This window comes from Schistocerca gregaria, chromosome 6 (assembly GCF_023897955.1).
Source record: "Schistocerca gregaria isolate iqSchGreg1 chromosome 6, iqSchGreg1.2, whole genome shotgun sequence".
In the NCBI taxonomy this organism is placed as follows: domain Eukaryota; kingdom Metazoa; phylum Arthropoda; class Insecta; order Orthoptera; family Acrididae; genus Schistocerca; species Schistocerca gregaria.
The window spans coordinates 184,970,990-185,547,705 of record NC_064925.1 but is presented as its reverse complement, the minus strand read 5'-3'; the positions used below and the strand labels follow the sequence as shown (position 1 = coordinate 185,547,705).

Genomic DNA, 576,716 nt, shown 5'->3' with positions numbered 1-576,716 from the left:
GATCCTTACCTTGAGTAGAATTATTTCATGGGTACATGATGATATGACGATTACCTAGGTACTGGTACTAATGTGGGGAACATAAAAAGAGGAAAGTAAAGGATTTTGTGAACAACATACCCCAAGCAATGCATTGTAACAAAACGGTTAACATACCAAGATATAAGCGACACGTTACTCATACAAAGAACGCCACTTGTAAGAAAGACAGCTGTAAAAACAATGTTAATTAATTTATACAAGAAGTAAATGCTATCCAGGGAACAAACAAACTTGTCTGGTTAAGAAAAAGGGACTCATTTATTAGTGAGTGTTTTTATAAGAAGATCGCGACGTGAACTAGTGGACAATGGTCACAGTAGGACAGTCGAGCGAGTGACATTGTGAATCCAAAATGAATAAAGTAAATAAATGTTACGTAAAGTGAACAGTTTGTATGTCAAACTCATCATTGAGAACTACATGGCAGCCAATGCAGTGAGAAGTCCTATGTACACGACTTGTCACCTATATGTATAGGCACGTTGACACATGTACCTGCACACAAGAGACTTAGTGAACTTGTAAAAGATATTATTCCTCTGGCGAGATAATGAACAGGTAAAAAACCGCTTCGTCGATAAACAAACACCATGTATAAGTGTGATTCATTGGCGCCACATACGAACTTTGCAATTATACACTGGGTGAATTTTTTTTTTAAATTAACAGGTCTAAGCAGTGACTCTGCAGAGGCGTTCTTGAAACGCCTGTGAACACTAAACAGCACGTACGACTGTAGTTTGTTAACGAACTCAACGGACAAGAAATTAACTCAGTTTGAAAATATGCCATGATCTGGACAGTGGTGCCAACTAAAAACTAGTGAGAACTAAAGTTCCATAAAGATAGACCTGGGTCACAAGAACAACATGCATGGATGACAATAGCCAAAATGAACTCCGTTGTGCTAATAAAATTTTTCCCTAATTTTTGTAGAGGTAATACTGCCGTTCTTTCATTTTCGTGTATCAATGGCCGTAGCCGGTTGTCACGTGGATTGAGCATGCAGGAGCTGGGACATGGCCAGCTGCCAGAGCCGTTCGCTCACCTTCCATCTACAACGGCCATCCAGCTGGGTAGTGGGTTTCCTGGAATCACCGCCAGAGGTCACCGCGCAAGCCGACGGTTTCGCTCAAGACCACCTGCAATAAATCAGACCTGAAGGCAGATATCGATAGTTGACAATATGGCGTCAATCGTGGGGGAAACATACCAGCGTGCTTGTTTCCATAACGTGTGTGTGTTACATTGTATACGTGACGTTCAAGAGAAGCGAAAGCATTTATTACTACCTGTTATTTATGCTATATGCTGTGAATGTCGTCACAAGTGCTATGCTAATATTTATTTTCTATATTATGTAGTAAGTTCGGCATAATTTAAAGTGTAAACTGTTTTTGCGATGGATCGTACCTGTTGTGTACCAGGACGTAAAGCCAATTACGACAAAACATACGATACCTCAACATTTAAGTTTCCCTAATAAACAGCATTGAGGAAAAATGGACCAAACTAATTCAGAGATAATTTTGAAGTGAACGATAAAACTGTGATATGCACCAAGCAGTTTGTGGTTATGGAAACATTTTTCCTGTGGAAAATAGTGAACCAATACGTGTGCCACAAAAAATACCAAAATTAACAAATGATGTAATTCGAACTATCTTTTCTAATCGACCTTCTCATCGCACAGTACAAGTTCCTAAGGAAAGGAAGAATACTGAATATCGTGTTCAACAGCTACTGGAACGTGATGAATGTAGTTTCAGCATTTTAAAACCGAAGTGCAGAGAACGAATGTTTGTCCATCCACACTTTTAGTAAAGGATGACTACGTATTTTTCATTAAATTAAAGGATGATTCAGTCAGTAATGTGTCATTAATTTCAGTGTGCTCCAAGATATTAAGTTCCTTGGAAGTAAAAGTGTTTAACAAAAATGTGTGTTTGCCAACAGAAACCTTGAAATGGATATTATAGTCTGAGGAGAAAGAGAACTTGAAATGTGACAAGTAGACGAAATTTGACAATCTGGTGAATCACCTAAATGGTTTCACAGATAACTCTATTGGCACCACTGACAAGATTATAATTTTAGTCAATGTTCTTAAATAAGTACTGAAAGCTGGTAGTGATTTTGATGCTGAAACAGCACCTAAAATAAAATTTGTTTTGGAGAAATTACAACTTGCAATAACAAAGCAAAGTAGATATTCTCCTCAGCTTTTGATATGGGCAGCAACCATTTGCTTTTCATTTCCTAGTGCTTACCATCACTTGAGAAAAACAAATGTGTTATCATTACCTCATCCTATTTAAGGCAGTTTCTATGCAAAATGGGTCCAAATAAACCTTGTATTGGTCCATCACAGGTAGCTTTCTTGATGGAAAAAAATAAATTTCTTCAGGAAAGTGACAAGGTAATTTCAGTGACGCTAGATGAAGTTTATGTTAACTCAAAATTCTCTTATAAAGCACGCAAAGATACATGGTGTTGCTGAGCATACTTCAGATACTACAATAGCAGGTACAATGCAGGTTTTCATGGCATCATCTTTACATTCTGATTATAAAGAAGTAATAGCTCTCTTTCCTGTGAAAAATGTTAATTCTGATACACTACTGAAAATGACTATTGATGTATTAAAGTTAATGCATGAGCTTGCATATGATGTTATATGCCTGGTAACAGATAACCATAGCACTAATAGGAAAATGTATCAGCTTATGTGTAGTGGCACTTCACAGCCATGTATTACAAATCCAGTTGCTCCATACAAATTTCTCTTTCTTCTGTTTGCCAGTGTGCACTTAGAGAATGCTGCATGTGAATATACTGGAGTGAAGTACAGTTTTCACATTTGAGGAACCTGTTTCATTGTGAGAAAAATAAACCGTTGAAACGTGCCCCAAAGCTAGTGAGAAAGGCAGTATATCCAACTTCTATTGAGAGACAGAACAGAATGTTACCCTTGCTCTTAGTGTTTTTGATTCTAAAAATGTGGCAGCACCAGGAATTTATAAAAGTCAGGAATTGAGATTTCTGATGGCGCTATTCAGTTTTTAAAATTAATCATTAAATGGCGGACTGTTTCTGATGGACATCCCATGAAAGTCAAATACACATCAGATGATAATTCTAGCCCAATCACTGGACCTACTGACTCCACTTCTTTTCCTTGAACATTTGAAAACATATCTTAATATCTGGCATGCATTGCCTACATATGGAAAATTAACTGATGAAACATATACTGCTTTCTCTCACACACTTGCAACAACAGTTCAGTTATGCAGATACATTTTTAACACTTAAAACTGGTCCTACATTCTTACAGCAGAATTACACGCTGATGCTTTAGATAAGGCTAAGTGGCTGCACATATGTTTCAGTCGAGCAAATCTGAGAACCTGAGAGGAAACTCAAAGTAATAAGTCTACTAAAGCTCGGATCTACTAAAGATGGTGAAATTATTTTGCAGAAAAAGTAAATTACAGCATAAAAAACCAAATGTATGAAAATGTAGGTAAATTAGAACTGGCTCTAGAGGAACTAGCAAACATTCCCATGGCGGATGAAGATTTGAAAGTCTTGGTTTGTATTGCTAGCTACACCAGCAAAACAGTGCTTGAAAAGCTGCAAAAAGGTGGAAAATCTAGCAGGTACTCAAAATCAAACCACTTCTAGCATATTACATAATGACAGTAAGTAGAATTAACTGCATATTGTTTAGTACAATTTTGAGCTTAAGTTACACACTTCACTTATTATTGCTGTGTAGCTTATATTTTGCAAATTATTATTATTAGTGTCCAAATATGCCATTTACATGTGTTGTGTAGTAGTATTTTGGATTTGATTTTGAGTTGCATCTCCAAATTTTACTTCGTCATAGTACTTATTACGTAATTTGTGACTTCAGTAACAACTTTTTATTTAAGTCTGAATATATAAAAATACATAACAATACGACATTTCTTACGCAATTTAGAATCTACTTTCCATTTATGAAGTTTGTAAGTAATTTGTATTAGGGTTCTGCTGAAATACTTGGCCTAATACTGGAGCCATCTTGGATTCTGTGTTACGATCTGATGTATTGTAGGTTCGCTTCCCTCTCAACAGATAGCGGTCATTGAGAAAGTGTTGTGATGTGTAAATAAGATGCGCGGTGCGTGTTTCGTAGTTGCGAACAAGTCTGCCAAGATACTTAAAGAACAAAATCAGTAAAAAGACAAAAGATAAAGAGGAGATAACAAACTCAGAAAGAGCTTATGTCCGTAATATTGTATTTCCGTGTATTTACTAAAAGTTTGTGAACATTTTCTATAAAGACGAATATATTTGAACACTTCCAGAAAGAGGTACACAGAGACAGTAAAGTGTATGTACTGAAAATTTTCTATAAAATAACTTCCAAATAGACGGTGTATTTTCTTAATGGTTCTATTGGCATTTGATGCTTATTTACTCCTCTGTAACAAAATGGATGCTTCTATCACAGCTGAACCCCTGCTGTGTATTTCTAGAGACAAAATAAGAAACAGACGTTCAAGATGCCATAAATGTTGCTTTTCGAATAATTAACTAATGCTAAAAGACATTAAAAATAAAATTTGTCTATGTAAATCTAAAGGAAGGAGAAAAGGTCATAATACAATATAAACATGTATTTTTAAACTGTTTGTATAAAGAATGCTCCAGAGAAATGTTTATATATTGAAACTTCATAAACGACGCTCTGTAAAGCAAGTTGAAGGCAGTCGCCGTAATTTGTTTTGACTGTATCAAAGCAGGAGCTGCACTTCTTCTCTCTCTGCCGTTTCGTTTGATTGCTGTCTCACGAGATGCAAGTGTCACTCTCGTATCTGTAACTTTTTGTTAAATAATTATGTTAATTTATTGGTAAGAGCCTTGTTTAATCTAGAAGCCGACTTTCCTCTTCAATTAGCGCCACATCAATTAATTATGTAGCATTTTACAACCTTTTGAGGCTGCAGCGGACAGTTTCGACGAAGTGATTCGTGGCCACAGCCGAACGCTACTAGAATTCGATCGGCATTTACTTTATCAAATGTTTATTTTAGCCTCCCTGAGATCACTTTTACCGATATTTTCTGTCAGTATCCGAGCAATGCAAACTGCATAATTTTAAGATCGGTCATTGGCCTCTAAACAATGCCGTCGGTCAACGTTCTCGTTGGCCTATTGGGAATCTGATGCTAGGTGGCAGAATGCAAATTAATTATTAAACGGACCACACCATGATTCAGGTCGAAAAAAATAGATTTTTGGTTTTCATCATATTTCGATAGATTAAGGTTTTATTTAAGAACGGTACTCTGAAAAGGATTTTGCTGAGAAAAGTTTTTTTTTTTTCGAGCATTTAAAGGGCATTTTCCTACCACGTGTGTTTATGTGCCACGCCCATTTTTCTATCACCCACTTTTCTGCATATATTTTAGATCTTTGTATCCCCTACATTGCACGTTATGGATTTTTTTTTTTACTCGCGAGTATGTTGGCTCTCCTTGAAATGCAACGGCCGGTATTCTTTTGTTTCTGCTGTTTCTGAACAACACGCTTTCGAACACGCAATTAGTTTTGTTCAAGTGTGATTGTGAGTAGTTGTTATAGAAAACTTGCAGGTATACTATGGAGAGGCAATTACGAGAAATAAAGAAAATCTGGAGGCAATGAAGAGAGATCTTTGGGCCATATTCTTCTATAAGTCCTCTACTGATGACAAGCTACGTCATGGATTGTATCCATCAGGAGAAAATTCCTGGTTCAAATACAACAAGGCTCAGGCAACTGGAGAATCTTATTCTCACCAGCATTCTCTTCCTGCTGCTGTTATTACAACAATTAAACCAATTTTCAGAGACTTGGCTCATCCTGACCTAAGAAATGTCTGCATGGGCAGAAACAGAACCCAAATGAATGTTTCAAGAGCATAATTTGGAACCGCCTTCCCAAAACCGTATTTATAGGCATGCATACAATGAAACTAAGAGTTCATGATGAGGTTATTACATTCAGTTGTGGTAATATTGGAAAGTGTTGGGTATTGAAAAAGCCGGGAATTAATCCTGGTGTAAATATGATCACTGGGCTGCAACATTGCGATAAAATGAGGATAGCCGATGTAGACAGGTATGCATCTAATATGGCCAAGAAAGGAAGACAAACATCCAGGAAGGTGAGAAAGAAGCTGGCACCTGCTAGAGAAAGGCCATCATATGCAGCATGACAGTTTTAATGAGCAGTAAAAGTTTTTCTTTAAAGCCTGTTTCCCACAAACTAAAATTTTCAATACATATGCCCCATTATATCAGAAAATATCATAGATAACTGAATGAAAATTTCATAGACTCTGCATAACATAAAAAGCCACCTCTGATATTACATTCATTAATATTCCATCATTAGGAAGTTAATAAAAAATATTTTCTGCAGAAAAAAACTTAATATTTTATGTTAATAAATTTATTTCTTAAAACCTATAAAATGGATAAAGTAGATTTTAGTACAGTTGACTATTAGCATCATGTAACATAGAGTAAAAATATTAATGTATTGCATCAAATAGTTTTTTTTTCAGAAATGTGTCAAATACTTGCCTAAATTAACATGGGTTAGATAGGCAGAGTGTGGTCCCCTTAAGAAAGTAAAAATTTTCTACTCTCCGTTTCACCATTTCAGAAGCTTTGCTGTCAGCAGAAGTGGTTAAAAGTTTCATACCGTAGTATTTATAATATGAGTAATATTATAGCGGGTGGGCGACTTACTTACCCTCTCGGTCTCGACCAGTTAAGTTGCGGTCGCATCTTCTGACGAAACGTAGTGTAATTCCGGAAGTTGTACTGAATCACTGCAAATTCTGCAGCTGCACACTTCTGAGACGGCGCACTGTGTCGGCAAACACTGCGGCGGGTTTGTAATAATATTGCTGCGATGTTCAGCAACACTTGAAGCTAATCAGAGCTTGTGATAATACTGGCCGCTGGCCTTAGCGTAAATGTAACGTAATGTGGTGAACAGTGTGCCAAGTAGGCAGTGGAGCGAGGACTGGTATTCAAAGGGGACTAGCATTGTCAAACATATACTAAAACTAAACATTAATTACATTTTTCTAAATTTAAAATCCAAGCGGATGAATTAACAAAAAAAGATGAAATTAAAATCCATCACAAGAACCGTTACTTCCAATCAGTCGAATTCAAAAACAAAAATAAAATTCATTCACAAGAACCATATGTTTACATGTCAATAACTTCTTGCAAAAATTTCCTAATCTTACGACTCCTTTTGTTTTTTGAATCATATGCTAATCATTTAGACAAACTCTATAAGTAATTCGTAAGTACTAAACAATCAGTTTTAAGAGATCATTTACGCACCACGAAATCAAAACGTATAGCTTAATCAAATGCATTGACAGTCGTTTAAACTTTTATAAAATACTATCCAAGTAAAGTAGTTTGCCTATGCCCCAATCTCGGTCAGCACAATCTATCGGTCCCAGTCCGATGTGGGCCGCATATTGCCAACGGCCGTGGCTTCCCAGTCGATGCCAACGGACGTAGGATCATTTCAAAGCCAAACGTTTACTGGACCTCCAACGCCCATCCAAAACTTCATACGTCAGACATTTCTTTACACACTCTGAAAAGAACAGTAGTTAGCACTTGGAAAAGAAATGGCTTATAACTCATTGCCACGATGAGTCCGAAGTTTCAACATGATTGCGATAACAGCTTAATAAGGATTTCCTCATTAACCCCATGATAGTAATTATACAACTTTTGGATAAGCCTGTACATACATAGCATGCAGTATTAAATGAGACCCCTCGGGTGCTAGCAGCAATCCTTTTTTAAACTTCTATGTCGTTATGCCAACAAGTAGACAAGTAGAACAAGATTTCGGACTCAGGATACCTTTTCTCAAATACGACAGCATATGCCGCATGGGACGAACAAACGTATGCAACGGTGTGAAATTCAGAAAAACTATGGCGAGATAGGGACAATATTAAAAGGCGCAGGATAACATCACATACAGTCAATTACTCGTTACCACAACACCCATCTGCGTTAGGATTCACAGAATGAATAATATGTGCACCTCTAATACACCAGCAATTTAAGTCACCCAAAACTGGACGTTTATCAACACGGTGGAAGTATTAGATGTAGGAGAGCTCAAGTTAACACATCAATCCTTTCCTGGCTACGAATATAGTATCATATTACTGACGTAACGAATCTCAATTATCTTCAATCTTCTCCTGAAGACATTAAAATATCTCAAAAACTACACATCGGATCAAGAAAACCTATAATTCCAATTTGTCTCGGAGGGAGACATCCGACGATACCACACTCGACCCCCCTCACCCCACTCTGTGCATGGGTTGGGAGGGAGGGTTGGGGAGGAGGACTACTGTGAAATCTTCAATGGGAACCCCCGTTTATTATTGCAGATTACGATTCTACGGCAAAATCTACATACGTCTTGTCTGAATCATTATCTTCGTTTCGCCACAGATCGCGCTGTACTCGGAGGAACAGAAATGGGTACACAATCGTAATTTGCGACATGCTACTCAATAGCCCCTTGAATATTCCGTGGCACGTAGGACCCCACCTCCATGTTACGAGGGTAGGACAGGCCAGTATTTCAAAACTTCTAATTGGAAACCCCAATCGCAACTTTTATTCCTCCGACACACCAAACTGGGGTCTACCTGGAGCGCCACTGCGGCCGTGCACCGAACTACGACGCATCTTAACAGACTGTACACTGCGTCTTGAGCTCATGTATTGTGCAGACATATATCAGATAGCGGCTCTGAACATTACAATACTTGCGCAGCGTTTATCGCCTGCACACCTACCTATCATTTGGAAAACTGACGACCAAGTGGACGATGAATGTTGTAATCATAGAAGAAATAATTGAAACGATCCTGATTTGCGAAGAATGCAGGAGAAATGTTGCGGCTGCTATTACCTTGTATGCCGAGCGTTTTCCAGAGAAAGCTCGCTCTCGCTCTCTTTTACAAGTTTGTGAATGCCTTTATATCTGGTGGCAGCGTACATACCGGCAAAAGGAAACGAAACAAATGTGTTACAAGAGAAACTAATGAAATACCTGTACTAGCGGCAATGCAGCACAGCCGACGCATAAGCACACAGCAATCACACTGCAATTATCACAACACTGCATCGTCCCAAGTATCATCTACGTCAACAAATGCAAACGACCCGCTCATTCTTTGCCGAAATACTATTTTCCGATGAGTCTACATTCACAAACCATGGTAGTGTTAATTAGCATAACATGCATTAAGGGAGTGCAGCAGCCCCCACTGGTTGCGGCAAGTTAACCATCAACGTCTTTGGTCGGCTAACGTATGGTGTGGCATCAAGGGGGACTAATTCATTGCCCGTATTTTGTCGATGGCACGTTGACTGAACGCAAATATCGTACGTTTTGGGGGCAGGAACTACTAGTACTACTATAGGATGCTGCCCCGAACGTTCGACAACGTTGACGCTTTCATTATGAAGGATACCCAGCGCATTACGCAATTCATGCACGGGAGGTGTTAAACCGTGTTTACACTCATCGGTGGATCGGCAGAGATGGCGCTATTAACTGGCCCGCTAGGTCGCCGGAATTGACGTCGCTGGGTTTCCTTCAGTGGAGATACCTTTAGAGGTAAGTTTTACCAGCAAGTGGTAACAGGCCATGAAGAAGTGATCGACCACGTCAGAAACGCTTGTGTTGACATTCTCGCAGGTGTCTTTCTGTCCCATGTACAGTCATTTGGAAAGCGGACCATTAGGTGTACTGAAGTTGACGGTACTACGTTTGAACACTTACTCTAATTGGAAAAGTGGAGTAGCGTTAGCCTCGAGCCACGGTCACAGTGGAGCATCGAGTAGACCCATGTTCGATATATCGGAGGAATACAACGTTGCGAATCGGGTTTCCTATTACAAGTTGTGAAATACTGGTCTGTCCTACCATTGCAACACAGAGGTAGGGGTCCCACGTGTCATTGAATATTCAAGGGCCACTGAGTAGCATGTCGTAAAAACGATTGCATACCCATTCCTATTCCTCCGATTACAGCACCATCTGTGGAGAAACGAAGAAAATGCTTCGGGCGAAACGTATGTAAATTTTGTTATGTAATTGTAATCTGCAATAAAAAAACGGGGGTTCCCATTGAAGATATCAAAGTACGCACAAACACACACACACACATTTTTACAGGAAACCTTCAACGTGGTGCCCTTTCACAAAAATACACCCTTCTGCCCTCCGGCGTAAGGAATAATGCATCCTTTGAAGTACACCTGCTTGTTGCTGTAACTGCTGGAACGCACTGACAAAGTGACCCTGTTGTGCCTGCAAATGTGTTTTTGTGCCATCATGAATCAACTACATTTGTAGTCATTGCTGCAATGGCACAGACTCCAGCAAGGTAGGCAATACAGTACTGAGAAAGTCCAGATAATGCACCCCAGTTAACTTTTGTGGTAGCACATATGCTCCTGACAATCTGTCGCCACGTATGCCAGGCCATACATTGATTGAGAGTTGGTGTTGATGCCCTCTTTCTTGAATTGCTTGAGTATTTACATCTGTCCTTACACGCTGGTTATGGAAATTCACAACACCGTCTCTTGTGAACCCTGTCTTATCGGTAAACAAAATCTTGAATGTGAACAGTGCATCCGTGGCACATTTCTGCAACAGCTATTGCCAGAACTGCCATCTGCTATGTTGATCCTGTGCCCTTAGCACCTGAATGTGATGTAGATGACATGGGTACAGTAATTGGTCATGAAGTTATCCCCCCTCCCAGGATAAGAGAGTGAGACATGCCTTCCGCTGCTGCTAATCGTTGCGCACTGGTCCCAGAGGTGACTTCCAGCGAACATAGCACACGCTCCTCCCTGTCACGGTCAGGGGGGAAGACTGTATGGAGCTTTCCACTTTACGTCTTCCAAGGTGCAAGGGTACCTGTGTTCCTCAGACATTGGAAAAGTCTCTTGAACAGCTTATCAGAGGGCACTCTGCGCTGTGGATGTGTTTCAGCAGAGAAGGCATGGGCTCACAGGCTAGGTCCATTCACTAAACCATAGCACAATATCACATCCATCATTTCATTTGTCGTGTAGTTGACTTCCATTGCTACCAAGTGGTGGATGAGAGGAAATGTGAACGTACTACACCATTTGTACATCGCAATAACACTAAACACAGAAGTGAATCAGCCTTCGGAACAAGGTAAGGCACCATGATACGTACCCAGGGCTGACAGTACTGTAAAACAAGGCACGACGAAAACTCACTTAGCCTACAACACGATATATATCCCCCCATGAACCATGGACCTTGCCGTTGGTGGGGAGGCTTGCGTGCCTCACCGATACAGATGGCCGTACCGTAGGTGCAACCACAACGGAGGGGTATCTGTTGAGAGGCCAGACAAACATGTGGTTCCTGAAGAGGGGCAGCAGCCTTTTCAGTAGTTGCAGGGGCTACAGTCTGGATGATTGACTGATCTGGCCTTGCAACATTACCCTAAACGGCCTTGCTGTGCTGGTACAGCGAACGGCTGAAAGCAAGGGGAAACTACAGCCGTAATTTTTCCCGAGGACATGCAGCTTTACTGTATGATTAAATGATGATGGCGTCCTCTTGGGTAAAATATTCCGGAGGTAGAATAGTCCCCCATTCGGATCTCCGGGCGGGGACTACTCAGGAGGACGTCGTTATCAGGAGAAAGAAAACTGGCGTTCTACGGATCGTAGCGCGGAATGTCAGATCCCTTAATCGAGCAGGTAGGTTAGAAAATTTAGAAAGGGAAATGGATAGGTTAAAGTTAGATATAGTGGGAATTAGTGAAGTTCGGTGGCAGGAGGAACAAGACTTTTGGTCAGGTGAATACAGGGTTATAAATACAAAATCAAATAGTGGTAATGCAGGAGTAGGTTTAATAATGAATAAAAAATAGGAGTGCGGGTAAGTTACTACAAAAAGCATAGTGAACGCATTATTGTGGCCAATATAGACACAAAGCCCATGCCTACTACAGTAGCACAAGTTTATATGCCAACTACCTCTGCAGATGATGAAGAAATTGATGAAATGTATGATGAGATAAAAGAAATTATTCAGGTAGTGAAGGGAGACGAAAATTTAATAGTCATGGGTGACTGGAATTCGTCAGTAGGAAAAGGGAGAGAAGGAAACATAGTAGGTGATTATGGATTGGGAATAAGAAATGAAAGAGGAAGCCGTCTGGTAGAATTTTGCACAGAGCATAACTTAATCATAGCTAACACTGGGTTCAAGAATCATAAATAAGGTTGTATACATGAAAGAATCCTGGAGATACTAAAAGGTATCAGATAGATTATATAATGGTAAGACAGAGATTTAGGAATCAGGTTTTAAATTGTAGGACATTTCCAGGGGCAGATGAGGACTCTGACCACAATCTATTAGTTATGACCTGTAGGTTAAAACTGAAGAAACTGCAAAAAGATGGGAATTAAAGGACAGGGGATCTGAATAAGCTGAAAGAACCAGAGGTTATACAGAGTTTCAAGGAGAGCATAAGGGAACAATTGACAGGAATGGGGGAAAGAAACACAATAGAAGAAACATGGGTAGCTCTGAGGGATGAAGTAGTGAAGGCAGCAGAGGATAAAGTGGGTAAAAAGACGAGGGCTGCTAGAAATCCTTGGGTAACAGAAGAAATATTGAATTTAATTGATGAAAGGAGAAAATATAAAAATGCAGTTAATGAAGCAGGCAAAAAGAAATACAAACGTCTCAAAAATGAGATCGGCAGGAAGTGCAAAATGGCTAAGCAGGGATGGCTAGAGGACAAATGTAAGGATGTAGAAGCTTATCTCACTAGGTGTAAGATAGATACTGCCTACATGAAAATTAAAGAGACCTTTGGAGAGAAGAGAACCACATGTATGAATATCAAGAGCTCAGATGGAAACCCAGTTCTAAGCAAAGAATGGAAATCAGAAAGGTGGAAGGAGTATATATAAGGTTTATACAAGGGCGATGTACTTGAGGACAATATTATGGAAACGGAAGAGGATGTAGATGAATACGAAATAGGAGATAAGATACTGCGTGAAGAGTTTGACAGAGCACTGAAAGACCCGAGTCGAAACAAGGCCCCCGGAGTAGACAACATTCCATTAGAACTACTGACGGTCTTGGGAGAGCAAGTCATGACAAAACTCTACCAGCTGGTGAGCAAGATGTATGAGACAGGCGAAATACCCTCAGACTTCAAGAAGAATATAATAATTCCAATCCCAAAGAAAGCAGGTGCTGACAGATGTGAAAATTACCAAGCTATCAGTTTAATAAGTCACAGCTACAAAATACTAACGCGAATTCTTTACAGACGAATGAAAAAACTGGTAGATGCGGACCTCGGGGAGGATCAGTTTGGATTCCGTAGAAATGTTGGAACACGGGAGGCAATACTGACCTTACGACTTATCTTAGAAGAAAGATTAAGAAAAGGCAAACCTACGTTTCTAGCATTTGTAGACTTAGAGAAAGCTTTTGACAATGTTGACTGGAATACTATCTTTCAAATTCTGAAGGTGGCAGGGTTAAAATACAGGGAGCGAAAGCTATTTACAATTTGTACAGAAACCAGATGGCAGTTATAAGAGTCGAGGGACATGAAAGGGAAGCAGTGATTGGGAAGGGAGTGAGACAGGGTTGTAGCCTCTCCCCGACGTTATTCAATCTGTATACTGAGCAAGAAGTAAAGGAAACAAAAGAAAAATGTGGAGTAGGTATTAAAATTCATGGAGAAGAAGTAAAAACTTTGAGGTTCGTCGATGACATTGTTATTCTGTCAGAGTCGGCAAAGGACTTGGAATGGACAGTGTCTTGAAAGGAGGATATAAGATGAACATCAGTAAAGGAGTTTTGCTATTTAGGAAGTAAAATAACTGATGATGGTCGAAGTAGAGAGAATATAAAATGTAGACTGGCAATGACAAGGAAAGCGTTTCTGAAGAAGAGAAATTTGTTAACATAGAATATAGATTTATGTATCAGGAAGTCGTTTCTGAAAGTATTTGTTTGGAGTGTAGCCATGTACGGAAGTGAAACATAGACGATAACTAGTCTGGACAAGAAGAGAATAGAAGCTTTTGAAATGTGGTGCTACAGAAGAATGATGAAGATAAGGTGGATAGATCACGTAACTAATGAGGAGGTATTGAACAGGATTGGGGAGAAGTTTGTGGCACAACGTGACTACGAGAAGGGATCGGTTGGTAGGACATGTTTTGAGGCATCAAGGGATCACAAATTTAGCATTGGAGGGCAGCGTGGAGGGTAAAAATCGTAGAGGGAGACCAAGAGATGAACACACTACGCAGATTCAGAAGGATGTAGGTTGCAGTAGGTACTGGGAGATGAAGAAGCTTGCACAGGATAGAGAAGCATGGAGAGCTGCATCAAACCAGTCCATTAGACAGTGGCTGAATGTAAAAGTGACATGGGGTGAATCACGTTTCTGTCATATCCACATATACCTTAATCCACTCCAGTATGGACAGCATTGTGCTACAGAAGACATTCACATGGGCTTCCATGGGACATGCGCAAGTAATCAATGGCATCAACTATGGACTAGTAGAAAACTACTATGGATAACCCACATCCTTTCTGTCTTTCCCGATAGTGATGGCATCTTCCAGCAGGATAACTGACTGCGCTTGAGGGCCATGGCAGTGAACTCAGATTAACTTCTTGGATACCATTTTCGCTTGTTCTGAACGTGATGGAACACATATGGAATGCTAACAGGTACTAGCTCTGGGAATTGCAAGCTCTCTTTATAGATGCTATCTGCTACACGCCTCAGAACAAAAGTCAAATGGCTAGTCGAACCCGTACCACACAAAATCTCGGCTATATTACATTTCAAAGGTAGACAAACACGCTATTAATCAATTGGTGGTACTGTTGTGGATCATCAGTATGTGCAGATGTACTGAGTAACTCAAATGCCAATATGAATTGCACTCGATATACACTATGTGATCAAAAGTACCTGGACACATGGCTGAAAAGTGACTTACAAGTTCATAGTGCTCTCCATCGGTAATGCTGGAATTCAATATGGTGTTAGCTCACCCTTAGCATTGGCAGCTTCCACTGTGGCAGGCATACGTTCAGTCAGGTGCTGGAAAGTTTCTTGGGAAATGGCAGCACATTCTTCACAGAGTGCTGTACTGAGGAGAGGGTATCGTTGTCGGACGGTGAGGCTTGGCACGAAGTCGGTGTTCCAAAACACCCCAGAGCTGTTCCATAGGATTCAGGTCAGGACTCTGTGCAGGCCAGTCCATTACAGGTATGTTATCGTCGTTTAACCACTCCGCCACAGTCCATGCATTATGAACAGCAAGTGCTCGATCGTGATGAAAGATGCAATCGCCATCCCCGAATTGCTCTTCAGCAGTGGGAAGCAAGAAGGTGCTTAAAACATGAATGTAGGCCTGTGCTTTGATAGTGCCAGTGCCACGCAAAACAAGGAGTGCAAGCCCCCTCCATGACAAACACGATCATACCATAACACCACCGCCTCCGAATTTTACTCTTGGCACTACACACACTTTCAGATGACGTTCACCGGGCATTCGCTATACCCACACCCAGCTATCGGCTCGCCACGTTGTGTACCGTGATTTGTCACTCCACACAACGTTTGTCCACTGTTCAATCGTCCAATGTTTACGCTCCTTGCACCAATCGAAGCCTCGTTTGGCATTTACCCGCGTGATGTGTGGCTTATGAGCAGCCGCTCGACCATGAAATCCAAGTTTTCTCACTTCCCCCCTAGCTGTTATCGTACTTGCAGTGGATCTTGATGCAGTTTGGAAATCTTGTGTGATGGTCTGGTTAGAAGTCTGCCTATTACACAGTACGACCCTCTTCAACTGCCGGCGGTATCTGTCAGTCAACAGATGAGGTCGGCCTGTACGCGTTCCTTCACGTATCCACTTCACTATCACATCGGAAACAGTGGACCTAGGGATGTTTAGGAGTGTAGAAATCTCGCGTACAGACGTATAACACAAGTGATGCCCAACCACCTGACCTGCGCAACAGCTATCAGCGTTCTTGTCTTCCTCCGATCCTCCCTTTTCTTTTCTTCTTCCAAACGTGGTCAGTTATTCTTACCTGGAAGTTATGTACTCCAGGAGATTCAAAATCCCGTTAAAACACTCTCCGACTGATTGAAGATCCGTCTAGTAAAGTCATCAAAAGATCAAAACTAATTGCGAAATGATTTAGCTACCATCAAAAGTGTTACGTAATCCAAACGAGTACTAAAAGGAATCCATTAAATTTCTTTTACACGGTAAATCACAAATATCTAAAGGCTGTCAAATCAACTAAATACGTAGGGATTATAATTACGAATAACATAAATTGTAACAACCACATATGTAATGTTGTGCGAAAGGCAAATCGAAGAATGCATTTTATTGGCAGAACACTTACATGACGCAACAAGTCCGCTAAAGAGACTGCCTATATTACGTTTTTCGGTCTTCTGCTAGAGTACTGCTGTGCGGTATTACCAGATAGGACTGTCGGATGACATCGAAACAGTTCAAAGAAGAGCAGTCGCGAAATAGCCGAGAGAGTGCTACACAAATGATACGCCAATTGGTGTGGCAGTCTTAAGACAAAGGCATTATTCGCTAGGTGAGATGTTTCAACGAAAGTTCAGTCATCAAACTTCCCCTCCCAATACGAACATATTTTGTTGACAAGCGCATATACGGGGATAAATGATCATCGTAGTAGAATAAGCGAAATCAAAGCTCTAATGAAAAGTTTCAAGCATTTTTTTCCGCGCGCTGTTCGAGAGCGGAACAGTAGAAAAATTGTATGAGAGTCGTTCGATGAACCCTCTGCAGGCACTTATGTGTGAACTGCAAAATAGTCATGTAGATGTAGATAAGGTGTAGATTGCTGTTGTTTTACAAAAAAAAATGGTTGAAATGGCTCTGAGCACTATGGGACTTATCATCTATTGTCATCAGTCCCCTAGAACTTAGAACTACTTAAACCTAACTAACCTAAGGACATCACACAACACCCAGCCATCACGAGGCAGAGAAAATCCCTGACTCCGCAGGGAATCGAACCCAGGAACCCGGGCGTGCCAAGCGAGAACGCTACCGCACGACCACGAGATGCGGGCTGTTGTTTTACAAACGTCCTGAAACACCACTGAATATTTCACTTAGTTTCGTCTCCCATATTTTCTTTCGATTGTTCGGTGAAAATTGTACGCTAAGCGATAGGTTCATATCTTTCTTTAAATAATGAAAAGTGAGTGATTGCTATTAATATGCGGCTCACCCCCTATTGAAATTATTTTGCCTGTACTCTGGAGCAATGAAATTAAAATTTTCATATTTATCGCGACATGTCTCGTATTTTCATTTGATTGTGTGTTTTATATCGATAGGTCTGCATCGACTACCGCTGCAGGTGTTATAAAGAGTCATAAGTTAATTATCATACAGTCTCAACTAAAACAATACACATCATTTCCGGCACTCGATTGTATTAGCTGTCACTTCAAAGAGGACACGATCTGTAATTACTCGTATTTGGGCACTCTTCTGTTCAGAAAAAGCGCCATTCGGACTCAACGAATTATTTGACCTTTACGAATAAAATAACCTCGCTTACGCTGTGGCATTTAATCAGACATTAACTACGTGAAGAGTGTCAGCTACACTAGTGTTCTATTAGAAAATGTCTATGGAGGAAGACCGTAGGCCGCTTCTCCAGAATATTTCCAGGAACCTAAATCTGCCTCTATTTCTTTCGTCAGTGCTTTTATTCAGGCATTCCGCTAAACTAAGCGTGTAGTTTCGAAGTATGTATCGATACAAAACGCATTTGAAGTGATCTATATCACGAAAAATGGGATTCCAGAAATATTTCACTTGAAAATGCAAAGAGAAGTAGAAGGATGAACAAATATTAGAGATGTCGTATAAATTGTTGAGGATGTTACATGTATCGGTACTAGATATGCAGAGATTAAGAGAGACCAATAACATACATAAGAACAAATATGTAAATGTAGCCTAGAGATCAATACCTAAATTGCGAAAACATTGTTGAATGAAAATGAAAAACAAAAACACGACAAAAATGAGATTCAAAAAAGAAGAAAGTTGATTGCAGAAGGATATAGCTCATATTGTAAGCGGAAGGGACTGGAAATTTGCTCTTAGTTGTGCGAGTTATTTATTGTTTCTTACAAGGGTAAGTCAAATGAAAACCCTAAACTTTTCTTGAAATATTATTTATTGTGCAGAAGTAGTACAAAGCTGTATTACTTTTCAACATAATCTCCCCCACGCTCAATGCAAGTCCTCCAGCGCTTGCAAAGTGCATAAATTCCCTTAGAAAAAAATCTTTTGGTAGTCAGCGCAACCACTCATGCACCGCGGGACGTACCTCTTCATCATAACGGAACTTCTTTCCTATCCATTGCGTCTTTGAGTGGTCCAAACATTTGGAAATCACTTGGGGCAAGGTCTGGTGAGTATGGTTGATGAGGAAGACAATCAAAATGCAGCTCTGTGATTGTTGCAACTGTTCTGCGGGCAATGTGGGGCCTTGCATTGTCATGTTGCAAAAGAACACCTGCTGACAGCAATCCACGTCTCTTTGATTTGACTGCTGGCCGCAGATGATTTTTTAGGAGATCTGTCTATGATGCGCTGGTGACAGTGGTCCCTCTAGGCATGTAATACTCCAAAATGACGCCTTTTTCGTCCTAAAAGAGAGTGAGCATAACCTTCTGTTTGAAACTTCTTTGGTTTTGGTGATGAGGAGTGGCGCCACACCTTGCTCGCTGTCTTCGTTTCCGGCTGGTGGAAATGAACCCAGGTTTCGTCCCCAGTAATGATTCTTGCAAGAAGCTATCACCTTCTCGTTCAAAGCGCCAAAGAAGTTCTTCACAAGCATGAACACGTCGTTCTCTCATTTCAGGAGTCAGCTGCCGTGGCTCCCATCTTGCAGACGCTTTGTGAAACTGGGGCACATCATGCACAATGTGGTGTGCTGACCCATGACTAATATGTAAACAAGCTGCAGTGTCGTTCAGTGTCACTTGGCGGTTTTCCTTCACTATGGCTTCAACTGCTGCAATGTTCTGTGGAGTCACAACTCGTTGTGCTTGACCTGGAAGACGAGCATCTTCCACTGAAGTCACACCATTTGCGAACTTCCTCCTCCATTCATAGACTTGCTGCTGTGACAAAAATGCATCACCGTACTGAACCTTCATTCGTCGATGAATTTCAGTAGGATTCACACCTTCAATACGCAAAAACCGAATAACAGAAAGCTGTTCTTCCCTGGTGCAAGGCGCAAGTGGGGCGGCCATCGTTATACTGATACTGCGACGCTATGTGTGCATCTGCTCTATGCTGCCACCTACAGGATATTCTGCGTGCTGTTTATAGCCTCTAATTACTCGTGCTCGACCTCTTTTCCAAGTCCTCATACTCAGAAATCATCCGCCGTCTGGAATGTGTATTATGCATATTTTACAGGTTGTTTTCTCATTTCCGTCGATGATTCGTTTTTGTAACAGAGACGAATTCGGGTAGGCTAGGCCAAGATAACATAATCTGAAATTACACGATCCTATATTTGACGTCAACACGCAATAACCGTTCACAGATGGGAGGCGGCAGAATTCGGAAACGGAGGGATTTCTCCCACGCCGAAAATCGCAAGGTCACTGGATTTCGGGCCAACAGTGGAAACATTTCCGAAACGGCTAAGTTTGTAAGCTGTTCGGGTGCCCGTGTGATTAAAGTGTACCGCACCTGGAAAAAATGGCGCTATCCAAAACCAACGCCGACCCATCTGTGGCACACAACGGGGCATAGATGACAGGGATGAACGACGGCTGCAAGGTTGTGTATGGCCGAATAGAGCTGCAACTGTTGAGCAACTGACCGTCTACATAAACCAAGAGTACGGCTGCATATCTAACAGGGACTGATTGGGACACTCTGAGATGAGGGTGTAGAAAAGAAGTTAAAGATCTACTTACTGTAATTACTTTTTATTTAGAACGCAGCTACATAGAACTTGTTGCGGCAGAAGTAGTTGGTACATCAAATTTTTCGGAAGATTTCAACTTTTTTTAGCAAGTCTTTTTTTCCCTTTTATGCATTTATAAAACTCCATTCAAATCAGCTCGTAGTTAAACTGGCACTGTAAGATTGATTCCACAGTCCGTGGGCAGCAATCGACTTCTTTCATTAGTCCACTTGTGATTTACCTTTTGCATTTCTTACTTTTATGTTTTCATCCTCTTTAAAAGCAAAGAGAAAAGATGAGGTGGTAGTAGCCCAGCGTAGAGCCTGTGCCTACCGTCAGGTATTTTTGACTTTCAGATGTTAAAGGACAGAGCAGTTTTTGTTCTTGTGCGAGTTGTTGGAAGGAAGGTTTCGCTCAGTGAGTGAACGAGTGAGAACCGCCATTTTTTAGCGAGTAATTGCAGACCGCCATTGTGTGTATTTTCTATGTGCATCGAACAGAAATATAGTAGTGTTTTATTAACAAAATATTTGTGAGAGTTATTATTATTTCAAGTAGTAATGCAATAAGAAGAACGGAAGCCCACCTGTGTACTTCGGAAAATTTACGAAGATCCGAATATAACAACACGGCCACAGTCAAGGAGACGGCGAACGGACATAATATTAATAATTGGTACGCATAAAATACTATGAAGACGATTTATTTATATAAATATAAACTAAAATGATTCCTTTCCCGTTACAGGCAATGCCTAGCTTATTGTGCTTGTCCTTCATGCCAAAGAATTAATCTCTTTAATTCATCCATTTTAAAAAAGCTACACATTCCAACATTTTATTATCATTCATTCCCTATCCTATTATATTAACATTTTATTATATTATACAGAGAACCGACATCAGCTAAAATGTCGCCCAGAGTGGCGTTGTGTACGGGAACAGAAAGCAAATACTCGCGTAATTTTAACAGTTGGTATTTGCATTCAAGATTTTCGGTTTCCTTAAGAAAGTAAATCCACCTTTCTTCAATGGAGTGTTTATAATTCCATTCTTCGGAGTCATGCTTAGTTTCTAAAAGCTCTTCAGATACAGCCGAAAACAATTGTTGCCGAAAATCTTCACACCATTTTTAGTCAGGTATATAACAGTGTTTTCAATAATCACCTTATCCGTGGTTTCAGTTGGCGTCATCCAAACAAATACCTGATATTTATTGAAAGAAATATCCCATTTCTCTAAATAATCAAATGATATGGTATAGAAAGCCATTGTGTCTTCCTCAAATTTCGAAATCAAATTAATTATTTCTCGGTTAGGGTTCTCATTCTTTAATTTGTTCAGATTCATCTTCATTTGCATGCCAATAAAACTGGCAGTCTTCCTTTCATTAGACATCGATTATTTTCCTTATTTCAGTTATTGAAACATGAAGTAAATTTCACTGATCGGACAACTGGAAAAATCTGAAATTATTTCAGATGGCTTCTCTACGGAGTCAAAAAGTTGTTTTCATGGAATCCAAAGCTTAAGAATTCTCTCAACCGCGGGCATCTGTGAGACGATCTTGTCAACAAAAACTTGACATAATCAAAACTGAATGAGGCTGCATTTATATGTTGTGCTAACAGATGGTGTTACTTCAGTACTCGAGTCAATCTCGTAATAGTATTATGCAAAACAGGTGCATAATTAGGTCTTGTTGGGATGTAATGGAGACTAGCGTTCGGCGTGTTTGGCCGAGACGCCCCTGCCGGGACAGGTCCGGCCGCCTTGGTGCAGGTCCTATTACATTCGACGCCAAAGTGGGCGACCTGCGCTCCGGATTGGGATGAAATGATTATGAAGACAGCACAACACCCAGTCCCTGAGCGAAGAAAGTCCCTGACGCAGCCGGGAATCGAACACGGGCCCCTTAGGACGGCATTCACGCCGACCATTCAGCTATCGGGGCGGAAGGTCCATAACGGTGAAGGTCCCGATGTATACGGACAGGTGGCAACGCTAATCCAAGGGGCTACCAACTATGACTCCTCAACGACTTTCCTGTTGATACGTGTAGACCACCGCAGAAGGACTTGGTTGGTGCCCCCAGGCTGACTGCTGTTCGGTCGGGACGAAGGCTGAAATTTTCACGTTAGTACCGCAGCTGGACAACCAGTGCGTGGTGACAGTTATCCTATTCAGGTAAATCCCGTTTTATGCTCCATCGAACAGATGGTTGTCGGTGTGTACAGAATGAAACGTGTGAAAGCAAACGCCCTGCATCAATCGTTGGAAGGGTCAAGGCCGTAAGGCACTCCCTGGATGAGTTCGACAGTCTGGAAGGCACAATGGATCAAGACAATTATGCAGCTATACTTGGGGTTAATTCCCACCCTAAGTGAGTTTGTTTTTCTCCTGGCATGGCATCTACTAGCAAGACAATGCGACGTGTTAGACAACTTTCAGTGTACGTATCTCGTCCAGAGAACACTGGGCTACCAAACTCTCCGGATTTAATAAAATTCGAGAATATTTGGGGCCATCTCGTTCGGGCAGTTACGCCTTGGATACTCAATCTAGAGCTGCTGGCCACGTCACTGAAGTCGGCATGGCGGTACCCTGCAGAACGTCGTGACTCTCTCCCTGCATCAGGCTTTTGACAGGTGCTCATATTAATGTCAATGGACACTGTAACAACTAGTGGAAAATACAATGCAAGACAGGTATGAAGATTTATAAATGGAACGAGACGATAAGCATGTAACTACGCTAGGCAAACTGATTACCCGGCCGTAGCGTGAATTAACGTCATCACGTGACGGTCATGTACAATCACGTCCCATTTCAAAGCTGTTTGTTATCTCGCAATGCGAGCGGGAAAAGCGGTCACGAGAAGTGATAGCGGAAAATACGTTTGCGTGAAGCCACTACAAAGTGCTGTTAACGTCACTGATTCTACTGAACTGGAGAACGAGAAGTACTGATAGTGTCGACAGATCGTGTGAAACCCAGCACGCGCTATTCGTCCTCGAGACACAGAGGGCCATAGACACGGGTTCCCAAGTAGATGCCGTATTTCTAGGCTTCCGCAATCGGCGTCTGATACAGTTCCCCACAGTCGTTTAACGAACAAAGTAAGAGCATATAGACTATCAGACCAATTGTGTGATTGTATTGAAGAGTTCCTAGACAACAGAACGCAGCATGTGATTCTCAATGTAGAGAAGTCTTCCGAAGTAAGAGTAATTTCAGGTGTGCCGCAGGGGAGTGTCTTAGGACCGTTGCTATTCACAATATATACAAATGAACTTGTGGATAACATCCGAAGTCCACTGAGGCTTTTTGCGGATGATGCTGTAGTATATCGAGAGGTTGTAACAGTGGAAAATTGTACTGAAATGCAGGAGGATCTGCAACGAATTGACGCATGGTGCAGGGAATGGCAACTGAATCTCAATGTAGACAAGTGTAATGTGCTACGAATACATAGAAAGAAAGATCCTTTATCCTTTAGCTACAATACAGCAGGACGGCAACTGGAAGCAGTTAATTCCATAAATTATCTGGGAGTAGGAAGTTGGAGTGATTTAAAATGGAATGACCATATAAAATTAATCGTCGGTAAAGCAGAGCCCAGACTGAGATTCACTGGAAGAATCCTAAGGAAATGCAGTCCGAAAACAAAGGAAGTAGGCCACAGTACACTTGTTCGCCCACTGCTTGAATACTGCTTACCGGTGTGGGATCCGTACCACACAGGGTTGATAGAAGAGATAGAGAAGATCCGACGGAGAGCAGAGCGCTTCGTTACAGGATCATTTAGTAATCGCGAAACCGTTACGGAGATGATAGATAAACTCCAGTGGAAGACTCTGAAAGAGAGACGCTCAGTAGCTCGGTACGGGCTTTTGTTGAATATTTCTCCCTCCTACGTATATCTCGCGAAGAGACCATGAGTATAAAATCAGAGAGATTAGAGACCACAGAGAGGCATACCGACAATCCTACTTTCCAGAAACAATACGAGACTGGAATAGAAAGGAGAACCGACAGAGGTACTCAAGGTACCTTCCGCCACACACCGTCAGATGGCTTGCAGAGTATGGATGTAGACAGAGATGTAGATGTAAGCGACGGAAGGTGCCAAGAGATATTAGTTAGCTAAAATGAAGTAAATCAGTGGAGTGCAAATCATGGAAGCTGAGGAGCAGTATAGAATAGGGCAGGATTTAAATAGCTGTTGCAGTGCAGAATAAGTAAAAGGCATTTATGATATTGAAAAACGTGTTAATAGACAACAATTTCTGCAATATTGCGATTAATAGAAGGAAATATTATCTTTGCAAGAAGTTCGTAGCTTTTGCCGCATCGAACTGGATTCCCAGGTAAGCAAAGAATGACAAAAACTGTTCTATTCATAGAATTTGATTTTAAATGTGCCAGAATGAACATAGACCATAGCATAACATATTTGCAAAATATGCTGATCCGCCTTAGTACAAAAAATGAGTCAGAACACTGTTGCAGAAACAACGAAAAAAGCATGCCAAATTTAAACGGACACATAACCTCCTAGATTGGCGATCTTTTACAGAAGCTCGAAATTTAGCGAGGGCTTTAATACGAAATCCTTATAACAGTTTTCACAACGAAACTTTGTCCCGAAACTCGCTAGATAATCCAAAGAGAATCTGGTCGTAGGTGAAGTATGCTAATGGCAAGACAGAATCAATGCCTTCCCTGCGCGACAGCAACGGAAATACTATCGACGACGGTGCTTCCAAGGCACAATTACTAAACACAGTCTTCCGAAATTCCTTCACCAAAGAAGACGAAATATATATTCCAGAATTCAAACGAAACACAGGTAGCCTCGGAGTAGTGAAGCAACTTAAATCACTTAACAAAAGCAAGTCTTCCGGTCCAGACTATATACCAGTTAGGTTCGTTTCAGAGTATGCTGATACAATAGCTCCATCATATGCAACCGTTCGCTTGACAAAAGATTCGTACCCAAAGACTGGGAAGTGGCACAGGTCACACCAATATTCAAGAAAAGTAGTATGAGTAACCCACTAAATTACAGGCCCATATCATGAACGTCGATATGCAGCAGGATTTTGGAATGTATATTGCGTTCGAACATTATGAATTACCTCGAAGAAAACGGTCTATTGACACACAGTCAAAACCGGCTTAGAAAATTCGTTCTTGTGAAACACATCTAGCTCTTTACTCACACCATGTGTTAAGTGCTATTGACAAGGGGTTTCAAATTGATTCCGTATTTGTAGATTTCCACAACTCTTTTGACACGGAGTGGAATATCGTTAGTTATGTGACTGGATTCGTGATTTCCTATCAGAGAGGTCACAGTCCGTAGTAACAGACGGAAAGTCTTCAAGTAACACAGAAGTGATTTCTGCCGTTCCCCAAGTTAGCGTTATAGGCCCTTTGCTGTTCCTTATCTATATAAACGATTTAGGAGACAATCTGAGCAGCCGTCTTAGGTTGTTTGCAGATGACGCTGTCGTTTATCGACTAGTAATGGTACCAGATGATCAAAACAAATTGCAAAACGATTTAGAAAAGATATCTGTATGGCACGAAAATTCGCTGTTGATCCTAAATAAAGAAACGTGTGAGGTCATCTAAATGAGCGCTGAAAGTCAAATCTAAAGGCCTAAATTCAACTAAATAACTAGGAATACCAAGTAAGAACAACTTAAATCGGTAGGAACACATAGACAATGTTGTGGCGAAGGCTAATCAATGACTTCGTTTTATTGGCGGGACACTTGGAAAATGTAACAGATCTACGAAAATAATGATGGAAGATCTACTAGAGAGACTGCCTACACTACGCATGTCCGTCCTCTTTTAGAATACTGCTGCGCGGTGTGGGATCCTTACGAGATGGGACTGACGTAGTACATCGAGAAAGTTCAAAGAAGGGCAGCACATTCCGTATTATCGCGAAATAGTGTCACTGAAATGAAATGATACAGGATTTGGGTTGCATTAAAAGAAAGGCGTTTTTCGTTGCGGCTGAATCTTGTCACGAAATTACAAGCACCACCTTTCTCCTCCGAATCCGAAAATATTTTGCTGACACCGACCTACATAGGGAGAAACGATCAACATAATGATTCCGCGCGCTGTACGAGACTGGAATAAAAGAGAATTATTGTGAATGGTTCGATGAACCGTCTGCCGAGCTCTTAAATGTAATTGAATGTTCATGTAGATGTGGAAACTCAACTTCTATCGTCTTTATTTCTTTGACAAAATTTCGAAAGAAAATGGTTCCCTTCCTACTGTCGCCATACCAAGTAGACTTAAACTCTGTAGAACTAATCGTAATATTGCAAATAATTCCATCTGTAGTCGTTATACATCAATCATGTCGCTCTCTAACCCGAAAAAATTGCTTCTGCGATGTGCACGTAAGGGTTTTATATTGAAGCAGCTTTGCAGTTAGCCTCACAACGCTGAGTGGAGCTCCTTCTAGATACTTCCACCAGAGAAAAATTTGACATGATCCCCGGGAATCAAACCCAAGATCTCGGCGTTACGAGCAAACAACTAAACCAGATAGTCAGATGGATTTTGCTGCTGTGACATTATCTTTTACTGTATAGTGCTACCTGCTTTGTATTGGTGTGGATTTTCTTAAGAAAGCAAAGCGGTGATGTAGAAACGTCACATGGACGAGAATGGTGAAAACATTGAGACAATGGTGAAAATATATATAGCTCTTTTAAGAACATTATGTAATTAAGATTCCAAAAACACTGCGAGATCAGGTCGTTTTATTTTCTGTCAAATAACACAAGCCAAAAAAACGTTTAAGTTTTCGGGTGTGCTGATAACGAAACTGTTAATCAAAATGCAAGATTAGCTCCCGTTTTGAACTTATGATTACTTCACTTATTGCTTGTATGAGCTTATCCATGTATTTACCTCGGTGTTATCCTCGGAGGAAGGTCATTGAAGGGCGCAACTGCTTTGCCTCGCGGTTGTAGTTTTCTGCTGGTCATTCCCTGATTAGCGTCCAGCAATAATCGGCTAACATTGATGCACTCCACTTTCACTGGTATCTCATTTTCATATCCAAAATTTGCTGGTGGAAGCGTTCTCTGTGCTTGACGGTTACAATGACACAATTGTCGGGAAAGAACTCTCTGTGAGAATAAAAAAAATGTAATTTCAATGACATTTTGCACCTCTGTCTACCGTAGGACTGCAAAAGATTTGCCACAACATCCTTAGAATCTTATGCTCTCTTATTTCCTAGAAAGTTAATTGACATTGTTAACTGTGCAATGAATTTCCAAAAGAGATAAAAGAAACTGCAAAAATACATTTACTTAAAAAGGCAGCTAAAAAGTACCTGTTATTTAATACATTTTATAACATTGAAGGATTACTTAGATAAAACAGAGTAGGGGTTTGTTATAAATAAGTTACACAAATAAATAATAATAATGATTATAAAACATCCAACATTCCACATAAAACCTTCACACTATGTGTTTTCCTTCATTTTTTTTCCTTTTCTAGAAAAACTTACCCCCATACTATGCATTGCACAATGCTAACACCTCTTCCACTTTCTGAGCTCAACATCTCACTCGTTATAGAAGGATGCTGACTCAATTTTTCGTGGCTAGCAAATGGGAAGTTGTGGTACATAAAATGGCCCAGGTATATCCAGTTTGTGTGTGTGTGTGTGTGTGTGTGTGTGTGTGTGTGTGTGTGTGTGTGTGTGTGTTTTATGAAACAATGTGTTTTTAGTGTGTGCAATACCTGATAGTGAGATACGAATGAACAGTGTGGCATTACATTATTTAATAGGTTATTTGTAAAAAAAAATTATTGTATACCAGGAGTAAATCTAATGATTGTCTCTAACTAGAAGTCTGTAAATGTATGTGTACTAGAGGTCTGTAAATGTATATGTATACGAATTAGCGTATTTTAATTTGATCTAAACTTGTAAATACTTTGGCATGTGCTATATCATTGTAAAAAGAGATCTACGGATAAATAAAGTTACTACTACTACTACTACTACTACTACTACTACTAGTGTTCAAATGGTTCAAATGGCTCTGAGCACTATGGGACTCAACTGCTGTGGTCATTAGTCCCCTAGAACTTAGAACTACTCAAACCTAACTAACCTAAGGACATCACACACATCCATGCCCGAGGCAGGATTTGAACCTGCGACCGTAGCAGTCGCACGGTTCCGGACTGCGCGCCTAGAACCGCGAGACCACCACGGCCGGCTACTACTAATGTGTCACGGGAGACTTTTTCTTCGTGGAAATACCATGTGTTAATGGAGTTGTCATCCAAAAGTAACAGTCGTTCACCTGGTTTGATGGTTCTTTCCAGATCATGGGTATAGAGAAGCCCTTGGAAAGTCTTCTACGAACATTCACGAATGAAGACACGACACACAAGACACGCATCACACCTGAGGAGCCCATTGCTTGTCCTGGTCCCCGATTTCACTGCTGAAATACAGTCTGTACTCCTTCCTATTATATGGAGTAATTCGCCGACTTTTCGATTTCAGTGTAGCCTGTCCGAAAATGCAGCAAAAAATGTCAGTTCTGTTTACGGATTCGCAAGGTGTATTGAATTGCAGGAATGTCAGTGAGCACACGGACTAACTACAGTAATAGTTTATTCCGGCAAACGAACAGAACACAGCTTGTAACAGACTGAAACTGCACTTGAATGAAACATGATCCGCTCCTCCCTTCTCTCACACTTCCCCTTGTTACTTAGTCCCCGTGATAAAAATAGTGATGAAATACATCTTTTGTTGCCTGAAACTTCATCACTTTGTCATCAGCAGGATTTCCAAGCCTCTATAGGAAGGGATTGACAATGAATGCTAATAGAATATTAATGCATCCTCCCCCCCTTTATCTTAGAGACGAGAGGTAATTCGAGTTTTCATTGTCATTTTTATTATGAGCCTGGTCGATATAGTTAACAAACGTTTATTACATCCCAGTTACATTTTCACTGATGGCCAGTCTAAGCTGTTACATAAATGTTGCTTTAAAGAACAGGAAGACAGTCTGAAAATTATATCAGATAAATAAAAATTCTACAATAACCAACCGCTACTAGTGCAACATCACTAACCAAGTGTAATTGAAATCAGGAGACAGCGACAGAACCAGGTTAACGAACGGATGTGAAACCTGCTGTGGCCTTCTCCACCAGACACCACGGCGCCTAGAGTATCAGCAACCAAACTGACAGCCTGCAGCCGCGGTTGACCGCCTCGCAGGCACACCAGAGCACTACACAACCGACAGGCAAAATTGATGAACGGCCACAACAACAACACTACAACAAAGACACCAGCGGCCACCAGAGGCCACTACTGGAACACATAAGGAAGAGGTCGCTGCAGATCCCGGAACTATTTTCACACGTCAAACCACGTGATAGAAAATAATTCCGAGGTACTCATCCGCCGAAGCGCTATAAAGGCCGGCTCTCGGCCACACATCGGCACTCTCTCCGGCGGTATTCCGCAAGGTTACCGCCCTTCGGGCGTGCCATTCCAGCACTAATCGAAGCGCTAGTTTTCCAGGTGCCAGCCAGCGGTACAGCAGCAGCACCGGCGGTATCGGCCAGCTTCAGTGCTGCAGCCTGTAGCAGCTACCCACCCCTCCAGCAGCAGCGGTCCAGCCAGCCAGCCAGCCCGCCCGCCCGCCCGCCCGCCCTCCAGCGGCGGCGGCGGCGGCGGCCCCGTCCGCGGCAGCTGCGGCATTCTTGCCAGTCGACGTAAGCTTCCGCGCCAGCTGCGTGGGACTCTGGTCGTCGTCCGTCTTCGTCTGTCCCCAGTTTTTCTTCTTCCCCTTTCCTTTTTGTCCTGTGTCCTTTTGTATATCCTTGTTGTCATGTCAGCCCCCACCACCACCACCACTACCACCCCAGCCATAGTCTACACGTCCCCCTCTGCCGCCACCACCACAATTACATGGTGCGCCCAGTCACACCCTCCTCTTCTCACTCTCCCTTCGCCTTCGCTCTTTGTCGCCCCCTCTCCAGCTTCTTTCTCCCGCTCCTCTCCCATTAATCCTTTCCCCCACTCCCCCAGCCTGTTACTGCAGCTCCAGCTAGGGTGGTGGCCGGTTGGGCCACTGCCCACGCCCAACTCTCCCCATCGCCTTCGCGATCACCGCCGTCGACTTCGTCACCATCTCCGGCGCCGTCTGCTGCGTCCACGCCGGGACCTGCCCGTTCCCACCACCTCCCTATAGCTCCTATCCCTCAAATCACCACCCACCCTTCTACTGCCGTTAAACGCCCTAATGGCACCGCCACCACCTCTGCACCCAAAAAAGGCCCCGCTCCATCCTCCTTCCCCCTGCCAGGATTCCATGGATGTCTCACCACCTGCCCCTGCTCCCTACGCCTCCTCCTCCCTCCCCCTCCCCCCATTCTTCATACAAACACCTCCTTTTCCGTCTGGATCCTTCCCTTCTCGAGGCCTCGAATCTCTCCCTCCTCCTCCGTCAACACGTACCTGGTGCCCCCGTCTCTCCCCTCACTCCCAGACGGAATTCCGTTCTCATCTCCTCCCCCAGCCCTACCCTCCATACTGACATCCTCTCCCGCCTCCCCATCACCCGTTTTGGCTCCAACGCTTCCCTCACCTCTGCTCCTTTTCCATCTCCAACCTGCCAACTCCAACCCCCGCATCGGCCGCCGACCCTCACCACTGTGATCACTCGGCTCAGTCCGACGATCACAGAGGAGGAGGTGTTGGCGGAGCTCAAGGCGCATCCCACAGTGGAGGTGCGGGCGGTCCGCAACATTTTCAACTCGTCCGACCCAACCCGGGTTTTCTCCGAGGACGCCCCCTCCATTGACCGTCTATTGAAGGAGGGTGTCCTCCTCTTTCATCAGCGCTATAAGGTCGACCCCTCCCGTTCCCCTCCTCAATTCCTTTGCTGCTACAGGTGTGTGTGCTATAACGCACACCCAACAGCTGAGTGCCGCGAGGCCCCCACCTGCCTGCATTGTAGACAAGCGCACTTCCTCCGGCAGTGCCCTAACCCACAATCCCCTCCCTCCTGCAATACCTGCAATCTCCCCCATCCCACCTACTCCCATAAGTGTAAAGCCTGACTGCCTCCGACCACTCCTGAACTCACTGTACCTGTCCGTCCTCTGGACGCTCTTACCCCTCCTGGCAATTCCCTTCGTCCCCCCTCCCCTCACCGCTGAGGACATCATCAGGTTCCTCACCATTGTCTTACAAAACGTCCACCCTTTCCAGCGCCCTCACACCCTTCAACAGGTGTCCCTCGCCGCCTGTTACATTTTCCACTTGAAAATGTATGCCACCTACTCCAACAACTAGGCCCATTTCACCTTCTCCCGTCTTGACACCCTTGTCTAAATCCCTGTCATGGCGCGACAGCACCGTATCCTTTTCAACAACATCCGCTCCCTTCCCACCAACAGGAACCTCTTCCTGCACACCCTTGCCACCCACTGTGTGGATGCCCTCCTCCTCAATGAAACTTTCCTCCAACCCCACCACACCATCCACACGTCGCCCTACCTCCATCATTGCTTCGATAATCCCCTCCCGATTGCGCGTGGCGGAGTTGCCATTGGTCACCACCGCCAGATCCCAGTTCGGCTCCAGCCTCTCCTTCAAGACCCCACCGAACACCTGATCCTTAGTCTCTTCTTCCCTGGCCTTACCGTCACCTGCGGCACCATCTATGTCCGCCCTAACGTCCCTGTTCCCTTCGACTTCCTCTCCCATACAGACCGTACCTTCTCCTCCTACGTGATCGCCGCCGACCTCAACATCCATAGTCGTTCCGCCGCCCAGTTAAGGCGGTGGCATCGGTTTCTCTCCTCCCTTCAAGGAGACCTCATCCCCATCCCCCAGCACACCCGTCCCAAACTCCACTCCCGATGTTATCCTTTCCTCCCCTAACCTCCTTGGCCGCATAACGGTGGATGTCCTGGAGCCTATTGATAGCGACCATCTTCCTGTCTTCCTCACTGTTTCCGACGGTCGTCGCCCCCGCCCCAACCCTCGTAATGATCCTCCCCCAAAGTACATCCAAGACTATGCCCATGCCAACTGGAATGTCTACCAGGATACCCTCTCCACCCAGGTCGATAGCCACCCCTTCACCTACCGCCACCCTGACGATGTAAGCTATGCCACTTCTTTTCTCCAGCAGACTTATCTGAGGCCGTGGAGGCCCACGTCCCTACTGTCGCCATCCACCCCCACCGTCCTACCTTACACCCACAGGCCATCCTCCTCCTCTGTGAATCCCATCGTCTCTACCATGCCTTCCTCCATACACGTGACCCGGACACACTACGACGCCACCGGCAGTTCCAGCGACACATTAGCAATTTGCTCGCGGCCAAGAAACGCCAGGACTGGAGACAGACATGCTACCCTACCTATCAATTCGCCCAAGTTATGGTTAGCCTTCCGTAGCCTTACCGGAACTAAACCCTCCCCCTACTATCCTCTCCTCCATGATGATCACCCATTCCCTGACACCCTTAGTAAGGTCAATCACTTTGCCTCCTACCTCTCCGATGTATTTTCCATCCCCGACGATCCCCAATTCGATTACTCCCTCTTCCCGAATGTCCGCGATCGAACTGACACCTCTGTCCCTCCCCTAGCGCCTGGTTTCCAGTACTTGGACAACATTGCACACACAGAACTCAATGCCCCTATCACATCACAGGATCTCATTGCTACACTAAAACCAAACCCAACACTGCTCCTGGTCACGATCATGTCACCTACCGTCACCTCCGTGAGGCTCCTGTCTCTTTCCTCTCAACCCTGGCCAGGATCTACAATGTAGTCCTGTCCACCGGTTACTACCCCGACCTGTGGAAAACCTCACATATCCTGATGTTCCTTAAACCTGGTAAACCGCCATCCGCCATCTCCTACTGTCCCATCAGCGTTACCTCGGCCTTCAGCAAGGTCCTGGAATCCATCCTCCCCCGCCGCATCCACCACCATCTCTGCCAGCACCGCCTCCTTCCCATCACCCAGTGTGGCTTTCGGCCATCCTTCTCTTCAGACGAGCTTCTCCTTCACCTTACTCATCTCCTTTCTGAACAGCTTAATTCCCGTCGCTCTGCAATCTTCCTCTCCCTGGACCTTGAATGTGCTTATGACCGCATAAGGCATTCCGGTCTCCTCTTCAAGCTCCAAACCTTCGCCCTTCCCATTAATTACGTCCATCTGATCGGCTCCTTTTTCTCCCGCCGTGCTTCCTACGTCACCACCCATAACACATACACCTTTTTTTTTTCCCTCCGCTGGTGTGCCCCAAGGCTCCATCCTCTCCCCCCTTCTGTACCTTTTGTATATGGCAGACATGCCGCTGCCATCACCCCCGTCAACCTTCTGCAGTTTGCCAATGACACCGCCTTCCTTGCCCTTGCCCCCACACTGCAGCGCTCCCAACACCTTCTCCAATCCCATCTTGACCGGTTCACCACTTGGTGCAACCAGTGGTTACTCAAGGTCAATCCCTCCAAAACCCAGGCGATCATTGTAGGCAAAACCACCCCTTCCTTCCGCCTCCTTGATTTCTATCTCACCGTCTATGGCTGTCCTATCGCCCTAACCCCCACCCTCAAGTACCTTGGCGTCACCCTCGACGGTCGCCTCTCCTGGACCCCACATCTCCGGACAATCCAAGCCAAGGCACTCTCCTGTCTCCATCTCCTCAAGCTCCTTTCTAGTCGTACGTGGGGTCTGGACCCCTCCACCATACTCCACACCTATAAATCCCTCATCCGCCCTATCCTTTGTTACGCCCATCTGTCCTGGATCTCTGCCCCCACTACCTTTAAAAATCCCTCCAAGTCCTTGAACGCCATGCTCTCCGCCTCGCCTATCGCATCCGTCTCCCCTCCCCCGTGCGGATCCTGTACTATCTCATTCCATTCCCCCACCTCCTCCTTTTCCTTGAGAGGATACGCATCCTGTACACCTCTTGCAAAATCGATGCTCCTCACCTGCTTGTCTCGCCCATCCTCTCCCGCCCCTGCCCGCTGCCGCGCCTGTATTCCCACGTCCCACCCGGTCTCCATCTCTCTACCCTCCTTACCCCAAGGTGGCTTCCGCCAGCTCCCCCTCCCTGATGATGTCCTCCTTCCCTCCATATACCCCTCTTACCAACTTTGATCCTCCTTCCCTCTTCCTGTCTCTGTTCCTTTGGGCACCCTCCCTCCCTCATCCCTTTCTCCACACTCCTCCCCCGGGGTTCCCCTCCCCTGCTTCCTACTCCTCCTCCCATCTCCTCACCCATTGGCGTCTTTGTTCTCCCCTCTCCCCCCCCCCCCCCCCCCCGCCCTTCTTTCCCTCTTGGCAGGTCCCTGGACTCGCACACGTTACGTGGACTTTCGCGCGCCGGAGATCATCGCCATCAGTGTCTCGCGTGTGCCGTAATGTTTGGTGTTTTATTGCCCACCGTTCTGTAACCTATGTGTAATCTTTCTGTTTTTTCTCATTGTGTATCCTATGGCTGAAGAGCAGCATAAAACGCTGCTGACAGCCTGTCTGTTGTACAGGTTTTAAAATTACAATAAAAAAAACATCGGCAGTTCATCGTTCGCCGGCAGACGTGGATAGCTGCCGCCACGGCAGCCCGGCTTGGATCTTCTCGCTGATCTCTTGATTAGGCTTGGTATATCGGAGAAGTCTGGCGGAGACTAGAAGGAAATTATTTCAGTTGTTTTCTGTATTCTTGTATGTAGTTGTTATTCGAAGACGGATCACAGTTTTGTGTTGCTGTTATACTTGGAGAATTTATTTTGGTTAACTGAACAGCCCAATAAATTGTTTTCGGACTTGAACGTTAGGTGCTTCTGTTTACGCAGCCATATCAAAACCCACCTGATATAACCTAACCGTGTCTATTTGTTTAAGTAGGCCTATTTTAAAGACTAAACGATATGACTTAGCAGAGTTTTTGGAATCGTAATTGTAAGAACATACAATCACGTTCAGAAAAAATAGAACATTTTGAACGACTAGAGATAGGACTTCATATTCACAGGACATGTGGGTTAGTATGGTCTGCAGAAATGATTAGCATTTCAGTCACCTCAGTTCAGTAAGTGTCTTTGTTGCCTATTAGGAACAAGGTCTGCCATGGGCTCTGATAACTTGTTCCATACGTGATGGCATCGATACATATAAGGTGCAAATGGCGTCCTGTGGTATACCATCCATGCTGCATTCACTTTGTTCCAAAGTTCATCTGCAGTGATTAGCGTTGGATCACAGCACTGCACCCGTTGTTTCATCATATCGCACACCTTTTCCATTGGCAACAAATCTGGTGATCCGCCGGGCCATGGCAAAAGCTGATATCCAGCAACTCCAAGGAGGCACGTATTCGTGCAGCAACATATGGTCGTGCATTGTCTTGCTTATAAATGGCGTCTAGGATGCTGTGACAGAAAAGGTATGGCCACGTCGTACAGGATGTAATTCACTGGTCATGGTACCCAGGACACGCACGGAATGCGATTTGTGTTTGTACCCAATAGCACCCCACACCACGATGCCTCGAGTTATCGCTGTATGTCTTGTGCGAATGCACCCACTGTGATGCTGTTTCCCCTGTCTGCGGAGAACTAAGATGTGGCCATCATTGTCAAACAGAACATGGATTCATCTGAAAACACTATCTTATGCCAACCCTGTCCCCCGTGATATCATTCCATACACCATTGCTGTCTAGCATGTTCCTGCACACTGGTCAAATGTAGCCGGAGAAGTGGACGATGAGCACGTAACCCATGCTGTAATAAACGGCAACAGACGGTCAGACCTGATAGTCTGTGATGTGTTACACTGTTCCATGTTTCGCCAGAGCCGAGAAGGACGCACGTGTGTCCCAATATGCCATTCAGATGAGGGGTCGATCTTCCTGGAGGGTGGTCTGATTGGTGCGACCTGACCTGTCTCGTCGTGTTCTATGGCCTTCTATGAACCATTCTGCACACTCCCGTTACACTGCCGAAACACTTCGTTCCACACGAGCAGCAGTTCCCCGGATATATGCGTTACATTCTCTCATGCCAATAATGCGACCTCTTTCAAACTCACTGATTTAACGGTACGGTTTGCAAATACATCTGCGAGGCATCGTGCACATCTGCTCAAGCCACACCTTTGATTTACACTGACTACTGCAGGCCCATTTTTCAGGTAGGTGATGTTGCAACGCGATATCGATATTTATGTTGAACCCTTGGGCTGACATGGTTCTGATGCTAATTATTTCTGCAGAACATACTAATATGCATGTCTTGTGAGTATTAACGTGTTATCTCTAGTCATTCAGTTTCGTTCCGTAAGACCTTACCAAAAATTTTCTAGTCATTCAAGGTGTTCTATTGTTCTGAACATGAGTGTACAACGCACCGGGCACGAAAACTGCAAATATAGCCGTTTGACTAAAAATGAACGGTTGTATTAAGGTCAATTTCTCTGATTGCCTAATTGATTTTATTCGCATCAGAGCCAGAGGTAGTCGTTGGTAAGTGGTAAGATTGTTGTCACAAGACCATGTTAATATTAACTTTCAATGCGAAGAAATGATTCACTTAATAATAATAATAATGATGATGATCGGACTACATGAAAGACACAGATTACAGGCTTTACTTTCAAATATTGAAATGCAGAAACGAAAGTGTACTTACGGCATGCGATCGTAGCGTCACCAAACGGACCAGTTCCAACGTATTTAAAAACGCTGGAAAATATACAGAATGATGAACCATTAGTAAGGAACACAGTATACCTAAATAAGAACGTATTTAAGGTAAAATTTATTATCTGACAGTAAAATAAAGAGCCCATTGAATAAATGTCCTAGCAGCAAGGCTAGAGCAAGTAGAGTGAAGTAGACTACTATACGCTTACGTGTTCTATAAATACACTCCTGGAAATGGAAAAAAGAACACATTGACACCGGTGTGTCAGACCCACCATACTTGCTCCGGACACTGCGAGAGGGCTGTACAAGCAATGATCACACGCACGGCACAGCGGACACACCAGGAACCGCGGTGTTGGCCGTCGAATGGCGCTAGCTGCGCAGCATTTGTGCACCGCCGCCGTCAGTGTCAGCCAGTTTGCCGTGGCATACGGAGCTCCATCGCAGTCTTTAACACTGGTAGCATGCCGCGACAGCATGGACGTGAACCGTATGTGCAGTTGACGGACTTTGAGCGAGGGCGTATAGTGGGCATGCGGGAGGCCGGGTGGACGTACCGCCGAATTGCTCAACACGGGGGGCGTGAGGTCTCCACAGTACATCGATGTTGTCGCCAGTGGTCGGCGGAAGGTGCACGTGCCCGTCGACCTGGGACCGGACCGCAGCGACGCACGGATGCACGCCAAGACCGTAGGATCCTACGCAGTGCCGTAGGGGACCGCACCGCCACTTCCCAGCAAATTGGGGACACTGTTGCTCCTGGGGTATCGGCGAGAACCATTCGCAACCGTCTCCATGAAGCTGGGCTACGGTCCCGCACACCGTTAGGCCGTCTTCCGCTCACGCCCCAACATCGTGCAGCCCGCCTCCAGTGGTGTCGCGACAGGCGTGAATGGAGGGACGAATGGAGACGTGTCGTCTTCAGCGATGAGAGTCGCTTCTGTCTTGGTGCCAATGATGGTCGTATGCGTGTTTGGCGCCGTGCAGGTGAGCGCCACAATCAGGACTGCATACGACCGAGGCACACAGGGCCAACACCCGGCGTCATGGTGTGGGGAGCGATCTCCTACACTGGCCGTACACCTCTGGTGATCGTCGAGGGGACACTGAATAGTGCACGGTACATCCAAACCGTCATCGAACCCATCGTTCTACCATTCCGAGACCGGCAAGGGAACTTGCTGTTCCAACAGGACAATGCACGTCCGCATGCATCCCGTGCCACCCAACATGCTCTAGAAGGTGTAAGTCAACTACCCTGGCCAGCAAGATATCCGGATCTGTCCCCCATTGAGCATGTTTGGGACTGGATGAAGCGTCGTCTCACGCGGTCTGCACGTCCAGCACGAACGCTGGTCCAACTGAGGCGCCAGGTGGAAATGGCATGGCAAGCCGTTCCACAGGACTACATCCAGCATCTCTACGATCGTCTCCATGGGAGAGTAGCAGCCTGCATTGCTGCGAAAGGTGGATATACGCTGTACTAGTGCCGACATTGTGCATGCTCTGTTGCCTGTGTCTATGTGCCTGTGGTTCTGTCAGTGTGATCATGTGATGTATCTGACCCCAGGAATGTGTCAATAAAGTTTCCCCTTCCTGCGACAATGAATTCACGGTGTTCTTATTTCAATTTCCAGGAGTGTATAAGACAGTCAAAATGAACACACATAATACGAGGGCCATTTGGAAAGTATGGAACGGTCTGTCGCGAAATGGAAACTACAGTGAAAATCCGACGAAGCTTTGCACAAATGTATTCGGAGTCTCTAGAAAACCTTTATATGGCGTCCTGTCGCTCTTCTCAGTTCTGAGAGCGCAGTGAGAGGGTAAAAATGCCTAGAAAATAGTGTCTCCTGCCAAGTAAGCGTGCGCTGCATGGTTCAGGGCGCCTTGTCACTGTTCGACTGTTCGGGTTCGGGCGGCTCCCCCCGGTCAGAGGTCCTAGTCCTCCCTCGGGCATATATATATATATATATATATATATATATATATATATATATATATAATTGTAAGATGTGAGTCCGCCAGTTATGCAAAGCACCGTTTTTTCTCAGTACCCAAACATGTTTCAGCACCACTGTGCTATCATCAGTGGGTTTCCGTTTTATTTATTCTGTAATGTGAACTTTTTTTTTAATGATTACAAAATTATGTGGATGTTTAGTTCAAATAGTAGTTCGTTTCGTTTTGATAATACCTTTACACTTCATGTGCATGAATTTTCCGGATCAGTTGTGTATCATTTAACAAAAATGTTCACATTAACTGGCGAACCTCACGTGCTACAATTTTAGCTTAAGTTAGTTTAAGTAGTGTGTAAGCCTAGGGACCGATGACGCCAGCAGTTTGGTCCCATAGGAACCTACCACAAATTTCCAAAAGTATGGATGCCTGCCGAGATATATCACCTGATTTCATACAACCCCACACAAAGTACCTGTCACGCATTTCGTTCTTCATAACAGTTCTCGGCCGCACACTACAGAGGCACGTAGGACGCTTCTGCACTGTTGTCGACGGGAAGTGTTTCATCACCCACGACACAGCTCGGACTAGGCTCCCTCTGATTTTCATCTCTGGTCATATGAACCGTTGGCTATGTAGACAACATTTTGGCACAGAGGACGAGCAGTAGACCAGCGTAGAAAATTGTCGGAAAGCACAGGAGGCTGCCTTTTATGAAAAGGGTACTCGAAATTTGGTACAACCTTACGACATATGTCTAAGTCGGAGCGGCGTCTGTGTAGAGAAGTAGCTAGCAAGTGTACCTAATTGTTGCAAGTAAAACAGTATTGATATTCACTGTGGTTTCCATTTCACGATCTATTGTTCCTTACTTACCGAATAACAATGAATTAAATTTCGTATGATGAGATACAATTTCGTCACTAGCGTCATTAGAACACAAAGGTGTGTTTCAGTTAACGTGCTAGACTGGCCGTGTATCACGTGAAATAAGTGCACGATTACTACTGGAGAAACCTAAAAATACTGAGATAATCAAATCAGTCGGAACAGACTCCAACAGAGAGCTGGTCCTATCTTCGTGACTGAAACAGTAGACGGCGCGTCGACAGGCACAGCTGTGGCAAAGAGCAGCATCACCGGGGAAGGTAGTTTTTCAGATACTGGCAGTGAAGCGCCTTGAGCAGCACTGGAGACATATGCTATATCTTCTGCTTCTGTTCTTGCTACAAATAGGAAATTCCTTCAGTGGCGCGTACAGATTTGAAAAGCGTGACAGCGATGGTAGCACTTTTAAGAAGACTGGACTGTCCGTTGCTATCAGGGTGACCAACTAAGTAGCTTCAGTTGTCGACAGTTTCAACAAAAAAAATCACCAGAAAGTCGATAGATTTCTGAAAGTCGATAGATTTCTGAAATTCAATAAATTACTTTACCATGCCTATAATAAACATTATGGGTGAAAAATGTTATAAGATATGTAAATGAATATGCCAGTGAAGAATTAGATGATCAGGTAGTTAAGTGTCTACTATAATATAAAACCGATTGTGGACCACTAATTTTAAATTAAACATAGGTACCTGGATTAAACGTAGTGTTGTCCTCCACTATGAACAACTCGTCTTCGCTTTTCATCCTATCTTCAAAGAATAAGGTTTAAGTTGACGCTGAACCTGAAGTTTATGGTTGAGAGTAGCACTGCATGGTTCCTATCTTTTGCAACTACTCTTTCGACAGTTCATAAGAATCGCAACGTTTTCTCCGTTTTGAGTCTGTATTTGGCACACAATAGATAATGCAATGTCCTCATTTTTATTCTCTTCTTTCTTTATTTTGTATTATTTACAGAACTATACACAAGCTCGACATCTGCATTTGAATGGCGGAAGTGACGACAAATTTACGGCGATATCTGCCTTTTCATTGAAAGAGTTTTCTCCTCCTGGTCTCTATAATGGTGCACTACTACCCAAAATTTAACACAGTCGCTCACTTCCTATCACTGTACGTTGCGTAATTTCTTTCCACTGTAAGTCAACAGCTGTTAACATTTCTTTATCATCCGTAAAGTTTTTCTATTTTAGATCCAGGAAATTTTACAAGCTTGAGATATTCTTCAGGCAGAAGTGGGGTAATTTGCCGCGAAACATGGATTTTCTCAGGAAGACGCTGACGTAGTTGAATTGCTAACGTAGCAACGAATTTAAGGCACCTTTCACGCATACTTTTCTCAACTTCCTGAGAAAATTTTTCAGTAGACAAATCCTCCTCAAATTCATACCCAATTTGCGATTTTGGGTCTAAATGATCTTCCAGTTTAAGCAGTATAAAATCTAATCTTTCGCGCAAAAATATGATTTTCGTACGTGGAGACTTAAGAAGCAGCAATAAATCATCCGCATGTTTTGTGGGATCAAAATTTTCACTGTCTAAATGTATGTTTGTCGTCTGAACAAGCTTGGGTGTCGGCTCGAGAAGAACAGGAAATGCATAATTACGACGGTCTTCCTAAAGCTGGTACAAAATCTCTGCGGAATAACAGTGATCTTTGATTCTAACAATAGAAAAATAAGTTTCCGGCTCAAGCCACTGCTGAAGTATATTTCTGCAGCAGTTAACGTGACAGATAAGGAGTTTCACTTACACTTACAATGTTCAAAGGCAATTCTCTTTCATTAATTGCTCCACACACATGTTTTTGGCCAATTGACTAATAGGAGAACCTTTTATAGGTTTCTCTAATTAGGAAATCTTAGTTCCTAGGAAGGACTTTTGCAGTAGCATTGGAATTTGCTGGATGTAAAGATTTACACATGCGTCTAATTAGCTGCAAGTTAGGTAATTCAGAATTCAGCTTGGCATACACGCCATTGTTGATAGCAGTCATCACCGATCCATTGTTAGTCCAAAATACTATCAATTTCGCAAAATTAATACTTTTCCCCTTACACAAGTCTTTAAGGTTGAAACCATCAGGGCTGCCTGCATTCATTTAGTCGTGTTACCTACAGGTAGGTTGCAACAATGCATTTCTTTGTTTGTGAATAGTACCTGATGGCTTTACCTAGTAGTTCTGTAACCAGTCATTACTTTCATGAATCAGTAAGCTATATTCCTTATTTCTAATATCTTTTAAGAACTGCCGCTCAAGATATGGTCCTGTGACATAGCAACTGACAGCAGCACGTTTTGTTCTGTGCATCTTTAGTTCACTGGCACCCCGGCTATCCAACAAACGATTTACACAGTTTGCACGAGTGACAGATGTGAGAAAGAAAAGTGCTTTACAGTGAGTAATGCAATTTTGCATTCACTTGTTTTGTTTTACTTTTCACTGTTTTTTGAACGGCTGCATATGTTGATGTGGATCACGGAAAGGTTTCTCCACCCTTTTTTGCTTGTTAGTGTTCACACGTTTCACTAAATCACTCAATTTTGCTGATAACTGCGCTTATCAGTAGTTCCAATAGCGCTTCGTTTCGGCTCCCTCCACACTACACAAACGCTTTTTGTAGTGTTCATTTTTAGCCAATTTGCTCCAAATCTTTTCAGGTACTACGGCTTACTCATTTCAATAAATTTATGAAAAAAATGCAATCTCTACCAGCTTCTTAAACGCGCGAATGAGAACTAAACTGATTTTGTTAATGTCACTTCAACGTAATGCTGAGCAGTGAGATATTCAGCACAGATAAATAAAATATCGACCTTTCGGTGGCAGGTGGTGGTAACAAGGGAGAAACCTTGTTTTCATATCGCAGGACAGCTCTTGCTCATACGATTGCCAACAGGAATGCCCACAGCAATTATGAACAGGTAGACAAGACTGCAACTGCATTAATTACGTCGGTTGTGTCTAGAAAATATCATGTAGTGACGTAACCCACTTACAAGAGAACAGTTTGTCATATAAGACTGTATATTTCTCCCTTTCCAATCAGTCTGTTTCCTAATCTGCTTAGGGTACTTCAGTATTGCGATACTGCATGGTTCAGCAAACGTATTTTAGCCTGCTGTAAGTAAATATTTCGGTAACAAAGTGAACCTAAGATGCTGTACGAAAAGTATACAGTAATCGCTATTGTGAATTACATTTGTTTGTAAGTAAGAGAGGCGCAATTCGCCTTGTATCTTTCGTCGCTTTACGTCTGGTTCTCACTCCCACAGCAGCTTAGTGTGTAAGAAACCTTGTAATTACACCTAAGAAGTTTAGTAATAGTGATCGTAACTACTACTTTCGTCCGTGTTTCATTTGTAGAGCACTGATGTTACCTTTTGTCACTAATGTTATGAAACGGTTATTCTGTTTAAGTGCAACTGAAGTTGGATGGAGATCAGTTTGGCGACTTGTCGATTTGCGCGCCAACCACGCTTTATAATTTGAAGATTTGCAAACTGCAGTAAAATCGCACCTTTCGACTCTAAATTCATCATACGTAGTCCGATTCAAGTCATTCAACGGAATTGTTGAAATGGCTCTGAGCACTATGGGACTTAACACTTGAGGTCATCAGTCCCCTAGACTTAGAACTACTTAAACCTAACTAACCTAAGGATATCACACTCATCCATGCCCGAGGCAGGATTCGAACCTGCGACAGCAGCAGCAGCGCGGTTCCGGACTGAAGCGCCTAGAACCGCTCGACCGCAGCGGCCGGCACAACGGAATGCAAAGTATATGACGGTCCGTCAATAACGATTCGGAGCCTGACAACTGGAAAAGTAGGCAACCCAATTAATTATATCAGAACATCCGCAGTAGAAGTTGTAATCTTATTAATCTTCTCAGTTATACTTTCATATTTAATTCCCACAGTGACTCACCCCGACTACCGAGAAATTGAGTTTCGAAAGAATGCTACACCAGGAATGTTATCAATTCTGGAAAACTCAGGAAACATTTTAGCTTCGCTCTCTACCTTATTTTACGAGTGTCACTCCTTAAGGTGGACTGAAAATGTGGTCGTTACAATAATAGTCCCTAAGTTTTATCTTCACATTTCACTTATATGTGCAGTTTAATGTTAAACATCATAATTTGTACAGTGAGCTCCGAAATACATGTCAACCAGTGATCTGAATAAATTAATATAAAAAGAACTGTTTGCACAGCGTTCAAAAGTACGTCTTAGTTTCATAGCATTCGCTTTGATGGTTCCTGCTACCTAGTTTTATCATGACCGCTGAAGTAGTATTTAAAAAACACACTTCAATGACGTATGTTACAAAATGTTTCGTTAGATTTTTCATGGTAGTATTGTAAGGTGGCATGGTCTCCTGACCTTCATTTCCTACTTATTCCATCCTCACAAACGTACTCTGCACATCAAGACGATTCTTTCAAACCCAAACTCGATAAGGTAGAGTTAATTTTGTATGAATTCATGTAAGCAATATGCAAATCTAATAAGTAAATCGTAAGTTCGCGCCGAGGTTGAAAACAGTCGAGGTTGGCATACACAAAATTTTATCCACAGGAATTTTGGTTGTAAATGAGGAAACCAGCCCACTGGGTAGACTGTCCGTTGAGAGGGCTGGGTCAACAACATACCTACTTCGGCTGAAGCGACCGCCCAGAGCGAAGACAGCTTTTTCCGGAGCGAACGGATAACGACCCGCGTGTTCGACTTCCGATCAAATTCCGCTACATTGTGTGGGAGCGCCCAGAAGACGCATTTTTTCACGGATCGACTGCGTAGTTACGGAGTTCTCACAGGAGGACAGTATACGCATAACGGAGATTCTACAGACTTCCGCATTTGTCGACTTAAAAGAAACGTCATTCTCCCGTTTAAAAGAGCAACGCTGATGGGAAGAATATTTCTGACGCAAGAGTCAGAGGAGTCAAGGAACACAGCGAATGATATACCCTTGCAACTTTTTCCAGAAGAAGAGACCGTTCCGTTGTCGCTCTTGGAGCAGGAACACGTAACAAGATCGAGTGCGTTCGTACGATTACGCAAAGTGCGAGGGACAAAGTCTCTCCTCAGTATTTCACTGGGAGAGCACCTCTGTCGTTAGCGAATCTGAGTGACACTATATTGAGTCGCTCGCGATTAAACGTTGTTCACTGTTTTGCCCGCCACACTTACTGTGCGGTGTGAACACGGACGGAGTACTAGTTAAACGCCCGCAAGTGAGTTTTGAGTGGCATCGCAGTGGACTGTTTATGTGACCGGTGAACCACGCCAATAGTTAGACTAGGAGCGGATAGGAGCCCTTGACTTCATCAAGGCGTAGGGAGAGTTTGATAGAAACAGATAGTTGTGTTACTTGTGAGCAGCGAGCAACACAGTCATCAGTTGTCGCAGCTCACGGTATTGTGCACTAGAGCGTATGTGAGCTCCATCTGTCCTCCCTTACTGTACACTCCACTACAGTTCTCACGCGGAAGCCTTGACCGTACCTAGAAAAGTTATTCAAGTTGTGTAGGAGCGGCTCTCAGCCATTCTGCCGAGTGAATAACATTCTTAAAGAAAAGGGGGAAAAGAACCTTTCAGTACTTTGTAAAAAAAATAGCATTCCTATCCATAAGAGGCAATCTACTGTTCCGAAAAGAATCCAGAAACTTATTAATTTTTTATAAGAAAAAGTTTCATTTGATTTCTCATAATTTTTTTGCAATAAATAATATTTTTCGTTCGTTCAATGTTTTTCTTTCACTAACTAGCAATACTCCCATACCCAAGTATCCCACTAGTTATGTAAGAATATATAGAACATTTTTGTGTCTTTCCTTACAGTGGACGACTCCAGAAGATATTTGTTTCTGAATGTTTTTCAAGCAGTTCTTGTTGGTACATTAGGAGCGTCTGTCTGGCTTCTCTAACAGTGTGAGGTGGAAACTGTTGCTTGCAGGAGTCAAAGGGTACTGGTTGGATCAATCCATTGTGCAACTTGACAGAATAAAACCCACACACTCACAGAAAATGGCGACCCTGCCAGGATAGGTAAAACTGCCAGGACAGGTAAAATAAGTACGTTACCAAGATAGAAAAGTGTCAGAATATGTGATATATGATAGTTAGGTATGGTAGGTCACAGAATTATCACTTTCAAAAAAATTTCTTTCATGTATTAAGGAATTATTTGCTACAAGTAGCGAGGAAAGTAGAATTGTAGGTACAAGGTCTTGTATTATTGTGTTGGAAATTTTGAATTTTTACGATTTTTGAGTAGCTGTTAGGGCATAGGAGTTTCAGATGATAGACACAGATGCTGAGTGATGAGTGACGCAGAGTGATACAGTATCAAATAAGTTAGAATTAAGAAGTAACATTTTTCTCTCTTTGGAGGCGCACAGGTGAAGATTGAAGACTGTAGCAGAGCAGACAGAACAGCCAAGAAGTCACGACGTTGTTGTTGTTGGTTCAACCAACTGGTAAGTGGTAGTACAGTTTTGTAGATACGGTTGTGGTGTGTTGGAAGAACTACCATGTTAACTAGAGCAAAAGCCGGAAGCTTGCGACATAGACAGCAGGTAGACAAGATGGAGGAAAATCAATCACATAAACAGCACATAAACGAGCTTGTTGAGAAGAGGACAGACGTTGAACCTGAGAATAGGACAGACGGTGAATCAGAGAATAGGACAATCGGTGAGCTGCAGAATCAGCAGGCTCAGTTAGATTGGGATAGAATTGAGACAGATCAGACAGATGGGAATCGAAGGGACGAGAACATCGATTTTCCAGAATACGAACTTCCGTATAGGGCACATTCTGAGCCAGAAATAGACAGCCCACGCGGGAAATATCAAAGATTACCAGCGAAACGAGTTAAAGAAACGCGTTTGTTTGGCGCATATTCAGTGACAGAATACACGTCAATAAGTTAGTTGACGTCCAAAGAGAAGTAGACAGTGAGGAAGAGGGGGAACATTTAGAATAGGTCGAACCTCTTGCACACATTCCAAATATGCCTCAGCAACAGGCACAGAATTTTGTGGAGTTACGAACGCCACGAAAAGCTTCCGTAACAGACGCAACTGTACCTGCAAAACACAAGACATACACAACAGAGAGGGCAGTGGGCAAAGTTTTTTGCGCAACGTAATGGTTCAATGACATGCGCAGCACAAAGAACAACACAGGGAGAAGCGAAGGCAGCACGGATTGTTGCAGCTATCAAATTTAGAAACGACACAGCATAGCCCAATAAACGACGTAACTGACCGAGTAGACAACAATAGAACGAGAACACACAGTTCAGCAGAAGGCAGTGTTCAAATGCCTCTGAGCACTATGGGACTTAACTTCTGAGGCCATCAGTCCCCTAGAACTTCGAACTACTTAAACATAACTAATCTAAGGACATCACATACATCCATGCCCGAGGCAGGATTCGAACCTGCGACCGTAGCGATCGCGCGGTTCCAGACTGTAGCGCCTAGAACCGCTTGGCCACTTCTGCCGGCAGAAGGCAGTGTTACAGGACGGGATGCGATTATTGAGATATTACAAAAAATGAACGATAGTATAACGAAACAGAATACACAGTTAACGGATATTAATACACAGATAGCGAAACAGCATCAGCAATTGAAACAGGATAATCAGAACTTGAGACAAGAGATAAAGACACAGATTCAACAGGTGAAAATCCAGATGGAAGAAGGGATCGCTAGAATTGATAATCAGATCACACAGACAAACAAAGATGCGAAAGATTCTAGAGAAAGAATTCAGGTACTAACACAAAGTCAGCAGCAATTACGCACTGACGCGGACAAGGTCCAGTTGCACATCGTGAACGTTGACAAAAAGGTGGAACATTTTACGAAAAAAGCAACTCGAACAGCAATACGAATTTCGGAAGAACAAGTAATTCAAAGCAAGGTCGAAAAAGTTTCACTGTAAAAGTATGATCATCGGATCAATAAGATAGAACTTAAAAACAAAGATCAGTTTGAAAAGCTTCTAACAGAGTTGATACAAACTATCGAAGGAAAGATCGAGACCGATTACACCTGTAGCGAAACAACTGATACGTCAAGCATTAATTCAGTACACGAACACGCGCCGTCTAAGAACGTTCAAGGAGAACCAAGGTCAGACGTAACACTCCCGCAAAAATCGTAACAGAAACCCTCATTAAAGTAATACAAGACATACCACAGAACCACGCACAGTCTCTAGAAAAATAGGACACATGTATCAGTCAGCCGATACCAATAGAAAGACAGGCGACTGAATCAATAGATCAATGACACAATATAACAGTAGCACAGGTACAGTATCGCGAATGACAAGAATAGAGACAAACGAACAACACTTTTGTTCACCAGTGTTACAATATGATGCAATTATGGGTCAGGAAACTGAACAAATGCAGACAGGCATTAGATTACCAGAGAATACGCAAGTTGACACAAGCAGTGACAGATCAGCCACAAACCGGATTTATGAATAGATATGATACAGACCATTTCCTAACAGTTAGAAAATTTCAACATTTCAAGGAAGAAGGTGGCAGCTTGCATGCACGCACAATGATTGATCAGTTCCAAGTAGGCTTGCCAAACCATTGGAGCGTGGCTCACAAACTTGACTTCATTTGTGCTCACATGTCAGGAAAAGTAGCGGAGGTGATGCAAAAGATCGCTGCTACCTGTACGTCTTACCTACAGTTCAGAACAGCATTTCTCGAAACATATTGGTCTAAGGAGGCGCACAACAAAATTAAATACGAGTTACTTTAGATGACACGATATGAAAACTCAGGGGAGAAATGCGTGGTAAAATTCTTTGACACAATGGACAAAAAGAATCAATGTCTAGACAAACAATACAGTAACGGAGAGCTGATACGTCTATGTAGAATGAAGTTACCGGTAAAATATCAACAGGCGACAATAGGGAAAAATGAAAATACCGAAGAATTCAAAGAGGTCTTAAGGGAACTTGAATTCATGTTTAAAGAAGACGAGGTGACAGAAAAAGAAAGGAGAGGGAACAGCAAAAGGAGAGGACTAGGAAAGAATATTCCAATAATGATAATCGTAACCCTAATACCAATAATTTCAGGCAATTTAACAGACCAGGACAGTGGCATAATGGAGGTAATTGGCATAGAAACGAGAACCAGAATATTTGGTACCGAAATAGGAACGGTAATGGACACTCACACAACGGTGGATATGGGTTGAGGAATCAAAATGCCAACGGTCAAGGGTACTTTGTAAGAGGTCACGATGTCAGAAACAGCAACCGGCGAGACCAAGGCGCTAATAATAATAGAGGAAATTATGGTCCACAGAGGCAAGAACAACACAGCAAAGAGAAACCTGAAGTAGAAGTTAGGCCACCGAATACTGAAAAACGTAAAGACTAACGTGACAATTGCGGAAGAGGTTAGGCAAACTAACGTCCACCCTATCTTATACTAACCACTAAATAAAAGTTAAATTAATAGATCAACAGAATAACATAATTAAAGGAAAAAAGGGACACTAAACAGACTAACAATTTCTTGTAGAGCTGAGTATCCTGCAACATGCACACAAACAGGAAATGACACACAACCCATAAAAGGATGAAGAAGTGGCAGGACATAATTAGAATAAAGAAATATATCAATCTAATAATTTTTGCCACTATCAGAAAATTTTTGCATTATATAAAAACAATTTTTTTGTAAATAACAGTAACACATACATGTAAAACAAAAATTGTAAATATTGCTACGTGTCAGAGGGACAGGGCCAGCAACATCAATCGCCAGCTCCCTCAACACCAGATGCTTGGAGACAGCGCCGGAGAGGTTACAGACATGTTGAGAAAGCACTTACGACAATGACAACAACTGAATACCAACGCCATACTGGAAATGCAGGTTGCAACCAGGTTGTACTTTAGAAGAACAACGCGCAACATGGGCATGTCATGCGCCACGATACTGCTACTTCATGGACAAGTGTGGGGAGAATCATGATACGACGAGACTACAAAGAAGATACAAGAAATAAACTCATCAACTTATATTTGGAAAGGGAGTCAGATCCTACAAATCCTATATCTTTCCTACATAAAAATTCACATATTCCTAGCCCAAGAAGAACGGACGAATGCAATAAAGAAGAGAAGAACAGAAGATCCAAGACGAAGAAGGCCAGAAGGCAGCAAGATACCTTTCTCTCCTATCCTATAACGGAAATTGTTACAAACGTCTTTCCATGAACTTTGAAGCATGGTAACTACTACAACCATCTCTCCAGTAATAAAACTTGAATAGTCAAACAAATACAAACGAACGTCCAACGGAATATTAAGCGGTACTAACGAACATTATCCAGAAATGGATTCAGAAAATGATATCATTCTCCCTACCACATCACCAAATTGCCGTACCGAACCAGGTGTGGAGTACCGAGACGTCACGGCACATATATTAGGTGACGATCGTCGGTAATCACCAACTTACTACTACAATCATAGAACTGCCATACTTCCCCAGATGTGACAGCTACCAAGACATCACCGTAGCCGGCCAGGGTGGCCGAGCGGTTCTAGGCGCTACAGTCTGGAGCCGCGTGACCGGTACGGTCGCAGGTTCGAATCCTGCTTAGGGCATGGATGTGTGTGATGTCCTTAGGTTAGTTAGGTTTCAGTAGTTCTAAGTTCTACATCTACATCTACATGATTACTCTGCAATGCACATTTAAGTGCTTGGCAGAGGGTTCGTCGAACCGAAATCATACTATCTCTCTAACATTCCACTCCCGAAGAGCGCGCGGGAAAAACGAACACCTAAACCTTTCTGTTCGAGCTCTGATTTCTCTTATTTTATTTTGATGATCATTCCTTCCTATGTAGGTTAGGATCAACAAAATATTTTCGCATACGGAAGAGAAAGTTATTGACTGACATTTCGTAAATACATCTCGACGCAATGAAAAACGTCTTTGCTTTAATGACTTCCATCCCAACTCGCGTATCATATCTGCCACACTCTCTCCCCTATTACGTGATAATACAAAACGAGCTGCCCTTTTTTGCACCCTTTCGATGTCCTCCGTCAATTCCAGCTGGTAAGGATCCCACACCGTACAGCAATATTCTAACAGAGGACGAACAAGTGTAGTGTAAGCTGTCTCTTTAGTGGACTTGTTGCATCTTCTAAGAGTCCTGCCAATGAAACGCAACCTTTGGCTCGCCTTCCCCACAATATTTTCTATGTGATCTTTCCAACTGAAGTTGTTCGTAATTTTTACACACCGTCAACTGCCACTTGCCCAACCATACAGTAAACTTTTCTAAATCGCTTCACAACTGATACTGGTCTTCGGATGACCTTACTAGACGGTAAATTACAGTATCATCTGCGAACAACCTAAGGGAACTGCTCAGATTGTCACCCAGGTCATTTATATAGATCAGGAACAGCAGACGTCCCAGGACGCTTCCCTGGGGAACACCTGATAACACTTCAGTTTTACTCGATGATTTTCCGTCTGTTACTACGAACTGCGACCTTCCTAGAGGACCGATGACCTTAGAAGTTAAGTCACATAGAGCTCAGAGCCAATTTTTTTGGCATCACCGTATACTCAATAAACCCGTCATCATCATCGGTTAAAAATACCACTTCATGATGACAACATCAACAAATAAGACCAGGCATCCCATGATAGAATGCTTCTCACATGATTTGTGACACTCATATAAATGAGTCGACGCCTTCCAGCACTTCCATGAGGATCATCAAACAAAGAAATGGACAGAGTAAATACAACCAGCGTAGGTCATAAAAATTAGATATATGCAAATAATACTTACCTACTTATTTGTAAATGTATTTATTTTATTAAATATGTAAAGTCCCTAATTTATACATACCTCAAAATTTTTGAGAAAGAAACTAAATTAGTGTAATCATACAATCTCTTATTTTCTTTATATATAGAATTAGAAAAAGAATTATGTAGTGTTTTCCTTCTGTACAGAATGTTCATAAATACGTTTTTGTTGCAATCATAGCATTAGTACCAAGGATAAAATTAAGAGAAAAGCTTCTCCATTCATTAAAAGAAAAAACCAGTGACACATAAAAGAAATAAATAAATGAAACAAAGTGACACAACAGAGCTTTTGTGAACATTCATGCAAAGCTTAACTAGAGAAAAGAAATAACCACACAAAGACATGATACACTGTACACTAACGAGTTTAGAAAAATTAATATTGTAAAAGCAACTTTTGGAAATGAAAAAGGAAAAACAGAGACACGTAATGGCAACAACAAAGAAAATTCTATATTTGCCTAACAACAAAACACGAATTCTATAATTAAAAACTAGAAACAATACCTATAAAGAAATAATTACAAAATTGTTAAGAGTGGCTGAGAAAATTTATTGGAAAATCTAAACGAACAATTTTTGCCTGACTTTGTCAATGTCTTCCTTGGCATTGACAAACCCCAGACAAAAATTTTGACACAAGGGGAGGGTATGTAAGGTGGCGTGGTCTTCTGACCTTCATTTCTTACATATTACGTCCTCACAACCGTACTCTGCACAGCAAGACGTTTCATTCGAAATCAAACTCGATAAAGTAGAGTAAATTGTGTGTGAACACATGTAAGCGATATGCAAATCTAATAATTAAATAGCATATGCGCACTGAGGTTGAAAAAAGTCGAGGCTGGCGTACATAACTTGATGGCCACAGAAATTTTCGTTCTAAAGGAGGAAACCAGCCCACTGGGAAGACCGTCCCTTGAGAGGGCTGGGTCAACAACATACCTACTTCGGCCGAAGCGACCGCCCAGAGAGAAAACAGCTTTTTCCGGAGCGAACGGATAACGACCCCCGTGCTCGACTTCGAATCAAATTCCGCTACATTGTGTGGGAGCGCCCAGAAGACGCATTTTTTCACGGATCGACTGCGTAGTTACGGAATTCTCACAGGAGGACAGTATACGCATAACGGAGATGCTACAGATTTCCGCATTGGTCAACTTCAAAGAAACGTCATTCTCCCGTTAAAAAGAGCAATGCTGATTGGAAGAATATTTCGGACGCAAGGAGTCTGAGGAGTGAGGGAACACAGCGAATGATATACCCTTGCAACTTTTCCAGAAAAAGAGACCGTTCCATTGTCGCTCTTGGAGCAGGAACACTTAACAAGAGCGAGTACGTTCGTACGTGTACGCAAAGTGCGAGGGACAAAATCTCTCCTCAGTACTTCACTGGGAGAGCACCACTGTCGTTAGCGAATCGGAGTGACACTATATTAAGTCACTCGCGATTTTAAGCGTAGTTCACTGTGTTGCCCGCCACACTTATTGTGCGGTGTGAACACGGACAGAGTACTAGTTAAACGCCTGCGAGTGAGTATTGAGAGGCATCGCGGTGGACTGGCTTTCTGACCGGTGTAACACGCCAATAGTTAGACAAGGGGCGGTTAGGAGCCCTTGACTTCATCAAGGCGTAGGGACAGTTTGATAGAAACAGATAGTTGTGTTACTTGTGAGCAGCGAGCGACGCAGGCAGCAGTTGTCGCAGCTCACGGTATTGTGCACTGGAGCGTATGTGAGCCCCATCTGTCCTCCATTACAGTACACTCCACTACATTTCTCACGCGTAAGCCTTGACCGTACCTAGAAAAGTTATTCAAGCTGTGTAGGAGCGGCTCTCAGCCATTCTGCCGAGTAAATAACATACTTAAAGAAAAGGGAGTAAAGAACACTTTGTAAAATAATAGCAATCCAATCCGTAAGAGGCAGTCTACTGTTCCGAAAAGAACCGAGAAATTTATTAATTTTTTATAACAAAAAGTTTCACTTGATTTCTCAGAATTTTCTTTTTGCAATAAATAACATTTTTCGTTCGTTTAAATGTTTTTCTTAAACTAACTCGCAATACTTCCGTACCTAAGTATCGCACTAGTTATGTAAGAATATATAGAACATTTTTGTGTCTTTTCCTTACAGTGGACGACTCCAGAAGATATTTGTTTCTGAATGTTTTTCAAGCAGCTCTTGTTGGTACATTAGGAGCGCCTGTCTAACTTCTGTAGTAGTGTGAGGTGGAAAGAGTTACTTTCAGGAGCCAAAGGGTACTTGTTGGATCATTCCATTGCACAACTAGACAGAATAAAACCCACACACTCACAGTATATCTACGTGGATACTCTGCAAATCACATGCAATTGCCTGGCAGAGGATTCATCGAACCACCTTCACAATTCTGTATTATTCCAATCTCGTATAGTACGCAGAGAGAATCAACACCTGTATCTTTCCGTACGATCTCTGATTTCCCTTATTTTATCATGGTGATCGTTCTTCCCTATGTAGGTCGCTGTCAACAAAATATTTTCGCATTCGGAGGAGAAAGTTGGTGATTGGAATTTCGTGAGAAGGTTCCGTCGCAACGAAAAACGCCTTTCTTTTAATGATTTCCAGCCCAAATTCTGTATCATTTCTGTGACACTCTGTCCATATTTCGCGATAATACAAGACGTACTACCTTCCTTTAAACGTTTTTGATGTAGTCCATCATTCCTATCTGGTAAGGATCCCACACCGTGCAGCAGTGTTCTAAAAGAGGACGGATAAGCGTAGTGTAGGAAGTCTCCTTAGTACGTATTGTTCATTTTCTAAGTGTCCTGCCAATAAAACGCATTCTTTGGTTAGCCTTCACCACAACATTTTCTATGTGTTCATTTTCTAAGTGTCCTGCCAATAAAACGCATTCTTTGGTTAGCCTTCACCACAACATTTTCTATGTGTTCCTTCCAATTTAAGTTGTTTGTAATTGATAACATCACACTTTTCGTTATTTAGGATCAACTGCCATTTTTCGCACAGTTCAGATATTTTTTCTTAATCATTTTTCAGTTTGTCTTGATCTTCTGATGACTATTAATCAATAAACGACAGCATCATCTGCAAACAACCAAATACGACTGCTCAGATTGTCTCCCAAACAGTTTACATAGTTAAGGAACAGCAAAGGGCCTATAACACTACCTTGGAGAACGCCAGAAATCACTTCTGTTTTACTCGATGACTTTCCGTCAATTACCACGAACTACGACCTCTCTGACAGGAAATAAAATATCCAGTCACATAACTGAGACGATATTCCATAAGCACGAAATTTCACTACGAGCCGCTTGTGTGGTACAGCGTCAAAAGCCGTCCGGAAATCCATAAATATAGAATCGACCTGAAATCCCTTGTCAATAGGACTCAACACTTCATGTGAATAAAGAGCTAGTTGTGTTTCACAGGAACGATGTTTTCTAAACCCATGTTCACTGTGTGTAAATAGACAGTTTTCGTCAAGGTAATTCATTATGTTCGAACACAATATATGTTCTAAAATCCTGTTGCATATCGACGTTAACGATATGGGCCTGTAATTTAGTGGATTACTCCTACTACCTTTCTCGAATATTGTTGTGACCTGTGCAACTTTCCAGTCTTTGGGTACGGATCTTTCGTCGAGCGAACGGTTGTATATGACTGTTAAGTATGAAGCTAATGCATCAGCATACTCCCAACGGAATCTAATTGGTATACAGCCTGCACCAGAAGACTTGCTTTTACTAAGTGATTTAAGTTGCTTCACTACTCCGAGGATATTTATTTCTACGTTACTCATGTTGGCAGCTGTTCTCGATTCGATTTCTGGAATATTTACTGCGTCTTCTTTTGTGAAGGCATTTCAGAGGGCTGCGTTTAGTAACTCTGTTTTGGCAGCACTAGCACTCTCTTCGATAGTATCTCCATTGCTATCGCGCAGAGAAGGCATTGATTGTTTCTTGCCGCTAACATACTTCACATACGACCAGAATCTCTTTGGATTTTCTACCAGGTTTAAAGACAAAGTTTCATTGTGGAAACTGTTATAGTCATCTCGTATTGCAGCCCGCGCTAAGTTTCGAGTTTCTGTAAGCGGCTGTTTAAATTTGGCATGTTTTTTTCGTTGTTTCTGCAACAGCGTTAAAGCCCGTTTTGTGTACAAAGGAGGATCAGCTCCGTCGTTTGTTAGTTTATTTGGTATAAACCTCTCAATTGCTGCCGATACTATTTCATCGAATTTAAGCCACATCTGGTCTACACTTATATTATTAATTTGGAATGAGTGGAGATTGTCTCTTAGGGAGGCGTCAAGTGAATTTTTATCTGCTTTTTTGAATAAGTATATTTGTCGATTATTTTTCGAGGATTTGGGGATTACATTATTCAATCTCGCTACGACAACTCTGTGTTCATTAATAGCTAAATCGGTTTTGATGCTCGTTATTAACTCAGGATTATTTGTTGCTAAGAGGTCAAGTGTGTTTTCACGACCGTTTACTATTCGCGTGGGCTCATGAACTAACTGCTCGAAACAATTTTCAGAGAATGCGTTTAGTACAATTTCGGATGATATTTTAAGCGTACCACCGGAATTAAACATGTATTTTCGCCAACATAACGAGGGTAAATTAAAGTCACCACCAACTGTTATCGTATGAGTCGGGTACGTATTTGAAATCAAACTTAAGTTTTCTTTGAACCTTTGAGCAACAGTATCATCTTAACTGGAAGGTCGGTAAAAGGATCGAATTAGTATTTTATTCGGGTTGCCAACAATGACCTCTGCCCATACTAACTCACAGAAAGTATCTACTTCAATTTCGCGACATTATAAACTACTTCTGACAGCAACAAACACGCCACCGCCAACCGTGTTTAGTCTATCCTTTCGGAACACCGTTCTTGGCAAAAATTTCGGCTGAGCTTATATACGGCTTTGAGTGCCTATAACGAATTGAGCATCAGTGCTTTCTATTAGCGCCTGGAGCTCTGGTACTTTCCCAGCACAGCTGCGACAATTTACAACTGTTATACCAATGGTTTCTGTATCTACAGTCTTCCTGTGTTCAGCCTGCACCTTTGTGACAGAAGCTCTTGTTGTGTTTTCCCGAGACCCTCTAACGTAAAAAACCAACCTGTCCACGCCACACAGCCCCTGCTACCCGTGTATCCGCCTCCTGCGTATAGTGGACACCTGACCTATTCAGAGGAACCCGAAACCACGAATCAAAACTCAAGAGATCTGATAGTTGTGCTTTCACATTCCAAAAATTAGTGATTCAAGTTAGAGCCCTCAAAGTATGAGAATTTTTTGTCGAAAGAAGTTCTCACAGAGTAAATAAATTACCCTTTCCTAGTTGTAGTGTAATATCTGGGTTCGACATTTATCCTATAAAGAAATACGGACCCTAGCACTGCCCCTTTTTAAGAAAGCACAGCACTTCATACCTTCTTGTTACCTACTGCACGTGTAATGCCTCCATTTTATACCTGCTTCCTTACAAATAACAACCTTTATGACGGGTTTGTATTTTTCCACCTGTATTATGCCTATGAAATCCCTGAAACCTAATGTGCCACTTTCATTATTTAATTACGATAGGTATTGTTGTTGTACAACATAATACAATATTTGTTCCTACTCTAGGCTTGTTACAAAGAATTTATTATGAAATAACACATGCATTTGAAAACGATAACGAATGACCACGAGAATATGTTATTCAGAAAAACACATTAATTAGTAGTTAAGATTTGCTTTCAAACATTGTGCGTGCTTATTGAGAACATGCACCAGGAGAGGTGCTCCACACAGTGTCATCGATTACACTGTACAACCATTAGTGGGTATTTTATGCGCGTACAGGTCGATAGTGTGACCTCGCTGACCATACTCGCTTTTTGTTCGCTAAGTTACTCATCTGTTCCGGCTGTAATTTAGTAACCACTGTGATGTTCAACACCTAAGTGACTCAGGCTGAATTAACTTCCCTGCGGATCACTGACCGACAGCTATACCAAAAGCCATTGTGACAGTATTTGCGCGTGCGGGAGAAATAATCATTATCGGAAGTGCACTTAGTTGTAATTGTTCTATAAAACCATATGATGCAACACCATAACAACTCGTCACACCAAATTGCTTGCCTGCAAGATACAAAACCACCATGAATGGTGGTTAAAGGGCCCCTGCAACGACGCGGTGCTATATTGTCTCGCCTACAGAAAAATGCTCACTCACTTTTCGGTGATCTCCTTCAGCAAACACACCTATTCGGAAGAAAACGATTCCTGTTGCTCAGCTAGAAGAGCTGTAACGGAACTAGCCGCGTATCATCAGGTCGCGTAAAATGTTTCTCTGGTTTCAGTTTTTTGATAGCTATTGCTTGGGAGATAGTAGTTAAATAGAAGTTACGATGCACTGTCACAAATGATTCAAATGGCTCTGAGCACTATGGGACATAATATCTGAGGTCACCAGTCCCCCCTAGAACTTAGAACTACTTAAACCTAACTAACCTAAGGACATCACACACATCCATGCCCCAGGCAGGATTCGAACCTGCGACCGTAGCAGTCCCACGGTTCCGGACTGCGCGCCTAGAACCGCGAGACCACCGCGGCCGGCCGCACTGTCACTTCTTGTGTACAAGAAGATAACAGTTAAATAAAAATTACGGCCGGCCATGGTGGCCGAGCTGTTCTAGGCGCTTCAGTCCGGAACCGCGCAATTGCTGCGGTCGCAGGTTCGAATCCTGCCTGGGGCATGGATGTGTGTGATGTCCTTAGGTTAGTTAGGTTTAAGTAGTTCTAAGTTCTAGGGGACTGATGACCTCAGATATTATGTCCCATAGTGCTCAGAGCCATTTGAACCTTCTTTTTTTTTTAAGTACGACGTCTACCGCCAAGTCTGTACTAATCTGAAGTTACAATTTCGACACTCTCGCGCTACCACAGTCATTCTATGTAGCCAGCTAATGGTATGTGCCTAACCTGTTACCGGAAAATTTTCCAATGATTTGACTGTTAAATAGGCTGCACGCTCTATATTACACAAATCGTTCACTTTGAACTACACTCCTGGAAATGGAAAAAAGGACACATTGACACCGGTGTGTCAGACCCACCATACTTGCTCCGGACACTGCGGGAGGGCTGTACAAGCAATGATCACACGCACGGCACAGCGGACACACCAGGAACCGCAGTGTTGGCCGTCGAATGGCGCTAGCTGCGCAGCATTTGTGCACCCCCGCCGTCAGTGTCAGCCAGTTTGCCGTGGCATACGGAGCTCCATCGCAGTCTTTAACACTGGTAGCTTGCCGCGACAGCGTCGACGTGAACCGTATGTGCAGTTGACGGACTTTGAGCGAGAGCGTATAGTGGGCATGCGGGAGGCCGGGTGGATGTACCGCCGAATTGCTCAACACGTGGGGCGTGAGGTCTCCACAGTACATCGATGTTGTCGCCAGTGGTCGGCGGAAGGTGCACGTGCCCGTCAACCTGGGACCGGACCGCAGCGACGCACGGATGCACGCCAAGACCGTGGGATTCTACGCAGTGCCGTAGGGGACCGCACCGCCACTTCCCAGCAAATTAGGGACACTGTTGCTCCTGGGGTATCGGCGATGACCATTCGCAACCGTCTCCATGAAGCTGGGCTACGGTCCCGCACACCGTTAGGCCGTCTTCCGCTCACGCCCCAACATCGTGCAGCCCGCCTCCAGTGGCGTCGCGACAGGCGTGAATGGAGGGACGAATGGAGACGTGTTGTCTTCAGCGATGAGAGTCGCTTCTGCCTTGGTGCCAATGATGGTCGTATGCGTGTTTGGCGCCGTGCAGGTGAGCGCCACAATCAGGACTGCATATGACCGAGGCACACAGGGCCAACACCCGGCATCATGGTGTGGGGAGCGATCTCCTACAGTGGCCGTACACCTCTGGTGATCGTCGAGGGGACACTGAATAGTGCACGCTACATCCAAACCGTCATCGAACCCATCGTTCTACCATTCCTAGACCGGCAAGGGAACTTGCTGTTCCAACAGGACAATGCACGTCCGCATGTATCCCGTGCCACCCAACATGCTCTAGAAGGTGTAAGTCAACTACCCTGGCCAGCAAGATGTCCGGATCTGTCCCCCATCGAGCGTGTTTGGGACTGGATGAAGCGTCGTCTCACGCGGTCTGCACGTCCAGCACGAACGCTGGTCCAACTGAGGCGCCAGGTTGAAATGGCATGGCAAGCCGTTCCACAGGACTACATCCAGCATCTCTACGATCGTCTCCATGGGAGAATAGCAGCCTGCATTGCTGCGAAAGGTGGATATACACTGTACTAGTGCCGACATTGTGCATGCTCTGTTGCCTGTGTCTATGTGCCCGTGGTTCTGTCAGTGTGATCATGTGATGTATCTGACCCCAGGAATGTGTCAATAAAGTTTCCCCTTCCTGGGACAATGAATTCACGGTGTTCTTATTTCAATTTCCAGCAGTGTATTATTCCTCGGCCAAGATCTCGTATAACAAGGCCACCTGGATTGTAGTTATTCATAAACCCACAGTTTACACAGAAAATCCGGAATTCGCTCATTCGGTTATATCGATCGCCCATTAACACTCCACGACACTCCAAGGTCTTTTAAAAAGTCATAAATTAAAACATCATTTCAAAGTTTATATAAATGCTTCCGATCGTGATGACGACAGAGCTGCGAATGTGTTCTACACTCTACAAAGCAATCTTGTAGCCCAAAAATACGAACGAATGTATTCTCATCAGATTGGCGGAGAAGCATATCAAGTCAGCTTACAGTTCTAAACCGCGCTATTCCGCATATTTTGCTTTAGACCAATCACAACTTAATATCTTTCCAGAGAGATTCATTACATGAAAAAATCGAGATATCGCATAAATAGCAAAATAATCCATTCTTTAAATACAACGCAACATTTAACAACATCCAAACTGCTCTTATAATTACTTAGTGAGGCGAATCCCAAAAACAAAGCCTTGCATCATCACATCAATTATAACACACTTTTTGCTTGAACAAAAAAGTCAGCTACTTGTCGTCACGATGGCCTCAGAGCGATGGCTTAATACATGAAATTAACATCTAGGACAATAATGGTGCATAAGCGAGAGCCTCGTTATTGAAAAAAAAATCTGCTGAACTTGTGATTCAAAGGTTCTTTTGCAGGGTCTATGCGAGGTCTCCTGGACTGGGGTTTGTCCTGCGAACTTGCAAAAGCTCTAAGAGGAAATATTCATGAGGTACCGAAGACATCGGAGCAGCGGCGTAATCCTCGCTGACAGCGCCGGCAAACTTTTGAATAAGACGACGGAAAATATTCTGCAGCATTTGGGAGGAGCGATGTCAAAAGTTTGACACTTTAGCATGCAAGCACCGGGGAACGCCACGTCTCGCTTCCCCTGAAGCCGGAATCCTTTCTCCCAAAGTGAAAGCAAACAGGTTTATGTCATTCCTATCTACTACTTGTCTTAGTCATGTGCAGTTAGATATGCGTATAGGTATACCACATTAGAAATGTCGTGAAATTATTGCACCAATAATTTAAGAATCGAATGTATAAGGGACGATCAAATAGTTTCCGTCTGAGGGTGTTGCGAAGTGTATATGCAGCGCATGGCGACTTCGATCCGACTATACAAGCTCCGGCATGTAGGTAAGGGGTCAGTGTTGCACTGGTTTCTTTCCGATGTGAGTGTAGTAAATGTGCAAACGTGAACTACGGCGACGCTATTACCAAACGCGTCCGAACAGGGCCACCGTGCTGTTATTCTTTACTTGGCTGCCGAAGGACGGGCAATGAAGAACGTTGACACATCAAATAAGTTTTGCATCGACCTGGTTCCCAGAAATGCTGAAGATAGATGTTGACTGTGGATATTATATCACAGACACAATCCCTTTGGCCGGCCGGTGTGGCCGTGAGTTTCTAGGCGCTTCAGTCTGGAACCGTGAGACCGCTACGATCGCAAGTTCGAATCCTGCCTCGAGCATGGATGTGTGTGATGTCCTTAGGTTAGTTAGGTTTAAGTAGTTCTAAGTTCTAGGGCACTGATGACCACAGATGTTAAGTCCCATAGTGCTCAGAGCCATTTGAACCACAATTCCTTTGACTGTTCAGAGATGTCACTTTTTTTTTTTTTCATCAGTCTACTGACTGGTTTGATGGAGCCCGCCACGAATTCCTTTCCTGTGCTAACCTCTTCACCTCAGAGTAGCACTTACAACCTACGTCCTCAATTATTTGCTTGACGTATTCCAATCTCTGTCTTCCTCTACAGTTTTTGCCCTCTACAGCTCCCTCTAGTACCATGGAAGTCATTCCCTCATGTCTTAGCAGATGTCCTATCATCCTGTCCCTTCTCCTTATCAGTGTTTTCCACATATTCCTTTCCTCTCCGAAATGTCACTAAACCCTCCCAAAGATGTAAACAACTATGCGTGAGCAGCGCCTAATACGCGGAGGAGGTCTGACAGCCGATCAGTTCTAGTCATTCCACCAAGAAGGAGGTACACGGCTGTTGTTGTCTATAGTTCAGCCATACCTAGACGGTCAATGCCGCGGTTGTTACTTTGTGCCAGGAAGGGCTCTCAACAAGGGAAGTGTCCAGGCGTCTCGCAGTGAACCAAAGCAGGAACTATAGATACCATGCCTCGCTCAGGCCACCCAAGGGCTACTACTGCAGTGGATGATCGCTACTTACGGATTATGGCTCGGAGGAACCCTGACAGCAAAGCCACTATGTTGAATAATGCTTTTCGTGCAGCCACAGGACGTCGTGGTACGACTCAAACCATGCGCAATAGGATGCACGATACGCAACTTCCCTCCCGACGTCCATGGCGAGGTCCATCTTTGCAATTACGACTAAATGCAGCGTGGTACAGATGGGTCCAGCAACATGCCGAATGGACCGCTCAGGATTGGCACCACGTCCACTTCACCGATGGGTGTCGTGTATGCCTTCAATCAGACAATCGTCGGAGACGTGTTTGAAGGCAACCTGGTCAGGCTGAACGCCTTAGACACACTGTCCAGTGAGTGCAGTGAGGTGGAGGTTCCCTGCTGTTTTGGGGTGGCATCATGTGGGGCCGACGTACACCTCTGCCGGTCATAGAAGACGCCATAACGGTAGTACGACACGTGAATGCCATCCTCCGACAGATAGTGCAACCATGTCGGCAGCATATTGACGAGGCATTCGTCATCATGGACGACAATTCGCGCCTCCATCGTGCACGTCTTGTGAATTACTTCCTTCAGGATAACGGCATCGCTCGACTAGAGTGGCCAGCCTGTTCTCCAAACATGAACCCTATCGCACATGCCTGGGATAGATTGAAAAGGGCTATTTATGGACAACGTCACCCACCAACCACACTGAGATATCTACGCCGAATCGCCATTGCGGAATGGGATAACAGTGCATCGATGATATACGACGACGAGGACGTGCTACTGGATATTACAGGTACCAGTGTGTACAGCAACCTGGACAACCACGTCTAAAGGTCTCGCTGTATGGCGGTACAACATGCAATGTGTGGTTTTCATGAGCAATAAAAAGGGCGGAAATGACATTTATTTTGATGTCTATTCCAATTTTCTGCACATGTTCCGGAACTTTCGGAACCGAGGTGATGCAAAACATTTTTTTTTTTTTTTTTTTTTTTTTACGTGTGTATATGGGACAGGACTTTAGTCGAAAACCACTGTTGTGGAATTGTGGGCCAAGGAGCGCTGCTGCTTCATGATAATGCACGTTTCCATACCCAAATGTCGTGAAGCAGAAGTTACGCCAGTTCAAGTGCAAGACACTCTACCATCCGCCCTACAGTCTTGATCTCTCCCCATATGATCATCGTGCCTTCGGACCCTTGAATAAAGCGTTGGAGGCTCGACGATTCCTGTTAGACGAGGTTGTGCAGCAGATAGTTACAGACTCCTTTACACAGCAGGAAAAGGGATTTTACCGAACGGTTATCTTCAACGTGGTGCGTCTGTGGGATGATACCGTCAATGTTCACGGCTATTTCATCTGATTGGTATACCGATTTTTGATTGTACGACCTTCGAACAGAAACTTTTTCATCACCCCTTATTCAGTGTGTTCCACCGAACGAGGTGAAAAGTGGGTTAGTACACTCGAATCGCATTCAGGAGGACGACGGTTCAAACCCTCCTCCAGCCTTCCTGATTTAGGTTTCCCGTGATTTCCCTAAATCTCTTCAAGCAAATTGCGAGATTGTTCCTTTGAAACGGCACGGCCAACTTCCTTCCCTAATGCTGTGGGACCGATGACCCCATCGAAATCAAGCAACCAACCAGTCAACCAATAGGATGTCCCAGAACTGTTACGAGAACTTCTAAGGGTTGTAGCGGGTGTCTTGTGGAACAAATCGAGGTTAGCAACATGCGTCCGGAAACGTCATCCAACGATGCTGCAGAGTATCGAGACTATAGGCGCCGTCGCGTGTTACTGGGTCACTTCTTCGGTAGAAACTTGACTTTGTACGTTGACGGACCGTCGGCGGAACGTCTAGCAATGTTGTTTTTACTCAGTAATCGCAACTGATTGCCACAATTGCCAGTGGAGAGATTGAAGCTAGCTGCTGCATAGAAAGGCCTTGTCTCCTACGAATACTATGCTCTGTTGCCTCGGTGGATGAAGGTTTCGGACACAGGTTTCCATCTGCATTTTATTTTTCTCCCCAATGTTTTTCCGTATACAGGGAAAAAACCAACTGCAGGTGAAGCCCGGCGTTCAAAACCGCCATTCACCAAGGCATCAGATCATCACATCACATTCATAGGAGACAAGGCCCGTCTACGCAGCATTTAGCTACATCTTCTCTACCGGCGATCCTGGCAATCAGTCGCGACCACTAAATAACAAGCAACAGTGTGAGACTTTCTGCTTACCGTCCGTCAGTGTACAAAGTCACGCTTGCTGCCGAGGCAAACCTGTGGAGGCACCGGCGCCTGCAACTTCGATGCTCTGCAACGTTTGTGGATGACGTTTCCGGACATGGGTTCCTATCCTCTATTTACACCTCATTACATCCTCTACAACTCGTCGAAGTTCCTCACAACATTTCATGGACGACCTTCTTAATACACTCCTGGAAATTGAAATAAGAACACCGTGAATTCATTGTCCCAGGAAGGGGAAACTTTATTGACACATTCCTGGGGTCAGATACATCACATAATCACACTGACAGAACCACAGGCACATAGACACAGGCAACAGAGCATGCACAATGTCGGCACTAGTACAGTGTATATCCACCTTTCGCAGCAATGCAGGCTGCTATTCTCCCATGGAGACGATCGTAGAGATGCTGGATGTAGTCCTGTGGAACGGCTTGCCATGCCATTTCAACCTGGCGCCTCAGTTGGACCAGCGTTCGTGCTGGACGTGCAGACCGCGTGAGACGACGCTTCATCCAGTCCCAAACACGCTCGATGGGGGACAGATCCGGACATCTTGCTGGCCAGGGTAGTTGACTTACACCTTCTAGAGCACGTTGGGTGGCACGGGATACATGCGGACGTGCATTGTCCTGTTGGAACAGCAAGTTCCCTTGCCGGTCTAGGAATGGTAGAACGATGGGTTCAATGACGGTTTGGATGTACCGTGCACTATTCAGTGTCCCCTCGACGATCACCAGAGGTGTACGGCCACTGTAGGAGATCGCTCCCCACACCATGATGCCGGGTGTTGGCCCTGTGTGCCTCGGTCATATGAAGTCCTGATTGTGGCGCTCACCTGCACGGCGCCAAACACGCATACGACCATCATTGGCACCAAGGCAGAAGCGACTCTCATCGCTGAAGACAACACGTCTCCATTCGTCCCTCCATTCACGCCTGTCGCGACGCCACTGGAGGCGGGCTGCACGATGTTGGGGCGTGAGCGGAAGACGGCCTAACGGTGTGCGGGACCGTAGCCCAGCTTCATGGAGACGGTTGCGAATGGTCCTCGCCGATACCCCAGGAGCAACAGTGTCCCTAATTTGCTGGGAAGTGGCGGTGCGGTCCCCTACGGCACTGCGTAGGATCCTACGGTCTTGGCGTGCATCCGTGCGTCGCTGCGGTCCGGTCCCAGGTCGACGGGCACGTGCACCTTCCGCCGACCACTGGCGACAACATCGATGTACTGTGGAGACCTCACGCCCCACGTGTTGAGCAATTCGGCGGTACGTCCACCCGGCCTCCCGCATGCCCACTATACGCCCTCGCTCAAAGTCCGTCAACTGCACATACGGTTCACGTCCACGCTGTCGCGGCATGCTACCAGTGTTAAAGACTGCGATGGAGCTCCGTATGCCACGGCAAACTGGCTGACACTGACGGCGGCGGTGCAGAAATGCTGCGCAGCTAGCGCCATTCGACGGCCAACACCGCGGTTCCTTGTGTGTCCGCTGTGCCGTGCGTGTGATCATTGCTTGTACAGCCCTCTCGCAGTGTCCGGAGCAAGTATGGTGGGTCTGACACACCGGTGTCAATGTGTTCTTTTTTCCATTTCCAGGAGTGTACACAGCTTTGCCTAGGCATTTCAGTATACGGTTTTCCATGAGGTTTTCCGTGGCACTGAACTTTGTCTCATACAAGAAAAGAGATATTTTACAATAAATATTGTGAATAAGTTCCAGAGCCACATAAATAGGGAGATATGGGGAAGGGTTGAGCCATTTGACTATTGTTGAGGAGGAGTGGGGTCATGTCACATCCGCCTATAGGTTCTCCCTGGCTTCCCCTACATTACTTCATTAGACGTGGCAACGGCTGATAATGTCTAACTTGTGTTTGTGCCCCGTTCGTCATGACTCACACCTAAAGAGGCTTGACAAAATAATGTAAATACGGAACAGACACGGAGACGTCGGTTTATTTCAGGCAGATCGTGTAATAGTGAGACAGAGATTTAGAATCTAGATTTTAAGCTGCAAAGCCCTTCCAGTAGAGGGCGTTTCTGCGGAAACCACACGTATTATCCCAGAGAGGTCAGTTTCTACAGCTTTTCCGTTCTTTTTTTAAGTAAGTCTTGTCAGTCTTTTACAAAAATTACGTATTAAACTGATGATTCGGCAGTAATCGTAGCTGTCAGCACCTGCCTTCTTTAAAAATGTAGTTACCGAGTGCTTCTTGAAGTTTGATGGTTTATCGGCTGTCTCAAATATCCTGCATATCATAAAACACTTTCTTCACGGTATGTTCCCCCAAAGATCCTAATAATTACGAGAGAAAGTCGTCTATTCAAGGTGTTATCTTTCGACTTAGATCTTTTAGCGACATGTCATATTCCTCCAGCAGTATCATATTTCTCATCTCATCATCTACTTTCTCTTCCCATTCCATCATACTGTGCTAAAGTTTGTTTCCATTGCTTAGGTCTATATATTCATTCCACCATTCAGATTTCCCTTCTTTGCTTAGTAATGTATTGACATCTGAGCACTTAATATACACACATGTCATTACGCGTTTGTTAACAATATGTCACAGATACAGTAACACGTTTGGTGACGGCTTCGAACCACCTGGTTCGTTCTCAAGGCAGGCCTACCGGCGCTGCACTGAAAGTGAATGATCTTAACAGTAAACATCAAAATAGCAATACATGCTTCATAAAATGTTCGCAAATAACTGTAACAAACAACATCTGCTTACTTGTAAGTCAGAATCGAAGTGTGCTAAGTAGGCAGTGTTTACTGTGGCAGTCATCTGAGGACATTTTATGAAGCCTGTCTTGCCATTTTGATGTTTGTCTTTAAGATCAGGCACTATTAGAGCACGTTCAGTAGAAAAGGATTGAGGATGAGTCAGCTGGTTGGATACTAGTGACCAAATATATTACTGCTTCTGTGACAGATTGTTAATGAAGGGTTCATGAAACATTAAAAAATTTGCTGCTTCTGCGTCAACAAACTGAAAAATTTCTGTATGTGCTTCTCTCTTCCTCAAAAGCCTCTTTGATTTTTCTAAAAGCGGTTGTTCCCCAGCGCCTACATGATGCTGTACTTTTGTGTTTCTTCTGTATCTAATCCTGATTTCCCATTTACACTTTCAGTATATCTCATTCATTAGACATGTGTATCCCCACTCGAACAGTCCACGGGTATACTGCCGCTTCATACTGTCCAACGGGCACAATATTTCGGCGATCAGATATGTCGCCGTTGTCAGGTCTTCTTAGACTCAATAAGAAGTACGACCTGGCGACCAAGGCGGACGCATCGACGCTACGACAGATTCCGACGCCCACGTCTTCGCGACCGCCGGCACACGGGCGCGGACGGCGAAGAGAGAGGCCCGCGGCAAGGGGAGGGGGGAGGTATTTAAATCGGTCGCCCGCCCTCAGCAGCTCAGTTCGTCAGCGCACCTGACGATGGCGACATGTCTGATAGCCGAAATATTGTGCCCGTTGGACACTATGAACCGGCAGTATACCTGGGGACTGTTCGAGCAACAAATACGCCAGGAGAAACTGAAGAATCACATGTGTATCCCTGTTTACCTGCTTTACTTGCTGCTCTTTTGTATTTTCTCCTTTCGTCAATGAAAGTCAGTACTGCACACAAACAGTACAATACAAAAGACAATTGGCAAGTTAACTGACGATACTAAAAATGTTTAACAACTGAAAACAAAATTGTGGGAGAGTAAACTAGAAGATAAAATAATAATTCTAATGAACATGCTGCTACATCTGCTTCTATATGATTACTTTGCTATTCACAGTAAAGTGCCTGGCAGATGGTTCAATGAACCACCTTCTAGCTGTTCCACTCTCGAACGGCACAAGGGAAAAACGAGCTCTTAAATTTTTCTGTGCGAACCCTGATTTCTCTTGTTTTATCGTGATGATCATTTCTCCCTATGTAGGTGGGTGCTAACAGAATGTTTTCGCAATCTGAGGAGAAAACTGGTGATTGAAATTTCATGAGAAGATCCTGTCGCAACTAAAAACGCCTTTGTTTTAATGATTGCCACTCCAATTCACGTATCATGCCTGTGACACTATCTCCCCTATTTCGCGATAATAGAAAACGAGCTGCCTTTCTTTGTACTTTTTCGATGTCATCCGTCAGTCCCACCTGATGCGGCTCCCACACCGCACAGCGATACTCCAGAATAGGGCAGACAAGTGTGGTGTAAGTAGTCTCTTTAGTAGACCTGTTGCACTTTCTAAGTGTTCTGTTAATGAATCGCCGTCTTTGGTTTTCTCTACCCACAATATTATCTATGTGGTCGTTCCAATTTCGGTTATTTGTAATTGTAATACCTAAGTATTTAGCTGAATTTTCAGCCTTCAGATTTGTGTGACTGATAATGGAAGGTGCTCCTTAGGTAAGTACGATGTAATTAAAGGAATAAAATGTAATGTACCAAAAAGGAATGTATTACAGCCAATAACTTCGTTGCACAACATTAAATTACGAAATAATTTACAAACAAACTTCTGTGAAGTTTGGAAGGTAGGAGGCGAGTTACTGACGGAAGTAAAATTGTGAGGACGGGTCGTGAGTCGTGCTTGAGTAGCTCAAATGGTAGAGCACTTGCCCGCGAAAGGCGAAGGTCCCGAGTTCGAGTCTCGGTCCGGCACACAGTTTGAATCTGACAGTAAGTTTCATTTGTTCATCACAGCTGATTGATAATTCTGGGAGCATCCAAAATTTTGTGACATCTCCTTCATTTTTGGCAATCAGTGTATGATGTAGCACTGTCGCCACCAGTATAAAGGAAAGCCGAGCTTTTTGACGGCTCTTAGCGTAGCTACGGACAGAATCCCAGCAGCCAACGTGGGGGCGAAAGTGTGGCGGGTGCCTGGGGTGCAGCGGTACTTGCTGCAGCCGCCGCCGCCGCCTCCACCGCCCCCGCACACGACGGCAGCAGAGATCGATGCTGCCCGAAATAGCGGGCCTGGCCGACATGCTGCTCGACCACCGCGCCGGGCTGCCCCAATCTCGAGCCACTCTCAAGGCAGCCGAAACGCCAACAACAGCTTTCAGCGCCAAATGGTCGCCACCAGGGAGCCAAAAGCGGCTGCCGTAACTTTAAACGGCGAAGCTAGAGCAATTGAGAGAATTTCTGCTAGAGGCAACTGTTCTCTTAATTTCGGTTCCTCCCACCGTACTACTGAATTTTACGCCACTTTGTGTTGGGTCTGAGGGTCTAGCGTTAAGCGCGTGCCTCGAAATCGAGAGGTCGCGGGACTGAATCCCCGCCGGCCCATCGAAATTTTCAGTGACGCGAGGAGTCACCACGAACGACACGTGGTTCTGATTCCACGTTAAACTGTAGGTCCCCTTTCCATTGTTTGATAACTGGGGTAGATTAGGGACACGGAAGTCACCGAAGTGGTGACCAATCGAAAGACACTTGCACTCTGCCATTGAGCCACACCAAATTACACTGTCCAGTCACACTAATGTGACCACCTGCCAAAAGCAAGAATAAACACCTTTTTCAGCGCGTACCTCTGCGAAACATGCAGTAAGGTAGTCAGTAAGGCTCTGGGAGGTATCAACAGGAATGTGGAACCATATGAAATCCAGTGTCATGGCCAGCTGAACTGCGTGTCTCGGTTGTGGATCCATAGTTCTAACATCATGATTGAGGTGGTCCACAGATTCTCGACTGTTTTAGTGTGTCCATTCTTCTAAATGAGGGTTTGTGAGACTTCGACATGGTTTTAAATCCGGGGAGATTCGTGGCCAGGGGAGTATGATAAATTCATCCTGGTGCCCTTCAAACCCCGCACATACACTTGAACTGTGTGACCAATTCATTGTCCTGCTGCTAGCTGCCACCAGGCCAAGCAGAGACAGACTGCAATCAGGGCCGGCCGGAGTGGCCGAGCCGTTCTAGGCGCTACAGTCTGGAAAGCGTGACCGCTACGGTCGCAGGTTTGAATCCTGCCTTGGGCATGGATGTGTGTGATGTCCTTAGGTTAGGTTTAAGTAGATCTAAGTTCTAGGGGACTGATGACCTCAGAAGTTAAGTTCCATAGTGCTCAGAGTCATTTGAACCATTTTTTGCAATCCGGGCTGGATATTGTACCCAAGGATAGCTACATACTTGTGTCGATTCGACGTGCCTTCCAGAATTTGGAGATCACCCAAGGTATGCTCTCTGGTCGGGACGCTTCCGACGATTGTTGCAGGGTGTCTGCTTTCATACCTGTCACGCCTTACACACCAGTGGCCATCAATTCTATTGCGCATAAAACGTGAGTCATCTGAAAAGACCGCCTGTTGCCACTCAGTGGACGTCAGATTGCGCTATTGGCGTGCGAATTTAAATTTCACCGCCAATCAGCAGCAGTCGGCATTGGTGCATGAACTAGGCCAATGTTGTGCAGCCCCACACGCAGCAACGATCGCTGAGCCGTCGTTGAGGAGTCACAGTTGGTAGCCCCTTGGTTCGTCCGTGCGATCAAGAGCTCAAGAGTTTCACGTCTGTTCGCCTGTGCGCATCTATGCAGCTATCGTTCACCTCTGTCGCCGGCCGCTGTGACCGAGCAGTTCTAGGCGTTTCAGTCCGGAACCGCGCCGCTGGTACGGTCGCAGGTTCGAATCCTGCCTCGGGCATGGATGGGTGTGATGTCCTTAAGTTAGTTAGGTTTAAGTAGTTCCAAGTCTAGGGGACCGATGACCTAAGATGTTAAGTCCCATAGTGCTCGGAGTCATTTGAACCATTTTGAACTACCCCTGTCATCTATGGCCCATGGTGCACCACAGTTACCTCAGCGCCGGTTTTGGATATCGCCATTTTGTCATGAGCGGTACACTTTAACTACTGTGGCAACCTATCACCTTAAAAAGTTATCTGTTCCGGAATTGCTTCCACCTTTGGGGCGAAAGCCGATGATCATGCCCTTTTGGATGTCAAATAAATAGCTCCCTTTACGCACTACGACACAAGTGTACTGTTTTCCGTACTCCTGCCCTCGACGTGCTTTATACGATATATCGTATATCCTCCACTGTTAGTTTCGGCGCCTGCCGTCTGTAAGTGGTCATTGCATGCTGACGTCGAACAAAGGAGATGGTCCAATTAATGATATTGCTCCGATTTATTATTATTATTAAGGCACTTTGTAAACAAAGTAATTGGAGGCAAGTTCGCTGTCGTCACACCGCTATTGAGTTAACGCTTTCCTGGGACCGGCAGGAAAACAGAATTGTTTTATATCGTGATAACAGATCTCTACACTGACAAGCATGATGAAAATTTTGTAAAGTGTGCTTGCACATATCACGCAAGAAGAGTGGATTATTTGGGAAAGTAATGTACAGGTGCTTAGTTTACCCGTAGTTGCTCTCGCAGCCTGATGGGAATTGAGCAAAGCCGGACACCAACAGTGGGATTACCCAGACTGGATGTTTCAGGAGGAAAAGTAAATATTTGATGATGTGACAATAGAGATTAATTCGAATAAAACATTTAGTTCAAAGTTGATTTTCTTAGTCCACCCCCGTAGCCTAGTGATGATCGTGTTTGGCTGCCATGTGGAGGACCAGGGTTCTAGACCCGAAACTGGCAGGGATCTTTCCCTGTTAGGACTGGAGCGGGGTGCCGTCAGCGTCTTGAGGCCAGTTGAGGAGCTGCTTGATTGAAAAGTAGCGGCTCCAGCATCTAGAAACCCGACAAGGAAAGGGAGAGTGATGAGCTAAGCCCACGCCCCCTCGACACCACATCCAAATGACCCCAATGGCAGAGGACAACACGGCGGTTGGTTAGTTCCGATAGCAGATTGGAGATTGTCTAACCACAGAATAGACGGAACAAGTCCAGGTTGTCCAATTTATCTTCATTCAAATTACAACCGACTTGTTAGGTTGGTGCAAAAGCTCGTCGCAGTTTTGTTTTGTATGTTGGTATTTTGGTTGCTATGAGTTTATTTATCGATCGTTATTTTTTATTTGTAGTTCACTGTTGCTAGATGAGTTTACATATTCTTATTGTGTCATTTCGAGATAGTGAGTGGAGCTGTGTAAAATGGAAATGAGCGTTTGGCGTCATTGGCCGGGAGGCCCTTTGCGGGGCAGGTTCGGCCGCCTTGGTGCAGAACTTATTACATTCGACGCCACATTGGGCGACCTGCGCGCCTGATGGGAATTAAATGATGATGGAAACAACACAACACCCAGTCCATGAGCGGAGAAAATTTCCGACCCAGACGGGAATCGAACCCTGGCCCTTAGGACGGCAATCCGTCATGCTGTTCTTTTTTTTTCTTTTTTTTTTTGCGGACGTCGCAACGTATCCTATTCAAGTTTCGTGGTTGATCCTTCCACTCAGCTTTTTATTACAGTGGCCAAACGGCTCTCTGACCGAACACGCTGAGCTACCGCGCCGGCACCACTCAGCTATCGGGGTGATCGGAGTGGACAGTGGAGCTGTGAATGCTAGAAAATGAAGTACCACGTGGAGAAATTGGAACATTTCCGACGTACTATTTCAGTTCAATAAAGGGGCGGCAGCAGCGGAGGCAGTATCTCTCCACGTTCAGGAAGACTTTCGGGTTTCGATGAAGATCACATAAACGCGTTAATCCACAGTGATCTATGTTATTGTACTCGAGAACTGGCAAATGTGATGACTTGTGATCATTCCACCATCGTGCGACATTCGTATGTAATGAGGAAAGTTCAAAAATCTGGTGTATGTGTACAGCATGCTCTAAGCCAAAATCATAAAAAGCGACATACATACATACCTTAATCCTTGTTCCATACATCATGAATACGACATTTCGTAACGATGTGGAACATGTCACTTTAACATAAGTTTTCTTTACACAAAATAATTAATTAATATTTTTTTCCGTTACAACTTCACATCTGAGAATTCGTCTATTGAGTAGAAGGAGTTGTCATTCGGAAATTCCTTTAATTTGCTTTTAAGTGTTGGTTGGCTATCTGTAAGACTTTTAATACTATGTGGCAAATGACCAAAGATTTTTGTAGCAACATAATTCACCCGTTTCTGTGCCAAAGCGAGATTTAATCCAGAATAGTGAATATCATCCTCTCTTCTAGTGTTGTAGCTATGCACTTCGCTGTTATTTTTTAATTGGGTTGGGTTATTAATGACAAATTTCATAAGTGAATATATGTATTGCGAAGGTACTGTGAATAACCGGAGTTCCTTAAATAAAAGTCTGCAAGGTGATCTTGGGTGGGCTCCAGCTATTATTCTGATTACACGCTTTTGTGCAATGAATACTTTTTCTCTTTTTGACGAATTGCCCCAAAATATGATGCCATATGAAAGCAGTGAATGAAAACAGGCATAGCACTCTAATTTACTGATACGTTTATCATAAAAATTTGCAGTAACCCTAACAGCATAAGTAGCTGAACCTAACAGTTTCAGCAGATCATCGATGTGTTTCTTCCAATTCAATTTCACATCAATGCACGCACCCAAAAATATTGAGTACTCTACCTTAGCAACTGACTTCCGTTCATAGTCTATATTTACCAATGGTGTTATGCCATTTACTGTACAGAATTGTATAAACTGTGTTTTCACAAAATTTAGTGAGAGTCCGTTTACAGAGAACCACTAAATAATTTTCTGAAAGACATTATTTGCAATTTCCTCAGCTTATTTTTGCTTCTTGGGTGTGATTACTGTACTTGTATTATCAGCAAAAAGAACTAACTTTGCATCTTCATGAATACAGAGTGGCAAGTCGTTAATATACGTATATTAAGAATATATATTAAGAACAGTAAGGGACCCAAGGCTGAACCCTGTTGGACACCATTCTTGATACCTCCCCAGTTAGAGGACTCTGCTGGTTTTTGTAGACTACTTGTACTTTTAATTTCAGCCTTCTGCATTCTTCCAGTTAAGTATGAATTATACCATTTGTGAACTGTCCCACTCGTACCACAATACAGGTGACCAAATGCCTCTCTACTTGTCGTCATCGATTGGCTCATGAACAACATCGATTGTTCCTAACCTGTAACGTTATTGGTGACGATCAGTGGTGTCTTTATGCTAACATAAGGGAAAGAAAAGAGTGGATGAGTCCAAACAAAGCAGTAACTCCCCGTACAAACACGTCCGCGCATCCACAAAAAATGACGTTGCGCATCTGGTGGAATAGCGACGGTGTGGTGCGCTACGAATTACTTCCCCGAGGTGTGACCATCACTGCTGACATTTATTGTCAACAACTGAGACGTCTTGCAGACGCTGGCAAAGAACAACGACCAGGAGGATTGCGTGAAATAATGCTACCCAACGATTACGGCCGGCCGCATTGTGCTAGACTGACAAAAGACAGGAGCTGGGTTGGAAAGTTTTCCCGCATCCCCTTATTCGCCTGATATTGCGTCCTCAGATTTGCACCTTTTCCGCTCTGTGTTGGACAACCTCCAAGAAACTTGCTTTCCGTGTGAAAATTCGGCCCGGCACGTTCTTCGCTTGAAAACCATGTGTATCTGTTACGAGTGCCTGTTGTATTTATTAAAATTATGGAAAAACATACTTATGTATCAACCCAATACAAAGGGTATTTACGTACGGTATTAATAAGATAGAAAAACCGTTATGTCTACACCCAACGCAATCTCCTGCCAGAGTTAGAGTGTCTCCATCAAAGTCGGATCCCCGAATCGGAGCGTCTGCATCCCGTCAAGGTGTGAGGTTAGAGATTGCACTTCTCTCCTCTCCCTTAGCGTTTCGCGAGAAAGCCCCACCTAAACTATCCTCAGCCAATCAAAATGCGTAAACAGAGGTCCGCAAAGGGGTCGATCAGAGATCGACTCTTCGAAACCAACCACCCCTCCCACTCCAAGGACAATTTTTAAAATAGCTGCCCATAGGTTCCCATGCAAAGAGAGAGAGAGAGCTTAATGGTTAACGTTCGGTCTGGCACCCGTTCGTTGCAACGCCACTCCATTCAGAAACTTGAAAACACAGCCCTCCAGGTTCTTCGGCAAAACACGGGTTGCGTCCCAGGACATGGTATCTACCTTCAATACGTCACGATAACTCCTCCATGGCTTGATAAATGCTTTCGGGAAAAAGAGAGAGAGAGAGAGAAAACAGTTTCGTTTCTCACTCCGGACAGTTCTAAGCGTAACGGAGTAAGTATCTTCATAAAAACAAGAAAAAAATTGCGAGTAAATGCCCACCTCGGGGCGCTCTGTCGTGACGTGCTTATGTGCAAACAATTCTCAAATTTGTAATGACAAGTTACAAGTTTCCCAGCACACAATTGGTAGGCATGCCTGGAAGGTAGTTCGCGACAGTCTGGTGCCAGCATTGCCAGCCAGAATATAAAAGGTGTATGTCTTCTTTAGCGTGTCTTGTCTTGTTGTCATATGTTGAACAAGGTGCTTTTATACATGTAACATGAATTTTTTTAATAATGTTGTGCGCAGTTATTAATCTTTGCCCAGTCAGTTGTCTATTGTTTATTGTTCAAGCGTATTGCAAGTGAGCAAGTTGCATAAAAATGTACTCCTTTGAACATAACATAATAGTTACTTATTTGTAAAACAAGAATTTATCAAGAGGTTATGAACCCAGATACACGCAAGTAGAAAATTAGATGCGTAACTATTCGTCAGCTACTATAAAGGAGCACACAAATAGGTCAGTGTGGCACTGCGTATCAGAAAATAGTCGTACGTAGTGTCATCTGGCAAATTACTTTCAGTGAATGAAAGTTGCGGAATTATTTTGTTGAACGTCTGTCATAGTAAGATAAGTCACTTACGTCTTTAAGTTCACAAAAAGTAATGTTGTCAGTTACCAACGGCTTCTATTATGTCACAAATAGAACTTTCGTCAGAGTATCGTCACGGAAATGGCAATTACGTCTCTTGGCGATTTAAATTAAACTTACCAGTAAAGTCGAATACGTTGTATTCAGTAGCAACTGGACAGGAAGTTAAACCGGCAGGAGGCGAAACATATTGACATTCCAGGAAAGTTCAATGGAAAACATACTGGAACGACTGTAAAACTGAAACATGTGGAAATTTCAAGTCATCTTTCTGGCATACTTAGAAAACCGTATACTCGTAAAGTGTGTGAAGAATTAAGAAGAAAAAGAATTAAGGAGGAGTGTTGACAGTGAATTATTTTTCTATGTCTTGTTGCTATATATTCTGCGATGTGCTTTTGTATATGTTTCATGTATTTTTTTAATAATGCTGTATGTAGTAATTACTATTCGCTCAGTCAGTTGTCTGTTGTTTCTTGTTCAAGCATATTGTAAGTGAATAAATTACATTAAAGTATACTCCTTTACGTAGTTACTTTTCTTTAAAACAGGAATTTATCAACAAACCAGCCACCTTTTGCGAGAAGGAGAGACCGTCCACTCATTACCGACTGGGTATGGGCACTGGGGAGGTGTTTTGGCTTCTTCACTTTGGAATCCCGCTTGCCGGAGTAATTTAACTATAAAGCAAAATGTATTTACTTGTATGGTACGACAAATTCTGGACGACCCATCATACAGACCAGTAGAAAGGGACCCCACAGACAAGGTGCATAAGAAGACCATGGCTCTTATAAAGGAAACCGGCCTTCCAGAAAAGATCGTTAAGCAGCTAAGGGCTAAAACACCAGTAGTATCCACACTTTATGGCCTGCCTAATGTGCACAAGAAACGAGTTTCTCTACTGCCGATAGTCAGCAACACTGTCGCAGCTACCTATCTCACAGATGAGCAGCTTAAGAAGGTGCTCTCGCCATATGTGGGGATTTCCTACAACGCCTCAGGCTGTTACAGACCAGTTTTTACGTGGTCTCCCTGTTCACCCGCGTAACACTGAATGATTCACTAGAGCTGATTAGAGAAAAGTTCAACGATGCTCTCCTGGACATATTCAGGCACATACTGGCCTTGACGTTCATGCTAGACAGGGGTCAAATCTATTAGCAAATGGAAGGTGCGGCAATGGGCAGCCCTCTCTCGGCGGTGGTGGCCAATCTCTTTATTGAAACATTTGAAGAGGAGGCACTTACATCGGTCCTAGATCAATCGAAATACTTTTTTAGGTATGTGGATGACGCCTATTTCATATGGCCCCACGGGAAGGAAGAACTCGATGTTTCCTTGGACCAGCTCAACATACGCCACTCTAACACTAAACTGGAGAAAGATGCACTACTCCCTTTCCTAAATATACTACACTACTGGCCATTAAAATTGCTACACCACGAAGATGACGTGCTACAGACGCGAAATTTAACCGACAGGATGAAGATGCTGTGATTTGCATATTATTAGCTTTCCAGAGAAATCACAAATGGTTGGCGCCGGTGGCGACACCTACAACGTGCTGGCATGAGGAAAGCCACGTCTCGATCCCTGAGTCAACAGATGGGGACGTTTGCAAGACAACAACCATCTGCACGAACAGTTCGACGACGTTTGCAGCATCATGAACTATCAGCTCGGAGACCATGGCTGCAGTTACACTTGACGCTGCATCACAGACAGGAGCGCCTGCGATGGTGTACTCAACAAAGAACCTGGGTGCACGAATGGCAAATCGTCATTTTTTCGGATGAATCCAGGTTCTGTTTACAGCATCATGATGGTCGCATCCGTATTTGCGACACCGCGGTGAACGCACTTTGAAGCGTGTATTCGTCATTGCCATACTGGCGTATCACCCGGCGTGATGGTATGGGGTGCCATTAGTTACACATCTCGGTCACCTCTTGTTCGCATTGACGGCACTTTGAACAGTGGACGTTACATTTCAGATGTGTTACGACCCGTGGCTCTACCCTTCATTCGATCCCTGCGAAACCTTACATTTCAGCAGGATCAAGCAAGACCGCATGTTGCAGAAAATGTTCGACTGCTGTCCTGGCCACCCCAATCTCTAGATCTCTCACTAATTGAAAACGTCTGGTCAATGGTGGCCGAGCAACTGGCTGGTGAAGCTGCATGGCCAGCTTTAGCTGTACACGCCATCCAAGCTCTGTTTGACTTAATGCCCAAGCGTATCAAGGCCGTTATTACGGCCAGAGGTGGTTGTTCTGGGTACTGGTTTCTCAGGATCTATGCACCCACATTGTGTGAAAATGTAATCACATGTCAGTTCTAGTATAATATATTTGTCCAATGAATACCCGTTTATCTTCTGCATTTCTTCTTGGTGCAGCAATTTTAATGACCAGTACTGTAGTTAAGAGGAAGACAGATGGTACCTGCAGACACAGTCCTAGATGTACTAGTTAAGATGAAGGCAAATGGTACCTTCAGTCCAGTGTGTACCGAGAACCCACTCACACCGACTTGCACTTCCAAGCCAGCAGTTGTCACCAATCGATGCAGAAAAATGGTGTACTCTGAACTCTGGTTCACTGGGAAATGAACTCTGTCAGAGCCTGATAATTTGGCGACAGAGACAGAACACTTCTCGAGATGTTAAAGGGGCATTGTGCCCTGTTTCCCCGCCAGAGGTTTCTGAAAATGTATGCTGTTGCATATTTGCCATATGTCGGGCAGATATCTGCCAAAATCATTATAATTCTCCTCCAACATAACATTAGAAGCGTGTTCCATCCACCCACCAATATTAAGGCTCTACTAGGGAGTGTGAAGGATGAGCTGCGTCTACAGAAACTGGGCGTTTACAACGCACACATCGGCCACACGACCAGGACCGTTGATATCAGGCTGAGACAGGCAACCAAGTAAGCGATCTCCGAGCATTTTTTAGAACCTCTGTGGCATAATGATGCCAACATTTTAACACAAACATCGAGATTTTTGGACTGCATAATCAAGAATCTATAGAGATTAAGGTCGTGGAGAATCTCATTAACTGAAATGCACTTTTAGGTTTCCACATGAGCTCGGCTTGGAACCCGGCATTAGATCTTCTGAAGACGCAACGGAGGCAACATCAAGACCCCAAGGGACACAAGTATGAACATGGAGTTAAAGATAACAGCCCAGTACAAATAACAAAGGACGTACGTGAAATGGTACCTCAGACGAGAGACACAATACATGAGGACGTTCTTCCGAGCCGGCCTTAGTGGCGAGCGGTTCTAGGCGCTTCAGTCTGGAACCGCGCGACCGCTGCGGTCGCAGGTTCGAATCCTGCCTCGGGCATGGATGTGTGTGATGTCCTTAGGTTAGTTAGGTTTAAGTAGTTCTAACTTCTAGGGGGCTGATGACCTCAGAAGTTGAGTCCCATGCCATGAGTGCCGTGTTACAGAGCGGCATACATAGGCAACTGTTTGTACTTTGGTGGCTTACATAGGGCACAGCACTTGCAGCAATGCTAAAGAATATGAGCACCTAACAGCAGTTTTAGCGAGAAACAATATTTTCACGAAAGATTTGATCCTGCAGGGAATATGCTCTATCTATGCCAGACGAACATTATATTTACCGCTCTGAAATTTGAAAGCTTTTTTCCAATTAAATTCAAAACCAAAACTTTTTTCAATCAAATACATGAGCCCCACCAAAATTTCAAGTTGGTATCCTTCTATAGAGAAATGTAGCACATCGTGGTATCTTGACTTTTATAGAAGATCGAGTAAATGATTGTACACGTAGTACACAAATTTCTACATTTATTCCGTCTTTGTACTGTCTCTGGGGTGACACACAAAGGATCATTTTCGAGGAACACATAATTTTTTCGTCATCGCCTTCGTGTTACGCGCATTGGTGCATCTGTGATGATGTGCAACACACATTAGTCAACGTTTTGGTAGTTTCTTTCGCTTGTAAGCATTTTGAGGTTTGGGATCCGTTGTTTATGGTTTCCTGCTTCCGCAATGACTACAGATTTGATATCCCCGATGTGATTTATGATGAGATGAAGTTAAGTGGAAGAGACGGTCATAGCTACGCTAACGAGCCAAAATATCACGATCACTTATTTAATAGCGTGTAGATCTACCTTTGGAACGCATTACAACAGCGATTCTGAGTGGCGTGGATTCGAAACGTGCTCAGTAGATTTCCGTCAGGATGTGGCACCCAATGTCTATCAACAGGTCACCTAATCCCCGTAAATTATGGGCCGATCGTTTGAGGACGCGAGTCGGACGCCCGAAACCACGCTAGATATATTCCGTCGGCCTCGTTTCTTTTTTTTATGCGGCCCTCCACGATTTCTTCTCCTGCGCCAACCTCTTCATCTCAGAGTAGAGCGTGTACCCTACGTCCTCGGTTACTTGTTGGGTGTATTCTAGTCTCTGTCTTCGTCTATAGGTTTTTTCCTTCTCCATTTCCTTGTGGTATTATGGAAGTTATTCCTTGATATTATAACTCATGCCCCATCATATTGCACCTTCTTCTTGTCAGTATATTTCGTACGTTCCTCGCTTCGCCGATTCTGCGGAGAACCTCCTCATTGCTTACCTCTTTGGTGCACCTAACTTTCAGCATTGTTCTGTAGCACCACATCTGAAATACTTCAATTTTCGTATATTCCGATTTTCATTATGTACGAGTCCGCAGCTCGGCGTCGAGGGGCTAGTGTTGCTGCCTCTAGATCACTGGATCCTGGGTTCGATTCCCGGGTGGGGACTGAGTGTTTATGCTGTCTGAGACCTTGCACTTAGGGAAAGGCAGGACTCTGTGTGGACGGGGCCGTAACAGGTTACCGTTGGTTGCTTAGTTTTTTTTAAAAAAAATCACGTACACTTTATTTGTAAACAATTGCAAATAAAATTGCAAATAAGGAAAAATTGTCAAATTTGACTGTTAAAACACAATGTCTAATTTAAAAAATTCTTAAGCACGTTGCATTCACGGTGGAAGGCCTTATTGACCAGAAGTTCAAATTATTTGACCGCTGAAGGCCCAATAGTAATAACTCAAGAAACAAACTGACAGCTGAAAGCCTGGGTAGCAAATTCTTAAGAACCAGTTAAACTTCTCCAAGAGATAATAAAATACTTTTAAAAAAGACAATCATCAAAATTTCACTATTAGGAGACAATATCTAATCAAAAATTCTCAAGGCCAATTGCATTCACGGCTGAAAGGCTTGTTGTTGTTGTGGTCTTCAGTCCTGAGACTGGTTTGATGCAGCTCTCCATGCCACTCTTTCTTGTGCTAGCCTCTTTATCTCCCAGTAACTGCTGCAACCTACATCCTTCTGAATCTGCTTAGTGTATTCATCTGTTGCTCTCCCTTTACGATTTTCACCCTCCACACTGTCCTCCAATACTAAATTGGTGATCCCTTGATGCCTCAGAACATGTCCTACCAACCGATCCCTTCTTCTAGTCAAGTTGTGCCACAAACTCCTCTTCTCCCCAATGCTATTCAATACTTCCTCATTAGTTATGTGATCTACCCATCTAATCTTCAGCATTCTTCTGTAGCACCACATTTCAAAAGCTTCTATTCTCTTCTTGTCCAAACTATGTATTGTCCATGTTTCACTTCCACACATGGCTACACTCCACACAGATACTTTCAGAAACGACTTCCCAACACTAAAATCTATACTCAGTGTTAACAAATTTCTCTTCTTCAGAAATGCTTTCCTTCCCATTGCCAGTCTACATTTTATATCCGTTCTACTTCGACCATCATCAGTTATTTTGCTCCCCAAATAGCAAAACTTTTACTACTTTAAGTGTCTCATTCCCTAATCTATTTCCATCAGCATCACCCGACTTAATTTGACTACATTCCATTATCCTCGTTTTGCTTTTGTTGATGTTCATCTTATATCCTACTTTCAAGACACTGTCCATTCCATTCAACTGCTCTTCCAAGTCCTTTGCTGTCTCTGACATAATTACAATGTCATCGGCGAACCTCGAAGTTTTTATTTCTTCTCTCTGGATTTTAATACCTACTCCGAATTTGTCTTTTGTTTCCTTTACTGCTTGCTCAATATACAGATAGTATAACATCGGGGAGAGGCTACAACCCTGTCTTACTCCCTTCCCAACAACTGCTTCCCTTTCATGTTCCTCGACTCTTATAACTGCCATCTGGTTTCTGTACAAATTGTAAATAGCCTTTCGCTCCCTGTATTTTACTCCTGCCACCTTTAGAATTTAAAAGAGAATATTCCAGTCAACATTATCAAAAGCTTTCTCTAAGTCTACAAATGCTAGAAATTAAGGTTTGCCTTTCCATAATCTTCTTCTAAGATAAGTCGTAAGGTCAGTATTGCCTCACGTGTTCCAGTTTTTCTACGGAATCCAAACTGATCTTCCCCGAGGTCGGCTTGTAGTAGTTTTTCCATTTGCATGTAAAGAATTCGTGTTAGTATGTTGCAGCTGTGGCTTATTAGACTGATTGTTCGGTAATTTTCTCACCTGTCAACACCTGCTTTCTTTGGGATTGGATTTATTACGTTCTTCTTGAAGTCTGAGGGTATTTCGCCTGTTTCATACACCTTTCTCACCAGACGGTAGAGTTTTGTCAGGACTGGCTCTACCAAGGCCGTCAGTAGTTCCAATGGAATGTTGTCTACTCCGCAGGGCCTGAAAGCCTTATTGACAAGAAATTCAAACTATTTGTCGGCTGAAGGCCCACGCAGTAATAACTCAAAACACAGTTGGATGGCTGAAGGCCTGGGTAGTAAATTTTTGAGAAGCAATTAAACTTCTTTGAGAGATAGTTAAAGAACAATCATCAACATTTCAGTGTTAAGATATTTTGTCTAATTAAAAATTCTTAAGACAAGTTACACTCACGGCTGAAGGCCTTATCAACAAGAAATTCAAACTGTTTGTCGGCTGGAGGCCCAAACAGTAATAATTCAAAATTAATATATATATTTAAAGAACAATCATCACAATCTGACCAAATCAAGAGAGAAGTGGGCCTCAGACAGTGCTCCAAGGACCGACCTGAGAAAGTCGCTCAGCTTCGTAAACAATGAGACAGATAAGCCGGCCGGCGTGGCCGAGCGGTTCTAGGCGCTACAGTCTGGAACCGCGCGACCGCTGCGGTCGGAGGTTCGAATCCTGCCTCGGGCATGGGTGTGCGTGATGTCCTTAAGTTAGTTAGGTTTATGTAGTTCTAAGTTGTAGGGGACTGATGACCTCAGAAGTTAAGTCCCATAGTGCTCAGAGCCATTCGAACCATTTGAGACAGGCAGCAAAAAGTTGTATTCACTTAACCGGATGGCAACTCAAACTAGTGACAGTTTAAACACAGACCAACGCTCTTGCAAAATCTACCTAACATCTGATAACCAATACAACGATGGAATAACCCGGGCAAGGTGGAACCGGCGGACAGCACTGCATCTTCAGAATCCGGTGTTTAGAACATCCAGAAGCAGAACGAACCACTATGACCAAAGTAGTCCAAAAGAAACAAAATATACGAACCACAATCAAGGATACTGTCGAACTACAGGCCTTATCGGACAGCAGCGGCAAGGCGAGGAAAGGTACACTGCCCCAAAAATACGCTAGCCTCCAGGGCAGGTAACTTGGGAGTTAGCGGCCACTAGGCAGAAAAATACCGCTGGTTGAACTTCACCAATAATAACACAAGGAATTCAATGATTAATAATAAGAAGTGGAGGACAGATAATTAATTTCACCAACTCCAAACACTCCACTCACTGCTCTTCGGCTCAGCGACCCTGCGAGCAGCAACGCGCGTGTGCTGAGCGGTGTACTCCCAAACACTTGTGCCAGCAGTAGCACTGTACTCTGCCTCAGATCTGTCACAGATCGCCACCTTGCCCGCTTAACAGAGAGGACAAGGTGTGACCTCCACATACCGTGAAGAGGAATGGAGGTCCAGCACCCCGACACGTACTCATGATTTCACCATCCTTTTACCGCTAGATGCCCATGAGAGTAGTGCGTGAGCAGCCGATCAACTTCACCGTTATGCAAATGCTCCTCCTCAGGCGCTGGCTATAACTATCTGCTCTTTGTGAAAGTCGTTTGTATAAGTAGATTTCCCTATTTGTGGTTCGTGTAGTCCCTAGACTGATCCGTCTCTACTCCACTTATGCACGCTGGCTGACAACTGCTGCCGCGCGGGATTAGCCGAGCGCTCTTGGGCTCTGCAGTCATGGACTGTGCGGCTGGTCCCGGCGGAGATTCGAGTCCTCCATCTGGCATGGGTGTGTGTCTTTGTCCTTAGGATAATTTATGTTAAGTAGTGCGTAAGCTTAGGGACTGATGTCCTTAGCAGTTAAGTCCCATAAGATTTCAAACACATTTGAACCTTTTTTTGACAACTGCTAAAGAACAGAGCCATTGTTGGACAGGAATAATCACAAGCAATGATGGATGACAAGAAACACAGAAGTTATGTGATAGAGATAGAGTGGTATATTAATAACGAAAAATGGTATAGACTTCACCATATGTGAAAACAGGATAACAGACATTAATAAAGTTTCTTTTTTTTACACATGTCAGACTCGCAACATAAAGGTCGATATCGGACTCTCACAAGTGAATATGTCCTCGCCAGATGCTAATGCATATTTTTTACCTGTTATTCATGTTGGCTGCCAAACTGTTGAGGAGTCTTTGAGGGATATTGTCCCATTCCTCTTTCAACGCTGTTTGCACATATTGCACGGTTCACTGTGAAACGTCCCCTTAGAAAAATTATACAAGACTGTGCTTAAATGTCCTCTTTGAACAATTATACACGAATGTGCTTAAACTGACACACAATAGTTTTTAGCGCAACGCAATCTGACTTCCAAAAATCCCTACGAAAGAATGGCCCTGACTAGCATTAACCCATATGTTTCACAAATCACTTACCTCACAAAAATCTTCGTTACTCAAGCTACTGCAATACAGCGAGCGCCACCACTGCCAGCTAAATAAAAGATTCAAGCTACTGAAGGCACTAACTACTGATAGGCATAGTTAGCAAATGAAAGATTTTAATAGAGAACAAACAATGGATTTACCTCACTAGTCATAATATATAGCACTTCATGACATCAATTCTTACAATTTTCAAAACTCCGCCATCTCACTCCCCACGTCCACCACTGCTGGCGGTTCACCTCCAACTGCACAATGCTACGCGCTGTTAGCATCCAGCTGCCGCTGCCCAACACTACAATGGCGAGTATTACAACAATGCCAACCAGCCACAGACTGCACACGGCACAGCCAGTGATTTTCATACAGAGCGCTACGTGGCGGCGGCGTTACCAATAAAAAAACCTAAACAGCCTACTTACATAGCCCCCATGCTCCCCACAAAAAAATTTACAAATTGTTTTGGGCAGTGGCCAATACAAATTTGAAAAAATTTTTCATAATTACAATAACAAAGAAATGAAATGCACACACTTATCGATACAATGTTGGTCAAAAGCTAAAATTTTCTCACAGTCCATAAAGACAGTCCTGATCATTCATCAAAGTAAAATTGCAGTGTTTTTCTCAAAGTCTGAGTAGTAAAAGAAAATGCACGTGCAGACCCACTGCAGTCCTTGTAGAAATAATGGTATTGGTGGGTCATCAAAGGTCTAGACCCACTGTAGTCCTTGTAGAGATGGCTAGCAGCCAACTGTTTCGTCTGTGCAGGTGCACAATCACCATCGAAGAGTCTTGCAGTGAATATAGCAAGTCCATAAACCACCACTTGTGCACTCGCAAAGTTTTTGGAATTGTCCTTACAACCAGCAATGCTGTTATTCAGTCCCTTGCTGAATTATTAACACATGTGCAAACACTATCAGACACTACTTCTCACATATTGGCCATATACTATGACCAACAGAAACGTGTGCAGTGAAATGCAATTTACAAGTTACTTAATTTGATGAACTGGTGTCAATTACAATTTTATAACATGAGAATACAATAACAAAGGTACAAAAAAATATCATTAAAGAACATAACAGTACAGATAACTTTTGTAGTAATACAGGCTTTACAAAAGAATCGAAATAACATATACATCAGTGTTAGAGGAATTGTGACATGAGTACATACATCAAAGATCAGAATAACTTTTGAAACATCAACTTCACACATGAGCATTAAAATAAAAGAGAATAAATAATGTCTAAACATCAGAAAAATTCTACAATGTAAATATTATTAGCTAAACACATAAAGACAGAAAGAACACAAATATACAAGAGTACACAAACACATAGCGGAATAATATAAAGGGAAAGGACAGGGTTTGTTTTACTGCAGTATCTTGCAAACAAAACTTTACTTCTTGGAGATCTCCCTTCGTTCTTCATTATTTCAAAAAGCCTATCTATACCTGCTTTCTGTACTTTTCTCATATAACCTCTCAGTGCATTTCTTCAGATCCATCGCAACTCATTCTCTTATATAGGTTACCCCCTCTTAAGCGAACTTAAATCTACTGAGCTCAGATACTAAACTAAGGGATGAGGCAATGCAGCAGCACAAAACAATTAACACAAACAGAAATGATAAAAAAACGGAAATTGGCAAAAAAGGCAGCAATATTACAACTAATATAAGGCAATGCGCAGCAAACAAGAAAAATAAATCAGTAATAAAATTGGCTTAACCCAGTAATACAAAGTGACATTCAGTAGCACTATGAATGCCAAACAGCCGCAGCAAATGCTATAACTTATACCTAAACATGACAAAGCTCAATCAGAAAAAATGTTACACTAAAGACAACAATGCAGATAAGGACAATGTCTATTCACATCTTAATGTCTATGCAGTTAAAGTGGTGGACCACAACTTATTCTATGAAATAAATTACCAAGTACTTGAAAAGAAAATTATGTATGCAGTTCCTGTTACTAGTCCCTTCTTATTGTTCTTTCCTTTCCAAGTGCTCCTTTTTTTTGAATAATGTGGATCATAAAATTATTATTTAACAGATCTGTTGACAGAAAGTTTTCACATTAGCAAATGCATTTACTTTTATTTTATAAAACCAATGCTGCAACACAGCTGGAAAACAGATATCAAATGAAATAAGCATTTATGTAAAAAGCATAAAAATATCATTCAATAGTGATGTGGCATTTCATAAGTTAGTAGAAATTCTCTCAATTCTCGTAGAAAGACGCTTGTCATTATCAGGTGTGCAGATGTAAGAAAGTATCTTTCCAAGTAATGAGCGTGTCGTTTTTGCGATGCTTTCTACAAAGGAATCTCAATAGCGAGGATAATGGCCTCTTTTTTTTCCACCTGTGCCTCTGACAGGCACACACTAATGGCTTTCTTTTGTCAGGTGGTTGTCGCGCAGCTGGGTGCCCACCACGCATTACATGCAGGTGGTCACTTAACTGTCTTATCGAAATATTTACGACACCAGTTTCCGCTACAGTGGCAGTCTCATATAAAAAAAAAAATTCACAGGTCAAGAATTTGCGTTACAAATCTGTAGAAATAAAATCATTTAAACGTAATTGTGTCCAAAAAATTTTCGCCAGCATAGTGATTCATTCACGCATATACACTCATTTCATAGCTCTTAAAGTACGATTCTCGGTTTCCAACATCCTTTTTCACAAATCAGAGTCCCTAACCACTACTCATTATTTCTTGCCTTATTACACATATATATATTCGTCGACACTTCTTCAATATTTCATCATAACAGATACGCAGCATAACCAAATAACTGATATAGCATCAGCTTAAACAAACCTCAGCAGCATAATTCACATCGTCGTCGTAATAATAACATCATAACACCACAGTCAAATTCTCAAAATCTACGTAACTTCCTCCAATAATTTCAATACCAAAAAAAATTCTCTGCTCATGTCAAAAGTGTCATCTGCCTCAAACGTACTTTAAAAATCGTGATCCCATACCAAATATGTCATTCAAAGCTCTCATAGTATCACAATGGTTCCGAAAAAATATGAACAGTTCACAAAGTACAGACAAAATACAACTTCGTAAGTGTGAAGTTATCCAATGGTGTAATTACGTAAACATCTGTCACTGATGTAGTAAAGTAAATGTTTGTCTCTCTCAGTTAAATGATCAGATAGCTGTGTAATTTATGTGTTAGAGAAATATGGTACCGATGTGTAAAGTTGTATAAACAAATACCATATTAGCTAGGGCTCCTTGTGCTTGCCAAACGCATGGTACACAAAGTAAGCGTGTATCCCACTGAGGAATAATGTAATTATATCCTCAGGTGTTACAGATTACAGCAATAGAATGAAATGTATCACGGAAAACTTTCTTTGTAATTCAAATATGTTGAAAAATAAGTAGTTTAATGCGTGTCCTGTAGCGCTAAATGTGCGTCTTGCTGTAAGACAATCTCTGTGGAAGTGTCGTAGTTATTGTCCTTCGAAAGCTAAGTTCTGCAGAAGTCAATGTACTTACCTCATGATAAACGAAATTGAAATGCTTTGCGTATAGATATCTTAGTTATTACGCTTATTGCCGAGATGAAGTAAGTACTGTACTGTACGTATTGTTGTGCTACAGAAAAGGCTGTCTCATTGTAGCTATACCACAAACGTTACTACTAAAACATGTTTTACTTTCCAAAAAAAATCAGAAAAACTGTGCAGATAAAAAACAGATAAACTGCAAAAGCAACATTGTAAATTGTCACTCATTAGTAGCGTCGTGATAAAATCGTGTAGCTGTCACATAAACTAACCACTGTATCATCTGGTATCTCACAGAAAGTACTTTAAATCCAGAATGTATTTTCAAGTAAACCAAAATGTTGCATTAAAATTTCATTAGCAATACTGGTAAATGTTCTAAGTATGTGAGCCTTATAGTCGTTACGTAATCGTGCAACTAACAAGCAAGAATGTACACACGAAATAACACAGTGATGTCTGTTCACTATAACAATGCACTCGTAAATACTGTCTAAATATGTTCCGTAGGTTCTAGACTGTATAGTTAACTTCAAAACATTGTTGCATGTTAACAGTTTCTCAGTGTGACAAAGCATACTAGAAATGTAAAGTGAAAAGTTTTATGGCAAAGACAAAGTTAAAAAGCAGATTATATTTCAATAAACGGTTTTACATGTGAAATGTGGTGTAAACCTTTACTCTTCCTAGTACGCAGAGTTTCAACTTCAACGCAATTATCATGTGGTATACGTCGGATTCTGTAAAGTCCATTGTAAACTAGAAAGAATTTGTGACTCAAGTGTTTCTTCTTATGTGACAATGGATGAGCTTTAATGAGAACTTTCTGACCAATATATAATTTCTTTGCATTTGCTTTACCGTGTAATTTTTTCCTTTTGTCTGCAGCAGAATTTATATTTTTAATAGCCAAATCAATTATGTCTTTGTGTCGAAGTTTACGTGTATTCGGAAAAGGTACAAGCTCTCTGATTCTGTTTGGTGGTTCTTTATTCTTCAATACAAGAAGAGGTGGTAAAGCAGTGGATTCATGAGGCATTTCATTCAGCACGTTTTGAAATAAGTGTAAATATCTGTCCCAATGCTGATGCTTTCTGTGACAATAAAGTCTGCAAAGCTTATTGATTTCTTTCATAATCCGTTCAGACGGGTTACAATGTGGTGAGTACAATGAAATAAAAACAGATTTGATTTTATGGTTACGAAGCATGCGTGACCAAACAGCAGATCTGAATTGCGGTCCGTTATCTGAAATTACTTTACTAACGTGTCCATCTTCACGTAAGAAATTTCTAACAAAGGCGTTGGATACAGACCGTCCCGTGGCTTTACGTAACGGAATGAAAGAAACAAATTTTGAAGTAAGTTCAACAGCGACTAGAAGTACGAAAATCCATTAGATGTTCTGACAAGCGGTCCCAAGAGATCAACAGCAGCAAATTCTTTTAATTTAGAAGGAATGATAGGAAACAATGGAGCACGATGAGAGACAGTAGATGGTTTCGCCTTTTGACAAAGTTTACAAATAGACAAGACTCTTCGAATTCTCTTTTCCATATTGTTAAAATAACAAGTCGTTCGAAGAATATGATAACATTTTCGTGGACCAAAATGTGCATAGCTGAAATGAATGTACCAAATGAGCTTATTAACAAAATCGTCTGGAATGCAAAGTACCCATAGCTTGTCATCAACAGTGCATCGTTTGAACAGTATGTTGTTTCTAACCAGATAATAATGCCGAATCTGTGTGTGTGTCTTTTCATGCCATTTACTTTTGATGTCTTTCCAAATCGGATCTTTATCTAGTTCATGAGCAATGTCCCTTAAATATGTGGTGATGAAGTTTTCAAAGGCGACTTTCTGGATGTAAAGAATACTGAAATTTCTCTCGAGGTTGCTTTCTGTGTTACTTTTCTCAAGCCCAGCCGGTGCGCGTGACAGTGCGTCTGCAACAATGTTCTCCTTGCCGGGAATGTAGACTATTGTGAAGTGGAATTCTTGCAGAAACAATGCCCAACGTTTTAACCTGTCATGATTTAATTTTGAAGACATAAGAAATTGTAATGCACGATGGTCACTGTATACTTTTACGTGCTTACCATAAAGAAAGAAACGGAATTTGTTAAATGCCCAAACGATAGCTAAAGCTTCTAATTCAGTAACGGAATAATTTTTTTCAGATTTTGTTAGCACTTGGCTAGCAAAAGCAATGGTTTTCTTAACAGTAATGTCATTTTCTGTGGCTTCTTGAAATAAATGGGCACCAAGACCGACTTTAGAAGAATCCGGGCTAAGGCAAAAATCTTGTGAGAGATCTGGATGAGCTAGTATTGGCGCGTTAAGTAACGATTCTTTCAAAGAATTGAATTCCAACTGTGCTTGTTCGTCCCAGTTCCAAATAGTATTTTTTCCAGTGAGAGAACAAAGTTTTGGTGTAACTAGAATTTGCATATTCAGAAAACGACAGTAAAAATTTACGAGACCTAGAAAACTGCGGACTTGTTTTTTTGTGGATGGAACTGGAATGGCTCTGATTGCTTCTAACTTTTCAGGATCCGGCTGGATGCCTTCAGAAGAAATAATATGTCCCAAAAACTTCACTTTTGTCCTACCGAATTCAGACTTTTCCAAGTTAACTGTAATTCCAGATTCTGCAAAAATATGTAACACGCTGTTGAGGATGCGATTATGTTGTTCCCATGAGGCTTCTGCTATCAGAATATCGTCCACATATAAGGTGATGTGACGTTTTAAGAGCTCAGGTAATATGGAATTTAGCCCGCGAATGAATGCTGCCGAGGAAATGTTCAAACCAAAAGGAAGTTTCCGAAACTGATAACAAACGCCGAAACAAAGGAAAGCTGTGTATTTTCTACATTCTGGATGAAGTTCGATCTGATAAAAGCTGGATCTGAGATCAATGGAAGACAACACTTTTACACCATTAAAATTTTGAAGAAGTTCTTCCAACGTTTGCGGCCTGTCTGTTTCAGGAATAATGATAGTATTGATTTGTCTCGAATCTAAGACAAGCCTGATCGATCCATTTTTCTTCTCAACAACATGTAATGGATTGTTGTATGAGCTTACTGCAGGCTCAATAATGCCCTCGTCAAGCATAGATTGTATTTCTGTTCTAAAACGGTCCCTATAATGTGCTGGAATTACGTATGGTCTAACACAAAATTTAGTATGCTCACGAACACCAAATTGGTATTGAAATCCCTTGATTGTTCCTGTTTTGTGAGTAAAAACTGTGGAATGTGCTTGTAAAATCTCAAAAAGGTCCTGCCTATCAGTGTCATTACAATTCTCAATTGTTTGAATTTTATTCTGAATTAACTCATTAGTTTCAATTGTGCCGTCGATATCATCCCTGTCAGTACTTGCAGAGCGACTGTTAGTGTCTAGTTCCGTAGAAAATTCCGAACTGTTGTCTAACAGAAGGTAAAGCCGATTAATTTCCTCGTCATGGTTTGAGAGCCAATCTTCAAATTTCAAAGCTATTGACTTACCTTCTTTCTCTAAACTTATTTCAGCATTGTGAAAGTTTAAGATTGATTTGTATTCATTCAAAAAGTCTACTCCCAGTATAATTTCCGTCGACAACAATGGAACAATAAGAAAGTTCATAGAGAAGCTGTGGCTCTGACAAAAGAATTCTAAGTTGGTTTGTTGGCGTACATCTACACTTTTTCCAATGACTGCACCTTGTAATTTAATCTTGCGTAACGGATGTGTGGGGCAATCGTTCGATTTGTTGCATTTGCTAAAAGCTGTTTCACTAATTACTGAAATGGGACTGCCCGAGTCAAGTACTGCCGTAAATTTTACGTCATTTACAGTAATGTGAATCACAGGATATGCAATGTTGTTATGTTTTACGTCGTGTTCCTGGAGTAATATGTCCCTAATGTCTTCCATTTTAACGTAATTACTAGCTACGGCAGCTGCGTCGTCAGTTTCATAAGTACGTTTTGAGGCTGCCAGCGGTATGAGTCATTGCCCATTGTGTCTTTGTTGGCGCGCGTCGTTATTGGGATTTGGAGACCTAACTTCTACAAATTCACCTTGTCGAGAGGGCCCTGCTCTGTTTGATTCCCGCCAGTTCTGCTGCAATTCAGGTCTGTCGTTACGATCATATCGTCTGTCGTCTTGTCGGTAGATTCAATAGTTTCTTTCTTGTCGGTCACGTGGTGGAGAATTTCTCTCTGAATCGTAACTGCGCGCTGGACCGTTGCGTCTAAAGTTATTCTGTCTCCCTTGATAGTAATTAATTTGGTTCCCATATTGTCTGTTTCTCTGATTGTCTTTGTGATAGTCACTACTGCGGGGAGGTGACCTTTCCCTGTAATTATTACTACTCTGTCAACGGTTGTCATACGGGTGGTGTCTGTTTTGGTCACGATTTGTATTGTGAGAATAGCCTTGTCGTGTCCAGTTATTATTTCTTTCATCGCGGAATTGCGACGGATGTGACCTGTAATTGTTGTGTTCCTGTTTTCGCGTTCCCCGATTGTCAGTGTCAATTTCTAATTCTTGTAAGAGTCCCTGAAAAGCTTCAATGTCGTCTTTGCAACGGCCTGCCAAAATAATATGCAGTAAATGTTCAGGCAATTTGATTAAGCAAATGCGGATGAGTTCTGATGGGCTGTATGGGTTTGACAGGTACTGATTCTTGTGCAACATGTCTTCAAAATATTTCACAAGACTGGAAAATTCAGATTGTTCGAAATGTTTCATCATCATGATGCCATGGCATGGTAAAATTCTCCTTCACTGTGGCAATCGTGAATGACCGATCGCATTCTTACAGCTGGTTCATTCTCTAAGTAGCCACACATAAATTCTAATCTGTGCTCTAGTGACCAGTTGGGAGGAAAACAATGAGAGAATTGATGGAGCCACGCTTGAGGATGAATGTCGTTGCCAGAATTCTTAAATGGTTTGAATTTACGTGTAGTAATGAACAGCTTATAGTCAAAATCATCGTGTCGACGGGTCGCATATCGGTCATTGTTACGTCGTTTCGGCGGTTCCATCTCAAAATTCGGTGTACTTTGCCAATTTCTTTCATAATCTCCAAAGTGCCCTGTGTTGTTATTTTGTGGCAGTTCCGTATTTTTATGTCCCTCTTCCCGTATTGGTGTGCGAGTGTCCTCTGAAATACGTAATTCTTGTATTACCTGTGTCAACTGATCTTGTACTTCCCGGATTTCTCTTTGGTGTTGCGTATTAATTTGATTCTGATTTTGTTTGAATTTCGTAATTTGTCCGAACTCTTCTGTGTCATTAAAGACTACCGGTTTTGTGTCATTCAGATTATCATCTACCTTCGTAGATAAATTAGTTAACTGATCCGAAAGTTCGGCTACTTTCTCCGATAGTGAACACATTTCCTCAGTGTGTTTTTCTGAACCAAGTTTCAGAGTATCCATTTGTGTTGAAATCGAATCTACTGTATTCTTTAAGTTTTCCTGAGTTCTTGCAAGTTGCGTAACCGAATCGGTAGATGCAACTGAGTCCATTTTAGCTTGCAAGGTGTCGTGATTTTCACGAACAACAGTTTGCAATTCTTTTATGGCTGCTTCGTGATTCTGTAATGAGTTTTCATGCTCGAACAAATAGGTTGAAAATGCTCACAAATTTGTGTTTTAACGTCATTACAGATTTTTTGACATTTCGATTCAATGTTATGTAACTCAGTAGTTAAATCTTCACGTGTTTGTTCAAGTGTGGTGTCTAACTTCCGAAGATTATGTTCCATTGTGTCCAACTGTTGCTGTGTTAGTCTCTGATTTTGTTCCATTGTGTCTAACTTTTGAAGCTTTTGCTGTGTTTGTCTCTGATTTTGTTCCAAGGTGTCTAGCTTTTGAAGATTTTGTTCCATTGTGTCTAACTTTTGAAGATTTTGTCCCATTTGTTTCTGATTTTGTCCAAGCGTTGTGTCTAACTTTTGTAGCCTTAGTCCCATTTGTTGCATTAACTGTAATAACAGTGCACTGGTGTCTGAAACATGTTCCTCAGTGCTACTCAGCAGTGCATTTGAACCGGCAATATTCGCATTTTGAAAAGCAGAAAATGTGTCTTGATTCATTTGAGAAAACGGTGAGGACGCAAAATCTGAATCTACAGTATTTGCAAGATTGTGTCCTGTCATTTCGGAATCCTGAGGCGAGCTGTTGCCGACCGATCGATCGATAACTCTTCCCTGTTCACTAATTGTTTCACTGCCTACACCATTATTTGCAGCCCGCTCCATTTCCCTATACACAATTACCAAATTACTACTTTGAACATTAGTTAATTCATTACATGGTGGCGCTAACACATTGCTTTCGTCTTCACTGTCATTTCTCAGTTTACTTTGGAGCCTAGTATTACGTTTTTCACACGCCATTATTGTCACAATTTTTCACACGACAACACAGAAAAACACAATTTGAAGAACAAAAATAAGAGAACACATTAACATAGCACTGAAAATAATATCTCGTTAATTGCAAGCGCAGCTGCGAAATACTTGGTGCAACTCTACATGCATGCCACAACTGTTGTACTGTACAACAATGAACGACTACAACTACAAAGGAAATTCTCTTTATGATTACGCGCTAGCAATAAAAAAATCTACATTAATTACACAAACTACAAGAAAAATCAGAAGATTCCAGTGAGGTATCCTGGGCTAAAGGTCGACATATGAAACGTCCCCTTAGAAAAATTATACAAGACTGTGCTTAAATGTCCTCTTTGAACAATTATACACGAATGTGCTTAAACTGACACACAATAGTTTTTAGCACAACGCAATCTGACTTCCAAAAATCCCTACGAAAGAATGGCCCTGACTAGCATTAACCTAAACGTTTCACAAATCACTTACCTCACAAAAATCTTCGTTACTCAAGCTACTGCAATACAGCGAGCGCCACCACTGCCAGCTAAATAAAAGATTCAAACTACTGAAGGCACTAACTACTGATAGGCATAGTTAGCAAATGAAAGATTTTAATAGAGAACAAACGATGTATTTACCTCACTAGTCATAATATATATAGCAGTTCATGACACCAATTCTTACAAATTTCAAAACTCCGCCATCTCTCTCCCCACGTCCACCACTGCTGGCGGCTCACCTCCAACTGCGCAACGCTACGCGCTGTTAGCATCCAGCTGCCGCTGCCCAACAATACAATGGCGAGTATTACAACAATGCCAACCAGCCACAGACTGCACACGGCACAGCCAGTGATTTTCATACAGAGCGCTACGTGGCGGCGGCGTTACCAATAAAAAAACCTAAACAGCCTACTTACAACTGATGCGGGTTCGTTGAGGAACACGTCTACCAAGAGCATCCAGGCATGCTCCATAAGGTTTAGGTCCGAAGAGTATGCAGGCCATTCCACACGTTCGATATCGTCACTTTTCATTGTGTCCGATACCTCTGCGGTCTTCTGTGATGTGCAGTGTCGTTGTGCTGTAACGGTACCTCGCACATTGCTATGTAGCGGTATTCTGCCATTGTGCATAAAGCCTGCCAACTGGTCGCCTAGGCCACACTGATGATGTCCGTGAATATCATGTGGTGTGTAACTTGTTCCCCTCTCTCTCCGCCCTAACTGGTGATCAGAATCACTTGCCACAGTGAAGCGGAATTCGTCGGAGATCATTACTCTCTATCACTTTCGCTGACCCCAACCAACAAGATCACCACATCAATGAACTCTTTCTCGACGATGAAGCTGTTGAAATGGGATGCATTTAACAGGTTTCCGAGCATGCTAACCAGCCTGATTTAATCATCTTGGAATGTTTCTGGCAGAGACACATGTACCAGTAGCGGTTGCAAGGTCTGCAGCGATTTGAGTTAGATGTCTGTTCCCTTCCGCCATATCGATCATCTTGCGGTGTGGTTATGTCTAAGACGACCGATATGTTTTCGCAGAGCATTTCCGACCTCAGAGGCCTTTCTTAATCGCAAGATGACACTTTTGGACACACACGTTATTGTGGCCACAGTAGCGACACTTTGACTGGCTTCGAGTCCTCCAACTGCTCGTCCAAGACGGTAAGCACTTCAGTGGTGTCTTGCAGACATATTGTCGTACCACTCGGAATCTCGCGCTAACCGGTTCCACAACAACCTTCGGAAAGCACTGTACGGTATGAACTGACAAATGCATACAGAGTGCTCGTGAACAGGCTTCGCTGCAATTTTATCCTACACATTTCCTTTTACTATCATTGTTCTGATATTCCGTAGCAATTGGCGGTTGTTCCGTAGCAATTGCCTGTTGTTCTTCAGCAAGTGTCAGTTGTTCCTTAGCAGTTGTCAAGCAGTGTACTTTCCTTATCAAGTTACTTGACAGCAACGTTACCAGACGGCATTCAGTTTCGCGGTGGGCAGTTGTCACAATGTTCTGGTTATCAGCGCACCCATACCTCAGCACAATTCACATTAGCAGCGAGCCGTCGTTTCTGCGTACTACACTTTCGATACGAATACCAGCAGTAGCGAAAGTGCGGTATGCGGAAACCCTGTGCACCGACTTTTAGCTCTAGCATGATGGAGGTCGAGCAATGACGATGTAAGATCAGAGCCGCTTGCCGGTTTTGCGGAAAAATTTACTGGGTAGTTACAATTAAAGTGCGTCTGCTCACGGAAGCCAGCGTGGGCTGTAATTGTCGTATGGCAGGGAAACTCGGTAGATATGCTAAAAGTGCTAATGTGGAACTGATTTACAGTTCCAAGTCTGGCCACCAGGTGCAAATCTGGCGCTGTACACTGTTTTTGTAGTGGTATCGCATCCATGCTGTCATTTGACTAGCTTTAACGGTTAATAACACAATCAACATTATGCCTTCTTAATTGTTTGACCTTTTCTGACCATGTCCGTTCCTCATCCATTATACAGAGTGAGTCACCTAACATTACCGCTGGATATATTTCGTAAACCACATCAAATACTGACGAATCGATTCCACAAACCGAACGAGAGGAGAGAGGCTAGTGTAATTGTTTAATACAAACTATAAAAAAATGCACGGATGTATGTTTTTTAACACAAAACTACGTTTTTTTTAAAATGGAACCCCGTTAGTTTTGTTACCACATCTGAACATATACGTAATCAGTGCCGTTTGTTGCATTGTAAAATGTTAATTACATCCGGAGATACTGTAACCTAAAGTTGACGCTTGAGTACCACTCCTCCGCTGTTCGATCGTGTGTATAGGAGAGCACCAAATTACGTAGGGATCCAAAAGGAACGGTGATGGAACTTAGGTACAGAAGAGACTGGAACAGCACATTACGTTCACATGCTAACACATTTTTATTGGTCTTTTTCACTGACGCACATGTACATTACCATGAGGGGTGAGGTACACGTACACACGTGGTTTCCGTTTTCAATTACGGAGTGGAATATAGTGTGTCCCGACATGTCAGGCCAATAGATGTTCAATGTGGTGGCCATCATTTGCTGCACACAATTGCAATCTCTGGCGTAATGAATGTCGTACACGCCGCAGTACATCTGGTGTAATGTCGCCGCAGGCTGCCACAATACGTTGTTTCATATCCTCTGGGGTTGTAGGCACATCACGGTACACATTCTCCTTTAACGTACCCCACCGAAAGAAGTTCAGAGGTGTAAGATCAGGAGAACAGGCTGGCCAATTTATGCGTCCTCCACGTTCTATGAAACGACCGTCGAACATCCTGTCAAGAGTCAGCCTAGTGTTAATTGCGGAATGTGCAGGTGCACCATCATGCTGATACCACATACGTCGACGCGTTTCCAGTGGGACATTTTCGAGCAACGTTGGCAGATCATTCTGTAGAAACGCGATGTATGTTGCAGCTGTTTGGGCCCCTGCAATGAAGTGAGGACCAATGAGGTGGCCGCCAATGATTCCGCACCATACATTTACAGTCCACGGTCGCTGTCGCTCTACCTGTCTGAGGCACGCGAGGATTGTCCACGGACCAGTAATGCATGTTCCGTAGAGTCACTGCCCCGTGGTTTGTGAAACCCGCTTCATCGGTAAACAGGTAGAACTGCAACGCATTCTCTGTTAATGCCCATTGACAGAATTGCACTCGATGATTAATGTCATCACCATGTAATTGCTGATGTAGCGACACATGAAACGGGTGAAAGCGGTGACGATGCAGTATGCGCATGACACTACTTTGACTCAGTCCACCGGCTCTCGCAATGTCCCGTGTACTCATGTGTGGGATCATGGCAACAGCAGCTAACACACCAACTGCACCCGCTTCTCCTGTGACGGGCCTGTTACGGACCCGTTTACGTGCTACGACCATACCTGTTGCTTACAGTTGGCGGTAGATGTTTTGCTATATGCGGCACGTTGGATGCTCTCTGTCCGGGTACCGTTCTGCATACACCCTGCAGGCTTCCGCTGCATTTCGTCGACACTCGCCATAGATGTGTTTTTGCTTTTAGGAAGCTTTAATTGTCGAGTGCTAGTAATAGTGTTCCATAGATTTCGTGTTTGTTTTGAATACAGTCCCTTTAGTCAGTCATAGTGCTAGTAGTGCTAGTGTTTGTTTTGAATACAGTCCAGAGACAGGTAGTGCTATTTTCATTGTTTTCTACAAGAAGTGGTTAGCAATCACAGTTTAGTCAATAATCAGCCGCCTTTAGTGAATTAGCAGTCTAGTTAAAAGTTGATTAAGTCTCTTCAGTAAATTGATACCTTAAGATGGATAGGATGTGTGACTGCTGTCTACGGACGCACGAGGAGCTGGCCACTCTTCGCGAGAAAGCTAAGCGTGTTGATGGCCGCGGTCAGCCGTCGTCAGGCTGCTGCCTCGGAGTGTAGCGGCAGTGGGGAGTCTGGTGCGTCGCAAGGTACACCCCAGGTGTTACATGCTTCACCCACTGTCCCTGCTGTCGAGACATCTTCGCGGGTACCGGGCGCGGTTGGGCCACCCTCTCCCCAAGGGGAGTGGCGGGTTCAGCGGCGTTCACGGCGCACGAGGCGGAGGGTCAATGTGGAGGCTGGCCGTGTGGCGTCGCCCGCTCTGCCTGCGAGTGGACATGTGGCTGCTCCTTCAGCAAGGTCCGAGCAGGCACACGGGGGGAGGGGTTTATTAGTTGTTGGGAGCTCCAACGTTAGGCGGGTGATGGAGCCCCTTAGGAAAATAGCGGAAAGGTCGGGGAAGAAGGCCAGTGTTCACTCTGTCTGCTTGCCGGAGGGTCTCATCCGAGATGTGGAGGAGGCCCTACCGGCGGCGATAGAGAGCACTGGGTGCACCCGACTGCAAATTGTTGCTCATGTCAGCACCAATGACTCCTGCCATCTGGGTTCAGAGGTCATCCTCGGTTCGTACAGGCGGTTGACGCAGTTGGTGAAGGCGGAAAGCCTCGCTCGTGGGGTGGAATCAGAGCTATTTGTAGTATCGTTCCCCGATCGCGGTCCTCTGGTTTGGAGCCGAGTGGAAGGCTTAAACCAGAGGCTCAGACGATTCTGCGGAGAGCTGGGGTGCAAATTTCTCGATCTCCACTATCGGGTGGAGAAAGTAGGGTCCCCCTGAATAGGTCAGGCGTGCACTACACGCCGGAAGCGGCTACGAGGGTAGCGGAGTACGTGTGGAGTGCACATGGGGTTTTTTTAGGTTAGAGAATTCCCTCCCTAGGCCCGACAAGACGCCTCCTGAGACGCGGCAAGGCAGGAGTAGGCAAAATGCAACAGGGAATAACAATATTAATGTGCTAATAGTAAACTGCAGGAGCGTCTATAGAAAGGTCCCAGAACTGCTCTCATTAATAAAACGGTCACAACTCCCATATAGTACTAGGGACAGAAAGTTGGCTGAAACCACATGTAAACAGTAATGCAATCCTAAACTCAGATTGGAATGTATACCGCAGAGACAGGCTGGACAGTGAAGGGGGAGGAGTGTTTACAGCGATAAGAAGTGCAATAGTATCGAAGGAAATTGACGGAGTTTCGAATTGTGAAATGATTTGGGTGAAGGTCACGGTTAAAGCAGGCTCAGACATGGTAATTGGATGTCTCTATAGGCCCCCGGGCTCAGCAGCTGTTGTGGCTCAGCACCTGAAGAATAATTTGGAAAATATTTCGAGTAGGTTTCCCCACCATGTTATAGTTCTGGGTGGAGATTTTAATTTGCCGGATATAGACTGGGAGACTCAAACGTTCATGACGGGTGGCAGGGACAAAGAATCCAGTGAAATATTTTTAAGTGCTTTATCTGAAAACTACCTTGAGCAGTTAAACAGAGAACCGACTCGTGGCGATAACATATTAGACCTTCTGGTGACAAACAGACCAGAACTATTTGAATCAGTTAATGCAGAACAGGGAATCGGCGATCATAAAGCGGTTACTGCATTGATGATTTCAGCCGTAAACAGAAATATTAAAAAAGGTAGGAAGATTTTTCTGTTTAGCAAAAGTGACAAAAAGCAGATTACAGAGTACCTGACGGCTCAACACAAAAGTTTTGTCTCAAGTACAGATAGTGTTGAGGATCAGTGGACAAAGTTCAAAACCATCGTACAATATGCGTTAGATGAGTATGTGCCAAGCAAGATCGTAAGAGAAGGAAAAGAGCCACCGTGGTACAACAACCGAGTTAGAAAACTGCTGCGGAAGCAAAGGGAACTTCACAGCAAACATAAACATAGCCAAAGCCTTGCAGACAAACAAAAATTACACGAAGCGAAATGTAGTGTGAGGAGGGCTATGCGAGAGGCTTTCAATGAATTCGAAAGTAAAGTTCTATGTACTGACTTGGCAGAAAATCCTAAGAAATTTTGGTCCTATGTCAAAGCGGTAGGTGGATCAAAACAAAATGTCCAGACACTCTGTGACCAAAATGGTACTGAAACAGAGGATGACAGACTAAAGGCCGAAATACTAAATGTCTTCTTCCAAAGCTATTTCACAGAGGAAGACTGCACTGTACTTCCTTCTCTAGATTGTCGCACAGTTGATAAAATGGTAGATATCGAAATAGACGACAGAGGGATAGAGAAACAATTAAAATCGCTCAAAAGAGGAAAGGCCGCTGGTCCTGATGGGATACCAGTTCGATTTTACACAGAGTACGCGAAGGAACTTGCCCCCTTCTTGCAGCGGTGTACCGTAGGTCTCTAGAAGAGCGAAACGTTCCAAAGGATTGGAAAAGGGCACAGGTCATCCCCGCTTTCAAGAAGGGACGTCGAACAGATGTGCAGAACTATAGACCTATATCTCTAACATCGATCAGTTGTAGGATTTTGGAACACGTATTATGTTCGAGTATAATGTCTTTTCTGGAGACTAGAAATCTACTCTGTAGGAATCGTCATGGGTTTCGAAAAAGACGGTCGTGTGAAACCCAGCTCGCGCTATTCGTCCACGAGACTCAGAGGGCCTTAGACATGGGTTCACAGGTAGATGCCGTGTTTCTTGACTTCCGCAAGGCGTTTGACACAGTTCCCCACAGTCGTTTAAGGAACAAAGTAAGAGCATACGGACTATCAGATCAATTGTGTGATTGGATTGAGGAGTTCCTAGATAACAGAACGCAGCATGTCATTCTCAATGGAGAGAAGTCTTCCGAAGTAGGAGTGATTTCAGGTGTGCCACAGGGGAGTGACATAGGACCGTTGCTATTCACAATATACATAAATGACCTGGTGGATGACATCGGAAGTTCACTGAGGCTTTTTGCAGATGATGCTGTGGTGTATCGAGAGGTTGCAACAATGGAAAATTGTACTGAAATGCAGGAGGATCTGCAGCGAATTGACGCATGGTGCACGGAATGGCAATTGAATCTCAATGTAGACAAGTGCAATGTGATGCGAATACATAGAAAGGTAGGTCCCTTATCATTTAGCTACAAAATAGCAGGTCAGCAACTGGAAGCAGTTAATTCCATAAATTATTTGGGAGTACGCATTGGGAATGATTTAAAATGGAATGATCATATAAAGCAGATGCAGATCCGTACAGTAAATGGCACAACTCCAGTAATAAATATAGAATTTGAACAGAAGTCTGTAGCTAAGGTAGAATTTTCAAAATTTTTAGGTGTGTCCATTGATGAGAGGTTAAACTGGAAGCAACACATTGATGGTCTGCTGAAACGTCTGAGTTCAGCTACGTATGCTATTAGGGTTATTGCAAATTTTGGTGATAAGAATCTCAGTAAATTAGCTTACTATGCCTACTTTCATTCACTGCTTTCGTATGGCATCATATTCTGGGGTAATTCATCGTTGAGTAGAAAAGTATTCATTGCACAAAAACGTGTAATCATAATAATTGCTGGAGCCTACCCACGGTCATCCTGCAGACATCTATTTAAGGATCTAGGGATCCTCACAGTAACCTCACAGTATATATATTCCCTTATGAAATTTGTTGATAATAATCCAACCCAATTCAAAAGTAATAGCAGTGTGCATACCTATAACACCAGGAGAAAGGATGATCTTCACTATGCAGGGTTAAATCTGACTTTGGCACAGAAAGGGGTAAATTATGCTGCCACAGAAGTCTTTGGGCACCTACCAAACAGCATCAAAAGCCTGACAGATAGCCAACTAACATTTAAAAATAAATTAAAAGAATTTCTAGATGACAACTCCTTCTACTCATTGGCTGAATTTTTAGATATAAACTAAGTAAAAAAAAAACTTAATCATTAGTGTCATGCAATATTTTGTGTAATGTAATTTCTTGTACAGACATCTTTTATTAAACTGACACGTTCCACATCATTACGAAGTGTCGTATTCATGATCTATGGAACAAGTATTAATCTAATCTAATCTAATCTAATCTGCCAGACTGAGATTCATTGGAAGAATCCTAAGGAAATGCAATCCGACAACAAAGGAAGTAGGTTACAGTACGCTTGTTCGCCCACTGCTTGAATACTGCTCAGCAGTGTGGGATCCGCACCAGATAGGGTTGATAGAAGAGATAGAGAAGATCCAACGGAGAGCAGCGCGCTTCGTTACAGGATCATTTAGTAATCGCGAAAGCGTTACGGAGATGATAGATAAACTCCAGTGGAAGACTCTGCAGGAGAGACGCTCAGTAGCTCGGTACGGGCTTTTGTTAAAGTTCCGAGAACAGACCTTCACCGAAGACTCAAGCAGTATATTGCTCCCTCCTACGTATATCTCGCGAAGAGACCATTAGGATAAAATCAGAGAGATTAGAGCCCACACAAAATCATACCGACAATCCTTCTTTCCACGTACAATACGAGACTGGAATAGAAGGGAGAACCGATAGAGGTACTCAGAGTACCCTCCGCCACACACCGTCAGGTGGCTTGCGGAGTATGGATGTAGATGTAGATGTAGATGAGTATCATCTCCGCCTTTTCAGAGTTCGAATACACCATGGTCACAGTTCCTGCAACACTACACTATCACAGACGTCTGGTAAAACGGTGTACTACAGTTGGTCTGCGTGCGGAGACGAATGCAGAATAACAATAGCAGCAAGCGTTACATGCGGACACTGCGACAGCTAGACCAAACCACAACAGTGCACTACAGCCACACACGTAAACACGGTCGTCATCTTAAACATGTCCCTGCAGATGTTGCTCGCCGACCGTGGCCCGTGTTTGTTACAACACGCAACTTAACGTCGGAGGTTTCAAGCGTCAACTTTAGGTTACAATATCTCCGGATGTAATTAACATTTTACAATGCAACAAACGGCACTGATTACGTAATTGTTTATATGTTCAGATGTGCTAACAAAACTAACGTGGTTCCATTTAAAAAAACGTAGGTTTATGTTAAAAAACATACTTACGTGCATTTTTGTATGGTTTGTATTAAACAATTACACTAGCCCCTCTCCTCACGTTCGGTCTGTGGAATCGGTTCGTCAGTATTTCATGTGGTTTACGAAATATATCCAGCGGTAACGTTAGGTGACTCACCCTGTATATGGAAACATTTATATATGTCTTTATTGCATTCACAGCGCCAGATTTTCACCTGGTGGGCAATATTGGAACTAACTTTTTTCCAGCCTAAATTGGTTTTGCATTAATGCATTAGCATGTGTATCAATTGTTGCTACCATACGGTAATTACAGCACACATTGGACCTCTTTCAGGAGTTGCAGTTTAATTACAACCATCCAGTATAAAGGGCCCATCACGCGATCAATAATGTCGTCAAACTATCAATATATTTACCGTCTGGGTGCGGGTATTAACATATTGTCAGTATTAGAAATACTGACGAGCAGTATTGGTGGCCCTCAAAATATTCTCTCGGTATTGTCAAAACATACTGAAAGTGTGAGGTCAAGTATTGACAGTTTGACACTATTCTACACTCAGATGTTGTCAGAGTTTCAAGAACCAGTCAGCTGACTTAATGTACCCTGTTCATGGTTTCAATTCGCTCTTATGCTTATCATAGTTCAAATTCAATTTTTCAAATAGTCTTCTAACACAAAACAATTTTAATAGACCTATATGAGGGTAACTTTAATATTTACCACTTTCGGATGATCAAAGGAAGATTCTCTATGACATTGCTTTCATTATTTATTTGAAAATATACACACATAAAAAATTGAGTCACCACGTGTCCCATAACGCCTGAAGATAGACGTTGACTATGGATATTGTATCACAGACACAGCCCCTTTGACTGTTCAGAGATGTCACTAAACCCTCCCAAAGATGTAAACAACCATGCACGAACAAAGCCTATCATACGTAGGGGATCCGATATCCGATCAGTTCCAGTCATTCCACCAGGAAGGAGGTACACGGCTCGTGTCGTCCGTAGTTCAAAGATGCCTAGATGGTCAATACCACGTTTCGATCGCGTTCGCATTGTTACTTTGTACCAGGAAGGGTTCTCAACAAGTACCCAGGCGTCTTGCAGTGAACCAAAGCAATGTTGTTCGGACACGGAAGAGATAAAGAGAGACAGGAACTGTCGATGACATGCCTCGCTCAGGCCGCCCAAGGCCTACTACTGCAGTGGAAGATCGCTACCTACGGATTATGTCTCGGAGGAACCCTGACACCAACTTCACCATGTTGAATAACGCTTTTCGTGCAGCCACAGGACGTTGTATTACGACTTAAACTGTGCGCAATAGGTTGCATGATGCGCAACTTCACTCCAGACGTCCATGACGAGGTCCATCTTTGCAACTACGACAGTATGCAGCGCGGCACAGATGAGCCCAACATACCGAATGGACTGCTCAGGATTGGCATCTCGTTCTCTTCAGCGATGAGTGTCGCATATTCCTTCAACCAGGCAATCGTCGGAGATGTGTTTGGGAGCAACCCGGTCAGGCTGAACGCCTTAGTCACACTGTGCAGCGAGTGCAGCAAGGTGGAGGTTTCCTGCTGTTTTAGGGTGGCATTATGTGGGGCCGATGCACGCAGCTGTTGGTCATGGAAGACGCCACTAGAGTGGCCAGTATGTTCTCCAGACATGAACCCTATCGTACATGCCTGGGATAAATTGAAAAGGGCTGTTCATGGACGACGTGACCTACCAACCACTCTGAGGTATGTACGCCGAATCGCTGTTGTGGAGTGGGACAGTCTGAACCAACAGTGCCTTGATGACCTTATGGATAGTATACCACGATGAATACAGGCATACATCAATGCAAGAAGACGTGCTACTGGATGTCAGAGATACCGGTGTGTACAGCAATCTGGATCACCACCTCTGAAGGTCTCGCTGTGTGTTGGTACAACAGTCCATGTGTGGTTTTCATGAGCAATGATATTTATGTTGATGTCTATTCCAATTTGCTGTACAGGTTCTGGAACTCTCTGAACCGAGGTGATGCAAAAGTTTTTTTGATGTGTGTGAATTACATAGCACTTTGGAAAAACGTTTCCACTTCGAAAAATACGTGGTATATCTGCAATGCCTTGTAAGAGGTCCACGAAATGCACGTTAGAGTCACCAAATTATTACAAAACGTAAAATATTTTGGGCTAATTTCCTGAACATATCCCTGCTAGGCAGATATAACTTCTTCCCAAGTTTACATAGAATTTTACTAATTGTGTTTCCCGATATCACGGAACTAAACTTCAAGCGTTAGAATGACCTGCTGTTACCAGATATCTCACAGTACTCCTAATCCCCTGTCGTTTACGATTGCTTCTCTCATTAACATATTTTGTCTTTATTTTATCTAGTACCAATATTAATAACTTGTTGTAGGACGCAGGGTTCGTAGGAAAATAATTAATGAAATCTTTCGCGTCCGCAGTTCTGATTTCAGTCAATAAATTAACGTGTGACCAGTCGCTCTTTTTTCTTTCAATCATTCTCGGACCCATTTCCTCTTTTTCGCTGTTTTCTGTTCCTTGCAAGCTATAGCTAATACAACTGCAGTGCACGCTTTCTTTTGAGTGTTCGACATCTTAACCTTGTAAAACCGCATTGTCGACTGCCAGTTTTTGTCAATATTGCTGATGGTGTGTGGCTGCTTTAGTATATTGAAGATTTGAGAATTCAACATTATCAATAATCACTGAACGTGTGCATGACTCTTTAAGTTGGGCAGAACTTGTTGCATGGCACTCTTGTTTCGTTCTTTGCGCCCAGGTAAAAAGTATGGTGTGCACTTTTGCTGTTGCCTCTACAGATGGAATCAATACTCGAATCAGCGCCTTGGTTCAGGTCCAGGAATAGAATACTGCTGTTCTTGACATGTGGACTGGACTTGTTAGTAAGGTATCACGCACGTAGTGTATCAGAGCAGACCGTCCAAACAAGTATTTTATTCTAACATTGCTTTAATAAGCGGCAGGAATTGCACTGGAACCTCTTAGAATCCTGCACTAAACGCAAAATTTTTTAATAACTATACTTATTAGTGTTGTTAATAAAGAATTTACTTTACCAGACTGTTGATAAAGATTGTGGCCATTGTGCCGGCAAGGCAGTTGCCTTTGGCTAAGCCATCACGTTGATGGTAGATTTTATTGTTGAAGTAGAAGACACTGTATGAAAGCGACAAATCTAGCATATCAGAAAAATTCTGTTAGTCCTGCCTAGGTTAATTTCTGATACTTCATGAGATTGGCTTTAATGACATGCACTCCTTAATGGGAATGCTGGTACACTAATCAGTGTGGCGCCATCATGGATTTTAATATCTCTCAGGAACCCCAATAGCTATGCACTATTTTCAATGTTAAGGGCCCAAATTAAGACACTTAAATGTATTAAGTCTGTGAGGCCGATAGTCGATGGTAGACACGTACCATGCTAAATTAAATAGTTACCCAAATAAATAAACTTAGAGAACTGTATGTGTTTGAATCGCTATTTTATTACACTAAATGTTGTTTATAATCGTTAGTTAGCGCATGACACTAAACGCTGTGACTTCCCCACAGGCTGCAATTGTCAGCTTCGACCTCCATGCATGGAAGCCCCTTCCTACTTGTGAACAGGACTGCTAGATATTGCTGCCGGACAAATGGCATTTACACCAATGAGTGCAGTATTTGTACTACAGAACAGACGTATTGCCGTTGTAAAATTTGCAGTTAGTGCCTGTATTTGACTTAGTGCGCGAGTCGGCCGGTAATAATGCGGTCCGTTATGGCTGAACAGTAATTCTTTGGTTTATGGCACCAGACACTGGACGTTATATAGGTTAGGCCTGTCATTGTGGTCCATAACCCGGTGTCCAACTGGTTTCCAGAAACGTCAACAGCCGTTGTGGTTATGTATATTGAAAAGAACGCCAATACGGGAGCTACACAAAAAACGCACACAAATATTCCGGTTAGCGATATTTTGCCTTTTCGATATTTGCTTTTTTCTAACGTTAGAGAAAGATGTTAAACATGAAATTGGGTGAACAATTTTCGGAATATTATTTTTCTTGTAGATGTGTCTATTTACAGAACAACTTAGTTCTTTTTCTGACAGGATGGAAGATTAACTTTTAACACGCGTCATTAAGGTCATTAAAGAGGTAAGTTTCTCTCGAAACTTGGCTATATTAGTGAGGTATATGTGACTGATTATTTTAGGTGAGTCAGGAGAATAGGCTTTTAATGTTATACCTCTGCGGGTATGCTCTGATAAACCTCTAGAACACCGGTTCCCATTGATTACCTCCATCCTTGATACTCTGATAAACACTCGAGAAACACCGATTCTGAATGGTCAACTCTACCCTTGATATCATGCGTAAAGGACATATGTTGAATTTCTCACGACTGGTATAACAGGAATCCATGCTGGTTTCCATCAACGAAGGCGTTTTCTTCCAGGAATGCTATTATGTCATATTACTTCTGACATATAGTCAAATCCTTTATTTTTGAGATGAATGGGTGATTTTCTGGTTGAGGTATAACTATTAAAATTCCTTGCTAGATACACGGTCCCGTACCATTTGCTCATTTCTTTTTTTAATTCGTAAATGGTTTTTTCATTGGTAGATTTCCCAGTATTCCCTTTGACTACCCCTCTTCGTGCTGAAATGTCATTGTCACAACATACAAATCTTCGTTTTTAATTAATTTTATCTTCAATGCTTTCAATAACAATTTGGTACTTATTCATCCTCCCCCCATGAACCATGGACCTTGCCGTTGGTGGGGAGGCTTGCGTGCCTCAACGACACAGGTAGCCGTACCGTAGGTGCAACCACAACGGAGGGGTATCTTTCGAGAGGCCAGACAAACGTGTGGTTCCTGTATAGAGGCAGCAGCCTTTTCAGTAGTTGCAGGGGCAACAGTCTGGATCGTTGACTGATCTGGCCTAGTAACACTAACCAAAATGGCCTTGCTGTTGTGGTACTGCGAACGGCTGAAAGCAAGGGGAAACTACAGCCGTAATTTTTCCCGAGGGCATGCAGCTTTACTGTATGGTTCAATGATGATGGCATCCTCTTGGGTAAAATATTTCAGAGGTAAAATAGTCCCCCATTCGGATCTCCGGGCGGGGACTACTCAAGAGGAGGTCGTTACCAGGAGAAAAAAACTGGCGTTCTACGGATCGTAGCGCGGAATGTGAATCCCTTAATCGGGCAGGTAGGTTAGAAATTTTAAAAAGGGAAATGGATAGGTTAAAGTTAGATTTAGTGAAAATTAGTGAAGTTCGGTGGCAGGAGGAACAAGACTTTTGGTCAGGTGAATACAGGGTTGTTGTTGTTGTTGTTGTTGTTGTTGTTGTGGTCTTCAGTCCTGAAACTGGTTTGATGCAGCTCTCCATGAATACAGTAAAGCTGCATGCCCTCGGGAGAAATTACGGCTGTAGTTTCCCCTTGCTTTCAGCCGTTCGCAGTACCGGCACAGCAAGGCTGTTTTGGTTATTGTTACAAGGCCAGATCAGTCAATCATCCAGACTGTTGCCCCTGCAAATACTGAAAAGGCTGCTGCCCCTCTTCAGGAACCACATGTTCGTCTGGCCTCTCAACAGATACCCCTCCGTTGTGGTTGCACCTACGGTACGGTTATCTGTATCGCTGAGGCACGCAAGCCTCCTCACCAACGGCAAGGTCCATGGTTCATGGGGGGGAATACAGGGTTATAAATACAAAATCAAATGGGGTAATACAGGAGTAGGTTTAATAATGAATAAAAAAATAGGAGTGCGGGTAAGCTACTACAAACAGCATAGTGAACGCATTATTGCGGCCAAGATAGACACGAAGCCCACGCCTACTACAGTAGTACAAGTTTATATGCCAACTAGCTCTGCAGATTATGAAGAAATTGATGTTTATGATGAGATAAAAGAAATTATTCAGGTAGTGAAGGGAGACGAAAATTTAATAGTCATGGGTGACTGGAATTCGTCAGTAGGAAAAGGGAGAGAAGGAAACATAGTGGGTGAATATGGTTTGAGGCTAAGAAATGAAAGAGGAAGCCGTCTGGTAGAATTTTTCACAGAGCATAACTTAATCATAGCTAACACTTGGTTCAAGAATCATAAAAGAAGGTTGTATACATGGAAGAATCCTGGAGATACTAAAAGGTATCAGATAGATTATATAATGGTAAGACAAAGATTTAGGAATCAGGTTTTAAATTGTAGGACATTTCCAGGGGCAGATGTGGACTCTTACCACAATCTATTGGTTATGACCTGTAGATTAAAACTGAAGAAACTGCGAAAAGGTGGGAATTTAAGGAGATGGGACCTGGATAAACTAAAAGAACCAGAGGTTGTACAGAGTTTCAGGGAAAGCATAAGGGAGCAATTGACAGGAATTGGGGGAAAGAAATACAGTAGAAGAAGAATGGGTAGCTCTGAAGGATGAAGTAGCGAAGGCAGCAGAGGATCAAGTAGGTAGAAAGACGAGGACTAGTAGAAATCCTTGAGTAACAGAAGAAATATTGAATATAATTGATGAAAGGAGAAAGTAACGCAGTAAATGAAGCAGGCAAAAAGGAATACAAGCGTCTCAACAATGAGATCGACAGGAAGTGCAAAGCGGCTAAGCAGGGATGGCTAGAGGAAAAATGTAAGGATGTAGAGGCTTATTTCACTGGGTGCAAGATAGATAAGATAGATACTGCCTACAGGAAAATTAAAGAGACCTTTGGAGAAAGGAGAGCCACTTGTATGAATATCAAGAGCGCTCATGGAAACCCAGTTCTAAGCAAAGAAGGGAAAGCAAAAAGGTGGAAGGAGTATATAGAGTGTCTATACAAGGGCAATGTACTTTAGGACAATATTATGGTAATGGAAGAGGATGTAGATGAAGATGAAATGGGAGATACGATACTGCGTGAAGAGTTTGACAGAGCGCTAAAAGACCTGAGTCGAAACAAGGCCCCAGGAGTAGACAACATTCCATTAGAAATACTGACGGCCTTGGGAGAGCCAGTCCTGACAAAACTCTCCCATCTGGTGAGCAAGATGTATGAGACAGGCGAAATACCCTCAGATTTCAAGAAGAATATACACTCCTGGAAATGGCAAAAAGAACACATTGACACCGGTGTGTCAGACCCACCATACTTGCTCCGGACACTGCGGGAGGGCTGTACAAGCAATGATCACACGCACTGCACAGCGGACACACCAGGAACCGCGGTGTTGGCCGTCGAATGGCGCTAGCTGTGCAGCATTTGTGCACCGCCGCCGTCAGTGTCAGCCAGTTTGCCGTGGCATACGGAGCTCCATCGCAGTCTTTAACAGTGGTAGCATGCCGCGACAGCGTGGACGTGAACCGTATGTGCAGTTGACGGACTTTGAGCGAGGGCGTATAGTGGGCATGCGGGAGGCCGGGTGGACGTACCGCCGAATTGCTCAACACGTGGGGCGTGAAGTCTCCACAGTACATCGATGTTATCGCCAGTGGTCGGCGGAAGTTGCACGTGCCCGTCGACCTGGGACCGGACCGCAGCGACGCACGGATGCACGCCAAGACCGTGGGATTCTACGCAGTGCCGTAGGGGACCGCACCGCCACTTCCCAGCAAATTAGGGACACTGTTGCTCCTGGGGTATCGGCGAGGACCATTCGCAACCGTCTCCATGAAGCTGGGCTACGGTCCCGCACACCGTTAGGCCGTCTTCCGCTCACGCCCCAACATCGTGCAGCCCGCCTCCTGTGGTGTCGCGACAGGCGTGAATGGAGGGACGAATGGAGACGTGTCGTCTTCAGCGATGAGAGTCGCTTCTGCCTTGGTGCCAATGATGGTCGTATGCGTGTTTGGCGCCGTGCAGGTGAGTGCCACAATCAGGACTGCATACGACCGAGGCATACAGGGCCAACACCCAGCATCATGGTGTGGGGAGCGATCTCCTACACTGGCCGTACACCTCTGGTGATCGTCGAGGGGACACTGAATAGTGCACGGTACATCCAAACCGTCATTGAACCCATCGTTCTACCATTCCTAGACCGGCAAGGGAACTTGCTGTTCCAACAGGACAATGCACGTCCGCATGTATCCCGTGCCACCCAACGTGCTCTAGAAGGTGTAAGTCATCTACCCTGGCCAGCAAGATCTCCGGATCTGTCCCCCATTGAGCATGTTTGGGACTGGATGAAGCTTCGTCTCACGCGGTCTGCACGTCCAGCACGAACGCTGGTCAACTGAGGCGCCAGGTGGAAATGGCATGGCAAGCCGTTCCACAGGACTACATCCAGCATCTCTACGATCGTCTCCATGGGAGAATAGCAGCCTGCATTGCTGCGAAAGGTGGATATACACTGTACTAGTGCCGACATTGTGCATGCTCTGTTGCCTGTGTCTATGTGCCTGTGGTTCTGTCAGTGTGATCATGTGATGTATCTGACCCCAGGAATGTGTCAATAAAGTTTCCCCTTCCTGGGACAATGAATTCACGGTGTTCTTATTTCAATTTCCAGGAGTGTAGTAATCCCAATCCCAAAGAATGCAGGTGTTGACAGATGTGAAAATTACCGAACTATCAGTTTAATAAGTCACAGCAGCAAAATACTAACGCGAATTCTTTACAGAAGAATGGAAAAACTGGTAGAAGGCGACCTCGGGGAAGATCAGTTTGGATTCCATAGAAATGTTGGAGCACTTGAGGCAATACTGACCCTACGGCTTATCTAAGATGAAAGATTAAGGAACGGCAAACCCACGTTTTTAGCATTTGTAGACTCAGAGAAAGCTTTTGGCAATGTTGACTGGAATACTCTCTTTAAAATTCTAAAGGTGGCAGGGGTAAAATAGAGGGAGCGAAAGGCTATTCACAATTTGTACAGAAACCAGATGGCAGTTATAAGAGTCGAGGGACATGAAAGGGAAGCAGTGGTTGGGAAGGGAGTGAGACAGGGTTGTAGCCTCTCCCCGATGCTATTCAATCTGTATATTGAGCAAGCAGCAAAGGAAACAAAAGAAAAGTTCGGAGTAGGTATTAAAATCCATGGAGAAGAAACAAGAACTTTGAGGTTCGCCGATGACATTGTAATTCCGTCAGAAACAGCAAAGGACTTCGAAGAGCAGTTGTACAGAATGGACGGTGTCTTGAAAGGAGGATATAAGATGAACATCAACAAAAGCAAAACAAGGATAATGGGATTTAGTCGAATTAAGTTGGGTGATGCTGAGGGAATTAGATTAGGAATGAGACACATAAAGTAGTAGAGGGGTTTTGCTATTTGGGGAGCAAAATAACTGATGATAGTCGAAGTAGAGAGGATATAAAATGTAGACTGGCAATGGCAAGGAAAGCGTTTCTGAAGAAAAGAAATTTGTTAACATCGAGTATTGATTTAAGTGTTAAGAAATCGTTTCTGAAAGTATTTGTATGGAGTGTAGCCATGTATGGAAGTGAAACGTGGACGATAAATGGTTTAGACAAGAAGAGAATAGAAGCTTTCGAAATGTAGTGCTACAGAAGAATGCTGAAGATTAGATGGGTAGATCATATAACTAATGAAGTATTGAATAGAATTCGGGAGAAGAGGAGTTCATGGCACGACTAGAGGAAGGGATCGGTTGGTAGGACATGTTTTGAGGCATCAAGGGATCACCAATTTAGTACTGGAGGGCAGCGTGGAGGGTAAAAATCGTAGAGGGAGACCAAGAGATGAGTACACTAAGATAATTCAGAAGGATGTAGGCTGCAGTAGGTACTGGGAGATGAAGAAGTTTGCACAGGATAGAGTAGCATGGAGATTTGCATCAAACCAGTCTCAGGACTGAAGACCACAACAACATTTATTCATACAAATGCCAACTGCGTATTCATTTAATTGTTAAGCAGTTTTCAACTTACTTGCCCGCCGTTAGAGAATAACCAACTCCGTCAAAGGCGATAACAAGCTAATTAACAGTTTCGGAAGGTATAATAAGGTTTACGTCCATTCGATGACGAAATTCTTAGAGACAAGAGGACAAGATCGGATTAGGAAAGAATGCCAAAAGAAATCGACCGTCTCCTTTGCAGAGAAACCATTCATTATTAAGGTTTCCAGCGAAGGAACCCCTGATTCCAAAATTAAATATTTCGAAAACTAAAGATCGATAGTCAAGTGCAACAAAAGATATCTTTATTGTGAAGGCTGTAAGAACGTATACAGAAGTTAAATAGAAGTTTGAAAATAGTTCGAAAAGCTGCATAGGGATGGCGCTGTAATCGCAATACATAGTGCCTACAAATAACGCGCCGCAGCTTTGAACGATTATTTCCACAGATGAAATGTGAAAGGAGGTTGGCTTATCCAAGGAAGAAGTTGAAATCATGTATTCCACTGAAAAACGTATTTTTCTGGTACTGCAAGGCCACAGATTAGAAAACAGTCCTATGGCAATAAGCGCAGTTCTCAAACATGGTTTAATGTTCCGAAAGAACCCGATGTGAAAAACATTCACAAGCTCTTCACCAAATTCTAACGGACCGGCAGCGTGGCTGATGATCTAGCGGGGAATGTTGGCTCCACGCAGACTTCGTGAATAGAGTCATTGAGTTTGATTAACGCAAATTTACGGACGCGGGGGTTGATTGGCCTATATTTTCGCTAGGTCTGGTTCCTTGAGATATCTTTTTGTCGGGCACATTGAAAGACGCTGCCTACGGAATCATCTCGCCACGCTGGACGTGCTTGAACAATAGATCTGTGTAGCATTTGAATCCATTTGCGCTGAGACACTACAGGAAGTTATGTCAAATTTCATTGTTCGTTTGCGCTACTTCTGTACTGTGAGTGGTGAACATTTCGAAAAGATTGTGTATGTGACTGCAAAGTCTGCTTGCAGAGGACAAGATTATTTGTGCACGGTTACACTGTACGAGTTTCACAGTCTACAGTGCCACCTGTTAGTAGTTTTTAGAATTGTTTTGAAACTTTTGTACAACGTCTGTATAAAATTCTTGCAGCTTTCACTATAAACGTCCCTTTTGTTGCACCCGTCTGTCGATGTTAGTTTTCGAGATATTTAATTTTGAAATCATGGCTTCTCCACTGGACATCCTGTGTCTAAAGCGGTTTAGGGGCAAGGCCTTAACGCGCAGCAATTCAGAAGAAGAGATTACAAACTAAAGGTATACTTAATAGCTCCCAGAGTAAAATTTACCTTCGACAGCACAATGTCAGCGACTACCCACTGAATATACTACTGGCCATTAAAATTGCTACACCAAGAAGAAATGCAGATGATAAACGGATATTCATTGGACAAATATATCATACTAGAACTGACATGTGATTACATTTTCATGCGATTTGAGTGCATATATCCTGAGAAATCAGTACCCAGAACATCCACCTCTGGCCGTAATAACGGCCTTGATATGCCTGGGCATTGAGTCAAACAGAGCTTGGATGGCGTGTACAGGTACAGCTGCCCATGCAGCTTCAACACGATACTGCAGTTCATCAAGAGTAGTGACTGGCGTATTGTGACGATCCAGTTGCTCGGCCACCATTGACCAGACGTTTTCAATTGGTGAGAGATCTTTGGAATGTGCTGGCCATGGCAGCAGTCGAACATTTTCCGTATCCAGAAAGGCCCGTACGGGACTTGCAACATGCGGTGAAATGTAGGGTTCCGCAGGGATCTAATGCAGGATAGAGCCACGGGTCGTAACACATCTGAAATGTAACGTCCACTGTTCAAAGTGCCGTCAATGCGAACAAGAGATGAGCGAGATGTGTAACCAATGGCACCCCATACCATCACGCCGGGTGATACGCCAGTATGGCGATGACGAATACACGCTTCCAATGTGCGTTCACCGCAATGTCGCCAAACACGGATGTGGCCTTTATGATGATGTAAACAGAAACTGGATTCATCCGAAAAAATGGCATTTTGCCATTCGTGCACCCAGGTTCTTTGTTGAGTACACCATCGCAGGCGCTCCTGTCTGTGATGCAGCGTCAAGGGTAACCGCAGCCATGGTCTCCGAACTGATAGTCCATGGTGCTGCAAACTTCGTCGAACTGTTCGTGCAGATGGTTGTTGTCTTGCAACGTCCCCATTTGTTGACTCAGGGATCGAGACGTGGCTGCACGATCCGTTACAGCCATGCAGATAAGATGCCTGTCATCTCGACTGCTAGTGATACGAGGTCTTTGGGTCCCAGCACCCTCCTGAACCCACCGATTCCATATTCTGCTAATAGTCATTGGATCTCGACCAACGCGAGCAGCAATGTCGCGATACGATAAATCGCAATCGCGATAGGCTACAATCCGACTTTTATCAAAGTCGGGAACGTGATGGTAAGCATTTCTCCTCCTCGCACGAGGCATCACAACAACGTTTCACCAGGCAAGGATGGTCAACTGCTGTTTGTGTATGAGAAATCGGTTGGAAAAATTCCTCATGTCAGCACGTTGTAGGTGTCGCCACCGGCGCCAACCTTGTGTGAAGGCTCTGAAAAGCTAATCATTTGCATATCACAGTATCTTATTCCTGTCGGTTAAATTTCGCGACTGTAGCAAGTCATCTACGTGGTGTATCAATTTTAATGGCCAGTAGTGTAAATGTAATGACAGAGGTGGGAAAAAGAGACAAGGAGAGGTACACAGCTGAGACAAATAAGAATATTAATTAAAATTCTGTTGCAGCTAAATCGACATTAGTAAGTTACCTACTGTTGCAAGTTACAAGTGAATGCCGGCCGGAGTGGCCGAGCGTTTCTAGGCGCTACAGTATGGAACCGAGCGACCGCTACGGTCGCAGGTTCGAATCCTGCGTCGGGCATGGATGTGTGTGATGTCTTTAGGTTAGTTAGGTTTAAGTAGTTCTAAGTTCTATGGGACTGATGACCACAGGAGTTAAGTCCCATAGTGGTCAAAGCCGTTTTACAAGTGAATGTCAAAACAAGCAAATATATTTCTTAAAAATAGTTGTGTTTATATGTCGTACTTACATCTAGAAGTTTTGATTATAAAAAAATACATTAATATTGTCACGTCATAAGCACGATAACGTCAAAACCCAAAAACTTGGGTCGTCAATGAAGGACAGCACAGCACTGTAAGCGCGTTTATTGCCGGCACCAACGTACAGACAGAACTGTTTCCTAGACGGAGAGTTTATACCATGTCTGCATTACTGCAACAACCTACATCCAGTTGAACCTTTTTATTGTGCACAAGCTTTGAACTTCCTGTGCCATTTTTAACTGTCGGGCTTCACTTCATTACCGAACTGAATATTCTGTAATACCTCTGGATGTGTCCTATCATCGAATCCCTTCTTTTAGTCAAGTTCTACCATAAATTTCTTTTCTCTTCAATATTACCGATCCAATCCTCAGTATTTTTTAATGACACCAAAATTAGAAAGCTCTGCGGGGAAATCTCATGACAAATCGATGACATCAGCGTGCCAGAAAATCACGCCAGAACTCTACTTACTCACCTTCTTGCACATACTACTGTCGGCTTGAAATGTTCAGTGCCATTTACATAGCCTGAAACAAAAATTAACACAGTCATGTTCAGTAACACCATAATATACTAACGCTCAAATTGTGAATGTTTTATATTGTAATTGCAAAATATTTAAAACTTGCTGCAATGTATTCACTCAGAAATGCCACATCTATCGGTCAAACGTATACTAGCCCTGTCCTGTTCATGAGGACATCTACTGAATCTAGGCTGTTCTTTTCTACTGCAGACATCAGATATTTAACACTTTTGTTTGGTCCATTCCATCCTGTAGCAGCAGGCGTCATAAGCAACTTATGAATCGGCATGAGGATGGAATCAGCAATCACAGTACTCCTTTTTCTATTCCATAAAGCTTGGAAATGTGCAAATGTTCGTCTCGATATCTTCTTAAAATGAGGATTGTCCTCTGTTTCTTGATTGTCCTACAATGAATATAGATATAAGCATGAACACGCTATGAGACTGTTGGCAGGAAACAATTCATTCATAAAGAAGAGAATTCCTGTTTATTTTTACTGCTATCATATTAAGTGTATGGGCAGAACATCGCTAATGAAGTGACAACTTATGTTGGCATTCATTCACACCCTCATCAAGAATGAGTGCTACTTGAACGTACTCCATCTCATTCTCTTAATCAAATGCCTCTCCTTCACCTTCACGAGGTTTCATGTCAAATAATCGTAAAAGATATAATAGGAAAGTTGGTATTTGTAAAAATATAATAGAATTGTTAAGTATGAAAAGTCAAGCAAAGAAGGCAGAAAGAACTATCTAAATGGCCCAGATAGTGGTTCCTTAAGCAAACAGAAGTTATCGCATAATAATTTACTTCACAAGTTAAACGACGAACCCGACGACTGGCAAAATTATTTACGAATGCATGTAGAGACAAATACCTATTTACATTCGTAGCCCTTCTAATGAGGGCAAAATACATGTATGACAAGAGTAATTCCACGAACGGTTGACAACGATTTCGCAATTCCTGGTAACAGGAAGAAGTTATTTTAGAAATCCATATATTTTCATAAATTACAGGAGTCGCTAATATTTTTACAGTGAACTGTACGGTTTACCTTTAGTTAACTGTTGTTGTTGTTGTGGTCTTCAGTCCAGAGACATTTGATGCAGCTCTCCATGCTACTCTATCCTGTGCAAGCTTCTTCATCTCCCAGTACCTACTGCAACCTACATCCTTCTGAATCTATTTAGTGTATTCATCCTTCCGTCCAGTACTAAATGCCTCAGAAAGTGTCTTACCAACCGATCCCTTCCTTTAGTCAGGCTGTATCACAATTTTTCTTCTCCCCAAATCTATTCAGTACCTCCTCATTAGTTACGTGATCTACCCATCTAATCTTCAGAATTCAGAAAGGACTCCCTGACACTTAAATCTATACTTGATGTCAACAAATTTCTCTTCTTCAGAAAAAATTTCCTTGCCATTGCCAGTCCACGTTTTATATCCTCCCTACTTCGACCATCATCAGCTGTTTTGCTCTCCAAATATCAAAACTCATTTACTACTTTAAGTGTCTCATTTCGTAATTTAATTTGACTACATTCTATTATCCTCGTTTCGCTTTTGTTGATGTTCATGTTATACCTTCCTTTCAAGATTCTGTCCATTCCATTCAACTGCTCTTCCAAGTTCTTTACTGTCTCTGACAGAACTGCAAAGTCATCAGCAAACCTCAAAGTTTTTATTTATTTTCCCTCTCCATCTCCAAGTTTCTCTTTTGTTTCCATTACTACCCTGTCTCACTCCCTCCTCAACCATGGCTTCCCTTTTGTGTCTCTCAACTCTTAAAACTGCCATCTGGTTTCCGTACAGTTGTAAATAGCCTTTCGTTCCCTGTATTTTACCCCTGACACCTTTAGAATTTGAAAGACAGTATTCCAGTCAACATTGTCAAAACCTTTCTCTAAGTCTACAAATTCTATAAACGTAGGTTCGCCTTTCTGTAACCTATCTCCTATGGGAAATCATAGGATCATTATTGCCTCGTGTGTTCCTACATTTCTCCGGAATGCAAACTGATATTCCCCAAGGTCGGCTTCTACCGGTTTTTCCATTCGTCTGTAAAGAATTTGTGTTAGTATTTGCACCCGTGACTTACTAAACTGGCAGTTCAGTAATTTTCACACCTGTCAACACCTGTTTTCTTTGAAATTGGGATTATTATATTCTTCTTGAAGTCTGAGCGTATTTCGCCTGGTATATAGATGTTATTCACCAGATGGAAGAGTTTTGCATGGCTAGCTCTCCCAAGGCAATCAGTAGCTCTAATGGAATGTTGTCTACTCCCAGGGCCTTGTTTTTACTTAAGTCTTTCAGTGCTCTGTAAACTCCTCATGCGGTATCGTATCTCCATTCTCACCTTTCTCTATGTCCTCTTCCATTTCCATAATATTGCCCTCAAGTAAATCTCCCTTGTATAGACTCCTTCCACCTTTGTGTTTTCTATTATTTGCTTAGGACTGGTTTTCCGTCTGAGATCTTGATATTCATACAGATGTTTCTCTGTTCTCCAAACACCACTTTAATTTTTCTGTAGGCAGTATCTATCTTACCCCTTCTACATCCTACGTTTGTCCTCTAGCCATTCCTGCTTAGCCATTTTGCACTTCCTTTCGATCTCATTTTTTAGATGTTTGTATTCCCTTTCGCCTGCTACATTTATTGCGTTTTTATATTTTCTCCTTTCATAGATTAAATTCAATATTTCTTCTGTTACCTAAGGATTCCTACTAGCCCTCGCCTTTTTAACTACTTGATCCTCTGCTGCCTTCACTATTTCATCTCTCAGAACTACCTGCTCTTCTTCTACTGTATTCCTTTCCCTTGTTCTTGTCAATCGTTTCCTAATGCTCCTTCTGAGGTCCTCTACAACCTCTGGTTCTTTCAGTTTATCTGGATCCCATCTCCTTAAATTCCTGACGTTTTGCAGCTTCTTCAGTTTCAATCTGCATTTCATAACCAATAAATCGTGGTCAGAGTCTACAACTGCTCCTGGAAATGTCTTACTGTGTAAAATCTGGTTACTGAATCTCTGTCTAACCATTATATAGTCAATCTGAAACCTTCCAGTGTCTCCATGTCTCTTCCAGGATTACAACCTTCTCTCATACTTCTTAAATCAAGTGTTAGCTATGATGAAATTATGTTGTGTGCAAAATTCTACCAGGCGGCTTCCCCTTTCATTCCTTTCCCCTACTATTTTTCCTTCTCTTCCTTTTTCTCTGTCGAATTCCAGTCCTCTATGACTATTAAATTTTTGTATCCTTTAACTATTTGAATTTCTTTGATCTCATCAAACATTTCCTCAACCTTCTCCTCATCTGTGGAGTTAGTTGGCCTACAGACTCGTACTGCTATGGTGGGTATGGGCTTCATGTTTATTTTGGCTACAATAATGCATTCAATGTGCTGTTTGTAGTAACTTATGCTCATTCCTATTTTTTGCTCATTATTAAACCTACTCCTGCATTACTCCTACTTGATTTTGAATTTATATCCCTGTATTTACCTGTCCAAAAATACTGTTCCTCCTGCCACTGAACTTCATTAATTCTCACAATATCTAACTTTAACCTATTCACATCCGTTTTTCAGTTTTCTAACTTACCTGCCTGATTAAGGGATCTGACATTTCACGCTCTGATCTATAGAACGCCTGCTTTGTTTCTCCTGATGACAACGTCCTCCTGCATAAGCCCGAATGGGAGAGTATTGTACTTCCAGAATATTTTACCCAATAGAATGTCATCATAATTTAACCATACAGTAGAGCTGCATGCCCTCAGCAAAAAGTATGGCTGTAGTTTTCCCTTGCTTTGAGTCGTTCGCAGTACCAGCACGGCAAGGCAAGGCCATTTTGGTTGATGTTACAAGGAAAGATCAATTAATCATCCAGATTGTTGCCCCTGCAACAACTGAAAAGGCTGCTGCCCCTCTTCAGAAACCACACAGCCATCTGGCATCTCAACAGACGCCCTTCTGTTGTGTAAATCTTGTTCGGAACCACATCAACATTTTTTTAAATTAATTTCCCAGTTTGTCGTAGGGTCCAAAACAATTCGCGCACATCACCGATTGAGGTAAGAAAGTAGTTAATAGAGGAAACAGGGGCAGTTGGCCCTAAGAATTAACTGTAGTGTCTGCCCTAGGGCATTCTGCAGAGTCCTCTTTAAAACACTTACATTCACTAACGCTTATTTTCACACCGCAGGCACTTTTCTCCTCCCCCCCCCCCCCCCCCCCCCGCCCCCCTTACAATTCTTTGTATGATCCCTGAAATATGAATAATGTGAGTAGACATTAAACATCAGTCATTATCTTTAGTGGCTAAAAGAGAAGTTTTTTGAAAGTAACTTACATTTTGGACTCTTTATGGAGAAATATTGATATATTTTTATCATTTAATCAGCAAATCATTAATCATTTTACTATGAACATCTCATTCAAGAGACAACTTTTGGCCAATCAATAATTACAACCACTGAACACACTGTTCATAAGCTAATCACTTTTTGCTAAAATTTATATAAAATCTTTCTGAAAATTGTCGACTGTTACTGTCGGTTATGCAGAGTCTTAAATTTCTGTCCAATGAAGGCGGTTCAAAAATGAGAATCATTATGCTAATCAAACAGGCACATTAGCGGCGATATCCTGTCCACTTGCTACGATGTGTCTCCACAGATCTGATTCGGGCATACATATTTCAGCAATTTACCTCCAATCTGAAGATTTCGTAAAGTTCATACTTGTGCAGACTCTGCAAGATTTCAGACTCCGTTGGCAATGCTGCATCAAGCGCGCACTACATGTCAGTTTAAGTTGGTGACACTGCGCCATACAAAACAAAACAGCATGAGTGCTAATGTTTTGCTTGGAGGAAAGGAGGAACAGCTGATGAATTCGTGTGTGTTCAAATTGTGCTGTAGTGTTGCGACAGTGGTTTTGCTTCGGTCTTAGTGTAAAAGTAAAGTGATATCTGATAAGATGGCACATGCAAGGTCCTTGCCACAAAGCAAGGAAGCGTTGCTAAAATCGTACACGACAAGACTGAGGGATGATGTTAAGTCTATGCTGGAAAATTTTGATGGTAATTAATGTCATAGTTTTCTTCGCATTGTTGATGGGATTGTACTGAAATGAACTCATGATTATTTTGCTTTGATGCTTGCAGAAATAATCAGATTGTCGAAGGCGGAGAGTGATACGCAGCTGTCGAAGATGACACAGAGCGAACAAGACACATTTGAAATGCATGTTCGTGCTGCTAATATTGTGAGTTTACAGTTATTACGTCTGATACCTCAAGATATCATCACATACGCTGTAATTATATTACATTTTGTTGGTTTCATTCTAGGTTCGCGCAGGTGAATCTTTGATGAAGTTGGTGTCTGATATCAAACAGTATTTAATATTAAACGATTTTCCCTCGGTTAATGAGGCCATCACACAAAACTCGAAGCTATTCCGAACGAAGCAAGCAGAATGTGATCAGAAACTAATGAGTCTTAGAGATGACATGGCTGCTGATTTGTATGATCTGGAAGAGGAGTATTACTCGTCAATTTATAAGTGACTGGACACCATCTAGTTAGTGTGGTAATTGTACTGGACCGTTCTAGATGTTCCAGAAACATTATTTTTGCACCCATTTAACTTTGAAGTACCTGTGAATTATCTGTAATGAGATGAGGTAATACTTGTATATGGATGCATGAAGTGTTTTGTGTTAATTGTGACTGATCATACAATCAGTGCTCTTAATAAAGAGTGTTTGTAAGGGCTCCAGTATTGCCACAAGTCTTGTGGCAACTTTTTGTTCAACTGCAAACCATAAAATGGGTATGACTTAGCCAAAGTGTTCTTTATTATTCGTATTTGATCAACAAATTTACTGTTGAGTGTGGAAAAGTGTTACCTTGTGTAATATATTGCCCTAAAATTTGATTAAGGGATCACCTTCATTGAGCAAACATTTTGCATTGTGCATAACATACTGCCACAGTCAACAGTTTTCTGATCGCTATCTTGGAGACATGTATTTTTTATAAAAATATTAACCAAAAATGAACAACTTATGAATGATGTGTTCAGTGGTTGTAATTATCCAGTGAACAAAATTTGTTTATTGAATGGGATGTTATTGAAGTAATGATAATGCAGCTTGTATTTGCATTGCCTGCATGGTTAATAGTTTACTGTATAAATGGTAGAAATATCAATATTTCTCCTTAAAGAATCCAACATGTAAGCTACTCTTCTTTTCTTCTCACTGTGTTCCACATTGAGTTACTATGTAGCATACCATTCACAAACTTTCTTTTGTAGCAAAAAGGTTCCATCACTTTAAAAAAAATATTGATGTGTACAAAGTGTCTAACATCTACACACATTATTCATATTTCTTGGGTCCCACTGAGAATGGAAGGGGGAGGGGGGGACAAGAGGAGGAGGAAAGAATGGCTAAATAAGCATTAAAAACATCTCTGTAATTTGAATTCCTCCCCCCCCCCCCCCCCAAAAAAAAAACCTAACTTCACAAATCATTAGCAAATGGAAATAAGTGTAATAAACTAGTTGCATTATTTTTAATATGGTTGTACAAGTAATTGCCCACATTTCAAATGTGGGTGAAGAAAGACTTCAATAATGTCAGGGTGTGGATTTTCCATTGAAGGTTGCAGTCTCAAAATAACAGCAACAACTTCTTGTGCTTCTTTATTTGAATGGAGGTAACTGAACCTATCAGTACCAGAGCTGGGCTTAATCCTGTAACATCATGATGATTATGTGGTGTATAACATAAAACGTATCCAAATAGAAAGAGAACAGAACACTGACAATATTCATTTTGGGTCTTATTAGTGTTAAAAATGTGGGTTGTGGTGAAACTGATCTGTAGCATAGCGAAAAGTCTAGGTTAGCTTGGGAGGCGACAGGTTCCTTCGAAGTTGCCAATTATGTGTGTCTACTGGACCATGTCAAAATTTTTAATCCATTAGTCTCCAACCATCTGTTGATGTAGCTGCCCTTTCAGTAAGAGCACACTTGTATCATTTGAAAAAGAGTAAAATTTGCATCCTCCAACAGTGTAAGTGGAAAGCAATTTCTGCATATCAAGGCAGTGGGGGGGGGGGGGGGGGGGGGAGGAGGAAGAAACCTGTGGAACACTGCTTCAAATTTTGAATACCTAATTTTGAGTGATCAATGTATGAAGATTGGAAAGTGAAAAAGCTTGAAGTGCCTAATCTCACATTTTTGTCAGGAGAATGTTCTACTCCCACCCAAACCTCTCCACATATGTTATTCACCGCAAAAAGTGAGAGGAAGTAGAAAATGAATACTTTATTAAGAATGTCAAAATTGCCATACCAGGAAACTGGTTCTAAGTGCCAACAAAAAAGTTTTTACAAGTTGATTATAGCAAAGGAGAAAACAACCAGCCACTGGTAATAATGCGATTTATTTACACAAATAGTACCATTACCAGTGTCATACACAGTTACATCTTCAGACACATGTTAACATTTATATTACACACAGCCATCAGAAGATGAACCTGTCAGCTCGAAACCAGTAAGAGTGCTATTTGTGTTAATAAAGATCAATATTAGGAGTCTTGGGTTGCTGTTTTCTTCTTTTCAAGAGCCAACATGTATTTTGTACAAAGCCACGATACCAGAAGCGTCAGTTTTCCACGAGAAGTAAGAAGAAAATTTGTGCTCAAAGTTAAATTAATATTGAGACACAAAGTTTTATTTGCTGTAATACAAGTACAGAAATACATCATTAGGTTTTTGAATAGTAGAACTGTAGTCTACAAAAAAAAAATCTCATATATTTTTAAAATTTTGGATCTGGAGGGAAGAACAGCTTGGCAAAATGGCCATATTTGAAAAACTTTCTATATAGTTTGGTACCGGGATCAATCCTAGAAGCACATAACAGGGTACAGAGAACATGGTAATACTGAAAATGTGCTTTTTTACTGTTCCATAATATTTGTGCTTTTGTGTAAGGATATTGCCCACAAAATCAAAAGCCTTTGCTAAGTTACAAAATATTCCCAATGGTAATAATTCCTGACTCGTTGATTCTGGTATCTCATTTGTCAAGATAAAAATAGCCTGTCCAGCTGACAATCCTTACTGAAATCGAAGATTATTGATTTCCCTACAAAGTGTTCACAGATTATGTTGAACATTGTTTTGAAAAAATCTACTTCCATACATTAATTATTAATTTCTTACTTAAATGTTACATTTTCTTTGTTCTTCTTCTTATTATTATTCTTTCATCATCATTTTCTTTGGACCTTTGTCCCGCTTCAATGCTGGGTTGGCCATGTTACTATGGAGTTGGCAGTGTTAGTCACAGAGGGTGGCCAGATGCCCTTCCTGTCGCCACCTTGAGCCCCCCGGGACAGAATTAGTGGACCCCATCTGTCTGCGTCTAATGTAAGCCATGAAAGAGTACGAACATTTCCAAATGTCTGAGAGTTGTGTAGCTGAGGCGGAACGTGGGGACCAGTCCGGTATTCACCTAGCAGGATGTGGAAAACCACCTAGAAACCATATCCAGGCTGGCCGAGATACCGGCCCTCGTTGTTAATCTGCCGGACGGATTCGATCCGGAGCCAGTGCGCATACTCGAGTCCAGGAAGCAGTGCTTGAGTGCTCTCGGCTACCCTGGTGGGTTATTATTATTATTATTATTATTATTATTATTATTGTTAATGCCAAGTATGGTGTACGGTATGGTGTTGAGTCTGTATTTCACAATTACTTATTGGATTCCTCCTCTTCGTTTTTCTGCGTGTTATCTAATGTTAACTGTTAGTGTATTGTATTTTTGGTGGCAGAGTTTGGCAATCAGCCCAGCATTTGCTTAAAAAAGTGTGGGAAACTACTTTAAAACAACATTGGCTTTGTACCATGCTGACTGTCATCATGGTTTCAATCCGTGTCTGGCTCACCTCACTGTTTCACGAGTACTGTGCTGCTCTTTAAGCCGTACAAGCAGATAACCCTTGTAGTTTTGTAATTTTAAAAAAATGACAAGCACTCTGGTATTAAATGATGGCAGTTGAGCATTATGATCTGAGAGACCATTAACTAAAGAATTTACACTATGACCTGCACTGTTGATGTGTTCTCAATACCAATACTGCTGATTGCCATAACTTGTTGGAAATTTTATAATGAGTGTTAGATAGTAGCAAGGGACCCGAGTTTATCTCTGACTTAGGTATGGTCTAAAATTAGGTTAAAATTATCCAGTGAGTATTACCTCATTCAGTTTGGAAGTTAAAAAAGTAAAATGACACATCTAGTTCTTTCAAGAATAATTCAAAATCTCCAGCTGTATATTTACTTTTCATGTCAATGGTCTTTCCTCAGTGGTAATAGCATTTGCCATCCGATCAGCAAAGTTCAGCGTTGTTAGGCGTGGCTGACACATGGATGGTCTGCTGAGTGCTGTGCAGACCATATACCCCTCCATATCATTATCCACATTCACTGATGCCTATTGACTGAGGATGAAACAGCAGTTGGTTGGTACTGTTAAGTATTCCAAAGTTTGTTCAGATGGGATTTAGTTTAGTTTTTATGTTACCTTGTCATGAATTTCTACTTCATATTTTCATTCATTCTTAATGTAAATGACAGTTTCATTATCTATTCTTTATCTGCATTTACTAGATGAAAAGTTTTGTCCAGACATATTCTGATTTCTGTTTCATTGGGTATTAAATCATATGTTGATTGATTTCTTTGTTGAACCTTTATTATTTTGGTGCTATTAGTTTTCCCTTCTTTTCAGTTTTCCCTTCTTTTCAGTTTTACCTTCTTTTCAGTTTTCAGGCTCAAAGTTTCAGTTATATCTGCATCTTTTAACACTGATGGTCTGAACACTTGAGTTTTCCCAAAAGATGCTGCCCTCACACAATTGACTATGTGGATCCTCCTAAAAGATTCTTTTACCAGCTCAGCCAATGTCCCTTTCATGTTGAGCTGTAGGCTACAACTCATAAACTCCACCAGAAGTAATTAATGTCACTCAATACTGACCCAATTCAGAGTTGTTAAGCACGGACATATGATATTGCCTGCAAACAAGAACAAACTTAACTTTTGTGGGGTTCATTGTTGAAGCCATCTTTACCAGATAACTGTTTCCTGTTGGCTGCTTTGGAGATTTGTTTGTGGAAGGGAAATTACTTCATAATAAATAATTTTAAAAAGGAATATAAGTCTGTGGTGAATCGTCAGTAGTGCTTTGTCAGTGTCCAACTTTTCAGAGCATCAAAACTGTATGTATAGTAATGTGAAGAGATTTCCATATAAAATTGGCAAATAATAAATAAGTAATCCACAACATTTGCACATTTTGGAGTAACAGAAAACAAAAGTTGAAAGAAATACTAGTAGGAATCTGTTGAGAATATCTGAATCCAAAAAACTGAAAATGATTTAAAATTATGTGAAAAGCAAAGGCAGTGTACAGATGCACAAGAAACGAGTCAGATCTACTGAGAGGAAAATTATGAAAACACTCCATTAAAACAAGAGAGAAAGGAAAAGCTGTCAGAACTCTATGTACATGTAAGCAAACATTGGATTTTACAAGTAAGTAATTATTGTTTACTTATATACAAATGATACAATATCAATGTTCAATAAATTGAGAAAACAGTAACAGAAAAAATCATCACACTTTCAGAGCAATACTTATGATATTAGTAAGCAGGAACTTCAGTGAAATTAATTGCTGGCAATACAACAGACTTACACATTGATTATCAAAGATAATTTTTAGACTGACCATAGAACATTTTGTTTTGGGTGTACATGAAAATCCATGTAGTATTGACATCAAAAAACACCCCTTCCAATTCCACACACCATCTTCAGAATGTGATGTGGTCTTCAGTCCAGTGACAGGTTTGATGCAGTTCTCCACGACGCTCTAATCTACACAAGTCTCTTCATCACTGAATAACAACCGCAACCTATATTCATTAGAACCTGCTTACTGCATTCATCTGTTTGTCTTTCTCTACAATTTTTGCCCCCCCCCCCCTTCTCACCAATATTAAATTTATGGTTTCCTGGTGGTTCAGAATACGACATATCAATTTATCCCTGCATTTACTCAAGTTGTGCTACAAATTTATTTTATCTCAAATTATATCCAGTATCTCATCATTAGCTGTGACTGTACCAGCTTCAGCATTCTTCTGTAGAACTATGTTTCAAAAGCGTTTAGCCTCTTCTTGTACAAACTGTCTATTGACCAGATTTTACTTCCATACAAGACAGTACTCCAAATACCTTCAGAAAGGACTCTGTAAAACATAAATTTATATTCAATGTTTACGTTTCTGTTCTTTGGAAGTGCTTTTCTTGCCATTGGCAGTCTGCATTTTATGTCCTCTCTACTTTGGCCAACATCAGTTATTTTCCTGCCAAAATAATAAAACTCATCGACTACGTTTAGTGTCTCATCTTCCAATCTAATTCCCTCGGCATCACTTGACTTAATTTGTTGATGTTCATCTTATTTCCTCTATGCAAGACACTTCCATTCACTGCTCTTCCAAGCCCTTTGCCACCTTTGACAGAATTACAGTGTCTTTGGCAAACCTAATTACCTTTTCAAATTTTTCTTTGGTTTCTTTTATTAGTTGCTCAACATACAGATTGAAATAAGCATACCCGGTGTACAGAAGCAACTTATGACTTTAAAAAAAACACCAAGTCCATGGAATCTCAGGTTAATCCTACAAAGAGTATTCTACTTCCATCTGTTGTCTACACTAAAGTTTTTTATGAAGATTTGAGAGGAGTGAAGATTACAATGAACATTCTAATTTACTTAGCTTGTCATGTTGAGATGGCTCCAGTTCTTCTTGTCTAGGGGTCTTGCGGTTGGTTTGAACTAAATCTATCTGAAGATTGTTGTTGCGGCATTTTTTTTGTTGCTTAAATATATTTTCTCAGATTTTATTGGAACTTACATTGTTCACACAAAAATACAAAAATTACGTCCAATCACATCACAGGCATGTTTATGACCCCTTCACTCTGTGGAAAGAACAGTATTCCAAAAGGTTTACAATTTTTATTAACAAATTCATAAATGAATCCACAAATAAACATACTAAACAGTACAAGATTGCAAAATTAATAATAGAAATTTTAAGTGTGCAAATATTTCATAATTTCAATTTTTTTGTTTTTAAATTTAACTGTACATTCAGAATTAGTATTTATCGATTATAACATTGAAACTAAAATATTTTATTAAGTCATTCCTTTTTATAAATTTCAGCCTGAAATATAGCATACTGTGTGTAAAATTATATGAAAGTTTTCAGAAAAGCAACTGAGATAATACTGACCTGTCCAAAATTTGAAAATACTGGTGTCTGAGGAAAAGTAATGCTAGAGGAGGATGCCCCATTATAAAAGGAAATAGGGCACTTTGAGGAAATTTCATGTTTCTGCATTCAAAAGGGTTTAGATGGCATTGCTGGCACTTCAAAACCTGTCGAGTGGCTGCGAAATGAGACACAGCTAGTTGGAGCCTTTAGTGACCCACAAGTAATGAATCTCCAGAAAGCTAAATGACTCAAGGTATATGCAGGCAAAAATGAGTTACACATTACTATGAAGTACAGCAGATCTGGTAGATATTCCCAAAGAGAGATGAAAGCTGAGCAAGCATAAGAACATTGGTATTCAAAATGTAATGAAATGGGTGGATGGCAATCTGGTGGTAAATCAGACTCCTTCGTCCTTACTTTTAATAACACTCAACTTACAGAGCATTTCAAGACAGGTTTCCTTCATTTAAATGTTTGGGATTATTTTCCAAGCTGATGTATTGGTTTCAATGCCAATGCTATGGACATGCTACTCTAGGAAGTAAGGGAGAAGTCACTTTCGCTCTGGGGATCACTCTGTCTGAAATATGGACTCCAGTGTCTTCCTTGAAGAAGGGAAGATACAGGAGCAGGAGCCAAAAACATCAAAGCATACCCTTTATGCTGAGGCCAAGATAACCTATAAAGCCATGCAGCCTCCTGTATTCACTACTTCTTTATCTACAGCTCTTAAAAAGGCTATTCCAAAGGGTGATGCAACTACACGAAACAGAGGTTGTGTGTGTCAGCACTAATACCTGTGTTTGTCAGGTAAAGGTGCTAATCTTCCAGAGCCCTTAGCTTCTCCCAGAACACCAGGACTTAGGAAAAAGCCACACTTCCTGACATTGGGGTCTTCCAGCACCTCAAATGAAAGGCTCCAGAAACAGTACTGCTGCGGTGACTACTATGACACCTTCTTTGACAAAAAAAGCAAATGGAAAGTATCAATCACAAAAGAAAACAAATCCTAAACCACCAGACCATATAGACAATATTCTGACTGACAGTACTCACAATTTGTCTTCAGAGCCAACGGAATATGAAGTTTCCCTGGGACCACCATCACACCCCAAGACTGAGACTCCACACATTGCAAAATTCCCCCCTGATAACTGGCTCCCATACTACAGTGGAGTATCAAAGGGTTCATGATGTATGCTGAGAAACTGAAACTTATAACTCCTAGTACACAAATGCATGTGCTACTGTTTACAAGAAACACATGTTAAAGCCACTGATGACTGTGTTCTGGGGCTATACCTTCTTTCGCAAAGCTGACCTGACTGGGAAAAGGACCAAGGTAGGGGTCACTGTGTTTGACAATAACACACACCATTCCACTGATCTATTCCTAGTTACTGACCTGCAAGCAGTTGCCACGTGAAGTTCATGTGGGTCAATGGATTACAATCTGCTCTCTGTATTTACCACTAAAGGTAGCACTAGATTCTGAGGCTCTCAGAGCACTTTTAGAACTCCTCTGCCCATTTCTCATACTGGGAGATTTCACAGTCCATAATGTATTATGGGGGGCTTTCACTTTGCTTGTCCCCCCAAGGGTCACATTTTATGGTGTCCTTCACATCCTCCACTCAGGTAATTATCATTTCAACAGTGATATTGGGTCATTCTCAGCCATTGACCTCTCTTTATGCTCCCTGGCTCATGCAGATTCAGCTGAGAGGGGAGTTGCTGATGGGCTTCATTTCAGTGACTGCCTCCCTCTCAGGATTCACCTACTGCATGGAGTACTGTCTGAAAGGGTGCCACCAATATGGATGATCAGCAGAGATAACTGGATGCTGCTCAACCAGATGGCTGTGTTTGAAGGTAGGCAGTATCCAGGAATGGCTGGATCACATCTCACAAGTGATCCTCCAAGTCACTAACTTATCCATCCTGAAGTCCCCAGGTCATCCTAGGAGGCAGCCTGTACCGTGGCAGAACAATGCATGCTGCTCAGCAATGTGGATTGAGTGTGCGGCTCTGCGATGTTTTAAATGGCACCCAGTGGTAGAAAATGGTGCAGTTTTCTGATTGGCAATAACCAAGGCTTGGCGCATACTCAAGGAGAGCAAACATGGATGATGGTAAAATTTCCTGGACTCTCTAAACCATTCCACTTGTTCTATGACAGTATCGCAAGCTAATAGGATTTCTAGTAAATGTAGTGGGTTACCTATAGCAGAGGTGCTGAAAATAGTATCTACAAACAGCACCCACAGACAGTGCACAGATGATGTCAGAGCAGAATTTTGCGATGACTATGCTGCTGCGAGCCTGGATTCAGTGTTCCGTCAGGGTTATTTTGGACATAAGGTTCAATAATTTGGAGTCCTACAACTGCTCCTTCTCCATATGGGAGATAGATTCATCACTGTCTGAGGCTCATGATACTGAACCAAGTCATGACCAAATCCAATACATCCTGCCGCAGAACTTGAAAATGGTGTCCAAGGAAATCATCTTACAATGTTTTAATTTGATATGCCAGACAGGCTAATTTCTCAACTTGTGCAGGGAGGCAATTTTGATATCTCTTCAAAAGCCTGAAAAGGACAAAATTTGCCCTAGTAGCTATTCAAATGTCACCTTAACAAGGTGTGTAGGGAAGTCTTTGGAGTGAATGGTTAACTGTCATCTGTTGTGGATGTTAGAGACCAGGTAGCTTCTTAGCCACTGTTATTGTGGATGCAGGAGATATTGATCCATAGCAGGCAACCACATCCTGCCACATGTGGCTATCCAGCGGTCTTTCTTAATGTAAACAGCATTGTACAGTTATTTTCTTTGACATCACTTAGACACATGACACTACTTGGAGACACATTATTCTAGGGCACCTCCACCAGTGGGGATTCCATGGCAATCTTCCCATCTTCATTCAGTCCTTATCCAACAAGGAAACCCTTGAATGAAACATCACAAAAGGCCAGTGATGTTTATGGCATTCAATGCCCCACATATTGTCTATCATGCAACCACAATACTGGCCGCTAATGACAGCAGGTGAAGGTGAGCAAACATTAGATTATATATGCAACAACAGTTGCCAAAGTTCACATTTTGCCAGAAATGAACCCAAGGAATTTCAAAGACTGGGAAAGAAGTGGCAGCCAAAATATTAGTGTTTCTGCAAGATGAGTCAGTGGAATGTGTAGTGTCACATACGCTCGACCGCGTGGACACTGTATATGAGGAGTACAATGATGACGATACACACTCAACAAGTGAAAGTGATATTGCAACAGGTGTCAATAGCCATGTAGTTCTTCATCCTAGCTGGACAGGGAACCACAAATCCCGTTTCCAGTAAAACATAGTAAAGGACATTTGTTGTCCAATGAGCAGATGTTAAAGATAATTACGTACATGGAAGATTATCCGCAACTAACATAGTTGCTTTTTTACTATGTACAAATTGCGAATAAATCCACAGAAGTATGACTGTGTAGTGCATAACAAAAACTGTGGACATTCAAGGGAGGACAAGGCACATTTCTTACAAAAGCAGATGTTTGTGCACTGCAAGGGTACTTGAAACAAATTCACAGGATCTGACTTACTAAGACATGCACATCAAATTGCGCATGAGATGCATTACATTTATTTCAAGGGAAGCAGTTGATGGCTGCATAACTTTAAACAGTGCCAAAGAACTGGTAGACATAAGATAACAAAATTTCAAACAGAACATCAAACTATGGGATCAGTCCGGAAATTTGTAGTTGAGAGTAGCAAACTTATCCTACTATTCAGTAAGGAATTTGTTGACTTTGTTTCCAACTTTGACCTTCTGGGATTTGAAGAAGAAATGCATATGAAAGAAACCCTAGAGATAAGAGATACCAAGAGTTGTATCAAGATCAGCTAACATCAATGCCTTAATGCATTCATATACAATTATGCTGACTGTTAATCTGGATGGTAGATTGCCCGGAAAGTTATTTATTGTGCTGCGAGAAGTTGAAGGTGGTCTGCCCCCTTCAGTTCCTTCTCATGTGTGTGGTTTTGCAAGGGCAATAAGGAATTTTTACATCACAGCAAACAAGAATGAGAAAATGCATGTAAGAAAACTGCAATTGTTGTATGACTACTGCTTTTGGCCAATAACTGGTCAAAATAAATCTGTTTTGCATGATTCCTGTTCTGTGTATAAAAATCAAACTCCTTTAGAGCAAACAATATATCCTGAAAAGAGTGTGACATTGCAATATATACCAGCTGGAACCAGTTCACAAATTCAGCTTCCAGAGGCTTGTTTTTTCCATGCCAATAAAACTTATTATCACAATATCTGCAGCTACATCTTAAATGACAGCAAGTTTCATGATATGCTCCACGAACATTTGGTTGTGTGCCATCACATTTGATCAGTTCTCATCACCCTGTTACACCAATATGATTCTATATGCAGTCTTTAAAAGTTGAACGTCCTGCACGATTTGTAACTCCCAAGGAGTTCGTCTTTGATCTCGGTGGTGTGAACATATGTGCAACCTCTCCTGTACTGCACTAAATCTATAATTACTCTGGGCCTCTGCAGCAATCTATTACATTTTCTGACTTCTTTAAATGAGCTCGACAACTACATTGTATCTGTATTCACAGATAGGTCTAAAAAGAGGGATTCCATTGGATGCTCTGTTGTTTTCCCTGGTTGTGTCATCAAGAATCAGTTCCATCAAGACTTCACTGTCTTCGATACTAAAATTATACACAATCTTGAACACATTGGAGCAGAAGTGATGTGCTGTACCTGCTAAATTCTTCATCTGCTCTGACACCCAAGTGACCGTCACCCTTTAAAACATTTGCACCCAGCATATACAATAATCCAGGATATCCAGGAGGCTGTTTCCACTCACAAAGGCTGGGGAAGATGGTGTGTTTGTGATAGTTGGCAAATCAGAAGGGTATAAAGTGCATGCTATCATCTCATTGTTTGGGTACAGAGTTATGCTTTGATGGTAAGGTGAGTGACTGGAGGTGACAGAGAACAAGCTGTGTCTGGTGAAGTCCAAAACTCAGCTATGATATCCTTCCAGCCACACAGATGGGATGGGGCACAACCTCCTCACACATGTCTTCTTTCTCTGATGAGAAGACCGTGCAATTTGTGGTTCTTGTGGCATGCAGATCATGGTGCCTCACAATTTAGTAGACTGTATTTTGTGTACTGATTGCAACATAGCAGCTCATTTGTCAAATGATTTGCCCTCTATTTTAAAAGACAATGGCATGAATGTGGTACAACTTACTAAGTTTTGTGCAATGTCAAAGTTGTTCCTTAAAATTGTAGGGTAACAATTTTAATGTGTTTCAGGGTGGCTAGCTAATCTGTGTTTCTTATAATGGATGAGCCAGCCATATACTCCTCTGTTCTATTTTAGTTTTCCTCTTATTTTGTTTGTATTTTAATTGACAGGTTTAAAATGTCTCCAAATGTTAATGCAATATTGCAAGGTGTGAGCTAGTCAGCAGCTGGTTTCTTTGGAAATGCAATAATTACGTTCTTGTTGCCCACCAAGTCAAATAGTTTTGTCGTGGCTGGCTTTCTCAGGGATATCATCAATTCTGAGGGAGTACTGTCTACTCCAGGGACCTTGTTTCGCTTAGGTCTTTCAGTGCTCTGTCAAATTCTTCCCATAGTGTCATGTCTCCCGTCTAATCTTCGTCTACTTCCTCTTCCCTTTCTATAATATTGCCTGCAAGTTCGTTACCCTTCGGTATCTATTTTTCCCGTATTTATACATGTGCTTTTATAGCTTTGAATTTTTCCTCCAACCATTCTCGCTTAGCCATTTTGCATTAATCCCCCTTTTTTGGATGCCTTTATTCCATTTTGCGTGCTTCATTTTTATATTTTCTCCTGTTGTGGTATTAATGCCACATTTCAAGATTCATACTGCTGTGACTTAGCAAGCACTTAAGATTGGTAGACCTGCACATCCTACAAAGTGGCAGATTTTCATAAAGCATGAGACAGGTGGTGTAACTAAAGTCAGTGTTTAGTGGAGCATACAGCGAGAGCTTTGGTTCACCTACTAATCTCGACAGCATACACATAGGCCTAACTTTGATTATATATAGTTGCTGCCAAAATATGTGCCTAATTTCCAACTATGCTGATGATATTCACACTGACAGCTTTCTAATTATGATTTCAATAACTCTAAATTTATACTCAAAGATTAATTAAATATTTCATTTAATCTTATAAATCATTGGCTGATTGAATTAGCCAGTTGCAAGAGCACCTTGAACAGGCAGGCATGAAACAGTTAGGCTACCTCATCAGTCAGTCTAACATTTGTATTTTGTGCTGGCAACATGTTGTTGCTATGGGTGACTATTCTGTATTATCAAAAGTGAACTAAAGTTGAAACCGGCATTGGGAAATGATTTTTTACAATCTTCTACAGTGTATCAATATTGTGTGGTGATATTTCCATGAACTTTCATGGTGTCTGATAAATGACAATTAGATCTGCAATCTTTGATGAATACATTGCTTTCAGGCTGGCTCTCAAGTGACTTAATATAACAACAATTCGTTTTCCTGATTTTGAGATTAAGGTAGTGCTTCTATACATTGTAAAAGCATTGAGATATTCCCACTTACAATTCCATTATTCACTGTTTGTTATTCACATGTTAGGATCTTTGGCCATCAGAGAAAAAAACCAATAGGCACATTAAGACAACTTTAGAACACACAAGGAAAGCAAACCTCGCTTTCCGTCCAGCCAGGAAAGTAGGAAACTTACTAGACCTTTTCATTGCAAACTGGCTGACAAAGCCCTCAACTTGCAATTTGCAAAGAACAACTCGTGCTGCTAACATGTCCGACACTTGCTCACATGTTAAGACCTGCAGCTGGTGGAGAAGAAAACCAATGGGGACATCAAGACAATTTCAGAAGATATGAGGTAAGCAAACCTCCCTTTCTGTGCAGGGAAGAAGGAAACTTACTAGATCTTTTCACTGACAACATAGCCCAACTCATGTAGCCATTTGCAAACAGCAACCCCCAGAGTAATTAATTTTTTCCTTAACTATTTTTCTCTGCCTCGTGATGACTGGGTGTTGTGTGATGCCCTTAGGTTAGTTAGGTTTAAGTAGTTCTAAGTTCTATGGGACTGATGACCATAGATGTTAAGTCCCATAGTGCTCAGAGCCATTTGAACCTTAACTATTCAAATAATTTTTTTTATTTCCTCAGACATTCTTTCAAATTCATCATCATATGTGCCTCGCTGGTTGGCATATAAACGTGACGTGCACTGCTATGGTTGGCGTGTCAGTCTTGGGTATATACTACATTTGCTATGCTTTTCACAGTAGCTTACCACATTCCTATTTTCATATTTATTATTAGACCTGCTTGTGCATTATCCATTTGATTTCGTATGTGTAAACCTGTACTCACGTGAACAAGAGTCCAGTTCTTCCTGCCACCAAACTTCACTAATTCCCTCAATATCCAACTTTGACCTATCCATTTCCCTGTCTAGATTTTCTATCCTACCTGTCTAATTAAAGGAGCTAACATTCTATTCTATGGTCCCCAGAATTCCACACCTGTTTTTTCTGATGAAAACATCCTATTGTGTAGTTCCCGTCCGGAGATACAAATGAGGTACTAGTTTGCCCCTGGAATATTTTATCAAAGAGGATGTCATCATCATTTAACAATACTGTACCATTGCATGCACTCAAGGAAAATAATGGGCTTAGTTTCTACTTGTTTTTGGTCGTTCAAATATCAGTAGTCAGTCAGTCAGTCAGTCAGTCAGTCAGTCATCCATCCGGACTGTTGCCCCTGCGACTACTGAAAAGGCTGTTTGCCCCTCTTCAGGGCTGTACTTCCATGGTGCTTGCGCTTACAATATGGTTATCTGTATCGTTGAGGCATGCAAACCGCTCCACCCCACCCCAGCTTGGTCCATGGTTCATAGGGATGCTTAAAGATAGATAACTTGCCAATAGAGGCTTTAGCGTATTTTGCACAACATGGTTCATTAAAGATTTTCACCTATACTATCTTCTGGTTAGTATTTACTGAAAAACCAAGGGAATAATTTTTGATCTCCGTGATGAACTGAAAGAGCTGTAGAAAATGAAAGAAATCATGTAAAACGAGTGGTAAAAGGAGATCAGCAACACTGGCGAACAATTATATATGACTGTATGATCTCTGATTCTGACTACTAAACGCTAATAATTACTATTCTTTCCTTCTTTTGTCCAGTGAACAAAGACTGATTCTAGTTCTCTTTAGATTACCGCTGGCTTAACTGGACATGATTGTGATAATGGTCTGTTAACAGTAATTGTATGAATTATTTACTTACGTGCTTTCACAATACAGCAGCATATTTGTTAATTAAATAAAAACTTATTTTATTTGTAATATAGTGCTGTCATCTGAGATATTTAAAATTGCTTTATGTAGCTTCAGTCCTTTATTGTTGGCAGCCATTCCTATCATCCTCAATAATTCTTGTCAATTATGACTCTTCAAACCAACTTGCTATGAAAAAATTCATTCAGTCTTTATCCAAGGTTAAAAGGTAAATGTTTAGTAACAAAATTTCTTAGTTCTTTTTTTGTAAAAACAGTGGTCATCCTGGATATGTGCTGGTGAGTGTGTTAGGCTTACCATATTCACCAACACAGCAGTCATGGAATATTAATTAAAAATACAGGCTGACTGCAAAATGAATATTAGCAACAGTGTAATACACCTTTACATACAAATGAATCCATTTCAGAGAGAAATCCCTCTAAACTTTATTAAATGCTACTCTACCAAAATGTATTAATCTGAGTGTGCACCAGTAATTTATGCATACCTTTTGTGCTTTTGCCCACAAATAGTTGGAAAAAATTGACATAGCATCAGAGAATTTTTTGCATCGTAAGTATGTTTGAGTATTAATGCAATACATTACGCGAACATGATAAAACACGTCACACTAGCACACTATAACGTGAAACAGGGTTGTAGTCTCTCCCCGATGTTATTCAATCTGTATATTGAGCAAACAGTAAAGGAAACAAAAGAAAAATTCGGAGTAGCCATGTATGGAAGTGAAAGAAGAACGATAAATAGTTTGGACAAGAAGAGAATAGAAGCTTTTGAAATGTGGTGCTACAGAAGAATGCTGAAGATTAGATGGGTAGATCACATAACTAACGAGTAAGTATTGAATAGGATTGGGGAGAAGAGAAGATTGTGGCACAACTTGACTAGAAGAAGGGATCGGTTGGTAGGACATGTGCTGAGGCATCAAGGGATCACCATTTTAGTATTGGAGGGCAGTGTGGAGGGTAAAAATCGTAGAGGGAGACCTAGAGATGAATACACTAAGCAGATTCAGAAGGATGTAGGTTGCAGTAGGTATTGGGAGATGAAGCAGCTTGCACAGGATACAGTAGCATGGAGAGCTGCACCAAACCAGTCTCAAGACTGAAGACCACAACAACAAGAAGTATGTTTGAGTATTAATGCAATACATTACGCGAACATGATACAACATGTCACACTAGCACTCCATAACGTGAGGGTTGATAAAAGAATTTATCTGGAAATGTATGTAAAGTTATGTGATGTATTTTATGCTAATGAAGATATATTTACACTCTTATTTACAATATTAAATAATCTTTATTGAGATGCAAGAAACATGAAAGAAAGCTTTGACAAGTACAAATAACGATGTGGATTTGTTTGTCGTAAAGATTATAAAGGGTTGCCACAAGTTATCCCAAGTGAGATTCTCTGAGATTTTCCTTATTTCCAGACAAGTTTTAGCATTTTTCCTGGAGAAATTTTGAGATCTCAAGGATGAGTGAAGACACATGAGCAAAAATCTTAAGTTCTAACATCAACATCTTTTGTAATGAACTGATTTTAGATGGAGAAAGCAAGCCAAATGGTATAAGTGTTCCATTAAAATCATTGTTCTTTTATTTCCACAACATGAATCACATTTGGTGACAAAAATATGCACTTCCTTGGAGTTGCAAGACAGATTTAAAATACCTTCACTGATTGCAGGTATAACCCCAGAAAAAAGGCCTCTTGAAAGAAGTGTATTAAGCAGAGAAGAGCTGTGTAAACCAACATTATAGGTGACAGCCAATAAAAAGTTGGTTCTACTATGTTCATTATTGTGGGTTATTATCCAGTGTTTTATGTCTATTATGTTACAGGTATTGTAGGATTTTTCTTTTGGGAAATATATGAGTACTTAGCATACGAACCACCAGTGACTGTTACCATTTTCATCTTCATATTGTCAATAATTTCTAATACAAGGTATGTCCACAAAGTAAGTTCTGTTTGGTAAAACAAACATGTACAGATACAGAAAAAATATTTATTGTACAAAAATCTAAAACTGTTAAACTACTTTTCTACATAACTTTCCAAAATTTTGTAGGCACTTGTCATAGCATGACACAAATTTTTGTATACCTTCTTCATAGAAGATTGCCGCCTGTGTATTCAACCATGTGGTAACATAATCTTTCAGCTTGTCATCATCGTTGACCACCGAAGACAGATTTTAGGTGTAAGAAAAGAGGAAAGTCAATACGAGTGAGGTCCAGGCTGTACAGAGGATGTTCAAATGTGTCCCAAGGAAATTCCAGTAAGAGTTGTTTGGTCACATTTGCTGTGTGAGGTCGGACATTATCATGGAAAAAAACAACACCTTTTGACAGTAATCCTCGGCGCTTGTTCTGTATTGTGCAGCGCAATTTCTTGATGGTCTCACAGTAACCATGTGCATTGATTGTTTGGCCTCGTGCTAGGAAAACAATCAGCAAAATGCCTTTTCTGTCCCAAGAAACTGTACACATGACTTTTCGTGGTGTCAAGATTTGCTTGGACTTAACCTTCATTGGGGATGAAGTGTGCCTCCATTCCATTGATTGCCGTTTTGTTTCAGGGGTGTCATACAATAACGAAGTTTCATCCCCCTTGACTATCCGAGAAAGAAAACAATCGCCCTCTTCATTTTAGCGTGTCAAAAACTGAATTGCACTGCCCATCTGTTGTTTTTTGTGTTATTCAGTAAGAATTTTGGGTACCCAAAGTGAGCAAAGTTCTCGAAATTTCAGTTTTTCAGTAACAATTTCATGAAATAGTGATTGTGAGATTTGCAGAACTTCCATAACAAGGGCATTAAGTGTAAACTTGCTGTTGTGCTTAGTCTTCTCTTCAATTGTGTGAACCAGTTCTGGTCCTTCATTGAACAGTCTGACCCATCTTCTAACCATTGAATCACCGATAGCATTTTGTCCGTAAACCTTGCAGATTTGCCGAGAAATTTCCTTTAGTTTAACTTTCTTTGCATTTAGAAAACGAATCACATTATAAAGAAGCATTACAAAGCACACATCAGCAGCAGCAATCTGAAAATGGCGTACATGTCTTCATCTTGAGTCAGTGTAACTGCTGTGCATGCTCAAAACAGCGGTCATAGCACTGCAGTGGATAGAAATACACTCCTGGAAATGGAAAAAAGAACACATTGACACCGGTGTGTCAGACCCACCATACTTGCTCCGGACACTGCGAGAGGGCTGTACAAGCAATGATCACACGCACGGCACAGCGGACACACCAGGAACCGCAGTGTTGGCCGTCGAATGGCGCTAGCTGCGCAGCATTTGTGCACCGCCGCCGTCAGTGTCAGCCAGTTTGCCGTGGCATACGGAGCTCCATCGCAGTCTTTAACACTGGTAGCATGCCGCGACAGCATGGACGTGAACCGTATGTGCAGTTGACGGACTTTGAGCGAGGGCATATAGTGGGCATGCGGGAGGCCGGGTGGACGTACCGCCGATTTGCTCAACACGTGGGGCGTGAGGTCTCCACAGTACATCGATGTTGTCGCCAGTGGTCGGAGGAAGGTGCACGTGCCCGTCGACCTGGGACCGGACCGCAGCGACGCACGGATGCACGTCAAGACCGTAGGATCCTACGCAGTGCCGTAGGGGACCGCACCGCCACTTCCCAGCAAATTAGGGACACTGTTGCTCCTGGGGTATCGGCGAGGACCATTCGCAACCGTCTCCATGAAGCTGGGCTACGGTCGCGCACACCGGTAGGCCGTCTTCTGCTCACGCCCCAACATCGTGCAGCCCGCCTCCAGTGGTGTCGCGACAGGCGTGAATGGAGGGACGAATGGAGACGTGTCGTCTTCAGCGATGAGAGTCGCTTCTGCCTTGGTGCCAATGATGGTCGTATGCGTGTTTGGCGCCGTGCAGGTGAGCGCCACAATCAGGACTGCATACGACCGAGGCATACAGGGCCAACACCCGGCATCATGCTGTGGGGAGCGATCTCCTACACTGGCCGTACACCTCTGGTGATCGTCGAGGGGACACTGAATAGTGCACTGTACATCCAAACCGTCATCGAACCCATCGTTCTACCATTCCTAGACCGGCAAGGGAACTTGCTGTTCCAACAGGACAATGCACGTCCGCATGTATCCCGTGTCACCCAACGTGCTCTAGAAGGTGTAAGTCAACTACCCTGGCCAGCAAGATCTCCGGATCTGTCCCCCATTGAGCATGTTTGGGACTGGATGAAGCGTCGTCTCACGCGGTCTGCACGTCCAGCACGAACGCTGGTTCAACTGAGGCGCCAGGTGGAAATGGCATGGCAAGCCGTTCCACAGGACTACATCCAGCATCTCTACGATCGTCTCCATGGGAGAATAGCAGCCTGCATTGCTGCGAAAGGTGGATATACACTGTACTAGTACCGACATTGTGCATGCTCTGTTGCCTGTGTCTATGTGCCTGTGGTTCTGTCAGTGTGATCATGTGATGTATCTGACCCCAGGAATGTGTCAATAAAGTTTCCCCTTCCTGGGAAAATGAATTCACGGTGTTCTTATTTCAATTTCCAGGAGTGTAGAAACGGAACTTACTTTGTGGATGATCTTCGTACATAAACTACTTTCGAAGTGCCAAAATGTACTAAAATAAATAAAATGTCTATAAAATGCCGCACTGTAGAATGTAATTGTGGTGTGAGACAGTAACAATTCCTGAAATCCATCACCCGTGGCCTCTGGTCTGCCGAGGAGCACCTTGGTCCTAGGTCCAGGTCCATGGATAAACCACGAAAATCTGCCGCATTATGCCACACACAAACAGACCCGACCTGTGGGCACATCAGTCAGACTACATCTGATGGCCAGGACCTGCACATTAGTGGGAAATGATGGGTTTCAGATCGGTAGGCCTGATGTGTTAAAGAGATCCACAGAAATGGCTTGCGATTTTGGCCGATTGCGGGAATCCACTCATGTGGCCAGCTATTCACACATCACAGAGAGCATGTTGATTAAATGAGGCTGCGGTGATTAGTCCATGCATTAGATAACTTGTACAAATACTCTTAGAATCAATACTACTGAGGATAGGTAGCAACTCACGATAAAGATGACCGCTTAGCCACAGACAGGCACTTAGAAAAGAAAATCACACTCTCACAACTAAATTTTCAGCCATAGCCTTTGTCAGAAAACGAGAGTCCACGCACGTTCACACACTCAGACTCAACTCGTGCACACATGACCACCATCTCCAGCCACTCTGTCAACAATGTCTGAGAATCATATTCAAACAAACCACTCCTTGTGACTCCCTGCCTCTCATCGGCAGCTGCTAGGCTAGCGGCAAGAAGTTTGTGGCAGCATTGATTGCAAGCTGAGGGAGTTGTAGGGAGGGGAGGGGAGGGGAGTAGGGAAACGGTGCACGTTCTGAGCTGCACCCACCCAGTGATGACATCTCAGTAAACAAACAATTTCATCTACTGAGACGAAAACATGTCCCTGATATATTTGCAATTCCCTGATTTCCAGAACTTGTGGCAACCCTGTTACTTGACATAGTGTACTGCAGGCTGACACAGGTAAGTGTGTGTGTGCTTTTTCATGTCATTTACCAACAGTACTATGACACATGCACTATTAAAAGTTTTAAATTGTCAGAACATAAATAAACAAAGTGTGACTAGTGTATCAAGTAGCAACTGCGAAAGAAATAAGCTGCTATACTGTCCCGACAAATGCCAGCAAGTGGTTTTGTTGATAATTTCTGTGTATGTATTTGTGTTTAATATTATGCTGTGTATTTATTGTGTGATAACATGTGAAGCATTATCCAAATTTGGCAATACAGTTAGGCCAAAGCACAGAGATAGTGATGTTGAGGACTCATGATGCTGACCAACAGGAAGGTGTTTATGAAACTGAGATTGTAACAGATGACACACTGTTAACAGGTTCTACAGAGGAAGCAAATAAGTACGAAATAGATCAAACTGCTATTGCTACTGAACAAGAAGCAGGAGGCAGAAGCAATACACATATTACATACAACAGCAATGATTGTTGCTAGTATGTCTGTGACGGGGCCACAGAAGCTGACCTTTCAACACAGCCAACACTACAAGAAGACATAGTTTCAATCTTATATCAGAAGTTAAAAATAAGTGAAAGAGAGCCTGAATAAAAGCAAGCTAGGCTGGAATGAGAACATGAAGCTAAGCAGGCTTTAATTAACAAGAATACGAGGAGAAGCAAGCCCAGCTTTAAGAAGCTAGAACTTGTGGAAGAAGAAAGAATAAGAAATATGAATTTATGGAAGAGGAAAGGGAAAAGAGACAGAAATCAACAGAGAGGGAGTTAGCTGGGCAATTAAATGTAGCTCTAACTACTCAAGAGGAAAATGAATATCGTATTAGGTGCCAGAGATAAAACCATCACTGATGCTCTAAATGGAGAGTTGGATAAGGTGAAAACTGAGGTAACTTTTGTGCAGAAAAGCTGCAAGGGCTTATTGCAGTAGGTTGAAAAACTAAGTACTGATGTAGGTAACATACAGCTTGCACAAAGTAAGCCAAAGAATTTGGTTAAGGAAGTCACATCCATTGTGGAAGAAATACCTTCAGGTGTGAAGGAGACTATTGAAAAATAAATCCAGCAGGAAATAGACAATGCTAATGGGAAAGTTACCTTGGTCACAGAGAAACCTGCCAAGGTTTTCGTGAGGAGTTAGTTAATGTTTGAAGTATGTTACAATCTACTTTCTGAGCATGGCAAAATAGTAGGCAATATAAGGTGGTACGACCCTAACAGTAAGTTTATAATGATAACAATGCTGAACTAGGGAATGTATCCAATGCTGCATCACAGTATGGAAATACATCTTTATCACAATCGGTTTATGAACCCATGCATGGAAATGACAAGAGGTCATGAAATCATGACTATCAGGAACTACATAGGAATGTGAACAAGGGGTGACTACATCGACAAATCTTATGCAAGAAGAAAGCTTTGTAAAACATAGACATTTACAAACATTTAATGAAGATGGTAAGAATAATATTCACTCAGTACTTTTCATAAGGAATTTTAGAACTGTACTACCGCGGTTGTGGTCAGGACGTCACAACATAGTTTGCAATTTCGCATATAACTGGAGATGCGCTATTATGGATACTATCCACCTCAAAAGTGTGTAATACACCAATGGAATTTGAAAGAGCTTTTTGGGGGTGTTTTTGATCACATTATGTACAAGAACAACTAAGAAAATTAGTATGCAGTCCAGAACCGTACAATTCCAACATGGAAACCGCATATGGTATATCGGAAAATACATTAGCCCTACGAGATACTGTGACAAGCCTGTCTTGCATACAAATGTACTGCAAATACTTGAGGCATGTTTGGCAATAAATATTATAGATAAATTGATGAATGTACCTGACACAAATGTAGAAAGTTTCTTACCTGTGATAGACTCACCAAATTTAATACAGGAAGATGCTAAAAAGTCATGTGATAATAATGGTTCAAATGAGTCTAATATTAAGAATAATTGGAATCATGCTAATGACTAGAATGCTGGTATCCAATGAATGGTATCTTTAGGTCACAGAATGCAGGTAACCATAGTTTGAATCATAATAAGATGGCCACAGTTCAGGGGCAATGGTAATACTTACCACAATAATCAAAATGGTTGTAGCAATGGCTTTACCAGGAAAAGAAGGTATGACAATGGCTATAACAATAATAAACATAATAAAAACATGAGCCATGGCAGAACCAAAGACCAAGTGGATGGATTCCTAATGCACAACCACCACCACAGCAACAACATATAAATAGAGTATCAGCTATTCTGGTGCCTCGGAAATTATCAGCAGCAGCAATTGCCGCAGTAGAACGTGCAACAGGACCAAAACTCAACACATAGCATGTGTATTATAGATGTGACAGATGCTGAGAAAAATGCACAACAGCTCGTGTCAAACTTTACGTGACCTCTGTAGGCCTTCATCAGACAACCACAGCACTAAATGAAGGCACTGGCCAACAACAAGACCTATGCATGTTATGGTGCAATGACAGAAAGGATTTGCAGGAGGAGCTGTCTGAAGAAACCTGTAATTGAGCTAGGGAGAAAATTGAGGTAGTACAAGCTGCCATTGATGGTTCAATAAATGGTACAGGCATCCAGATAATAATAGAGAGTGATGCATCCACGTCAGTTATGGGCACATGTTTCTTTAAACAGGGAAACCAGGTAAAACATTTACCTCATTTACTGTAAAGTGGTAGGTGTAGTCCGTACAACAAGCTAACTCATTAAGTACCAGGTGCAGGTTGAGTTATATTTGGAAAAGGAGCTATTGATTGTATTTTTCTGTTAACTCTTTCATGGTTAAAATTCATTTTTTTTTTTTACAGATTTTTAAAATATTAAGGTGGTGATGGCTTCTTTTCAATCCCATTATTATACTTTCATTGCCAAAATATTTTTTAGTTCTAGGAAGTGGAACACACATGTTGCACTAACCAATGCGGGATACCTTTTCTGTTGACAGTGATTTTGTAATTTTGTTCATTAGTCATAAACAGGCTTTTGCAGGGAATAAAATAACTACAAATTGTACATGAATGTAATCCTTTATTTGTTTAGTGCCAGAGTGAAAAATATTCATTACATTTCAATTTTCATGAAAGGTGATTAAAAGTTACAGAATCTTACATGCAATGAAACTTGTAAAAAACATGGTATGGCACAAACCGGGTACACCATTAACAGTACAAACAACTTTAGTTCTCTTTTCTTTAGAATTTGCGCTGCAGAATCTGCATCGCTTCCTAGTGTCACTGTCTTTCGGTACATGGTTCCCACGTTTATGAGCTGGACATAATCTGGCACATTGGAAACTCCTCTCTTTACTGGAAAGAAAGTGGGCACTGAACGCTTCTTTTTCCTGGCTGAATATCCATTGATCAGTTGTCTTACTAATCTGAGGCGAAAGGTTAACTGATCTGTCTTCTGCATTTGTGTTTGATACAGTACATAAGAGTTGGTAATAGCTAGATCAATAAAAAAATAAAATAGTCGATTCCACCATTTTATAGATCATCTATCTATCATATATCTTTTATGTAGCTGATCAAATCGGTCAACTCTGCCAATCGTGTTGTTATAATGATGTACTATTTCAAGTCAGGAAACAATTACTTTAGAGCCATCTTTTAGCTTCCTTTCAATAAATTTGACATATTTTTGATTGTTTTATGCAGAAAGAAGGCAAACTCTTTTGTTGTCCTGCCATTTCACTGCAGCTATACCACACTTCACAGCAAACTGAAACTCTCCACTTTTATGCACTTTTTTTTGTTTGCTAATATTTGTGGTAGCCCTCTCATGTTTCCTCTTACAATTCCACAGCTATAGCGGCCATAGTCTCAGTCCTTTCATCAATGTGTAAGTTGTAAGGAAATTATCGAAAACAATGATTCTGTCTGTGTAAAAAAATTGTTGGCACAGTTCCAGAACTACTCACTCACACATCTGGTAATTCTTGAAGTCTTGTATTAGGGTGCTGGATTTACCAATGTACACGTCAAAATTTGAAGTAAAACCACTTTTAGAGTCTGCACGACACCAAATTTTGTAGCCCCTTTTTGTTGACTTCATGGGCATATACTATTTGAGAGATGTGCATCCCTTGAATGGCACCATCTATTTGTCTACCGTTAATGTAGAAGATAGCTCATACACTGCCAAAGGGTTTTTGTTTAGTGCTGCAATAATGGGTCTAATTTTATAAAGTTTGTCATAGTTTGGATCTGTTTTAGGAGAAAGAATAACATTATTGTCATTGCAGTGTAGGTTCTGTGTGGTTTTCTTGTATCTTGACAGTGTCATGACGTTTGAAACTGAACTCCCTTAAACACTCGATCTGAACTCCAATAACTGTCAGCTACTGGTAGTTGATGGATACCCATTATTACGAGCATGCCTATGAATGCCTTCACTTCATGAACAGTTATTTCTTTCCATTTGACACTGTTCTTTTGAGCAGCATGTAAATTTGTTTGCAAATGCATGTTCCATAATGTTTTTGCAAAAAAGTTTCTCAAAATAAACACATTCACTGTCTGTTATGCTGAAATCTACCTTCAATTGTGGCTCCTTACACAGAATCACAGTGTTTTCGAAAGACGTAATATCATCACCTCAGTCACTGCCGGAATCACTTATATCTTGATCTTCTACCACTTCAGTGTTTATAACAGATGCATTATCTTCAGCCGATAGATGGCAGCGCTGTGCAGAGCTGGGTAACATATATCCCAACACTCAAATTGGCGCTCACAGTTATTGGGGCACATACTGGGTCTCCAACTTTATTTTCACCATTTTTTCTTGAAATTCGGGGCTTTATTTTGGAAAACTGACAAAAAAATTATGATTCATAGTGTTTCCCAACACTGGTCACTACATTCTCCCATCTTTTGGATAGCATATGAATCCCATGGCGGAAAAACTGGGTGTCTTTTGTGGGGATCCATGAATTGATTCAATTTTGCACTTGTTCATATGATTGGAAGTGCTGGTCAGCCAGACTGTGTGCCACTGATCAAAAAAGGTGGTAGTCAGGGAGAGCAATGTATGCAGAATACAGTGGGAGTGATAGGACTTCTCATTTCAATGTTTCCATGTGTATTTTGACAGGTTTTATGACAAGAAGGCCGAGCACTAGCCTGCTGCATAATTATCTTTGTGTCTATCGCTGTATTGTGGCTGTTTGTGTATCAGTGGTGGGCTCGAACGTATCATTTGCTTTCGATAATGATGTCCTGTGACTGTCTTTGTCTGTTTCAGTAGCTACGAAAATGTTCTGTCTTCCACCACCATTCCAGTCTTCAACATCAAAATCACCGTTCTTAAGGCATTGAAAACATTCCCTACATGTTCTTCCACTAATAGTTCCCTCATCATTGGTCTTACTCAGCATTTTAAGAGCCACAGCTGCAGATTTCTTCATGTTAAAGCAGAAAATTAAAACTTCCTGCAATTGGTGAGAAATGCATACATAAGTGGACATACTTAATCGAGAACACCCTTATGATGCAATCATAAATCGACTAATATTTTTATGGTATGATGTTTACATATGCCTAAGCTTACTGTATTACACCTATGACCAAACAGCTGAACCCCACTTGCCGCTATTGCTGTCTATTGCAAAACGGTAGAAGCAAAGTTGTACACCTAATGTGACACATCAACCACAAAAGGGTTAATGAATCACTTATGGTTCCTGTGATCCTGGGCTGGGAGTTCATGCAAGGCAGGAACGAACAAATAGAAGTCTCATGTGGGTTTTTTCAATTGATGAACCGTGGAGAAGAAATAGTATTGGAATTAAATAAGAATGTAGACATCCATAGTAAGTATTGCCGTTAAAATAAAGATTTCACTCTTACACAATGATCATTGCAAAATGGTCTTGTTAACTATGTGGTCAACCAAAATAAATAAATGAAAACCATTAAGTCTTATAAAAGACAAGGTATCAAAATCTGATTACCTGAGTACTTCATAATGTAAAGAATTAACTGAGCTATTGTATAAATATGATAGAGTGTTCTCAGGGAAACCTGGATTTGTCACACAATACATTTGTGACATGCAAGTCTATGGTCACCAGACCTACTGCCGCGCTGTATATGCTGTATAGTGGACACACAAATATGCTGTCATGAGAGAGATTCACAAAATGTTAGAATGGAGAGTAATAGGCACCTTACTCGCTCTGCAGTAGCCCTCCCTAGCAGTAGCTAAAGCAGATGGTAGCATATGTTTGGCACTCAATTCACGAGACATCAATAAGAACATGGCCTGAGAACTTGGATGAACAGATCCAAAAGTTTTTCGGTGCACAGTACTTAAGCTCAATTGATCCATGTTTGCAGATAATATTGTCTGAGCCCTCACATAAATACACTGCATTTATTTTTGTTGGGAGGAGTTACCAGTTTAAAGTTTTATCATTTGTTTTGAATGTAAGCACAGGCATATTCACTGCAGTGCTTGACACAGTGCTACAGCTACAATCACTAGATCGAATCACAGCTTATGTATACGATCCACGTAAAGCCACTGCTGTCTGGGAGGAGCATGTGGAACTAGTAGAAAAAGGTATAAGGAAATTTGCAAATGCAGGAGTGACTGCAAATTTAAAGAAGTCTAAGTTCAGGCGACAGGAGATAAAGTTCCTGGGACATGTAATTTCTGTAAAGGTGATTGTACTCGCACCACACTTCCTGTACCCAAGAACAAGAAAAAGATTAAAAGTGTTCATCCAACCCTCTTTCTTCTGTAAGCATATTGTGCCAGCACAATTACTTAACAGTTATGCACTTTTGAGTCTACTAAAGAAAAATGCTTACTGGTGCTGGAATGATTCCCGTAAAGAAGCATTTGATAAGATCAAACAAGCTCCAGTGTAATTACATATATTACAGCACTCTGATAAGACTAAAGATTTCTGTCTGGCAACAGACAAATCCACTTGCGGACTGGATGCATGGCTTTTCCAGAACGTAGAAGTGCCAGGAAAAGTGGAAATGTGTATTATTGGGTTAAACAAGTAGAATCTTATTAGGCTGTGAAGGTGCTTATACAATCACTGAGCTGGAAGCTTTAGCCGTTGTGTGGGCATTCAAAAAGTTCCACTATTATGCATATGGCAAGCATATGAAACTCTTTTGTGATGACCAGGTGTTAAGTTTCTTACTGTTGTGCAAGCGTATCAAGATGGTTGGTGGCTATGCAGAAGTATAGTTTTGAAATTCACCACATCAGAGGGCAGGATAATGTTGCGGATGCACTGTCTCGCCTGCCACAAGGTCTGCCAGATGTCGCAAACATGGTCAAAAAATCAGCTGAATTTAGAATGTTGCTTGCAAAAAATGCGCAGGCAACGATTTTTAAATATGTTCAAAGAGATTTACAAGTGGCAAGACGCAGAGCCCTTGTGGAGGAATGTTGGGCTTATCATAAAGACAGACCCTACAAGTATATTTCATATACATCACCACTTACAGCACAAGGTACTGTTTCATAGGCAGGAGGTAACCCAGGACAACTGATGTATCTGCATACCAGAATGAGCCGTGCTCTACTTCCTCTGGCACATCGCCATTGGGGGTCATGGTCCTTAGCGTGCGATCGCTGGCAGCTTTAGGAGAGAGAGGACGTACTAGTGTCCAGGAGTTGGTAACAGGTGGCTCGTGTGAACGAACGCGTTTTGCGAGCAGGATTGTATCGTATAGTGAGCTGTTTTGAGGTGGGAAGCCACACCTCATCGCAGTTTCCAATTGCGACTCACCCAGCTGGGTGGTGAGGTGATGTGCCTGGAGGCAAGATGTTCTGCCGTTTGTATTATGGAGTTCTCAGCTTCTTGTAATAAGATTGCTCTTTCCTTAAGTATTGTACCCCCACCTAAAGAGGACGCGGTGGTTTAAACTGTGGTCGTTGGTCTGTGAAACTGTGACCATTGGTATTCAAAGCTGCCTCACGCAGACTAGACTCTTGGTGGCTAGTATGTGCTGGCTGTTTGCTATTTATTTTGCTACCCGCAAGGTTGTACCAGCGAGACTGCATTCTGGTAGAGTGACGCTAACTGTTTGACAGTTTGAATCTGCCTGTGGTCGCATGTGTGTGTTCACCATTAAATGGTATATTGTCAACTTGATCTGCAAGTTTGCATCTTGCAGATTTGTGTCGTGGCTTTCTTGCAGTGTCCCCGAATTTTCCTGTAGTTGTTAACGTGCACCGTTGAATGGCGATTTTTTTAATGGCAAGCAACAAGAGGAGCCTTTCGACAGAGCGACGTTGAGTGTTCAATGAGTGTACAGTTGGAATTACTGTTATAACCAAATACGTCGTTGCTCTGTGATTATGATATACTGTTGGCAAGATTATTACTTCTTGACAGAATGCCATTGATATTCCTGTTTTTGTTCATGTGCGCTGTTGAATGGCAAATTGTTTAACAGCAAGCAACAAGAGGAGCCTTTCAACAGAGCAACGTTGAGTGTTCAATGAGCATACAGTTGAAACTACTGTTATAACCAAATATGTCGTCGCCCTGTGATTATTAAATACTGTTGGCAAGATTACTACTTTTCGAAAGAGCACAGTTGATATTCCTGTTGTCACTAATGTGCATCATTGAATGACAATTTGTTTAATGGCAAACCACAAGAAGAGTCTTTTGACAGAGTGTCCAATCAATGTACAGTTGAAATTACTGTTATTACCGAGTGTTTTACAGCTACAAGCAGTTGTTCTCTGTCCTTGTGACTTTGTTGGTTACGTAGTTTTAGTTTTTACTGTTGTTAGTAACACCTGCTACTTGTTGCTTCAATGATTATCTTGTTGCAGTCCTTAATCTATGTCTGTTAATATTTAAAAGGTAAAATAATTCTGGGCATTTAATAGTCTTACCCGCAGCAGGTTTACCTGGTAGCTTACGGCCATCAGCTGCAGTATTCTGGGCTTGTTGCTTGGTTGATTACATTTTTCTAGTTTTATGTACATACGTACTGTTTCAGTCTTTTATATACATATGTTTGGGTGCAACAGGTCTGAGAATTAACCCATCATTATTGTGAATTGTGCTCCAGTTGTTGGTTTGATTGCGTAGTGACCATAATTTTAGTATATCCTTTTATATACATTCTTCGGACTTAATATTTGGGAAGCCAAGGAACATCGATATTTATGACCACTGCACGGCACATTGGTTTCTGATGTTCTGCATCCAACCGTGATCTTGTACCCTGTACCTTGGGCGCGTATTTGGATTACGAGAGTTGCCTATTCTGAGGTGTGCCACTTGCTATCTCTGTCGGGGCCTGTATTGCTTGATCCCCTGGAACTTAGCCTAGACCTACCACTCCCATTCCTTCTCTGTACTCTCCTTTTCTCTGGGTTACGAGTGGAGCGTGTCAGGGTTTCATATGAGCATGGCCGCCAGGAGCTGTCCAGGGTTGTCATACTTAAAAACTGACCATCTGCATTATGAGCTTGCCGTTCATCAACAGTCAACCCATGGGACTGTAACTGAGTTAGTAAATAGGTTGCGGGCTACACTGCACGAGCCAATTGTCATTTCTCCTGACATCCTTGGGAAGGTTGACCAAGTTATACCTTTGATCGAGCAGGCTGTTGACCAGCTCAAGCAGAACTTAAATTTTTTGGAGAGTACTCATGTCACTCCGAAACAAAAGGGAAGAAATCAGGCCCAACTTTGTCACTGACTGGCCAGATCAGGTGATCTTAGGTCCGTACAAACCGATACACGATCCAAGGAAGAGACACACGAGTTAGCTAGCAGAATTACTCAGTTACAAGCCCAAGCCAGTACTATTGGGATAAAGGAAGAATTCAAAGTTATACATAACCAAACATTCCAGCCAGGCAGTCCCGGAGGGAGAGGTGATGGACACATCAACTATCATTCTAGGTTACTGAAAGGCTGTGCTCCTCGACTTGAATCAGGCATACTATCAGATTCTGTTGGTGGAAGAATCAGGAAAGGCTACCGTGTTTTGTATCGACTGGAGTCTTTTTGAATTTATCCGAGTCCCATTCGGATTGTCGACTGGAGCTGGTGTTTTATCTCACCTATTGGACAGTGTATATGGTGATATCAAGTTTGAATTCCTTTATAATTATTTGGATGACATTGTCATCTACAGTACTTTAACGAACATTTAAATCATTTGGAATCCGTTCTGGAGAGATTGTGGGGTGCTGGTCTGGTGGTTAAACCATCCGAGATCACCTAGGCCAGAGAACAAATTTCCTTCCTTGGACGTTTGGTTTCTCATGACAGAATCCGCATCGATCAGGAGTGGACCACCTGTCTTAGAAAATTTACCCCGTCCACCAGTAAGCATCGCAAGGTTCATCGAGATTGCCAATTATTTCAGGAAGTTTGTGTGGAATTTCGCTCAGCTGGCTGCCGCACTTAACAACTTATGCAAGAGAGGTTTTGGCCACCCCTGGCTTCAATCACCGATTCATTGTCCATGCTGACACGTCAAGCACCAGCATTGCTGCCGTCCTCCTGCAGGAAATTGAAGGGGATAGACAGCCTGTTGTCTTTGGATCTAGGTGTCTGTCCGAGGTTGAATTGAAGTACTCTGTGTATGAATGTGAAGCTCTCACTGTTTTGTTCACCGTCGAGAAGTTTACATTCTATCTCAAGCATAGGGAGTTCGACATCGAGATGGATAACCAGACATTAATCTGGGTATTAGCCAGGCCCAAAAAACCGGGTGTATTACTAGGTGGGTGGTACGCATATTGGCTTTTCCTTTTAAGGTTCACTTCATCTTTGGAGGAGGAGGTTGAGCCATGCTCTCCTTCCTCTGGTGCATCGTGAGAGGGGGTCACAGTACTTAGCGTGCGATCGCTGTCGGCTTTCGGAGAGACAGGACATACTAGCATTCGGGAGTTGGTGGCAGGTGACCCATGTGGATGGCCGCATTTCGAGAGCGGGATTTTATCGTACGATGAGCTGTTTTGAGGTGGGAAGCCACGCCTCATCACGGTTTTCAATTGCAACTCATCCAGAAGGGCGGTGAGGTGATGTGCCTGGAGGCATGATGTTCTACCATTTGTATTACAGTAGAGTCTCAATAGTTCGAGGTGAATGGGACTGGAACCATCTCGAACTATTGAAAACTCAGACTATTGAAATTTAAATGGGAAAAAGAAATATGATAATATTGTAAGTAATGCAGGTCAAAATATGAACTTTATTAAATTTGCATTTGGCAATTTGCATTGGCAGAATAACAATAATTATTTATAATAATTATATATATTTATTTATTTATATTTATAATAATTATTTATTTAGACAAGTAATAGTGAAGTGTCTTGTTTGGCGAAGCTGCAACGTTTCCTCGCTGCAATGTCACGACCGTCTCAGGAGCAGTCGGTCAGTTGGTGTCGCCTCAGGCTGTTGTTCCACATAGCGTACGGCGGCCTCGAGAGCAGCGCGTAGCCATCGGTGTGACTCATCATCGGTGCAGCCTCTGTCTCGTCACTCTCTCACACTGTGATGGAATGTTAACCATGTCAGTTATAGAAGAGTCTGTCACTTGCAACTGTTCGTCCGAATTTAACCACTCGCCTACTTCCACCTCTTCACACCCCGGCAATCTTCTGATTAATTTACACAATGGTTGATCGTCCTCATCTGCTAAATCTTCAGTTTATGTGTCTGGCATACTTTCCTTAGAATTTTCCTCCATTACTTAGAAATTGTGTCTGATTTTATTTCGCCCCAAGATTCACTAATCCAGTACATGACGTCCTTCAAAGTCACTTTCTTCAAAGCTCCTACAATGCTTTTGTTGTCTTTGGAATGGAGGACTGACTGTAGCAATCGCCGTTGATACAAGCATTCCAGAACACCCTGATCCATGGGCTGAATGAGACAGGTAACGTTTGGTGGGGAAAACAAGGCACAGATACCGTCGCACGGCAGTTCTCCTGCACTTGGATCTGAGGATGCATTATCCATGAGCAAAATTGCTTTGCGTGGCAGTCTCCTTTCTTTTAAAAAATTTCTTGCAGTCAGGTACAAGTGAGCCAAAATACCAGTTCTTGAAGATTTTCTGATTTATCCAGGCTTTATTCTGATGTGTATAGACAACCGGAAGAGCTGAGATGGATACATTCTCGAATGCTCTTGGCTTGGCAGACTTCCCAATCGCAACTAGTTTTAGTTTGTGGTTTCCAGTTGCATTTGAAGCTGCCATAACTGTGAGCTGCTCTTTGCTTTTTTTGTGCCCAGGAGCACTTTTTCCTTCGCAAGAAGCAAGTGTTCTTGCTGGTAACATTTTAAAATTTAGCCCAGTTTCATCATAGTTATATATTTGTTCATTAGACAAATTTTCGTCAGTTATGATTTTATTAAACTCGACGATAAATTTTGAAATGGCCTGAGCATCACCAGAGAGTTTTTCTCCACATATGTATAGCTGACACACTCCATACCTTTTCTTCCACTTGTTGAGCCAGCCCACACTAGCGGCAAAATTGTCATCTCCTTCCTGCAGCTGGTTTCTGAAAAACAAAGCTTTTTCTTGCAGGATTGGGCCAGAAATTGGAGCACCCTTCTGTCTCTGTTGGGTAAACCACATGGACAATGCCTTACTTGTTTTTTCGAAGTCTGACTTCTTTATACTTCTTCGACTGAGAGATCCGTGTGAGCATTTCTGTGAAGTAAACTGTTCTAATTTAAATCGGTTTCTTCGCCAGTCACCAACAGTAACTTCACTGACACCATATTCGAGAGCAAGTTTTTTTTATTGTTTCTCCTTTGTCAATTCGTCTTAGTGCTTCTAATTTTAGATGCAAAAGCACAAATTTCCTCTTTTTTGTTACAACACTCATCTTTGTAAGATGTACAACGGAACACACAGTTAACAAACAAAATGACACACAACACTGTACAGTACAGGTACTAGGAACTACAGCAGCATATGGACTCCCCAGTTTTGATCGGTAGCAGCTGGCAGCAGTCGGGGTATTTCGTGCCTACTGACAACAGATGTTCGCGCAACAGGGCAGCGAGCTAATCGTCGGTGTTGATTGCATTGTTGTCTGCTTTGTCACTGAGCTGTACTCTCCCTATCTATCTTTTGCAATGATGTTTTCATTATTTATCATGTCAGTAAAAAAAGAAAGTAGATTGTTGCAACGTTTTTTTTAAAAAAAAGAGGCTCAAATTATTGGAAACTCGAACTATCGAGACTTGAACTATTGAGACTCTACTGTATCGAGTTCCCAGTTTCTTGCGGTAAGATTACTCTTTCCTTATGAACTGTACCCCCTCCCCCCCTTAAAAAGGACGTGGTGGTTTAAACTGTGGCTGTTGGTCTGTGAAACTGTGGCCATTGGTATTCGAAACTGCCTCACACAGACTAGACTCTTGGTTGCTAGTATGTGCCGGTTGTTTGCTATTTATTTTGCTGCCGGCAAGGTTGCACCGGCTAACCGTTCGAATCTGCCTGTGGTCGCGTGTGTGTGTTCACTGTTAAATGGTATATTGTCAACTTGATCTGCAAGTTCGCATTTTGCGGATTTGTGTTGTGGCTTTCTTGTAGTGTTCCCCGAATTTTCCTGTAGTTGTTAACATGCACCGTTGAATGACATTAACGGCAAGCAACAAAAGGAGCCTTTCGACAGAACGCCCTGAGTGTTCATTGAGCATAAGTTGAAATTACTGTTATAACCAAATACGTCATTGCTCTGGGGTTATTAAATACAGTTGGCAAGATTACTACTTTTTGAAAGAGCGCTGTTGATATTCCTGTTGTTGCTAATGTGAACCATTGAATGACAATTTGTTTAACAGCACGCAACAAGAAGAGCCTTCAATGAGCGTACAATTGAAATTACTGTTATTACCAAATATGTCGTTGCTCTCTGATTATTAATAACTTGGCAAAATTACTACCTCCCAACAGAGCGCCGTTGATATTTCCTGTTGTTATTAACATGCGTCGTTGAATGACAATTTCTTTAACGGCCACAAGAAGAGCCTTTCCACAGAGCATCGTTGAGTGTTCAATTAGCGTGCAGCTGAAAATACTGTTATTACCAAATGTTTTACAGACACTAGCAGTTGTACTCTGTGCTAGTGACTTGGTTGGTTACATAGTTTTTTTCTGTTGTTAGTAACACTTGCTACTTGTTGCTTCAATGATTATTTTGTCGTAGTCCTTTATCTATTTCTGTTAATATTTAAAAGGTAAAATAATTCTGGGCATTTAATAGTATTACCGGCAACAGGTTTACCTGGTAGCTTATGGCCATCAGCTGTAGTATTCTGGGCTTTTTGCTTGGTTGGTTACATTTTTCTAGTTTTCTGTACATACTTACTGTTTCAATCTTTATTTGGGCACAACAGGTCTGAGAATTAACCTATCATTATTGAGAATTGTGCACCAGTTGTTTGTTTGATTGCATAGCGACCATAATTTCGGTATATCTTTTTATGTACATTCTTCCGACTTAAGGTTTGGGAAGACAAGAAACGTCAGTATTTATGATCATTGCAGGGCTGACATTGGTTTCCAATGTTCCACACCCAACTGTGTTCTTGTATCCTGTACCGTGGGAGCGTATTATGGGTTGAGAGAGTTGCCTATTCTGAGGTCCACTCACTGTCTCTGTCGGAGCCTGTATTGTTCAATCCCCCAGAACTTAGCCTAGCCCTCTCACTCCCATTCCTACTTAACATGAGTAGGATCATATCAGAGAAGATAGTCTCAAAAACTTCATCTGGTGTACCCATAATCTTTGTGGCCATTTTGGTATAATAGAATGTACAAATAAGATAGCTACTTATTTCCACTATCTAATTTTACAGAGGCGTGTGCAACAGCTAATTAGAGCATGTGCTATTTGCCAAAAAGCTAAACCTACCAAAGTGTGTTGTCGAACTGAACTGCACCCTGTCCTACCTACCTACCTACCTAATAAATTCCTCCAGTTAACTGTCCTAGAAATCACTGGACATCTACCAACAGCTAGAGGAGAAGATAAGTATTTGCTTTCTTTGCATGAGCACTTTACCAAAGACATTAAATTTTACTGTGTTGGGTCTGCAACCTAAAAGCAGGAAAATTGCTTCCGATTATTTGATGTCCATTGGTAAATGTGCTACCATGTGTTGGATACCACTTCATACTTCACCAGTAGGAAAACCAAGTGAGGTGGTGCAGTCGCTAGGACACTGGACTCGTATTCAGGAGGACAACGGTTCAATCCCGCATCTGACGATAGTGAGTTTGGTTTTCCGTGATTTCCCTAAATCGTTCAAGGCAAATGCTGGGATGGTTCCTTTGAAAGGGCACAGCTGACTTCCTTCCATTTCCTTCCTTAATCTGATGAGACTGATGACCTTGCTGTCTGGCCTCCTCACCCCAAATCCCAGTAGGAAGTGGAAAGATTTCATAAAAGTGCACAAAATTAAGCATATCCTGATATTACACTTTTCTCTGAGTAGTAATCTGGTGGAAAGAACCTTTAGAGAATTTAATTGTTTCATTAGAACATATTCTCCTGGTAAACAAAGTAGATGGATAGAATATGTTGCTTCTTTTGAAACTATATACAATAATTTACCCACATTTCAACTCCTTGAGGCAGTAGAGTCAAATGAATGGATAAACTATCTACCTCGTATCTTGAGGGAGAATGTACAACAAGAAACTAAGATAGAGCAAGCTCTTGCTAACCTGACAGAATAAACTCATGTTCTCAAGATAAAATTTGATAGAAAGTTATTCACAAACTATCTTATCAGGTAGGTGACCTAGTATTACTTAGGCCACAGCCTAAGGCTTAATTATTAAAGAAGCAAAATAAAAAGTTGGACCTACTATAGTCTGGGCCACACAAAAAATAGTTGTTTCTCATTTAGAATGTTACATTCTGTCCAATCCATATACTTTAAAAGTGAAAGGGTTGTACTCTGAGGTAGACTGGAAAAAGTTTATAATGTAAATAATTGTGTTGAAGAAACGAACATTAGAATTTAATTATTGAATGTTTTAGTTTCTTTTAATTAGTAAACAAGATTTATATGCTTCCTCTAGTAAATAAATTAGTTATAAGTGTAAATGCACATTTGCTGAAGTGAAAGTGGCACTCTGCCAAGAAATAATATTGAGTCCATCAGACAGTAAATGAATAGTAATTTCAGAGTGAAAAATCACAGACCCATTAAGTAGTTAGAATCAAAAACCATTTCCCTCGTCATCTAAGTTTTTATGTGCTTATTTATTTGTACATGCATAAGACATTGTGCATTCCATGTGTAAACATGCAGAACCCATTGATTTGTATGTTTGATATCATAACCTGGTGTAACCACCAACATAATAATGATGACTTAATGTACACTGTAGGGGTGAGCATGAGCCGTAGACCTGCAGTTAGCGATCAGATTAGTGCCGTGACTTTACTTAATAGTACCGGAACGATTTTAGCCCATTAATGATGAGTAGTTTCTGTTGTACTCAATTAGACTGCGTTGTCATGTGTTCGCTCATATATTTGTTCCATAACAGAGTAAACACATGCATACAAACCCTAATTTCATGTGAGAATTACCAACACTCTTCCTTTTGAATGAATCAGAATGAATGGAAAACAACATTGTACAACATACTCTCACCAGTATGATCAAGTGATCCTAAATTCAGCAGAGGATGCTGTGGTTGTAATGACAAAGACCATGCAAAAAAATCCATCAATGTTGAAAATGCCATCAGATGTAAAAATATTAATAATATTCAAATGTAAAGGGCAGTACTCATGTGTAGATTTGATACGGGTAAATATAGCGATAAAAAAAAAGTTTACATATGTGGGAACATGTAGCTGTTACGAACAGTGTTGTCAGCAAGAAGTGTAAGTGGACTGATTAGCCATATTATGGAGTCCAATCAGTGAGTTCAAAAATGCTGTATGAGTGATATGAACATCTTACGGTTATCCAGCTACCTGAGACATAGGAGAAGCTGTTGCCTGAACTGCAGGGAACATCAAGCAGCATGCATTCCTGACCGCCGTCTCGCTGCCAAACCACACCAGTACCAACTGCAAGAGTGTTCCATATCATGACACAACGCGAAATGAAGGCCATGATAAAGACTATAATTGTAATAGAGAAAGAAGAATGTACAGTAGTAAAACTTCATTGTGAACTTGTTATCAAAACTACACTATTAAAAAAAAAAAAAAAGGAAGCTCAAAGATTTCAAAATTATTCATAAATGATATTCAAGGAAAAATGCATAAAACGTGTATGAAACTGTCGGCATAAAAGTGTTCTGGGTTTGGTACCATGTCATAATGTAAAAAACCACTGCTGCTATAGAAAAGCCAACATTTCGGCCACAATTGCAGCAGCCTTCTTCTGGGTCTAATGGACCCAGACCCAGAAGAGGGCCGCTGCAATCTTGGCCAAAACATTGGCTTTTCTATAGCAGCAGTAGTTTTTACATTATGAAGCGGTACCAAACCCAGAAGACTTTTATGCCAACTGACTCTGGCCACGGAAGCCTATGTAATTGTATGAAACTTTATAACTGAATCAGTATTTATCTGTGTGTTTTTTTAATCTGTTCTGTATATACACCAATGAAATCATGTATATGAAGTTAACAGACACAACACCAGTCTAGTGAATGTAGTCTGATGGCTCTGGGGTGGTTTTCTTCTTGGGTTTACCATGCCCATGAGCTAAAATGAGGGAGAAAATATAATTTTTCCAGGATGTCTACAAAGTCTATTCCCGGCTGTACTCACTCAGACTACACATACACAGTAGGATACATCATGTGAACAACAAGAAATTGTGTACTACACAATAATATGAAAGCAATTCTTGTGTAACTTTGTATAAATTCTAAGTATCCATGTAATTATGAACTAACTGACAATTTATATACTTGTTTACTAAAAATGTTTGTGAAATTATTGAACTACTACAAATGGTCAACAGTAGTGGCCTGTTAAGCCGTGAACATTTCATGTTAAGGATGTTAACAGCCCAGGGAGCAATGTACTGTCTCCTGTTAGAATTTACTGAAAAACTGACACAATGTTTTTTGATCTGAGTGATAAAATGAAAAAACTGTAGAAAATAAAAGAAATCATAAGAAGCGAGTGAGAAAAGGTGATCAGCATCACTGATGACCAGTTACATATGACTGTGTGATCTACGGTCTCACTACAAAAGATATTAATAATTACTATTCTTTCCTTCTTTTGTCTAAAGAACAAAGACTGCCTCTACCGCTCTTACTATTTACACTGGCTTAGATGCATGTGATTGTAATAGCTTTTATGGAAATACAGGTCTGATAACAGTAATTGTATGAGTTATATTCTTAAGTGCTTTCATTATAAGTAGTATATTTGATAATTATAAAAAACTTCCTTTATTTGTAATATAGTGTCTTCACCTGAGACATTTACAAAATAATTTTACGTAGCCTCAGTCCTTTATTTTTGGCTGCCATTCCTATTGGCCTCATTAAAACAGTGGTCATAACAGACATATGCTGCTGGGTACATTCAACTAATCGTATTTGCCATCACAGCGAGTGCGGAATATTAATAAAAGATATAGGCTGGTTGAAAAGTGCCATGTACTAATGAATCCATTTCAGAGAGAAATCCCTCAAAACTCTATTAATTCATGGTCTACTGAAATTTATTATTCTGGTGTGTGTAGAAGTAATTTATGCAAACCTTTTGCACTTTTGCCCACAAATAGTTAAAAATATTGACACAGCATCAGAGTGTTGTTAGCATCATAATTGTGTTTAAGTATTAATGTGGTTTTCTGGAAATAATATCAGTTTTTAATGCAAAGATTAATGATATATCAATGAAAAATAAACATTTCTTTGAAAATATAATGTAATTGGATACATAAATAATCTACTCACCAAGCAGCGGCAGAACACCTGTATGATAGGTATTATGTATGAAAGCTTTCAGAGCCAGAGGCTCCTTATTCTGGTAGAAGAGTTGAAGGGAAAGGGAGAGGGCTGAAGGAAAAGAACTGGTGTGGTTTAGGAAGAGGAGGAGAGTTTGGAAAAGTCATCCAGAACCTCGAGGCATGGAGACTTACAGGATGGGATGAGGAAGACAGAAAAATCCGGTGCATCCCCCACCAATCAGTCTCTCACCCTCTCTTTCCGTCCGATAAGTCTCCCCAGCCTCGGGGTTCTGGGAGACTTTTTCTAACTCTGCCCCTCCTCCTAAACCTCATCAGTCCTTTTCCTTCACCCTTCTCCCTTCCTCTTCAACCCTTCTTCCAGAAGGAGGAGCCAATGGCTCCAAAAGCTTGCATATACAGGCTAAGTCAGGAGGAAAGGTGCACCCTTTGAGGGGTGATAATATAAGTGATTCTGAACAAAAAAACTTGATATGGACATAAGCCCTATTGCGAATGGTTTCTGAGATAGAATGTATGTAATAACACTTTGTTACTTATTTTCTGTGTTATTCAAACACAGCTATTGTGCACAACATATGACGGAAGTGTAGAGGAAGCTGGGATGAACTGTCTGATGCAGGACACTTGGGTTCCATCAGGTCGGCAAACTACTGCAAATTGGACTACAAAGAGTACCTAAGCTACAGCGCATGCACGTCGCTTTGTGTCAGATTTTCAATATCCTCGCACTGTCTTTGTGCAAACTGTAAATCCTAGAGAAACATGAATACCGTATTTACTCGAATCTAAGCCGCACCTGAAAAATGAGACTTGAAATCAAAGGAAAAAAATTTTCCCGAATCTAAGCCGCACCTGAAATATGAGACTCGAAATTCAAGGGGAGATAAAAGTTTTAGGCCGCGCCTCCAAATCGAAACAAAGTTGGTCCATTGTAATATGAGAAACAATTTAGGTCGAATGAATGACGATACAGCTACAGTAGTTTGGTTCGAGTCGTAATCTTAGCAGTTAAGCTTTACCAGGTAGCCATTGCTATGCGTCATGCGCTCCGTCCGCATTTATACAGGTACCCTTCCTTTTTCACGTGCTTCGTCTGGTTTGAATTGATTGCTTATTTTTCTTTGATCTGATAAGTGCCGTTCTCTTTGTTATAGGTGTTTACGTCACTCTAAGCTGAAAATGCATTACTGTACTGTGTCCTGCATTGTCTATCGCATTCTGATAATGAGTGTTTACGGCCTATCGCCGCTCGCGGCATGGCTTGCTTTTGTGTGTGCGCTACCGCCGCAAGAGAGAGAGAGAGAGAGAGAGAGAGAGAAGAATCGTCACATTAGCGAAACAATAGCAGGAGACAGCTATTTGTTGTTAGTTACACTGCTGCTTTCTTTGATAATGATCAACAAGAACCAAATAATAAACTGCGTATGACAGATGATGTTCTGAACGAGAGTTTAGCGAAAATTTTTCTCCGTTTGAAAATCTTTGCAGACGCCTCTTTAGTAAATTCTGCACAGAAATTAGAGTCATCTTAGATTTAAAAATCTAGTCAAGTGCCGTGCTTCATTTCTGACTGTATCACTATTAGATATAAGAATAATACGAATATAAACATGACATGGTATGTATATTCTTCCGCTTTTGCAGTTGTCTCACACTAGTTTCGTAGTTTATTAGGCAGACAGGATTTAAACGACAGCAGCAAACACAAAAGAAAACATGGCAAATGTTTATATTCGTATTAATATTATGGTGAAGAGAATACTGCATGTGATTCACAATTCATAAAAGTTCCTATTAGCAACCATCTCTTCTCACAGGGAGGAAAAAATTCAGAACGTAGAGTTGGCCATAATGACAAACATCCCAGTCGTATTTTCGTAGCTCATTGAAATGCTGCTACATTCGAAGATGAACAATACGGAATTTGTATTTACTTCGTTGGATAATGTATGAAAATGCAGTGGTCGAAACTCGGGGCAGAGAAAAAAACTCGTCTTCTACTTTTTTTTAAATTTATTTACTGACGCACAGGTTTTGGCGTCAGTATTTATCTTTGAGCTTGCAAAGCATGCCTGTGTAGCGCTACATATATTCGACGGCAGAAGTTAGTTGTGGCGGCACTTACCAACATTTTTCAGAACTTTCGCTTACTTTGCACTCGATTCTACGCCGCAAGCGGTTTTTTGGATTACAAAAACCGGAAAAAAGTGTTTTTTCTACATATTTTTTCTGGAGGGTGCGGCTTTCGAGTTATTCCAGAAATCGTACAAAAGTGATGTTACATGTGATGTTCGGAACATTGCATTTGCCCATAAGAAATTTTTTACTCACAATTACTAATGCTATCACCCCTCAGTGCATGTACCTTTCCTTGTGACTCACCCTGTACACTTTTGTATGTATATGTTCTCCTGCTGCTGCTTGGTGAGTATATTTTTTTATCTATCCACTTGCATTATAAGAATTAATAATGGTAACTTTACTTTTCATTTGCACTTGAAGCATATTTAAAGATCATCTTTGAAACCACAACAACACAATACACTATGCAAATATGATATGGTGTATCACACACCTTGCAGCACAGGAATTGCAATATAAAGGAGACAGTCTCAAGGTACAAGAGAAAAGTTTTAAGTGTGCAGTTGGAAAATATTTTGTGGTGTGGATCTCAGTTAAACGGAGTAATTACTAGCCATTGTGTGTATGGTGTAACTGATCCATAACAGTACTGGGTGATAATGGACATGATTCATTCAGCAAAAGTCAATCACACTTATATCATTCAGCAGTCTGAGATCCTTCTGAAAATATCAATTCCTTATCCCATAATACTTGCAGGGCTCCAGCCGACACAAGGAGCGACATGGACTAATAAACTGTGATCTTGGTGCCCCACAATTGTGTCGCTGTGAACTTCTGGCACATAGTGATAGACATTTCTCCTTCTTAAATGAGGCAGAACACAATCTCTCAACAACCATCAACATTAAAATACAATTTCTGAATGAGAAAGCCAATGCATAATTTTTCTTTATATAAAGGAATTGGGTGGTCTAACTTTACTTAGTTTGTGAAGTTGCACTGAAATGCTAGTCATTTGTATGCAAAACAGGTATCAGACTTTGTCAATACAAGAGTTTTTGCATGCTGCCACCTTCTAGATGCAATTTTAATGGCCAGCAATGTATGAAGACTGTAGAGAAATGGTTACAATGGACCAATATAACAAAACATATTTACCAACAGCATTTGATTCTTAACTTTACACAATAATAATCCTTGCACATACTAAAAAACATAAAACGTTGCTTTTCACCAACTTTACTAGATTGTTGTATAACAATAGTAAAGTTATTGTTATTCAGATATTTTTATTTTTGTAAACAGCAGTTAAATAACACGTCATCTTAATATGAATATTTACTGCATAACACAGTTTTGTACAATAGAAACTGTTAAGGGTATCATGAATTATGAATTTCAGCAAAACTTTATCAGCAGTATTTCTTACGCTAAATGACTTCCAAAGGCTCTTTAGGTCATTAATATCTGAGATGGAGGAACACTTGTATCTTCAATGCTGGGTGTAACAGACAGAGGAGGCATTGGCGTGCTTGCTGCTGTTGGCTGAGGCGCAGGATGAGTAAACACCTCCAAAGTGCCCCTGAAAGAGATTCAAATCAAAATCAGGCCATTCAGTTTGCCAAGGTACACTACTAAGCACAGTGGTTTGGATAGACTATCAGCTGTATAGCATTTTTTATCTTTGACAAGTTCAACTGCGACTTCTTGTTGCTGTGTAAGTGAATTGTACTAGTAGAATCTTTTTCCATATCAGTCTCTAATACTCACACATGATGAAATCAAATTATGGCTGCCATATTTCAGAAATAACCTGTAATTTTGTTTTGGGTCAATGTTACCCTTAACTGAGGTAACTTTGTCCCTAATATACAAAAATCAGTACACAGCAGGATTCCTAAACTTTTCCTCTGACAGAACACTTTGAGAATCCTGGTACTTTGATGAAGCACCTAGTTTATTTTGAAGATTAATACAATTTTAAAAAGAAGAAAAAATTACTTCAATTTTAAATCAAAACTAATAACACACAAATCACATCAATTCTTTTTTAAAAAAAATAAGTATTAGAATAATCAAACTGTCAAGCGGGTGAGGGGGGGGGGGGGGGTGAGGAGGAAAAAAAGCCATGATATTGATGGTTTTTCACAAAGCTCTTAATCATTTTCCATGGGAACACCAGTGCTCCATGGGACACAGTTTGGGAAATCCTGGTATACAGTAAGCTAAAAATTGCAATGGGCAAATGTTTAACCAATTGAAAAGGCTCTGGTTTTAAAAACTTCTCTAATAAAGATGAAATACAACATTTATTTCCCAAAACTGAACTATACAATTAAAAATTAAAGAAACAGAAAACAGACCCAAAATTTATCTGAATGCAGTTTCATTTACTCTTTAGTCAACCATTTCAAAATAAAATGTAATTACCATGTTAAAATATAACTGACTATGCAAAGTCGTCGAACCCTTGGACAAAAACTTGGTTCTGCTTGGATGTTACTCTACGTAGATTATTCTAGTGTACCATAGTTTTACAGAGACACACACACACACACAGCAATTCAATTATCAATATCAGTGTTGGTAATCCATCCAGTATACTTTCTTCATATTGCATGCACCAGATACAACATGTTTAAAATTTCTGTCTTAATATTTTACTGTTTGTGTCATTTTTGCATATTTCTTCATTGATTATGTCAAGGCTTGTGTGTATCATAGTATATTATTTATTTTTGGAACATTTGCAAGTGTTGCAAAGAAACTCATACTATATTGTAAATTGTAAATTTAATTTGTGCTTTTTAGGAACTTTTGGCAACAGTAAACTCATTAAAAAACAATGATTTCCTAATTTCATTGTATTTTTACCTGAAAATGGTACATTTTTGAGAATTTTCAGATGCTTTTGAGTGTTTGTGCTTCACAAAATTTTAATTAATAAAGAAAAGAATCATGCACATCAGATTTCAGTGCACATCTGGCAAATAAATGTTATGTTTTCAAGAATTTTTGGGAGTTTCAAATGTTGGGCATTGCATATTTTCTACTAAACTGGCGTCTGTAATTTACAGTAATTGTAGTACGTAACTAAAGTAACATACTGCATTTAGTTTTCTCGTTTAATGGACATGTATACTGCCTGTATTTATCATAAATTAACATTATTTCTGGGTGACTATAACCTCAGAAACGCTTCATGGAATCAGTACATTTTATCCCAAAGTTTTCTGTTGTCGTAATAGATATCACTATTTGGCTGTTAGTCACCTCAGTTTGTAAGGGCAACTGGCAATACTTACAGCATATTGGACCCAAAAATTAAAAGAGACTCAGCAGACTTTGTTTAAAGTTCTACATCTACATGATTACTCTGCAATTCACATTTATGTGCTTGGTAGAGGGTTCATCGAACCACAATCGTACTATCTCTCTACCATTCCACTCGTGAACAGCGCGTGTGAAAAACAAACACCTAAACCTTTCTGTTCGAGCTCTGATTTCTCTTATTTTATTTTGATCATCATTCCTACCTATGTAGGTTGGGCTCAACAAAATATTTTCGTATTTGGAACAGAAAGTTGGTGACTGAAATTTCGTAAATAGATCTCGCCGCGACGAAAAACGTCTTTGCTTTAATGACTTCCATCCCAACTCACATATCAATCTGCCACACTCTCTCCCCTATTACGTGATAATACAAAACGAGCTGCCCTTTTTTTGCACACTTTCGATGTCCTCCGTCTATCCCACCTGGTAAGGATCCCACACCACGCAATATTCTAACAGAGGACAAACGAGTGTAGTGTAAGCTGTCTCTTTAGTGGACTTGTTGCATCTTCTAAGTGTCCTGCCAATGAAACGCAACCTTTGGCTCACCTTCCCCACAATATTATCTATGTGGTCTTTCCAACTGAAGTTGTTCATTATTTTAACACCCAGGTACTTAGTTGAATTGACAGCCTTGAGAATTGTACTATTTATCGAGTAATCTAACTCCAAACTTATTTCTTTTGGAACTCGTCTGGATCACCTCACACTTTCCGTTATTTAGCGTCAACTGCCACCTGCCACACCATACAACAATCTTTTCTAAATCGCTTTGCAACTGATACTGGTCTTCGGATGACCTTACTAGATGGCAAATTACAGCATCATCTGCGAACAACCTAAGAGAGCTGCTCAGATTGTCACCCAGGTAATTTATATAGATCAGGAACAGCAGAGGTCCCAGGACACTTCCCTGGGGAATATCTGATGTCACTTCAGTTTTACTCGATAATTTGCTGTCTATTTCTACGAACTGCAACCTTCCTGACAGGAAACCACAAATCCAGTCGCACAGCTGAGACAATACCCCATAGGCACGCAGCTTGATTAAAAGTCGCTTGTGAGGAACGGTGTCAAAAGCTTTCCGGAAATCTAAAAATACAGAATCAACTTGAGATCCCCTGTGGATAGTGGCCATTACTTCGTGCGAATAAAGAGCTAGCTGCGTTGCACAAGAACGATGTTTTGTGAAACCATGCTGATTATGTATCAATAGATTGTTCCCTTCGAGGTGATTCATAATGTTTGAATACAGCATATGCTCCAAAACCCTACTGCAAACCGACGTCAATGACATAGGTCTGTAGTTTGATGGATTACTCCTACTACCCTTCTGGAACACTGGTGCGACCTGCGCAATTTTCCAATCTGTAGGTACAGATCTATGGGTGAGCGAGCGGTTGTATATGATTGCTAAGTAGGGATCTATTGTATCAGCGTAATATGAAAGGCACCTAATACAACTGCGCTTTAGCAGCACAGTCATCGGTAACAGTACCATTGGCACTGCGCAGCGAAGGTATTGACTGTGTCTTGACACTTGTGAACTTTACATACAACCAGAATTTCTTCAGATTTTCTACCAAATTTCGAGACAATGTTTCGTTGTGGAACCTGTTAAATGCATCTCGCATTGAAGTCTATGCCAAATTTCGCACGTCTGTAAATTTTAGCCAATCTTCGGAATTTCGCGTTCTTCTGAACTTCGCATGCTTTTTCCGTTGCCTCTGCAACAGCATTTGGACCTGTTTTGTATACCATGGGGGATCAATTCCATCTCTTACCAATTTATGAGGTATGATTCTCTCAATTGCTGTTGCTACTATATCTTTGAATTTGAGCCACATCTCGTCTACATTTGCATAATCACTTCAGAAGGAATGGAGATTGTCTCTTAGGAAGGCTTCTAGTGACACTTTATCCGCTTTTTTAAATAAAATTATTTTGCGTTTGTTTCTGGTGGATTTGGAAGAAACGGTATTGAGCCTAGCTACAACGACCTTGTGATCACTAACCCCTGTATCAGTCTTGATGCTCTCTATTAGCTCTGGATTGTTTGTGGCTAAGAGTTCAAGTGTGTTTTCGCAACCATGTACAATTCGCTTGGGTTCGTGGACTAACTGCTCGAAATAATTTTCAGGGAAAGCATTTAGGACAATCTCGGAAGATGTTTTCTGCCTACCACCGGTTTTGAACAAGTATTTTTGCCAACATACCGAGGGAAGGTGGAAGTCCCCACCAACTATAACCGTTTGAGTGGGGTATTTATTTGTTATGAGACTCAAATTTTCTCTGAACTGTTCAGCAACTATTGGAGTCTGAGATCGGTAGAATGAGCCAATTATTAACTTAGTTCGGCTCTTAAGTATAACTTCCACCCATACCAATTCACACGGAGTATCTTCTTTGACTTCACTACAAGATAAATCACTACTGACAGACACAAACACTCTACCACCAATTCTGCCTAATCTATTTTTCCTGAACACCATCTGAGACTCTGTAAAAAATTTCTGCAGAACTTATTTCAGGCTTTAGCCAGCTTTCTGTACCTATAACGATTTCAGCTTCTGTGCTTTTTATTAGCGCTTGAAGCTCAGGGACTTTCCCAGCACACCTACAAAATTTACAATTACAATTCCGACTGTTCCTTGGTCCAAGCACGTCCTGTATTTGCCATGCACCCTTTGAGATTGCAGCACACCCCGTACTTTCCCGAGGCCTTTAACCTAAAAAACCACCCAGTCCACGCCACACAGCCTCCGCTACCCATGTAGCCGCCAGCTGAGTGTAGTGAACTTCTGACCTATTCAGCGGAACTCAAAACCCCACCACCCTATGGTGCAAGTCAAGGAATCCGCAGCCAACACGGTCGCAAAACTGTCTGAGCCTCTGATTCAGACCCTCCACCCGGCTCTGCACCAAGGGTCCGCAGTCAGTTCTGTCAACGATGCTGCAGATGGTGAGCTCTGCCTTCATCTTGTAAGCAAGACCGGCAGCCTTCACCAAATCACATAGCCGTTGGAATCCAGAGAGAATTGCCTCATATCCAAAGCGACACACGTCATTAGTGCCGATATGTGCCACCACCTGCAGCTGGCTGCACCCTGTGCTGTTCATGGTATCCGGAAGGACCCTTTCCACATCAGGAATGACTCCACCCAGAATGCACACTGGATTTCTTCCCCTCCTTAGCTGCCATATCACTAAGGAGCCCCATTACGCACCTAACATTGGAGCTCCCAACTACCAATAAGCCCACCCTCTGCGATTGTCCGGACCTTGAAGGCTGAGAATCATCCTCTGAAACAGGGCAGGCAGCTGCATCTGGCTCAGCCAGAGACAGTACCTGAAACCTGTTTGTCAGACGCACCAGGGAGGCTTTCTGATCAGCCTCTGGGGACATCTTTTGCTGCCTGCCATGCCTTGGAACGACCTCCCAATCAACCACAGGCGAGGGCTCAGCCCCACTGCAGGCAGCAACCGAGGCAACCACAGCGGCAGACCGATCTGGGGACAGACGGGACGAGTTTGATATCCCCGTGATACCCAAGTCCGGCTCCCCACAGTGGTGCCCATTGGCAACAGCCTCAAGCTGCGCGACCGAAGTCAGCGCCGCCTACAGCTGTGAGCGAAGGGATGCCAACTCAGCCCTCATCGTAACACAGCAATCACAGTCCCTGTCCATTCTAATCGATGTTGAACAACAGTTACTGAAACATGAGTCCATGCCTAGATAATGCAAGGGAAACACGCAAAGAATGTATGAACTAACCTGTACAAATGCCTAACGACTGCGCTACAATCTGCCTGAATTTACGATTACAGTAACTAAAACTCAAAATTACACCTCCTGTATGAAACTCACACGCAATTTGAGTAAAAATCTAAGAAGTAAACACAGAAAAGAAGCTATATACGTATCTTTCTGCACTGTCGATGTGCACCAACTGGGAGCTCAGGCCACACTGGTCACTGAGAGACTAATAGACAGACAAGTGCTACTGACATACCAAAACAAAACAAATGCCTAACAACTGCACTACAATCTGCCTGAATTTACGATTACAGTAACTAAAACTCGAAATTACACCTCCTATACGAAACTCACATGCAATTTAAGTAAGAATATATGAAGTAAACACAGAAAAGAAGCTATATACGCACCTTTCTGCGTTTTCGATGTGCACCAACTGGGAGCTCAGGCCACACTGGTCACTGAGAGCCTTATTTATTTACTCTTACGTATGCACTAAGCTATGATACAGCCTCATACTGCTTTTCTTGAGCATGGGATGAGGGGATGAGTTAGTCTATGTTCATAAGCAGTTGATAATCATCCTGACTACTGTCTAGCGTTGGGAGTGTTTGTGCTTAATACAGTTTCAGCAATATTCATGTACCAGGGATACCCAAACTACTATCCTCTCACGTGGATGTCACCTCTTCTACAGCAAGTACATGATCTATTACTACTAGACCACTTGACTCCAAGTCGCACGCCAATGATAGGTCTAGGTTCCCTGTGCAGGGGAGACAGAGGCCAAGGAGAACACAAAATATTAGACCTTTCCCCAAACCAAAAAGTTCGAGGTGCTATCTTCCACTGAAAATGAAACTGAACCAGTGAGACTTATTTCACCTGTCGGTAAATGTGCTGTGTGCGGTGTTGAGGGTAAGCAAACAGAAAATGTCGCCAGTTCGAACACACAATGATTTATGGTACCCTTTAGGTAAATGGCAGCAAGGGATTAGATGGGTCACCCGATGAACTTAGTGTGCCTGCTTCAATATGGTTCCAGCAGCTGCTGAGGGTAAGAATTGACACCAAATGCAGATTGTGGTGCCTGTTGGCACAAATGATACCTTTCCTCTGGGCTCCAAGGCCATACTTAGATCATTTCAGTGACTAGCAAAGGAGGTTGAGAAGACCAGTCTTGCCCCAGAATTTCAACACAGCTCACAATCTTCAGAATGATCCCAAGAACTGATTGTGGATCTCTGCTTTTGAATCAAATGGAAGGTATGAATCATGGACTTTTAAATAAAGCTGTGATGAGGTAGGCTGCGACTTCCTATACTTATCTCGTAGGGCTTAGGTCTGTACAGTCCCCTTAATTGGTCAGGTTAGCATTACACATCAAAGACTGGCTACCCAGGTAATTGGCTGATTGTGAAGTTTATGCAAGGTGTTTCAAGATCCAAAGAAATGCCCTCCACCCTCCCTCTGGTTAATGGTCAAAGCATTCACAACAAAGTCCCAGAATTTGAAGCATTCCTAAAACACAGTGGAACTCACACAATCCTAGTTACAGCAAGCTGGTTAAAACTTGAAAGTGATAGCAGTAAGACATTTGGGAAAATTTTAAGCATATCAAAAGGATAGGCTAATAATAAATGGAAGTGGTATATTTGCTACAGTAAACAATAAACTCAGATCTGCAGAGACAAAAACTGAACTTGAATGCATGATTGCTTGTGCAAGACTAAGTATCAGGGGTCGGTCTAAACTTGCTATTAGATTCTTCTATCGACCACCAGATTTCCCCACTCCCCACCCCACACTCCCAATGTAATCAAAAACATTAGAGAAAATCTTAGTTCATTAGTATATACACTGAGGTTGGTCTAAACTTGCTATTAAATTCTTCTATCAACCACCAGATTTCCCCACTCCCCACCCCACACTCCCAATGTAATCAATAACTTTAAAGAAAATCTTAGTTCATTAGTATATAAACTGAGGTCATAAAAGTCATGGGATACCTCATAATATAGTGTTGGACCTCCTTTCGCTCGGCGTAGTGCAGCAATTCAATGTGGCATTGGCATGGACTCAACAAGTCATTGGAAGTCCTCTGCATACATATTGAGCCATGCTGCATCCACAGCCTTCCATGTTGCAAAAGCGTTGCCAGTGCAGGATTTTGTACATGAACTAACCTCTCCGTTATATCCCACAAATGTTCGATGGGATTCATGTCGGACAATCTCAGTAGCCTAATCATTCACTCGAACTGTTCAGAATGTTCTTCAACCCAGTCACGAATGATTGTGGCCTGGTGTCATGGCGCACTGTCATCTATACAAACATTCGCCCCCGGTAGCTGAATGGTCAGCGTGACAGACTGTCAATCCTCTGGGCCCGAGTTTGATTCCCAGCTGGGTCAGGGAATTTTCCCCACCCAGGGACTAGGTGTGTGCTGTCCTCATCATCATTCTCATCGACTGCAGGTCGCCGAAGTGGCATCAAATTGAAAGACCGGCACCCAGTGAACGGTCTGCCTGACAGGGTGACGTAGCCATACAATTAAATAAATAAATCTATACAAATTCTTTGGGAACATGAAGTCTATAAATGGCTGAAAATGGTCTCCAAATAACTGAACATAATCGTTTTCAGTCTATGACCGGTTCAGTTCGATCAGAGGACTCAGTCCATTCCTTGTAAACACATTTGTTAGCAAAGGCACACATATCGGTCGTCTGCTGCCACAGCCCATTAATGCCAAATTTTGAAACACTGTCCTAACGGATATATTCGCTGTTCGTCCCACATTGATTTCTGTGATTATTTCAAGCTGCATTGATTGTCTGTTAGCACTGACAACTCTATGAAAATGCCACTGCTCACAGTAATTAAGTGGAAGCCTTTGGCAACTACATTGTCTGTGGTGAGAGGAAATGCTGGAAATTTGGTATTCTCAGCACACTCTTGACACTGTGGATCTCATATCGAATTCCCTAACGATTTCCGAAATGCAATGTCCCGTGTGCCTAGCTCAAACTACCATTCCACATTCAAAGTTTGTTAATCCCTGCCGTGCGGCCATAATCGTGTCTGAAACCTTTCCACATGAATACAAATGGAAGCTCCACCAGTGAGCTGCCCTTTTAAACCTTGTGAACACAATACTACCACCATCTGTGTATGTGCATATCACTATCCCATGACTTCTGTCCCCTCAGTGTAAGTTCATCATATTGTAATCAATGAAAGATAGTTCAATCATCCAAAAATCAGTTGGGATAATTACTGCTTTGTTACTATTGGGAGCGTTGGGCATCCAGTGAATCGGTACCTAATACCTTCTCTAAAAGCTACTTAGATCAGATAGTTCGAAAACCCACTCATGATAGAACTATATTGGATCAAGTGGCAATAAATAGATCTGAACTCTTTGAGCAAGTCCAGCCTGAAACTGCTATCAATGATTACCAAAGTACAAATAATAACTACAACAAGAAGAAAGTTCTATACATTCAGAAAATGAGACAAAGAGGCAGTAGTGTTATACCTCATGGAGACCCTGAAAAATTTAACTCTGTACAGGAGTACATAAAAGAAGCATGACTCAGGTTCAAAAGAATGGTTAACCATGTACTGGATACATGTTTATCTAGTAGCGCAGTCCATGATGGGAGGAGCTGTCCATGGTATAGTCAATATAAAGATAGTGGTTAAGAAAGATACTACTGCATAACAGGTGTAAAACAAAGCTTAAGGTTATACACAGATAGAAACTGAATGAAATACATATGGTTGTCAAGAGCACAATGCATGAAGAGATCAACGACTGTCATAGCACAATAATATTGAAAGATCTTTCACGAAACTCAGACAACCTCTAGTCATATGTAACATCAGTTAGTGGCAGCAAAGTTATCTTCCAGACACTCGTGCACGAGTATTGCCCGAATTTAATTCCCGTACCTCTGCAACGAAGAGTGAAATAGATTTTAGTGCCAGCAGCATTGAGAAACAGCTGAAATAATTCAAATTTAACACAGCTCCACGTCTCTAGAGAATCCCTACCAGATTCGGTAACAGATTTATGGCTATGTTAGCCCCTCTTTTGGCCATAATTTACTAGATCCCCTGAATAAAAAAACCATGCCCAGTGGATGGTCGAAAGCGTAGGCCATCCATGTCAACAAGCAGGCCAGAAAAGTGATCGACAACACTATCCCCCAATATCCTTGACAGTCAATCGTTGTATAATCCTAGAGCTAACATGTAATGCGGTACCTCAGACAGAATGACCTCCATGCCAATCAGGGTGGATTCCAAAAACATGAGCATCAACACCTATATTCCACAAACCACCTTATAGTGTGCAAGAACAGGTACTTCCACTACCACTATCCTTTTCCCCTTTCCTGTTCCATTCACAAATGTGTGTGCCACAAATAAAGAGTCAGTTAAGCTCTATATAACATTTAATTTTTCTAATTTTTTGTCTTGATCATTTTAAAAGACATTTGTGGGAGGAAAACATATGTTGCCAGGCTCTTTTTGGAATGTAATCTCTTGAAATTTCAGTATTAAACCTCTCTGAGATGCAAAACATCTCTCTTGTAGCATCTGTTACTGGAATTTGTTGAGCATCTCCATAATGCTCCCTCGTGTAAACAATCCTGCGGTAAAACACACCTTCCTTCATTGGATCTTTTCTATCTCTTCTATTAATCCTACTTGGTAAGGCTCCAGACAGGTGAACAATACTCAAGAATTAGATGAAGAAATGTCTTGTAAGCTACTTATTCCGTGGCTGTCATGTTTTCGTAAGATCCTCCCGCTGAATCTCAATTGGACATCTACTTTACCTACCATATTTTTTATGTGGTCATTCAACTTTAGACCACTCTATATGGTTACTACTAGGTATTTTACATAAGTTACTTTTTGCAATTTGCCAATAATATACTCAAACAGTAGTTTATCTCTTTGCCTATTTAGGTGCAATATGTTACATTAATTTACATTAGAGTCAATCACCAGTCCCAGCACCAACAGTCAATCTTTTGCAGCTCTTCTTGCATTTTGTTGCAGTCTTCTGTCACTGCAACTTTCCTATAGACTACTGCAACATCAGCAAATAGCCTCACGTAGCCTCCATTGTATCTGCTAGATTGTTATATAAACCGGACATAGCGGTGGCCTCTAACACACCCTTGAGGTGTTCCTGAAATTACCCATACATTTGTATATTTTGTTCCAGTAACAATGTGTTCAGTTCTGTCAGCATGAAACTCCTGTACCCATCACAAATCCGGCCTGGTATGCAGTAAGCTCAAATTTTGTTCACTAGTTGGCAGAGCAGAGCTGTATTGAATGTCTTTTGGAAATCGAAGAATGCAGTATCAACCTGACCACCTTTATCAACAGTGCTCTGGATGTCACGGATGAATAGAGTGAGCTGAGTTTCACAAGATCTCGGTTTGCAGAATCCACACCGGTTTTCACAGAGAAGGTTTTCATTCTCCAAGAACATTATTTGTGTGCATAAAACATGTCACATAATTCTACAACACATTGTCCTCAGCAACATCCACATTATGAGAGAGAGAGAGAGAGAGAGAGAGAGAGAGAGAGAGAGAGAGAGAGAGAGAGAGAGAGAGTGTTCTTTGTCCCCCAACCCCCCTCCACACATCTCCCATCTCCTTAAACCACTAGACAAATTTCAGACAAAATTGGTACACATATCCCTTACTATCGGGCAACAATTTCTCTGGGGTTAAGAGCAATTAAACAGAGAACCGACTCATGGAGATAACGTCTTGGACCTACTGATAACAAACAGACCCGAATGTTTCGACTCTGTAAGTGCAGAACAGGGAATCGGTGATCATAAGGCCGTTGCAGCATCCATGAATATGGAAGTTAATAGGAATATAAAAAAAGGGAGGAAGGTTTATCTGTTTAGCAAGAGTAATAGAAGGCAGATTTCAGACTACCTAACAGATCAAAATGAAAATTTCTGTTCCGACACTGACAATGTTGAGTGTTTATGGAAAAAGTTTAAGGCAATTGTAAAACGCGTTTTAGACAGGTACGTGCCGAGTAAAACTGTGAGGGATGGGAAAAACCTACCGTGGTTCAACAACAAAGTTAGAAAACTACTGCGAAAGCAAAGAGAGCTTCACTCCAAGAAAACCTCTCAGACAAACAGAACCTAAATGATGTCAAAGTTAGCGTAAGGAGGGATATGCGTGAAGCGTTCAGTGAATTCGAAAGTAAAATTCTATGTACCGACTTGACAGAAAATCCTAGGAAGTTCTGGTCTTATGTTAAATCAATAAGTGGCTCGAAACAGCATATCCAGACACTCCGGGATGATGATGGCATTGAAACAGAGGATGACACGCGTAAAGCTAAAATACTAAATTCCTTTTTCCAAAGCTGTTTCACAGAGGAAGACCGCACTGCAGTTCCTTCTCTAAATCCTTGCACAAACCAAAAAATGGCTGACATCGAAATAAGAGTCCAAGGAATAGAAAAGCAACTGGAATCACTCAACAGAGGAAAGTCCACTGGACCTGACGGGATACCAATTCAATTCTATACAGAGTACGCGAAAGAACTTGCCCCCTTCTAACAGCCGTGTACCGCAAGTCTCTAGAGGAACGGAAGGTTCCAAATGATTGGAAAAGAGCACAGGTAGTCCCAGTCATCAAGAAGGGTCGTCGAGCAGATGCGCAAAACTATAGACCTATATCTCTGACGTCGATCTGCTGTAGAATTTTAAAACATGTTTTTTGCTCAAGAATCGTGTCGTTTTTGGAAACCCAGAGTCTACTCTGTAGGAATCAACATGGATTCTGGAAACAGCGATCGTGTAAGACCCAACTCCCTTTATTTGTTCATGAGACCCAGAAAATATTAGATACAGGCTCCCAGGTAGACACTATTTTTCTTGATTTCTGGAAGGCGTTTGATACAGTTCCGCACTGTCGCCTGATAAACAAAGTAAGAGCCTACGGAATATCAGACCAGCTGTGTGGCTGGATTGAAGAGTTTTTAGCAAACAGAACACAGCATGTTGTTATCAATGGAGAGACGTCTACAGACGTTAAAGTAGTCTCTGGAGTGCCACAGGGGAGTGTTATGGGACCATTGCTTTTCGCAATATATATAAATGACCTAGTAGATAATGTCAGAAGTTCCATGCGGCTTTTCGTGGATGATGCTGTAGTATACAGAGAAGTTGCAGCATTAGAAAATTGTAGTGAAATGCAGGAAGATCTGCAGCGGATAGGCACTTGGTGCAGGGAGTGGCAACTGACCCTTAACATAGACAAATGTAATGTATTGCGAATACATAGAAAGAAGGATCCTTTATTGTATTATTATATGATAGTGGAACAAACACTGGTAGCAGTTACATCTGTAAAATATCTGGGAGTATGCGTGCAGAACGATTTGAAGTGGAATGATCATATAAAATTAATTGTTGGTAAGGCGGGTACCAGGTTGAGATTCATTGGGAGAGTCCTTAGAAAATGTAGTCCATTAACAAAGGAGGTGGCTTCCAAAACACTCGTTCGAACTATACTTGAGTATTGCTCATCAGTGTGGGATCCGTACCAGATCGGGTTGACGGAGGAGACAGAGAAGGTCCTAAGAAGAGCGGCGTGTTTCGTCACAGGGTTATTTGGTAACCATGATAGCGTTACGGAGATGTTTAGTAAACTCAAGTGGCAGACTCTGTAAGAGAGGCGCCCTGCATTGCAGTGTAGCTTGCTCGCCAGGTTTCGAGAGAGGGCGTTTCTGGATGAGGTATCGAATATATTGATTCCCCCTACTTATACCTCCCTAGGAGATCATGAATGTAAAACTAGAGAGATTCGAGTGCACACGGAGGCTTTCAGAAAGTCATTCTTCCTGTGAACCATACGCGACTGGAACAGAAAAGGGAGGTAATGACAGTGGCACGTAAAGTGCCCTCCACCACACACCATTGGGTGGCTTGCGGAGTATAAATGTAGATGTAGAAGAACCACCTACCTACCTATCACAGTTCATGTGATATGATATCATAAACAATGAGATGTGTGAAAATTTGTCACATCATATCTAATGTTTAAATTTATTATTTTTGTGCTACTACCTCTACTTGCAATAAATTTTGCATACATTATCCAGATATGCTGCTAAATGCACCTACAAAATTATATTAGGGTGCCCTACAGAGACCAGGAGATATGAACTCATGAAAACTGAGATGCATGGAAATCTGCTGCACTGTGCATCACATTTAAATTTATTACTTCTTTGCTACTAACTTTATTCTCAATACATTTTGCAGACAGTACACGTCATTGAATGTACGTACAAAATTACACCAATGTGTAACACATGGATCAGGAGATATGACATCAAGGACACTGAAATGCATGGAAAAAAAATGCCACACCAAGTTTTAATACATTTATTCTTTAGTATTAAGTCTCCCCTACAGTCAAGTCAGCTTACGGAAATTCCTGACACCTGGTAGCACTTTTTACAGCTTTCAACTGCAGAACAAAAATTGCTGTAGGTGAAGACAGTAACTGTCAACAAAGCTATAATGCGATGTTGCCACAGATATGTTTATAAAATCACACCGTAGACACACAAAGCAGTTGCACCCAGAACACAGAAACTGTACAGGATCACCTTGCACTTAGTCTACTGCAGGAGTACATGTAAGTTTTTGCTTCTAATAAAATGTAACTGAGCAATGCTGGACTTATCAGCCAATATGCCTATAATTATGTTATCTATAGGGTGGCCTTTTTTTGGAATTGGTATGACCTGGTATTTTTTTCAATCACTAGGTACACTTCACTGTTCCAGTGATCTACGATAAACTACTTCTAGGGGGTGAGCAACTTCTTTTGCATAATCTATAACTTCATAGGTATTTCATTTGGTCCAGCTACTTTCTAGCAGTTCTACCTGATTTCACTTATCTAAAACTCTGCCAATTCAAAATATGTGAAATGATTTAAAGGAGGAAACATATTATCATCTTTCGCACTGAAACAATTTTGGAACACTGAATACAGTATTTCGATCTTCCCTCTGTCCTCTCCTGTTTCAATGCCAGAATGAATTGATGATTTTGATCCACTTACTAACTTTCTGTAACACTAAAACTTTTTGGGATTTTTAGTCAGCTGTTTGGCAAAATTTTATTTTGATATTTATTGAATGGTTCTTCTATCACTCTCTTCACACTTATTTTTGCTTCATTCGACTTCTGTTAGTCTACTGTACTTTGACTTTGCTTAAATCTAAGATGAAGCTCTCGGGGCTGTTGCAATAACTTTGTAACATGGCTACTGAGTGAGTCTCATCCATTGCCAACAACTTTGCTCTACACATGCTTGACTAAAGCATACTGTACAGTTTTTTTATTTTGTCCATTTGTGCTCCACATCTTCTATAAAGCTGAATATTTGATGCTCACTAATTAGATACCCTGCAATCGTATCTTGTCACTCCTGCTAACCAAAAATAATTTTCTACCTTTTTTAACATTTCATATATACCCATAGTCATTGATGCTATTGCAGCCTAATCATCACCGATTCCCTTTTTGACATTAACTTACTCATAAAAGAGAAGTCTGCTGTAACTATCTGCCCAAATAAATTTTCAGGCAAACCATTCAGGACACTCACACATGAATCCCTTTCCGTGGCACCCATTTTCAATGTGTAACACTTTCATTCGAATGAAGACAAGATGGCACTGATCATGTGAAACTCAATTCGCACTTTTCTCATATGACATCCTGAAAGCCACAAACCAAGGCATTCAGGTAGATGCAATATTTCTCAATTTCTGAAAAGCATTTCATTCAGTACCAATGCTATGCTTATCATCAGCAGTACACTCTTGTGGAGCACCAAGCAAAATTTGTAACTGGATTGAAGATTTATTGGTGGGGAATATGCAGCACATCATCTGGTAAAGAGAGTTATCAACAGATACAGAAGTAACTTCAGGTGAGCCCCAGGGAAATGTGTTGGTCTCTTACTGTTCATGTTGTATATCAGTGAACTGGCAGACAATATTAATAGTATCCTCAGGCTTTTTGCAGATGGTGCAGTCACTTATAACACAGCGCTGCGCAAAAAAAGCTGCACAGATATTTAGTCAGATTATGATAAGATTTCATAGTGGTATACAGATTGGCAACATGCTTTAAAGGTTCAGAAACAGAAAATTGTGCATTTCACAAAATGAAAAAACATGTAGTATCTTATGACTACAATAGCAATGAGTTACAGTGGGAGTTGGTCAACTTAAGCAATACTTGGGTATTATGATGGTGAAATGAAACGCTCACATAGGCTCAATCCTAGGTAAAGCAAGTGGCAGATTTCGATTCATTTGAAAAATACCAGGAAATGCGATCAATTCAGAAAAGAGATTGCTTACAAAACATTCGTGCAATCCATCTTAGAATATTACAGTGTGTGGTACTCATACCAAATATGACTAATAGGGGACATTTAATATATACAAAGAAGGGCAGCACGAATTGTCACAGGTTTGTTTGATCCGTGGGAGAATGTCATGAAGATGCTGACCGAACTCAATTGGCAAAGCTTGATGGATAGACACAAGGAATCGTTTGAAATCCTATTTTGTACATTTCAAGAATTAACTTTACATGATGAATCTAGGAATATACTGCAACATCCTACATATTGCTTCCATAGGGATTGCGGAGACAAAGTTAGACTAATTACAAAGCACAGAAGTGTTTAAGCAATAATTTTTCTTGTACTTCAAATGTTAAGCCCCAAAAACTGGTCTGATGAGAAATATCCTTTTACATGAACTTCACAGTGCTTTTCAGAGTATGGATGTACACAGCTCTTCAAAACGACGAGCTAGACCGAGCAACATAACATATTAACGACTCAATGGAAATGAATGAAAGTGTGGAAGCATGTAGCCAGAAGTCATGCATGGAAAGCTGGACGTCATATGGCTTGAGGTAATCGTGATACTGTATAGCATAAAATGGGGCTCTCTCTGCAACACAAGGCAGGTGAAGTATTGGGAAAATACACGGCATGTCAATCAAGGAGCAATACAACGGAGACAACAGGACAGAGGCTGGAGCAACAAAGAGTGGTTTGCGTGCTCTTCTTGGATGAGAGCTGATTCAGTCTGAGTAGTGATTCTGGATGCATATGGCAAAGAAGTGGAACACATAATGCACTCAGCAGCATTGTCAAACACAACTGTTTTGGTGTTCCAGGTGTTATGGTGTGGGGAGGCATAATGTTGCATAGACATACTGACATCAAACTCTCTGAAACCAGTACACTCACCAGTGTTGTTGTGAGACCATATTCCTTTTCAGGGGTGCATTCAGCCCTAATTTCTTTTCTTATGTATGACAATGCATGGCTACATCGAAGAGCACAGATGGAGGAGCTCTAGATGATATTCCTGATTTAAATCCCATCAAGCATGTGTTGGGTGCAGTGTGGAGGCAAATTGCAGCATGTACACATGCACCAACGACCATCCAGCAGTTTATCAACCATGCTGATGGACAAATGGAATGCCCTACCACAAGAACTCCTTAGAAAACTTCTGGCCAGTATGGGAGCACACTGCAATGCATGCATGCATAGCCATCCCTGTTTTATCACACACCCTGTTAATAACCATGTCCTGCTTTTTGTAATGTCCAGGGGACCATCACAAATTGCAGCAACTTAGCCGTAACTATTGTCTTTGAATAAAAATGTCATTTCTGTTCATCTCATTGCATATGCCTTTCATCGCCTTCTCTCCTATACTATAGCATGTCTTGCTATGCAATGTCCTTTCATTGAGCTTTGTTACTTGGCAGTGACACATTATGTGAAAGTTACTTTCATCCTTCAGTTTGCACACTAGTGTAGTTTTTTTCCCATCAGTTCTTCGACTGGTTTGAAGCAGCCTATCACAACTTCCTCCCCTGCAACAATCTTTTCATCTCAAAATGGCACACGTACTGAACATTCTCAATTATTTGTTGGATGTATTCCAATCTCTTTCTTCCCCTGCAGTTTCTACCCTGTACAGTTCTCTCTAGTACCATGGAAGTTATTCCTTGGCATCTTAACAGATGCTCTATCATCTATCCATTCTTCTTGTCTGTGTTTTCAATGTTTTTTATTTACAAATTCTTTGGAGAATGTCCTTCGCACAACCCTTGATTCACTAGCATACAATACTGTGCTCCGAATGTACATCCTCAGAAATTTCTTCCTCAAATTAAGGCTGATATTTGATACTAGTAGATTTCTTTTTGCTGGAAATCCCCTCTTTGCTTTAGCTAGTTTGCTTTTTTGTCCTCCTTCCCTAATTTGTAATATTTTATTTTGCTTCCAAGGTAGCAGAATCGTTAACTTTGTGGACATTAATCTTGATGTTAAGTTAATCACTAACCACATTTCTTTTACTCCTCATTACTTTCGTCTTTCTTTGGTTTACTCTCAATCCATATTCTCCATTCACTAGACTGTTCATTCAAGCCAACAGATCATGTAATTCTTCTTTACTTGCAATGAGGATAATAATATCATCAGTGAATCTTATCATAGATGTCATTTCATCTTACATTTTAATTCTACTCTTAAAACTTTACTGTATTTCATCCTTGCTTCCTCGATGCATAGATTGAACAAACCGCACCCTTCTTACACCAGTTTTAATCTAAGCACTTCAGTCTTGGTCTTCCATTCTTATAGTTTCCTCTTGGTTCTTATACATTTTGTATGCAATCTACCTTTCCTTATAGTTTACTCCTATTTTTCTCAGAATTTCGAATGACTTGCATCAGTTTACCTTGGCAAAAAAAAAAAAAAAAAAAAAAAAAAAAAAAATTGTTAGGTGTACAGACCCTATTATTATTACTGCCCTCAGAGGTAGTTTCTCTTTTCTTGCATACATTTTTGTGTGTATAATAGTTTCAGTGGTGTAGATTTTCATTGCCTGCAGCACTACAGATGAGTAGTTCGAATGTTCAGAGCTGCCAGTCGGTAGCCTCTGTTCACTGTCTGCCTGTATGCTGTGCAACAATGTTATGAAAAGGAAAGTTGGTGCTCACCATATATCAGAGACGCTGAGTCACAGATCACCACAACAAAAAGACTGTCACAAATAAAGCTTTTGGCCAGTAAGGCCTCTGTCAAAAATAGATGACACACACACACACACACACACACACACACACACACACACAATGACGTACTCCTGAGGCCACAATACGAGCAGCAGCACCAGTGCGTGATGAGAGTGGCGACTGGGTGGGGGTAAGGAGGAGGCTAGGGTAGGGAGGGGAGGGATAGCAGGGTAGGGGTGGCGGAAGTGGAATGCTGCAGATTAGGCGGAGGGCGGGTGAGAGGTGGTGGTGGTGGGAGGGGGGGGGGGGGGGGGGGAGGTAGCGGAAAAGGAGAAAAGTAAAAATACTGCGTGTGATGGTGGAATGAGGGCTGTGTAGTGCTGAAATGGGAACAGGGAAGGGTCTGGATGGATGAGGACAATCACTAACGAAGGTTGAGGCCAGGAGGGTTACAGGAATGTGGGATATATTATAGGGAAAGTTACCACCTGTGCAATTCAGAAAAGCTGTTGTGAAGCAGTCACTGAAATGGATGTCATGTTTGGCAGGGAGCTCAGCAACAGGGTGGTCCACTTGTTTCTTGGCCACAGTTTGTCGGTGGCCCACATGCAATGAAGTACATTGATTTCCAGATCATCTTGTAGATCACATGACTGGTTTCACAGGTAGCCCTACCTTTGATGGGATAAGTGATGTTTGTGACCAGACTGAAGTAGGTGGTGGTGGGAGGCTGTATGGGACAGGTCCTGCATCTAGGTCTATTACAGGGGTATGAGCCATGAGGTAGTAGACATGACATTTTTCATTTCAGGGCACAATGAGAGGTAGTCGAAACCCTGCCGGAAAATGTAATTCAGTTGCTCTAGTACTGAGTGGTACTGAGTTACATGGGGAATGCTCCTCTGTGGCCAGACAGTGGGACTTTGAGAGGTGGTGGGAGACTGGAAAGATAAGGCACGGGAGATTTGTTTTTGTACAAGACCATAATTATCCTCCCAACCTTGAACAGAAATAAGTTCCCCTGCCTTATTTTCCAGCCTTCCACCAACTCCAAAAGTCTCACTGTCCAGCCACAGAGGAGCATTCCCTCATAACTCAGTACCACCCAGGAATGAAGCAACTCAATCACATTCTCTGCCAGGGTTTCGACTACCTCTCATCGTGCCCTGAAATGAGAAGTATCCTGCCCACTATACTCCCCACCCCTCCCACATAGTATTCTGCTGTCCACCGAACTTACCCAATATACTCATCGATACCTACACAATCCCTGCTCCCAACACCTTACCTCATGGTGTATACCCCCGTAATAGACCTAGATGCAAGACCTAGCCCATGCATCCTCCCACCACCACATACTCCAGTCTTGTCATAAACATCACCTATCCCATCAAAGGCAGGGCTACCTGTGAAACCAGTCTTGTGATCTACAAGCTAAGCTGTAACCACTGTGCTGCATTGTATGTGGGCATGAAAACCAACAAGCTGTATGTCAACATTAATGGCCACCGACAAACTATGACCAAGAAACAAGTGGACCACTCTGTTGCTGAGCACCCTGCCAAATATGACACCCTCCATTTCAATGACTGCTTCACAGTCTGTGCCATATGGATTCTTCTCACCAATACCAGCTTTTCTGAATTTTGCAGGTGGAAACATTCCCTGCAATATATCCTATGTTCCCATAACCCTCCTGGCCTGAACCTGTGTTAGTCATTGTCCTGAACCCATCCAGACCCTTCCCTGTTCCCATTCCAGCACTACAAAGCCCTCATTCCACCATTTCCCCTGGTCTTTTTACTTCTCTCCTTTTCCACTATGCCCCCTCCCCTCCCCACCTCTCGCCTGCCCTCCATCTAACCTGCAGCACTCCACTGTGCCAGTGAATTCCGGACCTTTGTCCCACAGTGTGTGCTCTACAAACTGAACTGTCGAAACCTGACTCACAGCCTGTTCTCAAAACTTTACTTCCACCAGTACTTTGTCTCCTACCTTCCAAACTACACAGATGTTCTCCTGCGAAACTAGCACGACTAGAACTCCAAGAAGAGAGGATATTGTGGAGATGTGGCTTAGCCACAACCTGGTGGACGTTTCCAAAATGAAATTCACCCTGCAGCAGAATTTGAGCTGATATGAAACTTCCTGGCAGATTCAAACCATTTGCTGGACTGGAACTCAAACTTGGGACCTTGGTCTGAGGGCAGATCATGAGTTGTGCTTGGGTAGCTCCGTTGGTAGAGCACTTGCCTGCAAATGGCAAAGGTCCCAAGTTCAAATCTCAGTTGGCACACAATTTTAATCTTCCAGGTAGTTTCATATTAGTGCACACTCCTCTGCAGAGTGAAAATTTCATTCTGTTTTCATCAGTCTTGCTTAGTCAGATGTGTTCAGACTGGTTTCAAGCTCATACATACTGTTTGAAACTTGAGAGAAGTTCTTTGAATTCATGATGGGCTCTGAGTTTTATGTTTTGATATTTACTTGTGACATTTTGAAAGGTAGTGTGAAATGTTATGTTGAAGGATAAATAAACAATCATTTATATCTCAAGAATTACTGACTCCAACCTGTGTCATTAAAGAATCCTGAACTTTATACTGGATAGAGTGCAACATCCTTTAAAACTAGGCACTGAGTCCTCGTCAAAGTTACGTGAACTTTCTTACATATATATTTGATGCATTACCTCTTGGACCTACAACTACATTGCTGCACAAAAATTTTGGGTTTCAGGCAATGCTTACCAAACTTAAGTTTTAAAGGCTAAACCAAGGGAAGTGCATCATATCCTTAATAGATCAGGCTTGCACTACAAACAGGAAGGGGCCACTAGGGCAGTGGAGTAAGTGTGGTGTGCACATGGGTTTTTTTTAGGTTAGAAAAACCCTCCCATGGAATCAGAGATTAATTTTCTGCCAAACTGGAAGAACATCAACCACAATTATCTCAGAGAATGCCCATTCTTGCAGATCAGATGTAGTGTAGTGATTCAAGAATTTCGGTGTTAATTCTAGAGCCACACAGCCTTCTACCATATCGAACACACGAAATTTTATATGTTAGTGTGGGATGATAAGATCCTATCTACTGCACGTCACGTCTGTGTGTGCAGCTTTAAATTTAGTCGCAGAAAGAATGTAGATGTGGCTGTTGAACAGCACTGACAAGTACCTGTCGGGCGATCCATGGAAGTTTTAGTGAAAGTGCATACAAGAGGACCAAGGAGTGTTTATGTAACTCTATGATAATTTATGTAACTCTGTTTTAATTGTGTCAGTGACTACTGTTAGCGAAAAAAAGGACAGTTGAGAAGGTATTCTTGAAAAAGAATTTTTGTCTTAGCCTTGTTGAAGGGAAGACGTGCATTCTGATTCATGTTGAGAATGGACATGGTGCTTAAACCACCTTATCTTGTACGTAAATTAGTTTGTTGCTGATGTTTGGAGACATTTAAATATATGGTGTTAGTTAACGCAAAAGAAACTTTTACATCTACTTATTTTTATAAGTAGAATGAGTCTTAAGGAATTCCTGTACCTAGCAGCATACAGGCCAACCAGCAAGGAAGATTGGCCGAGTTATCTCGGAAAAGAAGTGGGAGTTATATATCATCTACACTACACTTAACCCTAGGACGCCCAAGCCTTTTTTTCTAACTTGGAAGCCTGGGGGGGGGGGGGGGGGGGGGGGGGGGGGGGGGGGAGCGTTCAGCGAGCCAACAGGCATTAAATAAGTTTGCTGACGATAAATTACAACTTTCAAAATGGTTTGCGTATTTTAACTAAGGCATCGGTTTATAAATGTTGTTAATTGTTATCAATATTGGATTGAGTGAATAAAAAATTGACATATTGCAATACAAAGTACAGACATGTTCATATACAATAGACTACTCTGAGTCCTCAACTTCAAGGCAAGAGTCACACTTGACACTTTTTTCTGAATGTGTGTACACAAATGTTTATGACACTGTCCACAATACTGTTTTGGTTTACTTAGATTGTTGTACTTCTGCTTCTTTGTTTTAGCTTTTCTTACACAATACAGCACTGACCTTTCCCTGCTGGAGGCTGGTGTGCTTCTGTTGTCACTTCTTTGATTTTCTTTTGTAGAATAGTCTCCATTGATTGACCAATTTGGTTAGATAACCCTCTTGCATTCGCACTTCTTTCTTCTACCTGAAATTTCACTAGTTCCATCCCAGCTTGCCGAAGATAACGTTTTCGTTTTTTGTGTTTCTTTTCATTCCATCTTGGATGTTGCTGGATATATATGGTGGTTGCATTGATAGCACAAATGTAAATGAGAGAGTAAAATAATAGATAAGAGGCCATATCTTTGTTCCCCTCTTGCAGGTGTACATAACGCGCACCGTTAGTGGAATTATGATATGCATTTATCTCGGTTTTATTCTGCTCTTCTCCAACAGTGCCTTTATCTTGGTGCACTGTTGCCAAACATCAGTAAGTTTTTACTTGGTTTCATTTTTTCTGTGTAGGATACCAAAGTTACTGGAGGCCTACGTGTTGGGAACTGCACTAACTCACTGCAAGATTACAAGATAAATAACAGCTGACTGACATCAACAATCACTTCCTCTGAAAGTAAACCGATTGTTGTGAATATAAAGAATACCAACCAACAAGAAACTAACTTGCATTGTTGTAGAGATGAGAAATACGAAATCCTACTAAGGGAAATTTTCTATAGCATTGAAGCCTAAGGGGGGGAGGGGGGTTGTGGGTTATTGGACCCATAGTAAGTTTGTTTATTTTTTCTTTCAAAGCAGGAATTTTCTATAAAATATATTAACACTAACATTTCATAAAATATCCAACAAACAATAACTCAAAGGGAATATGTAGTATGAAAGTTACTTGGGCAAAAGCAGGGGACATAAAAATTGTGGGTTCAACGGACACCCCTCCCCCCCCTTTAGGCATCCTAGGGTTAAATCGACATCCAAAGCGTCAGAGTAGAATAGGGTAATACGATAATAGTAAACAGCAGGAGCATCCAAGGCTAGGTGTCAGAATTAGTGTCACTAATTGAAGGTTATAATGCTAGCTCAGATAGTATTAGGAACAGAATGTTGATTGAAACCATAAGTGAATACCCATGAAATCCTAAGTTTAGATTCAACTATTTATTTTAAGTATAGGTTAGATCCCAATGGCGGTGGTGTATTTATTGAAGCAAAGAATTTGATAATGTCTAGTGGGGTTATTTCTGATTCAGAATGTGAATTAATCTGGGTGAAGTTAATAATCAAAGGTCAGCCCAATAGCTGAGTGGTCAGCACAGCAGTCAGTCACGCCTTGGGGCCCAGGTTTGATTCCTGGCTGGGTCGGAGATTTTCTCCTCTCAGGGACTGGGTGTTGCGTTGTCCTCATTATCATTTCATCATCATCAGTGGAAGGCAACAGGAAATCACCACTGGAATCACTTCCCTAGATGCTCATGCGGTGGACCTCTCTGACAAGGCTCCCCACATGACAAGACCTGCCGTAAGACAGAACACAAAGTTCAAGTCAAAAATGGTAACCAGATGCTTTTATAGACTACAGAGCAGATAATTAAGAGAATGAACTCGTGAAGGTAATGGTTTATACCATCTAGCAACAAACAGTTATGAAGTTATGGAATCGATTAATGCAGAGGAAGGTATAAATGATTTAAGGCTGTGAAAGCAACTATGACCATGGCTTTTACAACGAATGTTGAGAATGTCTGGAAAATATTTTTGCTTAGTGTGAGTAACAGGATACAAATTCCGGAATATCTGAGTAGTCAGCATCAAATATTCAGTGCTGAGGACAAGGATGTGGAACAGAAATTTAAAAAAAAAAATCAATATGCTTTAAACAACTATGTCCTGAGCCAGGTCTTATGGGATAGGAAAGACCTAACGTGTTTTAACAGCCATTTAATAAAACTGTTACATAAACTGAGAGACCTTCATCACAGATTGAAGAGAAGTTAAAACCTAGCTGATGAAAAAAAGCTGACTGATGTGAACATGATTGTAAGGAGAGAGTGAGAGAAGCATTCAATGACTGAAAGTAAAATTTTGTCAACCAATCTGAGTAAAAACCCTCAGAGGTTTATGCCTTACATAAAATCAGTAAGCAGTTTGAAATCCTCTATTCATTCACTCAGTTTCCACACTGGCACCAAAACAGAAGATAATGTAGAGAAGACCGGAATACTGAATTTAGCCTTCCAAAATTATTCCACCATGGAAGATCATAACATGGTCCCTCCTTTCAGTCATCATACAAATGTCAAACTGGTGGATACTGAGATAGCTGATTGTGGAATATAAAAGCAACAACAATTGTTTAATAGTGGAAAGGTATCAGGACCACATAAGATACCTGTAAGCTTCTACAAAGATTATGCAAAAGAATATGCTCCCCTTCTAGCGGCAGTTTATCCTGATCAACGGAAGGTACCTAGTGACTAGGAAAATAGTGCAGTTCATCTCCATTTTCTAGATGATTCATATGATAGACGCACATAATTATAGGCATATATCATTCTATAACGTTGACGTCAATCTGTTGCAGAATCATGGAAGATGTTTTGTGCTCACGTAATATGATGTTTTTGGAGAACAAAAGTCTTCTTTATAAAAATAAGCATGGATTCTGCAAACAGAGACCTTTTTAGACTCGGCTCGTTCCATTCCTCCATGAGATATCCACAGCATTGCAGACAACGCTGCTCCAGTTGATGCCATATTATTTGGCATCATGAAGTCATTTTGATACCATTCTGCACTGCCGATTATTGAAAAAATATGAGTTTACTGAGTATCAGACCAGACAGAACTCAACAAGTCACTCTAATGGAACAAAATTGACAGATGTATAGGTGATTTCTGGATTACCCCAAGGAAGTGTGAAAAGACTGGTACTTTTTCAACAAATATAAATGATCTAGTAGAAAGCATTGGAAGCTTTTTAAAGCTGTTTGATGATTATGTGGTTGTTTAGAGGAAGCCAACAATGCTAGAAGACAGCACTGATTTGCAAAATGATCTGCAGAAGATTGATGAATGGTGCAGGCTCTGGCAATTGACACTGGATGTAAATTAACGTAACATACTGCACATATGTAGGGAAAGAAATCCAATGTATAACTGCACTATTGATGACAAGCGGAATGGCCACGTAAGGCTAGGGACCGATAACCTTAGCAGTTTGGTCCCTTAGAAATTCACACACATTCTGAACAAGTTGCTGGAAACAGTACCTACCATAAAACATCTAGGGTAACTATCCAGAGTGACCTTAAGTGAAATGACTATATAAAACAAATAGTAGGAAAAGCACATGTCAGACTGAGTGAGATTCATGGGAAGAATCTTACAGAAATGTAACTCATCCAAGAAGGAAGCCGTTCATCAATCTAGGATCCTTACAAGGTAGAACTAACAGAAGAGATAGAGAAGATCCAATGAAGAGTGGTGTGTTTCATCATATCATTTAGTCTGCACAAGAGCATTACAGAGACGCTCAACAAACTGCAGTGGTAAACGCGAAGGCCTTGTGCATCATGGAGAGGTTTCAAGAGAGCACTTTCCAAGAACAGTCAGACAACATTTTACTTCTTCCCTCTTGCAAAATGATCATGATGAGAAAATTGGTAGAACTAATAAAGAGGCTTACTGACACTCACGCTTTCCATGTGCCATTCAGGAGTGGAAGAGGGATCTGCAGACCGTTATAATTACCACAGAAGTTCTCTGCAGTAACAACTCACAAGCATATGGTTCTAGATTCTTATCTACATAAAATTGTTTCTTTCAATATGCTATGACTTTGTGTCGAACTTCTATGTATGTCAGAACTTCACACAAAAATGATGCTACTCTATAATCCATAATATTTAACTTCTCCATCCCTGTTGTTAGATTGTGTTCAGAGAGGGACAGAACATTTATTACATTAGAATTTTCTAGGCACACAAGAAGCCCATCTATCTTGTTATTCAGCTCTCGAATGGTCTGACGAAACAAATTAATTTCACTTTTCTGGAAACTAAGTCTTCTTCTGTTATAATGTATTTCATGACTGCCTGCCTATAACCTGACTAAAGTAAACAATGCGCCCCTCTGACTCACAGGAATTTTGTCATATGTGCTTGTGGCCCACCTTACATTTTTTGCAAGATGCTCAGCTAATCTCTCCTTCCTCCTCCTATTCAGGTGCAGGCCATCATGTATCCCCATCTCTCAACTGCAACCAAGAGACAGTGTTCCAGAGATGGATCAACAAACTATACAGTGGTCATAATGTTTTGGATCACTGGTACATACTAAGGTGTCCCTTATTTTTCAAATTTCGAAAAGTTCATTCCCAACCCCTTGTTTCAGTCAACAAAGAAGCAACATGTGCAAAATTTTAGCTTGATTTAACAACAGCAAGGTGACCCCCCCCCCTCCCAACAACTATAAAGTTAATGTATTTACCTAGAAGGTAATTTTCCCCCACATAAAATCTTTTCGCCTATTAATTTTCAATTGCTAGTAGACAATATTGTTAGCTGCAACAGGCAAAAGACATGATTTGTTGGTATTGCACATTTTTTTAGATTTTGACAGAGATAAACTCACACTGCATTATTCTTTTTCAACACACCAGTGTAGAAGTTGACACAGAAATGACTAAGTGCAAATCCATATAATTTGCACATTTATCAATATGCAAAAGCCAACTTGGAATTTTCCATTGTGCAATCTCCTTGTGCAAAATATTTGTGCCAGTTTGAAAGTCTAGATTCAAATATTTTACCGTTCGCATCACTTCCGCATGATCTTTCATTGACTGAATCAGTACCAGTTTGTATTGTGATATACTGTGAAAATTTAAACATCTTTGATTTCCATGATGAATTCCAACTGTTATTATCAATTGTAGACTTAAACTTATTTGTAATTGTTTGGTTCAAATTAATGATATTAATATAATAGAGGGAAACATTCCATGTGGGAAAATATATCTGGAAACAAAGATGCTGTAACTTACCAAACGAATGCGTTGGTACGTTGACAGAGACAATAACAAACACAATCACACACAAATTTCAAGCTTTTGCAACCCAATATGGCTTCATCAGAAAAGAGGGAAGGAGAGGGAAAGAAGAAAGCATGTGGGTTTTAAGGGAGAGGGTAAGTATAAATTTGAAAACTGAATAAATCATGGAATAATGATAATGTAGATACAGAGGTATAAATTGACACACATTCTTGGAATGACGTGGGGTTTTATTAGAACCAAAAAGTTCACAAAATGTCCGACAGATGGTGCTTCATCTGATCAGAATAGCAATAATTAGCATAACAAAGTAAGACAAAGCAAAGATGATGTTCTTTACAGGAAATGCTCAATATGTCCACCATCATTCCTCAACAATAGCTGTAGTCGAGGAATAATGTTGTGAACGGCACTGTAAAGCATGTCCCGAATTATGGTGAGGCACTGGTGTCGGATGTTGTCTTTCATCATCCCTAGAGATGTCGGTCGATCACGATACACTTGCAACTTCAGGTAGCCCCAAAGCCAATAATTGCACGGACTGAGGTCTGGGGACCTGGGAGGCCAAGCATGACGAAAGTGTCGGCTGAGCGCACGAACATCACCAAACGACGCGCGCAAGAGATATTTCACGCATCTAGCAACTTTTTTTGGTTCTAATAAAACCCCATGTCATTCGAAGCATGTGTGTCAATTTTTACCTCTCTATCTACATTATTCCGTGGTTTATTAAGGTTAAGACACAAGCAGACATTCGTAAAGGATGTCTGCTTGTGTCTGTGTATGTGCGGATGGATGTGTGTGTGTGTGTGTGTGTGTGTGTGTGTGTGTGTGTGTGTGTGTGTGCGCGCGCGCACGCGCAAGTGTATACCTGTCCTTTTTTGCCCTTAAGGTAAGTCTTTCCGCTCCGGGATTGGAATGACTCCTTACCCTCTCCCTTAAAACCCACATCATTTCGTCTTTCCCTCTCCTTCCCTCTTTCCTGAAGAAGCAACCGTTGGTTGCGAAAGCTTGAATTTTGTGTGTATGTGTGTGTGTCTATCGACTTGCCAGCATTTTTGTTGACTATTTCTAGCTTATATATATACGCTTACCTTCCTTTGCTCTTTTTATTCTTGGTCTTGGTCTTCATTTTCTTAGTCTCTGATGATGTTGGGCTGCAAAACAAAAGATATTTTAACCTATTTCATTAAGTCAGAACTATCTAGTTAAATAAGTGATGCAACTGACAGCTTAATTTTCAAAAAATTTAAAAGAATTCCGCATATTGCAAACAGAAACACTTAAATAAAATGCCATATCTACCTTTATATATACTTACCATAGAGAAGACACATCTAGTTACTCAACTAAAAGACACTCACATGTAGCTTTCAGCCACAGCCTTCATCGGTAAAGGTTGGTTGGGCTGTTTGCAGGAGGAGACCAGATAGCGAGGTCACTGGTCTCATCGGATTAGGGAAGGATGTCGGCCTTGCGCTTTCAAAGCCATCCCAACATTTGCCTGGAGGGATTTAGGGAAATCATGGAAAACCTAAATCAGGATGGCTAGACGCGGGATTGAACCGTCCTCTCGAATGCAAGTCCAGTGTGCTAACTCATCAGAAGGACACACACACACAAACACGCAAAAAGCAAGCAAACCTAACGCACACATGACCACCAACTCCAGCATCTCGGGCCAGAATGCAGCATCACGTGGAATGAAAACAGCAATCTGGAGGGTGTGGGAAAGGGGAAGGCATAGTAGCCACAAAGGAGTGTCCCCTTCATCACACAGTACCACCCCATACTAGACTGGAACAACTGAACCACATCCTTCACTAGAGCTTTGATTACCTGTCACTGTGCCCTGAAATGAGGGACATCCTACCCAAGATACTTCCCACCCCTCCTAAAGTGGTGTTCCATCACCCAAACATTCCTCCACAACATTCTGGTCCATTCCTACGCCACTCTCAATCCCAACCCCTTGCCACAGAGGTCATTCACTGCAGAAGATCCAGGTGCAAAACCTATGCAATCCACCCAACCAGCCCTTCCTACTAGTCCTGTCATAGGTTTAGCCTACCCCATCAGGGGCCGGTCCACATGTGCAAACAGCCATGTAATTTACCAGCTCTGCTGCAATCATTGCGCAGTTTTTTATATTAGTATGACTACCAACCAGTTATTCACCAGAATGAACGGCCACCGCCGAACTGTGGCCAAGAACAAAGTAGACCACCCTACGGCACAACATGCGGCTCAACATAACAAACAGGGTTTACATGGCTGCTTCACTATCCAAGCCATATGGATCCTTACCTTCACCACCAGCTTTTCTGATCTGCGCGGTGGGTGTTATCCTTACAACACATTCTCCACTCCCAAAATTATCCTGGCCTCAACCTATGGTAACACACTGTCTCCAAACCTTCCACCCAACAGTTTCAACCCTCTATGTCCTATCATCTCCTCTCCATTCTAATCTCCCACGTTGTTTATTTGCAGCCCTCTGCCAACACATCCACTGGTATTTGCCTGCTCCTCTCATTTCTTGTTCCTTTTTTCCCCACTTCCCTGCCCCACAACCTCTTGATACTGCACCTGTTAGTTAGTCCTTGCACACTCCATCAGACAGCATTCATCTCTCTCTCCCCACCTGTACACTACTATCCCTTCCCCTTCCCTACTCCCTCCAGATTTCTGCTTGCATCCCACGTGATGTTGCATTTCAGCCCAATATGCTGGAGTTGGTGGTCTCATGTGTGTGTCTACTGACAAAGGCTGTGGCTAAAAGCTACATGTGAGTGTCTTTTAATCGTGCCTGTCTGCAACTTGACATGTCTTCTTTACAGTAAGTAGCAATCTATCTTTTCCTACATTGTTGATATTCCTGCCTGGAGTTTCCACTGTTTGATGTAAATGCATTAACTCGGATAGAGTAGCATGGAGAGCTGCATCAAACCAGTCTTTGGACTGAAAACCACAACACAAGCAACATCCATTTGCAACCACATAATGCAGTCAGGCCTTAAGTCTCCCTCTACAATTTCACCCTTCCTCCTCTTCCCACCATTACCAAATGATGATTCCCTGATGCCTCAGGTTGTCTCTTATTAAGCAGTCCATTCTTTTGTTCAGGTTGTCACATAATTTTTGTTTCTACGCATTTTGATCTAAAGTATGCCTCTAAACTTCAATGTTGTTCTGTTGCACCACATTCCAAAGAATTCTCTTCTCTGAAATGAGATTTTCATTCTGCAGCAGACTGTGTGCTGATATGAAACTTTCTGGCAGATTAAAACTGTGTGCCAGAACGAGACTCGAACTCGGAACCTTTGCCTTTCGCAGGCAAGTGGTAGAGCTCTTGCCCGCAAAAGGCAAAAGTTCCAAGTTCGAGTCTTGTTCCAGCACACAGTTTATGGCCCAACTTCACTAGAAGAAAGGCTTGGTCGATCCTGAGGATCCCTATAAATCATCTATTTAGAAGTGGAGGAAATGTGAAATGTGTGTGTGTGTGTGTGTGTGTGTGTGTGTGTGTGTGTGTGTGTGTGTGTGTGTGAGGGGGGGGGGGGGGGGGGTTTACAAACACTGTATAGAAAGACCAAGGCTTGACAACAATATGCAGATTCAGATGGATGTAGGGTATAGTATTTACAGAGATGAAGATGCTTGCACATGATAAACTAGCATACAGAGCTGCATTGAACCCATCTTCAGACTAAAGGCTACAGATATAACACACAACGGTTTGACATATATTTACGAACCAGATTTTAAACTGCAGAAAGCTCCCAGGGCTAACAGGGTCTCTGGCCATACTTTATTTTTGTGAAAAATGATATAACTACTGAAAAATAGGAAATTATGGAGATTGGACCAGAATAAATTGAACAAACTGTTGGCTGTTGAGAGTCTGAAAGGAAGCATGAGGCAAAGATTGACACACACACACACACACACACACACACACGGAAAACCAGTACATTAAAGACAAGGAATAAAAAGACAAGGCACAGAAGTGATGTTTAGATACTGAATTTCACTAAAGAAAGGAAAAAATGTAAGTAGCAACTAATGAAGCAAGCAAAAGGGAAGGCAGGTATCTAAAAAATGAATTTGACAGGGTGTATAAAACTGTAAATCAAGAATGGTTAAGAGGAGAAATGTAAAGTTGTAGCAGTATGCATGACTATAGGAAAGATGGATGCTGTATACAGGAAAGTGAGAGAAACCTGGAATGAAGAGATGCAGACTTATGATGTCAAGAGTTTAGTTCATCTTTAGTAAGCAAACAAGGGAAGGCTGAAAACGGGATGGGGAGAGGGATCTACAATATGGCATGAACAATTTGTCAGAGGGTTCAAAGACCTAAGTCAAAGAAAGCACCTGCAGTAAATTATATTACCTAGACATATTTAATTCTTTGAGAAAACCAACCAATAGAAACCTATTCCACTGGGTATGCATGATATATTAAACTGGTGAAATACTGTCAGACTTGTAGCAGAACTGACAAATGATGCACAATTACCACTTTATAAACATTGTGATACATCTTGTGAATTTATCATAGGACCCAATAAGAAACAACTGACCATTTCATTATTTTATAGAGCTTAAGTAACACAATCAATTTATTTATGTGAATTTATATATAAAATATGCATTTAAACAAGAATTTTATATGAATAATATTAATTCTAACAATATTATGAGAAGGACAGCTGCTACTCACCATATTATGGAGATGCTGAGTCGCAGATAGCTACAATAAAAACACTGTTAGAAAGTGAGCTTTTGGCCAATGGGGCCTTTGTCCAAAATAAACACACACACACACACACACACACACACACGCACCACTCACACAAACGTGTTTGCACGCACGCATGTGTGTTCAAATGGTTCAAATGGCTCTGAGCACTATGGGACTTAACATCTATGGTCATCAGTCCCCTAGAACTTAAAACTACTTAAACCTAACTAACCTAAGGACATCACACAACACCCAGTCATCATGAGGCAGAGAAAATCCCTGACCACACTGGTAATCATGTGTGTGTGTTGTCTATTTTTGACAAATGCTTTGTTGGCCGAAAGTTTACTTTCCAGGAATTGTTTTATTGTACCTATCTGTGACTCAGTATCTCTGCTATATAGTGAATAGCAACCATACTTTTCATAATATTGTTACATTCCACCCTTGATTTTCCACTGTTTAAATTAACACTATTATTTTTCAGAAAGAATTAATTATTTTCATATATTTTATTTACTTAAACATTTTTCTATCTAATGTAATTTCATCTGAAGCCACTGACAGTAAGATTGTTTCTTAAGAACTTTCAAAGTAATTTTGAAAAATGGCTTGCTAACAGTTGGTGGGAAGGCAGTTGTTTGTTGTGAAAATAGTTAAACATATTACATTGTTACTGTGTATATTAGGTGAAAATAATATACATGAAATAGTGAAGTAAAAGTACTGTGAAATCAATTTAAACACCTGCAACTTCTTATTAACAGTTGTACAGATGATAAAATGAGTGCCCAACCTTTTGTTCCATATAAGAACGAGTCAAACTCCAAGACACTGTGCCAAAACCAACAAGAAAGGATAATGGATGTCATTATATAAGATAAACAACGTAATTACTTAGAATATTCATGTCCAAATCCTAAGTGAAGTTCTAACCATCACCTCTTTGATCTAGCATTTAAGAAGTTGAAAAGTACCAAGACAAGCCAGTTCACTGTGGAAAGAGTTACGCTTGCAAACAATGTTCTCAAATAAACTTTATTGTTCAAAGAGAGGTGAAGGTTAGAATGTCAACAGGCATGTAATAACACCCAATCCAAGGTAAGCAGATGCCGACAGGTGTATCTGTTACCAAATCATTTTATTTAATATGGTGCAGTTGCAAAAATACTAATATGAATTATTTACAAAAGAGTGGAAAGACTAATAGAGGTCAAGCAACAGGAAGAGCAGCTAGGGTTCCAGAAAGATGTGGGAACATGTGATCCTACAATTTATTTTAGAAGACAGGCTGAAGAAAGGTAAATCCACATTTATAGCATATGTAGACTTCATGCTCTGTACATAATCAATTTGTCAAACTTAACTAGCTTGTCAAATTATTTGGCAGTGTGCAGCTTTGATGTGTTTATGAAACATAGATGGTGTTTTACGTGTCTGAGAGAAATTTTGGTAGACAGGGGATTTTTTTTCCATTGTATCCTAGTGGAAACCGTGATCAAAAGAGCACTGGATTTACCAAAATGGAAGAGGAGTTATGTCTTTCCCAGGCAAATATTATGCAGGAAGAAGTTAAAAAGAAAATTAATATTCTATTCATAACATACATATGGGAGGCCAATAAAATAAATAAAAAACATCAAAGCTCTCTGGTTCTTCCACAGATGATGTATATTGATTTGACAAAATTCATGATATAGTAATACACTCATACACAAATGGCGTAAGCATAGCATAAACAAGAAATAAAAAGAGCAGTGCATTGACAGAGCTGTCATTTATACTCAGGTGATCCACATGAAAAGATTTCAATGTGAATATGGCTGCACAATGGGAATTAACAGACTGTGAATGCATAACAGTAGTTGGAGATAGATGAATGGGATATTTCATTTCAGAAATCATTAGGGAATTTAATATTCCAAAATCCACAGTGTCAAGAGTGTGCTGAGAATACCATATTTCAGGCTTTACCTCTCACCATGGACAACACACTGCCCAATGGCCTTCACACTTAATGACCATGGCATGAGATGACCAACATGAGTGCCTTTGTTAATAGTGTGATGTCACCTGCAGCACCTCTCCTAAGCTTGTGACCATATCAATTGGATCCTAGACAACTTGAAAATTGAGTCCTTGTCAGATGAGTCATGATTTCAGATGGTAAGATCTGATGGTAGGTTCAAGCATGGCACAGACCCCACGAAGCCATGGATGTAAGTTGTCAACAAGCCACAGAGCAAGCTGGTGATGGCTCCATAACGGTGTGGGCTGAGTCCCCTGGTTCAGCTGAACTGAACGTTGACTGGAAATGGTTATGTTCAGCTACTTGGACCATTTGCATCCATTTATGGACTTCATGTTCCCAAACATCACGTCACCAGGTCACAATTGTTTGCGGTTGGTTTGAAGAACATTCTGGGCAATTCGAGCAAATGATTTGTCCACCCAGATTGCCCAGTATGAATCCCACCAAACATTTATGGGACATAATCGAGAGGTCATTTCATGAACAAAATCATCCACTGGCAACACTTCTGCAATTATGGATGGCTACAGAGGCACCATGGTTCAATATTTCTGCAGGGGTCTTCCTGACCACGTGACGTCCTTATAATCCAGCCATATTTTCAGAAGGTCGACATCCTTATAATCCAACCATATTTTCAAAACATAGGACCTCACTGGATGTACTCAGTGTATGATCCAGTTGTAGCTATCCCCACCTGCTACAAGCAGGGATGCTCTAGGGGAACATAACATTTGGAACTACAGAGTAGCAGGATACTACTGAATGGAATTCTGTGAGACGTCACGATACCAAGTTTTCAGCTTCCAGCAACACTAACAGGTCTGAATCTCTGAATCTAACATATTCTCTGCTTTATTTACCTGATAATCCTTAAGAAATACTACCAGTCATCAGAAACCTAACCTACCTGAATAATACACTAGATACAATCACACTCTGTTCTTTCAATAAGCTTGTAGCTGTACAGAATGGCACATTAGAGTGGAACAGATATTTCAATATATTCCATAATACTGCAGCAGGTACCAGCACCACTTCATGGTGGTAGGAATTTAATCCTTGGGATCCATCTCTGTCCCACTTATCACTACTATATCCTATGTCCAACAATGGCTGATAGCTCTCTCCCCACCCATGCTTCCTGTCCATTACCTGTCAACCCAGCTGGTCAACGACAAGGTTTTAACAACTCACTATGCACAGGGAAGAAGGACAGCAGATGTACAAAGTGTAATCAGGGATGTGAGAAAACAAGCATCACAGGAGATAGGGGAAAATGTAGACACAGCAGTACCATGTTGATGTAGCAGTTCACAGGTTTAGCAGTAGCCTAAGATCCATAGGATTAAATTCTCCTGAGGGGGAGGGGGCAGGGTGTAACTGTTATGGAATCAACAGCAGACCAGACTTCACAGCCCACTGACTTCACAACCCACTGATGGGTGTGCAGGTGTGTTACCTGTGAAACACATGCCGTCATGTGCCAGAATGTGGCTGGTGCAGCAGTACATCAGTCTGCCATAGTGGGGGACTGGGTTTCCACATGTCATGGCACAACACTGCCCTTCTGCAGCTACCTACATGACTGGAGGCAGGCTCACATCATCGTAACATAGCTGTTCAAAATTTCCTTGTCATGTAGATACAAGATTTTTTATATGAACAATTTGGAATCCATCCGTATTCTCATTGGGTGATTGACAAATGACAAAACAACTCACCGACGAGACTCAAAAAAGGCCTTTATCAAGACCATCACTAGTGACAACTTCCTGCAATATTGAAGGCTTATCTGTAAATAAAGAAATTTTATTATCTGACATGTGCAAATGAAACAACTGTGATGTTTTAGTGTTACAAGAAACACACAGGGCACCAACTAGCCATAGACCAAAAATACAGGGTCTCTTGAGAGACCACACGAAAGGTACGGAAGTGCTATATTTGTGAAACCGAACTTAGACATATGCTCCTGTGCTCTGACCTGTGAAGAAAATATAGAAATTTTAACTATTGAGCTACATTCATGTACTGTAACATCCGTGTACAAACCACTCAGTGCGAGGTTCAAATTTACGGAGCCTGGAAATTTCCGTTCAAAAAACATTAAAGTTGTAGTAGGAGATTTTAACTGTCACGGTCTCGCATGGGGTTACAAAGAGACAAATGACGATGGCGAAATGCTGGAGATCTGGGCAGACCAGGCTAAACTGAAATTGATACATGACCCAAAGTTACCTGCATCATTTAACAGCAGAAGATGGAAACGAGGATATAATCCAGATAACATCTTTGTCTCCAAAAAGGTATCCCTGCAAACTGTAAAGCAAATCGAGGACCCAATTCCAAGATCACAACACAGAGTAATAACTTGCTGCATTACTGCAGTAATCAAATCAGATGTAATGCCCTTCAAGAGATGCTTCAATTTCAAAAAAGCTCATTTGGAACTTTTCACAGAGGACCTTGATAAGGAAATCTTGGAAATTAAACCAGAGATACAATCATATGAAACTTTTATAGACTTTGTCAAGAAAATCTCTCGACGGTGCATACCTAGAGGGTGCCGCACCCAGTATATTGCTGGACTCAATGGTAGCAGCAAGGAAGTATGAAGAACTATACAATAAGGACCCCTTCTCAGAGGAAATGATCCAGGCAGATGAGGTACTGCTGTCTGGTATCTCCGAAGCGAGAAAGGAAAAGTGGTGTAACCTCCTCCAAGAGACGGACATGAAGCACAGCAGTAGGAAGGCATGGAAACTGGTCAAAAGTCTCAACAACGACCCAACAGAACCACAACCAAATTACAGTGAAGTTACACCTGATCAGATAGCTCACCAACTACTCATGAACAGAAAAACTAAAAGGAAGATCAGGAATGGCAAAATTAAAAGAAAACTGAACGAGGAGATTAGCTTCCTAGCTTGCCCGTTCTTCATTCAGGGGCTACAAGATGCCATCAATGATTTGAAAAACAATCAGGCTGCTGGCCTCGATGATCTGAGATCTGAGCAAATTAAACATTTTGGACCGGGAGTACAAGAATGGATCCTAGAGCTAATGAATAACTGTATTAGAACAATGCAAATTTCTAAAGTGTGGAGAAAAGCTCGGGTTTTTGCGTTACTAAAACCAGGGAAAGACCCAGCTGAAGCTAAAAATTTTCAGCCTGTCTCACTGCTTTGTCATTTATTTAAAGTGCTGGAGCGAATGATCCTCAAACGCATAGCTGATTATGTGGACAAAGCCCTCATTAATGAACAAGCTGGATTTCGACCAGGAAAATCATGCTGTGGCCAAATCCTTAATCTCACACAGTACATCGAAGACAGCTATCAGAGAGGAGAAGTAACTGGGGTCGCATTACTGGATCTCAGTGCTGCATATGACACAGTTAACCGTAAGTTGCTTACCCAGAAAGAATATAATGTCACTAAGGACTACACCCTTTCTATGTTTGTGAAATGCATGATACAGAACAGATGCTACTATGTAACCTTACAATCTAAAAACAGCCGATGGAAGACACAGAAAAATGGACTTACAAAGGGTAGTGTCTTGGCTCCAATATTATTTACCATCTATACCAATGATCTTCCCATCAGCCACCAGACACGAATGTTCATATATGCTGATGATGCAGCAGTGGCCACACAGGATAAAACCTTTGAACAAGTGGAGGAGAATCTCACAGGAGCCTTAACAGAACTTGCTACCTATTCCGACGGCAATAATCTCAAACCAAACCCTAGTAAATCTCAAGTATCCGCCTTCCATCTTAGGACCAAACAAGCCAAACGGAAACTCCGAGTCATGTGGCATGGGGAAGAGCTGAAACATACAAACAGCCCAAAATACCTGGAAGTAACATTGGACAGAGCAATTACTTTTAAGCAGCACTGTCACAACACTAAAGAAAAGGTCTGTGCCAGGAACAAAATACTGTGGAAGCTAACAGGTTCATCGTGGGGTGCTCAACCGCATGTTTTGCGCACCACAGGTCTGGTGGTGAATATCTCAGCAGTGGAATTTGCAGCGCCAGTTTGGAGGAACTCTGCTCACACTAAGCAAGTTGACGTCGCCGTAAACGAAACTGTACATATTGCCACAGGATGCCTCAAACCAACTCCCACAGACATCATTTATCCCATCATAGGCATAGCACCACCCACTATACGCAGACAAGTAGCCGCCGAGATCGAAAGATCAAAACAAATGAATGATCCTCGACACCCAATGCATATGCACCGAAAACAACGTGTCCGGCTGAAATCCGCAGGAGTTTCATTGAAACTACTGAAGAGCTCGCCACCAAGCCCGTCGCAAGGCGGCTATCTCTTTGGGAAGAAATGGTGCCACATTCCACAATGGAACTACTTGAGGAGGGATCTGCAGGATTTCAACTACCTTTTACAACTTGGAGGTCATTAAACCGGCTGCGTACTGGAGTAACTGGGTGCAAATCAAACCTATTTAAATGGGGTTACAGTGATAGCGATAGGTGTGAATGCAAAGCAATACAGGACTTGGACCACCTACTGATTTGCCCAGATATGTCTATAACATGCACTAAAGATGATGTTTTGAAAGTCAATGACAAAGCAAACTACATTGCTAATTACTGGGAAGGGAAGATATAATTGGTGCATCCGGATACGGAAGAAGAAATATGCATGGTGAGCTATTCTTTCTCTCTCTTATTTTGAATGGGTTGACATAGTTTTGTGGCTGATATTCTAAACATTTCTATCAGTCTCTTTCCATTGTGATTGGTTCATTTGTGTGCAGAGAAGTCACCAATCATTTACTTGAATCTTGTCTCTTCCCCTAACTGCATAATCATCCATTGCAATTTACAAGTGTCTTTATGGAGTTTTAGTATTAGGTTGGTGCATAAGTTGGTAGTGTTTTTGTTTTGCATGTTGGTATTCTGGTTGCTATGGGTTTATTTATTGATTGTAATTTTTTATTTGTAGTTCACTGTTGCTATTTAAATTTACATATTATCATTTTGTTATTTGGGGGTAGTGAGTGCAGCTGTGGACGCTAGAAAATGGAGTGCCAATGGAGCAATTGCTGTCTTAATTCAATAGAGGGGTGACAGCAGCAGACTCAGCTAGAAACATTTGCACTGTATATGAGGATAATGCTACTGAGCAGAGCATGGCAAGAAAATGGTTTTCCAGCTTTGATCATTTTGATATTAGTGGTTCTCCACATTCAGAAAGACTTTTGGGGTTTGACAAAGATCATTTAAACACATTAATCCACAATGATCAACATCACTGTACTCAAGAACTGCATATGTAATGAACTGTGGTCACCAGTAACTTGTGCTGAGGTAGCACAGTGCTGCTTGGATGACCAGACACATCACCAGGATGCTGACATCAACCTCTTGTAAGAAAGTGAAGTTGAAGAAAGAATGCTTATACTAAATGAGTTCTCCTGACTCTGTGCTCACCATCCAATGGGGAAGGTTCAAAAATTGGGTGTATGGGTACCATATTCTCTAAGCCAAGATCACAAAAATCAATGGGTGGTCTTATGTTCATTTATGCTTGCTCGTCATCAATTGGTCCATGAACAACATTGGCAATTCCTATCTTGTGTTGTTACTGGTGATAAGAAATATTGTCTTTATGCAAAAATAAGGAAAATAAAGGGATGGTTGAGGCCAAATGTAGCAGCAAATCCCCATAAAAAGACCTGTGTGCAACCACAAAAGATAATGTAATGCATCTGGTGGAGCAGCAATGGTGTGATGTACTATGAATTGCTTCCCCAACAACTGAGACGTCTTGCACACAAAATTCAAAAACAACAACAAGGAAGATTGTGTAAAGTGATGCTACACCTACCTGTGTTCTGTTAGACTGACAAAAAACACTATACAGGAGTTGGGTTGGGAAGTCATTTTGCACCCTTCTTATTCACGTGATCTTGCACCCTCAGACTTTCAACTTTTCTGCTCTCTGTCAAACAACCTTAAACTAACTTCCTTTTCTGAATGAAAATATGGTCTTAACATGGCTTTATGAGTATTTTGCCTGAAAAACGTGTGTTTTCTACAGTCGCTGAATCAAAAAGTTACACCCATATCTGCATACTGTTGTAAACACTGAAGGAGTATATGTTAATTATGACTTAAGTATCTGTTACGTGTATCTGTTGTGTTTATTAAACTTATCAAAAAACACTACGAACTTATGCACCAATCCAATATTTTCTGCCACCTCACATGACTTTTTTTTACTTTTTCTGAGTTTGTTTTACTTTCTTGGTTGACCAGTATCTGTGCAACAATCATAGTGTACATTTTATTTGTACCCTTCAAGGAAATTTGTCATGAATGTGTTGTTTGCAGGCTATACTTCAGTCAAAAGTCCAAGATTATCTTATGAAACTGAGAATGTAGGTAAGGTGTATTTTTAAGGATTCTTTCATTAGTTTGGCTTTCGAACTATTTGTAATTTCCAAAATTGCTAATTTTCTAACCTGACAATCTTGTTTCCTGCTTGACTAAAATTTTGGTTTTTTCTTCTTTAAGTGTTTCTCCTAATTTGCAAAGCTATCCTGGATGTATATATGAATTACTGGTGAGTGTGCCACATAAAATTTAGATTTTGAGCTTTAGTTGGTCTGAGGACTCTGATTTCCTCTGATCTAGGACAAAACAGGACAAAACATCTCAGCCTAGTCTCCCCATAATCTGAGAAAGAAGCTGCATCACTGACTGCATCAGATTTGTTACCTCCTGGGGTAATTTTATGATTACTAACGTGTTCCATAGTTGTACCTGGAATTACAGAGTTGAGTTTGTAAACAAAACCCAATGGTTAAGACCGGAGGGGTTAGTTCCACAATTTTAAGTTTCAATTACACCTCAGGTAAACGTTGTCACCTGATTCACGACAGACAAGTGATTTTGTTAAATGCAATGCTTCTTTTGCCAGTATCTGCCTTACTGAAATACATTATCTCTGCCTTCACTGTTTTTTAGTTCCTCGTTGTGTGAGGTATTTTTACTTTACAGAGATGTATGGTTTGCCTAGGAGGTGCGTGGCTCTTGGGATTGGGAATCATTTAATTTGTTATTTTTGTCTGATGTTTAACACAAGATCAGCATGGTGTACGTATTAGGAAAGAGTGTATTCATGTGTATTTATTTAGAGAAAAAGAGCAAGTTTTAGTATAATAAATAGTGTTTTGATATAATTGCTGCATATGAAAAATTATTTCTTTTCGCTGACTATAGAAATATTGTATGACGTACTTGACTTTCAGTATCTACTGCTCCCATGCACTGATAAGCCCTTAAAGCTGTCCCCCTTGCAAGGGGACCTGGGAGTGTCCTATTTGTTACTCTTTCCACTCCCCCTCTTTATCAAATGTACAATGAGGCCCTGGATTTGGCACCAATAAAGGAAAGTTGTTATTATTTTTAATGTCAGTTATTTTTATTGAGTGTGTTTTGGAATATTTTTAGTATATGTTACTCCTAGTCTGTTGAAAGGGAGGGAGGAGGGGGGGGGGGGCTTATGGCCCTAATCTGGTCAGTCTAAATAAATAATAAAGTTCTAGGAGAAGAAATAAAAAATTTGAGGTGATCCAGTGAAACTGTAATTCTGTCAGTGACAGAACAGCAGTTGAATGGAATGAATAATGTGTTTAAAAAAGGTTAACATGGGAATCTTGCAGTTTTTCATTTCTGGGATGGGAATCTCCTCTCTGATAAAAACATTAAAAAAAGATCCATTGACCTTAATGGCAAACATACGAGGAAATAGAGTATTCTTGACTTAGAAGGACAGTGTTTCATAAACAGGGCAGGAACTTTTTGCCTCACTTTCTGGTTTCTGGACTTGCAGTAGAATTTGCCCTGCAAATATTGTGATTGAATCATACAAAGAAAGTTACTGAGTGTTACAAAGTTCCTGAATGTGACAAAGTTGCTAAGTGTGTCAAATGTCATGTGAGCTGAGTGTGCAGGGTGTGTGTGGGCCAAGGCTCAGGCTGTGTCTGCTTTGCTTGTTCCTTCCCAGAATTACTCTGTAAAGCATGACATTTCATTTAATATTGTGGTGAAGTGTTTTTTGATTAGCACAACTCTCCTCAGTTCAGCAGAAGTGTGGTGACAGTGCTCATTGCACCTTGTTGTTTGTTTGTGGTCTGAAGGACGTTAACAGGTCCAGTGGCTCTTCGCACAGAAGAGACAGTCTCGTGAACTATTGTGACAAGCCTTTAAAAATTAATGGGAAGTATAGAAGAGAGGGATAAGAATTCTCAATACATATGAGCAGTCACAAAAGCATCAAATACTGCAAATCTGTTTTGAAACAATATTACAATTGAATTGAAAGATTTAGCTGACAATAAAAGACCAAAAACTAAGAATTACATTGATTGACACATGGGATTCATTGTTCAGTACATCAAGAAGCACTTCGTGCTAAATTTGCAGGTAAGCAGCATGTGAAGAAACTGGTGGTATGAATATAAAATTTCTGAAATTGCATGCATTAGTCCACTGCATGCATTAGTCCACTGTCAGTTGCAACAGTTTTTGATGTAACTGAGTGAAGAGTATGGACACTTTATTTATTACTGCAAAGTACATTGGTTAAGTCAAGCAGTGTGCCTGGAATGATTTCTCAATTTGAAACTCACTACTGTTGAATTTATGAAGGAATAAGTAGTGCAGGAATGAAAATTAGAACATCTAGAATGGACTGCAGACCTTGCATTTTAAGCGGATTTGACTGCCCACAGTAGGACACTGCAAGGTGGAAACAGCTTCTTTTTCACTTGACAGGGATGCATTTCAAAAGAAAATCTTGCTTAGAAGGAACATGTTCTGAGAAACCAAGTCCAGTTCTTTAAGCACATTGTGATTAAAGAAACCGTGATGTTTGAAGAATTCATTGTGGCCCTGAAAGAATTACAAGGATAGTTTCCTTAATGTTTTGGGGACAATGTCAATATTACACCTGTTTTTGAGACCGTTTTCTGTTTCAGACGAGAGCACCTCTCTAAATGTGCAGACGTGACTGACTGACCTGAAGGCAATCCGTATTTGTTGGTAAATCCTTTTACGTTGAAACTGTCCGGAATGTCTAGTTGCTTTTCTCAAGTGGAATTTCCATACCTACATAATGAGGTTGCAGAAGTGCTACATGTTGATCGACATACTTGTGTGGAAGACTTTTTCTCAACCATGTAACTAATTAAGTCACAGATACATGGTGACCTCAGTATAAAAATCTGTAAAATTTTTTGTGTCTGCCTGTATGCCAATGGTTTGTACCAGATAAAAAATTATATTATGGCTTCAAAATACCAAAAATAATTAAATAATACTGAAAACTTGATTTGTTTATGATCTCTATTGTTACAAAATGTGAAATATAAAAACAAGTCATACACAGTACGACTGCCATTTAAATGCGGCACATTCACAGTTTTCCCCCTTCCCCATCCTCCTGCTCAAGACAGTGTGTTGAGGCAGTGGAGGAAATGTGCGCCAAGGCTGAGCACTATGGCACTCATACTAGGGCATAGCTTGCAAGCCAAATTCTTGGTCACCCATGCTCTATACAACATACCTCTAGTATCTGACTGTGCTTTTCCCAGTCTTGAAGACTCCCCTAGAAGTCAGCAACAACAAGACTCTTCGTGCATGCCATTCAAGCTGCTTGGTCCACCTCTTTCTTCTGAAATGGTCCAGGATCGTTTTGTAAAACATAATTTGAAGATATTGCATGAGTCAGATCTGGGTCGATGATCTTCCATCAGCATGTCATTTCTGACCAGAGCCTCCTTATAATTTGCACTATGTGACTGGACTCTCAAGAGAATTCTTTAGGCACTACGTTTTGTGCCTCCCATGAGATTCAAGAATGTTAAAAGTGATGGATATGTTCCGGAGATGGGAACTTGCCCTTCAATATATCCTCTCTTCCCGTTATCCACCCGGCCCCAACCTCCACTAATTTTAAGTTGCCGCCCCTCGTACATCACTTGTCACCCAACAGCATCTTTGCCTCTGTACTTCCGCCTTGACTGACATCTCTGCCCAAACTGTTGGCCTTTACATATGTCTGCTTGTGTCTGCATATGTGCGGATGGATATGAGTGTGTGTGTGTGTGTGTGTGTGTGTGCGCGCGCGCGCGAGTGTATACCTGCCCCTTTTTCCCCCTAAGGTAAGTCTTTCCGCTCCCGGGATTGGAATAACTCCTTACCCTCTCCCTTAATACCCACATCCTTTCGTCTTTCCCTCTCCTTCCCTCTTTCCTGGTGAAGCAACTGTGGGTTGCGAAAGCTTGATATTTGTGTGTGTGTTTGTTTTTTATTGTGTCTATCTACCAGTGCTTTCCTGTTTGGTAAGTCACAGCATCTTTTTTTTAGTATATATGTGTGCTTGTGTCTGTGTATGTGCGGATGGATATGTGTGTGTGTGTGTGCGCGAGTGTATACCTGTCCTTTTTTCCCCCTAAGGTAAGTCTTTCTGCTCCCAGGATTGGAATGACCCCTTATCCTCTCCCTTAAAACCCACATCCTTTCATCTTTCCCTCTTTCCTGATGAAGCAACTGTTGGTTGTGAAAACTTGAATTTTGAGTGTATGTTTGTGTGTCTATAAAGAAACATTCCACATGGGAAAAAAGACTTCATGAAATCCTCCCCACTCCATCAAGAGAGTCTTTCCGCCATCCACCTAACCTTTGTAACCTTTTGATTCATCGCTATGAAATCCCCAAACCACCTTCCCTACCATCTGGCTCCTACCCTTGTAACCACTCCCGCTATAAAACCTGCCCCATGCACCCTCCCACCACCACCTACTCCAGTCCTGTAACCCGAAAGGTGTACACGATCAAAGGCAGAGCCACGTGTGAAAGCAACCATCTGATTTACCAACTAACCTGCCTACACTGTGAAGCCTTCTATGTAGGAATGAGCAGCAACAAACTGTCCATTCACATGAACGGACACAGGCAGTGTTTGTTGGTAATGAGGATCACCCTGTGGCTAAACATGCCTTTGTGCACGGCCAGCACATCTTGGCACAGTGTTACACCGTCTGGGTTATCTCGATACTTCCCACTGACACCAACCTATCAGAACTCTGGTGGTGGGAACTTGCCCTTCAATATATTCTCTCTTCCCGTTACCCTCCAGGCCTCAACCTCCGTTAATTTCAAGTTGCTGCCCCTCCTACATCACTTGTCACTCAACAACATCTTTGCCTTTGTACTTCTACCTCGACTAACATCTCTGCCCAAACTCTTTGCCTTTACATATGTCTGCTTGTGTCTGCGTATGTGCGGATGGATATGTGTGTGTGTGCGAGTGTATACCTGTCCCTTTTTCGCCCTAAGGTAAGTCTTTCCACTCCCGGGTTTGGAATGACTCCTTGCCCTCTCCCTTAAAACCCACACTTTCCCTCTCTTTCCCTCTTTCCTGATGAAGCAACTTTGGGTTGCGAAAGCTTGGAATTTGTGTGTGTGTTTGTGTGTTTTTTATTGTGTCTATCTACCAGCGCTTTCTCATTTGGTAAGTCACAGCATCTTTTTATATATAAGAGCTTGAGAGGTAATGGTTGCATGACTGAAACATAATGGGTCACTACAGTGACCAAAACTGAGGAAAATGCAGAATTGAGGAACATGTTAAAAACCCCCAAAATATAAGAAAAACTACATAAAACTACATGTAATTGGCATATATGATTAAAAATCGCAGTCCTCTCCAATAATTTGTATAAAATCTGTCTCAGTGAAGGGAATTAAATGTACAATACAATGTTTATACAACAATTTGTGGTAATGGATTTCATCAAAAAACTGAAATTGGTGTCTGGGTACAAGGTAAAGCTGTTTTCCGGTGTGCTATAACTACAAATTATACATTAAAAAAATGCGTTTTTGGGAGATCATCCTTTGTGCTCACCCATAAAAAGCAAAAATTGATGAACATGTTGAATTAAACCAAAAACATCACAGCAGCTAAGTGGTTAAACCATAAGCATAAATGCAAACATATGCTAGATGACATACCTTGTCACGATTGCAGTTACTGTTTAATGCTTTTCTTATGAGCCACACTTCATATGCTCACCACCATCAATGTGTTATTTTAGGCTTGATGAGAGAAACAGAGTAGTGAAAAAATGAGTTTACCTATGTCAAAGCGGTAGGTGGATCAAAACAAAATGTCCAGACACTCTGTGACCAAAATGGTATTGAAACAGAGGATGACAGACTAAAGGCCGAAATACTAAATGTCTTCTTCCAAAGATATTTCACAGAGGAAGACTGCACTGTGCTTCCTTCTCTAGATTGTCGCACAGTTGACAAAATGGTAGATATCGAGATAGATGACAGAGGGATAGAGAAACAATTAAAATCGCTTAAAAGAGGAAAGGACGCTGGTCCATGGGATACCAGTTTGATTTTACACAGAGTACGTGAAGGAACTTGGCCCCCTTCTTGCAGCGGTGTACCGTAGGTCTCTAGAACAGAGAAGCGTTCCAAAGGATTGGAAAAGGGCACAGGTCATCCCCATTTTCAAGAAGGGACGTCGAACAGATGTGCAGAACTATAGACCTATATCACTAACGTCTATCAGTTGTAGAATTTTGGAACACGTATTATGTTCGAGTATAATGTCTTTTCTGGAGACTAGAAATCTACTCTGTAGGAATCAGCATGGGTTTCGAAAAAGACAGTCATGTGAAACCCAGCTCGCGCTATTCGTCCACGAGACTCAGAGGGCCTTAGACACGGGTTCACAGGTAGATGCCGTGTTTCTTGACTTCCGCAAGGCGTTTGACACAGTTCCCCACAGTCGTTTAATGAACAAAGTAAGAGCATATGGACTATCAGATCAATTGTGTGATTGGATTGAGGAGTTCCTAGATAACAGAACGCAGCATGTCATTCTCAATGGAGAGAAGTCTTCCGAAGTAAGAGTGATTTCAGGTGTGCCGCAGGGGAGTGTCATACAACCGTTGCTACTCACAATATACATAAATGACCTGGTGGATGACATCGGAAGTTCACTGAGGCTTTTTGCAGATGATGCTGTGGTGTATCGAGAGGTTGCAACAATGGAAAATTGTACTGAAATGCAAGAGGATCTGCAGCGAATTGACGCTTGGTGCACGGAATGGCAATTGAATCTCAATGTAGACAAGTGCAATGTGATGCGAATACATAGAAAGATAGGTCCCTTATCATTTAGCTACAAAATAGCAGGTCAGCAACTGGAAGCAGTTAATTCCATAAATTATCTGGGAGTACGCATTAGGAGTGATTTAAAATGGAATGATCATATAAAGTTGATTGTCGGTAAAGCACATGCCAGACTGAGATTCATTGGAAGAATCCTAAGGAAATGCAATCCGACAACAAAGGAAGTAGGTTACAGTATGCTTGGTCGCCCACTGCCTGAATACTGCTCAGCAGTATGGGACCCGCACCAGATAGGGTTGATAGAAGAGATAGAGAAGATCCAACAGAGAGCAGCGCACTTCGTTACAGGATCATTTAGTAATCGCGAAAGCGTTACGGAGATGGTAGATAAACTCCAGTGGAAGACTCTGCAGGAGAGACGCTCAGTAGCTCGGTACGGGCTTTTGTTAAAGCTCCGAGAACATACCTTCACCGAAGAGTCAAGCAGTATATTGCTCCCTCCTATGTATATCTCGCAGAGACCATGAGAAAAAAATCAGAGAGATTAGAGCCCACACAGAAGCATACCGACAATCCTTCTTTCCACGTACAATATGAGACTGGAATAGAAGGGAGAACCGATAGAGGTACTCAGGGTAGTGCATGTAGTTATTGCAACTGTACCATGTCAGATTTGAACACAAAAGTCTTTAAAATGTGCTACTGCAAAACCCTTGTTCTATTTCAGTGTGATATCTCTGACATAGCACATCATCTGCATGAAAAGTATATTTGCAGCACTTCACAAAATGCTTTTACCCTATCTGCACTCCCATCATTCAAGGGCCCCTCCCCTCTCCACATATCCAGTGAACTCATTTTATGTTTGTTAGGGTGATGTGGTGGCTACGGTGGCTGTTGGGTGACTTAACAAGTCACCAGCCAATAAGACTTCACTAGCCAAAAATGGCAACAGTTCCTCAATTATGACGGAGCATATTCTTTGAGACTCAGTGTTTGAATTTGAAAGGTTGACGATTTATATTGTTGTTGAACACAGCACATCAGAAATACATGCAAAAAAATAAGACTGAGTTATAACTGGAACAAGCAAAGGTGGTGGCTGGAGCCCTTTGACACATATTGACTCCATCCAGAACACTTCACATTGACTGTCTTGTTTTTCCATTACCGCTGCAAACTATCAGTAGTTGTATCGTAACTGCACGGTGAAGCTAAATGTTGCAAGTTGTGTTGACAACCCTGATCATGGATTATGTAAGCTTTTCCTCTCACACATCTCCCCTTTTCACAACAGCCTAAAATATTCCCTTAATTCTACCACAACCTGTGGTGTGAACCATCTTTTCATAGAGCCACTTATAACTTGTTCAGTCCCATCAAATGTCAATTGAAAGAAAACAGGATGAAGTCAAGAGAGACATCAAGTAAGAACTTAAAATCATGGTCAATCTTCCTAGAAAGAAATATGAAATCAGGGAATTTTTAGCATTAATCTTATGGGTTGTTCACAGGGGTTACAAATTTAGAGTGTACAATCACAAAAAATGTAAAATTGGAGAATATAAAATCGAAGTACCACTGCAGTTATATTGAAATATTTACTATTTCTTCTGAAGCACTCTGTGTACAGATATTAACTATGGTTGAATACTTAAAATTATGAAGAAATAATTTCCTGTTAGTATTCTAATAATTTCATGAAATCCAATTTATTCAAAAGATAATTAAAAAAGCATTACTTACGTAACTTTCTTCCGATCTTTAGTTTCTCTCTTCTTCTTATCTGGAAACAAGCACAGAAATAATAATAATAATTGTTTCCTTTCAGTAGTAGAATTTTTATTATATACAAAATACAAGAAACTTTAAAAAAAATAAGAACTGCAAAGTCAAAATCTAATTCCTTCAAATTTTCTTCCAAACAAAGCCAAAACTAATTCATTTCTATTTATTGCAATATTATTGTTAAATTTTCTACACTTAAAGTGTGTCTGTGTGTGTGTAGGGAGGGAGAAATGGGAGGGCAAATGTTTATGCATGATATTTACAAATACATGAAGCATCACACAATTATTATTATTATTATTATTATTATTATTATTAATAGGAGTAGTAGTAGTAGTATCATCATCATCATTATTGCAATTTACACAAAACAAGGGTATAAGTACAAAGCTGTAGAAGTAAGCAAATTTCATGTCGAACAGCAATTTGAAGTTGTGCACGTGAACTGCAGCTAGGTAATGTAGTGTTGATATTAGCAACAGTGTACTAGTCCCCATTAGGAGATTGGGAGCTATCCGTAAAAAAGGTTGACTCCCTATTATGCTGTCTGTCAGACAAAAGGAAGAAGTTATTAATCTGTGGTGATTTCAACGTAAACTTTCTTAGCAATTCTGATAGGAAAACTGAACTAGAAGTGTTATTAATGACAAGTAACTTAGAATCAGTGATCAACTACATGTATAGCACAAGACACAAGCACTCTAATAAATAATGTATTTGTACAGCAAGAGGATGTAAAACTAACACATGCTTTCCCTGCGATAAATGGATTAGCAGACTATTATGTGCAGATTGACTTACAAAACATAGCAGGGTGTGGAATTCAGAAACCGATACGTAAAAGTGTAAGGTTGGTCAACCTGGTATCTATAGGACACTTCAGAGAAAGTTTAATAAATGTTAATTGGGGAGATGTATATAATGAGCTAAATGCTAATGACAAATGCAACATATTCTCTGAGAAATTTATATTCCTTTTTGAACATTGTTGCCCCCCAAAAATTACTAAATGTAACACCAAACAGTTTTTAAAGAAACCTTGGACTACTACAGGTATTAAAGTGTCTTCACAAAGAAAAACAAAATTGTGTGGGGCAGCGAGAATAAGTAAAGATTTTATTGTAACATACTGAGAAAAGTTGTCAGAAAATCAAATCAAATCAACATGGAATGTTGTTAGAAGAGAGACAGGAAAAGTAACCACTGGGGTACATAGTATTACTATTAAAGTGAATGAGACCACCTTAACCAACAGTACACAAATAGCTAACAACCACAGAGAAGTCCTTGTCAGATTAATTTTCATCTAACCACCTCTTGTGAAATAAGAAAAATCATTAAATATTTGAAAAATAAACGTTCTGGTAGAGTAGATGACATCTGCATACCTGCCAATTTCCAAAAACAGAAATCAAGAAGATCCCAAATCTCAAAAATTTAACATGTGGATGCGTCGCGAGGTGTTCAAACATAGCGAGAAAAGACTACACAGAAGGAGATTACAAATAATATTAACACATATAATGTAGGCTACATTTTAAGATCACTATTTTCGAACTCTGAAGTTAGGTATTTACACAAGTTACTTACTGATGGATGTGTCTATTTGTTGCCACTTAACATCGGAAACAGTTCACACACTACACAAAAATGAGCTCTTCTGCACTTGATTTTGCAAGACACGATATGAAAGGCACAATCAAAACTACTAAACTGGATATTTATTTGCATTTGAAGAAATGAGATTCTCAAAAACAGGTATGACAAAGCCTGAAGAGAGAAACATAAACAGGTTTTCTTCACGGGTTTGAATAATGTTGTTGTTCTTCAGCACAGTAGTGTCAGACTTTGTCGCAGATGCAAATCTCTTGAGGCATCCGATTCTGATGACTTGATAGCCTTCCTCTTTCCATGGTCTTCAGAACCACCAAGCTCAGCTTTTGGGGCTGTAAACAATGTTAAGTTACTTGATGTGCACTGAGCACTAACACACATCTCATCTTTAAAGAACCCAACTGATGGATCCCACTGCTCCAACAGTCTCTGCAGACAATTTCCTAACGATAGTCATCTTGTGAAGCTCTTGAAATTTCTTAATGTGTTCTTACCTCTTGTAACCCTTTTCTAAACAACGGAAAATGTTGACTAAAAGTTAACAGGCAAATTGCTTGCACCTTTCTCAGCAGCCAAGTGAATCGAATGACATGAGCAACCCAGCACAAAGACATATGGCTGTGCTTCCCTTAAAACAGCAGCAACACCAGTTTTCTTTCCAATCATGGTTGGAGCATTGTCTGAACAGAATGCTACACAATTTTCAATTGGTATTTTGTAATACTCCAACTGTGAAATTAACAAATTCCCAGTATTATGTACCATTGAACCAACCACCAAAGCTGGGACAGATAGAACTGAAGCCGAAGTACCTATCTTTTCATGTTTCTCCTCAAAACAGGCGATGACTAATGGAAAAAGATTAGCCTTACTGTCAATGCTCCCAACTCTAGCCAAAGTAAATGTTCCACTTTGCATGAGTTCATTTCTTGAATCTGTAGCCATTTCTATCGAAATATGTTAAGTCTTTGTACAGCCACAACCGTATATTTTTGCAGTTTCCGGACCAGAGATCATTTTCTTAAAAAGGGCACCAGCTTGATCTGCAGCAACTAACAGGATATTATGAAACTTCTTGCCAAATTAAAGCTGTGTGCCACACCAAGTCTCGAATTCTGGACCTTTGCCTTTCACGGACAAGTGCTCTACCATCTGAGCTACCCAATCACGACTCACAACCCATCCTCACAGCTTCAATTCTGCCATTACCTCGTTTCCTGCCTTCCAAACTTCACAGAAGCTCTTCTGCGAACCTTGCAGAACTAGCACTCCTGGAAGCAAGGACACTACCTAGACAGGGCTTAGCCACAGCCATTGGGATGTTTCCAGAATGAGATTTTCACTCTGCTGCAGAGTGTGCACTGATATGAAACTTCCTGGCAGATTAAAACTGTGTGCCCAAATGAGTCTTGGTCTGGCCAAGGAAGTTCCATAGGGTAGAGCACTTGCCCGCGAAAGGCAAAGGTCCTGAGTTCAAATCTCAGTCCGACACACAGTTTTTATCTGCCAGGAAATTTCATATCAGCGCACACTCTGCTGCAGATTGAAAATCTCAATCTGGAATGGAATATTATGTTTAGTTAAAACTGAAGTGAACAAACATTCTACTCTTATTACATCAAGGTCAGCTCCAGGAGAGGTAAAAAATGAATCAGGTTTCCTACTGCTACCCTTCATGTTTAATGGATTTAACATGATTTTATTAATACAGTTTTTCCTCCGTAAGCGTTGTTTATATTACACAAACTCGTGGAAAAGCATGCTAATGTTTCACCTTCCCGCGATCACATAATACATGGAAATTCAGTAGAATATGCATTCCTGAAAGACTGGTGATATCATTTTTTAGTAGAACTCATCATGAAAACACTAAATCACACAAAAAATCGTCACACAGTTGCACGAATCTCAGAATGTACAGCAAACAATGAATAAAAGCAAGGATAAACAAAAAGCTTTCCTGCTAACAAAGAGTATGCAGCAATAATCTGTTAGATGTGATTATCGACAGAACGTTCTATTGACTTTCGCAAGTGATTTTTCAAACACACAGAGTTAATGACAAAAGTGCAGCAATATTCTGCAAGAAGGTAGTATCGATAAAATTACCGGTTGCCTTTCGGTCAAATTTCAAACACTCACATTTCAGAATAGCAGCTATTATCAAAAGTCAGAACTGAAATGCAATATGAATGCAGAGGGTGGGAACAAGCCTGGGAGTTGAAAACCCAGGAAACAATTACGTTCATCTGGAAAACCGGAAGAAGACACCAAAATCTAAAAATCTTCTGGGGAAACCAGAACACTTGGCAAGTAAGCATATTAAAACAATGTGGAGCAGTTACAGCTTATGTTGAGAGTCACATCTGTAACGCATCACTAACTCAAGGTATTTTCCCACACAAGTTAAAATATGCCATTGTCAAGCGCCTCTACAAAAAAGGGGACACCACAGATGCCAATAATTACTGGCCAGTATCCTTGATTACAGCATTTTCAAAGATCGCAAAGAAAGTAATGTACTTGAGAATGGTTACCATCTCAACAGTAATGGGATGTTTAGTAAATCGCAGTTTGGATTTCAAAAATGCTGTTCTACTGGAACAGTAATATACAATTCCACTGCCCACAATGTGGAGCAGTTACAGCTGATGTTCTGAGTCACATCTGTAATGCATAACTAACTCAAGGTATTTTCCCAGACTGGGTAAAATATGCCAGTCTTTAAATAGTAAAATGTCACCAATAGGAATTTTCAGTGACTTATCCAAAGCATTTGATTGTGTGAGCCATGATATTACATTACAGAAATTACAATTCTATGTTGTAAATGGAACAGCATATGAGTGGTTTAAGTCCTCTCTACAGAACAGGAACCAAAAGTTTTCCTTTAAATGATATAAGGAACTTTCCCACTTCATCTAACTGGGGTGAAATTACATTAGGTTCCCTTCTGTTCTTGATATATGAAAATGACCTCCTTTCTGACCTTAAGCAAGAAGCTAAACTGTTTGCTGAGGATACAAGCATCATTATTAATATAGTAAAAGAAACTCCAATAGAGATGATACAAATAATGTCTTTGGAAAAGTTATTGATTGACTGACTGTGAACATGCTTGCTCTGAACTTTGGGGAAAAAAAGAAAAAACACACACACACAACATTACATCCAATTTTCTACTGCAAGGAGTACAGTTTCTTAAATACATATAACCTATCAACAGAAGTCAGAAGCCATGGTAGAGCACACTAAGTTGTTGGGTGTACATATAGATGAGAATCTTAATTGGAAAATTCATATTTTGGATCTCCTAAAGTGACTAGGTTCAGCAACTTTTGCAATCAGAATAATTGCTAATTTTGAGGATACAGGAATTACCAAGCTAACATACTTTGGTTACTTTAACTCACTGGCGTCATAAGGAATAATATTTTGGGGAAGCTCAACACTTAGCAAAAAGTATTCACTGCTCAAAAGAAATGGTTAGAATAATGTGTGGGGTTCATAGGCACACATCTTGCAGGTATCTATTTAAAAGGTTAGGAATTCTTACAACAGCCTCACAGTACATTTACTCAGTAATGAAATGTTTAAAAACAACAGTGACATTCACGATAATAATACTAGAAGAAAGAAAGACTTACACTTTCTTCTACATAAACAGAAAGGGGTAAAATATGGTGATGTAAAACTTTTCAATAAATTACCAGACGAAGTAATATGCCTGGCAGACAGCAGTAATAGTTTCAAAAATAAATTGAAATCTTATCTCCTTGACAACTCCTTCTATATCTCAGACGAATTCTTCAATAGGAATAAAAAAATCTATAATTATAATATATTCATTTTGTGCCATTTAAGGGAATGAGGTAAGTAATAAGAAAGTTTTAAGCTTTTTTTTCATTATTTTTTTTTTTTTTTTAAAAAGAAACACAAATTGATTCATGCTTGTATTTCTTATGCGCTTGACATGTTCCACATCATAATGGTTACCATGAGATTGATCAATGGAACACGTAACTAACTAATGATTATTATTACTCTTGACAACAAGACATATTAGTAAAAATAATTAAATATAATTAAATATTCGCAACAGATGTCGGTTGGAACAGCAACCAATAAATTTAGAAAAAAAGTATTTGTTTTAGTTTATAGTCGCACCTTTTCTTTATTTTTACCTAATGTAGTTTATAGTTAAAATAATGTGAGAAACATTTGCATAAAATTTTCTGTCAATTACATATGGTATTCCTATATACAGATGATTGATGAAGAAACTGATTTTAAGATGATAGGGCTGTAACAACATGATGTTTTACATGCATTGTCTTACTGTTTTAAGTTGCATATGTACAAGGTAACTATGGACATAAAGTTGTATCATCACATCACTTACAGACACATAGCATTACCATGGTAGAACATAAATATTGGTTGAACTGCCACAACAGGATAACATGTACAGCATAACATGGTTGTATGAATTAGTGTTGTGGCCTTCTCCTATAACAGGAAAGCCTATCAATCCAATTTCTCACAACTGCACGGTACATACAAGGAGAGATTATCGCCGCCATGGCTGGCTGCTGAAATGCAACATGGCTTGGAGGAAGCACAATGTGGTGCTGCCAATAGACCTAGCATACACATGGCCAGTGGTGAGATAAACAGAAAACTGGAAATAGCTGAAGATTGTCAACTTAGCCACACCGCACACACCGCATTGCTATCCCCCTGGATGCTATATATCTTTATAATAAAAATAATTTTGGGTTTTCAATATTTAATGCTATTATTATGATGACACTTTCTGCTCATGTTGATCTTTATAGTGATATAAACTGCTGTATCCGCAAATGGAGGTATAATAAAAAACAAAAGGTGTGAGTAATCAACACAGTTTATTCCTCTACCAAAAAAGGCAGAAATGAGAATTACAAATGACTGCAAGGACAGGACTGGCTAGCAACATCATTGGGATAGCGATTAACAAAGTCTGTGGACAATACTGCTGATTGTAGTGTCGAGTCAGAAATACCCCAGCCATTTGAGTGGTGGAGCAGTGTGGTAACAACAATAGAGGAATACAGGACAAGATTGCCCGTGCATGCACTTATGAAGCACTGGCAGCATAGGAATATGCCCGCTGTTGGTGAGACTGTAGTTTCAGGACACTGTGTGACTGGAATGGTGCTTGTATGCAGCTATTTATGAGGGCCCACCGGGTGGGTCTTGCTGCATTACCATGGAGGCAGCTATGGGTAGGAGCCATGCCTGAGCTGCCTGCTGAGTGGCACTGCACATGAGCCATAAACTCCCAGCCTTGGGCTGTGTGATGTGTGACCTCTGGCTGTGTGGCAGCAGGTGTCCTGCTGTAGACATCGATGAGACCACATCAACTGTATTAGAAATGGTTAATGTCAACATGGCTACCAAAAATTTGCAATTTTACTAATTAATTAAACAGTGGAAACAGTTTTATTCCCTGTTTTACTATGTGATTTCATAAATTCCTATTTCAACAACAAAAAATCTAGGATGGAATAATGACAACATCATGAAAAAGACTAGATTGCTACTCACCACACAGTAGGGATGTTGAGTCACATACAGGCACAACATAAAGGCTGCTAAGCAAATAAGTGTTCCACTTTAGCCCCAGCTGCCAGAGACAGTGATCATGTTTGTGTGAGTTGTAATTGCATGAATGTGTGTGTGTGTGTGTGTGTGTATTTTGTGTTCTGTAGAAGGCCTTTTAGCCGAAAGCTTACTTGCTTAGCAGTATTTTTATTGTGCCTGTCTGCAACTCAACATGTCCACTATATGGTGAGTAGCAATCTATCCTTTTCATAACATTGTCATAAATTCATATTATTTATTCTTTAGGTAATTTTTTACAGTGTGACTCTCTTTTAAGAAGAAAAACTCTGTCCATAGGGGGCTCTCTTAACACTGCTGGCCACAATTTGCATTTATTTAATGTTTAGCACTGACTTTTACTTTACTCTTAGGTTTTGACACACCTATTTGGGAAGAAAGTGTGACAACTTTGTGCTCCCTGTATATTATAAGGCTTCACCTACAATTTAAACCATACATTTGCAACAGAGAGAAAATATTATGTAAATGTTTCTCACATTATTATTTTAACTATATACTGTAACATTTTTTATCATAAGACGGGTTGAGGATGGTACTGTGTGCTAAAACCAGTAGCCAGTAGGCAAAATAAAGAAAAAGCGAAGCTATAAATTAAAACAAATACTTTTTCCTAGCAAAAATAAGTATGAAGTTAAAAATAATAACTTCAAATTATATTTGTCAATTACATGCCTGGCATTTAATTCAAATTCCATAGCCAAAATATCAGCACTAACTGTTACATGCACTGCTGGAGTAACCTAGCAAGAGTTGAAAAGTTTGTTGTGCATGGAATAGAAAATTGATACAAAATAGCAGATTTTTTTAAAATCATGAATAGAAATTTAGAGAACATTACCAGCGAAAAATTGAGTAGAAAAAATTGGAATGACATACTTGCTCACAGGGGCAGTAGTAAAATATATGAAGTGACCTCACACACTAAAATCGGGAATTATGTAATTCTAAAGCCTCAAAAAAGTGTGTGTGTGTGTGCGCGCATTTTAACAGTCTGCAGTATTAAGTCACTACATGTTAATAGTGGTGTAAATACTGTAGTCTACTCAGAAAATTTCACTACATTCATTTCTCACCAGATTTTAAGTTTCCTACTTCTACTTTTCTCTTTTTATCTGCAGCTGCCAGTGCAGTTTTGTATATCTTGTATGAGCTCCACTCATCAGCGGCGGTCCTGGTATCTGGGGCAGGAATTTTCTGCTCCAAGTGATTAAATCTGTACACAAAAAAGGCAAAGGAAAATGTCATAGTGATTTAAGCAGATAGAAAAACTGTTTGAATCAAAGACAACTAGTTTCAAGCAAACTCAGTTTAGTTCTTGTAGAATACTTAAGAAGTACCACAGTATACACCACAGAATATAAGTAAATAACAATTTAGCTTACATGACTTTTGATAGTCCGTCTGATATTTGCTTGCAAAATTCTGAAAGCAATTCCAAGAATGAAAGATGAGATATTACATCATTTTGTTCAGCAACATAATTTATACCATTCAGATGAATAACCTGTATGGCGGCTTCAGACTTCTGTGGATGTTTTTTTAATGCCCCATAAATTTTATTACATAGTGCCTGAAACAAGATAAACAATTTTGTAGTATATGTGAGAAATTAATTTAAATCCTTTTCTGCAATATTAGGCAGAAATCTCTAGTATAATAGTAACGCTGCATTTCCTATTGCCATCAATTACAAAACACTTGTTCTCCATTTGCAGACAGGTTTTGAGCTTCACAAGCCATGACACACAATTCTGAATACAGTTCCAGACAGAAATAGAATGACATAAAAATACATTTATATAAGAAAAAGATTATTTTCGACTGGTGTTCAGACAAATAACCTAGATTTAAAGTTACTCTGTCCAAAGTAGCTGTGTACTAACTCTTGGAATTATTGGAACAGAAGCTGTTATTTTACACTTGATTTATAAAAACGTTTATATTGCTATTCATGAAGACATCAAAAATACAGAATACATTTCTTATCATATATGATTGGTTTAACTTGCAGCTGCCTTATGCTATATGACAATATGTTAAGTAAAGTTTTTCCAATACCAGAAAGCTTTTTCCCTTCAGTGTTTTGGTTATTCAAGATCAGGGAATATTTAAAGTATCTGTTGTATGTTGTGTAAAAGTGGAAGTACTCTTTGCTCATGCCAACTGTTTTAGCATGGGGCTTAAGGAACGTACAGACATGAGGTAGTATCTTATTTACAAATAAGTACATTTTGCAAGAAGTAATGGCACTCAGACTGTATATAGAGTTGGATGGTTATCTAAACCTATATCCATACTCTGAAAACCACTGTGAAGTATGTAATAGAGGGTACCTTCCATCGTATCAGCTTTTAGGACTTGTTATGGTTCCATTCACCAGCAGTGTTGCCACAGTGGTAACACTGGTTCCCATCAGATCACCAAAATTAAGTGCTGTTGGACTAGGCTAGCACTCAGATGGGTCACTGTCCGGGTCTGCTAAGTGCTGTTGACAAGCTGGATGCACTCAGCCCTTATGAGGCCACTGAGTGGGACAGTGGTGAGCTGACCACGTGCCCCTCCATATCCGTTACTGGTGATGCCTATGGGCTGAGGATACCATGGCAGACAGTTAGTACCATTGGGCCCTCAAGGCATGTTTGAATGATGTTTGTTTTTATGGTTCCATTCATGTACTGAGTGCAGGAAGAATGAAATATAATTTTATCCTCATGATCCCTATGGCACTGTAGTACATTCCTATGTTTATCATTTAAAACTGGTTCTTAAAACTCTTTGTGTAAGCTTCCTTGTGATAGTTTGTGTCAATCTTCAATTGTCTGCCATTTCAGTTTCTGCAGCAGCTCTGTGGCACTAAGCCCAGAGGTCAAACAAATTTGTGGCCATTTGTGCTACCCTTCTCTGCATACATTCGGTGTCATGTGTCAGTCTTATTTTTTACAGGTCCAAAAACTTGAGCAATATTTTAGTATTGCTCAGACAAGGGTTTTTTAAGTAATTTCCATTGTAAACTGCTTTCACTTCCCTAGCAATCTCCCAATGAACTGAAGTCAGCCACCTACAAGTTTATATAACTGTTACATCTGGGTATTTATACGAGCTGACCAATGTGACTAATTGATATTTTAGTCAAAAGATACTATGTTTTTAAATTTTGTGAAGTGCACAATTTTATGTTTCTGAATATATAAAGCAAGTTTGAAATACTATCAAGAACTGACTGAATATGTCAGCAGCTTCTTTCAGATAGTGCTTCATTATAGATAACTGTATCACCTGCAAAAAAGCCTGAAGTTAATAGTAATGTTGTCTGGCAGGTCATTAATATACAACATTAAGGGACCCAACACAATTCCCTGGGCCACACCTGAAGTTACTTCTACATCTGATGACGACTTTCCATTCAAGATAACATGATGCATCCTACCTACCAAGAAATCTTAAATCCGGTTAAAAATTTTGCTTGACACCACATACTTTTGATAATAAGTGTAGATGTGGCACAGAGCCAAATGATTTTCAGAAATCAAGTAATACTGCATATACCTGACTGCCTTCATCAGTTTAACTTCTGCTTTGCTATCCTCAATTTCAGTTTCTGTTTTGTCCACAAGTGCCTGGACAGCTTTTACTTATGACCACCATTTCTTTGGGTTTTGTGACAGATTGTTTAATAATATTCAGCTACAGTAGTTGCTGAAGGCTTCATGCACTGCTCTCTTGCCAGCCAGGCACATTCCATTCCACATCTCCTTATCAATAGTCTTATGGTTTGTTTTACACCTATTCCGCCACAGTCCAACAGACCCGCCCAGACAGCAATGTGTGTTAGAATATAGAATGTCACTTCTGGGATTCGATGACATGCACTGGCCATGGAACAAATCCATCCAGCAAATTAATGACAAAGGCCAGCGTGTCAGGCAGCCTGGAAGTGATTTTTAGGCTGTTTCCCACGTACGACTAACTGAATATCAGGCTCGTACCAACAACCCACTTCATATACACAATGTGCAACATTTTGAAAAGATTCACATGCTTTCACATGCAGTAGTACTAGGTGAAGACAGTTAGGGAACGAAGGGGGAAAGGGGAGACGGCAGGGGGGAGGGGACAAATTTGACCACCTTCTACCATTAACAATACCTAATCCAATAACTTACAAGTTTGCTCCATGAAGGTACAGGATAAAGACCAGGCATGTTCCGCAGTAGAGTTAAATTATTAGAGTTCCTCATTGAGATGCAACACTACTACCTCTTTATCCCTTTAGCTGAACATATAAACCCTTCCATCTGTTTTAGATGACCTTTGTACTGTGACTTATACTAGTTTTAAGATGGACATCCTCTAAGAGCACAGGTCTATTTGTTGCTGTTATATCCAGTATAGTTCCATCATGAACGGCCATTCAAACAATCTGTTCTTGGTAGTTCTCAGATAAGTCATTTCGTAATGTTTTGTGAGATGTCTTGTCACACGCATCTTTTACAAAACCATAACTTTCACCTACTGACTAAAGTCTTCTCTGATAATGACAGTACGATGATGAAACATACATACTGGTGAACTTACGTTTCCTCTAAGGTTGTCGTTTACAACTAGAGATTTGTCTGGTGGTCAACAGAAGTATTCCATAACAAGTTTACACCCACTCTTGATACTGAGACTTGTGTAATCTCACATGTTGTTTTTATTTTATCTCAGTGGACTTGACTTTTGTGTCTTTTGCAACAAATACACCACCTCAATTTACCATTAGTCTTTCCTTTTGATACTCACTTCAATTTTCCCAAAAATCTCACTACCACCAATTTCAGATTTTAACCAGTTTTCTGTACCTTCTTAGGAGCACATCAAAAATCGACAATTTATTGTAAGCAGTTAAATCACTACAATTTTAATACTATTTATATGGCATTTCTTTGGATGTTACACTAGTAATTCTCTGTCCCTTACAGTCATCACCTAGACTGGATGGAGAATCCATAACTAAAATGCACTCGTGTGCACCCTACACAGCGTCAACTAACTGGGAAGCAGCATTGGATGTGCAATCACACTTGACCCATTTAGGGGGACACAGTAGTTCTCTACTGTATGAACCAAATCTAGGAAGTCACAGCCTGGCTTTTCACAGAACCTTCAACATCTCTGGTTCAATACTTTGCTCAAATCAGAACCGGAGCTCAAAATCAGGTCTGGGGAATATCCTGCAAAGTCTGAGCCTCACTGAAACTCTGTGAGCGAAGCTGGTCTTCTCAAACTTATCTGCCAGTCACTGGAATGATCAAGAATAACCTCAGTGCTCATACAACAGGATCATTTGTTGCAATGTGCACCACAATGTGCTGTTTGTTGCACAGTTTCGTTAATGACTGCTGGGATAATCTCATGAACATGCTTAATGAGGCCTCCTTGCATACAAACTGAGTGCACTTGGTGTTCCCTCCCATCCTCTGGTGCATTTTTCCTAAGTTTCCTCTTTCCCATGTACAGGTTGACTAGCTCTACAAGTGGCACACCACTCATTATCAAGTGGATGAGTAGTAACAGAGTGGTACACAACAGAACTGCATTTTTCCTAAGTTTCCTCTTTCCCATGTACAGGTTGACTAGCTCTAAAAGTGGCACACCACTCATTATCAACTGAATGAGTAGTAACAGACCCTGTATTTCCTGTAGAGGAGGCAGGAGCCACGCAAGAGGATGGTACTCGGGTTATCTTTGATAACTCTGGTACACAGCTCCAGGAGCCCTCACAACACAGCCATTTGCAGCAGCTTCTAATGGATTGACAGCAGTAAGAGCAATTGCTGTCAGCTTATGAACTTCAGCTAACTTATCTTGTGCCTGAGAGCAGTATTCACAGTATGGCTGCTTTGTGGTTGGTGATATGTTTTATGAAACGGCAAACAAATAACTTTAATACACTCTTACTGATTCTCTCTTAATTTCTGGAGCTTATAAGCTAAATGTTTTATTAATTTCCTTTAGAAACAAACACAATGAGTACACAAAATATAGTTCATATTAAAGCATCAGAAAAACTGGAATACTAGTTATTAATTTCCTGAAACTTTTTTGAGATTATAATCACTAATAAACTCAAAAATAGTGTTAAATTGTGATAAATGCTCCTTTGGATCCATATATACAATAATTTACGTGTGTGTGGAAGAGGACATAATATGTAATATTTTATTGTGAGGTACAATACATGATATAATTTTTTGCACAGCGTATCTGTATGAATATTCTTTATTTACATTTTCTTTAGATTACAACAAAGTAAATCCCTTTGGCCTAGGTGAAAACTCTGAAAACTGTACAAAATTCTTAAAATTTTCTGTGGAGGACATAGAAAATGCTATTCTACCATTAAGAAACAAAAAATCTGTAGGTTGGGATTGAATATCCACCAAAGTTATTAAAGTGGTACACAACAGAATTGCAAACCCACTAGCTCAAATAATAAATCAATGTTTTGAAGAGGGTTGTTTCCCTGATGTACTGAAATATGCTGAAGTCGAACCACTCTTCAAGAAGGGATCAAGAGAGATCATGGGAAATTTTCCTCCTATCTCGATTCTCCCAGTCCTATCTAAAATATTTGAAAAACTTGCTGTTGCACAGATCCAAAATGTTCATTGCAAAATATTCTGTTGTTCTAAAAATCAATTTGGTTTTCAGCAGGGGAAAAACACAATAGACACAGTAAACAGCTTCACTGAGAAAATAAGTTCATCATTAGACAAGAGAAATAAGGTGACATGAATTTTCTGCGACCTCACAAAGGCATTTGATTCTGTAAACCATGCAATGCTTGTTTACAAACTTGAAAAGCATGGTATTAGCGGCAGTGCCCTCCAATGGCTTAAATCCTACTTATCCAAAAGAAAGCAAAGAATTAGCATTTCTTCAATGGCACATATTATATTTCTGACTGGGGGAGGGGGGAATAAAAAAAACAAAGAAACAAAATCTCGGGGTGTTCGGCGAGGCTTCATATTAAGCCCAGTCCTATTTTTCTTTTATGTTAATGACATACCATTAAATATCAGCTCCCCATCAGTTCTGTTTGCTGATGATACTTTTGTCTTAGTTAAAGATCAGGATTTGCAAAAAATTCCCAGATCAGTGATCAGTAGCCTCAGTACCTTAGAAACTTGGTTTCAGCTAAATGGGTTGAATCTAAACATATCTAAGACTCGTGTGACGCAGTTCAAAACTAAACAGTCAAAATGTGAGCAGATTAAGATTGTACACAACAACCAAGATATAGAAGAAGTTGACACAGTCAAATTCTTAGGTTTAAATGTAGACAAAATTTGAGCTGGAAGGCACACATTGAATACTTGGCAAAGAAACAAGGCGGCTTTGCATTTGCAGTGCAAATATTGTCAACTGCAACTGACATGGACACACGAAAAGTAGCATGTACAGGCTACTTTGAATCCATTATCAGGTATGGTATTGCTATTTGGAGTAACTCGACGAACATAGTGCAGATACTAAAAATACAGAAAAAATCATTCAAAATATGTGCATTGCATATCATAAAGAACCACGTCGACTATTATTTAGAAAACCTAAACTATTAACTCTACTATCCATGAGATTATTATATTTTTGTACACCAGACATGAATTATTTGAGAGAAACCATTTTGTCCATTCACATGATGCAAGAAACAAAGAAAATTTTATGCTCTCCACCCACAGCCTTAGACTGTCTGCCCAGGGACCGCAATATACAGGAATGAAAATTTTCATAAATTAAAAGCGTTCAAGTTAATGCAGATGAATTTACATGCACTTAAAAAAAGCTATATGAGATACTGATATTGAAGTGTTATTACTCAGGGGATGAATTCATTACAGGAACAAAATGGAAATTTGAGCTGGATACAATGTGTTACACATTCCAAAAAATATCCTTATTGTGTATTATTTATTTATTTACGTAAAAATTACTGTAACTGTTTTATAAATTTTTTGACATATCTCCTGTATGCAATGGATTGGAAATATACATCATGAGATGAATAAAACACAATCCACAATTTACATGGAGCCGTCACAGTGATGGGTTTTGCAAATGTCAGAAACAATAGTATGGAAATAGCTCCACATAGAAAATATGTTACATTCTACAGTTGTTACATCTTACATCTATTTTATACCTTTACTGCTTTACAGCTGATATGGTACTGGTTAACATCAAAGCAGTGTCTTAAAATTCAGTGAATGAATATAAACATTTTGAGCTGAATATTTCAGCTCAGTTTTGTGTCAAGATATATACCCATTAATTTGACAGAGACTTTGTCAAGACTATCTTAGCTCACAGCTTTCAGGCAGAAAATTAAATGCTCAACTTCAGTACTGTTTAATGTTAACCTATGTGCCTCAAACCAGTCATATTTCTTCTCCAGTATAAATTCTTTCTGTTGATTCATGACTTTTGTCTCATCAAGGGAGGTGATGGATGTAGTATCATCACCCTCAAGCACTGCTTTGAAAGGTAAAAAGCTAAGCAGATGATTCACATGAATGAACAACATTTTCTATGAGATACTTTGTTTATGACATCCAAATAAACTGATTTCCTAGTTTTCCCATTTACAACTTTTTGACATTAGAATTTTAAAAAAATTTGTGTGTGAGATCATTCTCTCTCTCTCTTTCCAAGTTACTGTGAAACACCCAGCACAATATCCTGCATTGCTTAAATTATCAACTGACTGAGGCACGTAGCATCTTTGGTTTAAGAGTGGTGTGTATTCAGAGCTCTCGTAGAGATACGTGTTTAATTTAGTAATAACAATTAATTTAGGCAATATCACATCTTAAATAAGTAAATTAATATCTATTGTAAGTTATCAATCAAATGTTTCACATTTTTTGCGTGTTTTCCAGGAAAAGAAAACATTTCATAGGAGCAAATTTTGGACTAGGATTTGTTTACATTAACATAAACTGTAAGTTACGTGACTATTTCAATAAACTAAAGTTTTGTGTTGTTAGTGTATTCTTACACACTATCCATTTGATTCTCTGGTAAGCAGCTGAAATGAAACATTCCGAAATAAGTGATAAGTTTATATTGTGTAGGCTAAGTTCTTTGTTTATTTTTGTTTCATCACGTAAACAATACAGGTTAAATCATTTTTGTTTCTCTGGAAGTTTCGAATTAGTATCCGAACTTTAAGCCTAAACTTTCTAAGAAATTTAATATTTAGTCTACAAAGTCAACTTCTTTGCTATCAGTGAGAAGTGTACGACTTGCTGTAGAATTGTTAGTTCTGGGGTGTGATGTGAGGGTTGTTGCAGTTTCTTTCATGTGGATGACTGTAGCAGCATGGGAATTTTGGGAAATAAACAAGGCTCACTGGTTGTGTAGGATTTCCTGTAGAGATAGGAAGATAGTGGAACAGGAGGAAAAGACTGCTGCCCTTCAGGCAGAACTAGATAAACAAAACAAGATCTGGAAAGATTAAGGGGGGTGACGGGAAAAGAGGTGGGAAGTGACAAAAGGTTATAGAAGAAATAGGAATAGGTCTCTCTCAGTGTTGTTGTGAATGTGGAAAAGAGGTCTGTTCTGTTGTCACAGTTGGAAACTGATGAGCCCCAAGGAGATGTAGGAGTACACAGGACACAACATACTTTCAAAAAATGTTTGAAAAGCAAGGAGTTACAAAAAGTTGTGAAGAAGAAGCTTTGTTGTTAGGTATTCACATGGTAGAGGTGATGGTTTTTTTAACCTAGTGCAAGTCTGGATCAGGTGATAGAGGATGTGGGTTCACTTTGCAAAGACTTCACAGAGGAAGACACCATGGTAATAGTGGGTGGGGCGGGCAACAGCATAGACAGGAACCCTAATTATTCAATTGAGTGTGACCTGGTAAAGATAGTATATGCAATGAGACATTTTGGTGTTCGGTTTGTGTCTGTTCTGAGGTGCCACAACCAGCCTAATTTAAACTCGTCTGTTAGAAAAGTTAATTTAGAGGTGGAGCAGCTGCTTGGACCAGGTATGGGGTCTCCAATCGGTAGATTCCCGATGAATCTATCATCAGGCAGGACTACACTAGACATAGCCTTCACCTCAACAGGAAATGCAAAGGAAAACTGTCTAGGCTAACAGCAAATAACTTAAGGGAGGTACTATCACAAGTGGTAAAGTACCAGTGGTTACAAGTGACAGAGCAGCCTTTTTTTTTTTTTTTTTTTTTTTTTTTTTTTTTTTTTTTTTTTTTTTTTTTAGTGCAGGGAGGGCAGAAACAGATGATGTTTAGAGACAGGTTGAAAATGACATTCACATTGATAAAACAGGCAGCCAGAAAGCAAATTTTAATGCACACAATTCATGCAGACAACCTCTGATTTAAACTAGAGATAATAAAAAACTGACAGGAAAATTAGGTTCATCTAGTTGTAATTTGGCCAATGCAACAAATCAGTTATCCTTATTGCATCAGAATATCAGAGGACTATGGGGTAAGCTCAATGAGTTTCTTATTTGTGTTGAAGAATTAGAGTTGAACAAACCAGTTGATATAATTTGCCTCTCTGAACATCATGTGACCATTGGTATAGATATGTTAAATGTTACAGGATTCAAGTTAGCTTCTTACTTCTGTAGAGAAAATATGGAGAAAAGAATAGTTGCCACATATGCCAGAACCTGTTTTGATTTCAAGAATATTGATATTAATACATTTTGCTCAGAGCAGCACTTGGAAGCCTGTGCAACAGAAGCAGTATTTCATAATAAGTCCTTTATAATAGTAAGTATGTACAGATCACCTTCAGGAAATTTTAACATCTTCATAAAAAATCTGAAATCATTGTTGTCCTATCTCACAGTAAAAAACAAGCAAATAGTTGTTGCTGGTGATTTTAATGTGGATTTATTGAAAAGCTCCGTCACTGAACAATTATTGCAATCAGTAACACTATCATTCAATTTAGTTCCTACTGGTAACTTCGCAACTATGATATGTAAATGCTCTCAGACTGCTATTGATAATATCTTCGAAGACAAATCAAGGGAAAAAAATCATATCACAAAACCAATAGTAAATGGGCTATCTGATCATGAAGTGCATCATCTTCTGTTAAATGTTGAAACTGGTCAGGATAAAAAGTCTAATAAATCTGAGTATAGAAAGGTAATAAATCAGCCAAAAACTGATAAATTCAGGTAATTGCTCAAAGACATGAACTGGATAGACGTTTACAGTATACAATACTTCTGACTCAAATAGAAAATACAAAGCGTTCATTAATAAAGTTACTTCTACTTTCGAAAACTGTTTTCCCCTAAAGGTAACCTTAAGTCACACAGAAGTCAAAATATAAACCTTGGGTTACACAATGAATAAAGATATCATGTGGGACAAAAAGGAGACTGTCTACTATCTAGGAACAGCTCTGATGTTGGCAGTATAATGCATTCAAAGAATACTGAAAAATATTAAAGCAAGTAATCCAGAAACTGAAGCAGCTTTATTAGGAAAAAAAAAGGTAATTATATCAGGCAACAAATTAAAAACTGTATGGGATATAGTGAAGACAGAGACAATTGGGGCCAAAAAGGAAGAGTAACAGAGACCTCTAAAAGTAAATGAGACTTACTAACAAATGCACGTAGTGTTGCAAACCTTTTAAACAAGTACTTCATTTCCATTACTGACAACTTGGGTTTATCAGATTCAGTGAACACTGCAATGGAGTATCTGAGACCAGTTATTAAAAATAATTTCAGTAAAATGGAAGTGACACTCACATCTCCCAAAGAAGTAGCATCCATCATAAAATCCTTAAAATCTAAGTGTTCTAATGGGTATGATAACATATCAATTAAGTTAATCAAAGAGTGTTCATGCAAGCTGAGTTCTGTCTTAAGTTATTTGTGTAATCAATTTCTTATCGGTGGAACATTTCCAGATTGGCTAAAATATGCTGATGTTAAGCCTCTTTACAAGCAGTGGGATAAAGAGATAACATCAAACTATCAACCTACTTCTCTTTTGCCGGCTTTCTAAAAAATATTTGAAAACATTGTGTTTAAGTATCCCCTTAAGCATCTGACCACAAATAATACATTTTCCAAGTCACAGCTTGGGTTTCTTAAGGGTTCTGATTTATAGAATGTTATTTACAAATACAGTGACAATGTACTTAATTCATTAGATCCCTAGAGGCTACTGGCATTTTCTGTAACCTATCAAAAACCTATGACTGTGGGAACCACAGCATTCTCGTAAGTAAATTAAAATATTATGGTGTCACCAGCAATGCTCCAAAATTGCTTGAGTCATATTTAACTAACAGGAAAGAAAGGGTGTCATTGCGAAATACTTGTGCAGTGGGCAGTCAGTCTCCATCTGATTGGGAATTAATTATATGTGGTGTTCCTCAAGGTTCCCTCTAGGGTGTGTTGCTTTTCCTTGTATACATTAATGACCTCTTGTCTGTTACATTGCCAGATGTTAAGGTTGTTTTGTTTGCAGATGATACAAACATTGCAATAAGTAGCAAGTCAAGTACAGACTTAGAAATAGCTGCTAATCAAATTTTCACTGACATTAATAAATGGTTTAAAACTAATTCACTGTCATTAACCTTTGAAAAAACCCACTTCATGCAGTTCAGAACCTGTAAAAGATTTCCTTCCAGCATGTGTATAACATATGAAGACATGAAGATCAAAGAGGTTTACAGTGCTAAACATCTGGGATTACAACTCGATAATAAATTCAGTTGGGAAGGGAATACCACAGAATTGCTTAAACACCTAAAAAAAAGTCTGTATTTGCAGTGAGAATGATGTCAGATGTAGCAGATATAAATATAAAAAATGTTGCATACTTTGCTTACTGACGTTCTATAATGTCATACAGGATCATATTTCGAAGTAGCTCATTAAACCAAGAAAAAGTTTTTAGTGTGCAAAAGCATGTTATTAGAATCATTTGCAGTGTAAAATCAAGAACATCATGCAGAAAACTGTTCAAGGAACTTTGTATTTCAACCATTGCTTTTCAGTATATTTACTGCTCAATGAAATTTGTTGCAAATAATATACCTCTATTTCCAACCAATTGCTTAATACATAGTATCAATACTAGGAATAAGAACAATCTGCATAAAGACCTAAAATCACTTACAAGTGGTCCAAAACGTGGTCCAATACTCAGGAACAAATATTTTCAATAAATTGCTAGCAACCAGTAAAAACTTGGTTTCAGATAAAGCACAGTTTGAACAGAGTTTCAAAGACTTTTTGATAGGCAACTCTTTCTAGTCTATAGATGAATATCTTAACAGGAACTGTTATATCAGCTGAAGTAAAAATGTCTGTTAGATTTCAGTTTTGACTGCACTTGGCCGTAACGGTCAAGATTAGGTGTTTTGTGTATGATACATTTATTAAAAGTGCATGACAATGTTTATTTTCGTAAATATTAGCAGTTCCAGTTTACTGTAACGTAATCACCATTTTGACAATTTCCTGACAAATGACCAGGGTAGTTAGTATTATATTCAAATATTTTATGTTTTTTATGTTACACTTTTTGAGATGTTCCACATTCACAAGAATGATCTACATTTTTGGTCTATGGAACTAAAACTTAATCCAATCCAATCTGATCATTGTGAGGCCCATACTGTCTTTGGTTTAGAAGATGTCATTGTCTAATTGGTTTCTGATTACAATGTTAAATATTACTGGCATTTTTAGAAGAGGTCTTTATCTACTTGGTTTCTGATTACAATGTTGGGTATTGCTGGCATTATTGGAACTCACTTATAATTACCTAATGATATGCCTAGTTGGGACATTAGGATTAAAGGGTGGAATTGACTGAATTAGTTTGGGTTACCAGTGCAATATTTGTGCATTTATTGACAACATGAATAAACAGCATTGGTCTAACTTGATTACACCAACAAGCTGTGATCACCAGATTCACAAACAGAATGTTTCCAAGACCAAATGCTAACACAACAATAAATTATTATTAAGACTCACTTAAATAAAATCTAATTAATTTAGTATCCTAATTAAGACCACACCAGAATAGCCAACTACAATAACTGGATTAAAAAAAAGGAATGTTTCCTAAATAAAATGTTAACAACAATACAACAAATTATTCACAAAAGACTCAGATTAAATAACATTTAAATGAATTTACATCATGATTAACTAACAGCCTATGAAAATGAGCTCGTGTAAAGCAACTTCAGAAATATATTGAGTCTAAAAGATTAAATGTTTACCACAAATATTATAAGAATTAAGCAAGTAAATAATGTAAGGAAAAGATAGATAGTGCGTTAAGTTGCAGACAGACAAAACAGAAAGACACTTACAGGTTAGCTTCCAGTCACAGCCTTCGTCAGGAAAAGAAAAGCACATGCATTCACACAAGCAAACATGCCTCACGCACACATGAACTGCCACTCCAGCAGCTCAAGACTTGAATGACAAAGGCTGTGGCCAAAAACCAATGTGTAGGTGTCTTATTATGCCTGTCTGCAACTTACCATGTAATTTTTATGTTAAGTAGCAATCGATCTTTTTCTCATATTGATGATATTCCAACATGGAGTTTTCATTGTTAAGGAACATTAGCTTCCCTTTTGAAGGACCATGTATCTTTTATGTTTTGAAACTGCCATAAACATGCACTCCATATCTGCACATAAGGGGAACAACAAAATACCAAAGAACTAACCTGAGCAGTTCACTATTAGAAACAGAAAACAATTATGTTTTATTCTAGCAGTAACATAAACTACCTATGATCAGTATAAAGCACTGTTCATCATAACATATAAAAACGTCTAGCAAACAAACTGTCCAACTGATAACGTATGACTGATAAAAAATCTGTATCCTCTAAAGCAAGCATAATACACTGTGGGCTGCCACCCCAATCATCAGTTATTAGCACTGTCTAGTGACATACTATCTGTGGGTAGTTGTTGGATAATGTTGGTTTTAGCAAACATCAGATTGCAGTACCTTTTAAGTATATAATGTTACTTGGCACAGCTGGCTGTACACAAATCATGGACATAGTACAATTCTCTGTATCTGACATGCCACGAATACCGAAACACTACAACCAGTATCTGTAAGCAACAGATTCCAGTCAACTCAGAAGACCCACCAAAATGCCCTGTGTGCGGGTGATCTCAGACACATCCACTCTCAATTTCGCAGCCAAACTTCTATTGGCAGTCAACTGGCACTGTCAACAATTATGGCTTCACTCACAGTTATTTCTCTCATCCCCCCATGTGGCAGATAAACGATCCCTGCACCAAAGGCTCAAGCCATGCTAGTCAGTGGCAAACCAAGAATGTAGTGCTAACCTATGAAAATGAGGTAAAATAGTGCCACACTTGTCACATCAGGCACTTTTTATGCATAACTGCAGTAACCTTAGATAATAGCTTATTCAGTCTACTACTTGTTTTATGTCAGAATAAGAGAGATTTTGCTTCTACACTTACGACATTCTCATGACAGATTCTTATTCCTACAAAGTGACTAAACCATTTGTATTGTCCTACTAGCTTCCATCGCATCACAGCATGCAATACATTTCCCAGAATTAACATAACTAATATTAAGCTTCTCTGTGCTGTTAGTACATCTTCTTCTCCCTCTGTGCCCCCCCCCCCCTCCCTCCCCTTTTTTAAATTTCAAATATTCTTATTTATAATTAATATTAGTCCACAACTTTTCATAATATAACTTCAGCAGTATTCTCATGTGTAATTATAATTTATTTATTCAACTCAACAGAAAAAAATAATTACAATATGCAATCGTAAATCTGCAAGGAGTTTCTATCACTTGTTTGTAGCTCTGGTAGCATAAAGACTCAGACAGTTCACACTGCATACACAAAATGTACCCAATGATTCATTGTCCACATCTCTCCCCTGAAGTGTCAACTATGTTTGAGGTTGAAACACACGTGGCACCCAAAACAAGTTGTGACTTAAGGTTTACTTCAAGGCACAGGTTGTGATGAACTGGTGTAAGTGTCAGATGGGGTAAAGACTTCTGGAGTCTGCTGATGGGCATCATGATGGAAGAGCCATTGGATGTCTACATCTAATGTTCTGATGTAGTGTGCCAATACCATGTATGGACCATATTATGATGGCTGGAGATATTCCTGAATGCCATTGTGTCAAACCAAAACCTGCTTGCAGAACTGTAAGTCACAGAAAACAAATGGTTGCTAGGCAGAATGTTGTTTCGAAATAGCAGGGCAGAGCTGACAGATCTGTGAGTGAAGATGTTGTATGATGTCTGAGGGTTCAATAACAATATTTGAACTCTCTTGGCAGTCAGAGTGTTTGTCATTACACCAACACAGCTATTGTTACATTGAGATATTCTTTGAAAGCTGTACAGAGGCCTTGTCAGACAATAGGGAGGCTGTTAGTCCAATGCTCTGTGGCATGGGATCTGAGAGAGAGAGAGAGAGACCTTTGATCACCAATGGAGCAATACCCCAAGAGTGTTAGCAGTTATATTGTAGACAACAGGTTTGAATATGGATCATATCTAGCAGTGCTGAGAGTGCTTTAAAGAGATACAATTCAAACTGTTTGCCTGATCCATAGTGACATGAAGAGGAATGCCAAAATGTGGTATGCACTCAAGAAAGAAGTCGTGGATACAGTTGCTGCCATTGCATCTCTCCTAGGATAGATTTCAAGCTAACAAGAGAAATGGTTAATTGCCATCAGGAAGTACTGGTAACCTTCTGATGGTGCAAAGGTCCAATGGTGACGATATGGACATGCTAAAGTGTTGGCTTGGTGGAATGAAATTACCACTATGAGCTGCAATTAGCCAAATTATTTAGTTGTGCTGACAAGCACTGCACTGGCAAACAAATGTTTTGCAATCTTTCTCTCAATGTTTGGGCAAACAAGGGCCTTCTTCACAAGTTGTACAGCAGCATTTATTCCTGAATGAGGCCTATGAAGAGAGAAAATTGCTTGATCCCAAAAATCTGAGTAACAAATGGCTGCACTTAGTGTGTTAAAAAATTGCAAAATAGCACTATGCTTAAGCTCACTATTTGACTATGCCAGAACTGTAAACTTGATGATTGGGCATGCCTTTGATCTGCAGTTTTCTTCCTGGACACTGGCAAGTGCTACGAAGTCACATTTCTTCATGATGGCTTCAATGGAGACAGTGCATCTGCTGGTCCATTTTGCTTGCCAACAAGATGCTCAAAATCCACAGCAAATTGTACAATGACGTCCAAATGCTGCAGCTGACATGGTGATGCCTTGTCTAGATTCTGACAGAAAACAAACATGAATGAAAAGTGTACAATACCTGCCTTAACTTTTCGATTGAGGCATATTCCACACAGAGGGCCCAGCTGTATATTGACCAGTTTGCTTGTGGAGGTGACTTTTTTTTATGAAAAAAGCTAGAGGTTGCCAATAATGTGGCATATGTTTGCTGTAACACAGCTCCAACTACAGCTGATGATGAATCCACCATAACTGCAAGGTATCTCAGGAAGAGAATCAGCTAACAATGCAGCCTCTGCAATAGCAGATCTCATTCTGACCAAGGATGCTTTCTTTTCACCAGATGACTGTAGAGTGTATCCAGGTTTAGGCAAAACTCTTTGAGCATTTCTTTGAGAGTTGCTACAACAATACATGACTGTGCACAAAATGCCAATAAAAGTTTGTCAAGGGCTATAAATGGCACAATTCTAATTTTGTAGTAGGTTCAGGAAACTCACAAATATTTTCCATTCTGTCTTGAAGTGGCAGGATTCCTTGTGCACCCTAATAATTTTATGTCCATCAGTCTAAATACACATATTTGCAAATTAAACACTAAACCACTTTCTTGTATTCTAGTCAACAGTTGCTGTAGGTGTGCTAAATGTTCTGCTTCACTGGATGAAAAAACAAGTAGGTCATCAATGTAAACATAACAGAACTCTAAATCTCTATTTACATAATTCATGAAGCACTTGAAGTCTGGACAGCAATGCATAGTCCAAATGTTGTTCAAATGAAGTTGTAAAGTCCAAATAGAGTGCCAATTACAGGTTTGGGTATACCTTCCAGTGCAATAGATGTATGTGCATATCCTTCAGTAGTTACTACCTTGGGTTCATTCTCACATTTGTGACTTCTTCCAACAGCCTAGCTCAGACTTGGTATGTGTGATAAGTCTGCTTCTTCAAAACACAGACCTCTTAAAGCACAACTTATTTACAGCCAAACTGCAGAAAGTAATAGTTCCTGTCTCCTCTGGAAATACACACACACACACACACACACACACACACACACACACACACACACACACATCTTCTGGAGATGGCACCTTCGTTTGCTGAGTAATTTACACATCACTACTGGAGAATAATACTCTTTGTTGATTCAACTGGGAAACACATGGATATAAACCTAACTTTGGTACACCTATATGGAGACTATTCATTTACTGGAAACACAATAACTGGTTGAGTGATGGGTGAAGACACTCCCAGATCAGGTAGATGGGCAAACCTGTGCACTAACCAAACATCATCAGCAGGCAACAACAAAGTAAAAGCTCACAGTCCAGCAGATAACTATGCAGCATATTTCTGCAGCACATGTTGCCATGTCACCTCGTGCTGGCAGATGTACATCAAGCCAATTCATATCGAAAAGTACAGTTATGTTTCTTTCCTTTTTAGACAAAAAGTGTTCCATTACCTTGAAAGTGTTATGTACAGATCATTTTGAATTCCTGCCACCAGAGATCACAAGTTCTCCCCTTCTTGTTTGTGTCAGTGCTGACTTCCACAGTAGCTCACACATCATCTGGTGCCACGGATTCCAGAACTAATGATGTCTCCTCTCTTCGACACTCCATCATAGTGCATCACTAATATTCCTCTTTTATTTCTGAATAGCACTGTTACTAGTTGTGTTCATTCTTGCAGACTAGCCACAACTCTTCCGCTATTTGTGTGCTTATAATTAATTTGTTGTGGCTCTCTCATTAAAATGGCCTCTAACACACCTCCTGCACCTATGTCTCTGGTTGCTGCTGGCTTTTGTCTAATTCAAATTATTCAGTTTCAGAATCACCAAATGCTGGAATTGATAATGGCAGTTAAGCAGCTCATTAATGCAATAGGTGCTGTTACATCAACTCCGCCACAAATCTAGCCACATCCATGGTACTGCCTCCATGCATTCTGCCATTCCGACCTTTCAATGAACAACAAGAGGAATGGAACAATTGATATGCTCAGTTCAATGCTCATTTTGCTACATATCAAATGAATGGTACAGTGAAATTACCTTATTTTGTGTCAACGGCCAGCACATGAGTTACCGCTTCACTCAGAAATTATTCCTGACTAGTAGGCTGGAGTTGCTAGTTTTTGAAGATTTAGTTTCTGTCCCCACTAGATATTATGAGGATCAGTTACAGAATGCTGCAGTTACGATTGTGGGCAAAGCCAGAACAGACATATCATCACTGGGTCACTGAACTTCAGGATTTGACACGACAGTGTCATTTAATTCGCAAACATTCTGATCCTACTTTGAAACAAGTGTTACAAATCATTGAACATCAGGGCTTTGGTGACAGTGGCATGGAAAACTTTGAGGTAGCTCCCATTTGCAGTGTAACGTAAACTGATAAATAGGTATGACATTAGTAATTACCAAGCTCAGGATGTGCCCTCACCCCACCCAAGCGCTGTGCAATGACAGTCAGACAAACTGCTTGTGAACTTAAGTTGTTGGCAAACTTTGTGTGTGACTTCAGTTAAGACATTGGCTTTTCCATTAAACTGCTTAATTGTGCCACTTATGAACAGTTAGGCTCACTATAGTTGACAAAATCTTGCACACAGCTAACTGCTTATAATGGTCAGGGCATTCCAGTGCTTGGTACATGCAGTTTACCTGTAACATTCCAGTATCACTCCAGGACAGTGACATTCACAATTTTGCACTAATGTGACTGTGAAAATATTGTTGGGTTAGATTGTTTTGAGATCTTTGGTCTTTGTATTCAGGAAAATGTACTTCATGTTTCTCCTTTCAACCCAAAATGACACTTTTATCAATGCCCATGAACTCAAATAAGTCACATTGCATCCTTCAGGCTTTCGCATTGCACCCTTCAGGCTTTGTCATCTATTTTTATCTTGCAAGGTTTGCCTGAAGTGATGGTTACAGACAACATACCACAGTTTACGGCTCAGAACTTTGAACAGTTTTGTACAGCCAATGTCATCACTCACCTTACCAGTGTTCCATATCATCCTCAGTCGAAAGGAGAAGCTGAATGATTTGTAGATGGGAGCATGTGCTCCTGCCCTTCCTCTCAACATACCACTCCCAACCCCATGATGGTCTGTCACTGGCGGAGCTTCTACAGGCCGGCCCCACATGCTGCTCCAGATACTACATCCACCACAGTGCATGGCACCTCCCACGCTCCTCAAGTATCGCTTTGTGACTAATGATTTTATTCTTTTCAGAGTTTTTGGTTGCACCAGACACTGGGAGCAAGGAATGAATCTTCAAAATTTGGCGCTTGCATGTATTTAATTCAAGGTCCAGCCGGGCTGCTACACTGCCATCCAAACCTGATTCTTGTCAATTGTGAAATACTTCTGCAGGTTTTCTGTCCCCAGGTTCGCACTCTCCCAGGATCATGCAGCACAGCTGTCCCCAGTGGCCTCTTCAGCACTGCATGCAGAGCCGCGCTGGACCTATCGCCTTCACCACAACAGCTGGCTTCACTGTCATTGTTGTCGCAGCCACCGTCACCATCACTGCCCTTTTTAGGATTATCAAACCAATGTTCCTCTATGAGCGCAAGGCGGATGTTGGGGCACAGCCGCGATTGGTCCTAGTTGCGGCTCCTGGCACCTCACGCCATCCAGCTTCCTGTCCCCCTCCATGTTGTCATAAGATGACTTGCTAAGAACAAGAGAGTGGTATTTTCGGGGAGGAAGGGGGGGGGGGGGGGGGGGAGTGTGCAGTTCTCAAGCACTGACCAGCACAGTGCCACAAAACAGTATCAAGAAGGCAATGAGCCACATGCCAATGGAGATAACCAGCAGCACCACACACCTCCAGGAAAACATTTGCCCTTCCCTCCCCCCTTTCAACAGTGACTTAACCAGCCTCCCATAATTGGTTAAACCCAGTTTGGTTGCAGACTTCAAGAGCATCAGTACTGAGTAATAGGAAAACAATAATTAGCCTGCACTCTAAGAATAGTAACAGAGTGTAAATGTAATTGCTTGTAGGAGGCACAGGAAGTACATCAAGCCACCTTGTAACAAGAAGTTAAGCCGGCCATCACAACTTCTCTCCTTCCGTGTTTGTGTTGGTACTGACTCCCACAGTAGTCAACACAACAGGATATGTACCTGTTTCAAATGCATAAATATGTCGACATTTGTGTCTACAAACTACGATTGGCCGACAGCATTGGTCTTCTGTTATCATTTGAAGAAAACTGCTACAGAATTGCATTGAATGATTCTTGAAGCTTTTGGTGAATGTGCTCTTGGGAAAACACAGTGTTTCGAGTGGTTCAAAAAATTCAAAAGTGGTGATTTTGATGTGAGAAGTAATGAATGCGGGAAACCACTGAAAAAGATAGAAGACAAGGAATTGCAGGTCTTATTGGCTGAAGATGATATTCAAACTCAACAGGAACTCACGGAACAACTGAATGTGATGCAGAAAGCCATTTCTCTTCAGTTAAAAGCTATGGTAAATGTGCAGAAAGTGGGAAAATGGGTTCTGCATGAACTGAATGGAATGCAGCAAGCAAATTGAAAGACTACTTGTGGAATGCTGCTCACCATATAAAAAAGAAAGTTGTCTGTGTCTGTTGGGAAAAGAAGGGTATAATCTACTACGATCTGCTAAAACCTGTTGAAACCATTAACACAGATCGCTACCAACATCAAATGATTCATTTAAATTGAGCATTATGTGAAAAATGACTGGAATATGGAAAAAGGCAACACAAAATCATATTGGTCCATGATAATGCCCCATCATATGTAGCAAAATAGGTCAGGGAAATGATCGAGACATTCAGTTGGGATATATGAGGGCATGCGGTTTATTCTCCAGACTTGGCTCCGTCTGATTATCTATTTGCATCACTGGGACTCGTTCTCGCTGAACAGCACTTCATTTCATATGAAAATGTACGAAAATGGGCTCGCAGACTGGTTTGCTTCAAAAGAAGAACTGTTTTTTTGGGATGAGATTCATAGTGTGCCAGAGAGATGGGAGAACTGTATAAATAGCGACGGAAATTATTTTGAATAGCAATGGAAATTGTTTTAAATAAAATATTGTTTATTAGTTTCAAACAATAGACATGTAATTATTGCAACCAAATTCAGTTTCATACTTCTACACTTTTTGTGTGTGAGTGTGTGTGTGTGTGTGTGTGTGTGTGTGTGTGTGACAACCATAATGTGGAGTAATGAATGTCATTTTTCCGTCTGGTATTGTAATTATGTGCATCATTGTTCCTTTTGAACAGTAGTACATTATTTACAACTAACTTCGTGAGGAAATAAATGAACTATGAAGCAGCAGTCAGAATGCCCAATTCCGCATACAGATTTCTCCAAGATGACCAAGGGTGAGCACCACATATTATTCTTACAGCATTTTCGAGCAATGAAGACTTGCTTTCTTAAAGATGAGTCATTACATTATTCCACGTGACATTATTGAATGAAAATATACCATATACGTCAGCTTACTACTTAGAGTCTCCCCAAGATCTGCCAACATTCTACATGCAAACATGGCTCAGCTACACTGTTGGCTGAGCTAAGTTGTTTTAGGAGTTCCAAATTGTGCTTTTTCCAGTTTACACAGGGTGTATACGGGGACAAGGAAAAAAAATCCCGGATTATTTCCGGATTTCCCATTTAATAAATATGCTTTTTCCCGGGCAAAAATACACTTTTTCTGTGCTAAGAGACAGTAGGTATTCCGTAGATTTTCCCTCTGAACTGTAAAACTTATCAATCCTTTGAGTGGTTAACGTTTTATACAATCGCGTAGAACTTCCCGGAAAAAAAAAGAAAAGACACGGCAGAGACTATTAATTTAAAAAAGGAGAGAAGTTTTGGAAAGACCTTTGATTTGCAGCAACATATACGCTGCATATTTTCGTATTACGAAAGTATAAATTCGAATAGCACCAAACACAGCGCGTTAGTTTCCGGAGCGTTGAAACTGAGGTTGCGATGTCCTTTTGTAAGCGAGTCATAACTCAAGCTATGAGATTTCGCCAGCCGATGACAGCAGCTATTCAAAGCATAGGACACCTGTTACAGTCAGCCAATAGCAAGATTACTGGTTACACAGCGCGAACACGCATGAGGAAAAGTTAACGGTTTACATTAATGTACACAGTACCGTACATCTACAAGAAAAGCTAAGCTTTCACATATAATTTTGACGCTACAACAGAAGCTAAGCTTTCACATGTAATATTTTTCGGACCTTGGGGAAGATCAGTTTGGATTCCGCAGAAATGTTGGAACATGTGAGGCAATACTAACCTTACGACTTATCTTAGAAGAAAGATTAAGAAAAGGCAAACCTACGTTTCTAGCATTTGTAGACTGGAATACTCTCTTTCAAATTCTAAAGGTGGCAGGGGTAAAATACAGGGAGCGTAAGGCTATTTACAATTTGTACAGAAACCAGATGGCAGTTATAAGAGTCGAGGGGCATGAAAGGGAAGCAGTGGTTGGGAAGGGAGTGAGACAGGGTTGTAGCCTCTCCCCGATGTTATTCAATCTGTATATTGAGCAAGCAGTAAAGGAAACAAAAGAAAAATTTGGAGTAGGTATTAAAATTCATGGAGAAAGACAGCAAAGGACTTGGAAGAGCACTTGAATGGAATGGACAGTGTCTTGAAAGGAGGATATAAGATGAACATCAACAAAAGCAAAACGAGGATAATGGAATGTAGTCAAATTAAATCGGATGATGCTGAGGGAATTAGATTAGGAAATGAGACACTTAAAGTAGTAAAGGAGTTTTGCTATTTAGGGAGTAAAATAACTGATCATGGTCGAAGTACAGAGGATATAAAATGTAGACTGGCAATGGCAAGGAAAGTGTTTCTGAAGAAGAGAAATTTGTTAACATCGAGTGTAGATTTAAATGTCAGTAAGTCGTTTCTGAAAGTATTTGTATGGAGTGTAGCCATGTATGGAAGTGAAACATGGGTCATAAATAGTTTGGACAAGAAGAGAATAGAAGCTTTCGAAATGTGGTGCTACAGAAGAATGCTGAAGATTAGATGGGTAGATCACATAACTAATGAGGAGGTATTAAACAGAATTGGGGAGAAGAGGAGTTTGTGGCACAACTTGACAAAAAGAAGGGACCGGTTGGTAGGACATGTTTTGAGGCATCAAGGGATCACAAATTTAGCATTGGAGGACAGCGTGGATGCTAAAAATCATAGAGGGAGACCAAGAGATGAATACACTAAGCAGATTCAGAAGGATGTAGGTTGCAGTAAGTACTGGGAGATGAAGAAGCTTGCACAGGATAGAGTAGCATGGAGAGCTGCAGCAAACCAGTCTCAGGACTGAAGACCACAACAACATACTTTAAGATACATCACACAAATGTGCCAGTAAATTTAAAATTCTGACATAAATGTCTCGGCTCGAGATTCTTGTAAGTGGCTGGTCCTCAAACTGTTCAGTTTCGAACGTTCTGTGATTTAGATATCCATCCCACTTTCTCACACGTAACAAAATTCATGTTGCGTAAAAAGAAATTTTCTTTGAAAGTAACACTTTTCTGACCACCGTTCTCAATACTATCCGGAAACTGTTAGAAATAGGTTCAATTTACCAGTTGCCAGAGAGCGCCAGGAAACAGGCATTATTGTGCGTGTGCAACTGTAGTGGTGTAGGAAGCCCGCATGTTCGTGTGTATAAAGCACTAACAGAGCTTACATTACACCATAAAAGAAATAGGGCATCAGAGGATACTCCAAAGAGCATCTGAATTTCATAAACCACACTAAAACGCATAATTCGGCTTGAAGTGCAAACTGGCTTTTATTCACAATTAAGTAGGTCCCATATGATATTAAGCTTTTCAGTGTGATTTTTGTGATGTAAATTTTCTTGGAGTACCAGTACTCTGCGATCTCATTTTAGGTTCTTTATTATGGCATAATGCCATATATGGCAGAAGATGATAACGTGCACTTGAAATTCAGCGAACAGTTGGAACTAGGAAATACTGTAGAATGAAACACTTCGTTTCAAATAAAATGATTGCCTCAGCGGAAAGATTAATAAAGCCAAATTTCTTTGGCAAACTTGCAAAAATAACTTCACCGGTCTGCAAGGCGATTAATGCTTGGCTACTATTGACTTGGAAATCAAATAAAATCAGAAAACAAATTAATAATATATTTTTGCCCTCCGTAATTATGTGAATGTATTTTAATTCACTTGATAGCTCCCGGCCACAGAAATCCGTTTGTTTTCACATGACGTGGGAGCTGTAGACGAAGAGAAGCAGCGAAATCACTTAACGTAAACACGGGTCACGTGTAGATTAACCCCGTCCCCACTACAACTCAAGACAACTTTGTGCAAGCGTGAATCAGGCAGCTAGGGCGCGGGAGAAAAATTTTTCTCGTTTGCTTCTGGCTGCTACTACCGATACAGCTAACAGCCAAACTTCAAGTAGCGGGAAGGGTACTGCTTATATGCGAGTCACATGCGCATGCGCAACAGACCGCTGGCAATTGGTCAAACGAACTTAACGTGAACAGTTGTGACGTCATGCTCATAGCAAGCAGTTTATTGTTACGAAGAATTACACTCTACGCCCTACGGCCTTTGAAATATTTTGCTATTGGCACACGCTTGTGCGTGCACGGTGTTTTGTTGTAAATTGCACATTTCCTTTGCCACTAAAGTTTTATTTTTTCCCTCTCGTTTATATTTTATTGCTGCAGTATCATTCTCCAGTAGCAGGATACAATAACATTCTTTGCTAGATAATCAATTCTGCAGTCAAAATTGCAAAAATTTAACTGAAAGCTAAAACAATGAAAAATTCCCGGAATTCCGAAAAATTTCCGGGTTTCTCCTGGATGAAAAAATTCCCGGGTTTTTCCCAGATTTCCTGGGACGTATACACCCATTACATTCTTGTCAATATGGACAACTAAAAATTTTGAAGTATTGATTGGCGACTCCATGGAGTGTTGCGTGAACCACGACCAAATAGTGCATAGAATTGGAAGGAAAATCAGCATTGGCCGTATTTTGTTGTTTTATTGTCAGCAAAATTGGTTTTCAGTCACTTAGTGACCATCCTCAGTGCTGTAATATACAATTAAAATTGGTAGTCACTGGTATCAAGCTATAACCACAAGCTTAGAGGAATCACATGTGGTTATAACTTGATAGCAGTGCCTACCAATTTTAATTCTATATTACAGCACTGAGGATGGTCACTAAGTGACTGAAAATCGATTTTGCTGACAATAAAACAACAAAATACGGCCAATGCTGATTTTCCTTCCAATTTTTAAGTATCCACCCTACTTGTTATTTCCTCACCATGTGTTACACTTTTCATTGGTGGGTACAGAATTGAAAATACTGTACCTTCTTAAAATTGAGGGTGAGGCTATCTCCAGAAAACCAGTCAGTGATACTGTAGGCAACTAGTCAAACCCACATACAAAATCACAAATCATGTAGGATATTTTATTTTTCCAACTCAGAACATAATAATAATAGAACACGAGTTAAAGAAAAAACTTAACTTTATAATGCCTGCTCCACTTGCAAAAGGAAACATGGCACACATCACTGGTTATTTTCACATTCCCACGTAGAACCCCCCCCCCCCCCCCCTCCCTCTAACTGTGGAGCACTGAGAATGAAAGGGTGCTTAAATCTGACTAGTCTTCCTGCTCTTGCATGGATGACTTGTCGCTGCGAAGATGTGGGAGCTGATGTGGACTGCTGTGCTGTGGTTCCATGCCACCTCAATGTGGGTTCTTCTGCTACATTATTTGTAGTGCACTCCAAACTTTGGTCCTTCTCTTCCAGCTGAGTGTCAAAGTACTTGGGTTCTGGTAAGACGAATGCTGGCTTTATCCTCTCTATGGACACTCTAATGGTTTTGTCATTCTGCCGTCCACAGTATGGGTAGCAAGTCATACTACTCAATAAGGTCCAGTATATGGAGGCTCTACTAGCACTTTGACTATATCTGTGCAAAGCATGACAATTGTACAGGTCACCAATGCCTTATGCACAAAAACTGGGCATTCACCATGCCTAGATACTGTTGTTCTTCTCACTGTTTCACATGATCATGGATTTCATACATCAACGATGAGCGATTTGTAGGTTTTGCTGATGAGGCAGTTGTTGGATAGTCAGCTGGGATTCTCAGTGGTTCCCCATAAACCAATTCCACTGTCAAAGCAGCAATGTCCAGCTTGTATGCGGTCCATAATCCAAGAAGAATCAATGGTAATGCTTCTGTCCAGCTTCCTTGATGACACGTGAGAGGTACCTTCATTCTATGCCACTTCTCCACCATACTATTGCTTGCCAGGTGGTAGCTGGTTATATGGTGGTGTTGGAATGAACATTAGTTAACTAACACACTGAGCAGACTACACTTGAACTGGTGCCCTTGATCTGTTGTGATATGAAGGGGTACCAAAATGAGCTAATCACTGAGAGACAAACACTTTCGCCCTCATTTCTGACACTATGTCAGTGATCAGTATGGCCTCTGCCAATCTCATGTATCAATCCACCACAGTTCACGAGTATTTATATCCATCAAAACTGGGAGTGGACCCACTAAGTCCAGGTGCACATTGACACATCTTGCTAGTGATCCTGCAAAATTCCCAATTTCCGCATGCATGTCGTCCTACTTTGCAGCACTGACATTGTAGGCATGTGTGAATCTATTCCCTGGCATCTTTTTTAATTGATGGCCACACAAAAAGTGCTGTCAGTAACTTCATCATGGCATTTGCCCCTGGATGTGCTAGGCCATGAACACTGTCAAATGTCGCCTTGTAAAATTGTTGAGTAATGTATGGGTTGACCTTCTGTTATGACATATCAAACCATAAGTTAACTCATCTTCCTGGCATTGATATCAACTGTAACCCTGCTGTGTGGTCTGTCAATAATACCTGTAGCTCCAGATCTGCTTCGTGTTATGCCACTAGTTCTCCATAGGTCAGTGTTGGCTATGCCAGAAAAACAAGTAAAACAATCTGCAACCAGATTCTCCATGCCTCTTATGCACCTTATATCTGTGATGAATTGACTGACAAACTCTATGTGCTGAAAATGCCTTGGCAAGCACTTATCACTAATGTTGCTGAAAGCTGATACTATATGTTTATGATTGGTGAAAATTGTTGCTGTCCAGACTTCAATATAAGGACAAAATATCTTGACACATAACCCAATTTATCTGTCAGTGTTTTTGCTCCTTTGAGAAGAAACTACAAGGCTGCCAATGTTCATCTACCTGTTGTTGCAAGTCTGCTCCAACTGTGGCCTGGCTGGCATCTACTGCAATACTCAACGGTGCTGCAGATATGGGATGTGCAAGTAACACTGACTCCTCTAAGCTTCTTTGAAATTCACTTAAAGCTTTCCTCATTTCTGGTGTCCACTGCAGCTTTTGCTTTACTTTGGCATTCTTGTCCGCCAGTGCACTCATAAGCGGTGTCTGTGTTGTGATGGTAAATGGCAAATGATGATGGTAAAAGTTTGACATACCAAGGAAATGACCAAGATGTTTGTAGTCTGAAGGTTTGGGTAGGTTGCGCAGTTTGTCAATCTTCTCCAGTAATGGCTGTATACTGTCGGTTGAGATTATATAGTCAAGAAAAGTTACTGGACTTTTGCGCATGGTGCACTTGTATTCATTTAAAACTACTCCGTACATATCCAGTCTCTGTCACATCTCCTGAATATGTTTATCAGATGATTGCGCAACCTTTGAGAATATCAAGGTATCATGCAGGTATACATAACAGAAAGGTAATCTCTGGAGCACCTAATCAATGAATCTTTTTCAGAATTTAGTCTGAATGGCATAAACAGATATTTTAAAAAAATCCCACAGGTGTGATCACTGTTGTCTTTGCCAAGTCAGCTGGAACCATCAGAATATGGTTGTTTGCCTTACTGCAGTCCAGTACTGAGAACACTTTTGCACCCATTAGAACACAGGTAAACTCTTAAATGTTCGGTGCGAGGTACTTATCTTTGATTGTTCTTGTGTTCAATCAGTGGTAGTCACTGCAAGGATGCCACATGCCATATTTCTTGTGTACTAGATGGAGAAGGGATGCCCAAGGGCTGTCTGATCTACTAATTACTCCAGCCCAGAGTATTTCCTCAAAAATCACTTTCATCCCCGCTAATTGGTCTGGAGAAAATCTGCAGACACATTTTGGTACTGGCGGGCCCGGTGTGGTGCGTGTATAATGAACTATATTATGCTTCACTATTGGAGTCTTGATGGCTTCTGCTGCAGAGATGGTATACCTGAGCTCCTGATTACTACTATTACAACCTCTGTTCCATTGCACCGACAACCTTTTACCATGGCTCTTTGTAATCGGGTAGTAAGGTAGTTACTTGCAAAGTCCACGGTGAGACAAGGAATCTGCACCTAAGATAGGCTGTAAAATATCTACCACTACTAAGTTCCACTTGTAACAGGTAGACAAACCGATATCAGTCATGAGCTCTTTACAACTGTACATGTTCATGCTTAACTGTTAACTGCTAACAGTTCAAAAGGCTCATTTATGTCCTTTGCAAACAAGCTCGAGACCGGCAGGGGACTAACATCTGAACCTGCGTCTATCAGGAAGTTGAGGACTGAGAGTCTATCAACCACTTGTAATCTGCACAGTGTTAGCTTATTCTTCCAGGATGTCGCAGAATGGCTTAAAAGAATAGTAAAAAGCACATTCTCATGGGCCTGTGTGTGTTGCCACCTACAACTGCTCCCTGGTTCTTATTTGTTTACGGCGACATTTGTGAGTACTGTATCCCATAGCGCCTACAGCGGGCGACTCTTGCCATTTGGGAATACACAAGGTTTTGTGCTTCTCATAGATTGTGAGCCAAACCAAACTACCTGTGATATCAGGAAAAATTGGTGGTGTTAGCCCGATTCTGTTAGGAGCATGACTGGAACATGTTACTGGTGGAAGTTCGCTGTTCCATGTTATGTAGCCGAGTAGCCAACTTCTCTGCCATTGCTTGAAGCTGTCTGATCCCCTCAGTGATGCCTGGTTTTTGCTTATAACTTGTGTCTGCACAGCTTAACTTCGATTCTTCTAACCACTCCAATGAGTCACCATCAGCTTCCCTTGCAGAGGTGTCTGATGATGTTGGTACAGACACTACGACCACCAACTGCTGGGTAGCAAACGCTTTGTCAGTTATTTGCAGTAGCTTGTCAAGAGACTGTCCTTCGTACATGATAAATGTTAGCTGAGCTTGATGAGGAAGCTGCTATCACCAGACGTGTAGTGATGATTCATCAGATTTTATGCATGCATCGACTACAGCGTGTAACTGTCTCCAAAATTCACAGACTTGTGTCCCCACGTTTCTCCTACTACATCACCTGGGAAAGTCATGGCTCAGACAACTTCATACAGTCAGTGACAATTTAAGTGCGATGTTTGCTTGTCAGAGTGGCAGATGTAGGATCACATCAGAGACTATCACTGTTGCTCTTTGTCCCAGGTTGCTAAATGCAAGAGTGAATTTTTCACGATGTTTGGTTATGCATTGTTGCTCGAAGATATCCTATAGTATCACAAACCATCCAAAGCCTTAATATCTTTGTTTGTGATTTGTAGAGGTGCTGCTTCTTTCATATATAGTGTATCTGCCACACAATATTATTGTTGTGAGAGGAGGTCTTCTTTTTCTGGGTTCAACAATCATGCAGGCAACAAATTAAATCCACATGTGAAGTTACATAGGATATATTATTTTTCCAACTCAGAACAGAATACTCAATAGAACATGAGTCATTTTGGAATTCACTCATTTTAAATTGTGAGATTGTACATACACCCAAGAGAGTGGACTTGTAATGGAGTCCCCTTTGTCTTATTGTCTTGCCTCTATCTACATGGGGCACTTTGAGCATCAACATATTCACCAATCCCCAGAGCACAATGATAGGATTATTTTATGGCTGCAGTATGTAGAAGGTGTATTTATGCTATAAACAATGACTGTAACCAGTTTGTAAATCTTCTAAACTCTTAGCAGGATGAAATTCAATTTTCAAGAGGGCGTAGTATGTATAGGTCCTTACAATATTTGGACCTACATGTCACTATGGAAGGGGCTACTTTCTATTTTGATGTATTTTGGAAGATTATTACTACTAGCACGACTGTCTGTCAGCCATCATATCATTCCATGAAGTACAAAAAGGCAGTTTACAGGGGATTGTTACACTGGACATATAGCATACCGCTTAAAAAGGAAGCCTTTCAATGAGAATATCGCACTATTTAATATATAGTGGCATTGAATGGTTATCATAGTGATTTTGTGGAGAAGATCAACAAAGAAGTCCTCAATAAGGAAATGTCCGCTTGCTCTATCTATTCGGCAAGCAGTACTGGTTTGGCCACAATGTTAATTCCATACAATCAAAATAGTGTCAGGATACATTGGGGGAAGAAAAAAAAATCATCCAGCATTCTTTATTCCAAGGAATGTTGATAGTAGATATTTGCACAATTAAAAGCCCAAAGGCAATACATACAAGGGTTGACCACAAAGTAAGTTCCGTTTCTATTTCTATCCGCAGCAGTGCTACAATCGCAGTTCCGAGCATGTGCGACAGTTACTCTGACTCCAGGAGAAGACATGTACGACATTTTCAGATCGCTGCTGCCAACATGTGCTTTGTAGTGCTTCTTTATAATGTCAGCTGTAATTGAAAATATTGCCGCACAGCACAATGTGTTAATGGTCTCGCAGTAACCATGTGCATTGATTGTTTGGCCTTGTGGTAAGAAATCAATCAGCAAAATGCCTTTTCTGTCACAATACAAAGATGCACATGACTTTTTGAGGTGTCAGGATTTGCTTGGGTTTAACTTTCATTGGGGTTGAAGTGTGCCTCCATTTCCATTGATTGCCGTTTTGTTTCAGGGGTGTCATACGATACCCAAGTTTCATCCCCCGTGACTATCTGTGAAGAAAACCATCGCCTTCTTCATTGTAGGGTGTCAAAAACTGAAGTGCACTGCCCCTCCGTTATTTTTTGTGTTGTTCAGTAAGAATTTTGGATACCCAACGTGTGCAAAATTTTCAAAATTTACATTTTTCATTAACACTTTAATGAATCAGTGACCATGAGATTTGCGGAACTTCAATAGCATGGGCACTAAGCGTAAACTTACTGTTGTGCATAATCTTCTCCTCAATTGTGTGAACCAGTTCATCAGTAACCACAGCTGGGCATCCACTCCGTTCTTCATAGTGCACTTGATAACGTCTTTCATTGAACAGTCTGACCCATCTTCTAACCATTGAATCACTCATAGCATTTTGTCCGTAAGCCTCGCAGATTTGCCGAAGAATTTCCTTTGGTTTAACATTCTCTGCATTTTGAAAACCAATCACAGATCTGATTTCACACGCGATGGCATTTTCAATAACGGCTGACATTATAAAGAAGCACTACAAACAACACTTCGGCAGCAACGATCTGAAAATGGTGTACATGTCTTCTCCTTGAATCAGAGTAACTGCTGCACATGCTCAGAACTGCGATCGTAGCGCTGCTGCAGATAAAAATAGAAATGGAACTAACTTTGTAGATGACCCTCATATAATGATTCCGGGGCCTATGAGATTGCCTGCAATGACTATCCCCATAAATATATAGGCCAGACTGGACACAATTTTGATACATGGTTTAAAGAACACATTAACCTTGTTGGCCCAAAATCAGCTATCTCAGGTCATCTAAAAGAAATGAGTCACTCTATTTCCAACATTGGGGAAAATTTGCGTATTCCATTTAAGGAAACAAAAGGAAATGTTTTAAATGTTTTGGAAGAAATGTGTGTCATGAACACATTAAAGTGGGCACCACATTCAGTTCTCAATAATCAGATTGAACTGACACTATACTATCCTATTGAATATTGATTATTTGAACTGTCACCAGTGGCTATTAGTATGATTTTCATGCTTATCTGGCAACTGTCCTTTGGTAATTTTATACTACTGGGATACTTATGTAAAGCAGATTACATTTTATTTTTCATTTACACCTACAATAAACTAGGGATTTTTTAAGTTATGTAATATGGTTCCCAGCCTCTGGTTGTTTTCTTACTTATGATTTCCTCTTTGCAGCTGCTTGAGTGTTTACTTTGGTTGACTCTTAGTCAACGTAGCCTTCCTTCTGCCTCCCAGCGTAAAATGCTAGCCTCCATGGGCTGCTTACACCACATGGGCCTGTTATCAATACGGCGGAAGTACACAAATTACAGAGGATAAATTTTACTTCATTTGTTTTATGCTGTTGGTGTCTACCGGATCTCATAATATATACCAAGTGGTGTTATCCAGTAATCTATTTTTCAGATCTCTTCCATTCTCAGCATTTTTGTTCTGTATTGGATTCTTATTTTTGGCATAATATTTCCCATGTACTTACCTAGAAATTACTTGTTTTTAGGCATTTTGTCCCCGTTCACAGCAATGTTCCATTCCTTATTAGTTTTCCCCATGCTTTTTTTAAGACCTGGTTCCGTCAGCAGTCATTCTTTGTTTACAGGCTTTTTTTGGGTTTACTCAGTTTTATCATGACGGCCCACCACTGTGGTTTGACTTTTAATGTAGATAACTTCACGAAAGCTGGGGATCTGTAACTGCCCACATACATTATGGAAATATAACCATTGTGAGTACTCATCATTGTTTCTTGTTGAATGTCAACACAACAGTTCTGCGTTTCTACCATTTAAAAAATTTCACTCAGTGATTTGCATTTTTGAGAGAGAAGCCTGAAGATGCATCAATACTGACGTGAAACCGGTAGTTACGAATAAAGCATCTTCATACAGCTATGCTGCTTTTGAAAACACCTCATCATTCTTGACTTTTTAACTGTTGTATTTTTGAACAGTTACTGAGTGTTGTTACGTTATTTACAATGTCTCTGAGCTGTGGTTGCCCTTACCATAAAGTTCTTCATAAAAACTTAACTTTTGACCACCCATTGCACTTGCATGGAGTAAATATTAGTGCTGGGACAGAGATCTGCTTCTGCTTTCCCAACTACAGAAGTTCCACACATTTTTTCACATTTGCTTCTACGTCTGGTTCTGCATTTTTATGTCATAAGTTTATCAGAACTTTCAAAAATGGCAAGACTATCGGTGCTTGTGCTTAATGACCCAATGTGCCAGCTGCTGTGCAGACAAGAGTTTATTGCATGGGGCGTGTAGCAATCTGATACGCGCCCCAAGCGATTTTTGCATTTATTGGATTATTAGGCAGTAATCTCTGTCCATTGATGTGAAAGTGTAGTGCTTTCTCACTTGTCAGTCTGCTTTGTGTTGCTGTGTAATATTACTACATTGTACAGTGATTTTTAGTCAACAGTTCTGTGGTATAATGTTAGTTAAGACTGCAAGAATGAAACAAAAAACAAGTCTTATTTGGAACTATTTCATTGACATTAATGATTCGAGTGCCAAATGCAAAATCTGTGGCAAAGTATATTTGCAAAAATGGTCCATGACCACTGTGTTCAAGAGTCCTCTTAAATCATTACATTCCGAGAAATCTGCAGAGTTTGAGAAGTTAGATGAAACTATCAAACTTTCAATGAAGGCGAAAAAAAAATGGTTAGTCAATATTTATATAATAATCTAATCAGCACTAATAATAAAGTCCAATTATTATAATGTGAGCTCTGTCCACTGCTGGTGCGAAGCTGTTTTATCCAAATGATTCACGATACAACAACATTATAAAGAGCCCATCTCACCTTTAGTTCTGGTTGGGTCATGTTGGTATTAGTCAATAGATAATGTGCCCTTTTCTGTTGCTGCCAGCATGTAATAATATAAGCATATAACAGTCGGTGGTGCAGAATAAATACACCAGTGCAGTAAGTGAGCTGCACACAAGTGTATGTTGGCAGCACTGCACGAAATTTAAACTGGTTTAACATCTCTGCCCCTCTTGCAATCTGAGGGGAGAACTTTAAAAAGTTATAAAAAGTTATTGCACTCTATATAAAAATGTTTCTAAGAATTTTAACTTCCATTTATCTATAGAACAGTGGTGGTATTCAAATAACTGTTTATAATTTGAACCAATTCTAATAATGTAGCATTTACTCAGTAGAATGTTAATTTATTTATTGCATTCTATTCTCCATATTGCATACCAGATGTCAGTAACTTCTTTACCACCATCAGTTCTAAAATAACACTAATAATGTAAATCAGTTATTGAAATGTAGTATGCAATATGAAGTATAAAATCTAGTATTAAATTTGCACGCTACTGAGAAGCCTCAGCTTAATTTATAAATTGGTACAGAAACATTTCTTCTATAATTGTTACTTTAGCTGGACATGCTGCAAATTACTGATGCGCTCTACTTAGCAACTAGGAATTTTATTTTTGAATCCTTTTTTACATAGCTAATTGCTTGGGGTATTTCACTACTTTCATTTGTGTTGTTATAGGTTTCTTTTGTTCCAGCCAAAGATGCTTAAATAAAAACTTACTTTGCAACAAAGTCTGCAAGTAAATGATTATTGGGATTCCTCACACCTAAAGCCTCAACAAATGGACAGTGTGATTGCTGAAATGATTGCCCTCCAGAACTCATGGTTTAATTTTGTTGAGGGTACCAGCTTTCACAGAGTGATTGATGTTACTCTTCCAAACTATGAGTTGAAAGGTTGTGATATTTTTACTTTGTATTTGTGCAGTAACTTGTACAATAAGCTGGCAGGAAAATCAAAAATTTACTTGAAGAATCTGAAACAATACATTCTGGAACATCAATACTTAGTTGGACTTCTCATGGTATTTCAGAATATTTTCACAAGATGTCTATAATTTTGAAAAGTGAAATCATGACTGGGCATCACACAGTTGTCATAATGTTGACACAATTTGAAACGATACTTCAAGCCGGCTGGGGTGGCCAAGCGGTTCTAGGCGCTACAATCTGGAACCGCGTAGGTTCAAATCCTGCCTCGGGCATGGATGTGTGTGATGTTCTTAGGTTAGTTAAGTTTAAGAAGTTCTAGGGGACTGATGACCTAATAAGTTAAGTCCCATAGTGCTCAGAGCCATTTGAACCATTTTTGATACTTCAAGAATGGGGCATAATCACCAAGCAGTGCACTGCATTGTTCATGATTGTCTATCTAACATGATTAAAGCATTGCAGTTGTCTGGCCATGATGATGTGAATTATGCAACACATTAGATACAACTTTGTATGCAAATTGCTGTGGAACTACAGGAGTGGCTCCTACAACTTATTAATCAATTGATAAAAATTGCCACCCATTTCAATCATTCCTTGGTCACACAAACCAAGGCTGGCAAAAATTCAAAGGGAACGCCTTGATCGATCTGCTTTATCTGTCATTCAGGATTGACCAACATGATAATATTGCTAAATATACATAAATGAATTTTAATTTTACTATATATCTTTAGTGTAAGTATTATGTATTTTCTTTTTATGAAAATCCTATCTGTTAATATAATTTCCTCTATATTCAGCTGGAATAGCACATTCTATATGATGGAATGATTTTCAAAGCTCAAGGATTCACTAATTTTGATCTTATTTTCAAATCCAATCATGACTATATCCACCGAAGACCGTATAATTGTCCAAAAATTTGTAGCAGTAATGAAACCATTCAAAGAAATTACTAGAAACTTAAACAGTTCTCAGGCAAACATTTCATCAGTCATAGCGCTAATTCAAGTTCTTGTGACTACTTTACAACAAGAAGAAACAAAAACTGATACGTCAGAACAATTCCAAAATTTTAAAAGAAAATTACGTGAATTCAAGCACGTGATTTGGAAGAACTGACTAAAAACAATAAGTACACATTAGCAACGCACTTAGACTAGCGACAAAAGTCAAAATTTTTCAATGGCATCATCAGAGAGCAAGTTCAGTCCCAAACACTTAATCTGATCGTGATGAATGCCAGAGATCTAAACTCATCTTAAGATGATTGCATACCTATCAGTTGTAAAAGATGCCGATTTGAAACTGAAAATCAACCTTGTTGTGGCTTAAGGGAGATGGTGGCAGCCTTGCGAGATATCTTTGTAAATCCATATCTCTGTCATTTGTTGTTCAATCTCACTGAAATTTTGCACTTATTTATAGGGATCCAATATGCTTTAAATAATTTTATAGAATGTTTAAAATAAAATTTTAATGCTGTGAGACACTTTTCAATTTTTTGCTACATTATTATTTTAAGGTACACTTTCTCATTATTTCCAGGCAAATTTGGCAATTTTTTTCTATGGTAAAGTAATCCACACTAATAAATGTAAAATGAAGTGCAGTAACTTTTTGATAAATTATTTCTATTATTTTCTGTGATATTTTGGATTTGAACATTTTTAAGGTCAAATTTTCCAAATATTATCAACCATAAAACTGTTTAAAATGTCTAGATTAAGATTTTGTTCCACTTAAATATTGCTTCCATGTAAAATAAGAGGTGTGCCAAATTTCAATGAACTCCTTCAAATAGTTTCTGATATATGTGTTCCTGAATGAAGAAAACCTTAGGCTGTAGAAAAATTGTTTTAAAATTTGGATGAAATGTTTTAAGGATTTTTTAATCATACCATATCCCTACTCCTGTTCTTCCTCATCATCCTCTGCTCCTTTGCCTAGCAATTTGTTCTATATTCTGCACTGAAGCCTCTTCCTTCCTGATTTGTTGCTCATTGATGATCCATGGTATCTGCTCAGTGAAGACCACAGGTGTAAGGCCCAACTTGCTGAGCATGTGAGGTCTTGCCACATTCCCATCAGTAAACACTGCTGCAGCTTCCAAAGCAGAGATCTACACTATCAAATAGGAAACAAACACAGTCTTTGGACATCTCTTCCAAATATGAGCATTGAAATTTTCATTTGTGTTCTGTGTTTTGCCAAGCAGACATTTTTCCAACAGTTCTGGTGAAGCCAGTGCTCAAAAAGTTGGTTTAGTGGCCACTGTAACCTCACAGGAAAGGCTATTTTTATGGCTTTCCTTTGCTTTTCAGAAATTTTCACCATTCATTAGAATGTAGGCCATGTTATGGTGTAATGTTTGTCGACAAGTAATGAAACCACATGACCCACACTGCCTTCCTCGTACTATCCAAATCTGTAAGGTTATTTGTAATTGCTGCACCGTAATAGACCATCATAATAGGCTGTCAGTTCTCTTCTTTGTTAGTCTGTTGTTACCTCCAAGTGGCTTCCTACCCTCTAGTACCTTGCCTTTATTGTCTACAACAAGTCTTCTGAGACGCCCACCCACCCTCTCCTGAATATGGTCTAAGCACTCCAGTTCTTGATTAGTGCAATCTTTCCCACAGGGCTGACTTTCAACTACATTCTGGAAAGTACTAGAGTCTCTGTCTCCTAAATACTGCATGTATCTTACTCCATACTTTCGCAAAGACCTATGGAAAATGAGTTTCATACCAGCAGCTTCCATCCCACTACTAGAGCCCACATAATTCCTTGCCATTCTGATTCTTTAGTCACATCATTATATTTCTTGTGCAAGGAACATGCAGAACAATATTGTAAGATTACTACTTTTCCAGAGTCAACACTAATGTCTGTTGAAACTACATGCAGTGAAGTACACTCCCTCTTCATCCAGGAAACGTCACAGGAAACTGCTATATCTTTGATATTGCACCACAATTTTCTTGAATTGCCCCCTGGACTGCCATTTTCATGCTCTCTTCACTTATTTCTGCAACTGCATTCTACTGCAATAAATTTTAGGGGAGGACCAGACATGTCCATAATACCACATAGGAAGGTTCCCGACTCTCTTCCAACCCCTACACAGCTTAGTCCATTAGAAAAATTCATATTGGCTTCATACATTCTATTACTGGCATTCGATGTCTTGATTAGTGTGTCAGCATCACAGTTTTGACATAAAATGTGCAATGTGCAAACCAAACATTCTATCTCTCCAGCATCCACCAAATTCACATTTCCTCCACAAAAAGAGCACTTGCAAGCTTTTCTAAGAGCCTCTGTCACCAATTCCAGATCCACAATTTTGAAACCTGTCTTTCTATCATGATTTGTTTTCTTCTGACACAATACCCTTTCAAGTTATAATTTACATACACTTGTTGACAAGCCAATGTTAGCATCTGGAGGTCCAACCCTAACCTCAACATCACTTTTTCGTTTTGTGTTGGAAATATGGAACTTACTATATTTGACTTACTATATTTTTTAAGTAAAATATAGTAAGTTCCGGGAGATGAAGAAGCTTGCACAGGATAGAGTAGCATGGAGAGCTGCATCAAACCAGTCTCGGGACTGAAGACCATAACAACATATTTTTTAAATTATTTACTATGTCTAGGCACTGTAAAAATGATCAATATATTCAACCTTTCACAAAGAAGGAGACAACACTGCTGTGTTGTATACAAAAAGTCACAACCTTCTAAATCTATATTTTCCAGATTCACAGGCAAAATTGAGCAAGAAAATTTTTTGTCTACGGGGTATCTTGAAAAGTGGACATAGCACATTAAACAGCTTATGGTTTTAACTTTTTTATACCATTTGTAGTTCGTATTTCAAAGAAATAATTTGGGATAATAATCTCAATTACGAAGGTGAGTCAAATGAAATCTTAAACATTTTTTAAATATTATTTATTGTGCAGAAGTGGTTCAAAGCTGTATCACTTTTCAACACAATCTCCCCCACACTCAATGCAAGTCTTCCAGCAATTACAAAGTGCATGAATTCCTTCAGAAAAAAATTCTTTTGGTACTCCACGCAACCACTCATGCACCGCGTGGCGTACCTCAACATCAGAACAGAACTTCTTTCCTCGCATTGTGTCTTTGAGTGGTCCAAACATATGGATATCACTTGGTGATGAGAAACGGCGCCATTCCTTGCTCGTTCTCTTCATTTCCGGTTGGTGGAAGCGAAACCAGGTTTCATCCCTAGTAACGATTCTTGCAAGGAAGCCATCATCTTCTCATTCAAAGCGCCGAAGAAGTTCTTCACAAGCATCAACAAGTCATTCTCTCATTTCAGGAGTCAGCTGCTGTAGAACCCATCTTGCAGACACTTTGTGAAACTGGAGCACATCATGCGTAATGTGGTGTGCTGACCCATGACTAATCTGTAAACATGCTGCTATGTCATTCAGTGTCTCTCAGCAGTTTTCCGTCACTATGGCTTCAACTGCTGCAATCTTCTGTGGAATCACAACTCATTGTGCCTGGACGAGGAGTATCTTCCACTGAAGTCACACCATTTGCGAACTTTCTACTCCATTTGTAGACTTGCTGCTGTGGCAAACATGCATCATCGTACTGAAGCTTCATTCGTCGATGAATTTCAATAGGTTTCACACCTTCACTACGCAAAAACTGAATAACAAAATGCTGTTCTTCCCTGGTGCTAGTCACAAGTGGAGCGACCATCTTTATACTGATACTGCGAGGGTATGTGTGCATCTGCACTATGCTGCCACCTACAAGCCATTCTGCACGCTGTTTGTAGCACACTTACCAACTTACAGGATAACAGCACGAAATTTCGATTTGTTATTACAAATTTAAGGTTTTTATTTGACTCATCCGTGTATATTTACCTTAAAATAAGCCAATTAAAAAAAAGTGATTTTTTCATGATTTCTGCCACCACTGTCTCCCCTTAATCAAAGAATCTCAATTAGAAACATCGCCACAAACATTAGAATTCACATTCAATATGAGCAAAGATCACCAAAGCCCGACCGTGACTAACGGAAATGATAATCTACTTTTGATGCTACAATCAAACCTACTGGAGTACAAAAAGGTAAAAAGATTTCCTCTTAAAGATGATCTGTTAATGTGGTGGAAATCAAAATCAAAGGGACACAAGTACCATTACATATTGCCACTAGCTCCTCAGTACTTGTCAGCTCCTCCCAGCAGCATAACCAGTGAAGAATTATTCAGTAGAGCTGATCTCGTATATGAAGAACATCGAAATAGATTGCGGGGCGAAACAAATGGAGAAATTACTTTTTGTTAAATATAATCTGCCACTGATAAATTTCGAGTGTTAGTATACTAAAAAAACTAGTGTTTGATAAAAAGAATTGTTACTTTTTCTTAATATATATACACTTCCACTAAAACTGGCTTTTGACATCTGTTTCCACTTCTGCTTCTGTCATCACACTTCTATCGCATCACTAGTAAATATAGCACACACCACAGGTTACGCCCACCTTCTCACAATACTATTAAGAACACTGTTTACCATTTCTTCTTTTTCTATACATGTGCGAATGATTACAATTCGATTGTCATCTGCAAAATGAACTAATCTGCTTGTTTTATATTAGATAGAAGATCATATACATATACAAAGGGTATTGGGAAACTTCTGCAATAGAACAATAAGTCACAGAAGGCTGATTATTGCTGAGTTCTGAGGATACTTCATACTTGCATTGTAGTCGCTGTGCCAAGTCTGTGGGTGCAGTTGTTTACTAGCAGGGTTACTTTGAAGTTCTTGCTGTTGCAACGCACTCAGGCAGTTTTGTGGTACAACTTTGCGCGTGGTTTAAACACAGACCAATGCTTTGAAGAAATGACTCTTGCATTTGGCGATGTGTGGCCACATCATACCACTATAGTCAGGTCGTACAGAGTATTCCATAGAGGAAATTTCTCTCTGGAGGACGCTGAGGTTTTATACTTGGCTGTTTAATGTCCTTTCGGATTAGCTTTTCCAGATAACTATTTTCAAATAATGGCATGGATTTATCATGAAATATGTTAAACTTTATGTTAGCATTTGTTTCATTATGAAGTTCATTCCAGATCATCTCCTGTAAACTAATCTTAAAAAACACTTGTCCTGGAGTCATTAATTATTCTAACCGAGGTCCACTGAAGAGTATCCGTACTTTAAGGCACTATCTTACCTATCCTAAATAACTGTGCATCTTGATCAGATATGGTTTTATTGTCTTTATCCATCTGTGTTGAACGTCAATTACTAAGATCAAAGTGTAGGATCCAAATAAGATTTTCAGATCATTTTTCCTATCACAATACTTCGGAAAATCTATATTTAAGTTACCACAGACTATTAACTGCTTGCTGCTGCCTGACAGCATAGTAAGGAATTGAGGTTCCTCATAAACATTTCAGAACTTCCCAGTAAGGATCTACATACAGTTAAAATTAAAAGTGAACTATTTTTCAGTACTAATTCACAATTACATATTTCTAAGTGCTCATCACCACAAAATTCATTTGCCTCAATGTTTTTGAACTTGTGTTCTATCTCAATATATGTAACAGCTTTTCCTTTTCCCATGTTGGTCTTGCAAGAGTAATTTGCTAAAGTGTAATCTTTTATATGTAGCTTATGTGGCCCCTTGATTATGTGTTGTTATAAGTCTATTTTTAGAGCCCTCTAAATTTTCCACACAGACAATACGTTCTTCTACCTTTTTACCCTATTGTCTAATATTTGCTGAAATGAACTAACCTTACTCTTCTGCAATACTGACTTCTTTCAATACAGGATGTCTGATTCTGATTCTAACTTAAAGAAGGTACCTCTGTGACTCCAGTGATCAAAGGGCTCTTCTTTGTGCGTTGGTGGCCCCCTCATACATTTTGCTGCAAGAAGCTCAGCCAACCTATTTTTCCCTCCCCTTATCAGGTTTAGGCCATGTCTAGTATATCCCCATCTCCCAACTGTAGAAACAGGCAATGTACTTACATGGGATTTCATTTCAGTCAGCAGTAGCCTGCTCAACTTGGTATTCACATGTCTCACAGCAATGTTAACCAGGGCTGGTCATGATGCTATAGGATCTCCACAAAAATCACATTTGTTTGTGTAGTTGCTACTCCTGTTTCATCAAGGTGACCTCTGTCTGTAGCCAGGCTATTCCCACTCCCCCTACTACAAAAACCTGATTCTCATTGCCAAAATATTAGCACAAATTCCCTATGACCTCTGTCATCTGGCTAAGACATACACTTGGCTTTGTAGTACTTGTGGCCTTTCATCCTGTTCCTTATTTGTCCTGTATCATCTGGCATACACCCCTACCATGACTACTACCCTAGTGGCAAGACTCTTTTCCTCCTACTCTCTTTTGGTACCAATTTACGCTTTTTGCACCCTACTGTGACCTACAACTGGATGAGGCTCTTCCCCTCTTACTTTAGATAAAAAGTCAAGTTTATTGGTTTGATACTGTAAGCTCCAATATAGCTGAAGAAGTTGAGCAGCTGGTCCCCTTTCTCCCATTTCTTATTACCTTTACCCAGTTCCCACAATATTTCTGCTCCTTCTGTCTAGTTCAAATTTCACAAGTTCTAATTCAACCTGAAGCGCATAAAGCTTTGCATCCTGGGAAGCGATTGTTTTGTTTTTCTTGCATAGTCTATGGTTCCATGGAAGAACCTCACTGAGTTCCCCATTCAGTGCCTCACTACATTCTCCCACATGAAATTCCAACCCACAACCAGCACATACCACTCCCTCTTTGACTATCCTACGGCAACATTGACACTTGTCATGGATTGCTATGCAATGCAAATTACATGTTTAAAAATGCAATTAAACTACTAAACACACTTCACACATTTTTGTTATTTACGAACCACAAAAATTAGGCAAAACAATTTAACTGGATAGATAAAAAAATCTACTCACTAATTGGTGACAGCAAATGGCAGAACACACACACACAAAAGAGGCAAGCTTTTGGAGCCAGTTGATCCTTCTTCAAGCAGAAAGGCTGAAGGAGAAGGAAGACGGGTGAAGGAAAAGGACTTGGAAAGTCTAGGGAAAGGAGTAGATTTCGGGAAAGTCACCCAGAACTGAAGGTCTGGGGAGACTCACTGCATGGGATAAGAAGGGAAAACTGATGTTGGGGACTGCATTGGACGAGATTTGAAAATCTGAGAGCTTAAAGGTGGAAGACAGGGTAATATGCAAGCCAGGGATTACTGGTTAAACATTATGCATGAGTTAATAAGACTGGAAAGCTAAGTGCATTCTATGTAACAGAGGTGGGAGGGGGTCGGTGAAAAATAGATGGGTAAACCAATGAAAGATGTAGAAAACTAAAACGGAGTGAAGAAAATCCATTCCCACTCCTCTCCCACCTGAAACCTTTCTTGTCACCATGGATGCTACATCCCTTTACACAAACATCCCACACACCCATGGTCTCTCTGCCCTTGAGCACTACCTCTCCCAACGGCCACCCGAAGATCTTCCAAAAACCTCGTTCCTTATCACACTTACCAACTTCATCCTCACCCATAATTACTTCACTTTTGAAGGCCAGACCTACAAACATATCAGGGGAACTGCCATGGGAACCAGGATGGCTCCATCCTATGCCAACCTCTTCATGGGCCGCATGGAGGAGGCTTTCCTGAAGACCCAACAGCTGCTTCTCCTGGCCTGGTATAGGTTTATAGATGACATCTTTGTGGTCTGGACTCATGGTGAAGAAACACTCCTTAATTTCCTCCATAACCTCAACTCCTTTTCAAATCTGAATTTCACCTGGTCCTTCTCAAAAACCCAAGCCACCTTCCTGGATGTCGACCTTCATCTTGTTGAAGCTCACATCCACACCTCTGCCCATATCAAACCCACCAACAAACAACAGTACCTTCACTTTGATAGCTGCCATCCATTCCACATCAAACGCTCCCTTTCCTACAGCCTAGGTATTCGTGGCAAACGTATCTGCTCCAGTGACGAATCCCTCAACAATTACACCAATAACCTGACCAGTGCTTTCCTCTCCCGCAACTATCCTGCAGACCTTGTCCACAAACATATCTCCCGAGCAATACATTCCTCCCCGTCCAACAACAATATTCCTACCCTCAGACCACACAGAAGCATCCCCCTTGTCACCCAATATTATCCTGGCCTCGAATACATCAATAAATTACTCCACCAGGGATATGACTTTCTCAAGTCAACCCCTGAAATGAGATCACCCCTTGACAAAATTCTCCCCACACCACCCAGAGTTGCCTTTCGTCGTCCCCCTAACCTCCATAACATCCTTGTTAAACCCTACAATATTCCCAGACTACCTTCTCTACCCAGTGGTTCCTACCCCTGTAACCGACCCCGCTGCAAAACCTGCCCCATGCATCCCACAACAACCACCTACTCCAGCCCCGCTACTGGTAAAACATACACAATTCAAGGCAGGGCCACGTGTGAAACTACACATGTGATTTATCAGCTGACATGCCTGCACTGCACAGCCTTTTACATTGGTATGACAACAACTAAACTGGCTGAGCGCATGAACGGACACAGACGAACTGTCCGCCTAGGACATGTCCAATACCCAGTAGCGGAGCATGCCCTCCAGCATAATTCTAGGGACCTAGGAACCTGCTACACCGTATGTGCCATTTGGCTTCTCCCACCCAACACCAGTCCCTCTGAACTGCGGAGATGGGAACTTGCACTCCAGCACATCCTTTCATCCCGCAATACCCCTGGACTGAACCTACGTTAAACAACCTCACTCCCATTTACTTTTCAGTCTTCTCCTCTTTCCCTTTCTTCTTTAGCCATTCATGCATCTTTTCATCCTACATCTTTATACTATACACCTCTTTACTTCTGTATGCATCCTCTTTGGTTTGATGCTGGCACAGTACCTACAGTAGAATATCTTTGGCTTTCCTCTGACAACCATGCCTCCATCCTTGCTACCCTCCCTGTTTTCCTTTCCCTGTTGCTTCATAACCTGGGTTGTGAGTAACTAAACCCACTTTCCCTTCTTCACTTTTTTCCCCTCTCTCCTCCCTGATGAAGGAACATTTATTCTGAAACCTAGGAACTTAAATTTTCGGTTGTTTTTTCTGTTTCTATCGGCTGTACTGAGCTGAGGTAAGTACTGGCCAGCCCCTCTATCTCTTTGTTAGTAATTGTTTCACATCTTTATATGAGATTTTCCATTAATTAGTTAATGTTTTAAATTGGTATACATAAGAGTTACTACAAGAAAAGCAAAGCTTTCACATGTAATATTGGCCTCTAAGGTTAATAAACTTCAACAGAAGCTAAGCTTCCACATATAACATTGATCTTTTTGCGCGTGTTACACTTTAAGATAAATCACACAAATGTGCCAGTAAAATTTTTAATAACGACATAAATGTCTGATCTGCTGGGCTCGAAATTCTTCTAAATGACTCATCATCAAAGGGTTGATTTTTAAATGAGAATCAAATGCTCTTTGATTCACAAAATTCATCGTACATTCTCGCACATAATTCAACTTGTGTAAAAGGAAATTTACTTTGAAAGTAACGCTTTTCAAATCACCATTCGCAATATTTTCCTGCGACCTGCTACAAATAGGTTCGTTTCAGCAGTTTCCAGAGAGCACCAGATGACAGGCGCCACTGCGCTTGCCCAGCTACGATGATGTAAGATGTTCGTAATTGTAAAACATTAAAAGAACTTACACTACATCATAGAAGAAACAAGAAATCAGAGGATATCTCAAGAGCATCGGAATGTGCACATTTAAAGTGCATACTTAAAGTGCACTTCATATGTCCAGATTACCAATGAAGTAGTCCTTGACCTGACATTATAATCTTTTCAGTGTGGTTTTCAGGATGTAAATTTTCTTGGAGTACCACTACTGTATTATCTCGTGTTTGGTTCTTTATTATGGCTTAATGCCATCCATGCTAGAAGATGAAAACGTGAACTTGAAATGCAGCGAACAGTTGAAACTAGCCAATAGTGTGGAATTTGAACACTTCGTTTCAAATACATTGACTGCCTCAGCGGAAAAGATTAATAAAATCCAAATTTCTTTAGCAGACCAACAAAAACAACTTCATTGTTCTGGTTCTGCAAGGGGTTTATTGTTTGACTGTCAAAAAGGTGGAAATAAAATAAAATCTGAAACTAATAACAAATTTTTGGCTTCCGAAATTATGTGAATGTATTTTAATTCACTTGATAGCTTCTGGCCACAAAAATCCAATTTGTTTTCATTTGTAGTGAGAGCATTAAACGAAGAGGAAGCAGCATGATCACTAAATAATGTAAACACAGGTCACATAGAGACTATCCACTTCTCACTTCCCCACTGTAATTCAGACTGCTCTGTGCACCAGCCCCGAATCTATGAAAGTTCCGAACCAGGCCAATACTTGATAGTGCCCCCTCCCCCCCTCCCCCGCACGATTGAGGTAGGAGATCATAATTTTTCAAAAAAAATCGAATTTTCAAAAATAAAAATATGTTCATTTTATAGTACACATCTTTTTGAAGAATCTGATACATAAAACGTATGTGTTTGAGGAAATGTAAGTTATGTTATTTGATCTTAAATGTGCCAACGTGCAGTGTCACGCCTCTTCACACAGTAATTTCCTATCGCTTGTAACTGTATTTCGCTCTGTGGAATTGAAACGTGTATAGTTTGCAATGGACGCCATCAAACTACATACATGATAGTAGATATTAAAATGTCCTGTGGTGCGTCTCCTGCTTCCGGTTGGCTGGTTTGACATCCTGCCCACACCCCAACCCCCCCCCCCCCCCAAAAAAAAAGGGGGGGGGGGGGAGGCACGCAATTAATACTGGATGGGATTGCTTGATTACTTGTAATCAGGGGAACAAGAATTCTTCAGAAAATCTGCACTCTTTATCGCCTATAACTTGCTGTTCTGTGCCACATAAAATTAAATGTAGGATATATAAAACCAGTAAAGAGATGAGACAAGCAAGACAGTACAAATTTCTTCAATCCTTAGATCCTAGCATTTTTTTCTCTCTACTCTTGCTACAGCTTCACACGGAGTGCTTTCCTTTCTGCAAAAGAATCTATTACCTCATCAAAGTTCGTCAATTTAAGTTTTATTTTCGTTTTTTTCTCTCGTTTATCTTTTATTGCTGCAGTATTATTTTGTTGTAGCGAGATATAGTAATATCCTTTGTTAGAGTATCGGTTCTTACGAGTCAAAAATACGAAAATTTAACTGAAAACTATAACAATGTAAAATTCCTGGAATTCTAAAAAATCCCTGGGTTTTTCCCGGTTTTCTCCCTGATGACAAAATTCCCAGGCTTTTCCCGGATCTCCCGGTTGTCCCAGGTCGTATGCACCCTGTGTTTACATAACAGCTGGTATATGACGTGTTGTTTCTCAGGTGCCTCTCCCCTTGATAATTTATGTTTTACCAGTTAAAGGACTGCTATAAGTGGTGGTACGAGGGTGGGTAGGGCAATTCTTGCAGTGGGGACGGTCACAGGGCTAGGAGCCATAGGGTAGGGAGATGGGTGCAGAAGGAACATAGGGTCTGACAGGATTATTGCGGAGATTGGGAGGGTGATGAAAAGCTATTCCAGGTGTGGTGGGCAAGATTTTGGGCAGATGGGTCTTATTTCAGGGCATGATTTTAGGAAGTCATTGCCCTGTTGAAGTACCTGATTAATACACTCCAGACCAGTATAATACTGAGTTACCAGTGGTGAGCTCCAGAGTCATTTTGAGGAGGGAATAGCAGGACTGGATGTGGTGGCCCAGGAGACCTACTTTTGAACTAGGCTTGTGCGGTCATTACGTGCATTGAGGGTTGAGGTGGTGTATTGCTGTAAAGAGTTTGCACCCAAAAAAATGTGCTTGCCTCGAATACAAAGGCTGTATGGGAGGGAGCATTTGACATGGGAAGGATGACAATGGTCAAAATGTAAGTACTGTTGTCTGTTAGTAGGTTTAATGTGGACAGAAGTGTGTAGCTGACCTTTGGTGAAGATGAGATCAAAATCAAGGGAAGTGGCACAAGATTTGAAATAGGACCACGTGAAATTTAATTGGGAGAAGGTATTCAGAGATTCAGGAACTTTAACAAGCCAGTCTCATAATGCAAAAGTTTCTAAATCAAACAACTTAATATTTACACTACTTTTCAGAAATATGAACTGAATAATTAATGGACCACTCTAAATTTGTGGAAAGAAAAACAGAAGAATTAAATGGGATTCTCTAAATTAGCTGCACCCAATGCAAACAAAAATATGACTACAACCTGATGTTACAATCTTATCGCATTTTCTGGAGTAATATATAAAGAAAAGTAATACCTCTAATAGTAAATTTAAAAACACCATAATATGTTTATTTAACAAGTAATTTGTACTAAACTAACTGTTATTACAATCTAAATGACTTATCTCAAAGAGAGTGCAAAAACTCATGTCTCGCCTTGTGCAGGGCTGCTGACCATATACTGAGTATCGCATTGCATTTCTTTTCTAAAGATTTCCTATTCAGTGGGTTCATTTCACACACACTATATATTAAGAGATATTTGTTGAACTGTGCACTAGTTACAGAGGATACATAAATTTAAACAAAATTGAGAATTTGAAGTTGCTAAGCAGCTTCTTTTACATCAGTTGGATTTGACCTGGGTTGAAATTCTTGGCTGAATGGTCTTGTCCAAGCATGGCTCATAACAAAGATGATCTTCAGATTTGGACTACACAAGATTTGAGATCAGATGCAACTTCAACACATTGTTTTTTATAAAATGAACATATCAGACATGTAACTAAGCACTATTTGCTTCCACTGTCCACTTTGATTTTTGACGTCAATCTTCTGCCTTACGAAATCTGTTTACAATATCATTTATATTTTGTTTTAATACTTGTCCCCCCCCCCTCCCCCTGCCCCTAAACACCATGGCATGCCACAGCAAAGTGAGATGAGATGTTGAATAGTACAATTGAGTGAGTCTGTTGTCTCAAACATTTCTTTAATTCCCTACAGACTAGAGACATTTCGTTCTTGTAATCATCAGTCAAGCTACCCAACCCAACAGCACAATTAAATAGTTAGAAGATAACTTTCTTTTTTATGACAACTATGGTATATGAGTTTACCAACATCCAATAACAATATAACAAGCTTGGTGAATCTCACTGCATATGTTACAGATATTTAATTTATGTTTAAAGATATTCCATGTCCCTAGCAGTCAGAAACAATAATAATAGGTTTCCTCCATAATTATGATATCTGGGAGCATGGAGACCATGTGTAAATGTTATGGGAAACAGGAGTAACAGCGCGCCTTTTGTAGTAAGCTGCTTGGAAGCATTACTCCAAGTAGCATTACTGACAGTGGTAGTGCAACAAAACTTAGCACTGTTTCACAGAGGAATATCTGACACACACACACACACACACACACACACACACACACACACTATTCACTGTTTTAGTGCATTTTCAATAGTGCATTGTGGCAAAAAAATATCACTACTGTTATCCCTGAGAACCTCAAAACCATTACACAGATGTAGATTTCATGACATTATAGTCACAACACTGATCATACAATGAAGGCTTTCATGACCGGATCGTACTGTTGTTGATAATTCTTCCGGGTTATATGGCCATGGTCCATGGAATTATTCTATTCCTAACGTTTCGTCCAATACAACGTTGGACATCTTCAGAGATGTGGCTGGTCCTGCTAAGTCGGCAGGACTCAGCAGGACCAGCCTCTGAAGATGTCCAACGTAGTATTGGACAAAACGTTAGGAATAGAAGAATTCCATGGACAATGGTCTTATAACCTGGAAGAATTATCAACAACAACATTGATCTACACAGTCCCCAAAATTTCAATTAAATACAATACACAATAACATACTAAACATACACTATATAATAAATAGGTAACAATATTAGCCATCACAAATGAATTTACAAAATGCTTTCAATTCTCTTCATTATTTTATTCAGTTTTATTAACTTTTAATATTCAGCCACTGGATGGTAAGTTATAAGAAATTTACCTTTAATTCCCCTAAACCTTCATGCCAATTTTCTTCCTTTCTAATATATGAATACAGCACTTTTAGACTTTTTATAATGGACAGACCAAACCCTGCACTTTCGATTTCCAGTAGCCTGTCCATCATATAGATAACAATATCCTCACAGTCCTGGAACTTTTTTAAAAAATAAGTTAATTCAACTGCAATGAATCACGACACAGCTACAAAATATGCATTCTTGTGTAGGTATAAAGAGAAATGTGTAATAAGAGTTGAGATTCTTTCATTAGCATTTAAACAGGCAAATAAAAATGAAATTAAATTGCATCTGGCATCCACAGAAGTAATAAACACAGAAACTAAAAACATGTAAGTGTTGAAATGGAATACAATGATGGTAAAAAATCACAACACCAAAAATTAATTAATGCAGAGTAATGAAATTTCAGGAATTCACTTGTCTACATAACATATTTAAGTGATTAACATTATAAGGTTAAAGGTCAATGTAAGTGAAAGATAAACAATTGCAAATGTCAAATTCTGGTACATTAATAATCAGAGCAGCCACTAGAATGTTGTATGCAAACATGCAAGCAATGTGTTGTACAGGTACCAGATGTCAGTATGTGGGATGGACTTCCATGTCTGTTGCTATTGCTAGGTGAATACAATGATGGTTATTGCTGGTTGCAGATGACATTAGGGTTGTTATCCAATGATGTCCCATATGCGCTCAACTGGTGACAGATCAGGTGATTGAGCAGGCCAAGGCAACATGTCATCACTCTGTAGAGCATGTTGGGTTACAACAGCAGTATGGGGGTGAGCGTTACCCTGTTGGAAAACACCACCTGCAATGCTGTTCATGAGTCACAGCACAACAGGTCAAATCACCAGACTGACAAAACTTACAATCAGGGTGCATGGGATAACTACAAGAGTGCTTCAGCTGTCATATGGAATTGCACTCCATACCATAGTTCCAGGTGTAGGTCCAGTGTGTCTAGCATGCAGACAAGTTGATTGGAGGCTCTCATCCTAACCAGCACACTGTCAGCACTGGCACCGAGGCAGAACCGGTTTTCATCACAAAACAAACAGGCCTTCATCCTGCCCTCCAATGAGCTCTCTCATGAGACCACTGAAGTCACAGATGGTGATGGTTAGGGGTAAGCGGAATGCATGCTACAGGGTGTCTGGCTCAGAACCAATTTGTAACAGTTCATAGTGTCAATGTGGTGCCAACTGCTGCTCAAATTGCTGCTGCAGATGTAGTACAATGTGCAAAGGCCACATGCCAAACACATTTGTCTTTCCTCTCAGTAGTGCTACATGACTGTCTGGAGCCCAGTCTTCATTCAATCACACATTCTTGTGACCACTGCTACCGGCAGTCATGTATAGTGGCTACATTTCTGCCAAGTCTTTCTGCAATATGCAGAAGCAAAATCCAGATTCTTTTAGCCCCAGTAACATGACCTCCTTCAAACTCAGTAGGGTATTGATAATGGTGTCTTTGTCACCTTAAAGGCATTCTTGATTAACATCAACTCACCATGTGCAATCTCAGTGGTAACTAATGCTCATGACAATTGTAGTGTGTGTTTAAAGAAAACCAGATTTGCATCCTCATAGTGGCACTGCTAGGAGTACTCTTCTGTGACTGGCGTGAAATCTGAATAGACATCATCTTTCAGATACCAACTTCTGTATATGTCACACAACTCCTTTTTGGTATTGCATTTTTTTTTCTCTGTGTAATTTCCGTGTTATAAAATGTAAGGACATAAAGCAATATACAATAAAATAGAAGCTTTTGAAATGTAGTGCTTCTGAAGATTAGATGGGCAGATTGAATAACTAATGAAGAGCTACTGAAATGAATTGGGGAGAACACAAATTATTGGCACAATCTCACTAAAAGAAAGGAGTAGAACCAAGAAATTGTCATTTTGGTAATGGGGTGGGTGAGTAAAAATTGCAGAGGAAAACCAAAGCTTGAGTACAGTTAGCAGGCTTAAATGGATGCAGGTTGCAGTAGTTATGGTGAGATCAATAGGCTGCATCAGATCCATCGCCTCTGATTATCTTGTTTCTCACCACTGATGATGTGTAAAGATATCACTTACACCTCACAGCATGCATTTGAAAAAAGATGTAGATCACTGTTATAGCCCGGAATGATGGGCAAGCAGTGCACGGAAGAGAATGGAGATGTAAAGTCACCAGATGGGGAGCCGCTGGAGGTATTGCTAACTATGAACAGACAGGACAGACGAACAAGTAGGGCACGACAGTCACTACAAATGACTAGCACACAACTCGAGGCAAGCAAGCCAGAATCGAGGTGATAAGCACGGCGAGACCATAACAACACATGAACACTCCAAACGATGACAGTAGGTATCTCAACACACAGAACTAGAACACAGTACAGCCAAGATGCACACACAAACTATGGTGAGTACCAGACTGCTGGGATATCACCGTGCAGCCACCTAAATACCTGACTGCGGGAAATGCGATTGACTGTGGACTTCACATGGTATGGATAGTAGCGCACTTGCATGGAGAGGCTCACAGTACAGGCATGCACCAGAGCACAGAGACCCCTAGTGGGGATCCAGGTCCATGCCCTCAGGCCCACATTCCATTTCCGTGCCTTCTGACACCAGAATCACTATTCAGACAGAGGATTAAAGTTTGACTGAATAACATTTATTCTAGAAATGAAAGCCATGACAATTACACTGCCAAAAGAAAAGGTGATCTGCACAGCATCATGCACAATTAAGGCCACTGCAGTCTTGGTGAACCCATTCCTGCCAACTGACCAAACAGAATCAGTACTAGAACGTAAATTACCATCAGCAGCATTGGAAAACTTGGAAGTAATGTCAGCAGACATAGAGCAAACTGCCACATCATGCACATCTCCGATCACAGCAGCAGCAGTAGAAGACACAAGAGCAACACCAACCGAAGAAGAAAGGGTGGTCACACCTTGCGAAGTTGCAAAAGCATTAAGAAAAATTATCAAAATATTGCCAATGGAAGAAGAAGAAGAAACATCAGGTAAAAAACAATATCCCCAGCTCACATGAAAGACTTCTTAATATTGGGAAGCTGAGAAAATAAATGGAATTAAATGTTTAACTGTCTTTCACTAACACATTCAATCCCTGAAAAACAAAGTTCAACAACTAGAAGTAGAACTTAATTACATTATTCCACTGTATATATCATTAACTAGAAATAGGAGTGAAGCCACCCTGATAGTTCAATTACTGGCACATTGAATAATCAGGTCTTCTGCCAGTCTCCTGGGTCATTTTCACATGACTCAAACAACTGACAGGAAACCCGATTATTCAGCATGTCAAAATCCCTATGAAAGGTGGGGGTCCACGTACTTATGCCAAAAAATATCTAATTTATAGCAAGAAATGAACACATTGCATCAAATTATGAAGAACATTTTGAATCATCAGCTGCTGAGATAACTGAACATAAAAATCTGAAACTAAAGTCTACAATACAGCCTATGTTTGGGCTATTGACCACACTGTAGATGGAGTACAGCCATTTGTTGACATGCTATTAACAGTGGGAGGGCAATGGGCCTGTTATTCTGACTGCCTTTCACCGCTGGGAAAGTTACCTGGTACTCATTTGGCTGAATGGGCCTGGGGTCATCCTAGAGGGATTGGAACACGAAAATAAAAATGCCATTATCTGGGACCTCCAGGGCTGTAGTCTAATGTTCTACCCGCTACACCACAATGGCCCTATGCAGAAACAAATGGGAACAGAATTTTTAATAAATTCATGACACTATGTAAACTAGAATTTGAAGAAACATTTCCCTAAACGCTGTATTACAATGGAGCTTTAAAAAGAAACGTATAATCCATAAAAAATAGACACAATAACGCAGTTTTTTGGCAAAAATACTGCTGAAAAAACTTACAAATATTAACATATTACTGAAGGCAGAAACAAAGGCAAAGCTGCCTGGAAAAATATCAAGAGGAAGGCAACAAATGCCGAGGGAAAACACATCGATTCATGAATTAAAAACAAAAATGCACAAAGAAGACACCTTCAGTAAGCCATGTGCAAATGAATTGTGCAAATGTTTTGCTATGTACAATGCAGCACACTTCCAGCAAGCATGACTACATTGGGAGCAGCACCACTATTGCAGACCCATCACATGAGCATCCATAGCATGCCAAATAAAAGGAACCTGGTGGTTGTTTATGCTTCATTTTGCTGTTATTCAACTACAAGTGGGCTCTGAAATCTTGTGTGTTCAGTGCAATGGATTTTGGACTCGTGGTTTCCATTGCCTCAAGATGGAATTTTACTTCTGAAAGACCTGTTAACTGGCTGTTCATTCTGGAACCTAATACTTCTACTCAGAGCAATCTCCAAGTAACTTCTACTGTGACTGTGATGAACATTCCTTCAGGAACTGTTTCTGCTTGAGTTAAAATCTAATTTTTTATTTGCTTGTTACAGTAGTTGTTTGTTAATAAAACCTGTGGACCAAAGTAAGTTTACAACATTGGCAATGTCGAGATCAGAATTTTACTTCAACATGTGTTACGATGGATGCCAGATTTGTTGACTTCTGCCAGCAAAGGCACGACAACTTAAACAAACACCTTATGGAACAACAGCAGCAACAGCTTTGCTGCAAAAGCAATAGCACCAGGATTTTTTTTTACATCACACTGTATGATGCTTCATCTTGTCAGTACCTTGTGCAGACAGTGGCACACTTCATACACTATTCATACCACCACTTGAACCTCATTTGGAGAAAACTGGATTTTCGGGCCCACATTGTCTTAAAGCTGACAGAAAGTACAGTATTTTCCAAAATCCATCTGATTCCACTGGCCATTAAGGATGCAATTAAGAATGAACTCGACTAAAACAACAAGCAGTTCTTTTCCCCATTTCCTACAGCCGGACAACACCATTAGGAGTGGTCAGGAAACTTGTGGCACACTTCAATCCTGTGATGACTAAGAAAACCATCAATGCTCACGTGGAAGTTGACTTTCATCCCTTGCCTTGTTCAGATGATGACTGAGCAGGTTAGTTCAGTGGTTACCACACTGGACTTGCATTCAGGAGAGCGACGGTTCAAACCCCCCACATCCAGCCATCCTGTTCTAGGTTTTCTGTGATTTCCCTAAATAGCTTGTGGCAAATGTCAGGATGGTGGTGTAGAAGGGGCATGGTCACTTTCCTTCTCAATCCTTCCCTAATCTGACCTTGTGCTCTGTCTCTAATGACCTCAACGACGGGACAATAAACACTAATCTCCTCTTCTTCATACAGATGAACGCTTTTCTAAACTTTCAGGAGATCAACTATTCTCCAAAATTAAACTTGCAGAGAGGTATTTCTAGTTGCCTTCTGACAAAGAGTAATGGAACATATTGGCCTTGAACACAGCATTCAAACTATATTAATGCCTCTCATGCAAGGCAGCCTAGATATCAGTAGTTAAAAAGCCTAGACAGCAGTAGTTACATCTACATCCATACTCCACAAGCCACCTGACGGTGTGTGGCGGAGGGTACCCTGAGTACCTCTACCAGTTCTCCCTTCTATTCCAGTCTCGTATTGTTCGTGGAAAGGATTGTCGGTATGCTTCTGTGTGGGCTTTAATCTCTCCGATTTTATCCTCATGGTCTCTTCGCGAGATATACATAGGAGGGAGCAATATACTGCTTGACTCTTCGGTGAAAGTATGTTCTCGGAACTTTAACAAAAGCCCGTACCGAGCTACTGAGCGTCTCTCCTGCAGAGTCTTCCACTGGAGTTTATCTATCATCTCCACAATGCTTTCGTGATTACTAAATGATCCTGTAACAAAGCGCACTGCTCTCTGTTGGATCTTCTCTATCTCTTCTATCAACCCTATCTGGTACGGATCCCACACTGCTGAGCAGTATTCAAGCAGGGGGCGAACAAGCGTACTGTAACCTACTTCCTTTGTTTTCGGATTGCATTTCCTTAGGATTCTCCCAATGAATCTCAGCCTGGCATCTGCTTTACCGACGATCAACTTTATATCATCATTCCATTTAAATCTCTCCTAATGCGTACTCCCAGATAATTTATGGAATTAACTACTTCCAGTTGCTGACCTGCTATTTTGTAGCTAAATGATAAGGGACCTATCTTTCTATGTATTCGCAGGACATTACACTTGTCTACATTGAGATTCAATTGCCATTCCCTGCACCATGCGTCAATTCGCTGCAGATCCTCCTGCATTTCAGTCAATTTTCCATTGTTACAACCTCTCGATACACCACAGCATCATTTGCAAAAAGCCTCAGTGAACTTCCGATGTCACCCACCAGGTCATTTATGTATATTGTGAATAGTAACGGTCCTATGAAACTTCCCTGCGGCACACCTGAAATCACTCTTACTTCAGAAGACTTCTCTCCAACACATATCTCCCATACGTCTGCACCAATAAGAGCTAGGCTGTTCTAACCCACAAAGTACTGCTTCTCATATAAAATACCGAAGTACCAAATATGGTTGAAATCGATTCAGTGGTTTAGGAGGAGATATGTGTAATACACACACATATTTATCCATCCATTTCCAAATAGTAACCTCTTCTGCCCACCATCTATGTAGGCAATTTTCAATGATTACTTATTCCAATCGTTAATAGGTATTAACATCATGGCTGCATTCATAGCGCCACATCAAGGCAATGTCAGTCCAGTGGAATACAGAACACAGCAGAGACATTATGAAATAATTAAAGAAATATTAACAATTATATCATACATACTAAGTGAACTAAGAGAAGTAGTGTGCAGTACACACATTGAAAATATTATTTATTTACAGCAACACTTGCTTGCACACATGTTCTCCATTGCACCTCCAGGTACTAAGATGTATGAATTGCGGTGTGAGATCATCCTAGAGTACACGATGTACTTCTGTCTGTGGGAGAAACATGACAATGACAAACCCACTTCACTGTTTTGAATACTCTGCCCATGAGCCTTATTTATTGTACTCTCAAATGCAAGTTATACTGCAAATTGCAGTCTCCAGAAGCTTAATGGTAGAGCTATTGGAATGAGTGGCATTTGTGGGAGGTACACAGTTTTGAACAGCAATTTCCCTGTTAAGGTGGCAGCCTTAATCATGGCCAGTGTCTTCCTAACACACACCTGTGTTTCATTGCAAAGATGTGGTGTATCAAGATTTTGAAGTAATGTTAGAGACATGCGTACACTGAGTGAAAGGCACTGCAGTGACAGACCAGTAGGATCAAATGCGTTCAAAAACTTGTTGAGAATTGCATAACCTCTTCAGTACTCACCGCAGTATCAACAGACATGTACGCAGTAAAATCACTGAGTAATATGGCTAGTACTGTATTGTTTATGTTTTTGACAGTGTCATTTCCAGGTGCAAGAATGCTCCTCTCTCACAATCACTGCATATTGCAAAAGTTATCTGCAATATCTGGGTCGATGCCATCTACAAGCTCTGCAATGAAAGATACCACAGCGCAAAGATTCGATGTCAAATATACATTGCCAGCTGAATTCTTCCTTCTCCAATTGCTAGTAACTTGAAAACAGATGTTAGTCTTGGGCACCGTATTTATTAATTTTATTCTGCTTAACATGTTTTGGTCTTATGCCAGTCTCAGAAAGTCTTCCAGAGAAATATAATGCGCATTCAAAAAATTCCAGAACATTACTAATTTTGCACCAATAGCGTGTTGGAACAAAATGCAGTTGGCATCCCTGCACATGCTTGTGTTTAATGTGTAACAGCCAGAAGTTTCATTGTTATATGTCTGTTAGTTACAGGTTCGGTGCTATAATGAGAACAGCATTGTGTCACACAGTTTGTGAATTTAGAGAAGGCTGAGATAGAAGAACAACGTGTCTGCACTAAATTTTTGCATGAAACTCAAGAAAATCTTAACAGAGACACACCAAAAAATGATGCAGGAAGCCTACGGCGATGAGTGCTTAAGCTGAACTTTGTGTTACAAATGGTTCACATGGTTTAAAAATGGCTGGACAGAAGTTATAGATGACCCTTATTCAGGATGGCCTCCGAAGTCTACCGACGATGTAAGGAACATCAACGAAATTGTGTGTGCAAGTTGAAGACTGACTGTCTGAGAGATTGCAGAAGCCTGTAAAAGCCTGTAACATTTCACTTGAATCATGTCATGAAATCTTGACACAGTGTCTCGGAATGCATTGTGTTGTTTCCAAGTTCGTCCCATAGCTCATGAGTCAGAGCAAAAGGTCCTTTGCCTCACAATCTGTGAAGAGCTCTTGGCTCGCACAAATGAGAACGAGATGTTCCTTAAGAGAATCATAGCTGGTGATGAGACATGAGCCTACAGTTATGATATTGAGATCAAGGTTCAATCTTCACAATGAGTTGGGAAAGGTACTCCAAAACCAAAAAAAGCTCATCAGGTCAGGTCAAATGTCAAAGCCATGCAGATAGGTTTCTTTTAATTTGAAGGATTAGTTCATCATGAATTTGTGCCACAGGGAAGTGTTGCAACGCCTGTGAGAAAATGTGAGAAGGAAACAGCCTGAAATGTGGAGAGAGAATTCATGTCTCTTGCATCACTATAATGTACCTGCCCTTTCATCCCTGTAGGTACCTGACTGTTGTTGTTGTTGTTGTGGTCTTCACTCCTGAGACTGGTTTGATGCAGCTCTCCATGCTACTCTATCCTGTGCAAGCTTCTTCACCTCCCAGTACCTACTGCAACCTACATCCTTCTGAATCTGCTTCGTGTATTCCTCTCTTGGTCTCCCTCTACGATTTTTACCCTCCACGCTGCCCTCCAATACTAAACTAGTGCTCCCTTGATGCCTCAGAACATGTCCTACCAACCGATCCCTTCTTCTAGCCAAGTTATGCCGCAAATTTCTCTTCTCCCCAATCCTATTCAATATCTACATCTACATCCATACTACGCAAGCCACCTGACAGTGTGTGGCGGAGGGTACCTTGATTACCTCTATCGGTTCTCCTTTCCATTCCAGTCTCATATTGTTTGTGGAAAGAAGGATTGTCAGTATGCCTCTGTGTGGGCTCTAATCTCTCTGATTTTATACTCATGGTCTCTTCGCGATTTATACGTAGGAGGGAGCAATATACTGCTTGACTCCTCGGTGAAGGTATGTTCTCGAAGCTTCAACAAAAACCCGTACCGAGCTACTGAGCGTATCTCCCGCAGAGTCTTCCACTGGAGTTTATCTATCATCTCCGCAATGCTTTCGTGATTACTAAATGATCCTGTAACAAAGTGCACTGCTCTCCGTTGGATCTTCTCTATCTCTTCTCAAACCTATCTGGTACAGATGCCATAGTGCTGAGCAGTATTCAAGCAGTGGGCGAACAAGTGTACTGTAACCTACTTCCTTTGTTTTCGGATTGCATTTCCTTAGGATTCTTCCAATGAATCTCAGTGTGGCATCTGCTTTACCAATGATCAACCTCCTCATTAGTTATGTGATCTACCCATCTAATCTTCAGCATTCTTCAGTAGCATCACATTTCGAAAGCTTCTATTCTCTTCTTGTACACACTATTTATCATCCATGTTTCACTTTCATACATGGCTACACTCCACACAAATACTTTCAGAAACAACTTCCAGACACTTAAACCTATACTCGATATTAACAAATTTCTCTTCTCCAGCAACGCTTTCCTTGCCATTGCCAGTCTACAATTTATATCCTCTCTACTTCGTCCATCATCAGTTATTTTGCTCCCCAAATAGCAAAAACTGCTTTACTACTTTAAGTGTCTTATTTCCTAATCTATTTCCCTCAGCATCACCCGACTTAATTCGACTACATTCCATTATCCTCGTTTTGCTTTTGTTGATGTTAATCTTATATCCTCCTTTCAAGACACTATCCATTCCGTTCAACTGCTCTTCCAAGTCCTTTGCTGTCTCTGACAGGTACCTGACTATTGCCCAAAAAACAAAGCAACTGTGTTGGCTCAACCTCTGTACTCTCCAAACTTGGCCCCTGCGGACTTTTCCCATTTCCTAATTTGGAAACACCATCGAAAGGATGAAGATTTGCAATGGAAAACGAAATTTTAACAAATTCACAGATGCGTGATCTAGCAGGAGGTGTACCAAGACTGCTTCTAGAAGGAGAAATGGTATTGGGAGTGGTATATCAATTGTGGAGGAGAGTATTTCGAAGGAGACCATGCACAATGAGTACAAAGTACGTGTAGAAAATTTTTGTGGACAATGTTCTGGAATTTTCTGAGCAGACCTCATACATAATAAAACATCAACGAAAAAAGAATTGCAACAGTTACATAAAATGTACAGGGTAAAAGTGCACCAAGAAAACACTCAGTGAAAAATACTGATAAAATTACATAAAATGCATGTTGTAAAAAACAAAGAAAGACTAGAACTCACAACAAACTTGTAATACATTCACAGGTAAAACCTAATCTGGATCTGTCAAACACAGATACAAAGTATGTGATCTACATTACTTGATGGGATTTGAATGCAAACTGACTAAATGTACCCATGAAAGTATTAAGTAAAAAACACTGCTAGATGGCAACAAATAAAATATGTGGACATACAGCTGTTCAGTAGAATGATTTACAAAAGATGCATAATTCAGTATCCAGAAATGCATATACAAAAAGTTATGATCATTGTATGGCAAATTTAGAGCATGAGCTAAGACAAAATTATAAAGTTACATGCAAAATTCCAGGAAGAGTATTTATTTACATAAGTCTTGTAGAGATAATCATTAGTGTACTATAAAACACAAAATAAAATAAAAAAACACAAGTACATGAATACAACAGATGAATGTGTACTTAATATACAGCTCTTGATAAATATGAAACATTAGCCTCTGCATCAAATCTTGAGAGCACACACAAAAGGTAAAGTGTAGTGACAATATGTTGTGAAACACACTATGTGATCAAAAGTATCTGGACACATGGCTTAAACTAACCACAAGTTCGTGGCACCTCCATCCTTAATGCTAGAATTCAATATGGTGTTGGCCTACCTTTAGCCTTGATGACAGCTTCCACTCTTGCAGGCATATGTTCAGTCAGGTGCTGGAAGGTTTGTTGGGGAATGACAGCCCATTCTTTGGAGTGCTGCACTGAGGAGAGGTATCAACGTCGGTCGGTGAGACCTGGCACGAAGTTGGCATTCCAAAACATACCAAAGGTATTCCATAGGATTCAAGACAATACTCTGAGCTGGCCAGTCCATTACAGGGGCGTTATTGTCAAGTAACCACTCCGCCACTGGCTGTGATTTTATGAACAGGTGCTAGATTGCATTGAAGATGTAATCGCCATCCCTGAATTGCTCAACAAAGGGAAGCAAGAAGGTGCTTCAAACATCAATTTAGGCCTGTGATGTGATAGTGCCAATGAAAAACACGACCACACCATAACACTACCGCCTCCGAACTTTTCTGTTGGCACTACACACGCTGGCAGATAACACTCACCGGGCATTCGCCGCACCCACACCCTGCCATCGGATTTCCAAGTTGTGTACTGTTATTCGTCACTCCATGGAACATTTTTACACTGTTCAATTGTCCAATGTTTACGCTCCTTACACAAAGGGAGGCGTCATTTGGCATTTATTGGCATGATGTGTAGCTTATGGGCAGCCGCTCGACCATAAAATCCAAATTTTCTCACCTCCCATTAACTGCCATAGTACTTGCAGTGGATCCTGATGCAGTTTGGAACTTCTGTGTGATGGTCTGAAAAGATGTCGTCCTGTTACACATTACGGTCTCCTTCAACTGTCGATGGTCTCTGTCAGTCAATAGACGAGGTCGGCATGTACGCTTTTGTGCTGTATGTGTCCCTTCATGTTTCCACTTCACTATCACATTAGAAACAGTGGACCTAGGAATATTCAGGAGTGTGGAAATCTCACTTAGAGACATATGACACAAGTGACATCCTATCACCTGACCACATTCAAAGTCTGCGAGTTCTGCAGAGTGCCCATCCTGCTCTCTCACAATGTCTAATGGCTACTGAGGTCGCTGGTATGGAGTACCTGGCAGCAGGTCGCAGCACACTGCACCTAATATGACAAACACATGTTTTGGGAGTGCCCAGATACTTTTGATCACATAGTGTATACGCCTTCAGAGGTAGCACAAAGTATGAATATTTCAAAAATGTTAACTGTTGTCATGTAATTATCTTAAGGCCAGCTAACCATGAAGAATATGGTGGTTGCACTTCATATTATCTAACAGGTAATATACAGAAACATGCTCGCTTTCTAATAACAAGCAAACCATGCAAAATTCCACACTTAAAACACCACAATGACCCACAGATACTTTCCGAAAATATTGCAGAGCTACAATAAATAATTAATATACCAGTATAAACAACTTCCTATCAAGTACACAGGTACAGTAAAGGACCTTAAGTATATTTTCACAAAAGCAAATCTATTGGGTGCACAGTGGCATTACTTAAAAAAAAAAGTGTAATAATTATAGTGAGCACATACAATAAATAAAGAAGACAAAAAGTTACACAAGGAACACATTTCTGATGTTAATTAATGAAAAGAACACAAATTTACTGTAAATGAAAGTCGTGCAAGAAAATATTGTTTTGAGTCACCATCTATCAAACATCAGACAGTTTCTGTGGCAATGGCTATAGACGTTTCTAGAAAACAACCAGTTTTTAGGGAACTCTGTTAGTTCATTTAATATTTCGGAAGGAACTTATTTCTTATTAACATAAATTCCTAACTCTTCTAACATATCAAGAAATTGTCCTTTAGGGTCATTGTGTACAGTTCTTAAATTTTTGTGAACATCATCAATAGTATGGTTATTCTGTATAAATGCTTTTTAATGCTACCTTCATTATTGTAGTGTGTATGTTGCCTAAATCTCTTCCTGAAAGACCTACCCATCTGCCCCACATAATAGCTTTCACAATCACTATAGTTGATTATGTACATGCACAAACTTTCATATTTATCATTTTTGGCTTCTACTGACTGACCTAAATTATTCTCAACCTTTTCACTGGTCTGTAGCCGTATCATTATGTTCAGTTTTTTTAAAACGGTTCATAGATCCTCAACATAATCACCATTATATGCCATATGTACACTCACTCTTTTACTTTAAGCTTCTGGGCTACTTCATTTTCCAATTTGTCACACAAAACTCTAATTTCTTTGCTATTGTAACAATTATATTTTGCAATTGGCTCCAGTATGTTCCATTTGTCCTCAATATCTTATAACTTTAAGGGGAACTTTATTAATCTATTTAACACAGAATGAAAGTAGGTCCATTTATTTTTTTCTTGAATGATACTAACCTGCTGTTATGATCACATCAGAATACGTTGTTTTTTCTGAAAATGCCAAATGACAGACTGTCAGTAGCTGTGCGTACAGTATCGAGGAAATTTAACGACTGTTTAATTTCATGTTACACAGTGAATTGAATGCTCGGGTGTATAGTGTTAAGTTTTGCACTGCACCATTAATTAGATTAGGATCACCAATACCACAAAGCAGTGTCATCAACATATGATACAAATAATTATTTTCTTTCAGATTTCAGGATATTCTTTAATGAAACAATTCTCAAAGTTATTCATGAAAATTTCAACTATTGTGCTGGATAAGCTACTGTCCATTGAGAAACATCTTGATAATATTTTCCACTATTTAAAGTAGTTAAAAGAAGAGGAGAATTCTAACATTTCCACCAATTCGATTATTTTGCCTTGGCTCAGCTTGTTGTATTTTAATAAACTGTGCTTGGTGATGTCTTGGGTTTCATGAACAGATATGCGTGTGTAAAGATTTACATGAAAAGAAGCCACCACTGAGTTTCTCTTATCTGATTTAGTCACGATAATCTTGTTGTCATATACAAGGTGGCTATTCAAACTTGAAATAATAATAATAATTCCCCGAGAATTCCAGGCATGAGGAGAAATGTGGTATCAAGAAGCTCCTGATAAACTCGATAGTGGCAGAGAGAGAAAGGGGTGGGAGGTGGCATACTGCAATAAATTTTCCTTTTCTCTCAGCTGAGGTTACTGCCCATAGGCAGTAGTTTAACTGCTACTTTTAAAAAATTGGTAATTTATATGGAATAAGAGTGATATAATTAACACACTTTTAAATATTAAAGATTTTAAAATTTATGATTTATAAAACTCAATAAAATTAAATTTCACTGTGAAGAACACAAAATCTTCTGAAATTTTATGCTATTCTTGAAATTCTCTGAGACTTCCCTGATTATTCCATGTAAAATGTGATTCCCTGAGAATCCCAAGTTTTCCATAAGAATTATTACTCTGATACAGTTTCTCATTGATTTGCCTTACTGTTTATAATAAAACTAGAGCTCTAACAGAAGTCCTTCAACTCCATTCTCAAACTCTGTGACACGGGCAGAGTAAGCATGGTAATGCTATAGAGAGAATTCAGACATGGTTGCAACCACGGCTGAATTCTCTCTGTAACTAGTGCTCTATGAATCATTTTTGGCTTTTCCTATTGCCCTCCTTATATTTATCACTATACTGGCTCGCTGACCTCTATCAAGTTTAGCAATATCACAGATAATTTTAATTTGGCAATAGTATTTTTAATTAGTATACTATTAATTTTAGGCAGAAAATTAGATTTTCACCGTTTATGTAACAGATTAGATGTGTCAACATTTACTTCTACATTAGTTAAATTTGTTATTCTGTCAGCAAAACATGGTAAGTTTCAATTTATCTACAGGGTGTTTCCTTAAGAGCATGCAAAAATGTAATAGGACAAGTGAATGTAACTGAACAATTTGAGGTATGGAACCAAGGTGCTGCACAAACCATCTTAAGGAGATAATAAGAATAAAATCATTTTGCTGTGTATTTTGTATTTACATTAGTAAACAGCAAATACTACCACTGACACAAAGAGTGTACCATTTGTATTATATCTCACAAAATGTGTTGAAACTTACAGCCAATTAGGTGCTTGCCTTGTGTCATACCAGCCTCACTTTTAGCTGATGTTGACCATGGATGCATCCTCACAAAGTTCTCGGATGGTTCTGTCTCATAAGTGAGAGGATACAATGGAGAGGCCAATGTAATTTATGTCAAAGATGTTTACTCTGATTCATAGCATTACTCTCACCTCAAAAATGGTTCAAATGGCTCTAAGCACTATGGGACTTAACATCTGAGGTCATCAGTCCCCTAGACTTAGAACTACTTAAACCTAACTAACCTAAGGACATCACACACATCCATGTCCAAAGCAGGATTCGAACCTGCGACCGTAGCAGCAGCGCTGTTCTGGACTGAAGTGCCTAGAACCGCTCGACCACAGCAGTCAGCTTTCCCCTCAAAAAGGAAGTGTTGCTCACCATTCCTGCCGTCCTTAAATAGTGCTGCTTTTTTTGTGGTTGCAAATTTTCTCTTCTCATCAAACATATGGACCATTGCCTTCATCACTGGGATCTGTATTTGGTAAATTAACAAATTTCCATTTATTATCCCACTTCCACACAGAATTCTAGGGCAGATGCACTATGTCCCCTTCTCACAAGCCTCGAGCCTGAATTTGAACACTCACTCAACAGATAAGGTCCTGGGGAGTTGCTACAGCATCTCAGCACAACCCGCTTCTTCAATGGGTCCTGCAACAACTTCAGGTCCAGGGTCCAGGTTCTAGGATGAAGCAACTGGTACAGCACTATGTCCATTGGCCTTCTAAGGACGATGATTTTGCACAGGTGGTGTGACAGTGTGCTAACTGTCAGACATACCAACTCATACGATCCCTGTCCTTGCCATGGCCAGTGCCAACGCAGCTGTGAGACAGTGTCTGTGCCAAAATTGTGGGCCTTTTCTTGGGGTTCATGTAGTTAATCACTATGACCTCCTTCTCTCACTTCCCGTATGTAATAAGGCAACAGCAGCAGCCATCGTAAGAGTTTTGGTGCAGATCATCACAATAGAGTGTGCACCCTGCATGCTGGTGACTGATAAATAGTTTCCAATTCACAGAGGCCATTTTACAAAGTTTTTGCACCCACAATGGTATTCAACATCTTCATTCTATCCTGCCTCAAACTGGCGGGCACAATGGTCTTTTTTGCACCTTTAAGATGTAAATGCAGAAAGTTTTAGCATCTCCTAAATCGACTTCTGGTCTAGACACCTCCTCCATTCTTACAGGTGCACATCTGTCATTCATTGAAGCCTGAGGCAGATCTTTCATGCATGACCTCACAGGATCCTTCTCAATCTCTTGTGACAATCAAACTCAAAGCACAAACAACCATGCTATTCTGTGTGGGTACACATGTTTTGGCAACCTCTGGGATGAATACAACAATCTGTAGCAGACCAACAGAAGTGAGTGACAGGTGGTGTTGTGAGCTACGCCAAGTGGGATGCTGCACCGACACCACAATCAACTCCAGTTTTGGCATCCTTGGCAGTGGTCTCCATCTTTCAGGTGTCCACCTTTGCAGCTATAGCAAGATTTCCTTCACTCCTGCATCTTGGGGGAGGGCTGCCTGCCACTTCCTTCCACAAGTTGTGGACAACTCACATATGTCAATTTGGCTTCACTGTTGGCTGAATCACTGACCAAGTTGCATCCTGCAGTAGGGGTGACTCATTCCCAGATATCTCCAGGTCTATGCAAGATGCTACAGATCCAGTATCAGCAACCTTCTGCTGTTTCTAGAATGAGATTTCACTCTGCAGCGAAGTGTGCGCTGATATGAAACTTCCTGGCAGATTAAAACTGTGTGCCCTACTGAGACTCGAACTCGGGACCTTTGCCTTTCTCGGGCAAGTGCTCTACCAACTGAGCTACCGAAGCACAACTCACGCCTGGTATTCACAGCTTTACTTCTGCCAGTATCCATCTCCTACCTTCCAAACTTTACAGAAGCTCTCCTGTGAACCTTGCAGAACTAGCACACCTGAAAGAAAGGATATTGTGGAGACATGGCTTAGCCACAGCCTGGGGGATGTTTTCACAATGAGATTTTCACTCTGCAGTGGAGTGTGCGCTGATATGAAACTTCCTGGCAGATTAAAACTGTGTGCCCAACCGAGACTCAAACTCGGGGCCTTTGCCTTTTGTGGGCAAGTGCTCTACCATCTGAGCTACCGAAGCACGACTCATGCCCGGTACTCACAGCTTTACTTCTGCCAGTACCCATCTCCTACCTTCCAAACTTTACAGAAGCTCTCCTGCGAACCTTGCAGAACTAGCACTCCTGAAAGGAGACAGATACTGGCAGAAGTAAAGCTGTGAGTACCGGACGTGAGTCGTGCTTCGGTAGCTCAGATGGTAGAGCACTTGCCCGCGAAAGGCAAAGATCCCGAGTTCGAGTCTCGGTCGGGCACACAGTTTTAATCTGCCAGGAAGTTTTAACCTTCTGCTGTGTTGTCCTCTGCACTGGACATGCACATTCCAGCTCTACCCACTGGTTTGAGAGGGAAAGAAATTTAGTAACTCCACTACATGATCAAAAAATGATACAAACACACTAATATGTATAAAATCACACACATCTGGTGAGGGTACCTACAGCTGGAACATGACCACTTTCACAGACTGATTGAATGGGTGTCCACAGAGAGCCAAATGAAAGGCCACCAGATGGATGCCTCTGTCTCATTATAGTCTTGTTCAACTACGACTACAAGTGGACCCCAAAACCCCTGTATTTATCATCTGTTTGGTGCAAGTTTTCACCACCTTGTGCGTAGATGGAACTTTACATATGAAATACCTGACAACCAGCTATTTATACTATTCGGAGCAGACACTGTATAATTTATATTTTCACTGATCAACTTTTCTTCCACCACAGTTTCTGCCTGATCCATGGACAAATTTGTTATTTGCTTGTCGCAGAAGTAACAAAATGTGTGAAGATATTCTTCAGCAGTATTGCTAAAAAATTACAATAGACATTTCCAGACATAATTTTTACCCACCAAGGACAAGCCACAGCAAACAAACTCAATGATGTTCATGCCAACAATTGAGAAAGAGGTGACACAAGTAGTACGAGAGAGATGAGACAAGTAGTACCCACATTAAAACATAAAAAAATACACAGCTCTCAACCAAACCCCAGTTTGTGTCCTCAAAGAGTGCAAAAATACCAAAAGGAAGAAGTCTATGTCATAATTTTGAGACTACAATTGTTGCAGCAAAATCCAACAGCATCCTTGTGACAGCCAATCAGCATTACAACAGCACAGTGCAGTGGCCAGTCAGCTGGCTCTGCACTGACTATGCAGATACTCAGTGCTACATCAATTAGCCCATGCATGACATATTGGTAATGTAGGGCCAACCTTTTCACCTCGGAGTAGCACTTTTGCAACCTACGTCCCCATTTATTTGCTGCATGTATTCCAGTCCCTTTCTTCCTCGACAGTTTTTACCCTCTTACAGCTCCCCAAACTACCATGGAAGTTATTCTCTGATATGTCATGGTTCAGTCATGGGTAAAGCACATGGATGACTTTGGTTTATTGATAGAATACTGGGGAAGTGCAATCAGACTACAAAGGAGACTGCTTAGAAATCATTTGTGTGACCCATCCTAGAATACTGCTCAAGTGTGTGAGACGCATACCAAATATGACTAACAGGGGATATTGAACGTATACAGAGAAGGGCAGCACGAATGGACACAAATTTGTTTAATCCATGGGAGAGTGTCACAGAGATACTGAAGAAACTGAACTGGCAGGCTCTTGAAGACAGACGTAAACTACACCGAGAAAGTTTATTAATAAAGTTTCAAGAACTGGCTTTAAATGAGGACTCTAGGAATATACTACAATCCGTCACTTATCATTCACATAGGGACCGTGAATCTTATCAGTCCACCTAATTTTCAACATTGTTCTATAGCACCACATATCAAATGCTTTGATTCTCTTCTGTTCCAGTTTTCCCACTAACCATGTTTCACTACCATTTTTTGCTCAAATGTGCATTCTTAGAAATTCCTTCCTCAAATGAAGGAAAACGTTTGATTTCAGCACACTTCTTGGCTAGGAATGCTCTTTTTGCCAGTGCTATTCTCCTTGCTTCATCTATCGCAGGTTATTCAACACCATGAGGCACATCTTCATCAGGTCTTTAGCACACTGGACTAGTCAGATGTTGCTGTGAACAAGGACACAAGCCACAGTTCAGTAACATTCTTGGGACATTCAGTGACACACACTGAATCAGACCTACAGCACACAGAGAGCTGGACTTATTAAACAGACACCATGACCTACCACATTCCAAGAACACAAAGGTTTCTGGAGATGATTAATTTTTACAGTCTGCATATCCTGCAAGCTGCGCAGACTCCAGGTACCTTTAACCAATGCTCTGAAAAGTAAAAATACTAAGGAAAAACAGTCTTCACAATGGGCAACAGAAATGCTACATGCATTCAAGCCTATCAAAGAATTCTTATAAAATGTCATCACCCTGACTCATCCCTTCCCTCCTTCCCTGTCAGCTCCTTTAACCACTACGTCAGACTAGAGAGAGAGAGAGAGAGAGAGAGAGAGAGAGAGAGAGAGAGAGAGAGAGCTGTTGATGCAGTTTTGCAACACACTGTTAACGGACAACATTCCCTGTGATTCTTTTATGTACACTGATTAAGGTGCAGAAATTATGGCCAGGTTGTGACAGTGAACTTTTGGTGCTATATAAAGCAGTGAAGTGCTTTAAAGAGGATGTCAAGGGATATCCCTTTGCAATTTTGACTGACCATCACGCTTTAATTCACACGAGTTGTAATCTGTGTAGTAACTTTGAGTCCCATCATTTCGGTCACTTTGACTACACTAGACAGTGTACTATCAGTCTTTGTCACCCGAATGAGGTGGAAAATGTTGTTTTAGATTACCTGTCATGCACCTTCAGAGTTAGAGTTCATTGACTGCTTTCATGGAATTGGTTCACGAGTAGGAACAAGACCAACAGTTGGCAGCATTGAAGATAACACTTACATGACACTGAATTTTAAATATATCCAGGTCCCATAAAATAACTTACTTCTGCGGTGCAATACCTAGTGAGACAAGTTACATCTTCTGGTCCCGGTAAAATTAAGCTTTCATCCCAGCACAAAATTAGTGGCTGAGCACTTGGTGTGACTAGGTGTTAAAGCTGATTGCAGGCAATGGACACAAACCTGTCCCACTTGCCAATGCAGCAAGATAATGTGCCACACTTTTCTACAACTGGTAAAATTTGATGTGACTAAAAATGGACTACAAAGTGTCCATTTGTACTTGGTTGGTCCACTACCTGAGTTGAGTGGATTCTAATATATTTTAACCGCTATTGCTGGATGATACAATGGTTGGAAGCTGTACCTTTATACGACATGACAGCCCAATCTACTGCTTTGGCCTCCGTGCACATGTGGATTGCTCGTTTTGGTTGCCTGTCATAAATTACTACCAGCCAAGGGCATCAGTTTGAGTTGCATCTATTCAAAGAAGTAAAATCTGCAGTGTGAAGGAGGAGGAGGAGGAGGCACACTCTGTGATGACATAGACCTGCAGGAAAGGTGAAGCACGCAAAATTTAGGCCCAAGAACAACATGTGTGTAACTTGGTTGGTTGGTTGGTTGTTTGGGGGAAGAGACCAAACAGTGAGGTCATTGGTCTCACCGGATTAGGAAAGGAAGGGGAAGGAAGTCAGCCATGCCCTTTCAAAGGAACAATCCCAGCGTTTGCCTGGAGTGATTTAGGGAAATCACGAAAAACCTAAATCAGAATGGCCGGACGCGGGATGTGTGTAACTTGTTTTTTCCTTTTATTCTTGGTCTCTTGTCTAGTTTGTTTGGGATTGTCTGTGCTAACGCATATTTCTCATTTCAGGTGTATGAAAAACCTACAAATGTATGGACAGAAATTATTGGTGATGTACTAACAGGACCTTACAAACTCCCAAACAGGTTGACAGATGCAGGTATTGTCAGTTAGTAACAAATGAGAACAGCAGCTGATTTATCAGCCTTTTTTTTCCTAAACGTCTGAGAACACCTCACAGAGACATTTAAAGGACACTGGATTGGCCATGGAGGTCCCGTATGTTGCCCAGATCATTCCCTTGACCTTAATCGAACTGATTTGTAGTTGTGGGAACACGTGAAATCTTTGGTGTATGCAAAATGTAAAAACACTAGAAGAGCATGTCACCAATGCCTGCCAGCCCATCTGTGACCAACCTGCAGTTTTTTATAGAGTGTTTAACTCCCTAAGATGTTGGGACAGCCACATGCGTTACTATGGATGGACATCATATTGAGCACCTCCTTTAGTGATGGCTTACAAGAGCAATTTGTATGCCATACCAAGCAAATTAAATTAAAAGCTCTGCTATCACAATAAAAGAATAATATGTTCTCACTTGTTTACTGCATTCTGTATGTTGTTCATAATAGCAAGGAGCTTCCAGTAGAAGAGATGTATTTCACAGTAATGAACATGAACAAGTGTTCATATCTCTTATGGTAGGAATTTTAGAGCATATCTTTGCTGACACTTTTTTCTTCTTTCGGGCCCTTTTACCATCTCTCAAAATATGGAATTGCTTTTTTTACACCTTATATACCATCGGTAGTCAATCTAGACCCTACCACGCACTAGTGGGTGTTCCAGACTTTGTGGTGGGCAGTAGGTGGGTTTAACCCTGCACGTGGTTGACAGTTGACAGGCATGTATTTTTTCCTTTCCTTTCAATCTCTTCTGACCCAGGAGTCACATGACCCAAGTACCTTCCTGCTATTAGCAATACTACATTACTACTTTGTTTCGCTTGGACTAGAGCAGCAGTGGTGGGATGGTCCTGAATTGAGGACTGCCAGTTCAAAATGAGCAGCAGCGTTCAATAGAAATTGCATTGTTGCCTTTAGGAGACACAGTAAAAGGGAAGCCTTATTATAGTTCACTCTCAAGGGAATTCCTATTACTGCAGGGTTAAGATCATTTCAAAAACAAACAAAAAATCTGACCTGAAGTATTTGGCAGATAACTATTATTATATGCTGTAACTCACTGTAACTCTCCTCTGTAAATTTTGTAAAATGGAGTTACTTCCATATCTGAGGTACAGGTGAGGAGTTACAAAATTTTATTACTAATAGAGATTCAGAAGGATGTAGGTTGCAGTAGGTACTGGAAGATGAAGAAGCTTGCACAGGATAGAGTAATGTGGAGAGCTGCATCAAACCAGTCTCAGGTCTGAAGACCACAACAACAACAACAACAACAGAGATACAGAAGCAGGTGGTAGGTAATGAAGGTTGACTACCCTCTGCATACAGTACTACTGTGCTGGATCTTGGCTATGATAGTGCATTTGCTATGCTGTTCATAGTAATTTAGTGAACTTCGCTACGCAGACTAATGTAATATCATTTATAATTTGTTTTAATGAGATGTGTTTCTTTGTTTTTCTGTGTAAACTGCATTATGTTTCCCAGTTCTCCATTACTGTGCGATCAGCTAGCATTTACGTTAAGGAAGGACAAATGATAAAATAATGACAATCACCCCCTGACTAGCTTTTCACAGAACACTTAAAATCACATGCTGAACACTTAAATTTGTTATTTTTAGACGAATGCAAGAGTCTGTAACTGTAAAAAACAAATGAAAAATGTATCACCTTTACGGAGATTCCAGAGATCTCTATAAGTACTTCCTCAATATGTGAAGCATTATGTCTTAACACGTTTGCTGCAAAGGAGCTCTAATAACAAATATTTCTTGATGATTTCTGTGTGGTAAGGGGGCAAATAGTGTATTGTTATTGCTTACAGTATTTGGGTATATATAAAATTGCAATGGTTGTCATTAAATTCCTTATTGTGACGTGACACGTTCATTAGCTGAAAACATCCTGTGAATTCTATTAGTGTGACATAACAATTACAAAAATTAATACTTACTTTACAGTAGTACAAAAGTAGATATGGAACTGGTGTCAAAGGTAAAACATCATAAATTATTAATTTGCAATATCCAGCTAAAATCATTTTACACATATTTGATCTCGTTTTTAGTAGGCCATCACCAGACGTTTCATTAAACGAATCTGAAACACAGACAATAAAAACACATCATACATGGAACATAACAACAGAAATTGCTGAGCTGTTCAGAGATACAGTCACTGACAATTGATAATAAAACTGTTACAAACACTACATAATGTACAATCAACAGCTTTTAAATGCCACAGCAAAGTGACTTGTGAAATATTATGACAGTCATTTAAAGAAATAAGTCATCCATATTCATTATGCCAAATGATTTTTAAAAAATTATGTTGTAGTTGTTCCGCAATGATGACTGTAAAATTTTTCAGAACTTCTCAGTGTGCTTATAAAGTAATTATGGTTATTTTAATTTTAGTAATTATGTTTACTGCACTTTTAACTTGTTCTTGTATAACAAGGTATAACTATAAGTGGTGTTTCAGTACTGCATATAAACTAATTTCAAATTTTATTTTCATCTATTTAACTTTTTGTATAAATAGGCACTTATCATTCTTTCTCGAGTATACGTGTATTCTGTATAACAAATCAGAGATTTCTACACTGTACATTTTGAGTCAAACCTCAAATAAATTACATTGGCATTTGCAATAACATAAGGGATTACAGAATAACAGATCTCTATTCTGATTGGATTTAGAATTTCAAAGCAGATGGAACTCAACATGCAGTTAAACTGTCAGGCGTATATGCAACTTCTGTCTTGCCTCAAGGGGTTGTTATATCACAGTTACTATTAACAAGAAACATAAAAAAAATCGCAGAATAATGTTGGTAGATGTATGAAGCTGTTTGTGTAAGGTGTTCTGTGTTGTCAACACACAAAAGTAGCCATACACACTGTATGGTGGCTTGTGGAGTACAGATGTAACGTACTTCAATAAAGTTAGTCTATTGGCTGACACTTGAGCAATGTTTCTTCTGCGCAAACAGCAAAAATTGCTGCCTCTAAGGAGCAGTTCTTTCCAACTTATGAATTCTTTAAGTAGAATTATCAGGGACAAAGTGTGGTATATTGTTAATGTGAAAATGTGCAGTATACAGTTGATACGGTATGGCACAAGTACAGATGTTATCTTGGCACTGCAGGTGGTACTGAAATTGCTGGCCCATGCTTCCAGCTATCATTACTATGGTCAGTGTGGACCTGTTCCTTACAGAGTTAAGAAGCTGCACTGATATTGCCCTTTTGTTCCAGTGTTGTGAATGCGGGAATGAAATGGCTTCAAAGTGAACGGAAGAGGCTGTTACAATGGAGAGACAATAGGAAGCAGAAAACAGAATAGACGAAGCAGAATTGCTGAAGAACATAGCTCCTGAACATGGTATAGAAATATAAACTATGTCACACTGGAAGATGATATTGATGTAGATGCATGGTTACCAAATAACAGCGATGCTGTTTGTGGCACGATGATCAGTGATGAAATTTGTATTGCCACCTGTTGTTCTATAGAGAATGGCTGTGATGGTGAAGTGGACAACAAAAGCAGCTTTTCAAGGTAAGAAATAATGCCTCGAGTGGAGGGAACAATGCAGCTGAAAAAAACTAAAGGTTTACCTAGAGTGTTAGCTGCAAACAACTCAAGCTGAACTGATGTTAGTGAACGCCTACGCAACTGTGGTGCTCTCAAATGCCACATAACTTTGAAACAAAAGAAACTTAGACACAATTTCAGTAAATAAACACAAGCTAGATACAGCAACTACATAGTGTAAGTGCCAAAAGAGTGTTTCTCATTAGTACCAAAATGAAAGGTTTGTAATGCTGTAGAGTATATTAGAGTTTTTGCATTAATTCAAATATTTCCAGATTTTCTGGACTTTCAGTAATATGGGTTACATCCAGTTCTACCTAGTCTGGATAACAAAGGTTGTTGTGCACTTCTGTAATGTAGAGGCTTGGTTGTATGGCCCCTATGGTGGCAGGTGAAGCTCGCTGTGATATGCTAGGACTCAGGGAAGTTCACTTCCCTGGGTGAAGCTGCAGTGGTGTGGTAGCAGGTGTTAAGACAGTGGCCCATCATGAAAACATTGAATAAGTCTTTTATTCCTTAGCGTTTATGGTAGTGTCTTCAGCATTGGGGAGGTAGTAAACAGCCTCCATGATAGGCAACCATGGTTGGAGAATCATGCGGGCGTCAGCAAAAGGCCATCAGAAGCACAGCATATGGTGTTTTTTCTTGGGCACTGGCCGCTTAGAGCAAGGTGCTGCTCTCAGCACGGCAGTGGCAGAAGTTGACTCAGTGATGGCGCCATGTCACTCACAGTAGACAGACAGCAAATGGTCTGATCTGGTCCCTTTGCTCCATGCAGTGTGTACAGGAAGAGGCAGGGTCAAACCATGGCCTCCGGCATGGCTTATGACAGAGGTGTGTTCCTACACTGGGAGGTGGACAGCAACAGTATACACCAGTTCAGGGTGATGAAAAGTAAGTGCTCCTACACAAGGCAATTATGGCTGGACAGCTAGATGACCCACAACAGTGCAAAGGTGCCGAGTCCACAGCACTCAGACTCAGCTCAGGAAGTGGCCTGCAGTTAATGGCGACAAAGTCTGACAGAGGCAGCTTGCTGTTCGTTTAGGACTGAGAGTGAATGTGCACCTATTCTTGCAACTAGTGGCTGATGTTGACTGTATAATTGAGCATCTAAATTAGGCAGCACCCCTGGCCTCTCAGTCATAACAGGCTGGGGATGCTGGGCATAATCATTGGGAAATCATGACATCATTTTCCCTGCATTTTCTGTCTTTTTATGTACTGGATATTTGTTCATTTGGCATGGCACCTGGTTATTGAGCTGAATTGTGATATACTCCTTATGACATCATTCTACTGAATACACACATGAACCATGGTCTTTGCCACGCAAAACATTATACAGCACTCTTCTCCCCATCGGCAAATCTGGTCAACTGGATTGCGACTTGTTTAGATTTCTCAACAAATCTTAACAGCATGTTCCATAGTTTAACAAATATGTACAATATTCTCCAATTCTCTTTCTACTCTTATTCAGCATGAACCACATTGTTCATTGGCTGCTTAGTAAGTTGAGTACTCGTTTCTAATGTTGACCCACTGTGCTGGCAACTGATGCACTTGAAACTCGAGTGGTCCAGTGGTCTTCCACACCTACAGTAGATACAGGTTATCCAATGTAGAATCAAAACCAAAATGGTGCTGCTATACATGCTGGAGCATGTGTTCCACAGTACCTTGTACATTCTGCATAACTGTCTTAAGTTCATCCCGTGAACAGAATCAGGTTTCAATGTGTATTTTAGGTAAGCTAAGACAAAATGCTGTTCCTGCTATGTCACAGGTTGTACTATTAATAACTACCCCACTACCTCATAGTTAAAGCCTCATCATCCCTTTAATTGATTCTTTTCATTCTAGTTTATGATAACTAACTTGGGTTTGAATATGAAATAGATCCAATCCTTTCAAAGTAAGAGCACTAGGATATCTCTTTGGCATCCTCTGCATCTGCTTTCCCCAAAATCAACTGTGCCTTGCAAGTCTTTGTGTCGGTGTGGACTATCTAAGACAGGCAGACTGCTGACCAGCTCTTTCTGTTACTCCTATGTTACGATAGGCCCAACTTCAAAATTAATTACAATAAAACAACATTCATTTCACATATACTGACAAAGTAGCATTAGCAATATTCTCCACAAAAATACAATGACAAAATCTAGTTGCTGACATTGATTCTCATCAATCCGCAAAATCACCTGCAAAAAATACATGTACCATAAATTCTACAAATCTCTTAATAAAAAAATCACTTAAGGCGCACATGATCAAGCCTGGTGGTAATGCCACCTGGGTAAAAGGAATCCATATCAATCTCCCTTCTCTCTTAAAAAGACTCATACAGTTACACTAACATAATCTCATATTACTTACACAACACATTCCATACCATGCCTATTGCTACAAAATATTTCGAAGTGAAAACATACATCTCCCTATATTAACAAAAACAGAACAATTAGAATACTATACAAACACAATAAAACCTACTACAATACTCACGATGGATTCTTTAACTCTTATATAATTAATCACATACAACGAATATCCTCAAGTCACACGTCAGCCCAATTACTTATTTGTGTGACCTCAGTGCATGTGCAATCTTAGATGCAGCCTGCATGCGAGTTTCTGTATCCTTTCTCCCACTTTCTTCCAACTAATGTAGATGGTACTTGTGGAAAGGCATCTGGGGCACCCTTAAAATATCGAATGTGTCCTGCAAGGACAATGGTTGCAACTTAAAAGACTACTGGAGACCATTTCCACAATTTAGTATAACCCTGATATTCTGCGCTACACTCTGACAGTCTACCACTATAGTGTCCCATGGTGTATAACAGTCTAAATGTAGTGGTTACCCACTGACATCTGGCTCAATGGACCCAAGATGTACATCTTAATCATTTAGAATAACCAGTCTCCAGGTCTATTATGGAAAACTATCACGCTAACCCAAGTTGTCTAGCATCCATAATATTTGGTGTTGGGTATGGATCCTTAACCAATCTAAAGTTTAAGTAACGGTCATCACAACAGAAAACTAGTTCAGTGGAAGGGAGAACTAACATTTGCTTCAGTCAATAATACTTTCAGTGTAAAACTGGCTGATAAAACAACAACAAACTTAATCTTTTGATCAATGCCTCCTAAGTATCTTGGGGGTGTGTAAAACTGGCATATGAGAAGATATGTCAAGGGGTATCAGAAGATTCTGAACATAGCAATGTTGAATGCAACTGCTATCTACCATACACTGAACCTAGCATCTAAGAGTCCATGAGTTCTGATTCAGTTTGATCTTGTTGACTATACCAGCAAGGCAGGATCAAGGACAGCATAAAAACCACTAAGGTTCTATGGTAGAAGTTTGTGACATTTTCCAGTGAATAACAAAGCCTAAGAAGAAAACAGCACACTCTAGAATATGCAAGATTTGTTATGCTCATAGACAAGGCAGACAATTATGTTTTAAATGTAGCAAACATAAAGATGCCTTTCCTGTGGAAAAATGCTTCACAATGTACCACACACAAATGAATTATACCTCAACATGGTAAACACAGACACTAGAAATAAAGTTTTGGCATACGCATTAACCCTTTGAGCTTGTTTTCACCATTCTGATTGAAACTGGAAATTCAGAAGTACATGGTATTAACCCATGTTTTGAAGCAAGTGCTGAAATTTGCAAATCTTAGTATCTGACGAAACTTTCATTTTTTGCTTCAGTTCACTAGGTACGTCATCCACAATCAACACAGCATAGTTACTGCCAATCATTGCAATTTTGCTGTATAAGTAGATCTGGCTTAAATTTACCAGAAACTGCAATTTGATTACTTCTGTACTTGACAGCAAGTCTTGTACTTTCTGACAGTCTTGTGAATGCTATTTTGAGATTTTCTGACGTAGAGAATGGATAAGACTTAACGATTTTTCTTCTTTAGGGCCAGCAGCATAAAATATGTCTGATAACGACATGATTATTACAGCAGATACACCAAATAGCTGCTTATTATAAGTAAACTTTATTTACAAGAGATTGTTTTGCATTACCGCCATTTTCAAGTGCGCCTAGACTGATGTGACGTCCATATTCTGCTGTTAGTGGATAGTCTTAGAACTGTCACTGTTTTAATAAGATGGTAAATGATGTCAATATGGTGAAAATAAAATGTTAGTTATGATGTGACAGTAGTTTGACAGTTCCACTCATACAAAGCATCATTTACCAAATTATTAAAACGGTGACAGTTATAAGACAGTCCACTAACGACATAATATGGACGCCACTTCAATCTAGACCTACTTGAAAGTGGCAAAAATGCCGAAACAGTCTGTTGTAAATAAAGATTACTTATTATAAGCAGCTATTTGGTGCATCTACTCTAATAAGATCTTGATAAACATGAATTGACTCATCTGTAGTTTTCATTTGTTCATCACCATCAGCATTTGAAGCTTTTGAAAAAGCCTCATTGTAGCAAATTGGGCAACATTTTTGACATTTTGTAACTTTGCTGCTCCTGTACTCGCGTTTTTGCAAGAACGCAAACAGTATGTTGAACATTACCAACTGTTTTGGATGCATCTTAAGCCTCGTAGATTTCCTTTAATCCATGAACTCCCGATGATTATTTGGTGTTTTAAGCAATTATTAAATAATTGTACACAACCCTGTCATGTGAACTTTTCATGTTATTCACATTTATTGATGCTAAACACAGCCACAATAATCAGTTTTACTTGTAACGAATTAGATAAATTTAACAATGCATCAGTGAGTTACGTAGATGATGAATGGTGTAAGAATAATTCAGAACACTAATACCTAGTAATTGCTCAACCATGATTGACTTTGACATTGTGCACGACACCTGTATAAAGATGCACACAGTGCAGGAAGTAAAAAATGGTAAAATACTGAGTACTTATATCTTTAATAACAATGTAAAAGCCGAGAAAAAAGGTAATACATACACACTTTAGGCACGTAATTTGAAAGGTACTTATTTTAAAATTCGAACGTATTAGAATACAATAAATTTGAACAGGAATAACTTTTTAAATAAAATGTTGTTGGAAAAGTACGATGTTTGTCAGAAAGTGGAGAATAAGGGCTTTCAAATCAGTGCAAAACAAATAATTATTAGCAGGGTCGAATCCTGAAGAGCAGATGGTTTTAGTGAATCAAAAATTAAGAACATTTCATCAAAGGAAATGTATTCTCAGAAACTATGTATACTGCTACCATTAGGGTTGGAAAACTATACACTGCAAACAAAGTTTAGCAAGATAATCATGAATAAAAATTTAACAATTTCAACTATTCAAATATATATATATATATATATATATATATATATATATATATATATATATATTAAAAACAAAGATTCCAAGACTTACCAAGCGGGAAAGCGCCGGCAGACAGGCACATGAACAAAACACACACACAGAATTACGAGCTTTCGCAACTGGCAGTTGCTTCGTCAGGAAAGAGGGAAGGAGAGGGAAAAATGAAAGGATGTGGGTTTTAAGGGAGAGGGTAAGGAGTCATTCCAATCCCGGGAGCGGAAAGACTTCCCTTAGGGGAAAAAAAGGACAGGTGTACACTCGCACACACACACACACACACATATCCATCCGCACATACATGTGCGGATGGATATGTGTGTGTGTGTGCGAGTGTACACCTGTCCTTTTTTTCCCCTAAGGGAAGTCTTTCCGCTCCCGGGATTGGAATGACTCCTTACCCTCGCCCTTAAAACCCACATCCTTTCATTTTTCCCTCTCCTTCCCTCTTTCCTGACGAAGCAACTGCCAGTTGCGAAAGCTCGTAATTCTGTGTGTGTGTTTTGTTCATGTGCCTGTCTGCCGGCGCTTTCCCGCTTGGTAAGTCTTGGAATCTTTGTTTTTAATATATTTTTCCCATGTGGAAGTTTCTTTCTGTTTTATATATATATATATATATATATATATATATATATATATATATATATATATATATATATATATATAATGATGTAATAAAATAGAAAGAAACTTCCACATGGGAAAAATATATTAAAAACAAAGATTCCAAGGCTTACCAAGCGGGAAAGCGCCAGCAGACAGGCACAATGAACAAAACACACAAACACATACACAGAATTACTAGCTTTCACAACCGACGGTTGCTTCTTCAGGAAGGAGAGGGAAAGACGAAAGGATGTGGGTTTTAAGGGAGAGGGTAAGGAGTCATTCCAATCCCGGGAGTGGAAAGACTTCCCTTAGGGGGGAAAAAAAAGGACAGGTGTACAATTGCACACACACACACACACGCACACATATCCATCCGCACATACACAGACACCTCTATCCATACAAAATTCAATCGCGGCAACCCCTCAGCGCCGCTACCATTGCTGCACGAGAGACATTCGCTAACGATATAGTGCACAGGATTGATGACGGCGATATGCATGTGGGCAGCATTTGGTTTACTGACGAAGCTTATTTTTACCTGGACGGCTTTGTCAATAAACAGAAGTGGTGCATATGGGGAACCAAAAAGCCCCATGTTGCAGTTCCATCGTCCCTGCATCCTCAAAAAGTACTGGTCTGAGTCGCCATTTCTTCCAAAGGAATCATTGGCCCATTTTTCAGATCCGAAACGATTACTGCATCACGCTATCTGGACATTCTTCGTGAATTTGTGGCGGTACAAACTGCCTTAGACGACACTGCGAACACCTCGTGGTTTCTGTGGGGACACTTGAAAGACCAGGTGTACCGCCAGAATCCAGAAACAATTGAACAGCTGAAGCAGTACATCTCATCTGCATGTGAAGCCATTCCGCCAGACACGTTGTCAAAGGTTTCGGGTAATTTCATTCAGAGACTATGCCATATTATTGCTACGCATGGTGGATATGTGGAAAATATCGTACTATAGAGTTTCCCAGACCGCAGCGCCATCTGTTGTTGACAATTGTAACTACTGTAATTTCGAAAGTTTGTCTGCCTGAAAATGTACTGTTGTCCCAAGCATATTGCAACAAACGGTGTATTTCTTTCGCTGCTCGTTTAGTTTGTAATGCCGTTTCAAATATACCAGTCATTTTTGAAACACCATATATATATATATATATATATATATATATATATATATATATATATATATATATATATATATATATAAAAACAAAGATTCCAAGACTTACCAAGTGGGAAAGCGCCGATAGACAGGCACAATAAAATAACACACAAACACACACATAAAATTTCTAGCTTTCGCAACCAACGGTTGCTTCTTCAGGAAAGAGGGAAGGAGAGGGAAAGACGAACGGATGTGGGTTTTAAGGGCAGAGGGTAAGGAGTCATTTCAATCCCGGGAGCGGAAAGACTTACCTTAGGGGGAAAAAAGGATAGGTATATACTCGAGCGCGCGCGCGCGCACACTCACACACACACACACACACACACACACACACACACACACATCCATCCATACATATACAGACACAAGCAGACATGGCTCAGAAATATGTCTGCTTGTGTCTGTGTATGTGCGGATGGATATGTGTGTGTGTGCGAGTGTACACCTTTCCTTTTTTCCCCATAAGGTAAGTCTTTTCGCTCCCGGGATTGGAATGATTCCTTACCCTCTCCCTTAAAACCCACATCCTTTCGTCTTTCCCTCTCCTTCCCTCATTCCTGAAGAAGCAACCGTCGGTTGCGAAAGCTAGAAATTCTGTGTGTGCGTTTTATTTATTTTTTATTTATTTATTGTGCCTGTCTACCGGCGCTTTCCCGCTTGGTAAGTCTTGGAATCTTTGTTTTTAATATATAATTGTGGGAAGTGGAGCTATTCCACATTGCTACATTTCAGATGGTAGCAAGGCTTCAGGATTCAGGACAGAAGCATATTGTTGAATATTTAAGATCATAACCAGAGAGTAGTTTCAGCCGGTTTTTGTTGACGAGTATGGAGTTTGTTTAGTGACTTGAGTCCTTTGCTACAATTGCTAAAAGTGGGATACCGGTTTATCTCAATTATCTAAAAAATCAATTATTTAATGTGGTAATTAATATCAAACATTTGAAACCACCTGCACTACACAAATTTATTCAAATTAAGACACCCTTGTGCTACAACAAAACCTTGCCTACCATAAATATCTTGCAGTTTTCAAGTAATACACATAAAATATCACCCACAAACCACAAGCAGTCACCCTGATGATATCTGTCTTTAATATAATTGAAATATTGGTAGGTTTATTAGGTGTGACATCCTCACATACCCAGAAGAATATTATTGGGAAAAGCATTTTTATTTCAGGTTTGCAACTAATTTGGCAACAAATTGCTCAGTGTTTCTTTGGACTTGAAAGTGATTAATTACTCAATTATAATTCAAAAAGAAGAACAGGCTAACACTCATCTAATTACAAATGTACTTTCAAGTACTTGGCGCATCCGCACTTTGTCATTTCCACACAAACATAAACAAAACCTTTTTTGGCATAAAATCACCTCTTTCTAATGAAACAAAAATAAAGAATGTAGGAAATGACAATATTTGGCAATATGACATTAGAGTAAGGACACACTTGATAAAAAATTCTGATAGCATGTCTAAATTTTAATTATGACTAGAATACCCATAAATGACTGCTGTAATTCAGTAGAATCAATAACAAGTAACTTCTCTGCAGCAATTGTAATGTGGTCTCAGTGTAGTGTACTTTGCTCATTCAGAAATCATTTAAGCACAAAGGGGGAAAAAAGAGAAGAAGAAAGGCTGAAAATTTGTTGTGATTGACTTTTCCCCAGGTTTGATCTCATTTATCACGAAAACAATGAATAACTTTGTCTTGAAATTTTAAGACTGAGAAGAGCACAAAATCTTGTGCATCTAATACAAGAGTGGCACTTACATCACTATTAGTTGCAACATTAAATAGTCTCTCATTTGGTCAAAATTGCAACAGAACTCTCACGAAATTTTGAAAGACTTCTAAAACCTTAAATTTTTTCGTATCTGGAGCTTAAATTTTGTACAATTAAATTCTATTCAATGGGGTACATTTGTACAAAATTACATTAACACTGGAGATTGTTAGATGGAGACGATTCCTGAAATTGGTCCACTTCAAATAATCCAACCAGCAATAGAGACAATATTAAGAATTGAGGGTAGCAATTACATCTCATACGAGAGATTTTCTAGCTGTCTGCTGCTGTTGCCATAACAAGTCAACAGACATTTATATTCACTTCATACTGTCTCACAGAGATTTAATTTCTCATAATACAAATAAAAGAAAAGGGAAGTATTTGACGCTTCTTTCTAAAATTTCTGATTTTACTCAGTATTATAACAAGTTCTAAAAAGTACTTATGCTACCATTCTAAATGCACTACAAACTGAGTTTTTAATGACTTCAGCATCATAAGCATGAGTAGTAAATGACCATTTGTATTTTCATAACTTGTAGTCTGCCTATTATAGGCCAACGTACATCATTATGACATCAAGGACAAGTCAGACATGTTTGCTTAAGCTACCAGAGATAGTGCGTATACATGTAATGGCAGAATAATTGTAGTGCTACTGATCCAACTTGAATATAATCGAGACAACATCTTTCACTGCAGCCTTTCAACATAAAATGCCAACTTCCATACATCACTAACAGCACAGTCCAGATAAAAGTTAAAAATAAAGCAAGAGAACATGTATGCATACCCTCGTCTGCCAACAATCTCTCCTGAATAAGACGGTTGATGTCAGACTGGAGTTGACTGTCAGGTGCACAAGTAAGTACAGCAAATCCATGAGCCCTTGTAGCTTTTTCCCCAAATGCATGTAGGAAATCACACAGAATTAAAAAAATCTGCAAGGAAGAAAGATGAAAAATGCAACAAACAAAATAAAATTGTGTCGACAAACAAATGCAAATGACCAAAAAATGAAGCAACAATAATTTGAACAGTGCAAATTCACATAATGTCTCATATTCTTGTTATTTATAATGTTAAAATACTGTTTTTTGATAAATGACATAAACAATACATAACTGGAAGAAATACTATTGAAAATAATATCTATTATCAGAACGAAATTTTCACTCTGCAGCAGAGTGTGTGCTGATATGAAACTTCCTGGCAGATTAAAACTATGTGCTGGACCGAGTCTTGGTCTGCCACACAGTTTTAACCTGCCAGGAAGTTTCATATCTAATATGTCTGTAACAGTTCACTAGTTATTTGGCTAAAAACTTAACAATTTACAAAGCTTTAAGAAAAACAATATTCTCACTTTAGACTTAATTTTCCTTCCGCCTATATACATTATGGTATTAATCACCAGAAACACACAAAACTACTGTAATGACCCAGCCTATTTCATGTTGCTATGTTTCAGGATGGGCGAGAGGAATGGTGAAGGACTCATGTCAGCTAAGCACAATTGTGTGTACTCATTGTCCCCACAACGTGCATTGGGGTGCGATAGCCGATGCTGAACGTCCTGATGCCAAGCAGCAATACACTAGTCACTCCCCAGAGGCAGACAGGAATGGTTCCTTTGAAAGGGCATGGCCAATTTCCTTCTCCATCCTTCCCACACCCGAGCTTGTGCTCCGTCTCTAATGACCTCATTGTAGACGGGACATTAAACGCTAATCTCCTCCTCCGTCTCCAGAGGCAGACAGGACTGTGGCCGATGATGTCTAGGTGGCCGCGACTTTGCCAGCCAGATCATAGAAAGCTTGTAGTCCATCGGCTGAGGTCACTCAGAGGGTGGAGATTGGCTGGGCCCAGCTCCCGGCATCAATGAAACATCTCCAAGTCCTGCACCAGCCATGCCACAGGTATGGTGCACCTCATGCCAAATCTTGATGAGTTAATCAGCAGCAGGGGGTCAGCTGATCATCATCACTAAGCGTAGTTCATGGTTTCTGTGGAACTCAATAGCTGTCATTCTCTCTGGTTCAGGATGCAGACAGAATGGTGGCATGGCTGAATGCTTTGAGCCCCAACTCGATTATTTATATCCTTATTGCTAAGCTTCTCACATAATCCTACTGGAGGAGGATGAGTGAGTTTGCTTCCTATTACTTGTCCTGTTATCTTTTCCTAGCTTGCTCAACTCCGAGCAGGGGCTGCTAGGAAAGACTTAATTTGCAATATTTGAGTTTCTTGGCAGAACCAAGTGCCCGATTTACAGAATATTACTCCACCCTTGGTCACAGTGTGTTAGCTACTCCATGTGCACGACCATTGATTGGTGTCACAAACCTGTGTATGCTGGAAGTGTTTTGTCATAATGCCAACAATACTGTCCAGTGACTTACCTGCCTAGCACAGCGAATTTATAATTCACATGCCAAAATTTTCCAGCACTAAGTACAGTTGTTCAGAAAATATGTAAATATATGTGACATTTAACAGAATAACAGGATGCAAAAAACTGGTTGCAATAAGCTTTTGAAGACATCCATTCATCCCTATAGCATATTCTGTGCAAGGATTCATAAAGTTTAGAAGAAATGTGTGTGTGTGTGTGTGTGTGTGTGTGTGTGTGTGCTGAGTCAGCATAAGCTAGCAAACTAGACTGTGGGAAAATACTACCAGAAAGTCTGCTATGTCCTCAAAAAGTTGTTGGCAGCACAGCTGTTATCAGTCCATAGGGCAATCCAAAGTAGATATCCAGTAGACAGCAGCCATGTTCCAGAAGTGTATCATGGAAAGGACACGAAGAATTTTGGGTGAGGTGGTCCCAGCCATGGCTTATTGGTTTATAAAGGCAATATGCCCCCAGATGGTGGGACTTGGATCCATCATAAGAGCTTTCTATCATCAGTTCCTGTGCCCCTCTGTTTCTTTGGTTTAATTGTATTGATAGAATCTGAAGCAGAATCATCATTACTCTCAGGGCAATATACAAGAAAGACAGTGAATACAGTACCAAGAAACCTGTAATTCCAATCTTATAAACCAGGGGTGCCACATACCCATGGCAAAGTATGGTGTTATTCCCTTGTTTCTATTAACAGAGGTACACATTTCTCCCCCAGGCCAATCGTAATATTCTAAATGTCTTAGAAGTTGTGTATGTAGTGCAAAGTGGGATTACCTCGAGAAGTGTTTACTCTTGGGCAGATATAACAGTGAAATAAACATTAGGAGAACAGTTAAATCTACAAAATTATTTTCTTAGTCCCTCTCTGTCTGTCAAACTCACTATCAACTCACCCTGACCCAATCTTGGAACATCAGTATGTCCACTTACGGCTGTTTCCCGAATCTACTTGTTTGCTTGGAGAAAAGTGCATAACATTTTTTTCTATTGTGTTTTGTCCTAAATTATTTGTGACTACATACTTTACAACTAATGATACAAAATCACTGGCAATATTTATGTTTTAAAACTACTTACTGTAAAGATCTCAGCTGCAAATTGTCACAAATGATAACTAGTTTTGATCACTTACTGTCTTCTTCAGACTGTTGTGTAAGTTGGTGAATCAATGTGGCAGTGCTGAAAGCAGGGAGGTTCCAATGCATTGAAGCACAGTTGTGTTTCTGAGATCTCTGATTGTATACTATTAGTTTCCATTTTTCTTTTTCCTGAATGAAATCTGTGCCTGCAATATGTGTTTTTAACCTAAGTTGTGAACATAAACATTAAAATTAATAAAGCAAATTAATATCCTGCAAGGCGTTTTTCACGTGCACTATCTGCAGTAGATAAATATAAATTACAATGGTGATCCCGGTTTTACGAACATGGTAGAAACTGTATGGACATGAAGTGGACCCTTGGGTGGCAAGAATTTACAGACAATTACAAGACAGCAGGAAAGAGGAAACAGTGAGATACAAGCTGCCGCGGTAGAAATTTCATCCTTGCAGAGGATCAGATACAGGTTTGATCTCACGAATGCCATCTGTTTAATGCTGTTTTGGTCCCAGAACCCAAGCTCTCATGGTCGTGTGGTAGCGTTCTCGCTTCCCACGCCCGGGTTCGATTCCCGGCGGGGTCAGGGATTTTCTCTGCCTCATGATGGCTGGGTGTTATGTGATGTCCTTAGGTTAGTTAGGTTTAAGTAGTTCTAAGTTCTAGGGGACTGATGACCATAGATGTTAAGTCCCATGGTACTCAGAGCCATTTGAACCATTTGAACCATAAACCCAAGCACCTGGTTCCCACAAGTGGAAGCAAATTTTTTCTACAGTGGAATAACATTGTTCACCTACATGGTCAGCCAACCTGACCAAACTTCGCATTTACAGCCAAAGGTGATATTGTTGCTCCACCAACTTCTGACTTACGAATATCTGAAATTAGAATTGATACGACATATTTATAGATAAACGGAACAACAAATTATACAGTTACTGTATCATGAAGAGATGAGGGCAAAATCCTTCCATAATACCTCTGCCATTTAAGAAGCCTTGCATCTGACAGATTAATACTGGACTCATTGCTTTGGGTTTTGTGGACAGGCCACTTGGTAGTACCAGTGCAAACCATCATAAATTAACAAATGGAACTGAGCTGGCAGAGGTTGCTGATTGAGCATAGGGAATGTTCTCACTTTCCCTAACAACTCACCACTGTACAACTACCCAAAGTCATTGAAACTACTTATCATTTGTGATAATTTGCAACTAAGACTATTACAATATATACTATTTAAAAATAATAGTTCTGGCACCTCTTATGACAGTATGGCCATCAATTACTTATTTATTTACCTCTCTCTGACTACCGACTTATCTGTTGCACCATAAATATTTTATTTGTTATATAAAATAAAGATGCCACTATACTTAATGCAAGAGGCTCATGGAAGCAGGTCAGATACAGGCTGGCCAGGTGTTTACACCAGGAGCAACCTGCTGATCCAATAACATCAGTCTCCTTGGTATCAAACCAATTACTACATATTCTGCCCAGTAAGGAGATCAGAGTCATAATATCACTGATGCAGTGGAAAGGCTGAGCCACTATGGTACAAGTAAACTCACTGCCACACAGCTCATCCATGGCTTTGTTGTCAATTACATGGTGGGAATTGATGCCTTGGCAAAAAGTGATGAGCCACACGATATAAGTACTGCTCATTTTTAGACAGATGCATGCAGCCTGGCAAACACCAGCTTCAAGTACAAATCTACACTGTTCTTCAAGTTGACTCGAGTCAACAAGCCCCCACTAACAGGCTAGGTCCCTACTAGCCATAGGCCTACTATCTGCATTAAGTGATGCTGCTGACTTAGCACCTTCCAATATGTGAGCCACCAGAGGCCTTATTTCCAGTCACTGCCAGCCTCCTAAACTGGTGGGCTATGGTTCCAGCCATGGGACTCGCAGGTGCTCATACGCCTTCACCTGTGTGGGCAAACCCAATTGCTGTCTCTCTCCACTTGTGTGAGTTGGTATTGCTGCGGAGAGCTATCTCCTTCACGAAGGTTGGCGGCATGATTCTGTGTGTTCTGGTGTGCCTCGACCCAAGTCGCATGGCTGCGTCTGCTCTGTGTGAATGCAAACCTAGGCCATCACATGCACCTCACATCAGCACCCTTGTCAAGTCACTGGCACAATCATTTCACCAGGTGTGCAACACACAAGTGACAACAGGCTGCCCACCAACTTGTTGGCCATGTACACCTTACACCTTGGGGGCATTGGCCCCTATGAGCACCATCACAACTGTTAAAGATTGCTGAGTAATAAAATGGATGTTTAACGAAGTGTTTTTCATGATGATATGTGAGACAACCACCAGTAATCCACCTGCCACGCCACTGCAACCCCATCCACTAGGGTGGTGAACTAGTGAGTTCCTGACCACTGACAATCCAGTTCCACCACTCACTGCATAGGTCATCCACTCCTGACTTCCACACATCTCACTACTGCCAATAAAAAACATGGAAAACACATTATACGATTCTGCACATTGCATGATAAATCTAAAGAAACAAACAGTAAAGTACTTCATATCTCACCTCATCTTTTACCGATACTTTAACATCCACTTTATCTGTTGTCAAAATAGTTCTTAGAACCTGAAAATATGTTTGTACATCTTCTGCTAAACATCTGACACTTTCTTCTGTATCCTCATGTTGATCCTTTAGTTTCTTGAGCCGCCACATCAACTCGAAAAAGCATATCTTCGCAAGCAGAACCAACACCTTCAAATCAGATACATAAAATTATCTCCTAACATAATAATCAAGCTAAAAAATAAAGATACAACAAATATGAGAAACAATACAATTTTAAACAAAAAAGAAAGAAATAAATAGTAATACCAATGTCAGGTAAACACTGTGTGATTTTTGCAACGTCATTTTTAAGTGAGAAAAGCAAAGAAAAGCTCCATGTTCTGGCCCAGATAGGCCAATCAGTTCCAAATGACAAAGTATCGTCCTGTGCAAAGAGGGTCATTTGGATCCGGTGTGGCAGGACACAAGGTCGGCATGCCAATCTCCCAGTTGTTGTGGGCTTTCTTGACCTTGCAACCTCTATTTCTCAGTCAAGAAGTTCCTCAACTGGCCTCATGAGGCTGAGTGCGCCCTGTTCCATTACTCCCATTAAGGAAAAATCCCTGGATCTATTATTCAGTACCTTCATATGAAACCTTGTTTTCTTATTAAAACTGAATTTCAAAATTTAAATTTTCACAATATTACAGACAGAACAGGGTTTGTTTTCCAGCTGCAAAAATAGAAACAATTGTAACAAAACTAAAATGCAACAAATTTTTAAAGGCAACTTAAAATTCAAGCTTCCATTATTCTTAAATGCCCTTCTTCACGAGAAAGATAAGGCTATTATGCAACAGAAATGGGACAGGGAACAATCCAAGTTGGATATCAACAGACAGGGAAGGATAAATTGGAGAGTGTGCCATCATGTCCAGAATTTGGAAGCACCTGTGTTGGTTGAAGGTACCCACACCCTACTATTATTTCCATATTATTTTGAATGAGGGCATACCTGGTGTTGCTGATAACACTGAAATACCTGACAGAGCAAATGTGTGAACTCTCACATCACCTTTCCCTCAAGTGTGAGTGTTTTGTAGTGGCAGCATGGGTCCTGGACGTGGGAGAGAGTTTATTGGCATCACAGGATATAATAGGAACATAACAACAATCAACGATATTGGTCGAGAGGGTATTATCTTAGTAAAACATATTTAAAGAGTAAAGGAAGGAACAACAATTTTAAAGTGAACTTTTAGTCTCCAGAAATTCTGTATAATAGCTTAAATGCCATAGTATATTGGCCATAGGCCCATCACATATGCTGCCTGTATGATGTCTTCGCTTTTGGGGTATACCTACCTGTGGACGACAGGATTCTCATCTCTGGAGACTATTTACTAATATCAAAAGAGCATTGCATGTTATGGATGCAATACTGTATACAAACAGTGTGCTGATACAATGTCTATTACAGGCACTGCCAGAGGGCACAAATCACCCTTCCAAGCAGTGTGTGCATCAGGAAACCAGTAGTGTTATTCCTGAGGAAACAATTCCATCCACAGATCATGTGTCACTGATTTCCACCAGCTGGATACTTCAGGCCGAGCACAGCCTCCAACAGCAGCATTCAAATCCCCACTCAGTTCCAGGCCAGCAGCTGACTACATGAGCAGCTCACCAATCAGAACTCTCTGACATCAGCGCCAACAGTTGCTCTACATGCAGTGTGTACATTTTTTGCACTTCTCTGGGCTTAAATAACAAGTGTATGGTCACTGCCAATGACAAAACAATATAAAGTGAGACAGTTCGTCACTGGTGCACCCGTCTGTGGTGAGACTGTGTCAAAAGAGATGGTTCATCACAGCCCCAATGCCTTTGCAGGCTCTTGTGCCACTTCCTCATTTCATCCACTGCACTTTAACTGCCAACCTGCAGCTGTGCCTGATGTGTCTCTGTCTATTGCAGCCATGGTCAGCTTTTCTCCTTAGGTTGGCACTGCGTAGACATCTCTTTGCGATGATTTTCACGTCCACACACTCCAGGGGTCAACAGCTGTCGTTGTCCTTCCCATCCACTCTGCCCTCTCCCATCCACCACACTCGAAGCTGCCATCCTACTTCACACTTTTGCCATGAAGATGCAACCATGGCTGACCTTTCTCACAAGAGTGGCACATCTCAGGATGCTTCAGCCAGCTCTTTCAGTGCCTCACCATTCTCATTGCACTGTTCCTCACCCGCTGATCCCTTCAAGCCAAGGGCCCAACACTCCTTACGTCCTCCTGTGCCTTCGCCATAAGGCTGCAACTATGGCTGCCCACCCTTGGAGCATGGGGCTCCACATCTTCCAGCACTCACGTCCCTGTTTACATTGCCTTCTGCCATGCAAGATACTGTGTCTACAACGTAGATGCCACGGCTGACTCTTTGCACACAGTATCATGACTTGACTGCTCCCAGTAGCTGCCCTTTCCCAGCTATGTCCAACGCTTTTCTGCGTCATCACCTTGGTGGTGCAACAATAACTGGCCTCCCTTCCCAGGGTAACAGTACACTTCCACTGTTGCTGAGCATGCAGTCTGCAGTTCCAGTGTCATCCTGCTGCTCAATTACAGGCGAAACTGATGCTGCCCGTCCATGGGCAAGCCTGATGACGTGCATTGGCACTTCTAGTCAATGCAGTCATCATCAACATCCTTCTCTATAGGACATCCTTCTCTGCTTCCGTGTAACATACGTACTTCTCTGTAGTGCACATCCTTTTCGAGCTCTTATGCACCCTGCAGAGACGATCCTTCCGCTGATCCTGGCCACCCTCTGGCCAGCTTCCTTCCATGCTTTTATGCACCCCGTGGTGATGACCCTTCCAGTGTCTTGGGCCACTCTCTGGGCAGTTTTTTTCCATTCTCCTACGCACACCATGGTGACGAGCTTCCTGCCGCCCATTGGTCTCCCACTGCCTATTTCCTCCTGTGCTCCAATATACGCTGTTCTGAAGTCCTTTCCACTACCCCAGGCCATTCTTTGGCCCACATTGTTCCAATGCTCCTTTTCCCATTCCTTCTGCTGTGCCCTCGCTCCAATTCAGCCAGCTCTGTCTGGTGCCTTGGTGCATCTCATTTCCAGCGATGACTTATCCGCCTCTCTGGTCTCTCCAACCACTGGATTCCATCCTATATTCATGACCTCTTCACAAGCTCCTTTGAAGCCCCAATGTTCTTCCCACAGCTCTGTCCACACTTCTGTGCCCCCCGCCCCCCTCCTCTACACTCTCACAGCCAGCAACCACTGTCTACAGGATTGTCAGCACCAACACCAAGTCTCTCCACTCCATAGGTTGTCACTGCCAGCCAACACTGTGTCTCTCATCAACACTGCCACACTCCTAGTGTCACACTGGTCAAGCCCAGTCTCCCAGTGTATCCAGCACCACCACAGCTGTCGCCACTCTGTGGCCACCAGCAGCCACTTCACAATCTCAGGCCATGGGGTCTCAGGATCAGGTGGCAGCTGCTTGGGAGTCTCCATCTTGTTGGACTTCTCATGTTGTCTGGAGAAGCTGTGACACCATATTTGCAGCCTTTGTTAAGCTGGCTTTGCCAACTTCTCAAGGGGGTGGGGGGTATTGCATATCGGCTCTAGGCCGACTGCATATGCTGCCAGTATGAGGTCTTCACCCAGCAGGTTTGCTTTCCTGTGGCCCATAGGCATCTACTTTCCAGAGACTATTTACAAATACAGGGTGTATACGCGGACAAGGAAAAAAATTTTCCTGAACTCCTGATTAAAAATACTTATTCCCAAGTAAAAATACACTTTTTCCAGGTTAAGTGGCAGTAGACTTTCCTCACAACTGTAGAACTTATCAATGCTTTGAATGGTGAAGGTTTTATATGCCAGAGTAGAACTACCCAACACATCCCCCCCCCCCCCCCCCCTTAAAGTAGTTTGGAACGATCTTTGATGCACATCATGTTTTTGTATTATGAAAGTATAAATTCGAATTCCATCGAACACAGCATGCTACTTTCCGAAGCATCGAAATTGAGACCACAATGTGCTTTTGTAAGCCAATCATAGCTCATGTCATATGATCTCGCCAGTAGACATTCAGAGAATAAGACACGTGATGCAGTTAGCCAATAGCCACAACACTGTTAAGTACTGTGAATACAAAAACAGGAAAAGCTAATGGTTTAAATTAATATACATAGTGTAGCTACAGAGAAAGCAAAGCTTTCACATATAATACTGGTCCTTTTTTTTTTACATGTGTTACACTTTAAGATACATCACACAAATATGCCAGGAAAATTTTAAACACTGACATAAATGTCTGGTCAATTCTTCTAAGTGGCTGATCCTTAAATTGATAAGTTTCAAATGAGAGTCAAACGCTCTGTGATTTAAGAAATTCATCACACATTCTCACACCTGACATAATCCACCTTGCGTAAAAGGAAATTTACCTTTGAAAGTAATGCTTTTCAAACCATCGTTCGCAACACTTTCCCCCAACCTGTTAGAAACAGGTTCGTTTTACCAGTTGCCAGAGAGAACCAGAGAACAGTTGTTACTGCTTGTATGCAACTACAATGATGTAGGAAGCCCGTATGTTCAAACATATATAGCATTAAGACATCTTACACTACTTATAAAAGAAACAGGACATTAGAATGCTCCAAAGGCACTGAAATTTCATAAACCACACTAAAATGCATAAATTGGCTAAAAGTGCACATTCCTATGTCTATATTCGTAATGAAGTAGGCTCCAATATGATATTAAACTTTTCATTGTGGTTTCTGGGGTGCAAATTTACTTGAGGTACCAGTGCTGTATTATTTCATTGATTCTTTATTATGGCATAAAGCCACAAGATCCAGAAGATGAAAACATATACTTGAAATTCAGTGAACAGTTGAAACTAGCCAGTACTGTGGAAGGAAACACTTCATTTCAAGTAAACTGACTGCCTCTGCGGAAAAGATAAATAAAAGCCAAATTTCTTCAGCAAACTGACAAAAAGACTGCAACTGCCAAAAACATGGAAATCAAATAAAATCAGAAAACTGAAGCCAATAACATATTTCAGCCTTCTGTAATTATGCAGTTTAATTCACTTGATAGCTCTCGGCCACAGAAATCTGTTTTGTTTTCACTTAACGTGAGAGCTGTAAACGAAGAGGAGACACTACGCAACAGCAGTGCTGTGGCGACACTGCACTCTATTGGCCATCGCGATCCATTTGTTCCAGCAGGTATTCAACCTCTGTGTGGCCGGATACCAGATCCCTCCACTCCGAAACTGGTGCATATGGACAGAAATGCCCTGGACGGTGGCACAGAAGGTGAAACGAAGATAAGGGCAAAGGTGCTGTTGGACCTACTGTAGGCCGTATACAGAAAGTGCAGTAGGTAGTGACCATCAGAACATTGTTGGAGATGGGCATTCCAGGGGGAACCACTGATCCACAGGGGGCCACAGGAGAGGGCTGGGGTGAAACATTATATCGCAGTAGGTTGTGGCACACTGGCACCAGAAGGTGATGGAAGAGGAAGAGGAGAGGATACTTGGGTCTGAGGCTTAAGCTGGTCATGGCAACAGCACTCGTGTCCTTTCTGTGTTTGGACCAACGCAACTCGTTGCCCATGGGAGTTGCTGGTGTCCAAACCGCAGCATTCCCGTAGGATTGTACCCACACCACCAGGCCAGAGGTGCTCAAAACAAAACAAGGGCTGCAATAGTGGCAGCCTTCTTCATCTGTTTCTTAAATGTCCGGGCCAGATGTTCAGTTCCACCAATGGAGGAATGGTTGAAAGGAGAGCTACAAATGTATTTAATGCTTTGCAGCACAGAAGTCCTCAAAGGCAGAGGCTTTGAATTGTAAGCCATTATCAGAGATCAATGTGTGAGGCAACCCTGCGATGGCCAAAACTTGGGCTAGGAAAGTAAGGGTGGCCTCGATCATGGTGGATGCCATGTGGACAACACAGCGGTACTTCGAATAAGCATCTGCAATGAGCAACCACATAGAACCTAAGAATGGGCCTGCAAAATCGAGATGTATGCGGTCCCATGGGAGGTGAGGAGTAGGCCAGGGGGCAAAGAATTAAGGGGGCGCCGCCTGGTGGCGGGCATGTGCTGCACATCTATGGACCATCTTTTCAGTGTTCCCATTGACCCCAGGCCAGTACACATGGCGGCATGCCAGCGTCTTCATGTGCAACATGCCCCAATGATCGCGATGTAGCAAAATCAATATTCAACAATGCAATTCTGCCAGAATAACTACTCAACATTCATCCATCCCGGATGATATCCACAACCAAGAGGGGATGAGAATGTTGTCTACAAGGATGGAGCTCTGTCGTTAAATGATGAGTGAGATAATGGGATTACATAGTGTAGGAACTGTTGCAGGCTGGAGTCTTGGCATGTTGCACCGGCAATACGCTTGACCATGAGCATTGATGCTTGCCTTGAAATCCCCACAAAAGTGAAGAGACCAATTCAGTTTCTGGATGATGACTATAGGCGTGGCCCATGCGCTAGATTTGCAGGTTCAGCAACCCCAGCTGCCTGCAGCTGATCGAGTTCCTACTTCACAGTTAGGCACAAGACCACCACAATCAACCTGGGACGGTAAAAACCAGCTGTGGCATCTGGACAAAGGATGATGTGTGCCTGAAACCCTGAAACACACTGCAAATCTGGTTGAAAGAGAGACAAAAACCCCATGCAGAGGTCTTCCAGTTCCTGGAAAGTGGTTGCAGTGGAAACCACCTGACTTCATTTTCGATGAAAATCCAAACCCCGTGAATGGATCGAGACCAAAAATGTTGGTAGCTCACAGATCGTCAATGACAAAGAGCATCAAAAGCTGGGTAACATATTTGTAAGTCGCTGCAATCAAGAACTGTCCACAAAGAGGAATTGCCCTGTAACCATTAAGTCACCAAACTGTGTGAAGGTGGTGACAATTTAGGTAACCCAGTTGACTTAAGTCACCTGATTGATCACGGAAATGATGGCTCCAGTGTTCCTCTGAAAACAGATGTTCTGGTGAGAAATGCAAAGTGTGAGAAACAGTTTGTGTGTGAATGGATTGCTCTCAGGGACTACTGTCTGCAGTCTGTGTAACATGTGCTGGTGTTGTTGCAGAACTGGGTTGGGCCGGGTCATGAGAAAGCAACATATTGAGCAGAGGTGCCTCTCCTTGCCACAGTGTGCAAAGGAACCCCAGCGATCTGGGCAACCTGCTCGGAAGTGAGTGGAAAACCACTGCGGGCATGAAGGGAGCAGCCCCTGTAGCCATCGTTGAGGGGCAACTGGAGACTCAGATGTCATATAGACACCAGACGAAGATAAATCACAATTTTGCTGCAACCTGGCAGTCATCCTACAATGATGGCACTGGGACGGCACATATGATGGCGCATGAACTACTGCCACTTGCAGCCTTGCCATGAGTCATTTATTAGCTGCCTGTGCAATTCTGAACAAATGAGCGATGCACAAGATGTCCTTTGATAACAGGTTATCCAGTTTCAATGCTGCCGTACAAACCTCCGGATCAGACATAAGTTCAACCACCACATCATGAATCAAGGAATGAATGTAGGAAGCCTTACACCTTCACTAGTGCAACTAAAATCACATTTTCGGCTATTTCCATGTAAGTCAGTGACTCCCAAGCTGTGTGACTGTCCCAGTTGTTTATGGTATTGAGGAAATTCTAGCCTGGAGGCAACCACATGTATCACTGGCAATAATAATTAGTCAGCAGAATGCAGGTGTTCTGAAACAGAGGACAATGAGGCTAGAAAGAGGCGCAAATTTTCGGAGTGTCTAGCGATAACCACAACACAAAGAGCAACAGCTGCAATGAATCATCTGCGACATGAAACACCACAAAATGTTGCTTCATTCGATGCAAGTACGTGTCCCAGTTATCGACAGTGCCACTGAAAGAAGGATACGATCGAGAAAAAGAATGCGGTGTTGAGTGCAGGACATGCCAGTTCTTGGGGCGCAGCAACGTCTTGCACATGAAGCTTGCCCGCAAAGAACTGAAGCACCTTTTGCAAGAAGTCCATCTCTATCTGCTGCTGGTGCATCAGCTGTTGCTGTTGCTTGAGCACTCTAACCAATCCAGCTTCCATGGTATGAAATAACTTCCATTTTCCTTGTCGCCAATAGCTATATCTACAAGTTGCAGGATACTGGTGCACAAGTCAGTGAAAAGGCAAGAAACGATGATGACGCAAGGCGGGAAGACCGCCTGGGGTTGGGACTCAAACCCACACCAGAGTCGAGCATCAGGACAGATGAACATCAGATTCGACACAACAAGAGCAAGGCAATATAGGATATAGCAAAGTGCGATGGACCTTTCACACAATGCTCTCAACAGTTCAGTACAACCACAATCCAATACAAGACCAGAGAGAAAAACCAAAATCAAAGGGAAGTCGTTGGTGAGTCTGCAGCTTATAGGGTTGCCTTTGTAACCCTTTTTATAGACAGGAACCACCCTGAATAATTTCAGCTTCTCTGGAAAGTATTGCTCTGATATACATACATTTATTTTTGTATTAAGTCAATGGACAAACAATAAAGTCAACGATTTTCTTTAGTGAGTTGCAAGACATGTCATAAATATCAATGCTATCTGATGACCTGAAGTTTCTTACTATTTTTAATTCAGTACTAGCCATAACCTTAGAGAAGATGAGAATGGGTGTTCCACGACAATTTTTTTCTGAGAGTTCTGATTTACTTTTATTGGGCTTACTGATGCTATTGCTTATTTGTTCCACAGAAAGTAATCATTTATTCCTTGTGGAGAGATATTGATTTTGACCTTATGTGATTTTTGGCAACACTGTTTATGAGAGTCCAAGAAGCTCTGCACTTATTATTAGAATTCTCAATGCACTGGGCATTTTTGCTTCAATGATTGCTTTTTATAATTGTTTCCCCATCCTCCATAAAAGGATTTTGCATTTTCAGTCAATAGTGTGGTGGAGATGAAAGCGAATGTTATCGGACAAAGTACAGGATTGACTGAGTTGTCAAGATGCGTCGGTATTTATGCTGGCCACCTAGGACACATGGTGAGATAGTGGTGCACTCATTGGGTGAGTGCAGTGCTGTCGTGACGTTGCCCTCTACTGGCCATCGAACTCCGTTTGTTCCAATGGGCATTCAACTTCTGCGCGACCCTATACCGTAGTTATGATTTAGAAGCACGACAATTCTTGTGGTGGCAAAAGCCAGGTAAGAGCACAAGACAATGTAAAGAACTAATAACCATGATATTACTGTACACAATTACAAAGTGGCATTACACCCAACAAAATACAACTTTCTACTGAAGGCTATGGCATGTGTCTACTAGGCTAGGGCCGGTGTAGGTATTGACCAGAGCTGTGCAATCTGTAGGTACACATTGCCAGTCTGACTCTGCTGGCTTGATTGTAACACCGATTTGGCAGAGTACTACACATAGTCACATTAGTTCCAATTGGTGGATCTTTGTCACATAGTTTTTCAAGAAGTAGTGCCATGTTTATGTGGAAAATCTGTTGATGTTTACATCCACTGGTGATGTTTTGACCTGAGCTCTTTAAGGAAGGTCAGCTGCCCACCTTGCTTGTCTGTTGTGCGGGCCATCTAACTGATAAGGGGCCGATATGACAACACCGTACTGGGGCTTATAAAGGAGGGTAGGTCATTCATCATTACTGAAAGCAAAAACAGTCCCAACAGAGATCCCCGCAGAACTCCAACTTTAGATTGTTTCTTGGTAGACTTTTCTGTGCCAATATACACAATTTACATACAGTTTTGTATATAAGACGCTAATAGCTTTCGACTGTTACCCCTGATACCATAGAAATGTAGGGTGTAGAAGAACATCATCTGCTGCACAATCAAATGCTGGTCACAGCAAGTGGTCTGAGTAAAGCCCTGCTCCTCAAACACCTTGAACATATTTGATTACAGAGTCTACTGCATCAACTGTACAAAGTCTACTGCATCAACTGTTGACAATTTTTTTTTCTAAATCAATATTTTGCTATATTAAATAATCCAAGTTTTTTTTTCAAATTACCAGGCAATTGATGGTAAATGATGTAATCTATTATTTTGACCAGGACTGGAACTATTGATGATGGTCTGAAGCTTGTAGGGTTCTCTATGTCTCCCTTTTTATAGACAGGAACCACCCTGAATAATTTCAGCTTCTCTGGATAGTATTGCTCTGATATACATACATTTATTTTTGTGTTAAGTCAATGAATGAACAATAAAGTCAATGATTATTTTTTAGCAATTGTAAGACATGTCATAAATATCAATACTATCTGATGACCTGAAGTTCCTTATTATTTTTAATTCAGTACTACCATAATGATAGAGAAGATGAGAATATTACTGTTGGGTGTTCCACAACAATTTTTTTTCTAGGAGTTCTGAGTTATTTTTATTGGGCTTACTGAAGCTATTGCTTACTTGTTCCACAGATTTAATAAAATAATCATTTATCTCTTGTGGAGAGATTTTGATTTTGACCTTAGGTGATTTTTGGCCACACTATTAATGACAGTCCAAGAAGCTCTGGACTTATTAATAGAACTCTCAATGCACTGGGTATTGTGTGACATTTTGCTTCAATGAATGCTTTTTATAATTGTTTCCCCATCCTACATCTAAGGATTTCACATTTTCAGAGTTGGTATTATTGTGCATGTCTAACAGCATCATTAAATGATCTTTCATATAGGATAGCATTAGAATTTTTCTTTTTTGACACCTTCTTTTTACATCTTCTGTCTGTTGCTTTACATTTTCCAATGGGAACACTATCATTAAATATTTGCAGAAATGAGTTTAAAAAACATCCAAAAATTATCTTAGCTGTCTCATTATTTGATAGACAATGATTACCATTTCGCTGGCAAAACAAATCTCTATCTACAAGGGATTTCCTGAAATTGATTTTTCAATTCCTCGTTGGCCTATTGATCACCATTTTTGAGTTGGCTAAGGCACCACTAAGACTGATTGAGCTGATTCTATTAGCATATATAAAGGATGTCGATTTGTTCAAATAATGGCATAAATTTATCATGGAATGGGTTACATTTTATGTCAGCATTTGGTTGATTTTAAGTTTCATCCCAGATCGTCCCTTGTAAACTGCTCTTAAAAAAATTTGTTCTGGAATCATCAATAATTCCAACTGATTTCTACTGAAGAGTATCAATACTGTAATGCACTATCTTATTTTCCTAACAGAAAACGTTATCTAAATTGGTCCTAAAACACTATTTCAATTGGTCCTACTGCCTTGATCTAGCCACGGTGGAAAGTTAATTACTAAGATCAAAACTGTAGCATCCAAATAAGGATTCCATGTCATTTGTCCTCGCAAACAGCATAGTAATAAATCCTATTTCCTCATAAACAGTTCAATATTACCCAGTGAGAGTCAGTATACAATTAGGATTAGAAGTGAACTATTTTTCAGCATTAATTCAGAAGCACGCACTTCTATGTATAGATAACAACAAAATTGACTTGTCTTACAGCGGAGGTGCTGAGTTGCAGACATGAACAACAAAGGACCACCCCCCCCCCCCCCCCCCCACACACACACACGAGACTGCAGTCTCATGCAATGGGGCACCACAATGTGAGCAGCAGTGCCAGTGCATGATGGGAGTGATGACTTGGTAAGGGTAAAGAGGAGGCTGTGTTCACTAATCCCTCTATCTGTTTTGATGCTTGTTATTAACTCAGGATTAATTGTTATTAAGAGGTCAAGTGTGTTTTCATAACTTTACTGTTTGTGTGGGCTCATGAACTAACTGCTCAAAGTAGTTTTCCAAGAATGGGTTTAGCACAATTTCGGATGATGTTCTATGCGTACCTCCGGAATTAAATGCATTTTCACCTTCATATTGAGGGTTAAATTAAAGTCATCATCAAATATAATTGTATGAGTCGGGACAGTGTTTGAAATAAATCTCAAGTTTTCTTTGAACCCTTCAGCAATGGTATCATCTGAATTGGGAGGTCGGTAAAAGGATACAATTATTATTTTATTCTGGTTGCCAACAATGACCTCTGGCCATACTAACGCACAGGAACTATCTATTTCAATTTCGCGACAAGATAAACAACGTCTAACAGCAACAAACGTGCCACCCCCAGCTGTGTTTAGCCTATCCTTTTAGAACACTTTTAGATTCTTTGTAAAAATTTCAGCTGAACTTACCTCCAGCTTTAGCCAGCTTTCAGTGCCTATAATACTCTGAGCATCAGTGCTTTCTATTAGCGCTTGGAGCTCTGGTACTTTCCTAACACAGTTACAACAATTTACCGCTGTTATACCGATTGTTCCTGACTCTATGTTCTTCTTGTGTTCGGCCTGCACCCCGTGTGACTGAAGCCCTTTCTGTGTTATCTGAAACCCTCTAACCTAAAAATCACCCAGTCCATGCCACATGCCATCGGTGTAGCCGCCTTTTACCTGTAGTGGACTCTTGACCTATTCAGCGGAACCTGAAACCCAACTACCCTATGGCGCAGCTCAAGGAATCTGCAGCCTTCACAGTTGCAGAACTGTTTGAGTCTCTGATTCAGACCCCCCAATCAGTTCTGTACCAGAGGTCTGCAACCAGTCCTGTCGATGTTGCTGCAAATGGTCAGCTCTGCTTTCATCTTGTAAACAAAATTGGCAGCCTTTACCACTTCCGATAGCCGCTCAAAACCAGAGAGAGTCTCTTCTGATCCAAAGTGACACACATCATTGGAAACGATGTGAGCCACCACCTGTAGTTGGCTGCACCTTGTGCCCTCCATGGCATCCAGAAGGACCTGTTGTTCCATGTCTGGAATGATTCCATGTAGTATGCACATGGGGTGCACATTGGATTTCTTCCCCTTCTTGGCAGCCATGTCCCTAAGGGGCCCCATAACGTGCATAACATTGGAGCCTTCAACTATCAGTAATCCCACCCTCTGAGATTGCCCAGATCTTGCTAGCTGAGACCTTTCCTCTGAAACAGGACAGGCGACGGAATATGGCTGAGTGACAGTGCCAGCCACAGAGAGCACCTGGAACCTGTTTGTGGTCCCCTGGGAAGTCTTTCACCAACTGCTATGCCCCAGGGCGACCTCCCACTTGACCCAGGGTAAGGGGTCAACCTCAGCGTGAGCAGTAACTGAGCTGGCCACCAGTGAGGACCAGTAGGAGGACTCTGACATGCTGGACGTCCATTGGATCCCCACGGCTGGCCCACAACAGTGGTGCCCATCCATTGCAGCTTCAAGCTGTGTAACTGAAGCCATCACAGCCTGGAGCTGAGAGCAAAGTGTCACCAACTTGGCTTGCATCCGCACACAACAATCACTCTCCCTATCCATATTAAAGACCGTGGAAAATTGAACTACCCAGGTAAATGGACTATTGACTCGCGTTGTGGAGCTCTACTGTAGACACTGACGAAAATGCAGGAACTGTGTCTAATAATTTAGATTAATACACAGAGATTCAAAAACCTAACTACTGAGGCACTCAGGTGAAACTACATAATTCACCCCTGATGAGGAACTTCTAACATGTCACAAAATCGGTTTATTTTCCAACACAAATGAAAATACGAGAACTGTGGCTATTAGATATTAAATTAACATGCAGAAACTCAAGAACTAAACTATCAAAGCACACAAATGAAATTAAACAATTTGCTCCTGGTTAGCAACTGATAAAAGTCACAAAATCGGTTACTTCCCTGTTGCTGTGGCTGTCTCGGACGGCCACTTATTCTGATGAAATAAGCTAACCTTATATTTCTGTGCATTCTTAAGCACTTTGTGATGCTAATGTGTTGTTATAACTTCATTAAAAAATACTCTTTGGCATCAGTAACCATACAGATCTTGCTGTGTGTGATGGTCCCCCCCTCCCACCCACCCCTTCCTTTTTCTGCAAGAAGTTCAGCCAATATATCCTTGCCTCTCTTATTCATGTGTTGGCTGTGTCTTGTGTACATATATTCTGGCATAAACTCAAGCACTGGCAAGCCAGTCGTTAATGTTAGAGCAAAGAGGATGCTGTGAAGAGCGCATCAGCCAATTGCACGCTGACTGACCCCTCTCCTGGATGACAATGTGACGGTAGTATCCTCTACATGAAGAGAACATAAGAGCCGTGATGATTGGCCATAGCCCAGTTCTACGAGTTCTACAGACCAGTGACTTGGATAGAAGCATCCACTGCATTACTTCACTTGTATTGGAATCATTATACTGAAGGACATTGACTACATTACCTGTCGCCCTTTGCTTGCAAACATCTACATATTTCTCAAAATTAAGAATTGTCATTGATTCATTTTGTAATAAAACTCTTTAATGCGATTTGCTTAAATTAATGTCTAGCAATCCGAGGACCAGGTTTCCTAGAAACCCCATCTTTGACAACTAGGCAGGATACAACATCCATCTTCAAATTGTAGCAACACGCACTGCACTCATTTGCAACTGCAATTCAGTCAGCAGCAGCTGGTCAACTCTGTGCACATGACTCACAGCAGTGTTAACCCAGGGCTGGTCATGCAGCTGTACTGCCTCCATGAAACTCGAAATTGTATTTGTACTTGCTACTACTACTTGCATCCAAGTAACCCTTACTGCTGTAATTTCTGTCTTCAGCCTTGCTTTTTCCTGCTACACCTACCATTATAACCTGATCCTCTTTCTCAAAATATTTCCACTAATTCCCTATGTATCTATCTCCATTTCCGTAGTTGGAAATATTATTTTAAATGATTCTTTTCCAAGCAGCAGTATGGGAAGGATTTCTCTGTACTTCAACAGAGTTGCCACTAAAACAGAGATAAAGTAATCATATTTTTAGTTACTTCAGTTACTTTCAAATTAGAATAGATTGAAAAATCAGCCAACCAATTGTAAATGAAGGTTTAGTATCCCGTGACCATAGTTTCAATATTTGTAAAAATATCTTCTCCAGATGTATTAGCCCTAAAAATGAATATACCAGTTACAAAATATTTTTTTTACAAACATAATAAAATATTAATAGAAAAATATTGGTGAAGTAAACGTACTCACTTTTTACATCACATGATACCGCAATAGATTAGATGAAGCAGAGTGGCTCTTGTCATAAACGAACATATATCGTACTTCAGAAAGACTACTCATTAGTAAATGCAGCCTCTACAGGTAGAGGCTCTTCTCAACAATATAAATGTAATAGGCATCACGAGATGAAATATTTGCATCAGTTACACGTACCTTATGTCAGAGACTATAGCCAGCTACTACCAATATACAGACTCAGGCAACTAGGAAAAATTGGGCTACAGAGGGTGCTAAATACATGCACATAGAACTGTGTCTTGGTTGTGTTGAACAACAGTGTTTTATAATAAAGTAAGTGTGAAAATTCCTCTACAATTATTAATACGTTTGCTGACAGAGTAATTGTATTGTACATGGATGGGAAAGCAGTGGGCTCTATACCACGCATGCAAGCATTGCGTCTTGCTGGTGTTAAATAGCATAATTTTATATCAAGACAACATGACAATTTCTTATAGAAGGCCACTAATGAATACTACAATTTTAGAGGTTTACATTAAATATAAAATCTGTAATACATTTATGTAGCACAGTGATACTGCACCTACCTTAAGTGTGCAGAAGATAATAGATAACAAAGCTTACTTCTGTTACCAAAAAGATATTTTAACAAATATTGAAACCATGGTCAAGGGATAATAAACCTTTATTTGCAACTAGTTGACTGATTCTGCAATCTATTCTGAATCATACAGTTGCTGTCTTGCAGTCATGTTTAAGATAGTGAAATACATGCCTGCCCAGGTATCAATGGCTATCACCATATATATGGACATTAATTTTAAAATTTTAAAAACAGGTATGGCCACTGATTTTAATAAGCAATGTGAAGAGTTGACCCTGATGCCGGACTATGTGAAAGCTTTCATTAATGTTAAGTAGTGTGAGAAAAAAAAGAAGAAATTAGTGCAAGTTTTAGCTGACAGAAGAGTTGAGCCGTACAAAAAGAAAGGTAAGTTGAATGCAGAAGCTTATGAGTTATATCTTGTTTTAACTAAAGCTTTTAAAGAAAATATTAATTTTCAAATTGATATTATATGGTATGGTATCAATAATTGGTTGTATAATTGTAAATGTGAAATTGAAGCTGGACATGAAAAGAAATTGTCAAAACTTAAGAACACTACACCAATAAATCATCAGAAAGTTATAGTGAATAACAGTTTTCTGAAAGAGTATTAAATAAAACACAAATTCACTTTTTGGAGGAAGAAGGCCCAATTTTTTAAAAAAAAGGCATAAAATAAAATGTAGCCCCTATGCTTAGTGACTCTGCTGTAATAGGTTATTTTGTGGTTAACCTTAAAACTGGTCTAAACAGTGCTAAAGTAGATACGGTCCAACAGGTTAGGATAGGTTATGAATGTAACAACACCATAGAAAAAGAAATGGCAGTTATGAGTAGCGTTTGCACTAAAGAAATGAAAGTGATTAATAATATTAATCGTAAATTGTAAAATAATGAAAGTTTAATAACTAAAATCGATAAAGGCAACACAGTGATCATTGCCTAAAAAATGAGTATGTGGACAAAACGTTAAAATTTTTTGAGGAAAATGGCATCACCGAAATCAGCACAACTCCCACTGTTAATCCGCAAAAAGAAATTCCGAATTGCTTAAACAATACTGAAAACTTGTTCAGGAAATTTCAGAAGAAATGTTTAGTGAATATGAATCCAAAGCCTCTCGTTTTAAAAAGCCTGTTCAAGCTTCACAATAACCACCATCCCATCTGCCCCATCATAAATAGCACAGGGAGTGGCCACCACAAGTTAGCTAGACATTTACAAAGTAAACTCAAGGAATTTTTTACTTTTGACAGTAATTTTTCTGTTGAAAATAGGTAAGATCAGATAGTTAAAATGAAAGTGTTCAAATACGAGGGCTATCCACAAAGTACATTACGCTTTGGAATTAAAAATAAATAAAGTATTGGAATTTTTTTTATTATATACAGATGAAAGCCACACTTAAATACTACTTTTCTACATAGTTGCCATTTAAATTAAGGCACTTATCGTAGTGATGGACGAGCTTGGAAATACCTTCATCGTAAAATTCGGCCGCCTGCGCCTTAAACCACGTGGTTACCTCTTCTTGAAGCTGTGCGTCATCATCAAAACACAATAACGGAACTCTCACAAAAGAAATTCAAAAAGAGAATGGTGACCTAAATTTCCTTAATCTGAAATTATGCACACAGGATGGCATCACTTTTGATACCCATCGTAAGACAATGTATTCTGATAATATTATTCCATCAGATTCTTCCCACCCTAAAGCTCATGAAGTTGCGGTTTTCCATTGAGCAAAAAATTGTGCTTTAACGCCACCACTTTCACCACACGATTATCAGAAAGAAATTAATTTGATTAAGGTGATTGCTAGCAATAATGGTTACAAACAAGATTTAGTCAATCAAATACTTACCAAAAAAAAGGACAAATAAAAAATTTTCAACACTAGGTGACAAAATGAAGAGTAATGAAGAGGGAGATGGCAAGTTTATTTAAATGTCATTTAAGGTAATGTCTCCTCCAGGATTAACCATCTTCTGACTAGAAAATATGGCTGTAAAGTTACTTTCTCTATGAACAACAGTCTGAAGAAAAATTTAGCACACACATTAAAAACTGAACAAGATCCTTTCACTAATTCAGAGAGCAAAACTCAACCCATGGAGTAGTCTCATCCGGGCTCCCCTTGGAAGAGGAAACCAAGACTTTCATAAACAGCAGGCCGAAAGGTGATGGCCTGCTTTGTCTGGCATCAGTGAGGCATCATTTTAATTGACTTTTTGGAACCTGGCTTCACAATTACCCGGGACCATTACTGTTTGTCACTGGACAAGGTGCAACGTGCCATCAAGACCCACAGACCACAGTTTCAGGGTCATCCCATCGGACTACATCATTACAATACCAAACCCCATACAGCCCTTATGATGCACAATAAAATAAGGAAAATGGGTTGGAAAATTGTTCCTCATCCCCCCTACAGTCCAGACTTGGCTCTGTCTGATTTGTACCTCGTTGGTCATCTGAACGCCCACCTGATGGTAAAATATTTGATAGGGAGAAAGATCTTATTTCGTGTGTCAAGCATGGTATACAAGTCAATCTCCATAATTTTACCAAAGTGCATTTACAACATGGAAAGAGCTTTGGGACAGATGCGTCACAGCTGATGGAATCTACACTGAATAGGCTCAATGTATAGCTAAATGTTTCAAGTACGTTCACAGAAAATTTCATTCTCCTCCTGCAAAAAATAAAATAATTAGAAACGACTGTGCAAAACGTTTTGAACATCCTTTGTATATAGGACACACGGGTACAGCTATTAAAGCCAGATATAAGGAACATATGTTTGGTAAGAAAGGGGGACATTTGCATAATTGTTCATTTGCTGAACGATTACTTATTTCAGACCATTCTCCAAAGGAATGAAAAGAAACCATAGTTTTACATAAGGAAATAAAAAGGCTGGAAACTGAATTCATTACAGGAACTTGAAATTTATAAACATGTTGCTAAGGGGGACGGTAACATATTGAACGATCACTTGCAACTCGCGAGTAAACACATCTTTGATGGATTGAAACTGCTGCTCATGGTCACATAATACATATATATGATCTTCGCCAATGTTGGTGAACATGCCATTTTTCTCGAAATATATTTTTTCTACTACTGAGCTCCTAACATTTCATATCGCTTGGTTTCATCTTTTGTGGTCTTATCAACACATGTTCATACAGTTCATATACCACAAAATAGTATTGGTACAGTTTAACAGAAGATTCTCTTTTTATGTTGTGATGTAGCTTTATCCATTCATTGTGTCCTTCACCTTTTTGGCAACAGAAGCAAGCTTTGTTGCCTGTTATCTTCTGCATACTAACGATATGTGCAATGTCACTGTGCTACATAAATGTATTACAGATTTTATATTTAATGTAAAACTCTAAAATTTTGGCATTTATTAGTGGCCTCCTATATAAAACTGTCATACTGCTTAATATAAAATTATGCTACTTAACACCAGTAAGACACAGTGCTTACACGCGTGAGTATAGCACCCATTGCTTTCACTTTTTTCTTATCGCTTAAGCTTCCATTGTGTTAAGTGGAAGTTTTTTCCTATTGAAGTTGTTTTAGCTTATATTTGCTCTTCTTTAACCATTGTATCTGTAACAGTGACATTTTGCAAACAGATTCTGCATGCTGAATTTATGTACAATATTACTCTGTCACCAAATGTATTAATAATTTTATATGGAGTGTACACCTATAAATTTTTATATTTTTAATGGCCTTTTAGAGAAATTTTCTTACTTACATTACTACAAAATTCTGTTGTTCAACACAATCAAGATGTGGTTCTATGCGCATGTATTTAGCGCCCTCTGTAGCCCGATTTTTCCTAGTCACCTGGGTCTGTATATTTGTAGTAGTCAGCCTTAGTCTCTGCCATAAGGTACATGTAAATTACGCAAATATTTCATCATGTGACGCTTATTACATTTATATTGTTCACAAGAGCCTTTACCTATGGGCATTTACTAATGGGTAGTCTTTCTGAAGTACGATACATGTAATCTGACGCTATCTAAAGCCATGGCTTGCAAAAACTCGTTTTGTCGATTTCATTTACAACAAGAACCACTTGGCTTCATCTAATATATTATGGCATCATGTGATGTAATAAGTGGGTATGTTTACCTCACAAACATTTTTCTATTCATATTTTATTATGTTAATAAAAAAAATATTTTGTAAGTGGTATATACATTTTTAGGGCCAATACTTCTGAAGAAGATATTTTTACAAATATCAAAACCATGCTCAAGGGATAATAAACCTTTATTTGCTTCTGGTTGGCTGATTTTTCAGTCTATTCTGAATTACACAGTTGCTGTTTTTCAGTCATGTTTAAGATTTTGAAATACTTTCAAATTAATATGAACATTCTAAGATCTGTCACTGTTCAGAGGGACCAGAGGGATGCACAGAGATAATTACAGATCATAAAATGATTAGTGCAACCCTGCAAGTAAAGAGTCAAATTGTAGAAATTCCTGATTATAATACATTGTAGCTTGTTAATTGACATTCATGAGCACACACATGTCTCTCTCTCTCTCTCTCTCTCTGTGTGTGTGTGTGTGTGTGTGTGTGTGTGTGTGTGTGTGTGAGAGAGAGAGAGAGAGAGAGAGAGAGAGAGAGAGAGAGAGAGAGAGAGAGAGTTAGTTTCTCTTTAATTTATATATGTATGCTCAAATATTACCTATTTGTCAGCTAGCAGCAAAACAGTCCACAAACATCCTGTGATTAGCAGTCCATTCAAAAGTTACGAAAACCAGAATAATTTCATTGTATGTCTTCTACATGAATCTCAAACTTTATTTCAAAACAATCTTTTCAATAGCAAATTATTGACAAAGATTTTCACTACTTACCATTAAGTTTGATACAGTACATCTCAGTTACTGTCTATTTATTGGTTTGCTTACCTTATCTGGTACGGACTGCACCTGATTCAAATAGTTAAAAATACTGTGCGTGGCTTCTTTCAACAGGCTGTGATTACTCATGTCACTGCACTTGTAAAGGCAACACAGCTTTCTTGTCCAAGATATCAGAACTTCATTTTCCATTGGTTGTTCCTAAGTAGATCACAGAAAATCTATAATGTGAGACAACTAGAAACCATCTGTTGCTACTGCTATGCAGTAAACATTACACTTCATTATATGATATAAAAATAAAACCTAAGACTTTACATTCAGTGTGTTTTCCTAATATCAGCTCATTTTAATTATTGTATACAGTGTCACATAAATTACCACAGATAAAGAATTTTTTTGTTACATATGGGGGAAAAAAATTATGAAAAATCTGAAGAAATAACATACACAAACCTTTATCTGTGAAAATACATGATTAGTTTGTTTAACACCTTATACAGACCTCATTTATTATCATCCAGAAAATAAATTCTTTTAATGATACTGATTTCAGATGGGATTTATTTTTTGCAATACAGTCTCTACATCATGAGAAACATTCTCAAAAATCCAGAATGAGATTTTCAGTCTGAAGCAGAGTGTGCGCTGATATGAAACTTCCTGGCAGATTAAAACTGTGTGCCTGACCGAGACTCGAACTCGGGACCTTTGCCTTTCGCGGGCAAGTGCTCTACCAACTGAGCTACCGAAGCATGACTCACGCCCGGTACTCACAGCTTTACTTCTGCCAGTATCCGTTTCCTACCTTCCAGACCTTACAGAAGCTCATCTGCGAACCTTGCAGAACTAGCACTCCTGAAAGAAAGGATAGTGGGGGATGTTTCCAGAATGAGATTTTCACTCTGCAGCGGAGTGTGCGCTGATATGAAACTTCCTGGCAGATTAAAACTGTGTGCCCGATTGAGACTCGAACTCAGGACCTTTGCCTTTCTCGGGCAAGTGCTCTACCAACTGAGCTACCAAAGCACGACTCACGCCCGGTACTTACAGATTTACTTCTGCCAGTATCTGACTCCTATCTTCCAAACTTTACAGAAGCTCTTCTGCGAACCTTGCACAACTAGCACTCCTGAAAGAACTGATACTGCGGAGACATGGCTTGGAAGGTAGAAGACGGATACTGGCAGAAGTAAAGCTGTGAGTACCTGGCGTGAGCCGTGCTTCGGTAGCTCAGTTGGTAGAGCACTTGCCCGCGAAAGGCAAAGGTCCCGAGTTCGAGTCTCGGTCGGGCACACAGTTTTAATCTGCCAGGAAGTTTCCTGTTGACCAGTCTGGTGTGGCAGAAGAAGAGAAAAATGAAAGCCTGAATTTTAAATTTCACATTTAAGAGATTGTTCACACAGGAGAATTGTTCAAACATACCATCATTTGACCATCAAACAATGTCCCATATGGATGACATAGTGATACTCATCACTGGCATAGAGTAATCACTGAAAGAGTTGAAAACAAACGAGTTGTCAGATCTGGATAGAATCCCAATTCAGTTTTAGAATGAGTACTCTATGCCACTTGCCCCTTACTTTGCATTTATCACAAGTCTCTCCTCCAGCGTGAAGTCCCAAGTCACTGGGAAAAAGTGCAGGGACTCCTATACACAAAAAGTGTGAAAGAAAGGACTAGCATAATCAGATACCACTATTCTTAACACTGGTTTACTGCAGAAATCTAGAACATATTCTGAATTTTAGTATAATAAATTTCTTAGCTTATGTCGATGAATCAACAAGAATTTCAGAAAAGCCCTACACAGACTGTTAACGAAGGTAAGAGCCTATGGAATAGGTTCCCAGACATGTGAGTGGTTCGAAGACTTCTTTAACAATGGAACCCAGTATGTTGTCCTCAACAGTGAGTGCTTTTCAGAAATGAGGGTATCATCAGGAGTGGCCCAGTGAGCAGTGTGATAGAGCTGCTATTAAGGATGGCTGTTATACAACATGATACCCACTGGCCATCATCACCTCACAATGGGAGGAACTACTCTTTATGAATATTAGAGAAGACACAAGTCTATACTCCACACTCAGGAGGATATTTTTAGACCAAGGTGCTCCAACCTTTTTCTGTGATGGACTGGGAACAGTGGATGGGCTTAAGGAGATAGTGCACACAATATCTCCATCAGAGGAGATAAAGATGTTGGGTAAGACAGTAGCTGAACTTTTCAAGACTGCATAAATATAAATCTGTATGCCAAAACTTCTTAAGGATGTTACTCCAAAGACTATGGTTTAGAAGTATGGTCGCATAACCAGGTCTTGACATTGGACTGGAGGTTAACTGACTGAAAGGTTGTATCTGATGTCCAAACCATTGTGGTGAAAGTCAGTGAGGAAACCCTGATAGCAATGTGAGAACAGAACCTGAAACTGTATTCAGAGTTCTCACAAGGTCATTAAGGATATTGGGAGCAGCCATGGTGACACTCTGGCAGCTGGAAGAATTGCAGATACATCTACATATACATATACACAGATACTCTGCAAGCCATCATACGGTATGTGATGGAGAGTACCCTGCACAATACTCTGCAAGCCATCATATGGTGTGTGGCAGTGGGTACCCTGTACCACTACTTGTCATTTCATTTGCTTTCCTGTTCCACTCCCAAATACAGTGAGGGAAAAACGACGTGTGCCTCTGTATGAGCCCTTATTTCTCGTATCTTAGCATCATGGTCCTTAAGCATAATGTATGTTGGCGACAGAAGAATCATTTGGCTGTCAACTTCAAATGCCAATTCTCTAAATTTTCTTAATAGCATTTCTTGAAAAGAACGTCGCCTTCCCTCCAGGGATTCCCATTTAGGTTCCAGAAGCATCTCTGTAATACTTTTACATGTTGTCTGAACTTACTAGTAACAAATCTAGGAGTCCACCTCTGAATTGCTTCAATATCTTCCTTAAATCTGATCTTATGCGAACGTATTTTGGTTCATTTGATAGCTCCCAACCACAAAAATCCGTTTTGTTATCATTTAACGTGAGAGCAATAAACGAAGAGGAAACAACAAAATCACTGAACGTAAACACAGGTTACGTGGAGAAGACACACCTCCCCAACACGACTCGGTCTGCTCTGTGCATCAGCCCCAGTCTACGATATTTCCAAACAGGGCAATATTAAGTAGTGGCGCCCAGCCACACTTCCGTAACCAGAAGTGGGAGAAGGTACTACTCATACGCGACTCAACTGCATGTGCACAAGAGCCCGCCTGCAACTGCTCAAAGGAATCTAATTTAAACAGTTGTCATGTGATGCTCATCGGAGGCAATTAGTTGTTACAAAGCATTGAATAGTGTTCCTAAAGCTTTTGACACACTTTACTGTTGGCAGACACTTGTATTAGCACTGTTTTGTTGTTGTATATGGCAAATTTCATTTGTAACTTAAGTTTTATTCCCCCCCCCCCCCCCCGCCCCTCCTCTCTGTTCATGTTTTCATGTTTTGTTGCTGCAGTATCATTCTGCAGTAGTGGGATACGATAATAACCTTTGTTAGAGTATTGGTTCTTACCAGTCAAAATAACAAATATTTAACTGAAAACTAAAACAATGAAAAATTCCCGTAATTCTAAACAATTCCCGGGTTTTTCCCGGTTTTCTCCCAAATGGAAAAATTCCCGGGTTTTTCCTGGATATCCTGGTTGTCCCTGGTCGTATACACCCTCAAATAGAAACAATATTTTTGCCAACTGCAATGGACACTTCCCCTCCAAGGGCCTCTAATCTGTCTTTCCGATATATGTTCCATGACTTGCTAAATATCTCAGAGCTTTCCACTTCAGGTTTCAGCCAGCTATCGGTCCCAAGAATAATTTGAGTGCAAAAATCTTACGGAGGGCAGTAAATTTGGGAACTTTATTATGAATACTTTGACAGTTTGCCGATAAAACTGCGACAGTCGAAGTGTCTTTATTCTGAATGCTGTTTGAGTTCCCTTGCTGAATATCAACTGGTGAGTGTTCATCAGAGAATCTCAAACTACTGCAGTCTAAAAAATTCCTCATGTTTGCTCTATAAGTACTCTGCTACCCGAGTAGCTGCTTCCTTTGTGTAGTACACCCCTGACCTATCAAGGGGAGACCTACAAATCCCCACACTATAACGCAGGTCTAGAAATCTGCAGCCAAAACTGTCACAGAGTCAGCAAAGCCTTTGTTTCAGAACCTTCACACGGCTCCAAACCAAATTACCCCAATCAACTCTGGGAATGATGTTGTAAATTGTGAGCTCTACCTGCACCCTTCATGTGAGGCCAACAGTCTTCACCACCTCCGACAGTCACCTGTAGGACCTGAGGATTGCCACAGAACCTACGCAACAGGTGTCCTTGGTGCTGACATGAGGCACAACTTGCAAATAGCTACATCTCTACATCCTACATGCTTGATAGCCACAGGCAAGGCTGCCTCCACATCTCAGATGAGATGTAAAGACTGTAGCAAGAGGGCGAAACTGCACGACATGTAACTTAAAATTGAAACGTTGGAGCCAAAAGGCACAGAACATTCATGTCATTAATTCCTGAAGAATTTGTGTCTACTAAAGATCTAGCAAAGGGTCTCCTATTACTCTTTAAGGATACTGGCAGGCATTACTAAAATCACAGAGAGGAACCGCACAATAAATTCAGTTTCAGTGCAGGCAATAGCAGGCTAAGACCACTGTTGTTTTGGGTCCTTGTGCAAATCTAATCAAATCAAGATAGCATCAGCTGCTGCTACTTTGCTGAAGCAGTGCACGGCCACCCATGTACTTGCAGTGCTGAAGGTAAGCACACTGCTGAGTGTTATATTAAGGTGGCAACTGCAGTCTGGGAGACTATGCTCACTACTGAGACACTGCCACCAACTTCTGAAGAAGCACCTTACAGTATAAAAGAATGTTATTGCTAAATGAGCTCTCCTGATTCTGCCACTGCCCTGGCACTGTTAGTACGCAACTCACTGTCCTGCACATGCCATCCTCAAGCAGTTAATGACAGTCCGGTCACTTAATGGTGCTTTACCCCCAGCAGCATTACACTTAATGCCAGAAGAAAGCCAGTGAAAGCGAGTGATGCCATGGGACAGCAATCAGCATCAATCATCTCAATGTGGTGAGTCTGCAGCTCATGGTCTAGTGGCTAGCATTGCTGCTTCTGGATCACAGGGTCCAGGTTTCTATTTCCAGCCGGGTTGGGAATTTTCTCTGCCCGGGGAATGGGTGTTTGTGTGGTCCTCATCATTTCATCATCATCATTTATGACAGTGACTAGCTTGGACTAGGTACAAATTGGGACTTTGTACAGGTGCTGATGACCATGCAGTTGAGTGCCTCACAAACCAAACATCACCACCATTATCATCAATGTGTTGAGTAAGAATGAACTCTTTTTGACATTTTTCTATGTGATTATGTGGGTAATATCTAAATGCCTGTATTTCAGGGCTGCTTGGAAGGTGCTACTGGTGATAAAAGACTCAGTCAGGAACTTAAGTGACTTTAGGTGGAACACAAAAGAAACACATGGATGTTTGCTCCCAGTAAGGTGTGGACAGTGTAACTTGTTGGAACACAGTGCTCTGTGTGCCAAATTTACATCGGTGATCTATTTTAAATGTAGAATGGCTGGGCTTTATGGCACAGAACATAGGGAATGCGCAAAGTTAGCACTCAGGCATAATTACTAGAAGTGTCTGCAGTAGAAGGTATAACAGTATTATTGGTATTAAGTTCTTTCCTATTGTATTTTTCCCAGTGTTGTAAACACTGGCTAGAAAATGAACAAACCAGCAATATACAATATAACTTTGATTTTACATTATCCGATTTTACGTTTTTTACAATTTTATATCACAAAAGTGTAGCCCCTGTGAAAACCCATAACATCAATACTAAAAACTTCCCAATTTTATGTTTCTTCCTAGTAAGGTTTACCTCAATAATATGTTCTTACTTGAGGTCTCACTTGAATTCATCTGTTTTCTTCCTATTGACATTTGATGTGAATGAACAAGTTATAAGTGTCACAAAAGACAGACGGTTCACACTGCCGGAAGTGGCGGAGGTCAGGCAGGCCACTGCAGAAAGCAGAGATATGAGAGAAAAAATGCTGACATTAACCAAAATCAGCATTGCCAACACAACTTTCAACATTTGGCTTCACTGCACAATTGTGATACAGCTACTGCTAGGTTGCCCACTCTTGTCTTTTTGCACATGTTTCCAATGCACTGTATTCAGCAACAATGTCGATATTCAGTCTTTTAAATTCGTACAACAAGTCTCAAAGAAAATGCTCGATCAGAATCAAGGGAACATCGGCCATTTCTGCCTAGTGAGCTCTTATTGGCTTGTGACTTGTTATGTCACCCAAGAGCCAATGCAGCCACCACGCAACACTAACACATATAAAATAAGATTGCCTTCTGGATGCGGAGAGAGGGGGACAGGCCCTTAAACGACGGGAGTGCAGGTAGGGGTGAAAGCCTATTGCAAGTGCTGAAAATTTACTTTTCGTCCATATCATGTCCTATGGCAGAGATGTTACAAAGAAACAGAACAACGGTTTTGCGATAGCACATTTTGACTTTTGTGCTCAAATCTGACATAATATAGTTGCAACAACTACATACACTATTCATGTATATACTTTGCACCACACATTGTATGTCATATACATTGTCAGGATTGAAAGAAGGCATGAAGCGAAACTGTAGCACCACAGCTTCCTTTTAAATTAACATTTTACAGGGTCCAGAAATTAACTGAGCCAACCTCTAATAAGCTTGTAACATCAATTAGGGAAGTAAACTCATTTTTTCCCATCTCTGTTTCTCTCATCGAACCTAAAATAAAACTCTGCGGGGATGCACACACACCTCTCTGTACCAGACAAGCCCACTGTGTTTACCTCACTATGTAATAAGTTTATAGACCTTAGGCTACGAAGCATTTGAAATTCCTAAAGTACTGGATATAAAGTTTAAACAGGCACAGAAGCTGTAAGTCAGAGTTGGCGGCAGAATTTCGTTCTTCTCCTCCTGGGTAGCAATTTTACCAACAGTCATAGCATCAACTGACATAACCAAATTGCGCATCCCCCAAATATCAGAACTTTATGTCTTAAAATTAGGTAAAAAGTGGGTTCTGCCACTAGTAGTTCTGTAGGGTATTTAATTGAAAAGCTTACAACTTGATAAGGATGTACAATGTAATTGATCTATGGTATTTCCCTTCATCCATTTCCCAAATATTACTGCCACAAATTATACATTAAAACACATAGTTTTGAGGGTTCCTTCATTTTACTTTCACTCTGAAAATAGCAAAAGGGGAAACAAACTGAAAACTGAAACAGGGTGTATATGCGAACAAGGAAAAAGAATTCCCCAATTTTTTTCTGTATTTCCCAGTTAAAAATACACACTTCCTCCTGGCTAAAACCAGACTTTTTTCCATTTAAGTAACAGTATATTTTCTCTTGGAGCTGTAAAACTTATCAGTCCTTTGAATGGTTATGGTTTTATACACGGATATAGAATTTCCTGGCACTTTAGAAAACGAAACTCAGGGAAAAAACACGTTTTGGAAAGATCTTTAATGTGCAGCAAGATGTACGATGGATATTCTTGTATTACAAAAGTATAAATTCGAATTCCACCACAAATCGCATGTTACTTTCTGAAGCATTGAAATCAAGTTGCAATGCAGTTGTAAGCCAACCATAGCTCATGTCACGTGAACTCACCAGCCGCTAACAGTGGATATTCGGAGCATAGGACATGTGATATAGCCAGCCAACAGCAAGTAGTGCAAACACACAAAAAGAAAAAGTTAATAATTTAAATTATTATCAGTGTTGCTTCGAGGAAAGCAAAGCTTTCACATATAATATTGGTCTCTTAAGGTTAATAAGCTGCAAGAGAAGCTGAACATACAATACAATGTTGATCGTTTTTGCGTCTGTTATACTCTGAGATATATCACACAAATGTGCCACTAAAATTTTTAATAACAACATAAATGTCTGATCTTCTAGGCTCAAAATTCTTCTAAATGGCTTGTCATCAAAGAGTTAATTTTTAAATGAGAGTCAAACGTTCTGTCATTTAAGAAATTCATCGTACATTCTCACACGTAGTTCAGCTTGCATGAATGAAAATTTACTTTGAAAGTAACGCTTTTCAAACCATCAATCACAATATTTTCCTGTGACCTGTTAGAAATAAGTTCGTTTCAGCAGTTGGCAGAGAGCGCCCGGTAACTGGTGCCACTGCACTTGCGCAGCTAGAATGACATAGGAAGCCCATATGTTTGTACGTGTAGAACATTAAAAAATCTTACATTATGTCATAAAAGAAACAAGACATCAGAATTTTGTGAACCATACTAAAATGTGCACATTTAATGTGCATACTTAAAGTGCACATTCATATGTCCAGATTCCCAATGAAGCAGACCTCGACCTAATATTAAGCTATTCAGTGTGGTTTTTGGGCTGTAAATTTTCTTGGAGTACCAGTACTGTATTATCTCATGTTTGGTTCTTTATTATGTCATAATGGCATATGTGCTAGAACGTGAAATTGTGCACTTGAAATTCAGTGAACAGTTGAAACTAGCCAATAGTGTGGAATTAAAAACTTCATTTCAAATACATTGACTGCCTCAGTGGAATTGATTAATAAAAGCGAAATTTCTTTAGCAAACTTACAAAAATAGCTTCATTGTTCTGCAAGGCGATCAATACCTGACTGTGAGAAAGACGGAAATAAAATAAAATCTGAAACTAATAACATATTTTAGCCTCCCATTAAGGTAACGTATTTTAATTCACTTGATAGCTCTCGGCTGCAGAAATCCATTTTGTTTTAATCTACATCTACATCATACTCTGCAAGCCACCTAATGGTGTGTGGCAGAGGGTACTTTCGGTACCATTATCTGATCCCTACAACCCTGTTCCAATCGCAAATAGTGCGTGGGAAGAATGATTGTCGGTAAGAGTTTGTTTAGCATCTCCATAACGCTTTCTCACCAGCTAAACGATCCTGTGTCGAAATGCGGCGCTCTTCATTGGATCTTCTCTATCAGTCCTACCTGATAGGGATCCCAGACAGATCGACAATACTCAAGAATCAGGTGAACAAGCGCCTTATAAGCCACTTCTGTCATGGATGAGTTACATTTCCTTAAGATTCTTACAATGAATCTGAGTCTTGTGTCTGCTTTTCCCACTTTTGTTTTATATGGTCATTCCACTTAAGGTCGCTTTGGATAGTTACACCTAGACATTTTATGACAGACACTGTCTCCAGCTGTTTGTCATCAATAGTGTAGCTGTACAGTAGTGGATTTCTTTACCTATGTATGTTTCATTTGACATGATAGCAGTAAACGAAGAGAAAACAGCAAAATCATTTTTAGCACCCATCTTTCTGCAGAGTCTGATAGATAAAACATATGTGTTCAAGGGTAGGTAAGACATGTTATTTGGTCTTAAGTGTGCTAAAGTGCAGTGCCATGCCTCTTCACACAGCACTCTTCTATTGCATGTCACTGTATTTCAATCTGTGGAATTGAAAAGTGTATTTAAATCTTGCAATTAATACTGGATGGGATTATTTGTAATCGGAAGAACAAGAACTCTTCAGAAAATTTCACTCTTTATTGCCTGTTAGCTAATAACTTGCTATTTTGTGTGACATAAAATTAAATATAAGTTACATAAAACCAAGAGCCAAGCAAGACAGTACACATTTCTTCAATCCTTAACTCCTCACATATTTTTTCTCTAATCTTGCTACGACTTTAAATGGCATGCTTTCCTTTCTGTGAAAGAATTTATTACCTCATCAAGGTTAGTCAAACATTCTGATACATGAAAAATTGAAATGTCGTTGTCTAATACTAAAAAAGCTGTTAATACAAATAGTACCCAAGACTGGTGTGGTTTCTCGATCTTTGTTACATCTATTTTCTCACTGTCTGCTAGATAAAGCAAAATAGGCCTTTCTAATATTCCTGCAATTGTAACACACACCAAATAAATGAGACTGTTTTGGCACAACTGGTCATTTTTATAACACAACAGACTATAACTCACAAAGTACCAATATCAAACGCCTATTAGGCCTACTACAAACAAAAAGCTTTATGTTAGGAAATAGTTTCACATTTCATTCATATGCTCCAGTTTCTCAAGCATAAGATCAAAATTTGGAATCATCATATTCTTCCACAATTTGTGTGATGTCCCCATTTCTTCTCCTTCCTCGTTCTAACAAACAATCTCGTCATCGCTCATTCTGTAACCATTCCTGCCTCTGTCAAAACTTATTGGACGGTTAACTTCATTAACTTCCAGAATCACGAGTTTCGTTATCCTGCGGTTATTCTTTGGTTAGGCATTGTTACATGTTCATACAATGGATTTTACACACTGCTTCCAGAATACAACTGAAGCAGCTGCTAGCCAGGAACTGTACAACTGGCCCTTACTAGTTTAGCAAGCTGACCAAAAATTTTCTGTCAAAATTTCATTTTCTTGAATACACCAAGAAGATAATATGTAATCTTTCTTACCTGTTATTCCTGTTAGTCATTTATTTCCACTCTGGTAGTCTAAATCTACCAATGTTGCTACTTATTATAACAATGCTGATCATTCGCAAATCCAATAAACCACATAATCAGACAGAGATTGGTATTCATCCGATCGGATTTACTCCGATTAGCTTGTATGGCCCCGTCCCCTTTTGTTTCCAGGAAAGTTTATTTCTACATGCGACGAAGATTCCCCTGACAGAGACATCAAATACACTATGCATGCATTCAAAAATCAACTTGTGGTTCATTCAGAAAACAACTTAAAATGGGTTCAGAAACCAGCAGTGATGTGCTTCAAAATCATATGAGTAATCAATAGACCAATGTGCACTGGAGGCTAAGTGCTTTGTGAAACAAGTTTGTTTTTTAACTTCAAGAATATGAATTTGGTGCCCCCCCCCCCCCCCCCCCCACCCTCACCCGAAATTGCCACCCAGGTCAGATATCTCAATTTGCTCCCCTCCCGTTGATATGACAGCTTGGGCGTGTCAGTAAAATTTTTACCAGTATCATCTAGCTGCTGGCTACGACATCTAATGCAGCCAACAGCCATATTTCTGTGGCCAGAAGTGGGAGAAGGTACCACTCATATGCGACTCTGCTGTGCATGCACATGAGCCTGCTTGTAACTATTAAAACAAATCTAATGTAAGCAGTTGTGACAACACACTCATTGGAGGCAATTTGTTGTTATGAAGCATTGCACAGTCTTCCTAATGCCTTTGACACATTGTTGGTAGATGCTTGTATGAGCACTGTGTTTTGTTGCTGTATATGGTGCATTACCTTTGCTATTTGTTTTATTTTTGTTTTTCTCACATTCATGACTTATTTCTTAAGTATTATTCTGCAGTAGTGAGATACAGTAATAGGAGTATTGGTTCTTGCCAGTCAAAAATAAAAAAACTTAACTGAAAACAGAGACAATGAAAAATTTCCCATGTTTTCCGCAGTATTCTGGTGGATGAAAAAATTCCCAGTTTTTTCCCGGATCTCCTGGTTGTCCTGGGTCATATACACCCTGTGAAATACAGTGAAAACTTCTGGAATAGATCTCAGATGTTTGTTTTTCACCTGCACCCAACAGCAGTATAGCATGGTGACATAACACTAATGCAGTGACTTCTAGCATATATATTGATAAAAAGGCAGCTTTTCCCAAAATACAGCTGATGTGATCAGTGTATAGCAAATAGAGTGACAGCAGCTTCCACTCAGGATTAATTAATAGTTATACCTTGTACGTCCTTCAACACTGTGAATTAATTTTACCATACATACAGAAGTTCTGCTTGGAGTCTGTTGGCAGAATCTGGAACGCGCCGTACCTCTACCGACTGCAGCCAACACAGGTTACTCCATTTGCTATGTGTGGCATCACAATTAACAGGACGTGTTCCAACAGTTATTGGTATAAATACGTATTATATGTTAAGGAAAACTTGTGCGTGTATACATGCTTTCATGAAACCTGCTGTATTCAAACTACAGCAAGCAACAACTCAAAGCACAAATGGCGGGTGTTGGCAACACTGCAAAATGCTCCACTTCGACCACTCAGCACAATGAACAAAGTTCATGAGCAATACACAAGAAGTCACTGTGCTTGCATCACCAGAGTATACTGCATGGCCACTGACTACAGACGAAAAACACACACCCTCTCATGTTACTATTCCTTCGTCTTTCTCAGTACTTCACAGTTTTCCATTTAATTCACCATGTTCATGAATTTTTGCTTTCTTCTGGATTAGCACAAAAGAAAGAGCTCTCAAAAGCAAGTGTTTTGATACATAATTTGTGGTAATAGCATGTTGGAAAATAGCTCAATTACATTGTGACACAGATACCAACTTCAATTTTTTGACGAGTTTTTATTTGCTGTTACACATCTATGATTTTTAAAGAATGGATTAAATTCATTACCAGAATTATTGTACAAATATTGTATTGTGCATTTAATTTCATTCACTTCTATAGATATTATACAAAGTATTGGAAAGGAATATAAGTTTTAATCATATATGCCAATTACATATGTTTTTGCTCATATTTTGGGGGTTTTTAACGTTTTCCTCAATTCTGCATTTTCCTCAAGTTTGTGTTTTTTAAGTCTGGACCACATGAAAATGTTAATAGGAGTTTTATTGTAGGAGGTTAACACTATGGAGGCAGTTCAGACTTTGTTGGAGATGGCACAAATGCAGGCAGATAACACAGACTTAAGAGAGGACAGATTTTCGTCCAGTTTATCAGTACCCATCCCACATGCCAGTACTGTTACCCAAGCTTATTCTTTTTCTGGATAGGCAGGAGAGGACGTGTGTCTATAGACAACCTACTGTCAATTCCAAAACTGAAATGTTGGTTGGAGCTGCATGGGGCTACATTACGTTTAGTGGGAAATACGAAAGACATGCAGTGTATTACAAGAGGTAATAAACGTTCAGGTATTTGAGGTTCTGAAGAAAGGCTTGCTGCTGTGTTATAAGAGGAAGAAAGTTGTTTGTATTATAGGGAGAAGTTAAACAGTGTATCACAAAGAGAAAGTGAATCCACTGAAGGTTCCAAGGACAGGACAATAAGCATAACACTTTGGAGACAGGCCTCTTAAAAGAATACCAGGTCTAGGAAACTGCCCATTAATGCTGTTATTTAAGGTGTTACTGGCACAAATGGTAATTGATGTATCTTCAAGAATAATACATACTAAAAAAGGACTAAGCTTCAAAATTTATTTTTTGAATTTACTTTAGGTCTTTGATAGATCACAGATTTGAAAATAATGAGAGAGTCCACAATTATGCAGAATTGCAGAAAACTGCGAAATGACTACATGCACGAAATTAAATCAATGAGATCATATTGGCTCAGCCATTCACGACAAGTCGGCCACGGTGGCCGTGCGGTTCTAGGTGCTTCAGTCCAGAACCGCGGGAGTGCTATGGTCGCAGGTTCGAATCCTGCCTCGGGCATGGATGTATGTGATGTCCTTAGGTTAGTTAGGTTTAAGTAGTTCTAAGTTCTAGGGGACTGATGACCTGAGATGTTAAGTCCCATAGTACTCAGAGCCATTTGAATCATTTGAACCAATCACGACAGCAGTTGATATGTTCACTAATGTTTCTTTTAAAATAATTCTAGAAATTGGCAACAGAAGGCAGCACTTGTCAGGGGTCAGGTAGCAATCTGTGCATTGTTCTCATGTGAAATGAGTCCAGTTTACTCGCATCTTGAGAAAATTGCGGTCCAACCTATTCTTTTATGTGATCTTTCAAAAACAAAGTTGTGGCCTGATCTGTAATTGGACTTGATCTTCAAAGTGTTAATGTCATATGTGTGAGGTGATGCAAAGTGATGATACTTGTAAGGTCCTACTGCAGAAGGTGGTACAGACTGTTGGATGCATTTCTGCCTAGGTTGCCACCCAATGTATCAAGACAGGTATGGGCAGAGTTTCCAAAAGACATAGCTGACTCATAGTAATGGCAACAACATTGGACGAGATAGAGACAGAGACCCAAGACTGTGATAAAATGGGGATTTTTTTCGCTAATGTCAAGTGCTACCACTACAGGCAGTCAAGCTACATAGGACAAGACTGCTGGCAGTTGTAGTTTACGAAGTGTGGGAGAGTAGGGCATTGAGAACGAGGCTGAAGCAGAATAATGGACACGATAAAAAGTGATGGAATGGGGATGGCAACCTACTGATAAATGGCAATGGGGCTCCTGAGCCACCGAGCGGGGCTCCCAGTAAATTTTAGTGCAATCAAAATATGTGCAGAGATAAAATTTTGTTTAATTTGCTTAATTAATAGTTGGAAGGGAAGACAAGTTTCTATTGGACACAGATGTGCAGATGTCTGTGGCAAGTTTGGACCTCATGAGGCCCACGATACAAGTTACGTGGACTGGATGGTTGTTATGCGCATTCACTAAGATCAACAATACAGAGCTTTCAGATGGAGACAAAACATTTCCAAGGATGAATGGACGTTTTGCCTTGTACAGGTGATGATTACTGTGCACCCTTAGGGCTAAATTTTCCTATATAAACATCTTGCTAAAACTGACATTGGGCAGTGTACAATAGAACTCGATTGGACATTGTTTCACATGGGGGGAAACTGGTACTGTGCCACATTACTGAAATGTTTAGCCCTGGGATTCTGTGTAGCTCCAAATTGAATAAGTAAGATGTGCTACTTGCTTTCAGAACAAGAGCTTTTATTTCACACCAAAGAGAAAAAGAGTCATACACAGTTATTATAATATATAATTCTGCTGTGCCACAGCATCCTCCCCACTGTAGGAAACCTCCAGTGGTATAACCAGCTCGATGACCTGATAATCTCTCTTGGTGCTGTAGTAGTGAGAATAATAATCTAAAAACTCCATCCCAGCCAGTTAGTAAGGCTTTTACCCTCTCCCACATACATCAGGGCAAAGCATCTCCTCGGAGAAGTACCATGTCAACAATTCTAATCTTCTGGCTTTCAGGACTCCAACCCACTCAGTTAAGTAGTAAGTCTCCCCTGTGCCAGGAAGTGAGTTGTTGTGAGCACTTTGTCATCAGTATGGGCAAAGATCTCAAATTGATTGTGGCTTTGGTGCCTACAAGAACAGTTTGAAGTCTCTACTCATTCGGACTGCCTCTTCTTGTCCAGACTGCTTCACTTGAGTGCTTTACGAAGGTGTCATTTTACTGAATCATCAGCCTCCCCACCAAGCTTAACATAGGACAATCAACTTCCAGGCACAGGGGCCTGCTTGTATCCAGACTAGGGCCCTACAGGAATTAGTCCAAACCGCTGTACTGCCAATGTCACAGCTGGCATCATTCAAGTATTAAAGCATTGCCAATGTCACAGTTGATATCATCGCAGTTAATAATGAAACAGTCTCCTTGCCAACAATGTAGATAGCAATCTGTTACTCTCTTGAGGGACGCTAAACTGTTTTTACGGCATATTAGGAGTGTATGCAGCTTCCATGTGACATACAAGCCGACACAATATACTCAGTCAGAAGTACAGCAAAAAATGAAAACACATCTACTTCTATTCTCAGAGGCTGAGAGCCACCTGGATACAGATATATTAGACAGATACAGAAGCAATGGCCACACTCGCCTTTCGAGAAAAGCTGATGTGGCAGGATTTCGTTGCAACACAATCCCAATAGGCAATTGTCTTCGACTAAAATCTTCCAGGAGTTGGATACTGATGAGATTAAATCCAGAGGATCATAAGGCTTGCATTACCTTGTAACAATTTTTTTTTTAATTTGCTATCATGTCTAATGCTTTGCCAATGATAGCCATTAGTTGTCTTTCACCGTAACGTTCACTTTTATGTCTTGTCCATGGGCCATCCATGTTTCTTTCAAGCAGGGTGAATTTGCGTCAATGAGACCACTTCATAGGAGAAAGGCACCAATCTTTCTTGTCCTTTGGTTCCAGGCACAAAATCATCTGTATCTTTATTCTTATGCATACTACAGGTCTAAAGTTTTCAATTACCTATCACGACAATGGATTTTTTGAATATTCTACCGTATCATTATTCCAATAACAAGAAAAAGTATAAATGTGTGAAGACCATGCACCTCTGTCGTGTACTTGTCTGGTTGTTCCCCAGAGGTTTGCTGATGAATATTCACAATAATACTGATGTACATTTAACTAATACGGTTCAATTCGAATAAACCTAATTCCTTCAGCTGCCTGTGTAGCAATCAGTTCACATTAATTTACAATACACTGTGTGCCTGTAGCAGTGTGTTTGTATAGTTGATCAGGTTTATACCATATTACCTCCTGAAGGAGACGAGGTACTGGCAGAAGTAAAGCTGTGAGTACCGGGCGTGAGTCGTGCTTCGGTAGCTCAGATGGTAGAGCACTTGCCGGCGAAAGGCAAAGCTCCCGAGTTCGAGTCTCAGTCGGGCACACAGTTTTAATCTGCCAGGAAGTTTCATATCAGCGCACACTCCGCAGCAGAGTGAAAATCTCAGTCTGCATATTACCTTCTAACGGGAGGCTACAGAGGCAGCGTGGCTCCATACTGCAGCAGAGGACTTCCAATGACTTGTTAAGTCCAGGGCATATCAAGCTGCTGCACTACGTTGGGCAAATGGGGTCAGACATGATATTAGGAGCTATCGCAGGACTTTTGTCTGCTCAGTGTGAAAGAAAATTACATACTTGGCATGAAACAGTCCCTTTCTGACGCTGTGAATGTAATGTTGCTCATTATACTTTTATATGACTGATTGCACATTTACTCCTCCTTATTAGCAAAGATGGGAATGTTGCTCACATAAATTTTTCTACTTGTTGCCCGTAGCAGACCTTTCCCCAGTTTCAGCATCAAAATATTCATTGTAGCTGGAAGCTGAATGAGTAAGACGTGCCGCTTGCTTTTGCAACAACAAGAACTTTTATTCTATAAAATGAGAAAAAGATTCATACAAAGACATTATAATACATAATTCTACTGCACCGTGACACATGCTGCAAAGGGAGTCAGTTACACTGTGCTCAAGGCCACTAAAGGTTAAATCACACAATGAAGTATCCCAAGTTCTAGGGAAAATACTGTGGGCGAATGCGGGAATTATTTTGCTGCTAATTGCGATATATGTGGTTGAGCCACAAAAGAGAGTGATACGTCAGATACAGCATGGTGTTTTGCATGCAGGACTGTTTTACATATACAGGAATTATATGGTGAGCAAGTGGTGCCCTTTAGAGTATATAATTTTGTGATAGAAATAAAATAGAAAGAAACTTCCACATGGGAAAAATATATTAAAAACAAAGATTCCAAGACTTACCAAGTGGGAAAGCGCCGGCAGACAGGCACAATGAACAAAACACAAAAACACACACACAGAATTACTAGCTTTCGCAATCGATGGTTGGTTCTTCAGGAAAGAGGGAAGGAGAGGGAAAGACGTAAGGATGTGGGTTTTCAGGGAGAGGGTAAGGAGTCATTCCAATCCTGGGAGCGGAAAGACTTCCCTTAGGGGGAAAAAAAGGACAGGTGTACACTCGCGCGCGCACACACCCACGCACGCACGCGACACACACACACACACACACACACACACACACACACACACACACACACACACACACACACACACACACACATATATATGTGTGGATGGATGTGTGTGTGTGTGTGTGTGTGTGTGTGTGTGAGTGTGTGAGTGTAAACCTGTCCTTTTTTCCCCCTAAGGGAAGTCTTTCCACTCCTGGGATTGGAATCACTCCTTACTCTCTCCCTTAAAACCCACATCCTTTCGTCTTTCCCTCTCCTTCCCTCTTTCCTGAAGAAGCAACCATCGGTTGCGAAAGCTAGTAATTCTGTGTGTGTGTTTGTGTGTTTTGTTCATTGTGCCTGTCTGCCGACGCTTTCCCGTTTGGTAAGTCTTGGAATCTTTGTTTTTAATATAATTTTGTGATAGAATACACAGACTATTCTAAAGGCTTGTGGGTTACCAGTTTGGAGATAAATTATCTGGGTAGTATAAATTTGGACCCTACGAGTAAGCTAGCTGCCAGATTAAGTGCATTATGAGAAAACATAAAACACTTGGAAGTAATAGAAAAAATTAGTACTGGAAGAGGATATTATGGGGCTTGAGGGCCTGTTTAACTCATGTGGGTCTTCGCCAGTGACCCCAATGATGCAGCACAGAATCCCAATCAGAAATCGACCACATGGGTATTGTTCAAGTCATACCACATACATAATCACCCACAAACTGGTGATGGAGGAGTTTATTAATCAAATTATTATTGAGAATAGTACGAGTCTTTGGGGAACATCAGGGTGAGCATCCAAAAAAAGAGTATGGATAGCACGAAAGCTCATCAGCTTTGCTGTGATTACAGATATCTTAAGAGTTGTACAATAAGATGCTTATTCAATCACAAATATATAGGATATTTGGATTATTTGGGCAGTGCACGTACTTTTTCACCCCAGATCTGGGTATTGCATATCAGTAGTCAGAAGTAGCCTCAGAGGACCAGCTGAAAATGATGTATATGGTTCCTTCAGCACACCACCAATCTTGTCGTATGATAGTTGGCTAAAGAATGCAACAGATACATTTCACCATTTGTTAGATGGAGTGTATGGTATATTGGGATGACATAACTATCTATGAAAAGGAAGTGGAGGAACAACTGAGGCTGCTAATGAAGGTGTTTAAAATGACACATGCCGCACAATCAACACTCAGAGTACTGGGAAGTGTCACTTCACATCACATGAAGTGTACAATGTTTAGGATAGGTGGCTAGTCGTGGTGAAATCCGGACGTAGCCTAGATTACTAAATACTGCACAGGATTTTCCAACACCTTACATGGAGAAGGAGTTACTGTCTTTCATGGGTTTAACATATTATTATAAAACGTTTGTTCCAAAACTTACAGAAATAGTACAATCTCTCAGCCACTTAACGGAAAAAGGAGTGAAGTTCTATTAAACATTAGAGAGCAGAGACATGGTAGATAATTAAAAGAATTGTTGACAACTGGTCTAGTGCTGATTTTTTGCAAATTATCAGGGTCATTCAATGATCCAGAGGTTGTACAATGAAAACCACTGAAGGAATCATAATTCCATTGCCTGCAGAAGAAGCTGTGGTCCATATTAGAGCAGCAAGGCCCAAAACGTGCCACTAGGGGTCATGGGCACACATCCATATGACAATAAAGCAAGCTCATGCACTTGTAGCCAGTCCATTGAACTCACTAACACTGAAAACAGAGGAATGGAGGCTTTGAAAGAAGATCAAAGGGGTATAAGTGCATTTCCTTAGCACCGGAGGAGTGCGGGCAATGGAAATTAATTAAGGAATGGCGCAAGTGTGTGGAGAGAACTTCATGTCTATTGCAAATGTCAAGGTGCGGCACAAGACTTTCAGGGAACTATGTATGCCACTGGCTGATGAAACACGAACTAGATGCCACACCGGATTATGGATACTACTCTCCAGCAGGCGGTGGCCCTTGTTGCTGAAGACCAGTAACAGTGGCAACCACTGCCTGCAGAGATCAGACTGAGTGTTGTAGTTTAATCATTTCTAACTAAAGGGGAAGCATTCGCAGAAACTGAAAAACAGATTATGTCTGTTTCAGTACCTTGAGTCATAGAAACATTTATGGAAATTAAAATGGGAGACTGTTACTGACTGGCTGCTTGTAGAGAGTGGATTTAAATCTGCAATGGTTTCTAATAGGGAACAACTCCAGGAGTTGTCATGTTTTATAAATAAATTTGTGACAGATCTGGAATAATGCTGAACCAAACTTTGCTGAAAACTTTTAACTATTCCATTTATAATTAAGATGGGAAGCTCAAAGTTTGAAGTTTCAAAATAATTATGGAGGGAAAAAGTGAGCTAGAGAGAGAGAGAGAAGGAAATAAAGAGCTAAGCCTGATTATTTCTGAGTATGATATGGGGTTATAATTTAGAGATACATGAGATGAAAACAGATGGAGGTATATTTTACTATTGTCATGAGGACCAAGGTAAGAAAGGTCCTAATGAAATGTGTGCCCTTCTATGCCATTAGACTGAATACTTTGATCCCATGAGAGAACTCCACTTGTTCAGTGATGCACACTGAGACCAAAACTGCAATTGTACAGTCATAAAAATGTTTCTGTTCTTAACAAACAATGGCAGATTTGACAAAGTCTACAACTATTTCCCCACTGAAGGGCACTCTTTCCTACCATTCGACTGTGATTTAGGTGTCGTGAAAAGGAACTTACAAATGTGTGACTGAGTATTTATTGCAAATGTTACGTATCACTAAATCCAGCCACCTTGGTTGCTTTAAAGTTTAAGCTGGAAAAACAAATGAAATATCAAATTTTGATGATGATGGATATCTTTATACAAAAAAAAAATCATTTCAGCTAAATCAATAGGAAGAAGCACTAGAAAGTGGGACAAAGCATCATTTGTTTCACTCTACTTTCTGTACTATGAGCACAGTTCAGCTAAGAAGACACAAGTCATGTATCAAATCATTCAAGTCCATATTTTTACTTTAGTGAAAGCCAGGACATATTTTCCCAACAAGAGGATTGGGTTTCCTGAAACAGAAGCATATGATGGTAAAGTTCCCACAATAAGGGGAAGAATGATGATACTGGGAAACTACTGAAGTATATTAGAGATATGTAGTATCAAGCTTTTATTATCAGCTACAGATGTAGCCTACAAAAGAAATGAATGAAAGTGACTGAAAAGTGGCTGGAACCAGTATTTGTTTCTTTTTTTAAAAAAAGCTTAGGGCATTTTTGTGAATACTTGAGAGTTATCAAGATGATATTATACACACTCAGTGATTTAGGTTTAAAAGCAATAAAAAAGTAATAAGTCAATTGTTCATCATTTAAATGTATTATGGTAATTTTTACGTATAATAGTACACCCCAGATGGACACACATTTTACATTGCATTTATTACACTCAAAATACTATCATTCATCAAGAATAAGTTTTTTATTTTCATGTAATTTAAATAAGTGCCTTACAATATGTTTCCTGCCTCCTTTATTGCTAAAGGGGTATAACTCCATATGATAAAAATCACCATATATGCTGCAAATATTTTTCGAACTAGGTAATACCAATCTTACACATTCCAGAAAATGAACTGATTCATGCAACAGAAAGAAATTTGCTGATAACATTTTAAATAAGGTTCTGGAGTGTATTTTTCTTTCTCTGGAATAATTTATCAATCATGAGTTGTTCCCTTTTTGAAATAAGTGATTCAACTGCAATGAACATTCAGTGCTCTCTCCACATTTTGTGTCACTCTTTAACACTAAGAGGACTCTCTTTAGCAAACTCCCTGGAAGGACCGCTACTGGTCATATTGTGCAGTGATGTTTTTATCTCTTTTTTCAGTTTTATTTGTTAAATTAAATCAGTACAGTGCCTTTAAATGTCACTAGGGCTTAACAATTGCCCTACCAAAATGCTATGCTTAAATTGTTCTGTGGAAATTATATCAAAGTAAAAAAAACATATTGCAAACACCATTTTGATTGAAATTAAACTTACAAATACAAATAGATACATAATTATTAAAACTGTTTGTTATCTCTATGACTTGTTCTCAATCAAAGCCCCCAACAGGCCACAAACATATATCTGTAAGGAAATAGAAAGAAAAATGGGCATAAAACTGATGTCGCAATTATGAGAAAATAACATTGTTTTTTTCTGTGTAATATTTTCAATCAAAGCCACAATCTTTACTAAAACACTTTGCACACACATACTGAATATTTCCACCACATGGACCACATGCAAATTTCTTGCACTGCAGATACATTTTTAGTTTTGTTTGAACTTCTACCTAACATTTTTTGGCACCTTCACCTTACACAGTTCAGTGGTCCCAATGAATGTATGAACAGTCTCGTTCCTTGATTGTACACCCACGAAAGAGAGTTCTTCTGCTAATTTCAATAGAAACATTCGCCAGGTAACTTTTTCTCCCATTGTCTCTCTGTAAATGAATCAAGGCATTCATTCTAGCAAGACCTAGCACGTTGAGGGGAGAAAAAAAAAAAAAAAAAAACACCATGTATAGGCCATCTGCAGCAGCCAAACTTGACAGTGAACAGCCATTACATCTGGTCCAGAATATCAACTACAAATTTTGTGGGGTTGTAGAAGCTCATCTGAACAAAAACACCAATGCGCTATAATAATACAGGGTGCTAAACTTCTGCTGATCACAACAATGCATTAACAATGCATTGACAGAGGACAGCAACTGTTCCACGAAATACAGGAAAGTGGAAAGAAAAAGAGAGAATTAGATCACAACAGTGATATAAAGTTAGACAAGCAGATGTAAATATTCATCATTGTGGCTTTAGAAAAATGAAATATAAGAAATATCATTCTAATCAAAATGACTGGCTGTCGGCCTTTAATGTAAAAATGTCTGTACTTCATTCAGTTTTTGTAATAGGTGTTTGTCTTTTAGGGAAATTATAAACCAGTCAAGTACATTACAAGTCATGAAGTGTAAGCCCCCCTAAAATAAAATGTGCACTATTTATTAAATGTTAAACAGGGATTATTGGTCAGATTGACCAGTATAGTCCTTCTAGTGTTAATAAATTTTTGTGCCCCGTACTCCTTGCGCTTAAGGAATTGGTCTACACCCCTCTGCTCCTCTTATGAAGCCTCCATTTTTTCTGTTTCCTGCTCCTCTTATGAAGCCTCCATTTTTCTGTTTCTATCATTACCGAGTGCAAGTGAGACGCAACGCATGCACATGCTCGCTCTGTCATCAGACATCACTTGGCTGTGTGCCCGCGTCCCTCTAGTGGTAAGTTTGGGGGCTCTGTGCACTTATAGGAACTATACCTTCTTCCATGTCAATGTGTTATGATCCCTCCAGTGGTTTTCATTTTACAGAGTCCAGTTCATTTCTTTTTGAGTGACCCGAATATGAAAAGGAATTCATATTGTCATGTGATGCAAGCAATCACTGTGTATGAGAAAAGTAGCAGACAGAGCAGAGTCTCATGTAGGTTAAATTAAGCAGAAAGAAATTATTCTACTACAAAGAAGAAAATGCTGAGCCTCGTATATGGTTTAACATACTTCTGATGTTATTTATATGGTAAGAAATTTACAATAATAATGGATCACACAGAACTAAAGTGGCTATTAGGGATGAAAGATTCATGAAGCTGATTAAAGAGTTGGGGATTGTAGCTCAGTGAGTTCAATTTCTGAGATTATCAATCAGCTTCAGTAGAAAGGCTGATATGTTATGAAGAGTACGTCACACTGTTACAGTCAGGCAGAAAGCGCAAGCAAAACTAACAACTTGTGTCTTGATTCCAGCGACACTTTGTGTGTGTTTGTGTGTGTGTGTGTGTGTGTGTGTGTGTGTGTGTGTGTGTGGTGAACATATCATGAAATGTTAGCAGGCCATGGAGATCAAAGAATCACAGAAAAGCATGTGGCTGAACAATACTGGTGGTATACTCATAAGCAGGATGTGAAGAACTGTGTGCCGTGAGAACAGCATGCTGAATTGAGCCATGAGCGTACTTCTGCAAAAAGATTACTGCAGGCTAATAAACCACCTGATATGATTGGTATGAATATGCTACATCCTTCTGAGCAAATAACAGCAGGAAACTGCAATTTATTGACAATCACTTTCCACACTACATGGAACAGTGTCTATCCCAAAGCAGTAAGCCATCAGGATAGCTCAGGCTATAGTAAACAAGTGGTTGAAGTTCTGTGTTCCAGAGAGACTGATTACAGATCGAAGCACTAATTTTATGTCAGAGGTAATGAAACAGCTTTGTCATCTATCATATATTCACAAGTCAAGAACAAGTGTTGAAGTCACAAGCAAGTGGGAGAACAGACTGAGTTCATCGAACAATAGGAAAGATGTTAACTAATTATGCCAACAGTAATCTGAATGATTGTGGTAAGCTTTTACCATATGTTGTCCTGGCATATAATTCAAAGGTTTATGAAAGTATAGACCTATCACTCTACAAGGTAGTATATGCCCAAAAAATATCATCACTATTCCAGGTAGTAAAGCCTAATGTAGGGAAGAATGGAGAGCAGGTACAGACTTTTGCAAGAACTTTACAGAAGTATGAAATCGAGTACAAAAAGTGAATAAAAAGGCACTGGAATGTCAGGATCAGATGGGGTGATGTAATTCTATGTTGCCTGGACACTGGGTAGGACAGTGGGTGATATTAACAAACCCTTATACCCCACAGGGAAAGACAATGTAATTATTCATTCAGGCCCACATCAAGCGACTGAGAAGAGCTCCCTGGTGAACGTGACGTTAAAACTTCCTACTTGTATAATAGTCATCAACATTTGACATCTTCATTCCTTTCGATATGTGCTGGACTATTTACCACTGTTATCTGCATCAGTCCCCAAAATAGGTGGAGGAGTTAGGAAAATGAAAGCAACACAGCAAATAGAGCCGACCTGGACTGAGTTTTAGACCTAGAGTTAAGCTGATGTAGTGGGAGAGAGAGAGAGAGTGATTGATGTTTACTTGCTTCAGGTAACACCACTAATGAAGATAGCCTGGAAGAGCATTGCATTATTGGCACTAGTGCAACCCTAGAGTGATGGAGGAGTACCTCTAGAGCAATGGAAGAGTAAATGCCTTGAAGGTACAATATCTAGAGGGTATCATCCTTTCCAATGAACAAGAATAAGTCATCATGGCAAACCACTTATGGACACTGAAACTGGCATACAGTGCCTTGGCTTTAAGGAATGAACTGCAGAGACTGGATGAAGCTTTCATGGGGTTTTACCAAGAAGCCAGATGGAACAGGGTACTGAACAAAGTGTGCAGGGAGTACCAGATGCTATATCTATTCAGAACAGCTAATGCTGCTGATATGGAGCAGGTAAACAATGGGTTGGTTTGGGTGCAGATGGAAGCAAAGGCACAGGTCATACTGGAATGGCATACCAACCAGTTTACAACTAGGGTTGTTAAATAACACTAGGCTGTTGTGAGGGCTAATGGCAGATCAGCTAGCTACACAACTACCATAGCAAATTGAATGAACTGAAATCTGAGCATGGTGATCTACTGGATACCCATTTGGTCATGGCAAGAATCCTGCACACTCTTGCTGACAGTGTGATGGATGCTCGCTTACAAGTTGGTGAGTTACAGGAAGCCATGCACCATGCAGTGCATGAACAGTTAAACTCTAACATGGCACTGTCAAGTCAGTTTCTGACCAGTCTATGGCAGGCACAAGGTGAACCACCAGCAACAAAATATCTTGTCGCTATACTACCACTTCCTTTCAGTTGAGGTCAGTGCTGACTGCAATCACCTCCATGTGCTAGTACTTTTATCAGTGACAAGTACAAATGCCAAACACGAATGGTAAGTGATTCACTTGTATCTGGTGAGACGGAGGACTGTAGGAAAATTTGTACCTGTTGGGAGAGAGGTTCATCTATGTTTACACCATACAGGAAAAAACAGTGCATTGAAGACTGCCGACAAAATGTGGCAATGATGAAGAAGACAGATTTTTGATATGCCATTTCACAGTATTCTAAACTTTCACAAAGATATAATAGACGTAGCTGTTTCTACAGGAAGACAGTTGCAGAAGGATGCCCACGTGGCATCTTTCAACAAGATCTTATTTTCAGAAGACAGGGCCTCACTGACTCAGTTGAAATTACCATCACTTGCTACGAGCAGGACCGTTGAAAGAGAACTGAGCACTTTGAAGTATGGGACAGTGAGATACAACTGAATAATACAAAATGTAACATATCAGGACTGACATTTCAGCTTCTGGCAACAATAATAGGAACTAGGTTCTGAACCGAATGTACCACTGCTGTACGTGTCCAATGATTCTTTAGAAATACAGCTAGCTAGTATAATACCCTGGATCCCACAACACTCAGTTCTCTCACAAGCTTATAACTACACACAAGGGGCACATTAGCACAGAACAGATGTTCCAACATATTCACCAGTATCGCAGCATGTATCAGCACACCGTCACGGTAATAGGAATTTCATGTTTGGGTCCCATCTTCATACTCATCCTCGTTTGCATAGTCTATGTCTATCACCAGTGGAGGACCATCCAACCTGACAACCTGAACCTGCAGTCCATTACATACCAACTGAGTGGGGCATCACTAGGATTTGAGCAGTTACGGGAGGGGGGGGGGGGGGGGTGCAGTTATGAGTGTAAAGGTCTCCTTAGACTATATGTGTGGAGTAAACAATGGGACTCAGTGGACCAAATCTTCCTAAGGGGGAAGAGTGTTGTGGCAATACCCTCCATCCAGACTTTACGAGCCATAGAGAAGCGAAAAGCTAAGCTGCCTATGGAATCTTGCTGCTGAGTGTTGGTATGTCGCTAGCACAACATGGTACAAGAACACAGTCCACCTCACTAATGAGCTGTATTCCTGCATGCCAGGTCTAACACTACACAGCAAGCCTGTCACCTACATGACCACACTACAAAACTGTGCAGACAAACCATAAATATTTGTTGTTCAGCCCAATAAACATATTGTTTCACAATACTGCCAATGCCATAAGATACTCCATACTAGCTGTCAGTCCACAGTGGACCAAGCAGATTTAACTATGTCCAATACCATCATTAGATAGCCGCTTGTCTACAAGGTCCTACCAGACCTGACAATTGTGGTTCTCGAGCCATTGCCACCATAGGAGGGCCTTCTATTGGGTATCTTCTAACAGCCTCTGAACATTTACAAGGAGACCTGGTTTTGTAAGTAAGGAAGATTATTGTTTAATGCCTTGCTGACATCAATGTCATTAGTGACAGAGCACAAACTCAGAATATTTGAAGGATGGGGACGAAAGCAGACACAATCTTTCATAGGAGCCGTCCCAGCATTTGCCAGGAGTGATTTGCAGAAATCATGGAAAACATAAATCTGGATGGTCAGATGTGGAGTTGAACTGTTGTCGCCCTGAATGAAAGTCCAGTGTATTTATCACTGTGCCACCTCACTTGGACCTGGGTTTGGAGCCAGCATATCAGGATGCCTGACCGACAGCTGGGAGTGGCCGGATGTTCAGCATATATTGCCTCCTACTGGAGCCTTGATATCAGCCCGATGTCTGCAAGGCTGTACTACCTGCAACTGCTGCTTCTCTGAAGGAACACACAGCCACTCCCAAGTATTCACTATTCGCTCTCCCACAGCGAAGCACGCTGACGTATGTTAAGCTGAGGTAGTAACTGCTGCCTGGAAGACCACACACACAACCAAGCCTCTGTCACTAACCTCTGTACGAATAAAGAAGGTTATTGCTAATTGACCCTCCAGATTCTGTGTATGCCATGGTGCCGGTGGTATGCAACCCACTGTCCTTCACATGCCATTCTGGGGCAATAACATCCCTCCTGATTTTTAATGGTGTCTGCACTGCCAACACCATTACAAAGTCAAGATTCTCTGTATCCTTTCAATCTTACTGACAGTCTACTAATTGAAACATCCTAGAGTATCAAAACAGTATGCTGGATCAGGACTGGAACCTGAGACTTTTGCCATCATGGGCAAGTGCTCTAGCGACTGAGCTATTCAAGTATGACTGATGACCGTCAATCACATCTTTGCTTCCACCAGTACCTTTTCTCCTACCTTCCAAGCTTCACACAAATTTTCCTGCACCCATTCCAGGACTAGTGTTGCTGGAAGAAGGGCTATTGCAGAAAAATAGTGCTAACACAATGTAGTAGTTGTAATGAGAATTACACTGGTCAGATTGGTATGTCCTCTCAATTGAGGTGAAAGGAACAAGGGCCACATTTCCTTAACAACTTCAAAAAGAGAACGTAGTCATGCACATCCATGAAAATAGCCATCCATTGTTGGGAACTGAGGAAAATTTCACAAATTTGCAGATAAACCTTAAAGGTAGAACACTGGAAGAATTTGAGAACATTTGTACAGCCATTCACAACCTACTCATCCGCATACTGAACAAAGATTTTTTTGATGATTCTCAAACGTGTATTGAGCTTCTGAAATGCAAGAGCATGCGTAAGTAAATTTAACAAAGTGACAAACAAGAAGTAAACAAAACATTATTTTGTTGGAGCTTGAAAGAAAACTAGTGCCAGAGTAAGACAGTTAGACACTATGATACACAGTAGGAACACTGAAAATACATTAAATGAACAGATTACAGGAGACACAAATAATGAGCCATAAATAATCAATAAATAACAAGATACTGAAAACCACAAGGGCCTACTGCACACTGTTTTCAGACACATATAGAAGTGAATATCAGACAAATTGGTGAGGCAGCTTCGGGCACATATGGAAGTGAATATCGGGCAAATCAGTGAAGCAGCTTCTCATGAATGTTCATATATATACAATGCGGGCCTACAGAACAGATAAAAATGGCCTACTATAAGATGAGCAGATGTCAGGAGCAACCTCAAAGTCAACAGTAGTGTGCTTTATGACCTTATGGTTTTCACCACATCTTTAAGATCAGTTATATTAGTATTTGGTTCGCTCTTTAATTATAGCAACACTGCTGACATTCAATACATGACAAGATTGAAGCTTCCAAACTTCCAGGCACCTCTCCAGGGATGTGCTTTACCTTTAATCATTGGTAAGAGTGTCTTTGATTTCTTGATTATGCACTTGAAGTGCTCAATCACGCTACATATGCTTGTCTCTTCTGAAGGTATAAAGGCTACACCATGTTAACAGCTACTGCCATGACACTGTCTCTGTTTATGGACTGCATATGCCAATTCACTTTATGTCATTTTACCAATTGGTTGAAAGATGTTGAAGTACATTTTAAGAAGACACAGTTACAAGGGATGCAATCGAATAATTCTTTTGATGACTGCTTGCTGCTTCAAAATATGTCAATTTTAATGCTTTTGCATTTTGAGAAGTAGCTGAGCCTACATTTTAACACTGAACACAAAACAGTAAGTAACTCACTTTGTCCATCTGACACCATCGAATCATGCTCTTCTTGTAGTGCTTGATTGTCTTCTCAGCCAAAATATTCAATAAAATATCAGTTGTGTTGAATGTGGGAGCATCTTCCTTATGGAAAAATTTGAAAACATTTGTACAGCCAACCACAACCTCCTCATCTGCATATCGAACAAAGATTTTTTTGATGATTCTCAAAAGTGTATTGAGCTTCTGAAATAAAAGAGCATGCATAAGTAAATTTAACAAAATTACAAACAAGAAGTAAACAAAACATTATTTTGTTAGAGCTTGAAAGAAAACTAGTGCCAGAGTAAGTGCAATGCACTGCACTTCCTGTGACATTCTACACTCTGTGACTTTACAGAACACGTACACTATCAAACTGCCACAGGCACTACTAGTTTCACAGCACAACCTTTCCTTTCTCAAACCACTTAACTAGTCTAAGCAAATGGTTATAAGATTATGTTTCCCCATCAACTAACCCCAAGAATATCAATGTGTTTTCAGTAACATATACTATCAATAAGGTAATGCTTAATGCCCAATACAAAAAAAAAAATACAAATTTAGTTGATTGTTGTAGAGTTTTATTAATAACATATTTTTAAAAGAGATACCGATGTATAAGTAGGATTTAGAACCTGACAATATCTTTTAGCACTGTCTACAAAAATTAATTTTGTATTTTTCACTTACTGACTAATTCAAGCTTATTTACTCTTATTATCTTCACCAACATCTTTTATAGAACTAATGGAAAAAGCTTTAGTGCAGTTCAAATATATTGCAAATATTCTAGGTACAATTCAAATAGTTTACATAGGAACCAAGAAAAATTCTTCTTCACTTTCTTCAGACTTTACTTCACACTTGTAACATATATAAGCCACTGCAGTCTTCAAACATTTGTAGCCTTTTCTTCAATGTGTGTCTTCTTGAGCTATAGTCCCAAAATTCAAGAAAAAGTCACTGTTTATTAGGTTTTCTATTAATACAGACCAGGAAGTTGAGCAGAAATAATGTGCAATCATTTACCACTAGTTTGTCCACAAGTGTACAGAAAATAGACAGCAAACACTTTCTTGTAGTCCTCTCAGTTGAATATTTCCTCACCATTTGATCAATTGTTGAATGATGTGTTTGGTGTCATTATTATAGAAATTTATGACTGTTTTCTTCTTAGTGTCAAGAGATGAAACATCTGCAGTCATGATGTTGGGATGATACAAACAGAATGTTTCAATCGAGTTTTCCACGGGGAATAAAAAAAACCAATGGTAGAATCACTGAATGCTAGAATCACTGAAAGCAAATTTGCTAGAATATAACTCTCTTCTTGAGACATCTTTCGGTTCTTGCGGTATGTTTTCTATTGGCTTCTAATGTTCTCACAAGAGTTAGCCAGTGATTGCTCAACAAATCTTTGGTCATAACATCTTATGTGTAATAGCTGTCTGTGGTGACATTGTGCCTTGAATCATGTATAGGGACTGCAATATTTCCCACAGAGAGGTGCTTGATAAGATATAATAAGACATATGTGTGGTGAGCATACTGTAAGACCTTCAGTACACACACCATCAGATTATCTGACTTGTCGCTCTAACGAAGTAGGCGAGTGTCAGTAATAGGTCTCGTGGTCTTATCGTGGCATGTTTATCTTCTGCCATTAGGTCAGACGATACAAATGCTACTTGCACACTTAGAGTAGCAGATTGACGGTGTCCAACTTTAAACAGAACGTGATTAATTTTCACACACATTTATTAAAATAATAACAAGCATAAATATTACTTAACTTGGTTCTGGATGCTATTTACAATTGACAATCTGAAGTTCCTTTGGTATTGGTATGTTAATCTTATTCTCATATATAGCTCTCATGCTTGACAAAAGTGTCTATACATTTATCTTCATCGCTATGTACAGGAATATGGTAATCTTACTAGGCGCCGACTGAAACTTGACTATAGACTGGTACAGACAAATGTAGAACTCGTGCAGACTGGTACAGACTAATGCAGACTGGTGCAGACAAATGCAGACTGACTAATCAGAGGTCTGTACACTCGTTATAATACCTCACGCGTTCATGTGTCACTGCGCGAGTGTGATCCACGAGGAGAAAAGGTTCTACGTTAGCAGTAATCTCATTGGCTGTGTTACATATTAATACGCAGATCGGAGGAAGCAGAATTTGGTCCGTCTCTATGGCAGCACCATCTCGTAGTGCGGAGACGGACGAGCGCTGTGCCTGCGCTGTTGTGCTTAGCGGGGTGTGCTCTAGTGGGAAAGTTGTGTATGCGCTGACCACGTGGAACTATGTACACAACAATATGTAAACAAGGAGGAGGGTTTATTATGACCACAGTAGAGATATTTAGAAACAAAAGAAAATGTTTCTCAATAAAAAATAATACAGTTTCTCCAACGCTAACAGGCATATGCCTGGAAGACACAGTGAAACAATGTAGTGGGCTGTGAAGACTATGGCACTGATAACCCCTAATGACTTGACTGACAGGTATGTCTCAGGGTATCAATGGAAAAGTTGTAGATCCTGCTGCAGTGGTTTCTGACCAGGCTCTGACTGGTGGATTCCTAAGAGCTGGCACACGAACAGCCCCAGAGCTACGATGGAGCAAACTGCCAAAATGTTGGTTTGCGCCACCCTATGTTGCCAGGGTGCAGAGGAATTCGTGCCAATCCAGTTCTGCACAGGTGACTTGGCGGAAGAAATAGGTCCATGGCACAGAAGCCTTCTGGTGGCACTTGTGCCATCTGTCATCCTTGTTGTGATCAACACAGGTTGGGTACATGGCAGGAATGACCAGGCATTTGAAGGGAGACTTACCCCAGAGCAATGACAACATTTCACAGATAACAGTGTACCTCCAAGCACAATAGTATCTTGGCAGTAATTCATTCATTTTATCAAATATTTCTCGTATTTCAGCATGTTCCCTGCGCGTGTTTCACATCTTTCTATTATTAAATCTTACTGTTCTTGTAAGCTACTGGAATCTAGTTCAGCTCTTGGTAGCAGTACAAACAAACATTAGAAAAGTCTTATAAAAAATTTATAAAAGGTGACCTACCATCATTCCCCTCCCTGCCCCAAAATAATAAGTAGCCCTATACGTGTTATGAATTCAAGTCTGTCTTTTTCAAATGATCCTCTTCCTGTTGCTACTTTACCTTCATTTCTAATGCCTTCTCATTCTTTTGCTACATTTTACAATACTGGCATTGTAATATGAGGTGCTTTGGACATATAAACTTTCCCAGTGCTTGTAACATATTTGTCTTCCTTCACTAGCTGCATCATCATCATCAACTGCAGGTGCCTGGGGTTCATCTCCGTAGTTTGTTTGTACTTTATCACTGTCCGCATCCTTGGACACAATACATTCCTCTTCAGCTTCATTCTGTAGTGATTGTTCACTAACATGTAACAGTGTGCAAGACATGACTCAGCAGCAGTATTACTGACCCTGCTTTATTTTTTGCCTTTTGAGAATTCTGTTACTGATTTTCTTGTTACTGAATTATCGGATTGTAGTTTACATGCACATATGCAATTAAACGTTGCAATAAAGTTAATTTATTGCCAACTGCAACATTTTTGGCGCCCCTGATGCAATCTTAGATGCCAACTGACACAATCTCAGGTGACAATCAAAGTCAACTGATATGATATTCTTACTGTTCAATTCCAAACATCAAATGTAAACCAACCAGGGGAGCCATGTGCCATCTGTTTACTATACTCCATATGTCAAGAGAAGAGCTCTGACAGCTGGCAGCACAATTTCCAATATTTGACACGGACGGGCAGCGAGCCTTTGGCCCGCGGCAACACTCAACTCCTTCAGAACCTAACAATGCCATGTCATTCATTGCAGCATTCCTGTGTGATCAGCATTCTGCTGACTGATGTAGTCCTTGATGGAACATTTTTCACATGCACTACCAGTGTTTGTCACCTTACACAAACACATACACAGATTTCGATTTATTTCATACCAGTTTGATATCTTTTGACATGTAAATAAGATCCTGTACTTGATTGTATAACAATGAAATAAAAATCATTACCATCAAACAGCAGTATCATAATTTTAAAAAATTACCATGACCATGGTTCCAGCCAAAATAAAAATTACAAACGATCAGATTTTTAATATTAACAAGGTAAAGCAAACTGCAGAATGTTACGTGAAAAATATCTAATTTTTCATGTGGGAGAAAAGAAACCCTAAGATTATTGTCATCCGATTGGTCATCTCTCATCACGACCACATAGTCTTCAGTATCTTCGCTGCTGCTGTCCTCATCACCTGATACAGAAATTGCAATATTATGAATGGATTCTTCTCTTACATCTTCTTCTATATTTAATCTTGTAATCTCTTTCCACATGTGGTTCACAATGTTCTTCCAATCTCATTTATCAGCCTTACAGCCTCATTTACCAGCCTTTCTATGTATCGCAAAGTAAAGGTTTTGTTTCGTTCTGCAACATCTGCTTTTATTTGAGCCCAGATGAGTTCAATCGAGTTGTAATGGCAATGGCACAGTGGAAGATGAATAACTTTGTGGCCATGGTTCTCTGCTAATGTATCAATCACATAATGCACCTTCTGTACCTTGTATCATTTCACTAATTCCAGAAGTTCCGCTTTCCACATACTCTGTTCAAAGCCTATTATCTTTCAACCAGCTATCTTGCCTCTCCTTGCAGCAGCCGTTTGTGTCTTATTTAATTGTACAGAATGGTACAGTGCATTGTCCATTACAAAAACACTACCAGAACTGACGTTTGATAGCAAACGAGTAATGAACCAGTCTTTCAATTTATCTGCATTCATCTCCTTATGATAGTCAACAGTTATTTATGACTAAAACATCATCGTAGCACTGGACACAAAACCTTTCATAGAGCCACCGTGAAATATTATTAGTCGCCCTCCCTTACCAGTTGGCACACTCATAGTTCCATGGTGCGTGCTGTCTGTCCATGTGATCGAACATGCATGATGCACGCTGACCCATGTTTTGTCAACCCATATTACATTTTCGATGATGTAAATAAAATAGAAAGAAACTTCCACATGGGAAAAATATATTAAAAACAAAGATTCCAAGACTTACCAAGCGGGAAAGCGCCGGCAGACAGGCACATGAACAAAACACACAAACACACACACAGAATTACGAGCTTTCGCAACTGGCAGTTGCTTCGTCAGGAAAGAGGGAAGGAGAGGGAAAAATGAAAGGATGTGGGTTTTAAGGGAGAGGGTAAGGAGTCATTCCAATCCCGGGAGCGGAAAGACTTCCCTTAGGGGAAAAAAAGGATAGGTGTACACTCGCGCGCGCACACACACACACACACACACACACACACACACACACACACACACACACACATCCACACATACACAGACACAAGTAGACATCCTTTCATTTTTCCCTCTCCTTCCCTCTTTTCTGACGAAGCAACTGCCAGTTGCGAAAGCTCGTAATTCTGTGTGTGTGTTTGTGTGTTTTGTTCATGTGCCTGTCTGCCGGCGCTTTCCCGCTTGGTAAGTCTTGGAATCTTTGTTTTTAACATATTACATTTTCCGTATTCACTGCTCACAACTCGCGCAGGATATGACATCTACAAGCTACAATGTCTCCGTGTTCCATTAGTACCTTTCGCCCTGAGACCTTTTTCCAACGGAAGCCAATTTTTTTCAAAACATTGGAGAGACTAGTCATTCTGCCTGTGAACAAACCACTGTCCAACAGTAATGCCGTCAACTTTTTAAGTGTCGGATACTCCTTCCTGCTGTAGTACAAATGTATGTGTTGCCTGATAGCACTTTCACCAAAGTTTTCTCTTTCAGTCACATGACACGATCTCTTCCTTGACTTTCCAGGCATCAGAAATAACAGGGCTTGCAGCTGAATTGGCAGTCTCTTTATCATTTGTGACTCTCTTCAATGTCGCTGTAGAGATGGTCAATGTTTCTGCTACTCTGTCAATCATTTTACTCACTGATATCAAAGGCCCACCATTGTCCCTTCCCTTTCAAAGTAAACATGCAATCTGTATATAAATTTGTGTGCTTGGTATTTCAGCATATAGTCTGTTTGTAAACTCAAGAGCGAGCAGCGCTTTTGATGGGGGAAGAACGCTGCCACCGGCCTACAGGGGCACCCAAAATCTGTTGCCCGTTACCTGTCAAGCATTGTAGATCAGCGTGCAGTGATGTACATCGTTTCTGTTCGTATAATCTTGATTGCCAGTGTCAGTCAGTTTACTTTGTATACTTTTGTGATATACTTCTATTTCCGGAAGTGATGGATAATCATCTAGCATTGCAAGAAAATGTGCAGAATATGAGAAAGAGGAGGTATTTGCGGAGTAACAAGCGTTCGATCATCTCTAATGTTATTACATCGTGTATTAAAGAGGTGACCAAAAAACAACTGCTGGCTAATATTCCAGTCCCAATCAAAGGGCTGCAATTTATGCAAATGTCAGTCTCATCCAATAGGACACATAAGGAAGGAACGTGAAAATAAGCCGCATAGTTTAGTGGAATCACCACTAAGGAAAACTAATAATCTTGGGAAGAAACCAATCATTATAGACAGTTTCAAAATCACGCAAAACCTTTTATGCTTATGGAACACTAAATCTCTATCTCGGTCACTATTCACCTGATTCTGAGACATATTGCTTGAAATTTGTGCGCAATAGCTATTCTAAACACTGCTGAAATTTTCTTCGAAACATGTACATCAATTCTGGACATCTAAGCAAAAAGCTTGACATACAAGGTGCGTTCACGTATTAATTTTTATTTTTTGGTAAGAACTTTATTTGTTAATATACAGCAATTTTATCCTCTTCAAACTATTCCCCATTACTTACTATATAGTGCCAGTGCTTTTTCCAATTCCCGAAATTCTTTAGGAACAGTTTCTTTGGGGTAGTTTATAGGTCTCTTAACTGTGCATTTTTAATCTCATCCATGCTTGTAAAACTGCCATCCTTTAAGGCCTGCTTTGAAACGTTTATACCACTTGTATGCCCTTGGCTCACTTATAACAGGCTCACCAAAAGCAACATTTAATATTTCTAAAAATTTCATACACTTCATTCCATTCCTATAACAAAATTTAATACAGATTCTGTAATCTTTTTTTATACAAAACAAATAATCGTTAATGTTACCAAAACACATATAACCTTTTTGACAGCTGACAGTAGAGTACATACCCAGTATGCATAACGATGTACACATACTTTTGAGACATGTTTACAAAGACAGTGAGAAAAAAGTAGTGCAAGTCGGACTAATGCAACATGCAAAGTTATAAATTTATGCTTATTTTTTAAACACTTATCGTGTGCAAAAATTGTTAAGTTTCAATGCAGTCCTTCAAAGAAAACTTCTACCTTTTAGTAGAAACACAAAGTGAGTACAAGCCTCAAATTCTACAGATTGATTGCATTATATGGGATTCGTTTTACGAATAGCAATAGAGGAACATACAATGCATTCGCATCAACAGGCATTCGACTCTATGTTTGTAATATAATCCTGACTTCCATTCTTATCTTAATATTATTTACTCAATAATGTTGTGTTTCGGAAGAAGCTATCGTTTTCTGTATTGTTTATGGTATTAATACATCTGTCTAAAAATGAACGCAGCCGAAACTTATCTGTACATGGCATCACCACAGATTCAAAGCGTGCGCCACAGCATGGGTGGTACTACATAGTGAAACAGCCTGTAGAAGCACCTTGTGACGTAGCAAGGTTGGCAGAGTGGGGACTCGCTCACTAGCTCCTTTTCCAAAAGCCCTCTTCTCTGCACTACAGGCAGCCATTTTCATTTACACACACTTTTCCACTTATACAAACAGCAAGAACTCACAGAAGTAGCAGAATGCACACGTATACACACAAACCTGAATGCAGCCTGTGGCACAACCGACTGAAAACAGCGGTCACCCAGCACTACGGCAACACTGGGGCGCCGCCGCGGTAATATAAACAAGAGCTGACAATCGGACTGGTCATTGTGGGTGCCGAAGCACATATGCCATGGCTGCGTCAGATGTCAGAGCTCTTCTCTCGCCATATTGAGTATATATCTCCAACTCATTTCGACCTCACGCCATCTATGTATTGAATGAAAGCATAGTCGGACACAACACAGTCCATCAATGTGCCCCCAAACACTTTGATAACTGACTCACAGTTAAACCACCACCTTTATCGCATCAGAACACAGTTCTATGGTTCACACAGCTCGAGAGTCAACTTACACTCACCATCATGATGGCTGATGTAACCAAATATGGCTATGTTGTTGACACATTACATGAAGAAATTGTTATCAAGGTGCAAGATTTTTAGCCTTACTGCAGTGCAATGAGTGTTACATGACTCTTAAGAATGCCATGACCACCCACCTTCTTCAATCCGAGGCAAAGCATCTTGAGAAATTGCTGCTAGGAGGAATTTTCAGACAGCACTCTCTTGCAGCTGCTACACCAGCTACAGACATTATCAAGCTATGCCATGAACAATGACACCCTGAGAAACATCTGGTTGCCATGTTTCTCTCCAGACACACAAAAGATTCTCACAGTATGCACCTGAGACCTACATGCATTAGCTTAAGCCACAGATCACATAGCAAAAATGTACCCGTCTTCTGTGGTAGCAACTGTCTGCTCACTGTAAGACTACACTACAGGTCAGATCACAGAGCTTATTGCATAAGTTGCTGCTCTACAAACATGGCATTCCAGTCACCGACCTCAAATACATCATTCACCAACAAAAGGCCTTCACCACGAAAAATTTGCTGGTACCACAAGTGGTTTTGGACATGTGATATGCTCACTCAACCACGGTCTACGCCATGAGTTAGAAGTGCAGTTTATCATAGCACACATCACACATCCTATACTCAGAGCTGACTTACAATAATATTAAGGCCTCCCCCCATGAACAATGGACCTTGCCGTTGGTGGGGAGGCTTGCGTGCCTCAGCGATACAGATGGCCGTACCGTAGGTGCAACCACAACGGAGAGGTATCTGTTGAGAGGCCAGACAAACATGTGGTTCCTGAAGAGAGGCAGCAGCCTTTTCAGTAGTTGCAGGGGCAACAGTCTGGATGATTGACTGATCTGGCCTTGTATCATTAATCAAAACGGCCTTGCTGTGCTAGTACTGCGAATGGCTGAAAGCAAGGGGAAACTACAGCCGTAATTTTTCCCGATGACATGCAGCTTTACTGTATGATTAAATGATGATGGCGTCCTCTTGGGTAAAATATTCCGAAGGTAAAATAGTCCCCCATTCGGATCTCCGGGCGGTGACTACTCAGGAGGACATCGTTATCAGGAGAAAGAAAACTGGCGTTCTACGGGTCGGAGCATGGAATGTCAGATCCCTTAATCGGGCAGGTAGGTTAGAAAATTTAAAAAGGGAAATTGATAGGTTAAAGTTAGATATGGTGGGAATTAGTGAAGTTTGGTGGCAGGAGGAACAAGACTTCTGGTCAGGGTTATAAATACAAAATCAAATAGGGGTAATGCAAGAGTAGGTTTAATAATGAATAAAAAAATAGGAGTGCGGGTAAGCTACTACAAACAGCATAGTGAACGCATTATTGTGACCAAGATAGACACAAAGCCCATGCCTACTACAGTAGTACAAGTTGATATGCCAACTAGCTCTGCAGATGATGAAGAAATTGATGAAATGTATGATGAGATAAAAGAAATTATTCAGGTAGTGAAGGGAGACGAAAATTTAATAGTCATGGGTGACTGGAATTCGTCAGTAGGAAAAGGGAGAGAGGGAAACATAGTGGGTGAATATGGTTTGGGGCTAAGAAATGAAAGAGGAAGCCATCTGGTAGAATTTTGCACAGAGCATAACTTAATCATAGCTAACACTTGGTTCAAGAATCATAAAAGAAGGTTGTATACATGGAAGAATCCTGGAGATACTAAAAGGTATCAGGTAGATTATCTAATGGTAACACAGAGATTTAGGAATCAGGTTTTAAATTGTAGGACATTTCCAGGGGCAGATGTGGACTCCGACCACAATCTATTTGTTATGACCTGTAGATTAAAACTGAAGAAACTGCAAAAAGGTGGGAATTTAAGGACATGGGATCTGGATAAGCTTAAAGAACCAGAGGTTGTACAGAGTTTCAAGGAGAGCATAAGGGAACAATTGACAGGAATGGGGAAAAGAAACACAGTAGAAGAAGAATGGGTAGCTCTGAGGGATGAAGTAGTGAAGGCAGCAGAGGATAAAGTAGGTAAAAAGACGAGGGCTGCTAGAAATCCTTGGGTAACAGAAGAAATATTGAATTTAATTGATGAAAGGAGAAAATATAAAAATGCAGTAAATGAAGCAGGCAATAAGGAATACAAACGTCTCAAAAATGATATCGACAGGAAATGCAAAATGACTAAGCAGGGATGGCTAGAGGACAAATGTAAGGATGTAGAAGCTTATCTCATTAGGGGTAAGATAGATACAGCCTACAGGAAAATTAAAGAGACCTTTGGAGAGAAGAGAACCACTTGTATGAATATCAAGATCTCAGAAGGCAACCCAGTTCTAAGCAAAGAAGGGAAGGCAGAAAGGTGGAAGGAGTATATAGAGGGTTTATACAGGGGCAATGTACTTGAGGACAATATTATGGAAATGGAAGAGGATGTAGATGAAGACGAAATGGGAGATAAGATACTGCTTGAAGAGTTCGACAGAGCACTGAAAGACCTGAGTCGAAACAAGGCCCCCGGAGTAGACAACATTCCATTAGAACTACTGACGCCCTTAGGAGAGCCAGTCATGACAAAACTCTACCAGCTGGTGAGCAAGATGTATGAGACAGGTGAAATACCCTCAGATTTCAAGAAGAATATAATAATTCCAATCCCAAAGAAAGCAGGTGCTGACAGATGTGAAAATTACCGAACTATCAGTTTAATAAGTCACAGCTGCAAAATACTAACGCGAATTCTTTACAGACGAATGGAAAAACTGGTAGATGCGGACCTCGGGGAGGATCAGTTTGGATTCCGTAGAAATGTTGGAACACGTGAGGCAATACTGACCTTACGACTTATCTTAGAAGAAAGATTAAGAAAAGGCCAACCTATGTTTCTAGCATTTGTAGACTTGGAAAAAGCTTTTGACAATGTTGACTGGAATACTCTCTTTCAAATTCTGAAGGTGGCAGGGGTAAAATACAAGGAGCGAAAGGCTATTTACAATTTGTACAGAAACCGGATGGCAGTCATAAGAGTCGAGGGGCATGAAAGGGAAGCAGTGGTTGGGAAAGGAGTGAGACAGGGTTGTAGCCTCTCCCCGATGTTATTCAATCTGTATATTGAGCAAGCAGTAAAGGAAACAAAAGAAAAATTCGGAGTAGGTATTAAAATTCATGGAGAAGAAGTAAAAACTTTGAGGTTCGCCGATGACATTGTAATTCTGTCAGAGACAGCAAAGGACCTGGAAGAGCAGTTGAACGGAATAGACAGTGTCTTGAAAGGAGGATATAAGATAAATATCAACAAAAGCAAAACGAGGATAATGGAATGTAGTCAAATTAAATCGGGTGATGCTGAGGTAATTAGATTAGGAAATGAGACACTTAAAGTAGTAAAGGAGTTTTGCTATTTAGGAAGGAAAATAACTGACGATGGTCAAAGTAGAGAGGATATAAAATGTAGACTGGCAATGGCAAGGAAAGCGTTTCTGAAGAAGAGAAATTTGTTAACATCGAATATAGATTTATGTATCAGGAAGTCGTTTCTGAAAGTATTTGTATGGAGTGTAGCCATGTATGGAAGTGAAATATGGACTATAACTAGTTTGGACAAGAAGAGAATAGAAGCTTTCGAAATGTGGTGCTACAGAAGAATGCTGAAGATAAGGTGGATAGATCATGTAACTAATGAGGAGGTATTGAATAGGATTGGGGAGGAGAGAAGTTTGTGGCACAACTTGACTAGAAGAAGGGATCGGTTGGTAGGACATGCCCTGAGGCATCAAGGGATCACAAATTTAGCATTGGAGGACAGCGTGGAGGGTAAAAATCGTAGAGGGAGACCAAGAGATGAATACACTGCGCAGATTCAGAAGGATGTAGATTGCAGTAGGTACTGGGAGATGAAGAAGCTAGCACAGGACAGAGTAGCATGGAGAGCTGCATCAAATCAGTCTCAGGACTGAAGACAACAACAACAACAACAAGGCCTGCTATGAGATCTTCACATTGTCAGCTCCCCAAAATGTGTCAAGGTGTCGCCGATTCCTACCATCATTGTATGTATAATCAAGCACTGTTGATCGCTACACTGAATTACATTCTATGCAGCTCGCCTAGACCAAGTGACAGACTGCTGTTGAGTAATGAAGCTGAGAGTTTTCAACAGTGTGAAAACTGCTATCACCAACATTGCTCAGTTAGTGCACCCTGTCCCACAAGCACCACTTGCCTTAATTGTTGACCTGTCAGCAATAGCAGTAGGTGGCACACTACTAAAACAAATATATCAACAGTGGCAAACCTCGGTGTTCTATGCAGCAGAAAAGCTATCTACATCCTAATGTCTAACTACAGACCCTGAAAACCACCGAAGTTCATGGCAGAGAGTACGTCCCATTGTACTAGTTACTACAGTTTCTTCCCATTCCAGTTATGTGTGGAGTGTGGAAAGAATGATGAATGCCTCTGCATGCACAATTAATTATTCTAATCTCACAATCCCTATTCACCAAAATGTAGGGGGTTGTAGTGTATTTCTGGTCGTCATTTAGAGCCAGTTCTTGAAACTGTGTTAACAAACTTCTTCAGTATATTGTACATCTATCTTCAAGAGCCCTCCAGTTCAGTTTCTTCAGTATCTCTGTGCACTCTCCCATGGATCAAACAAATCAGTGAATATTCGTGCTGCCCTTCTCTGAATATACTCAATATTCCCTGTTAGGCCTATTTGGTAGAGGTCCCACACACTAGAAAAATATTCTAGAACCAGTCACGCAAGTAATTTGTAAGCAATCTCCTTTGTAAACTGATTGTACTTCTCAAGTATTGTACCAATAAACCACAGTCTACCACCTGCTTTACCCATGATTGAGCCTATGTGATAATTCCATTTCTTATCTCTTCAATGTGTTACGCACATGAGTTGGCCAAGTCCAACAGTGACTCACTAATATTTTGGTCATAGGCTACTATGTTTTTCCAGTTGTGAAGTGCACAATTTTACATTTCTGAACATACAGAGAAAGTTGCCAATCTCTGCACCTGCTGCACAGAGCTGCTCTATGTATGACTGCGAGCTGTATGTGGCATATGCTTCAGTTAGGAAATTCAGGCACATGGTCGAAGGTGAACATTTCACTCTCATCACAGACCACAAAACACTGCTTTCCATCAATGTCCAGACAAAGCAGCACCATACCAGCACCTTCATTGCTTATTTCTTAGAGAGTTTACAACCCATACCAACCACGTAGTGGAAGAACTCTCTCACACTGAATTTATTTCAAGCGCAACCGATTAGAGACCTTGGTGCAAGAATCTGACAACGAGCTTCGCGATTTATTGGCACAGCCATCCAGTTTTCAGCACTGCTGTACCAAAGTGGCACTGATGAATATGCTATTGTACCATGACATCTCCATGTTGAAGCCAAGACTCTTTGTGACTGATGGTTTTCAACAGTAGGCAATAGCATCTCTGTACAACCTGTCTTATCTTGAGGTGCACACTACAGCGCACTTGGGGTAATGAAGTTTTATGTGACCTAACATCAACAGAGACTGCAAGCATTTGTTCACCAACACGTGGCCAGTCAGCGAAATCACATCACACATCATGTTAGTGCACCCCGTGGCACATTCATTCCACTAAACAAGTGATTCTTTGATGTCCATACAGACATCACTGGACCATTGCTTCCATCTATCTGAGGGATGTAACTACTGTCTCACCACTGTTAACTGATTCATTTGCAGGCTTGAGGTCTCCCCCTTGTCCGACATTACCACAAAGACAGCCACAATGACATTCTTTTGGCGTACCATTGTGCATTATCACTGACCATACCAGGCAGTTTGAATCCTACCTGTTAAAGGCACTCACCACCCTGTTAGGCACAAAGAGTATCTCGACAACAGTTTACCACCCTGCAGTGAATTATTTGGGGAATGCCTATGTCGTCAGAGTTAACTATCAGTGTAAACTATCTCTTCAGTGCCCTGAGTCCCAATGCTGGACTAAGTCGTTACCGGTTGTCCTGGGCCTTAACACAGTCATCAAGGACGATCTGAAAGCAACTACACCTGGCCTCATCTATGGACAGCCAATCTCACTGCCCAGTGAGTTCCCTTGCAATACATTCAAAACTCCCATCAATGTGTCAGACTTTGTTAGCAAGGTGCACTCGCAAATACATCCTACTGCATCAAGAAACCAAGAGACTCACCACGTTTTTGTTTTTGCCAACTTGTCGAAGTGCTGTCAAATATTTGTTCTGCTCAATACTATCCACACGCCTTGGCAGCCACCGTATGATGGGCAGCATCCAGTACTCAGCAGAGGACAAAATATTTAAGGTCGATGTTGTGGGTACCCCCACAACAATTTCCATCAACGGTCTGAAACCCATTTTCAGTGCAAATTGCCTGCCACACCACCTACAGACAAGACTGAATCATGTATCACTCCACCATCCACCGTCGACAAGCCAGCTCAGACATTGAGTGCTTCTCCTGATGGCTCCACAGCAGAAAGACCTGTTGTCACTTATTAGTGGGGTGGTAGAAGGATTTTGAATGTAGTTTGGCATTATACTAACTGCATATATTTATTTTCTCGTTGCTGAATTCTCAGTATGAATTTTACATGCACACGTGCAATTAAATGTTGCAATAAAGCTAATTTATCCTGAACTGTAATATTTTTGGTGATACTGACTTAGGTGCTAACTGACGTAATGTCAGATGACAACAGACACAAACTATGAGATATCCATAGTGTTCCATTCTGAACCTCACATGCAAATCCAATAACACCAGCCGCATGCCATCTGCATGCTACATCATTTACTCATTTTGAACATCAAGCACCAGTCCACTATTCTTCACATATATGCAATTAAATGTTGCCATAAAGTTATCTTATCCTGAACTGCAACAACTCAACACTTTATCAGTACAATCAAACTGAATTTCAGAAACTGTAAATTCTTCTAAAATCCATAACATTTTGCTCTCGGTAAGTAATCACTGATACATTTTCAATCACAGCTGTATCCAACACTAGACAAAATGAAACTGAAGAAGAGAGAACATAAAATAAATTCAAGTTACATCACCATACATCATGAACCGTAGCGCAATGGATCTTGCTCATTGTTGAGACCATTGTTGCTATGTACACAGATAAATTTTATGTCTATAGCCCAGTCTGTGTAATATGATCCCTGTCAGTTCCAGTGAGCTGGGCGCAGTTGCTTCATGCACCCATCACAACCAATCATGTAAGGCGGTTTTCTAAACATCTCTATAACAATGCCTCAGTGCTGCCAGAGCTCTATAGATGGCTACTGCTTTCGCCTGCAGCCATCTGCACTTTGCAGTTGAAATATGGCAACAGCACTGCCACCTGTCAAGGATCATCTCATGCCAACTTGACTACAGGCATCTTATACTACCACAATGGAATTATGTACTGAATAAAACTTTCTTTGTGAAAGGTCACATGAACTTCAATTACACTTAAATTCTTGGATAAAGTTTATTTCACATTTTAGCTTGAAATTGCATTTTATTCCTTGCCCGTCTCATTTCAAATTGTGTACTTGTAATTTTCTTAAAAATGTGCTTTTATACACTTCATTTTGTGTTAGGCACTGTTGGCTGCAGTTGTCTTGGTGTCACTGATGTGGCTCTGTTTTGTTTCACTTGCGGTGAGGTATGGCATCTCGTTGATGTTGATTTTTGATTTTTTATTATTCTGCCTGACACGTATTACAGTACTGGTTTTTAAAAAATAGAAAGAAACTTCCACAAGGGAAAAATATATCAAAAACAAAGATTCCAAGACTTACCAAGCGGGAAAGCGCCGGTAGACAGGCACAATGAACAAAACACACACACAGAATTACTAGCTTTTGCAACCGATGGTTGCTTCTTCAGGAAAAAGAGGGAAAGACGAAAGGATGTGGGTTTTAAGGGAGAGGGTAAGGAGTCATTCCGCTCCCGGGATTGGAATGACTCCTTACCCTCTCCCTTAAAACCCACATCCTTTCGTCTTTCCCTCTCCTTCCTGAAGAAGCAACCATCGGTTGCGAAAGCTAGTAATTCTGTGTGTGTGTGTTTTGTTCACTGTGCCTGTCTACCGGCGCTTTCCCGCTTGGTAAGTCTTGGAATCTTCGTTTTTAGTATTGGTTTTTAAATGGAGAAGGTTGCATATTTCCTTATATGGTTTACATGTTATTAGGCCACAAATGGCAATGTTTTCTTGTAATGTAAATCAATGTCTCTGCTCTCTTTCTTGTACATTTTTCAATTTTATATTTACAGATCTAATTGAAATTTTGATTTTGCCATGTAATACTGCTTTTAACAGTTTGGTTGACATTTATGTACTGAGCTATTTTAATCTGTATCGCTTTCTGTGTTCAAATTTCAGCAACTTTGGGATGTTGCAGCTAGGGCCTTGTTAGTAAAACATGATTCCAGTATTATGTTACGTTAACGAATGCACTTTTTAATGAGTGATGTCAAATAAAAATTAGCCCTGAGGCCACAGGCTTACTGTCACTAATGACAACCAAAGGGAAATTTTTTTACCTCATAACATGTTGAATTGCCTGTGTCAGGTGGGCACTGGAGTAGTACTGTGTATTCGTTGTAATAGGTAAGTTTCTCAGCTTCACTGCTTTGTTTCAATGTGTTTGTTTTAATATGTTGTCTCATATTCTATGTTTAACACTACAGACCTGATGATGGGATCCCCCAAAATGTGTCATGAGGTGAGTTTGGTAATCAAGACAAGTTTATTACCATAATATTGTAGATCAGTTATATTCATAATTCCAAGATTGCAGCATTTGCATTAAAAAAAATAATAAATAAATAAAAAAGAAATAGAATACTAAGTTTGCACCTTTTCATTGCAAACTACCTTTTTCTGAGTTAATAGTTTAATAACAAATAAATGCAAAAATTCAGTGTTACAGGTGTGAACTTACAAAAATATTTTGAAAAGTTCACATTCTCTACAAAACATTTACCCCTTTCTGCTCTTTGTCTTACATTTTCACATATGAGGCAAACAGACCCGAACTCTTTGAAACAGTTAATGCAGAACAGGGAATCAGCGATCATAAAGCGGTTACAGCATCAATGATTTCAGCCGTAAACAGAAATATTAAAACAAGTAGGCAGATTTTTCTGTTTAGCAAAAGTGACAAAAAGCAGATTACAGAGTACCTGACGGCTCAACACAAAAGTTTTGTCTCAAGTACATATAGTGTTGAGGATCAGTGGACAAAGTTCAAAACCATCGTACAATATGCATTAGATGAGTATGTGCCAAGCAAGATCGTAAGAGCTGGAAAAGAGCCACTGTGGTACAAAAACCGAGTTAGAAAACTGCTACGGAAGCAAAGGGAACTTCACAGCATACATAAACATAGCCAAAGCCTTGCAGACAAACAAAAATTACACGAAGCGAAATGTAGTGTGAGGAGGGCTATGCAAGAGGTGTTCAATGAATTCGAAAGTAAAGTTCTATGTACTGACTTGGCAGAAAATCCTAAGAAATTTTGGTCTTATGTCAAAGCGGTTGGTGGATCAAAACAAAATGTCCAGACACTCTGTGACCAAAATGGTACTGAAACAGAGGAAGACAAACTAAAGGCCGAAATACTAAATGTCTTTTTCCAAAGCTGTTTCACAGAGGAAGACTGCACTGTAGTTCCTTCTCTAAATTGTCGCACAGACGACAAAATGGTAGATATCGAAACAGACGACAGAGAGATAGAGAAACATTTAAAATCGCTCAAAGGCCGCTCGACCTGATGGGATACCAGTTCGATTTTACACAGAGTACGTGAAGGAACTTGACCCCCTTCTTGCAGCGGTGTACCGTAGGTCTCTAGAAGAGCGTAGCGTTCTAAAGGATTGGAAAAGGGCACAGGTCATCACCGTTTTCAAGAAGAGACGTCGAACAGATGTGCAGAACTATAGATCTATATCTTTCACGTCGATCAGTTGTAGAATTTTGGAACATGTATTATGTTCGAGTATAATGACTTTTCTGGAGACTAGAAATCTACTCTGTAGGAATCAGCATGGGTTTCGAAAAGACATGTGAAACCCAGCTCGCGCTATTCGTCCACAAGACTCAGAGGGCCATAGACACGGGTTCACAGGTAGATGCCATATTTCTTGACTTCCGCAAGGCGTTCGATACAGTTCCCCACAGTCGTTTAATGAACAAAGTAAGAGCATATGGACTATCAGATCAATTGTGTGATTGGATTGAGGAGTTCCTAGATAACAGAACGCAGCATGTCATTCTCAATGGAGAGAAGTCTTCCGAAGTAAGAGTGATTTCAGGTGTGCCGCAGGGGAGTGTCATACAACCGTTGCTACTCACAATATACATAAATGACCTGGTGGATGACATCGGAAGTTCACTGAGGCTTTTTGCAGATGATGCTGTGGTGTATCGAGAAGTTTTAACAATGGAAAATTGTACTGAAATGCAGGAGGATCTGCAGAGAATTGACGCATGGTGCAGGGAATGGCAACTGAATCTCAATTGTAATTACAAGTGTAATGTGCTGCGAATACATAGAAAGATAGATCCCGTATCATTTAACTACAAAATAGCAGATCAGCAACTGGAAGCAGTTAATTCCATAAATTATCTGGGAGCATGCATTAGGAGTGATTTAAAATGGAATGATCATATAAAGTTGATCGTCGGTAAAGCAGATGCCAGACTGAGATTCATTAGAAGAATCCTAAGGAAATGCAATCCGAAAACAAAGGAAGTAGGTTACAGTACGCTTGTTCGCCCACTGCTTGAATACTGCACAGCAGTGTGGGATCCGTACCAGATAGGGTTGATAGAAGAGATAGAGAAGATCCAACGGAGAGCAGCGCGCTTCGTTACAGGATCATTTAGTAATCGCGAAAGCATTACGGAGATGATAGATACACTCCAGTGAAAGACTCTGCGGCAGAGATGCTCAGTAGCTCGGTACGGGCTTTTGTTAAAGTTTCGAGAACATACCTTCACCGAAGAGTCAAGCAGTAAATTGCTCCCTCCTACGTATATCTCGCGAAGAGACCATGAGGATAAAATCAGAGAGATTAGAGCCCACACAGAAGCATACCTACAATCCTTCTTTCCACGAACAATACGAGACTGGAATAGAAGGGAGAACCGATAGAGGTACTCAGAGTACCCTCCGCCACACACCGTCAGGTGGCTTGCGGAGTATGGATGTAGATGTAGATGTAGATGTAGATGTAGATGTAGAAGGAGGAGGCATTGAGAAGCAGATAGACAAATTTATAAGTAGACTATTGGACTAAGTCCTCCTTCAGATATAGAAATACACACACACACACACACACACACACACAGAGGCACTGTCATCTCTGGTTGATGAATGCCATTTTTAAAATAAGCAAATGATTTGGAAGGAATATGTACTAAAGAGCACAATGCCATGATTGCTCAAAAATTTCCGTGGCTCAGATACAATAATCACTTCTGTCTTCTTTTCGTCTTCTATGTTTTTACCAATCACTCATTTACACTCTGTTGAAACTAATCTCTCACTTTTGTTTCCTGCCTGACTTGCCAATCTTGGAGAAGACCTTCTCTATCATAACCCAACTGTTGATGAAAGTGATCTACACATAATAAAAGTGACTTTACTTCTGGTCATAGCAATTCAATGTTAAAATGATCAGCAAAAAATATAGTGATTTCATAGTAAAAAACTCATGTTCTCGGTAAAGAACTAACTTCATATATTTCCTCACTTACTGTATTGAGCTGAAGTAAAAACATTATTTATTAATAAAGAAATATAATACCTCTTGAAACTGTGGCATGCCAAACATTTCCATTTTAAAATGAAGAGGAATGGTCAATAAGCACTTTATGGAATCTACATCACAGATGTTAGAAAGCATCATTTCAGGAAGTGATGTAAGGAATTGTTCTGTTATATTTTGTCTGTTATGTTCAAATTCTTCTTTCACTTTCTCCAACTGTTGTCTCTGTAACAACAAAAATTAAAATTCTATAGTCTTATAACTACAAAACTGGTGACCTCATGTGTCAACCTCTTTTCAAAAGATAACTTGGTCCCCAACATGTAATTGTTATTATCCTAACTAAAACTTGATACCCAATGCATTATTTTTAAGTTTGCACCTTTTCATTGCAAACTATTTTTTTCTGAGTTAATAGTTTAATAACAAATAAATGCAAAAATTCAGTTTTACAGATGTACACTTACAAAAATATTTTGAAAAGTTCATACTCTCTACAAATCATTTACCCCTTTCTGCCCTTTGTCTTACGTTTTTACATTTGAGGCAAACAAATTATTCATATTCAAAAGCTAAACATGTGATATAATTACTGGTGTAGTTTCTCATTTACCGGTAGTTGTATGTACAATACATAACTGCTCATCCGAGGCTGTTCTAGTAATTCTTCATCATCTCTGTTGAGTGATTAATCACAACACCTAAGGCTCCTATGTAATGGGTCAACTGCTTTATCTTCTTGCATGTGCATACTGCATTCAAGCACTACTTTGTCAGATGTACTTCTATGAATACTCTCTAATTGTTCAGAGGGTTAGGAACACATACACCCTTCCAAAAATGTCTTTATTTAGAAATAAAATAGAAATAAACTTCCACATGGGAAAAATATATTAAAAACAAAGATTCCTAGACTTACCAAGCGGGAAAGCGCTGGTAGATAGGCACAATGAATAAAACACACAAACACACACACAGAATTTGAACTTTCGCAACCGGCGGCTGCTTCATCAGGAAAGAGGGAAGGAAAAGGAAAGATGAAAGGATGTGGGTTTTAAGGTAGAGGGTAAGGAGTCATTCCAATCCCGGGAGCGGAAAGACTTACCTTAGGGGGAAAAAAGGATAGGTATATACTCGCGCGCGCGCGCCCACACACACACACACACACACACACACACACACACACACACACACATATCCATCCATACATACACAGACTGTCTGTGTATGTATAGATGGATGGATGTGTGTGTGTGTGTGTGTGTGTGTGTGTGTGTGTGTGTGTGTGTGTGTGTGTGCGCGCGCGCGCGCGCGCGAGTATATACCTATCCTTTTTTCCCCCTAAGGTAAGTCTTTCCGCTCCCGGGATTGGAATGACTCCTTACCCTCTCCCTTAAAACCCACATCCTTTCATCTTTCCTTTTCCTTCCCTCTTTCCTGACGAAGCAGCCGCCGGTTACGAAAGCTCAAATTCTGTGTGTGTGTTTTATTCATTGCGCCTATCTACCAGCGCTTTCCCGCTTGGTTAGTCTTTATTTAGAAAGCCTGACAAAAAAGGAATTTTCTCTTGTTTTGACAAAAATGCCTTAAATGCCCATACAAGTGCACCTTCCTAAAGGCCTGCCTTCCTATAAAACATATTAAATTAACAAGCTTCGGTGAAGTCAATCTATGGAAACCTCAGAGTTTTACACATTATCACATCACTTGTGTTAAATGCCTACACAAGTGCAACTTACAAAAGACCTCCCTTCATATAAAAAATATTAAATTTACAAGCTTAGGTGGAACCAATCTGTAGCAAACTCAAACCTTGTGTTGCTAAATTTAATTTGCTCCTTCCTCTTTATGCAATTCTCTACTACATTTTCACCTTGACATCAGCATCTAAAGCATCATTTTATGAGTTTTCATCACATAACTACAGTTCTTGGATGAGTAAATATATTTATTTTTCTCTCTCCTCAAGTGTGTCAACTCTTCAGCCAATCTCATTACCATTATTTTGAATACATTTCTCTTACTGAGATTTTGAGCTTGTATATGGTGTGATAGGATTGCGCAGAAATACAATGTTCCAAAAGCAGTAAAAAATTAAATGGTTCTTCATGCAGAAAGTGAAAAGCATGCAGTTAAAGGAATTCAGTGCATGAAGTGTGACTTTTGGTTACATGAGAACTGCGCAAAAGAGTGTCTGAAATTTACAGATGACACTATTCAGTGGACATACATTGACTGCATGACTGATAACTTCTGCAATGTGCTATAAATACAAATACATTTGTTTCCTTCAAGGCAATATTAATGCTCTGAAAACAGAGTTGTTGTTGCTAAAACACGAAAATGTTGCATTGATACATAAAAAACACTGTGCTCATGAAAGAACCCCAGTGGTAGTTGACTGTAAATCCACAAATATGCGGTGTTACAAAAAATGACTGATTGCAAGACAATTCAGTCACCACTGTGGGAAAAAAATAAACTAAACATACAGAAGAGCTGAACAAATAGAAGTAGAAAAGTGTAACATATATTAAAGATAAAAAGAAGTATCATAGTTAAGGCAGAAAATATGTGACCCCATGCTAAAAAACATAGTGGTGCCTACTCCAAAATCAATGTTCGAACAGGAATTTGGATGCACTGATGATATACACATTTCCAGAACACTTTAAGCTTAGGAGAAAGTGCAACAGATAAGTGTAACTAGGATCACAAAAGTGCTTTTATTCAATAGGTTATGTTTAAAAATATTTAGTAACATGCTCACAGATACTTGCACAATTATAAACAATAAAGGAAAGTGATAAGTAGTGAAGGGGTTGATAATTGCTGTATAGCAATAAGACAAATGAAGTGAAACCACCATGTGGAAATAATATGCAAAAGACTATAAATAGGAGTCAAGGTAGATATATTTTGCAATTAGATTGTAAATGGTTTAAATGCATCTACATACATACTCTGCAAGACATCATATTTTGCATTGGATTACAAGTGGTTTAAATACATCTACATACATACTCTGCAAGTCATTGTATGTTCCGTGACAGAAGGTAGCTGGTACCACTACCAGTCATTCGCTTTCCTGTTCCACTCACAAATAGAGCAAGGGAAAAAGATTGTCTGTATGCCTCTGTATGAACCCTAACTTCTCATATCTTGTTTTCATAATCCCCACATGAAATGTACATTGGAGACTGTAGAATCATTCAGTAGTTGTCAGCTTCAAATGATGTTTCTTTAAACCGTCTCAGCAGTTTTTCATGAAGAGAGCATTGTCTTTGCTCCAGCAGTTCCCATTTGTGTCCAGGAAGCATCTCCGTTGTATTTGTGTGTTGATCAAACTTACCAGTAACAATCCTGCAGCATTCCTCTGAATTGCTTCACGTTTTTCTCCAATGTGATCCAGAGAGGATCGCAAATATTCAAGTAATACTGAATAATGAGTCACATGAGTGTTCTATAGGCCATCTCTTTTTATAGACGAGCTACACTTTATTAAAATCCTCCCAATAAACCAAAGTTGACCACTGCCTTCCCTACTACCATCCTTATATACTTGATACATTTCTTATCAGTTTACACATTTATGCCTAGAAATTTAATCGATGCGACTGTGTCAAATAGCACACTACTAATGCTATACACGAATATAATGGGATAGTTTTCCCTACTCATCTCCACTAACTTACATTTTTCAACATTTAGAGGTAGCTGTCATTCATCAATCCAACTGGAAATTATGTCGAAGTCATCTTGTATCCTCTTACAGTCACTCAACAACAACACCTTGAAACATCACTTCATTATCAGCAAACAGTCACATTTTGCTGCTCACCCTGTCTGACATATCACTTGCATATACACAGAATAAAGAGTAGTCCTATCACACCCCACTAGAGCACTCTTGACGATACCCTTGTCTCTGATGAGCATTCGTTATCGAGGACAATGTACTGGGTTCTATTACTTATGGAGTCTTCAAGCCAATCACATTTCTAGGAAACTATTCCATATGCTTGGTATTCATTAACAATCTGCAGTGGAGCACTGTGTCAAACACTTTCTGAAAATCTAACAATACAGAATCTGCTTGTTGGCCTTCACCCATGTTTTGCACAATATTGTGTGAGAAAAGAGCGAACCGAGCTTCACACGTGCAATACTTTCTAAACCCCTGATTATTTGTGAATAGAGGTTTTCCACCTCAAGGGCATTTATTATATTCAGACTTAGGATATGTTAAAGGAATCTGCTACATACCAATGTTAAGTATCATAGTGTTTGTGAGTGGAACAGGAAAGGAAATGACTGGTAGTGGTATAAGGTATCTTCCGTCACAGAGCATATAATGGCTTGAAGAGTATGTATGTAAATGTATTTAAACCATTTATAAGCCAATGAGACTACATGGCTTGCAGAGTATATATCTAGATGTATTTAAACCATTTATAATCTAATGCAAAATATATCTACTTTGACTCTTATTTATAGGCTTTTCCATATTACTTCCACATGATGGTCTCACTTCACCTTTCTTATTGCTAAACAACAATTATCAACCCCTTCCCTTTTAAACATAACCTATTTGAATGTAAAGTATCAAAATTGCAGTCTGTAATTTTGCAAGTTTGTTCTTTTACCCTTGTCATATACAAGAGTCACCTGAACTTTTTTCCAGTTGCTTGGGACTTTGTACTGGAAGAAATACTCATGATAAATGCATGCTAATAAGGGGCCAGTGCCATAGACTACACTCTGTAAAACTGAATTGAGATTTCATCTGGACCTGGTGACTTATTTGTTTTCATGTCTTTCAGTTGCCTCTCTACAATAGGGATGCCTATTAATATGTCCTCCATACATTAGTCTGTGCAACAGTCAAATAATAGCATTAGCAAGTTAATTACACATTCCAAAGATCATCTGAATGACTCTTTCATCAAAATGATGTGGAATGAGTGAGTTTACAGGATATGTATGCATAATTAGTGTTAACATTAATTGACACCTTATTTTTTACTCCTACTCATGCCACTCACTTAAAAACTAGGTTTTTAACAGGACACCAGTTTTTGAATCAAAACTTGTCCATATAAAAGAAGGAGTTGTCCAGGAGAAGTGATTTTAAATCAGATTTTAAACTTGCTCTGCTACGCATCAGACATTTTATATTATTGTGCAAATGATCAAAATTTTTTTGTTGCTGCACATCGAACTCCTTTCTAAACCACTGGCAGTTTTAATAATATGTAATGAAGGTCATGTTTTCCTGTAGTGTTGTAGGTACTGATATCACTGTTCTTCTCAAATTGTGATGGATTAGGGACTAGTCATGACGAATTTCAGAGGCAAATATATGTATTATGATGGCACATTGAAACGCCTAACTCCTTGAAGAGGTACCTACATTGAGACCACAGACGAGAACTACATACTGTTTTCACTGCCCTTGCACTAACGGTTCTTTCACAATTAATAAAATATTCCAGACTGTGAAGCCTTGATCAAACGGATTTCACATTAAAACCAAATGTTTCACCTGCATTTGCAGAGGACATTTTCAAGGGGGATCAATACTTTTTTGTATCTCCGATTCACATCCTGGCTCGCTACTGACTGCAGCCAAATTCTCTTTATGTATGCTCCCACACACTGGCATGAAGATACATGCTTCAAATACCTCAGTGCAATAGGCTATTGTTGGTTGCTGTTGTCCACTATTGCTATCACCAAATGGTGGAAGACCGGCACTTCTTTGGCAATGGGCTCCATATGTTATGTAATTTTTACACCCTCCCGCATCCTATCAAAATTCCTGGGGTTATTAATAATCTCTATGCCTTCTCTGTATAGCCTTTCATGGCCCTCGTGGCAGCCAGAACTCCATCAAAATGGATGTGGTGGTTCTCTGACTGCACAGTATGTTCTGAAACAGCTGATGCCCGTCAATTGTTAAACACCCCATGAATTTCAAAAAGAAGTAGGAGGGCATAAAACTGAATGAGGTCTGGACCCCAGTACTGAAGAAGACGTGTACCAGTCTTCCGCCATGGGTTCATAATAACAACAGACGATGGCAACCAACAACAGCCAACTCCACGCAGGTATTCACAGCAAGTAACATTATGCCACTGCGCAGGAGCACATGTAAACAAAATTTTACTGCAGTCAGCAGCGAGCCAGGGTGTGAATCAGATACTCCAAGAATATATGAACCCCCTTGAAAAAGTTCTCTGCAAATGGGGAAGAAATGTCAGGTTTTAATGTGAAATCCATTTGACCACAGCATAACAGTCCAGAATATTTTATTAACTGTGACATTTCTAGCCAAGAAAGTTTACCTTTTACATTCAATACTTTTGTTCTAAGTGATGAGTTACCCCAGAAAATTATTCCATGAGGCCTTATTGAGTGGAAATATACCATTTATGTCAGGAGGCTAATTGGTTTGTTTCCAAGCCTAGCAATTAAATGAAGAGCAAAAGTAGTTGAACTTAATTGTTTGAGAAGCTCAATAATATGCTTCTTCCAGTTCAAGTTTTCGCTTGTGCACCGAAAAATATAGAGTATTCTACCCTATTTAATGACCCCTGATTTTTCTCAAAATGAAGGGAAAAGCCAATTTTCAGAGAACAATTTCACAATTCTTTGAAAAACAACATCAACAATATCTTCTGTTGCTTTCTATCTAATGGGATTCATTTTAACACTAATAATGTCAGGTAGACCGCTCGCCGAGTGCAAGTCTTTTGATGTGACACCAATTTGGCGACTTGCACGTTGATGGGGATGAAATGATGATGATTAGGACAATACAACACCCAGTCCCTTATGATTGACAGTCTGTCGCGCTGACCACTCAGCTACCGGGTGCGGACATTTTAACACTAATATATTCATACATATAAGGAAAACTTTTCTATCTTTCAAACATTGTTTGGACCATTCGGCTCAACTTTTTGCATTGAGTTTGTAAACAACTTGTCTGTAGTGCCACAAATTCTATAAATCTTGTGTTTTTCTAGTGTAGCATGGCTCTTAGCACTATGGGACTTTTTTTTTTTTTTAACTTCTGAGGTCATCAGTCCCATAGAACTTAGAACTACTTAAACCTAACTAACCTAAGGACATCACACACATCCATGCCCAAGGCAGGATTCAAACCTGGGACTGTAGCGGTCGCGTGGTTCCAGACTGTAGCGCCTAGAACCGCTTGGCCACCCCAGCCGGCTAGTGTAGCATGATTTGCACAGTCAAACACCTTTGAAACCTAACAAAAAATACCCAACTGATGATAAGTTTATTATTTGGGGCTTGCAATATTTGGTGGATGAATGTATAAATAGCATTCTCAGTCATGCAACCCTTCTGGAATCCAGGCTGTAATATGTTAAATAAACTGTTTCTGAGTGCATCCTTTTGGAATGACCTGGAGAAAGATGTCAGTAACGAAATTGGACAATAATTATTTTAAACCATTCCTGCCACTTCTCCTACTTAGGGGCTTTGTTGTTGTTGAGGTCTTTAGTCCAGAGACTGGTTTGATGCAGCTCTCCATGCTACTCTATACTGTGCAAGCTTCTTCATCTCCCAGTACCTACCACAACCTACATCCTTCTGAATCTGCTTAGTGTATTCATCTCTTGGTCTTCCTCTGCAATTTTTACCCTCCATGCTGCCCTCTACTACTAAATTGGTGATTCCTTGATGCCTCAGAACATGCCCTACTAACCGATCCCTTCTTGTAGTCAAGTTGAGCCACAAATTTCTCTTCTCCCCAATTCTATTCAGTACCTCCTCATTAGTTGTGATCTACGCATCTAATCTTCAGCATTCTTCTGTAGCACCACATTTCGAAAGCTTCTATCCCTTTCTTGTCAAAACTATTTATCGTCCATGTTTCACTTCCATACATGGCTACACTCCATACAAATACTTTCAGAAACGACTTCCTGACACTTAAATCCATACTCTATGTTAACAAATTTCTCTTCTTCAGAAATGCTTTCCTTGCCATTACCAGTCTACATTTTATATCCTCTCTACTTTATTCATCATCAGTTATTTTGCTCCCCAAATAGCAAAGCTCCTTTACTACTTTAAGTGTCTCATTTCCTAATCTAATTCCCTCAGCATCACCCGACTTAATTCGACTACATTCCATTATCCTCGTTTTGCTCTACAACCTTACACTTGACCTCTAGCAATCCCGGCTTAACCATTTTACACTTCCTGTGGGTCTCATTTTTGAGACATTTGTATTCCTTTTTGCCTGCTATATTAGCTAATTTTTTATATTTTTTCCTTTCATCAATTAAATTCAATACTTCTTCTGTTACACACCGATATCTACTAGCACTCGTCTTTTTACCTATTGATCCTCTGCTGCCTTTACTATTTCATATCTCAAAGCTACCCATTCTTCTTCTACTGTATTTCCTTCCGCCGCTCTTGTCAATCGTTCTCTAATGCACTAACTGAAACTATCTACAACCTCTGGTTCTTTCGGTTTATCCAGGTCCTTAAATTCCCACCTTTTTGCAGGTTTGTCAGTTTTAATCTACAGTTCACAACCAATAGATTGTGATCAGAGTACACATCTGTCCCTGGAAATGTCTTACAATTTAAAACCTGGTTCCTAAATCTCTGTCTTGTTGTTGTTGTGGTCTTCAGTCCTGAGACTGGTTTGATGCAGCTCTCCATGCTACTCTATCCTGTGCAAGCTTCTTCATCTCCCAGTACCTACTGCAACCTACATCCTTCTGAATCTGCGCAGTGTATTCATCTCTTGGTCTCCCTGTCTGTCTTACCATTATATAATCTATCTGAAACCTCCCACTGTCTTAAGGTCTCTTCCATGTATGCAGCCTTCTTTCACGATTCTTGAACCAAGTGTTAGCTATAATTAAGTTATGCTCTGTGCAAAATTCTACCAGGTGGCTTTAGAATCGCATATTGTAACCTCCCTGAAAAAATTCCCTTTGTCAGTGATGCATTTATTTATCACTAAGAACATTACTTATTAAGTTACAGCAACATTTCAGAATCCTGCTTGAAATTCAATCAACATCATATGATCTTTTTTTTTTTAGTATTTTTACAATTATATTAATTGCAGCAAATGACACTAGTCTTACTTCTACTTGCTTAAAGCTATGTAGAATGGCATTATTGATATTCTCTTGCTTCTTCAACTAAACCATTTGATTATATTTTTGCTGCTTCATTTACAAAGTAGTCGTGAAAAGTACTCATAACTTGTGAATTATCACTCACAACATTGTCATTTAAAGTCTTCTGGTAACTTGTACATTGACTGGTTGTCTTGTCTCATGTTTGACAACAATTTGCCAACATTGACACAAATTCACTATGGACTGAACTGAATACGACATTTGCATATCTTTCTATATATACTTAATCTTCTATATGCACCTCAACCAACACTACCTCTTTCAACTAGCTCTTAACATGCTGTATCTGTAGTATTGTCCAAACAGTGAGGTCCCAGGTATTATAGTTGGTACCTCACAACAGCACCCGAAACTAAAGAAATTTGCAGCCAGACAAAGCCACGAATGAGAGATGTCATCAAAGACACGCCGCAAAGAGGTTCCCAATGACACCACTGATGGATGTAAACTTACGTCAGAGCACAGCACCGATCACCCCATTCTGTGGTAGTCGATGAAAAGAGCAGTATCAACATAGTTCAGATCACGCAGTGTTAGTATCATTAGTCAACTGTGTACCAAATTTTAAAGTTAACTGTACATTGAGATGTGATGGTCTTTCTATACTAGTCAAGTATAAATAGTTCTTCTTGCACCCAATGACAATAATAAAAAGATATTGTCATTCAAATGGATCTGGAATGCATCTAGGTTAAGAATTCTGTTTTAAGGGGTAAAATGAATTAATATTTTCTGCATGTTGTTGTATCTGCTTGCCCCCCTCCCAAAGTAAATCTAGGCTTGCCACAACACACAGACATAGCAATGATAATGAGAATACTGATTTCATATGGATTTTCTTAAAGTTCCACAGCTCACAGAGGACAAAATAATGGTTGAGTCTTCTGTCTAATGTTAAGTGTTTCACAATGTTTAAGTCCCCACAGGAACTGTCTTTAAATTAAATTGTTCAGTTTCAGGTGCAGCAGACTGAATGACTGCTGCTCAGTGTACAACAGATGATGTACTTATTGTTGCAACAAGTAGCACCGCCTTCATCTGCTGCACCCAAGTTCTTCCAGTAAAGATGGAATGCCTATTTTTTTTTTTTTAAATTAACAGTGTCACATTTCCTATTTGTGATCTGTAACTATCTTAAGTTTGATATTAGCAGATTTGTGTTTTCTTTCAGTCACCTTTCTTGATGTTTGCTGAAGTCAACCTGCTATTCGGTTTCATCTAACCTTGTTCCAGTGGTCTTTACACAATATCATCTCCTTTTGTGTGGATGGGTGCTCAAAGAGAGCAGTGTCTTCCAAACGACCCAGGTAGCTATTGGGCGCCATCATCATGTGCACAAATCAGCGGCCCGTTATTTATGTGAATTACTTGAACTGTGCATAGACATCTAACGCCACATACCTCTATAAACCTAAGAGCAAACTGTGGGATCCCTGATATGCACAACCAAAGGCATGCAAGCAAGCTATTAAGCAGGTGGTCATAATGTTTTGGCTCATCAGTATATCTCTCTTAACTTAAGCCAATTCAATAGTCATTTTTCACAGTGTCCATTATGGCCATGACCCTCGTTTCTTTATCTCCTTGTCTTCTAAATCACACCATTGCAGCCATGACCTTTACTTCTTTTTGTTCTCACCTTCTAACCACCTTCATACGATGACGCCAAGGATCAAGTGGTCCCGATTGGCAGGTAGAGATGATCGCTCCCCATCTCACATTGTTGAAGTGATGGGTTCAAAACATTTTCCCATCTGTACATATTGTGGTAATATCTTCCACAGTGGAATGTATCAACACTTACTTACTATAAATATCATGAACATCTTTTGTCATCATGGAGGCCTAAAAATGTAGCGCCACACTTCACAGTTTAACACCAAAGAAGAGGACTGCTCTGAATATCATGCGCAGCTGGAAACCCAGTTCGTAGCATACAGCATTAAAGGTAGGGCGTGCATAGGTTTTTCTTCTGTCCACCATCGGAGCTGATATTTACCATCTGTGTACAAGATTGTAACTAATCTCTCGTCCAGAAGATGTTGATTACATGTAAAGCGTTCAAAAACTCGATGAACATTTTGAGGCACAGGTTCATGTCACTGCGACGAGATTTAAATTTTTTCAGCTCAAGAAGTAATCCGAAAAATCATTAAGACAGTGAACTGCTAAACTAAAGGGCTAAGAAGACATTGCTGGACAGTCGTTCCATGTAATCTCACAGAGAGTGATGACAATATCAAAATTTTATCATATTTGTTATGAAGAAGGGCACCCGAACAGCATCTTTTCTACTGGGCCATGAAAGTAATTGTGATTCAGCAGGGGACATGTAGTTAATCTCAACATCTTTCAGTTCAAGTGATACCTGGGAAATGTGTTCTGTGTACCAGTTTTCGTCGTATCTGAAAGTCAAATACTGTCTGACTTACAGCTGTTCCAACAAAGCATTTTCATGAGCTTCCATAGCAACTATGCTCCCCTTTGCACGTGTTTCGAGTCTCTTCATTAGAAAGGTGTTAGTAGCAATGATTAGAAATGCACAGTGCAATAGTATTCCTGTAACTGTCCTCTGTTACTGCATTTGTGTTCCAAGACACCTTCATATGATTTGATCTCCTCAAAGAAACAAAGAATATATTAATGCCCTGTATTTTGTGGGGTGCCCATATGAACAGGGCAACCACTTTTCAGATGAAATGGAGCTCCTCACTCAGAAATGTAGAATTCAACTTGCAGTGAACAGATTCTATTTTAACACTTGCTCTGCTTCACGGGGCACTGTCAGTGGAGCATATACTACTGATGTCACAGAACATTTGGTACAGGTAGCAGGTTAAGTTAAAGACAGAAGTGGTGTGATTGTTTCTCCAGAAACCAGGAGTGGTTAAAATATGTGCCCTGTAATTATGAAACAAGATGTAGTGTACTATATGAAAATGGAAATTTTTCACACTTTCATGTAAGGAAAGAAATATTATCTTGCTATCATGGTAAATACCAAGAAGATTGACTTGCAGAAAAGACTTATTTTAGGTAATCTGAAAGAGTTGTATGCAAAATACTCCACAAAATGTGAAATCTGTTCTTTGTTTCTTCATAGAAGATCAAATCGTATGAAGGTTTCTTAGAACACAGATACAGTAAACATGAGGACAGTTCTAGGAACACCTGTCACACCATGAATTTCTAGTCACTGCTAGTAACACCTTTGTCATGACGAGAGATTAAACAGATGCAAATTAGAGTGCTGTTGCTATGGAAGTCTCATGAGAATGCTTTCATGGAACAGCTGCAGGTGGCTTTCAAATACAATGAAAACTAGTATGTATGACATATTCACCAGGTATCACTTGAATTTAAAGATGTTGAGAATAATTGCATGTCTCCTGCTGAATCATAATTCCTTTCATGACCTAGTACGAAAGATGCCATTTGATATCTCCTCCTCAAACGTTACATGTAAGTTTGATGTCCTACCTTTACAAAGTCTCAATTCTCAGTTGTATCAACTTGACCATAAGTTGTGTAACCTTGACAATGACAATAAAACTTTATCTTTCACTTTTAAGTGAACTATTTCATTTTTGGATTAAGATGATCAAAAAAACCACACACACACACACACACACACACACAAAGTTATATGTAAGGTGAAAGAGTTTTAAAAATACAGTTTCCTTCTTTATATTTGGATTTGTTTATGAAACTGTTCTTTGGAGAATTTTTGTATCTATATCACCAGCACATGAGCAAAAAGTTATTAATGTCTCTCATCACTGCTTGCATCCTTTCTTTAGTTCCACTGAAGTTGTCTTTTTAATTTAAATTAATGGAACAAGGATATATCACTGCATTTGTACACCCAATCTGTCTCTTGTAATTCTTTACACTGAAAAGACATTTACCAGTGAAATACAACATACACATTGAGAAAAATGATTGATATCTGTTTTAAGTTCATGGCTGTTTACAGTTCTGACCTACAGGTCAACCACAAATAATTTAAGTACAATTTTCACAAGGAATACTCATGGTTTTTATTTACCAATCCCATGTAATGGTGAATGTGAATGGTATGTGTAAGTGGCATTTTTATTTTATTCTTTACCAATGAATAAAGAGAGTTAGGATACTCTTCTTTGCATCTAAGATTGCTACCAGAATTATAAACATTTCACCAAATAATCAAGTTTAAATTCAGCTGTCTATGTAACCCCACCCCCAGGTCTCTGGAGTTTGTCAAATTTGACATTCTTTTGCGATGGAGTCATCTTTAAGTAAAGGTAAGAAATAACAATTGCAATGCCAAATACTTTTCATTGTTGTTTATACTTAATACTAGGGCTAAAGAGTACAGTGCATAAGCCAAGGACTGCACTGTTTCCCTGTGCAAAGTTATGATTAAAAAAAATCACAAATTTAAAGCACAGCATGATAAAAGTGTGCTCTTCAACTTTTTCTTAAAAAAATCTGAATGAGTTATCCTATATTTGCTACATTATATCAATTCAGTGGCCTACATACTAGATGCATAAGAAATTGAGGTCTGTAAGTCAACTCATACCTGAATAGTAAGTCTCTGAAAATCAGGAAATTGGTGCCCTGCTAACGACTGGGTACACACCCCTGAGCCTTCAAACATGAATTCATCAAAAATGGTTAGAGTTAGGACAGTTCTATCTGGCAGTTTTACTATTAAAGCATGTAAGTCCATGTACCAAATATGACTTAATTCTGAAATGGTCACCTTTGGATCCACCAAAATATCTGTGAGTTTACATGTAATGGCCCTGGTTCAAGTCTTCTTGTGGGCTACGTTACAGTGATATTATGCTACATGATGCAATCACACAAAACAGTCACACACATATACAGCGTGAGTCACTAACTACAGTCACCAAGAATAACTCCAAAAGTAGCATGGGACAATGGGGACCATAATATGACATTGGTTTTTTGTTGCTAGGTGGGGTCACTTCAGAGATATGAAGGTCAACTTGGTTTTTTTAAAAATGGGATGTTATAGTTTGGTACTTATTTTCTAATAGTGACTATCGAGGTCAATCCAATTATGTGTAACAATAAGGTCTTTGAAGGTCGCAACGGTGGCATGAACGTCCATTTACAGAAGGTGTTCGAAGTGATGACAATTGGTATCAATGCAGTGCTGCAATCTTCTTATCATGGATTGAGTGATATTCCTTATCACATCAGCACTTATCAAAGCTTATGCTCTGACAATTCTGTCTCGCATATCTTCAGGTTGCGTTGGAACGTCTTAATAAACAATGTCTTTTATGAATCCCCACTAGAAAAAAACCCAGAGGTGTCAAGTCTGGAGAACGGGCCAGCCACGATACATCTCCTCCACAGCCAATCCAATGATTAGGGAACTGTCTCTGCAACTCATTTCTAGCCATTAGCGAAAAATGTGTGACACTTGTCCTTTTGATAGCACATTCTGTTCTCTCTTCCTAAAGGTATTTCTTCAAATAACAGACCTAATGTTTCTTGCAGGAATGTGGTGTACTTCCTACCACGAAGATTTCCTTCGATGAAATAAGGGCCTATAATTCTGTCCTCCAGAATCTCACACCATACATTCACCGACCACGGTTTCCGTGTGCAACTTGCCGTAGGCAACATGGATTTTCAGTTGCCCAACAATGCATGTTATGCAAATTAAACATTTTCATGGTTTGTGAATGTAGCCTCATCAGTAAATAAAATCAAATTAATAAATGTGTCATCCCCCTGAATCTGAAGTTGAGCCCATCAGCAGAATTCAGTATGATACATACAATCCATAGTATATTGTAACAAATAAGCCCTCGGTCACAAATATTAAATCAAAATTGACCTGGTTTCGACACTACTATGAGCGTCGTCTTCAGAATTAGACTAACTGTACTAAAACATTAGGTATATAGTACATTAATAAAATTAAAGTTTGTACTGACTCGAAAAGATGCAGTACTTACAAGTGACATATTAAAAATGATCTAGGCCGGAAAGGCTTGTTGCAACCCTTGTTCACAGTACGAGCAGCCCTTAGCGGCTCGCCATCTCACAAGTGTTCATGACATCGCCTTTCCGGCTTAGATCTTTTTTAATATGTGACTTGTAAGTACTGCATCTTTTCAAGTCAGTAAAAACTTCAATTTTATTAATGTACTATAGACCTAATGTTTTAGTACAGTTAGTCTAATTCTGAAGACGACATTCATAGTAGCGTCAAAACCAGGTCAATTTTGACTTAATATTTGTGCCTGAGGGCTTATTAGTTACAATATAATTCTGACACGGTCACTGAACCTTAGTAGCTATGTTCAAAGTTTTACAATCCATACTAGATAATTCTTGGTGGAGACTGATATGGTAAGGGTGATATTTATGGCGATGCACAACACAAACAACACTACTCTGTCTCATGCCAGATTCCCTTGCGGTCTGATGAGAACTAATACAAGGATCTCGAACCACAGTGGCAAGAGTACCAATTTCCGTTTCCTCGTTAGTAACTTTCCTTTGCTGGATATGTTTCCGATGTGTTAAAGATCCAGTTGTTCTCAATTTATCATACACATATTTAAATGTACGACCTGTAGAATGAGTACTGTCAGCGTATAAGTCTCTAGCTCTCACTGAATTCGATTGGCATTCTCCAGAAATGAGAAACAAATCGACTTGTTCTTCAAAGGAATACATCATTCACATTCGCTTGTTTCGGCGATACTAGTCTTATTGTTCCTATGAGTGTTGCATTGCGAAACAGTTGAATTATGTTTGCATGTCGATGGCACGTTACTTGGATACACTGTTTTCGGCGAATATTTACTATTTGCACGATATACGAGAGAGAATTGTCAGAGCATATGCTTCTATAAGTGACGAAGTGATAAGAAAAACCACTCAATCCATGATAAGAAGAATGCAGCACAGCACTGATACCAATGGTCATCACTTCAAACACCTTCTGTATATGGACATTCATGCCACCTTTTTTACCTTTGTTGACCTCCAAAGACCTTACTGTTACATGTCATTGGATTCATCTTGATAGCTGCTGTCAGAATATAAGTGCCAAACTGCAGCATCTCATTTAAAAAAAGAACACAGCCAACCTTCATATCTCTGACACAACCCAACCTAGCAACAAAAAACCAACGTCATATTATGCCCCCCCCCCCCCCCCCCCCCCCCCCCGTTTCCCATGCAACAATTGTCCCACAAACTTTTAAGCTACTATCATACTTTCGGAGTTATTTTAGGTGGCAATAGTTAGTGACCTACCCTATATATACACTGCTATCCTACGACTTCCAGATCTGGATCCGAAAACAGCTTTGTCAGTTGTAAAGTTTCAAAGTATTGTGGACACGATTAAAGCTGATTTTGAGGCTCCATCTATTTCTCTTGCTCATACTGCACAAGGCACTCCGTCTCCAGTTTACGCTAATGTTAAAGTGAATAAAAGTAGATCTCACGTTAAAAGTCAAAGTAAGGTGAAACTTTCAGTTGCGTGATATATGTGGTGTGCTTCAGAATAAAAAGATTAAGTCTTGTGCTTAGTGTTTTCCAGATCATGATAGAAAAGCTTGTCCTTATAATTAAGCACAGTGTTTCAAGTATGGTAAACAAGATCATATCTATAAACTGTCTGTTTACAAAGGACCCAGGGCAGGTACCAGTCTATTGCATGGCTACAGCATAGTTCTCAGCAAGAAACTGTTTTGACAGCACAACCATTACAGCTGGCACCAACAAAGCCTCTCTTTTCCACTTTGTGGAAACCTTCCACTGTAGTCCACAGACAATGGAAGAAACTTTTTGGCCAATTAAAAATGGGTCAAAAGGCTATTAAATTTTAGTCAGATTCAGAAGTGTCTGTTTCCCTCATCAATAAAGACACATATGATACGACATAGGTAGCACAAGGCTACTGAAACTTATTTCTGTTTAGTCTGTTTATAATTGACACAAAATACCAGTACTTTGCATGTGCAGTTTGTCAGAAACTTTGTGTGGTGTTACAAAGTGTGTGTGATTTCACATACTATGTCCTAAAAGCAAACATTTTTAATTTGGTCTTGTTTCATTTGTTCAAACTGTGCATACAAGATAATGTGTTACAAATCAATGTTTTGGCAACTCATTACAGTGTTTCTGACTTGTGCAATAAGTATAGTAAACTTTTTGAGCCAGGATTGGGAAGAGCTAAAGTTTTTGAGGCACAAATTACTGATAAAGATAATGTGCAATCACAAGACATGCGTCGGCTGTCATATTATCTTACTCCTTTATATATTTAATAGTTAAAATGAAATTCCTGCAGAAAGAGAATCAAAAATGTTACCCTACAGCACTGAAGTTTGCTCTTTAATATAAATGTCAACGCGCTATGGTCTGTATGTATTACTGTCTCGCGTCCCGCTTGTGGTTATTTAAATTTCTTGAATGTCCTACCTACTGATAATGTTTCCTTTTCTGTAATGCTATAATTTCGTTCATTCTGTATGAAAATTCTACTAATGAAAGCAGTTGGTGTTCTCTCTAATGTCACATACTGGAATATGTGACAGCCCAACCCATACCTGATGCATCCAGTGCCATACGAAAAGGAAGAGCGAAATAGGGTGGACCAGCAGTTAGCATGCTGTCAATGCTTCCTTTACTTTCGAAAATTCAACATGGCAATTTATATCACATCTCCATATTGTGCCCTGTTTTAAAAATCTCATCAAATTTGGTGCATTAAGCACTGATTTAGCAAGAAATTTTCTGTAGAATCCCACCATCCCAAAAATGATTTGAGTTGTTTTTTGTTAGTTGGATCTGTGGCACAGTATGATCGCATCCAATCTGTGTGGTTCAGACTAAATGACCAAAGTATTATATGTCAGACAGAGGGAAGCAAATTAATGTTGAAGGATTTCAATGTAGATTTTCTGAAAGAATCTGACAGAAGTGACCTAGAAGTTATTACTTGGTTCTTTCAGTTTGACATACAGCTGGTACAGGAAACCAACACACTGATAGATAACGTTTTTATAGACCAAGTTAAATTTGATAAAATAAAAACTTTTCTGTTAAGAATGGTCAATCTGATAATGGTGCACAGTTAGTTACAGTATATGACATAGTTCAATACAGTTAATGCAAAAAGTTCCTCCAAAATAGTATGTTCAATTAATGATTTAGCAACTGCAAATTTTAGGAAAATTTGCAACAGTTTGACTGGGATGAGGTGTACAGAGAACCTGAGGCTAATTTAAAATTTAACCTATTCTGTGATACCTTTCTGATTATATTTGAAGACAGTTTCCCTAACAAAACTGTGAAATATAATTGTAAGAAACCATCTAAGAAGCAATGGCTTACTAAAGGGGTAAAATATATTGTAAACAGAAAAGATAATGTATCTTATAGCTAGAAGGAGTAATGATCTAGAAACAGTGAAACATTACAAAACCTACTGCCTGTATTCAGAAGAGTAATTAAAAAGTCCAGAATTATGTGCATTATGTCTGTGATTACCTCATCTGATAAGAAAATTAAAACAATCTAGAATATTGTTAAAAAGGAAACAGGGCAACCAGGAGCACAGGAAGACTGTATTTCTATCAAACTCAATGAAAAAGTTTGTTAACAAAGAGTCAGAAGTAGAAAACATTCATAATAGCCATTTTTAAGTGTTTTAGAGAAAATAGGATCCAGCCATTCATCAGAAAATGCAAGGCAGTATATGGAAGAGGGAATACTTATGCAATTTGATAAAACTGAAATTCAATCCACCTCTCCTACTGAAATTATGAAAATAATAAATTCACTCAAAAGTAAAAGTTTGCATGGAACTGATAGCATTTCCAACAGAGTACTAAAAGCTTGTTCCCAATAGATAAGTACAATTCTCAGCAAAATACGTAGTAGCTCACTGAAACAGGGCTTTTCCAGATAGACTGAAATATGTTATTGTTAAACCATTGCATAAAAAGGGGATAGGTCTGATGGTAACAACTACTGCCCAAAATCACTTCTGACAGCTTTATCCAATCCAAAAGTCTTGAAAAAGTAATGTATTCAAAAGTAGCATTACATATTTGTAAAAATGAAGAACTAATAAAATGTCAATTTGGTAGTCAGAAAGGCTTTTCAATAGAAAATGCTATATATGCTTTCACTGATCATATACTAAATGCTCTGAATAATCAGTCACAACCAATTGGGATATTTTGTGATCTCTCAAAGGCTTTTAACTGTGTGAAACATGAAATTCTTCTACATAAGCTTAAGTATTGTGGTAAGAGTGGGATGGTGCACAAATGGTTTAATTCACATTTAACTGGAACAATGTAAAAGATTGAAGTTAACAGTACAGGTAGTCTGCAAAAATCAGAAGAATCCTCTTACTGGGGAAGTATAAAGAATGGTGTCCCAAGGAGGTCAGTCTTATGTCCCTTATTGTTCTTAATATATATTCATGACTTGCCACTCTATATTCATCAAGATGCAGAGCTAGTTCTCTTTGCTGATGATACAAATAGAGTAATCACACACAACAAACAAGAAGCTGAGGAAATTGTAAATAATGTCTTTCTGAAAGTTATTCAATGGCTCTTTGCAAATGGACTCTCACTAAATTTTGAAAAAAAAAATGCAGTGCATACAATTCTGTATAGTAAATGGAATAACACCATTGATAAATACAGACTTTGAACAGAAGTCTGTTGCAAGGCAGAACACTCCAAATTTCTGGGTACATGCTCTGATGAGAAATTGAATTGGAAAAAAACCACTGTTGATCTGCTGAAACAATTAGGTTCAGGTACTTATGCTATTTGGGTTGTTGCAAATTTTGGTGATTGAAACATCAGTAAATTAGTATACTATGCCTATTTTCATTCACTGCTTTCGTATGACATCATATTTTGGGGTAATTCATCACTAAGAGAAAAAGTATTCATTGCTCAAAAGCAAGTAATCAGAATAACAGCTGGAGACCACCCAAGATCACCTTGGAGACATTTATTTAAGGAACTCAGGAAATACACAGTACCTGCGCAATACATATATTCACTTATGAAATTTGTTATTAATAACCCATCCCAATTCAAAAATAATAGCGAGGTGCTTAGCTACAACACTAGAAGAAAGGATGATCTTCACTATTCTGGGCTAAATCTGGCTTTGGCACAGAAAGGGGTGAATTATGCTACCACAAAAATCTTTGGTCATTTGCCAACAAGCATTAAAAGTCTGACAGACAGCCAACTAACATTTAAAAATTAAAAGAATTTCTGAATGACTTCTCCTTCTACTCAATAGACGAATTTTTAAATATGAAGTGGTGAAAAAAAAAAAGACAATAATAATAATGATTATGTTGTGTGACAAAAATATGTTAAAGTGACATGTCTCATATCATTACGAAATGTCATATTCATGATCTATGGAACAAGTATTAATGTAATGTAACAGTTTACTTCGTAACTCATTGCCTGTCGCTTTATTCAAAGCTCTTATGAAAACAGAGACTGATATGTTAAGGCTGAGTGGTAGCACTTGGGAACATGACCTTCCTTCAAACAGGAATGCAGTATACTTCCATGAATCTTCATCTAAGGTAATCTCCCAGCAACCTCCTGTCAGGTCAACTGTACTGATATACTTTACTTCAAATTTCGCTAGCAGCTCCTGTATTGTAGGGAACCTCTCTTCCTGTGTCCCAAAAAGTTTGTGCATCTAACTCTATGAGCACATTGCTATCCACTTTTTTAACAATAACCATTATTGGACATTTCTATAATGTTCCACTGCAACATTCTTTCATTTTCTTTTTGTACTAATGACTTCGTCAATACTCGTATATGAAGTAGGTTCTGAAGTGAAATACATTGTGAGGTTTAATCTACGGCCTACGAACAAACTCTTCAATAACACCTACAATGCTGAAAATACTTTTACATGCCTATAAAATAAATAAATCAAATCCTTCTTTTCATCAATACTTAGATTCTTTGATATGTTAACGTTATCAGTTATATCTGTTTCACTCACTTGTCCCATGTCTGCATGTAATTGGTGCTTGTCATCCTATTGTAGTGTAGCTCCTGTCATTGAAGTGAGCCCTAATCTAGTTGTTACTTTGCTCAAAATGTATGACACCTAAGTCCTCTTGTTGTTCATATGTGAATATCGGTGTCCCATTTTGGAAATTTAAAGATACATTATTGTCTGACAACCAATCTATGCCTAGAATCATGGGTACAATTAAAACTTCCACTGCAAACTTTGCTTGTTGAAATGTATGCGTGTTTACTGTACACTTAACAAAGAATTCTGTGAATACTAGTTTGCCTATCACACCTGTAATCTATATTTGTGTGAGTGGTAACTGAAGGAAAGCATCCAACAAATTATTTCACTGTAAGAAGTGATAATTAACCAGTGACATGTCACAATCAGAATCTAAAATAATGTCTACAGTTACGTTACTAACAATGCATGTCAATTTTGGATTCATATATTCTTTTGTTTGTGTGTTATCTTCATGTAGTACAACATCTGTTAAACTGCAGTCATAATTGTACTAAATTAAGCTAGAAGAGATTTGTTGTGACTTGTTTTGTATTGCTTCAGGCAAGGGAGCCTCTCCCCAGAAGCGTATTACTTTTCCCTCTCCATGGTAGTAGTACTATTAAATATGATGATGTGAAAATTTCTGTATCTATTCCCTGAATGATTATAATCATGTCTGTTGTTTACCCTGTTTCCTGAATTTGTAGCATCCTCTTTAGTGGGCGAGATCCTCTGTTAAAATTACTGTGTTGGTTAGTATTATTGGTAGTGCTGCGTGTGTGCCATCTTTCAGCTTGTCTTTCCACTGTATCTACCTCTTCTAGATATTTCAGTAAGTTGTTCACTTTTCCCCAACCCCTTTCTAACAATTTGACCCTTACATGCCATGGTAACCAGCTTCCAATAAACACACCTGTCTTACAGGATCGTCTATATATTTTATTTTTTTGAGAGGCCACTCCACAAAATCTCTGTATCTGTATCCATACTATGAACTGTTATTGTAAGGTTTTGATCTCAAAAGCTCTACTCTCCGTTTCTTTTGGGCTCCTTCACTCCACTACTTAGAGTTAAATGCTGTTTCGAAGTCAATTAGTTGTGAATTGTTCTAGCTGTAGCCTAACTCACTGTGCAGCATCGCTCATCACGTGCCTTATTGCAAATTTTATCTTATTAGAATATAATCAGGAATCAGGTAACATGCCCTTAAATGACTTTAGAAATAAAACTGGAAAATATCACCTGAAGATGAAAACTTGGAGCATTTCTGATTTAATCCTTTGCTTTGTGCTGTGGTAAACCCATCACAGTTATTAGGTACCATCTTGTTCTTTAATAACAGGTCTTCTACATCTTTTCTTAACTCTTTATTTGTCTAACCTAAACTCAAAACATTATTTTTTGATATCATTGCATGTGTGTTTGTACTAAAACTATCACAGCTGTGAACTGTCAGTGCTCTTGACCATGCACATATAGTTGTTGTAAATGTATATTTGCTGTCTACTTTTATTATATACTCCTGTACAATATTTGTCCTTATTTAATTCAAACTTTTGCAATCTCTGTTCCACTTTGTTAATTATTACTGACAACACATCAATATTTTTGTCAGTATAACTATGTAACATTGTTTAGTACGCATCACTTCTTTTTTCTAACGTCACAATTCTTTGCACTAACCTGTCATTTTCTGCCTTGATAACATGTATGTGCTCTATGGTGCCACCTTGTTAAGTTTACACTATTTCTAACCACCTGTATATATCAGAAACATGATCAAAGCCCATGTTCAATCCTGTTTCCAATCTATCTATTCTACCATTAAAATGGGTTGTTGTTGTTGTGGTCTTCAGTCCTGAAACTGGTTTGATGCAGCTCTCCATGCTACTCTATCCTGTGCAAGGTTCTTCATCTCCCAGTACCTACCGCAACCTACATCCTTCTGAATCTGCTTGGTGTATTCATCTCTTGGTCTCCCTCTACGATTTTTACCCTCCACACTGCCCTCCAATACTAAATTGGTGATCCCTTGAAGCCTCAGAACATGTCCTACCAACCGATCCCTTCTTCTTGTCAAGTTGTGCCACAAACTTCTCTTCTCCCCAATCCTATTCAATACTTCCTCATTAGTTATGTGATCTAACCATCTAATCTTCAGCATTCTTCTGTAGCACCACATTTTGAAAGCTTCTATTCTCTTCTTGTCCAAACTATTTATCGTCCATGTTTCACTTCCATACATGGCTACACTCCATACAAATACTTTTAGAAAAGACTTCCTGACACTTAAATCTATACTCGATGTTAACAAATTTCTCTTCTTCAGAAACGCTTTCCTTGCCATTGCCAGTCTACATTTTATATCCTCTCTACTTTATTCATCATCAGTTATTTTGCTCCCCAAATAGCAAAACTCCTTTACTGCTTTAAGTGTCTCATTTCCTAATCTAATTCCCTCTGCATCACCTGACTTAATTCGACTACATTCCATTATCCTCATTTTGCTTTTGTTGATGTTTATCTTATATCCTCCTTTCAAGACACTGTCCATTCCATTCAACTGCTCTTCTAAGTCCCTTGCTGTCTCTGACAGAATGACAATGTCATCGGCAAACCTCAAAATTTTTATTTCTTCTCCATGGATTTTAATACCTACTCCAAATTTTTCTTTTGTTTCTTTACTGCTTGCTCAATATACAGATTGAATAACATCGGGGAGAGGCTACAACCCTGTCTTACTCCCTTCCCAACTACTGCTTCCCTTTCATGTCCCTCGACTCTTATAACTGCCATCTGGTTTCTGAACAAATTGTAAATAGCCTTTCGCTCCCTGTATTTTACCCCTGCCACCTTTAGAATTTAAAAGAGAGTATTCCAGTCAACATTGTCAAAAGCTTTCTCTAAGTCTACAAATGCTAGAAACGTAGGTTTGCCTTTTCTTAATCTTTCTTCTAAGATAAGTCGTAAGGTCAGTATTGCCTCACGTGTTAAAATGGGTAGTGAATTCATTAAACTGTGTTTCTAAATTTGAGAGTTCTGTATCAATTTGTGCCAATATGTTTTCAACTCAGATGAACTTGTCATGCACATGTATAACTGTATTATTTATGTGAGTCAACTGTTGTAAAACTGGCTGTATTAGCACGGTCATGTTGTGCTCTACGTGGGCCACTGTATTATTCCAAAACTAAAACAAATTTATAATTATATATCGCAATACTGTAGTTGTAGCAAACTGCATCCAATGTAAGTTGTGGAATGGGTGGATGTATATTGACTGTAATAACCTGTTTGTAATTTACTGTATGTAAGAACACTCACCGTAACAACTGAACGTATGAATGTCACAGGGACCATATCATAATCAACTAGTATATTCATAGAAGTTGTAGTAATAAAATATTTCACTTTAATCTCTGTATTCACCTGGTCAAGCCACTGGACTTTGAAAAGAAAAAGAAAAATTTCTGAACCCACTGAGTTATGGTGTTTTGCACATTGTCATAGACAGCTGGAATGCTTTTTGCAGCATGGCACATTCTGCTAATGTTAGTACGCATGCCGTCTGCCAGCAATATGTCGAACTTCAACACCACTATGGATAGTTGCCGACTTGCTTGTTTTGAATGACACGTAGGGCCACTCATCTTGGGTGCTTCGGTTGTCTGTATCTTGTGAGATGTAGCTGAAATTCTTGATTGTTGCTGGTTAACTCAGTTTAAATAGTCAATATTCCACTACGAATACATATTTTCCTTTGAGGTTCAAATTCTGTCTTCACTTTTGATAAATGAACTCTGGATGTACAATGTATTCTCATAATTCTAAGGCTGTTCAATTCTTTATCAACTGAGGTTGAATCGCATTGCTATAAGCAGCTTTATTCACAAACAGAAATTCCAATACACGCAGAAGACTGCTTAAAAGCAGATATTACTCAAATTTGTTGGATTTCACTTTTTGTGCCTTAGGCTGTACGGCTTCTTGAAGTTTCTGCACTGTAAAGTCCTTTATCTTGGACACTGAATAGTTACTTCTTTAAAATCATTATTTCTGAAAGAAGAATATATACCTTGACTATTTCAGCCTTGGATGGTTAATAGTGGCTTATTGTATGAGCATTGTTCCTTTCATTCCACAATGTTCCTCACTGATGTTGAGTTTTGTTATTCAGTTTTCAGTTTTATGTACTGACCAGTATTGTTTAGTTGTCTTCAACTTTTGTATTGCACCACGGTTTCCACACATGTCAGTTCAGTTAACTTATAAATTACCGTGCCACTGCTCTTCAGTTCCAACACTTCTGTGAACTGCTGACTCGTTGATAGTTTTTCTTATGCCTGTAGAAGAATTCAACTTCCACTAAAACCAGGATTCGTCAACTCTGGGTAGGTTGGCTATTATTATACCTTTAATTATGTAGTAATCTGATATTAATCAACTAGGTACATCTCGTTTTTAAACAAACTCCAAACTTCTGAAGCAAAAAACAAGTGTATCCACAATCGGAGTTTACATTATCATCATAATCTTCTGGTTGTTGGTATTCCTTGCCCCTTGATTCGTGCCGAAGGTTCTCTGCCATCTCTGATTATTTTGCATGTCATGATGGCAATTACAGTTTTAACACTATTAGGATGTCATGGAACTCATATAGAATAAATCACACAAAAATAAGAAAACATTCAAAAGAAGATTTGGTCCTTAATAAATCTTCTTACATAATAATAAAACTTTTAACTTCTGGATGATTTTTCCAGACAAACAAATGAATAAATTTACTGCTAATAGAGATTGTTCATTTACATTTGAAATGGGTACAAGATTTCAACCTCAATCAATGAATCCAAAAGCTTGGCTACAAAACAACTGTGAAATCTTGTATCCTCAGACTTTACTGTTGGAGGTGGGGAGGGAGTAGGGAAGTATGAATGAGGCAGGGAGGGAGTAACAGGAAAGTGTAAGGCAGGTCTTTTGCCTGATGATTCAGTGGCTGCACAACACAACAGAAGGAGTTCAAAGGGTAGAGCAAGTAAGAGATACAGAGCATGGAAGTGGACAGAGGAGTTACACAACGTAGAGCTGAAAAGGACAGGGAGGAGGGATGGAAATGGAGGAAGAGAGGGGAAGGGATGAGTGGTGGAAAAGGAGGGAGAGAGGGGAAGTGAGAGGAGTAGACATGGGAGTGGAGGTGGGGGGAGAGTGGGGGAGAGAGTGAGGGAGGGAGGGATAGAAGAAGGGGGGGTGAGGGAGGGAAAGAAAGGGGGGAAGAATGGTGGGAGAAGGCCCAGACTGGTTTGAGGCCCAAGCGACACAAGCCACCTAATTAGTAGCGGTGCTTGGTGCACCAAACTCAAGAGGAGTGCAAGGGATGCCAAAGTGAAAGATTGTACCATAATATTCAATTCCATTCAATTTATTGCTCATAACATGTAATTTAACACGCTTGTGCATTTTCAACTAAGTATAAACTTTTTACAATTGCAATATTTTTGTTTACATTATTCCTTATTACATTGTAATCCATGATAAATTCAAGTTATATGGGCATTTTTGGATAAGCCACTGCTTGACTCACTTTTTAAAAGTATCCCCTGTCAATATCTTAACTTCATTTGGTAACAAGTAATTAAAAACAGCTCCTTTGACATAGGGGCTTTTCACTGTTAATCTTCTTTTAACTATATGAAAATCTTTTCTATGCCTTGTTCCACAGTTGTGGATATCCATGTTTCTTTTTGTGATCTTAGTGCCTTCTTTCACTAGCATTATAGTTTCTAGTATATTTATGCCATAAACTGTGAGAATATTGTCTACTGAATAGGGGTTTGCAAGAAGTTCATGGTTTTACTTCTGCTATGATCCTCAAGGCTCACTTCTGCAGTACGAAAACCCTTTTCATAATAGTTTGGCATGTCCCACGCCACAGAACTATTCCATAAAACAAGAAAGGATACACTAATACATAATATACAGTCTTACAGTTTCAGAATTAAGATATGGTGATAATCTTCTTAATACATATGGACTGACTGGGTATTATTATTTTTACAGACATATTCAGCTTGCTCCTTCCATGAAAGTCGATCATCTATGCATAAACCCAAGGATTTACAATCTGTACAGGTTTTTGGTAGAATTACATCAATCACAGTATGTCTCTTTGGACCACTTGGTTTAAAACGAATAATATTAGTTTATTATTATTATTATTATTATTATTATTATTATTATTATTCAGTTCTCTCTTTCAAAAGTGAGCTCTTGCCTTTCAAATAGTTATGTATCTCTTTAGTGGGCTGGGCTGATTGCATAGCAGACACCAGATGTATCATCTGCATACATAGTGATCAATTGATTATTTTCAAGAGAACTTGAGAAATCATTTACATAGCATATGTATAGGACTGTACCTAAAATAAAACCCTGAAGAACACCAAAATGTATATTTTTGTATACTTGACGTTCTACTGTCCAGTGTTTCTCCATTTCAGTAGATAATCTCCGTGCACTGTTGTCTACCCTTTAAATATGTTTCTAGCAATTGCATGAGTTTTCCAGTGACACCACTCTTCGCAATTTTTGATAAGAGCATGTCATTAGGTACAGGGTGTCCTACTCAAATCTCCCTGATTTCAAGGACCCAGGAGAGAAAAACCACAGTAGATATGGCAATGAAAAATGCACCACATTGTAGAGCAGCTTAAAGAATTTATATTCCCGCATCAGAAGTGCCAAGTATCATCGCCAGAGTGCAGCAGGGTCCATGAAGTGAAAATGGCGACTCCACAGCACCACAGGCAAGCAGTAGTGTCGTTTCCAGAAACAAAATCACTGATTACTGTGCAACGAAATTATCATCATGTCTATGAATGTGATCCACCTGATGTGAAAGCAATTAAGGAATGGTGCAGGAAGTTTCTGGCAACAGGAAGTGTACTGAAACATTCTGGCGGTGCACGTTATGGAGCTTCAGAAGAGACAGTGGACGACATCAGACAAACGTTTCTCAGAAGGCCACGTAAGTCATTTCATCAAGCATCTAGACAACTTGATGTACCTCGATCAACATTGCATTGTGTAGTTCACCAGTGTCTTCGTATGTGTGCTTACAAATTGCAAATTCTACAACATCTGATGCTGAATGACAAACCAAGCTGACCACTGTTTGCTGTAGATATGATGCAGCATATTGATATGGATGCCAGCTTCCTGGAAAGATGTTTATTCTCAGATGAGGCAACCTTTCATCTATCAGGAAGGGTTAATAGGCATAATGTCTGGAATTGGGGTTCGGAAAACCGACCTGTTGTTGTTGCACATGTTCGTGATAGTCCTAAAATAAAAGTCTGGTGCAGGATAATGCACGACAGGATTGTTGGACCATTCTTCCTTGCGGAACAAACAGTGAATGGGTCAGGGCATAGGGACATGTTGGAGCAGTTTGTGTACCCTCAGATGGAAGATTTGCAACCTAACATAATTTTTCAACAAGATGGAGTTCCACCGCATTGGTCAATGGCTGTTTCCAAGTTCCTGGATAGGAAATTTCCCAATCGTTGGATCAGACGCAGAGGACCCATTGCCTGGCCACCACGTTCACCCGACATTTTGCCGCATGTATGCGACCAAAATGGATGATATTCTTACGTTGTGACATCATATCACTAATGCGATTGCAACAATAACAGAGGAAATGCTACAAAGAACTTGGCAAGAAATTGAATATAGACTCAATATTCTTCGTGCTACAACAGGTTCACATCTAGAGGTGTATTGATGATAAATAAATAAATTCTATGAGATGCTCTACAATATGGTGCATTTTTCATTGTCGTGTCTACTGTCGTCCCCCCCCCCCCCCCCCCCCCCCCCCTTTCCTCCCAACACCGGTATTTGAAAGAAATCAGTGAAGGTTGAGTGGGACACCCTGTACTTTATCAGAAACCCTGCACATCACAGTTAGTAGTGAAAAGTGACATGGGTGGAAGTGCATAAAGGAAAAGTGGGAGGCAGGACACCAAATGATGTCACTTGTACAAAGAAATATTCTCTAATCAGCCCTGGAGATGGCTGTACACAATCTGTATAGGGAAGTAGTAGTGTGGACAACAGAGAGAGAGGAAAGCAAAAGTGAGGCAGTGGGATTCAGTATAGTTGAGGTTTAGGCCAGGAGAATTGCAAGAGTGCAGCATACACCGGAGAGACAATTTCCATCTGTGTAGTTCAGAGAAACTTGAGTTTGAAGGGAGTATATACATGGCCTGGAACCCTCATTATTGTTACAGTATGGAAAGACTTGCATAAGATACATTATCAAGGAGAGCAGCAACATTATGTCTATGGAGCAGTGATCATAACAACAAAAACAGGTGTTCTGATGATCTTATTCTACAGTTTCTAAACTTTACATAATGGAAAGTACAAGATCGAATAACAACTATATGGCAAGGATAGACAGTGGCTCACCACATAAAAGTGGTGCTGAGTGATAAGCAGGCACACAGAATGCTGAAAATATTTAATCTTTTGGATACAGTCCTTCTTTAGAAGGAGAAAACCCACACAGATTCACACAAGCGTAACTCACTCACGTACAGCCTATCCTTCCAGGTGCTAAGGCCTGACTGCTGAATCAGGCATTAGCACCTCAAGATAGAGGCCATGCGTGTGAGAGTTGTGCTTTTTTTGTGGCAATCTATTCTCTCCAATGGTTTGTTAAACATTATATAAAAAAGTTCACTGCCATTGCTGATCAACTGATCTGTGCCTGCTTTGTTCAATTTATCTGAGGCTGCAGTTAGCATTTCTAATCAATTTTGGGGTGTATTCCTCATACTGCATGTTAGTTGTATCCTGGTTTTCTCATAATATTTTCTTATTTATTGAACAATTGAAAAATCCAGGATGGAATAATGATAATATTATGAAAAGGATAATTGCTACTCACCATATGGCGGAGATCTGTTGAGTCGCATATAGGCACAACAAGCTTCTTATTTATTGAACAATTGAAAAATCCAGGATGGAATAATGATAATATTATGAAAAGGATAATTGCTACTCACCATATGGCGGAGATCTGTTGAGTCGCATATAGGCACAACAAGCTTTTGGTCTAACACGCCTTCATCAGAATTAGACAAAATACACACACACACACACACACACACACACACACACACACACACACACACGACCACAGTCTCTGGCTACTAAGGCAACAAGTCTGGCCTTCACAGCTAGAAACTGGTCATGTGTGTGAGTTGGGTTTGTGTGAGTGTGTGTGCATGTATGTTGTCCAGTACTGATGAAGTCCTGTTTGGTTGAAAGCATTGTTTGACAGTCTTTTTGTTATACCTATCTGACTACTCAGCATATCTGCTGTATGGTGAACAGTATTTATCGTTTCCATAATATTTCCTATTTATGGCTTTTCTGTTGTCAAAAAACTTACTTTGTGTGTATGGAATCTTTTAAATCTGTTTAGTGTGTATCTAAAACTTCCTTACCTTAACAGTTTGTGTGTTGCAGGATGATTGGATCTGCTGTGTATAGATTTGCTGGTTGCTATGGGTTTGATGATTTTTGTTTCCTATTGTGAGATCTACAAAGTTCAGTTTTTTACTTTTTCACATGTGAATAGGTGTTTGGATGGGCCATGTTGGTAACAGTATAACATTTCACACATGTAATTCATCTGTGAGACAAAAATGTTATCAACATAGTGGTACCTAAAAATTACAAGACCATCTATAAAAATGGTGGATTAAATGACGGACACCATCAGAATAAAAACACATAAGTTCAGTACAATAAACTGGAAATCATGTTGTTTAATGGATAACTGTAGAACACTGTGAACAAGCAAGAGCAAAGTGTAAGTGAACGCTGCTACAACTACGCGACAGAATAAAGACGTGACACATTATTTTGATCTGTTTTTTGTCATAATCTACAAAAACACACAACTGTCTGACAGCAACAGATTCCCAAGAGAGAAAGGGAAAAAAAGTGGGTCAAGAAGCCTAAAAATCTCATCTCACAATGGTTAGAATAGTCCCACCATATCATTATGCTAATGTTTCTTTCCCAAGCAAATGTTTACTGATGCTGCAATTTTAAGTCCAATTTTGCAATATAAGTACTATCTGCGAAGACTTGTGTTGCAAATGGCATGCTGCATTAACTGTAGATCAGTGGTTTAATTGTGTAGATAGTCCCAGAAAAATTAAGTGTAATGTAATGGCAATACATAATTAGATACAAATATAAACTGCAGTAATAATATAACGTTCACATATTCCAAGTACACATAATTTGCACCATTTATATTTTCCAAGAAAGTAAATAAACGGCCATGAAGAATGGCACAAAACAGAATAGAAGTGTTTGGGTGAACAGATACGTATAATTGTTTTGCTAGGAAGCACGTGCTGTTAATTATGCTACTGTGTATGAAGCATGGACATAGAGGTTAAAAACATCCATGATGACTGGTCCATTTCCAAGTCATGAATAAAATTGCAGAATGGAGCAATGATTATGAATCACCACTTTGTCTGTGATTCATAACGTTTCAGACTCAGTTTCAACAACTTCTGTACCAAAAGCCCTTAAGAAGAAAGTCACTAATACAACTTATGTTAGTATTCTAAAGAATATACGTATCAATGTTACAGCTTCCATTATACTTCATTTTGATAACAAGAAATTCAGAATTTAAAAAAGATGGATGAAAGGGAATTCCATATCACTAAAGGTATCACATTCATCCTTAGATTTTGCAATTTTCTTATCTGTATTGTTATACACTATTCTGTATCATGCTTTTGTTTAAATTGGGATAGAAATTAATACTGAAAGCTCTAACATACAAACTGCTCACAACTGTTAACTATTATGTGTAATATTAAAGTTTGGAACTTACCTTTTTTTGCCCTAATTTTGCATCGCCTGTCACTGATTTACCAGAAACTGCACACTCTATGCAACTCACAATAATTTTTACTGCTGGCAGGTTGCCAGTGTCATTCTGCACCATTCCAAGTCTGGACATTTCGGGCCAATTTCTCAGCTCATCACAATTATCCCACAATGCATCAACCAGACATCTAGCATGATCAGGATACTGTAAAAAAAGGAAGAAACAAGAGTTATAATATAATTGCAACTGTTTTTTTGAAAGGCAAAAGCCTATTAACCTCTTTCAGTCAATTAACAAATACTTAAAACAGCTGAGAGATCCTGTAACAGCTGATTGTCATGTAACAGACCAATGATGATTTTGTGTTTGGACACACGACAGATGGGTCATTAATGTCTTTAATTATTTTTACTATATGACTAGTGCAGGTAAGAAACTTTAAAAAGGAAAATTCACTCAAGAAAGCTATAAAACTGGAAAGGAACATAATAACTAGCCATCACTTAACTTCAGGGTCCTGGGGATTGAGTGAAACCTCCATCCTTTTTCTAAGTTTCCTGAGTCCATTTCTGCACTTCTATCATTATTTTATAACTATTATTATTATTATTGTTTGTATATCAATAGCACTGGTATTTCATCTCCTGAAAGTAAGTTTTAGCCACCAATTCAACTTCTTTGTAATGATATCCATTTTCATGTGCACATGTTAAATAAAAACTTTAAAAAGAAAAATCCACACAAGAAAGCTATAAAACTGAAAAGAGGTATAATAACTGGCCATCATTTAAACGTAATTTCTGTTAAAACTTATCAACCATGGCAGATGGTTAAAGCCAAAACCTTAAAACATTTATTTAGTTCTAAAAAAAACTGATAAACTAATAAATTTTGAGTCTGAATTGCATGCCTCCCAGAGGTGGAATATATAGCACTACCAATATACACGAATAAAGTAGAAGTAAAAGGAACACACCACTTAGCTTTTGCAAGTAACACACATAAAAAAAAGTTTTGCATCACCTCGGTTCCGAGAGTTCCGGCACCTGTACAGAAACTCGGAACAGAGATCAACTTAAACATCATTTCCGCCCTTTTTATTGCTCATGAAAACCACACATTGCATGCTGTACCACCATACAGCAAGACCTTCAGGGGTGGTGGTCCAGATTGCTGTACACACCAGTACCTCTGATACCCAGTATCACATCCTCTTGCATTGATGCATGCCTGTATTCGTCGTGGCATACTGTTGTGACAGCGCCACGACATTTAACACTGCCGCCACGACAGTACGCACAAACGGCGATAGAGGCGCTCCGCAACTCGGCTGAGTGTGGGAGCGCCACCTAGCTACGAACGGCGCCAGCCGCATGTCACGACACGGCAGTCAGATAAGAGATACTGAGTTGTTATCATGTAACCAGCTATTGTTTCTAAGTGAGAGTGTTTGAATAGCCACACAACTATTGGTGATTAAAGGTTATAACACTTATTGGCGACGAGGTCGCATATTTCACTGCGTTGTGGATTTGTGTGTTCATGACGGGGCAGACATGGAACAGCTTATGCAAACGTTCACTGAACAACAAACACAGCTGACGGCTGCTATTCAGGCACAACAAACACAGCTGATGGCTCAACAAACACAGCTGATGGCTGCGATTCAGGCGTTGTCGACGTCGCTTACTCATTGTCTGTCTTCCTCTTCTCCGCCTCCATTCTCTCCTTATGACGAGGCCGCTGAAGGCTGGGAGGATTATGAGAAGCGTTTGCGGCAACACTTCTTGGCTTTCGGTGTTGTCAATGCTCCTATGTGTAAGTCATTATTTCTATCTTGGATTTCCCCACAGATCTATCAGCTGCTATCTCACTTAGCCCCTCTGCGGGAACCTGCCTCTCTATCCTTCCAAGAAATGTGTGACTTATTGTCTAACTATTACCGAAAAACCACCCACGTCATTGCCGCCCGCGTGGCGTTCTACCGGTGTCGTAAACAGCCCCATCAATCTTACTGGGCTTGGGCTGCGGAACTACACGGCCTGAGTTGGAAATGTCAGTTTGTCATGGACACTCATCATGAGTCTTATGCTGATTCAATGGTTAGGGATGCTATTCTACGGCTTGCTCCTGATAAAGAAGTTCGGCAACGTGCCCTACAACTGACAAACCCGACGTTGTCGGAAGTTCTAAGCATCGCTCAATCCTTTGAAGTGTCTCACGCTGCTGGCGCGCAAATAGATGCATGGTGTGATCTAGACGCTGTACAGTCAACTTTCGACATGGACAATTTGCCTGTTTCACAAGAGAACGAAGATGTGGCGGCGGTTCACTAGCGTAAACAACGTCGCGTTGAGCCGCAACACTCGCAGCGAAAACAGCAACCACAGAAGCAGGTTCGTTCTGCACTTCCTTCTTGTCCACATTGTTTCGTACAGCATGACAGGGCCGCGTGTCCAAAACATTGGGTCACGTGTAATTCATGCAGGAAAAAAGGCTACATTGCTTCTGTGTGACAGCCCCTAAAGTTCCTGTCGACGAGGACGAGGCATCAAACATGGATGTTAAGTGTGTGCTTTCTCAAACAAATAAGTTGTTTGTTACTGTTCGTGTTCTGGATAAACACATTCGCATGCACGTGGACACTGGCTCTGCAGTAATTCTCATTAATTCTCGCACGTATTTGGAGTTGGGCTCCCCTCCCTTGTCTCCAGTTACACGAAATCTGAGAACTTATAATAAACAGAAAATTCCTATCATTGGCAAGTTTGATGCTTCCACTGCCTACAAGTCTGTTGTTAGGCCCCTCACGTTTTATGTGGTGGATCATGCGGGCACTGAAAACCAGTTTGGTTATGATGCTTTCCAGTTGTTCGGGTTCTCCATTGATGATGATGTGCACCTCATATCTGAGGATATTCCGTATCAACAACTGGATGGATTGTGTTCTGAATTTTCGGCCATGTTCTCTGCAGGTCTGGGTCGTGCCAAAGATTTTGAAGCCCACATTACTCTTAAACCTACAGCTCGCCCTAAGTTTTACCAGGCACGCCCTATTCCGGTGGCGTTGCGTGCACCTGTCAAGGCTGAGATAAACAGGTTAACAGCTTCAGGAATTCTCCTTCCTGTTACTTCCAGCGAATGGGCATCGCCAATCGTGGTGGTTTCTAAACCAAACGGGAGTCTGAGATTGTGTGGTGATTTTAAAGCCACTGTCAACGCTCAGAGCCTCATTGACACTTATCCTCTTCCCCATCCTGAGGAGTTGTTTACCAAGCTCGCTGGGGGTCAGTTCTTTTCCAAACTTGACTTATCGGAGGCGTACCATCAGTTGCCACTGGATGATTCTTCCAAGGAATTTCTCGTCATCAACAGTTCTTGTGGGTTGTATCAGTACCAGCGGTTACCATTTGGCGTCGCTAGCGCGCTAGCCATTTTTCAGCGGTTTTTAGAACAGCTCACGACTTCCGTTCCCGGCTGCATAAAGTATCTAGATGACGTTGTCACGGGGGTCTCCACTGAGGAGCACCTTCGCAATTTGCGTTCACTGTTTCGGGTTTTGCATTCGGCTGGGTTGAGGTGCAATCTGGACAAGTCACAGTTCTTCCAAACCTCCACTGTGTATCTTGGTTTCCACTTGTCCCGTGAGGGTATATGTCCTCTACGTCAGCACGTTGCTGCCATTAACGCTCTACCCTGGCCGTCTACGGTCCAAGAACTTCAGGCGTTTCTAGGCAAGATTGCTTATTGTCACAAATTCATTCCATCCGCGGCGGTGGTTGCTCATCCTCTGCATCAGCTGTTACGCAAAAATGTCGCCTTCTGTTGGTCTGACGAATGTGAACAGGCTTTTGTCCGCCTAAAGGCTCATTTGCAGTCGGCACCTTGTCTTGCCACATTCCGTCCAGGTCAGCACTTGCTTCTGGCGACTGACACGTCACAGTATGGCCTAGGGGCTGATCTCACCCATCGGTATGAGGATGGGTCGGAAGGATCCATCGCCTATGCTTCCAAGACCCTCAACAATGTGCAACGGCATTACTCTCAAATCGAAAAGGAGGCGTTCGCTATCATTTATGCTCTAAAAAAGTTCAGCGTTTTTTTTGTATGGTTCTATGTTTCACCTCATCACTGACCACAAGCCGCTGGTTTCTCTGTTCAACCCATCGGTGTCGCTTCCGGATAAGGCAGCTCACCGCCTGCAACATTGGGCCTTATACTTGTGTCGTTTTCACTATGAGCTTCACTATCACCCCAAGGCCTAGCACACCAACGCTGACGCATTGTCGCGATTGCCGATGGGCCCCGACCCGGTTTTCGATCGTGATGAACTACTCCGTTTCCACATTGATGAGGAACAACGTCGTGCGGTTGAGGGTTTTCCACTTACAGGTTCACAGGTCGCGTCGGCTACTGCGCGGGACCTGGTCCTGCGTCAGGTGATTGGTTTTGTTCAACGGGGTTGGCCGGACAGGACCAAGGGCTGGGCATCGGATTCCCTTCGCAACTACCATGCCTTACGCCTTTGTCTGTCTGTTCGTGATGGTGTTGTTCTTCTGGCCACGGATGGTGCATCTCCACGGGTTGTGGTGCCAGCCTCTCTTCGCAAAGATGTTCTCAAACTGTTGCATGAAGGCCATTGGGGTATTTCTCGGACTAAGTCCCTGGCCCGCAGGCACGTTTATTGGCCCAGTATTTATTCGGACATCGCGCACATGGTTGCTTCGTGTGGTCAGTGTGCTGAACAACTGGCTGCACCTCATACAATACCCTCTCCGTGGCCTCATCCGGCACAGCCATGGGAACGGGTGCACACTAACTTTGCCGGCCCCTTTCTCGGTACTTATTGGCTACTGTTGATTGATGCCTTCTCTAAGTTTCCATTTGTTGTTCGATGTCCGTCACCCACCACTGCGGTGACGACGCTGGCTTTGTCCAAAATCTTTGCGCTAGAAGGTCTTCCATCCACGATCGTCAAGGACAATGGCCCTCAGTTCTCTTCGCAGGCCTTCCATGATTTTTGTTCTGGACAAGGGATTCATCATGTTACAGCACTGCCCTTCCATCCGCAGTCGAATGGGGAGGTCGAGTGCCTTGTCTGCACTTTCAAAAGCCAGATGAAAAAATTCCTTGGTGATTTTTCCACAGATGATGCTCTGCTACAATTTCTGAGTTCTTATCGCTTCACACCTCTGGGTGATCGCAGCCCTTCTGAACTCTTGCATGGCCCGCGCACTCTACTGCACCTGCTTCACCCTGTCAGGCCTTGTGCTGTGTCCCCTAGTGTGGGAAAATACTCGGTGGGCGCCGACGTGTGGGCACGAGGGTATGGATCTCGCCCTAAATGGATTCTAGGGGTGGTCAAGGCTCTTCGCGGCCGCCAGATTTGTGAAATAGGTATGGACGATGGCATGGTTGTTTGCCATTACGACCACATGCGCCCACGAGTGGTGGCCACGCCGGTGCCACCGCCCCTTCCTTCGCCTCCACCAGCCCGAGAAGCCAGTCTTGTCGCTGCTGCCGATCTACCATACATGTTGAGACAGTCGATGTCGCTGTCGCTTCCGAGTACGCCGGAACCAGCCCCAGTCGCAACGCCACCTTCTCCGGGACCCATCTCGCTGCAGCACACCCCCAGGTCCACGACACCTACAGATGCTGCCTCAGAGTCCAGGAGGCACGTTCCACGCACGAGCTTCCATCCTGGACATTTTCGACCATACTCTCGTGTCTCTCTGCGAGGTCTTCTCGGGGCCTCACAAGAGGCCATGGATGTCTCCGCACTGTCCATGTCTCCAAGGAAGTGAGTGTTCCCCCCCCCCCCCCCCCCCCAAAGGGGAGAAAAGTGTTGTGACAGTGCCGCCACGACAGTATGTGCAAACGGCGATAGAGGCGCTTCGCAACTCGGCTGAGCGCAGGAGCGCCACCTAGCTACGAACGGCGCCGGCCGTATGTCACGGCACGGCAGTCCCGGCCGCATGTCACGGCACGGCAGTCGGATAAGAGATACTGAGTTGTTATTATGTAACCAGCTATTGTTTCTAAGTGAGAGTGTTTGAATATCCACGCAACTATTGGTGATTAAAGATTATAACACATACTATCCACAAGTTCATCAAGGCACTGTTGGTCCAGATTGTCCCACTTCTCAACGGCAATTCGGCGTAGATCCCTTAGAGTGGTTGGTGGGTCACTCTGTCCACAAACAGCACTTTTCAATCTATCTCAGATATGTTTGATAGGGTTCATATCTGGAGAACATGCTGGTCGCTTTAAGCTAGCAGTATCATTATCCTGAAGTCATTCACAAGATGTGCACAACAGAGTAGCAAATTGTCGTCCATGAAGACGAATGCCTCGCCAATATGCTGACAATATGATTCGATTATCGGTCAGAGCATGGCATTCATGTATTGTATAGAGATTATGGCGCCTTCCATGACCATCAGCAGTGTACGTCGGCCCCACATAATGCCACCCCAAAACATCAGGGAACCTCCAACTTGCTGCACTCGCTGGACAGTGGGTCTAAGGCGTTCAGCCTAACCGGGTTGTCTCCAATAATTGTCTGGTTGAAGGCATATGTGACATTCATCGGTGAAGAGAACGTGATGCCAATCCTGAGCGATCCATTCGGCATGTTGTTGGGCCCAACTGTACCACTCTGCATGGTGCCATGGTTGCAAGATGGACCTTGCCATAGATGTTGGGTGTGAAGTCGCACATCATGCATCCTATTGTACACAGTTTGAGTCATAACACGACATCCAGTGGCTGCACGAAAAGCATTATCCAACATGGTGGCACTGCTGTCAGGGTTCCTCTGAGCCATGATGTAGTGCCTCAAGAATTTTGACACCAGTTCTAGAGACCCTCGGCTCTCCACTGTCTTGAACACCCAATATTTTACGTACAAGAGTGAGAGATGGGAGCGTGTCAACCTCGCGCTGGTTTTCTGTTTGCGCAGGGTGGATGTGTATCAAGAGAATGCTACAATGTGGACAGTTGATCGATGCGGGCAAGTGGTTGCCGCATTCGCCACATAAGCTACACGCCCAGCACAAGGAGCAAGCGCGCCTTACTCTGTGATGGTGCTACGTCAGTCATTATTGTGAACAGGTGAATTGTGTTAGAAGAAAAGAAAAGACACTTACTTACTTACTCTCTTGAGAGAGTGATGGCGAGCTTGTAAGAACTTTGAGAGATGTCTGGAACTGAATTTATTGTAAAAGTACTTAATAGTTTTGATGGTACGCGAGTCATTGGGCATATGAAACACTGTTTATTTATGTGAAAACTATTATGTGGTGTTCTGTCTGTGGAAGTGAAAATATAGTGGGATTGATTTAAAAGTATCTTGAGTGTACGCAATCATTTTGAGAGTAGAGAAAATTCCTCCAAACAACATTATACTGTTGGAGAAGAACTTGGGGAGATAGACGCAGCCGGCTATCCTGAAAAGATCGGCAAAGCACCTCCAAGTAAGTCCATCGATGAATGGGACATGTGAGTCTTGCACACCAGGACCACACAGCTTCCTATTATCACTGGAAACTGCCAGAACATGGCGACTGACGTGATCAGGACTCGAAAAGGAGGAATTTTTTTAATAAATTGAAATAATGAGATATTGGGGTTGCCATAGCAACCAATAGTAACAAATCTGAAAAACTGTTCCAGAGAATTGGGTGCGGCCTGAACGGAAAAAGGGGTGAATGATGTAATAAATACTACACAAAAGAAGATGAAGAAAATACTTCGAATAAGAAGATTTGGGTGTGGGGAGGAAGCAATTCTCACACACGCGGTACCAGCCACCGACGTTGGTGCAGTAACCAGGTGACATGGACACAGTAACCAGCCACTGATGCCGACACAGTAACCCGCCACTGTTGCTGACTGCAACAGCTGCCATTCACCGTTGCTAACTTTGCGTCCGCTCGCCGATGCCACAACCAACGCTCAACACTACTGGCGCCTGTGCTACTCACCAGTGCCTGCTCGGCGATGCAGCATAAAACTCAACGTTGGGTGAGTGAATAACAATAATTAGTACTGTCGCTAGTACATTTAGAGGGGAAGTTGTTTTAGATGATCACTAGGTAGAAAATCAATAGGGATATGGACAGCCTTCAAAAAACAGGGGAAACTTCAGAACCAGCCAAGGCTATGGCAGTGAGTAAAGAGGCACCAGACTGGTCTGAGGTATTGAATTTACTTAAAGCCCAGAAGCAGATTCAGCGGCTTTATCAAAAGAACTAAATGCTAAGTTAGATGCTCAAAGAGCAGATTTAAATACTCAAAATGCTTCTTTAAGACAAGAACTAAGTGAACGAAGTCTTAAGTTAGATTCAGTGAATACACAATTGAACACCAAGTTAGATGCTCAGAGTGAAATTTTAAGTAACCAAAGCAAAACCTTGAACAATCAAGCAGCTAATACAGTTTTGTTAAAGACTGAGTTTGACTCTTTGAATAATAAGGTTGAAAATCTGAAATTAGATTTAAAGAGTGAACTGATCAGTTCCTCTGAATACTCACATTGAACAACTATTTACTGAGTTCAGCCAAGGACAGGATGAGCAATTTCCAGATTTAACTAAAAAATTAGAATTTGACATTGAAGATAAATGTAATAATGTAGAAATGGGACATGTCAAAAAATTTGGATCATTTCAGAATGTATGCAATGTTGCATTGGATGTGGTAAAGCAAAGGTTGCATGCCTTAAAAAGACAGTGTAGAAAGACAGGATATGATGATCCCTATTGTCCAATTGCAAATTGCAGGCATCAACACTCGAGTTGATGATGCAGAGAGAAATTTTAAGGAAAAACTGACAACCTCAGACACCCTAAATATAAGTGGTCTGGAGGAACAGGTAGAGGAAATGACAGACACAGAACTTGCTGCAAGGGTAACCTCTGACAACTTGCCTACAACTCTCTCTTATGAACTCACTGACACTAAGAAAAATGTTGATGAGTTATGGAAAGAATTCAAGCTTATGCAGGATAGAGTAAGTAACAGGGTGACTTCTCCTAATGTTGTATTAACTAGTGAAGTCATGACAGATTTACAGTGGGGAACTGTAAACAATGAAACTTTTTCATCTTGGGCTGTTTTCAGAGAAGGTTTAAGGAGAAATATTGTGTGCAACAGTAGTTTCTTGAGGTAGGAAAACTGAAACGGTTCCTTTCCGACGATGGACCACAGTTTACTAGTAACAAGTTTAAGAAATTTCTAGCATGGGAAAATATTCATCGAATATTAATCTCCAACTATAATCCACCTTCTAACCCACATGAAAGGGTTATGAAAGCAATTGGGAAGTTATACCACACATACTGCCATGAAAAACATACATCATGGGCAATGAAAATGATAGATTTTGAGCTTATTTTAAATGAGTTACCACATTTATCAATAGGCTTAACACCTTTGGAGGTAACAGGTAAACCCTTTGTTGGAGAGTCCATTATTAAATGTTTTGTATGGCCCGAGCAACATGAAGATGACTTCCAACTTAAACAGGAGTTAGTCTGTAAGAACATACTTGACAGAGCACAACAACGAGTGGGCAAATATAATGAGAAGGCTATCGAACCCCAATGTAACATTGATGATTTAGTTCTTGTGAGGCAGCATCTTCAGAGCTCGGCCTTAAAGAAAGAAAGACATAAATTTTTTCGGAAGTATGATGGACCTTTCCGAGTACAAACAATAATTCATCCTAAGACACTTTTTAATAGAGTCTATACATGGATCGGAAAAGGAAAAGTACAACATAAAAGACCTAAAGTTGTATACACTCGAAGGACGTTATTGCTCTGTGTTAGCGGGCGGAGTGACGACCGTCGGATCACGATTTGTGTTTGGTATTACTTCCATATTCGTTTTCCTACCCCAAATTCTCTTCAAATCTTAAACTATCTACATCTACATCTACATGGATACTCTGCAACTCACACCTAAGTGCCTGGCAGAGGGTTCATCGAACCACCTTCACAATTCTCTATTATTCCAATCTCTGTATTCTATTCTCAAATTCTTACACTGCCGTATAGTTTAGTTACTCCTGCATACTCATCTTGACGTGTCGGACAAGCAAGATTTGCTGCAAATCAGTCAATATACAAAGTCTTGCTTGTTTTACGGACACTGTGATTCCCCGTTATATAATCGCCTTAATGGATTTTGTTGTTATATTGAGTCAGGACTGAATCATATGGTAATGTCTCATAATATGTAAACCGCACACTCTGCTCTAGTGTAATGTTAAATAAAAGGTTATTCGGTGTATCTAAGCCAATAGCATGCTTCGCTCTAGTCAGCGGAATTCTTAAGCTTTTCCTGCAGTGGACTGCCGGTTAGGTATATCAGCATTTACATCCGGAACACTTAATACCCGATCTAGATGTAAGTTCGCAGCACGCTCGCACAAGTCATCAAGGATCTCGAATCTGATAATAATGAGGTTTTAATTTTGTCTATGGGTGATACTAAGAAATATTAGTTTAACAAGAGATAAAGAGATTTAGAGGAAACAACATAGTACATAATATATATGCCATCCACGTATATTTAGGTTTTATTTTTGGCCTAAATTAGTCTTTGTACGTAATCTCTTCACCAGTTTTCCATGCAAACCTGTGTGTACAGGTATTGATGAATGGTAACGGATAAGAAATTAACAAAAAACAGTGGCGAATGGGACCCGCTAAGTATTTGAAAGTAGATGTGGTTAGATGGTAGGGAGTTGTGCCCAATAGGGCATTTTATGACGTCCTCCTCAGTTACTCCAGGATCGCCCTTGCAGGTCTTCATGACTTGTCCTGTGGTCTCGATTGTAATGTTGACAGCAACCAACGCGGTCTTCGCGTATAGTGAGGTCATATTTTTGCCTAGCCAACCAGCGTATATTTAAGTATTATACTGGCCTAAGCTTTTCTTGGAGAGTAATCTCTTCTCCAGCTTGTTTATGAAAACCTGGGTGAAGAAACTGAGAAGGTTGTTATATAGATGAAGGATACAATATAGTATGAATAATTATATATTTGTGATAATATGATACATAGTTTTGCACCTAATACAGAATATACTATACCTTTTGTAGGATGTAATGCAGAGGTGATGGTTTGGGTTAGTTTTGAAAGGGGTGGGTAGTGCAAGTACAAACATTGCTAACACTACACACACACACACACCACACCTTTCAGACAACTCTCACAAACAAGTGTGACTGGTTCCTAACCATTTGCCGTTCCATAAGGTTTGCTATGATTTTTCTTCAGGGGCTTCAGAGGTGAAGGTGAGAATGTAAAGTCTGCAGGAGACGTTTAACATCATACCTCCCTCGGCTTCTCACTTAAGTACTGGTGAAGTATGGATCCTGGGGAAGGGAAGGGGGGGGGGGGGGGGGGGGGGGGAGAGTTTCCTGTCTTTGGGGCTATCTTCTTTCACTTCTTCGATTTTAACAACTGTTTCTATTTTTTCCTTTCTTACTTTCCTATTGAGTACTGGTGTATCTCTCCCTCTTTCCATGTGTATACACTTCTATTGCTGAAGTCCTTCTCAATTTCCATGGTTTCCTATAACATTCAACTTATTTTACATAAATAGGCCGACGAATCAGGCTACACAACAACCCGTAAGCATACAAAAAAAGAAACACAAAGATACAAACAGGAAAAGTATAAACTGAGATACTGTGAGAACCGTCAAGTGTTGTAGGGGAAAGTATGTGCACAAAAGGAAGTATGCGCACATTGTTAGTTACTGTGATAGTTCCACATCGCATATAGGCATGTACAGGGATATGCTTGTATAAGTAAGAACTATGAGGATTAATGTTTATTATGATGCTATTACATTGGTATGTGTACATTAGAGAAGGAGGTACACGTTGTGGTTTATAATGAACATGCTACATCATATGTATTAATATAAAGTACAATAGAATATACATCACGTACAACTAAGAAGGAAGGGTGAGTAATTACATACAGCAAGACAGAGGAGAATGGATTGTGGTAATCATTCAAGGAATGTCAGTCTAATAACTATTCTGACGAATTGAAGGATAGTGGGACAAGTATAGCATAAGTAAGAGTATTATAGAGGGAAATATTCCAAGTGGGAAAAATATATCTAAAAACAAAGATGAGGTGATTACCAAACGAAAGCACTGGTAGGTTGATAGACACACAAACAAACACAAACATACACAAAAAATTCAAGCTTTCACAACCAACGGTTGCTTCATCAGGAAAGAGGGAAGGAGAGGGAAAGATGAAAGGATGTGGGTTTTAAGGGAGAGGGTAAGGAGTCATTCCAATCCCGGGAGCGAAAAGACTTACCTTAGGGGGAAAAAAGGACAGGTATACACTCGCACACACACACATATCCATCCGCACATACACAGACACAGACAGACATTCGTAAAGGCAAAGAGTTTGGGCAGAGATGTCAGTCAAGGCGGAAGTACAGAGGCAAAGATGTAGTTGAAAGACAGGTGAGGTATGAGTGGTGGCAACTTGAAATTAGCAGAGGTTGAGGTCTGGCGGATAATGAGAAGAGAGAATATACTGAAGGGCAAGTTCCCATGTCCGGAGTTCTGACAGGTTGGTGTTAGTGTGAAGTATCCAGATGACCCGGACGGTGTAACACTGTGCCAAGATGTGCTGGCCGTGCACCAAGGCATGTTTAGCTACAGGGTGATCCTCATTACCAACAAACACTGTCTGCCTGTGTCCATACATGCGAATGGACAGTTTGTTGCTGGTCATTCCCACATAGAAAGCTTCACAGTGTCGGCAGGTCAGTTGGTAAATCACGTGGGTGCTTTCACACGTGGCTCTGCCTTTGATCGTGTACACCTTCTGGGTTACAGGACTGGAGTAGGTGGTGGTGGGATGGTGCATGGGATAGGTTTTACACCGGGGGCGGTTACAAGTTTAGGAGCCAGAGGGTGGGGAAGGTTGTTTGGGGATTTCATAGGGATGAACCAAGAGGTTACGAAGGTTAGGTGGACAGCGGAAATACACTCTTGAGGGAGTGGGGAGGATTTCATGAAGGATGGATCTCATTTCAGGGCAGGATTTGAGGAAGTCGTATCCCTGCTGGAGAGCCACATTCAGAGTCTGATCCAGTCCTGGAAAGTGTCCTGTCACAAGTGGGGCACTTTTGGGGTTCTTCTGTGGGAGGTTCTGAAGCAAATAACCAGAGTCACTTCCTCATCTCCTCAAACCCAGAACCTCCTACAGAAGAACCCCAAAAGTGCCCCACTTGTGACAGGATACTTTCCAGGGCTGGATCACACTCTGAATGTGGCTCTCCAGCAGGGATACAGTTGTGGTTGGCAGGAGAGCCAACACAGGGTTACTAAAGGAGGCCAAAATGCACGCGTTTTAGCTCACGCAGGCTGGCGTGAGGTCTGAACATGACAAGGGAATTATGATTGAGAAAAACGGACGTAGCTGGTGGAATACTTAACATTAATCCATTAATGACGAACGTCGTTCTTGACATTACATGATTCACAGTATCAAACGTAACTGATATAGCGCCTTGCTATGTCATAGCAAATAACGTGCCTGAGGGCTATGCTAACTATCGTCTCGGCAAATGAGAGCGTATTTTGTCAGTGAACCATCGCTAGCAAAGTCGGCTGTACAACTGGTGCGAGTGCTAGGAAGTCTCTCTAGACCTGCCGTGTGGCGGCGCTCGGTCTGCAATCACTGAGAGTGGCGACACGGGGGACCGACGTATACTAACGGAGCACGGCCGATTTAAAGGCGGTCTGGCAGTGACACCACATTCCTCCCCCGCAAATCGGCGTACGGTTGTGGCATAAGGCTTCCGCCCGCCGTGGGGAGGACCGCATGTTGATGTATGCAACGAGGTGAGGAGTCTAACAACAGGCGAGGCTGTGCCACCCGCACCCTGCCATTCAGACCGCGGAGAGCTAGGAAACGCCTGAAAACCTGCTCCAGGGTTCACGCTAACATGCGGTGTATGCGCCCGTAAAGAGACAGGAGGGGCCGAAGGGTCGATCTCCATTGGGCCGGGGCACGTGACGGGCGAAGACGAAATATGGTCAGGAGCGGGCAAGAGGTCCATGTCGGAGGACAACTGGCCACGGAAAGTGTGACCCAGGGAGGCGCCCGGCGGTTGCAGTGACGCGTCCACTGCAGGCGTTACCAGTGGCAGAACAGGCTGCAGCGGCGGCGGTGGTGGCGGCGTGTCGCCATGGGGCAAAATGGAAGGCAGCGTCGGTAACACCTGGGGCTGAGGCGAGCTAGTAGATGGGTCCCTGGGGCACTGACTGGACGGCACCATCGCTGAAAACAGACGGCAAGCAGCAGATTCCGTACGAGAACAGAGGCACAGCTGATTGAGATGCCGACGCACCTCACCAGAGGCCCCCAAAACCAGATACATAGCGCGTCCGAGGCCACGAAGAATGCACCCTTCACGCCAACGCCATGAACCTCGGTAGTGGCGATAGTAGACAACGTCGCCTGGAGCAAAAGCAGGTGTCTGCCGCTGCACAGGAACCTGATGCGGCGGATGTAGCAAAGACATCAAGGTTTGATGATGACGACTGTGGAGCAACTCAGCTTGCGAGCGACCATCTCAGGGCGGAGAGCGATACGAGGACAAAAAGAGCAATAACGCATCCTCCCGAGAATGCGACTCTTTCAACTTCAACATCTGTGACTTGAAAGTCCTGACCAATCGTTCAGCGGCACCGTTTGACTGTAGCGAAAACGGCGCGGACGTCAGATGTTGAATACCATTGGCCTTGCAGAATGACTGAAATTCTGCGGACATGAATTGTGGGCCATTGTCGAAAACAATAGTCTGTGGAAGACCTTCAATGCAAAAGATAGCAGATAACGCTTGGATGGTGGCAGATGACGTCGTGGAAGACATCTGGACAACAAAAGGAAAATTACTGAATGAATCTACCACAACCAACCATCGAGCATTCCAGAACGGACCAGCAAAATCGATGTGTAAGCGTTGCCAAGGGGAAGTGGCTTTTGGCCACACAAAGAATTTCTGCAGTGGTGCTGATTGTTGTTCGGCACACACCATGCAAGAAGAGCACATATTCGTAATAGCGGCATGGACTCCGAACCAAGTACAGTGCTGACGAGCAAGTTGTTTCGTTCTCACTATACCCCAATGACCTTGGTGGAGAAGCTGTAAGACAGAGGACTGTAACGAACATGGTACCACGACCCTGGACTGATCATTATCAGAACGCAACAGCAAAACACCATGTCGTACAAGAAGTCTCTCCTTGCGAGCAAAAAATCGCCGAACCAATGGGTCCCCGATCCATAACTTCGACAAGGGCCAGTGCGTAGCAACAAAACGCAGAACGAGAGCAAGGACAGGGTCGGCAGCTGTGGCTATAGCTAGACGACGAAAATCAATCGGAAACGATTCGACCACATCATTGGTTTCCGCATCAATGAACATGTAAGCAAGTTCGGAGGAATCAAATGCCCTATCCTCAGCAACAAGCAAGCGGGACAACGCTTCGGCATTTCCGTGTTTAGTGGTGGACCGAAACAAGATATCGTAGCGGTACTGCGAGAGGAAAATAGACCAGCAAATGAATTTCTGCACTGTACGTAGAGGTACAGGCTTGGTCGGATGAAAAAGCGATGTCAAAGGTTTGTGGTCTTTGATGATGGTAAAGTAACGACCATACAAGAAATCATGACACTTTGTAACACCAATTATGAGAGCCAATGCTTCTTTCTCAATCTGTGAATAATTTATTTGAGCAGACGAGAGCAATTTGGATGCAAAGGCAATAGGGCGATCATGCGATCCATCTTTGTGCGCAAGCACAGCACCAATCCCGAAATCCAATGCATCCACCATCAACAAGAGGGGCTTCTGGGGATCGAATGGCGTAAGGCAAGCATTGGAAAGCAACGCCAATTTCAACTGGCGAAAGGTGCGTTCGCATTACGTCGTCCAGACGAACGGAACACCCTTACGGCGTAAGTGATGAAGCGGTGCTGAAATGGAAGAGGCGTGTGGTATATAGTGGTGATAATAATTACTTTTTCCCAGCACACTCTGTAGCTGCTCCAAATTCCGCGGCAACGGCAAGTCTTGTATGGCACGAAGGTGCGTAGGACTGGGATGTATGCCTTGGGCATTGAGTACATGTCCCAAGTATGGTAATTCCGGAGCAAAAAACACACATTTGTCCTTCCGCAAGCGAAGACCATTTTGTCGCAAGACCTGAAATAATGTTCTGTGATTGGCCAAATGTTCTCCTTCCGTCTTTCCGGAGATCACAATATCGTCCAGATAATTAGCTGCAGTAGGGACCGACGCACAAACAGTTCATAGATATCACTGAAACAATGCAGGGGCGGATGCACACCTGAATGGCAGTCGTTTGAATTGATACAACGCAAGATGCATATTAATCACCAAAACATGCTGGGATTCTTTGTCCACCGGTATTTGCAAGTACGCATCTGCGAGGTCCAACTTCGAAAAATATTTGCCCAGGCACAGTTTGTCAAAAAGATCTTCCGGACGGGGTAAAGGAAATGTTGCAATCACTAGTTGGGGATTCACTATTGCCTTGAAGTCCACACAAAGTCTCAACTTTCCGGAAGGTTTTGGCAAAATTACTAAGGGTGATGCCCAGAGAGAAGCCTGCACACATTCAATTACACCTTGTGATTCCAAATCGTGTAATGTTTTTGCGACCTCATCACGAAATGCGTGGGGAACATTGCGCGCTCTGAAAAATTTCGGTTGCACGTTTACTTTCAGTTCCAAATGTGCTTTATAGTTCTTAGCGCAACCGAGGTCCAGTGCAAAAATCTCTGCAAATTCTTCACATAGACGAGAAACACTGCCTGAAGGCAGAGTCTGGTTCACTGAGAGGACCTGATTTACTATAGACAAGTTAAACAACTGAAATAAATCTAAACCAAACAAGTTAATGCAGAAGAAGAACGAAGGACGTAAAATGAAACAAGTTTTGTTTGTCCTTTGTATGTTGCAAGAAGGCTGCACTGTCCTAACATAGGGATATCTTGACCTGAATAACTAGTTAATTTAATATTTGTGGCACGCAACGGAGGTGTGCCCAGCTGTTTGTACGTGTCCTGATTGATTAGTGAAACTGCAGCTCCGCTATCGAGCTGGAATGGTATAACTTTGCCGTTAATGTCCAAGTCTACAAAAAGTTTATTGTCCTGCTGACGACAAGAGCGACTGTCTCGTGCAACATGAACTGACACTGGTACATAATCACTTGCGACTTGACGGGAGTTCCGACGATGTAGACGCACACTATTTTTGGGACGAACACAGTCACTGTTAGAGAGAGTGGCACTGGGCGGAGTGGAATGAACTACATGAATTTCCATGGGCGAAGTTTCGCGAACCTGAGTGTCCTTGGTTCGAATCCAATTCCAGCGCGAAGCAAAGGGCCTGGAACGGTTTTGAGGTTCCGATCTGAGCTTTTTCTGGAAAACACTCTGAACATGACTTTTTTTATTACAATAAAAGTAAGTAGCCTGGCGTGACGGGCAATTCTCATGCGAATGTTTGGTAGCACACTGGGGGCATGATTTGATCACTGCATTTGCGTGCCAGCACGGCACACGTGGCTGAGAGCCTGGCGGCAGAGGCGCAGCCGGGCGCGAGGGCTGTTTACTGCTCCATGCAGCTTGCCCAGTGGGCCGGTTAACCTGACACACTAGTGGCGAAGTTTCAAATGATTCCTGAGCAAATTCAAGTGTGTCCTGCCGATCCAATATGTCCATCACTTGTTCAAGGGAGGGATTTACTAGTTTCAAAATCTGTTCCCTTATACGAACATCAGAAACGTTCTGTGCAATTGCTTCACGTACCATAGTATCTGAATAAGGGAATCCACATTGACACTCAAAAGCACAATCCCTAGTAATGCCTTGCAAGGTTGCAACCCACTCCCGATTAGTCTGACCTGCCATACGTTTTGTACGAAAGAAGGTGTACTGTTTGGCAACAACGTTGAGTAATTCTTTGAAATATGCATCTAATGCAGACAAAATTTCTTCGTAGGACAGAGTTGCTACGTCGCATCGGGGAAATAATTTGACTATCACACGGTACGTGTTCACGCCGACCGAGGATAACAAAAAAGGCTGCCGCTCGTTACCTTGAAGGTCAATTTAGATAAGAACACTTTTACTCTCGTCGCCAATGTTGTGGTTGGCAGGAGAACCAATACAGGGTTACTAAAGGAGGCCGAAAGCACGCGTATTAGTTCAAGCAGGTTGACGTGAGGTCTGGAACATGACAAGGGAATTAGAATTGAGAAAAACGGACGTAGCTGGTGGAATACTTAACTTTAATCCATTAATGACGAACGTCGCTCTTGACATTATATGATGCACAGTGTCAAATGTAACTGATATGGCGCCTTGTAAGGGCATAGCAAATAACGTACCTGAAGGCTATGCTAACTATCGCCTCGTCAAATGAGAGCGTATTTTGTCAGTGAACCATCGCTAGCACAGCCAGCTGAACTGGTGCGAGTGCTAGGAAGTCTCTCTAGACCTGCCGTGTGGCAGCGCTTGGTCTGCAGTCACTGAGAGTGGCGACACGCGGGTCCGACGTATACTAACGGACCGAGGTCGATTTAAAGGCTACCACCTAGCAAGTGTGGTGTCTGGCGGCGACACCACAGATATGACTTCCTCAAATCCTGCCCCGAAATGAGATCCATCCTTCATGAAATCCTCCCCACTCCCTCAAGAGTGTCTTTCCACCGTCCACCTAACCTTCGTAACCTCTTGGTTCATCCCTATGAAATCCCCAAATCACCTTCCCTACCCTCTGGTTCCTACCTTTGTAACCGCCCCCGGCGTAAAACCTATCCCATGCACTGTCCCACCACCACCTACTCCAGTCCTGTAACCCGGAAGGTGTACACAATCAAAGGTAGAGCCACATGTGAAAGCACCCACGTGATGTACCAACTGACTGGCCTACACTGTCAAGCTTTCTATGTGGGAATGACCAGCAACAAACTGTCCATTCGCATGAATGGACACAGCCAGACAGTGTTTGTTGGTAATGATCACCCTGTGGCTAAACATGCCTTGGTGCACGGCCAGCACATCCTGGCACAGTGTTACACCATCCAGGTCATCTGGATACTTCCCACTAACACCAACCTGTCAGAACTCCGGACATGGGAACTTGCCCTTCAGTATATCCTCTCTTCTCGTTATCCGCCAGGCCTCAACCTCCGCTAATTTCAAGTTGCCGCTGCTCACACCTCACCTGTCTTTCAACTACATCTTTGCCTCTGTACTTCCGCCTTGACTGACATCTCTGCCCAAACTCTTTGCCTTTACAAATGTCTGCTTGTGTCTGTGTATGTGCGGATGGATATGTGTGTGTGTGCGAGTGTATACCTGTCCTTTATTCTCCCTAAGGTAAGTCTTTCCGCTCCCGGGATTGGAATGACTCCTTACCCTCTCCCTTAAAACCCACATCCTTTCATCTTTCCCTCTCCTTCCCTCTTTCCTGACAAAGCAACTGTTGGTTGCGAAAGCTTGAATTTTTTGTGTTTGGTTGTGTGTCTATCAACCTGCCAGTGCTTTCGTTTGGTAATCACCTCATCTTCCTTTTTAGATATATAAGTAAGAGTATTATATATTTAAATGTACATATATAATGTGTGGTGTCCATTGGAAGTGTAGGAATGGAAATGTAATGGAGGACTCTAGGATATGAAGTGAAGTATTAAGAAGCACGAGTGGAGAGTGAGGTGGATTTTAACATTTCCAAGTATTTTCAGTTATAGCATAGATAAAGAGGTATACTAGGACAATGAACTATGAAGCCAACTCAGGAAGGAGAAGGAGGGTGCACTCAGCATGTATTGGATGGAAAAGGGCAGGTAGGCAGACCCAAGAAGAGTTGACCTATACTGTGCGGGCAGGGGCACCAAGAAGGGGATTGACATGTACCATAGTAAAATAAGAATTTAAAGGGGCATACCAACCGAAATGGAAGGAGGAAGGGTCAACCCGTAGGTAAGGTACAGGTACTGTGCCTAAAGGAAAAAGGACAGTATTGTGACTGAAGTCACACATTTTGTACAGATTGTTCTCGTAAGTTTGGATTCTCTATTACACTTGCATTGTTATGTTTTATGTGAATTCACAAGTGTCGAAAAGAGCATTTTCATTTGCCCAGAGTTTCTTCAGACTACAAGCTTTTGTAGGGAATGATACCTTTAAGTACTAAAGAAAAAAACAGTTCAGGGAATTATACTAAAGAATGTTGTAATCAAAAGTCTATGACAGCTGGAGTTTGGGACTGGGAATCAGAAATGCTGTTCATACGATCCCTAGATATAAAAGTACGAACTTCAACATTAGGTGAGATGCTCAGATAGTTAGTATCAAAACGAAACAAGAACAGCATGTATTCAATACACGATCGCCAGAAAAAAAGTTGTATAAACTGAATGAAATGTAAATTATCATTATGTGAATACGATCTTGATGTACATAATGAACATGTATAAAATATCACATGTTCGAGCTAAGGGGAGGGATATGTAGTGCCTCGAGAAATTCGACGCCAGTTCTAGAGACCCTCGGCTTTCCACCTTCTCAAACACCAGATATTTTACCTACAAGAATGAGAGGCGGGAGAGTGTCTACCTCGCACCAATTTTCTGTGTGTGCAGGGTGGACATATATCAAGTGAATGCTACAATGTGGACAGTTGATCAACGCGTGCAAGTGGCTGCAGCACTCGCCACCTAAGCTACATCCAGCGCAAGGAGCAAGCGCGCCTTACTCTGTGAGTGCTGCGTCAGTCATTATTGTGAACAGTTGAATCATGTTAGAAGAAAAGAAAAAGACACTTTCTTACTTTCTTGAGAGAGTGATAGTGGGCTTGCAAGAACATTGAGAGATGTCCGGAACTGAATTTATTGTAAAAGTATTCAATAGTTCTGATGGTTCACGAGTCATTGGGCTTACGAAATATTGTTTGTTTATGTGCAAACTATTATGTGGTGTTCCGTTTGTGGAAGTGAAAATATAGTGGAATTGATTTAAAAATATCTTAAGTGTATGGAATCATTTTGAGAGTAGACAAAATTCCTCCAAACAGCATTATATCTTCCGAGAAAAAGATGGGGAGATCGACGCAGCCGGCTATCCTGAAAAGAAGATTGGCAAAGCACCTCCAAATAAGTCCAATGATGAAGGGGACGTGTGAGTCTTGCACACCAGCACCACAAGGCTTCCTATAGTCGCCGGAAACCGACAGAATATTCCATAGGTAGCAGTCATCCACTGCAGTGGTAGCCCTTGGGCAGCCTGAGCAAGGCATGTCATCGACAGTTCCTGTCTCTCTGTATCTCATCCATGTCTGAACTACATTGCTTTGGTTCACTCCGAGACACCTGGACACTTCCCTTGTTGAAAGCCCTTCCTGGCACAAAGTCACAATACGAACGTGATCGAACCGCAATATTGACGTCTAGGCATGGTTGAACTACAGACAACACGAGCTGTGTACCTCCTTCCTGGTGAAATAACTGGAACTGATCAGCTGTCCGGCCCCCTCCGTCTAATAGGTGCTGCTCAAGCATGGTTGTTTACATCTTTGGGCGGGTTTAGTGACATCTCTGAACAGTCGAAGAGACTGTGTCTGTGATACAATATCCATAGTCAACATCTATCTTCAAGAGTTCTGGGAACCGGAGTGATGAAGCACTTTTTTTTATGTGTCTGGTTTCTTCTCCAACAAAGAAAAGGACTATGCTGTGGAAGGTTAAAAAAGAAGTGTAGATTACTCAGTATTCAGATCTCAGAATGAGAGAAATCCACCTGTAGTGAGGATGAGGGAAGACAAAGATTAAGGGAGAGAGGATAGTTCAGAGACTGTAGACTGGTAAGCATTGTGCCAGCTTCAATCCAAAGCTGATAGGAAGCAAAAATGAATTAAGGGGATGAGTGATGAATAGTGCAAAAATATGAACGTATGTTGTCTGGTCTTCCAGACATGTCCAAAAGAACAGACATCACACAGAATCTGCAGCTGTGAAACACTATATGTAAATTAAAGGGGTATCACTGCTGTCAGATGCAGTGGGACATTACATGGAATGAGCAGATATGAGCAGAAATGTGTACTGGACCGGGATTTGAACACAGGATCTCCTGCTTACTAGGTAGATGAATTAACCACTGCACCATCTGGGACACGGTGTTATTGCACCTGCATGGACTATCTTCCTACGCCTCACAGCCAATCCACATTGCCACCAAGTGCCACCTATGTCCAGTCCCTGTCCAGTGACATACTGTTCGCTACTCTGAGATTCCCACAGGATGTTGGGCATATCTGTGCACCCACACTGAAGAAGGAAAATTCATTGCCGAACTAGGCATATCAATTATATGAACACATGTTGAGTCAATGGGTCAGGGACTGCGGACAGGGTGCTAGGTGGATATGTGGATCAGCCATAAGGTGTGCAGAGATAGTCTGTGCAGTTGTGATAATGCTGTGTCCCTGATGGTGCAGTGATTACCACACCTGCCTAGTAAGCAGGAGATCCTGGGTTCAAATCCCGGTCCAGTACACATTTTTGCTCATCGATGCTGATTCCGCATAATGTCCCGCTGCAGCTGACAGCAGTTATCTCCTTAATTTCTATACAGAGCAAAAATTAAAAAGGATAATGAAAAAAAAGAGGAAGGATGGGATGTATTAATCGAGATTTAACTTCAGGGGGGTGTCAGGATGCAACAAGGATGTGTTGGAGGGAAGTCCTTATCTCTGGAGTTCAGGGAAACAAGTACTGGAGCCATGTGATGTAGCAAGCACTCAGGCCCTTGAGGTATGCTAAACACCTTCTTCAGCAACTACTGTTAGTCCTCCAAGTGCGCCAGTTCTTCTATGACCATTTCATGCATTCGACCAGTCTATTAATGGTCATACCTATATAAAACACTCTGCAGTGGACACAAGTTAGTTGATAAACACCATATTTTGTTTCACAAGATGCTGTACCTTTGTAAGATTAACCACTGGCGGGGCCAGAGTATGTGGTGATGGGTAGGCCCATGCGGCAGGCTTTGGTGAAGGAGATTACACAGGTAGAAACCTGGAGGAAGGATAGTGGCTTGGGAATGTGATAGCTTTGACTATGATGTTATGAAGGTTAAGACAACAAAGGATTGCAGCAGTGTGTGGTGTGGGAAGGAAATCAGTAAGAGACGATGAAAAATTCATAGCCTTGGTGGAATAAAATATTAAGGTATTCAGGGACTGGATGGTGGATGGTTGGGGGGAGGGGGCGTGCTACTGAGTTTTTCTGAAGTACAAACTACATTAGTAGGAGAGAAGGATACTGTCTGGTAGAACAAAAAAAGGTGGCGGAATACGTAACTTCCTGGCAGGTTAAAACTGTGTGCCAGACCGAGACTCGAACTCGGGACCTCTGCTTTTCACGGGCAAGTGCTCTACCATCTGAGCTACCGAAGCATGACTCAACGACCCATCCTCACAGCTTTACTTCCGCCCTCCAGTTTGGAAGGTAGGAGATGAGGTAAAGCTGTGAGGATGGGTTGTGAGTTGTGCTTGGGTAGCTCAGATGGCAGAGCTCTTGCCCCTGAATGGCAAAGGTCCCGAGTTCGAGTCTCGGTCTGGCACACAGTTTTAATCTGCCAAGCACACACTCCGCTGCATAGTGAAGATTTTATTCTGCTAACCACAGACACATTTCACTGCCAGAAATGCCTGGAAAATTCTTCCTGAAAAGTGTATATGTTTTAATGAGAGAGGAGGCTGAGGATAAATTACAACAAGGTTAGTGAAACTTCTTATTAATTACATTCAAACTCTGATCTTTACAATCATGATGGCTACCCAAAAGCTATTTTAAAAAAATTGAGGCATATCATGCCACCTTTTGGAACTGAGCTCTTGTACTCTCTACAGTAATATACAATCAGGTCAGCTTGATACAGATACACAAAATGCCTCTACAAAAAGTGCAGGAGTTATCTGGGGAGGAGAAATCAGAAATCAGCTGAACTCATTATTACAAGACATGGCTGAAGTTGAACCCCCCCTCCCCCTCCCTCTCCCCCCCTCCCCCCCCCCCTCTCTCTCTCTCTCTCTCTCTCTCTCTCACACACACACACACACACACACACACACAAACACACACACATATACAAACAAGTAATCCCTTGAGTGAGAGGTAGCAAAAAGCCAATGATGTTTATGGCATTTGGTGCCCCACACACTGTCTACCACACAACCTCAATATTGGCTGCTAATGGCAACAGGGAATGGGACTGGAGGTGTCCAATGGTGAGCAAACCAAGAGACCACAGCAGAGTGTTGTTGAACTGCTTAGTCAACAAGTAAGTCACAGCAGTGCTAGTGGTGTTGATACAAAGCAGAGCAATGGCAATGATAAACAAAGCAAACATTGCATTATATTTACAACAACAGTTGCTGAAGTTGACATTTCATGAGAACGGAACCCAAGAAATTTCACAGAGTGAGAATGCAGTGGCAGATGAAATATTAGCTTATCTGCAAGATGAGTTAGTGGAATGTGAGGTGTCATATGCACACAACTGTGCAGACAATGTACATGAGGAGTACAATGATGACATTGTGTGCTTAACAAGTGGAAGTGATACTGAAACAAGTGTTGACCATGTAGTTCTTCATCCTTGGCAGACAGGAAGCCATAAATCTTGTCTCCAATGAAACCTAATAAAGGGCAATTATTTTCCTAGGAGTGGGTAGTAAACATAATTATGTACATGGAAGATCATGCATGGCATAGTTAAAAAAAATTACAAATAGATTTCTAATACATCTGCAGCATTATGATCATGTAGTGCATAAGAAAAACTACAGATATTTAAGGGAGGGCAAGGTGCACTTGTTACAAAAACCAGTGTTTGTGCATGATCAATACAATTTACAGAATGTGCATGATAATGACATACTACATTTATGCACATCAAATTGTGTGTGATATAGAGATGTCAAGAGGAGCAGTGGATGGTTGCATAACTTCATACAATGCTACAGAACTGGAAGACGTACGATAGTGAAATTTCAAACAAAGTGTCAAATTGATGATGCACAGCGGACTGTGGTATTAGCACAAAATCTGTGTATGAAGTAAACAATTTACATCGTTCAGTAAAGAATTTGTTTTCAATCCAGACCAGTAAGTATTTGAAGAGGAAATATATGTGAAACGAACCCTGCACATTAGAGGTACAATGAGAGCTGCATCAAGCTCAACTATCCGTGCCTTAACTCATATGTCTACAATTATGCCGACTGCTGATCTGCATGGTAAACTGGCTAGAAAGTTACTGGTTGTCCTGCAAGAAGCTGGAGGTGATCTGCCCCCTATGATTCTTTCTCGTGTGTGGCATCTTGCGAGGGTAATGGTGAATATTTATGACACAGCAAGTGGAAAAATCAGCATAAGAAAATTACAACTGTGGTATAAGCACTGATTATAGCCAATAGTTGTTCAAAATAACTTGGTTTTGCTTGATTCCTGGTCTGCGTCTAAAAATCATACTCCTTTAGAGCAAACTATCCCTCCTGAAAAGTTTATGACATTGCAATTCATACTGCCTGCAACCACACAAATTCAGAACTTGCATGTTTGTATTTTCTGTGCCTATAAAACATATTATCATACTATCTGCAGCTATGCTTATAGGATAGCCAGTTTTACAATAAGCTCCTGCATGGTTTGGAACACTCAATGAGTTCATGTCTGATCTTGATGGTGTGAAACTTTGTGATCACTCTGGCACACCATTTTTCATTTGGTGTTCATCATGCACATTAATGGCTTGTTTTGAACATTTCTTGAATGTCAACGATGTCCATCTTGTGACAAGTAATGTAGTGTGTAGTGAACTGGGGACCGAGAAATGACGGAGAGGCTTTGTCCCCACCGGAGCCCTGTGGGACCGCACCCCACAACAGGATACAGCACTCACCCCACCACCGCCCCACACCAAACGTTATTGTGTAGTTCGGCCCCCACTGGACCCCACTTGCCACCCAGAATGTCTCATTCCAGACGAGTGTAACCCCAATGTTTGTGTGGTAGAGTAATTATGGCGTAAGTATACATGAAGACAGTGTTTGCGCAGCAATCGCCAACATAGTGTAACTGAGAGGAAAAGGGCATTTGCTGAGGCTGATGGAAAACTGCCTTAAAAGCCATCCACAGGCTGGCCAGCATACCAAATCTTGACACTAATCTGCAGGGTGGATTCTTGCCAGGGATCGGCATGCCTGCTGCTCAGGAAGCAGTGTGTTAGACCGCATGGCTAGCCGGGCTGACGTGAAGTGTAATACTTAGGTCCCATACAAGTCTGATATCTCAGACACTCACTTTCTGTTGCTCTCCTGATGCACCCAGTGAGTCATTAGCAGCTGTCACAATTAAATACTTCAAAGTGAGCTTTACTTAAGATTCAACTTGCGACCTTGCACTCAAGGGATCCCTTGTAAGCTACTGAATTTAGTGACTGTGGTTCAAAATGGTCCAAATGGCTCTGGGCACTATGAGACTTAACTTCTGAGGTCATCAGTCCCCAGAACTTGGAACTACTTAAATCTAACTAACCTAAGGACATCACACACATCCATGCCCGAGGCAGGATTCGAACCTGCAACCGTAGCAGTGACTGTGGACTACATTATCTAGTGCCACCAGTGAACAAAACCTACAATACAACATCAACATATATTTGAAAGGCCACGAATGAAAAAGAATGGAGGTGAAATTAGGGAACACTAAGTACATAATAATTGTTAACAAAGGGAAAGAAAGACATAAGACCACAGTGAATGGAAACCCATCTGTACTGGTCGACAAATTTTAGAGTTCAGGCTGAAAAGATCGTGTGAATGTGAAGGTAGATGAAGGAATTAGGGCAAAAGTTAGAAAAGCAAGCCATGCACTCAATCCAGTCATCAACAATACTGTAGGCATCTAAAGACATTAGTATGTAGACTACCTATATCTCAATGATTACTTACAGTTGCACCTTTTTGACTCAATAAATATATGTCTGGAAGTCAAAACAAGATCAGGAGGAACATAATTTAAAAACATCTTTTTCTAACAATCTTAGTGCAAAGCCACTGGAAAATAGCATCCACGATCAATTACTGAAATGGTTTAAAGAGTCGGTGAGGCAGTCAGCAGTCATGGCTCCAGGGAGACTGATTGATTGGTTGGTTGGAGTTAGTCAACTAAACAGCAAGGTGATCAGTCCCTCAGTCCAGTTGCAGCTCATTTGGAGTTAGTGACATCTGCCAGGAATGTGTTCTGATTATTCAAATACTCTGATTCTGTACAACTGAGGCATCTACATAGCTAAACAGCTAACCTGGGGAAAAGTCACCTGGTCCCAGTTGCAGGTTACCTATCTAACAACTTTCAAGGGCAAAAAAAATTGATTTTCGGTATTTTATATAATTATTGCCCATATTTAAAAATTTACAATGCTGTCATAATCTGTTCATTAACCCTTAACTGCCCAAGTTTTTCAAAATTGGATATTGTACTATATTTTTAAATTTACTAACTTACACATTTAAATAATGCACACAAGCTAATATTAATTGTTATTTCTCTGTCTTACTGCATTTGTAACATAATACATCCATATGGACATGCTTGGCACTTAGATGCTCATTTTAATTTTTCTGTGCCAATGATACTGAATTATAGATTTTGTTATTAATCAGATTTTAATACAAATAAGGCAAGAGTCAAACAAAATATTTTTATAAACCAATTAATAACAATATACACTCATTCATTTACAAGGATTTGGTTTACTAACATTCGTAGTATACACTGATTTCCAGCATGCTTGATTAATGACAGGACAGCAGCCTGTATTAACCACTTTTAATACAGAAACAGCCAAAGTTGCAACATTCAATATTTTTATTTCAATGGTGACTAGTTTTGGGTTACCTGTACTCATTTTCAAATTATCAAGCCAGAGAAAACATATCAACGAAGATAATCAATTTATAAGAATATAAGTAATTGGGCAGATTAAAAATCTACTCCTCAAGCAACAGCACGACAACACACAAATAGAAGGTATTACAGTTTGCTATCTTATGGAACCAGTGCGTCATCCTTCTGGCAGAAAGGTTGAAGGGGGACGGGAGAGGGTTGAAGGAAAAGGACTGGTGAGGTTTAGGAAATGGGATAGAGTCCAAGAAGTCACCCACAACTCTGAGTCAGGGGAAACTTACCAACAGGATGCAAAGGAGAGACTGATTGTTGGGGACTGAACTGGACAAGATCTGTAAACCTGAGAGCTTAAAGGTGAGAGATACGGTACTATGCAAGACGGAGATTATTGCTCAAACTACATGCATGAGTAAATAAGAGCAAAAAGCTAAGTGCATTGTATGTGATAGTGGCAGTAGAGGGTGCTGAAAAATAGACAGGCCAAAAAACGAAAGATGTAGAAAAGAAAAAGGGAGTGAAGGAAGGACTGGTTGCTGTGAAGAAATGCTGAGACCAAAGAAATTAATGTAATCTAAGGTCAGGTGGGTGGTGGGAGCCAAGGACATGCACCAGTTCCTACCTGCGGAGTTATGAGAAACAGGTGTCTGTACGAAGAATCAAGATGGAATATGTAGTGAAACAGACGCCAAGGTCATGACTGTCATGTTGTAGAGCACGTTCTGCAACAGGATATTGTGTGTTGCCAGTATACATCCTTTGCCTATGCCCATTTATCCTAACTGCAACTTGTCGGTAATCATGTGGACATAAAAGGGAAAACAGCGTATACATAACAGCTGGTATATGACGTGTCATTTCACACCTGGCTCTCCCTTTGATAGTAGATGTTTTACAAGTTACAGGGCTTGTATAGGTTGTAGTAGAAGTGTGCATAGGGCAAGTCTTGCTGTGGAGATAGTCACAGGGACAGGAGCCATGCGACATGGAGATGGGAGCAGAAGCGGTGTAGGGTGCGACAAGGATACTGTGAATTTTGGGAAGGCCACGAAAAACTATTCTAGGTGTGGTGGGCAAAATCTAGGACAGAATGGATTTCATTTCGGGGGAGACCAAGATGATACTGAGTGACAAGTGGTGTACTCATTATTTTTTGGAGGTATCAGCAGTACCAGGATTGAATGTGATGGCCCAAGTAATCTGCTTTTGAACTAGGCTGATGGGGTAATTACCTGAGATCAGAAAGTGCCAAATTGTATCAGAGCAAATATGTTGGCCTTGAATGCCGGGGATGTATGGGATGGAGAGTCTGTCGAAATATAAGTACTGCTGTTTGTTTCTAGATTTAATAAAGTGTAGCTGAAGATGAGTTTAACAGCAAGGAAAGTGGTATGGGATTCGGAATACGGTCATATGAAATTTAATTGGGAGAAGGAATTTTAACAGATCAACCTCACCATGTGTCCACATAGCAAAGATATCATCAATGTATCCATACCCAACCATGGGTTGAAGACCTATGGATGTGTGTCAACATTTTCTTTGGTCACTCGGAGAGGGCTTTCCTGCAATCCATAAGCATTCAGTCCCTGGTTTGGTTAAGACACATTGATGGCATCTTTGCTATATGGACTTGTGATGAGGCTGACCATCTAAAATTCCTGTAATCTCTGAATACATTCTCCCAATTATATTTCATATGGTTCTATTCTGAATCCCCTGCCACTTTCCTTGTCACTGACCTAATCCTCACCAAAGGTCAGCTACACATTTCTGTTCACATTAAGCCTACTAACAAACAGCAGAACATATATTTTGACAGTTGCCATCCTTTCCATGTCAAATGTTCCCACCAATACAGCCTTGGCATTCGAGGCAACCACATCTCTTGTTTTGCATATCACCATATCTTCCACCTCTAAGTTCTCAGATTTTCACATCTCATCTGGTGCAGTCCCCAATAATCGGTCTTTCCTTCTCATTCCTCCCTGTAAATCTTCCATGACCAGGGGTCCTGCGCAACTTTCTGAACTCTACCCCTTTTCCTAAAACTCACCAGTCCTTTTCCTTTACTCCTTTCCCTTCCCATTCAACCCTTCTGCCAGTACAAGGATCGACATGCCCCAAAGGCTAGCAAAGTGTAGTATCTTTTATTAGTATGTTCTCCCACTGGCACTTTGTGAGTAGGTTTTTTATCTATCCAATTACTTACAGGCAGATAAAACATTATTTTCCATAATATCATACAAATCATATTAAGATTGTACATAAAGATTGATCAAAGCCACATTTTTCTATGAGCAATAGCAGGAGAATTTCGCAAAAATATTGTAGTATATTTCAAAACATTCTAGACACAATCCTACACCACACTCCCCTCATTTTGTGCAAACTGCTGATGACTTTCACTTGCAGTACATACCTATGCACCTCTTTTTCTCAGATTTCTTGATGTAGCATTTTATACCACCTCATCTTACATCACTTGGAACACATAATTTGTATCTGCATATAGGACTGGTAGAAGGCCTGCCTGCTCCTTTTAAAGGGGTCACATATCTCTTTTGGTAAACTTGTTTAATTTATCTCCCAAATTCAGACTGAATAGTCTTAGCTCCTATTCCTTTCTTCAGCTACCAAGCATTATGCAGATATCATGTCAGTAGCCAAGGAAGTAAAGTTGAATACCATTTCTTGTTTCGAATATTTATTCTCTACATGGCATCCTATCCACCCCCCCCCCCCCCCCCATGTGTTTATTATAAGCTGTAATAATTTAAGGCTGTTGTACTTTGATTGTCTTCTTCTCTGTTGCAGAGTTTCTTTATACAGATGGTACAGGTTCCACTCCTTCACAGGTCGATGCTACAACAACCACTGAATTGCTCACCCGTTCTGTGATAATAATGACATCATCCTTGCAAAGTAAAGATTCAAAATACAGTGGAACCTTGCTTGGTGAATATAATTTTACTCATAGTGTAAAACATATGTTAAGCAAAAAAAACTTATCCCATATAAATTAATGTGAAATATGATGATGCATTCCATGCAGAAAAGGTACTAAAAGTTTTATCTTATTAACGCAATTTATTAACAGAAAATTATACATACAGTATTATGTACTTCATTATTCACAATACATAACTGATTCTTTTTTAATAGGAAGCTATCTATAGTCATTTGTTTCTGCCGACACTTCAACACTTGGCGCAAATGCGACACAGCATTACTGTCAAATATATTTTTAGTGTGCATAGCCATTGCCTTATTGGGGGTGATGATTTTCAATGTATGATCCAACCGATTTCCATGCTTTCAGCAATTCTTTTACTGCAGCAGAAGATTACTGTTTCGCTGTTACTGCCTCATCCTACTCCTCTGAAGAACTCCTCTCCACAATTTCCGGTTGTGAAACCTACTGCAACTCCATAAGCTCTCCAGTGGTCACTTCTTGGCTGTGACCTTACACAAGCTCACTGATATCATCGTTATCCACTTCTAGTCCCATGCTCTTGACCAAAGACCCAATCTTGTTGGCTACAGGCTCCACAGGTACTGACTCAAAATGCCACAGAGTCACATTTGACAATGCACTCCAGCCAAAGCTTCTTCCAACCAGAAGTGAGAGTCCTCTTGGTAACCCCTTCCCATGTCTCTCTGACCATCTTGACGCAGGCAACAATGCTGAAGTGATATTTCCAAAACTCTATGAGAGTGGGATTGGCACCTTCAATCAACTCAAAGCAATGCTCAAAGACTGCTTTAGCATAGCGCTTCTTAAAGTTAGAAATAATCTGCTGGTCCATAGGCTGGAGTAATTGAGTGGTTTTGGGAGCCATAAATTGTATCATGATGAATTAAAGTTCTTCATGGAGGTGGTCTTGTAGGCCTGGAGAATGAGCAGGAGCATTGTCCATAACAAGCAAGGCATGGAATAGTAGATTCACCTCAATCAAATACTTTTTTCACCAGAGGGCCAAACATTTCATTGATCCAATCACAAAAAAAGATCACGTGACATCCAAGCCTTGTTGTTGGACCTCCACATCACATTTAACCTGCTCTTCTGGACTTTACACTTCCTGACGGTTCATGGAGTTTCTGAATGGTAAACAAGCAATTTAATTTTCAAATCGCCACTTGCACTGGTACGGAATAGCAGTGTGGGGCAGTTTTTTACTGGCTTGTGGCCAGGCAATGCATTCTCTTCTGCTGTTGTAAAGGTAGAATAGACCCGTCTTGTCACAATTAGAAACCTGTTGTGGCAGATAGCCCTCAGAATCTACGAGCATCTTGAAGTTGCTGATGAAGTTCTCTGCTGCTTTTGTGTCGCATATGGCTGCTTTGCCATGCCTCAGAACGCTGTGGATGCTGGTTCTTCTCTTAAAACTGATCAAGGAGGCGCAGTGGTTAGCACACTGGACTGGCATTTAGGAGGACACTTCAAAACCCACACGCAACCATCCTTATTTAAATTTTCCATGATTTCCCAAAATTGCTTCTGGCAAATGTCAGGATGGTTCCTTTGCAGGGCATGCTCAACTTGCTTCTCCATCCTTCCCTTATCTAATGGGACCGATAACCTTGCTGTTTGGTACCCTCCCCCAAATCAACTAACCAAACAATGAATCTCTTAAACTTCTCAAACCACTCACAGCTTTCCTTAAACACTTCTTTGGCCACTGATGATCCTGGGGTCTTCTTAAGGAGGTTAGCGAAAATCATTCTCACCTTCTTACAGATGATATTGTCATTAATGAGTGTTGCCTTGCTTTTCACTGATCCATAGAAGGAGAAACCTTTTGACATCATCCAGCATGCAAAACCATTGTTTAGATACTCTTGTCACTCCCTTTGAAACATTTATCTACTTAATCTTCTTCCTGTTCTTGAGGATAGGTAAATAGTTGATGTACACCAACTGTACACCAACTGCTAAATCAGCAATGCTCACAACAAATTGGTGTTTTCTGTTGAATTTACGTCTCATTTCTAAGGTTATTTTCTTTCTCTTATCGATGTCTTCTTGTGGCTTTATCTTTGCGGAAATTTCTATGAAGGTTATTAAAATTAGCACACAAGAAAACACGGTGTAAACACAAGTCTAGAAAAAATTTGTGATAAAAAGCTTCACTATGATGGTAGCAGAAAGAGCGCTAAACCCAGACTGCTGTACTTGCTAAAGACATTGTACATATGCCACTGCCGACGATGAAAGGTGTTCATATTGTTGAACGTTTCCCCAATTGCATGCAAATGGCTGGTGACATCACACTGAATCATCGTCACTTGTTATGCAAAACATCACTCATTTTTCTTCCAATTTGTTTTGCCCATTATTGTAATTGTGCATTATGGGAGGTGCTTGTTAAGTGAGTTTCCACTGTATCCCCTTTCCTTTTTAACTAGCTCTTCCTCTGAAGAAATGGGCCAAAACTGGGGCACTCTGTTTTCCCTAATAGTGCTTGTTCATCCATAACCTTCTTCTCTTAGGAACGACAGAACAGAAAACCCTGCAAAATGGTTGTCAAAGCAGAAATAGAATGGCAATTGTTTTATTTCAAGTGTTAAATCATCTCTCATCTGAGTCAATGGGGCAGTAGTCTTACCAAACTCTTCCTTCATATACTGATTTTGCATTTGGCAATTTTCCTTTATAAATGGCATATTGTTATTGTCGTTACAGGATAGACAACTGAGAAATTTTCAAAATGATTTCTTCTCATGGCATTGCATACAAAATTGTTTCTTGTGTCCAAATTTGAACCCCAGTATAATCTCTTTAAATACTTGGAATGGGGATGCCACGGAAATATCTCATTTCCTCACAGAAAGATCTTAAAAAGTGCATAGTTGTTTGACTCATCAAGTATGAATTGTATGAGATTACTGACAAATGAAAACTCAGCAATTTACACAGCAGACTTATCAACAGGTGTGCAAAAGCTTGAATCAGGAAAAGGTGAGCATGAGAAGCTACACATAATTTCAAACCTTTACGAATCTTTCTCTCACTGACAACGCTCACAAAATAATGAAAGAAAAAAGTCAATTGCAGCCTACATTTTCAATGTTTATGCAGTAAAACTTAAACATCAGGTATGACGTTTTAAGTTACTACTCTTTTAGTACTAACTCTATATGCAACATATATTGCATGTACTATCCACATGTACCACTGAATGTACCTGCACAATTATTTTACTGTATGTCACGTAGTTCAGGATATATGATGTCATAAACATTGACATGCATGAAAAATTAGCTTTTGCTTAATATGGAGTGCAACTAACCCAGACTTTATTCATCCAGTGTTTGAGAATGAGAACACTTGACAACTGGCAGCAAACTTCAAACATAATTTCAAACCTTTTCTAAATTTTTTATGCTTACATGCTTCAAATCAAATATTTAACACATTAACATACTTGTAAAATAGTCCAAAGTTTGAAGCTGTTTTATACACAGGAGTACGATTCTTTATAGAATCAGTGGTTTACTAGCTGAAGGCAATACCGATGCCAGAACTGAAAAATAATTCACGGAGAAGCATAAGGATGGGGCCAATATGTAGGTCAGAACTGACCCACAAGTCGCCGAAGTGGCATCAACTAAAAGGGACTTGCAATACGGTGGCCGAACTCCCCTGCATGGGGCCTCCTGGCCAACAATGCCATACACTCAGTTCATTTCATTGTAGGTCAGAGCAGGTGACTAGTCTCCCAGGGCTCATCCACTGTGAGAAAAACTCCACCCATATCTGACCCCTCCATCCTGACTAATGGCAAAAGATAGTCGCAGAGCAAAAAATGCCTCCTAGTTGGGAGGTGCAGAACAGTAAAAGTGAGAAGACTAAAAATGTAATAGCCATCAGTGAGACTGAAAATAACAAAAGCAAACCAACAGAAATAATTAAGGCAGCAGGATGGGAGGTGGAGTTGTGTGGGACTTTGGGGGAGAGACGTCTGTTTGCGATCAGAGCCATCCCACGCCTTTTATAGTCAAGGTGTTAAGAGCACCCACTGTCAGACAGTGCTACCTCTAAAATGGAAAATAAGATGTGGCAGAGAAAGAGGCAAACTGTATCTAAAAGTAAGTAAAACAAAGGAAAAGGGGATGAAAGAGGCAGCCGGCACAGAAGAGAGGGTTGGGAGTCCCCCAGACCCAGCATGAGACGCCCCAACCCCAACTAATCTGCCTCACACTGATGATAGTTTATAACCTTATATCAGAGAATAAAAATCATGTTCATACAGAAAAAGGAGAACCCGTTCAATTGTAAATTGCTTTGCTCCCAGTCATCTGGCTTGTCCCTCTTCCCATGGGGCAACCAGGAAAGATAAAGCAGAAGGATTGTAACTGTCTGTGTTCATATTGTTCATATATCTAGACCTGTCTGTTGAAATGGTTGAATCGGAACGGCCATTGTGTTGGTTCAATCTGACATATTTCACGTGTAAAATATCCACCCTGATGTCACCTCCAGCAGCAAAGGTCATCTGGCACTGTAGCCATTGTCAGGAGACTCAATGTAAGATGAGCTTTTACTCCAAGGTACATGTGGGGAGTTGCTGCTCAGGCATCAGAAGTCTGATCTCTGTGTCAGCTCTTTCAACAGGGTACATAATGACCCCAACACATTGTATTGGCTATTGCATTGGCTTTTAAGTGCATAGATGAGCTGATGCAGTTACTGTGTGGAAAGATTTGTTAACAATGTAAGCAGTAGGCATTACTTTCTAGCATTGTTCCTCTGTTGGTTCGCACAAATGAAAATTTTTTAGAATGGAGGTTAAACCTAGGAGAGGACTAAAACTTCAGCCAAAAAGTGATCCGAACAAAACAAATTAAAAAGTTGATGAAAGAAATCAGAACCTAGGGTAATAGTCGAGGCAGCATTGAAGGCAGCCACCATGAGAAAGAAAGAGAAGTAAGGATAGTCAAAAATTGGAGATTGCAGTGCAAGGAAGGAATTGGGTTTTGTAATATCTTGGGTACTCTTGCTCACCATGCACACACTCATGGAAGTTATGAGCCCACTGAGGGTATCACAAACGCAGACAGAAAAGCCTGACTACTACAATACAGTATCTAGTTACTCATGCAGTTAGTGCTCACATACTAGCATGCAGATACTTTGTGTGTTTGGGCAGAGGTGTAGTACAATGGTCCAAACAAGCCTCGAGATGGAATGGATGCATTCAAAAAATGATTGCATTAATGAAGACAATTCAGTTGCGTCAAAGGTGGTGCACTGATTTTCCAAGACATGGAGACCACTGCACACTTTACACTGAGAAGTAGACAAGAGCAAGATGAAGTATCCAAGAACTTCACTGAATGGCTCAGTTACATATGAATTTTATGCCATAAGAAATGCATTAGAAATAGACAAGAAAATTTAATTTTTTTTACAAGTTGTGAAAACACTAATTCAGAATAAACTAGAAAGAAATCTTCTTACATACCCCAGCCTCAGAGAAGAAACAAACAATATTTTCCAAAAGGCTTGAATTATCTTTTTTCTTCTGTTCCTCAAATACAAGTAAAAGAAACTCCCCTGCAGCTTGTGCAACAGATAAATACTTTGAAAACACTAGCAAGTATAAATTCTCACTATCTGTGGATAACAATTCACTTCCAAAGCACCTGCAAAGAAAACAATTACTAACACATAAATATGAATAGTTTATCAGAGTACATCATTAAATACAGTTTAAAATAAAATATACAATTAGTGTACTGTCTTTCTTCCATGTTCTACCTGGACATCTGTCACACTATAGCTGAAACAACATTCACAAAGGAAGATAGCACAAACTCTCAAAGTTGTGGGATTGTGTTGGTTGTTTGAATTTGCTGCTTGAACTGCAGCAGATGACCAGTGACAGTATATAATCAGTAGATAATGTATAAGATGTGTAAGATATACATATTACCAATCATAACATACCAACATATATGCGACTTCATATTTGCAAGTTTGAAGAACACATCACCAACAGAAATCCACAGTCAACTTACAAGGCATTTTGTGTAAATTTCATGTCACAGGAACAGATGTGGGTTTATTATGCAGTGCCATCTTAATGAGGTAGATGTATAGCAGGGTTGCCAAAGGTTTCCCCAAGTGAAATTTCCTGATATCTCCCTGATTTCCAGACAAGTTTTAGCATTTTCCCCTGGGAAATTTTGAGATCTCAGGGGTAAGTAAAGACATGAGTCACACACACACACACACACACACACACACACACACACACACACACACACACACACACACACAAAATAAATAAATAAAAATAAAAAAATTAACAAATGTAAGGCATTCTGTATTTCTAAACACGTTAGAAAAAGATTTATGTACTAACCTGTTTTTAGATGGAGAAAACAAGCCAAATGGTATGTATGTTTCATTAAGATAGCTGACGTTATTTGAGTTTAATAAAGTAAAACACATTTGATGGCAAAATTATGCATTTTGTTGGAGTTGCAAGACAAGATTTAAATTACATTCACTGCTTTTAGAAATAACCTCAGAATAAAGTAGGCCTCTTGAAAGAAATGTGTAAGACGGGGAAGAGTTGTGTAAGCCAACACTATAGGTGACTGCCAATAAAATCTTGGTTCTACTATTTTCGTTATTGTCAGCTATTAACCACTGCGTTATGTCTATTATTCTACAGGTATCATATGATTTTTCTTTAAAAAAAAAAATACATGAGTAGATAGCATACAAACTGCCAGCGAGTGTCACAATTTTCTTCTTCTTCTTATCATCCATACTTTCTAATATGTATACTACTTTTAAAGTGCCAAAATGTACTAGAATAAATAAAATGTCTACAAAATGCCGCACTGCACAATGTAATTGTGGTGAGACACTTGAAATTCCTGAAATCCATCACCCCTGGCCTCTGGCCTGCCGAGAAGCACCACAGTCCTGGGTCCATGGATAAACCATGAAAATCCGCTGCATTACGACACACACACAGACAGACCTAGCCTGCAGGCAAATCAGTGAGACTAGATCCAACAGGCAGGGCTTGCACATTAGTGGGAAACTATGGGCTTCAAATCGGCAGGCCCAATCCATTAGAGATACTCGCAGAAATGGCCTGCGGTTTTGCCCAGTTGTGCAAGTTCACTCAAGCAGCCAGCTTTTCAAGTGATACAGACACCATGTTGATGAAATGAGACTGCGATTATCATCCACGCAACAGATAACTTGCACAAATACTCTGAGAATCAACACTGATGTGGATAGATAGCAACTCACCATAAAGATGATCGCTGAGTCACAGACAGGCACATAGAAAAGACAATCACACTCTCACCACTAAATTTTTGGCCATAGCCTTTGTCAGAAAATGAGAGCGCACACATATTAACACAATCACTCAGACAGAACTCATGCATACAAGACTGTTGTCTCCAGCTGTTAAGTCAACAAGCTCTGAGAATCAGATCCAAACAAACCACTCCTCCTCATGGCCCCTGCCTTCCATCGGCAACTACTAGGCTAGCAGAAAGTAGTGGTGGCAACACTGACTGTAAACTGAAGGGAGGGGTGGGAAGGGGAGAAGCAGTAAGAATGAGAGCGTAGGGAAGCAGCGCATGTACTCAGCTGCGCCCAGTCATCGACAAAGCATGATATCTCATTAAATGAACAATTTCATGCTACTGAAAAAAAATTCAAATTTCCCTAATATGTTTGAAATCCCCTGATTTCCTGAACTTGTGGCAACCCTGGTATATTGATCAATATGGTAACTATGCTACACTCAAGGTTGTCTCCTTCTCACGTCTAAGCAAAATTATTATCTAACTGTTTACTCTGGATGTCAGTTCTACTCATTAAATATCACAAAGCCATTAGAATGTGTTTGTGCAATGTGCATATGGTGAAATTTCAAGAAAAAGTACAGTTGTGATAATGTGGGTGAATCAAGAACTTAAGCAGATATTCATGCTATAAACACATACATCATCTCAACATAAAATAAATTGGAAGTACTTCTGGGTACTAAGAAAGTGAATACTACAGTCTTTGGGAGCCAAAAGGATGTGTTCCAATATGACTTCCTCAGCAGAGAAGAGGCAGTGAATGGTACTATGTAGTGTGACTCACTGTTGAGATATTGCACCTAGAACAACCACACTTATCTCACAACATATAAGTTGCTGCATGATAATACTCAACTACACTACGCTAATAGTTCATATGAACTGTTATTCTCTCTCATGTAAGAGGTAGTAAGACCTTCCCTTACAGCAGGGCTTCCCAATGTGTGGTCTGCCGACCCCTTAGGGGGCCGCTGGCTGTTTCTAGGGGGTCCGTGGCCAACTTTCACCAAATCGTGTAAAATAATGAGTAAAATTTTTGATTAAAAATGTGAAAATCAAATTCATCAATATTTTTTTTGTGTGAAGAACATGTGTACTTTTACTTCACGTCGTATTCCCAAGCAGCCTTTGCATTTCCTAAGTGAGTGCCGGAGAATGCAGATTCTCTGATAGACTGTTTCGCTACAATACGGGGGTCGTTTGCGCGCAGGCTCATGGCACTAGATGCGCTGAAACCCTTTATGCATGTGCAGAACGAGCTTTGTCGACCAATCACAGTGTTCGCTGGCACGTATGTGGCCCTAGGCATCATTCAATGATAAACTTGCATTGTCAGTGCACTACCTATAAGTCAATTTTTGACCAGTTTATCCTAACATGGATCGGTGGCTGAAGTCAGGATCATTGGAGAAGGGTGCAGTTTCTCCATCGCCTTCACAAGGGAGGTTTCCAGTTGAAATGAATCAGTAGGAAGGACGACCAAAGGATCACAAGAAGCTCCACAGCCAGATTAATTATGTGAAAACACTGCAAGTACTCCATTGGTTGCAATATCCCGTGGAAGTGGAATAACCAAGAAGCGTAAGTACAACGAAAGCTATTTAGAAAAGGGCTTTATGGAGACAAAGGAGGGTAAAGCTCAGTGTGTAATTTGTGCGCAAGTCCTTCCGAACAGTTCAATGGTTCCAGTTAAATTGCGCCGTCATTTTGAAGGTACTCACCCGGATTTCCAGGCTAAAGACATCGATTTTTGCAAAAGGAAGAGTGCTGAACTAGCTGCTTCTCAGCATTGCATGAAAACTCATGCAAAAACAATTACTGAAAATTCGTAAAAACTTCTTTCTTGGTTAGTTATCGAGTGGCAAAAACTGGCAAAGCTCATACCATTGCGGAAAATCTCATAAGTCGTGTGTTCATGATATTGTTTCTTGCATGCTAGACGAAAAGGTAGTAAAGCTGATATCTTCGGTGCCATTATCAAACAATACTGTCAAGAGATGCAATGTTGACATGTCAAATGATGTGAAAGACACTCTTGTTTCTCGCATCCAAAGCAATTCATTTTCTCTGCATATAGATGAATCCACTGATGTTGCAGGATTAGTGATTTTATTAGTTTTTGTCCGTTATCAATATTCTTGGCGTTTTGAGGAGGACCTGTTTATTGTGCAGACCACTACCTGCCAACACAACAGGTACTGAAATATTCCGTCTATTGGATGATTTTTTAAGGACTAACGAAGTTTCATGGTATAATTGCATAGATGTGCGCACAGATGGTGCAAAAGCTATGATGGGTTCTACAGTTGGAGCAATAATGAAAATAAAAGAAAATTCCAAGAACTGCAGCATTAGTCATTGTGCTCTCCACAGATACGCTTTAGCTACAAAACAAATGCCTGTTTCATTCAAGAAAGTTTAGATGAATCCATTCAAATCATTAACTACATAAAATCAAGGCCGTTGAAGCCAAGACTTTTCACAATACTGTGTGAAGATATGGGAAGCCCTCATTGTTCCCTGCTTCCTCAAAGTTCGAGCATTCAAGAGGAAAATCAGTTTTGGGGCAGAGAGTGTCCAGGACGGGGAGGTCGAGTGCTTTCCTCTTCTCAAGGAGCTTTTGAAAAACGAAACACTTGCACTTGGGAAGAATTTGTTTCATCAAATCCTGGAACATCTCCAAAGCTCGATGTCACTGTTGGAGCATTATTTCCCAGCAGTTGAAGATGAGAAGCTGCAGAAATACGAATGGGTGGTCAACCCATTCACTGTATCCAAAGAGCCGAACATTCTACCATCAAATGAATATGAGTTGTTGATAGAACTTGTTGAAAAGGCAACAGACAATTTTGGAAATAAGCAGATTTTCACTCAAATTTTTATAACTTTTAACCAATGGAAAATCCAGGTTGGAATGTAACAATATTATGAGAAGGAAAGCTGCTACTCACCATATAGAGGAGATGCTGAATTGCTGATAGGCACAACAAAATGACTTTCACTATCAAAGCTTTCAGCCAAGGCTTTCATCAACAATACACACACACACACACACACACACACACACACACACACACGCACACACACACGCAAACACAACTAAAACACACGACTGCAGTCTCAGAGAACTAAAACCACACTGTGAGCAGCAACACCAGTGCATGATTGGAGTGGCGACTGGGTGGGGTAAGGAGGAGGCTGGAGCGGGGAGAGTAGGGATGGTAGGATAAAGGTGTCGGACAGTGGAGTGCTGCAGGTTAGACGGTGGGCAAGTGTGAGGAGGAAGAGGTGGGGGGGGGGGGGGGGGGGTGTAGCGAGAAAGGAGACGAATAAAAAGACTCTGTGTGGTGGTGGAATGATGGCATGGGAGATTTGTGCCATGTCTTTCTAGTGTCCCACCACCTCCCAAAATCCCACCATCTGGCCACAGAGGAGCATTCCTCTTGTAACTCAGTACCACCCAGGACTGGAGCAACTCAATTACATTCTCCACCCGGGTTTCGATTATCTCTTGTCGTGCTCTGAAATGAGAAATGTTTTACCCACTATCCTTCCCACCCCTACCACAATAGTATTCCAAACCTACACAATATATTCGTCCATCCTTACACAACCTCTCCTCCCAATCCCTTACCTCATGGCTCATACTCCTGTAATAGACCTAGATGCAAGACCTATCCCATGCATTCTCCCACCACCACCTACACCATTCTGGTCACTAACATCACCTACATTCTATGTAGGCATGACAACCAACACGCTGTCTATCCGCATGAATGGCCACCGACAACTGTGGCCAAGAAACAAATGGACAATCCTGTTGCTGAGCCCCCTGCCAAACATTATATCCATTTCAATGACTGCTTCACAGCAGCTTTTCTGAATTGCACAGTTGGTAACTTTCCCTGCAATCTATCCTACGTTCCCCTAACCCTCGTGGCCTCAACCTTCGTTAGTTATTGTCCTCATCCATCCAGCCCCTTCCCTGTTCCCATTTCAGCACTGCACAGCTCTCATTCCACCATGACACCCAGTCTGTTTACTTCTCTCCTTTTCCACTACCCCCTCCGCCCCCCCCCCCCCCCCCCCATCACTACCACTACCTATTGCTTGCCCTCCGTCTAACCTGCAGCATTCCACTTCCCCTACCCTACCATCCCTCCCAATCCTCACCCCAACCTCCTCCTTATCCCCAGACAGTCACCACTCCTAACATACACTGATGCTGCTGCCCACAGTGTGGTTTCCGTTGCCTGAGACTGCAGTCTGTGTGTGTGTGTGTGTGTGTGTGTGTGTGTGTGTGTGTGTGTGTGTGTGTGTGTGGGCGCGTGCATATATATGTGAGACTATTGCTGACAAAGGCCTTGGCTGAAAGCTTTAATGGTCTGAGTCTTTTTGTTGAGCCTATCTGCGGCTCAGCATCTCCGCTATATGGCGAGTAGCCTTACCTTCTCATAATATTTTTATGGGTAGCTCTGAAGGATGAAGTAGTGAAGACAGCAGAAAATAAAGTAGGTAAAAAGACGAGGGCTAATAGAAATCCATGGGTAACAGAAGAAATATTGAATTTAATTGATGAAAGGAGAAAATATAAAAATGCAGTAAATGAAACAGGCAAAAAGGAATACAAACGTCTCAAAAATGACATCGACAGGAAGTGCAAAATGGCTAAGCAGGGATGGCTAGTAGACAAATGTAAGGATGTAGAGGCTTATCTCACTAGGAGTAAGATAGATACTGCCTACAGGAAAATTAAAGAGACCTTTGGAGAAAAGAGAGCCACTTGTAGGAATATCAAGAGCTCAGATGGAAACCCAGTACTAAGCAAAGAAGGGAAGGTGGAAAGAGTACATAGAAGGTTTATACAAGGGCGATGTACTGTAAATGGAAGAGGATGCAGATGAAGATGAAATGGGAGATACGATACTGCGGGAAGAGTTTGACAGAGCACTGAAAGACCTGAGTCAAAACAAGGCCCCCGGAGTAGACAACATTCCATTGGCACTACTGACGGCCTTGGGAGAGCCAGTCATGACAAAACTCTACCATCTGGTGAGCAAGGTTTATGAGACAGACGAAATACCCTCAGACTTCAAGAAGAATATAATAATTCCAATCCCACAGAAAGCAGGTGTTGACAGATGTGAAAATTACCGAACTATCAGTTTCATAAGTCACAGCTGCAAAATACTAACGAGAATTCTTTACAGACGAATCGAAAAACTGGTAGAAGCGGACCTTGGGGAAGATCAGTTTGGATTCCACAGAAATGTTGGAACACGTGAGGCAATACTAACCTTACGACTTATCTTAGAAGAAAGATTAAGAAAAGGCAAACCTATGTTTCTAGCATTTGTAGACTTAGAGAAAACTTTTGACAATGTTGACTGGAATACTCTCTTTCAAATTCTAAATGTGGCAGGGGTAAAATAAAGGGAGCGAAAGGCTATTTACAAATTGTACGGAAACCAGATGGCAGTTATAAGAGTCGAGGGGCATGAAAGGGAAGCAGTGGTTGGGAAGGGAGTTAGACAGGGTTGTAGCCTCTCCCCGATGTTATTCAATCTGTATATTGAGCAAGCAGTAAAGGAAACAAAAGAAAAATTTGGAGTAGGTATTAAAATTCACGGAGAAGAAATAAAAACTTTGAGGTTCGCCGACGACATTGTAATTGTTTCAGAGACAGCAAAGGACTTGGAAGAGCAGTTGAACGGAATGGACAGTGTCTTAAAAGGAGGATATAAGATGAACATCAACAAAAGCAAAACGAGGATAATGGAATGTAGTCAAATTAAATCGGGTGATGCTGAGGGAATTAGATTAGTAAATGAGACACTTAAAGTAGTAAAGGAGTTTTGCTATTTAGGGAGTAAAATAACTGATGATGGTCGAAGTAGAGAGGATATAAAATGTAGACTGGCAATGGCAAGAAATGCGTTCCTGAAGAAGAGAAATTTGTTAACATCGAGTATAAATTTAAATGTCAGGAAGTCGTTTCTGAAAGTATTTGTATGGAGTGTAGCCATGTATGGAAGTGAAACATGGGCGATAACTAGTTTGGACAAGAAGAGAATAGAAGCTTTCAAAATGTGGTGCTACAGAAGAATGCTGAAGATTAGATGGGTAGATCACATAACTAATAAGGAGGTAATGAATAGAATTGGGGAGAAGAAGAGTTTGTGGGACAACTTGACAAAAAGAAGGGACCGGTTGTTAGGACATGTTCTGAGGCACCAAGGGATCACAAATGTAGCATTAGAGGGCAGCATGGAGGGTAAAAATCGTAGAGGGAGACCAAGAGATGAATACACTAAGCAGATTCAGAAGGATGTAGCTTGCAGTAAGTACTGGGAGATGAAAAAGCTTGCACAGGATAGAGTAGCATGGAGAGCTGCATCAAACCAGTCTCAGGACTGAGGACCACAACAACAACAACAACAACTTTTTTTTTTCATTTATCATCTTTCAAGAGCCACACCATTTCACTACACTTGTTATTCATTATTCTTTTTGAAAACTCGAATATGCTTTATATTTTTTTATTCTCAAATTATTGATTAATTTAGATAACCATAGATTCAATTACTATGTGATTTGAAAAAACTAATTGTTACGCTCAATAAATTGAAGTATAACCTTACATCTCAAAATCATTAATGATTAGTTACACTTTTATTTTAGTTACGTTATTCTTTTAATAGCAAAGATCTTCAAAGCACCATTATTCTGCACCTTTATGTTGTTGGTAGTCTTTTTGTTAATTTACAATCTATCATTTCTGCTAGCCAAGTTTCAGTCACAAAATTTTATACTCCTATTAAGCTAGTATCGGCACATTGCCACCCATTAAATTCAACAAAATTGCTATACCATTACTATTGGCACATTTCATCCCTTTAGATTCAACAAAATATTTACATGAAGAATTTACACAGCTATACAACTACTATCGGTGCTTGCTGTCCTTTCAATTCAATGAAACATTTGCTTCATTAGATGCCTTCATCATGCCATTCTTTACACTTTTCCTCACTATTATTCCAGCACCATGCTATTCTGCACCTATTTACAATTTAACTGTTTCATAAAGAAGTCCACTTCATGTCATTGCAACTAAAACAAACACAACACCTACACATTTCATAAACATGTGGAGACAGAAGATCATCACACTCACACCTATTACCAGAACATATGCAAGCAGCTTACAACAGCAACCCATATTGGTGATTCTGTTTTCCATGATGTGATCTTGTATTGTGAAACTCCAGATTTTCTCAGCTGGTGTTGAGATCAACAACTGTTAGTCCATTCTCCGACTTCAACCTCAGTGTACAGTTCCAGTACAAATCCATGTAACAGTACAAAATGCCTTACGTTAGTTTCCTGGTAAGTTTAAACTAATTTTAAATTAACATATTTTCATTCATAATACATAATGTTTTGTTTTGGCTCTTTATGAACAATGCCACTGTTTACATCCTGTCATGAAGTGGTTACCATTGTTTTTGTTTTGATCACATCTATAGCCACTGTTTACACACAACTGGGACTTTGCCCTCCACATTCTTAAGAGCTCTGCACTTGCTCCCACTATCTGTTACTACTGACCCACTTTATTAATGACTCAAGCCGCTACCCAGTGTCTCCTGCTATGCTCTTTAAATCTCATATACAGAAGCTTACAATTGCTATTCAGATACAGTGGAGGACCTTGTAGAATCTTCCTTCAAGCATAATGCACAAACACTCATTTAACCAATCATTGCTTCATTCCACAGTATGGGGTATCATTCCTTCCACATTTGAGTGTCATGCTGCTACAGACTGTACTTGTGGAACTGTATTCATGTAATGACAGTGTATTTTCAACTGACTTTCATATACAAGCATTATGTGACTTTATAATACATACGGGCTAATTATCTTATTCTTACTAGACCTTTACTCCACATTCCTTTCATATTTAAAACCAGTGTCTGCCATTACTCTCTATACTTCATATTACGTGGTCTTCTATTTAAAACTTACTTACTACATTTATGTCTCTTATGAGCTTTCCATGTCAGTGTTGTGTCTTATGTAGACAATATATCTATCCCCTTGTACTTCATAAAAATAGTTGATGGAAACCACCCATAAATACTACTTAATTGCCAACTTACACAGTGCCTTTTGCTTTTCCTTGATCGCTCTTCATAAATAATTGGCCTACTCTCCTGTCATGTCATAATCAGACCTCTCTTTTTCTCTCTTTATACAAATAACTGGCCAATTTCTCTGTCGCCCAATTTATAACTCTCAATTTACCTCTTAGTTATTTCCCTAGTTTTCCCCACCAGAATTTTGTCTATTGTACATTGTCATACTCACTTACCCAGTTTAGCATCATCCTCTTCTTTGCAGCCTTCAGCTTGCTTTTGAGCATTATTTTATCTGTGTTATATGTAATAGCCTTCATCTTCTTTCCTATTTTTAAAATATTTTTAAAACATACAAGTTTGTGTATAGTTGTTGTAAACATTTAAAAATTGTCCCACTACATGCACAATAACATGTTTTCTTGTTGCGTGCATTAATATGGCACTGGTGTCTTGTTGTTCACTATATACTGCATTCTCTTGCTACTATACTTCATATATTCTGTCCTGTCCACATATATTCCATCAAATGTCTGTTTTCTATCCACGCTGTACAGATGTTTATTCTGCTGCTTACTTTGTTTTTGTCATAGCTTGTTTCTTTGTCAACGCATTCAATGTAATGAAATTTTCTCATCTTAATCTTGACAGTGAAGAAAGTTAAAGAAGGCAGATATAGTTCTGAATGAAAGAGGGGGGAGAACTAACAGCAGGAAAAGAAAATTAAGTATCTTATTTATGGATTCTTCCTTCACTTCTTGATAGAAAATTCCCATATTGAGGGTTGAATAACACTTAAGCAGTTTTTTGTTCTACTGATTTTTATTTGTATTAACTAGTTTTCGGCTTATTAGGCCATCTTCAGATAACTACTGGCTATTGTTTACAAGGAGCTTGTGTTCTTACGAACCAAACATTCTGGACTAAGATACAACGCACTTACATATGATCTTTAGTTGTGGTATTGTCTTTGAAATTGTCAAATGGGTCTTTTGACTTTTTGTTCTGTAAAACTGTTCTTTAACATAATAAATCACATTTTATGGTTTGTCAGTACCATGTATGAAACAATTAGAATTATTTAGAATACACATTATTGCAAATTACAATTTTTTGGTATTTGTTGTGAACAGTTGCGCTGGACGCTAATTGTTGGTTGTACAACAGTGATGTTTTCCTTGGGGGTTACATTTGGTTATTAGAAAAACTATGCATTAATAAATACCAAATATTACATTGTTACAGTTGAGTTACAGTTAGTAAACACACAAGGGATATTACATTATACTGTGGTGTGAATTTGTTTACTGTTAGGACACTTTGTACTCCGTAGCAGGTTTACTGTATTGTGCAAAGTTTAAGAGTGGTGATGTGCTCAGTTGCAACTGGTCATTTAGAATCAGCTGGGGATTTAGGGCTCAGTGTTTGTAATTTCAAGTGCTTCTAGTAGGCCGAGTTTTCTGCCTTTCTGCCTTTGTTTTCCATATGTAGCATTTCTGTGTGTGTTGGATATTAGTGTTCTTCTTTGAGAACATGTTCAGCAAAGGTGGAGTTTGATTTATTTAAACTCCAGCTGTGTTCATGTTCAGTCAGCCTTGTTGATATGGCCTGGCCTGTTTGACCCATGTACAAATTATTGCATCAGTGAAGTTTATTTTGTAAACACTACTGTTAATTACTTTATCTGTTATGTCCTTGCTTGTGAATAGGAGATTACCTGTAGTGCCACTTACATAAAATGATGTATAGTTTTGGGATTTCAGTGTTTTGGCTAGTTTGTCTGATAGCTTACCACAAGTTTCCCCAAGTGAAATTCCCTGTTTTGCAGACAAGTTTTAGATTTTCCTTGACAAATTTTGAGATCTCAAGGGTAAGTTAAGACATTAGTTGACAATGTGGCTTTGCAGCTACAGCACAAGAAACAATAGTGCAAACAAGGAAATATCTATAAAAAATATTTAAAAAAATAATTGCAAGCAGATGGCATTTCCTGGTATGAGCAAAAATCTTAAGTACTAGCATCTTTTGTAATAAACTGTTTTAGATGGAGAAAGCAAGCCAAATGGTGTAAGAATTTCATTAATATCACTGATGTTATTTTATTTCAATAAAACGAAACACATTTGATGACAAAAATACACACTTCCTTGGAATTGCAAGACAGATATTAAAATACCAGTGATTTTAGAAATAACCTCAGAAAAAAGTAGGCCACTTGAAAAACATGTGTAAGGCGAGGAAGAATTGTGTAAACCATTGCTGTAGGTGATTGCCAATAAAATGTTGATTCTACTATTTTTGTTATTTCTGGTATTACCCATTGTGTTACATCTGTTTTGAGGAATATATGAGTATACAGCGTACAAACCGCCAGTGACTGACCCTCTTTTTAAGTGCCAAAATGTTCTAGAACAAATAAAATGTCTACACGACGCCACACTGTACAATGCACTTGCAGTGAAACAGTCACATTTCCTGGAGTCCAAAGCCCATGGTTTCTGGACTGCTCAGTAGCACCACAGTCCTGGGTTCATGGATAAACCATGAAAGTCCACAGCATTATGCCACACACAAACAGACCCGGCCTGTGGGGAGATCAGTAAGACTGGATCCGACGAGCAGGACCTACACATTACTGGGAACTGAATGGCATCTGATCAGCAGGCCCAATCCATTAATGCTACCTGTAGAAATGGCCTGCGGTTTTGGCCTGTCATGGAAATCCACTCTTGTGGCCAGCTATTCATGAACCACAGACAGCATGTTGATGGGAAATGAGATCATGGTGATCAATCCATGCAACAGATAACTTGTTCAAATCTGAGAATCAATGATACCAAGGATGGATAGCAACTCACTGTAAAGATGATTGCTGAGCCACAGATAGGCACATAAAAACACAATCACACTCTCACAACTAAGTTTTCACCCACAGCTTTTGCCAGAAAATGAGAGCACACACACATTCATACAATCACTCAGACAGAACTCACGCAAACATGATCACCATCTCTGGTCACTGCATCTACAGCCTCTGAGAATCAAATCCAAACAAACTACTCCTCATGCCTCCCTGCCTCTCACCAGCAGCTGCTAGGTTAGCGGCAAGAAGTGGTGGCAACACTGACTGCAAGCTGAGGGGAGTGCTAGGAAGGGAAAAAGCGATTGTAATGAGGGAGCAGGAAAGTGGCGCATGTACTCAGTTGCACACAGCCAGCGACAATCAATGACATCTCAATAAACAAACAATTTCATCTACTGAGGCAAAAATGAGATTTTTCCAGTATTTTTTTTTTCAAATTTCCATGGCATTTCTCTGATATGTTTGAAATTCCCCGATATTCCCTAATTTCCAGAACCTGTGGCACGCCTTTGCTTCCGCCACCCCGAGTGGAATGCAGAAGTTCAAAGTCCACCAAACTGCAGTCTTTTATAGTTGTCATGCACGGTGCAGAAAACACGATGTAGGTTGTGAATCCAATATCTTGAGGCTATAATAAACTGTTCTCGAGGAAAACATTATTAAATTTTGAACTGATTGGTTTAGACGATATGTTCTCTGAGAGTGCCGATTGAGCTCTGACCTGACAGCCAAACCATCTTGTCCACCATCCAAGTTAGGCATGAACTGAAGATCTTGGCGGTGCTCTATGTGCCTTTTCATTCAGAAACCGTTTATTATTCTGCTGGTAATTAAAACTTTTGATATAATTGATGATATCCTGCTATTGAGAGATACTTTTATATGAAATGAAAGTGAATTTGCTGTTTAGTTTATCTAACATTAATAAAGGAAATTTATCTTTCTGGAACACTACTTGTGAACACGGGGATGAATCGTGGAGAAGGATCACAATTTAGGCATTCTTTCTCATGATATGTGTATTGAGTAAACCATCTATTACTGGTACCTCACACCACATTACATCATCTTCCCATTGCTGCCATCCCAACTACTCTAAGAAGAGCTTCTTGCATCTGAATATGATGGCTATACAGGCAGAAATATTATACTGTCAGTTTAGAAGAACAGCTATATCTCAATAAGTTATAACAATTGAAGCAATTTAGAAAGCTGCCACAGACATCACATCAATACAGAGGTATTCAGGTAGAGAACCCATAGGATTGTAGTACTTGTGTGACATCAATTTAAATGTGCCCTATTTTAATTGATTGCATTTAACATTCTGATGTGAGGGCAGCAGCTGGCCTCAATCATAACCTGCTGTCTATTTTAAGTAATAATGAGATGAATGTGAAAAATGTTTTTACAATTCTGGGTGTTGTCTGCCTTCACTTCGAGGTAGTATGTATTATACTTTTATGTGTCAGAGTAGCTGGATCATCCTTCTTTGATGACTGATCTCGGGTAATTGGTTTTGTATGAGGCGTGACAGGCTGTTCTGCAGGAGGAAAATATCCCTCCATGAGTTTAATACTATAACGTCAGCAGCAATAACTCAGCTTCTAATATATCATAGTGAATGCATGTGACAATACCGATCTACCTTAAAAAAAGAATGTGGATAATTAGTGCTCTGGAATGATAACAGTCATTGTAAGAACACAAATAAGCTGACAGCAGCAATTATTAACAAAAATACACACTACACTGGTGTAATATTCTACAATATTTATTATTTATTTCACAAACCGGGTTTCTGCTGTTATGCAATCACCAGCTACAAAGAAAAATATGTGGTGCAATGAATTTTGCTGACCAGAGATTGTAAACTAGTGTATCTACAGAGAATCTGCATTTCCAGAGATCTAAAATGTTACTGTTAGATTTAGGAATAAAACAAAAGGGATTATTTTAGTGTAAATGTATATGTAAATCGAAGGGGATCATTGCTGTCAGCTGCAGCAGGACATTACACAGAATCAGCAGCGGTGAGTAAAACTGTGTACCGCGCCATGATTCGAACCTGGATCTCCTGCTTACTAGGCAGGTGTGTTAACCACAGCACCATCCGGGACACAGCGTTATTGCTTATCTTGGCACGCCTCATGACCAATCCATATTCCCACTGAGTGCCACCTATCCGCAGTTCCTCTCCATTTTACTCCAATTCGCTGCTCTTGAGACATGTCTGAAAGAACAGACACCACGTGTTCATGTAATTGACATGCCTAACAGGGCAATGGATCCACCTTCTTCAGTGTGGATGCACAAATATGATCCATCTCCTGTCGGAATCTCAAGAGTAGTGAACGGGAGTAAAATGGACAAGGGCTGTGGATAGGTGGCGCTCAGTGGAATGTGGATCAGTCATGAGGCATGCAGAGATAGACCACACAGTTGCAATAATGCAGTATCCCAGATGGGGTACTTGTTAACGCACCTGCATAGTAAGCAGGAAATACCGGGTTCAATTTCCAAAACGGTACGCATTTTCACTCATCGCTGCTGATTCTGCGTAATACCCCGCTGCAACTGACAGCAGTGAGCCCCTTCAACTTACATATAATGTTTCACAGCTGCGGATTCTGCATGGTGCCTATTCATTCGAAAATGTCTGTGAAAGAACAGACAACATGCATTCATATAACTGATTCACCTAGCTTGACGGACTGTGGATAGGTGGCACTCAGTGGGAATGTGGATCAGCCGTGAGGCAACCCGAGATAGTCCGCACAGTTGCGATAATGCTGCGATCCACATGGTGCAGTGGTTAACGCACCTGACTAGTAAGCAGGACATCCAGAGTTTGAATCCTGATCCAGTACACATTTTCACTCGTCGCCGCTGATTCCACATAATTCCCTGCTGCAGTTGACAGCAGTGACCCCTTTAACTTACATCAGTGTAAATGCTATGTAAGATTATTTAATTAAGGCAAAATATGTGACACACTAACTAATGAACTGCATACAAGTTAGAATACTTTGTTCATAAAAGGAAACAAACTGAACAATAAACTTTGGTGACATGCTCCACAGCTGTGGCTGAACAAAATGATCTTGTCTTTAATAGGTACTAAATTACAAACACATAAAATATACAGTGGAACTTCAATTTTACATTATCCAATTTACATTTTTCGCAATTCTACGCCAAAAATTAGTATCCCCTGTGAAAAACCTGTAAGATCAACACTTCTTCCTGTTAAGGTTTACCTCGAGCCTAGATTCTTACTCATGTCTCACTTGACTTCGATTCGTTTTCTTCCTAATTATATTTGATGTGACTGAATGAGAGAGATGGTTCGCACCATGGGTGGTGGCAGAGTTAAGGGAATATTTTAGGCCATTGTGGAGAGGGGAGATGTTAAGAGGAAAAGCTGACATAATCCATGATTAGTGTTGCCAACAGAACTTGCAACATTTAGCTGCACTGTGCAATTATGATACAACTAGTGCTAGGTTGCAGTGGTAACGAAAAAACAAGACAGTCCATGAGAAGTGTTCCAGACCGAGACAAAATGTGACGAAGTGGCTCAGCCATCATCTTTTCTTGTGCCACTTATAACTCAGTCTCAACTTTTTGCTTGTATTTCAGATATGCTGTATTCAGCAACGATATCAACTGTCAACCTTTTAAATTCAAACACTGAATCTCGAAAAATATGTTTGGTTGTAATCAAGGAAACTTGGCTCATTTCTGACTAGTGAACTCCTATTGGTTGGCTACTTATTAAGTCGTCTAGTAGCCAGTGCAGCCACCACACCAAACTAACACACGCAAAATCAGCTTGTCTACTGGACATGTGGAAGGGAGCGGCCTTCACTGACAGGTGTGCAAGTAGTATGAAAGCATTTTGTGCAGTACTGAAAATATATTTTCATGCAGATGATGTGCTATGACAGATGTCCCACAGAAATAGAACAAGGGTTTTGCGATAGCACATTTTAAAGACTTCCTTGTTCAAATCTGACATGATACAATGACAACAACTACATACACTACTCTTGTATATACTCTGCACCACACACATATCACACTCTGTAGATCACAAAGATTGGCAGCAGTGACAGAGGGCTTGAAGCGATACTGTAGCACCTGAGCTTTGTTTCTAATTTACATTTTACACAGAATATACAAATTTACTGAGCCAGTTTCTAATCAGCTTTTAACACCAATTAGGGAAGCAAACTTATTTTTTCACATGCCTGTTTCTCTCATCAAGCCTAAAAGAACACTTTAATGGTGGTGAACATCTGAAGTGCGGCTCATAAGAAAATCATTAAACACTAACAGCAATGGTGACAAAGTATGTTATTAAGCAAACATCCACATTTATGCTTATGGTTTAACCACGTATCTGCTGTGATGTTTTTGGTTTAATTCAACATATTCATCAATTATTGTTATTTTCTGGTTGAATACAGAGGATGATCTACAGAAAACGTGTCTTGAACATATGAATGTCAAAAAACAGCTCAATTAACTTTTACCTAAATACAATTTCAATTTTTTGATGAGTACTTGCTGCTACACATCTGTAATTTTTTAAGAACTGATGAAATTCATTATCACAAATTATATTATAAACACTGTATTGTACATTTAATTTCCCTCACAGAGATTCTATACAAACTATTGGAGAGGATTGCAAATTTTTAATCATATATGCCAATCACGTGTGTTTTTGCTCATATTTTTGAGGGGTTTTAACATTTTCCTTGAGTATGCATTTTCCTCACTTTTGAGTATTTTAAGTCTGAACAGAACAAAAACATAAAATAGTGATTTCACTGTACAAGTGAGATTAAGTAGGTAAGTGAACCACCTGTGACTGTACAAAGTAAAATTTTGTAACACACTGAGATATTATAGTAACTGAAGCAAAGAAAAAAGGAGCATGAGAGTAAGAGGGATAATCTACAACACAGCCTTGGTGGAATTATGAGTAATATCTGAAGTTAGAAATGGCAAGTAAGGGAACTGTGTCTGGCCATTCAGTACTAAGCTTGGGTTGATCGCCATATTTCAAGATAGCTCATCTTTGTTCCCTTACAGATGTGACGTAATACTTCATGTTTTGCATTATAGTTATGGCCTTCTTTAAGCAAGTGGTATGCGAAAACAGAACCTCCTTTTCTCAGTTTCCAACTTCAGATTTATCTATTTAGAATTTGCCACAAGTGATATTATGTATTCCACTCTTTTCCAAAGTTGGAGTGCTATCTTTACCACTGGGCAAAAAGTGACCTACAGTATAACACACATAAAATGATCTTCTTGGGTTCCTGGATTTAAGCTTCCTGGTTACATCCAGTGAGACTTTTCCTAAATATGGAATTTTGCACCATTTATTGTGTTCTTTGGGTGGTAGGTTGAGAACAGGGCAAAGAAGAAAGTATGTCTGTTGTTTCTGCTTTCTGTGCATTATGGTGTCCACCAACGTAGCCATTGTTTGAAGCTATTTGTTTGATTGTATTTAATTCCATTAGGAAATTGTCTTCACTCATGTTGTTGTTGTTGTGGTCTTCAGTCCTGAGACTGGTTTGATGCAGCTCTCCATGCTACTCTATCCTGTGCAAGCTTCTTCATCTCCTATCCTGTGCAAGCTTCCTCATCTCCTAGTACTTACTGCAACCTACATCCTTCTGAATCTGTGTATTCATCTCTTGGTCTCCCTCTACGATTTTTACCCTCCACACTGCCCTCCAATGCTAAATTTGTGATTCCCTGATGCCTCAGAACGTGTTCTACCAAGCAGTCCCTTCTTCTTGTCAAGTTGTGCCACAAACTCCTTCTCCCCAATTCTATTCAATACCTCCTCATTAGTTATGTGATCTACCCATCTAATTTCACCATTCTTCTGTAGCATCACATTTTGAAAGCTTCTATTCTCTTCTTGTCTAAACTATTTATCGTCCATGTTTCATTTCAGTACATGGCTACACTCCATATAAATACTTTCAGAAACGATTTCTGGACACTTTAGATTCAATGTTAACAAATTTCCTTCTTCAGAAGCACTTTCTCTGCCATTGCCAGTCTGAGTTTTATAGCCTCTCTACTTCGACCATCATCAGTTATTTTGCTCCCCAAATAGCAAAACTCCTTTACTACTTTAAATGTCTCATTTCCTAATCTAATTCCCTCAGCATCACCCGAGTTAATTTGACTACATTCCATTATCCTTGTTTTGCTTTTGTCGATGTTCATCTTATATCCTCCATTCAAGACACTGTCCATTCCGTTCAACAGCTCTTCCAAGTCCTTTGCTGTCTCTGACAGAATTACAATGTCATCGGCAAACCTCAAAGTTTTTATTTCCTCTCCATGGATTTTAATACCTACTCTGAATTTTTCTTTTGTTTCCTTTACTGCTTGCCCAATATACAGATTGAATAACGTTGAGGATTGGCTACAACCCTGTCTCACTCCCTTCCTAACCACTGGTTCCCTTTTGTGACCCTCGACTCTTATAACTGCCATCTGGTTTCTGTACAAATTGTAAATAGCCTTTCGCTCCCTGTATTTTACCCCTGCCACCTTTAGAATTTGAAAGAGAGTATTCCAGGCAACATTGTCAAAAGATTTCTCTAAGTCTACAAATGCTAGAAACATAGGTTTGCCTTTCCTTAATCTTTCTTCTAAGATAAGTCGTAAGGTCAATACTGCCTCACGTGTTCCAACATTTCTACGGAATCCAAACTGATCTTCACCAAGGTCGGCTTCTACCAGTTTTTCCATTCGTCTGTAAAGAATTCGCGTTAGTATTTTGCAGCTGTGACTTATTAAACTGATAGTTCGGCAATTTTCACATCTGTCAACACCTGCTCTTTTTGGGATTGGAATTATTATATTTTTCTTGAAGTCTGAGGGTATTTCGTCTGTCTCATACATCTTGCTCACCAGATGGTAGAGTTTTGTCAGGACTGGGTCTCTCAAGGCCGTCAGTAGTTCTAATGGAATGTTGTCTACTTCCAGAGCCTTGTTTCGACTCAGGTCTTTCAGTGCTCTGTCAAAATTTTCATGCAGTATTGTATCTCCCATTTCATTTTCATCTACATCCTCTTCAATTTCTATGATGTTGTCCTCAAGTACATCGCCCTTGTATAGACCCTCTATATACTCATTCCACCTTTCTGCTTTCCATTCTTTGCTTAGAACTGGGTTTCCATCAAAGCTCTTGATATTCATACGAGTGGCTCTCTTTTCTCGAAAGGTCGTCTCTCTAATTTTCCTGTAGGCAGTATCTATCTTGCCCCTAGTGAGATAAGCCTCTACATCCTTACATTTGTCCTCTAGCCATCCCTGCTTAGCCATTTTGCACTTCATGTCACTCTCATTTTTGAGACGCTTGTATTCCTTTTCGCCTGCTTCATTTACTGCATTTTTATACTTTCTCCTTTCATCAATTAAATTCAATATTTCTTCTGTTATCCAAGGATTTCTACTAGCACTCATCTTTTTACCTACTTGATCATCTGCTGCCTTCACTACTTCATCCCTCAAAGCTACCCATTCTTCTTCTACTGTAATTCTTTTCCCCATTCCTGTCAATTGTTCCCTTATGCTCTCCCTGAAACTCTGTACAACCTCTGGTTCTTTCAGTTTATCCACGTGCGATCTCCTTAAATTCCCACCTTTTTGCAGTTTCTTCAGTTTTAACCTACAGGTCATAAACAATAGATTGTGGTCAGAGTCCACATCTACCCCTGGAAATGTCTTACAATTTAAAACCTGGTTCCAAAATCTCTGTGTTACCATTATATAATCTATCTGATACCTTTTAGTATCTCCAGGGTTCTTCCATGTATACAGCCTTCTTTTATGATTCTTGAAATAAGTGTTAGCTATGATTAAGTTGTGCTCTGTACAAAATTCTACCAGGCGGCTTCCTCTTTTATTTCTTAACCCCAATCCATATTCACCTACTATGTTTCCTTCTCTCCCTTTTCCCACTCTCGAATTCCAGTCACCCATGACTATTAAATTTTCATCTCCCTTCACTACCTGAATAATTTCTTTTATCTCATCAAACATTTCATCAATTTCTTCATCATCTGCAGAGCTAGTTGGCATATAAACTTATACTACTGTAGTAGGTATGGGCTTCGTGTCTATCTTAGCCACAGTAATGCGTTCACTATGCTGTCTGTAGTAGCTTACCCGCACTCCTATTTTCCTATTCATTATTAAACCTACTCCTGTATTACCTCTACTTGATCTTTTATTTATAACCCTGTATTCACCTGACCAAAAGCCTTGCTCTTCCTGCCACCGAACTTCACTAATTCTCACTATATCTAACTTTAACCTACCCATTTCCCTTTTTAAATTTTCTAACCTACCTGTCTGATTAAGGGATCTGACATTCCACGCTCCGATCCGTAGAACGCCAGTTTTCTTTCTCCTGATAACGATGTCCTCCTGAGTAGTCTCCACCCGGAAGTCCAAATGGTGGACTATTTTACCTCTGGAATATTTTACCCAAGAGGACATCATCATCATTTAATCATACAGTAAAGCTGCATGTCCTTGGGAAAAATTACGGCTGTAGTTTCCCCTTGCTTTCAGCCGTTCGCAGTACCAGCACAGCAAGGCCGTTTTGGTTAGTGTTGCAAGGCCAGATCAGTCAATCATCCAGACTGTTGCCCCTGCAACTACTGAAAAGGCTGCTGCCCCTCTTCAGGAATCACACGTTTGTCTGGCCTCTCAACAGATACCCCTTTGTTGTGGTTGTACCTACGGTACGGCTATCTGTATCTCTGAGGCACGCAAGCCTCCCCACCAACGGCAAGGTCCATGGTTCATGGGGGGAGGTTCAACTGAGTGACATTTCTTAAACCAAATAGCTTTTTTGATTTGGGATAGATAAGTCGGTAGGCGTTTGGATGTTTTTCTCATAAACTTCAAATGGACCAATGTAAATATCGAAAAATTTGTTGATCTCTCTATTGATTGCCTTGGATTTCTCATAACTTTTGGTTAAGAGTAAATCACCTACATTGTACTGTGTAAACTTTGCTTTTTAATCATGTTTAAGCTTTCTCTTGCACAGTGTGTTTCAGATTTTTTCTTCACTATTTCCACTCTCCCGTCCGGTGTTAAGTCATTACAGACAGGGAAATTGAGTAATTCATACAAGATTTATTGTGGGTGTCTGTTAAAATGGAATTCATAAGGTGTAAAGACAGTTGTTGTATGTTGTAAGGTGTCAAAACATCTTCAAAATCATAAATGTAACTTGACCAATTTGTATGATCCTTAGAGCAGTAATTTCTACAAAGCCTGCCTATTTCACGCATATAGCACTCAGTTGGGTTACAAGACGAAGAATACACGGAAATAAGGACGTGCTTAATGTCTTCATCTTTCATGAAATCTTTCCAACCATTAGATGTAAATTGGCTCCCATTGTCTGAAAGTATGGCTTTTGGTTTTTCAATCTGCGTGAAGTAATCATTACAGAAACAGTTTAAAATTTTCCTGCTTGTTGCCTTCTTTAGTGGATACAATTTTACTAGTTTAGTGAATAAGTCAACAACTACAAACAAATATGTATAACCCTCTTTAGTTCTTGGCAATTGACCAAACAAATCAATTCCTATCAGTTCCCATTTGCCTTTTGGCACAATACTTTGTAAATAACCTTGGTATTTCTGATTTGTGACTTTTACTCTTTGACACCGATCACATTTTTGTATAACCTGTCTTACTCTTCTAAACATATTATTAAAATAGACATTTTCCTTAAGTTTGTCAGTGAATTTCATGATTCCACAAAGTCCATAGCTCTCATGTGTGTACTTAATTAAAATGTCAACACATTGTATAGGCCAACAAACCTTCCAGATGTCAGAGTCAGTGTTATGTCTCCTGAATAAAATACCTTTAAAGTTTTGATAATACATGCCAACCTGTTCATAACCCTTTTCACCCTTAATCCCTCTCATGTACATTATTTTAAACACTTTGTTATCCAATAGTTCTTCATGACCCCCCCCCCCCCCCCACAGGTAATCTAGACAAAGCATCAGCAATTACATTCTGATCCCCTTTTATATACTGAATGCTATAGTCAAATAATTGTTGTAAAAATATGGCCCACCTGGTTAATCTACTATTGAAAAATTTACAGTCTTGTATATAACATAGAGCTTCGTGATCTGTGAAAACTATGACTTTATGGCCTGCTAGATAGTTCCTGTTTTTAGTGAAACCCCATACAATGGCAAGTAGTTCCATCTCAGTGACTGTGTAATTACATTCATGTTTCTGCAAACCTCGGCTGGCACAACTGATAGAAAGATGTTCTATTTTCCATCAATTTCCTTCAGTTGAAACAAACGTACACCCAATCCGTAATCTGGACTATCTGTCATTAGGCAAAATGCTAGTGAAAGGTCAGGTCTGTCGAGTAGTTGACTGTTATTTAGTTGTTGTTTGATCCTATCGAATCCTGCTTGACACTGATCCGTTCATTCCCACATGGTGTTATTTTTTAATTGCTCTCTCAAACATGGTGTATTTAAAGCTTGGCTGAGGGATAGATAATAGGTGATGTATCACTGAATGATGCAGCACGCTTATGCGTCACTGGGTATTGAGAATTGGTAGGCCTATGAATCTTGAAAGTGTGTATACAGTCAGAACACTTTAGCGGTGGTGAACATTTGAAGCGTGGCTCATAAGAAAATCATTAAACACTAACAGCAATGGTGACAAAGTATGTCATTAAGCAAACATCTACATTTATGCTTATGGTTTAGCCACTTAGTTGCTGTGATGTTTTTGGTTTAATTCAACATGTTCATCAGTAATTGTTATTTTCTGGGTGAGTACAGAGGATGATCTCTAGAAAAAGTGTTTTGAACACATGAATGTCAGAAAACAGCTCAATTAACTTTTACCTAAATACAATATCAATTTTTTGATGAGTACTTGCTGTTACACATCTGTGATTTTTTAAGAGCTGATGAAATTCATTATCACAAATTATTGTATAAACATGCATGCAGCTGCCCCCAAATTCCATTACGAATTTTATACTGTTGTGTTTAGAATTTAGTTGCTTCTTGAATTTTTGGAGTTGTCTGGTAGTATACATCACTTGAAGGAACATCACAGAAGCCCGGAAACTTAGAAAAGGAGACGCTACTTTTGCTGACCACCTGCTTAAATAATGCGATAGCTAGAAGGTGAAACATGAAGTATTATGTCACATCCATAAGGGAAGGAAGAGGAGCTATCCTGGAATAATGGAAATTAATAAACATCTGTCCATCAGCCCAAGCTTAGTAATAAATGGCAACATACAGTTCCCTGACTAGCCACTTCTAAATGCAGATACTGCTCATAATCTCACCATGGTCATATTGTAAATTACCTCTCTTACTCACATGCCTTTATTGCAGTTGCTACAATTTCTCCTGTTGTGTTAAAAAAATTACTTTGTATAATCACTGCTGTATCACTTATCTGCTTACTCTCACTAGTACTTCTTATCTGTTTGTAATTTAAGACCTTTTAAAGGGATGAGGTTATTTTGTTCAGCCACAACTTTCAAGCATCCCAACTAAGTTTATGGCTCAATTTATTTTCTTCTATGAACAACTGTTGTAATTTGTATATAGCCCATTAGTTACTGTGTCACATATTTTATCTTAGTTAAATAATCTTACATTGCATTTACACTGAAATAGTCCCTTTTATTTTATTCCTATATCTAACATTAACATTTTTCACCTCTGGAAACAGAGATACTCTGTTGATACACTAGTTTAAAATCTATGATCCAACAAGACTTCACTGCCCGCATACGTGTCTTTGTACCTAATGATGGCACAATAGCCAAAAACCGCTCTGTGTAATAAATAATAAATATGTTAGGCTATTACACCAATGGAGAATGTTTTTTCATTCAAAATGAATAAAATATTCTACCAAGAACCGATGGTACAGTCAACCAATGCTGTGAGAGCAGTAAATTAACTTAGTATTCCCACCAGCAGATATTGTGATGGAGACAGACCAGCAGCATGGTTATTATGGCAGAATAGTGAGGGCAACAGCCATGGGGGACACATGTGATGAGTTGTATGGGCAGACTTGATGACATAAGAGTTTACCAACTGCTGGCAATAGGCTGGGTGGGGCAGTTCTAATGTTGCGCTCACCCACTGCAGAACTCGACTTGCACCTTGTGCCATGTACTGCTGATGTGTGCTCAGTCATCAGCCACCAACACCTGCCACGTGTTGTGTGTATCCACATGAACATCTGTATCAGGTTTCTGACCTTCTGCTTGCCTGTAGACTGACTCACATGGCAAGTTTTCATCTCCTCTTGCAGGGTCCTGTTCGTCGGTTTCTTGAGCCATCGTCAGCCAGTACAGTTTCTTGTGACAATTTCTGTTCAATGGCATTGTCACATCTCGCAGGTACTAAAGTGGTGATGAAGGTCAGTCGTGTGACACTTCTGTTTTTTTCTCCCCCTTTTATAATGTTAATTTTGGGCAGCCATAGACATGGCATTTCTGAAACACTGGTAGAAACAGCTGCACCTACAGAATGAGCAGCAGAAGCAGCAGCATGAGCAGATGCAGCACCTGTTAAACTGGAATGCGGAATTGCTTCATGACCATGCCATGCTGGTCGTGGGCCAGACGCCCACCTTCTGCCTGTTTTGTGAGTCTATGGTAATGTGGAAAAATTACTTGTGCCAATTCTTGCTGTGCTACCAGGAAGGACATATCGTCAATCCAATCGATAAAGCCACTTCAGTATTGTCCAGCTGTGTGTGGTTGTATGAAACTGTGCAAAATCTGAAGCCCTCCACTGGGCCCGAAAGGTTCCTCTCTGAAAAACTTTGTTGGTTAGTAATGCAGTATTTTCGATGTTTAACTCGTGTGGTGGTGGCACAGTTGCACCTTAACCAACACCAAAAGCAGTTCAGACAGTCATATGCAGCCAAGTTCACCGATGTGCAGGGTCTCTCTCACAAGTGTCATTGAGGGTGTCCCAAATGAGCGACATCATACTTATACTTGCTAATTCAAGATGTGATTGTTCGGTTAGCATCTGATCTTGAAGTCTCATCAAAGGCTTTCCCCTTGTCAACCCTTCTTTAGCTGACATTTCCCACATTGCAGTATCACGTGAGCGTACAGCGGTGGCAAGGCATGTTCTTTCCAACAACCAGCAGGTGGCACAATTAGGCATGCATGGTAAACAGGTCCCGCTGTGCCATGGGGTTTCCCAGGCAGCCATCCCTCTCACCAAGTCGCCATGTGTTCATGCCATTGACGATTCCTGCGCAGTGGCACCACGGCACTGCCCATCTCTGCCCACATCGCATTCAGCAGATTCGCACTAATGGCAATGTCATAATTCCTGCCTACAGCGCTTTTTTCACTCAATGAGTAAGCTAGCTGCCCTACCCGGATTGTCTTTTGCTGCATGTTTGATGAGACTGCCCACAAGAGGAGGCTACGTGCGGTATATACTATGAAGTAGGCCACTTAGCACTTTTTTGTGACCGTCAGTGGGCCGCAGGTCAGTCACCAGACATTCCATGTGCTTTCACTGGAGTATTGGACTGTCTCCCATGTCCCATACATGTTGCTCCAACATACTTTGCAAACATTGACAGTGGATGGGTGACTGGTTGAATTTCAAAAAGACTCTGGAGCGATGGTCATTAACTTATAGATACATGCAGGCTCTAGAGCTGCCCAGCATCACAACAGCCATTGTCAATTTCATGTCTTACAGTAAACAGTGCATTCCTTTGAGGGGCAATTCTCCATCTCAACATGTTATAAGAATGTGGAACAGCACTTACTCTGTTAGCAGACAATGTGCCATTGGTGAAAAATATTTTTGGATTAGAGGCTTTTTCGGTTTTTGCTTCTAGATAGTTGCAAAAATCCATTTAGTGTCTCAGTAGTTCGTCCCTCTTCAAGATTTGGGCTCCTTATTGCGGTGGTACAACCAGCTGTTTGAGAATACGTTGGGTCGGGCAGAAAATTTCGAGGCACACGTTTCTCTTAAGCTGTCAGCAGAGCTTGAAGTTTGTCATCCCCACCCCATTCCCTTCTCCAAAAGCGATAAGGTAAGGGTTGAGTTGCAGCGTTGGCAGGATCAGGGCATCATTCTCCTATTTCGTCAAGTCAGTGCTCCATCCCATTGGTGGTGATTCAGAAGCCCGACAGTTCCATGCACCTTTGAAATGATTTTAAACTGATGGGCAACATGCAGTGTGTCTCAGATACGTATCCAATTCTCTGGGCGGAGGAGTTGTTGGTGAAGTCATCTGGGAGCCAGTGTTTGACTTGTGCGATGCATACTTGTAGGTGCCATTGGATACGGCTTCCTTGACTTTCTTGGTACTTAACACGCCCTTTGGGCTTTACCAGTTTAATCACTTGCCTTTTGGAATTTCATATGCACTAGGAATTTATCAGCTATATATGGACCAAGTTTGGGAAAGTCAGCCATGACAAAACTCTTCCAGCTGGTGTGCAAGATGCAAAAGACAAATGAAATATCCTCAAACTTCCAGAAGAATCTAATAATTCCAATTCCAAACGAAGCAGTTGCTGACAGGTGTGAAAATTACTGAACTATCAGTTTAATAAGTTGTGGTTGCAAAATACTAAAAGGAGTTCTGTAAAAAAGAGGGTAAAAATCAGTTGACGCTGACCTCAGTGAAGATCAGTTTGGATTCTGGAGAAATATAGGAACACACAAGGCAATATTGACACCACAACTTATCTTAGATGATAGGTTAATGAGAGGCAAATCTATGTTTATAGCATTTGTTAACTTAGAGAAAGCTTTTGACAATGTTGACTGGAATAATCTCTTTGAAAATCTGAAAGTATCAGGGGAAAAATACGGGAAGTGAAAGGCTATTTACTACTTGTATAAAAACCAGGTGATAGTTATTAGAGTCAAGAGGTATAAAAGGGAAGCAGTGGTTTACAAGGGAGTGAGACAGAGCTATAGGCTATCCCCGATATTATTCAATCTGTACACTGAGCAAGCAGTGAAGGACCATAGAAAAATTTGGAGTAAGAATTAAAGTTTTGAAGAAGAAATAAAAACTTTGATGTTTGTCAATAACATTGTAATTGTGTTTGAGACAACATAGGACATGGACAGTCTCTAGAAATGAGGATATACAATGAACATCAATAAATGCAAAATAAGGATAATGGCATGTAGTCAAATTAAATCAGATGAGGCTGAGCGAGTTAGATTAGGAAATGAGACACTTGAGTTTTGCTATTTGGGCACAAAATAACTGATGATGACCAAAGTAAAGAGGATACAAAATGTAAACTGGCAATGGCAAGAAAAGCATTTCTGAAAAGAGAGACTTGTTATCTTCGAATACTGACTAAGTGTTAGGAAACCATTTCTGACGGTAATTGTCTGAAGTATATCCATGTAATGAACTGAAACATGTATGATAAAAAGTTTAGACAAAAAAATAAGAGCTTCTGAAATGTAATGCTATGCTACAGAAGAATACCGAAGATTAGGTGGAAAGATCATGTGTGGCACAACTTGACTAAAAAAGGGGTTGGTTGACATGATACATGCTCAGACAACAAGGGACACCAATTAAGCACTGTAGGGAAGTGTGGGGAATTAAAATTGTAAAGGGAGGCCATGGGATGCATATAGTAAGCACATTCAAAAGGAAGTAGTTGCAGAAGTAATTAGGAGATGAAGAGGACAAGATAGAGTAGCATGAAGAGCTGCACCAACCCAGTCTTTGACAACAACAACCACAACAACAACAACTTTGGAGCAGTTGATTCAGGACATTCCCTGTTCCATAAACTACCTTGATGACATCTGGGTTGTAAGCTCTACATGACAAGAATATTTACAGGTTTCCTGTCTTCTGAAGAATGGCCCTCATTACAAGCTGGAAAAGTGCAGTTTGTTTTTCCCAAAGATGTAATTTTGGAATATGTGCTTAGCAAAGACAGCCTCAACCCTCTGGATTATCATATCAAAGTCATCGACAACCTGTCAATGCTAAAAAACCTGAAGGACCTCCAGACTTTTTTGAGCAAAATTTCACATTATCCTAAGCTAATTCTCCATGCCATGCACATTTACCATCCTCTTAAACAGCTTCACCAAAAGGGCCTTATGTCTGTCTGGTCTGCTCTTCAGTACCTCAAGCAGTGTTTGTGCTCTGTTCACTGTTTGTTTCTTTCATGCCATGTAGACCTTCAAGTTTGGCCTGTGATGTGTTCAAGTATGACAACATAATGGAACTAGATGGATAAAAGAATCTGCTCAACAAGGGCAGCAAGAGAATACACATTTCAAAGTACTTACATTTGCAAGCTTTCAGAGCCTGTGGCTCTTCTGGCAGAAGGATTGAAGGGGAAGCAAGAGGGATGAAGGAAAAGGACCGATGAGGTTTAGCAAATGGGGGAAAGTTTGGAAAAATCACCCAGAATGTCGGGTCAGGGAAGACTTGCCGAATGGGATGAGAAGGAAACGTTGATTGTTGGGGACTGCACCAGACGAGATGAAGGTTTTCAAATCTCAGCCAGTACAGTCCCCAATAACCAGTCTTTGCTTCCCATCCCACATGGTAAGTTTCCCATGACACGGAGTTCTAGACAACTCCAGACTCTCCCAATTTTCTAAGCCTCATGAGTCCTTTCCCTTCGGCCAGAAGAAGGATCCACTAGCTCCACAAGATTGCAAATTTAAATACTTTTATATATGTATTCTTCTGCTGCCACTTGACGAATAGATTTCATATCCACCCAGTTACATCAAATTTTCAAAAACTGATTATTTTCATTGATATATTAGCCAATATGGCAATGGGTGGTTCTGCCCCTGGATGGCATGAACAGCCCTTCATTTACGCATCAAAGACACTTTCTGCAGCACAATGCAATTTTTCACAGATGGAAAAGGAGGCACTGGCTACTGTTTTCAGAATTAAAAAGTTTCACGTTCTCTTGTTTGTGGCGAGGTTCCTCCTCATCACCTATCATAAACCAATGGCTTCTGTACTTGGCCCTCATGCCAAGCTGCTCAATAGGACTAAATAGCAAAGGTGGGGCCCCTTTCTCAGTAATTAATGCTATGACATTTTTGTTACTGCTTCACTGCTCAGTATGAGAGTGCTGATGCACTATCACGGCTGCCAGTAGGGACTATCTGGGATTTGATTGGCAGGAGGCATTATGTTTGCATTGGATGGTACCTTGCAGCAAGCCTTCTCAGATTTTCCATCAACAGCATGAGATCACACCTGCCATGGCTACTACTTGCTTTTCCACAGGTGCTACTCACTTTTCTGGGAAACAGTTCAGCTGTCCAACTGGTTTAGTTGGAGCACAATTCTTCAGGTGTGGATCTTGCACGGCGTACATTTATCTCTTACATGATCCACTCAACATTGCACATGTGTTGCACTGTGGTGTGACTTATATCAAGGTGGCGCGACGTCTTGTCTACCGGCCTGGGATCAAACCTGATGTCAAACACCTGGTGCAGACTTGCAGGGCCTATGCACCCAAGCTGGCTGCACTACCGCACCAGTTTTCCTTTGGGCCAGACCCAGGGTACCCTCAGGACACGGTGCATGTCAATTTCAGAGATCTTTCTTGGGCAGGATGTGGTTCTTGGTGGTCAATGCTTTGTCAAATTTTCTGTACATAGCTAAGCTGTCCTCCATATCATCGACTGTCACATTGTCAACTATCACTGTCTGTGCATTATCAGTCATTTTTGCCAATGAGGGATCCCCCGTGACCTTCACGTCTGATAACAGTTGACAATTTCCATTGCAGGAGTTTGAAGACTTTTCTTTTGTAATGGTATCCAGCATCTCACTACTGCCCAATTTCCCCTGACCTCTACCTTAGAGGTGGACGGTTTGTGTATATGTTCAAGACTCAAATTATTAAGTCCATGTCTGCCTCTTTCCATATCGACACATTGTCAAATTTTCTGGCTACTTACCAGGCAACTCCAGTCAACGAGTGTAGTGTGGTTCAATGTCTGCATGAGTGCCAGCTGCCAGATTTCCTGGATTCGATGCACCGAGTCACATGGCCCGGCCACCAAAGCTTGCCCGTTTCCCCCCAGGACTGCCGTTTGGACTCAGTCTTTTGGTTGGCAGCAGGTGTCGGTGTAGGGTTTTGTGGTGGACCACAAACGTCAGCAGTTGCTTGTGGTCAATGTTGGTTAGGAGCAGCTGACTCATCTTGCAAATCAGTTACACTTACACCCTGTGGGTTATCACTGTCATGGTATCCCAGTTAGCTGGGCTGTAGAGATGGTTGCAACACTGTTACAAGTGTGAGCTCCCATCTGCAGCAGTGTGCTTCCCCATTGCCATCCCCTTTGTGGCTTGTCCCACCTTCTTTATGCCCACCGGGGATCACTCCAGTGCATCCCAATGTGGAAATCATAGACTTTGACCTGCCCTCTTCCTTCTCTCCCCCCTCGCTGGTGGATTGGCATTGGCACCGACATTACCAGTGATACAACTGTTTGTGAAGGAAGCTCTTATTGTTTTCATAGTTGAATTACTGGAATCTTGCAGTCAGTAATTTGTAAGTATTAAATCAGTAACTGCAGTGACATAAAATTACAGTAAATTTTATTGGTATAACTTAGCCTTTGTTCGGTCTGTGAATTTCACTGAATTCTCTCTAATTAACACGTGTCTAAACATGAGTATACAACAACAAAAATCAATTATTGATAATATAATGTAAATGAAAAGATAAAAAAAAAATCTACTCACCAAGCGGTGGCAGAAAACCACACTTGCAAAAGGATTTAACTTTTACAACCTTTTGGAATCAGTGGCTCCTTCCTCTAGCTGATGAGTTGAAGGGGAAGGAAGGGGGTGAAGGAAAAGGGCTGAAGAGGTTTAGGGAAAGAGGTACAGTACAGACTGTCAACAGCCGCCCATCCAGCAAGTCTCCACTGACCCGGGGTTCTGGTAACTGACCTAACTTCATATCTGGCAATGCTTCTTATGAGTACTTCTGAAGTTGAATCATATTTTAACTTAAGATATTGAACAATTGTAGCTTTCTCTAACTTATAACCGTTATTAATATAATAGAGGGAAACATTCCATGTGGGAAAAATATATCTAAAAACAAAGATGATGTGACTTACCAAACGAAAGTGCTGGCAGATCGATAAACACACAAACATACACACAAAATTCAACCTTTCGCAACCAACGGTTGCTTCGTCAGGAAAGAGACAAGGAGAGGGAAAGACAAAAGGATATGGGTTTTAAGGGAGAGGGTAACAAGTCATTCCAATCCCGGGAGCGGAAAGACTTACCTTAGGGGGAAAAAAAGGACGGGTTACACTCGCACACACACACATATCCATCCTCACAAATACAGGCACAAGCAGACATATTTAAAGGCAAAGAGTTTGGGCAGAGATGTCAGTCGAGGCGGGAGTGCAGAGGCAAAGATGTTGTTGAATGACAGGTGAGGTATGAGTGGCGGCAACTTGAAATTAGCAGAGATTGAGGCCTGGTGGATAACGAGAAGAGAGGATATATTGAAGGACAAGTTCCCATCTCTGGAGTTCGGATAGATTGGTGTTAGTGGGAAGTACCCAGATAACCCGGACAGTATAACACTGTGCCAAGATGTGCTGGCCATGCACCAAGGCATGTTTAGCCACAGGGTGATCCTCATTCCCAAAAAACACTGTCTGCCTGTGTCCATTCATGCGAATGGACAGTTTGTTGCTGGTCATTCCCACATGCGTCACAGTGTAGGCAGGTCAGTTGGTAAATCACGTGGGTGCTTTCACATGTGGCTCTGCCTTTGATTGTGTATACCTTCCGGGTTACAGACTGGAGTAGGTGGTGGTGGGAGGGTGCATGGGACAGGTTTTACACAGGGGGCGGTTACAAGGGTAGGACCCAGAGGGTAGGGAAGGTGGTTTGGGGATTTCATAGGGATGAACCAAGAGGTTACGAAGGTTAGGTGGACGGCGGAAAGACACCTATTGAACAACTATTTCAGCCAGTTCTAATAACTTTTGCTTTATTTCCATTTCCGTTTTTCCCACATCACTGATCATTTCTAGCCGCTTCCCACAGGTTTTAACGTCATTATTTCTTCGTCAGAGAATTGTTAACTTCATTTTCATAATCTGCCACCACAAAACCACTCCTTTTAATACATTTACACGCAGTTTTTTCGAAATTTTCCCGAATTTCTCCACCCTTTAACGTGTTTTGGCAGCAACACAACCACCTAACCTATGTGCACATCGTTGTCTACCATCCCAAGTTTACCACAGGATCAACATAGCCCAGCTTTAACCAACACTTTCTCGCCTTTTTTCACACCAGATCTCCAGTTGCTTTCTAGTTCACCTTTATCTCTCCCCATATACATTTATATTTTTATTTTCATTTTCATTTCAGCCTCATGTTACACTTTCCACCTTCTAATACCATGTCACCCTCACAACACCCCCACAATGACCCCCAGATTACGCTCCCATATTTTATTTTCTCAGGCTTGTCTAACATTTGGCATTACCCCCAAAGGTCTCACACCTTAAGTTCCCATCTCTGGCTGCAACCCTTCTTTCCATCAGTCCCTATACCAGTTCCAAACTGAACAATCCATTGCCCTCACCTACCTAATCCTTCACCTACACATCAACTCAGCCAATGAACACTCCTATCCTTAATAAAAGACGTCAATCTTTCCTACCCCACATCCCCACCGGCTGTTCATAGCATCCTCCTACAGGCCAACCTCAAATTAGAACAGCATGCCACCCTCCACCTCAAAAAACTATCCTATCTCCTGGTTTCCCACCTCCAGAAAGGCAACTCACTCACCCTTCACAAACTTTCCAGCAAACCTCAACCTCCTCTCATTGCACACAAACCCAGTCTCTCCCATCTACTCAATCTCCCACTTCCAGCTCCACTCCCTCCAAAACCTCACAATTCCAATCAACACAATCTGGAACCACAACACCCTAATTCAGTAGTTAACCTTTCCTCCAAACCTCTCTCCCAATCCGAAACCTCTGTCCTGTCCAAAGGCCTCACCTTCAGCACCATTCCCAGATTCAACCAAACAGCCCTCGTCAAAGATTTACTGTCCTACACTCAAACTCTCTGCTGGAAATATCACTTTGCCACGAAGAAGAAGAAGAAGAAGAAAAATGATAATAATCCTACTCCTAATGTTCCAACTCCTCAAGACACTATCCAAATTCAACCCTGCCTGGAACAGTTCCGTCCTCCGTCACAGAGGGACCCACCTCCATTTCCTCAAAATCACCCTCTCCAAACCTTCCAGGAATATCTTACTTCCAGCCTTGCTCTCAATCCTTCTTAAAAAAACCTTAATCCTACTCCCAACATCACCACTGCTGAAGCCCAGGCTATCCGTGATCTGAAGGCTGACCAATCCATCGTCATTCTTCCGGCGGACAAGAGTTCCACGACCGTGGTACTTGATCGTCAGGAGTATGTGGCTGAGGGACTGCGTCAGCTTTCAGACAACACCACACACAAAGTTTGCCAAGGTAATCCCATTCCTGATGTCCAGGCGGAGCTTCAAGGAATCCTCAGAACCTTAGGCTCCCTACAAAACCTTTCACCTGACTCCATCAACCTCCTGACCCTGCCGTCACCTTCTACTTTCTTCCTAAAATTCACAAACCCAATCATCCAGGCCGCCCCATTGTAGCTGTTTACCAAGCCCCCACAGAACGTATCTACAACTACGTAGATCAACACCTTCAACCCATTACATGCAGTCTCCCATCCTTCATCAAAGACACCAACCACTTTCTCGAACGCCTGGAATCCTTACCCAATCTGTTACCCCCGGAAACCATCCTTGTAACCATTGATGCCACTTCCTTATACACAAATATTCCACATGTCCAGGGCCTCGCTGCGATGGAGCACTTCCTTTCACGCCGATCACCTACCACCCTACCTAAAACCTCTTTCCCCATTACCTTAGCCAGCTTCATCCTGACCCACAACTTCTTCACTTTTGAAGGCCAGACATACCAACAATTAAAGGGAACATCCATGGGTACCAGGATGGCCCCCTCGTATGCCAACCTATTTATGGGTCGCTCAGAGGAAGCCTTCTTGGTTACCCAGGCCTGCCAACCCAAAGTTTGGTACAGATTTATTGATGACATCTTAATGATATGGACTCACACTGAAGAAGAACTCAGAATTTCCTCTCGAACCTCAACTCCTTTGGTTCCATCAGATTCACCTGGCCCTACTCCAAATCCCATGCCACTTTCCTTGAGGCTGACCTCCATCTGTCCAATGGCCAGCTTCACACATCCGTCCACATCAAACCCACCAACAAGCAACAGTACGTCCATTATGACAGCTACCACCCATTCCATATCAAACGGTCCCATCCCTACAGCCTAGGCCTTTGTCACAAACGAATCTGCTCCAGTCCTGAATCCCTGAACCATTACACCAACAACCTGAAAACAGCTTTCACATCCCACAACTACCCTCCCAACCTGGTACAGAAGCAAATAACCAGAGCCACTTCCTCATCCCCTCAAACCCAGAACCTCTCACAGAAGAACCCCAAAAGTGCCCCCACTTGTGACAGGATACTTCCCGGGACTGGATCAGACTCTGAATGTGGCTCTCCAGCAGGGATACGACTTCCTCAAATCCTGCCCCGAAATGAGATCCATCTTTCATGAAATCCTCCCCACTCCACCAAGAGTGTCTTTCTGCCGTTCCACCTAACCTTCGTAACCTCTTGGTTCATCCCTATGAAATCCCCATACCACCTTCCCTACCCTCTGGCTCCTACCCTTGTAACCTCCCCCAGTGTAAAACCTGTCCCATGCACTCTCCCACCACCACCTACCTCAGTCCTGTAACCCAGAAGGTGTACACAATCAAAGGCAGAGCCACATGTGAAAGCACCCACGTGATTTACCAACTGACCTGCCTTCACTGTGACGCATTCTATGTGGGAATGACCAACAACAAACTGTCCATTCGCATGAATGGACTCAGGCAGACAATGTTTGTTGGGAATGAGGATCACCCTGTGGCTAAACATGCCTTGATGCATGGCCAGCACATCTTGGCACAGTACTACACCATCCGGGTTATCTGGATACTTCCCACTAACACCAATCTATCCAAACTCCAGAGATGGGAACTTGCCCTTCAATATATCCTCTCTTCTCGTTATCCACCAGGCCTCAATCTCTGCTAATTTCAAGTTGCCGCCACTCATACCTCACCTGTCATTCAACAACATCTTTGCCTCTGCACTCCCGCCTCGACTGACATCTCTGCCCAAACTCTTTGCCTTTAAATGTCTGCTTGTGCCTGTATATGTATGGATGGATATGTGTGTGTGTGTGTGTGCGCGAGTGTAACCCGTCCTTTTTTCCCCCTAAGGTATGTCTTTCCGCTCCCGGGATTGGAATGACTCCTTACCCTCTCCCTTAAAACCCACATCCTTTCGTCTTTCCCTCTCCCTCCCTCTTTCCTGACGAAGGAACCGTTGGTTGCGAAAGATTGAATTTTGTGTGTATGTTTGTGTTTGTTTATGCGTCTATCGATCTGCCAGCACTTTCGTTTGGTTAGTCACATCATCATTTTTTTTAGATATATTATAACCGTTATTTATACATGTACACCACCAAAGGAAGCACCACATTCGATGGTGTTTTTTGTGATGTCTTGTTGTAATTCTAGGCTTGTACCATGGGAAGCACGGAAAGCATATTGTTTGGTGGCCAGTATCCCCTTCTATAACACTAACTACACGCATGTGTTAACATGGTTCTTTATTCATAGGAACAAGAAGTTACTTAACTTGAAATAGTCCAGGTGTTGTGGAACAAACTCATCTTTAATAGTCCATGTTAGCCTCACTGCTGGTGAAGTACACATCTCAATATGTACACTACTCTCGTCGCTATGTGCAGTCTGCAACAGAGCTGCGACTGATGACTCAGTGACTCACTGGATGACTGACTGGCCCTCCAGTCCACGACAGCGATCTAAATACTGGCAGTCGAGAGAGTGTTGTGTGGCACATTGCTTGCGAGTCTCTATTTGGCATCTCTCCTGATAGGCATGTTGCTTGCACCTACTATCAATCTTCTCACAACCTTTTTGCTGACCGAAGTGCTGGTGCAGACTTATGCCAGCACAGTATTACTAAAAATTAACTTTTCACGGCGGCATTTTAATGTCATTCACACACTTTTACCAACCTATGAGGGTTGTACCAAAAGTAATGTTCTCACATTTTTTAGAAATAGAAAACATTGTTTATTGTTATACTTTTATCTATCTTTCAACAGTCTCCATTTTTTTCGACACACTTTTGAAGACTGTCTTCCAGCTTTTGTATTCCTAAGTTGAACAAGTCTTCCACCAACCTGCTGAGGAAGTGTGTGACCTCTGCTCAGACTTCATCATCGCTCTTGATGCGTTTGCCACCTAAGTGTTTCTTTAGCTTGGGGAAGAGGTGATAACCGCTGGGGGCTAAGTCTGGGCTGTACAGGGGATGGGGCATAATAGTCCACCCAAATTACTTCAAAAGCTGCTGTGTTTGACGAGCGACATGGGGTCAAGCGTTGTCGTGAAGAAGCACTACCCCCTGTCAGTTGTCCTCTACAGTGATTCCGTATTGCTTGCCGATGTTTGGTAAATGTTTCACAATATCTGAGTTTATTGTTGTCCCAGGTAGCATGATATCAATGAGGAATACCCCTTCCAATCCCAAAACACAGTTGAGGTAACCTTTCTGCAGACTGCGTTTGTTTGAATTTCTTTGGTGGCGGTGAATGGGAGCGACACCACTGACGAGATTGTTGTTTTGTTTCACGGGTGTAATGCAACAACCAAGTTTCATCTCCTGTGAAGATACTCACAAAGTCCAACAACTTCTCCTTGTTGCCTCCCTCATCACGCTGTTGAAGGAACTTGCGAGCACAGTCAAGGTGTTGCTCCTTTTGTCTGTCAGTCATCATCCGGAGGGCCCAGTGAGCACACACCTTGCGATAACCAACATTTCTGTTAAAGTTCTTTAAATTGTGTCACGGAAAGATTCTGGAATGCGTTCAACAAGTTCATGGGCAGTGACCCTCTGATCTTTGAGCAGCTCACTGTTGATCTTCTGGACAACAGCATCCAAAACCGGTGGTCTTCCACTCCATTCTTCATCTTTAATTTCCATGCGATCCTCAGCTAAAGCCCTGCACCATTTGTGGACATGCTGAACAGATATGCACTCTTCACCATAAGCTGCAGTCAATTGCTGATTAATCTCCACGGACGGTAACTTCCTTGAATGGAGAAACCGGATTACTGCTCGAACCTTGCACTTGGCGGGAGCGGCAATCAACACTTCCATCTCTGACAGCTGCCATGCCAACACTGAGCAATGTAGCAAATCGCGGATGTGCGGGCTCGGGAATGGGGGAACCACTGCGCACGGCACTATTGTTCGATTTAGCACCTTCCCTCTAGGCTGTAGCTGATTGGGAACCTTACTTTTGGTACAACCCTCATACCTTCTCAGCAGGAGAAATTGCAAGTTGAAAATTTATCTCCTGTTTTGTCAGAGTAGCTGATACTAGTTGTCCCAAAAAGTAGAATTTGTGATATATGTTGAGAGCTCACAAAAAACCACAGCTGAGCTAGATTTGATATATATCACACTGTACAGGCACACCCAGTACTTCCATTTCTTTTTCAGTTTTTTAAACTGTAAATAATGGTAAGCCACAATAACACCCTCTTCAGAAGAGGTTACACTTGTACATCATCAATGCACCAATAAGCATATGCAGCATGTCCTTTATTGCAATATTTCACATCACATGTTCTATCACCTCAATGAGAACAGCACCTGATGGCAGCATTTTATCAACTCAACTACTGGCTTAAATGGAATGACGTAAACAGTTGTTGGGAAAATACTCTGCTATTGTGAATAATGTCAACTAACATATTTTCTTGTTACTAAATTATACTGCAATTTAGAAATAAGCCTTCCTCAAACTTCAACAAGATGAGAATCACGGTACTGTTACTACCTGAGAATAATTTTATTCTGGTGGAGGCTTACCTATATATAAAAGTAAGAATCTTAAAAGTGTGCACAGAAACATTAATCTGCTTGTCTAATGTCATACAGACAAGCCGTTTCAAAAATTTTTTTGTGAACTGCTCCAGCTTCATACACGATTCAGCAGATGCATACAATGGGAGCAAGGCCTAGAATAAATAATAAAATTTATTAAAATTCAACAAGAAATATTAATAATTTTTATGTTACTCAAGTGACACATAGATTGTAATGTCAGAACAAATGAGATTACAGCCTTTTCGGTGGACATTTTGAAAAGCAATTTCTTATATATTCTCTAGGAAAAAAAGAGAAAGAGAGAAGAAGAAGAAGAAGAAGAAGAAGAAGACGATGAAGAACAAACACTTAAAAGGGAATGACAAAGTGTAAAGAAACTTCAAGATTTGAGACAATAAGCAATGTTATTTCAGTTATTACAATATCAAGAAAAATTTATAAAGATCTTGGTAGTAAGAACCCACTTATCAGTATGACATCCCATCCCCTCTGGCATGAACTTATTCAATTGGGAAGGGTGTCATAAAACTATTTATCTTCTTCTGAGACAATCTGGCCCACAACTATTGTCAATGCTTCATGGTATCCCGGATAGTGACACTGGGACAGAGTTGATATTCAAGCTGGTCCCAAACTATTGAGGACAGATCTGAGATACTGCTGGCCACAGAATACCTAAACATCAAGTAAAAAGTTCGTAGACATACATGCCATGTAGGGACAAGCACTGTCCTGTTCGAAAATGACACCACAATATTGTCGCATGAGAGGTAATATATGGGGATGCAGGATGTCTGGGATATACCGCTATGCCATCAGAATTCCCTCAATCACTACATGCCATAGCATGAAGTTGTACCCATGGCTCCCACCATCATAATGCCAGGACAGTACATTGGAAGAATGGGACCTCGACATACTCACTGACGTTGGCCATCTGGGGTAGTTGAAGAACTGTTATTCAATGCTGAACACAATGAGACACCATTTATCAGCAGTCAATGCTTCCCGGTCACAGCACTTGTCCAAATGTAGCCCTAGTGTTGTGGTGTTAATAGCAGCCTACGCATGGGACAGTAATTCCCCAATCTGGTTGCTGCTAGTCTGTGGCCAAAGGTGCAGGATGACATAGAATATTGTAGAGTGTCCATTGTTCTCTGATGGTGGTTGCAGATGTGAAGGAGTTGTAATGTACTTGGTGCACAATATGGCGATCATCACTTGTGGGGGTCGGACATGGTCAACCGAAACCTGGATAATGAGTCTGCCTGCCCTCATGTTCCCATGCAGTCAATCACTGGGTCACTATCATATGCCCCACAAATTTGGATAATGCATGATTCGATCAGCTGACCATATAGTGAAATGTTTTTCTTGTTGTGGGTTGATTTTAAGTGATCAATATATTGAGAGACGCTAAGTTTTACTTATTCTCTGCAATAACAGTCATCTTCTTTTTCAAATTTCCCAGTCACCATCTTGTTTTCTCTTGATGATGTGGTCCTGCTATGCAATGCCATGTATTTGCAGCTGACTTCTTTTCCAATTGCAGAGGGCGAGGGCTATAAGAGAGCTTCCACATTTAAACAACTCACTAAGAAATCACAAAACACGATTTTTGTAATTCTTCTTTATTTAAATAAGTTCTCTACTCACAACTGATAATACACAAAGCTTTGCAGGCAACATGTTCATACATGATGCTTCACCAAAACCATAAGTTCGTACTTAACAGCAAAGGATAGTGCTCAAGTAACAACATTCGTTTTTCTTGCTCGACCATTGTGATCAGGCCCCTTTCTTCTTTGGAGTCCACAGCACCACCAAAGCATGACTACAAAGTTCAAGTGACCCCTCATTGGTCAGTCCAAATCACAAATACATCATCACTTTATATGCTGTGCCCGCAGGGTTTTCTTTCTCATATCTGCACATAAATTCCAACAAACCCGGGCACAGAAGATGCTCTTTATGTTACTACCAACTGAAGTCATTTTCTCACCTGCACTTTTTCATCGGTCTAGTAAAAGGAAAGTGGGATGTGTTGTTATGCTTTATAGACACATATACCACTACCATGGAGACCCACAATGAGGCTGCTTTCAAACTTTGTCAGGCACTTATAAAGCTGTCTCAAACATGTTCACCATATCTCCATGTCCTTCACAGGTATCACTCAACATCAACACTGTTCACACTCCTTACATGCCCTACCTGGTCTGAAAAACATGCAAAACATGAATAGCACTAATGCACTCTGGTACATTTTTACCTATCACAGAAACACAGCCAGTTGAAGAACATTTTTGCACACAAGCAGCTGAACATTTTGCACCCCCTTCCCTTTCCCCCTTTTCCCTCATACACTTTCATCTGTGTCAGTTTTTGCTTCTAATTATGTTATGTATACAAATCTTGCACTTGGACACCCTTCTCAACTTGATGCCCCAAGCAAACAATACTAATTGTGATACGTACGGTGCTCCTCTCACATTGGCACCTGACGCACTGGTTTGAGTCGCTTGGGCCTTAAGCCAGGCCGGTACAGAGAATTGCAACTCTGCAACCTGCAAATGGTGTGTACATGGTACAAAGTTATTTGATATCCAGCGATGTCTTCTGGGTGCTTCACTTTTTTAATGTCAGATTACAACACAGTTGCTATGTACACTCCTGGAAATTTAAATAAGAACACCGTGAATTCATTGTCCCAGGAAGGGGAAACTTTATCGACACATTCCTGGGGTCAGATACATCACATGATCACACTGACAGAACCACAGGCACATAGACACAGGCAACAGAGCATGCACAATGTCGGCACTAGTACAGTGTATATCCACCTTTCGCAGCAATGCAGGCTGCTATTCTCCCATGGAGACGATCGTAGAGATGCTGGATGTAGTCCTGTGGAACGGCTTGCCATGCCATTTCCACCTGGCGCCTCAGTTGGACAAGCGTTCGTGATGGACGTGCAGACCGCGTGAGACGACGCTTCATCCAGTCCCACACTTGCTCAATGGGGGACAGATCCGGAGATCTTGCTGGCCAGGGTAGTTGACTTACACCTTCTAGAGCACGTTGGGTGGAACGGGATACATGCGGACGTGCATTGTCCTGTTGGAACAACAAGTTCCCTTGCCGGTCTAGGAATGGTAGAACGATGGGTTCGATGACGGTTTGGATGTACTGTGCACTATTCAGTGTCCCCTCGACGATCACCAGAGGTGTACGGCCAGTGTAGGAGATCGCTCCCCACACCATGATGCCGGGTGTTGGCCCTGTGTGCCTCGGTCGTATGCATTCCTGATTGTGGCGCTCACCTGCACGGCGCCAAACACGCATACGACCATCATTGGCACCAAGGCAGAAGCGACTCTCATCGCTGAAGACGACACGTCTCCATTCGTCCCTCCATTCACGCCTGTCGCGACACCACTGGAGGCGGGCTGCACGATGTTGGGGCGTGAGCGGAAGATGGCCTAACGGTGTGCGGAACCGTAGCCCAGCTTCATGGAAACGGTTGCGAATGGTCCTCGCCGATACCCCAGGAGCAACAGTGTCCCTAATTTGCTGGGAAGTGGCGGTGCGATCCCCTACGGCACTGCGTAGGATCCTACGGTCTTGGCGTGCATCCGTGCGTCGCTGCGGTCCGGTCCCAGGTCGACGGGAAAGTGCACCTTCCGCCGACCACTGGCGACAACATCGATGTACTGTGGAGACCTCACGCCCCACGTGTTGAGCAATTCGGCGGTACGTCCACCCAGCCTCCAGCATGCCCACAATACGCCCTCGCTCAAAGTCCGTCACCTGCACATACGGTTCACGTCCACGCTGTCGCGGCATGCTACCAGTGTTAAAGAGTGCGATGGAGCTCCGTATGCCACGGCAAACTGGCTGACACTGACGGCGGCGGTGCACAAATGCTGCGCAGCTAGCGCCATTCGACGGCCAACACCGCGGTTCCTGGTGTGTCCGCTGTGCCGTGCGTGTGATCATTGCTTGTACAGCCCTCTCGCAGTGTCCGGAGCAAGTATGGTGGGTCTGACACACCGGTGTCAATGTGTTCTTTTTTCCATTTCCAGGAGTGTATTTTAAGACACTTTCATCTCAATAATGTTGCAACATCCCAAGTCAGGTATAGACTGAGGTACTGTCTGTCTGCTACTACCATACCTCCTTTCTCCATTTCTCTTCCATGCAGAATGGCAATGTTCATTTCAGGTGCTACATTTTACTGTGGGAACTCCACACTCTGTTACTTTCCTAAGAAGCCAGTGGTCATAAGCAGAAGTTGCTATGGCATCATGTATATCAGGCTATTCCAATTTAAGTGTTGTTCCAGCTTAAATGACATTCCAGATTAGTGTCCACTCATGGGTATTTCCATGATTAAGTGTCCACTTGTGGGCACCAGTGTGCAAACAGCTTGTGCACAGGCAGTCAACACTTTACACACAATACCAGCCAGTAAATTAACCACTACTTCCAACTTCGCAGATATGATCATAATAGGATGAGTTCTACAGAATAGTTCACTCTGAATAAAACTGACATAGTGATGAAATATTTTGTCAGACTGTATTGTTGCTAGACATACAATGCTCATCAGTAAATAAATGTCATGTGACTAGGGCCTCCCGTCAGGTAGACCGTTTGCCGGGTGCAAGTCTTTTGATTTGACGCCACTTCGGTGACTTGTTTCTCAATAAGGATGAAATGATGATGATCAGGACAACACAACACCCAGTCACTGAGCGGAGAAAATCTCCAACTCAGCCAGGAATCAAACCTGGGTCCTTAGGATTGACATTCTGTCTCACTGACCACTTAGCTACTGGGGCAAACTGCTCATCAGTGTTGGATAGTGAAGTTGGAATCTTCTGCAGCTTTTTATCTTTTTCGTGACAGGCAAAAGCTGTTACCAGCAAAATTTTAGGCTACAGAGTTCATGACAGCTGCATTTCTGTGTAACTTGGGAAACTATCCTACATATGCATCACAATACCACCATAACAAATACAATTACTTCATTATCATCATCATCTTCATCTTCATTTCAAGAACTACACTGTTGCCTACTCCAAACTCACAAACACATTTCCCATAAGGCTTGTTGTTCAGGATCTTCCTGGGAATTCTATGACCTCGTTTTCTCAAGAGTCATTGTCTCCCATATTCACGATACTTTTCAATTTTTTCATTTACGTTGAAAATATTTAATTTTTTTCTAATAACTTCATTTCTAATTAAGTCTCTTTTTGTACAGCCCTTCATCTTCCTTAGGAACTTCACATCCGTCTTCTGCAGTATGCTTAAGTGGAACAATATTTAATTTCATTGGTACCAAAATCAATGTAATGCAGAGCTCCATTAACCTTGTAACTAGTAGTGAGATAAGAATTATACAAAGATATCACTATTAGAGTATTATAAAAGGACATTTACAAGCATGAAAAGCCCTCTTGTTACTACATGGTTATTAAAGATTTTCAACATAAATTAAAAAATTCAAAAGCATCGTGAAGACTGGAGACAATGCCTCTCGAGAAAACGAGGTCACAGAATTCCCAAGAAGATCCTGAACAACAAGCCTTACGGGAAATGAGTTTGTGAGTTTGGAACAGGTGACAGCGTAGTCCTTGAAATGAAGATAATGATGATGAAGTAATTGCATTTGTTTTGGTGGTATTGTGTTGCCGTAGGATAGTTTCCGAAGTTACACAGAAACGCAGCTGTCATGAAGTCTGTGGCCCAACATTTTGCTCGGAACAGCTTTTTCCAGTCATGAAAAAGATAAAAAGTTGTAGAAGATTCCAACTTCACTATCCGACACTGATGAGCAGTCCACCCTGGTAGCTGAGTCGTCAGCACAACAGAATGTCAATCCTAAGGGACCGAGTTTGATTCCCAGCTGGGTTGGAGAGTTTCTCCGTTCAGTGACTGGGTGTTGTGTTGTCCTTATCATCATCATTTCATCCCCATTGACATGCAAGTCGTTGAAGTCGCCCTTTGAGAAGGGCAATCAAAGTAGAGTATTATGATGAACATAGTTGTTTAAATACAATTAATGACAACTGCTGCAATGAAAACACAGTACACAGTGATGAGTGAGGACCTAAGACCATGCACTGTTGACTGCATGGCGTAGACCAACGAATTTGTGTGTTGTGTAGATACTCTGGACTGTATTGACCAAGGTCCTATACAAACAACATAGACTGGCCAATGCACTGCCATATTTGAAGCCAACTGAAAACTTAACCACCATGTTTAGCAACATCAAGGTGGGAAATATTAGTCATCTGCTAGGACATGTTTATATGTTTGTTTTTGTTATACAAAAGCATTTGCTGCTGCCAGTCACAGAAATGACGCATTTCGAGAAATGATCCTGAGAACTAAATATGTTTGTCGTACACTATATTTGTGATGTGTGAGATGTTGCATTAATTTAGTGAATTCACTACTGAGGTGTGTTGACTTGTATCAACTTCTCTTCAGGGCAACTTCCCATTCTTGGTTTCTCTTCTGGGTGTCTTGTGCCGCTGTGCTACAACTCGTGAGTCAAATTTTCATGTTGTAGGATGACAGCACTGGGAGAAAGTTGGGGCTCCAAGCTGAAGCAGTCAGGACGAAGTTTAGCTGATTGTATGGGAAGTGACCAAAGGCTCCATTCCATGAAAGGCTATTGACTATTCGTTTTGCATCGAAAGTGTGTAGTCCCCCCCCCCCTCCCCCCCCCCCCCCCCCCCCGCCCTCTCCCCCCAATTGTGTTGCTGTCAGCCCCCATTGCGTTGCCGTCCTTTGAAGTGAAACAAGCTGTCAGTTGGGTATTCACTTGCAACCTATTACTTTTCCTCTGATTCCATCAGGAATGACCATCTGTCGGTCAGTCAATTGTCTCAATGGATGACCTGTATTGGGTCTTTTGGCTGCTTCTGTGTGCCGCTGATTACTTGCTGAACAGTGGCTGGTTTTAGTATTGTTTGAGTTGCTTGTGGTACTGTTTTTTGGTGGATCTATGAAGGGGTCAAACTAACAAGAGGCCTACTGAGATAGACAGGCAATTATTGCACCCTGTTGTTAAACTCTCTTTTTTAAAGTGTGTTTTAGAATTATGTTGGCCATCCAGTGATGTTCTGTTGGCCCTAGCTGTACAGGAGAATGACTGTCATGTAGCAGACACTGTCGACTGTTGATAAATGCCCTGTATTAGTAAGATGCAGTTTAAGTTGCTCTAACTCTAATATCGGGCTGTCAGTTTTGCAGACTGGACTACCGTATTTACTCGAATCTAAGCCGCACGTTTTTTCCGGTTTTTGTAATCCAAAAAGCCGCCTGCGGCTTAGAATCGGGTGCAAAGTAAGCGGAAGTTCTGAAAAATGTTGATAGGTGCCGCCACAACTAAGTTCTGCTGTCGAATATATGTAGCGCTACACAGGCATGCTTTGCAGGCACAAGGATAAATACGGGCGCCAAAACCTCTGCAACAGTAAATAAATTTAAAAAAAAAAGGTGGAAGATGAGCTATTTTCTCCGTCCCAAGTTTCGACCACTGCATTTTCATACATTATCTAATGAAGTACGTACAAATTCCGTATTGTTCATCTTCGAATGTAGCATCATTTCAATGTACTACGAAAATCCCACTGGCAAGACTGTTTGGGATGTTTGTCAATATGGCCAAGTCTACATTCAGAATTTTTTCCTGCCTGTGAGAAGAGATGGTTGCTAATAGGAACTTTTATGTATTGTGAATCACATCCAGTATTCTCTTCACCATAAGAATAATACGAGTACAAACATTTTGCCATGTATTGTTTCGTGTTTGCTCCTGTCTCATTTAAATCCTGTCTGCCTAATAAACTACGAAACTAAAGTGAGACAACAGCAAACGCGGAAGAATGTACATATCACGTCATATTTATATTCGTATTATTCTTAGCCTAATAGAGCAGGCTGAAGTTCAAGACATTAGTCAGGAAGAATCAATGCACTAAGAAGTGGGATACGGAAGTTCTAAGGAATGACGAGATACGTTTGAAGTTCTCTAAGGCTATAGATACAGCAATAAGGAATAGCGCAGTAGGCAACACAGTTGAAGAGGAATGGACGTCTCTAAAAAGGGCAATCACAGAAGTTTGGAGGGAAAACATAGGAACAAAGAAGGTAGCTGCGAAGAAACCATGAGTAACAGAAGAAATACTTCAGTTGATTGATGAAAGGAGGAAGTACAAACATGTTCCGGGAAAATCAAGAATACAGAAATACAAGTCGCTGAGGAATGAAATAAATAGGAAGTGCAGGGAAGCTAAGACGAAATGGCTGCAGGAAAAATGTGAAGACATTGAAAAAGATATGATTGTCGGAAGGACAGACTCAGCATACAGGAAAGTCAAAACAACCTTTGGTGACATTAAAAGCAACGGTGGTAACATTAAGAGTGCAACGGGAATTCCACTGTTAAATGCAGAGGAGAGAGCAGATAGGTGGAAAGACTACATTGAAAGCCTCTATGAGGGTGAAGATTTGCCTGATGTGATAGGAGAAGAAAAAGGAGTCGATTTAGAAGAGAGAGGGAATCCAGTATTAGAATCAGAATTTAAAAGAGCTTTGGAGGACTTACGGTCAAATAAGGCAGAAGGGATAGATAACATTCCATCAGAATTTCTAAAATCACTAGGGGAAGTGGCAACAAAACGACTATTCACGTTGGTGTGTAGAATCTATGAGTCTGGCAACATACCATCTGACTTTCGGAAAAGCATCATCCACACAATTCCGAAGACGGCAAGAGCTGACAAGTGCGAGAATTATCACACAATCAGCTTAACAGCTCATGCATCGAAGCTGCTTACAAGAATAATGGAAGAATGGAAAAGGAACTTGAGAATGCACTAGGTGATGATCAGTTTGGCTTTAGAAAAAGTAAAGGCACGAGAGAGGCAATTCTGACATTACGGCTAATAATGGAAGCAAGGCTAAAGAAAAATCAAGACACGTTCATAGGATTTGTCGACCTGGAAAAAGCGTTTGACAATATAAAATGGTGCAAGCTGTTCAAGATTCTGAAAAAAGTAGGGGTAAGCTATAGGGAGAGATGGGTCATATACAATATGTACAACAACCAAGAGGGAATAATAAGAGTGGACAATCAAGAACGAAGTGCTCGTATTAAGAAGGGAGTAAGACAAGGCTGTAGCCTTTCACCCCTATTCTTGAATCTGTACATCGAGGAAGCAATGATGGAAATAAAAGAAAGGTTCAGGAGTGGAATTAAAATACAAGGTGAAATGATATCAATGATACGATTCACTGATCTCATTGCTATCCTGAGTGAAAGTGAAGAAGAATTAAATGATCTGCTAAACGGAATGAACAGTCTAATGAGTACACATTATAGTTTGAGAGTAAATCCGAGAAAGACGAAGGTAATGAGAAGTAGTAGAAATGAGAACAGCGAGAAACTTAACATACAGATTGATGGTTACGAAGTCAATGAAGTTAAGGAATTCAGCTATCTAGGCAGTAAGATAACCACTGACAGACGGAGCGAGAAGGACATCAAAAGCAGACTCGTTATGGCCAAAAAGGCATTTCTGGCCAAGAGAAGTCTGCCAATATCAAATACCAGCCTTAATTTGAGGAAGAAATTTCTGAGGATGTACGTCTGGAGTACAGCATTGTATGGTAGTGAAACATGGACTGTGGGAAAAGCGGAACAGAAGAGAATCGAAGCATTTGAGATGTGGTGCTATAGACGAATGTTGAAAATTAAGTGGACTGATAAGGTAAGGAATGAGGAGGTTCTACTCAGAATCGGAGAGGAAAGGAATATGTGGAAAACACTGATAAGGAGAAGGGACAGGATGATAGGACATCTGCTAAGACATGAGGGAATGACTTCCATGGTACTAGAGGGAGCTGTAGAGGGTAAAAACTGTAGAGGAAGACAGAGATTGGAATACGTCGAGCAAATAATTGAGGACGTAGGTTGCTAGTGGTACTCTGAGATGAAGAGGTTAGCACAGGAAAGGAATTCGTGGCGGGCCGCATCAAACCAGTCAGTAGACCGATGATGGGGGGCAAAAAAAAAAAAAATTAATAATAATAATAATTTGTGGTACACTCAGAAATGAAGCAGGGCAATTGACTAGATTTTTAAATCTAAGATGACTCTAATTTCTGTGCAGAAAGATTTTCAAACGGAGAAAAATTGTTGCTAAACTCTCGTTCAGAGCATCATCTATCATACGCAGTCTATTATTTGGTCCAGCCTAGTCTCTTCACAAGCAACAATAATAATTAAGTGTTGAAACTGCATTTTAAATGTTTTGTGAAGTAATCATTTGGTTTCACTATAAAAATCAATACCAACTTTTTGTTCAATGTACATCTGATAAATATGCAAGGTAGTAGGCATTTCCATGCCTGAAATGTCATTAAGTCAAAAGCAGAATAACCGAATTTAAAAACTGTAAATGAATGTGCCTGTGTCTACACAAAAGATACATCAGTAATTGCAAAAATGCACTTGTTTACATTACAGTTGAAATGGTCTTCCACTGGTGGTGAAAGGAATTCATGGAAGGACCAAGCCCCAGGTTCAACATCACTTGTGGTTGACAACATCTAGATTTATGTTGTGAAAACATTCAAAACTTTCCTGTACAATGGACTGAAGCTAAAAACCTGCTGAAAACATCAATAATCGCAGAGTGCGAGAAGGGATTAAAAATTTGCTCTAAAATTTTCAAGTATTGCAACATGGTCAGGATCAGTGCAGAGCCCCAAGGCTTAGAAATGTTCCCTTTAAAAAATTAATAAACACGTTAACAGAAATAGATAAGATATTTAACAAGTCTTCCAAAACAATTTAAGAGAGTAAATGATCTGCTTCAAAACAACTAGGCTACGGTGGTGACTACCAGGAAGACAACAAATGTAAAAATAGTGACAGCAAGCACGCCTCTTTGTACATCTATGGTGAACTAAACTTGCAGTAGGGTTTATCTTAGTGGAATGTAGTAACTGTCTGATGGCTTGAAACCTTCCTGTTTGCACAATTTTGAACCTTGATTCTGGTTGGGGAAGACACACAAGGGCAATGGAAGAAGATTTCTGGGACATAGCACCACAGTAACATTAAGAACTGAAGTGACCAATGACCCACTACCACAACTTGGCATGGAATAGCAGTCCCAATGAAGTCCACATACCAGCCTCCACCCAGAAACGCGCCCACTTCCTCTCCTGTTGTCAAGTCAGCCATATGGTGAGGCACACCAGAACAGTTTGTTGGCTGGTTTGACAACCGGGAGCTAGGTCAGCATACAATATGGCTAATACCGTGTATACTCGAATCTAAGCCGCACCTGAAAAATGAGACTCGAAATTGAAGGAAAAAAAATTTTCCCTAATCTAAGCCGCACCTGAAATTTGAGACTCGAAATTCAAGGGGAGAAAAAAGTTTTAGGCCGCACCTCCAAATCCTAACAAAGTTGGTCCATTGTAATATGAGAAAAAATTTAGGTCGAATGAATGATGATACAGCTACAGTAGTTTGGTTCGAGTCGTAGGCTTAGCAGTTAAGCTTTACCAGGTAGCCATTGCTATTCATTAGCACTCCGTCCGTATTTATACGGGTACCCTTCCTTTTTCACGTGCTTCGTCTGGTTTGAATTGATTGCTTATTTTTCTTTGATCTGATAAAGTGCCGTTCTCTTTGTTATAGGTGTTTACGTCACTCTAAGCTGAAAATGGATTACTGTACTGTGTGATGCATTGTTTGCCGCCTTCTGATAATATGTGTTTATGACCTGTCGCCGCTCGCGACATGGCTTGCTTTTGTGCACGCTACCGCCGCTTACAATTAAAAAACAAAAGAGAGGAATTGTCTCGTTAGCAAAACAATGGCAAGAGACTGCTATTTGTTGTTACTTACACTACTTGTTTCTTTGATAATGATCAAAAGGAACCAAATAATAGGCTGTGTATGATGGAAGATGTTCTGAACGAGAGTTTAGCGAAAATTTTTCTCCGTTTGAAAATCTTTGCAGACGCCTCTTTTGTACATTATATTCTGCACAGAAAGTAGAGTCGTTTTAGATTTAAATATCTAGTTAATTGCCGTGCTTCATTTCTGACTCTATTACTATTAGGAATACGAAAAATATGAATATAAACATGACATGATGTGTATATTCTTCCGCGTTTGCAGTTGTCTCACTCTAGTTTCGTAGTTTATTAGGCAGACAGGATTTAAATGAGACAGGAGCAAACACGAAACAATACATGGCAAAATGTTTATATTCGAATTCTTATGGTGAAGAGAATACTGCATGTGATTTACAATTCATAAAAATTCCTATTAGCAATCATCTCTTCTCACAGGTAGGAAAAAATTCAGAACATAGAGTTGGCGATATTGACAACCATCCCAAACACTCTTGACAGTCGGATTCTCGTAGTACATTGAAATGCCGTTACATTCGAAGATGAACAATACGAAATTTGTACGTACTTCGTTGGATAATATATGAAAATGCAGTGGACGAAACTCGGGGCGGAGAAAAAAAACTCGTCTTCCACCCTTCTTTAAAAATTTATTTACTGACGCAGAGATTTTGGCGCCAGTATTTATCTTTGTGACTGCAAAGCATGCCTGTGTAGCGCTGCATATATTCGACGGCAGAAGTTAGTTGTGGCGGCACCTACCAAATTTTTCATAACTTCCGCTTACTTTGCACTCGATTCTAAGCCGCAGGTGGTGTTTTGGATAACAAAAATCGACAAAAAAGTGCAGCTTAGATTCGAGTGATTACGGTAACACTGCTGACTGGAGTGAAGTAAAAAAACGGAACAATTAGGAAATGCTTTATTAATTCTGGTTTTCAGTCTTCACAGAACGTGGGCACTGGAGAAGCAGAAGGTGGTAATGAATCAATAAACATCATCAGTCACTTGTGCATGCTGCCAATGCTGAATTGAAGATTTCTACAGCGAATAGAGAAACTGAGTGCTTCAACAGTGGTGATAACTGGGGGCATGCTGTTGTAGAAATGAACCCAGATCCTCACTGCAGAGACAACCAAAACAATGATAGTGAAGATGACACAATACCTGTCGAGGCAGCCCTATTTACATGATGCCTTACATAGCACTGATAGACCCAAGTCCCTTGTTTCTGAGCTTTACAAACAGACGCTGATGTGCTTAATACCTGAGGTGGAAAAGGAACATGAGAATGTTATAGTGAACAAACATATGAAAAAGTGTGAGCAAATGCTAACTTCCATGTATTTTATTATGTAAACGATTAGGTACGTACTGTGTTGTTATTGAAATTACTAACATATTATAAAAGCTTGTTTCCATTGCAGCAGTTGTCATTAATTGTGTTTAAATAACTATGTTCAGCGTAATACTCTACCTTGATCGCCTTTTGAGAAGACCACCCATCCAAACAATCACTTTCTCACAAAAATCCAAGAGGTCGGGTTAAAGAGGTTTCACTGCACAAATGAGAGGATGTTGAAAGCACTCTGGGCAGTGCAGAAGTGCAGGGGAGTAAAAAATGCCATCTTGCTCAGAGTCATTTCACAGAAGGACAATTGAGGGAGGCGCATGTCAATAGTTAATAGGCCAGACAGCTTTTTGTATTTGCACTACTGGGGCAGCCAAGCACTGTGGATGAACACATATATGGAATATATATGCAGACAAGGGATTTTCCAGCCAAAAGTACACTTTTTCCAGTGTGAAAATACACTTAAGTGACAGTATATGTCCCCTCAAACACTCAAACGGTAAAACTTATCAATCCTTTGAATGGTTAAGGTTTTATACACCGGCATAGAACTTCCCAGTATATTAGAAAACGATCACCCCCCCCCCCCCCCCCCCCTGTCGAGGGGAGCAAGAAACATGTTTTGGAAAGATCTTTGATGTGCAGAAACCTGTATACTGCATATTTTCGTATTATGATACACAACATATTTTTGTATTACAAAAGTATATATTCGAATTCCACCTAGCACAGCACATTAGGTTCCAAAGCACTGAAATCGAGATTGTGATGAGCTTTTGAAAGCCAAACATAGCACATGCCACATGACCTCACCAGCTGTTGATAAGATATTCTGAGCACAGGACACATGATGTAATCAGCCAACAGCAACATCACTGTTAAGTGCTGCAAACACACAAATATGATAAGTTAATGGTTTGAATTAATAAACATAGTGTAGCTATAAGAGACTGGCCTTGAAGATTAATAAACTACAAGAAAAGCTAGGTTTCACAGATAATATTGGCCTTTTTTGGGTGTGGTACAGTTTAAGATACATCACACAAATGTGCCAGTAATATCTTGAATAATGACATAAATGTCTGGTGTCTGGGCTCGAAATTCTTATCAGTGACTGGTGCTTAAAGTGTTTAACTTTAAATGAAAGCTCTGTGATTTAAGAAATCACAAGAACATTCTCACACGTAACATAATTCATCTCACATAAAGTGAAATTTTCTTTGAAAGTTAATGTTTTTGCTAACCACCATTCGTAATAATTTCCCCACAACCTGGCCAAATTCATTTCAGCAGTTGTCAGAGAGCACCCACAAACAGGCGTTACTGCATGTGCACAGCTACAATGCTGGAGGAAACCTGTATCTTAGTACATATACAGCATTAAGAGATCTTACATTATATCATAAATGAAACAAAACACCAGAGGACATTCCAACAGCATCAGAATTTTGACATAAAAGTGCACTGTCTTAAAGCCTTTGACTCATTTTGCTGATGGCAGACACTCGTGTGCGCACTGTATTTTTTTGTTCTAAATGGCACCTTTACTTTGCAACTTAAGGTAAATATTTTTTTACTCTCGTTTATGTTTTATTGCTGCAGCACTATTCTGCAGTGGCTGGATACAGTAAAATTCTTTGTCAGAATATCAGTTCTTACCAGTCAAAATCACAAAAAATTTACTGAAAACCAAAAAAAAGAAGAATAAAAAAGAAAAATTCTCCAAAATTCCAGGATTTTATCCCAGTTTTCTTCCGGATGCAAAAATTCTCAGATTTTTCCCAGGTTTCTCAGGGCGTACACATCCTGTCATGTACAATCTCCTGTGGTGCAGGAGCCCCTGTTGCAAAACATTTTACAAATCTGGATGGCGGAAAAAAGAGAAACATTTTAGCAAAAGGCAGAAGTGTACACAAAAATAGAAAGCTAAGTTCCTCTCAGTAAATCACTGGATGCCACAGACAGACAATGATAACGGAATGGGGATCTGCAGTTTTGAAATCATGACACAACAATGGACGTGTCAGGTTAACGAAGACTGAATGTTTACTCAATATAAGAATCAAAGGGACTGGATCCTGTAAAAACATTAAGTTAGACAGATAAATTCAACTGTAAGGTCGAGGCCCGCCTCACTGGTCAAAGAGAGAGATGATGGGGAGGGGAGGGGGGGGGGGGGGGGGGGAGAGTGACACTATTTTTTTTCTCTATAAAATTTTAGAATGTACGTTACTGGTTAACTGAAGAGAGGGTGCTTACAAAAGGGGATTAGCTTGTTCCTAGGAACAATTTGATCGCTTGGTGCTGGGAAGATCTGAAGCCAAACCAACCTAAATACAGGAAATGAAGTGAAACACAGCAACCCAAGATTTACTGGTAGAAAACATTCAATTAGAAATCACTCTGTCTTCATCTATTTCATCAACAACTTCTGCCATAAACTTCAAAACAGCCAGCCTGCTGTCATGAGAGCTGCTGTTGGGACTTAGAGAAAATTCAGGCTGATTTGAACTCTGCCATTGGCGAGGGTCATCGGTGGCACCACTGACTGATTCTGCAGCCACTTCAGTCTCCACCTACAACAATATGGCGAGGTCGAGCCGCAATCACGAGACATTGTGTGGGGAAACTTAAGTCACTTTACACCATTTTGACCACTTCATGATTCACTTTGGAGACTAGCATTTTTAATTTAATGAACAGTCCACTTTCAACTCCACCCACAGGTATAATGTATTCCCTTCTGTGGTATTGTTTGCCTTTCAATTAACATCACAACAATCAGTGGTCATATACGATTGGGTTTCATTCACTTGTGCGATTATCACAACCTCTCCCTCAACCCTTTTGTGATGTATCCCAAGGTGTTTATTAGTATTGGCATAGTTTGTCAACTGTCTATGCATAACTTTACCAGAATAAATCAAAGTAATTGCAATTCTTTTCTCATTTAGTAGTCATAGGTCTCACAATTCTCCATTTTGGAGGATGATTAATTAATGTATGTCACAGACAGGGCACACACAATTATTACATAAAAACTAACAACCAGACACAAATGACCTCTAGCAGTATGAGCAGGTTTATGAAGAAAAACAAAAGCTGGAAGTTTCACTAGCAATTAGTATCTGGCAGTTAAGAAGTTGTCTTCTTTTATATTTCCTGAAGTTCTCAGTACAAAGCAGTTTATAAATCAAAATAAATATAGTAAAACAACTAATCCATTAACTTACTATTTTGTTTCTGACTATTTATAGAAGCAATTCAAATAAGAATAAAAGAAAAATGCTTCCAGTAGTAGCAATCTTAAATGAACTAATTTGTGATCAATTTTAGAGATATAACTAATTTCACAGCAACTTACCTGCACACAGCTCATCCTTACATCTGGAGATGAGTCATACAACAAAAACCCAATATACTTGAGGTATTTATCTTGTAGGTACGTTCCATGGTAAGTCCTTATCCATGATCCAAGATTCTCACAACACAGTACTCGAATTTCTGCACACACATCCCTAAAACAATATTTAGTGACACATAAAATTTTATTGTATGTAGAATCCTATCAAAAAAGGAAAAAAAAGTCATACAACTAGGGCCCATGGCTGAGGAGGTAACCCTCAATGGAGTTGTACTTCATGGTTTGGTTCACATCACATTTGTTGTAAATCACCAACCTGGAAGTGAGTGCCAATAGACAAAAAACTGGAAACATTTCATATCATCAGCATGTGTACTAGTACTTTGGAATAATTACAAAACCTATCACCAGTGAGTTTCACTATTGAACAGTAGGGCAGTACTCTAATCAATGAGTACATAAAATTTCAATATAAAATCTAGTTGTAATGAGAAACAGGGCATTACTCTATTGAATGAGCACATAAAATTTCATTAAGAAATCTGGTTATAATGAGAAACAAACTGACATTGCCAGTTAACATAGAGCACTAAATGTAACAAATGTCATTGACATTATCTACACATTTCACAAGAGAAAATGTGCCAGATGACTACTGTGAGACACTCAGTTACACACTTGTATGTACACCTTTATGTAGAAGACAAGCAATGTATTGTACATTTTTGACATAGACAGGTCAGATTTTTTGAAAACAAAATGTAAATAAGTAAAACAAAGTAAATAAACAATAAATTGTGCAGCAGCAACAAAGCAGATCTGGAAGAAATGTGTTGTGAAAGATTTAAAGATATTATCCTCATTCACGTCTACTGAGATACTTAAGAATGTTCAGTGGGTTCACTTGTCTTGCTTTCACTATCTGTACAAGCTGTGGTAATTTGGTCAATAAACTGTCAACAATAAGGTATGAATGTTAATGTTTTTTCTATAAGTAACATGTAAATAATACTGCCATGAAAAAAAAGAGAAAGAATCAAGCAGTAATGAATTAAAACTTAACGGCAGTATGGCACACAATACTAATGTCAGCATAAACTGAATGGGACACGTTTCATCCCAAACAAGCCACACAGCACATACCGTTTAACTTTGCACTATAGTGTAGATACTCTTAGTGCAATGTACCTGTGGATGCAAAGATAAATTGGGGTAAGAAATCAAATAAAATCATTTCATAAAAAGCCACTAAAGACCATGGGTCGCTTGTACCAAAATATTTATAAAATGTCCCTGGAATAACCTCCAAAATTTTGTCAATGAAGTTCGGGTTCACATGTAAGTTCACATCACATGTATATGTAAATATAAGTTCCAAAATTACAGACTTTGCCTGAAGACGTGGCTGGTCATCCTTTCAATGGAATTTTTTGGCACTGCTTGTGAGGGAAATACTGATACAGGACTTCAGGTTTGTTCAATGTTGTCCTGGCTTCAGAAGTGGTACTAAATGCGGGAGCTTTGTGTATAATTCCACAGTAGCTTCTTTCTCAAAGTGCTTGGTGGTGTGGCACAGCAACACAGTGTGTGTATGTGTGTGTGGTCTTCAGTCCTGAGACTGGCTTGATGCAGCTCTCCATGCTACTCTATCCTGTGCAAGCTTCTTCATCTCCCAGTACCTACTGCAGCCTACATCCTTCTGAATCTGCTTAGTGTATTCATCTCTTTGTCATCCTTTACGATCTTTACCCTCCACGATGCCCTCCAACACTAAATTGGTGATCCCTTGATGCCTCAGAACATATCTTACCCAACCAATCCCTTCTTGTAGTCAAGTTGTGCCACAAACTCCTCTTCTCCCCAATTCTATTCAATACCTCCTCATTAGTTATGTGATCTACCCATCTAATCTTCAGCATTCTTCTGTAGCACCACATTTCAAAAGCTTCTATTCTCTTCTTGTCTAAACTATTTATTGTCCATGTTTCAGTTCCATACATGGCTACACTCCATACAAATACTTTCAGAAACGAATTACTGACACTTAAATCAATACTCGATGTTAACAAATTTCTTTTCTTCAGAAACGCTTTCCTTGTCATTGCCAGTCTACATTTTATATCCTCTCTACTTCGAACATTATCAGTTATTTTGCTCCCAAAATAGCAAAACTTCTTTACTACTTTAAGTGTCTCATTTCCTAATCTAATACCCTCAGCATCGCCCGACTTAATTCGACTACATTCCATTAACTTCATTTTTCTTTTGTTGATGTTCATCTTATACCCTCCTATCAAGACACTGTCCATTCCATTCAACTGCTCTTTCAAGTCCTTTGCTGTCTCTGACAGAATTACAATGTCATCGGCAAACCTCAAAGTTTTTATTTCTTCTCCATGGATTTTAATACCTACTCCAAACTTTTCTTTTGTTTCCTTTACTGCTTGCTCAATATACAGATTGAATAGCATCGGGAGAGGCTACAACCCTGTCTTACTCCCTTCCCAACTACTGCTTCCCTTTCATGTCCCTCGACTCTTATAAACTGCCATCTGCTTTCTGTACAAATTGTAAATAGCCTTTCGCTCCCTGTATTTTACCTCTTCCACCTTCAGAATTTGAAAGAGAGTATTCCAGTCAACATTGTTAAAAGCTTTCTCTACGTCTGCAAATGCTTTCCTTAATCTTTCTTCTAAGATAAGTCGTATGGTCAGTATTGCCTCACATGTTCCAACATTTCCACGGAATCCAAACTGATCTTCCCCGAGGTCAGCTTCTACCAGTTTTTCCATTCGTCTGTAAAGAATTCATCTGTCAACACCTGCTTTCTTTGGGATTGGAATTATTATATTCTTCTTGAAGTCTGAGGGAATTTCGCCTGTCTCATACATCTTGCTCACCCGATGGTAGTTTTTTGTCAGGACTGGCTCTCCCAAGGCTGTCAGCAGTTCTAATGGAATGTTGTCTACTCCCGGGGCCTTGTTTCGACTCTTCCATATTTCCATAATATCATCCTCAAGAACATCGCCCCTGTATAGACCCTTTATATACTTTTTCCACCTTTCTGCTTTCCCTTCTTTGCTTAGAACTGGGTTTCCATCTGAGCTCTTGATGTTCATGCAAGTGGTTCTCTTTTCTCCAAAGGTCTCTTTAATTTTCCTGTAGGCAGTATCTATATTACCCCTCGTGAGATAAGCCTCTACATCCTTACATTTTTCCTCAAGCCGTCCCTGCTTAGCCATTTTGCACTTCCTGTCGATCTCACTTTTGAGACGTTTGTATTCCTTTTTGCCTGCTTCACTTACTGCATTTTTGTATTTTCTCCTTTCATTAATTAAATTCAGTATCTCTTCTGTCACCCAAGGATTTCTACGAACCCTCGTCTTTTTACCTACTTGATCCTCTGCTGACTTCACTATTTCATTCCTCAAAGCTACCCATTTTTCTTCTACTGTATTTCTTTCCCCCATTCCTGTCAATTGTTCTTATGCTCTCCCTGAAACTCTGTACGACCTCTGGTTCTTTCAGTTTATCCAGGTCCCATCTCCTTAAATTGCCACCTTTTTGCAGTTTCTTCAGTTTTAATCTACAGTTCATAACTAATAGATTGTGGTCAGAGTCCACATCCGCCACTGGAAATGTCTTACAATTTAAAATCTGGTTCCTAAATCTCTGTCTTACCATTAGATAATCTATCTGAAACCTTCTAGTATCTCCAGGGTTCTTCCATGTATACCACCTTCTTTGATGATTCTTGAACCAAGTGTTAGCTATGATTGTGTTATGCTCTGTGCAAAATTCTACCAGGCAGCTTCCTCTTTCATTTCTTAGTCCCAATTCATATTCACCTACTACGTTTCCTTCTCTTCCTTTTCCTACTATCGAATTCCAGTCACCCATTACTATTAAATTTTCGTCTCCCTTCACTACCTGAATAATTTCTTTTATCTCATCATACATTTCATCAATTTCTTCATCATCTGCAGAGCTAGTTGGCATATAAACTTGTACTACTGTAGTAGGCGTGGGCTTCTTGTCTATCTTGGCCACAATAATGTGTTCACTATGCTGTTTGTAGTAGCTTACCCGCACTCCTATTTTTTTTTTTTATTCATTATTAAACCTACTCCTGCATTACCCCTATTTGATTTTGTATTTATAACCCTGTATTCACCTGACCAAAAGTCTTTTTCCTCCTGCCACCGAACTTCACTAATTCCCACTATATCTAACTTTAACCTTTCCATATCCCTTTTTAAATTTTCTAACCTACCCGCCCGATTAAGGGATCTGACATTCCATGCTCCGATCCATAGAACACCAGTTTTCTTTCTCCTGATAATGACGTTCTCTTGAGTAGTCCCCACCTGGAAATCCGAATGGGGGACTATTTTACCTCTGGAATATTTTACCCAAGAGGACGCCATCATCATTTAATCATACAGTAAAGCTGTATGCCCTTGGGAAAAATCATGGCTGTATTTTCCCCTTCCAAGCAACACAGTATATTGTGAAACTTTTTGGGTCCATATTGCAGCTGCCGCTGTTTAAAGCTCACTACATTTGGGAATGACCATAAATGCTAATCACCATATAGAGATGCTGAGTCACAGATACTCAAAACAAAATAAACTGTCAGAAAGTGAGCTTTTTGCCAGCAAGACCTTCGTTGGAAATAGACAACGTACACACACACTCCTCCAAGTGCAACTCACACACACAATTCCACAGTCTCTGGTCTCAGCAGCCAGAGACTGTGTCACGTGTGTATTGTCAGTTGTGTTTAATTGAGTGTGAATGTGTATGCTGTCTATTTCTGATGAGGGCCTTGTTGGCCGAAAGCTCACTTTCTGACAGTCTTTTTGCTGTGCATAACTGACTCAGCATTTCCTTTATATTATGAGTAGCAACTATCCGTTTCATAAAGTTATACATTCTATCCTAGATTTTCCATTGTTTGAGAATGAGTATAAAGCAAGAACAAGCCTTGACAACCATGTTAATTCCATCACTGTCATTGTAGAGATTGCTTTAACAGAAATTACGTTTCGTAGCACAGGACTATACTTTTCATTAAAATATTTCTCTTGCAAACATATACACATGGATCTGTCACACGCCAAAGCTTGAATTCCTTGATGTAAATCCTGAATCAACTCATTTTCTTTACAGTGACTCTCTGGAACCTCCTGGCTCCAGCACAGAATATGTACCTAGTTAACTATGATTCTTGAATATGTTTTTTATTTACAAAAACAGGCCAACTCATGCTGCAATCATATAACAGACTGAGAAATTAATACATAAAAGTAATACAAAACATTCCCTACCAGACATGGGTATTTTTGAAGCTATTTTACATATTGTGTTTGGGCAGTGAGATCAAAACTATAACGCTGATGTATGGCATTGGAACTAGCATGCAACATCTGTCTTCAAGACAAATTAAATAAGCTACAATGTAGTTTGCCAAAACTGGTAAACTCAAGGGCAAATTAAATTTTAGGGGTGTCGTCAAAACAAGCATCACTATGGAAATCAAGTATCTAATAAAACATTACTGTCAACTGCCATGATGCCACTACCCAGATAGTGCTTATCACCAGGAGCATTCTCTGATAACAATCATGCCTATCAGAATCCTGCATATAAGCTGGCATAAGGCTAGTCTGAGCCACTTTGTAATTCTATCGCAGCATTGATGCAGTGGAAGCGCATGCTTGTTGCTCTATTAGTTTGATTCTCGCTATGGATTTGGTTTATTAGTGTTTATTCTTTGGATTCTCTTAGTATCCAGCTATACTTGCGACAATGTGCAAACTGGACTTCAGATGGGTCACTTACTTTAAAGATCATAAGCACTGCTTTAGGGAGCATTCCGTAACATATCTCATTTTGTTGAATAAACTGGGTTGAGTCTTAAGTTTTGAGTGTAGATCACCTTTACAAAATAAAGGCTGAAGCTTTTTCTCAACTGATTCTCATTTAGACAATCCTGAATTCCACTGCCTTATTATTTTCTTACTCTTTTAGAAGTTGAGGTTCTTTTAAAGTGATTTTCTTTGTACAAAAAGTAACATTCTGGATGAAATCAGTTACTTGATGGTATGTCAATGTTTCCTTTAAAAGTAATCCATTTCACTGGAGTCTGAAAGATCTGGGAGACTCAATAAACAGTTTTTTTGAAAAGGCAATCTTTCACGGCTATCCCCACCTTTCTAAAACCAAAAATAAATTTTTAGAAGCTAACTGTGTATTTTTTGTAATTAGACAGCGTTAGTGGTCTACACACCCAAAAGTGAGTTTTAGAAGCAAGTTGAAGACTTCATTTAGATCTGACAAAAGCTAAATAATTACACCACAGAGTTCACCCAAGTTGAGACCCAAATGGAGAGTCAACCATAACACCACAAGCGCACAGCAGGAACACCAATGACTATTAACTGATTTGCCTCAACATTGCTCTATCCCAGTGGTATACAGCAAATCTTTGGGTCCATATGACAAAGTTAGATCCTCAAATTTCTCTGGCACTGTCCCCACCAATGAACTTTTAGTGACTCCTGTATCCCTATCTTCAAAGTAGTCACCTCAGGCATATATGCAACAATCTCAGTTTTGTTCCTTATTTAGTGAGCAGTCCTAGAAGTCTGCAGAGTGAAAGATGTTCAGGACCTATTGCAATTCATCTTGGATGTCTTCAGTGAAGTCAAGAGTTTCATCTTTGGAAACAGGTAGAAGTCACATGGGGATAGTTCTGGCAAGTAGGGAGGGTGGGGGGACAGTTGTCATGTTGTTTTATGCAGGAATCCCTTCGGAACAAGTGAGGTGAGCATGGATGCATTGTCATGGTGCACCAACCACTCACTTTTTCCACAATTCTGGCTGTTTGCTCTGAACATTTACCTTCAGTCGCCTCAAAACCTCACAGAAAAACTACCCATTGACATTCTGACCAGGTGTAACAAACATCTTATGCACTATTTCCTGAGTGTCAGGGGAGGGGGGAAAAAAATGATCAGCATTGCCTTCATATTGCTACGAGCTTGTTGAGCTTTTTCAACCTTGGAGAAGACTGTTTTTATCATTGTGATAGTCATTGCTTTGTTTCATGGTAGTAACTGTAAACCCAAAATTCATCTCCTGTTATCACTCAGAATAAGAAATTTAGGACACTCTTGACTTCTTTGCTGTACACCAGTGCATGTCTGAATCCCGAAGTTTTGCTAGTTGATGCTGAGATGGTGATGGACAAACTTTGCCGCAATTCATCACATGTTCAGTTCATCAGCTAGAACTCGTTGAAATGTACTGTATGACAGCCCAAGTCTCTTACTTGCCTTCAGTCTTCGTGTATCATGTCATGCACTTTCGTAATCATTTATGGTCTTGTGCATTTTGACAGTTGACGAAAATGTTTGTCATCTTGCATAGATTCTCGACCTTCCTTGAAGCACTTGAACCATGCAAATGTCCTGACTGGACTCAGTGCACTCTCATCAAATGTCTCTGACAGAATGTGGTGGCTTTCAGCTACTGTTTTCTTAAACTTGAAATAGAATTTGATGGAAATCCATTGCTCCTTCACGTTACTAATTTCGCAACCCGCAGAAGCACTGGAACATATCCTGACAAGCGCCACTACAATTCACAACTGCATGCACCAAAGATGAGGCAACTTTGTGTTGCAGAAACTAAGACGTGTACCTAAAGACATCTAGCAGCGGAATGTCATACTGCTACTGGTTTCACTGGTACAATGAAATCCTCAGATATTTTGGGAAGCACATCATATGTGATCTAAACAGACTAAAAATGTAGGAGGAAGGTGACGAATCAAATGACAAATATCTGTCTGAATGGAACATGAGACAATAAAGGGAAAAACTCTAACATGTAGTAGGTGAAGATACACTATCTGAGGAAAAGTATCCAGACAATCTTATGTAATGTATAACTAATCACTGAAGGTCACAAAGGAGGTGTTGAGACTGTACAAAAACAAAATGTACCAGACACGAGAGTTCAATGACTACGAATGTGGAGTAGTCATTGGATATCACCTGAGTAACATCCATATGGGACAACTCAAGCCTTCTGAAGCTGCTGAAGTCGACTATTGGTGATGTGATTGTGAAATGGAAATGCAAAGGAACAACCGCAGATACACTAAGCTCAGGCAGATCTCATGTACTGGTAGACAAGGACTGTCAAGCACTGGGGAGGGCGGGTGTAAAACAATCACATGACATCAGCAGAAAAAATCACTTGTGAGTTCCAAAGTGCTACCAGGAGTCCAGCTAGCAAAATGGCTGTGTGTATGGAGTTAAAAAGTAATGGAATGCAATGGTTGAGTAGCTTCCCATAACCCACTAATTTATGTAGTCAATGCTAAACAACACTTGAGTTTATGTAAAGTGTGGTACCACTGAACAGTCAATGAAAAAATGAGGGATTCGAAGTGATGAATCATGCTATGTCTTTTGGCAATCCAATGGAAAGGTTCGGAAAGGCAAATGCCTCGTGAATTTTACCTGCCATCACATGTAGAGTCAACAGTGATGTACGGAGGAAGCAGTGGTTAGTGTATGGTCCTTCTTGTACTTTAGAAAACATTAAATGAAGAAGAATTTGAACATATTTTACAGTATTTTGTATCACGTACAGGAGAGGTACAGTTCAGAGACGATGACTTTGTCAGCATTACAATGTGCCTTGCCAGTAAACAGCATCTGTAAAGCAATGGTCAGTGGACAACATTCCTGAAATGGACTGGCTTGCTCAGAATCACGACCTGAATCCAATGGAATACCTCTGGAATGAATTAGAAAGTCAATTTTGCTAGAGAGCCCAGCATCCAACATCACTACCTTAAACTTTCTGGTAGATCAGAACCTCATGCTGGACCAAGGCTCAAATTCAGGACCTTTACCTTTCACAGGCAAGTGCTCTGTCAACTGAGCTACCCAAGCATGACTCAGGACCCATCCTCACAGGAGAGCTTCTGTGAAGTTTGGAATGTAGGAGATAAGGTACTGGTGGAAGTAAAGCTGTGTAAACAGGTTGTGAGTCATGTGTCATGCTTGGGTAGCTCAGTTGGCAAAACCACTTAATCACAAAAGGCGAAGGTCCGAAGTTCAAGTCTCCGTTCATCACTCAGTTTTAACATGCCAGGAAGTTTCACACCAGTGCACAATCTGCTCATCCTGAAAACATCCCCCAGGCCACCACGAAGCCATGTCTTTGCATAGCCTTCTTCCAATAGTGCTAGTCTTGCAAGTTCGCAGGAGAGCTTCTGTGAAGTCTGGAAGGTAGGAGATAAGGTACTGGCACAAGTAATGCTGTGAGGATGGATTGTGGGTTGTGTTTGGTTAGCTCAGTCGGTAGAGCTCTTGCCAGTGAAAGGTAAAGGTCCTGAATTTGAGCCTTGGTCCAGCATGAGGTTCAAGTTTCGATCCAGCACACAGTTTCAATATAAGCACACAATCCACTACAGAGTGAAAATCTCATTCTGGAAACATCCCCCAGGCTATGGCTAAGTCATGTTTCTGCATATTCTTTCTTCCAGGTCTGCTAATCCTGCAAGTTTCTGTGAAGTTTGGAAAGTAGGAGATGAGGTACTGGCAGAAGTAGAGCTGTGAAGACGGATTGTGAGTCATACTTGGGTAGCAAAGTTGGTAGACCACTTTTCCATGAAAGGCAGAGGCACACAGTTTTAATTTGCCAGGAAGTTTCCTGCCACACAATCCACTGCAGAGGAAAAATATCACCCTGGGATCGCTACCTTCTCTGGTTTTAATTCTTGAGAAAGAATGGCTGCTATAATTGAGGAACTTACTCAAATACAAAAGGACGGGAAGAGTATGAAGACAGACACGAGTACATAGCCAAAACTTACGAAAAGCTGTATACCCTGAAAGGGCCAACTCTGAAGTTATTCTTAAGAATACAGCAATAAACTAGCATAGTTAATAATGTAAACCTGAATACTGCATTTGTGTTACCCGGTCTAGTGCCTTTTAGAAAATTTTTCTGTATGGAAGCAACAAAAACAACATTTTTTTAAAAACAATGTACCCCCTCCCACACCTCCTGCCCAAAGTGTTATGCCAAACATTAACATTTTCAAATGAGAACACAACTCCTGTAACAGAATGAACTGTTTTACAACAAATTTGCTTCATCTGGTCCTCACCAATACAACAAGCCACCTTCCTCAATGCTGACCTCCACCTACATCAGTACCTCCATCCATATCAAACCTATCAACTTACCTCTTCTTCAACAGCTGCCACCCATTCCATACCAAAAGATCCCTTTCAAACAGCCTAGCCAATAATGGCGGTCACATCTGTAGTGACAAGCAGTCCCTCTCAAAATATACGAGTCTCACTGAGGCATTCACTGACTGTAGTTATCTCCTAACATTGAGCAAAAAGACCTATCCAGTGCCTTACCTCTCCTGGCACCCAACACCTCCCAAAGTCACAGTGTCTGGCCACAGAGGAGCATTCCCCTCATGACTCAGTATCATCCAGGACTTGAGCAGCTGCATCACATTCTCCACCAGGGTTTCAACTACCTCCTCCCATGACCTAAAATGAGGAATGTCCTACCCACTGTCCTCCCCACCACTCCCTCAGAGGTATTCCACTATGCACCAAACCTACACAATATCCTCAACCATACCTACACAACCACTGCTTGAATGCAATGCCTCAAGGCTCATATCCCTGCAACAGACCTAGATGCAAGACCTGTCCCATACATCCTCCCATCACCACCACCTGTTCCAGTATGGTCACAAGCACCTTCTGTCATATCATAGGCATGGCTACCTGTGAAACTTGTCATGTGATCCGCAACCTATGCTGCAACCACTGTGGTTTGTTCTACAAAGGGCGTTCAAAAGTTTTGCACAGTCGTGTCCAATTTTCTTATTTTTTTGAGGAGGAGAATGAAGTTTTTTGTGAACTTACTTGGAACATTTAGCTATAAGTTGGTGTACAAAATTATTTTCTTTTATTTACAGGTGAACCATAATGGACCGTGATATTGATGTCAGGTTGCGACAACAGTCAGTGAGGGGAGTTCCTATTCAAGACCGGCGATGACTCTTGTCACATCGATTCACAGGAAGTTGCTCCCTGTTTATGGGGAGGACACAGTGTCTCGCAGCAGTATTCAGTGGTGGTTGCAGAGGTTTAAAGAAGGTGATTTCTCTCTACTGGACATTGCACGATGCGGTAGACCACCGACGGCAGTGAGTGATGTGAATAAGGAGACCATTGATCAAATAATCCAAAATGACAGATGTGTGATGACACGACAACCTGCTGAAATGACTCGTTAGTCATTGAGTAGTGTGGTATCACTGGTACAGTCACTAGGGTACAGAAAAATCTGTGTATGTTGGGTGCCTAGATTACTGACAAGAGAAATGAAAATGATGATGAAGAATGTGTGTGAGGGTCTCATTAATACCTTACTGAGAAGTGGAAACAGTGTTTTGACAGCATCATTACCCAGGATGAAACATGGTTGTTTTTGTCCAAATCTGGGAGCAAAACCCAATCCATGGAGTGGCGTCACCTGGTTTCCCCCTGGAGGAAGAAACCAAGACTTTCATGAACAGCATGCCGAAAGGTAGAGGCCTCCTTCTTCTGGGATCAGTGTGGGGTCATTTTCATTGACTTTTTGGAACCTGGCTCCACAATTAACTGGAACTGTCACTGTTTATCATTGGACAAGCTGCGACGTGCCATCAAGACCCACAGACCACAGCTTCAGGGTCAGCTCATCAGACCACACCATGACAATGCCAAACCCCATACAGCCCTTATGACACACAAGAAAATCAGAAAAATGGGTTGGAAAATTGTTCCTCATCCACCCTACAGTCCAGACTTGGCTCTGTCCGATTTTTACCTCTTTGGTCGTCTGAAGGCCCACCTGCATGCTAAAACATTTGATAGTAAGAAAAACCTTATTTCCTGTGTCAAGCGATGGTGTAAAAGTCAGTCCCCAGAATTTTATCAAAATGCATTTACATCACGGAAAGAACATTGGGCCAGATGTGTCAGAGCTGATGGAGGCTACATTGAGTAGGCTCAATGTATAGCTAAATGTTCCAAGTTCCCAAAATTTTCATTCTCCTCCTGCAAAAAATATAAAAAAATAGAGGCGACTGTGCAAAACTTTTTGAATGCCAGAAGGGCTCAATGTATAGCTAAATGAGCCAAAGGGCATTAAAAAATAACTCATGTTGGTACATTTTTTAATCATAACCTGTTATACCGATGGTTCAGTAGTATGCACACCAGTTCAGATCCAATAAGTTATGGTAAAAATCCACATCTGCATCAACTAATCTGCCATAATTTGGGGCATATTCCAAAAGAACAGTCAAAAAAGCGTGACAACCATGATCATAACTAACACTGCCGTGAGTGAAAAAAGAGAAAAGGAAGCTTCAACAATTGGAAATGAGGAAAACACAAAACTGAAAGGAGAGACTGGCCAGGTAATGAATCTTAAAGGCACTCCTCACAACACCTTCCATTTTGTCAGTGTCTCTTTCTAATCTCTCCCTCTCCCACTTTCTAAGTTTCACATAAACAGTCCTGGATACCTACACAGACTAACACTTCTACAACAAATGTGATTGCAGGGATATGGCTCAGCTGCATCCTATTAATATTTCCAGGATGAACCTTTCACCTGTGGAGTACACACTCTGATAGATTAAAAATGTGTCTGAACAATGGTGCTATAACTCGGACCCTTGTTTCGCCAGCAATGATCTTATCAGACATGAGTCAGCCTTTAAAGCTGCAGTTCTGCTGTATCTTCTTTCTCTAAACTACACAAAATTGCTTCTGCATACCTTGCTGAACCAGCTCTCTTAGAAGGATATCAAGGGGAAATGGCTTAGCCACACGTTGGTAACATTCTGGGGATTGACTTTTACACCATCGCTTGACACTGGAAATAAGGTCTTTCTTACAGAACGTTTTTCTCACAATGCAGCAGAGATTGCATCAATCCTTTGATGTTTTTGCGAAACTGTTCTCATAGGCTCACCATCCACATACTTCTCATGATTTGCCTTGTTAGCTTCAATTCCACCAGTATGTCTCCCCTATTTAATTTTACTAAAAATAAAATAAATTAAAGTTTGAAGGAAGAAAAGTGACCAGCTTATGAGCCAACTTACTTTCTTAACTTGTATGTGATCCCTGGAGCAGACTGTGTGTGTATGTGTAACATCCTTTATCAATGAATGTCAATATGGAGACCAACAATGTTACGCCACCGTTAACCTAAACAGCCCCGAAAAACAGATATGAACCTTTCCTCTGAAAGCCTTAGCCCCACAGAAGTATACGCCCTTTACAAAGGCCTCGCCTGTTGAACCAAACTCAAATTCAATCATGCATGACTTGTTAAAGACCTTCTCACCTTCTCCTGGTCCCTACAGCCAACCCTACCAATTGGGCTCAACCAAAGATCAATGTTGAACCCTGTCTAACTGTGCACACCTTCTTTCAATCGTGACCCACCACACTGTCCCTAAACCATGCCCTGCTAACTTTCCAGAATTTATTAACATTGAACCTTGCATTGCATCACCATCATTCCCCAAATCCCTCAAAACACAAGCTTATCCTACATCTGCACAAAGAACTGTAATCCACCACCAAAAAACTGATCCCAACATTACAATCCAACCTGCTTACAAAACTTCCACCACTGTTGTTTTGAACTGTAAGGATTACCTGGCAAAACAACTCTACAGCTGTCAGATTCATCCATCTACAAACCCTGCCACAGTGACCCCATTCCAGAAATCCAGAAGGATCTCTAGCCTCTCCTCAAATCCTTAGGCTCATCCCAGAACCCCTCCCCAGATTCCATCTCTCTCCTCAACTCTACCACTCCCTGCGCTCCAAACTTCTACATACTGCCTAAGTCCGTAAAGCCAACCAGCCAGGACACCCTGTTGTGGCCAGTTGCTGCGCCACTACTGACAGAATCCGTGCTCGCATACACCAAAATCTACAGCCTATTACCACAACCCACTGTTTTATATAGAAGATACCAACCATATTCTCCACTGCCTCTATAGAGTTCCTGTTCCTTTACCACATGGTGTCCTGCTTGTCACTGCTGAGGCCACCTTCCTTTACACTAACAACCCTAACGTCTATGGCCTTTCCACTATTGAACACTAACTTTCCCAGCACATGACAGATTCCAAACTTACAACCTCTTTCCTAGTCATCATGACCAACTATATCCTCATCCACAATTACACCTCCTTTGAAGGCATGACCCCCCCCCCCACTGACCTGGTCCTCCTCAACCCAACAAGCCATCTTCCTCGATGTTGACCTCCACCTCACAGATAGTACCTCTGTCCATTTCAAACCTACCAACCACCAGAACCCCATTTCAACAGGTGCCATACATTCCATACCAAGAAGTCCCTTCCATACAGCCTAACCATTCGTGGCCGTCGCATCTCTAGTGATGAGCAGTCTCAACCACCTACTCAAGTCCGATCACAAGCGTCACCCAACCTGTTAAAGACAGGGCTACCTGTGAAACCAGTCATGTAATCTACAAGCTAAGCTACAACCACTGGGCTGCATTCAACATGGGTATGACAACTAAACAGATGTCTGTCTGCATGAATGGCCAACAAATGGTGCCCAAGAAACAGCAGGACCACCCAGTTGCTGAGCATGCTGCCCCTGCCCAACACAAAGTTCTTCATTTCAATGACTGCTTCACAGCCTGAGCCATCCAGTTCCTACCTAACAAACCAGCTTTTCTGGAACTGTGCATGTGGGAACTCTCCCTTCATTATATCCTAAATTCCCACAACCCTCCCAGCCTTTACCCACCTAGCCCCTTCCCCATTCCCATTCCAGCACCACACAGCACTCTATTTCACCAGCTCATCAACAGTCCTTTTACTTCTCTCTTCTGCCCTGTCCCCCTTCTAACATCCCACCTGCACCTAGCTTCCCTACCCTCTCTCTACCTTATCCTTGTATGCGCTCACAAGCAGCACTTTACCCTCCCCCACCCTACCCTGCTATCGCTCCTCCTCCACATCCCAGCCTCCTCCTTACCTCCACCACTCAGATTGCTTCTCCTATTGTACACTGCTGCCCGCAATCTGGCATCGGCAGACAGAGATCGTGGTTGTGTGTGTGTGTGTGTGTGTGTGTGTGTGTGTGTGTGTGTGTGTGTGTGTGAGAGAGAGAGAGAGAGAGAGAGAGAGAGAGAGAGAGAGAGAGAGAATTTCCACCTGAAATGGATCCTGCATCATGGCCTTCAAGCTTGAGTTTTTCAAAGAAGGATGCATGGTGACCTAATGTCCTTCACAGGAGTTACTTCCAAATGGCTCCAAACAAGTAAGAGAAACCTCATCCAAATCAGTGGATCACAGGCTCTAATGTCTCCTTGTCAGCCTCAGCCTAGACATTGTCTAAAGAACGAATCTTTTGTTCTGCAGAACATGGTTGCGACCCTACCCGACAGTTTAAAGTGTGTGTTGAATTGGTACTCATTCGGAAAACAACAGCTATGCTGTGGTAAAGCCCCTGACATTTTAGCTGCATTACTTTTAAGTGATGATGAATAGAGGATTAAATAACTGTTTGCACAAAAATTTACCGAAATTGCACAAAATATAAAACAACAACACAATACAAACACCTAAATCTAATCACTATTTTTTTTACCCCGATAAAGGGATAGTTTAGTTCTTAAATCATTTATATATATCTGAAGCCAACAATAAATAATTGTATTATTACATAATATAAACAAAAGTGGCTATCAAATCACTATAGCTTACTTGTACATTTAATAAGCTGCTCACATGTTGAGCAATTTATATCAATTTCCTAAATTACCAAATGTTATGGAAGTCATGTTCCAGTTTTATATGCGTAAGTACATGTACGTATGCCACTGTCCTGGATACAATAGATTCATATAACAATCACTGCACTGTTTAACATACCTCAGTCTATGAACTACAATGGCACCAAACAGGAACCAAACCATATTCTGTAGTTCTTGCATATTGTCTTCAAGCTCATTGAGATTCGACTCAAGTAAATCTAGCCGTGCTATTGCAATTTCATCAGAATCATTTGTTTTCTCTTTATCCCATTGGCCCTGAATTTCATTCATGTTTGTTTCAACCTCATGTGCTACTTGCAGAAGTATTGTTAACAGATTTAGACCTGCAAAAGAAATTTACTTAACACATCTGTAAAATGATAATATTACACATTGAGTAATTAAGTAATAACCTTTTCACAGTTAAATAATTATCTGATTGAAAGGAAAGATGATTTAACATAACAAATATGTAATAAAATCACAGAAAAAATGATTTCCATAAACCAATGTTTCAGTACAATGTGCTAAATTGTTTTTAAACATATTTATAGTGACAGAGAATACATTCAAAGAGCCAACCTGCTAAAGTGCTGGCATGCCTAAAGCCTCTAATTCGGCTCACTGAAAGCTTAGCCAAGAAAGAACAAATATTTTGTATGAGACAACCATCATACAAGATGGAATTCTGACATTGTTTCACAAGGAGATGTATAAATTCAGAATAGCTGTTGCAAGTCTTCTTTACTTTTCTCTCTTTCCCCATCAATGGAAATTCTATGTTGTTTCTCTGCAAGGAAAAGATTCATCATTTTCTAAACACATTTGAACAAAATTATCATACATACAATTAAAAAAGAGAAAACAAGAACACCAATTGTATGCTGATTTTTCCTGAATCACATAGCACACAAGAAGCTACATAAATCTGTACACTTCTCCCTAGGTGGGGTGGAACATAGACAGTTGTTATTTATACTGAAATTGTCAGCTTAAGTGAATAGAATTAACATAACAATGTACTGCTAAGACAAATTGAAAATAAGCTAAGTTTCCACTAGAGCATAGAACAGCTAATGTCTCTTTATTCAGTTACTGACTTACAAACATGTTGCTATGCGACTACTATGATCTGAAGATGTTCTGTATGTGAATTGCACTGGTTATTACTCTAAAAAGTGAGGCATTAGACTGCATAAGATACATTCCAATAATTCTGTTTTTGAGGTTTCTCCACATTAGACTTAGCTGTCATGAGCCCTCTTCAATGAGCACAGTACATTGAAAATAAAATAAATTCTTTGAATTCCCCATAGTAATACGTTAAGCATAAATTAAGAAACAAATGAGAAATAGAATACATTATAAAAAAGCACACACCCTACTTCTGCAGCACAGAACATTATTTAACTGAATAAACACTACAGATATACAGTTCATTCCACCTTTTATGGCTCTTCTGAGTTAGTGAAGGTCGTAGAGGCTGCTCTTGGATACTGCCTCTAAAGAGAGTTATAGAAACTTGGCAACACCCACTGATCTTCTTCAGTCAATGATTCTGACTATCACTCACTGACATCATTTTAACAGGTGCTTTTCCAAAACAATGCAAAGTTTCAATGGAACATCGAACAAAGTACTCAACAGTCTCCCTAAGATACACTGAAAATTGTTTAACCCTTTACCTACCATTGGGCCTCAGAAGGCCATCTATAATGTTTAATTTCTTCCCTATAAGTAACTACACATTTTGTTTTAATGAAATTTTATGACTTTTTCTAATTTGTTAAGTTAGTCATAATTTTGGAAAAAAATTTACCTATGGCTTTGTGTTAAAGTGTTGGTACACATTTTCTCCCGGTATATGACTCACTGGCCTGAGCGTTTAGAAGCAATTTTTCAATGAGATGTCCACCTGCACAGTGTCTGTAATGTAATTTGCCATTGTTGACTCACACTGTTATCCTTTCAGTGTTCAACAGTCCTCCTTGTGATAACTGCATACTGATTTTGGTGCATTATTTCAAAACAGCTGCCTGTTCTATAAACTGAAAATACTACGGAGAAGAGGACTATCAGATGAGGAGATAAGGGAATTGTTGGAGCAGTATTTTGATTCTGAAAAGCCACCTGGTGAATGTGAAACTTCCAGTGATGATGATAATGAGGTAGACGTCACTGAAAACTCAAAACTACATGAAAGTTGACTGTTACATAGTTGTCTTCAAATGGGAATGAAATATGGGCAACAGATCCTCAAGTGGGAATTTCTGGTAGGCAGAGCAAAAAGGATGTATTGAAACAAGACCAGGGACCTACAAGTTACTTGATTAGGAATTGTGATAATGAAGAATCTTGATTTCTGCTGTTCTTTTATGTACCTCTCATTTACAAACTGTGTATGTGAACCAACAAGAAAAGTTGAATCATTTACAAGGACTGGGTGGATATAGATATGCATGAAATGAAAAAGATTATTGGTTTCTGATCCTGACTGGAGTCTACAAGTTAAGAAACGAAGATATCAGTCAGGTTTGGAGTGCTGAGAATGGCCAACTGCTGTTCCATGAAATTATGTTTTGCAACTGCTTCCGTGCTTATTCTGTGGGTATTGTACTTTGACAATTCAGCAGCCCGATGTGAACACATGTCAAGCGACAAATTGGAACCAGTCAGAGAAGTTTTTGAGATGAGGGAAATTACCCTAAGGGATACCTACATTCCAGGATGGTGCATGACCGTGGTCACTGTCCATTTCAACACAACATGCCATCAAAACCTGGTAGATAACGGAATAAAGTTATGTATAATTTGTGACAGATTGTGTGTATTCCGGAAAGGAGGAAGGAACCAGAGCTGTGTGACTTGGAGAGAATATTGTGAAAACCCTGGTGATTGAACATGAGAAATCTGGACATAATGTCACTTGTGGTAATATTTGTACGTCTCTTGATTTAACTCTTTATTTGTTATCAAAAGATCTGACACCATCCGAAAAAACAAATGTGAGCTGCCTACTGATTTTATTACACCAACAGGACATGAAGTATACTTTACATTATTTGGTTTTACCAGATGTGATGATAGCCGCTTATGTTCCTGATCAAAAACAAAGTTGTTACCATTCTTAGCTCTCTTCATGATCAACCAAAGGTGTCATCATCCCGAATAAGCAACCTGAAATTATAATGGCATCCAATGCCAAAAACAGTGGCACTGGAACCATGAACCCTAAGATGCAATACTACAGTGTGAAGAGAGAAACAATGAACTGACCATTGGCGGTCTTCTTCAACACGATCAGTGCAAAGTGTAATGGACGCATACCTAATTTGGATAAAGCTGGCTGCAAATAAAAAAAAATGAGACGTCGGACTTTTTTCATCGATTTGGGAAAGCAACTAGCAGGGGTAAAGAAGTAATGAATTCATTAGTAGTGCCAGACCCAGGGAGGGCAGAGAATCCACCAGCTAAGAAAAAGAGAAGATGTGCATATTGTGTAGAGAAGAAAATATAGGAAAGTCAAATAACACTTAATAAGTGCATCACACCAGTATGCCATGAACATTCTTCTATTGTCTACAGGCCTTGCAACAAGAATAAAAGTCACCAGTAAAAGTAAAAAAAAAAATTGTGTTTCTTAACTTTAAATAAACAAAATTATTTTAAAAATATTTATACCTCAAAAGTCGTTCACATCATAAGTAGTCAAAACAGCATCAATTTATGTCAATTTAAACAACGCGAACCTAAGAGGCACGACTGGTAGGCAACACTACACAGATTTTCTGATAAGAAAAGAGTTAACTATATAGTATCTTCAAGAAATAAACAGTGCCTTATTACCGCCTCAGCAGAAAAGATTAATAAAAGTCAAATTTCTTGAACAAACCGTCAAAAAAACTTCATTGTTCTGAAAGGCGATTAACACTCGACTGTCAGAAAGGTGGAAACAAAATCTGAAACTAATAACATATTTTAGCTTTCCATAATTAAGTAAATGAATTTTAATTCACTTGATAGCTGCCAGCCACAGAAATCTCTTTTGTTTTCATTTGACGTGAGAGCAATAAACGAAGAGGAAACAACAAAATCATTTAAACATGGGTCACGTGGAGACTACCACCTCCCCACTACAACTCAGACTGCTCTGTGCATTAGGTCCGGATCTACAATATTTCCGAACCGAGACAATATTAGACAGTGACGCTCCCCCTCCCTCAAGCGTTAGAGGCAGGATGCCAAATATTTAAAAAATCAACTTTTAAAAAAATGTTTGTTTTGTAGCGCACATCTTTCTGAAGAGTCTGATACATAAAACATATATGTTTGAGGGAATGTAAGACATGTTATTATGTTATTTGGTCTTAAGTGTGCTGAAGTGCAGTGCCACGCCTCTTCACACAGCATTCTACCATCGCACGTCTCTGTATTTTGCTCTGTGAAATTCAAACGTGTAATTTTTTGTAATGGGTGCCATCAAACTATATTCAGGCCAGTGGAAATTTAAAATGTCCTATGGTGCCTCTCCTGCCCCAGTTGACCCGTTTCACATCCTGCCCCTCTTAAAATAATGAACTCACAATTAATACTGGATGGGATTATTTGTAACCAGAAGAACAAGAATTCTTTAGAAAATTTGCACTCTTTATTGCCTATTAGCTAATAACTTGCTGTTTTGTGTGACATAAAATTAAATATAGGATACATAAAACCAGTAAAGACAGGAGACAAGCAAGACAGTACACATTTCTTCAATCCTTAAGTCCTAGCATTTTTTTCTCTCTAATCTTGCTACAACTTTACATGGCGTGCTTTCCTTTCTAGGAAAGAATCTATTATCTCATCAAAGTTCATCAATGTTTTGCTACATGAAAACAAGAAATGTCATTGTGTAATACTAGAATAGCTGTTAATACAAATAGTAGCCAAGACTGGCGTGGCTTCTCAATTTTATTACGTGTATTTTGTCACTGTCTGCTAGATAAAATGAAATACGCCTGCCTAATATTCCAGCAATTGTTACACACATCAAATAAACGAGACTGTCATACAGCATGTATTGCACGTAGACTCGTACCCTTTTGTTTGCAGGAAAGTTTATTTCTAGATGCAACGGGGATTCCCCTGGCAGAGACATCACGTACACTATGCACGCATTCAAAAATCAACTTACGATTCATTCAGAAATCAATATACAATTTGACCAAAAATGTTCAAAAAACCAACAGGGATGTGTTCAAAATCATATGAATAATCAATAGACCAGCGTGCACTGGATGCTAGGCGCTTTGTAAAACAAGGTCTTTTTACTCAATAATATGAATTTGCCCCCTCCCCCTCCCTCCCACGAAACTGCTGCCCGGGGCAGAGATACCTCGGTTTTCCCCCGCCCCCTAGTTCCATGCCTGTTGGGCATAGCATCTGGCTGTTTGCTGCTATTGCTTATACAGCTAACTGCCACACTGTCAGAAGCAGGAGAAGGTACCACTCATATGTGACTCAACTGCATATGCGCATAAGCTCGCTCACAACCGCTCGAAAGAATCTAATGTAAACAGTTGTCACATCACATTCATCGGAGGCAATCTGTTGTTATGAAACACTGCATAGTATTCCTAAAGCCTTTGACACATTTTGCTGTTGGCAGACACTTGTATGAGCACTGTGTTTTTTTCTTGTATATGGTGCACTTCCTCTGCAACTTAAGTTTTACTTTCGTTCGTGTTTTACTGCTGCAGTATTATTCTGCAGTTGCGAGATACAGTAATATTCTTTGTTAGAGTATTTGTTCTTACCAATCAAAGTTATAAAAATTTAACTTAAAACTAAAACAAAGAAAAATTCCCAGAATTCTAGAAAATTCCTGGGTATTTTGCGGTTTTCTCCCAGATGAAAAAATTCCTGGGTTTTTCCCTGATCTCCCCGTTGTGCCGGGTCGTATACACCCTAAAATGAAACCATAATATAGGTACGATGCAAGGGAATCTCCATACTAAACACAACATTAGTTAATGTTGAATGAACAACCTAAAAACCGTTACCGACAGGGCATGTGCATCCACTGAACTCTACACAACTGGAAAATTCAAAATCTGCAAGAAAGCTAACAATGGCCTGCTCCAAGCCAAAACATAGAAATTTTGAAGAAATGGAGCTTATTACAGATGTATAAGATCATCCAGTTTTTGGGCTTATTTTCAAAGGAAAAAAGTGCGACTCATATGCCAGCAAACACAGTAAATGTACATTTTGCTCTCAATAGTGCTTAGCATTACACATATTGTACATTGCATTACTTTATTATTTTACAACTAGAAAGATAAGAATTGCTGTTTGAGTTTAAATGCTTCTTTTTTAACAAAAAGGTAAAAGTAACAAATGCAAAAAAGTAATAAAACATCATGTTTTGGGCATTAATGGGTTAAGATATACATAATACTAAGTTTTACCACCAGGCATTAACACCTGAAAACTCAAATTTGTCACTTCAGCTTAGAGAATAGTTAGTAGTTGACATGTCCATCAAAATAAGAGCATTTGTGGATTACTTCTGTTCATTGATAACAACTCTTCTGCCATCTGGTTTCTTTAAAATTACTTGAATATGCTGTTTTGAACCAAGACACCAACTGATCAGAATACTTGAAGACGGAAATGAAATTATTCAGTATTCCTCTTTAGATGCCTCTGACAATTCACCGCTATCTGTCTAGTTCTTAAATGATAAGATTTCCAGTAAAAGACAGATACCAAAAGCACTGAAATTTTCGATATGTTGTCATTCATTACAGCTAAAATATTTTCCAAGCTACAAAAATGCATTCAGGAATAGGCCTATATAATGTTGTGAGTAACTTTTCTCACTCACGACAAGAGTAAAATATCTTTTTTTCAAGAAGTCAGAATGAAGAGCACCCTCACATTAATGTCACAAACACGTTGATGCCCAATATTTTTGCCGTGATTCTAAAAAGGAAATATCGACAAAGTTGTTTATCATGTATTTAATTTATTCTTTTCTCTTATGCAACATTAGACTCCAAAACTGATGCTAATGATTACACGACAATGCTGAATAAACAAAATGCCGTGTGGTGTAAGGAGAGTCCATGCTGGAATAGCCCACCTTAAACAATAGAAAGGTAGCCTAGGGCACTAAATGCACACAGACCAACAAATGGAACTTATGTAAGTGCTTTGGCCAATCGACTGACAATTTCTTGTCAGGCGGTCATTTTCCCCCTCCCACATGCCCACACATCACCGCTTCACCCAACTAGTTATGCCATGTGTAGAACTAGAGTGTCCTCTTTTGTCACTTCACTGGAGGTGTTTGTGAGACACATTGTGTGAGGAATATAGCAGTAGAGATGCAAGAAACGATGTTGTTTAATTTTTTAACAAATCCATGGCACACAGAGACAGCAAAAGACATATAGAAGTCCATCAACCTACTATATTTTTGTTTTTAAGTTTTATTTCTAATACTTTTCACAAATGAAATGTTGTTGTTGTCTTCAGTCCTGAGACTGGTTTGATGCAGCTCTCCATGCTACTCTATCCTGTGCAAGCTTCTTCATCTCCCAGTACCTACTGCAACCTACATCCTTTTGAATCTGATTAGTGTATTCATCTCTTGGTCTCCCTCTACGATTTTTACCCTCCACGCTGCCCTCCAATACTAAATTGGTGATCCCTTGATGCCTCAGAACATGTCCTACCAACCAATCCCTTCTTCTGGTCAAGTTGTGCCACAAACTACTCTTCTGCCCAATCCTAATCAATACTTCCTCATTAGTTATGTGATCTACCCATCTAATCTTCAGCATTCTTCTGTAGCACCACATTTCGAAAGCTTCTATTCTCTTCTTGTCTAAACTATTTATTGTCCATGTTTCAGTTCCATACATGGCTACACTCCATAAAATACTTTCAGAAACGAATTACTGACACTTAAATCAATACTCGATGTTAACAAATTTCTCTTCTTCAGAAACGCTTTCCTTGCCATTGCCAGTCTACTTCGATCATCATCAGTTATTTTGCTCCCCAAATAGCAAAACTCCTTTACTACTTTAAGTGTCTCATTTCCTAATCTAATTCCCTCAGCATCACCCGACTTAATTCGACTACATTCCATTATTCTCGTTTTGCTTTTGTTGATGTTCATCTTATATCCTCCTTTCAAGACACTGTCCATTCCATTCAACTGCTCTTCCAAGTCCTTTGCTGTCTCTGACAGAATTACAATGTCATCAGCGAACCTCAAAGTTTTTACTTCTTCTCCATGGATTTTAATACCTACTCCAAATTTTTCTTTTGTTTCCTTTACTGCTTGTTCAATATACAGATTGAATAACATCGGGGAGAGGCTGCAACCCTGTCTTACTCCCTTCCCAACCACTGCTACCCTTTCATGTCCCTCAACTCGTAACTGCCATCTGGTTTCCGTACAAATTGTAAATAGCCTTTCGCTCCCTGTATTTTACACCTGCCACCTTTAGAATTTAAAAGAAGAGTATTCCAGTCAACAGTGTCAAAAGCTTTCTCTAAGTCTACAAATGCTAGAAATGTAGGTTCGCCTTTCCTTAATCTAGCTTCTAGGATAAGTCGTAAGGTCAGTATTGCCTCACATGTTCCAGTATTTCTACGGAATCCAAACTGATCTTCCCCGAGGTCGGCTTCTACTAGTTTTCCATTCGTCTGTAAAGAATTCGAGTTAGTATTTTGCAGCTGTGGCTTATTAAACTGATAGTTCGGTAATTTTCACATCTGTCAACACCTGCTTTCTTTGGGATTGGAATTATTACATTCTTCTTGAAGTCTGAGGGTATTTCGCCTGTTTCATACATCTTGCTCACCAGATGGTACAGTTTCGTCAGGACTGGCTCTCCCAAGGCCGTCAGTAGTTCGAATGGAATGTTGTCTACTCCGGGGGCCTTGTTTCGACTCAGGTCTTTCAGTGTTCACAAATGAAACATAAAGGTCAAAACAGAGACAGATTAGGTTTTAGTTTTATCAGAAATGAAAAAAACTGAAATACAGACAGAATACACTTACGATTTCATTTCCAACACACATTGTACATGAAATGTAAAAACCAAAGTTAAAGAGTTTTTATTCATAAAACACACTTGCTTCACTGTTAGAAGTCTTAATAAACTTTGCCTATACCATATCTTCTGCTTTGAAGAACAAACCATAGAATTTTATTTTTACAGTCAGGGCCACTTTAAGCCCCCAGTAACACAAGCTACCGATTGGTGTGCCAAGCTGAGAGGGGAGAGGGACACCAGAGGTACTCCTAGGGCAAGATTTGTGCACAGGGTGTATCATAATTGGTAATGAAAATGACCCATTTCCACAGTCATCAGATGTAGATTTATTTATAAAGGTCGTACCAAGAGCCTAAGGAACAGCAACTAATATCTGAGGCAGGAAGGCAAGGGATGGGGTAACGGTGGGGAGGGGTGTGGGAGGTGGGGTGGAGTGTGGGATGTAGGGGAGGGGGGGGGGGGGGTAGTGTTCGTGTAGAAAATTGGTGACCTGGTTGCCAGATGATATGCTGCTTGCATGAAAAAATGTTCTCAGACCGACCCTGTTTATAGGTCTAACAGTTGCTAAATGCTGCATTTTCTACGTATCTGGTGCTGTATTCATTAGATGATGAGTGGCATCAGTATTTGTAGTCTTTCAGCTTCTAAATTGAAATGAGTTTCTTAAATATACAGAAGGTATCTTTTATACCACGTACAAAAATAAATTAATAAAGTTTATGTGAATATAATTTGTTTTATTTCGTTTTCTTTAAACTACAATGCTGTAGTTCCTCGGGCACTATAAATCACGCTGCAGGTTTCAGGAATCATTTTAAATAATAATTATAGGGCTACAACTACAATGAATTTGAGGTCTTAGGAACTTCTGCCAGCATCTAGAAACCATAATGTAGTTAAGAGCCTCTCTTTGCAGTTTGCAGCCTCTCTTATGACAATTCCTTTTTGTTAAGAATAATTTCATGACTTTCAACAGCTCTGAAAAGTATGTTTCATCCATTCTTAGAAAACTGTTAAAACTATTGGCTTCCAGCTCCTCAAGTAAAAGGGCAAGGATGAATTTGTTTCTTTGTCCACAGCTTTCTCTTGGCCTTGTTACCTCTAAAACAGTTTCCTTTCTGTTCTAACATAACCTCAGTGAATTTACTATAAAGAATTTACAACTAGCAAGAGAAACAGGATAGCACTATAACTGACTGAAGTTGGTCGGGATTTATGTAGGCTGCACACAAATCCCTCCACTCAGTCAGTGTGTGTATGTAGGGCCTTTAATACACTCGGGCAGTGTGGAGGGGAACTGAACACAATAACAAAAGAAAGCATTTGCTGTACACCACCATTAATTCATTTTGTCACGTTTTTTGCCAAAGACCCTCAGTCTGCTACTTCTTGGGCAATTTGACAATTCCAAATACAATGACTCACTGCATGATACCACTGCCTTTGTTGAAATTTATGTTGCTATGCAGTTCAGCTGTTAAGTGATATTGCTCAAATTTACTAGTCTTTAGGGGTGATGATGACTGATTATGTTTCCACTAGGTGGATCCCTTAATGAAAATGTTTAACACTCTTAGATAACCAACAAATCTGCTTTTTCTTTCTGTATATAAACAGGCAACAACTTTGAAAATCTCTCCTGGAATATTTGGGAATTGAGAAAAACATTTTCATGACTTAGAAATGACTAACTAACTAACTTCATTTGTCATTTTAGCTGAAAACAAATTAGGAGATGAGTAGGCCCTTTAATTATGTTGGACTACATGCTCTTCAGTGGTCCACTTGATCTACTGGGTTTCGGCTGGTCCTGGCTGAGGTTCGAGTCCTCCCTCGGGCACGGGTGTGTGTGTTTGTCCTTAGGATAATTTAGGTTAAGTAGTGTGTAAGCTTAGGGACTGATGATCTTAGCAGTTAACTCCCATAAGATTTCACACAGATTTCAACATTTTTTCTACTGGGTTTATTTTTCTGGGAATTAGTAAGTATCATTTTGTTCCCAATTCCTCTTACTCTTATCCACTAATAACTGTTTTTAATATCACGCTGTCGAATTGTTGTAGAACCTTTTCTTCAACCCTCCCCCTTCCTTATTTTGTGTGTGTGTGTGTGTGTTTCACCATAAATTCAGAATTTTAGACCATAGATACGAACCTTAATAACATCCTCTTCCATGCTTTTTATTATGTTCTCAAAATCTTTTGAATCATAATCTTCAACTCTGATTTGAGAAGAACAAGCATTTACAAAGAACTGTATTGTGACTTGCAGTCCCGTGGCGGTATCGCTCTTGTAGCATTTTATTATTTCATCCACAAGGGCCTAGTAAACAGATAATTAAATCATTACAAAAGAATGATAAATTTAATAGGTGACTACAGCACATGCCCATATAATGGTGGATGTGAAAACTGCAATACTATTCAGTACTACAGGATGATAATGTCACATATATTGAAAACAAATAATGGAAGTAAACAACATGTGGCATCACTGTGATGACATTCACACATCTAAAATATTACTACATGATCATGTTAATTTCAGTCAGCATAAACAATTACCAAAGCACATACTGTTTATAGGAGTTTTAGTACTATTCATAAACTAGGCAGAAAAGAAGAGGACCACCACAAAATATCAGGTAACACAGGAGATGAAATGAGAAAATATAAAAGTACAGCAAGGAAACCAGATAAAATGGAACATGGGTACCTAAAATTTGAGACTGGCAGGAAGTGCAAACTGTCAAATAAAGAATAGCTACAGCAAAATGCAAAGCTGTAGATGTTTGCGTGACTACAGATAAATATGATGCCACACAACTGAAAAGTAAAGAAATGTTTGGAGGAAAGAAGCTATGTGAAGATCACGAGTCCAGATGGAAACAAAATAACAAGCAAAGCAAAGATACAAATGAGGAAGGAATATACTGATGTACTACATAAACATGAGACTGTTAATGACAATATTGTGGAAAGAAATGAGGAAGCGAATTAAGATGAGATGTGTGATACAACGCTGCAGGAACAATCTGAAAAGGCTCTTGAAGACTTATTTTCAACAAACGGTACTGTATGGAACACAGACCCACTGTTTCATATAATAAAAATTATAAGGGACCGATGGCCTTTGTAGTCTGGTCCCTTCAACCTCAAAAACCAACCAACCAGTAAAAATTATAACAGTGTACAAGCAGTTCATAACACTTTTTTTTACCCACATAATGATCCACAAAACCATGTTATAAATTTGTTTTTCAAATGTGAAATTATGAAATGCTCAATTATAAATTCTCAGATGGAGGATCTTTCTGAAAATAATTGCCTTGTCTTAAGGTACAAACTAAAATTTAATTTTATCTATTTGTAGACAGCACTCAAAAATAACTATGCTATTATGAATGTCCCCCCATGAACCATGTACCTAGCCACTGGTGGGGAGGCTTGTGTGCCTCAGCAATACAGACGTCCGTACCATAGGTGCAACCACAATGGAAGGGTATCTGTTGAGAGGCCAGACAAGCATGTGGTTCCCGAAGAGGGGCAGCAACCTTTTCCGTAGTTGCAGGGGCAACAGTCTGGATGACCGACTGATCTGGCCTTGTAACATCAACCAAAACGGCCTTGCTGTGCTGTACTGCAAACAGCTGATAGCAAGGGGAAACTACAGCTGTATTTTTTCCCAAGGGCATGCAGCTTTACTGTATAGTTAAAAGATGATGATGTCCTCTTGGGTAAAATATTCCGGCCAGGTAAAATAGTCCCCCATTCAGATCTCCGGGCGGGGACTTCTCAGGAGGATGTCATGATCAGGAGAAAAAACAATGGCCTTCTACAGATCGGAGCATGGAATGTCAGATCCCTTAATTGGGCAGCTAGGTTAGAAAATTTAAAAAGGGAAATAGATAGGTTACATTTAGGTATAGTGGTAATTAATGGAGTTCAGTGGCAGGACGAACAAGACATCTGGTCAGGTGATACAGAGTTATAAATATAAAATCAACTGGGGTAATACTGGGGTTGGTTTAATAATCAATAAAAAAGCCCACACCTACCAAAGCAGTACAAGTTTATATGCCAACTAGCTCCGCAGATGACAAAGAGATTTAAGAAATGCATGATGATGCCATAAAAGAAATTGTTCAGATAGTTAAAGGAGATGAAAATTTAATCGTAATGGGGGCCTGGAATTCGATAGTAGGAAAAGAAGAAAAGGAAAAGTTGTAGGTGAATATGGACTATTGTGAAAGGAATGAAAGAGGAAGTCACCTGGTAGAATTTTGCACAGAGCATAACTTAATCATAGCTAACACTTGGTTTAAGAATCATCAAAGAAGGTTGTATACGTGCAAGAGGCCTGGAGGCAATAGAAGGTTTCAGATAGATAACAGTAAGACAGAGATTTAGGAACTAGGTTTTCAATTGTAAGAAATTTCCAGGGGCAGATGTGGATTCTGACCACAATTTGATTAAAACTGAAAGAACCAGAGTTTGTACAGAGTTTCAGAGAGAGAATTAGGGAACAATTGACAAGAACAGGGGAAAGAAATAAAGTAGAGGAAGAATGGGTAGCTTCGAGAGATGGGTCATTCCATGTCAAATTAACACACTTTAAATAAAAATTTTACCTCGCCCTCTTAGATTTTGCTGAAAGTTGGTATACTTATAGTGGGTGCTGAAACTAAGAAAAATACCAAATTTCAATTTTTTACCTCAAACCATTCCTGAAATATGGTCAGGTAAACTTTTCAAAAACTGTCCAAAAATGTGTGAATGGACTTTTTTTAAATTGCCCTAGGAGCTGCCCTAATTGAGCTAAAGAACTGGGAAAGGTGTCATTTTGAGGCATTTTTCATACTCTTTCCAGTGATAGACAAAAAATATAGCTTCTAATTAATAACCTTTTTCAAAATAGTAATTAATATTTTGATTTAATTTTTTTACAAAAAGTACATAATTGAAAATTTTCAAAATATTTCCATAACTACTTCATACCGTTGTAAATCACATGGCAAAATACAAATGTGGGATGATGATGGGTTCATTGTTAAAAAAAAATTATTCCAGACTCTTGTGTTTCACTAACGGCCCTAGTTTGACCGAACTGACCTTTAAGGTAGTACGTCAGTAGAGGACCGCATACATAGGGATACCAAGTGGTGCCAAGATTTGTGATAAATGTAGAAGAGGTGCAACCAAATTGAAAAATACACCAGAGCCCATCAGTGATGAAAGTGTTGAAGAAGAAACTTCTGTATCAGAGATAATCAATCACCTGAGACCAAGACCCTGACTTCACTCCAACTGCAGTAGCTGTTAAAACATTTAACACAACACTTCAAGAACTAGGTTAGTCCCCAATTGACAAGAGAAAACTAACATCTAGGCATTACGCCAAATCAAAAGTGAAGAAAATCTCATCAATGACACGTAAACTTTTTGTTGCTCCTGAAACTTCTTCGCCAGATACTGATACTGATGGATCCGTTCTTGAAAATCTTAAAAGAAACTTTAAAAATTCTATAAGTAGAGCAAAAAAACTAATGATTCTTACAAGTTTACCTGAAAAGTGGAGTGTCAAGAAAATAATGACGGAATGTAATGCTCCTAATTACATTGTTCGGCAGTCCAAAAAAATTTTGGAAGAGAAAGGATTCATGGAAGGTCCAAACCCAAAACCAGGGAAGTGTTTACCAACAGAAACTGTCAAAACTGTACACTCATTTTATGAAAATGATGAAGTTAGCAGGGCAATGCCAGGTATTAAAGATTGTGTGACAATTACAGAAACACGTGGAAATAAAACAAAAATATAAAAAAAAACTTATTTTGTGTAAACTTAAAGAAGCTTAAAATAGAAAGAAACTTCCACATGGGAAAAATATATTAAAAACAAAGATTCCAAGACTTACCTAGCGGGAAAGCACCGGCAGACAGGCACAATGAACAAAACACACAAACACACACACAGAATTACAAGCTTTCGCAACCGATGATTGCTTCTTCAGGAAAGAGGGAAGGAGAGGGAAAGACGAAAGGATGTGGGTTTTAAGGGACACACACACACACACACACACACACACACACACACACACACACACACACACACACACACACACACACACACACACCCTGTCCTTTTTTTCCCCCTAAGGGAAGTCTTTCCGCTCCCCCGGGATTGGAATGGCTCCTTACCCTCTCCCTTAAAACCCACATTCTTTCGTCTTTCCTCTCCTTCCCTCTTTCCTGAAGAAGCAACCATCGGTTGCGAAAGCTAGTAATTCTGTGTGTGTGTGTTTGTGTGTTTTGTTCATTGTGCCTGTCTGCCGGCGCTTTCCCGCTTGGTAAGTCTTAAAGAAGCTTACACGCATTTTAAAGACAAGTTTCCTAACATAAAAATAGGTTTCTCTAAATTTGCGGGGTTGAGAGCAAAACATTGTGTACTAGCTGGCCGGAGTGGCACACACACTTTCTGCGTGTGCACAACTCACCAAAACATAAAATTAAAGATAGAAAATGCCAAACTAAATACAGTAACAAACAGCAGCTTAAACAATTATAAGCAGTGCATTGCAAAAATGCTTTGCAACCCATCATCAGTTGATTGCAACATGGGAAACTGTGAATACTGCCCAGGAGAAACTGTCATACTTAAAATTTTAAAAGACTCTTTTCATGAAAACTTAATTGAACAAGTTCAGTTCCGACAGTGGATGTCAGTTGACCGATGTAATCTGGAAATTGTTCAGAAAACTTCTGAAGAATTCATAGATTTATTTTGCAGTAAGATGTCAACTTTGATTCGGCATGACTTCATTGCCAAGCAACAACGAACATTCCTTAACTCCACAAGAGAAAACCTTATGGAATCTGAATTTGTTGTCATATGTGATTTTTCAGAAAATTATAGTATATTTCTACAGGATGAAGCTCAGAGTTTCCACTGGACAAGACAACAGATTACCATTCATCCTTTTGTTATATATTACAAACAGGAAGACAAAATTGAGCATATGAGCTTTGTCATTGTTTCTGATTGCCTGGAGCACAATACAACTGTGGTTTACTCCTTTCAAAGAAGCTGACTTCATATCTAACAATAAATTTCAAAAGATTCAAAAAAAGATATACTATTATTCTGACGGTTCTGCCGCTCAGTATAAAAATAAGAAAAACTTCCTGAACCTTTGCCTTCATGAGGAAGACTTCAACATAAAAGCTGAGTGGCACTTTTCAGCCACAGAACATGGGAAAGGGCCTTGTGATGGAGTAGAGGGTTCAGTAAAGAGACTGGCAGCACGTGCAAGTGTGCAAAGGCCATACCAAAATCAGATCCAAACCGCACGAGATCTATTTGAGTGGGCAGTAGATAATATCACAAATGTTGGTTTTGCATATTCCACTCAAGAAGACTACGCCGCTTCAGAAATATTCTTATTTTATATTTTAAAGAAATTCCTGTTTGTTAAAGGTCAATTTCATCAAACTAGGGCGTTAGTGAAAAACAAGAGACCGGAATGATTTTTTTTAACAATGAATCCATTATCATCCCAGATTTACATTTTGCCATGTGATTTACAACAGTGTGAAGTAGTTATGGAAATATTTTGAAAATTTTAAATTATGTACTTTTTGTAAAAAAATTAAATCAAAGTATTAATTACCATTTTGAAAAAGGTTATTAATTAGAAGCTATATTTTTTGTCTAAAGAGCATGAAAAATGTTTCAAAATGACACCTTTCCCAGTTCTCTAGCTCAATTAGGGCAGCTCCTAGGCCAATTTTAAAAAAGTCCGTTCACACATTTTTGACTCGTTTTTGAAAAGTTTACATAGCCATATTTCAGGAATGGTTTGAGATAAAAAATTGAAATTCAGTATTTTTCTTAGTCTCAGTGCCCACTATAAGTATACCAACTTTCAGCAAAATCTAAGAGGGTGAGGTAAAACAGATGTGTTGATTTGACATGGAATGACTCAGATGAAATAGTGAAGACAGCAGAGAATCAAGTAAGTAAAACAGTGAGGTCTAGTAGAAATCCTTGGGTAACAGAAGAGATATTGACTTTAATTTATGAAAGAAGAAAATATAAAAATGCAGTAAATGAAGCAGGCAAAAAGGAATTCAAATGTCTCAAAAATGAGATCGACAGGAAGTGCAAAATGGCTAAAGGACAAATGCATGAATATAGAGGTATATGTCACTAAGAGTAAGATAGATACTGCCTACACAAAAATCAAGATCTTTGGAGAAAAGATAACCACCTCTATGAATATCAATAGCACGGAGCTTGCAACGCATTGCAAAACTCTACTATCTGGTGACTAAGATGTATGAGACCGTCGAACTACCCTCAGACTTCAAGAAGAATACAATAATTCCAATCCAAAAGCACGTGCTGAAAGGTGTAAAAATAGCCAAAGTTTCAGTTAAATAAGTCATGGCTGCAAAATACTAACACAAATTCTTTACAGATGAATGGAAAAACTGGTAGAAGCCGACCTTGTGGAAGATCAGTTCGGATTCCATAAAAATGTTGGAAAAAGTGAGGCAATACTGACCCTACGATTTATCTTAGAAGATAGATTAAGGAAAGGCAAACCTACGTTTCTAACATTTGTAGAGTTAAAGAAAGTTTTACACAATGTTGACTGGAATACGTTATTTCAAATTCTGAAGGCGGCAGGGGTAAAACACAGGGAGTGAAAGGCTATTTGTACAAAAACCAGATGGCAGATATAAGAGTTGAGGGGCATGAAAGGGAAGCAGTAGTTGCAAAGGGAGTGAGACAGGGTTTAGCCTATCCCCGATGTTACTTACTCTGTATATTAAGCAAGCAGTAAAGGAAACAAAAGAAAAATTTGGAGTAGGAATTAAAATCCAGGGAGAAGAAATAAAAACTTTGAGGTTTGCCAACGAAATTGTAATTCTGTCAGAGACAGGAAATAAATCGGAAAAGCAGTTGAACAGAATAGACAGTGTCTTGAAAGGAGGGATATAAGGTGAACATCAAAAAGAGTAAAACGAGGATAATGGAATGTAGTTGAATTAAATCAAGTGATGATGAAATTAGATTAGGAAATGTGACACTTGTGTGGAAATGAGTAGTAGATGAGTTTTGCTACTTGGGTAGCAAATAACTGATGATGGTCAAAGTAGAGATGATATAAAATGTAGACTGGCTATGGCAGGGAAAGCGTTTCTGAAGAAGAGAAATTTGTTAACATTGAGTATAGATTTAAGTGTCAGGAAGTCCTTTCTGAAAGTTTTTGTATGGAGTGTAGCCATGTATGGAAGTGATACATGAACAATACATAGAAGGGAAGAGAATCTTTCAAAAAGTGGTGCTACAGAAGAATGCTGAAGATTAGATGGGTTGATCATGTGACTAATGAGGAGGTACCGAGCAGAATTGGGGTGAAAAGGAATTTGTGGCAGAACTTGACTACAAGAAGGCATCGGCTGACAGGACACATTCTGAGGCATCAAGGAATCGCCAGTCCAGTACTGGAGAGAAGTGTGGAGGATAACAATCATAGAGGGAGACCAAGAGATGAATATACTAAGCAGATTCCGAAGGATGTAGGTTGCGGTAGTTACTCAGAGATGAAGAAGCTTGCGCAGGATAGAGTAGCATGGAGAGCTGCATCAAACCAGTCTCTGGACTGAAGACCACAACTACGACATTATGAATGTATAAAAAAGAAAAGAAAATCCTTGATCAGGTTACTTCATTGTAATTACAATTTTTTTTTTACCTACTTGAAAACTACCAAAAGAAGTGAAGGGAACAGAAGAATCAAATATAACTACACATAGAATGTCACGAAGTAAGGTGGAAGGAGGCTTCCTGAAGTGTTTTGTTTAGGATAAATTAATATCCAAACTTTGGAAAATATTTGATATGCCATTTTTTTCACCACTTTGAGTGACAATAGGAACCAAACCATACAACTTTAGTTTTTGCAATTTAAGTTCATTACTGTACCACACTCAGCAAAGAGTCGAAGCAGCAAGTCAACGGAAGACACCTCTTAACTACTAGGATTTGTAATCTTTAGTCAAATTACAAAATTTTTGGAGTGTTGCTAATGGCTTTTTGATCAGCCTCATCACTTAAATGAGTGTAGCACCTACAGTGTTGCATATTGAAAGCTGAAAGTTCATGGAATTATGTTTGGTAATTTAAGCAAAAGCTGAAATGCTAAGGTGAGGGGCAAAAAGAGGAGGGTGCACAACATCAGTTGGCAAGAAACGACTGAAATACAATATTCATGGGATAAACAATATGTACTGCCCTCTACAGAATCTAAGTGTATGATAAAAGGAGCAAACACACAGCTATAAAACTCTTACCTAATTTGCATAAGGAAATAACTGACTGACAGCACACACTTTTAAACGTAGATCAAAATTGTTTCTCCTTAACTACTTATTTCTTATCATAAGCAAATTCTTGAACAGGGATAGTGGTAAATTGTAAAAGACCAGCATGTAGCCATACATTGCAATCATTTGTTCGACCGACACATTACATGTCACAATGTTTACTGTTTGTTAAAAGTGTAAGGATATGATAAATTGCTATTCCCCCAAAAAATTGCGTAACTTTAAGTTACAAACAGTCAACATTATCTGCCTTCAAGAATCTGAGAGTTGACTGCTCTAGAAAACGTTTACAGAGTGTAATGCAAAGGGAGAAGTTAACAGAAAAAGATAATTCTCTAATTCATAACAATGGACATACTGCAATTATTCTGTTCAGTTGTGTAATAAGTTCTTTCAATGTAACAAACAACATTTATGTCATGCAAATACAATGTGAGGAAAAGAACCTTAAAGAAGAAGATTAAAGGATATCCTGCTGAATGGTTAAACTGGAGGTAATCTCTCAATAGCTGTAACTCAAACTCGGTATTACAAACGACACACAAGTCATCATAGAGTTCTTACACACTATATCTAGAAATAACAGGTATTCTGAAACAGAACAAATCTTCACTGATATTCTTTTAAGTTATAATGGCAAGAAGGCTGTTAAATGGAATGATACAACATCACTCATAAAATATGAATAATATTGTTTGATTATTAATACACGAAGAGTACAACAAAAATAGTGAAAGTTACAAGTAATGTAAATTCACCAAAATTATTTGTGCAGTTTCATGCAATAAATAAAATGTGCTAGCCTCTTACAGCATGCGATATTTGAAGGAGTTTGTGGATAAATATGATGAAGTATGTTAAATATATTATTGTCACTAACATGGAGTAAGAAGGGGAAAAAATATACTGTTCCACTATAATAGTTGCACAAAAACATTGACTTAACTGCAGTGCGAAACTGTAGTTTCGTAATCTCACCTTAACTTGTTTCTTTTCCATTATTCTTCTGAACTGACTGGAAGCCTTTCTGCTCAGATTCCTAAATTAACAAGTAGAAAATCGTTTCGTTCAACACGTCCGACAACAATGCAAACTGTCGCATAAAACATTACGCGATTAAACGTTGTTACAAAAAACTGCTCGCAACCTTACTACCTATGATCCTGTAAAATAAGGAAACAGAAGTGCTCAAACAGTACGAATACGATTAAAAGTAATCCAATGTCAGAGCGTAAATGTATTCTGCCTCTGTCTTCCAAGTGCACTGATCGCTTTGGGTCTGACGAAACAGCATTGCCGTCAGTCACATTATTAAAATAACAAATATATCTTTTCGAATAAAACAGTAAATTGCTCGTATTAGAAAATTTCTTCTCTTGGAGTGCACTTACAACATAACAATACGCACACATTCGCAGTTAAGTTGAAATCCCGCGTCGCGTATAATTGTTTCATAGTTGTTCAACGCAGGTGTCTATCACAGGCATGTCTGTGGTATCAACATAAGCGAGATAGTACACTGACGACGGAACTAATTATATGCACTGCAATCTTAAGTGCTTAATCATCAGATTATTTTTTTATATTATCGCTTTGTTTGCAAATATTGCAATTTCCAAGAAACGGTGCACATTTAAGTTGTGGTCTCGCTGCAAGCGATATATATCGAACGCTCGACTCTCGAAGTGGGAAATAGGAAAGCTGTTTTCTGCTTTGACAACGGTAGGCCGCGTGAGAGTAGTAGAAGTCGAATGGCCATCCTGAATTCTCTTACGTGGAAGCGGTTGGTAACTGCATTCATTGTGACTCCGAAAATTCTATAACGCTGTCGAAGATTACAGTGAAAGTTAATTTTTATTTCCAGCTCGTATATAAAAAATGTCGGAAGGGAAGTTTTAAAACAAAGAATACGTGGTTTGACAGAATAAAATTAGGTGTTAACTAGAGCACCATACTCGTTGCTGGCTGGATACAAAGGGAGGTGTGTTGTGTTAATGTTACTAATGATCGTGTCGCCAATGATGTCAAAATAAAATTGTAGAAGTAGATGAATCTCACATCGCCAGCATGAAGTATGGAAGAGGACGATTACTTCAGAATGAAACAGAAGTTTTCTAGGCTTTTGGCGGAATCGAGCAGAGTCGATAAAGTGCTTCATTTTTCGCGTTTATTCCAGGAGAAAGAAAACGTTAGCACCTCACATTAAGGAGACATCGTATGTCGTACAAAGCCAATGTTAAATTATCAAATTTTGTCACCCATTATCATGGAAACTTTTTAAGACACTAACATAAAAATTTTCACCACCTTTCTAGATACACTGAACTAGAATTACTACTAAAATTGTATTGTGGGGCATTGTCTATTTTTTTTTTCAAACAGTCAATTTTTTGAGAGAATTTTGTAGCGAAATAAATGAACGTAAAAACAAAACATCTCAGGATATTCTAGTTCCATATGTGTTGAATCTCATACTTGGCATGCTGTGAAAATTTCATATCCCTGCCGTTAGTACTTTTCTAGAAAACGGGTCTTTTATTGCAAAAAATGTAATTCAGAGATGTTGAGGTTTGAAACTTTTTTTATTACTAATTCTTATACAGACTCTTACATTTCTGCTTCTTTTATGTACTAAATTGTCCTGGACCACAGACTGTGTCTTCTTCAGTGCCACAACAGCCCAGTGCTTGCACCTTCCTTTTCTTTCTTGCTTCTTTTGTCATTTGCAGAGCAGCTAATTCTGTTTCACATACATGAAGCACATCCAGTGCCCGCCATCCTTTAGTTGTGTTCTGTCTAAATCTTACCCCTAGCTACTCCCGAACCTTCAGTCTTTCATAGTTCCTACCATTAAAAGTTATTACAGCATCAGACAGTGCTAACTTTAGGTTCATAAGGCCAACAAATACATTTTTATGCACGTGGCACCACACAACATTATTGAAGGACTCGTTCACATTGTGGGTCTTCCCATATAAACACTTGTTTAGTAGCTCAGGATTTTACAGATCTCTGTAAATGGGTTTGACTGCTTCCATTACTGCCAAAAGAAGATAATGTTTATGTGTAAATTCATACAGGTGCCAGAAAATTTAGCTTGGCTATATTTACACCAAGTTTTTGGTGGAGGTGGACACAAAGCATTACATGGATTTTCATCAGTTGATATTCGATGAAAGAAAGTGCTCCACACAGCTCTTTTCATCTTCTCTAAATTACCACAGTTATTTCTAATGGCCTTCGTATAATATTCATGTAATTCATCAATTACTTGGAAGTAATTACTGAGAAATAATAATAATCCAAAACTTTTCCAGTGTCAATTCTTATTGCACGTGTAAAACCATTTTTAGACCTAAACCTACGCTTTTGCCAGGATAAGTCCACAGAAATACTGATGTCTGTGTCACCCTCATTTTGTTCAACAGCTTCTGATGTAGCAGCAACCATTGAATCTTCTGATATGACTGCTCAACTGTGGCAGTATATGCGTAGCTGCGAAATTTGACAGTCACATGTCAACATTCAAAATACTATTTGAAGGTTCACAATTGTCTGACTTTAATGTATTATATACCAAAATGACCAGGAAAGTACATTATGGAGTATAAAACGGAAAATAGTAAATTTCAACGAATTTCACGTACAATGTCCTCTTAAATATTTCATTTTACCAGCTACAAGAGAGATCATATATGGTGACCAATCATAGGAAACACTGAAAAACATGGGAACTGATTAAGACCTCTTCAGTCATTCACTAGAATTTGTATCATCTGACGATCCACCAGTACACACATAGAACATTGAGCTTCTCTAAACATAAAATCCTCCGGAACAGGCCATGAAGGCCCAACGATACTGACTGGCCGCCGTGTTATCTTCAGCCCATAGGCCTCACTGGATGCGGATATGGAGGGGCATGTGGTCAACACACAGCTCTGCCAGCCGTATGTCAGTTTTCGAGACCGGAGCAGCTACTACTCAATAAAGTAGCTCATCAGTTTGCCTCACAAGGGCCGAGTAAACCCCGCTTGCCAACAGCGCTCGGCAGACCGGATGGTCACCCATTCAAGTGTAGCCCAGCCCTACAGTGCTTAACTTCGGCAATCTGATGGGAACCAGTGTTAACACTGTGGCAAGGCCATTGGCATTTAGCTTCTCGTGCAGTCACTTTAATTGTCTGTCAAGGAAGAGGGGAGACACTGGGATCGAGCGAACTGTGCGTATTTCAGTTTTCATATTTTCGTAACTGACAAATCTTTCTCCTGTGAGACTCGGCCAATTTTCGTAAAAGACGTGTCAAAAGTATATACTGGTTAGGGGAAAAAATAATGCTGCCCATTGCCTACAACCCCCCCCCCCCCAAACACACACACACACACACACACACACACACACACACACACACACACACACACACACTCTCTCTCTCTCTCTCTCTCTCTCTCTCTCTCTCTCTCTCTCTCTCTCTCTCTCTCTCTCTGTGACGATATATAACGTAAGTGCTTTGTTCATTTCTGTTCATTTCTTTAATTAATTCCCATCAATGAAAAAAGTGCTTTCACTCTCGCGCTTTTAATGAATTTCTGTTTCCAACACTGTCGTCTTTGGTCATCGCTCTTGTTAACATATCGAGAGTCGACCCCTCGATATACTGTATATAGCCCACAGTGAGGCTGCAACTTCAATGTGCATGCAGCGAAACCACGATCTCAATGTGCACCATTTCTTGGAAATTTACTGCAAAACATTGTTGCCATTGAGTGTTCTTCCATAAAAAGAGACCATATTAATGAAAGCGAAAAATGATTCCTGCTTCACAGTAACTGCAATATTAGGTAGAGTAGTAGTAGTAGTAGTAGTAGTAGTAGTAGTAGCACCAGCAGCAGCAGCTTTATTCATCTGTATATCTCTTTTTACAGGGATATACATGTCTAAGTATTTACTAGTTTAGACCAATTTAAAGTAAGCTAATTTGTATACAGATACATTTATAGCCTTCTAGTTAGAGGCAATCATTAGAGTTACTCCTGGCACATAACTTTTTTTTTTATACACATAACTGTTAAATAATTTAATGCCACACTGTTTATTCATATCTCACTATCAGTCACTGCACACACTATACACACAGACTGGTGATCTCTGGGCCATTGCCTGTACTGCAACTTTCCAGTTGGTATTCTCTATAATGAGTGAGATGTTGAGCTCAGAAAGAGGAAGAGGTCTTAGTATTGTTCTATGCATAGCTAGGGGTAAGTTTTTCTAGAAAACAGAGGGGGGGGAGGTGAAGGTGTTATGTGGAATGTTGGAGGTTTTATAATAATAATAATAATAATAATAATAATAATAATAATAATAATAATAATTATTATTATTATTATTATTATTATTATTATTATTATTATTATTTCTTTCTTATCTCAGACATCATTACTATTATTATTATTATTATTATTATTATTATTATTATTATTATTATTATTTCTTATCTCAGACATTATTATTATTATTATTATTATTATTATTATTAATCTGTCTAGCCTTTTTTTTACCAAACACCTCTGTTTTATCTAAGTGATTATCCAATGTATAAAATATATCGCATAAGAGGTACTTTTTAGCTGGTTTTGTACATAAGTGTATTTTTGCAGTTTCTTTAATCTCTTTTGTGTAATTTATTGTACAGTTTTATTCCTTGGTAGAAAATGCTGTTTTGTGTTTTATGTTTATTTTTTATTGGTAAATGTAAGTTGAGGCTAGCTCTTGCTCCATGGTCACGGACAGAGCTGTTTGTGCAGTGATTACCAATGTGTACAACTGACTGGTGATTGTATTCACGCAGAGCAGTTAAAATACTAAGTATTTTGAACAGATTTTTACAATGAGCTTGAGTACTATTTTTGGTTATTATTCTTATGGCTCTTTTCTGGAGTTTGAAAACTGTGTTCATATTTTATGCATTTGTTCCCCCAAAAAAGAATGCCTTAGCTAAGAATTGAGTGTACATATGAGTAGTATGTAACTAAAAGACACTGTTACCTACTGATGACAGGATACTAAGGGCATAACGTGCTGATAACATTCTGTTTGCAAGTACCTTTGTGTGTTTGCACCACTTCTACTAGGAATCAATATTAATTCCTAGAAATATTGCATTTGTGCCATCTACATTTAATTTGACATTGTCATTTCCCTCTTCAAATTGGAATTATGGCATTAGTTTTCTTTGTGTTCAATGTCACTTTATTGCTTATTGACCAAGAGTTTCATTTGCTTTCTCAGTGACTGTAATAAAGACATTGCTGTCATTAGCAAAGAGAATTTTTTTCGCCATGAGTAACACTACTGGGAAAGTCATTGATAAATGTCAGGAATAGTATTGGTTATGATATACTGTCTTGCAGAACCCCTATGTTAGCGTATTTTGTTTCTGGTAAGTGCTTTACTAAACGTTTGAATCTATTTAAAGTATGTGTTATTTCTATTCACTGTGCCCTATCTGCTAGGTATGATCGAAACCAGTCATTAGCTATCCCTCTTGTTCCTAATGCTTCTAATTTATTTAATAGATTCTTGTGGTCGACTATATCAGGAATATGTGGTGCTTTACGATTGTGGTTATGATGGGACCTAAGAGTAGAGCTTTAACTGCTGCGACTAAAACGAATTGCAATAAAATTTATATTTTTCCTTTCACCTATATTTGTCTCTCTTTCCAAATATTTAACGATTTCCGAGTTTGTGGTTAGGCAGCAACTTAAGAGGACAGCTTAAATTGGTGCGAGTGAATCGAGGAGCAATAATATTCACGTTCTTCCTTGTCACAAAGTCTATAGCCGATCAAGTGGTTGTCGATAATGCACGTGGCGTCAAATTGACGTCACGTTTGCGAGGATTATTGTGAAAGGAGCATTACCCACACAAAACTTTGCGATTGACGCCATTTATTTGTTACTGCACAGACAATCAACTCGCGCCACAATTGCACCTCTGGATGGCGTGAACAGAGCTAATGTGCCCGACCACATCAGTCGACATGTGTAACGGTCGCTTCAACAGTAACAGAACAGAGCTGACGCCTAAACTGTGTATAAATAAGAATATAAATTGATGAAGCAATTTTCATTAAATAACTATTTATAAAAGGATAGATGAAGCTCTACTGAAGGAGAAAATACAGTTGCTTATGATACTTGCTGCAAAGGAAATCGAACATAATGGGCCAAGTAAACAGGTCCCATGTATTCCATTTTAAATATTGTTTGATGTGTTTCTATGAATATATTTTCGCTAGTAAATACATGTCGATTTGATCTGATTTTATTTGGTCCTGTAAAATTGCGCTTGTACGAAGAATGTACTGTAATGTAGGGTAAGCCAAAGAGTACAACATTATATGGGCAAAAAAAAGAAGAAAGCAAACAATACTGTAAACAACATGAATATGAGAGAGACAAAATTACGTTCAAGTTTTTTTAAGGTGCTATGAACAATATCTAAAACAAGATACACAATATTACATACATTGGCATACAGATTACATCATTAATAATGCAACATATCTTATAGAGATTTTATGTTTGTAGACAGTCATTTAAATTACGTACAGTATGGTTTATGAGGAACTGTTTCAGTTTCCTCTTGAATACACGAGGATTGTCAAAGTCTTTTGTTATATCCAGTGGAGCTTATTGTAAATTCTTATTCCAGCATGGATAACTGTGTACTGTATGGGAAATTTGTCTGGGTGTCATCTCCAGTTCATTGTTCAAACCATAGTTGATATACAGCAACATAGCTACAGTAAAACGGCTGTTCGAACGGCTACACAAATGGTCACTGGTCTAGGGATAAACTAGAAACTATTCACCCTGTGTTCCTTCCTGGCTGGAATAGGAATACTAAGGCCAACCACGATTCTGTGCAGGTCTTTTTCAGATACACTTCTGCGCTATAACGATTATGATGTGATTAACCAGTGTGATTGATCGATTTACCTTAAAAATTGAAAAGCCACTTTAAAGAATCCTTGACATTATCGCCCACCTACCAGTCTTTACAATCCATTAACTAAGTGACAGCCACAGCACTAACATCGAACATGAGTGGTCTGTAAATCTGAGACATGAAGTAAGAGCAGAATCACCTCATGTACAGGTCAACGACAGGTATTTCTCTGGATATTATTGTCTCGGTATGCTTCTATACTGCCGGCAGCTGGCGACGATAATGGAAATATTGTAACATTAACGTGCATTTATCATCTCTCATTGGCAGTTACGAAAAGAAGCAGCAGTGGAGAGTAGCAGAGCTCACATTCATGTCCCAGTCTTGGTGAAAACTTTGCTTCTGCCTTGTGTTGTTATTGTGAATATCACATTTACTTTGGAAGAGATTTTATTTTGTTGATTACAAATGCTATCAAGGAGTAGATTAGTGACTCGTGAGTGTGAATATCGCAAGTGTCTTGAATCAATAATGAAATAAGACTGATGGTTCTAATTTGGTCCACCACTGTATCGGGCCTTGGTCTAAGATATGTTTTAACCATCTGAAAAAATCTTGCTTCGTTGCACATGGATATAGGGGGAATTGGGCAAATGTTTTCACATGCAGGCACAGGGCGGTAGGAAAAAGTTGATTCACCACCTGGCAGACACCTATGCTCCTCCCTTTCTCTGCCACTGTCCATAGCCTATTTGTTTGTTTCTCTCTGTGTCTCTTTTTTTTCCACTGCCACTGTCTCTAACACACCTCGGCAGCTCAAAAATTCCGGGGGCGGGGGTGTCAAACTTCCTTCTTCCCTGTATCCATTAAGATTTCGTTCAAAAATTCGCCCTCGCCTTTACCAATGTGTTAGAGGTTGCTGGTTCGAAGGGAGGAGGGCTGAAAGAAAATGAACTACCTAGAAATTGTAGATGTACACTCAAACATATCAGTGCTATGAACTACGCTAGGCTTACAGACGCACCAGATTTCTTAGATATGCAACCACCTGAACTAGAGTCAGATGCTAGTTTAATCCCTAGTTTTATAGGATTTTTTTTAAATACACCAAAACTGTGAAACAAATTAATACAAAGTGGAGAGACTCGATTGCAGCAGATTTATTGAAATGCAGAGTAACCAGAAATTACGGTAGGACAACATGTATGTTAAACTTAATGAGTAGTGCAAGCATGACTGACAATCAATATCAGAGAGGCTTGTTGCAAGCCTGCAGTGACATGTATGGTCTCCACTCATCCCTCTTTTTTCATGTTCACTGCCTTCTCCCTCTTTTGCTCTTACTGCTACTATCTCCATCCAGCCCATCAATTTCCCTGCTACTTTCTTTCAGTACAAAAAAGCGCGAATATATTACCATGCCACAAGTTTTGACGAGGAAGGCGGTACGAGGCTTGAGGCTACTGGTTCCCCAATCCTCTGTCAGAGGATTTTGAAGAGGAGCGTACTCTCCTTTCTTGTGTTTCAACAGTAGGATGTTTTTGCTGGTTCCCTTCTTTACCGTGCTACAGCTGGGTGTGCTGCTTATGTACGATGAAGGTCGTTAGAGTTTTGAAAGTACATATTTATATACTTTGACCCATATAAACAACTAAGAATGTAAAATAGGTTAACTCAAAACTGTTTGCTTTACATTTTGTCGGGATACTTTACCATCGAAAACGCCTGGCTCATGATTTCTTGAAAGAGTAAAACTGTTCCATAAATATTTTACTAAATTTTCAACCGTTCCAGTTTTACATAATTTTGGGTAGCCATTTTAAGATTTTTCAGACATATTAGGACCCGTTGTAACCCATTTTCTTATACTGCAGCACCACTTTGTGTATACCAGGTCGTAGTAAGATGTCAAAATATTAGCCACGTAATGAAAATTTCACGTAACTGTCTTGTCATTTATACCCATTATTTACGGTTTAAGTCAGAACTGAAATGCAAGTAACTTTAACACAGACACCAACTATAATTAAAAATGCTCTTTAATATTGATTGCATTTAGCATTCGTCTTCGTCAAGTATGCGATTTACGGCGATTGTGACGGCTGTATCTGTCCAAGCAGCAAAATTTTTCGCTGCAGACGCAATTTACGTTGCTCTGTGAGAGATATACCAGTATAAAATTCCAATGTAGACAAAATTTACCGTGATTTGTGACGAGTATATCTAGTAAAAAATACAAAATTTTCCTTTGTCGGCATAATTTCACAGTTTTATGCAAATTTACATATCTCGAAAGTAGGGAGGCTTTTATCCTGCGATAAATCCAAAGTCCGCGAGCTTTTCCGAGAACGCAGAATAGACTTTCCTTTCGTTCAAATTGGAACTGTCGTTCGTCTCGTCCAAATACAAATGGAGTCCTACGTTAAATTCAAAAAAATTTAAAACCGCCACCTGAGCTACAAAAGCAAAAGGTTTTAAAGCGATACTAAAAATGTATTGTGCGTTAAGTAACCACGCATCAAAATAAATGCCTCCTGTAGTTTTTAATATGAGTGCAGAGTCCCACCATCCCAGTTTCACTCTACACAACTTTGCATAAAAACGCACAACAGTTGTAGGCTACATCTACAGTATACCAAAAAATGAGGTTCGATTTGCAAGTACAAAGAATTTCGTACGACAAAACAATTTTTCGTAAGGTGCTTGAGCCGCCAGGTGGCACCATCGAATAATTTCCTTTCCAAGACAAAGTGGAGCGCCCGTTATATTACGAGTGTGTTTTATATGCTTATGTGCGGTAACTTTGGACCTCTGGATCTTCTAAATGGATAATGATATCAAAGAAAGTTTCAACATTTCCCCATCATCTGAAGATTTTCCACGAATATTAATTATAAAAGTGGCCGTCCCCACATTTGGTACTGTACCATAAAATTATGTTTCTTTTGGGTGTGTCTTGTTAACGGATGAAGATTTTCGAAAACTGGGAAGTAATTTTTCCTAGATAAATGTCTAAAGAACATACAGTAAATATCTGAGCTATTTGCTTGATTAGTTATTTAGATAATTGCGGCCCACTTTGTAAAAAAAACTAGCGAAAAAGTGATTTTTTGCGGTCTTCTCACGAACCGGCCATGAACAAATGGTGTTCTTATAAGCCGCCTCAGGCCCACCTTGAACCGGACATAATGGATAAAAAAAGATTTGTTCAATTTTCCTGGACTGGAGGAAATTTGTTATGTTTACATTTTGATCCTGTGCTATGTGTTAGCTAGAGTATCTTCCGATACGTATACAAATGGTCGATATGCCAAGGGCTATCTGAAACATTTTACCTTTTCTCGCTGAATCAAAAGACCCCGCGATGTGACCCGCCTCTGAATTGCTTCTATGGCCTCCCTCAATCCGACCTGATAGGTATCCCAAACGCTCGAGCAGTACTCAAAAATAGATCGTATTAGTGTTTTGTAAGCGGTCTCCTTTATAGATGAACCACATCTTCCCTAAATTCTACCAATGAACCGAAGACGTCTATCCGCCTTCCCCAGAACTACCGTTAAATGCTTGTCCCACTTCATATCGCTCTGCAATGTTACGCCCAAATATTTAATCGACGTGACTGTGTCAAGCGCTACACTACTAATGTAGTATTCAAACATTACAGGATTCCTTTGCCTATTCATCTACATTAATTTACATTTATCTATATTTAGAGTTAGCTGCCATTCTTTACACCAATCACAAATCCTGTCCAAGTCATCTTGTATCCTCCTACAGTCACTCAACGACGACACCTTCCCGTACACCACAGCATAATCAGCAAACAGCCGCACATTGCTATCCACCCTATCCAAAAGGTCATGTATGTAGATAGAAAACAACAGCGGACCTACCACACTTCCTTGGGGCACTCCAGATTATACCCTCACCTCCAATGAACACTCACCATCGAGGACAACGTACTGGGTTCTATTACTTAAGAAGTCTTCGAGCCACTCACATACTTGGGAACCAATCCCAAATGCTCGTACCTTAGTTGGGAATCTGAGTGGGGCACAGAGTCAAACGCTTTCCGAAAGTCAAGGAATATGGCATCCGTCTGATACTCTTCATCCCTGTTCGCAAGATATCATGTGAAAAAAAGGGGGCGAGTTGCGTTTCGCAGGACTGATGCTTTCTAAAGCCGTGCTTATGCATGGACAGCAACTTCTCTGTCTCTTTATATTTGAAGTGAGAATATGTTCGAGAATCCTGCAACGAAACACACATGTTAACTAGGAAAAAGTATTCCCAAATTTCATTACATCAATTATTATCTGGCGTGCGATTTTTCGCGTCAGTGTATGTCGGAATATTTATTAATATCGAAGTTAAACAAAAAGATCAGATAGCCCACTGTGTGAGAAATGTGAAAAGTTGGATGCAGATCCATGGTAGCCGCATGTCTGGGGAGCGGTACGAACCACCTGCTATGGTACCAGGAACCACCTACTCGGTGCTGGTGGCGCAGTGGTTAGACACTGGACTCGCATTCGGGAGGACGACGGTTCAATCACGCATCCGGCCATCCTGATTTAGGTTTTCCGTGATTCCCCTAGATCGCTCCATGCAAATGCTGAGATGGTTCCTTTGAAAGGGCACTGCCGACTTCCTTCCCCATCCTTTCCTAATCCGATGAGACCGATGACCTCGCTGTCTGGTCTCCTTCCCCAAAACAACCCAACTCCGTGCTGGTGCAGCTCCACAGGCGACCTTCGCCCGTGGAACAGCTTCGTGGACGACACTGCACGACTGGTTTCTTCACTGTGCGGAGTTATGAAATGGGTTGATTTGGTCCTTCGGTGGCGATCTGCCACAGGTAATATTGCCTGCTCTGTCAGTTTTAATATTATTCCAGTGTTGTTGAAAATGTAAATCTGAACTGTCGTTTATGATATTGGCTAATAATTAAGTTGAACTGGCATTCGAGAATTTGTTGATCCAGTGATGTTGGTTGGACAGCCTCTTTTACAGCTACACGCATCACTGACAAGATAAGGATTATCACGGCAGACCGAAACCAAATATTTGCGGGTCAGATCAACTACTGCAAACAGTGACCGAATTCTTCAAGGAATTCCTGAGTATTCAGAACACCAGACAAGACAATGTATGCACTTGCGCATACTACGTGCATAAGTACAAGAAACAATCAAGCCATCGCAACAGCAAATCTGTTAAATTGTGTCTCAGTCTGGGTTCACCTCTTGTTTTTACTTGCAATGAGCTTCCTGAGTGCGAGCTCACAGAAAGCCAATGATGTCTACGGCATTCGACTCCCCACATATTGTCTACCGTGCAACTACAATACTGGTTGCTAATGGCAACGTGGGGCAGTGCTGGAGGTATCCAATGGTGAGCACAGCTTGAGGCTGCCGATAGTAAAATGGTTCAAATGGGACTTAAATTCTGAGGTCATGAGTCCCCTAGAACTTAGGACTACTTAAACCGAACTAACCGAAGGACATCACACACATCCATGCCCGAGGCAGGATTCGAACCTGCGACCGCAGCGGTCACGCCGTTCCCGACTGCAACGCCTAGAACTACTCGGCCTCCCCGGCCGGCTGCCGGTAGTAGTTGAACTGCTTAGTCGACGAGTAACTCACAACACTGCTACAGTGCTAGTGGTGTTGACAGAAAGCAGCGGAAACTACAAACAAAGCAAAGATTGCATTGTATCTAAAACGATAGTCGCTGAAGGAATGCAAGGAAATTCGCAGAGTGAGAAGTGGCAGATGAGACTATCATTTTTGTAAGACGAGTCAGTGGAATGTGTGTTGTATACGCACCAGTGCGCGGACAGTGCACGATATACGTGCTCAACAAGCGAAGTGATATTGAGACGTGTCGAGTCATGTAGTCCCTCATCCTTGTCGGACAGGGAAAAACAAACCCCGTCTCTAGTGAAACGTAGTTAAAGATCATCATCGTCCAAGAAGCGGGTACTAAACGTAATTACGTGCAGGGAAGATCATTCATAGCATAGTAAAACAAAATTATGAACATATTTCGATGAAGTCCGCAGCAATTTGACGCGTAGTGTAGAAGAAAACTACGGATTTTCAAGAGAGGGCAAGGTACACTTTTTACAAAAACTGGCGTTTGCGCATATGAAGGACACTCTATAGAATTTATAGCACGTGCGTGATAGTGACCTACGTTATGCACATCAAATTGTGCGGTACATGGGTTACAATGATTTCAAGGGAAGCAGTAGATGGTTGTGCAACTTCAGACGGTGCTACAGAACTGAAGATGAAATTAAACAAAGCGTCAATTTTGCGATGCAGAGCAAACTAAGTAATTGGCCTGAAAATTTGTCGATGAGACACAAAAACTTATCCCATCGTTCAATAAGGAATATATGTTCAGCTCCGACCAACCGGGATTTGAAGAAGAAATTCATATGGAAGGAACCCTGGAAATTAGAGGTACCAAGAGAGTTTTAAGAAGATCAGCTAACATCAATGCCTTAACGAATTCATATACAATTACGCTGACAATCTGGATCTTAAATTGGTTGGAAAGTTATTCATTGTGCTGCGAGAAGTTAGAGGCGCTCTGTCCCCTACGATTTTCTCTCATGTGCGTGATCATGCAAGGGCAGTAGGGTGCATTTACTACATAGCAAGTAAAAGTGGGTCAATGGACGTAAGAAAATTACAGCTATGGTATGTGCACTATTCTTGGCCGATAGTTGCTCAAAACAACCTCTTCTTGCTTGATTCCTGGTCTGCATATAAAAGTCATACTCCTTTATAGCAAACTATCCCTCCTGGAAAGAGGGTGACATTGCAAGTCATACCAGCTGGAACCACTAGACATATTGCCTCTGGATGGCCTATAAAACATTATGGCGCTATCTGCTGCTACCCCTTAAAGGCTAGCCAGGTTCACGGTAAGTTCCACGACAAACTGTTTCACTTTCTCTTGTATGCCATCACATTACATTACATTACATCAGTTCTCATCGCCCCGTTACACCAATATGATTCTAAAAGCATTCTTTAAGAGGTGTTACCTAGCTGAATGTGCTGTACGGTTTACAAATCTCAAGGACTTCGTAATTGATCTTTATGGTGCGAAACTTACCATTTTCGTTGGGTGTGCTTGGTGCAAGTTAGTGGTTTGTTTAGAAAATTTCTTGAATGTTGAGTCCATTTTGTGAAGTGTAATACGTACAGCCCACAGAAGTTTGTTCCCAGTACCTCCTGGATATTCATTTTCTATCTACCTCCTGATGTATGTGGTGAGTCACTAGCAGCTAATATTTTTCTTGCCATAATTGTCAACAACACTTTCAAATATGCCTTACTAAAAGACTGAGCTTGCGACCTTGCACTCAAAGGATTCATTGCTGTTTTCAGATGACAAAATGTGAACTAACAAATCTACAGTTTACTGGATATTATGAAACAGTTCATCAGATCTTTAACTCAGTGGTTTTGAGTGTTTCACTGTTTACATTAGCAACACGTTGTACTTTAAGTGACGGAAATAGCGAAATATTTATCGATTAGCAAATGATAATTTTTAATTATCTGTGGCGCTTAATGTATCATACTAGAAACACTAACATAAAATTTATATTTCCGTTATTTTGTACTACGTACCAGCAATTAATGTTAGTACTGAAATTGGGTCTACTGTACTCTAATGCTGCATCCGAAAGTAAACGCCTTGTACATCCATCTGTGGTTAAATTTGTGCATATGTAGGGCATTAACTTTACATTATAAAGTGTGTTAAGCACGTCAGCTTTGTTGCAGGTCTTCATCCCGGAACAACAGACCGGTGTTGCTATAATTTCTCATTTTTTGTAGCTCCATAACCTAATAACTGAAAATGCCATTCTATCGTTTATATTTAGGTTTCAAAAAACACTGATATGGAAATATCTTTTTATATACTCCAGAGTAATGGTGTGACATTCGTAGCCTTTGCCATTGCTTAAATGTTTACAGTGTTCATTACAAAGAAACATTGTACAAGACGTTCTACTACGAGCCAATTTCTCTTGTTGCAATGCAGCTTCCTTTTCTGCAATTTGACTGGCTTAATATTTTAAGATTCACTGTTCAAAATCCGAAGGGTTCATGGAAAGAAAGGAATAGTCAATACCACAAAAGCAACTGTTTAATGTGCCTATATTCATTGACAATGCTGACAAAAATTACGTAACACTGTACCGATAAACGAGTAACACAATGCAATATTTACTAACAAAATAGTAGTAAGAAAGTTACATTCTTTTGTATAGATCGCCACCGCTCACTACTTTTTCACATCTGCAGCTATCCAAAACAACATGCAAACCCTGACGCAAAAAAAAAATTCACCCCAGTCTTAAATCTAAGTTCTGAAAACGTCTTCGAAAGAAACAGCTTTGTTGGAGCACCTGTGATGCTCTCTCCCTAGCTGTGTGGCCTGCACACTTATCAGATTTTAATTAAACTAAACCAACATTAGAAGATACTGACATGCGTATGCGCAACTGCTTGAAGCATTGAGTCAATAATCTGAGAGGAGTACCTTTCTTCGGTGGCATCCAGTCCATCCATACTGTTACTCTTATACATCTCGTCCTCTTATTTCATCATTTTAATGCCTACTAACGTCATTCATAAACTTTTGTAATTGCTTGGTGATCAACAGCTGCCTTAGCAAGGCTTCTCTGTTATTTATAACCACGCCTACTTCACATGCTACTATTAACGCAGTTTTCGTTTCTGCTCTAACTTCCTGATATACCTTTCACAAGGTAACCTACCTTATCGTCCATTGCTGCCCAATTTCTTCATGCACTACAGTCCAGCTGCATATTTTGCACTGAAATTTGCTCTACGTAGTAGTTTGCTACAGATTTTTTTCAGATACTGAGTGCAATGTACTCTCGTACTACTTCAACCATGTAACCATTTCCAATCACGTCACAACTGCACTTTCTCCTCTTGTCCATAGTGTTTTCAGTCCATAATGCGCTATATATCTATCCTACGCCACCTCTATCTATAAATCTGCTCATGTCATTGCTTCTACGTTGGCTTTTCACACCGTTTCTTTATGGCAGTACTTATGCTGCATATCCATCCCACTGCCAATGCTCCTGATATATCTCTCATTCTTGTTCACTGTCCTCAGTTTATATCATTCCTCTTTCACACAACGCAACTGTTCTTACTAGCATCTGCGCTTTCGGCCCTGCTGATTATCTAGTGCGATTTCTTGCTACTACTTATGCTACTGTCTTCACTCTTTGTTCTGGTACTCTTGCAACTAGATCTAGTCTTTATTCCTCTTACCTGAAGTACCCATTTGTTCTCCATAAACCTTTCTGCTGTTTACTGAATCACTCTTCTCGCTGGCAGGAATTCGGCTACTGTTATTCCTCTTAACACACTTTCCATGATCATTGAATTTTCCTGAAAATTTATTCTTTCCCCGTGTTTCGTTTCCATCATCGTCGCTATTGCTGTAACTGCTACTGCTAATGTTATGGCTTCTTTTAGTATTTTCATCTTTCGATCTTCCAGTGCTATATAGTTGCCTTTGGCGAATGATCGTTTTGTAGTTGCTCTTGCTGCGTGTGCTGTCTGTGGTAACACTGCTGCTTGTATTTGTTTTGGAACTCGAGATACTGTCAGAGCTGCTGTTTGATGTGTCCATTTTACAACTGGTACTAGATTCACTATTGGTACTCGTCTCTGATTTTGCACTATCCTTACTGCCTCTACTGTTGTTACTACCGCTACTGCTGTTGGTGCTGATATCACTGTTATTACAATTGCTGCTGCTGCTGCTGCTGCAGCTATCACAACTGCTGGAGCGACGCAAAGCGCCACAGGAACTGTCTGTATCACTGCCTCGTCTTTCTATTCGACCATCGTTAGGTCTCTTACAAAAGATATCACTAACAAGGGGTTCATCTGCACAGCCAAGATCTTCTGTAGTTTCTCTCTGTGGTCCCATGGAGGTTCTTATATCATTTACTATAGACTCTTCCTTGTCCTGCTTTACATCCACACGATGAAACACACCGTCTACTACTTTCCGTTGTGAGTTACTTCTTAAACCCTGTGGCCTTGCAGATATAGAGACTGTCTTAACACTAGTAGCCGGTGCCTCCGCTATAAATGTAGATGTCTTTTCTCCGGTATGATGGTAGTGGGAAGAAGAATTGATGATATGGCAAGGTGGGCCACTACTGAATGAGTGTCTCGTACCTAGCCATAAAAGCTGCTCGATGCCTGGCTGTTCAGCATCCGGCGGCTGCTCCTTTTTAATGTCGGCCAACATCTGCACCACCTTCAGCGCCGACGAAGACTGCTCACAAGTGATGTCACTCAGAGTAGTGGAGCCATCGCTAGCTTCGTTTCCGTCACTGTCGTCGATGTCACTTCCCGATGAGGGCGCCGTGGCAGTTTCTTCAGCGGAAGTACAGAAATTGTACTCTTGGGCGTGCTTTAGCCGAGGCAAGCTCCTGTCATCGTCGTGATCACTGTTTTCTTCGCATGTAGTCGGAATTTTCTGCCGTTCTGAGTAGGGTGGCATTTCTGAAGAATCTTTCGACTCTGCTTCACAATCGACATCGATGTCATCATCATTTGTCTCTGTTGAAGACGAACTTTGATATCCTGATCTACGTACCGAAACATTTTTCGAACATTTCTGACTTCTATTATCAACCGCTGAAGACGATTGTTCTGTATCCTGCTTTGTTAGCTGCCTTGTACTTTGAACAGATATTGTGTAATCTGGAGTGCAACACTTGGTGGGCATACTACTGCCTTCTGTTTGGGGCATTATTCCGTGAGCATTTTTCGTCTCCTTGGTTACATTCAGTGAAGGCCACTCAGCAGCTGAACTTTTCCAGATTGTGTCCAACGCCTGAGTTTCTACTTTTTTCTCGATACGGCTGATATCCAATACCCTATTATGACTTTCAATCATCTTCGCGGGTTTTGGCGTGGAAGTATACCATCTCGAATACGAATGATCAGCCCGGACACTCGTGCTTGGCGACGCTGGACCTTTAGTGCTATCCGACGATAACCGCTGATAAAATAATCCACTGTCATTTTCATTGCTCCTGCAAGAGTCTGACACAGATAAATATTTTTGTTCTTGTTCCCTAACAGGCGATGCCTCCTGGGAATGATCTCCCGATTGTTCTTCCCAAAGTTTAAGGGAATTTGATTGCGTGGAATCCTGTCCGTGGACTAGAGGTGTTTCTGGTGTCCTGTTTATCTTGTCTTCAACAGTAGCCAATAGTGTGTTTTTACATGTGGGACCTACCGAAGGTCGTAAATTAGCCTGCAACAAATTTCCTTCTTCAGACACTACATTGACTCCAGCCAATGCATCGTCCGTATTGTCCATCTGTGAAGCTGTAGGAGAGTTAGTATTTTCCGTGGTACTAATTCTACCACTGTTATATCCTGAAGAGTTACTTAGTGAAAGCACCTGTTGTTCAGAGTAACGTCTCGCAGACAACTTGATACAAAGACTTTCTGAGGTATTTACCACGTGAGAACTCATCGCACTAGGCTTCAAGTAATTTTCCATTGAATACATACAATTAGGATTTGCAGACGTATTTGTTTCAGGGAGTATTTCACATTGATGTGCTCCGTCGCCCAAGTGTTTCACGCCTTTTTCTTCTATACGTCCCGCTTCGTGCGAATTTTTGGCTATGTTGGAATCTGTGGGGGGTAGAGGGTGACGTTTAGTTGACTCGACAAGATCCTTCATGTTAGGGAGTTTCGATGTTTTCATTGGTATGGAACAAGCATCTACACGAAAATCAACATTCTGGGATTCTTCAGATTGTTCTAAGCCTTCAAGTAAACTCGCCTCTGTTTTTATTTCTGGACTACAGGAAGAAACATCACACTCCGTTTCATGTAGTTTTTCAGTTTTTTTAGCTTCTGAAATACAAACACAATCATTATTGGGAATACCAGACTGCATCGTAAGGCTATTTTTCAAATAACTGGTACAACCCGAGGTATACTCGTAGTTTCTTTCACTTACCAATTGTTCTTTTGTGTTAAACTTTTTACTAAACTGTAAAAGAGTGACGAGAAACTCATCCTGAGGAACAAAATACCATTTTGTGAGACTCTTTAGGCACGCGTTCTTGCTGACTTCTGTATTTTCATCTTCACTCGAAATATCGCTACATATGGGCTGATATTTCTCCTTTATGGGCTTGTCTGTCTGTACTGGTAAGAGATCATGGCAATGACGGTCGTTATGTATCTCTGTACTAGCGTTTGGGTAACGACCGAATGCGAAGGATCTATCATTGTCCGGAGGATGAGGAAACGAAACATTTTCACTCTCTGACAACTGTACTCTGCAGCGTCCTCTTAATTTTAACTCTGCGTCCTGCCCAATGTTCATCGTTTCTCCTGCACAAGGTTCGCAAAAGCGCATCCGATCCTGCGATGGCTCTAACAGAGTTTTATCAGTTTCACTCTGCTTTATAGCTGTTCTTAATGGGCTCTCTCTCTTGATTTCCCGATTCGTAACGGCGGATTCCACTGTGAACATGCTTTCCGCTTGTTTCTTCTGGACATCAACCCACCACCGATGTAAAACACATTTCTTCCGCACCCACCACCGATGTAAAATACGCTTCTTCCACATAGTTCTGGGTATTCCACTTCCAGGTGGCTGTGAATCCGAGGTGCTACATCGAGACACACTGCTATTCGTTGCAGGGGTGTCATAGTCAAAATGTGGAGAACTGTTGCAGCTCTGACCTTCGACACTGTGTGGATGGATTCCATTGCTCTTGTGCAGAATACTTGGAGATAAACTGGATATGCAATTCTCTCTTTGATGCTCGTCACCTGTTTGGGGACGTCTCGTGCACGAACTGGACTGGTGGTGATCAAATACATCGCTCTCAGAAGCGTAAGAGGCATCTGAATCTACGTCTGAAGTGTCATTCGAGTGTAGTAGTGGAGACTTTTGTAGCAAAGTGTGACGCAGCTGCAGTAATCTGGACTTCTGCTGAGGCGCTACTGACACACTAGGATCAACACTAACAGCTGCAGCGGTTGGATGGCTGACGCCGTTCGTTTTGCATATAGGAATTCCTCTGGAGAGCAGCGAGCGAGCGTATTGTGTTGGATCTCTGAATGTCTGGTGACCGTGCTCAGATGATGACGCAGTTGCTCCCGTTTTCTCAGTAGCGGCAGTAACGTCCACGGTGCCAAAGTCGCATTGGTTTCTCTGTCGGTACAGCTGACCGTCCTGGAGCTCTTTGGTACCTGTGGATTGTAACTGTCTTGCAGATGAGAAACTATCGTCATTGTATTCAGCCACAACCCGTGTATGTCCATTTTCCGCTTCTTTCTTCAAACTAAAGTGCTGGTGGTGATTAGGTGATGCTGTAGAACGCTCGATATGTGCTCTCGTGTCCCGCTGGTTGGTGGGTGAAGCCCCTAGGCTGCCGGCGCTGTAGGACACTGGACAGGAGAGGTCGAGAGCTCGGTCCTTCCATAAAGCGTGCATGCGATGGGGCCTCGAGGCTGAAGACGGCTGCTGTCTAGGCGTACGCTGCTGCTGCTGCTGCTGCTGCTGCTGCTGCTGGGGAGGGTTCTTCCCCTCCGGGGCGAGAGTGTCGTGCTGCGACAAAGGCACCCCTACTGGTGCGTTAATCATCCGCAGCATCGAGAAGACCTTATATATCATTCGGGTAAGTACAGCTGTCAGAACTACGCTGACGGAAATGCAAAATGTTTCATCATGAACGCCTTGACATAAAAAATGTGGGACACGCTGATTAAAATTTCAACTCTACAGATGATGAATGGTAAATACAAAATGGCTGTCCGCTATGTCTAACACTACCAGAACTGTTCAGATGGAGATTGCAACACGGTATTTCCAGAGGACGTCAACATGAGCATAGCACCATCTTTCACACTGTGAGAAGGTCGAATCATTGACATGAGGGCACAGTGACGTCATATTGGATGGTTGACATAGTGCAATGACCATAGAACCAGTTATGATGCAATGTACTCAGGACAACAATGTAGTAAGAAGAATAGTCACGAGGCCTTCGAGGACAATTAAACCATGAGAAGATTGTTGGATAGTGTGGCTGGCTTTCGCGAAGAGACAGACAACAATTTACATCCGACAGGGATGTTGCATGCAGACTGTCATGAACTGGTGGGAACTAATTACTGTAAGTTAGATTGAATCTCAAGCAATTATCATGCCTCATTTACTGGTGATACCATACCATAGAAACTTACTTTGTGTTCTGCCTTACAGCAGGTAGGTGATTCCAGTGGTGGTTTCCCAGTGCCTTCCACTGATGATGAAATGATAATGGGGACAACACGACACCCAGCCCCTGAGAAAATCTCCGACCCAGCCGGGAATCAAACCCGGGTCCCTTGGCGTGAGACCGCCGCGCTGACCACTAAGCTATCGGGGCGGACCATACCACAGCAGAGACACTCGTTTGGTGAGTTACTGGGCAGCATTTTGTGGTGTTCAATTTGTCTCCCTTCTGTTTATGGTTTTCTTCTCAACGCCAACGTGTCCGAGAAACGCTCAGGGAATAGTTATTCTCGAAACCTACTGCTCTCAAACTCCTGGAATCACTGTGCGCGGAGTTATCCGACAAATCAAGAGAACTTATTTGGTAATAGTTGAAGGTTTAAAATACAATTTTTTTCCAAAATGAGCCGGCAACGAATATAAGAACAGAATATACATCCCCACTAGATAGGAGTAATTCATAAACACAGAAATGCGTATCCGTATCAGCATAAGTAATTGTGTATAGATAATTAAGTTTACATTTTTATTCGAAATGGTATGCTTTATGTAAGTAAGAGGATTACAGAGTCGAAAGCGGAAAGAGGGACTTCACTCGGCGGAGTTCTCAGAAGGACACACGGGAGTGACGCAGGTCAGTGCCATGCTGACCAGTTTACCACCTTTAGTAGTGCAGCGATTAGGCACCGGATGTACCATAGGCGACTTTAAAAGATTTTGGGCTGACTAACGTAGCCACACGCGAGGGTTGTTGGTGTCTCCAACCACCGAATCTGCAATAGCTTCAGCCTCCACCTACAGACTGATGTGGTGTGAGAGGACCGCAACCGTGAGAGGATGCAGAAGGCCAGTGAAGTCATTTTGATAGTGTTTTATTAACTTCAGGCTTCATTCTGAAGTCGAGTTTTCAGATTCAAATGAACAGTTTGCTTCAAGTTCTAGCCACAGATACGAAGCATTCCTTTCTCTAGCACAGGTTTCTAAAACTTAACATGACAGCTAACGTACAACTTCGTGACTGCAGTTTTTTCATGTTTTGTCCAGTCTTGCTGCAGACCTCTTATCAGATGTGTAAAGCTTGTACTTCAGTATTATTGTTGCTTGTCAGACGATTTGTGATTGTTTCATTCATTACATTCCTAGTTCACTACTTAAGAGGGTGTCTAATTCATGTCTGATCATAGAGCCAATTAGCATGCTTCCAGATTAGACCACCTGATAACTTAAAGATGGAGGCTGAAGCTCGCTAGCGTGTCTCAAGAGCGTTGGGGGGGGGGGGGGGGGTAAGGAGAGGGGAGGGGGGGGAGAGGGGGGGGAGAGAGAGAGAGAGAGAGAGAGAGAGAGAGAGAGAGAGAGAGAGAGAGAGAGAGAGAGAGAGAGAGAAGGAACCCTTTGACATGTCGTTCCTGACCAGGGTTCCAAATGGCAGGACAGTGCAAGACCCAACATTGCAGTTCACACCACAACCGTCTTGAGGACTGTAATGATCCTGGACTGGTCTGCTTGTCCCCCTGATTTGTCCCCCCGAGAGAATGTCTGGGGGTGCGATGAGAATACATATACTTTCATACCAGCCTCCAGCTGTTAGTTACGAAATAACAGAGTTTCTGTCATGGTAAGAAATATTTCAGAACGACGTTCGTGGGATATGTGCTTCCAGGTCACAACGAAAACAAAGAGTATTTTCGTTTGGGGAATCACACCTCAAAATAATAGGTTGGTTGGCGACGATGGAGGGTGGATGAAGATGGACATGTGAAATGAATGAAGGATTAATGATTTAATATCCGTTAAGCAATAAGCGCCTGCACAACGATAAATATCTGAGGTTTCCAAGCTGTATCACTTCTCATTTCCGTCAGAGGATGTCTACAACTTCCCTCGACCGAACACGCTAAAATTGTCTTAATTTGCCGGGGAAACCTTTACAGGAGGGCCATAAAGCAGATCGGAGTGATGACATAGCAACTTAGTGACAGTTAAACGTTCTTCATACTGACTGTGCGGAAGGATGCAATGATATGAATTATCAGTGCAAACCGTTTAGATACATTGGAGATGCAATGTCATGAATACGTCGTGACAAAAATGTGCCAGAGTAGGACTCTGGCCACGGTTTCCTGGTTTTGACGCGCATTTACTTTAATCACTAGGCTGATGTTTCCACATATGAACATTTGAATCAGTAGTTTCAAGGGATACCAAGGAAATCCTTATCTGCGATACGTTTTCAGGTTTCTCAACAAATCTGTTACACGCCGCAGCTTCAGCACACCGAAACGGTACACACTGATATTTCAAGTCATTGCGTCTTTCATTTTATTCCCATCGATCCACTGATTTCATGTCAGTGTTTTTAATAGAATTCAGTTCATACATACCGCTTGTGAAAGGGTAAGCAACGCTCTTCCGTCGATACAGTTGCCCCAGTTCGGCTACTGTCACATACTCTGTGGGAGAATCTCTTACAGTAGTATTCAGAAATTATAGGTGAAAACACCAGTTGCACTGAAAGTTAGTCAACCCTGCAAGGAGAGTTAATGTAGCTTAACTGTTAAGGCAACTGCTCGTTTTAAGTCAGGAAAGCTAGGGTGTGATACTTTCATTTATCAGGTCGTATTTGTTATCCTGAATAGAGGCATGTTTGTTCCGATTCCAAAACAGCAGTATACTATGTGAATAATCAGCTCCTTTGTCCTATAATTCACGGAATAAATTAAGGACTTCATCACGTAAGTGAAGAGATCGTTAGAAATGAAGCATAGACTGATATGGAGCAAGATTCTGAAGAAAATGGACCGCAGTCTTTTCAAAGAAACCATCCATCAGTTTTTTTAAAGCGAATTGGGAAAACCAAGGAAAACCGAAACCTGGATGGTCGTATTTGCTCCTGCCGACCACCTACGTACTACATTATGGCTTTGCTTCGTCTCCAGTAGGTTTTGAGTAAAACATTATTGTCTCTTACAGGAGCCGTGTTAGTCAGCCGATCTTTGTAGCGTACTCCATGCTGCAGAAACGAAGGGTCGCAAGACTGGAAACAAAACAGAGGGTTGACGGGCGTTATCAAGAGGGTCATTACTACAAGAATTTCGCAATTAGTGGTGTATGGGGTATGATTTTTGAATTGTTCATGCCTATTTCACATGTGATGCGCCGTGCAAATCAAGTAGTGACAGATGACGTTGGGTTTGCATATGAGAATGAGAAACATTTTAGATTTATTCTCCGTAGACGACCACAAGATCCTGAATTGCACACACAACAGCACCCTGAAAATATCACTACATGATGTAAGACGTGTGTTAAAGTTGTTGAAAAGAAATATTTGCACAACAGGTCCTTCACGCTTGTCATCTAGAGTGGAAAACCGACACATTTCATAACCCTACAAGGCTGGCAATATGTTCAAGTTGGGGCAGTTGTTTTTAGGGTTATGCGCGATTCTAAAATTGTTCGATGGATATAGGCGTTGCTCTCCACGAAAGTAGATCTATCATTGCTCTCAAGGGTCTTGACAACTTCCAGTATAACCAAACCACCAGTTACTTTTATCAGTAATTCCTATACAATAATGGTACGCCAGTTTTTCTGGGGACACCTACACTGAAATTATCAATGCACTGTATAAAAAATATGCATAGTATAAAAAATATTTGAAGTTCTTTACCATTTACTATCGTATTATCGTATGATAAATACTGTAATAATTTCCAGAAAACTGGAACTAAAAACAGTTTAACTTAAATTATTACAGAGCCGAAGATGATCACCAAACAAAGTAACGTCAACAAACGTAAAAGAAAGTGTGTTACCTTCTCAGAGAAGTTTTCACGTTTTAGTATTACAACAGCGAACAAGAGAAATGGGACCAGTCTTTTCTGAACATCTACTACAGCTAAAAATGACTCACCATGACTAAGCTGCAATCAGTATTTAAAGAAAGATTAAGTTTTAAAGCGCCTGTTGGGAAAGAACTTCCGAGGGATTCGTCGTTACTTTGGTTGGTAAATGATATTGAAGTATACGGATGGGAACTTATGTAAGAAACCATCCATATATTCATCTCAAGGGAGTAGACAAAACCCCGGAAAATCTGGCCTTATAATTGTTTGAAATTCTCCTCCTGAAAATTACTTCAGTATTTTAACTAATGTGCACATCATTTTTGAACAAGAGCCTAGTGTTCAACAAGTAGGCCAATTCGCTAGGCTGAAACTGAAAGGACTGTATTAACTGACAGATACCGGACATTAGTTTGAGCTCGTAAGAGGCAACTTCCCGAGATCTTTCCATAGCAGCAGTAGTGGAAATACGGAAGAATTTGATAGACCAGCTTGCCACGATTACAACAGTACTTTGCAAAGCATATAGCGTCAGAGCGAAGAGTACATAATGTGCAGCATTGGTTTTACATTTTCTTGTACTATTCACAGATAGTACACAGAAAGGTTTTCGGAACCCTTCTGTATCAGCTGCACTATAATTTCTTGGTTGAGGTCGTTAAGAGACATGTAACATACACAGGGTTGTCAGATAATGTCTCCTAAGTTTGTAACTGTCAGGCTACGTTGTGCTGAGAAATAACTTGAGAAGAGTTAGATAAATTGCGCCAGTTCAGAGTTAATTACCATTGAAGCCAGCGAATTAGGTCTTTGTGCAAAAGCATCTCGCCAGACACAATTAGTGTCAGTTGCTTTGATAGTGTGCATCAGGCCTGGGGCCCTATTCTGTATCGTTCATAACGATCAATGCAGTAGGTTAGCTTCAGTAGTGACTCATTTTCAGCTCTTTATCTGAAGTTACTATTCTGTAAGCTGCTGAGACCTGTTGCCGATCGATTCTCCTGCCAATTTTTCGACAACTGTACTGAGAGGTTTTGGATTTCAATATGGCTCTCTGGTTCAATGTGATTTATTTACATCTAGACATTTTAAACATGGATTTAGAGATCATGTTACTGAAGGCACCAGGATGCACCCAGGTGGAAAGTGAGTTATCATAGACACTTTTCCTTTGTTAGAAATATGGTTTATATTATTGTTACTGTGAATCATAAATAGTTTCGGTCAATATTCTCACAAAATACGTGTTATTTTACGTAATCAAAAGTTTAAAAGATCATTAAACTTCCAAAGAGCGGTTCTGCTTACGTGTGTCACGAATGTTAGCTTAAATTGCTAGTGACTTCGCGTATTTTTTTCCGCAAATTGTTTACTTATTAATTATCGAAACGCGTTTAAAACATTTAAGTAACAATGCAAAGGAATTTTGTGAAGCCTGATAGATGAACCCTTCCACAATTTCACGCATTTATGGTGTACGCCAGTATCATTCGGCAATGAAATCAGCCTACGTATCTTTCGACTGGAATTATGCACAATAAAGCGCTGAAGGCATGCCAGTAATAATAGTGCAGTGGGTATGGCAACGAACTTCCAAGACGGCACGGTAGCTCAGCGTGTTCGGTCAGAGGGTTGGCTGCCCTTTTTATTACAAAGAATGAACGGATCAACGAGGGACTAACAGGTGTCATGAGACGTCTGCCCCGAACATATCCAACGAAAAATTACGAACAAGATGAGATCAGAAAAAACTGCCTCAGGTTCGCATACCACTGCATGCCAAAATAGTTTTTTTCCTCTGTGTTTGTAACATATTCGGAGACTTCGTTAATCGTCAAACTTAGGCATTTTTCTGATATATTCGTTATTTACGCGTAAGAGAGCACTTTCTCAGTAATGAGAATCTTCGATTTCGTGACTTCCACATGTTTAAGAAAGATGAATTTTCTGTGCATGAAACAACCGACATTGACATTTATACTTTTCCTTGTCACAAATAATTCATCTTTTTCTGAATACGTAGCGATTTCCGAGTGTGTGGTCAGACAAATCTAAATTACAGCGAATGAAACTAGTAGCAATCGTCTTTATACTTTAGCTTATAGCAAGTATTTATCTGCGATCGAATCCTTAACAACAGCAGACGGAGATTAAAGATTCCCGCGACAATGTTTTTAGACTATACCACCATAAATGAAACATTTTGATTCATCAGCTGCATGTTATAAACTACAGCGAACCTCTATAGGTGCACTCGCCACTCGCTGCCTTAATTTTGCTTTTATGAATCAAATCGATGCATCGTAGGGAAGTAGGCTACATCATTTGGCTCTCTAGAACCGAGTTACAACCACATGCTATGCATATTCTTATTCTTAGACACTTTCTTAAACAATTTTTCGGGTTCGTGGAGATTTGTTCCGTTTATGGAACTAATTGAAGGCAGTTTGTTTATTGCCATATGCGTTTCACTTATCTGTAAAGCATCTTCACGAATAAAAGATGTGAAACGCGTATGGCAATAAACAAACTGCCTTCAATTAGTTGTATAGATGGAATGTACCTCTATGAATTTTGAAGCAATTAAGGAACGACGAAAAACAGAAAAATACGAATTTTTCGGGTGTTTATGTACACGTAGGCCTTATTTGTACACTGTGGTACTACACTGCATTCAAACGTAAAATGCAAATCAAGACATCGATGTGAATGAGAATAAAATGACTGTGATATTTATGGCAGTTTCCAGAACACAATCAATATTCTATCGTTATCATTCATTCATGGAAGCACGTGATCAGCAAAATTGAACAGTATTACGTACTCTAACCACAATTTTTGGTACTGTGAAGAATAGCATGTCTGTGTTGGCTGCTATCCGCTTCGAGTTCGCTGTGGCGCTGCAGTGTGCATGCGCGGATCTGAGATTGCTTTTGATTGGTGGGAGCGAAGATAACAGACAACAGACAACAGACAACAGCGTTTCAGTTCGCTAGGACCTTTCGGCAACGCTTTCAAAATGCTTAATAATGTTGAGGCTCTCCGAAAACAAGACCGTTTGGTATGCTTGTGTACCTAACCGATCGGCAAAGTGGCAGAAGATATACAGCATAGCGCCCCTGTTCACGAGGTCGTTGTCCTAGTTGTGAGCCATTGCGGAAAATGGGACGGTCAGACGTCACCATTTAGCGTAGGTTAAATGCAAACTGTGCGCCATTTCAGATGAATGACAGTACATTTAGTTCACCAGTTTTAAGCGCAACCGTATTTAGTTAATGGCGCACGTTTAAAGTAGAGAGTAGCTCTTTCAAAATCCATGAAAAACGGCACTGTGAACTTCAAAGCGAACGTCGGACACACCAGTATCAATTTATAACACGTCAGGACAAGAAGCCTAGCTACAGTTATGACTTCAGGATCTGCGATGTGGCACGCAGTAGTGTGATACGTTTCATGATGAAATAAGTCTTCAAGATGAAAAAACTTTTCCTCAACAAATTAGCACAACCTCAGAAGTTCGCAGGTTACGTGTAAAACTAGACCTACATATTTGTGCAAGTCCTTTTTTTCCTAACAAAGAAAACGAAATCTACCCACAGAAGCTCATAAATAGACTTCACTTTAAAAGCTTATCTTTGAATTAACAATGCTCAAGAAATGGTACCAGACACTGATGCGTCAATGAAAAATAAGATAGGTAGTATTCATTGACGTGTAGTGTAAGTAAGTTTAACGTATGAATAAAATAGCCACAAAATACACGTTGACTTCAATTTAAACTTTGTCTGAAAACGATATTCACCATAAGGTGATCAACTTTAACAAGTATCGTTTTTCTTAATTGCCTCATGCTCTCATCAGTAAAAATAAATTTAAGTTTCCATTTTATTGTCATTTCTCCTCACTACAACAGTCTTAGGAAATAAATTTGCCACGAAAGGCATTAATTGGCCACCGTGAAGCGATAAGTCTCTGCAGAACTAGTGGCAGTAGTATACTCTTAAGACTTGTTGAGAACGGTTTCTCGTGTTGGGCTGCCTTGTTCAGATTCACTCTCCCACTCACCGTTCCATTACTCACTGTGAGCCAGCCGGTTGCTCACTGCTGAGGCGCAAGCACTAGCCAGCTCTTATGGCCAGGTTGGTGAAGGGGGGCCTGGCGCAGTTTATAGTGCGCGAACTGTTCAGTCTTGGGCTCGAGTTCGGTCCTTACTACCGTTCCATTTACAATTTTTGTATCGCTCTACAGTTTTCGGAAATCAAACGACGAAGTAGTTTGTTGACGCCGTTCTGCGGGCCGCATGAACTTGAAACGTCCCCTTAGAAAAATTTATGAATGACTGCGCTAGTAAACTACGTTATATGATTTTCAAACAGCTGAACAGAACTGAACGTACTCAGACATTTCTCTCTTTACTTATTCTGTGCAACACTAAACGGAGACATTTTTAGCGCAGCGCAATCTGGATACCGTACACTCTACCAGAACTACAGTGGGTCTGCTCTGTGATGACCTACCTACCAATATTCTTCAAAACTTCGACTGACTCTGCTGTGGGTTTGCTCTGTTGTGGCATGTCAAGAGTCAGCATTGCCTTTCCGTTGGGGTCTATGTAAGTAGGCTGTATGCTATGTAAGTAGGTTGTTTAGGTTTTTGTGTCAGTAGCGTCAAGTAGCGCTCTGTATGTAAACCACTGGATGTGCTATGTGCAGTCTGTGGCTGGCTGGCATTGTTGGAATATGCGCTATTGTAGTGTTGGGCAGTTGGATGTGAACAGTGCGTAGCGTTGGGCAGTTGGAGGTGAGCCACCAGCAGTGGTGGATGTGGGGGGGGGAGAGATGGCAGAATTTTGAGAGCTGACGATCTGGACGTGTGTCCATCAGAAAGGTTAAATTTGTAATACTGGATATCATGAACTGATAAATAATTTTTTAACATTATTAACCCAAATACATTGTTTTTTCCTATCGAAATCTTATTTGCTAACAATGCCTATTAGTAGTTAGTGTCTTCTGTAGTTAGAATCTTTTATTTAGCTCGCAGTACTGGCGCTCGCTGTATTGCAATAGTTAGAGTAAAGAAGATTTTTGTGAGGTAAGTGATTCATGAAAGGTATAGGTTATCGTTAGTTACGGCCATTCTTTTGAAGGGATTATTGAAAGTCAGACTGCGTTGCGCTAAATATATTTTGTCAGTTTAGTGTTGATCAGAATAAGTAAAGAGCGAAATGTCTGAGTACGTTCA

At 40.5% G+C, this 576,716-nt stretch overlaps 2 protein-coding genes across 2 annotated transcripts; one reads left to right on the top strand and one right to left on the bottom strand.

Moving 5' to 3' along the window:
• The first annotated feature begins 123,344 nt into the window (after positions 1–123,344).
• On the top strand, positions 123,345–124,385 carry LOC126278203 (mediator of RNA polymerase II transcription subunit 22-like). Its single transcript, XM_049978127.1, has 3 exons — positions 123,345–123,620; positions 123,705–123,805; positions 123,891–124,385. Exons 1-3 carry the CDS (start codon positions 123,518–123,520, stop codon positions 124,107–124,109), a joined length of 423 nt encoding a protein of 140 aa, XP_049834084.1. The 5' UTR covers positions 123,345–123,517; the 3' UTR covers positions 124,110–124,385.
• A 42,532-nt stretch (positions 124,386–166,917) lies between these two features.
• On the bottom strand, positions 166,918–546,585 carry LOC126278621 (cohesin subunit SA-2-like). The gene is made up of 20 exons (XM_049978860.1): positions 546,304–546,585; positions 537,089–537,256; positions 526,458–526,665; positions 525,994–526,219; positions 509,955–510,108; positions 493,261–493,409; positions 454,172–454,352; positions 417,626–417,826; positions 385,451–385,636; positions 365,270–365,479; positions 336,077–336,229; positions 315,383–315,571; positions 310,107–310,254; positions 298,713–298,858; positions 275,632–275,787; positions 225,688–225,875; positions 225,379–225,518; positions 216,983–217,022; positions 196,354–196,416; positions 166,918–167,557 (listed from the first exon to the last, which is right to left on the bottom strand). The coding sequence occupies exons 1-20, from the start codon at positions 546,322–546,324 to the stop codon at positions 167,428–167,430; spliced, it is 3,057 nt and encodes a 1,018-aa protein (XP_049834817.1). The 5' UTR covers positions 546,325–546,585; the 3' UTR covers positions 166,918–167,427.
• Between the last annotated feature and the right edge of the window lie 30,131 nt (positions 546,586–576,716).

What these genes read in the sequence shown, in the direction of transcription:
- LOC126278203 (XM_049978127.1), top strand. Translation starts at nt 123,518, where the DNA reads ATGGCACATGCAAGGTCCTTGCCACAAAGCAAGGAAGCGTTGCTAAAA. An exon ending in TATGCTGGAAAATTTTGATG is followed by an intron (nt 123,621 to 123,704) that starts GTAATTAATGTC and finishes TGATGCTTGCAG; the next exon opens with AAATAATCAGATTGTCGAAG. An exon ending in ATGTTCGTGCTGCTAATATT is followed by an intron (nt 123,806 to 123,890) that starts GTGAGTTTACAG and finishes GTTTCATTCTAG; the next exon opens with GTTCGCGCAGGTGAATCTTT.
- LOC126278621 (XM_049978860.1), bottom strand. Translation starts at nt 546,324, where the DNA reads ATGGAAAAGAAACAAGTTAAG. An exon ending in GTTTCTTCTCTGAGGCTGGG is followed by an intron (nt 417,827 to 454,171) that starts GTATGTAAGAAG and finishes CTTTTTTTACAG; the next exon opens with TATCCTGATCATGCTAGATG. An exon ending in GACGGACTATCAAAAGTCAT is followed by an intron (nt 225,519 to 225,687) that starts GTAAGCTAAATT and finishes TTTTGTGTACAG; the next exon opens with ATTTAATCACTTGGAGCAGA.